At 42.4% G+C, this 569,951-nt stretch overlaps 9 protein-coding genes and 1 long non-coding RNA gene across 12 annotated transcripts; 2 read left to right on the forward strand and 8 right to left on the reverse strand.

Annotated features, from left to right (window-relative positions):
* Positions 1 to 1,092: 1,092 nt before the first annotated feature.
* Positions 1,093 to 152,828, forward strand: cacna2d3a (calcium channel, voltage-dependent, alpha 2/delta subunit 3a). Of its 2 annotated transcripts, XM_049580558.1 has the most exons (37): positions 1,093 to 1,638; positions 2,044 to 2,125; positions 30,198 to 30,314; positions 48,802 to 48,861; positions 70,864 to 71,026; positions 76,160 to 76,291; positions 77,302 to 77,513; positions 78,650 to 78,724; positions 84,692 to 84,781; positions 85,377 to 85,490; positions 92,576 to 92,654; positions 99,147 to 99,280; positions 100,433 to 100,450; positions 104,532 to 104,603; positions 104,973 to 105,053; positions 106,299 to 106,373; positions 107,280 to 107,363; positions 107,464 to 107,535; positions 108,213 to 108,274; positions 108,392 to 108,459; positions 109,919 to 109,964; positions 110,436 to 110,533; positions 110,638 to 110,731; positions 110,995 to 111,090; positions 111,794 to 111,915; positions 112,814 to 112,891; positions 131,740 to 131,801; positions 132,256 to 132,300; positions 132,395 to 132,457; positions 136,680 to 136,750; positions 138,834 to 138,909; positions 139,021 to 139,073; positions 140,031 to 140,086; positions 142,998 to 143,112; positions 147,629 to 147,741; positions 151,740 to 151,822; positions 151,959 to 152,828. In XM_049580558.1, exons 1-37 carry the CDS (start codon positions 1,514 to 1,516, stop codon positions 152,049 to 152,051), a joined length of 3,279 nt encoding a protein of 1,092 aa, XP_049436515.1. In that variant the 5' UTR covers positions 1,093 to 1,513; the 3' UTR covers positions 152,052 to 152,828. The 2 variants fall into 2 exon arrangements, with proteins under 2 accessions (XP_049436515.1, XP_049436516.1); XM_049580559.1 differs by lacking the exon at positions 100,433 to 100,450.
* On the reverse strand, positions 120,158 to 126,506 carry LOC125891349 (leucine-rich repeat and transmembrane domain-containing protein 1). The gene is made up of 4 exons (XM_049580562.1): positions 125,827 to 126,506; positions 123,490 to 123,874; positions 123,180 to 123,385; positions 120,158 to 121,660 (listed from the first exon to the last, which is right to left on the reverse strand). Exons 1-4 carry the CDS (start codon positions 125,831 to 125,833, stop codon positions 121,125 to 121,127), a joined length of 1,134 nt encoding a protein of 377 aa, XP_049436519.1. The 5' UTR covers positions 125,834 to 126,506; the 3' UTR covers positions 120,158 to 121,124.
* Positions 152,829 to 180,337: 27,509 nt separating the features above from the next.
* On the reverse strand, positions 180,338 to 192,771 carry wnt5a (wingless-type MMTV integration site family, member 5a). Its single transcript, XM_049581336.1, has 5 exons — positions 191,722 to 192,771; positions 188,597 to 188,745; positions 186,032 to 186,279; positions 182,882 to 183,174; positions 180,338 to 182,281 (listed from the first exon to the last, which is right to left on the reverse strand). The coding sequence occupies exons 2-5, from the start codon at positions 188,731 to 188,733 to the stop codon at positions 181,823 to 181,825; spliced, it is 1,137 nt and encodes a 378-aa protein (XP_049437293.1). The 5' UTR covers positions 188,734 to 188,745; positions 191,722 to 192,771; the 3' UTR covers positions 180,338 to 181,822.
* A 2,795-nt stretch (positions 192,772 to 195,566) lies between these two features.
* LOC125891967 (ERC protein 2-like) lies at positions 195,567 to 383,288 on the reverse strand. Of its 2 annotated transcripts, XM_049581599.1 has the most exons (18): positions 383,183 to 383,288; positions 379,976 to 381,103; positions 373,102 to 373,128; positions 372,213 to 372,989; positions 360,900 to 361,055; positions 359,437 to 359,529; positions 356,960 to 357,127; positions 337,790 to 337,957; positions 315,130 to 315,267; positions 309,214 to 309,402; positions 303,261 to 303,302; positions 301,324 to 301,517; positions 288,143 to 288,236; positions 282,634 to 282,786; positions 278,816 to 278,976; positions 247,111 to 247,258; positions 242,233 to 242,394; positions 195,567 to 196,898 (listed from the first exon to the last, which is right to left on the reverse strand). In XM_049581599.1, exons 2-18 carry the CDS (start codon positions 380,828 to 380,830, stop codon positions 196,839 to 196,841), a joined length of 3,585 nt encoding a protein of 1,194 aa, XP_049437556.1. In that variant the 5' UTR covers positions 380,831 to 381,103; positions 383,183 to 383,288; the 3' UTR covers positions 195,567 to 196,838. The 2 variants fall into 2 exon arrangements, with proteins under 2 accessions (XP_049437556.1, XP_049437557.1); XM_049581600.1 differs by lacking the exons at positions 282,634 to 282,786; positions 383,183 to 383,288 and adding an exon at positions 382,772 to 382,837.
* Positions 383,289 to 385,825: 2,537 nt separating this feature from the next.
* On the reverse strand, positions 385,826 to 390,145 carry tlr9 (toll-like receptor 9). Its single transcript, XM_049582492.1, has 3 exons — positions 389,669 to 390,145; positions 386,421 to 389,393; positions 385,826 to 386,313 (listed from the first exon to the last, which is right to left on the reverse strand). The coding sequence occupies exons 1-3, from the start codon at positions 389,669 to 389,671 to the stop codon at positions 386,107 to 386,109; spliced, it is 3,183 nt and encodes a 1,060-aa protein (XP_049438449.1). The 5' UTR covers positions 389,672 to 390,145; the 3' UTR covers positions 385,826 to 386,106.
* Positions 390,146 to 390,298: 153 nt separating this feature from the next.
* apeh (acylaminoacyl-peptide hydrolase) lies at positions 390,299 to 402,104 on the reverse strand. Its single transcript, XM_049582493.1, has 23 exons — positions 401,994 to 402,104; positions 401,381 to 401,510; positions 401,172 to 401,298; positions 400,992 to 401,079; positions 400,727 to 400,802; positions 400,290 to 400,381; positions 398,963 to 399,037; positions 398,699 to 398,836; positions 398,492 to 398,583; positions 398,344 to 398,384; positions 397,512 to 397,633; positions 397,289 to 397,349; positions 397,102 to 397,199; positions 396,880 to 396,931; positions 396,612 to 396,700; positions 394,768 to 394,906; positions 394,371 to 394,454; positions 393,790 to 393,870; positions 392,041 to 392,129; positions 391,493 to 391,683; positions 391,109 to 391,211; positions 390,906 to 391,012; positions 390,299 to 390,799 (listed from the first exon to the last, which is right to left on the reverse strand). Exons 1-23 carry the CDS (start codon positions 402,003 to 402,005, stop codon positions 390,694 to 390,696), a joined length of 2,193 nt encoding a protein of 730 aa, XP_049438450.1. The 5' UTR covers positions 402,006 to 402,104; the 3' UTR covers positions 390,299 to 390,693.
* Positions 402,105 to 402,518: 414 nt separating this feature from the next.
* Positions 402,519 to 407,620, forward strand: capza1b (capping actin protein of muscle Z-line subunit alpha 1b). Its single transcript, XM_049582496.1, has 10 exons — positions 402,519 to 402,650; positions 404,247 to 404,310; positions 404,458 to 404,509; positions 404,717 to 404,780; positions 404,873 to 405,079; positions 405,175 to 405,254; positions 405,486 to 405,564; positions 405,665 to 405,736; positions 405,877 to 405,939; positions 406,095 to 407,620. Exons 1-10 carry the CDS (start codon positions 402,612 to 402,614, stop codon positions 406,233 to 406,235), a joined length of 861 nt encoding a protein of 286 aa, XP_049438453.1. The 5' UTR covers positions 402,519 to 402,611; the 3' UTR covers positions 406,236 to 407,620.
* Positions 407,621 to 407,693: 73 nt separating this feature from the next.
* On the reverse strand, positions 407,694 to 426,401 carry LOC125892463 (CTTNBP2 N-terminal-like protein). The gene is made up of 5 exons (XM_049582494.1): positions 426,294 to 426,401; positions 422,763 to 422,870; positions 412,021 to 412,272; positions 411,386 to 411,493; positions 407,694 to 410,238 (listed from the first exon to the last, which is right to left on the reverse strand). Exons 1-5 carry the CDS (start codon positions 426,297 to 426,299, stop codon positions 408,928 to 408,930), a joined length of 1,785 nt encoding a protein of 594 aa, XP_049438451.1. The 5' UTR covers positions 426,300 to 426,401; the 3' UTR covers positions 407,694 to 408,927.
* Positions 426,402 to 429,187: 2,786 nt separating this feature from the next.
* Positions 429,188 to 436,867, reverse strand: LOC125892110 (cytochrome P450 3A30-like). The gene is made up of 13 exons (XM_049581865.1): positions 436,714 to 436,867; positions 434,634 to 434,727; positions 434,490 to 434,542; positions 434,301 to 434,400; positions 434,074 to 434,187; positions 432,599 to 432,687; positions 432,272 to 432,420; positions 432,056 to 432,183; positions 431,887 to 431,965; positions 430,550 to 430,710; positions 430,229 to 430,455; positions 429,970 to 430,132; positions 429,188 to 429,851 (listed from the first exon to the last, which is right to left on the reverse strand). Exons 1-13 carry the CDS (start codon positions 436,782 to 436,784, stop codon positions 429,750 to 429,752), a joined length of 1,530 nt encoding a protein of 509 aa, XP_049437822.1. The 5' UTR covers positions 436,785 to 436,867; the 3' UTR covers positions 429,188 to 429,749.
* A 71,290-nt stretch (positions 436,868 to 508,157) lies between these two features.
* LOC125891798 (uncharacterized) lies at positions 508,158 to 542,091 on the reverse strand. The gene is made up of 3 exons (XR_007449657.1): positions 541,978 to 542,091; positions 508,466 to 508,526; positions 508,158 to 508,236 (listed from the first exon to the last, which is right to left on the reverse strand). It is a non-coding gene; the product is annotated as an uncharacterized LOC125891798 (long non-coding RNA).
* Positions 542,092 to 569,951: the final 27,860 nt, after the last annotated feature.

Consider the following 569,951-nt stretch of genomic DNA (forward strand, 5'->3'; position numbering starts at 1 on the left):
GAACTTACAGTGATACTCTTTGGTAACTGGGGATACCTACCAGGGAAAACAAAAGCGCTATCATCTTCTTGTTTTGGTTACATAATGGTTGACGCACTTCATTTGTACCGTAAATGGAGACAGACTATAGTGAAAGCGAGGCTTGTAGGAGCCAGTCTAAACACAGATGGTGTCATTGACCAATCAACATTTACTTCCACTTTAAACCTGAAGAGTCTATAATGTACTGCCGGCTCTACTTCTGAATGTGTTGGTGTAAAGACTCTTCTGAGAGGCCTGAAAGAACTGTGACTGTTTTGTGGGTTTGACTAACTGTTTCACATTGATGTTGACCCACATATGTTAAAGGTGAGTCCTCTAGTATGAAAGAGGAAGACCTGCATATCAACAGGGCGCCACTTCTGCAGGGGTAGAGATAGGCTGTTCAGTCCGTGTTGATCCCCCCTTCCAGTGCTTTGCCAGAATCCCTTCCAGCTCTGTGTGAAACGCGATCCGTCGCATGGGGTCCGTCGCCTGGAGGTTCTCATCCTCTTTCACAACCCATATGCCCACACACTGCCAGTGCCACATCGCTGCTGCAAATAGTGCATTTCATTGACATGATTTTGTGCAGCATTGCTGACTTATCATGTGGTCCTTCCCTGCTTCCACCAAGAGGCTGCACATCCCCACTTCCCTCTGTGTCTTTCTTACACACACACACACACACACACACACACACACACACACACACACACACACACACACACACACACTTTCTTTTCTCTTCACCCTCTCTGTCTTTCGTCAGCACTTTGGCAGTAATTCCTGCTTCAGTGAACTGGGCATACAGTGCATGACTTGATCTGACATGAAAGCTAAAGGCTAGCCATTATAGCCCTGTATTAGAGCCCATGAGTGGGGGAGAGGGAGAGGCAGAAGTATGGCGTAATTCAACAACAACAATAACAGCATCCTGAGCCTGTCCTCAGATCCTGAGAGTAAGGAGGAGAGAAAGTGGGAGAGGGAGAGAGGGAGTGAGAGAGGAGGCAGTCGCATCAGTCAAGAGGAGTAGGCGTGCTCTTGTGCGCTGCATCGTTTGATGATCTCCCCCCGGTTCCCCCTGAGCCTCCACTCTGTGCTCTCTGCGGGTGAGGTCGGTCAAACAAAGCGTCTGAGCGGACTTTCCCCGCCGGAGGAGTCGAGCTCGACTTTCCGCCGGGCAGCAGAGCCGTGTGCACCGCACCGGTCAGCGCGGCCACACCGCGGCACTTTGGATAACTCACACAGCTGAGGATCCTGCCGTTTCCCAAGGCGCATCGCTCATCCGCGTCCCGCACCAAGAACAGCTGATCCCATTGCCATGAACGATCTAGTCAGTGAGCATAGGTGACTTTTGATTCCCTCCATCTTTTCCCCCCTTTTTCCTGTTTCATTTTTGGATTCTCTGAAGGTGTGTGTGGGGGGAAATCCACGGTGGCAGCATAAGCCCATAACTCGCTCTGTGCGCGTAGGGAGGGTATTTTTGCCCAAGATGCGGGTGGATCGAAACTGTGTGGTTCCCAGTGCGTGGTGTGCGTGTCTGCTTTTACTTTTCTCAACTCTAAGCACCAGGGTCACTGAGGTGGGAGGCACCCACCAAAGCATCCCTCCGTCCGTGTAAGTAGATGCTCTTTTACGCATCACTTGAATCTCCAAGTTTTAAAGCAGCACTTGATTGAAAATACCCGAGGTCTGTGAGACTACAAAGAATATTTGATGTGTTATTCTCACCTATTATTGAATGATTTCCACTGCTGTTTCAAAGTGTGTGTAAGGAGTGTGCCTCCTCTTTTGCATCCAAATTTCCTCGTTATGTTACATCAAGTATAAAATGTAAAATTGGCAGTGTTTGCAGATGAGTGCTTTTGCAAAATCTTTCAAACAGCAGACTTGTCAGTACTTCTTAATCAGTGTGTTAATTCTTAATCTAAGTTGCGAACTGTGTAAATTTATATTGTAAGACTGTTTCTGATTTCTTGCTTGTCTGTGTGTGCCATGCGTGTGTGTGTGTGCTGTCTGCAGGGTGAAGCTGTGGGCTTCAGCATTTGGTGGGGAGATGAAGTCCATCTCAGCAAAGTACTCCGGCTCCCAGCTGCTGCAGAAGGTGAGCGGGTTTATTGTCTGAATTGGACTTAAGGTGTCAAATTGAAGGCACACTTTGAAACCCTAAGTAATTAAAGTATTATTCAAATGTCCACATGACTGAACTCGAGTAGGGTTTTCTTGTGGGCAGTTTGACTCTTGCAAAATGCTGGGTAGAGCAGAAGAGGTTTTCTTTTAAAAAAGGGAGCTTGACTGTCCTTGAAATATATATTTTTTTATTTTAAAAAAGTGTTTACACCATCCCAGTGTGTAAATACATCCAGGGACACACTCTGCACTACAGATACACTTTTTCTTTTTCGCAGAGCTGGTATGATGCGATATGTGGGTAAAGTAACTGTTTATTTAAAAGCTTAAATATACCTTTCTGAGAGACTTTTAAAATTGCCGTGTGGATGTGAAAAGACCAGCTTATGAGAAGAAACGACTGCCGAAATGACTGCTGTTGAGTAATTTTTGAATTGAGAGAAATGTCACTCTTCATCTCTTAAACTGCAGGACCCGTGCTTTTTAGCCACTTGAGAATCGGTAATGCATATCGACTAGGTAGGCACAGATTTAAAAGCTTATTCGGAACATGTGCCTTTTTAAATGGGTGTCCAATTCACAGGCTCTCCGGCAGATGCATTCACACACACACAAGCATACACACACACACACACACACACACACACACACACACGAATATACTCTTCAGAAAGCGCAATTTTTTTTTTTGCCAAGCAACTGAAAGCTCCTCACATCTCTAACACCCCCTTACCTCTTTTGGTACCTCTCTGCCGTCTGTTTCCATCCCTCGTCCACTCTGCTTTGTGGCATTAATGCAAGATTTGAGTTTGATGGAATGCAAATTTTCCTAATGGAGGGTCAGTTGATGAAGCATGAGTTAAAATGGGCTAATGGATAGCCGGTGGATAAAGGGCCAAGCTGAAGCTAACCTCTCAGCGGGCGCTCAGACACAATGTTGAGCTTGGGGCCATCACTTCGAGGCCCCGGTGGATGCAGAGACCCACTGTGGTGTGCGGCTTGCGTTCGGTGTCACACAGACCGAAACTAATGATCTGATGTGACGTATAAACTTCCGCATGAACCCTATACATGAGTGCCCCTCCCACACACATAAATGTATGCACACGACCACACACTGCATATTCACACGCACAGTCACATAGACACATATGGGCCGACAGCGTGGATGTCATCAGCCGCTCAGAAGCCAGAGGAAGTGGTGTTATCTTTTTGATAGGATAAAAAAAATGTTCCCCCTTCTCATCTTTTTCCGCCTCAAAAAGGAAGATAACCCTCCCACAGAGTGACGACCTCTTTATGAAATGCAAATGAAGGCCGCAGGGTTAATTGAGCAAAGAAAAGACTCGAGACCTCTTTGTGGGAAAAGTGCATCTCTCACACCAAACTGGTACGTTGGAAGTATAGCGTTATTCACCGTGCCCACTTGCTGGATCGCATGGCATTGTCAGATGTGCAGGGTGTACAAATGCACACATGCAGTCACTCGCGGGCTTTTGGCAACATGTCACAGTGTCCTGTATGTTGTGCCTCATTGTGTGTCAGTCTAGTAGCTCTTGTCCAGGAACGCTCAGGAGGGTCCACAATTCCCCCGAGGGCACATATGCTTTTAAATAGGCAGAAAGAATGTGGCATATACACTGTTGTACATAGAGAGAGGGACGGTGCTGAGGAGAAAAGACCAAGGTTTGTGTGTATATGTGTGTATTTGTTTCCCCTGGGCAGGGGACAGATGGACTCAGTCTCTCTTCAGTTATCTCTCTGACCCTAGCGTAACAAAACTCCCTTGGAAATAACCATACCTCTGCTTGAGCTCCTCTCACACACAAACACAGATACACTATGCGTGCAACTCAACCTGAGTGCTGCATAAATAGACACACACAAGGCATTATTTGAATGTACATCACATCATGGTATCTTTTATTTAAAAAAAAAAGTTTTGTGCCGCCACCGCCAAAACAAATTATATAACGTATAAAAAATATCCTAAAATTTATATTTTGGTCGTATTCATTGAACACATTTTATGTTTTTTGCTGACACAATAAGAAAGAAAAAAGGTGGAAGAGTAAGTGGGTGCATAAACTATTTAAAAGCTGCCTGATGACAATGTACCAATCTAATCAGTACAGTACATAAATTTCAGTAAAGCAGCCACAGAAGGAACATAATGAACAACGCTCATCAGGTTTTAGCTTCTGTCTTTTGCTCCTATTGTGGCTCATGCTTTTACTTTATGTTCCGAGTTAAAATACCACGAATTTGAATTGTATACTTCTTTTGTGTTGACTCCGCATTCATTTGTGACTTGATTTTACTTCCAATGTAATCATCTTGAATGAGAGACGTTCTCAAATACTGCCCAAGTGTGGTTAATCGTAATTAATAACAGAACATTGTGCAATAAATGACTGTTTTGTTTTCGAATGAGTGACAGCCCTAATCCAGATACGTTAGCCTCCTAATTTAATATTTTCACAGATAATTCATATGGATGCTTTCAGTAATTTTAGTCAGAATAAAAACAAGTTTGTATAATCAATTTTGAGCGAATTCACAACTTGAAATAGTCAATTATTGCGTGACTATTAAGCTGGAAAACAACATAATTTACCGAAGGACCTAGGGTGCAGAAATGATATGAATCTTAGTATTTTAAAATAATGACTTTCATTTAAATTAAGCTGTTTTCAGAGAACAAATTTAAAACCTTGTATATTTTTTAATAATCCGGTTAGGCCATATTTGGCCTTTGATCCAGACCCCCCGTCTCCTCTTTCCTCTCCTCTCCTGTCCTGATCTGTCCTCCCTCCCTCCTTCCCCACGCCACAGCCCACTTCCTGTATCCATCGGAAACGGCTCTTATTTCAAGGTTATAAAAGTCAGGGCATATGTGTGTATGTGTGTGTGCACTTGTGTTTCCCTGAAGAAGAAAAAAAAACATGATCAATAATGCCTTCAGTGCGTTACACAGATCAGACGTTAGCAGTGTACTTAACCACTGTATGTACAAAAACACCACACGTCCTATCCTATGAGTGATAGGACACCGTACACAATACCGCGTACACTAGCCGTGCGAGGGACAGCCGACTTCTGTCTGAGACACATTAAACATCTCCCACTGATAGTTAGAATTAGCTCTGTGTGTTTTACCCTCTTCACTGCTATTCTGTTGAAATCTTTAATTTCATGTATCATTGAGCAACCTGTCTATATGAGCCAGCCTGGCTGTGATGGCTGTGTCTGCGTCTGTGTATGTGTGTGTGTGTTGTTGGCTGGACTAGTTTTCACCTCACTGATGTTATGGCTCTCTGGAATCAAAGTAGTGGGACATTATGCCACGCTGAAATAACTTCAAGCCTCTTGGTAATGGAAGATAGAAGACAAATGATCATTCTGTGGGATCGCCACAGTGGCTCGCTGGAAGTTATCTGTGCACGTCTGCTTTCCTATTTTTAAAAGCATAAGCTGTTTGCAGTGGCCGTATGTGTTTGCAGCGTGTGTGTGTGTGTGTGTGTTAAAGTTTGTGCGTACCTACTTAAAGCATGCTCAATCACACACACACACACCCGCACGGTATACACAGCAAAAGATCACAGGATGATAGGAGGGTGTAATGATGTGTGACAAGAGTATGCTGGCAATCGATTTGCCTGGGTGGGGAAGGAGTGTGTGTGTGTGCATGTGTGATGCGCCATACCATTTTCCTTTACTACCAAAGAGCTCAGTGTGGCGAGCCACTGGCATGTTGACATGCTGACAGGATTCCTAAAGAATGAGTGAAGGAAGACAAAGTGAAGTGGTTACTTAAAAAAGAAGTGGTGGATGAAAAATAAATATCAGAATTGAAGGCGTCCAGTGAAGTGAAGAGGCAGAGATGCACAACGAGCGCATGCTGGGTTTATGGAGTACAGAGAGAAAGAGGAGAGCAACACTGATGTGGCCAGTCATCATCAATTTTAGCGACAAAATATTTGCTATCACTAACTGATTTAAATCAAATAAGTGCATGAGCATTAGCCAAAATATTGAATACTGTGCGCCTTAACAAAGCAAGAAAATAAAGTATATATACTGTATATATCAAGGCTGTAGCCATGGAGTCAACATTTAGGCGGACCAAATCTGCTTGAGGGTTTGACCTCCCCGAATTACAAAATTTAAAAAATTAATTTCATATTATTTATAAGGAACAACAACTGCGGCTGTGCAGTACAATATATGAATATGCAATAAATGAAAGCTACTACTGTCTACATAAACTACACACTCAGCATAAATAATTGGCACTTTACTCAGACTTCACGTGGGCTATCTGATAAAAGCGTAAAAAAAGGAATTAATATTTGTTGAATATGCCGTGTTCTGCTCGGGTACGGCAACACCACTTGGACACACTACAATCAGGACTGCAGTACACCGTTAAACTAGAGGACGTAAGCCTTAGTACTGTTAATGGTTATTTGTTAAGTTTATTTATGATTATAGTGACAGTGGGTCTTGGTTGTCTATTGCAGAACAGCATTTTTTTAATCCCTGTATTTTTGGTGGTGGTGGTGGGGGGTGGGGAGAATTATGAGCATATAAATATGAATATTGGGGTGTCTTCAGCGGTATATATGAAAATGTGATTAATTAATTAATGTGATGTAATTAAAAAAATACAGCTTATATCTATCTATAAATAAATATAGATAGATAGATAGATAGATATAACTAGCTTTTTCTCTACTTTAATAAACTTAATATATTTTTGTGGCATTTCAACACGATACAAAATCATCACTGACAGACAAAAAAAACCTGTAAATGAAAACCAAACAGTGCCATCTTTTCAAAATATACTTATTTTTTGTTTTAAACTCTGTCAGTCAAACTCGATTTAGCGTCTTTCACACAGATTAGTGCAAAAAACCAACATGTTTTTCCCTTAATGCCAGTTCACTTAGCAGTATCTAATGGGCTGTGAGAGAATCTTATAAACTTAAGAGATCAGTGAGTTCTGTAATACACGGTGAGTTAAATGATTTACACACAACAGTGATATGTTTTAATCTATCGGAGAGACCTCTCTATGAGACCTGTTTCACAGAAGCATAATTTAATATTTCCACAGAAGGCAGTTGTATGTCTGTGTTGGGAAAAAAAAACCTTCTATTTTTGTTCTGAATATGTATTTTAGTCACACTAACCAGATTTAAGAGCATGACAAATTATCTAATTTAGAAGTGGAAATGATTATGCATTTCAGTTTTTCACGTTCATTTAAAATTAATTACATATTCGGATGACAACAGTGGAAGAATGATTCTTGCTGTGCGCGGATATGAGTTTTTTTTTTGCTCATATTAAACAGTACTTAAAGTTTTTATTTGATTTAACATTACTTTTTCATTTCTGAATATTATGCATGTGTCACTGTTAAATAGAAATAGATGCATTTTAAATGTCTGTTAATTGTTATATAAATTGGCCTTTTAAGAAATCTGAAAGAAAATGTTTCGTTTATGTTAGCTATATGTATTTGTTAAAGTTACTTTGATAAACTCAATACAAGAGTGATTTCTGTGTATTATTGCGTACATACACATTGATGCACCAATGTCATGACCACAGTATTGTTTTGGGGAATGTGCACATTTTTTTTTATCTGAGTTTATATATGTATAAACCCACAAATTAATTTTTAGGATGACACTGTCATTGTTTGGGAGTGTTTTTATACAAAGGGAAAGATATCTGATTAGAAAACTTCATAGACATTTTTGGTGGCTACTAAAAAGATTCGCTGGGGGTTGGGGTTGTGCTGGAGGAATTTTAGTGGCATCAATATTTCTAAAATCCTGGCTATGGCACACTTCACTGTAAGCAAGCTGCTGTTTCACCCTGGTGGAAGAAATTATACAAATTAAAAAAGTGTACTCAGTAGAGTGCAGATCTTCACCAGGTGGCCCCCGGATCTGGTCGTGGCCACTCTAGATGATGCGCCTGGTGGAATTGTCCCTTCCGCCTCCTTTACAGTCAAGATGGCGGCTAAGATAAGGAAACCTTCTTTTTTTTTTCCATCTCGTATCATGCCTGACTTTAGTGGATCATAACATATCAGGTATGAAATTAATCTGCAGACGCTGTAGACTTTTCTGTGGATCTCAGTTTTTGAGCCATGACAAAGCCCAAAAAAAAAAATTTGGCCTGCAACAGACAAGATAAGGCCCCAGGAAGTGTGCCACATTTTGGAGCCAATTTGACATAGTGGCCAAATCTTGTAACTACAACTTCTGGGTCTGTCACGATACCATTGGGCCTATCCAGACTTTTTCTCATTGACTTCAAATTAGGAAAGAGACGTCTGCTAATCAGTGGATATATCTTTTTGAGTATCAAATCACAAAAGGACTCATTTTAGTATTGAGATTTCATCCACTCGGCCTGCTAACATTTTGAAAGTCTAGAAGAAACATACGACTAAATCATTTTATTCCCATCCAAGTTATCAGAGGTCCAAACTGTAGGTAGACGGCCCAACGGGCAGAGATTAGATGCTCAGCTGGCAAAGTCTCTAGTGTGCTTGCTCTATCGGCCCCAGTGATGTGGAAGATCTGGGTAATTCTACATCCCCAGGAAGTCAAACTTAGGGCCCGTCCTCCAACACTGGATACAGTTCTCTATATATATCCATAGATTTTGTTGAAGACCCAACCAGCTGGTTAAGAGTGAGGTCAGTGACGGTATAAAACAGTCAATAAAACACATTTTTAAACAACTGTGAATCAACACAACCACAAGAGGTTGTTGAGCATACAGTCATAAATGTGCATACAAAATATTTGGCTGTTTGGTCCAGTAGTATGTGAAGTTAGCTGTGGACAGACAAATGCATACACTAATGCACACGTGACCAAAAGCATGATCATCTCCAGGTTAATAAAATATATTACGTCTTTGGTGAAACCTGAGTTTTAAGCTGCTAAGGTATTTAAAAGTAATTTTTTTGGGTCCATTAATTCAAAATCTTATGGTCAAACTCCGTCACTTGCTCTTTAGACTCATTTGAAGAGCGCTTTTACTTATTTCTCTTTTCGCCCTCTATTTGCCTTTCTTGCCCCATGGATGACTTTGTATATCTGTGTATGTGTGTCTGTGTCGAAGTAGAGGGGGAAGTATGTGTGATGGTGCCAATCTGCTGCCAAGGGTGGGTGATGGCTGAGGCGTTCCAGTGTAACAGTGTGTCAGTGAGGGGGAGACGGCTGCAGATTAGATTTAGCTTTGGGAAAATTGAATAGCTGTCAGGTTTGGTTCAGCACGGCTGGCGATGAGGTGAGGGAAGGGGGTGTGTAGGGGTGTGTACTGATGACTGTCCCTCTTTCCCTAACCTCCCCTAACCCTCCCATCTCTTCTCCTGCTTCTCTCTCCCTCCCCCTCTTGTTCTCATTGACCAAAGCATGATCTTACTAAATTTGATTCCTCCACCGCTCGTAGAGGGAGAGGGAATAGAGAGGTGTGTGTGTGTGTGTGTGTAAGAGAGAAAGAGAGCGGTGAAAGAAGGAGGAATGCCGTGTCACAGAGTTAATTACAGCGTTAGCAGGCGGGAGTGCAGCCTGTGCTGCTATCCTTTCATGTCCTAGCAGGCCAGCTTTAGCCAACACAGCCACTCACTCATACTGTAATTAGTGCTTTGTTGGTGAGAAAAGCATGAGAAAAGCCACCGCGAATCAAACACCCTGCCTTTGCTGCGGAGAGGTCAGGAGCAGGGAGCGGGGCCCTTTGCTACGGGATTAAAGAACTTAAATTCTTAAAGAGCACAACTGCTGACGCTGTGTTTGTGGGCTTAGAAAATCAAGTGTCTTTTGATGACTTGTTGTGCGGTTTACCTCTTTGATTCATCCCCAATCTCTTTGACTAAGTTCATTTGCTGGCGTGAAAAGTGTTTGATTTAGTAGTTAATTTGTGTTTGTAAGGAAGTAAATTTTTCTTCCCGGTTCCTGAAGTTTCTGCAGAAGACACACACACAGACATGCACGCATAGTGTTTGCATACAGCGTAACACCTTACACTCTGTGCTATTAGGATGATGAATGTGAACACTGAAGATAAATATCCACTGTCATCTGTCATCGGCCGATCGGGCCTGGCTCTGCCTCTGTTGGCCTACAGATAAAGAGCATCTCACCGTGGCTGCACCGGACATTAACGGACACACACAAGCACACACACACACTCAGATTTCTGTAATTATGACAGATTGCTCACCTGGTGTGCTCCACACTGGACAGCATGCGGAGAGTAAACATTAGGCAACTTGGTAAAGGGGCGGGACTAGTACTATTAAGCACATTAACGTGTGCGGCATTGTGTGAAGGACTGTCTGTGACTTGCTGCTGTCCACATCCATCATCCTGCCGGTTGTTTGGGTCCAGCCTGCGTGCTGTAGGTAAAGCTGGCCCGTATAAAGCAATACACTGAATAGATGAGAGGACATCAGACCCATTACAGCTGCTCCATCAATCACAAATACCTCCTTAAATGTCCTAAACCTCTGCATGCTAGGATAATTCTGCTCTATGCTCAGAATTGAAGATGAACTGGCACCTGAGCGTCTTTCGTCTCTTTTACTTTCTCTCTTTATTACCTTCAACCTCTCTGTCAACTCTTCCCTCTGTCAAAATTCTCACCCATGCATTTTTTTTGTCCTTGTGCCTCCCCCAATTATTTTCCCCCTCTCTTTCTCCCCTTCCCTCTCGCACTTTCTCTCCTCCTCTCCCTCCATCCCTCCGCTTTAATAATGGATAGGATGCAGCCACGGCACTAAAGAATACATGGGAGGGGATCTTGGGACACACCAGTGTTTGGAGCAAGTTGTGGTGCGCACACCCTCAAAAAACTAGTTCCGCTGGCCTAGCACAATGTCGAGCACTCGCTGCACTCTCGGGCGGCCTCACTATTTGTCCCAAGTCACCCCCTCTGCCTCTGCATCAACTCTGCCAACGTACACACACACACTCTTGCACAAACACACACTTAGTTTGGCTGTACTTTACGGAGCCCCGCATTGCGCCCCATTTGCACAACACTTCTCATAGATTGTGAGAGTGCTGCCAAATCCAGCTCAGTGGGACAACAGCCGCGGCCCCTCCTCTTGATGACCTTCACCTGCACTTGCTATCATCTCACCCAAACACACACACTTGCTACTGTAACACAGGGGGGAAGAATACAGCTATGCATAAACAGCAATGTGAGAGCGCACATATCAGCACACACACATGCACTTTAGTTAGCCTTTCCCTGCTACTCACACTCTACCAGTGTGTGTTTACTTTAGTTTCCTGTTGTGTCTCCTTTACATGTCATGCTATGCTTCTATTGGCTCGTGACCTGGCCTGGCTAATGTGCAGATGACACTGTGGTAATGCTCTGCGCTGACTAAGTGACAAACGATTACTTAAACACAAGGATCACTTTGGATCAATGCAGAGCCGTATTGATCACATGGTGTTGTTGACATGTGCAGTAACAAAGACAGATACTGTGTTGAAAGAAAGCAGCCCACATTTAGTCCACAGAGAGAAATTGTTGCTTATTTTTCAAGTGCATAAAAGTCGATTTTACGTTTTAGTCCTCACCTCGCCTGTGATTTATCCAATGGTCATAACATGGTATTGGTAATCACTGAATCACCAGAGCTTAACTTATTGCTGGTCATGCTTTAATTTATGGTCATGCTTGTTGAGTTGTACAAGACCTGATTGAGCCGTCTCAAGTACTTGGTTGAAGTATATTAAACCCAAAAACAAAATCCCCAGAGTTTTCTGCGGTTTTCAGAAACAGACTTTTTCAGGCTCCCTCCTTCCAAGAGGTTAGCAGTAGGAAAATTGCCATTGTGCTTGTCCACTGGGTCAGTCATTTCCACGATTCCCATTTATCGTCTGTGTAAGCAGCCATGCATTGCATTCTGGTAGCGCAGTGTTGCATTTCAAGAGAAGGAGCGTCCACTCCTCATTTGTATAAAGTTGAATCTAGGCTACTTTGTGCAAATCAGGGGTGTCCACCGAGACTTGATGCCTCTGGAAACTCCTGAAGAACTTTTAAACTAACTGTTGTCCATCGAAAATGAAGACAGATTTAGCAACTGCATGGCTTATTTCTCGCCTCAAATGTTTTCCGAAACACATTTTGGTGAACTGTTTTCATAATATAAAAGAAAGTTTCAGGCAGCCCATGGGCCTAGTGACACATCCATCAAGCCTCCAATGCTAGGAAGCAGTGCAACCCCTCACAACAAAAAACGCCTCTGCAGACTTTCCATAGGTGAAAATATTCTTTTGATTGTTTTCAGTTTCAGAGGGCCTGATAAACAGAGTGGTGGATACAAAATGTCTAATTAAAAATGAGGAAATGAAAAATTAGGTTCAGCAATCAGCTGAAATGTCCATTTATAATAATTCTTTACCACAATTTACCAAGATCTCTTTACCAAAATTTAGAGTTTTATGATACAAATGGTTGTAAATTTGATAAATCTAATGTATTCTGGTAGTATATTTGATGGATATATTTTTAATCAAAAAAAACAAACAAACAAAAAACAGTCAATAATGAGACAAATTAAGGGTGTTACTGCTGAAAGTGGTAATAATGACTCAACAAAATCACACTGAAGCACAATAACAGTTAATGACACTGACCATTTTACTCTGATAACTGTGGGATGGTGCAACTTCTGCTCAAAGGGTGTATTCAGATTGTTTTTGAGTTGAAAACAGACTGAGCATCGAGTTAGTCACATCACCAAAGAGGTGTTTTAAGTTGTTTAATTCTGCAATGAGTGTTGGTCAGCTGGTCTCTTTTGTAAACGTAACTGCAGATTGCTGCTCCTCTCTGTTGACATTAGTCACTAGGTGATGGCGTAGAGAGTATTGGCCATATATTATACCTTGCAAATGTTAATATTTAGCCATCAAATCAAATCAACACTTGCAACCTCTGCCTTTACTGAGGATGAATCTGAAGCTAACTTTAGCATGTCCATACGATAGACTGTCCGGATGCTACATTGCCAGCGCAGTTGAATTGGCTTCTTTCATTCAATCAGCATCACATTATTAACAAACACTTAGATAATCAATTATTAACATGAATGTGAAACAATGCTGAATCGCCCACGTCTGCATCGCGATGCGTCTAAGAATCGATTATTTTCCCCCACTCTTAGAAAATTTTTCATTTCCTGTGTTGGCATACAAATCAGTAATGGGCTGTAGAATAAAATAAAATAAAATAAAATAAAATAAAATAAAATAAAAAAGGATCTGTTGAGCTGTTACACCATCATAACGAGGAGCAAGTCTGATGAAATACTACAAAGACTGCATGGGACTTCTTTGTCATTTTGAATGGCCGCTAATGGATTTTGGAACCTGTCAAGTTAGTTTGGAAAATGTGAAAAGCATGGCTGCCAAGAATTACAATTGGCCAGCTGTTTTTGGCTAACAGCAGTAAATGAGTATCCTGTTTGATATTGACTGGAACTGCGGCTCCATAGAAAATCAGCAAACTTTCAATGAGCGATCAAGATGATGGCTGTACACAGGCGGGGTGACCGTTGGTTACTGTGAAGGAGGTATCACTGCTGATGCCCACGAAGTCTCATTAAGTGAGTCGGGCATTGGGAATCTAGAAACCCAAAGTTGATGGTGAAAGAGTTAAAAATGTCTGATGTATTCCGTTTTCTGTACAATATGCTGATGACACTGAGACTTGGATTAGTCCTGCTGGGTCGCAGTAGTACAAGCTGTGGTCATGTGGTGTGTGGAATGATATTTGGCACTCTTACAGCTGAGAAACTGACCTCTATTTGAATGCCATGGTGTTCCTTAACACTGATGCTGACCACATGCATCTCCACATTTAAAGACAATACTATCATCCATTGCTGTCTGATTTTTAAAACTCCCATTGATATCAGTATCGTCCTCAGAATTCCAGCATTAGCTGTGCTATAGTTGATATCATATAAAAGTAATCATATTTATACTGTAAATACGTAGTGAGTTGTTAATGCTGCGTATGTTCCTGAATGTATTCCATTATAAACTGTTTATCTTCTTTACTTTATACTTTATGTTCTCCATTCTTTCCAAATTGTTTATTATATTGCATATATTCAGTTCAGCTTTAGTATCTGCTGATGAATGTTTTGCGGTACTCAAAAGTATTCTTCTCCTCTGTGGGTGGTGCGTTTATTTCCCCCGTTTCTTTGTGAGGCCTTCAAAGCAAACTCGAATGAAACTGCCGTCCAAAAAAGTGTAACTTCCCATAATAAATCTCCACTTGCAAGGATGAATATTACCTTAATACATCCACCACAATGTTTTGCTCTCTCCTTCCACTTTCACGCTGGCTGCTGCTAGAATCAATTTGAGACTGTGAGAATGTATGGAGTGGAATAGGGAAGCAGCAGGCCGCATTGTATGTGCTGCTAAGCATGAAAAATGTTTTCCACGACTCTGCTGAAACCAACTGAATGCAGGCATCTACAGATAGACTGTGGACTATTAATCAGTTCCATGTGAACAGATTAGACCTGCTCTTGGTGCTATTATGTTTTTTGGTGAAGTGAATTATGGCTGTTTGAAAGAAAAAGTGGAGTGGAGATGCAGAGAAGGTACTTCCTGTACTTGCTTCACTTTTGAAAGGGGAAGCTGCCTTTGCTTCACACGTGTACATTTTTTTTATTTATTTCTTTTAGTGCAGATATGTTTTCATGCTGGCAGAGATGATGTCAGCCTCTGTCCTGAAGAAACTTCAGTGTGTGTCTAGGTGGGGGGCACACCATGATGGCAAGCCATGTGAGGACATTGAAAGATGGTGGTCATTAGAGAGAGCAGGGATTTGGCACCCACTCTGAGGGGCAATGGTGCATGCCCAACAGACGCAGTGCACCCTGGGACAGACTCCTGAACGCTGATACCAGCTGTGCCATAAGGGCTGTGTGTGTGTGTGTGTGTGTGTGTGTGAGTGAGTGTGCTTGTTTTTGTGTGTACGTGTTAGTGTACAGCTGTTATTCCACTGTTCCTCTTAATAGCCCCAGGCAGCCTTTGAACACTCTATCACTACAGAAGCACACACACACACACGCACACACACACACTCAGGAGCTGCAGGTGGATGAACTGTGTTGCGGAGTGAATGGGCGAAGTGTGTAAGTGGTTTCAATTATACTGAAATAAAAAAGAGCAACATGGCTTGTATGAGGTTAAATATCAGCAGGACACTTTCATAAATAGCACTGGACAATGCTTTCTGTTCCAAATGCTCGCATTTGTGTGTTCTGCACTCTCGACGTGGAATATGTTGCAGAATGACTTAAAACTCAATGAATTAATCCTGTTAAATCCAAGATGAAAGATTTAGAGAGAGAAGGTGTTTTTACCTGGTTATGAAACTAACTCTTTTAAATTCCCTTTTTTGAAATATGAGATCTTTTATTTCCTTTTGAATTTTGTCTTTTATTGTATTTCTTGTCTGTAACTGTGTCATGGCCAGGACTCCCTTGAAAAAGAAATTCTTAATCTCTATGCGAATCTCCTGGTTATGTAAATAAATTGTAGCATTGTAGTATTGTTCTGTTGCCACTTCCCAGAGTAAGTGGTGGGATATGACTCACAGTTTATTGGACTAATAGAAAAACCATGAAGCGCACCACACAGAATCCCTGCCCCTAAAACATTTGTCCATTTACTGTAATGACGAAGCCCAGATGAAAATTGAGAAGCCCAAAGGAATACTATGGAAAACTGCAAACCAAGAGACAGTCAATAGAGTCACACTGAAGCCGTTATTTTAGATTGTAGCTGTTAATATTTTGGAATGATTGGGGTCGCAGTTTTTGTTGTATTTGTCTTTGCATTTTAGTTAATTGATAAAATGGATGCGAGATCTTTGCTCACAGAGAGGATATGCACTAAGTTGTGATTTTTCTCTCTGAGATCAAAAAATAAAACATGTTCATATTTAGTTCTATAGCATAGATAATACATGATAATACCCAACATGTTGTTCAATCCGTGGAGGTAAAACACGATTCTCAGTCTGTTTGTTGCTCCACCACTTTCACCCTGATCACGGTAACCATTAGAGAGGATTGCCAAGAAACTTTAAAGACATTCATGGCCCCCAGAGGATGGAGCCTTCTGACTTCGAGGATCCTCTAACTTTTCTCATAACGCCACCATGAGATTGACATTTGTGGTATGAAGTGAAAGATCTCAACAGCTATTAGGCATATGCAATTAAATTTGGTAAAATTATTCATGCCCCTCTCAAAATAATTACATTTCCATCAGCCACAGCTTCACTTTGTTGTTAGTGCTAATAGCAAATGTTAGCACACACTAATCTACAGCCCTTTTTAAATAGGAATTGTTCAAATTTGCAAAAAAGCCCAATCAGTCTTCTTTCAGCATTGGCAATATAAAAACAAAATTGGGGAGTGCGGCAAAATACCACCTACCTACTTTTGTTTATACAGAGTGCGCCTTTTTTGGGGCAGTGGGGGGCGTGAGCAAGTAACAAAACGTGTAGCTCAGCGTGTGACGTAAACAGTGATGCACTCTGAGGGAAGCCGCCATTTGCTGAAAATTTGGCAGTGTAAAAGGGGCTTAAGATGGTGATTATGGTAAGCATTATACCTGCTAAATATTAGCATGATAGCATTGTCATTGTGAGCGTGTTAGCATGCATATTGTCACCTTAGAATTATAAGGTTCTATCTTACTAACATAGGGTTGTTAAGTTCTATGCATTTTTGGACATTTAGTTTAGAAAACAGAAAAGCTCATATCACCTATGCTTTTTCGGATGCAAAACTCAATATCTCGAAACTGCTCAGACTACGGATAGAACCTTATAATTCTAAGGTGGCGATATATGCCATGGCTTAATACTGTGCCAAAGTACGGCCTCACAGAGCCAGCCTGACTGTTGACTCGTAGTCCTATGAGGATAATCTTAAGTAATTTGAAACAAGTACAAGTCAGCTCAAGTATGTCAGAGCAAGTCTCACGTCCCTCTATTCAAATTAAAATGTCTTGTAGGTGTGAATGTTGCATTAAAATAACACAGTATTTCAGTGTTTTCTTTTAAAAGAAAGGTAGTTAAATATGCAAACCCTGTCTCCTATGCATTGTTTATTTTTATTTACCTGCGACTTCACAGGATTAAATTTTGACATTTAAACATTTTTGCTTCTTTAGGGAGTCGAAATAAGTCAAGTCGAATCTTACTTGAGTCCAAGTTGTAAGTCTCAGTCTACAGCTTTAATATTTAATGCATTTGGACAATCAGTCTTTGGTTTAGCTTTACTGTAGACACCCACAGTGGGGGATAGTTTGGTCATTGAACAGTTTTTACTCCCCGCCAAGTGTCACATTTTAGTTGTAAATGAAACTATTTACTGTTTTCAGCAGTCAATTCTGATTTTAGCTCCTCTGATGACAACACATTTACAGCTGCTGTCACTGCTGTCAACCCACTGAAGAATGGGAAGCCAGCATGTAACAGTGATGATAAAGAAAGACGTGTAAGATCATTATTTAGCTGTTGTTATCGGTCTCGACTTAACAGAGCATTAATCAATCAAAAGCAAAGAGATACGATATTTGGAGCATTGTTATTAAGCCCAGCACAAGGCAGGATTCAGTTATCTTTCGGTGTAACCGTGAATTTAATGAAGTTTCATAATAATTCAGTGTATTCTTTTGGCAAGCAAGATGGCATGTGGGATGGTTTTTAGTTTTTTTTTTTTTTACTGTATATGGTCAAGTGTGTATGTTCAACAGGTGCTATGTGATGCCTTGAGATGTGACTCAGCAGAGCAGAAATGAAGAGCGGAACAATTTATTTTATTAGAAAAAATTTAGACCAGAGTGCCAAGTGTTAGTCATACCACAGTCTGGTTTCTTGCTCAGGCTTTTTCAGCCTCTAACTGTACGTCTGACCATGTGGTCGATGTCCAGAGCCCAGCAACAGACCACAATGAAATGCTTCCCAGCTTACTTCTTCTTATGGCACAGTCTATTTCCTATCAGGAGCTGCCTTCTTCTCGCTGTATGATTGAGTGGTCTGTCAAAGCTGTGTGTGCGTGCATGTGTTCTCACAATCCTCCCCATTCATTCACAGCGCATTGATCTCACTTTGAGACATCTCCGCGTTATGATCAATATTATATTCATCCCCGCTGATAGATTGCACTGTGGTGAATGGAGCGGCCATGATGGTGCGGCCAGTCAGGCAAGAAGAGTTTATGATCCCATGAGTTTTATTTGCGTTTAAAGATGTCTTGTTTTTATGTCTGTGTGATTAGCATTTACAGTAAGTGTTTAATTTACATTTTGTCTGTGAGTGTGTGTGTGTGTGTGTGTGTGTGTGTGTGTGTGTGTGTGTGTGTGTGTGTGTGTGTGTGTGTGTGTGTTTAACAATCCGCGGGGAGTGTCTCTGTGCCACCAGATACGGGACTCAGACCAACATGCTTTTGAGGCAGGGAGGACAAGCGTGAAATTAATTGTTCCACTTCATCTCCGGCCAGCGCTCTTCTTTTGAGGGAACAATTTGTCGGCTGGCATACAAGGGAGGGTATGAAAGGAGGAGGGCACAGCAACGATTTGGCGTTCCTGGGAGATCCTGTGATCCAGCAGTGATTTCCTGCTGTGGATTTGGGCTGGCGCGCCTGTCCCCGCGCTCAACTAACAGACTTGGAGTGTTTGGAGTGAATGCAACATCAGTCAAAGTGCAATTGTTTCAGACAGTCTCTCACCCCTGGCTCTCTGTTTTTCCCTCATTTCTGCACACAGACGCACACTCAGACACACACACAGCAGTGGCCCAGTGACACTGTGGCAAGAAGGCGACTTAAACTGTGGTTAAAGGTCCCTTCCACTCAAAAATGTCTTTTTCTTGTGTTTATATCCTCTAAAATGTCTGACCTTGACTATACAATATAAGATTTTTCACTAGCAGGGTTTTTACTGTGCAGTCCTCTAAAATCTGAGATTCAAACATACCCAAGACAAGCTAGAGTAGGTACGTTACACATTCAAAAGCCAATCCCTGTCTAATACAGGAAACACATATCAACAGGGGAACAGCCTTCGAAACAAAACACCAGCAAAGAAACCTGAAACAGCACAGAGTGGACTTGTCAGTACAGAGAGCAGAATTTGTACGAGCATAGTGAAGTTCTGGTACCAACTCGGTGAGGGTGCAGTTTTTGGATGTAAACCAGAACCTGGAGATTCCTTCAACTATCTATCAAAACCCCCACTGTCAAACATGTGTCGCTGAATCTCTCCTCTAACGTTAACACTAGCCATCTTGATGTGAACTGCTCTCTCTCCTGTCAGCCTAGTGCTAGCCTCATATGCCAGAAGTTTCTACACACTTTGTTCTAGCACTGTGACAGCACGGGAGAAAGTGGAACGCAAAAGCGATGGTGGACAAAATGGAGGCCAGATCCAGAATTTCTCTGGCCCTGTCTATACATATCCAGATATTTTTGTAAACGGATATTTTCCCTCCTCCGTCCACATGACCTCGTTTTACAAATTATTTTTGTCTACACTAGAATACTAAAACGCTTCCAAGTGCACACGTGTAATGTTCCCACAGACAGCATTGACGCTGATGTGTTGCTTCAGAGCTGCTGTTTCTACAACTGAAAGCCAGTACTCCACATATTTATGGAGCCGTGCAAACCACTGCATTATCAACATCATGGTCTTACAAATATTTCACAATAAAAAGCCTTTTTGTTAACAGATTAGGGGATTCTGTTGACAGAAACGTTGTCAGGGGACTTTTATTTTGAAACGGAACCAGGAAGAGTTAGAAATAAATATTTCTATTCATTTCATGTTTGTGACAGATATAATCATTGAAACTGTAGTGAAAGGTGATACAATGTGAATATGATTTTCAAAACACCATTTTCACTTTGCTGAAAATGCACGTCATGCTGAGAAAACAGGCGAACTGCGACCTTTGACTTGGGGCTGGGGTTTAGCTATTGTTGTTTATTAAATAGCGATGATGTGAAGGTGATGAAGGAGACTACGATGACACTGTCTTGCTTGCATAAAGAAAAGGTTTATTACAAGAAGTACAGCATCTATCAAGCATCTAGATTGCTTGGAGAGGGTTCGAAGCCAATGTGAACTGCTCTGAATAACAGCCCCAAAAACCCTGCTTATATAGACTGACATGCCTATGAAATGTGAGACAAAGTCAAACAGACGACAGAGAGTCACCCTAGTTGGACTTCACCAAACCTAAACCCTGGGCCATAAATGCCTCCTTGACCCTGACCATATACGCTTTAGACCCTGGGCCCCTTACTGGTCATCTGTTCAAAAACTTCAGAGTAAATGTTAATACACTACATATTCCAGTTGTGAAGTGTACAGGATGGCGTTACCTTTTTCAAAACACCCACTGGAGATCTCATCACCATTGATCCCTGTTCAATTTAAGTACAAAGAACCTCACTTTACCATACTAGTGATGCTCTGGACATGCGAAAGTTTTCCTTCCACTTCTCATCAACAACAGTCTCTCTCTGGAAAGTGTCCCATCTGTTGGTTTGACCAGGTCTGATCCAAAACTGTCAGTTCTAGTGGACTTTAAACCCTGGACACTGGGGTGGAGCGAAAACATTGTGTGCAGCAGATGTCTCCGTTCATCTGTGAAGTGGTGAGTTTAGGTGGAAGGTAGTCATTAGACCAAGCAAAGCTGACAAAACAATAGGCATCAATAGACATGCTCGATTTGAGAAGATTACATCATCGTTTTCCAGATGCTCCATTTTACACGTCCATACGGATAAATGGTAAACAGTTTGGCACCTTAAAGGGTGTTTTAGTGACCTAAAACTCAATTTGTGTGTGGACGAGAGATCCAAACATAGAGGAAAATATCTGTTTACAAATATATCTGGATACGGATAGCCAGGGCCTCAGTGAGGCGAAAAAAAGTGGATGTGCTTCCAGCCCCTTTTCAAAGTTTTTATTTTACTTGTAATGTGGGAAAACCATGTTAAACAAAATATTAATCATAGCAGAGTATTTTTACATACTTTCAAACGTATCTGGAGGGGGACTTTAAATTAACTTCAGCCACGTGACGCCTTTGGGTCCTACCTCTCCTCTTTTTCTTTCCTTCTCCAGCCCCGCTCCCCTCCTCCTCCTTTGGCCATGTTGCCTGTAATTACAAACATGGCTTTGGGGAGTCAGTGGCCCTTTGTATGAAATGATGACACTGCAAGACGTTTGTTCTCCTGAACATGTTTTAGGAGAATAGGTGCTGTTGCACCGTAGGCACAAGATTGTAGCTTGCATTAAGGCGTATAGAGGCACCTGAAAGTGTGCACACACAGACAGTGCACCTCATTCAGAGGGAAGTTACTTCCCAGTTGTGGGCTTCTGTCCTAAATAATTTAGTAAGGTCTTTGTCTGATATATTTAACACTTTTTCTAACTTACATTTAATATTATATTTTATAAATACATCATATTTTCTATAGGTTGGGAAAAGATAAAACTGATATGTTAATTAGGCTGCAAATGTTTCGTCTGTTTTTAGTCAGACAGTTAAAATACTATATCATAATTATTATTTACATTACTTAATATTATTTAATGTTTGTGATGACATCATTGACATCATGACTATTTTTGATGTGCTGCAGTAGTCAACGTATCTTCATACGACAGTTTGTATGTCTTACAAATTAGCGCCCCTAGCAGTTAGGTTAGGCTTAGAAAAAGCTGGGCATCCTCATGTTGCATACTTCACATAATGTGACATTACGCACGTGCATAACTTCAAATAACTCAACATTTACTTTTGGTTTCTCATGAGACACGAACAGCAGTCTCCTGAGTCAAAGTCCTGTGTTTGTTTGACCCAACCACCACCCTGACCGCCTTTTGACATGCAGACTTTGTCACTCTTTAGTGTCACCTGACTTCATCCTTTGCTCCCATCATATAAGGGAGTACAGCCTGCAGCACATAGGTCACAATTTAAATACAAATTATATTGCATTAATTTTCGTAGGTAAACACACAAACAGTGAGCGATAACAGTCTTAAAATGGTTAAAAATATCAATACAACACTTAAAAATAGAAATACTCAAGCAGAATGGTGCCTGTCATTTACATGTTAATATATATTCTATTATTGGACTGTTCTCACCAATACATTGATGTGTAAGCAGTATTATAATGTTTAAGTTGGTCTAGGAGGCTAGTTTTTCCTACTTACATATCTTGTGTTTTGTATGTAGAATTTGAATTTGCAAATTAACTGCAGCCGTAACTATCGCTGATAAATGCAGTGGTGTAGAAAGTACAATAATTCCCTCTGAAATTTAGTGTTGTAAGCATGACATAGTTGCATAAAAAAGAAATTCTCATTATCCTGCTGTGCAAGGGGGTCGGGATTTTAATGGCGAAGTAAAGTTACTGGGGGCAAATAATGTCCTGCAGCAATGTTTTACATTAATATGGCAAATATCATTTGCAGCTACACCATACCTTACAAATTTTCAGTCAGTAACACGTGAATGACAGATGCTTGATATTGATATTTATCCACTGATATTGAATTGAGTATCCAAATACTAAATAGGGCCATGTTGATCATCAGTGTCTTAAGGTAGTGCGGAGCAACTTTCACTAGAAAGTTTGTCAAACCCACCAGACACTTTCTTCTGTGTACCACGTTTACTCACTTCAGGGGTCTCAGTACATCAGAGAGTCTGTTAAGTGGACTTATTGGTCTCTGTGTCCCTGTGTAGACGCTCCTCGTCTCCTCCAAGACACACACACACACACACACACACATTCAGAGGCTTTTCTGAGTCATGTCTCTTTTGTTTATCAAACCAGACTCATGCACTTGTCGTCAGACAAACAGGCGGAAGCAAACAAAACAGACAGGGCTGCTTTTTGTGAATGAAAAACCAAAAAACACAGCTTGAATGAGGCAGGATACTATAGCACACAGACTGGTAATTCAGGGTAGCGTGCTCAACGTCTTGGCACATGCTTCTGCGTCTCCTTTATTGCTGTGGATGTTCGGCTTCGTTCAGTGAGCCAGAGAGACATCTGAGCAACAACAAAATCAATCACTGCTGTTTTGGCTTTTTCATTTACATCAAGGTGCAAATTTATGTTTCTCAATTCAATAATTCATAAGTGAAAAATCTTAACAGTTTATATGTCTGTTAATGTGTGTGTGTGTGTGTGTGTGTGTGTGTGTGTGTGTGCGCATATGTGTGAGGGAGAGAGAGAGAGAGACGGGGAGGAGGAACGACTCAAAGAGCAGCGAGATTGTGGGCCAAGCTAAAGTGGGCTCTGGTGACGCGTAAAATGAGCTGGGATTTGGGGGATTGGGGTTCAGTCTTAGTGTGAAATGAAGTTTTTCCCCTTCATTAATCACTTTATTATCAAACCCCAAGGAAATGACATACATAGATACAAACACGTGTGGTATTATGTCATTCTAACACTTCATTATGATGAATGACTAGCAGATAGACACACAAAAAACAGTCCTGCCATCTAATTCTACATAACCTGTCGGATCTATTGGGTGATTATTGAGGTTTTTATTGAGTTTTTCAATGCAGGCTTGCACATGTCTCTGTTTCTCCGTGCTGAAGTGCAGCCTGGATCTGGGGATTCTGCCCTCTGATTGTTGTCCCTTAGTCAGAGCACACTGTGTAGGAGAGAGATTAGCAACATCAGCTCATTCATGTGATGCAGCACAGCAGCGGGGCGAGGGAGGAGATAAAGAGGGGGGATTGACTTACCACAGACGATACGTGTCACCACTGCGTGTCTGTCTTCAGCACAGTTCAAACTACTTTTTGTAATGGACACATGAGGTAGCCTTAGCAGCTTGATATATATCTTGCTAGGGGGAGAAGTAATTTGTGACTGAGCTGTAGTTCACGGGCAGACACAGTTATTTTAGCTTAGAGAAGCACTGTTTGGTACTCATCATTGAGCTGCTCCATTGGAGCTGCTCTGCGATGAAGAGACCAAGACTGGCTGCACAGGGCAGCTTTATCATTGCACTGTATACTGTATACAACACTGATCCCCATCCTATTAAGCTGCTGTCAGTCACCCAGTGGGCTAATGACGTTATTGCTAGCTAACTGAAAAAACAGGAAATCATCCATCTAACAAAGATGAACAATGAACAGTGAACAGTTTTTCAAATGTGTCTGATCAGTCGTGTTTGCAATGTCACATGGACTAATTGTACAGTGGAGATAAATGGAATTTCTTTCGTGGTGCACAGAGCTTAAGATTTTTAAATGTAACCTGTCAGTGCTGTGAGCACCACAAATTAAACTCAATTCCCCTCCATTGTAGTGGTGGCAGCAGTGATTTCAGTGGTTGATGATATCTGAAAGGTCGTCAAATACCAATGCTCTCTCAGGCCCCATGCCGTGGGATACCGACGTGGTAGGCTTTGGCATTTCTATGAGACGCAATGGGCTTTCATCTAACTCCAATGTATACCCATCTGCGGCAATATTTGACGCTCAGTGCAATTGACATAGTATAAAGAATGAGAAAGTTCACCTAGGATGGGCGTGAGGGGTGGTGGATTGGTCAAACAAAAACAGACTTTCACCCATGAGACCGCTGCTTGTGTCCCATTCGACCCCAAAAGCCAATGTTGTTTTAACAATACGTCATTTACGTCCATCCATCTTGTACTTGCCTCACTTGTGATGTATTTCTGCCATGTTACATATTTGTTTTCACCCAAAATATGATGCTTTTTCTAAACCTTACCGACCTAACTGTGACCTAACAGCTCTACCCATGTGTTTGAATGTGTTTCATCCAGGAGACAGCCATAGGTCACACACAGACATTAAAGGGTGTGTCTTACAGAGATGTCAAGGGGTACCTTTGTGTGAGAAAGCACTTTTGTTTTTGATGACCTGGGATGGGAAACAGATGAAAAAACAGAACTGCTTCTTTATCATCGGCAAAAAGTTTAAGCTGAAGCCCGCCAGTTTTAGGTTAGCAGAAATCCTCCTGGTGAAATGAGTATGTGACAACTGGTAAATCAGGCCAGTGTCCAGGTGCACAACCCAGCAAACACAACAAGCCTTGGGGAAAGGGGAAAGGGAGCATTATTTTGTGCTCAACAGCATGTGTCGGCCAATACACAGTTCTTGTGATAATGTGTCACTGCTCAGCAGCTAGACTAGTGGACACAAACAGGTGCTCAAGCCTAGCATTACATCCCAATACAAGCCACCACATCCAAAGCAAATAAGTCCTAGGAAGTGTGAGGTACCTCTCAGGTGACAAGACCAATTGTTTCATGAGCGAAATCTTGAAAATTGTCAATTACATGGAGCAACTCAGCAGTAATAGGTTTATTGTATTAGAGTAATATTTGGCCTTAAGTTGCCAATGAAACTTTCCTGTCCTCTCTCCTGGGAAATGGTGGTTCTGAATGTATGTCATTTGGCTTTCCTGTGACGCTGATGTGATGTGAAGAGGATAGCTTCAGGCTAATTAAGCCTGGTCTGCTCTGGTAAGCCTGATTGAACATAGCGCTGCAGACAGCCTGTGGTCAGCTGCACCCTCTTAGCCGCTCGCTGACCACACGAACACGATCGCAAACACATAAACACTTCAGCTCAGGCTCCGGGCGCTCAGTGCTTTCCTTATGCCTTGGTGAAGTGTTTAATATTTGTCAGTTCTGGGCCAGTTTCATGGACAAGGATTTAGCGGAGCTGTAGACACAAATATACTGATTTCAATAGAGAAGACTTAGGAACTATCTTTAGAGAGAATTCTTAGCTATGACTGCGTCCATGAAGTCAGCCCATTCATTTTTATAATTAGCAAAGGAAGTGGGTGCAGAGAAGAAGAGGGATGAAAGAGGAGGGGAGATACACCAACTAGAGAGAAGAAGAAGCTCTCGGGAGTTGGTAAAGGAAGAAAGGATAAAGAGAAAATTGGTAAAGAAACCAGTCAAGCCAGTTCAGTTTTGAGCCGCCACTGACCTGTCAGCTTTAACAGCCCACCACCACCAGCCAGGAACCAGGATTGGCTTTAAACCTGGATTTTCTGTTCCTCTGACACACTGCAGTTGTCAGTCAGCCAGTGGGATTATCGCTCTGATTTTCATACGGTTACGGTTGCTGTGATTTGGCTTCTGAGTCATCAGCCAGTCACTTTGATTGGCCACAGAAGATGTTATTTGAGGCTGCAATTAATTAGCAGTGCTGCAGGGTGAGGGACAAAGGTTGGTTTTAGAAAATGTAAAAGTTGTGGTAGTTGGAAGGCAGAACAGACCTGAGGAAAAATGCTGTATCTAGAAGGGCATTAAAGCAACCAGTACTCAGGTGTGCCCTTCTTGTCTTTCTTTTTCCTTCTTTCTTACTACCCGTCTTTTCTTTCCTTCCCTCTTTGTGTCTGATCCAATCTTTACCATATGCGAAACAGAAGCGTTTTTGGATGGCTGCACCGGGGCTTTTGAAGACAATTTTGATACTCCAAACTGTGACATGCAAATGAAATTGGCAGCAGAGGCACCACTTCGGCAGCGTTTCAAAGGCACACAGACTGTTCACTGTTATGGTTGTGAACAGAGTGTTGATGCTATGATATGGAGATAAAGATGAAACATTGAGAGTTTCCCCCCTGACGAACCTGGTTTTAGTGAACCATTCCCTGGCTTTTTACCATTAGTAGCTCGTCGCTGTTCCTGCGGCTCGTCGCTCCATCTGTCTGACATGATTCTGTTATAAGTTGGACACACATCTCTTCAAGAAGTACTAAATCACACCCTCTTTTCTCTAATCACTATAATTGATATGAAAAATCCCTTCCACCCTAGCTCTTCTTTTAATGCTATATTAAACCAAATGTAAATTCAGCGATTTTAACCTCATTCCCTCTACTTGTGCCCACCTGCAGCTCTTCAAATACAGATAGCATTTATTTCACAACGCCCTCTGACCTCCTACTTCAATATTATCTTTCCGTGCTCTCTCTGTTCATCCATCACCCTTAACATCCCTCCGCCTTCCCTCTCTTCCTCGTCCTACCTGTCTTTGCATCTCTTGAATCTCTTTGCACCCACACAGTGTTTGCTCTCCCTATCTTTTTTTTTTCTCTATCTCTTTCCCGTCCCCCTTTATCAGTCTTTTCCCTTTCTCATGTGTTTGTCCGTCTGGCTTTGTCTTTCCCTTGGGATGGAAGCAATCAAGCAGTGTACCCATAATTCTTACAAGATAATAATCAATGATCAAATTCAGTGTCCCCTCTCAGTGTCCCTTTCTGTGCTTGATTGTTTTCACCAAGGGCTTTTTTTTTTCCAGTGGCATTGCACAAAACACTGACTTGTCTCGGGCGTCTTTCACTCAAGTGAATGAACATTTTGCTCAGCCTCCGTGCTTTCACGTATCACCTTCAGCTACAACTAAAGAATTCACCCTCATCGAAAGTTTTGGTACGAAGCAGAAAAAAAATATTCCCCTCTGTTTGGTGATGTCCTGCAGTTTTTCAGATGATTGCCTAAATCCAAAAGCTGCCGCCTGAGTGTCTGATGCTGTCCCCATTCCTCCTCCTACCGTGATCCCTCTCCCCTCGCCGTGCTCCTCGTGTGTGTTGCTGTACAGGAGCAGCTAAGAGCACGCGTCTAAGCAGGTTGGCATAACATTAGAGGGGGCATGCTATTTGATATGGCGGTAATCTCCTGTTAAATCCCCAAAGAGTGAAACACAGCCGCCTGCAGCTTTGCGGAGATTTCAAAAAATATTTTCCTTCTCTTCTTCTATCTCTTTTTTTTCTCCACAAGTATACCTCCTCACTTAGATCAGCTCTGCATATATATGTGTGTGTGTGTGTGTGTGTGTGTGTGTGTGTGGCATGTATGGGTGTGGAATTAGCAAGACTTAATGTCACTGTCCCTGGTTAAAGCGCTGGTTAAGCCGGGCACCCTAATATTGGTTTATAGCAGAATAATGTGATTTAGTGTAGGGCAGATACTGAGGGCAGCAGCGTGTCATTGGTCCCTAATGTGTGGTTGGTGAAACTTGAAGGTGGCTGATAATTCTCTTGGCTGAGCTGATTTGTTTCGTTTATATGTTGATTAGTTTGGAGAAGCAACTCTTACTAAGCTATGTTCCTCTCTTGAACCACTGATAATGCATTCTTAGTTCTTTGTAGCGTTGATACTGCTCCTTGGATGTATATAGTAATTTTACCACTGCTATTTCTGGCTGCCCTGTATACACAGCACCCATTGTATGTCTGCTCATCCTGGAACAGAAATCCCTTCTATGTAGCTGAAACAGGGTTCACCGTGCATCCTCCACTAGTATGCAGTTAAACTAGGTGTCCTTCTACACAGTGTTTCCTACTGTCTTCCTGTGAAACTCTTTTTGTGACTTTTTTCTATCCAAGATCCACAGTATATGTTAGATTGTGTCATATACTGCAAAGAGTTTTCTGAGGCTAACTTGATTTTGGTTTCTATAAACTACTTTTTACTCACCACCTAAGAATACCTACAAAATGTTAATGCTTTCATGACTGACAGTAAGGTATGTTTTGATCACTTTATAGAAGCTGTCTGCAACATTTAGAGTATATCTATGATTAAGACTCTGAGCTGGAAGGCAGCAAGCAATGCTAACAGTACCAACAGTGCAAACAATGGCAAAGGTGCTGACAGAGTTATCAGTGTTAGGGTGAGCATTATGCTTCTGCAAGATACTGCTCTGCCACTGTGGGTCAGGATGCTGTTATCAGCGGAAACCACTGCGTGAGCACAGTGCAGAGAAGTGGCGATTAGCAGGCCAGTGGAATACACACACAGTAACTCACATGCACTAAAGCCCCATTTCCACCAGACACTTCCTGTATGGTACCTTTGGAACCAAAAGTAACCCTTCACACATGTTCAGTGTTTCTACTGCAAACAGTACCCTTAAATGTGGGCGGGGTTGTTGTCACTCCCTGCTCCCTCCAGCACTCACTGTATTTCCTTATTACCGATGACAGAGATGAAGTCTGAACTTCGCTTATCGTCCACAGTACAAGGCTGCACGCAATTTACAGAACAAAATAAAACAGGCTGCAGTGAGAGTCTCTCTCCGTGGGATATTTAAAAGAGCGGGTCTGTGCATTTAGTCCTTCTCAGGCAAGCTCAGGGGTTTAGTGTTGCTGTAGCCCACAGGAGTTTTGAGTGACATAACAAGTTAACGTTTCACCTCAAAAGTTGCCGTCAGTCGGATCGGAGAATTAAGTTATTTTTTTCTCCGACTCCAGCTGCTGTGAGAGGCAGCAAAACATCCTTTCATTTTATAGTTACAGTCTACTAATATAACTCTCCACAGCTCAGCCCTGAGCAGAGTGACCGTCCTCTATTGACCAATCAACAGACTGCAGTGTTCACAGCTCCACCTTTTAGTACCAGATCTGTGCACTAGGTACCCCAACAGACGGTACGGAGCAGTTCCATTGGTACCATCCACAACTTTTCACAGTGGCCAATGGAAACGGGGTTTAACATGCACGTGTGACCAGATCCATCCACCACAACAAAGAACAGAGGAGCTTGCATTGCAGCACACAGAGAGGGAGTGTGACATCACTCTCTGCTCAGGACGCCATTACTCCACCATATCTAAACATAGCAAATAGAATAGCAATGCTCTGAATTTAGTACATAGCACCTTTAAACTCATGACCTATACAAGCAGTTTAAATCTGGGATTATCATATTTTTTTGCCATTACCCCACTTCGCCTGAGCAATGTGGTTATTTATTAGATATGAGAAAAACAATGTGTAGTGACATTGGTCAGGACACTGAACATAGTAAAGTAAAACATGTCTTTTTGGAGTTCATTGGAATGAAAACATGTTGTTAAGGGATTAAACTGATGCAGTAATTGTAACCTGTTATTGTGAATGTGTGATTTTCTTCTAGAAATACAAGGAGTTTGAGCGGGCAGTGCGGGTGGAGGAGATTGATGGGCTGCGGCTGGTAAAGAGGCTGGCAGAGGACATGGAGGAGATGTTTCACAAGAAAGCCCAGGCAATGAAGGTACGTGTTTATACCAAAATCGTAATCCATCACACATCCATCACACTAACTCTTTCTCATAATGTTCTGTTTTGTTATATTTGTAACCATCTACATTTTACATGAACTGTTTAACACACAACAGTGACTGCCTAATTACAAAAAAGAAGAAAAACAGAAATGAGTTTCAGTTGTAGTGGTGCATTTATTCCCAGAGAGGCTGGGAATGAAAAAGCAAAGGTACTCGACTGAGCTCAGTGAAACCACTTGGTACAGTATTTATTTCACTCTGCTGACCCAATGGGATGTCTGAAGAAGTCCTGTAGTGTCACATTGCCACAGTGAAACCAGACACATCTTGCGTTTGCTGTGTGTATGTGTGAGAGAGATATGTGAAAGAGCGGGTGTTGTGGGTGAGGTGACAGACAGAGAGGGGCTGTGAGCCACCCATCAGTGTCTGTGTCACTTTATTGATCTGCTCAGACCAAACATTAGTATCTAAGAGGCCACTTTAAGACTAGGCTGAAACTAAAATCATATGATTTTGATTTTGTCTATCCCTTGTTTTGTCCAATTCTGTGTGTATGTGGACTGGATAGTGTGCAGTGTTAGTATCCTGTGGTGGACAAGTGCTGCGGTTAAGTATAATTTTTAGGTTCCTAATGCTTTTACTTTTTAAAATAGATTTCAGTTGGAAATATTGTACTTCTTACTCCACCATATTTATTCTGAGTCACCTGACTCCGAGTCAGACGAATCGGTTTTGGCTGTTGTATACAAGTATTCATCTATAAGTTCCCCTTTTCCATATAGAGTTTGAGAGTTTGACCGAGGTCTGGCGAAACATTAACGGTGACAGCAGTGTTTACATAATATAGTTAACAAGTTAGCCCTTTGAGCTAATGTGTGCTAACTACTAGGGGTGTAAATCACCAGTTTGATCATGACACAGTAATATATCAATTATTTGGACAAAGATACATTTGCCAATATCGCAAAATCTGCCACAATATGATATCAAATCGATTCATCTCAGGGGCCTGCGATTGATATGAGATGATATCATCTGCCCAGTCAGTTACAGAAGAAGCTGCCACCCCCCTTCCTTTTTTGCTTATGCCCATAAAAGCTAAAAACAACACATAAATAACTGTAAATAATTGCAACTGTGAAGTACAGTAAAGTTTACTTTAAACTGACTTTACTAACACATAAAACAGGACATGGAATAAGTTAACCTACAGGGCTTTCTGCCAGTGAGCCCTTTCTGGAGGAAATCTTTTTTAACTGACACCATTTTCTTTATCCTCAAACTTCAGGACTATCTGTCTTGAAGGCAAACTTCTCCCAACATCCATAAAACAAGGATTAATAATAAGATTAGTGACAAGATCATTTAACAAAAGTATATATTTTTGGCTTAATAATAACTGCAGAGGTTCACTGACAAAACAATTGTTTTTTAGTTACCATCATTAGCTTAAGCGCTTTGACGTTGCATAAATTAGCCTAGCGGCTAGCAGACTTTCTCTATTTATGGCTCAACAGATTACATGTATTATTTATTCTTTTTTTGTCTCCTGACAGAACAGCATGCATGTTTTTCAACCTAACATTGTTGAAACATAGCAGCTAATGTTGCTGCAAGAAGTGGAGTGAGACACTTGTACAGGCAGTGCATGGACATTGTGTCCTGAGTGTTACAGTAACGGCTTTGTTTACATACATATTTTCTCCGAAACTGAAAATATTTCCGCACTACTGATTTATTCCTGAGTTAATAACGTTGTCCTCATTGTCTTTTTCTCAGCTGCTTATCTGCCTGCTGCTGTTTGACGGTGACACAGAATTCCAAAATAAAAGTGTATCCTAAAGATGTTGATATAGATCGATGTTTTTAATTTGTATCAATGTAATTGGGTCATTGATCACTGAATCCATACATTGATCAAGATTGATGGATCATTACACCCCTACTAACTACGCAATACTCGAAATCCGCAACATGTTTTTTTGCAGACACTAGAGAACAAAAGCCGGACTGTATCATATTTAGTTGTTGTGAGCTGTAACTTTACCACCACGAGCAGAAGACAGACGATAACATTATCTCAGACTTCATTCAGACTCAGCCTGGTGTTGCGTTCACATGCTCCTTGGATGGCCCCATTCCCTGAGTTGGGAAGTCGGCCTCCACCAAGGCTGATTGCCATATCGTGCAGTGTTAACAATAGTAAAAAATAATTTGTGTATCCACCACAGGATTCAGATCCACTTCAGAATTTAATGGCTTCTTCCTTGGCCCGTGCTACACCCGTCCACCAAGATTCATTAAAGTTGAGCCAGTAGTTTTTCATTATCTTGCTGACAAACAAACAAGCCAACCAACCAACTAACAAGCAAACCGAACCATAAACACAACCTCCTTGGCGGGAGGCAGTAAACCCTGAAAGACACCATCCTGTATAATGAGTCCTTTTCCTTTGATTTAAAATGTTGTTAGTTATTTTTATGTACTTTTACCTAAATGCAGGACTCTCACTTATTTTAGTGTATTTGTATACTGCGGTATCTTTGTTTTTCTTAGATAAAAGATGTATAAACATGATTCACCACTGTAGTACATGAAAAGTATGAACACACTTATCCACATCTGTGTGTGAGCATGTCTGCATGTGTGTGTGTGTGTGTGTGTTTGTCAGTGTTGTAACAGGTGCAGTTCAGGATGTGTCCACGGTGCACTGCCTCTCTGGCTGCAGCTCTAGCTCCAGGTGATAGATCCTATCAGGACAACATGGTGCTGTTAACAGAAATTGGATTTCTCTCAGAGAGTCTGGTCCAAGAATACAAGCAGAAAGGAAAGCGAGGGAGACGAGAGAGAGGGGGCACAGATAGTGACAAACCATTTCCCTTGCTTTAGCTGTGCTTGTGTCTGTGCTATTATTCTTATGCATGGTACCTTTGCCCGCTCGTATTGCATGACCATGCCCGTTGTACTGTGTTACATTCCCTTTGAAAGCTTTCACATTTCCACCCGTCTACATGCACAACAGTCGTCACTGAGCACACAGAGAAGCTGAAGTATTTCATGCTAATATGAGTCATCTGGCATTTCAAAAATATGACTCCTACTCTTATAAAATGATTGCTGGCATGAAAGCAAGGTTCTAATTGAATATTGTTACTGGTTATGTATTAACTCCTTAAATAGAAAATGGAGGACTTAATCAGTTTTCTAAGAATAATGAACATGGTTTTGGAATTAAACCACTGCTTTATGCTTTCCAAACCAATATTAACTGTTTTTAAGTTATGTAACTCCTTACAGAGACAACTTGTTGCAACTGTCTGATGAACTTATTCAAGTATGTGCTGTGAGATTAGATGTATTGAATCTAGTAACAGTTTTCTGTGGGTGTCATCTACTTGAGAGTGTGTTAAACCCCCGGAGATAGGAGGACTCGGTTGGCTAATGGCTTCTCTAAAGCCGCCTGCCCGAGTGCTGGATGCCTCATAATTGTACATCTCAGTAGGATTGAGTGTGCCAGTGTGTGTTCATATGAGTGTGGAGTGAAAGTTATGGGGGTTGATGAGAAGATGAGACAGAATACTGGTCACAGGGGTGATGGAATTGCGCTTTAGCAAAGACAGATGAAAGCTGGGAGGAACAGGAAGAATAAATGTTATAGGGGGAGAAAATTGGAAGAAAGTGAAGGAGTGGAGGAAAAAAAGGGGCCGCATGCACATATCAGTGGAGAATTTAACCCTTCTCTGCTGCTGTCATGATTCCACTTCACCTCCACCTTTGTCATTTTTAACGCTGACAGTTCGCCTTTTGATGGATTGTTAGTCGCAAACACACAATAGACGTGTCCGTGAGACCCTTTCGCTCTTTTTCTCCATCTTTCTCCAATTTCTCTCTGCTTTTATTACCCAAACTCTCATCTGTCTGGCCTAGTGTGCAGTCTCGATGCTGTCCTTAAGCATCCCTCGCTCCTTTGTCTGTCGCTCCCCTCTCTACTCCGCCTCTTCCCATCTCTGTGCTTTTTGCTAAAGTATATGTGGCGCTTCAGCGATTCAATTTCCGTGCAGGCGCTCTGCCCTGTCCGTCAACGCGGTTTTATCTCCCCGTCTCCACGTCGATTCCCCCTTTTTATCGCGCGCCACCACCTGCTGAGAGACAGCAGCCTCTGCCGCTGTAAAAGGGTTCACCTGTATATGTGTGTGTGCATGCTAGTTGATGTCATTCTTTTTAAGTGTGTTTAGGTAAGAGAAGGTTTGTGCTTTCTTTTTGTGTGTGTTGAGATAATGGTTTTGATTTGGAGAAAGTAGATGATACGGTAGAGTAACATGTTTATCAGCTTAATTTATAGTATTTAAGCTTCCTGCAGGTTTTGTGTGTTTGTGTGTGTGTGCGCGCGCGCGTGTGTGTAAGAGAGAGTGACAGGGTTTATATATAGGTGTGCATAATTGCATTTAGAATTGGTGTTTGATTGTGTTCATGTCTCTATCCTCTCTGCCTTATCATCTCCACGTTATTGTGGTGAGCGCAGCCTGCTCTGTCTAACGGAAAATGAAACTTTGGGCGAGAGCAGTTGTGTCTTTTAGTCGCTTCAGCCAATTTAATTGCAACTCCACTATAATAGATAAGATAAAATGGCCAATGAAACAAGGTTTCAGAGTAAACACGTGCTTATAAAGGGTGTTGCGTGTCCTTGTTTGTAGCTTTCACCGGCATATACAGTATGTGTTTATTCTTGGGCTCAGCAAGCATCTTAGCTCACCATTGTTACTTTTTAATTACTATTACCTTAATCAGTTCCTGAGTTGGTGGGATATTATCATTGTCTAGCAGACAGCAGCTCTTCTCCTCTCCTCTTTCTATCTCTTCTGAAAAAAAGCTTGTCTGCTGCCTGGAAATGGTGGCAACAGCAGACGTTTAAAGAAACAGTGAACATGTTGTTATCAAAGTTGAAAGGCGTGGAGCTATTGTAATGCCCTCTTTGAAGTCAAGCACGGCTGTGTTTCATGTGACAAATGCACTTCAAAGCAGAGTGGATGCCTTGCTGCTAGGGCTGTTTCTCCTGTAATGGCATTCGGTCTCTGCATGCTCTGTACCTGCTGATATCATTTACCTGTGGCAGCTATGCCTCTGTAGTCCTCAACATGATTACCAGTGTAGTGCAGGGGAAGTCTGCATGGGTGTATGTTAAAAATAAAAGGCACACACAGGACTTTGAATGAAATCTCTCTGCCAGCAAAACCTGCTATGAAATTTAATTTTCATTTGCTGACATGTACAGGGAATTTTAAACACAAATTCAGCATTTCTACAGTGTGGCACCACTCGTCCTCTGCAGGAGATGATTTGAATTAAGATGTGTTTCCTCTTATTAGAAGACAAGTGTCAACGTCAAAAGAGAAATTCTGGTTTCTTACAACTTGGGTCTTATTTTAGTATTTTCCTCCGTCATTTCTGCTCATGATAACATTGCTATTAAATTGCTTAGCACGTAGCGACATTGCTAAAAAAGAAGTGAGATATAGTAAGAAACATCAGTAATCAAATAATCAACCCTCAAGGTTTGCCAAAGTTAAAGATGAATGATCAAACCCAAACTGTTTTACAAAAAAACATCCATGACAACTTAAAGATCCTGTGTATGGGATATACTGGCATCTAGTGGTGAGGTTGTAAAATGCAGCCAACTGAAACTTCTCATGTGCCAAGTGTGTGATAGAACTATGGTGTCCGATACAAAAATGCAAATGGTCCATCTAGAGCCAGTGTTTGGTCTGTCCGTTCAGGGCCACTGTTGAAGCAACAGGGTGAACTCAGGGTGAACGAAAACACAATGATTCTTATTTTTAGGTGATTATATCCAGCTGGCACCGAAAGTCATTAGACATTGGTATTTGGTTAAATTTAGGTTGTGATGTCAGGTGACCAAAATTAAATGTCAGGACAATTTCTAATGTCAACATCAGTTTTAATGTACAATACTGATGACTCGTGACAGCGATGTTTTGTTGGTTTTAAGTTGTGTTGTTCAGAAACCAAAATCCAACGACTCACAAACATCTCAACGTCGTCTTGATGCAGAATAACAACATTTAGTCGTAAGGTACGGAGAACAAAACCCAACATCTGCAAAACATCATAATGTTAACATCCACACCACGTGAAATTCCAGCAACTTTGGACATCCAAAATATCGTCAACCCAATTTTCATTACAACCAAAGTTAAAGACTTTTTTGACGGTGTTAAGAGTCCAACATCTTTTTGACGTCTTATTAACGTCCAGTGTCAGTTGGGATGAAAACACGATGGACCTTTAAAGGCTATCACCCAGTGTCAAACTTGGCCTACCGTACTTGCTGTACTTTTCCCATGAGGGATTATAACTGAAATTTTGGGTGCACTCACATTGTATTCATCTCCTAAAAAAGTGATTGGAATTTATGGTCGAAACTACAAAAATAAGAACCACGTCATAATGAAGCACAAATTTTCTTTAAGGGTAATGTCACACAAATGTTTCCATCCTAATGTAGGGTAGATTTTAACCGAATTTCTAGAAAATCTGCAAAAGAAAATGTGCATTAATTTACGTTTCTATTCACTGCTGTTTTGCAAATATTTAGAGGTTGGCTCAAGTTAAAAAAAAAAAAAAAAGCTGGTGGAGCTAATTCTCCAGTTCTGTGTCATCAAACAGTTGCACTTTGAGACTTGTTTTTTATGTAAAGTGCGTTACAAATAAAAAAAATAAATAAATAAAAATAAAATTATTATTATTATTTGAATAGAGGGTGTAATGAGTTGAGGTCAGTGAAAGAGATCTAGTCACACTGTGCCGAAAAATGCGATAGAAATATATTTGTTTGTTTCATGTATTAATTTGAGGAACATTACCATCTGTCATTGGTCCACACTGGTCTAATATTTTTGTCTCAGTGGACAGCTTCATTCCCATCATGATTTATTCCCTTGGTGTGATTTCCATCGCACTTTGTCGTATTTCTTTTTTAGTATTACGCCTACTTTTTCACCAATCACAACATGTTGATTCCTTATTGCAGACATATCTGACAGCTAAACTTGCTGATCCAGGAATGTTCCATGTTTGTTGCTGTATAGTTCTGATAGGGATCATAATGGTGTGGTCCAGCCCTGCAGTCTTGTCCTGCCCTTTCTCTCTGTCTGCCCTCCTCCCTGACATACCACACTGTCATGCTGAGCTGACAGCACTGCTCCCCTCATTTCCCTAATTTCATTAGCTGTCCTCAGTCTCAGATCATTGCCACGTCTGTGTGAGTGTGTGTGTGAGTGTCTGTCTGTCTCTGTGTGAGTGTCTGTTAAGAGTGATGGCTACTAATGACAAGTCAGAGCCAGCCAGTAGATGTCAGGACAGCGACAGTCTCCTCCTTCTCCTTCTCTCTGGTTGTTTTCTGTCACCAAGAAGTCACAGTGAGGGAGATGGAAATGTTGTCTTGAGTGATGAAATGGTAAAGTAAAGAGATAAGTCAAAAGTTCAGCCCAGGCATGAAATGTAAGTAAAGAAAGTAAGAGGAAAGAGTAGAAAGGAGACAGCAGAGGAAGGGATGGCACAGCTGGTTTAAGCACTTCATATTCCCTTTCAGTCAGCAGATCTGCTGAGAACTTGTCAAGTATTGATTATTGGGACTTAATGTTTCAAAGCACACCTCCCTCTCTCTGTCTTTCCCTTTGTATCTGTCTCTCCACCACGCTCTGTCTCCTTGGCTCGTGCCCAATCTAAATGTGCAAAACAGAGGAAGCAAAGTGTCACAGAGCACTTTTCCATTTTGTTGATGCTGCAACTCTTCCCCGGCTGGTTTGACAATATTAATTGCTGTCCCCACTGCTATTGATGGGCTGACCCGAGCCAATCCCGCTCAGCCCAGCTCAGGCCTCGACGGATCAGGCCTCTGGCAGAACCAAAACCCACAGGACATGCCCTGATCCAGTAGGCCAAGGCTTAGTTAGCATTTCCCCTTACAACCACTGAACAATGCCAAATCATTCAAATGCATTAACATGGCACATATTTATACAAGGTGGCATACATATTGTAGACGACAAATTCTCAAAGCTACTATCTACACATGCAGACAGAGCTGATTAATGCCACTAATCTGGATTAATTTAGGTCACTGATGTTAGGTAGTGTGTTTAACAGTAACTCTGCTGCTCTTAGGGCAAAATATGCAGTTGCTCTCAACAAATTGTAACTCCAAAATATGATTATACGAAAAGGAAAAAGTTAAGTTTGAATAAAAAGTACAAATGCATGCTGTGCCAACAGCACAGAGCACCTCTGGGAATGTTTTTTTCTGCGAGTCTATTTAGAACTAGAGTTGACTGTGGTCTTGTTCTCAGCTACCTCGGAGGAACATTCAGATTCAGGCCACTGCCCTCCCTTCCTCTTGGCGGAGGGAATGTGCCGAGGCAAGGCTTAATGTACTGCTTAAAAAAAAAGTCCAAGACTTCCGCTACCAGTCAATAATGTATGTGACCCCCCCGCCCACCCCTCTTCTGCCTCTCTGACGGCGGTTGTTGGCATAGCTCGGCTGTGTATGACAGCTTTCGCTAACTTTCACGGCTTTAGTGTTGCATTCATAATGGATAGGCATTTGTTAAGGTCAGTGGCTTCAGCCGTCAGGAAACCACGCAGCAAGTACGGCACGAGAACAATAAGCCAATCAAGTTGACAGCTAAATGAGGGGGATCGTTTATGAACTTTTGGAAGTGTAAACAAGCTGAATCTTTTGTCAGGCAAATCATAATCACAGGATGTCAGATAATGAAAGGGGGTAGATGAGTCCAAATGTCAGAGAAATGGACTGGGCGGGTGGAAGGGGGCGGGATGAAAAATGATGAAATAGGATTGGAAATATTGTTTAATCGAGGGGGAAGACATCACTTCAACTTACACTAGGGAACTGGGAGAACATTAGGGAAGTCACTGGGTCTTAACCTGTCAGAACCAAACGTGATTCTGTCTTAGCAGGGACCCAAACCTGACCCAAATATACATTTTAATCATGGCATATTAGTCTGAGAAGAGTTTTAAACTGTGTAGGAATTGTCACCACTCATCTTAATGCTAATTTCCTCTTTATAGGCATAATTTTCTGCATCACCTCAGACAAGCTGACAGCTCTGTTCAGTTTGCAGGCAACAGTGATCCACATCTAGTTCTTATTTATTTATTTATTTATTTATTTTCAGATCTGTCTTTTTCACAACGGTTTTTTATGTATTCTGATCTTATTAATTCTGATTTGGGCTACTTTCAAGTGTAGTCCTAAAATAGGTTCGGGTCTTATTTTTTGCATTCTGACTCTGAACAGTCATATGGGAATATTTATGCGACTTGTACGTCACTCACCTGATCTGTGTGTCTTGCAAGGGGAGTTTTGTGGAGAGGTGACAGGTGTAGTTAGAAGTAGCCCTTGACATCCTGAAGTTTTGAATGCAATCTGTTTCAGTAAAGCCATTGAAATCACGACCCCACCACACCTGGCTCCATCGCCTTACACACCTCCGTCAGAAGCAGCAGCCATTACTCCACAAAAAGCCATAATTGAGAATTTGTCTCTCCTCCTCCTCCTCCTCCTCCTCCTCCTCCTCCTCCTCGTCCTTGTTATCATCTGCTCACAATTACTCTGGCTTCCACTGCACATCAACTTGTAAATGAATAGACTATACTGTCTTTGAACTATAATGCGATACTTGCTGATATCACAAATCCCACCATGATACGATTTCAACTCGATTCAATTCAGCAGTCGATATGAGACAATATCCTATGCCTATTAAACACTTTGGTGACAGAAAATGCTACCCCCCTCCCCTTTCTTATTTGCTTTTGGCCGTAGAGGTAAGAAAAACAACACATTAATAACTGTATATAGTCAGAACTGGTTGCAATAAAGTGTATTTTAAACTGACTCCACTAACACACATAAAATATGGCTGAACAACAAGAACATTTAACAGAAGTGTAAAATGCAGCTCAATAATAACCATCAAAGTTTAGAGTCAAAGCAATTGCTTTTTTTTTTTTTTTTCCTCGCTAGTCACCCATTATTAGCTTAAGCACTTCTACATTGCATAGATTAGCCCAGCAGCTTGCAGACGTTTTCCCTTACAACTGGCATATTTTTTTTCTCACTCACCACTAAGTCATTGCATCTCCTGACGGTTGAGCACGGTTGAATTTCAGCATGCGTGCACCTTTTTTCAGCCTAACATTGTTTGATCCAAGCAGCTAATGTGTAGCAAGAGCAACAAGTTAGTATGTCATACATCCTGAGTATTGTACTCTGTACAGCATTGTTTACATTCAGCATGTGCTTCGTCTGTCTTTTCTCAGAAATCCAAAATATTGTCACACTGCTAGTTGTTTACTGAGAGAGGTGTAAATGTTCTCACTGTCTTTTTCTCGGCTGCTTGCCATTATCTGCCTGGCAATATTTGACGGGGACAAAAACATGCCATGGGAGTTACAAAATAAAGGTGTATCTTGAAGATGATGATATGGATCAGTGTTTCAATTTGCATCAGTGATACTGGAGCATTGATTATTGAACTGATACACTGATCCAGATGGATGGATCGTTACTTCCCTATGGGGTCATACACATGCAGCTTTTTTTGCAGCCTCAAATTCATTGTTTTCAGCATAGACATGCCGCAGGCGCGCTCAACTGCCACACATTCCCAAGGGCCTTATTTTCAGGCCACGATGGCTGCACCCTGATATACACAGAGTTCAACTTTTGGAACCCAGCAATGCACACCGAATGTCATGTGATGAGGAACAACCAATCACAGCTGACAGATATTTTTCCTTTCCTCTGTAAATATCAGTCTGTGGTAAATATGGAAAAGTTGATCATTTTGGTGTAAGGCTGCCAGAGCTTTTCATCTGTCCCACAGACAATAGGCCGACACACTTGCACCTGGAAGATCAGCTATGCACTCAGGATTTTGGGTAAATAGGCTATGATACGGTGCTTGTTAAAGTTGCTTAGCAACCTCAGACACAACCTGCTGTGGCGCTCTTGATAGCTGACTCAAAAAAGGCACAAAAGTAGCGCCCAGAGCCTGGCCTCGCGTTTCCCAAGCAGTTAAGGACACAGCATGTGTACAGCCCCTATAAATGGAACTATAAACATGAGCTTTTGTGGCCTCCATACTCACTTTAAAACATGCTGCAACATTTTGTTCTTGTTCAACATCTTGTGACTGGTTCACACTGGAGTCTGATATTGACCACACTTATTACTTAAAATAATGTGAATAGCTAAACAGAAAAATCAGATTGGAGCTGTACATCTAAACTGAGCACTAAGGCTTGCAGTGTGAATACAGCCATAGAAAGTGCTGACGAGGCAGCGGGGGACTAAATGTGAACTGTGAACACAACACATTTTTTGATATAATCTGTGAACAAATCGACAAATGAAAAGAGGGGATTAAGAGAAAATGGAGCCTAACCTGGACCGGGCCAGTCAGATTGTGTCTAATCAGGTTTGTGCTGAGCATCAAAGCTCTGTAGTCAAGACAGAGACCAGCCAGAAACGCATCAGGGATCTGTAATCAGGTAGAGATGCCAGACTCTTCTTCCACCGCTAACAAATCTAATCCAGTTACCACAGCAAGTCTTGTTAGCGCTGTGTTCGGTTTATACCCTGTCAACTGCAGTGAAGGCCTGTGAATGTGTACGCTCATGTATGAGCGCGTGCGTGTGTTTTCAGGGAGACAACAGGGCCTGCCTCTCTGACTGTGCCAGTTTAATTATTGCTGTCATCTCGCACCAAGCCCGAGCCTCGACAGAATGACTTGAGAAAAAAAGTCATTTCCTCTCTCCTTTTAAACTGCATCATACACTTTGGCAGGACCACCTATTGACAAAAAGACATGGCAGGCTCATTTGAATATATGCGAGACACACACAAACACACGCAGACAGACAGCACGCACATTTGCTTATGCTCACAGCGACACAACACACACACAAAGACAAACACACCACCTGGAGTGTTCATCCCTGTGATATGCTGGAATTGAAATTCACAGGAGTGAGTAGTACCTACTTATCTCTAATCTGTTTTTCCAATTGAAAAACTCCCTGCTACTATGCCAGTTATTTTTACCCTAGAGCTTTAACTCCCGTCCTCCTGCATGGTAAGTTACACTACAAGAATAATATGCCAGAATAGATTATTCACAGGTATGAATCAAGTGTTTAAATGTTCAGTAGGGATGAAATTATCATTGGCTATGTATGATAATGACGTAACGTTGTGTAATTGTTGTAGCCAGTCATTTTTCCTATTGCAGATTAATAGACTCAGTTATGAGTCATAGAGAGAGAGAGAGAGAGAGAGAGAGAGAGAGAGAAAGAGACATTTCATAATGGGACACATTTTTTCAGGCCATATCACAACTGCATATTGATAAATATAAACATGCATACGAACACGTTCTCACTCACAACTCGTCAAATGCTGGCACTCGGTCAGTGGCCCTACATGTTAAACTATTACCCCTTTTCAACAGGCATGAGCTGGCTTGGCTTGGCTTGGCTTGGTTTGGTCTGTCAGCCCAGCACAGCAGGGATTTGCATTACCATTACAACATGGCTACCTTTGTAAAGGCGTGTCTTAAACTGATGATGGCTTGTATTGAGTGATGACGTTTTGTAATAGCGGGCTGATCCATGGCTTAAGTTCCTAACAAAGTTCTGTTAATTCAGATCCAGTAATTCCACATTTATTCTGTGACTGTTTCTTCACAATAAAAGCCCCATGTTAATTTGTAATGTATATGCTTTTATTGTGAAGCCGCAATATACAGAAATGTTGAGTTTTTGAGCAGCAACTTCACACAACTTCTAATACGACTGATAGCGAACATGAAACAGTAAAATAAAGCAGATATCTAAACCAAACCACAGACATTCAGTTAGAATTTATAAAAGTACTGAGAGCTGAACACACAGAGAATTTTAAAAACGCCTTTCTCTCTGGTCTCCTGCAGACAGAGGTGAGTAGAGTCTCACAACACATGCATCTTGTTTGAGGGGGAGAACGGGGGTCGGCGGGGTTGGGTGCTGTTGTCGGACCTACTTCTGAGAAGGTCCAGCTCTGGTGCAGCTTAGTGTGGCATGGCACGTCTAAACAGACAATGGAAAGAAAAATCAGTGCGGCATGACTTTACTCGGCGCGGCCAAGAGTGACTTTGGAAAAAGGGTGTATGTTACTCTTGGTACCTCTCCAGCGTCAATTTTGGACACTCAGGGCCAGCGTGTCAATTTTCGCTTGTCACATACATTTTGTCTTTTCAAAATAAACTTCTGCTTCACAGGAAATGTACATTTTCAACTCATTCATCAAAATTAACTCAGAATATAGAGAAAAAAAACCTTTGTTTTTAGGTTTAATTTATTAGGTGTAGGCAACAAAAGTATGTGATTAGTTTTAAAATGATATATTTGTTACAAACTTAGTGTAAAGTCACTTGACATACGTTGCATACATCACATGACATTTGTCACCAGAGTAGTATGCTACATATGCTAGCTAACTCAATTAACTTTTGGTTTCACACAGGAAACAAACAGCAGTCTTCCTGGTGAAAATCCGGAGTTTGTTTGACCCATCCAATTCCCCTACTGCTCACCCTATGTGGACTTTCTCGCCTTTTATACCATGGCAGTTGCTAGCGTGAAAAAGAGCTGCTGCCCGGTGCTTTACACACCACCTATAAAAAGTGCCTCTGTGCATTAGTAACTGACACTGAGGGAAACTGACCAGGTGTTAGTATCTGATGAGTTGGGAGTGAGACCGGGTTGTGCATACTGTACATGCATCAAATTCAATCAGATTCCATCACACACATACTTGCATACTCTCACATTCAATGATTGACATTTGCAAAAGTGGCTGCTAGACAGAATTGGTTAAAGGGCTAATATCTTAACACATGTCAGCTGAAAAAAACATTAACACTCACACACACACACACACACACCATCACCCCCTCACAAATGCTGAAAAGTGTGTTTCTATTGACACAGGCTTCACAGGCAGCGTCTGACATTTCGCTGGAAGTGTGAGGCTAAGCGTTCAGACCTTTAGATAATGTTATTCCCTCATTCCTCTCATCCTCCCTTTATTCCACCATCCTTTCCTTTGTTTGTTCCTAGAGGATGCTTTGTCGTGGATTTCCAGCAGATGCACCTGCCCGAGGTTTTTGTGGGGCCTTTTTTAATGCCCGAATGCACACATGCTCTCACGTAGACGCGAGAGTTTCTCGTTCGATTCTAAAAAAAGATCTGAAGAAACCCAGGCCAGAGAGGACAGAGAGGCATTCACTGTGTCTGCTGCTGTTCTCTCTCAGCCAATCAGACCGGGAAAGGAAGCAGAACAAACGTTAGACGTGAATCGATAGCCGAACAGAACCGAGCACGGATTGATATGCAACGATATGCAACGGCCAGGTGTGTTGCTATGGTGAAGAAAATGATTGGCCAGGCTCTAGATTACAGTGTTCACTTCCCAAAACAGCCTGCCTGCACACACAGCAGCAGCACAACACACACACACTCACTCACACATGGCTCAGCTGAAATAAGCTGGCTGATTGCAGTAGTTTTAGGGGTAAAGCCATTTGAATGGAAATGCGAAATGGAAGTGCATTACCAAAACTCATAGACACCAGGACCAGCTGTGAATGAGAGAAATGACTTGCTATGAGAACATACCATGCGCATCACAGTTGGAAGCAGAAAGAAGTGCTTGTGTGTGTATGTGAGATCCTTGAAGCTGTTACTCAGGGCCCAAAAGCCTTCCATCAGGCCCTTCACCTTTAGCCTGTTTGAATTGCTGCTGTATGCCAGTCATTATTACCCTAGACTTTTTTTTATTGAGTATAATTTTACAATTTCCTCACAGACCAACGGCCGGAGGGACTGGCACAGCTACATCACCGGCACCCAAGCCCTTCAAGGCCTTTACACCCTCTATACAAATGACCATGTCAGCCCTTCACCCATCACCACATACTCTGATGTTGCTGCCATACTTTGACCACTCAGTGACAATAACTCTGTTACAGCCTATCAACACTCCATTTCCCACTTCACACAATGGTGCACAGAAAACTGCCTCCAGCTGAATAGTGACAAAACCGAAGAACTAGTCTTTGGCACATCAGACACACCCCACACTGGGCAGAACCCCAGTTTCATCAATGGCAAGAACAGGTCAACAGCTTTAAATATCAGTGAGTCATTATAGACAATAAACTCAGTTTTGATCAACACACCACAGCAAATCAGAGTTCTCTCTGTTGTCCCCAGCCTCCTGTTGTTGTTATACAAAAACATGATTTAACCCATGCTGTGTGCTGTTCCATCTGCTTCTTTACTATGTAAACTATCTCAAGCGTCACACATAATGCCTCTGAAATCATCTGCCTCCCTGCTCCGATTTTTCAAACATCCACAGAGCTGTGTCACACGTTGCACTCATAATAGCAAGTGACACTCATCACCCCCTTAGTCCACTCCTCACAGTGTTGCTTTCTGGTTGTAGATACAGGGCTTTAAAGTGGAGAAGAGTTCCCTTTAGCTGGAACTTTGTCCCTTCTGCTGTTACCGCCCTTAACAAACTGCCTCATTGAAACTGTTTGGAACGATTAATCATTTGGGAGGGAGATACAACTGCATTTCGTTGTGCAGTCTTGTATAGTATAAGAACAATAAAACCTTGAAAAAGAAAATCAACAACAAGCAATTCATCAAGCAAAACTGCCAAATATTCAGAGGTGCTCTCCTTTCAATAGTATGGATTTGCTGCTTTTTACTATGTTATATTATTTTGAACAAAATGTCTTTTGATTTGTAAGTGGGACTAATCAATGTACGAAGATGTAACCTCGGGGTAATTATCCATAAGTATTTAGTCATATTTTAAACGATAAACTTAGCGTGAAAATCCAGACTCAAAGAAAGATTTTGAGTCTGGCCCTCACCGATACACCCTTCCTACCCAAGGGGCGGCACTAACTGAGGCATTTCAAATGCCGCCTCACGCAGTTGGATAGCACGATAGCCAATCAGAGCAAAAAACAAGGTGGCGTATTCATTGCACTAAGCCCCATTTGTTTGCCGACCAGTGGGGCTAACTGATATATTTTGCTTTTGCTGTATCCCGACGGCAAAAAGGCAAAAACGTCCTTCCTGGAAACGAAGGCTTCTAGGGCAGTCTTCTGTTCCTCTCTCAGGGAAAAAGATAAGTGTAGTTGGCTTAGCGTTTCTTCCAAAGCTAAACTGAATGGACGCTGTCCTTCGGCAGCTGCCATCTTGGCTGTTTACTTTCCAGCTCCTTCGGCGCAGCGCTGTCTTCATCATGTTACGCCCGCCCAGAGCCCGCCTTTGTCAGACAGACTGATCTGATTGGTCCGATAGGCGATTCAGCGGGCTCTGCTCGTCGGGGCCAGATCCCCGTGCAGAGCAATTTCGAATTTGCTGGGGGCGGGGCATCTGAATTTCCAGGTTAGGCTAAACTATGACTGATCATTGAAATGAAATCAGATTAACTAATGATTAAAAAAATCAAGATTGGAAACCCTAATATTCACCTTAAGTCACAAATACACAGCAAATACTCACGGGCAAATTAACAAACATTGAATTGTGACTATTGATAGCACAATAAATTGTGCATCACTTGTAGCTGCTAGCTGCTCCGTCTCAAGGTCAGATTCACAAAAGATAAGACAACACCCATAAAGTTTTGCAGGTTTTTTTTTGTGTCTGATTGCAACTATTCAGTTGACAAGGTATAAATGCTGCCTTTGTGACCAGAACACAGTAGGCAGAACAACAGCTGAGAGACAAAAAAACCCTAAAATTTTCAAACCACGAGGTGCAGAAGCATCCTTACACTGTTAAGACAAACCTGTAGAATCTCAGTAAATGTGAGGTAACAGTTTGCACTCATTATGTTTGAGTACATTTCATCTCATGTCTTGAGTAAAGAGTACCTAAATCTGACAGCTATGACACCAGATCCTTTCAGCTTAGGGGCGACAGTGCTAACCACTATACCCCCTTGCCACTCAGAGACTATAAAGATTGTGTAAATTTTTTAATTGACCAATTGACACATAGCTCAACTAATTTGTGTCTTCTGAGCAGCAGTGACCCAAGAGAAGTAAACATTGTGTGAATGCAGCTCAACACTCTCCGGCTGTGGAGAGGGTGTCTGCTATTGTCCATTCTGGCTTTTAGCTTGTTCAGTGTGCCCGTCTCCACCACAGTTCTTGTTGGGTGAAACAATTGTTCTTCCTTCAGAAAAGGAATTTAAATGCGACCGAGAGAAAGCATATTCAGGTCAGTGCTGGGCGTGGCACCTTGTATAACTGCATTCAGTTACCACCAACTCTCTGAAGAAGCTTTTAATTTCACTGTAACTCTATGTAGCTATCAGCACTGATCTTTGTGAATTGAACTGTTTTTGCAATGAGGCTCATTGGCATAGAAAGGGGCCAATTTTGCACCAAATGATTGTATATAATCTAATTTAAAAATGTGCAAATATTGTAGCACAGGAACACCAAGATGCTTCTGAGCGCAGTAAGCGGTGCATTTCAACTGTTTCTTTTTTCTCATTTGTGCAGGTTTAGTGCCCTAAAAGCCACGCAATCCTTTTGTGAATTCGCCCCACAGTGTTTGCACTTAAAACACATCTTGAATGTCGTGTACTTCTTGAAAACTATCCGTATAGGTTACTGTAACATGAAAAGGCTGTGACGCTTTATATAGTGCTGCAATATTTCTCTCTCCTGTTTGCCACAAAAGATGCAAGTCATAAAGCAGGGAGAACTTATGTTTAAAAAGATTATCTTTAATTTGAGGATGATGACGGTGACATGTTGCCTGCTTTTGATAAAAAGCTATTTTCAAAAGATGATAGTTCCCACATGAGAGGGAGGGAGAGAGAGAGCATAACGTTGACTCAAAGGGACAGAGATACCCGCACCGCCCTACAGGCACACACAGCAGACGGTAGCAGCAAGAGGGTGATGATAGAGTGAGTGTGTGTGTTTGTGTGTACAGTATGTGCATTGTGGAGTGTATGAGAGAGAGTGCATGTGCAGAGCAACATGAACTGGTGATGGAGTTTGTTGTGGTAGTGTCCAAAGAACCCGAGGCAGTCATTACCTCTACTGCTGAACCATTTAGGAAAATAGCCTCTTTTCACGAGATGGCCAAATGTCTGCGTATGTGTGTGTGTATATGTGTGTCCTGAGGGGTTGTAGTGTTGCTCTTGTGCTAAGGGGTACTTATAAAGCCAGTTGTAAAGCTACTTTCCGTGCAACTGTTTCTCTGCCTGTTATTGTTTGACCCACTAATCAATTCACTTTTATGCTAAAGCAGTGTTTCTCCTCCTCTCCTCCTCTCCTGTAGAGACTGGTGGAGGCGGCAGAGGAAGCCCACCTACAGCACGAGGAGGATCCAAACCTACAGGTATGTGCATACGTGTCTGGATCTACAGTGTACATTCTGACCACACAAACATCATTACAATCAACATCCTCATTCGCCGGTCTTGTAAGCTCATTAATTAAATCATGCTGAAATAATTTATCCGTCAGAAGCCAGTGCTTCTGTGATTGGACCCCAGTGAGAGAAAAAGGTTCAGTGAATGACAAGGGCCTCTGTAAACACAACAGAGGAGAGCGAGGGAGAAAAGGCATTAGGATCTTGTTCTGCAGTCTGTTTCGCTTGACTAGGCTTAACAGTCCTTTCTCTTTTAAAAGTGTGTGTTTGTCCACATCTCTCTATAATCATTTTGTCAGCATATGTCTCGGCCTGCCACAGCCACACTGTCGGGTGTTTCGCAGTCCCACACGAGCAGGCGTTCCAAATAAACGCGTACAAAGACAATTACATAAACATAAGTGTTTGGGGTTTTTTTTTTATAATTGAACAAACAAACAAATCCACCCTAACCCTTCAGCATCTGCTGGTGATCATTTACTGGGGATTCATGGGTCCATCTTGTTTTAATGATGTTGCATTCTGTGGAGAACTGAGCAAAATCATAGACAATGGGACATTACACTGAGCCAGACTAAATAGACAGGTTTCTGAGCGACGTCATAGATGAGATGTGCACGCTTGCATGGGGTAGAACACAAATCAGAGCACAAATTGCAAAAGTAATGTGCTCAATATCCTGAGGAAGCTTCCCAGTTAGCTCAATGTGCAGAATTAGCTATTGGCATCTGGGTTTAAAAAGGTGCAAAGTACTGAAAGGCGGTGGATAGTGTGGCACCTGCTTTAGTGTTTAAAGGTATATTACGCAGGATTGTCAGTAGCTGTTTTTTTAAGATATTTTTTGGGGCATTTTTAGCCTTTATTTGATAGGACAGACAAGTATGAAAGGGGGGAGAGAGAGAGGGAGTGACATGCAGCAAAGGGCCACAGGCTGGAGTCGAACCTGGGCCGCTGCGGCAACAGCCTTGTACATGCTCTACCACTAAGCCACCAACGCCCCGGTAACTGTTTGTTAACATGCTAGCTAGTGAGAGTGAAAATAAAAGTAAAAACTGTCCCAAAATTTACTCTTGTGTGGCATTTCACGTCACTGTATTTGCATTTTTTTTGGTGCTGTGTCTCTTGTATGCCTGCTGCTAACAGTCTGGCACATGGTTGCCTGACCTCGCCTGAGCGCTGTGGGGGTACACACATGCACGATAAGCATCTCAAAAGTAAGAAGAAAATAGGAAAATACAGGCAGTGTGCTCAAGAAAACCAAACACACACTTCTCACATATTATGTCTTTAACACAGCTCACACGGTTACTGCTATGTGATCAACACTTTGGTGATCAGTTGTCGTGCTTTGTCAGTGTGTGCCAAAAATAGATTTGTAAATGTGAGGGTGAGTGCCACAAACAAATTCACCCCTAAAAAGTGATTTTACTGGTTTCTAGCAAGTTGATATATTTTGAAATTATCAATGGGATCTACAGTAAATGCTGGTTTTGATGTTTGCTAGGGCTGCAGCTAACGATTCTTTTAATTATCAATTAATCTGCCTGTTATTTTCTCGATTAATTGATCAATAATTTTGTCAATAAAATGGCAGATAATAGATAAACACGCCCTGTGTAATTAGGAGAGCCAAAAGTGACAAATGTTTATCTGACCAACCATCAAAAGATACATATATATTTATATATGACAAAGAAAAAGCATCAAATTCTCACATTTAAGGATCAGCAAATGTTTGGCTTTTTTGCTTAAAAAAATACCAAAACGACTATTCATTATTATTATTATTAAAATAGTTGTAGCTCTGTTGATCAACTAATTGATTAATCAACTAATCATTGCAGATCCAGTGCTCACCAGTGTTTGTACAAACCTTTCCTATATTTTGGTAGCGAAAGGCAGAAGTTGAGCATCCATTTTTGTGCTGTTGACAGGAGCCAGTGTTTTGTAGTTTTTGCCGTCACTCAGTTCCATTACGGTGAGATAACTCAGTCGCCTCACATCAATAGCGTTCTGTAAATATCAGTAAATATGAATTTAGCTCACTGAAATCAGGTCATGTTGGACTCTACTTCAGCCCATTAGATGAGGTCCATATTTACGGGGGGAACTCTGGGATACTGTAGTTCAAATCCTCAGTCTCCGTACAGCAGATCTACCGCTCCGTTAAAGCCTCACGATTGCGCCTGCAGATGTGTAATAGTAATAACCGAAGATTACATTTTATGTGGAAAGCATCTTACATACTGTATTTTGTCAGAGGTGAAACAATTAATCCTCATGTTTTTCCTGCCAGATTTTAATCTGTGACAAACACATTTCTGGGGTCTGAAACATAAACCATGAATTATTTATGATATCATATCGCTGTCATAGTCCTGCTCAGAAACTCAACCAAATTTTAAACTACTCCCTGGGAGTTCCACCCTCAGTTCTGCAGACTTGGGCAAATGCATTCAGCTAATCATATCTGCATACACACCCCCAAACCCAGCCTCTGCTCTCATGGTTCTGCCTCAAATCCATTTGAGCAGCTTTAATTTTTAGAGTGCAGCTTTGTATTGTGTGTGTGTGTGTGTTTGTGTTTGTGTGTGTGTGTGTGTGATAGAAGCAGAGAGAGAGTGAGAGTGCATTTGTGATGTTTTCGCCTGAGTCTGCTGCACATCATGCACATCTCAGAACATAGTTTATTAAAGTAGGAGGAGCAACAGCAGAAACTTGAGTTTTAAAGAGGCAATGTGATGCTAAGCCGACTTGGGAGTATTTGCTGCTAAACTACTTATAAAGTCTATGGCGTGAGTGTTATGGGCGCCTGTGTCTCTGCCTGTGGCAGTGAGTATGTGTTTACTCTGTCAGCTCTTTAAGGCATTACAGTCAATGCCCAGTGGTTTTCTGCTGTCATGGGCCATTAAGGTGGATCAATTACTAAATTTAACCACTGACTGCTGTCCAGCTCCGAATCTTCCTCTCACAGTACTCCCTTTATTCTGTTTTTGTTTTATTGCTTGATTCTTCACACACTTTGCAATTTCCACCTCTGTGACATTAACACTTTAACAATGTTTCGAAGAGAAATATGTGGACCTGTTTGGTTTGGATTGTGTGTAATATTATTATTTAATGTACACAGCTGTTAATGGGAAGGAACGTTATCAGCAACTATTCTGATAATTTAATTTTTTAACCAATTTTTTAAGAAAAACTCCAAACATGCATCCTCTGTTCCCAGCTTTGCTAACATGAGCATACACTGCTACCAAACAATGAATCAATTAATCAAGAAAATAACTGCCAGATCAATGGATGATAGAAAATTAGCTTAGCATTAGCTGCAGGCTTATAGATACCGCAACATCACATTGAGATAATTTATTGAGATTTGCTGCAGCTATAGTGATGTTTGATGTAAGAGAAAAAAAATTAAGCTGCTGTACTTAACATAGAGTTTAAGCTCCTAAGAATCAGCAAGTGCTTCTGTCAAGGCAATTTTGCACAGAAAAGTAAGAGATCCAAATTTAGACCATGATGTAATGCTGTCACACAATGTTGTTTTTGAGAAAGAGTGCCTTTTTATTCAGCTGGAGAAGTCTCTCTCTGTCTGACAGTCATCTTTGCTTCACCTGCGCAGTCACCCGCAGCTGATTGCAACACGTCCACTCTGGGGTTTTGAAAACCATTCTGGAAAATGTAAATGTGCTGAAGCAAAGTGTATAGCAGGAGCTCAGCCAGTAAAGAAAACTGGGTAACACTTTACTTGAAAGTATCTACATAAGGGTGACATGACACTGTCATAACTATGACATGACACGGTCATGAACCTGTTATAAACATTATGTACTTGTCATAAACGTTTATGACTGCTGTCATTAAGTGTCATTCAGTTTTTGTAATGACAACTTGACATTGTTTGGGTTGTCTTGATTATGACAACTTGACAATAATCAAAGTGACATTACCAGAAGTTGTCTTTGTCATGAGAAGTTGACATTAAATTTGTTTGGGATGCCCTTATAACAACAACTTGACATAAACCAGGATGACGTTACCAGAAGATGTATTTTGTCATAACAATAATAATCATTATGTCAACTTGTCATAAACACAAAAAGAGGTGCATTTCTGGTTCGTGTCAAGTTGTTATGACAAAGACAACTTTTGGTAATGTCATCCTGGTTTATGTCAAGTTGTCATTATAAGGACATCCCAAACAAATTTAATGTCAACTTGTCATGACAAAGACAACTTCTGGTAATGTCACTTTGATTAATGTCAACTTGTCATAATCAAGACAACCCAAACAATGTCAACTTGTCATTACAGTAGTCATAAACGTTTATGACATGTACATAATGTTCATGACTGTGTCATGTCATAGTTATGACAGTGTCATGTCACCCTTATGTAGATACCTTCAAGTAAAGTGTTACCGAAAATTGCAACATTACATCGCAAAGTCACTTTGTGTGTGCGTTTTTGTGTGTGTGCATTAGTCAGTTTCAAACTATTGTTGGTCTGGAAAAAGTGTAACTACCACCTGTTCCTTTTTACCTGAGAGTGGAGGAATGTTACAGCAGAACAAGATACTAATAGACACACTAGGGTTGGGTGATGAACTCTGTACTTTTAGGGGAAACCATCAAATTTTGTCTGTACTACCGGATACGAATTTTAAAACAATAAAAAAAAAAACTGCCTCTCTGGAACTCCATTGTCGGCTTTAGGGCGCTTTGCATTGCAGGCAGTAGAGCTCAGTGAAACGTACATGTTCAGAAAGGAGACAGAAGTGCTGCAAAATGCCCTTAAGCCAGGAAGCTGGCCAAGGAGCTCCGTCAGCTTCCCAGGGAGCCAAAACTATGGCTACAGCGCTGATGGTTTAGGTCTATCTGGTCTATTTTCTTTTCGATTTTATTTTAGAAATAGCCTAGTATCACTGCTGCTTGTGATTGTGTTTTTTAAATTACACACACATACACACAAGCAAAGAGACAGACAGGGGAAGAATCACTTGTTATTGCAGCTTGTTCAAAAATTATATTGTTGTTGTTGCACAAAGAGTAAAGTGTCGAATAAAGATACCGTTGCGTAATGGTACTGAATTTGAGGTGCCAGTACAGGTATCAGTTCAAATGTGAACCATAACCAACCCTAATACACACTCTCTCTTGCTGCTGTCACTTGAAAGAAACATTTCATATAACTGATCACATAGTATAATTAAAAAACGATGGGTGGGTTACTGAGGAGATTTTGCCTGTTGAAAACTGCCCATGGTGGAGTACATAAACTTATATACTGTATATGGGTCCCTGTACAGCTTTATCCTTTATCTTTACTTGTGAGTGTGTATGAGTGTGTGTTCGTGTTAATGCTGGCAAAGAAAACTGCCTTCATAGATATGCACTCATGTTTGTCAACTATTCTGCATGTTCTTGTGGACACTGTGTTCGTGCATCTGCATTTGTGTCGCTTACGGATGCTCGTCCGCGTGTGTTTGTGTTTTCATATGCTGCTTGAGGGGCAGTAACACTGTGTGGGCTCGCAGCGGTGCTTTATGCCAGTAATTACTTGGCGGAGATGAGATGAGCCCGGCGAAGTGAGTGTCCCTTTGTTTCAGCTTTAATGACACAGCTCCACAGCTGATAATGGCTGATGGAGAGCCTATAGTGTAACGCAGAGTTTCATAACGTCTAGGCCAGAGCGAGACGCCACTTTCAAGCCAGAACACCTCTGTACAGGAAGATACATGACTCCAACATACTTGTGTTATATATGTTGTGTGCTGTAACTAGGAGGAAGGAGGGAAAGAGAAGGAGAAATGACGGAGGAGGACATGATTTAACATGATAATAACAATTACATGTACCTGCCAGATGCTTGTTGGCATGGTGTGGGACCACGGTAATATAATCTACTTTAATCAGTGATTAATGTAATGGGAGATGCAGTTGGAGTATGATGCGGTGTTAACTTTATTACGGAGCTTAATTGTTTACACCGCTTGCCAGCACTGTGAACTCATCATCGCCTTCTTCATCATCATCATATTCATGAGCACATTACACATAACCCCTCAACCAATCATCAATCATTACCAGTGCAGATTGGTAAGACAAACATACATGCTTACTTTTTACATTCTTACAAAACAAACATTACACTCTTTTAACGCTCTCATCATCTCCATCGTCTTCATCGTTCTCTCCTTGCTTTGGCCACCCATGCTGCTGCAGTCTCCACCCTCCTGATTCACTGAAGCGAGTTTAGCGTGGCTAGAGTCTGACAGGTGGAGCTGTGCTGTGATTTTCAAGTGACATCAATGGGAGAGAATGTATTGAAAGATCTTGACAGTCACAGACGAAGTGTAAAGTAAGTCCCTTTCCAAATGTGAAAGGTTCCGCATTGCGTTTCGACGTGTGTCACAAATGAATCTTCGCTTCAGCAGCTCGGCCATCATAGTAATAATAACTGAATGTCTTTGTCTGGCTATCGTTCAGCATCCATGTTAGTGTGCCCATGTTAGCATCTCTGTGTCTGAGTCTATATGAGCGTGTGTGTGTGTGTGTGTGTGTGTTGGTATTTATCCTTAGTTAAGCAGGTTTTTCAGTACCTCTTGGCAAATTATGTCGCAGCCATTAATTTTTCATTGCTAATTGTGTTTTGAATTGCCTGAGCATAAAATTAAATGCTTGAGCATTCTTTAGTTGCGATCACAAACTGCTGTCGCGTTTTTTTGTTTCTATTTACATGCATGAATATGAATACACATGTACATTTTTTGTAAGCGCTCTATGTGCACACCTGTGTAGGTGTGTGTGTGTGTGTTTGTGTCGGTGCAGCTCTGATGGTGGCATTTCTAATAGTGCCTTTTACTGCAGAACATGGTGAATAGATGGTAATTATCACCAGCTGGGCTAAAAATACCACATCCACGCTGTAGGGTGAAACCTCCTCCATCACTATTCGGGGGTTTATTATAAAATGTTTGTGTGTTTTTTTGCTATTGGATACATATTTGGCTGGCAGCGGTTTGATAGGAATTTCCTTATCTATCCTTTCCAGAGCTCTTCTGCTTCCATGTGAAATTGGCACGGTAATCTGCTGCGATTTTCCTCCCTTGCTCTTTTACCCGCACTGCTCATGTACTGTAAATAGGAAAGCAGAGAGCAGTCTCCCATGCCCTCTGCAGCCAATGAAATCCTTCCTTGGAGGTTGGAGACAAACAGCCAATTGCCAAGCCTGATGTTGACTGAAAATGTAGCCCCAGTCTGGGGGGAGCTGGTGGGAGAGAAATGCTTAATCTCTCTTTTTTCTCCCTCTGTCTTTTGTTCTCATGCTCCCCTGTCTGGGGTATTACCATAGAGTGCAGAGAGGTGGCCACATGCTTGTTGATTTGCCAATTTGCTCCTCTTATTACTGGCAAAAATTATTGACTCGAGTGCGTGCGCCTGTGTGTCCAGAGTATCTTCTGCTTCACCGTCCTGTGGCATGCATGGCCGGTGATGCGAAGATGGGATTGTTAAGCCATTTATTCAAGAGTTGGCCTTCAGTGTCTAACGTATAATGCACAAATACAGGACGCACACTGCTCGCCAGCTCCAGACACAAAGCATTTCAAGGAACCTTCGTCTACAATTTCAGAGAGATGGGGTCAGAGAGGTTCCCTACAGAGAAATAGGGTGCTGCCCAGAAACATTGACACTGACAGACCTCTGGAAAGCTTCTTTTAATGAAACAGTTTGTTTATAAACCTGAGAGCTCAGAAAGAAACATGTTCCCATACACTGTCACAACTTGTTTATGGTGTTATCGCACCAATGCTTGCACCATATCAAGCAGCAATAAGCAGAACAAAATAAAATCAATAGTAAGGTTAAGTAAGGTGGAAAAAACAACCTGATTCTACAAATAACCTTTCATGGTATTCGCTGGTTTAGTTTTTTGATTAATTAACATGCAGTGAACCCAAACTACTAACACAACACTTTTCCAAACACTGAAAGACAACCCAATTTGAACCTGGAGATCAAACAGTTATGGCGCATCACACAGATACCAATCAGAGCTAACTGTATTTTATATATATATCACACAGACGCTCTGCAAAGAAAACTGAAAGGTCAGGTAGAAGCCACTAAGTTGTGTCTTACCTGACATGACTTATCTGACTCTTAGTGGAGTGTCTCTTCACAACTCAGTGTTGTGAGTCTGGAGAGATAAGTAGTTATCACATTGATTATTTATTCCCTTCAGACAGAGAACACTGGCTGCATACACAGAGATGTGGTGGATAGAGCTTTAATGGGATGTAACTTGTTTTTACAAACATTCTACTCTGTGTTCATTTCACTTCACACTTTCTATGTTAAGGTCAATTTTATTTAATTTTTTTTTATCCCATAAGGGGACTTACATTTTGGACAGCATACAACACCCTCTCTCCTTAGCCCCTATGATCACAGAATGGGTGGGCAGAGTTGTCTTGTCTTGAAGTCAGCAGTAGCTCTCCCTGTGTAAAAATCACACCCTGGGGTGGCATTATGCTGCCGTTGTTTGGTTCTATGAAATAAGCAAAGCCGCCAGAACGAAGGGTTTTATGTTCAAGCTCTATCACGCGATCTCGGTGTAAAAAGGACTCTTGAAAGCCTTGCTTTGAATATAGAAAACCCCCCAACCCACCCAAAAATAAACTTTAAATAAAGAAACCTCAAGAAGAGCAACTTAAATGCTTATTATGTATTGCTTTAAATATAAAAAATACAGCTCTGTAATGATGACAGTTCATTATGCTGATAATACTTGTGTTCCCGTCTCCCTCTTACTCACACACACTCTGCAGCAGAATTGTTTTGAGGTGTGCTACATAGGTTTAAGTCACGTTTTTTTCTCAGAGTGGGTGAGCACAAAGTTTAAGATGCATGAAGGATTTTTAAGCACAGCATACGAACCCCTACTTGACCTTTCCTCCAAGATATTTACTCAATCTGCTGTCTTGTTTACCCACTGATTACCTGTATCCGTGCCCCCTGGTTGTTTTCCAGTCATATTTTCACACTCTCGGAGTGGTGTCTTCCCCCTTTCCTCAGCGTGAAGAGAGAGTAGGGAGGTGGGTGAATTTAAAAAAAAAAAAAGGAGAGTGGAAGTGGAGTTAAAAGTGAACACCGGAGGGTGGAGCGTCACGGTCAACCCCCCCCACCCGCTTCACACGAGGTCTCCTCTCTGTCTCACTCTCCCTCTTTCCCTCGGGGCTGTTGACTCACTGTGCAGCAAGAGTGTTTATCAAAATCAACAGGAGCATTTTTATTTGGATGTAAGCATGTGCACGTGGGTCACATGCTTGCATACTGTATGTGCGACTGGGTGCATGTGTGATGCTAAGCTGCATAGGTGCTCCTCTGTAAAGGAAATGGGACTCTTGCCTTTAAGCCTTTACTACAGTGTGAGCAAGTGTTTCTTACAATCACAGTTCTGTCCATTATAACTATGGCTGTAATTTAAAAAAAACACACAAATACTTTGAAAGAAGCTTACAATAGACGAGTTAAACTCCAGCAGCTTACATTGATATAATTGACATTGTGCACCAGCTTGACATCAACGAGAGCTGCTCAGTGATTGCAGAGAAATTGTGGTATTTAAAGTCAACAGTAAGTGTGTGTGCCATACTGTGACAACTTCATGCACAAGGTCTCACTCAGCACTCAAAAACAGATTCTAAACCAGTCAATGGAAAACAATGAAATACATGTCCACAGAGGCACTGAGGCAGATTTACTGATATAGAATAATTCCTATTGAGCCTATTCCAAGGTGTTTAACATACAGTTAAACTCAAAGAAATAAATTACCTCTGGCAGGATGGTCTTTTCGGAAGAATGAGTTCATGGTTGTTTTCAGTGCATGGATCTTGTTTGTTTGGCCCTTCATTAAAGAAGTATTTCACTGCTGGAATTATGGTCTGCTCATAAAACTGGTCTGTCTTTGCAGTAGAAAGGTGCCAGTACTTCTGACATTGGTGCTACATGACCAGAGACAACAGATGAAAATGTTGTGGCATGTGCTTTTGCTCAAGAGGTAGAAATCCTACAAGTACCAGAATGCACTGCAGTGCACTTGACATGTAAGCAGTTGTGCTGGTGGGTGATGTAATGTGAGTTTGGCCATTTTTCCACAGGAAACACTATAGCGGCCAGCTGGTAACTAATAATCTCAAATTACAGTTAAACTGTAAGCTGAAGTATATGTTTCTGGAAACATCTGAGGTGAGAAATAGGCAACACGGTAACAGGAGAATACAAAATACAGGAAACAGTACGGTGCCCACTTCCTATTCACAAATTTTCATATTACAGCTAAACGGGGCACTAAAATATGTTTCTGAAGACTTTCAAGGTGAGAAATAGGCAATAAAGTAACAGAATCTTGGTTTATATTTGATCAGCACTGCTAGTTTTACAGCTTGGTCTGAGTTTGAGGAAGAGAGAAAAAGAGGGAGTGTTTGGTTTGTGGACTCCTCTTTTGAAGCTTTGGGATATTACGGTTGTCATCATCTTCATATTTTGGAGCCAAAGTGACCATATTTGGGTGAGAGGCTGGCAGTGTGCAGAAGCCGAGGACACTATCCACAGACAGCCTGTCACTCAAAGAGGGCTACTCTTAATTATGTCTACCTTTAAGCCTTGATAAACTGTAAACGGGTGAGTTATATGAATATTCACCCCCTGTAAAGTTGTCATGCAGGAGTAAAATTAGCTACGAAGACCAGAACCGTTTTTTGTACCAGACTGTAAACATTTTTATTTCTGCTGTGAAGTTGGGCATTTTAATGTGGGATTTATACTTGTGCGTCGAAATGACGCCATACCCTACGCCACAGCCTGACGTGCACCTCCCCAGAAATGTAACTACACGTTGTGACGATGCAGACCTCCTGTCTATTTCTGTAGGCTGAAACCATTTCCCTCTGTGGAAACAAAGCTTTTATTTACTTTCATTTCATAAATAAGAAACAATAAATTGTGAAGACAGTAAAGCCTCCATAAAATAGCATTTTAAAGCTTGTGTGTGATTTATCCTTCAGGGATTTATCCTTCTTGGATTTATACTGGCTTCAAACGAGCAGAGGAAATCTTTGCTCGTCACTAAGCTAAATCATACATTGTTAAGTGCCATAGGCTTGTGCTAATAATGTGAACATGTTATATTTGTTTGGAAAACGTGTTTAGTATAAGACAGTATAACCTTGTGAGGGTCCTAAGGACAGAGGGATAGTCATATGCTGTAAAGCTAGGGATGCACCGAAATGAAAATTTGTGGCCGAAGCTGAAGCTGAATATTATTAAACGCTTGGCCGAATACCGAGTACCGAATACCGAATATCATTGTTTAGTTTTTCATTAGTTTTTGCAGATGAACCCCCTCCAGATTAGTGTTGTCACGGTACCAAAATTGGGACCCACTGTGCGATACCAATGAAAATACCATGGTTCTGAGTAGTATCACGATACCACAGCAAAAATGAGGCAGATGTGCCTTTTGTCATTTATGAAAAGATAAATCACTTTTCTATAATACATCACTGATATTTCAATGGAATAAATTACTTATTGACTTATTCATACTTCAAAAACAGCATCAATAAGTGATTAACATAGGGGGGATCAAAATAAAATAAATAAATAAAATAAAAATCAACCAGCCACCCTCCTCCCCTGACAGTCCCTTCTTAAGTAATGAACAGTCCCTAAAGTGCGGTGAGGTTTGTGGGCCGTTACTGCCGGAAAGAGAGAAATGTGAAAGACTCGTTTCTCCTCTGACACATCACATACCTGTGTTCAGGTACTTCTGGGCAGTCCACACGCCAAGAAGAGGATATTATTGGAACCGACTTCTCCGTTGCCCGGTAAGCCGATGGCCGCCGTATTTGACAGGAATACATTAACGTTATTATCTGTGTCTGTGACCCCCGTTCAACCCACAATCGGTGGGATTCGCCTTTCGTTTCTGCTGCCGGTTGAAATCTGTAGGCTGCTCGCACAGCGTGCTCAATGATTTAAGCCTATTTTGCTCGCTCAAAACTATTTTTAGTCGCAAATGTGAGTGCCGTGACGGACGGATCGCCACACTGCCGACATTTTATTCCGCCCGTCACGGCACGCCATTTGATTGCGTTATCAAAACGCCGCTATTATTCGGCCTTGCTTTTAACTTATTCCACCGAATACTGAATGTGTGGTTTTTTGCAATATTCGGCCGAATATATTCGGTTACCGAATATTCGGTGCATCCCTATGTAAAGCCCTGTGAGGCAAATTGTGATTTGTGATATTGGGCTTTATAAATAAAATTGATTGATTGATTGATTGATTGATTGATTGACTGATTGACTGATTGATTAATGGAGCCAACTTTGTACCGTTACCTTTGTTAAATGTTGCTGTTGTCCCTGGTTTCATATAAGAAGAGGAAAAGTCCACTAGCGGCTAGGCTAATTTATACAATGTAAAATGTCATAGATTTGTGCTAAAAACATTAGCATGTTGTATTTGTGGGGAAAATGTGTCCAGATAAAGACAAGTGCTTTGTGAATGCTGCGAGTTACAGTGAAGCTGATTTGTGTACTTGTGTTTTAAATTGTTGCTATCAAACCATGTTTAGTGTTTTGGAGGTGTAACTGTAGAGTGACACAGACACACCACTGCACGCAGCAAGTATAAATGCTCACAACAGTGTAGGCCATATGTGTAGGCTACGGCATAGACTCTGCATAGAGCTGACGCACAAGTATAAATCCAGCATAACATGGGGGTCTGTGGTGATTGACTGGCTTCCAGTGCCAGCCTTAAGTGGCCATTCAAGGAACTGCAGTTTTTGGCACTTCTATGATGGCTTAATTTTTCAGCTCCAGAGGTTGCAGCTTGGCTTCTGTGCTATTTGTGTCCCTGGTAACAGGCATCCAAAAACGAGGAGTTGCAACTTGTAGTTCAAGAAACCCCACAAGACCCAATGAAAATCTTGTGCCGATTTGAGCTGAGAGATGAACAGGGAGATCTGCGCGCAAGTAAGATGGAAGAACGTTTACCATAGTTCATTTACACAAACTACCCACATTGTTATGATGCAAATCTGGTTAAAAATTGACAATATCCTTTTGATTAACATAAATTAACATGAGAGATATTGTTTAAAAAACTAACAATTTCAAAGTGCTTCACATCAAAGAAAAGGAGACTATGCAAGGACACACGTACAAATGGAAAGTCTGATAAAAGATAAGTGAAATTTCAAAAACTAAACAATCTAAAGTGATTAAAAAACCTAATGTGATGACACTGTTATGGTTACTTTGTGAATATCAGATGGTTTCATTTAGTTATTGAATGTCTATATCTAAATAAGTACAAAAATGTGTTACTTCTTTGCAGATTCAATTACATGATGTCTCTCAATCCATCATAGTGATCTGTAGATTTATTTTTGGCAATAAAAGTCAGAAAATAGTGACTCTAGAAAAGATCTGTGCTTTGATGTAACTATCTGTGGTTATTCTTATTTTTTTTTTTTTAGCTGTGTTATGTATTTGCTACTTTCTTACCTGCTTGGAACGCTATACATATATCTTATGTATACAGTGTGTTCTACTGTATATTTCCTTAGGTGACTTTGCATGTATCCCTGTATTTTATGCATCGTCACGGCTATGTCTATGGATATCATCATGGATGATGGAGGAAACTGGCATGTGTATTTAATTCTTGGTTTATGGTCATTGGATTCCTGACATTCTTGGGGTTGGAATGAATGACATAGAAAGACAGGAAGTGTTGTTATTATTATTAAATTGTATTTATTATTAATATTGCTTGTATTTATTCTCCCTTTTTCTGCATGTTTTTGGTTTGTGCTTGTCCATGTACAACGTCTTGTAGGGTTGCAATTAATAGTAATGATGGTGATAATAATTACGATGACACTGCTTTACTTAACTAAACAGCTCCGGTACTATGGTCTCTCCTTGTCAGGGATTAGGGGTTCAGTGGAAAGGGAACAGGGGAAATGAAGGGGGCAGAGAAATGTCAGATTTTTTCTTGTATTGTACCACATTTGCAACTGCAGCACTGCCTTTCCTGCCTGTAACATAAACAATAATCAATTGACTATAGTGGCATTTGCTTCAGTTGAGTTCTTTACATTGACCAACTGTCCAAAACCTAAAGATTTCCAATTTATTGTTATTTATGACAAGAAAAGGCAGCAAATCCTCATATTTTGATCTGGAACAGCAAATACCAGGCATTTTTGCTCAAAATAAAATTGATTATTAAAGTAGTTACCAATGTATTTTCTGCCAATCAACTAATTGATTAATTGACTACTTGTTTCCACTGTACAAACAGGGGTGTTTATGTTAGGTAGTTAAAAATTACATAGTCCCAGTTGATACCTGACCTAATGAAAAACTGAATCACTTCTTTCTGGTTTGGCCATTTAGACACAATGAAGCAAAATCTATGAACACGTCATCTTTGAATTCTGCTTTTTTAATACTTCCATGTAATTACTGTGTAAATTAATATGTATTACTTTGTTGTAAAAATTGCAAAAATAAGTACATTTAAAAAGTGTTCACACAGAGGAATGTAGGAAACAAACAGAAAGCGTTTTCTAACATAATCTATGATAAATTACTGTATTGTGCATAACATATCAGTGTCCATGCAGCAGTGACATTTTGATGTTTTAATACTACATATAAAACCATAAAGCGATCCATTCTTCAGGCTTATGTTTTGAAGCAGCGGACTGAAATATGCTCCAGTGTTTACCTCCAGTAACCTGTCCTCATCCTCTCCCTCTCTGTCTGTCCTACACTGAGTGAGTGAGTGGGTGCTGATGGTACATGTGCGATCTCTCAGCGTAATGCACTGCAACGTTAAAGATCAGGTTGTTAACACCATGATCAGGGACTGCATTAGTGGCACTGGGCACTCCTTCACTGAAATGCTGGAATGGCATAATTGACTTACTCAACACATACACCCACTCTTGGACACACGCGCACACACACACACATTTCCACACAAACTATACACACACACACACACGGCATCAATCGATGCTGGGGAGCACACACACACACACGCACACCATGCTGCCCCTGCCTCCATTCACACACCCACACTCACTCCCACACAACTGAAACTCAAAAGCTGATGGGTGCAATTTTAATCAAAATTGAAGCCCACATGCTGTGAATTTAAATAAGTCTATTAGCAGACTCATTAACAGTTGTTTGTTTTACTTTTTTTTTTTTTTACTTGACTTTGTATTCTCGATACTTTAAACAGCTAATGCCTCTGGTGGTGTTTCCTCTTGTCTTTGCCTTTTATTTCACTGTCTTTCAAGACGTTTACTTTGGGTATAGAGCCAGAACATCTGCACAGCTTAAATTGTTCCTCGAGTCATTAGTAACTGTTGTTTTCCGTCTTGGATCTTGAGATAGTTACTGTCATTATAAAACTTGGTTCTGTATTTGTGTGTGCATGCTTGTCTGTCCAATGTACATGAATGAATGTGTTTTTTTTAACATATTTGTTAGATTATCTTTGTTATTCTACTGTCTTCATTTGAACAAAAAAGCAAAAGAGCTACAGTTGATGGAAATTGCTTTTATTTAAGAACTGAGACTTATCTCGTCTCCCTATTCTACGTATCGCGCAGACAGAGAGGAAAGAGAGAGCACGGCCAGCGAGATGGGAGAGACACCCAGATAGAAAGGGTTGACTAGACAGAGACAACCTGGCAATTGCAACAATGGTCTCAGAGATAGAGCTGATAGTAGCCAAACCCTGCCAATGAGAGCTGCATGCATAAGAGAGCACATTCGAGATGAATACAGGGAAGAGACAGAGGGTGGTGAGGAGCTTGATGAGGATTGCATATACAGCCAGGGAACAATGGGTAGAAGGAAACAGGCTGAGCCAGAAAAGGAAAGGGATAAATCAGGCTGGGAGGGAGAGGATGATAGAACAGGTACTAACGAGACAATGGCAGAAAGAGAACAGAGTGAAAATGCAGTGGGGCCTTGTCTCCTGCAGGTGCAGTTAGCTCTGTGTACCTTGTGTTAGTGTGTGCGTGCACCTTGTGTAAACTAAGCACCCATTTTTTTGAGTATCCTTATTTTCACCCACAATGTTATGTTGAGGTCAAATCCAGCATTTGTCATTTGTCCCTCTGCACTGAAAGTTGTTTTGTTTGCAAGCAAGCAAGTCTGACAACATCTGACCAATGACTCATGAAAACATCCTTCTGCAACGCCCTGTAGCTCAGCTTTTGCTCCTGACACTGTTTATGGGGGGTAAAGGCCCAGACACATCAAACTGTCATCAAAGAACTAGTGGTGATGAAGGAAGGCTTTACGTTGCTTATGTCTCAGCCAAAAAATGCACACACCGCGAGAACTACAGCAAAGGCCAATTAGCACATACCCTCTGGGCCTGCAAGAGATTCAACAATATATGATAATAAACTTTATATATATAGCAACTTTCAAAACAGTTATAAAATGCTGTACAATGAAACTTAAACACATTTAAGACACAAGGAGAATAAAGCAAAAAACATGAAGACAACAGCAGATGAAGCGCTCATGTGGGTTGCAGTATCATGGTATCCAGGAAGGTGCTCTTTGGTCAGGAAGTGCAGTACATCTTGAAAAAACAAAATCCAAGGCAACTCTTCTCTGGAGCAAAAGTTAAAAGGCCTTTATTAAATGGCAAGCAAAAAACATGTCATAAAATGTCATCTACTAAAAGATAAAAGACGGAAGGCCAAAAGTAAAATCAAGTTAATAAATGGGAAATAAAATTAATGAGATAGCAATAAAATAGACAGACAGCTCGGATAAACTCAGGATATGCTTTCCGATAGAAGTACGTTTTAGGAGAGACTTAAACGAAGCCAGTGACTCAGACAACCTTATATCCTTGGACAGGTCATTCCAGAGCCTCAGGGCTCTGATTGCAAAAGCTCTGTCCCCCCAATAACTCTCTATACCAGCAGGCAGGTGTAGTCTGTATTGGAAGATCGACAGAATGTATTCAAGATGCTAGTTAGCCAGTTAGCACGTAAACAACGCAACCCCAATGATGAAAGACCAAATCAACAATTACGAACTGTTTCTGCAAAAGAGCCCAAAATAATCCTAATATGACAAAGTTTGTTGCGACCTCACACCTTCTTGACTTTAGTTTGTTTACTTTCCTCACTTCTGTTTCTCTTCACATGCACTGAGCTGAAATGCCAATCAGTGATTTCGCTCACGGATGAGCTCCAACGGGTTCGATACAGATTCAACCTGCTGATTCAGCCTATAAAAAGCTAACAAAGTCTGACCAATGCCAATGGTGCAGTACACACCAAAAAAGTAGGCCCACAAAAGTAGGGCAACAGATGCTCACTGATGGCCCGACATTGACTGAACGTCAGCTCGGTGTTTCAGGGCCCTAGCTTGTACTTAAAAACTCTTGAATGGTTTGAAAAGAATTAATATTTTGGTTCAAACTGAGCCAAAGAAATTACAGAACCGAAGAGTGAATAAAATATTCAAACCAACTGAGCAATCACAAAGGTAAGAAGTACCAAAGGGCACAATTTAAGTTGAAGGTAAGGCACTGGTTCTGCAGAATTTAAATGATTGCCATTCACGTATTTTCTCAAGTGTATTTTGTATGAATTTCTTTGTACCGGAGAACAGCATACTGAGAGAGACCAGGACCGGTTGTGAAGGTGATAATCAGGTGTAATTATGGCTGGCTCTGGACACTGTGTCCCTGTTTGGCGGGGAATAAAGATACAGTTGCCAGAGGTAGAGAGGTCAGGTGCAGAGGAAGCAAGAGATGGGTGAATAGGACACGTAAGCAATTCTCTGCATTGAGAAACTGTGCCAGAGTTTCCCACTGCCTGAAGGTCGTCATTCCTGCAACCTCACCAGATTTGATGTCACAGGACACTCTCTCATGCCAATGGCAACAGTTTTTTGATCACAGTTCAAGGTGCTTGTTTAATCTAACAAGAACATTTCAAAAAATTGCGTAAGATATCAGGCCCAGTGAATTCAACACTGGGATATCATACCCTTTGAAGGTGATAATGACAAACTGGTTAGCAAACCATTGCTTATTTCCATATAGAGCTGATACAGAGCAACATTAGCATTCATCTGGAGTCTTGTTTCCAGCCACCTAGCAAATGTGAGTCTAATATTCACTCTCCTTTGAGTTCTGTTTTTGGTTTCTAGCTCCTGAGGGAAATATTTGTCTCTTCAGATGCTAAATATTCCATTGTCTGTCTGCTGTTTGATGCTGGACAAGTAGCTTACAGTGGGTTTTTTAGAACCCTTTTTCCAAAATAGCTGCAAAAACTACACCTTGAAAACAGTGAGAATGAACCACAACAGTGAGTTTGCAGACCAGAAAACTAAGCAATCAGCTATACTTAAGCTGTATGATGCTATCGTGCTCTGTGATACTGAGGAAAACTGCAGAGTTAGGTGATGATTATCTGCGGGTTCACTATGAATATACATTTTTAACATGCAGGTAGTGATGTGATGCATTGTTTGTATAAAATATTTATTAAAGCTGCTTTAAAGTAACCAGAAATGTACGCAGCCTACATCCTGTGCAGCAGTGTGACCCCTTTTCTCGCCTCTTTGTATCCTATCCTGTCCATTACTTTTGTCCAGTCAAGTCTATTGTTTCCTATTGTCTTTTTATCTTATTGTATCTTATCCTATCCTATCCTATCATATCGTATCATATCGTCCTTGTCTGTCCTGTCCTGTCTTATCCTATCGCCCTGTCCTGTCCTTTTCCTATTATCTATCTTTTGTCCTTTCTTCTCCCCTCTCCTCTTGATCTCATGTCTTCGCCTCCTTTCCCCTTTCACCGACTTCCTCCTGTCTTCATCGCTTTTGTACGGTGTAATTAAAGATAGTTCAGCTCTGGAGATAGCAAAAGCTTTTGTAACTGATGTTTGCTTTTACAGTATGTTGACGTTTTTTCTTTAAATTATATTTTATGGCTTTTTTGTTTGTTACTTTTATGCTTGTTTGATGTATTCAATACTGTTTTTTTTTTTTTTTTAAACCTTTATTTTACCAGGCAGATTGTTGGCAGATTATTGTGAGACACTAACTTTTTTTGAAAGTACTACATAATTAAAAATAAAAATAGAAATAAAAGTAAAAATGCATTTTATTTATAGGCACCTTTCAAAGCACTCAACGACACCTTACAATACACAGTTAAAATGTACCCATAGATCATAAAATCAAACAATTCAATAATATACAATAACAGTTAATAAAATGACTAGACAAAAAGTCTAATAAAGAAATATAAATATTAGGTATAAAATTATCATCAGTGCAAATCTCAATATGTGAGTCACCATTAAATCAGACGGAATATGCCAGCTTCAAAAGATGTGTTTTCAGACAGGATTTAAAAGAGGAAAGGGAGTCAATATTGCAAATGTCATGGGGGAGAGAGTTCCAGAGGCGGGGGGGCAGAACGGTCGAAGGCTCTAGAACCTATGGCAGTCAAGCGGGCAGATGGTGATGTGAGTTGGATTGCAGAAGAGGATCTAAGAGCATTGGAGGGTGTGTAGATATGAATGAGTTCAGAAGGTGAGAAGTCAAATAAATAAATCCCTACTTACGTACCTACGTATTGACGAGAAGTTCCACTGTCAGAGCTAACCTGTCAGGTTTAACATAGACATAGGCACATTTTTAAATCTCTCTCTTACTTCTCCGGCTGTTACTTTTCTTTCCGTCCTTAAAAACACAAGGTTGAAGTGGTCCCCCAAAGCAACACAGCAAAACTGAAATAACAACAAGTCCTTGTCAAAGTCGACTAATTTGGATTCTGTTCACCCTGTTGCCCTGAAAAGATAGGTACCATACTGGTGGTAGAAAATGGCTGGTATCCCAAACATTGCAAAGGTCAATGTAGATCAAATTTTCAGAATTGGTGGGTCAGGACCCAAAAGTGAGTTGCATAATAATGTCTTGCACTGACATAGCTTAATGCTGACTGAAGAAATCTATGTCCTACACTGACTGGCGTTGTATAAAAGGTTGTCATGTGTTGATCGATTGAATCTCACCACACTGTGTACCCTTGGGCCTTTCCAAAGGGAACAGAGTTTTTGTGTTTGTCATCACAAATAAAATGTTTTCTTTTGAATATATATATAAAAGTTTTGGGTCCACACAGGGGTAGAAAGAGGCAGGGTGAAGAGAAGGAGAAGGAGAAGGAGGGGAAATATAGGCAGAAGTATGCAACACTGTGCTCCCTCACCTTGAAATGGCAGTGTTCCCCTTGATAAAAGGCTAATAAGCCTAATCAGGTCTGATTAATTACACCGATAGGCACTGCGTTTGCCAGCCTATTTGATGGCTTTATCTGTGTTTTGCACCGGGCTGAGGGGATGATGGTGTTCCTCAGGAGGAGCTGGAAAGATTTAGCCCAAATGAAGGTTACTGGTGCTAGAAAAGGGAAGGCAGAGGGGTGGTGGGGTGAGGAACGAATCCTGGAAGTGAGTGGTAGAACAATATAACATGTTGTTTTAGTATTTGGTGATGCATTAATATGGTATGGTGACTTTATAAACATGTGCTCTGTGCTGTTTTCTCTGAACCGAATCACCATTCTCTTGGTCCTGCAGTCCTGTCACTCTCCGACAAATCAAGTCCAGAGAGTGTCTGTCCCCTTCTGAATGATAACACGTGTACTGACTGAGGCTTTGTATTGGACTCTTGAGAATGGCAATTCATTCTCCTCAGAGGCTCTTTTCAAATCCTATTCTCTTGGTCATTACAAGAGAAATCAATGTGGCCTTAAGCCATGTAATCACCACCGTTCACCTGCACAAGGGATTGAACTGCTGCTGCTGCTTTTGCTGTTGACAGTAAGAACAGTGAAATACATTTTCATTTTAGGGGGAGATAGAGGTTGTTCTCTTGACATCTTGTTATCCTAACCGCCTACATAACTGAAATTGTGTTGAAGTTCACAATCACGTGTTCATTGTCCATTTAAAGCAAATTTCAGTGTGGTGAAATGAGACCTGGTTCAGATTCCAGATGTCCTCGAAGTGAAATTAGTTTTACATGAGACAGGAGTACGTCCAAATAAGCTGGACATGTGCACAAACAGTTTTGTAGGCCAGGTTAGTCTTTAAGTCAGCTATGTCTTTTCAAAGATGAATACACAAAGATAACTGACTCCCTAAAAAGTCACAAGTTCTCTGGTCTTATCTTGAATTTACATAATTTAACATTTAGTTTTACCCCCCCTGTTTGCATATGGGCAGTTCATTTACATGTAAACATTTAAAAATATGTATGCCTTTGGGTCTTTATTCTAAAATGTCACATTTTCTTTTAAATGGCTTGAGGATTTTTATCTCTTTGTTGTCTTTTGTTCTGCATCAGCTATAGCCTATTGCAGGCTTCGCCCCTGTGTGGTACCTCAGACTTCAGAGCCTTTGGGACGCAGGGAGCCATGTGCTCTATATTTATCTTGCTCTATGATTTATTAATAGTCTCCCCAGTATGCGCAGTACTAAAAATACCGTGGAGGCAGAGCAACACATGCAGCATCTGGCTAGGAAGGGAGTGTGCGAGCGGTGGCGAGATTCGTCAACTCAGCAGCTTTCCGCTGTAACATCATGCACGTCTGGGATGATCCAGGGTTTCAGGTTACCTGAGTACACAAACTACCCTCTGACTCAGCACATGAGTGACCCAGTCATTCCATACAGTGACAACACGACTCAGCAAGTCGAGCATATGGAAACTAAGAGACATGATTCTTAATGAAAGAGTTCGCAAACTCCAGTTTTTAGGTGTGTTTGAGTGTGTGTGAAATTTCATCACTGTCTCTGTTTTCTTCTTATCTCCAGTATGAATACTTCAATGCGGTGTTGATTAATGAGGTGGATGAAGAGGGGAACAGTGTAGAGCTGGGAGGAGAATTCATCCTGCAACCCAATGACCACTTTAACAACCTATCAGTCAACCTCAGCCTCAGCGTGGTCCAGGTGCCCACCAACATGTACAACAAAGGTATGGCCACCACCTCCAATTTATAACTATGATGTTAAAAGTACAGTTGTGCAGAAAGGTTTAACGCCATCGCCATAAAGGTGCAATACATCTTAGTCTCCCAGGATCTTATTTCCTAGCTGAATTGTTCAATAATTCAGATAATTGGAGCCCTGTCCATCAGTAGAACAGTTGGTATGCTAGCACGTGAATGAACGTCTGTGTCCAGAGGAGGATTTGAGTTCATTAACTGTAACTCTTTGGATCATCCCTACCACACACTGACTTAATTAGCAGTTAAATAATCAGAAATTCTGCTAATTTACCATCCACTCAAGTCCAACCGATGGAGTCATGGCCTTGCACAATGCTCGGCGGACAGAGTGAATGTCATGTCGGCTTAACCCAGCTACCAGAGGCAAAGAAATTATATGGAAAAAGAGAGAGAGAGAGCACAAGAGGGAGGAAGCAAATGAGAGAGAAAGTAGGTTAAGTCAGACTGATGGAAGGTCTGAGCAACAGATTAATTACAGCTAGGTGGGGAAAAAAAGAAAAGCGCAAGTGAGAGTGACGGGAGGAGAGTGAATGAAATGGAAAGGAATTGAATGAAAGGGCTGAGAGAGTGAGGCTGGCAGGCCGATACAGGGAGAGGAAGAGTAATTTTGATTTGATTCACAGGCAAATGAGTAGAATTGCGCGCACATGCTCACAGAGAGCTTTAAGAGTTTTAGATCTGCGGGCTTTGTTCGCTGGTACTGATAACGTGGATGTGTTGGCTGGGACTGCAGGGAGCTCGTTGGTGGGCATGGTATCACCGTTCTGCAAAGGGAGGCTGAGAGGCTTGGCTCGATGGAAGGAAACAGTTTGCGAACGATTATGTAAACGTTTTCGAAACAGTTTTGAGTGCGTCTTCTTTGGAATGAATTTGCAAAAGTTTTAAGTCTTTTTCATTTACTTTGCTGTTTGCTCAAGCACTGACGTGTTTAAATATTTTCATGTGTATCACCTGCTTTCAGTCAAGAAGTTAGCAGGTGTTCAGACAGAAAATAGCAAAGTGACTCTTAATAATATAAGACAAGATTTAACATGCCGAATGACGCTGCATTGCATTGCAGCCAAATTTGAGTAAGGTTCTCTTTGAAATGAAGGAAGACGCTGCGTTTTTTACACAGTGCTATTCTTTGTCAAGCCGTGCTTCTGTAAACTTCCCCACGCATAGCAGCAAGTCACTGTTGCCTGAGCCTGTTTTTTTAAGCTGCTGAAGAACTGGCTGTAGCCTGTGCACATCATAAATGGTTTGGTGGCAGCAGTGATGAATTAGAGGTTAAGTCCATGATAGCAGAGAGCTGCATGCCCCTGGAGATTAATCGCAGGAGGGACAACACCACATCAAACATCCATCTTCCAAACTCACATCGCAGCTAAAACACAAGCCATGCCATCATACGTTATGAGGCTACATGACAGGAACGTGTACCATTCATTCATTCATCCTCTTGAGGGTCGCGGGGGGGCTGGAGCCTATCCCAGCTACATCGGGCGAGAGGCAGGGTACACCCTGGACAGGTCGCCAGACTATCGCAGGGCTGACACATAGAGACAAACAACCGTTCACGCTCACATTCACACCTAACGTGTACCATGTAAGCAAAAAAGCCATGCGCACATTTGCAGCAGGTCGATACACTCTAACGTCCATGCACTTGCCTTTGTGCTCTCTGTGTTCACATTCACATGAGCACATGCACTCACATACACACCCATCGCTTCCCATTTCTTTCCTGTTTCTCTTCATGCTTCCTCGCTCCCCTTGTTAATACCCTCCTCCCTAATCATCATAAGTAACCTATTAAAGTGAAGTTGATTTCAGCTCAGATTGTTCTGACTGGTGCAGTGGGTAACCTACACGGTTCTACTTTTCAATCTTGAGCACGTGCGCACGTGTGATTATATAAAATCATGGGAGCTCCTTTGATCAGATTGAATTAAGGAGTGCATTAGTTGAGATGAATTTAAATGACAGCTTAGGGGGAAAGTAGAGCCCATACTCTGTCCCTCATCATGACAAGTTCAGATTGTAATAGACACTCAAACTGCACCAGAAGTGACTGTATTGTTGTGTAAATGGAGCCTGGATCAAATCCAGCCTCCTCTCCGCTCCATAGAGGTGGATGGGTGTTTACTATCAAGAGGGGGCTTTAGTGTGCTAGCTTCCAGAGGACTAATTCAATCATGGCTTATTGGCATGACTGTTGACAGGAGAACAATGTTGCCAGCACGGGAGATGATGGGGAATCTGTTATCTGCTTTTCTCTCTCTCCGTCCATTAGGTACTTGTCTGTCTGACTGTCTTGCAGTAATTTACTGCCTCCCTTCCTGGCTTTCTTTTTTATCTATCCAAAGGCTTTTGTGTATTACTGTCTGATTGTGTCTGTCTGTCTGCTCGCCATTTTCTGCTTCCATCTTCCATGCCCTGCTTCTGCACCAAACAAAATTGGAGTAGTAAGCAGCTGTAATAAGCTCGGCTGTCCGGTCGCAAATCAGTTACTTTGTTGACTCTCACAGCCTGTAAATTGAAAGGAAGCTTCAATTATTGGATGTGCCCCACCATATATCACAATAAATTTGGACAGGATTATAAGCAAAAGCTGTTGCACATATTATATAGATATGTCCGCTTGAGTTGGAAGATGGCAGCTGCTGAGATTTGTGGAGCTAGTTAGCTTTAGCAGGAGTTATCTGTGTTTTTTTTTTACTCCATCATGATTGGATTCAGCTGCTGCCTCATCAAGTTGTGTGGAATAACGAAATGAATTACCAAGATAACAGTTCATCAAAATGGATATTTTTTTCTTTTGCAGACAACGGCTAAGGAAAAATCAATAAGGAAATTCAGTTTTAGTCAAGTCTACCCATCTCATGGCTCTCACTTGATGCAGCTCTTTTGCTTCAGCTGTCTAGTTGGCCATGCTATCTGTGGCAGAGTGCTTTAAGTGCAGTGGTGGGTGTAGCAGGTATTACTAAGCTACAGTGCAGTTTGTGCAGCCTGAGCAGCAGAGACAAAGCCATTGTTTAATAGAAAACATACATATCTATGGCAGAATATTTATATATGGTAAAACGGATGTCACAATGTGAGATTCAGGTCTGAAAGGTCAGGTAAAGCAAAAATAAATATATGTAATGAGTTTGTCACACCACGGAAAAATGTGTCTCTAACCACACAGAAGAATTTAAATGATTAAATAAGCAGTATTTTCTGCTCTGAAACGCTGTGGATGTGTCAGCTGAAGGAGCTGAGCTGAAGAACGAGCGTCCACATAGCGACAGACTCGTTCAGCAGCTAACCAAGTCACACAAAGCTCACCCACTTCCTGAGCCAAAGAGCAAAGGAGCCACTGCGTAGCAACAGACTCTCATTCTGCAGCTTACAGCAACTAACATTAGCACAAAGCACACACCCACAGCAGTGAACAATGACTGCCGGGCTGGGTAGCCAATACTGGCTGAAAGGTATGTTTGAGACTGCTGTTTTGCTTGTGTTTATAGACCCTTTAAGGCCGACGTCACAATGACGTCCATATGTTAGCTGGAGGCAAAACATGACTCATCACCACACGGCTGTAGGCTACATAGGAGACTTAAAATGTTGCCTTGTCGTGTCATTGGGAGCCAGAATAGAAGGAATCATGGCTCAAAACTTACATTTTATCGCATACCAGTTGCCACTGCCCATCAAAATGAAGACAACTGTGGTTATAGCCTATAAGACGAAGGGACTAGACAGAGCAACCATCAAAAATTCTCAAACTTCATATCAGGTTAGGGAAAAAGTATTTACCGTTATAGGGATGAATAACGTTATGTGTATTAAGGCTTATCATGTCCATCCAATCAGAAATTTGGGAGGTATTAAGAGGAATATTTGATTTCTCTGTAGCGCTATTCTCTATGTTTTTCGCACATTAGCTAACGTTAGCCTTGATAGCAAAACAAACTGGAGGAAACCGTTCAAGTGTCGTCCTCCTTTGTAAGATTGGCTGAGGAATAAGCCACAAAGCCAGCCATCCCACCTTCAGCAATCCTGTCAAATCATCCACTGAGTGAGAGCATACGGGTCGGCCAGTCTGGTTCCGTTGGTCAGTGTTTACTTATTCAACTAACACTCGCGGTCCCGGAGAGTGAGTGACCTGACATGGTGCATTTGTAAATTCAGTCTTATACTCTACACTAAAATGAGAGCCCCGTTGGTCAACGAAATGGAGCATTATATTTCTGTATGAATTAACAAGCGGTTAAGTTAATCACACATTCACTCCACTCAGCGCTCTGCTGCTTTAAGAGTGTGGTGCTCTGAATAACCGAACGGTACATTCCGACAGCGCTCTGAATTTACGAAAGGTCCAGTTTGTGGCTTGGAATGAGTATTTCTGAATGTACCACTTGCATCATCTTCCTCCATTGTCTAAAACAAGCCAAAAGAACTTGCTAGCTAGCACTAGCTAATGTCTGTTTGCCTCCAGCTAAGCCCCGCCCACCTAAAACGTCATACTGTTTACTAACAGTAAAAGGGTCTATGTGATTGCGGCGTTTAACACAGATGTTTATTAATGTAGTTAGAAGTCCAAAAGCGCTAAGAGAGCTTGGATTTAGAGTTAGCTTTTATATAGCAGGGGAAGGGTTGCGTTAGGGATGGCTCGAATGCGTCATCAAGCCATGATTTCAGACACCCTCCCAAAAAATCCTGGACACAACAACACTAAAAAAACATTTAATGATCTAACTCCACAGCTGGATCCTACACAGATCCCAGTGTTTTCACATTTTAAACTACATTTTGCCTTTGTAGGGCAGAATAGCCTACTGCATCTCCTATTCCTATTCTCTTTTATGTCTCTGATTCTTTTTCTCCTCTCTCATCTTTTCACTCTGTTTTACTGCAAACACTTTTCCTGTATCCCTGTGTAATGAATAGGTCCTGATAGTAATCTGTGGAGGTGCAGTGTCTGATACGATATGAGTGGTTGAACAGGCACTAGAGAACACCTGTTCTGAACCTCCTGGACTGTAAAACAATTTTAACCTTTTTCTTCAAATGGTGCTGTTTCTTTCCTCTCCATGTCTCCCCCTCTGTTTTTTTCCGTTAATCCTCAGACTCGGCAATCGTCAACGGAGTGTACTGGTCTGAGGCCTTGAATAAAGTGTTTGTGGATAACTTTGAGAGAGACCCATCACTCATATGGCAGTACTTTGGCAGTGCCAAAGGCTTCTTCAGGCAGTACCCAGGTAGGTGTGTGTTTGTTTGTGCATGTGTGTGTGTGTGTGTGTGTGTTTGTAATTAAGTCGCTGTCTCCCTAAAGCAGAACGAGGGGTATGTGGGAATCTCGGTGATTGACAGCTGGAGACTGGAGGCTAGTGGGATGAGAGACAGGAAGATGAGAGTGTGGGGTAAAGGGAGGCAGGTTAGAGAGTTTGTAGAGAAAGAGAGTGGGTGCAGAAGATGGATGAATGTATGAATAAGAACAGGAGGAGCATAATAACAAAAAGCAGCTTATTGAATAGAATGAGTGAGTATTATAATCTACGTGGAACATAATATGGGAAAATCAGTAGAATTGCTTCGTCTTTCTTTTATTTTCATCTTTTGACCTCTTGAACCTGCATATGCGTGTGTTTTAATTATGCTTTTTAATATCACACGCCTCAGTTTCTGGTGTCCTGACCTGGAGGGCCCCAAAGTCACTGCTGCATAAAGACTCTAAATCCATTCTATTCCTTAAAGTTCATGCAAAATTAGAAGGAAATTGTCCCTGTGAGAACTGTGTGCTCTGTGGGTTATTTAGTGTAATTTGGACATGGGAAGAGTTCTACAGAGGGTTGTTGCTGTTGAATTTTTCAGCGTAATTTTTCAACTCTCTGAGCGCTACATTCGACTTCATTGTTCCGAGGTGTCAACAGGAATCTCAAACCTCTATCTGCTTGGCCAAATACCACTAGAAGTAAATGAGAAAATATGTTTTGGGTTTTTTTGTGACTCAGGTGAAGTGAATCTCTATGAATAGCACACTTAAGGTGTAGAGGTAGTTTTAGAAAAACAGATGATGAATGTTTTAGAAAAATTCCGTGTGCTTTGGTAGAAAGCCTTTAGGGCTCAAAGAACAGCTTCCCAGACCACCCTTTTCTCTCTTTCAGCCGAGGTAACAGTTTGTTTTCCTCTGGTACAAATTATACAACTCTAGCATTATTGCAGTTTGTCTTTCTCTTTGGATTTGTGATGCTGACTCTGTCTCTTCAAGGGATCAAGTGGAAGCCAGATGAACACGGGGTCATAGCTTTTGACTGCCGCAACCGGAAGTGGTACATCCAGGCAGCCACCTCTCCAAAGGATGTGGTCATCCTGGTGGACGTCAGCGGCAGCATGAAGGGCCTCAGGCTGACCATCGCCAGGCAGACTGTCTCCTCCATACTGGACACTCTTGGAGACGACGACTTTTTTAATATAATCGCCGTAAGTCCACGCAGATGTGCTCACAGCTGTGAGGGGGGCCACATAAACTGCTTAACCTCCATGTTTTTTATAGCTATACACACACACACAAACACACAGGCCCACAACCTCTACTCCTCAGATCAGAGGAAATGCTGGAACAAATCAGCTTTCTCTCCTGTCACGCTCACAACCAATTAGCAGTCAGCTGAATGAAGATTTGAATTGCAAAGGAGACAGTTGTGATTGGATCCCGCCTCAGGCACCGAAACCATTGTTATCGCATCTCAGTCTGATGAAACTCCATGAGTGTTTGCGTGTGTGTGTGTGCGCGCGTGCGACACATGCGCTCGCACATGTGTGTGTCTGATGCTGTTTCACATCAGAACGCAGTCAGTCACTTTGCCAGCCTCCATTCTCTTTCTCCACTGAACAAAGTCTTCATTATCATTTCTTATCCTAATCATGTTATTTTGAAAATTATTCTTTTGAAAAATAAAGGAAAAGAGGATTTAGACAATCAGGCAGAAACATATTGTTTTCCCCAAACACTCTTTAAAAGGATGTGTCATTTGGACTCATTTATTTCTTCTTTCTTCTTTTCTATTTGTGCCACGTTCACCGCGTTACTTTCTATATACGTGATGGAGTTTCTAGAAGACACACAGTTGAGTCAAAGTCATTATTGGTTTTGTCTTAAGTATCTGCAGCGAGAGAATAGTCTATCTCATGCAGTGAGAGTTTGTTTCATGCTGCAATGTATACATACACACAAATACAGACACACACAGATGCATATGCACATACACACATCAGGGCAAAATTGCTGGCTGTGGAGGAACACACTTCCATTATCTTTCTTGGACTTTGAAGTCTAATTCATACTCATGCATTAAATGGTGAGTATTATCACAGAATGGCAGGCACTGGGTACATTGTGTACTGTACAGTGTGTGTGTGTGTGTGTGTGTGTGTGAGTGTGTGTGTTTGTGTGTGTGTGTGCGTGCGTGCTTTTCATCAAGATGAAGTTTCTCACATCTTACCACTTTGCTTTTTTAAACATTAGATTAAACATTTCTGTACATACAGCACATTTAAAATGAAACAAAAAAGAAAAAAAAACAATGACTTGAATTATTTTTATTGTATTCTTTTAGTACAATGAGGAATTGCATTATGTGGAGCCGTGCCTAAATGGAACTCTCGTCCAAGCCGATGTGACCAACAAAGATGTGAGTCTTTCTTTCCTTGTCTCCTCTTGGTTTCTGCTGTTACATTCAAAAGAAAATCATTGATTGTTTTTTGTATGTCACACGCAAAACACAATTAGATGAAAAAATGCCACTGACATGGGTATAGCTTAAAGTACAGTATGCAGTGTGAGTATGTTATGTGAATTTAAGTTAAGCATGTGTGTGAGTGAGTGAGGGTGTGTGTGTGACCTGTTAAGTAGCCTGCTTGTGCAAGGAAACTGTCTCTGAAGCGGGTGGTGTGAGGGGTGATGCTCTGATAGTGATTTCCAGATGGCAGGAGAGAGAGAGAGAGAGAGAGTATGGTGTCCTTAAAGGGAAACTCTAATGACTCGGAACATGAAGTCTGTTTGCAAGTTCACAGGTTTTGGGTAGTGAAAAAAAAAAGTTTGATAAATTGCCTTAAATCTGGAGGTGTGGAGTTACAAAGAAGTGAGCTTACCAATGCTCTGTTGCTCAATCCTCAGCGGCTAGAGGCAGCATTAGCCACCTAGTTTCTTTGACCGAATTGTGCATTGTGGGTAATGTGGTTCTGCTGCGTCAGTTTTAATACATTTTTCCGACAGTGTTATACGAGTGCAATGCCACATCAGTGAAATACTCTTTTAATTATAGTTTGGATTTTCATGAGGCAGCGAGTGGCATAATTACCACCTTGTAATGTGGTGGTGTTTATGTGTATGTACACTGACTGGGCTGTTCATACAAGACATTTTCATTAAGTTGGCACATGAGGATCCTTGCTACTGCCATGGCATGATTCCCCTCTTCATCTCTGAGTCTCTGCTCCTCTCTGTTTCCTACAGTATAGGCTCTGTGTTTCCAGGTGCCCACTAAAAAAATACATCTCTTCCAAAGTCCTTAAAATTCCATTTACAAATTCAATTTTTAAATGGTTTTAAATTCAATAACCTCTGTTACTACAAGTCCAGGGATGCAGCTGTTTGTGCATGGACTACTTTCCATACACCATGTGCAAGCACTGTAGAATTATGTGTGTGTTCACATCTGTGTGTGTGTGCCTGTTGGTGATTTCTGTTTATTTCTAAGTGAGTTTACACTTATGCATATGGATTAGCATTATGTGTTTAATTCCAGATGGTAGTTTAATGTAGTGCGAGTCAGCCAGCTAAGAGGGGAAGGCAGTCTGTGCTAGTAGATAAAGCTAATGTCTTTTACTTCAGCTGGAGGCAGGAAGTGACTGTCACACTGGGGACTTAAACTTACTGATCTGTTTTCCCCCAAATCTGTTATTTCAAACACAAACTTCAACTGGGTCATAAATACCTGTTGTCAGGCTTCCACAGGACATACACACTCATCCAGCTGTATTACCACGAGTACTTTTTGTCTAATTCCACTTGTTAACAAGTGTCTGAAGAAGTAAAATCCATCCTGTCTGATTATTACTCACACGCACACAGTAGTTCCAGGCTAATATTTAAAGCCTCAAAGGTAAACACTCGTGATTTTCAACATTATCTCTATCTAGCAGTCGTTGGGCTTAGACTCAGAGCAGTCTTCTGTAATGAGGCTGAAGGTGTGCTGAGCAGTTTGCTCCAGTTATGTCACAGATCGACAGTCATGTTTCAGATGACAAATGAAGAACTGGATTTCAATGACTATATTTCAAGTTGACAGGTCCAAACTTCACTTACGTTTCAACCAAATTCGTGCAGTCTTAACATAGATGTTTTTTCACCTGCACATTTCCAAATCCATTCTTATGGCCGGTATACACTGTGCAATTTTGGGCTGTCCCAGATGAAAGATGACCATCATGGGAGAAACGTGGCGATATCTTTGGTCGTGGCTCTAAAACGGTGGTCTTACGTCGCACTGTGAGACAGGTTCAAGGACGGCCATTGTCAACGTCTTGCAACCAAAGATAACCTGAGATAAAATTCTGACTGAAATTTAGGATGACTATCTCACAGTGTGACAGTAGCTATGACCTATGTCTACTAATCAACCTATAGACATGCAGCACGAAATGACACAATGGTCACCGCGACACCGGCGCTAAACCCAAACAAATGATCGCTTGCCATGGAGGTAAAATGAACAAAAAGAAGTCTGTGGAACTCCCAGAAAGAGGAAAGTTTGGTGGAGCTGTGGCAGCAGAAGCCTTGTTTATTTGATGTTTCCTCCAGCTGCTATCATGACCGCGAGAAAAAAGACGCTGCATGGAAGGAAATTGCAAAGGAACTGCAAGTTCCAGGTGAGCAAGCTACCTATGGTGGTACAGATGGATGACGTAGGCTGATGCGGTGCACGCTGATGACGTTGCATATTGACGTACGTCGTAACCTGCGATTCAGTAGTAAACGGCCATCGTACAATCTGCACACATCAAACTTGACGTCGTACCAAAGTTTATTAGATCCACGTCTCACAGTGTATCATGCAATGGTCTTATAAGATTGCTAAAATCGCACAGTGTATAGAGGGCATTAGGGCCTGTTTATACGGTTCCGTATATTTCTGAAAACGGGTATTTATCTTTGCGTTTGCAGCTATCATGTACATGTATCCGGCGTTTTTCTCGACAGAGATTTTCAAAAACGGCTTCCAAAGTGAAAGTTTTTAAAAATATCCGTTTCTATGGAGATGTGTAAACAGGATAGACGGAGATTTTGGAAAACGATGACGTTGCAACCCAGTTTGTGCATGCCCATTAGGCGCCTGGGAACCACAACAACAATGGCGGATATATGCCAGGTTGTTTACGTTTTGTTAGCACTTCTGGGACTACTTACGAGCTTACAAATGAACTTAGCACTGCTGCATCAACATCACCGCTACACCGGCGCACAAAGGTGTCTGCTGTGCCCCATATTAGTAAGTGTATAGCAGCTAACTATGCTACATAATGTTAAAATGTAGTTTATCATTGTTTTTTATCACTAGCACCAAGAGGAAAACAAATCACTGTGCATGCACAGAACGTTGTTCTATGGTGTTTGCCATATGACGTATCGCCACCTACTGGCCTGGCATGCTAATTGCAGCAAAAAGCTGCCATTTTGCGTTTTCATCTAAACAGGGATATCGTTTTCACAAATGATTGTGTAAACCCGGAATTTTTTTTATACGGGATAAATAAAAATCTGTTTTTATTTGTATCGGTATCCGTGTAAACAAGGCCTTAATGGGCAGGAAGTTTCTGAATGGGTGCAACAGTGGCTTTGAATTTGACTTTACTGCAATGTAAATGTAATGCTGCCTATGCTCACCTCACCACATAGTACTCATTTATTTTGGCTTTTTCTGCCTGCCTTTTCTTTGCATTTTTCAGAATTGCACCTGACCCCATGTTGAGATTAAAAAAACAACTTAAAAATCCACACCTTAGGCCTCAGCAAGCTGCAATTTAAGATATTTCTGTTCATTCATTTTTATGTCCCCGTGGCCAGGCTTCATTAAGCTGACTGCTGTGATCATTTTTGAGTATAAAAGGTGTGTGAAGCATTTAAGGGTTTGATGTCCAATGTACGTTTCAGAGCCTTGTGGTGCAGCACAAAAGGTTGGGCACATTCAGCGCTGCATACGCGCACACACACACACACACACACACACACACACACACATATGCACACTTTCTGAATCTGCCACTTTAGTACACTGCTACGCCACGGATTGAACATAGCCCACTGTGCTGAGACAAATCACTTCGATCTTAACACACGCACACACACACACGCTCACATGCAGTAGGTAAAGTTTGCTGTGCTCCAGGGTACAGCCTTTTGTTGGAACCGATTAACCTTTTTATCCACATCAAAGGAACGGCTGTGTCTTTTTGCCATATGGGGGTGTTGTCAGGCATGCTGGAGGTTGTTTATGTGCACAAATTTATGTGTGTGTTGCTGGTGCTTATGCACATGTGTGTGTTGTGTGTGTACCGGTATGTTTGCTCCCATGTGAGCAAGCTCTAAATGGCCTTATGCTGCTTGGGCCTCCCACTGTGTGTTGAGAGACTTCTCTCTTGAGGAGCAGAAGACTAGAGGGGATGAATGTAGAGTGAGGGAGAGGTGTAGAAGGATAAGATGCTGGGAAGATGATGATAGAGGTGGGGCGTAGGTATGGGGTGTTTCCAGAACCCTAAAATGATCATGCCATGTATGTAATGGCCAAGCAGCAACCTCTGGGGATAAAAAAATGAAGCCAACACAGAAGTACGAAAAATTGCAGTTCCTTGAATGGCCACTTGAGGCTGGCTCCAGAAGCAGTCCCTATAGATTAGATAGTTAAAATGCTCAACTTTATAGCAGAAATAAACATGTTTAAACTTGGTAAAAAAAAAAAAAAAAAAGGTTTTAGTCTCTACATCTAATTTCTCTCGTCATCACAACTGTGGGGGGGGGGGGTTAGTTTTTGTATAAGTCACCTGTTTATATTTCATTAAAGTTTAAAGTTACGCATATTTAAGGGTGGGGCTGCTGTGCTGAGTGAGAGGCTGTCTGCGAGACATCCCTTCAGTCTATGAGTCAGATCCACCCCTCACTCCTCCACAGCTCCTCCCTCTCAACCAAATATTGTCACTTCTGGCTCCAAAACACCAAGATAGCAACAACCAAAATGTCTAGAGGCTTTACAACTGCAGTCCACAAACCAATGGGTGACGTCACAGTAGCTATGTCCATTATTTTATATAATCTATGGTAATGCCTCAGTTGCTGGTGGTAATCATAGACTGAAAAAAGAATGGGCGTCGCTACCGTGACATCACCCATTGGTTTGTGGACTCCCATTTTGAAGCCTCGAGTTCAGCATATCGGTTGTCGCCATCTTGTGTTTTTTGGAGCCAGAAGTGAACTAAATGGGTGGGAGGCTGGCAGTGTGGAGGAGCAAGGGGTGAATCTGACTGAAAGGCAGAGAACACTATCGGCAGAATGTCACTCAAAGGAGCCCACTTGTAACTACGCATAACTTAAGCCTTAATAAAATGTAATCTGTTGAGTTTTTAAAAAAAATTTCCAAAACTGATTTTTGCACCAGGCTGTAAACATGTTTATTTCTGCTGTAAAATTGGACATTTTAACATGGGGGCTTATGGCGATTGACTCGCTTCTGGAGCCAGCCTCAAGTGGCCATTAGAGGAACTGCAGTTTTTGACACATCCATGTTGGCTTCATTTTCCAGCCCTGGAGGTTTGCCGTTTGATGGTATTATACAAGTGTGTTGCTTATCCATAGGTGGAAATGGGTTTTGCAGATGGTTGGATCGAGCCAAAGTCAACGGGAAAAGTTCAAAATGCCAACAGCTGGATCTTAACAGCTATAAATAGATTGAATTGGATAATGGGCTGTGTCTATCAGTGCATGTGTGTGTGTGTGTGTGTGTGTGTGTGTGTGTGTTTGTGTGCACGTGTGTGTGAGTGGGTTTTGCCTCCAGGCTGTTGCGAATAATGAGACATGCACATGAGACCTGTTAGGTTGCTGACAACATTAAACTCGTCATTAATTGCCAGGGAGATAATGTACCCTTTGTGGCATGATCACACCTATGAACAGACACACTAACGCACACACGTTCAAACACGCCAGACTGAATGGTTGTCAGCTAAGAGGAGGTGGAGGGAAAACAGGTCATTTTAGCTCTCTCAGTCAGTATGTGACATTTCACTCCAAGATAATGTGGCAGCTTGCTGCAAAAATCGGCTCAGGACTGAGTTAAAGAGCCCATTAGACCATTGGTGCGATCTCTGTTCACACACAAATGATGGTAAATCAGGCTCGGCGAAATATTATGTTTCTCTGTGCTATGAGCAAATGAAATCAATAATTTTACAATTTTATATTTCTACTCTCGCTATCTTCTGTCTTTGTCTCTTTCTTTTTCTCCAAAAATCAATAATGACCTCTAATTCGGTCCACCTTTGTGTTTTTGTTCTGTCGTCTTGTCGCCATGATCGTAATGTTTCCTTCCAAAACTTTATTTCCCCAGCATTTTCGGGAGCACCTTGACAAGCTGTTTGCTCAAGGCATTGGTATGTTAGACATAGCTCTGACGGAGGCCTTCAATCTTCTCGGTGACGTAAGTAAATACGCACACGCATGAGCACACACGCACACATACGTAGACACACTCACACTGAAAAGAAACAGTGTCATGCACAACATTAATTAGCACGCTGTAATTAATAGCTAAATCAACAGAATCATGCACAAACCAAGTAAACAAGGCACTTGATGACTCAGGTTACTGCTTTGACATCTCCTCATTATGAACAAGCAATTAATCAAACACACATGCGCACACACGCATTTACCCTCCCTTTCTAAATGCTCATATTTCAGAAAGATGTATCTAAGTGTAAACAATGACAAGTGTCCCAGTTTTCCTCTTCAATCTTGTGAAGTGATGCACTATCAAGGTAGATGTCGTAGCTTGTATATGTGGAGAAGGCCTGTTATTATTTTTCCATTAGCTTTTATAACACACTTAGCTTCCATGAATGAAAGGTAAGTCACGTAAAGACACATTACATTCTCTGATGGGAAGTAACTGTATGAAATGTGTTTAAAAAAGTAGATTTTAAACTGTGTTTATTCAGATTGGAGGGGATTTTTTTTTGCTGTTTTTGTTTACCTACATGCCTCTCCACCTCTCCTTCTCTCTCTATCTCCAGTTCAACGAGACTGGGAGGGGCAGCGAGTGTAGCCAGGCTATTATGTTGGTGACAGATGGGGCAGTGGACACATATGATGCCATCTTTGCCAAGTACAACTGGCCAGAGAGGAAGGTAGTGTATTAAAACACACAAACACACACATGATCACACACATTAATGTTTAATTGTAGTTCCATAACAGTTGTAAAGCGAGGTCAGCTGAGCTCAGTTACCCCCTTGTTTACAACTTCATGAACCTGCAACTTGGTATTACATCAGAGGATGGAAATGGAGAGCAGTGGACTTGTGCCCTCCTGGCTGTGAATGACTTTTTAAAACTTGCTGCTGAGAATCGGTTGTCAGAAAATGTCGTATTTGAAGGTGGATCCATTTGACACACTTAAAGGATAACTTTGGTATTTTTCAACCTGGGCCCTATTTCCCCATGTGTATGTGTGCATATGATTCATAGGTACAACTCGTTTTAAAATTGGTTCAGTATTGAGGGAGGCGGATGCAGCCAGCAGGCGGCAGCCGTGAAACGAGCTAAAACGGTAGATATGGGGGCAAATGCATCCCGTATAAGTTTGTGCATTAAAAGTGCTTTTTTTCACCACTGACTAGTTCAGATCGCCGGTGCTATCTCTGTAAATAGCATACTTAGCATTTCCCTTACCCTTCACTTCCTCTGGGCTGTGTGTGACGTCATCTCGCGAGAGCTTTGCTTGTTGCCTGAAGAAAACAGAGGAGCCATGCTGAGCGCCGCTCAGAGTGGCGCTGGTTGTCCCAGAGTACAGCTGAGAGTTTTACTGCATCGATTGAAAACAATGGTTCGTGTTTGTGCTTATCCGAATTGCAAGAACAGGATGTCGCGCAACACACCGTACAGCTTTCATAGGCTGCCTTTGTCGGACAGCGAGATGCTGAAGTTGTGGCTAGATGTGCTACAAATGGATGCTAACACTCCTGTCCAGACACTGCGCCTTGCAGACCATTGGGTCTGCAGTGCTCACTTCTCCCAAGATGACTATTGCCAGCCGAAGAAGAGAAGACATCCAATCCCGAAACACCTCTTCCTCAAGAAAACGGCTGTCCCATGAGTAGAGAGAGCTACAGACACAGTGGAGCAAAGCTCTCGCGAGATGACGTCACACAGCCCAGAGGTAAGGGAAAGGCTTAGTATGCTATTTACAGAGATAGCACTGGCGATCTGAACCGGTCAGTGGCGAAAAAAACACTTTTAATGCGCAAACCTATATGGGACGCATTTGCCCCCGTTACTGTTTTAGCTTGTTTCGCGGCTCCCGGTTGTATCCATCTCACTCACTACTGAACCAATTTTAAAACACATACACATGGGGAAATAAGGCCCAGGTTGAAAAATACCAAAGTTATACTTTAAAAAGGGACATCAGTGGTGTTTTACACAGTTAGTGCATTGATTAAAATGTCTATACAAGTAGTAATACTGCGCCTCTCTCTAAATCCGACCAAGAGGACTGGAAGAGGAAGGCAGTCAGGATCACTGTTTCCCATAGGAATATGAATATTGTCACATTTTTTTGCCAAGTATTAGTATTTGTCTGAGTTGAGGGAAAGTTTTTGACAAGCAGAAGGTATTGAGTGAACCCAGTATGGGGTCCTTTCAGAGGCCTTTAAGACAGAGTTAAGTATGGCCCTGTCTCTGAGGACTGAGCTGTCTCTCTGCTGTCCTGCAAGGTAATTGTGGTGCTCTTCTGACAGGCCATGAAATGAAATGGGAGGAGAGAGAGAGAAGGGAGACGAAGGGGAAGAAAAAGGGTTATTCTTAGGTCATTTTCTTTTGTAAAAGAAAGCCCACGGGGTCTTCACCCTTAAAAGGGTTGAGGATAGAAGTGCCGTACTAAAGGCAACGGTAGATGCATGTACCCTAAGCAAACACTGTATATACATGCATGTACATACATAAAACTCCCACTGTCTCAGATAAGTCGCACATTACGAGCCAATTCTAATCTTGAATATGTTTGAGCGTAATGTCTCTGTGCATTTATATAGGTGCGTATCTGTTACCATAAAGGCTCCACTTGTGTTGTCATGTGTTTGTGTGCATCTGGCGGCTGAAAATGTTCGCAACACCCCCTCCACCCCTTCCCTCCTCCACCCTTACTTCTGCCTCAAGGCTGAACAGCAGTGAGTGGAGAGGGGACAAGGCTGCTAGATAGTTCCATTTAGAGGAAGCCCCGCTGATAATAGAAGTCTTCGGTCTCTGTCACTCTCTCCGGTGTCTCTTTCTCTCGCTCTCTCTCCCCGCTGCTGGTTTTTAATGGCTTCCTTCCAACCAGCCTCATAGCCTCACCACTGTATAGCAACACACTGAGATTATAGGCATGCTTTGAAAGAAAAAAAACAACATCTGAATATTTGCATGCAGATGGCATTTATTCCAAAAAGCTATGGAGGAAAGATCATAAGATCATAAAGAAAGCATTGCTGTGAAAAACAGTATCAACTGGAAAAAACACACCACTGAACAACTTCAAATACATCCTATAATGAGTTTTTCTTTCATGTTACACCAGTGATTATTTTCAGAGAGATACTGTCGCAGTTTCCAGATAACTGCCTTCTGTAGATAAAGAGTGTTTTAGAAACTTATATTTATTTTGTACTCCCAAAGACCATTGAGAGCATAGGTCTCCCTGAGTTATAAAGTAACTGAAGGCTTGTGTGTATTTCTGGTTCCAATAACTGAGTCAAAACAAGAAATTAAAGTATCAGACACACACAGAGCTTTATTTCCAGGTCTTATTTGGTCTCACATTATGTTTCAGCTTGGGGTTTTGCTGCGCAGAACAATACAGAGCAATTAAGCAGAGTGCAGCACAAAACAATCAAGGTCAATACAGGAAAAGACTAGTGCTAGAGTATTATATCTTTTAATATTAATTTATGTAATTATATATTATATTATACGTTGTACTCTGCATTTACAGAGGGGGTTCATCCGCTTCCTAAAACAGGAGCCAGATAAAATCAAACCGAGCAAGAGCTTCTTGCAAATAAAATGTATATTTTTTAAGCTCATAAAAATGCAGTACATCTCTAATCCAGCCAGTGCAAGAAAGGGGGGGGGGATCCGATTTTTTACAGTTCAGTCACATCAAGCAGCTCGCAGGGAAGATCAGGAACACAAGAAAATCTATGCTGAATTTTGACAGAGTAGCACCCTCATGTGGTGCCCCTCCCTCAAAAAGAGCAATAATTGATGATGGAGAATCGAGAATCTCACGACCTTTTTAAAGCGCCCAATAATAGAAAAACCTGGTCAGCATTGATTAGAACATCAGCGATGGTCTTCCTTGACTTGACTTGTAGTGGCGCCAAATTCCTTCAGCCACCTGAGAGTGTAGCCTCCTGGGTTGTGGCGTCCTCAGGCACCTGATCCTCTGACAGATTGTCCATGTTTGGCACAATAACCCCCCCTGAGGACAAAAACCTGGTTGGGGCATCACTGTATTATGAAAACTGGATATGATGTTCCAAGATGGCACAGATTCATACCAATTAAAGTTGATCACTGGGCGCGTACACTGAAAAAGCTCTACAGCCATTTTTTGCCCCATGGCACATTAGAGCCCCTCCTTGGCTGAGTCAGTCGACTGGCCACACAGAAATGCCATAGAATTAATTGGTTGATATAGCACTAGGCCAACTTTTCTTTATTGTTTCATAGCCATTTCTTTGAAATATGACAAAAAATCTTTCTGGGCCAGAGTGAGTCACATGATTTGCAATTTAGGCAGTGGCCATTATATGCCAAAATCACTGCCCAGGCCAGCATTGATTGCTGGGACTTGTTGTGTGCCCATAGCCACAACTGTGGCCATCTTGCAGAGGCACAGGAAAGCTAGACAGCCCTGCCAGCTGATGAAAGATGCTGCATGCTGCCTGTCCTTACCAGCGTGGGCTGACCTTGAAGGTGAAGGTACAGAAAAAATTGGAAGTGGGCTACATCCTACCTCCTTCAGCCTCAGGAGATTGATATACTGAGCTACACACAACCTTCCCCATGCCTGCCTGTGCCCTGTTGTTTGTGCACTGCTCATACCTTATCTGTCGCCACCATTTGGCATTGCATCATAAGGCCTCAGTGCCCCTCCATTGCCAACATTGTTTCTGTTGTCCCAGTAGCAAAGGACTAACTTTAACTGCCTGGAGATGACTCTGCAGCCTGTAAGGGGGTCTCCTCAGGCTGAGTCCTGCAAACAAGAGACACAATTGTACCGGGCTCTTGTGTACTAGCGCCAGCAAACAGCCCAGACTGGTGATACCATGAGCCCTAGGAGACAGAGACACAGTCTCCATGTGGCCTTGGCTGCTAACCTGAATTGTTAGAGAAACTCCCTGAGAAGAGTCTGCCTCTTCTGTGTGAGAGTCAGCAGTGCAACCTGGGAATCCACCACTAGGCCCCACACCATATCCTCTGAGAAGGCCCAAACCTTGCACAAAGACCAGGCAACTCCAAAACTCTCTTTTAGACTTGGAAAGCAGCAAAGTCTGTATATCAGTTACACACAGCGCAATCTGCTCTTCTAAAATCCATCTAAAAAATACCAGATTGAGTTTCAGGTGATATGTTACTCAAGTGGCAGCACAGTGGTGTGGTGGTTAGCACTGCCACTTCACAGCAAGAGGGTTCCTGGTTCGATCCCCGGTGTGGGAGCCCTTCTGTGCGGAGTTTGCATGTTCTCCCCGTGTCAGTGTGGGTTTTCCCCGGGTACTCCGGCTTCCTCCAACAGTCCAAAGACATGCAGGTTAATTGGTGACTGTAAATTGTCCGTAGGTGTTAGTGGTTGTCTGTCTCTACATGTCAGCCCCGTGATAGTCTGGAGACCTGTCCAGGGTGAACCCCGCCTCTCACCCAATGTAGGCTGGGATAGGCTCCAGCGCCCCCGCGACCCCGGAGAGGATAAGCGGTTAGAAAATGGATGGATATTACTCAAGCAAAACCTTAGCAATTCTCGAATCTTTGCCTTGACTGATTAGACTCACGCTTGTAATCATTTAGAAGTGTTGGGTCACTTGCTTTTAGTAATTGTAGAACAAAAGCAGACTCTGAGATAAGAGATTTTATTAAAGGCAAAAGATAGATGAAAAAGATGTGTTAATGAACAAGAAATATATTCAGCTGCTATCTTTAGAAAGTGTGGCACAAAGTTATCAGGGTCGTCTAAAAGCTTGAATGCCCCGTCTGCCACTGTGGTAGTCACAGTTAAAACCAAAGAGGCTTGCAAACAGCTATTGATAGGAAAGTTGATGGCTTTTACATGAACTTACATTCTTGGGAATGAGACGTATTTTCAAACTTATATCACACTCCACAAACTATTTCACATAATGCTTCCTTATTAGCTTGACTTTATGATTTGTTGAATATCATCAGCCTCAGTGAACAGTGTCCATATACAAACCAAATCGATTTTAGGAATCAATCTGTGCCTTCATGGGTGTGGCTTTGGTTTCATGTTAAAACCCAAAGCTGACCTAGATTTGAAACAGTGGGCCTGTCTGGTCCCAAACTATCCTACATATTGCACAAGACCCTTAACATCACAACAATTAGCCTGCTGTTACTTTGTAACAGTTGTAACTACACATTAAAATACAATGCACAGAAGCACTTCCAGTCTTAAAGTGTTTGTAAATGTTTGTGTGAACATTTACACTGGAGAATAAATTAATAAATGATTGGGTCAAGTGCTGAATACATAATGTAGCGGCGTGAACAAACATATTTTTGCATGGATGCATATAGTACGTATGTCTGTGCGTTTGTATTCTTTCGTGCATGTGTATTTTTACTCCTGCCTATGTAAAAATTGTGCAGTCAAGTAAGTTGGAGATTGCATGCCGTGGCTCAAGCCCCTACAAGTTTTTATCTCTGCTGTACTTAACTCAGCTGCAGACCTCTTCCATATTTAATAACCAGCCTGCTGTAGTTCAGCCTCCGTCTTGGCTACCAGTGAAGGGGAACACATGACCACAGACAAGAGAGTCCCACGGTGGCACCTCTAACCCGTAGCCCTACATGGAGCGGTTGTGATCATATCGACTGTGTTGTGTTTTCCTGTCGCTCTGGCAGTGTCATTCAAATGGCTGAGGTTTATATGAATAGAGGATGATTATGGTCTAGATAATGAGGGCTGCTTTAAAATGACAGTCTGACAACTGTACTTACTCGCAGTGAAACTCATTACAGTTGACAATAGACCAACAGTACTGGAAAATGAGCTGTCTGTGGTTTATATCTTTGTCAGCTAAAGCGGTTATAATCACTATTGAATTTATAAGGAGTCCATCTATTACACACTGCAGTGACAATGAAATAAAAATAATTTAATACTGACGTCTTCCTTAAAAAAGAGAATGCCATTTAGGTATAAATTATGTTTGTGCAATTACGAGACCCTTCTGTTGGGAGCAGTCACCCAAAATCAGATAAAGACACAAGTGCACCCACATCTAGACATGTGTGTGCCTGCACATACATGCACAAACACACACACGTGCACAAACACAAACGGACACATGCTGTCAGGGTGAAGGGAGACAGCGAAAAATGCAGGCATGGGAGCTATGGCAGCTGTGCCCCCAGAGGCTTGCATCTGGTCCAATCTGGCAACATGCTCTTCACACACAGACGCACACACACACACACACACACACACACACACACACACACACACACCTGCCAACTACACCTGCTGCTTGAGCCAACTGAGCACTGCTGGGCAGAAATGGGTTTGGCAGCAGAGGCTTTAGAAGACTCTCTGAATTGAGCACATAAAGCTTGAATTTGGCTTTTTCAACTCAAAATATTGACTTCATGGTTAATCGTTTTGCATTCACTCTAATTGCATATTCTCGATACACTTATCTTATTTTCAAACCCCAATCTGTTAATCCTTAATTGTTTAGTTTCTTGGGTTGATAGAGAGAAAAAAAAACCCGATTAGATTTATTTAAACTTTAAATAAAATCTATCAGAAAAATTTCTTCCGTGAGTCCATAATCGACTCTATTAAACAAGGAGAAAGGGCCTGCTAATCAGTGGCAGATAAAGAATAAGCCTTCTGCCTGGCTTTGACAGTGTTATCTTCTATACGGTGGTGTGGTGGGCCCTATCAAAATGCGATTAAAATGACTGACGGAAGTTATCTGCTTTCTCTCCGCAGGTCCGCATATTCCCCTACCTGATTGGTCGAGAATCAGCCTTCGCAGATAATCTGAAATGGATGGCATGTGCTAACAAAGGTGGGATCTTACAACACTTGCGTAGACCTCTGTGTTTTTTTTTAACTTATAATCTGTTTTTGCTGGAGAAAGTTGCTGCTTGCTGCTGTCAGCCGGGTGAAAATGAATCCATCAGGAGCTCAGGATTTGTTTAGGGTGTTTGGTATGTGTGTCTGCGTGCGTGCATGTAGTTGCATAGACATGTGTTTGTCAGTGCTCATCAGTATAAGCACATGTGTGTGACAGCAGGCAGCTGGTTCCAGTTGCACAGACCAGATATGTCACATTACATCTTCCTCTAAGCCTAAAGTCCGAACTATCTTCACGATACACCACTTTCCAGTTGCTTTGTGTGTGGCCATGGTTGTCTCGGTGCGTAGAGCACTTTCCTCCAGGTGCTATATTTAGCTTCGAGGTGGGTGACAGAGACAGTCTGGCTCCATTTCCTCAGGCTGCTGTAGATAAGACAGGCAAGCCATAGGTCACTCAAGGGGTGTGCATGTGTTTTTAGCTGTGTGTGTGTGTGTGGAGATAGGAGTACAAGGGCAGCCACAGTTTGCTTGGAAGTGATATCAGAGAACCCATCTAGTCAGTTTGAGGGTGTTAATGGTGATGATGAGAAGTGCATGTGTGTGTGTTGTGCTGCATAAGTGTGTGTGTGTGTGTGTTTGCATGCCGCATGATGATTCAGACTTGTGACAGTGACATCCTCTCCAGCCTGCAGGAGCAGTGCAGAACAGTCTTTGCTTTTCTCCCTAGGCACAACATCTCTATTCCAAACTACAACAAAAAAAAATTGGTTGTACTTCTTCACTGTTTTTATTTTAAGTAGTTTTGCAGGTAATGGAAAGTGTTACGCTGCCGGCCCCGTCACTGAAGGCTATAAAGTCAAAATCTCTCCCTATGGCCTGTGATTGGAGCAACGAATATTGTTAAGGTTATTGAAATGCTAAGTGTCACAGCACAAGACGTACTGGTGAAATAGTTTTAGGTCTAGGGGATTTAATTACCGCTAAGCCTTATGGCTGTAGCAGCTACTAACAGGCCATATATATGAGAAATGCCTTTGGCTGCCAGTCAACAAGAAAAGGATGCAGGTCTTGCCCGGATGAGCTTGACTAACTGTCTGCCACTTGTTCCCCACTGTGTTGCTCACCTGACTCTGTGGCTGGGCCAACTCAGGTCCTCTCTGGTTCTCCTATAATCTTAACAACTGATTGGTTTCAAATAACTTAGGTTGACAAGCAGAAGCAGAAGCAGAGAGAAACTAACAACATCAAAAACATTTGACAACCTGTGACAGTGACACAGATACAGATCACTAGAAATAGCACTTTTTGCTCTATGCCCATTAACATGCACTACAGTATATGGACAAACATATGCAGACAGTCCACATACAGTACTTTGTGTACATAGTGTCTGGGTCAGGCCCTTTAGTTTCAATATCTTATGATATTTTGGACAATTAGGGTGCAACTTTAGGGGCAGCACGGTAGTCGCCTCACAGCAAGACGGATCTTTGCATGTTCGTCCTGTGTCAGTGTGTGTTTCTCAGGGTACTCCGGCTTCCTCCCACAGTCCAAAGACATGCAGGTTAATTGATAGCTCTAAATTGCCCGTAGGTGTGAATGTGAGTGTGAATGGTTGTCTGTCTCTATGTGTCAGCCCTGTGATAGTCTGGTGACCTGTCCAGGGTGTACCCTGCCTCTCGCCCAGTGTCAGCTGGGATAGTCTCCTGTTGTCTTTACTGCCACAGAAGAGAGGGCTTGCGAATGTTACCTGAAGCTATGTGTGAGAGGCACTAACTAATGGGACTACCACAGGCGTAAATTTCAGGGGCACTCAGGGGACACGACCCCTCAGTATTTAGAACAATAGTTTTGGGCAGAACACAATGTTTTTTCACAAACAGTATCTATGTAGTTTTAAAAAAATCACCCATATTAACACAAGTGATTTGTGTGATTACCGTAAAACTTCAAATAGTAGCCTGGGCTATTGTTTGCTAACAGGCCTATATTTCGGACAGGTGTCTATATGGGACAGGCCTTTAATTCCTTTTCCACAAAACTTTTGCCCAGTAAAGATGGGAAATGCCAGCAAATTATTTATGTACACCAGTATGAATATTACTTGTATAAGAATCAGGCTTTGGATAACATATCAAGTATGTGTTATGCTGAGACACTTATTTCACAGCACCCGAGGATAACGGTACCCAGCCTACTGGCGCGACACCACTTTATCCTGTTAAAACAATATTATAACTTGGATTAATTCTCATGAAAAACACTTCTGATTCTTTTGAATCCCAGGTAATCGAAGGATGGACACATATTCTGACTTATTACAGCTTCAAAGGAAGGGAGTCACCACTGGTGTTTTTTTTTTTGTCATGCCGGTAAATCTACATGAACTGCAGTCTTCTCTGGTGCTCATGGTCTCAGTAAGGTAAAGTTAACCAAGCTAACGATGTGTAGCATGTCCATATTGACAAAATTTTAAACATTTATATTTGTATGTGCGATCTAAACAGCGGTAGTCAGAGAAACTAGGCGCTTAATTGGGACTAGGCTAAGTTTTACAGTATGTGTGAAAAAATAATGTGGACTTCCTCTTCATTGGATTGGAATTTGATGTTCAGCAGTCACATTTAGATATGTTAGGGTAGTCACATATTTGTAATCTAGCTCTGCCTCACATCATGACATCTTTCACCTCCAACTTGTCCATTATTTTCATGCATCAGGACACCTTGTTGGGTATTTTTGCTTACATATCACCTCAACCAAGGTCCTTCAAAAAATATATTAATGCCCTCATCCTGACCAGACCATGCTGTGGCTGTCCTGTCCTGTGTGTACGACAGGTGTACCATGTCACTGAAAGCAGGGAGCGTTCATTTTTCCTTTCTCCAGCTCCTCTCACTGGCCCCGGTGGCTCAGCCCGAAGGACGCCCTCAGCCTTCCAGAGGGAGCAGTCATTCTTCACTCACCACTGTGATGAACGATGCAGTTATACCGAGGCAGCTTGCTTTGTGTGCGATGCGAGTCTGTATGTGTGTGTGTTGTCATTGTAGTGTCTGCTGGAATAATAGCCGGATCCGAATGTCTCTGAGGATGAAAAGGAGGAATCTGACAAGGTTCACTTCCAGGTCAAGTTCGAGGGCAAGTGCAGTCTTGTTGCTATAGTGATTGCAGTAATTATGTGGCTTTGGTGGTTCCAGTGTTTGTGAGGTTTTAGCCTTTTTAAAGTTTTTCTTTGTGTAGTTAGAAATTTGATTATCAGTGATAGATCATATCCTTGGTTATTTGGTGGGACACATGGCATCCTTCATAGATCTGTGTATTGTATCTAGACTCTGGCTCTTTTCTCCCTGTGGAGTAAAGGTCGTTGCCGCGAACGATGACCCCAAAATCTATTTCCTCCAGCTATGATTTTCTCCTTGACTGCCTCGCGGTGATGGAGGCAGTTTGCTGTTTATACGGATGGGTGGAAATGTGGTGGTCTCTCTCTTTTCCCTTATTCTCTGTGTCACTTCTTGTCCTCTCTCTCCCTCTGTCTCACTGTTGTCCTGATTCTCTCTCTTCCTCTCCTCAAATCTGCCCCCCTGCTGAGATAACAGTATATTCCCTCCTGCACATGCACATTAGCATCATAATGGCGGCATTACCAGCGTAGGAAATGGCATCGCATTTGCTTTAACTGAAATAGTTTTTTCCATTGCATTTACATACCACTTACCCATTCACAAACCCATGCTGGTTTGCTCTCACTTGTACATCACTGCAGGGAATTCTTGAGCTATTACTCATACATGTATCCAGGTTTCCGTCTGCCTCATCAAGCAAATATCTGCTGCCTACTGTACTGTATTCCAGATGTAGTTTCTCTGCTTTGGTACCAAGGTAAATAAAGTGGGAGTGATGGCTTGGAAAAGATTATGTAGCCAAGCCGATATTGGATGTGACACTTCCTGCAATGTGAAACAGTTTTTGAGACGCAGACACTGCACGTCTGCTCTCTGTTTCAAGGCAGCGCAGTGAGTGAGGAGACTGAACCTGGTCACTCTCCACTGCTCGCAAGCATGTAAGTTAAAGACGTATTTCACTGCTGGGAAGATGGTCTTTTCATAAAACTCGGCTGTTTATGCAGTAGAAGGATGCACATGCCTTTTGAAATTGGTGCTACATGACCATAGAAAACAGGCAAAGGGCTGTGGCATTCGCTTTTGCTCAAGAGATAGAAAACCTACAAGTAGGTAACAAAAGCACACACATCTTGAGGATAAAAAAACTGGGTGCTGGACAAGAGATCATTTAAAAGACAAATATACACAGTCCGCACACCAGACTATGCTCCCATGAATATTTAATGAAATTACCACAGGTGACATTTTGAGCTTAACGCTCTTCATCAGACAAAATACAAGGCAAAGAACACCTTCAAATACCTACTAGGCCAGGTCACCTGTCAGAGATCATGACCGGTCACCTAGTACCCAGTCGGCTACCTTCCATGAATACATACATACATGCGTATTAGACAAAGACAAATATAAAAGAACTTTAAACATAGTGCAGAAAAAATAGTGATACAGTTGTGAAAATATTGTTCTAAACAACATTCATACACACACACACACACATCAAAAAAGCTTGATGTCACATGACCAACATCAGGTAAAAACCATCATAATGTCATGCGATGACAGGAAGAAAAAAGGAAAAGGAAATTGCAGTGATATGTATATGCACTTATACATACATAAGCCTGGTGCGAGAAATATGATGACAGTATTCTCAGTACTACAATACAAAACCGTACTAATGAACCTTCATTAATATAGGCCTATATTTTATCTACAAGTGCACGTCACACACTGAGCGAGCCGCCTGTTAATGACGCTGTCAGCAAAGCAGTAACGATTGTGCTAAGTGGCTAATGGGCATGTAGCTACTGACATGTTTCAGATGATTCGTCATGTTTGTAGTCGACCAATGAAGATGAGTTTACATATCACCTTGGGTTTGTCCTTCACCTTCTCAAAATGATCCCACACTTTGGATTTCCTGCCCGACATGTTATTAACTAGCCTGTGGAATAACCGCAGATACCAGCCCTGGAAATTAGGGGCCATACACATGCTGCGTCTTTAACCGCCTGGAAAATATGAGGTCTGGCACTGAGTGCAACTCTTGTGCCTTTTCTGTGCCAGCTTAACAAGCACTTTGCATAGCCTTTTTACCTGAAATCCTGAGTGCACTAAAATGATCAACTTTTCCGTACTTATCAGACTGAATATTTACAGAAGAAGGGAAAGATATCTGTCGGCTGTGATTGGTTTGTGATGTAACTCCCTGTCTGACCTGCTGACATGGCCTCTTATTGTGTCTTATCTTTCCAATTAAATTCCCACATGGCCCAGGTTTTGATTTATTTTGACAAAGCACAGCTCCAAATAGAGTTTCATTTTTGTTAGTTTTTGTTGTTTTTTGCAACTAAACAACCAATGACGTTTCTGGTCGACCAACGTTTGATCGACTTTTAGGGGGCAGCCCTAATGAGAGCTCTCACCAGAATCTCTGTAAAGCCTGCTTAAAAAGTACATAATGCATTACAAGAGAAGTAAGTGCCCAGAGCTTGATCAGAACAACTTGATAATCACATGACCAGAGCATCATATTTGAACCCTTATATAATGCTATAACAAGAAAAAGGAAATCGCAAGAATCTGTATGGATATATGTATGTAGATCCATTATGTCTGTACAGAGAAAATACTCATAGCAAACAGAATGACTTTGTAGCTAACTATATAACCAACAGATAATGCATAGGAAACAAGCACACACAAAATGTTGGTTAAAAAGTACTCAATATGACCACACAAAATAGGTGTCCAGCTCCAAAGTGCACTTCATAATATGACGCACTCATTTGTCAAATAAAATTAACTTGTGTATGGTACCTAGAGCTAACTTGAGCATCTCGTGGCTAAAAGAAGAAAACCTACAACTACCAGAATGCACTATGCCACACTGGGCCAATATAAAAGTCTTGCTGGTGGTTGGCGTCATGGGACCTTGTCCATTTTGACACAGGAAACAGCTGGCTGTTAATAAACAACGTAAGCAAGAAATAGTCAATACAGTAACAGAATCTTGGCTCATATTTGATCAGCGCTACCTGGTTTTCCATCTTGATCAGAGCTTGGTCTGAGTCGGAGACAGAGGGCAAGAGGGGGGCGGCTCTCTATCGATCTGCTTCTTTGCTCTTTGAGTCCATGGTGGCAGCCATATGAAAATGTGGAAGTAAAATCTATAGTTAAAGCAACAACCCTAAAGCCAGCAAAAGTCAGAGTTGAGAGATGGAGAGAAGTTTGCCATAGTTCATTTACACATACTACGCTCATTGTGATGATACAAAGCTGGTTGAAAATCGTCAAAGTATCCCTTTACAGGACTCATCATCATCTTCTCTCTTCTTCTTCCTCACCATCCCCAACAGGCTACTTCACTCAGATTTCCACATTGGCAGATGTGCAAGAGAACGTGATGGAGTATCTCCACGTGCTGAGTCGCCCCAAAGTGATCGACCGGGAGCACGACACGGTGTGGACCGAGGCCTACATCGACAGCACTGTGAGTTGACCATGCCGTCTTTGGCGTTGTACTGGACTCCAGTTCCCAGTTAGCTTACCACGCACACCCACTGGGTTGTGGGCCTAAAATATTCTGTGATCAATCCACAGATTTCAACTTAATCTACAAAGAAAGCTAATCCATAAAGCATGTTCAGGATCAATTACTTATATAACCCAAATGAGAATAGTAATGATACAGTACAATGCAAGTAGAGGCCTGACACTGTGTTTTGCCTTTGTATGTCAGACTGAATGTGTGAAAGTGTGTGTGAGCAGCAGATGGAACCATTAAGTCAATGAGCCTCCTGTGTGTGTTTGGGAGTGGTGTAGCGTGAGTTGAACATACTGGGGCACGTTGGTGAGTTAGTCGCTGATCTCTCAACCTCATACCCTGGCCAAACACAGCTTATTTTCACTATGTTATATCTCAGCAAACTCATATAGTCACGTGCATTGCTAAATCCCCCGTACATGCTTAGTTCCCTGGCACAGACGTTATCATCGCTCAAACACCCCAAAGGATAACGCCTGACCTACAGCGTAAGATCCTCTGCCAAACCGTAATATAAACACCATATATTGTGGTTTTCATACATTCACAGTGCTTCTCTTTTTATTAGTTATTGTGCTTGGCTATAAAGAGTGAATAGCAGCCATTTGTCCTCCACTATTTCTGAATGGATTATGAGAGAGAGCTTCAAAAATGTAAGGAGACAAAGGCAAGTGCCCTCTAGCAGAAAAACGCACAGGCTATCAACACTGCATGAAAATGGATTCTTTCTCTCTGCGATTCTCTTCATATTCCTTTTTACCTTTTTTCCTGTCTTCCTCTGCTTATTTCCTTCTCTTTGCCCTCATTATCCCCATCCATTTATCACAGTCAGAGTACATCCACCCAACACTGACTCAACACTAACAGCTTAAGTGTTGTTTCCTCCGCTGTGACCCTCCCAGCCATAAAGCTCTCCTCTCTTGACACAGTCACTGTTTTTAAAGTTGCAGTCAAAGTCAATGTCAGTGGATTTTTTTACGCACCCGCTGTTGCTGGCACTCTTTTCAGTGGAAACTGCACTGAAAAGCTTTCTGACACTTACCCACAAACGTGTTGACCCTTTCTCTCCTCCCCTCCTCCTTAATCTGTTCTCTTTAGCTCCCCCAAGCACAAAAGGTAAAAAAAAATCTGATTTGAGGTCATCGCTGTGTTGTACTGTGTTGAGGCCTGGTATGTGTCCATGTGCATTTCATGTGCATGTGCGTTTTGGTCTCCAGTCTCTTTGAGATGACGGCATAATTTGGGTGAACTAACCACCATACTGACCCATGGCATTTTCTTGTGTGTCAGTGTCGTATGTCGCTCCTCAAACCCCCTGAGTCAAACCATGCATCGTGGTTGTCAAAGGTTCAGTTGATTGCTCTCTTCTGCACGTCTGATCAAGCACACGCACATGTCTGTGCACACGCTCACACTCATTCATCACCGGTGATGCTGTGTTGGCTGTGCTTTGCTGGTATCTCCGGGGCTGGCAGCGTGACTGTATGTGTGTAAATGTGAGGCTACGTTTTTTGCTCTTTTGCTTGTGTGATTTTGGTGTGAAAACAAGATTGCTTGTGTTATTTGTTTTGGTAGAATTCTCCAGAATAAGCTGTTTTGTCATCTTCTGGGTGAAAATCCAATAGCCGATAATGACTGGCAGGATGATCTGTTCTGATGCCTTTTTATCGTTTCCAGTGTTTTATTTTGCAGTGTTTTATGAATCATATGTGGGTTGAGATAAGCAGCTCTATAATCATAACAATGATGATGGTGGAACAGAGGAGTGCTCTGCCCCCCCATCAGCATGAACTGAGCACAGAGTAGTCCCATTAGACAGCTGGCAGGCCATATGTCTGACATAGTACTGTTAGTGTGATAGATCCGAGCTTATTGACATCGAAGCGGCTCAGCAGAAAACAGAAATAGATATCACATTGTCAGACATGATAATTGGGATTAGCAAGGAATCTGCACTGCTCCTTTGCATGTAATCGTCCCAGCACAGCTCTGGTCTGGGTGCTAGGAGCGCAAATACACAAACAGACAGTGACAGAGAGACACACACACCCTGCGTGATAGTGTCTGATAAGAAGTTAGCAAAACTCCCGGGATTGGCTCAGTGTTCTGAAAGTGATGAGCATGTGGTATTTATGTTCCAGGGCTGATGTGTATCATCTTTCCAGATGTACCCTTCATCCTATCTTTTTCCTCCCCTCCTCTCCATCCCTTTCAGTGCAACCCAATAATCTTTCTAGCCTCTCCCCTGTTCTTCCTCTATTTTCCTCTCCAGCAACCCCCCTACCTGTGCTCTCCCCTCCTCTCCTGTCCCCCCTCCCTCTCCCTCCTCTCCTTCGTCTCACCAGCTTCATCCATCATTCTCTGGCTCATTTGGCTTTGTTTCCCACTCTGTCGGATGAACTGACACTGGAGCTCAGGGATGATGGGAGGGAGGTGGGGTTGAGAAGAATGTTTCGGGGGGGGGGGTGTAGGACGAGTATGGCGAGGGAGGGTGAGAGGAAGAGTGTTTTGAAGAGAAAGTATATCAGTGAAAGTTTGAAAGAGAATGTAAAGGATGTAACGAAGGACATGGGGTTGAGGAAAAGGGTTTTTGCACTGAAGTTCAAAGAACAAGATTGATACTTTGTAAAGCTTGATGACAGACAGGACAGGAAAGCTGTGAGCAGTTGATTACTTCTTGATGACAAATTGAAGAAGTAAGCTGTTCAAAATGTCATGACGGATGAGGAGAACCTCCACTCTTTCAAAGCAAAAGTGTTAGTAGTGATTGAGGCAATTGAGAGCGTTTGTAGATATGCCAGCTTTCCCTATCAACATATTCTCATACAACAGCTTGTATGATATCCTAAGAATTAGTGTCCCATGAAAGACGTTATGTACTTAACCTAAAGTTCCATACTTAATGTAAAGTTATGGTGGTTAGGGTTAGGAAAGAAACACGGCAATGACGTACCTAAAAATGACTCAGAGTTCTGAACACCAGTCTCCTTGTTTAGCGACCCATCCACCACCCCAGCGTGCCTCCTTACGGGTCGCTTCCGTCTTCACTCCTATGAGCACATTAGTCATGTGATATACCAAATTACTGGCTCATGATCATGTGGGAAATGTACCCGTTTTAGGCATTACTGCTTCATGGGAAAACGTACAAACAGAGCATGAGAATAGCCTGTCCCCATTGGGTTTGTTTCCCCACAGGAGCCGACAGGGGGCTTTGGCTCCAGGGCTTACACACACCAACATCATTAAACCCGGTCTCCAAGGAAACAAGGGTCACCTCGTCCACCAGTACACAATTTGTCACAGCAACCTAGATTACGAGGTGTCCTATGAGACAGAAAACACGAGGCAGGGGGTGTGTATCCGAGCCCTCTGAGGGGTGCATGTGTGTGGGTATTTGTGTCAGTGGGGAGTGAGTGTATGAAAGCCCAGAGGTTCTTTTACATTCTCTGACCCACAGCGGGGGAAAGGACTTACACACCCCATTTGCTCTGACTGATACAGATAAAGCCACGGAGGCAGTGATGATGCAGATTTGGCCCAAATGTGTGATGACTTCTGACCTTGCATTAGAGGTCGCAGGTTATGTATGATATGTCAAATTCCAGATACAGAGCGCTCCCCTAGGGACTTTGGGCACGGTCATGTTGGAGGACGCTCATTTAGGGTTCAAGGAAGCGCCTCTTTCCTCTCCCGGGTTGTGATAATGAAGCACAGGTTTAAAGGTCTTTCCTCCTCTGGGTAGGGTAAGTGAGGATCCTCTGTAGCTGTGCTGTTGGCTTTGAATCCAACAGATGCGGTTGCTGGCTGCCTTTCTCCGTGCAGCTCTTGTTATCTGCTTAATTACAGTATGTCATTTCCCAGAGCAGCTGGGCAAGCCTGATTTTCACCGAATGCACATATACTGAAGATAAAAACATTGTACATTAGTGTTGAAGTACAAAAAGTACACATTTGATGGAACCACAGTTCACAGGGATACACAATAAACGTCAGTCCATATGTTTTCAGACCGGTGATATATGATCTAATAGACCTGAGCTCGGAAATAGATTTTGTATTTTTAGATGATGCTCTGCTCGTTTTTTTTTTTTCTGTCCTTTGATCGATCTCGTTCTCTAGCAGCAAGGCTGTCCATTGTTACCGCAGCTGTACTTAGGTGTGCTTTGTTCTCTCTTTGATGTCCAATCCAGCATCCTGGATTGCTATTACCAGCTGTCTGAGCTCAGGTCACCAATTCCCCTTTTCCCTGTGTCTGAGGGAGACAGAATGGATGCTAGCAGTTTCCTGTCATTACCTATTATTACTGGAGGTAAATGGGGGGTGAGCGCTGGAGGAAAGAGAGTGAACAGGAAGTGTGTAATGTTCAGTGTAGAGGATTGGTTAAATGGGGTAGTTCCCTGAGAAAAAGGCATATGCCTGGATCTAATATCTAACAGAGAAATACTCTATTGGTTGCTGCAGCAGAAACGTATCATATGCAACATGATTTATGTTTTCTGCCACTCCATCTCACTAACATAATTGTGCATTGTGTTCTGGGATTCATATTGCACTTAATAGAGCAATTAGTTGTGGTGACTTGAACTTAAACTACGTGAGTGACTGGCATTTAGACAGTTTCGACATTTCTGAGTGGGCAAGGTCAGACCACTTTTTGCCGAGTGGGAAGCTTTCCTCCAGTGTCTTCATAACAGTGTCAAGCTTTCATCTCTAATGGATATCATCGTCAGATACAGACAGCCGCTGGAAAGATAAATATCATAATTATTCCAGCAGTCTTTAGGGAGCGAAGATACCCAGATCCGAACTAGAAGCACTGCCTTTGGATAAGCTTATTCTGCAAGAGATCAAAGGCAGGCTGTGATTGAACACATTTTAAGGCAAATAATAAACATGAATAAAACATGTCATGGAAGTTTTGTAGGTCCCTCAAGAAGATAATATGACTAGGTTTGCTGCAGAATTCCTATCAGGTTCACTACTTAAGGAACGAGTGTTAATATGCAGCCTGAGATAATCACTCCTGAGTGTCTTTAAGCAAGGTGAGTTATATAGTGTGTGTGATGCCGTGCAGTGTGCTGTGGAGTTACGTTTCTTTTGTGGCTATAAAAATGTTTCATCATTAGCTTCCCTCTTCTGACTCTGTCTCTCTTTCTCCTCTCTCATTTGCTATCTTTCACTCTTCTTCCCTCAGCTGGACGACGGCCAAGGTCCGGTTCTGATGACCACAGTGGCGATGCCAGTGTTCAGCACCAAGAACGAGACTGTAAGTGCACACGGAGCGCTATAGAACCAAAAGCACGTTCACTACCCTCACCATTATGTTTCCCAAATTTGTTTTCTGCAACAAAAAGTTAGAATTAATTGAAAAACTATGCAATTATGTGTTGCATAACTCCCAAGGAATTATAGATGCAGATTTTGAAATAATGGTTAATTATGTTTGTCTTTGATTGACACTAATTTCAGTTTGATTGGAGTCTGTAAATTAGGATACAATAGAGCATCACTAATTAAATGTATATTATGAATTGACATTTTTTGTGACACAAACAGTGGATCTGTAAGAGACTGTTTTTGTTTAGTTAACATTTGAAACGCAACCTAAGAATCCTTGTTATGTGTGTGCTTGCAGAGAAACCGCGGCATCCTGCTAGGAGTGGTTGGGACAGACGTGCCTGTGTCTGAGTTGCTCAAGACCATCCCCAAATACAAGGTACCGTTCCCAGCAGCACAATTGTTACAAATAATTATAAATTTCAGTGGCAATATGACAAACCCCTCTACACCATGGACTGTACAAAAATAAGGCAAACTACCAAAGCAAGTAACAAAACGTGTAGCTCAGCATGTGACATAAACAGCCTTACTCCGAGGGAAGCTGCGGCTGGTCAGTCCTTCGGCGATTCTCTCATAAGTCGGCCCGTTCTTCACCGTCCCCGTCATCTGACGGTTAATGGCCTCTTCATTTGCGAGGGCAAGGAGGGCGTGCAATTCTCCGGAAAGTCTCCCCAGTTGCTCATCTTTACAGTGTCTGTCAGGTTTGCGTTTCCCTCTTGCTACTAGTACTAGCTGCTCATTCCTGCTATCAGCTGTTTCCTGTTTATCCACCATCAGTGGGTCGCACATGCGGCATCATCAACAGCTCCTCCCACAAGTCATCAACAGCCCCTCCCCTGGTGGAAGGAAGCTTCGTTCTTTTTAAACCAAAAAGGTTCCGCCAGTATGTCAAGGCGGAAAATTGGGCACCTCAGACATATCCCATATGTTAACATGGAGAGGGCGGGGTTTATGGCCTATACTGCAGCCAGCCACCAGGGGGCGATCATGATATATTGGCTTCACTTTATGGGAGCCATCACATCATCCATCTTTATCTACAGTCTATGCTACACCATCACAATTTTTGTAATCATATCTTTTGAACCATATGATTTGGCCTGCACCGCTCACCTGGATGCTTCGTTGGTAGAAAAACTAAAGCAAGCTCCTATAAAAGATGTTGTTTTTTTATATTTTTGTGTACACCAGTCCAATTCCACAGTGCAGTAATTGAATGCCAAAACCAGTAGCAGATAAATCAACGGTTTTGTTGAAGTTTTTACACTGATTATTCACGGTTCCTTCCTCAAGCCCACTAATGACAGGAAAATTATACGTTATATATACTAATGCAATCTGATAGTGTCCCCTGCCACATCTCCTGTGCTGATTCCTTTTACTTGTACATCTGAAGCTTGCTTGGGTGTAGGATTTTGACATTTGAAAGTGTGTTATTTGTCTAGACGTGGATAAATTACACCATCCTGCTTGTATTGTGCAGTTCTGTGAGTTTCGCCGCAAAGACAAAGATTCTGCCAGGAAAGAATTACAAAGAGCTTGATTAGCACAGATTTACAATTCGGTACAGATTCGTCATGCATCAATTTGGTGTGTGTGTGTGTGTGTGTATCCTTCCTAGCTTGGCATTCACGGCTACACTTTTGCAATCACCAACAACGGCTACATCCTCACCCATCCAGATCTGCGGCCACTTGTGAGTATTACCTCCAGCACCATTCAGATGCTCTGTAACAAGTTAACTGGGTATGAACTTTATTAACATAACAATACCTTCTAGGGTGCAGAGATTGAAGTTCAAATGTATTAATTTATTTTGTACAGGCGACTGAGGAATACTAACTCTCGAGTTCACGTCAAGTCAATTACTGATTTCGTTGTCACATTGAGATGTCGATTGACATTGAAAATTAGTGCGTAGTCGCGTGGGTGCTCTGTGTGCCGCACGGTGCGCTCGTGTTGGCTGCGTGGTGGTATGTAGATGAGGAGAGTGTGTTCCAGGCCTCCTCTGTGCTGTGAATAGACAGAGATACAGCTTCTGAATGGCTGTGATTAACTCTATTGTACTCACTCACTCCGCTCACAAGAGGATGAGGGGAGCGAGTGCAGACGGGGAGGGGAGGGAGATTGAGGAGAGCGCGGAACCTGCTTAATGTGAGAATAGGTGCAGGGTGACAAAGCGGGTTACAACACTGGACGGAAAATGGAGAGATATGGAGGGATGAGAGGAGAACAGACACGGAGGAGAGGAGAGAACAGACAGTGAGACAGACAGACAGATGGTTTAATTGTGGCCTAATTAAAGACGTTAATGAACAGTGTTTAACAACTAATGAGGGGTGGGAAGCTGTCCTCCCTGACAGACGAATGGAGAGGGGGACTCACAAGTACACACATTGATACACCCAGTACTCTGGCCTCTGTCATCTTTATTTAATGTCCATATCAAACAGGGTCATCCAAAGAGGGAGAGCGAAGAAGAGTTGCATTTCGTCAACTGTTAAAATGTGAATGCCAAAACAAAACACATAAGCTAGCAATGTTACAGCCCTGATATGATGTCTGTGCATGCATGTGTGTTTCCATGGGTCTGTGTATCCAGTATGGAGACGGCAAGAAGCGAAGGAAGCCCAACTACAGCAGTGTGGATCTGTCCGAGGTGGAATGGGAGGACAAGGATGACACGGTGAGACACTTGTAGTGGATCTACATTAAGCACCATCACATTACCTCCTCTCAATGCAAATCTGAAGCTTGAGGTTCGGTTGTGTGCTTTGTGCCGGCAGCTGAGAAACGCCATGGTCAACAGGAAGACAGGGACATTCTCCATGGAGGTGAAGAAGAGTGTCGACAAAGGGGTGAGGAATCCATAATTCAGAAATCCACAAACACACACAAACAAGCACTTTTTCCAACGGTCCCCCGAAGGGTGTGCCAGAGAAAATACTCAGCAGGGAGAATCCACTCTGCCGAGGGGTTGTCACACTTGGCACGACGATGTACAGGATTGACTTGGGGATTTTGTTTCTGATTTTGTTTGCTCTGCATGCATGGGTGTGTGTCTGTCTGTGAGTGTGAGCCCCTTATCTCTACCAAGCACATGTTGCTGAGGACGGGAGAGACAGCAGCCCAATGATTCTCCTCTACTACTTTCCTATCTGAGAGAGAGAGAGAGAGTGAGAGAGGGAGGCATTCAGGTGTCTGTGAGCGTGTGTGTGTGTGTGTGTGTGTGTACTTTGCATTTTCAAAGCTTAGCAAAGAGCATTATACATTAGCCTGATTATTAAGCATTCAATATGTTAATACACAAACACACACAAATAAACACACATGCATATTCAAATTCCTTATCGAACTATTCACACACTCCAACAAACACACATCCATCTGCAGAGTAACAGGTCATGGAACAGACACGGCATGTAGCCCGCTCACCACTAGATGGAGCCAGACTGCAGGGAATCACATCAGATAACTGCCATCACTCTGCCTACTGTGTACCGCAGCGTTTCATGGAACATATCTTTTATTTCAGAAACGTGTGCTGGTGTTGCATAATGATTACTACTACACGGACATCAAGGGAACACCTTTCAGGTAAGAAAACTGGAGACCCTTCTGGTAGCAATTTTTAAAATGACTGAAGCATCAGTGTTCGTTGCACAACAAAGAACTGTTGCCATTTGAGAAAACATTTTTTCGTTTTGTTTTTAGTCTAGGGGTTGCTCTGTCCAGAGGCCATGGGAAGTATTTCTTCAGAGGCAATGTCACAGTGGAGGAAGGTAGGAAACTCTCCTTTTTTTGTATTTGCTTGACTCGTTTCTGTGTGTTCTGCTCTAGCCCCACTGCCTCTCTTTTATTGTCTTTGCGTCTGTTTCACACTCAGCTAACACTTCTTTACTTGGCTGCAGGAGTGCAAGTTGTCAGATACTTTAAGGGAGAAGAAAAAGTACCAATGCCACATAGGATTACATAAAATATGTATAATACAATGCTCCATTACACATAAAAAAATCCTGTAAAAATACAGAAGCATTCATCAGCATAATGTACATGCAAGTGCCTATTATACAAAAGAAAAGAAAAACATTTGTTTTATGTAATCGACATTTAATTTCCATGAATAAATAGCTTTACAATTTCATCACAAAATAATTAAAACCTTTAATGACTGCAGTTAGTTCTGGTGTCTGAGTGCCTAAAATGTAGAACAACTTGTCTGCCCTTGTTAAATGATTTAATTAAAGCTATGACGCCTGGAGAGCACTCTGTTCTTCGACGTGCCTAATTTGTATAGTGTGTTAACATGTTTCATTTTTGTTTTGTTTTTTTGATGAAGAAAGATTTTCAGTAGGAAAGAGAGGAGGAGAGAAGGAGTTTTGCTGGAGCACACATTAACTATAGCTTAAGTGGACATTTTCAGGAAATAGATTGGGCCGCACCAACATTACTTAAATGTTTCCAGTATAAGTTTGCCCCTTTCTTGTCTTTATATAATTTTATTATAGGGCTTTTATGATGGATTAATATGTAAGCAACATTAGTGTTACAGCTGGTTGAGGTGGCGCTACCTTTTTTTATTCGACACACTGGTGGGTAGTTTAATTAGCAATAATGCATCATATTTTATACACTGATCATTAGTATTTAAAATCTTTAAAGTAGCTTGGCACTGTAGCTTTGAAATATTGTAAATGTAGGACAGTAAAAAGTACAACATGCAAGCACAAAGTAGCATCAAATGTATGCATGCGCACTTACACACACACACACAGAACACACACTCACATTCACTAGTAAAGAAGTGATAATGAACTTGAAAGCCACAAGTGGACAGGAAGTTAAATATTTTTTTAGCGGTTCCTTAGGTGTGTCCACGTCTTGACAGTGCACATGTCTGCCCCCTTCCTTGTGTGTGCCTCTGTGTGTATGTGTCTATTTTCATCTCCAGCCTCATGTATGTTAATATTCATATGGTGGTGGTGGTGTGTGTGTGTCTGTGTCTGTGTGTTTCTCTAAACATGTCCATCATGCGGAGCCCTCTGAGCATGACTTGGCTCTTCCTGATCTAATCAGACCTGTCACATCCATTCAAAAAACACATTTTTCACCCCCGGTGTGTGTGCGTGTGTTTAAGAGTGTGTGCATTTGAGGTGTAGATGCCTACCCCTATTATTATGAGTTCATATTGAGCGCTTTTGCTTATTTAGTTTGAGATATACATTTCTTATTTTGTTTCAGGACTTCATGACTTGGAGCATCCTGATGTAGCGCTGGCAGACGAATGGTAAGAGTATATCAGCGATACTGTGTGTTTTTGTCACGACATTATCATCCTCACCCTTATTTTAAATGACAGCGTGATTGGACTGAATCTTAAATATACTCCCTATTTCTTTAGAAATCTATATTCTCACTGCTATACAGCAGTTATATAACAGCTCTGGGATCTGCAGGACTTTGACTTGATGGTTTGTGTCACTCGATGACTTGTGGTCACCAGGATTGGGAACCAACATCTAAATAAATTATAGTAAACGCTTTTCAAATTAATGCTTGTGAATGGGAAAACCGTCTTTGTTTCACTTCAAAAGTAGCTGAAGGCAACCGCGCTGTGTTCTCCAGCTTGAGTTGTGATTACAATCCTTTGCAGATAATCATCTATGAACTCTGCTTTCAAATGGCTTGTGCCAGCTATGACTGCGTTACGTGTTATGTGTAACCAATATCTCTATTGTCCGCTCTTGTTATACTGCAGGACGTACTGCAACACAGACGAGCACCCGGAGCACCGCTACCTGTCCCAGATAGAGGCTATCAAACTCTATCTCAGTGGACACGAACCGCACCTACAGTGTAAGTTAAGCTCTTCTACTAACTCTCTGTGCTCATAGAATCGAATGTTTTTCATGTGTTGTGGCTGGCTTGTTTCAAAACAATATAAATATTTGCATCGCTAGGTGACAAGGAGCTGATTCAGGAGGTGCTCTTTGACGCGGTGGTGACTGCCCCTTTGGAGGCCTACTGGACGAGCCTCGTGCTCAATAAATCTGAGTGTGTGACCCACTCTACTCTTCTTTTGCCATCTGCTTGTTGAAAGCAGATGAAAATATTTCTTAATAAATTCAACACACACTGAATCCTATTGTCAAAGACCTGTTTTACACTCTGAAATAGTAATAGTAGTGATATTGCCACATATATTTGCAAAAATTAAATGTTAACTATAGCTTCGGCTCTTTTAAAAGCTTCTGTTCTAGCCAACTTACAGTTGAGCACAAATGCAGGTGACTGTATGTATTTGTCGTACTACACAGGAACTCTGATAAAGGGGTGGAGATAGCCTACCTGGGCACAAGGACAGGCCTGTCCAGGATCAACCTGTTTGTGGTGCCTGACGAGCTCACAAACCAGTAAGTATTCTAAGAGTATATATTCACTATATACGCATGTGTATACATTTATAAGCCTGGGAGTGCATGTGTTGATTGTCTCTTTATATTTAAATACAGTGGACTCTCCTATGGTGATCACCTGATCATCTGTCCGAGTCAAATTCATCATTTTAAGCAAATAATTATTGTAACCTTTTTTTAAATTTCTCATGCAGATCACCATCTTATTGACATTTTTATGTTTATTTCATTGATATAAAATGATAAAACCGTCAGCTTCGCTATCGACTGTGTTTTCCTGACTGTTTCAAAATACGTTCGGCCTACAGCTGTTTCTTTATGTGGGCATTGTCTCACCGGGTATTGTCAATCCACATGACAAGGGCAGCTTCAACCACAGGTGCTATCATGGAGGGAGTGAAGTTAAAAAAAAAAAGGCAAAATAGAATAACCATAGTTTTAAATATTTAATCCATATGCTGTCATGTATAAAAAGACCCCAAATAAAGACAGTAAGCAGACCACTTGATTACTACAAGCAAATTATTTAAACAGCATTTGTGAAGGAATGATTCTGTTTCAAGCTTCTTGAGTGTACAGTGGTTGACCACTGTAACCGTGATCACGATAGGCAGTTTCCACTGTATTATATTACACTGTATTATGTTTGGTGTGTGTGCAACCTCTGTATCATCGTCACCTGTTTCTTGTCTGCTTCAAGAGACTTCCTGACAGCTGAAGACAAAGAGGGGGTGTTCAACGCCGATCACTTTCCCCTGTGGTACAAGAGAGCAGCAGAACAAGTTCCGGGTACCTTCGTCTACTCTCTGCCTTTCAATTCAGGTTAGTTGTGAAGTGAAATTTTCAAAGGACGATGAATCAGTTCTCCGTACAAAGTCGAGTTTTAGTTCTACGTAGTAGACATTACTAGCGTGATACAGTGAAACTGATTGTCACTGTAACACTGGCACCACCAACTGTTTGGAGGTTTGCTGAAAATGAAAAGGGCACAATATAAGACACAATATAAAGTAATTTAAAAGAAACTCACATTTTGTCAAATGCGCACATCAAACTTCAGACTGTCTTGCTTTAGAAAGACCCATTTTCAAATGTCCTCCATCTCCTCTTTTCCTCTTTCACCCATATTTGGTCCTTTTCTCTCCCCATGCATCCCTACCTCCCCTTCCTCTCTTATTAATTCTGGGCTGTGTTCTTGTGGACAGGACTGATTGCTGTGGGTTGAAATAAGATACGTTAGGAAGAGGTTCAGCCCTTTCCATAGTAACTTGGCCAGAGCACACATACAGACACACACTCACAAAAACACACACACGCATACACACACATACAGGCACCTCGCGCATATGCAGTTTAACTATGTCTCTACGAAATGGTTTCTCCTCCAAAGGGAGAATGTGTTCTCATCTGTCCGCAGCCTCAGGCTTTCCATTAGTGCCAGCTAATACAAGTGATCTGAAAGCCTCTTATTTACTCGCCGGACTTGCCTTGGATGCACTCTTCCTCTCAGGACTGTGGCAGTGAGCTGTAGCCATGAAATAGTACTCTGTGGTATTTATGTTCAGTGTTTCTCTCTCCAATCACCCTGTGGTCAGTTCAGAACTAATAGAAGGAATTATGATATGACTGTGATGTGAACTCTCTGTATGTGTATGTGTGTGTGTGTGTGTGTGTGCCTGTGTGTGCTGTGTTTGCGTGTGCTTTTATGTGTGTGGCTTAGGATCAGAAAACAAGAGTGTCGTATTGGCCAGCACCGCCATTCAGCTTCTGGATGAGAGGAAATCACCCATAGCTGCGGGTAAGTGGGGACTCAAGTGGCTCTTTTTTTCTCTAGCACACACACTTCTACATTGACAGAGGCTGTAATATTCTCTCCTTACACCGCTATGTGGGCTTTGTTTTCCTGGTCTTCGGTTGTCTAACCCTACTTTGTTTCCTCTCTTTGAGTTGAAACACTCACTGCCCACATGTACTGACTGTGCTGCTTTTTTTGTCCGCGTGCTGGCCCCTGCATGTACGTCAGAAGAAGGCGAGAGTGCAACATGGCACAGACGTTTGTATCCAAGAGTATTTATGCCTACATATATTAATAGACGCCAGTTTCATAAACGCCTTTTGTGCATTTGTTTTTTGCCCCTGTGCTTATTTAAGGCATATTGTGGCCTAGAGGATTTCACTGCGGCCTGCCTCATCTCACGTCCCGGTGACTCAGACGCCCCACAATGTCACGCCCGTATAATGCAACTTGGTGCAATCAGCAAGTTGATGGTATGGAGTGAGGCCCTTGTTCTGTTTGCCATCAGCTTGGTTACGGAGGAAAGGAACTGAAATTAAATGGAAGAAGTGGGGGAATTTGAAGGAGGAAAGATATAGGCGTGTGGTTTCACATCAGTTTTAGTTTTGTCTTAGAAAGTTATGATATGACGTTATTCGTGACCCACTTCTTTAGTTTTTTTTAAAGATTATTTTTGTGGGCTTTTTGCCTTTAATGGACAGGACAGTGTATGAAATGGGGAGACAGAGAGAGAGTGGGGACTGACACGCAGCAAAGGGCTTTAGGCCGGCACCGAACGCACAACTGCTGCAGCGAGGCATTGCCTCTGTACATGATGCGCTGGCACTATCCACTATACTAGCGACGCCCCGACCCACCTCTTTCCAAAGGAACTAGATGACTCCCAATCAAGCTTTTGTGTATTTAGTAATAGATTCAATACTTTTACTGTGGCACTGTACAGTATAGATGAAGATGACAAGTTTGAAAATCTGATTATATTTTTGTTTGCTAGTAAATGACATAAAGAAAGTTGGAAGCACCTGATTTGTCAAAAGTTAAAATCTTTTTTTCTGATATGTAGAATTTTCCAGACAGATATGTTAAGCAAAATACAAGCATTTGAATTGGCTAAAATATGCAGAAAGGTAGACAGTAGCTGCGGTTCATGGGCAGTATTTCTTCAATCTGATTGTAATCGTTGTGAGTAGAGATTCCAACTGAACTCTTTAGTGATCTGAGAAGATGTGCATTTATGTGCACCAAAGCATTTAATCAGAATATTTTTTGCATACTTGCACAAAGTGGTTCTGCCCGCTGTGAAGTGCCTCATCTGTCAGAAATATAACAGAAAAACAAGTTTTTTTCCCAACTTTATTTAGAAAATTCAATCTATTCAATACATAATGCATGAAGGAGAAGAAGTGATGTTATGTCCAGCAGCTCCACATTGCTGCTGTAACAACGTTCCATAAGGCTACTGTTTTAAAATCAAAGAGCACTCAAAACAGAATGTAGCACTAGCAGAGCTCTAAATATGTTTTTGAATTTATGAACTATTGCGCCACCTGTGTTCTCTTGAATGAAAGACACATTTCTCCTAAGGGAGACAATAAGGGCTAATCTTATCTCATCTTATCTTATTTGTCAAAATCAGCAAGTGGAGGAGTGAAGAAACAGCTGTAGCAACATGTGCGGCGCACTACGTCGCCTAATGTTACCTCTAAGTGGGGCAATCGTGCAGAAAAAATATTTATTCCATCCAGAGAGAAACAGTTTTATTAAGCGGTTACATGGTTATTTAGCACTAATATTTTCCTGTTGAATGGATTTGCTGATTTTTTTGAAGGTTTGCACCGCCCCCTTCAACCCCATTGAAAATTCCTCTCGATCAGGCCAGTCTCCTCTGATTGAGGTGCTTACATGAGGCATTCTTATTGAAATTGGGCTATTATTTTGATTTTTAGTGGAATATTAGAGTCCATGTAAAAGCACCCAGTGATTTTCTGGCTCAATGCTGTTCCTCAGGCAGCTATGCTTGTAGTGAGGAGACTCCAACTTTCATTATGTTTATCCTCTGCAGACCAGTTGGAAGTCCTGTTTTCCCCGCTGTACCACACAGTACAAATGTCTTGAACGGGCAAGTTGTTCTGTTCAAATACAGTGTACAGTATTTGGAGGACTGCAGTCCTTTCCACCGCCCAATTTATGCCCCAAGGACCAATCTGGAGCACAGCTTTTGCCTCACATTAAAAGCCCCTTCTGATGATTATCTATGTAAGTTCTCCTGTCGACAGACGAGGGCCAGTGATGCCAGTAGGGGAATCACAGAAAAATATCCAGACAGCGGAAAGAAAAAAAAACCGAAGAAAAGGAGAAAGAGGAAAATCTTTTGGAAACGCAGTGATAAAATAAGAGAAGAAATAAAAGGGCAGAGAAAGAGAAAATTATTTCACGGTGCCTGAATGCGTTGACATGAAAGCAGTGCATTGTGGGTACTCTTGGCCTGGGGGAAACCACTGGAGCAGAAGGACAGAGATGGGAGAGTCTGTGTGGTGCCACAGCATGTGCACACACATAGACACACACACACACATACACATACACACACGCACATAGAGCATGCTTCAGATTTCGAGCAGAGCGGTACACAAGCAGTCCACAGTTTACACCAGCCCACGGTAGTATTTGACACTGTTGACTCGATCACTATTGTTTTAAGATAATATCATTCTCTCCAATCCTGTTAAGCAGCAATCCAAATGACTAATCAGTAACAGGGTTTCATGAATACCCTGTTAATACATCGGGTGCTGATGTACAGTAATGACAATCATGCTTGTCAGATCGGGGGATGTCTGTAATGATGATTTTATATAAGAGAGTCAGATGGGAGGAGAGATGTAGGCTAGAATGCAAATTTAGCGTGGGCTGGTTAGGGCCAGTTTTCACTGCCCTGCGCTCCACTGAGCTGTAGACTTGTGAATACGCTAATACACTAACTGAACAGGACAGGCTGATGACATCACACACCACGGGCCCTGCAGACATCGCTTGAGTCACAATGTTACTGTGTTCGTACATACACGCGTGTGTATTTCAGCGTGTGTGTGTGTGTGTGTGTGTGTCAGTGTTTGTGGTCACATCCTGAGCCACGTGCAGGGAGTCTGATGCCGTAATATACAGAGCCACAAAACTCAGGTCAGGCGTTAAGACCAAAGGCATCTGTGTACATTCATGTGCTTCCATACGACACTGAGTAGATTAAAAATCAACAGCTGATGGCAAATTATCAATATATGGATATATATACAGTGGTGGAAAAAAAGTTTTCGGACACCCTTAAAATTTTACACAATCTCAAATATTATCATGAAATATTTGTGGAAAAATCTGTTTTGTGTTTCAAAAGGTGTGGCTGCATTAGACAGATACAAACAAATACAAATTCTATTTTTTTGTTTATTGTTTACAAGAAAAACTAACAAAACTCCCCACGAGCCTTTCACACTGTTGAGGGGTAATCTTGTCCCATTCTTCTTGAATTACTGCTTTTAATTCTTCTAGATTCTTTGGTTTATGCTTTGAAACAGACCTTTTGATAATCCACCACAGATTTTCAATGGGGCTCATGTCCGGGGATTGAGCTGGCCACTCTAAGACCTGGATACTGTGCTCCTGCAGCCAAGTTCTACTGGCCTTGGATGTGTGGCAAGGGGCATTATCTTGTTGAAACATCCAGTTTTTACCTCGACGGAACAGTGCACGTGCAGAAGGGAGCGTGTGGGTTTCCAGAATGGTACAATACTTGGTAGAGTTCAATGTGCCATCACAGACAGTGACATGACCAACACCAGCAGCACTCATGCATCCCCAAACCATGATACTGCCTCCACCATGCTTGACAGTAGGTACTGTACATGCTGGAGATAATGCTTCGCCTGGCCTTCTGCGTACCCTCACATTAGTAGGAGGAAGATAAAGCTGGAAACTGGACTCATCTGACCACAAAATCTTCTTCCAGTTCCTGGCTGTCCAGTTCTTGTGTGCCTGGGCCCAACGACGCTGGGCTAACCTCTGTCTCTCATTGATCAGGGGCTTCTTGACAGCCTTGTAGGACCTTAAGCCATGATCTAAAAGTTGGCCACGTACAGCGCGGGTGGAACACTGGACACCAGTTTGGTTTGACCTCTGCTGCTGAAGCTCCTGTGATGTCATTCGGCGGTTTTGCCTGCACATGCGGATCAGGATGCGGTCATTTCTTGCTGAAGAAACACTTGGATGCCCAGATCTTGGTTTGTCTTCCAAGCTGTTGGTTTGTCTGTATTTCTGCAGAGTGTATCCAACTGCTGAAGGACTGCATCTGCACTTCCTGGCTATCTGGCGGCAGCTGTACCCTTCCTGGCTGAGAATCTTTATCTTCAGGCGTGTTTCCTGCGTTAGGTTCCTTGTTTTAGCCATTTTTGTGTCTGAAGAACTTTCAAATGTGCTGGCTTTATGTAGACACGAAGCTTGGCAACAAAAATTGTGTCTTTTAATAAAAAGAACGACCTTCATCACTGGTACCAAAATGACCCAATACTCAAAATTTCTTATGTATTTTTATGGAACCAATCAATTTTAAGTTTTTAATGGCTTTTTTAGGATTTATTTAGTATTTTGGCTGTGACTGTACTATAAGAAATTGCACTTGAAGACCTAAGAGTGATTCTTAATGCAGTATTTCACAAATGCATGGGGTGTCCGAAAACTTTTTTCCACCACTGTAGATAATAATAATAGATTTTTGTGATGTACACAGCAAGCTGCATTAATCTAATAACATTGCCCAAATAGCCTCTCTGTGACATTTTACAAATATTAAAATAATCAAGAGACAGGAATCAGATTGCATTACATAATACTTTAGAATTCCCATGTAATAGTACCAGTGAACTCCAGTAAAAATTAAAAAGAAGGCTGTGCACAGGGCTTGGAATCAGTGCTCAATACCTTTAAAGAGACATTATGCAGGATTTTCCTACAAAAAAAGGAGAGCGTTACTTTCATTTTCGCTGATGAGCATGTACACAAATAGTAACTGACAATCCTGCATAGCGTACCATTAAAGGAGCTATATGTAAGAAATCTAAAGCAAATAGTCGTAAAATCCTCCTAATATGTCAGAGACTAAGGAATAATGTTCATATAACATACTGATCTCACCGACAACAATAGTACAGATTCACATTTAAAAAAAATTTTTTTATGGTCCACAAATCATGTTTATGTTTTGAACTTGTGTTTTGGCCTGTTGCGCCACCCACCGCCATCTACCAGTCACACAGTCAGTAGAGTCTCAGCATCAGTTACAGTTATGACTGCGCTACAGCAGCACGGCAAGCAGCATTAGCAGTGTCCCAGTACATAGCATTAGCAGCCGGCTCCTCCTCAGCTGTATCCCGGTAGGGGAGGGGGGGCGGACACGACTCGCGGCATTATTTTGAATTTGAGTGCATTAACTGTTTTGGCCACATTCTTACATACAGCGCCTTTAAGATATCGACCTACCAAGTAGTATCGAAGCTTCTTCAGTCAACCCATACGTGCATATAAGTCCAGTCAGTTGTATAGTACATATCAAGACATAGGCATTTGATTTAAGTGCTGATCCTTTTTGTACCCACATCTAGAAAAAAAAACATATTTGTATGGTTTAGCTCACAGCCAATCACTGCACACGCTCGTCGATTTAACCCAGTAATGATAAAGTTGGTGATTCAGAGTAAATCAGATAATTACTTCTAATACTTAAGAGTCATGTGCTCTTATGTCAAGACACTGGAAGAATTTTGTGTCATTACTTACTAAAGCGCATATAAGTACACACACCTATGCAGTCTTGAGACATAATTAAAGGAGATTTATGGTGCTTTAACTTGTTTTCTTTCATATATGGTAAAAGTAACCTTGTGAGCTCAGGCTTCAGACCGGCGTGAATACTCTGTTTCCAACTGTCAGCTAGTGAGAGGTTTCTTTATATGCCACTGCAAGTGTTTACATGATGTAGCTCACACTGCTACATGTAGCTACACGCTAACCTCTGGGAAACATGTAAACTTTGTTGCTAATGTTAATGTTTCACCAATTTCAGATCATATTCCTGTTGGAACATGTCTGGTTATCTTTAGAAGCATTTATTGGTGATTGTTTAACAAGACAAAGCGCCGTTGTACACAGTCATTTCCTGGCTGCCAGTGCCTGGCTACATGGGATTGGCCCACAAAGTCTAGCGTGTTGTATTTGACAGAGTTGGCAGTTAAAACAAAGTATCAAATGAAGTGCTGTATTGGTATCAGTATCACTTTAAGGGCACTGGTACTGGTACTTGCATTGTAATTTTTTTTAATGATACACATCCCTATATGGGCAATATCCAAACATACATATTATCAAATTTATTTCTCATAAGCAGCAACTCATTAAAATTCTATCAAGTATAATCCACAATATTTTCATAGAAATATTGTGTTTCACCATTTTCTCTTGTCAGGTTATTTGACAAAATAATGCAACAGAAACTTCATCAACCAAAAAGCTAAAAGAAAAAGGTCACTGTGCCGGCAACACACGAAACGGAGAGGGGTAGAGACACCCATGCAATGCCTACTAATTTCAAGATTACCATGGTAACACTTTAAATGAGGGGTATTTTCCTGCTTTTTGGGGAATTTAGTGTGATAATGTCTTTTCACCAAAGCTTATGTGGCTACAGAAAATGGTACTTGATTGATTAAATTGAGTTATCATTTTATTTGTTTTAGTTTTTAAAAAGTCAGTGAGAAAAGAAGTGGACATGTTTTTTTTTCTTTTTCAAAATTCCCCTCTTTTAAAGATACTGTCTCCAGTTAAAGGTCCACTGTGTAGGATTAGTAGCATCTACTGGTGAGGTTGCAGATTGCAACTTACTGTAACTTCCCTTGTGTGCCAAGTGTGTAGGAGAACTACTGTTGCTGATACGAAAACATAAATGGCACTATCCAGCGCCAGTGTTTGGTTTGTCTGCTCTGGGCTACTGTAGAAACAACATGGCCGACTCTGTGGAAGGGGAACGGCTCCATATGTAGATATAAACAGCTCCTTATGAGGTAATTGAAAACACAACAATTCCTATCTTCAGGTGATTATAAGCTAATGAAAACAGTTGTTGATGTTATATTCCATTGCTGCCATAGATGGCCTTAAATCCTCCACACTGGACCTTTAGGGATGCATGCCTTCTCAAATTAGTTGCCAGTAGACATATAGTAATCAGGTATGTTTCCCTTTATTTTAAATGATACATACTGAATGACACGACTACCATTATGTGATCAGCATTAACTCACAAACAAGACTCATTTGATCTCTAAAACTGTAGATCTAAAAGTTTGTGTGTGACCGTGTGCAGCAGGATAATAATTCAAACTCATGAATCTGTAAAGTCATAGAAAAACAGCAAGGCAGAGTCCAGGGTTTTGTTGTCGTTTTCGTTTTAGTTTGTTTCATTATTGCTTCAACGAATTTCCCATCTTCAGAAAAATATCCTTTAAGAAAAATCTCCTCAAAACTATATAACATTATTAGGCACAGACTCTTAAATTCTCTATAAATATGTGCATACAGTATACATCTCCACACACACACACACATACACACACACACACACACACACTCGAGCACAAATGAAACACTGACACAAACGCTCTCATTCTTCTTCACATACTCTCACGTTAATGATACAGACAACCTAGAACAGAACTTATCTGACAGCAGCTGCCTACCATGAGTTTTCAAAATTGCCTCAAAATCAGACTCAAAATGATGAACAACAACCAAAAGACAACAAAGTCTGAAATCCATTTTTTTTTTTAAATACCAGAGCTTTACTATTATACCTACAAATACACAATTATAAATATATAGCAATTTGTTCCTATCTGTGATATGCATTTCTCAGACAAAATGGAATTGATTCCCTTTGGATTCTTTGGCCTGCCCCTCGAACCCGCATACAGCAGAAGATACTCTTCTCATCAGTGCATAGTCAAATACCTGTGGAGTTTAGCTACCCAAGTCTCAGAATAGAGGTGAACATACACACACGCCCGCACGTATAGAATCTCACTCTCTCCTTCTTACTCACACATGCACTAACACACACACATGGCAGCCAGAGAGGATTAGGTTAAAGGGTTGAGGCCCAGGTTTTTAAGTCCAGGGTTCATGCCATCATCTCCTAGGCGATAGCATTCTCCAGTGGTTCCTTCTCATCTGCTGTGGCATGATCTGCCCCCTGAGCTGCTGCCAACTCCTCATTCTTCTTAAGCTCCCGCTGATATTTGGCCATGATAGCGGCGTAGGCGCAGCCGTACACTGCTGCAGCCAGCATCATCAGACACACGATCCCACACACTACGCCAGTGATGATCACTGTGGCAATTGCGTGGCGCAAGTTGACAGGCCGCTGCCTCTGCTTAGGTTCACACTCTGGCAGACCCCCTCCTGCTCCTCCTCCTCCTCCTCCTCCTCCCCCTCCACCGAAACCCTCCCCCATTGCCATGGGGACATGGACAGTGTGGCTGGAAGGATGAGCATGGTTGCCATGGGTGTGGCCTCGCAGTAGCCTCTCAGACTCCAGGTGGTGTATGTTTGCAAACAGGTAATGGTAGCTTGTGGTCATGCAGGCGTGGAAGAGCTGGTAAGGGACCTTCTGCAGGTCTCTGTCCCTCATTTCTTCCGGCTGGGAGCAAAGCACCTCATCCACCACTCCACCTTAGGATCAGAGTTACATAGTTAGATCAGAGAGGGTTGATAAAAGAATGAGGGGCACGAGGGGATAGGGACACACACATTAGTCAGTTGTTGTGTATTATAAGCACATTAACTTGTGATAAGTGCCGATTTCCTTTTTGGCAGCTCACAACAGAGGAGGCCACAATCATAATCATCTTAGCTGAGCCTAAACCAGCCCCTTACTTGTGATATTTATTTACGTAGGGTGTAATGGCTTACTTTTATGGGCCGTATTAGCAAGTGTGATATGATTAACACCTCAATCACTGGAGCCAAATCAGTTGAGTCCATTGGAGACAGCATTGAGCTAGGACTTTATGTGCTGCCCTCTGTTTGGCCCTTAAATCTCTTTATTATTTATCTCTCTCGGTATTCATGTCACACACTTGCCTTCTGCCTGCCTGATTAACCACCGGCTTTCTGTTAAGCATACATCCTCGTATGTGGGTCCATTGTTCTGTTTTGCAGTAATTAGAATATTCAGCCTCTAAGACGAACGCTGTGTCAGGGTAACACAGGCATGTAGGCGGACTGGCCAACTCCGAGTGAGCCTAGCGTTTGCTGTACAGTGGTTATTTTGTTATCTAATGCATGCTGGAGTTGGTCTAGCATGGAAAATAATGTAGTTGAGTTAACTCTTAATCACCCAGATACACTCTCTATCTCTGGCTGTCTCTACAGCCAGAGATAGAGAGTGTATCTGGTGTATCATCACCATCGTCATAGGAGCTGCTGCGTAGAGTGCCTGACATCATAACATGATCCGACATGCACGTGGTCACTTCCCCAAACACAGTACTCATTAATAATAGTATAAAAGCCAAAACAACCTGCATTCTTTCCACAGCTTCACGCCAAACAATATGAGACACACACAGTCCACCATATTTGATAACTGTACTGACCTTCCAGCCTCTTCTAAACCCCGCTGTGTTGACCCCTTCATGTCACTCAGTTATCTCATCTCTCCCTGTGTGTGTATCTCACTAGCTCAAGTTGTAACGTATAGGAATGCACAGATTTGATTGGCTTCGTAGCATCCCGTGAGATGATTTAACGCATAATTCTCAATGCTTTATAGCTTACAGATCTCAGTCTGGATAGGATGATGTCTGGGTCTTGACCCGAGGGATGAAGAAGGATTGGAGGTTCACAGGGAGGACACACTTTGGTCATGGTTGGCACAAGGGGAATGGTGTCCCCTTCTCATCCCTCCTCAAATTGCCTACTGATTATAGCCATTTGGAGTCAGCCCTTCTATTTAAAGTGCCAAAATAGGCTCTGCTCTTATTGTGTAAACTCATCATTTCAAAATAGAGCCCAGCCATTTGTGCTCTAGTAGTTCTCGGATACTTGCTTAGGTTAAAGATCAGTATCATTCATAGTGTACTATTACCATAATTTACTATGATGACCAGCAGGAAAGGCTTTGAGATAGATGTTGGAGATGTTACAGACATCCCCCACAGCTACCGCCTGGAGCTACAAGTGGTCTAACCTTTGAAGAGGTAGGACTCCAGCCAGAGTTTGAGGCCTATGAGCTGGCAGTCACACCTCCAGGGGTTGCCTCGTAGTGTGAGGCTATCCAAGCGGGTCAGAGCCTCCAACAGGGAACGGTCCAGTCGCGTTAGCCTGTTGTGCGCTAGCCCGAGGTGGCTGAGGTTCCTCAAACTGTCCCCCATGGCTCCAGGCAAACCCCACAGGCTGCAAGAAAGGACACGGCAAGGAAACAAGATCAGGTACAGTGAGTTATGTGGTTTGTATTGTTGGACAAAGGACAAACAACAGTTACAGTTTTGTTGCCTAACCTGTTGTGTGAGAGGTCAAGGTGCGAAAGGGAGCGGATAGGTCCAAGCAACCGCTTATCAAGCTCTCTCAGGCTGTTGTAGGCCAGGCTTAGGCGCTGTAGAGTCCTGAGACCCAGCAGCGCAGTCGGCGAAACAGATGTTATAGAGTTATTAGATAGATCGAGAATGCGGACGAGTGGTATTTCTCGGAAGGCCATCGATCCCAGCCCCCTGATACGATTATCCTGGAGATACAGTTCTTGGGTGTCCGGATGCAGTCGTCGGGGGATGTCGTATAGGCCTCGACCTCGGCAGTCGACTACTTTGGTGTTGCTGTTGCAGCTGCACTCCTTTGGACAGGCATGTGACGAAGAGAGGAGGGAGAGGAGGGCACACAGCAGTACCACTGTGGAGACAGGGGGACATAACATTAGATTAGACATGCTGTGCTCGTGTATTTGCATCTAAGTATGAAAAAATATTTCATTTTCTAGGTTGACTAAAGATGTGAACTCTTTCAGCAACGATCTCTTTCAGCGATTGCCCTTGACTGCTATTACATAACTGCATACATTCACACCAGTCCTCAACTGCCATCGTGAAGAGACATTGAAATTCATATCAGTGCATCTGGAAATGAAGTCTGTAGAAAAGACTGCAGCTCACTCAGATAGCACTCTTCTTTGTCTAATAAACAAGAAAGTAAACTTATTACTAATATGCCAACTCCCACTTCCCACCCTCCCTTAGACAGCGGCCCTAGGTGACTTCATCAAAGACTCATAACCCCTCACCCACACTCCACCCACACACAAATCCATACACAGCAGATATTGGGTGTCTGATTCCCTTTGAGATGACTTCACATGGCCATTCCTTCTGGAACATTACAGCCGTATTTATAGCATCGGCTGGACTAGCTCGAGGCTCAATGAAATGTAGCTCCAACCCAAGCCTTGGGAATGTAGCTGGCTCACAAGTTACTCTCACGTATCCTGAGCAGACTGAATAACTGCGCCGTGTTTATCTACTGTACATATGCATATAATGTTCTTCAGCAGCCGTGCTCCTGATTGGGTTTGTTTAATGTTTTCTCAAATGGGAATTATTTTTTTCTTTCTGCATCAGGTGACATCTCCCAGTACAATCTTCTCCTAAATGATGCCTTTGTGATGAGGCAGCTGCAAGTCTCATATCAACCTGGAGCTTATTTTCAGATTGGCATTAGGGAACACTGTGCAACTATGATCTGTAATAATCAAACAACCATTGAGGGATGTTGATTTGAAAAGGACAGTACGACCTGAATGTTTACATTCAGTGGTCACACCATGCAACTCACATGTTTGCTATTTAGCATGCAGCAGTTATGCAGCAGTACCACTTGGAAAATACAAAGCCTATCTCCTGCTGCTCCCTTTTCTTTGAACAAACATTATTGTAACACAGTGTACTAATTAAAGTGACAGTGTCTCATTTACAAGCATGTAATCATCGCTTTGTCTCTGCCTGGCTCGTGCACTTCTTGCAGTGAACTGTGGTTTGCAGGTTTAGAAATACCCAGGTGCAGGCGCTCTTCTGTCTAATCTCAGGTGTTAGTTTGGTACGGTGGCTCTTGGCAGTGTTGCTGTTATGATATTATGTGGCGCTCACATCAACAAAAACAATCAGAACACGGCTGGGTTGAGATTTAGCGCACTGTAGTGCACAGCCCTGTGTTAATTGCATCCTTGTCGGTGAAGTGAGAGTGTTTATGTGTGCGTGCAAGGATGCATTTAATCACATGCGCTCACACACGTGTGCACTTACTCATAAACGAACTCATATACATACAATGCATGGACACACATAAACAGCATCAGCTCAGTGGAGCGTTGTAACAGCAGCTCTGGAATGAGGTCAACACAGGAGAATGGCTCTTTGCTCTGATGTGTCCCTCCAGTCCAAAGTACACACAGAGATGCTTGTAATGACATGCGCGCACAACACACACACACACACACACACACACACACAGCAAGTACTGCTTGAAATCAGCTTGGTAGCAATGTCAAAACCGACTTGCAATGGGGAAACACTCAGAGGTGATGCTAATGTGCAGCTGTTAACGTAAAAGTGTGAATGGAGTGTTGACGTGTGTGCATGTAACTGTTTTAATACAGGAAGTGGTGCAAGCAAAGAGCAGTCCATGCTTCATTACTACTCAGTTATACAACAGTTTACACAACATACTAGACTCAGCAGCTGATGGCAGCCCACCTAGCCATGCATGCACACACACACCACACACACACACACACACACACACAAACACACGTAGTCATGTTGTTATTTTCTCCACAGTGATGGAGCTCCTACCTCTCATATCTGCCAGTCGTCCTTGGGCCGCTCGCGTTCAATCTTCTTTTAGCTCCCTTTCTGGATTCTAGTGGCTGTCATTGGTTGATGATCCATTAGCAGTCAGTAGTAGGTTGAGATAAGCTGTCCTGGCTCTCATCTGTGTAGGTTGATGTGGTCAATAGGTAGGGATTAGAGAGGCCGAGATCAGCAGCAGAAACCTGTGTTGCCCTCAGGATCCCCAGCACTGCCTGCACGGGCATGAAACCCCATCAGAGCGGGCAGATCAGAGCACAGAGAGCTTACTGCCAGCCAGCCAGCCAGTCTGGGAATCAATGGAGTTAGGGAGCTCTGCTTCTCTCTCTCTCTCTCTCTCTCTCTCTCTCTCTCTCTCTCTCTCTCGCTCTATATCTCTCTGTGTAGCTCTCTCACTGCCTCTCAGCCTATCTTTCTGTCTCTTGTATTTTTCTTAATGCTGTTTATTTTGCCTGTGTTTCAGTATCCCCTCTCCTCTTGCTTGTTTTTGTTTTATTTCTGCTCCCCTATTGAATCCACTGTGGAGTGCGATGGTGTGTCATCTCCCAGTGGACAGCTGCTCCTCTTAAATCATAGCAGGCGCAAACACGTACGCTGACATTCACGTTACCTCCTGTCGCTCTGGCAAGAGTTGAACAAGACCAAAATTAGCTCTGGATTGCGGTGTGTCAAATACACAAATACTCAAAACATTTCAACACACAGTGAACACAGTCAGGAGGATGCCCGTTGCCGTGGCATGCTCTGATGATATTATGCATGAGCCGTGGGCAGAAGGGCTGGCAGAACACGCCCCCAGCACAGCAACACGGAACGCACGAATGCACACATACGCATGCACGCACGCACACAGCAGGATATTAAGCTGTTGCAGTAAATTCATGTGGATTTTTTTTTTCTGCATGTAAATGGATTGACAGTTAAGCTTATATGACCTCGTAGGTCGCTTAAAGGAGAAGCAAAAAAAATGGACAAAGGAGACAGGAACAAATTAATGATGGAATCACTTTTAACGATGAATATGATTAAGCTTACACGCTGACCTTGTCTTGTAGTGCTCTCCCTGGTATTTGCCCTCCTGTCCATCCATATTTATATCCTTTCTTCTGCTGAAGGGCATGACAATTATTTTCATTCTGTCACATAAAGTAAAACATGAAGTCAATATGTGTCGCCAGTTTATACTGAGTTGGTTAATTGTGGTAAATGTGTGAAAATATTTGCCTTGAGCAAATAATGCACACATGATTACAATTTAAAAATGCATGTATTAGGGTTATGCACCTGCATCCACACTCACTTGCACACTTGAGCAGTCATGTGCACCTCCATAGGCAAATACATCCTAAAATGTGTGATGACACCTCTCTATTTGCTAAAAGCCCATATTGTTGATGTGCACAGACACTTTGTGATGTTTGTGCTGCAACGTCTCAAAATGTTAAGCATCAAGTTACAGAGAAAGAAAGAGAAAACATGCCCTTCTTTTCCTCCGCTAACCAGATTGTCATATATTATCATTATGAGTGTCCCCTGTGATGCATTTAATACATGTGGCATTACGGGACTACAAGGATGGTTTGCATATGATCTTTTCTAATTAATTGAGAGCTATTTGAGATCTGGCCACCATAGATTTATTTATTTATTTTCTTGAATGTTAAGGAAAGACCTGTCTGGTTTAAATCTTTCATTCGTATTTATGCAACAACGCTAAGTCTCAATTTCGTCTCAACCTCTGCACACAGGAAGGAGAGGCCAGTGGTGCCTAAGTCTTGTACACTGCTGGCATCCTTAACAGCAGCCTCCTGTTCTGCTCGTCCTCTGAGTGTTGCTCAGCATCTTGACATGATCCGCCCCTGCGCTGTGTAGCTGCCGCGGAATGCACCGCCACATTTGCAAATCACTACATCTCTCACACGGCCCTGTGTGTTTGTGACACTAGTGTGTGGGTTTGGGCTCGTCCTGAACGTGCTGTCACTGGGATGTGACTTGATGCACACACATTCAAAGAGAAACACACAACATCACTTTCGCCATTGCTTCGGCATGTACATGAGCACATACGTGCACACGCTCGGATTCACCCTCCCGCTGATGGATGTATACGTTTTTACAATCCTTATTAGACTCCCAAATATCTGTAGGATTTAAACCGGTTGTCATCTCTTCCTGCCTGGGATTGCACTCATAACAGATTGGTGATGGGGGGGGATTTGGAGTGGATTTTACGTCTCTTCATCTTTGGACTCATAAACCCAGCTCAGGGCATAAATACCCCCAAGTTCTTAAATCACACCTAGGGAAATTAAATGTTCCCCCATAGTACAGAAAATTCCTGAGCATTAGTGAGACAGATTTGGGCTTTTCTCTTTCTGCTTTGAGCCGACTTCCAGGTAGCATCCAGCATCGGTGCACTTTTAACCTTTAATATAATTTTACGGAGCAAACCCCTGTGCTGCTTGTGTTGGATTTATTTTTCCATAAATCATCCTTGCTGAACAGATCCTATATTATGTAACTATATGTGAAATATTGTTTTATTCATTTTACAATTTTATATTACATCTTCAAATTGTTTGAAGGCCATGTGTTTTAGAATTCTGACAACATTTGACCTCGTTATCTTTTTTCCTTCTCAGTTGCTATTCCCTTTGTTTTCACAGCTCTTTAAGAGTAGATGATGGTGTATCTTTTATTGGTTTAATGATCTAGGTTCTCCCTGGTTTTATACCATGTGTGTTTCCATTGCTGTTGCCCAGCATCTTAAATTAGCCTCTCCTCCTGGGTTTTCCATGTGGGTGTAGAAATGGTGGGCTGCTGAAAGGATCTGGCAAAGCTTATGACGGGATAATCTGCACCTGTTCCTCTGGGCACGGGCTAAAACAGGCCACAGCAGCACCCCACTGCACACTGCACTTAAACAATCATGCGAAATGCACAAGCACACCCCAACAGAAGTGCAAACCAATGGAATATTTCTCACTAATGTTCTCTTCACGGGTTGGCGTCCAGTGAAGCTTTCGGAATATATATGTTTTTTAAAATCCTCTGGTTTAAGCTTTTAAGGTGCAGTCAGCGAGTTTCTCCTCACGGTCCGCTAGCTGTCCATTCTGTGTGTGCGCTGAAAATAAAAATCCGGTGTTGTTCATACGCAGCCCTGGCTCTGTAAATGGGAAACAAACAATGCGGCTCAGACCGAGTCACACAACATTATTCCAGCCAAACGAGCGTTCGTGCTTGTGCAGAGTGCAGGGAAAAGGCCATGGATGTATAAAGAGAAAGGCAGTGGAAGCGAGAGGGACGGTGAATCTAGCACGTGAAGGGAGGGGAGTATTTGTTTGGGTGTTGAGCACCAACAGTCTTTCTCCAGAATGACTGACCTTACCTAGAAGTGAGGATTTTTGTTTTTATATGGATCCAGTCTACATGCACAGTCACCTTACTTTACATAACATTAACTGCTGTAATAACAGTACTACATTTACTACTGTTAAAAACATACAGTATAGTAACCATAAAGCACAGTGTATTATAATAATTATATTAGCTGTGTGTGTACATGTGTTTTTAGAATCCACATTTTATAAAAAAAAAAACAAAGATCAGCTCAAAATTATTGTTTAATTAAACATTAAGGTGGCACGGTGGTGCAGTGGTTAGCATTGTCACCTCACAGCAAGAGGGTTTCTGGTTTGAACCCAGGTTGGGGGAGCCCTTCTGTGAGGAGTTTGCATGTTCTCCCTGCGTCAGCGTGGGTTTTCTCTGGGTACTCCGGCTTCCTCCCACAGTCCAAAGACATGCAGGTTAATTGGTGACTCTAAATTGTCCGTAGGTGTGAATGTGAGTGTGAATGGTTGTCTGTCTCTATGTGTCAGTCCTGTGATAGTCTGGTGACCTGTCCAGGGTGTACCCTGCTTCTCACCCAGTGTCAGCTGGGATAGGCTCCAGCCCCCTCAAGACCTCTACATTAAGTATATAATTGACAAGCTGCGTTATATTAATCATATAACAGAGAACACTGACTCTAGTTTCACACATTGCTTAATACCTGTAACATAACAGTGAGATATATATATGGTCAAATCTTTCCTCTTTAATAGCTATCAATTAATAGATAAGTCATTCATAAGCACTTCAAGTTATCTAAAAGTGTGATGCATAAATTGTCCAATAACTGCTTCCAAATCCCATAAATGATAAAAAAAAAAAAACATCTGTAATTTATAACATGGCTAATTTTTGCAATGGAATTTGTACAGATGTGTTCAGATGGGACTTCCAGTTTGGAAATAAAATGTGTTGCAAATGAGATATGCTCTTTCAAGAATTAAAACATCATGTTTCCAGCCATAAAAACGAGGTAGTCATGGACCACAATAAATTTCACAACTGTCATGATTATCGACATTATTTTGTTTCAGTCTGAAATCATTTTTGCGCTATACATTGGCTCATTTTTGCCTTTGAAGGTTGTTGCATGTGTCCATGAATCTGTTTAACATTCTTTTGAATTATGCTGCTTGAGTATGTGGTGTTTAAAGGTCCAATGTGAAGGATTTAGTGACATCTAGAGGTGAGGTATCAGAACTGAAACTTCTCTCGTGTGCCAAGCATATAGAGGAACTATGGTGGCCGACGCAAGAGCACAAATGGTCCTCACTAGAGCAAGTGTTTGGTTTGTCTGTTGTGGGCTGCTGTAGAAGAACATGGTAAACTCCATGGAAGAGAACCTCATTCTGAATTAATTAAAAACACAACAATATTTATTTTCAGGTGATTATAAACTAATAAAAGCAATGAATATTATATACCATTTCTGACAACAGATGGGCCTTTAAGCTCCATATGGTCTATGTATTACACACCTTGCATTCAGTCTTTTTGCATTTTCTTTCTTTCAGTGTGAAATACCTTCACACAGCTGATATAAAGATAGCAAACAATAACTTGCATCGCAGTGCAATTTTTATAATTTCCCGTGTCAAATAATCATCCTGTGTCAGCTCGATACAGTAAGTCAATTATTGTCTACAATGGCCAATCAGTGTATCTGTATCTTACTGTAGTGTAATGTCCCTGCTGTTAAACCCATCCAAATGCCACATTCTTAGCCATTTAGTTTCCTACCTGTGGCTGCTCTGCATATGGATGAAGCTCTAAATTGCGCTCCTGGAAAGACTTACAGACTCCAAATGCATGGCAAACCCCCACTGAGAGAAAGCTAGGGTCCTCTGAGTCTTAGTAGCAGGGGGTAGAGGGAGAGGAGGGAAGTTAAAGCCTGTGGTGAATGTGTCAATCTTTCCTCAGCCAACTCTGAAAAAGCTGACACATTTAATGTCAGCGACTGTTTTTTTTTTTTTTTTTTCCAAGCAAGGAATTCTGGTCAGATCTGTGCATTTAGCGACCTGCTGGGATGAAGCTTATGTAAGTGAGAGCAGCTCTGTATACCAACTCTGGAAATGCCTATCGGGATAACAACAGGGAGGCAGACTGAGGAATGGGATGGATTTCTTGTGGGCACAGGGAGAGAGAGGTCTGGTTTAGAATCGTGTGAAACTGCATTTTGAGTGTGGTTAGCAGCATCTGTGCACATGTGTGCAGATATTATATACAAACACACATACTTAGCCTGGCAGAAATATAAGCTGACATGAGTGTAATTGCCCTTTTGGCCTATTTTGTCCGGCAGGCGTTCAACGCAGTGGATGTGTCTATGTGTCTTTTCCCTCAGTTGGGGTTAATGAAAGATTCACTTTGACTCTGTGTGTATAGTTATAATCTCTCTCTTGCCTGTAGGATGACCTCTGTTGTGATAAAGATCACGTTGCACTTTAAACACACAGAACACACACATGTCCAGTTGCTGCATCGCTGTGACTGTCGTCTCTCTTTCAGCTGTGGGCATCCAGATGAAACTGGAGTTCTTTCAGAAGAAATTCTGGACTGCCAGCAGACAGGTACACATGCAGAAACACACATCCTACATGCTTTGACATTCACCTGTATAATACAGACACCTTTGTAAAGGTAAAATAACCTATAGTAACTAGCTCCTCCAACCTAACTACCTACTAAAACTGTAAAAATACATGAAAATTAAACACAAAGGCAGGTCAAGTCTATTTGAAAAGTTTGTATTTTCTTTTTAATAAAGCATCCTTTGTTTAATGCTGACCTGTCCCTACATGTTTTGAATATTTAATAACTCCAGGACCCATAAAATCTGTTTGTGTTTTTTGGCAGAACATTTAACACATAAAGGTCATCATTCTGTTTCATTCCATTTATTTATTTGAAAAGGATTTTGGAAGACAGTAAAGGTTCCCAGCTGACAAAGGGAATCTGTAAACAGACTATATATGTGCTGTGTCACTCATATGTATGCAGTCATCTTATTTTTTTGTCTTACAGTGTGCAGCATTAGACGGGAAATGCTCCATAAGCTGTGATGATGAGGTCGGTCAGCCTTCCTTTTCTCCACCAACCATGCATGACTGCGTCACTTTTACCTCTCACAACTACTCTAAGTGTTTTTTTTTCTATTTAACAGAACATTAACTGCTACCTCATCGACAACAATGGCTTTGTTCTGGTAGCAGAGGACTACACTCTGGTAAGACATCGCCGCACAAAGAGACGCACATGCACATGTACTGTAGAGCCAGATCTTGCAAGATCAGTGGAAAAGACTGCATAGTAGTTATAGTCAGAAAAAAACACACACATTTATTTTTGTTTTTCACGCAAGCAGAAAACAAGCGGAAAAAGAGAAGGTACAATTAACCCATTAGTTATTTCCGATTCCAGCAGTAGGCCACATTTAGAGGCACAATTGTGTTTGTGCCAAGTGAGAGTATACCATTTATATTAAGGGACAGTTCACCCTAAAATCTAAATTTATATTTTTCCCCTTTTCCTGTAGTGCTATTTATCAGTCTAGGTTGTTTTGATGTGAGTTGCTGAGTGTTGGAGATATCAGCTCTAGAGATGTCTGCCTTCTCTTCAGTATACTGGAACTAGATTGCACTCGGCTTGTGGTGCTCACAGTGCCAACATTTGAAAAACTCAGCAGCAATGTCTCTTTGCAGAAACCATGACCTGGTTATTCAAGATAATCCACAGACCTTGTTGTGAGCAGTTTCATGTAGGAACTATTTTCTTTCTACCAAACTACACACGCCAACTGTATCACCACACAGAAGGAAGCGTGCATCTACTCATGGGTGAAGGCTTGTGCTTCTGACAGCGCCAGATATGAACATAAATGGCGTCCTCCTCGGCTGAGCTGTAACATTAGCTCAGTGGTGTTAGGTGAGCTAGCAGTAGATGCACTCCTCCTTCTGCATGGTGATATGGCAGGTGAAAATAGTTCCTACATGAAACTACTCACAGCATCTGTGGATTATCTTGAGTAACGTCCTGATCACACAGAATGCATTTTAGCAGCTGGATGCATTTCTTTGTACTTGTTTTTAATGAGAATGAAGGGGAGACCTTGTTGTGAGCAGTTTTATATAGGAATTGTTGTATTTCTACAGAACTATAACTGCCAGCTGTGTCACTGTGCAGGAGGACGCGGGCATCTATTCATGGACGAGAGGCCTGTGCTGGTGACAGCGTGAGATGTAAACATTTATAGCGTCCTCCACGGCTGAGCTGTAAGGTTAGCTAGCTAAGTAGTGCTAGATGAGCTAGCAGTAGTTGCACTCTTCCTTCTGTGCAATGATACGGTCGGCATATGCAGTTTGGTAGAGAGATAACAGTTCCGAGATGAAACTGCTCACAACAAGGTCTGTGGATTATATCGAGTAACTGGGTCATGATTTCTGAAAAGAGACGTCCCTGTTGAGTTTTTAAAAACATTTTTTTGGTGCTTTGGGCATCACTAGCCGAGTGCTATCTAGTTCCATTATATTCAAGAAAAGGGAGACATCTCTACAGGTGATATCTCCAACACTCTGCAACTCACATCTAAACAATCAAGATCAATAAATAGTACTACAGGTAAAAAGAAAAATATGTATTTTTGATTTTCGGTGAACTGTCCCTTTAAATCAGGATTAAGATTACATTATTTCAGACATGGTTGGGTCTGTAATGAAACGTGTCAGTCCAAGACTGAGCTAAAATTGGAGTAACAGTGCATATCTACTTGTCACATTTGTTTTTCTGACATAATTATAATAATTTTTCTGCATCTCATGCATATTGTTGCTTAGACTGCTCTCAAGGAGACATGGTGCTGCCCTAGCATATACCCTCTGCTTAGCTGTCACCAGACGTGCTGTCACTCTGGCTTTGGCTCATCTCGAAGCCAGTCCGCTGGCTGTCACTGCCCTTCCTTTCCTCTGCATGGTCTTTTCACGTGTCTCTCACTTGCTGGCTCGCTTTTTTTTTTTCTTAACTTAGAGGTGAGGGTGCATTTAGGGTTCCACTTGTCAAGTTGTTTTATCTCGTTATTGTTGTGTAGAGAAAAATGTCATTGACCAACATGGTAACATTAATGTGTTCAGTCAAAATGTTGTATTAATAGTGTGAAGACCAGGCTGTGTCATTTCAGGCAATCTCACTGTCTGTACTGTAGGAGGAGGTTTCAGAGGTGGCAGGTGGGATTCTCTGCCTCCCAGGTGTCAAGAAAATTAGGCTGTGGAGGGATGGAGGGTGTAGTTCACACTCCAGGTCCTGAGTCTGATAAGGCTAATGGATGCTAATGGTTTAATAGCTTTGTCCCTGTGGCATGAATTGGCTTGGAGCACTTTGGACAGGCAGGAGGTAAGACCTGTGACTGTGTACCAGCCATGAATCTCAGGGGTTTTGAATCAAGTTAGTTGGTATGTAGAAACAGTTGATCCAAAGAGGTCACAGAGCCTGCTTTGGAGAATGGTAAATGGACTGCACTTGTCTAGCGCCTTTCTAGTCTTCCGACCACTGAAAGTGCTTTTACACTATGTCACATTCAGCCATTAACACACATATTCACACACTGGTGGCCGTGGGTACCATATGCGGTGCCACCTGCTACTCAGGATGCATTCACACGCACTCACACACCGATGGAACAGCCACTGAGATCAAACTGCTGATCTAACAATTGACCTTTTGCTAAGCCCCGCCTCTTTGTGATGGTCCATCCAGCTGTCAGAATAAGTATGGAGCCCACACTGTAACTAACTGCACTCCCTGAGGAGTTATTTTTGGGAAAATGAAGCCGTGATTCCAGAGAGAAGCAGACAGAGGGGTCTACAGTCTGTGTTTGAAGGATATATCCAGGATGTCAAACTGACTCAGCAGCAACAACAGGTTAAAAAGACGAAGATAGTTAGAAGCTAAAGCTGAACTATAGGCTACAGATCACAGTGTAAAAGTGAACCACCACATCACTGCTGATCGCCACAGAAGACAATGAATGTAAAGGGAAACTTTGCTGATATTGAACCAGCTGTGTGGCATCGCAGTGTGTGCAGATGAATGGTGTTTGGCTTTGCCCCCCATGCAGCTGCCAGCACCTTGACCTCCACTGCCAGACAAGCACAATGTAATGACACAGAGCTGGTTGAATATCAGCAAAGTTGCCCTGCTTCCCTTCACTGGTGTTGTAATCACTAAAAAGCAAAAGCAGCATGTGTATACATTCAGTAGGCTATATCTTCAGTAGCTAGCTAGCTAACCCTACACTTTTCAGGGTTTGATTTTGGTTTTGGAACAGGGAAGAAACGTATATCTTTTTCCAACCTCTCCAGGTAACGAGTATCATTAATACACAACGTGCCCCAGGCACAACATTTAGCTCCAAATCCACAAAACCAGCCTGAAAATGAAGGAAATCTGAAACGATTGCATTAGAGTCAATGGAACACAGCTGTGTTGTTGTCGGACCCTGGTCTGAGCCAGCCTGATGCTATGCTAAGATTGGCCAGACTGCGTCCAGGGGCAAGACTTAGTGAAGGGTCAGTTAGTGGACGACCCCCTCTATCTCTGAGCCACAGCCACCCCAAGAGAGAGTAGCCTGGAGCCAGACCTTTGAATATGCCTACTCCACCAGGTTCATGTTGACTGATTTGTTGGCATCATGATATGAAACAGCAGTCTCTCAGTTAAAATAAAAAACAACCAGTGTGCACTGCATAGGGACGCTGCTGTCAAGGTTGTTCTCAGTTGACATGAATTCTCACTATCACCCAACATCGTTCTTTGTTTTACTTTGCTTAATTCCACTTTTCAGCCCTCAGCAAAACAAGAATGTTGGTGTGGTAACGCATCAGTGTGGACTTAAAATGATTTTGGATTCAGGTGGATACATGGGAAAATTGAATCCTCTTCCCCTACCAAAATTGGTTAGATTAGACGCAATGTCAAACTGAAGATGGAAACGGAGGGAAACGAGTTAACAGTTCTTACTAATGTCACGCAAGAGAGAGATTCCTGAATCAGTTAAAGCCAAAGATGAGATGGTTGCTGTTTTTGCAGACTATCAGAAACTGTAATGACAGGCTTTGGGAAGCTGTATGTGTGGGAGATTGCATTTTGTCCTTAAAAAGGCGGTAAGTGCGTTTGCATCACTGATTTTTCTCTTTGGCCATGGCCGCTCGGTCATTTGGCAGAGCAGAAGGAGGGATCCCACAGACCATTTAGCAATGTGGGATGGTGTCTGCGTGTTGTAGGGTTTGGCAATTTAAAGTTTCTTGCATCCAATCCGATCCAGAGTCGACTCTTGTACCTGTAAGAGCCTCCAGTGTTGTAAACACATAGTTTTAAGAGGATGTTAGTTTTAAATTTACATTTTGTTATGACTTGTTTTATTAAATAAAATCAAATATCTTTCCCCTCTTTCTCAGACAGGGAAATTCTTCGGAGAAGCAGAGGGAGCTGTAATGAGTAAGCTTCTGCAGATGGGCTCTTTCAAGAGGTAAGTATTTCAAACTGCACGTGTGTGTGGGTGTATGAGTGTGTACTTCTACGTGCCAGCACAAGTGTATGCATGAGTATGTGTGTAAATGTATGTGCATACTATCAGGCAGGCCACAGAATGAGAGCATGTCTCCCCTCGTGCTGACAGCTCTTAACTTGGCCAATCGTGTTGAGCTATTCAGTGGTGAACTCCGACCCCTCGTTCAGCAGAGTTCTCCGTTAGGGGATTACAGCAAATCTTTTCCTGAAACGAAGGAATTAGGAGAAACTCGAAGTCACACACACACACAGACACACACATGTAGACACATTCACGCATATACTGCTTGTTGTAGAGCTGTGTCTCCTGGAAAACGCCAGGAGCAGTGGGTGGCGACTTTCTGCAATTAATTTGGAAATTTAACCCAGGAGGATAACTTTCCCAGTATTAGAGCGCAGAGAAGCAGACACGGACAGACACATATTGTAGTTTGACTGTGGAGTCACATCGGTATGGTCTAACATCCGTCGAATCTTTGGAGAACTTATCTGCAGAGGCTTACAACCACATTTGCAACACTGCAGCTCTGCCTTTGGAAAGTGGGTGAGCAGATTTCCTCCATGCTGCCTCAGTGCATAAAAATCATAGGTGACAAATCATCACACAAGTAGACAACGACGCCTGTTTATCACAGGGATGGAATTCAGAAGCTGACAGCAAATGGTTTACAGTCCCACTCGTGAAAACAAAGAGGCCTACGAGCGCTTTCACTGAATCTTTAATGTCGGATGATGAGGGATTGTTTAAAATTAAAGACGACGTATGATGAATGAATAATGCGGCCTGTGTCGGTGAGGCATTAGCACGATGAGTAATAGAGCTTATAGATCTTAACACTAATGAATCCAGTGCAGTCTGTCTTAACCCAGTGCCATCTGCAGAGAATTAATGTGCTAAGTTGCAGCAGTTTTTCTCGATAAAAAAAAAATGAAGCATTAAAGACGTTTTAAAGTGCGCCACTTAGAGCTGACACCGAGCTGCCAGCTTGGATTTATCCGTCAGCATCGATGCTGCAGATGAAGATGAATGTGGACAAATTATTTTGAGTTACTTTTGGATTATCCATCTTTGCAAACAAGCGGTGGAAAGGGAAATCAATAATAACGCTGAAATGCTTCCATGCAAAGCAAATGAAGGCTGGCACACCTCCCATGCAAACACACACACTCATACTCAGTGGAAAGTAACTAAGGACATTCACTCCACTACTCCAATATTGTGAATCCAGGACTTTTCTTGTAACAGAGTATTTCTACACTTTATAAACACCACTTCTACTCAAGTAAAAGGTCTGAGCACCTCTTCCACCACTGCTCAAACTGTACTCATACACAGATATTACACTGGTCTGAGTTTGCTGCTAACGCCATTATGTGGCCTGGCTTAGCGCTAATTGGTTCCTGGCGGTGTGTTGGAGCTGTGTGTCACCGGTGCTGTGACTGAGGTTTGAACATCGCCCAGGGCTGCGGATAGACCAGGCCTACTCAGACATCACACACATGCACATGTCAAGTATATAGGAACTTGTCCACAGGCTACGAGAAAGAGCATCCAGTGTGTACGTGTGTGTGTGTGTATCTGTGTGTTAGGAACCCCCTAAATAACCTCACCCAGACGGACCCAGACCTCACACCCTCAGGGTCTACTAAGCCCTTAAATCCTCTGATATCCCCCCCCAAATATCCCCAAATCATCCATACACACACACGCACGCACACACACACCTTCCGACATCACTTTGAGGAACCTCTCGGGAAGCTCTCGGCTTTCAGTTGCTTTCCTTTTCCCATTCTTGCCACATCCATCCAATATATTATCCGCAGGTAAAGCGGCAGTTATAGCAGAGGTGGGATCTTTGCTTCCTGCTCCCACACAGCTGTCCAAAAGGCCCCGCAGGCATGTAATAGTAGAGATAATGTGTGAATCGAGGCTTATTTCACCTTATCTGGGCTACATCTTCCTGACAACTGCATTACTTGTCCATAAAAACATGAAATCTACCTTAAGCTTATTCATGTCTTTTCTATCATTATCCATTCAGGGTCACTCTGTATGACTACCAGGCTCTATGTTGGGTTTTTTCAGAGAGTAGTGACAGTGGACACAGACTGCTGGATGTGAGTACTGCATTTTTTCCACTCTGTTAGCACTCCATGCGATGCAAAGTTGGGACTGTGTATTATGTGTTTATAGTGTCTGATCAATATTGTCTTTTTTTCCCTCTTTAGCCGTACTTTGCTTTCCTCTCAGCCATGAAGTGGATCCTGACTGAGCTTGTCATGTAAGACTTCTGTGTATGTGCGAGTGTCTTCCGTCTGTTTGTAATAGCATATGCTCGCTGCATACATGTGCTTTTGAGGACTGGTATGGTGGCCTCTCCTGTCAGAGTGCCTATGTGGCTATATATATAAGCTGCATGTTTGTTTACGAGTGCCTCCATGTGCACATCGACGTGATCATCAGTGATCATGAGCTGTAATGGCTACCTGATGTTTCCTGTAGCACGGGTATTCCCGTGATGCCATGTTGCGGTTGCGGAGTCTTTCTGGGTGGTCTGTTGTCGCCACAGTGCATCATGGGAGGATTGAGTTGTCAGTGCTAATTTTACAGCCACTCACAGTGAAGACAATTTCTTTTGTCTTTGAAAGATTAGTGATCGTTTGATTTATGTTTTATTTTAAATTTATGTTTTCCTTGCATGTCATCAAATTGAAATATTAATGTTCACATATGACTGATCAAAATGTCACCAAATTATCTGTGTACAAAAAATGGGCAAGTATGAGACAAACAAAGCACAACCTGTTAGTCACTGCTTTGGACAAGTCATACAAGCCTGAAGTTTAAAATAAAGATTCAAGATATTTTAATGCTTTACTCACATAAAAGGAGTCAGATTCAGTGACACCAATACTTGAGAATTCTCAGAATATATTTAACACTCACTTCTTGAGAAAGTTTTTCATGGTTAATTGGATTTGAGGCATCTAAAAAGCACATAAACACGATGGAACCAGGATAATAATGAAGATTCATATCTGTGCCATGGCTGCTTTTAAAGCTAAATTGATAATGTTTTGTGAAAATAAACAATTTCCCATCTGTAGTTCTTGAGAAACTTTTATCGTGGAGTTGAAAAAAAAAATGGTTGGAATGCATTAGAGTGTGCAACAGAGTGTATTATATAAACGGTGTGTATGGAGTGTGTTGTCATGGTCGATGTCTTTCCCATATTTAGATTCCTGGTGGAGTTTAACTTGTACAGCTGGTGGTACTCTGACCTCACAGCTAAAGGTGAGAACAAACTCTCTGGTGATCTGCTTGTTCTGTGTGTGTGTGTGTGTGTGTGTGTGTGTGTGTGTGTGTGTGTGTGTGTGTCTGTCTGAAGCAAATGCACACATGCACACACTCATATGAACGTATGCTGCGTGTACTGTCATTATTAGAGTTTATATGCAGTGTTGTTTATGTACTAATAGATAAGTCTCTCATCATGGCTCATCATTATTTATTTTGTCAGCTGAGGTTGATAAAAATGGTGATATTAGATGTAAGTATAAATATATATATGTGTTAAATCATTCTTACCCTCAAAAAATAATCTTTAATCAATAATGATGATACAGCAGGAGACAGAATCAGGATTTTTTTTTTTTTTCATTCTTACTGCACATTTGTGTAATTTGTACACACAACTCTGAACAAGTTTTATAGTAAATTGTAATGATTTCCACTGGTATGCAATTTTATTTTTATTTACAAATATAGTTGTTTACATTTAAAAAAGTGATTTTCCCTGTAACCAAAATTCTCATTTGCAGCACACATTACAGGCTTTAATTATGTGTCAAATGGGTCGTTGTATTATTTATTTTATTTGTCTATCTATTTATGGTCTTGAATGTCACGTTCAGAAAAACTAATTTGTATAGGTAGGAAAAAATAATGTTTTAGTAATTGTTTTCATTGCCAGAAAGATAAGATAGATTGTTAAACAAACAACAGAAACAGCAGGAAACTATTTTCTCAAAAAAGTGAAAGGCAAAACAAGTGTATCTATACAGCACATTTTATTAACAGAGCAATTTCAAGTACTTTAAATATAAAGTGTGAAAGAAATACATTATGAAAGTGCACTTAAATACAATTAAGAAACAGTAATTAAGGAGCCCAGAGAATGGAAAATAGAGGCAAACTATAATAGAATAAGACAAAAATAGAAGTGACATTGCAGTGTAAGAAATTATAATTATTTGATTTATTAAAAGGCAGCAGCAAACTTCAAATCACTTAAAGCATTGTGGGCACAGACAGGTTCTTTTGGATCCTGTAGTTCCCAAACATCAACTATTTTTAAAGTTAACCTCATCGTTATTAATGTAATACCTACATTTAATCTCAACCTCAACATAACCATGTGCCACACTAAATGAATAACACCTCGTTTTCCAGTTTCTAAAAAAAAAAAAGGCGTTTCTTTTTTTTTTTCAATAATGGTTTTTGCAGTTAACTTTCCTGTCTCGCAAAGGAGAAAAAGGAAATTAATCCATTTTTCAATTTTACATGTGCTCATAAAAACACAAGCATTTTGTAGAAGGACAATCGTTTTGCTGTTTCTTTTTCACATGTTCAGTTGTTTCTAAAGTAAATAATCCGAAGATGAAAACATACACTGACGCACACGCTCTCAGTTTTTCATCCCTGTGCTTGAGTTCACATGGAACAAAGTTCATTGCGTACAGAATAAACACCCAGTGTCCTCAGCGCTGACCTCCTGTCTTCATTTTCGCCATCTCCCCTCCGTTTCCTCTTGGTCTGAGTCAGTGTGACCACTGGAAAAACAGAATAAAGAGGCACAATCCAAAACCTAAAAGTAAAAGTGGCAGAACACGAGATTGCCTCAAGTGACCTCACTGTGAGAGTGTGCGTGTGTGTGCGTGTGTGCACACACATTTGTATTTGTTTGTGTGTCCAGAGGGGGTTATAGTCGATGGTTTTATGATCTGTAACGATGTATGTCATATTGGTAGTGGTGAGAAGCAATATCCGCTCGGTAATAAGAGGAAAAAGGCGTCTCTTTCTCAGTCTATCTCTCCCTCTCTGTCCCTCTCTGGTTTTATGTCTTTCCTTTCTTTTTCTGTCTCACTTTCTTCCACAAACACACGCACATTCTCATATGATTACCGCCAAGCTATGAACGCTGCGATGCCTTATGCTTTATGGAGTGTCGAATACTGTTTGCCTGTCTGAAATTAAAGCCTCACCAAGCAGCATCGCATTGTAGTATTAATTCTAGCCAAAACTAATATGAAAATATTTCATACTTGAATGTGAGAGAGGAGAAAGAACCACAAAATGAAAGTCTATAAAATGCTTTCCTTGCACACTCTTATCCCGAAATGAAGTGAAGCCGGGCATCGCTGCTCGCCAAGCAGTCGAGACAATTTCACAGCTGGCTAGCCTCAGGTCTTAGCAGTACTTTCTATATCTTTTTACAATAGAGACACAGGCCTGTGACACACAGCTGAAACACCCCAATTTAGCAGCCCGTAACCCAATCTACATGGCCTCTCAGGCTGAACTAATCCCAGACGTTTATACATGTAGTCTGCGTTTCTCACATGCGTATAGTTTATATACAACTGCGCACACATTAATGCTGCACTGCTGACATCCAGTAATTAAACTGCTCCATTCAAATCACACACGTAATCCACCATCTTTAGAAATCTGCATGCGAAGACCACACTGACAAAAACTGGACTTGAAAAAAATGAACCCACACGTCTGAAAATGTTTACATTTAATATGCAAATTTGGATTATATTAGCCATTGCCTTTATAAGCCTGCTTTAAAAATACTGACCCAAATAGAAAAATGTGTGAATCTGCCTCCCCCCACTCCTCTCCATCCTGTAGCATTGTTTCAAACCTCTGGGTGGCAGGAGAGTTCAAGCAATGTTGCATAAATGGCTGGCCTAGATTCACACTGGAAATATCCTCAGCAGGACAAGAGGCAGAACTGCTGCTTTCTTTCAAACTTGTATATTTACAAGGATGTGGTGTGCTTAACTGTTTGCTTACAATCTATTTGCATAACTATTTTAAATATGTTTTCAACTTTGAAATGAATGTTCCATGGCTTTCTCACTCAATTTCACTTTTCTTTCTGTCTTTCTTTCGCTCTCTCCTTTCCTCCCTTCAGCTCAGAGGATGGGTCGGTCCATGCAGGTACCCTGTGACACCGAGTACCCGGCCTTCGTCTCCGAGAGAACCATCAAAGAGAACACGGGCAACGTCGACTGTGACGGCTGCATCAAGTATGAGACACACACACATGCAGACACAGTAACAACAGCAGTCTAAGTATCCGTCTACTGTTCCATAAAACACCTCCGATATCAGCGGGCCACTGCGCTCCATAAAACAAGCTAACAATGAAAAATGAATTATCCTGTTAACTCTCGTCTTGGCGAAATATTTTTATCTCTATAATCCCTGATAATGAGGAACACGTTTAAATCATTTGTTGTCTGCTGAAAACACTTTTATCCCGGGCGATCCATCACAGACACACACGCAGACACGCACAGACACTCACTCTCTCCTCCGGCAGTTTGAAATACGAGGCATTTAGAGATGAGGGAGAGAGGTGGAAAAAAGGCTTCCTTTAAAAATGGGAAAATGAGTGTGGTCCCCATTAACAATTTGGGCTTTTCTGTCAGGCAATTGTGGGGTGTTCTCTGGATCCCTCCAATGGGCCCTTCATTGCTCCCAGCTGTGGAACTGCCAGGGAGGCTCAGAACCCTGTGTGTGTGTGTGTGTGTGTGTGTGTGTGTGTGTGTGTGTGTGTATTAGTGTGTGTTTTCCTTGTGTGTCTGCTGCCGGTACAGCCCCACAAGGTCAGCAGGGTAACCACTGCCCTGGGTGCTAGGAGTAAAATGCGGTTGGGGATGCAGTCAGACCACCAAACACACACACACACACACACACACACACACACACACATACATAGCACCCTCTCAAAAACACTTACACCCACCCGCACACACATGACAGAGGCAGGCTTCAGAGAAGAATGGCCTCATCTCTGATGATGACACCGGAGCTGGGATTAGCGGGCACGGCTGTGTGCTCTGAGCAACATGTTGCCTTCAAATAAATCTTTTTTAAAGCACAATGAATTTGACAAAGTAAAATGGAGTTTTTATTTCGGTTATATGGAATTTTATAGCTCATATTAGTAATAGAGGATATTGGTGATAAACATCTGTTTCACGTTACAGCCTGACTGAGGCCTTTCTCTCATATTTTCATTGGGACACGTGTGTGTGCTTTATGCTCTAGGAAATATACCCTAAGCTCTTGCCTGTTAAACCTCTCTTTACTGTATTTTGACTGAGTGTGTGCATGCGTGCGTGTGATCTCGGTATTTGTATTTGTCCGTTACTTCCTAATGGGTGAGACGGAGAGACAGATCATAAGAAACAATGAAATCTAGAGAATGATATAATAGCTTCAGCGTCCCTAGCGGATGATTTAACCTCCATTAATGTATAGCCAGCTTCTCTGGACTGTAACATGAGATTAAGGACAAAGAGTGTGTCATGTCTCCAACCAGAGAAGGTCTTCAAGGGGACTATTAGGGACAATACTCACAGCTATATATCCTACTGCTCCACATGCTCCTTTGCTTTCTCTCAACCGTCCCAGACGAGCAATGTCCCAAAGAGAGAAGTTCAAAGTTGCAGTGAGCTACAGCGTTGGCGTTACAGTCGGACGTGTAGACATGTTTTCATCTGTAGGAGATTCTTAAAATGCATACACCCTTTTATCCCGAGTCGAACTAATCATTGTATTGCTGAAATAGATGTGCATATAGTGTGCTGTCAATCCCAGCGTGCTAAAAGGCAAGCTTCCTAAACTGATTTTAATGCCACAGTTGCAGAAGAGAAAGACTTTATAGAGTGTGCAGTATTTGGGAACAACAACAACAACAACAACAGAAAAACAGAATTAACGTAGCATTCTTTATTGAGGTTTCTTCCTCCTGTCTGATCTATAAACCTACTAATTACTAAGTTACATAGCGAAGGGTAGTGGGTCAAGAAAGAGCACCGGGACAGCTTCTCGGAGTGACTTGATCCACTTTAATCTCCCCAAAAAACGTAGGACAACTGAAGATCGATAACAAGAGTGGCATCTCACGTCTTCACTTCATCATAACTGTTAATTGTAACTGCACGTACAGTAAGGTGCGCGGTAATAAATAGTTCCCAAATGTAATGTGAGGAGCAAAATAAAATAGGTAAACAACATATGAATGTAGGGAACATTAATTTTTGCAGCTGCAAAATGACGAACAGAGATAAACAAGACAATCTACTTGATATGTCCTCATGAAAATAAATCTCTTCTTACACTATTTATTTAAGGATATATTATTATTCTTTTTGTCACAGTGTCACATTTTTTACATGTTCACTTAAATTTATATTTTTAAATGCAAAATTAACTTATTTTACATTTTACATTTAGCTTTTCTTTTGACATTGTTTGATGACATAAGAAGTTATTCCAAAGCCTATGTTACTCAAATCAGACCTTCTTTCTTAAGCCTTTTGCTGCATTTACACCAACTGCTGCTGGACTTTAAAAATTTAAAAAGGAAAAAAAAAAATCTCTAATAGCGTCCCCTTGAATATGCTGTGTATTGGAATCAAGTAAAATGTGTTAAAATGGCTTAAAAAAAAACGAATACTGAAATCATGGTGCTCATTTTCCCCAAATGTAATGAGAGAAATGGAAATAAAATGACAGCACCGCTCTGAAAACTCTCCAGCCTGTTTGTTGAGATTTTATTGGAGCAATTTCAGCCCATTGAATTAGTAATTGTGAAATTACACACGGTAATTACTGGTCAAATCCCAACTGTGATGACAGATATTTCTGAAAACCATACAGTGCAGGCAGTTATGGTTATGGTTAAAGTTATGCAACGATTAAATCACTGGAAAAATGGGAACGTTCTCTACAGGACACACAAAAATATTGCATTTAGCCAACACTGAGCGGAGAGTGATTTTACCATGAAAAGTTGAAAAAACTTTGCCACTGTTCTGCATCAAAAGCACGTGTAAAGCGTAATGTATTGTGAAATGTTATCATCTTAGCTGTAACCCCTAAAATGAGCTTCGGTACAGCTGACACTGGGAAGATAAAACATTTTCTTTATGATCAAAAAATGTTGATATGCAGTGCTAATTGTTATCAGCCTCAGCTACTGATCGTGTGATATGTTTAGTCAGAACTTTGAAAAGTGTGTCTTTATCTTTTCCCACAGTGCATCAGCTCTATATTATACATCTGTCAAACTTTTGATTTCTTTCTCTTTCACTGCCTTATCTTTCTTTCTCTGGGTCTCTGTGTCACTCACTGTCACTCTCTATCTTTTCTCAGAGACATATTAGATGTCTTTTTTGTCCATTTCTCTGCTGGCTGCTAAAAGCCACAGCACGAGGAGACCATGTCAAGAAGACACAGTCCTAACTGTCTGTGTGCGTCTGAGAGAAAGTATGCATGAATGTCTGTCTCTGTGTATCTTTGCATAATGTACACATCCTTGTGTGTGTCGAAGTGTGCGCCTTCGTATGCGGTGTAGTGCTCCCTTTCCCAGCACTGGGTATGTTCAAGGCCAGCAGCTGGGCTGTCAGGATGTGTTTAAGTCTTTTCTCCAAGAACACTTGCTCTGCTTTCTATCAGCGGGCTGAGCTGGGCAGGCCCGGCGCTGTGCAGGGGTGAGCACGGATTATTAAACATCAGCAGATCCTAATTCACCCTGATTGGAACTGGCTTGGCCTATTTGCTGGGCTGGTTTGGTTGGGTTTGGTTGGTCACGGTGGGATAACTGTATTAGAGTGCGGTGGATTGGTGCTACTCAGGGATCGCAGGCTGTTTGTGGTCAGATTAAATTGGTCATGGTATTGAATTAGTAAGGATGGAGATATTCCTAGGTCTGTTTTGATCTATCAGGTCTCCTACTCTTTGTCTTACTTCCTCCTTCACAACAGTGGAGAAAGTGTATGTACAGTGCATTTGTGTGTGTGTCCACTGTCACACGTGCATGTTCTCATACGTGTCTGATAAATACCTCACGGTGAACTCGATAAATCACCCAGCTGCGGCAGAAGAGAGGGAGGGAGAGAAGCAAGAGATAAAGAAAGAAAGAGTGACAGAAAGAAGAGATCATCTTTACGACCTCTCTTCTTCATAAAGCTTATCCACGGTCATAAATCACTGGCCAGGAGGCCGAGACGAGGCCTGATCTCTCAGGCCAGTAAAACACAACCATGGGAAGCTATGAGCACAAAAGTGTGGTTCCCATTTGTCTCCCTTTGGAGTGTTTTATATTCTGCAACACTTCATTGGTGCTCGCCTTGGATAGGATATAACAAAGACAAAAGAGAAGGAAGAGAGGAGAATGAGGAAGAGGAGGGGATGGAGTGAGTAAAACAAGCATGTGTGTGTATATTTCATGTGTGTGTCTGTTGGTGTGAGTCTGTCGATGTCTCTGTATGTTTATTGACAGCTGGCGGTGAGACGAGTCATCTTCTTGACATCCATCCAGTGGAGTCTCTTCAGTGCATCTCCCCTCCGCCAGGGGAGAATGTGAACACTCATAACACAAATCCTCTGACACACATGGAAATTTACATCATACCCATGCGCCTTGTATACTCGCCAATCGCACTCTCATTCCTCTCTTGCTGCCTCGCTCTTCTTCCTTCCTCATCTCTTTTTTTCCCTGTTTCTGGCTGTCTGTGCTGTGATTGGCAGGTCCTTTGTGATCCAGCAGATCCCCAGCAGTAATCTCTTCATGGTGGTGGTGGACAACAAGTGTGACTGCAGCATGTTTGAGCCAATCACCATGGACCCCATCGAAATCATGTATATCCTTCACCGGCCAAAGATTGGAGAGGTGGGGGTGATTGAGTAAACGGTTTCAGTGTCCAAATTGTGCATCCTGAATGAGAGGAAGTGGCACCAGGATGATTTGGAGCTACATTTGACAGGGATGGGAAGATGAGTAAAGCTACAGCTACAGTAAAACCACAATGACCTTGACAGAAAACCTGATTATAATCCACAAAAAAAGCCCTTCCTTTTGCACATTCACATAAACAGTGGGGGTTGGGTGACCTGATTCTTGTTGGGATTGAAGGGTAGACTAAAGTGTAAGAGCTACATGTCCATCCAAACAGAGGTGATTCACACTCACACTAAGTATTATGAAAAATCATCAGCAAGATGGTTGCACAAGCATTAAAAAAAACCCACAAATGTATTTTCCTTTATTAATACAGTTTTAAAAGTTACAATAACCATCATATTATCTTAGTTTGATATTGTTTCAATGTATGGTCCTTTTCTTTATAATAATCATAAGGGAAAAAAAGGCCAGTAATTTGCTGATGCCTTGGTAGATAATTAGCTAGCTAGCCAAGCCAATGTTACATAGCTAATGCTGATTTGTGCATGGCAGTCCCACATATTGACATATTCCAAGTCGCATTCCCCCTCTTTGATGGCATATGACCAAGCAGCAACCTCCGGGGCTGAAAAATGAAGCCGGCACCGAAGTGCTTTAAAACTGCAGTTCATTGAATGGCCACTTGGGGCTGGCTCCGGAAGTTAGTCAATACCTATAGATCCCCCACGTAAAAATGCCCAACTTCACAGCAGACATAAACATGTTTACAGCCTGGTACAAGAAACGGTTTTGATATCTACAACTAATTTCACTCTTCATGACAACTGTATATGGGGGTGAATTCCTATAGAACTCACCTGTTTAAATGTTATTAAGGCTTAACATTACGCATAGTTAAGGCTGTGGCTGCTTGGAGTGACAGGCTGTCTGCAGATAGTGTCCTTGGCTTCTCAGTCAGATCCACCCCTTGCTCTTCTACAGCTTCAAGTATGATCCCTTCTGGCCCCAAAACTCCAATATGGTGACAGCCGAAATACTGAACTTGAGGCTTTAAAATGTGAGTCCAAGAAGGGGACGTCATGGTAGCTATGTTCAGTATTTTTTAGTCTATGCATATGATGCCAGAAATGTAACTAAAGTCCAACACGTTACAACTCCTCTAATATCAGTGCAGGCTGGCACGGTAGGAGCACATGTTGCTAATGTTAGCCTACAGAGCGACGCTAGTTGCCTGGTAATGAAGCAGTGTTCTTTTTTATTTGATGACTTGTGTGATTGATTGACAGCGTGAAACTTAACTTATAAATGAACCTCAAGTGTGCATGCTTTATTGTCTCCATCAGATGAATGGCAGATTACTGAAACGCCATTGACGCCTACTGATGGGTTGTCCCATCTAATAGGGGGAGATTTCAACCAATGAAGGGTAAGGGAAATGAAGGGTAGGGGTAAAAATAGGAAATGGGATTTGGGTAAGAAATGAATGGTGTTTGAGAGCAACTTTAACGTGTTATATACAGTGGTGGAAAAAAGTTTTCGGACACCCCATGTATTTGTGAAATATTGCATTAAGAATCACTCTTAGGTCTTCAAGTGCAATTTCTTTTAGTACAGTCACAGCCAAAATACTAAATAAATCCTAAAATAGCCATTAAAAACTTAAAATTGATTGGTTCCATAAAAATACATAAGAAATTTTGAGTATTGGGTCATTTTGGAACCAGTGATGAAGGTCGTTCTTTTTATTAAAAGACACAATTTTTGTTGCCAAGCTTCGTGTCTACATAAAGCCAGCACATTTGAAAGTTCTTCAGACACAAAAATGGCTAAAACAAGGAACCTAACGCAGGAAACACGCCTGAAGATAAAGATTCTCAGCCAGGAAGGGTACAGCTGCCGCCAGATAGCCAGGAAGTGCAGATGCAGTCCTTCAGCAGTTGGATATACTCTGCAGAAATACAGACGAACCAACAGCTTGGAAGACAAACCAAGATCTGGGCGTCCAAGGGTTTCTTCAGCAAGAAATGACCGCATCCTGATCCGCATGTGCAGGCAAAACCGCCGAATGACATCACAGGAGCTTCAGCAGCAGTGGTCAAACCAAACTGGTGTCCAGTGTTCCACCTGCACTGTACGTGGCTGACTTTTAGATCATGGCTTAAGGTCCTACAAGGCTGTCAAGAAGCCCCTGATCAATGAGAGACAGAGGTTAGCGGGGCGTCGTTGGGCCCAGGCACACAAGAACTGGACAGCCAGGAATTGGAAGAAGATTTTGTGGTCAGATGAGTCCAGTTTCCAGCTTTATCTTCCTCCTACTAATGTGAGGGTACGCAGAAGGCCAGGTGAAGCATTATCTCCAGCATGTACAGTACCTACTGTCAAGCATGGTGGAGGCAGTATCATGGTTTGGGGATGCATGAGTGCTGCTGGTGTTGGTCATCTCACTGTCTGTGATGGCACATTGAAGTCTACCAAGTATTGTACCATTCTCGAAACCCACACGCTCCCTTCTGCGCGTGCACTGTTCTGTCGAGGTAAAAGCTGGATGGTTCAACAAGATAATGCCCCTTGCCACACATCCAAGGCCAGTAGAACTTGGCTGCAGGAGCACAGTATCCAGGCCTTAGAGTGGCCAGCTCAATCCCCGGACATGAGCCCCATTGAAAATCTGTGGTGGATTATCAAAAGGTCTGTTTCAAAGCATAAACCAAAGAATTTAGAAGAATTAAAAGCAGTAATTCAAGAAGAATGGGACAAGATTACCCCTCAACAGTGTGAAAGGCTCGTGGGGAACATGCCAGCCAGGATTACAGCTCTACTACAGCCAATGGCAGGACTACTAAATATTAATTTGATGATGTGATGGTTTATTTATTTTTTGTTCAGTTTTGAACACATTCTCTGTTATTTGTTGACTTTGATACCGACAATGTTGAGAACTGACATATTGAAACTGTCAAGAATTTAGTTTTGTTAGTTTTTCTTGTAAACAATAAACAAAAAAATAGAATTTGTATTTGTTTGTATCTGTCTAATGCAGCCACACCTTTTGAAACACAAAAAAGATTTTTCCACAAATATTTCATGATAATATTTGAGATTGTGTAAAATTTTAAGGGTGTCCGAAAACTTTTTTCCACCACTGTAACTGGCCTGTTGCAGTCTTTCCAGTTAAGCTGTTTCTCCCCACTGAGAAAAATAACAGTATCACCTGAGTATGTCTTTTTAATCAAGAAGTCTATACTCTTCCATCCCATGAGTTCTAGTGCCGGAATATTGTATTTATAGCCAGTGTGTGTCCATAGATGTGAACGGGATGTAAATGGCATAGGGCATTTTAATTTGTAGGGAATCTTTGGGGAGTCTGTTTGCCCTCTACCCTTTTGGTGGATGAAAGAGATGAGAGTGTTGTGAGGTACAGGATCTGAAGGCTCTGAGGCAGCACTCTACTAGAAGTCTGTTTCACAGAGCTGTGTGTGTGTGTATGTGTTTGGACTGTGTTACACAACAGCCCAGGCTGTGATGGGATACTGATCAATAGCAGACGCAGCTCAGAGTGGAGTCAGAGTGAAGGAACTTAGCTCGTCACCACATACCCGAGCTGGATTCTCCTACAATGTGCATCCCTCTGAAACTTTATGCAGCACAGTCACGCTGTATATACATGTTCACCACTGTTTATTTAGTTGTGGAGTGCTTACTGTAGCATAAAGCCAGCTATTGTGTTGCTACGCAACAAAAGAAAACTCATCAAACATTGCTCAGAGTCTGCTTTTTTTTAATTCTCTTTTTGCACATCGTGCTGTGCGCAAAAGTATAACTGCCTTCATAAGAACCTCTTTCCATGGTGCACACAAAAACATGCATTCCTCCATTATAAACAAGAAATACGCTCCAGCAGGAAAACACCCTGCGGAGGGTACACATTGTCTGTTATTGCCTTAACTTCAGCTGCACATAATGAATCTCTCAAGTGCGAGAGGTTGAAGATGCAAAAGGACAGGAGGCGCCCAGATACCTGTCACCCTTTCCACCCAGAGGTATTCACTCCATGAACACAAATACAGCACACACAGATCACTCACTATTAGAGTACTTTCTTTCATAATATATCCCCCGCTAATTCTGCTTTTGTGTTTTATTAAAATATTCCATATCTGCCCCGTCCCTCTGCAGGAGAACTCAATGGAGTGTGGAGGAGCTGCGGGTCTCACCCCATCTCTCGCAGCAACACTGCTCTGCGTCCTCCTGGCACTGTTCCCTAGGTGACCAGAGCTGGCCACGCCTCTCCATCCAGAACTTGACTTGGATCGGCTTGGCTCGGCATGCAAAAGAATCGCTACGATGCCACAGAAAAAAACACTCCTGCCCCTTATAAAAGTGTGCCCAATTCCAACTCACCACCTGCAAAGCCCCGAGCCCTGAGGTACCTCCATACAAGACACATAAGAGAGGACTGATAATGGATAGCGATTACAGCTGCTAAGTAGTGATCATTACGGTGCTTTAGCAATATCACACGAGCTGCACGGAGAGGTTTTTGGGGGGAGATGCAAAGTTTTGAACATAGTAATAACGCTGACAATGCACATAGTAGCTTAAAAACTGCACAAGTGGACCAGTAAAACCCACTGACACTCACACCACTATGTTCAGTCCTTTCAGGTAGCAGCTAAGGGCTGGGGTCTGTAGCTGGGCTTGGAACTGGGCATCAGAGCCACGTAACACCCATGTGGAGAAAGACAGGCGCACCTTCCCCCCGGCCCACTCTGACTTTTCATGGACAATAATGATTCTGAAGATTTAAAAAAAAAAAAAAAAAAAAAAAAATCCTGAAGATGAAGAAGATTATATGTGGCTGGGGTCATAATGAAATGTTTGTCAAATGATCTTTTTTTCCATTATGAAAAAAAAAAAAAGTTCTAGTCTATATATGAAGAAAAAAAGAGTTTTATTTATGATTTGCAAGTGGTACCCATAAACTGTGACTATGAGATTTTGAGTCCTCTGACGTGAGTGGTTGTTAATATTTGAGCTTTGCCTTATTGAACGATATTGGTCCTGTTTGTGTACTTTTGAAATAAAATGATGTTTAAAATTTATGCGGTTGTTGAAAGCCGTGTTGTTGAAAGGCTCTTAGTGAACCAGACCAATAGAACAATAGAGTTAATACGAAGCATCACTTCTCATCCCTATAGGCTCTTCTATTGTCGTTGGCAGATTTGACTGATTAATACAGTATCTGTTCTTAGTGGTCGGCTGTGGGGAAATGTTTGGCTGCTTTCTGGCCTCCACATGAGCGGAGATGCGTGTGCGTGCGCACATGCGTGTATTCGTATGAGTGCATCTGGTGTTTCGCTCTTCTGTCATTCAGTGTAAGTCTCTGCCCCAGAGGCCCTATCCCCCACACAAAGAGAGACAATAAAGACCATGACACTGGAATCGAAGGCCAACCACAACATACATCTGTATTTGTTTAGGAAATAGAAACAAAAATCCTTCGACGTTTTCTGACAAACATACACATACATGCAAGGAAAGGATTCCCGTGCCGTGCTAGGCCGGCTCTTATGTGTTTGTGTGTGCGCACAGAGAGAGGCACAATGAGTAAAAAACAACAGCGGTTCTCAGAGACCCTGTGCCAGCAGGAGGCCCCTCTGCTGTGGTCTCCATGTCAACACCATGGTCCCTGTGGTCAACGACGGGACATGCTTCGTCTCCCTCTCTATCCCCACCTCTCAGCCAGCCTGTTCTACTAAACCCCACTTCCTCCTCCACTGACAAGGTAATTCTCACCATCCTATTGATCTAATCTCCTCTCTACTGTTTCACTGATCTTGTCCCTTGAGCAGAACTGTGTGACTCTAATCATTTCCAGTTGATCCTGTTCTTCCTCTTTCTATGGTCCAAAGACTCCCTGACTTGCTGGTGGGTCATTTATCACTGCATAATGGGATTGGAGCTGTTTTGGGTCAGGGCATCCAATCCGGTCTGTGATTCCTTCCTGTTTGCCAGATGAGTTATGGGAAAGTGCATCCAATGTGTGTACAAAAGGCAGTCGTGGGAAAGAAATCTTTCTGGGGAGTTGCCGCAATGGCAGCCCTGATGCCACCTCGGGGTCTTGTGACTGAAAAATGCTCATGTCTGTTTTCTGTAAACTGTTTTCCCCACACACTGGTAGGGGAAACATAATCCCTGCAGATGTTAGAAGACACTTTTTTCTAAACATTGCACTGCAAACTGCTCGTAAAACTGCTCGCTCGACACACAGGTGATAAGGGAATTCAGCTAGTTGTCTTTGTGTGATAATTTTGTACAGTTTTTAACAGTTACTGTGATTTAAAGGTCCAGTGTGTCTGATTTCGGAGGATATATTGGAAGTTTTCTTCTGTAAATAATCATCTAAAAGTAAGACTGGTTATATTTTCATTACATTAGAATGAGCAGTTTATATCTATCAATCAATTAATCAATCAAACGTTATTTAAAAAGCACTTTTCATACAAAAAGAATGAAACACAAAGTAAAAACTCAGAATAGAAAACAATTTTAGATCCGTCAATGATTAAGTAAATAAATAAATACACAACCCTAACCCATAAATACAAAATTAAAAAAATAAATAATAATAATAAATTAATAATAATAAAAGACAATTCAATTTAAAGCCAGGCTTAAAAGGTAGGTCTTGGGTTTGCTTTTAAAAAACATTTTACACAGGGAGTAGGTCATTGTCCATGACATGTTGCACCGTCAGGTTTCTACGGTAGGCCAGAACGGACAAACAAAACACTGACCCTACAGTATGTAAGACCATTCGCGTTTTTGTTTTCGTTTTCATTTTCGTTTACGTTTTCCTTTCCAAGTAGTCGAGATAGCAACCGTAATTAGCAGCCCCTCCACAATGATCCGAACTTCGTCAGATAAACGCTCACTTTTAACGTGAAATTGCTTTATTTAGTCTTTTAAATGGTTAAAACCACTGAGTTCATTTGTTTTAAAGAGGAAGTGACCTTTTAGACAATTCAGCTTCTGGTAAAAACCTCCTGAACGTCTGGATCTCAAGTCATCGGAGAAAAAAATGTGAGCACACATTAGCAGGTGCTGGGCTAGCAGCCTGTCTGTAACAAATCAAGCAGCGTTGGCACTGTTTTTACTGGTTTTAATCACCTGGCCCGTGTGTACAGGAGAGGAAGAGACACATAATTCAGCTCATGATCAAAAACCTCTTAAACAATTAACACTGAAGGAATCCTAACCGGGAGTTCACACCTAGGACATGGAAGAAGTTTCAGCTGGTTGCAATCTGCTGTCCTCACCACTAGATGCCACTAAATGCTACACACTGGTCCTTGAAAAGCAGAGAGAAAATAGAAAAGGACGGTAATAAATAAAAAGAAACAACATGCAAGGCTGTATGTGTTGAAGAGCCATTGAAAAAGACATCTCTGTTTTTATGGAAACATAAATGTTTGTCTTTACAGGTTTGGCCCAGCACACACATGTTCACGTGGACGCCACTTCGCACCTATAACCCCCCCCCGTCCATCAAAAGAGGCTCTCAAAGACACAGCATGTGAGAAAAACATCACTGGAGGTATCTTATGAGAAAGAATTCACATTCCTTTTCCAATGATCCAATCTACGCTGCTGTTTGTGGTGGGAAGGAACCCCTGAGAGAGGAGACACTGATCACTGGGACACAATGCCCTGAGGGGGCCCTGCAGTTCAAAACACACCCATCCATCAGCACTCGCACCACTCTAACCCTGTTTGCTCGCCATTATGTTGACTACATGAGAAATCTCTTTTGCTAATATGCCGGAAGACAGATGACACACACACACACACACACACATTCACACATTTAAACATTCGTGCACACGCCCACATGCATTAACACGGACACATATGAACACAGCATACACATGAAGAAGGGGGTCACACGGAGGGCAAAGCTTTTGGTGTTACCTCCGATGGAGTGGATAACATTGGTGGTTTGCATTGAGGACCACAGATATGTTTAAATGGAAATGATTCTGAGCAGCTGAACCACACCAGGACCACACACAGGCCCGGTGACCACAACACGCCACGGCTAAGACAAGCTGGGAAAACACACACACGATTGTGTCGGCATTCCACAGAGTGACTAGCAAAATCTCAGCTCTGCAACTCATTGTGTATGTATTCCTGTGTTTGCATAGAGGATAGGTTTACAGTCATGAATGTCTAATTTTAGAGAAACAATGAGAGAGACGAAAGAGACGAATATTTAGCATTTGGTATTTTTCATTTAGAGCATATCTCAGAACGCTTAGTAGGATTTTATTCTTCTTTTTGTATGGATTGTGCATGTGCAGCATCACTGTCGTCCGTTAGATTATTTTAACAAATGGTCATTATTTTCATCCCTCACCTTTTAAGCATCGCGTCCTCAGCTCTGTCCTTATTTACCTCCTCCACACTCCTTTACCTTTTTTCCTGCTGCTCAGGCCACATGCTCACTGGCTGTAGTAGTGATAATGACCAGACCTCTGGACTACTTCACCCACACATGCACGTACCCACACACATACACATACACACACATCAGAGACGAAAATCGAACCAAACCCCAAAGACAAATTTGTTCCTGCGCGTGCCAGGAGACATACTGCTGCCAAGGTTGAGAGGTGCCAGCTGAAAACATACACCCCTAACACACACACTTGTACACAGAGTTAGTTGTGTACCCCATGCTGTGATAGGAAGAAAAGCCTTCAGTACTTATGGACCTCTTGGTGAGCTTGAGGACCTGACAGCCAGCTGTACTAATACTGTGTGTGTGTGTGTGTGTGTGTGTGTGTGTGTGTGTGTGTGTGTGTGTGTGTGTGTGTGTGCATGGACACTTGCATACATATCCAACTTTGGGCCTCTGCGTTGTTACACACTCACCAGCAGGACCAGTAAGCCAACTGGGGACATTCTGGACGTCCACTGTTGGCCATGCTTTAAATCATACTCTGGTGCATTTCAATTTTATCCAACAGAGGACCAAATTTGTCTTTTGCTTCTCCCAAATACAGCAAAGGTACAGTACATACAATGTGCATAACACAACACACCATTTTAAACATACAGATATACAGTATACAATAGGACAAAAGGAAAATGACAGGTGAGTTTTCCCTGATGCAGTCATTCTGCATTGAATGCCTGTATGGCACTGAACATAAAATTACCTCTTGCGGCTTCTCACAGGCTTTCAAACTACATGATAGTGTATTTAACTGTCTTTCTCAGGGATAATCAACTTGCTTTGATTTTGCAAAATGAGGCCAGGGACAAGTTGCAGCAGCCTCACAGGTCAGTTGTACATAGGAGAGTTTCTAGAATCTGAGGGCATTTGGGACTCAGCCTGGATCTGTGCTGGGGATACTGGGCATCCTCCCTGGGCACATTTTTTAAACAGCTCAAAAATCCCATTGTTTTTTTTGTTTTTTGTTTTTTGTTAGATGAATTATCTGGGGCCAGATTTGTCCCATGATAGACCAGAGGTTGAATATCACTGGGTTGATCCTTTTTTTTTTTTTTTTTTTTTTGTAAAATATATAAATAACTAAAATAACTAACTTAATAGATAAATAATAACTTGGATGTCCTGACCAGTTTCAAGCTTCACACTATATTAAATAAAAGGTGACCAAGAAGGCAGGGGAGTATTAAATATTTTAAATTTAAAACCGGAAACAAGAAAAGCAATCAGAATAAAGTTAGACAGGAAAGAGTCAACAGTAAGATTATTTCTTTTCATTTACCAAAACCAAAAACCAAAAGTAAGTATTGATTTACAAGTGAAAAATGTGCAAGATGTGTAAATGTTAAAAACAATATGGTTAAGTGATCAGTTTTGTCAAGAAAGTTGATCTATATTTATTCATGTCTCTTTTCAGTTTGTGTCACCACAGACAGATTTTTGCAGGATATTGGGTTTCAAATCACTTCTTGGCAATTTTAAAGAAAATTTAAAAGCATTTTTAATTATATTATGAAAAATACCTTGTATTGGCAGGGGCAGCTAAAGGGGCTGCATGTTTCTGTTCCTGTCTGAAAGGATAAGGTAAACTGTAATTAAAACCAAAACAGTAAACATAGGTAGCTTAGACAAAGGTCAGAGTGTGTAGACAAAATACTGTGTGTTTAATCAAAGACACCTGCTAACGGTGAGAACTGAGGACGTTTGTGCCTAAGCACTTGTGTTGTGCACTGGATTTCTTTTTTTATTTTCTCTCGGCTGGGGACCAACGTTCGCAAATGTGAACTCTGTTTATTGCAATAAAACTCTGGAAAAGACAGATGTTTTATATTCAAGTAGGAGGAAAATTTCCACAACATACCTAAAACATTTATCTTTAAATATTTTTTCTGTTTCCATTTTGTAGGTTTTTCCCCCTCAAAATGACTACAAATGGTGGTCCTCTCTTAGTCAGTAGAGAATCACAGTCCACTGTTGGTACTGTAGGAATGTAAGTGTGTGTGTGCTTGCGTGTGTGCATAAACGGATGAGAAAATGCATATGTGTTAGAGAAACAGAGAAACTATATCTCATTGTTTTTGTGTTCTGTTATGGATTAGCATACAGTATATATTTGGGAAGAAGGGTACACATAATTCACCAGCCTGTAGTTCATCAATTTTCTTTCAGACAGGCAGCTTACTCTCCTCAGCCAAACGCTGAATAACAAAACCAGAACAAATCATAGGCATATATTTAGCATTCCATTCTGTGTTTGTACAAACAAGCTGAGGGAGATTTTTCAACATTAGCATATTCAGCTGAGTCTTTGTAGCTGTGATCTGAGCTCTGCCAGCCCGTCGAGTCTACGAAAAGCCTCATTTGGTTACACATGGCAAGCTGAGCAATGGCCTGGAGGGGCATACATATTGGCTCCCTCAAACAGGAAGTGGCTAAATGGAGACCCAGGAGCCCCCTGCCTTGCCCCTGCCACTCAAAAGCACCCAGGCTGTTTTTAGAGTGTAGGCCAACTTAACAGAATGGACAGTCAGGAGTGAGGAGAGAGGGGAGGGTAAGCAAGGGGAAGGAGGAAAGCTAGATTGGAGGTCAGGGAGGCAACGGAGGGAAAAGGCGGGCTGATTGCGCCTGAGTAGGTGGTCTCACGATATCATAGCGCAAAGCAAGCAACACCATTGGCTCTCAGCCTGGGTTTGTCCCCAGGTCTCTGCGCTGGATTGGGATTGAGATCCGCTATAAGTATTGCGAGCGTTTTAGAGTTCCCTCGGATCACAGTTCATCAGCATCAGCATGTTTATCTTGGATGGAGGACCGATCAATGAGTTAGGGACTATTGGCTGTTGGCTCCCCTGTGCCTGCTATAAATCCTGCTGTGCTGATGAAGGCTGAATGTTGATGTGATAATTGATGCAGTGTTTTTTTGTACATGGCGTCTCTGGGCATGGTGTGGTTACATCAAACTTTTATAGAAGCCTGTGCATGTGTGTGTGAGCGCGCACGTGTGTGTGTGTGTGTGTGTGTGTGTGTGTCCATCTGTCGTGTTTGATTTGTATCTTTATACCTCAGCTGGAGAGCTGCTCCTGCTAACCCTCTATGAACTCAGTGTGGACAGGACTAAATGGTTGCTCTTATTGGCACATTAGTGTGTGTGTGTGTGTGTGTATGTGTGTGTGTGTGTGTGTGTGCGCACATCTGTTACTCTGGGTTTTTCATGCAATACACACTGAATACAGACACAGTATATATCTACATCGCATATTTAATGATGTTCTCTATATTTTGTGCTCACGTGCACATGTGTGTATGTGTGTGTGTGTGCGCACGTGTTTGTGTGTGCACAATTGGCCAAACCAATGAGCCGCATGTTCTGTATATGCCTGGCCCTGGGACTTCAACGCCCTTATTTTGCATAGCAGAGCAGTGAAAGGAAGGCTAAGGTTACAACCACAGGCCCTGACAGAAAAATGACTGCACCAATGTGACATTTATATGCCCTAGTGTCCCCCACTCGGCCCCTCACTCACCCTGCCCTCACCCATCATTACCCTCTTGACCGTAGGAATATCCAAAGCCTTGCTCTTGACATCAACCACAACCCTGTGCGTCCTCCTGTTCTCTCTCTCTCGCCATAACCACCATCACGCCCCTTTTCTGTATCTCTGATCAGTGTGTGAGCGTGCACTTGCGCGAAAACACATTCATGCTTATGCGTACAGTACGCACTTGTGTGTGTGTGTTTGTTTCACGCATGTGGTCCTCCTGCTCTCTTTCACCCTAACTGTCTGGAGCATTTAGAGGACATGACATCACAGCGTGGTAATCTTGGGCGCTGACGTGTGTTTTGCGGTAGAGGAAAGCTGGGCTGTGACGCCGTCTGTTTGTATTTCGAGATCCACAGTCGGGGGGAGGACGCCTGGCGAGCCGGTTGATTAGGGCTCTCATTTATGTAACTGTTGCAGTTCCATAGTTAGAGGCCATGTTGTAATTAAAAATAATCAGAGCTGTAATATAGGGACATGATCTCGTCATAGCTCAGAGGCACAGTGTGTGTGTTAGAGAGAGTTTTCATGTCTGTGGGTGTATATAGGAGTGTTTGTGATTCATAATGCTTATTAGTGGGTGTATGAAGTGTGTTATTAATGAGCTGTGTAATCTAAAATGCCTGCAGTGTGTCATTACTGGAAGAGGGAAAGAGGAACACAATTGGATTTTTGAGAGAGGACAAGTAGGTGAGGCTAAAAGAGGCAGAGGACAAGAGAGAGCAGGACAGAAAGGGAACAGATAAGTGTGTATCTGTATGTATGTGTGTGTGCAGGGGTGACACACGGACAAAAAGACAGTTAATTTGTCCCTTTTTGAGTGTAGAGAATTGTAATAATCCTCCTGAAATGCTGTCATCAGTTATGAAATGTGTTAGTATTGACACACACTGCACTCTTGTGACCTTGGCGTGTTACTTTGAAATGGTCCCCTCCCTGGTCCAGCCTGAGTCAGAATCGCAACATCTGCTAATGTGGTTTTGTGAGTCTTTCTCCTCATTACCTGTAAGAACAGAAATGAGTCCTTGCGTTCTTACTCCACCTTATTTCCTCCCTGTTTCACTTTTTACTACTCTTCCTAGTAGGCCTTGTTTCCCTCCCTTCCTTATTTCCTTCCTGTTCTCTTTAGACCTTATTCCGTCAACTTCTCCCGTTTCTTCCCCTCATTACTGGGCCTTATGTCCTCCCATTTTCACTGAACCCTATTTCCTCTCCTTCTCCCTTCGCCGTATTTCCTCCTTGCTCTCTTTAGACCTTATTTCGTTTACTTCTCCTTCATAGTTATTTCCTCTCCTTCTTGCTGAACCTTATTTTCTTACCTTCTTACCGGACCTTGAATCGGGGCTCTGCTTCAGCAGAGACCGGAGCTGTGTCTGTCACTCATTCAAACATCCAAACTATATTCAAGCTCCCAGATGATTTTGGTGATTTCCTCATTGCCCATGAGAATAATACACCTCACACAAAAGTAAAGCCTTGAAGCTGAATTTGAATTTCCATGTTCTTAAGTATCCCTAGAGAGTGATCCCAACATATATACAAAGGTGTAATCAGACACATAAACTCTGTAAAATCTCTCAGCCTCTGGGCTCATCGCACCACTCTCATTGCCAGTCACAGCCACGGTTAAGGACACAGAATGGAGCTCCAGTGCCTCCCAATCAGTTCTTGGGCCTGGGGCTGTTTATCTGACAAAATAATTCCTTTGTAAACCATTCAAGCCAGCCCAACCCAGTCTCACCAGCCAAATGCCCTGCCATTGTGTTGATAGAGAAGAAATGGGCCTGATCCTATTAAACTATGTATTTATGGACTGGGGCTAACAAGTTGACTCAGAATGGTAATTTTGACCACCATCTGTTTATATACTTTTTTAACAATGTCCCTGGTGTAAACAGTGTGTGTGGTTTGCAAGCGCTAAATGCCTGCTCCATTAAGCAATCAGATCTCTGCTACTTCTAAGAGACTGCATTGCTGGAAAGGCATAAACCTGACAACCTGGTGCATAAACTTAAAGAGCAACAATGAAAAGTAGATTTGTCAAAGGAAAGTTACTCGACGAAGAAATATCTTCATTGCTAGATACATTAAAATATACAATGTTACAGTAAAACAAGCGTAAATTAGCAAAAGCTGCAACCACATATGCATCCAAGACTCAGTCTGTGAATCCATTTGGACGTTACATACATTTTCACTTTAAATAGTGGGCAGCATGCATGTGGAGGAAAAGAATAATTATTTGCTGTATGCCCAATTCAAGATTTTGTCAAAACTGTTCAGAATTAACAAGCTAGGCCGATCGCTTGTCTTTGTTTTTCATTAAAAACTGCAAGACAAGAAGGTGAAGTCGAAAGACGCAGTATTAGATAGTAGGGATGGGCATTTTAAGTAACTTCCATATACTACTTGCATTTAATTATCATAGAGTGCTCAAGTGCTATGAAAAAATCTTAAGCGCAGTTTGAAATGTATCTATTTCAAAACCAGGATTTATTTAGCCCATTAAACTATAAATTCAAAGTTAACATTGCAAAAATAAGCAAACATTCTGTTGCTGCCCTTACGCAGAGGACATCTCTGGAGTCTGGAACCACTTTTCTTCTGGTCAGTTCAACGTTTGCCTGGTTAGCACAAGCTAACACAGCAGTAGCGCCTAACATCTGACACTGAGCAGTTTAATTATCTCAACCACCTCACACCAACGATGAAACAGTTTGACTTTGTTGTTAAACTCAACCATAGCCGTAAGGTGATGTTAGCCGTGTGATGCTAACAGTTAGCGCTGTCACTATGTGTGTGGGACTTTCACCAACTGTTCCCCAGTGTGGAACTCACACTCCTGCAGCAGTAGCGTCATGCTATGTTTCAAATAGCAAAAAAGAAATAAAAGCTATGATGTTCATACATAGGAGGTTGGGCGGCGAATACTCTACATGTTGAACGAATATTGAGGTCCAAATTGAGTACTCATATAGGTCATGCCCATCTTTTTTAGATAGCTACCAGCTGCTTGATGGGCGGCTCAGTGGTCTACATGCTGGGCATGAATTTTGTTGACCTGAATTTTGGACATACTGAGTGTGTGTGCACTCAGAAGGAAGCTAGGTACCAATGCAGCAGCCCGTCAGTGGAAGCTCCAGACCCACAGGACACCTTTTGTCTTCCATCTGATGGAGATTCAGCTGGAAGGTCTAATTACTCTTTATCTACTTATTCTCTGTGTGAGAGGTGTTGCAGCTCAGGAGGCTCTTATAGCACAGGTGGTTAAGAAACAGGTTTGGTTAAAAAAAAAATCGTCTTCAAATAAATGGCTTGTCCATATAAGAAAAAAACACATTTCCTCTGTTTGGGGAAAAAAAAATTAACTCTCCATTATTTTGCAGCACTGGAGATGTCGATTTAAACTGTTAGATTTTAATGATTTTCAGCACCACATCATTATGCCCATTTCTCAATAATACACTGTCCAGGTCAGGATGTCAGCCTAAGTGCAACCCTGTCTCTTAGAAACTATGTTTATATACTACTAATTTGTGTTGAGTGCCAAAGGGTTACACAGCATATGCAATGTGTTATGAGCATGAATCAGACCATAATTGTGGAGTCTTGAGTAGTTCCCAGATGTCTCCCCCAAAGTTGAAATGTAAATTACGCCCTTGGGTGAAGGTGAATTGAAGGTGAAAGAAGGCATAAATTGCTTAGGCACACCTCCGAATCTCTCCTGTACTTCTTTTTTTTTTCTTTGTGATTGTAAGTGTTAAGGTTTATTTTGCTGTTCTGGTGGACCTCCTGGCCGACTCCCTGTCTCCGCTCATGCTTTGACAGCAGGGGCAGGTGGGTTTGTACCAGGTGTGGGTTCAATCACATGTGTGTATGTAAACTTTTAGGTGTGCAGCTCTTCACGGTTAGCTGGCAGGGTATAGCAACTGGACCCAGTAGGCGAGTTGTCACACACACTGATCACAGTTGACAATTACCAGACCCACCTCTAATTATCAAATACACCTGGTTTGGAGGACGGGGGTTCCAAACAGGACTTAATGCTTAAATCAGGATGCTTTGGAATGAAGAAAGAGATCATCCATTGAGTCAGGTCACTGAGTCATAGAGTTGATGATACATTGTTGGATAAGATCTCCTCTGTGCAGACATACTGTGAAATGGATTACTATTCAAGTCTGGCAGCCCGCTGATGTTGCCAACTGTCTTAAGATTGACAACAATAGCAGGACTTATGAGGTTAACTCTGCACCTCACCCCTGCTCTTTCTGTAGACTGAATCATTATATTTGTTTACAAAAGCTTGGGTGTCAAACTTATTTTAGTTCATGGGCCACATACAGCCCAATGTGATCTCAGATGGGCCGGACCAATAAAAACAACAGTAACATCAGCTCCAATATTTTCCCTTTTTTTGTGTTAAGAATTACAAGTACATTCTGTAGACGTTCAGTCTTTTACAAAACAAACAAACAACCTGAGATGTCTTAAGAAAAATAAGTTCATTTTAAAAGTATGTCTCAGTATTTTTACATTTAGTCAGTCTACTTCTCACTGTCATTACATGTGCATTTATCCATACATTTCCTGATACAGGTGGGATACAGTCTGATACAGATTCTTTTGAACTGAAGCTGCTGCTTGACAATATTTTGCCCATCCATCTCCATCCATCTTCTAACCGCTTCATCCTCTTGAGGGTCGCGGGGGGCTGGAGCCTATCCCAGCTGACATTGGGCGAGAAGCTGACATTGCGTTGTAGACTCCTCTATAAGGAGGAAATACAGTGAGTGCTGGACGGAGCAGTGAGTGACAACCACATTTAAGGGTACCGTTTGTGGTGAAAATGCTAGGGTATAGGTACCATGTCTGACGGGTTACTGTTAGTGCCAAAGGCATCATACCGAAAGTGTTTGGTGGAAACAGGCCTTTAATTTATCTCGTGGGTTGGATTGGACCCTTTGACGGGCCGGTTCTGGCCCACACGCCTTATGTTTGACCCCGCTGGCCTACATAAAATGAAACAGCACTGATCAAATGCTGCCTCAATTTGTTAGTTTTTAGCTATCTAAAAAAAGGCCCACCTAAAAATATATCTGTTTTAATGTGCTCTGTATTTAGAATATCTTCTCCAATCATCACCTTGCTGTCAGACAGCCATTTCAGCAGTTAACTGACACCATTATCTCAAAGCCACCAAACTCCATTGACAAAAAACAGTAATTTTAACAGTTGTTTGTAAGTTAAAGCAGTGATATATTACAATTATACCATATTTTACGCTGATATTGATTTTTTTAAGGTGGGCCTTTTCTGGGTGGCTAAAATTTGTTAAACTGCGGCCCCTGTCCACCACAGTAGATTGCATAGCTTCTGTGTCAGTAGTTTATCAAAGACCCGAGCAAAGGAACACAGTACATGAAATAAGCAGAAACGTCAGATAAGTTGGATCACTGTGTTAAACTGTAATCTTACAGTTACAACTGAAAATGACAACAGAGATAAACAAGTTTGCCGATTTCATGCATCTCTGCCATTGAACTCAATCGTTAGTTTTCTACTTGGAAGTGATTGTTGTTGTTAGTGTGATGTCACTGTTTCACTCTGTCAGTGTGGTTATCTCCAAATTTAATGGAAAAAAACAAATCAAAACACTTCATTGCTCATGAAGAACATAATGAATCTGTTGATGTCTTTCTCTTTTTCTGTGTTTTGTCATGGGTATGTATAACATTTCATGTGACATTTCACACGCCATGTCGAGAGTCATCCAGGGAGTTGAAATGTCAGGACAAAGCACAACAAAGAGAAAAAGTCCACCAGGGAGATTATTGTGGAGCTGAAAACATTTTGTCACTCCTGTCAATGGCTTATCCAGTGATGATGTCAGGCGGGTAACCCCTTAATTTTTGTTTTAATTTGTGACACTACTCAAGGTTTGACGAGTGTGTGTTTAACTTTGTCATAGGAAGTACAAGTCCAAACATTAACACCTGTCTGTGGAAACAAGAGCAAACAATATAATAGAGAAAAACGCTTTTCATCCAACTGTTATCATTTTAACTTTTAGATGATAAGTAAAAATGTCATGTGAAGCACAAATAGCCTTTAAAACATGGTCACCTATACTGTAGCTGTATAAATCAACACTTACTCCGCTGTTGCACTCAGCTGCTCTGGATAAACGTGTCAGCCGAACACCTAGAATGTAATGTTTTCATAACATGAACTATGTTCTATGATAAAATTCACCAAAGTTTATTTTTGTAAATGTTTAATGAATACCCGCTTCCCTCATTAATCTCCCAGCTAAGCACACGAAAGATAAACAGTGAAGCAGTTAAACAGCTGAGCTGTCCCGTTTTTTTTTTCTTTCTTTCACCCACATATTCATACCTTCTTGTAAAAACCTGGAGGGCTGATACACACTCCAAACTTGGCAGATCACTTTAACTTTGGTTTGAGGACTTCCCTAGTCTTTCTCTCCCTGTGCACGCTGTACTGTTCTGTCTCTCTTACTTTCTTTCTTTCTTTTTTTTTTTTGGAATTCACCTCCATAATTTATTTCATGCAGGAAAAAGACATTGTGGGCTCATAAATCAAAAGCACTTTATATAAAAAGAAATGAAAGCCGCCTGCATATGGGATGTTTTAGCTCACATTCTTAGCAATTCGACATGTAATAAAAGAAATATGGAATTTTCACCTCAGGTCTCTATCAATAAAACAAATGGGAGCGCTGAATATGCTCTGTGTTCCTGCACTCACACCGTATCGGGGCATTTACATAACTTGATTTGTAGGACACAGGAGGGGATGTCTGCGATAGGAAGGCAAACAGAGTGCATGTACAGTAACTCTAAGTGTGATCTACACCCGTGCAAAGATAATTCTTATCACAGCAGATATATGGTTTGAGGCCCTTTGATGACGGAGTTTCCCAGAACACTAAAAAAGGTTTGTCCAGAGACAGGTTTATACTGCTGTTTAAATCTCACACTTAAATCTTTTCCTCGAGACATTACTTGTACACTCATTTTTCAGTTTCCTAAAACAAAACCAGATAGACTAAATACACTGTAGTTGGAGCTTTTGCAGGGCAATCCATGGACAGAAATGTATAAATCGCTCATATATCTAAGAGGAATTTAGGCATTTTTGATGTGTGTGCACCCTTAAAGATGTACAGCCTACCTGTGGTCTGAAGCTTATCTGGGCACCCTACGTGGCAGCTTCATTTTATTTTCCCCTGTCAGATTCAATCAATCATTCCACATACCATTTGACTTATAGCGTAAATGCTAGCCTGCTAAAACCAGCCCTGATCGCTTTAATCTGTGCTGCTGTTTGTGGGTTTTAAACGATCAGGTTGTATGAGGGCTGCAGTGATCTCCCCTGTGGAGAGATTGTGTTACTCCGGGACACCACTGGCAGCTCCTACTACTGTCTCTTTCGCATTAGTCATTTGATGGTGCTAGATAACCACTTATCCTCACCACTAAATTAAGCCGGACCATGCAAAGGAAAACACATTATATTCCAGCAGGTCTAAGGCAAAAGGAAGTTTTCAAAGTATGAGAGATGTTACATAAAGCTGTCATTGTCTCCTCAGCTTCTTGGGGCTTGTTCAGTCATAGTTGTGGGGTGTTGCTTTTAAATAGGCCTCTACTGGCTAGGCCGGGTCAAGGGCTCATCCTGAAGCCTACTAAAGCTGGAAGCCATGCCTGCATAGCTACTTGTAAGTGCATGTGCATGCTTGCATCAATGCAAGGTGGTGATTTGTGTCCTCTTAAAGCCCTTTGTGGTCAAGGGACTGGCTGTATATTACCACAGTGCAGAAGACAACCATGTCCTCCTTCTGTGTCTCTACCCCGCCCCCCCTCACCTTTTTCTCTGCCCTTTTCTCAGAATAGCATAAGCTTGGAACAGCAGACTATGCGGTTGAAATATTGTGCCGTACATGTTACGCTGTCTGACTTTTACAGCAGAGGCTGCAGAACGCATTTGATGGCACTCTGACAGTTGCAGCTATGCTCATGGAAAAAAAATATATCTCTGCAATGTTGTGAAATAAAGTTCTGTATCATGACGCTGTAAATGAACAGTAAAAGAAGCCTGTGAGTTAGTGACTGCAGTAGGTTAGGTTAGTACACAGTCTCCCTAGAGCTGCAGTGCAGAGGGACAGGTCTAAAAGGAATGCCAGTCTCTTAAAACCCTTCGGGTAAGGACTTAGGAACCACGGTCTGACTGAAAACACCTGCACCTTATAGAGGCCAGTGTACAGAGAGCTTCAACATCCTGATCCAACATACACATTCATGAATGTACGCTTTCACACAAACACACATGCATAGGCTAAACACACATGCACACACACACACACAAATATGCATAAAAGCCATTTGTGCGCACACAGCAATGCACAAATCCATGCAAATACTGCACATATAGCTTGTGTCATCTTTTCCACGGCTACCTAACCCTCTCTAACATCAGTAACATTTTTTTTTCTATCTTTTCCTTCAATAGGTAAAGTGCAATGAAATACTATCCCCACGTTATAGAGGTGGACAAGACCCAAAAATGCTCTACACTCCCAAAGAAACTTCCCCTCTGCTCCTTTTCAGACTTCCAGGAGGAAAAAAAAAAGTCTCTTCTGTAGACAGTGAGTTATTTGTACAGGTCTGCAGCATGTCTGCAGGCTTGCACTGGACTGTCGCTGGGATGGGTGACTGGTTTTACTGGTCTCCCTCTACGCCTCTCAGCGTGAGCCGCGGGAGAGGGGCAAAGTGAGCGGAACAGCATGATCTGGGCGTAGTAGTGGAAACAGTTTTCCTGGGCAGACCTGTATGTGGGGCCTTACAGGCAACTTCCTCATTAGCGTAGCTCGCTTAAAAAATCCTTTTGATTGCGCAGGATGTCCTCAGACTGGATTCAGATTTATTAAGTCTGAGATTCCAACACAATGTACAGAAGCAAGCTCAGTCCTCGCGCGGTCATTCAAACGGCAACACCTGGTATATTTCAAGTTTCTCTCCTCGGGACGTGAGTTTAGTTAAGTTTCAAACAACGTCCAATATGTGTTTTTTGGTTGCTTGCCATCTAACGTGGTCCCATCCAAGCGGTATAAAAAAAAGGTGGTACAGCAGGATACCTTTATAATCTAATCGTGTCTCATTAGCCTTGCCTCGGGGCTGATGGCAGACGGCACTATGCATCAGGTTAACACACTGCCTTAGTTAGTCTTAGCTTGTTTTCCTGGGCAGACAGCGCACTGTGGCGCTCCAGCAGTCATTAAGAACCACAGCACGAGTGATGAGCTAAAGGCTAAACTGGAGGCTGGCCGGGAATCAGAGCGCTCAAAACGCACACATAGTTTTCATAGACAGTGACGACTGGAACCCCCATCCAACACTAACCTTTAACGCTGTAGCACCTGACGTAGCTGCGTGTAAAATAACTGCACAGGGGTGAGAGCGATGCCATGTATTGTTTATGGACAGAGGACTGTTCTCACTTTTGTTTCTGGCTGTTTTCTGTATAAACAGGAAATCATATTTCTCTTTGTTGACATCCAGTAGAAAGCTTGGGGGAGCGAAGGGGGGAAGAGAGATATACAAGGGATTGTGTGAGAGTGAAGCACATAAAGAGTGAAAAGTGAGGGACTGTGAGGAAAAGGGAGACAGTGAGGGAAATATTGGCTCCAGATATTCCCCCTGTTTTGCTGCAGGGCTGCGTATATTTGCGCTTTGGTGTCAGAAAGACTTTCCTTATTGTATTGTCCACTGGTAGTTCATTTTACCTCACACTGCTATTTTTCTCTCTGAGCAGCATTTTGTAAGAGTCCAGAGTTGACGACACTGGAAATATACATATTAATAATCAATAAAAAAGTCAGATTAGTGCCACATTAAGTTTGTGCTTGAACCCAGTTGAGCTGAATGTGCTTCAGAGGATAATATACTGTGTCACATAGCGTTTTACATTCAGTATTCAGAAGTCAAACATGGTTTTGATGCCATTTACAGTCTGTTTCATCTTGTTTGCTGTGAAATCAGCTTCCATTCTGGCATACAAAATGAGCTGGAGTGGAAAACGGATAACGATTCCAAGTGAATATGAGGTATGTATTTCCTATAAATGAGATAACTGGCCTTTTTCTAAGCTTTGAACTCGAGTCAGACTATATGAATACAAGTCAAAGTATATGAGCTCTGCGGATTCAAAAGCGCATTATTATTCTCTGTGTCAGTAATGAATAAGGTTTTCCATCTCTCAACGATGAAGGCTCAGGAGAAGTTTACATGTAATGATGTGCGCTGTGGTGCGGTATGCATTTGTGTGTGTGTGTGTGTGTGTGTGTGTGTGGGGAGGGGGAGGGTAAATATGCATGTGCATGTTGGTGGGCATGTGCGTACATTTCTGAATGTGTCTGAGAGACCCTGGGGAAGCCAAAATTCTGGGTGTAAGAAGACCTTAAGCTGGTCCTCTCATTCTGCCTGACACTGTGGCCAATCATAACCTTTCCCTGGGTTCCCTCTGTAAGTCAGATCAAGCTAAAGGGGGCCCTGAAAGCCACTCCATGTGCTTGCAAACACTCACACACACACACACACACACACACACACATCACCAGCCCAGTGCCAGAACCCATTCATCAGGCCTTCATAGCTGGGCCCTGTCAACCTCCAGCCCCAGGCCTGTAGGCCTCAAGCCAGGGGTTCGAGTTCCGGGCTCCCCGCCAGTCTGTCATGGTGCTGGGCCACGGGCCAGCCTTCCATCAGCTTTGATGTGAGCTGGATAACCAAATGGCTGAAGAAGGGTGGCCCCTCAGCACAGGAGTTACACAGCACACTGAGCGGGTCAGTGAGCTACCATAAGCATTCAGCATGTGAATACACACCAATAGTAGACTTCTCCAAAACATGGTTAAGGGAATTTTTTTATTGAAGTTTCCATTGCATATGCTCCTTGTTATAAAATTAAATTAACGCTTGAAATATTTTGTATTCTAATATGATTAAGTGGGCCTAATTGTTTGATTTGGAGGCTTTATAGAACCCTACCTAATTAACATTGCAATAAATACACCTTTTTTTTTATTGCTTCACATGCTGAGCTATAATTTGTCAGATTTTCATCATGTCGAAGAGTGAAATATAGCGTTTTATGGCACTTGAGATTGATTACATTGGAGGAGAGCATGCAAAGGCAATGAACTGCTGAATTATGTCGTGTTTTAAAGTTGTGTGCCAACTCTCATCTACTTGTACGTAGACAGGTTAGCCCTGCTCTCTCCCTCTCGCTCTGTCTCCTCAACACATAAATACCCGCAGGCGCTCCTGTACAAAAACCCCACATTTACACCCTCATGCACACCAGCCCAACAACGGATTGTGCAACACTCATTGCAAAAGATTTTTTGGACGACTGGAAACAACATTCGTGTTTCAAAAACAACAAACGTTGATAAGTATGCATGTGCTGATTGACAGTTGTTGGATATTTTCAATGTGATATGAATTATGAAGGGAAAAATTGTGGTCTTTCGATCTAATCTGAACCATAGTTTTGTTAACCGTCGTCTGACCCTTGATATTGTTAGAGGAGGAAATGATTTTACCAAACTGCTGGACCGCAGCATCACCTCATATCTCCAGCTGTTTTTTTTGTTTTTTTTTTTTGTTTTTGGTCCCTCTCTATCTAACTTTCCCGTTATCGTCTATTTTTCTCCCTCTCCTTCTGCTTTACATCACAAGGAATGTTTCTGAGGGGCTCCTCCGTCAGATTGTCAAACAGAATCGATTAGTGATGATGAAAACGAGTATCCGTCTTTACTCTGAGGTCAGTGTGGCTAGACAGGCTACTGGAGTCACCAACTCCGATTCATTGCTCATAAAATCTTTAGGGAACCTGAGAAACAAACTATCATCGTGTATGAAAAATTCAAAATCTCCCTCCCAGTGTTTATCTGTGGGTGTGGTCTTAAAACAACAGTTAAGAAGTACCGCTAATATGGGACTGCAGTATTTTAGAAAAACTATCATCCTTGCCAAATCAGACAAATAAACACGACATACAATATGTGAGAATAAGGCACCTTTCTGAGCCCCCCTTCTAAGAGAAGTCAAAGCCAATAGGAAGTGTGAATGTTCCACGAGCAGACACAGGGCCTTACAGAAGGATATTCACCTTTAAAAAGGTGTTAGGTTTATTGGATCTAGCGGGACATTACCTGCATATCCAGCTATTCCATTTTTCCGTCTGCACTGTGTTGATTCATTAACCACAAAGACCTCAGTGTAAAGCCCCTGTTTAAACACCTTATTTCATTAAGTGCTTTTTAATGAGGGCGCTAACTAGCCCGGGTGTCAGTCATCAGGAAAAAGACGGGCCAAAACTGTTGGAAAAATATGTTTTTCTGTGGTCTATTACATTTTTCCTGTGATGGTAAAAGTTATGATGAGTGTGTGTGTGTCGATTCTCCTCTCGCTCTCAGTCCAAGCGCATCCTGTGTGACCCGTGCGGGGGATTTTTTGCATTGCTGTTCGTTAAGAAAGGAACTGGCAGTGGCACAGTTCTCTCTGTTTCACAATTGCATGACCGGGCCGCCATGCTCACTTGCTGTAATATTACGGTCCATTTACTGTGCTTGTTTTCAGCACAGCAAATTAATAAGTTTGACTGCTTCTCTGATTGATTGGACAACTCTTGAGGCGGTGGCTCATCTTCACTCAGGAGTTCATTCTTGGCACTCACTTTCAGGCCATTGTGAGTATCAGGTTTTCCCCATCCTCCACAGTAAAGAGGCTATACACACCTGTCATTTATAATTCCAGTTCTTTAAAGCATATATATTCCATATTTTATTTTTTTTCTCATGTAGTGTAACCTATTTCATGTCCCCGGCAGGTAGGAAGGTTCATTTTTCTTCGTTTTGTTATTTTATTCTCTGTAATATATTTTAGAGCCTTTCTACAGATTGGTGGGTGGGATGATAGTCTTTGGGAGAACTGGCTCTCAGCTGATTGATTGCCACCGGTGGCCAATGACTCACCGGGATCTCTCTTAAACCTGAACTTCAACACTTCACTGATACGCTTCATTAATAGGAGCATTAAAGCAAATGACTTCATCTCAGAGACCAGAAGTGCATCAGTCACTGTCTGTCCGCTTCCCCTGCCGTTTCCTCTCCGTGTTTTTGCAGAATTTCAGTCCTCAGTGTGATGAGAGCGAGTGTGTTCAGCTAATTGTAATGTATGACATGTATGCAGCCAAACTGGATACAATTCTGCCTCCTGTTCATGTTGTTGTCCTGTTTCTGCAAGTCCGAGGGTCACATAAGGTGAAATCAGTGAATCAGTGAATTCTAATTTTTAGGCGGGTTTAATATAATTTGTTTAAAGTGGGCTTAACAGATATTCTACAATAACAATGTATCAAATAATTACAGAAAACGATGTGAAAATGTGGAAAGGGTCACGAATAGTCATGAAGCTAAAAGAAGGTTCACCCTAATCTGCAGCCTCGCTCAATTTTATGGAGCATTATAGTGGAAAAATGTAGAAGACATAAAGAAGGCTTCAATCTCCTCATAGCTCCACACAGATCTGTTTTTTTGGTCTGCCTCCATTTTTGTCTCCTCAGTGGAGCAGATGCTTCAGGATACATTTAAGCCACATGCTTCAGGTACATCATGAGAAAATCCTTTTGATATTTAGATTTTTATTTTTTCAATTTTTTAATCTTTCAGACATTTTCAACATACCTATACAACACAATGGGTTATTGTCAAGATTGGCCATGTGCCAGTGACTCCCAAAATAACATATACGACTGTTTGAGAGAAACAGGGACAGGCAGATTAATGGTCACAGTTTTAAACATGTGGTTAATGCTGTGAAACAGACACCAAAACTGCTTGGTTAGGTTTAGAAAAAAAGACCATGGTTTGAGATAAAATAAGTATGTTTGTAACATATATACATGACACATGTCAAATATATTACCTAAGTTAACACATGTACCTTAGTGAAATAAGTCCACAGTGACTTTGGGGCTTTCACATAGGACATGAACAGTGGTCCCCTGGGTGAAAGTCCTGTGTTTGTATGATCCATCCGTCCTCCTTGATCTTTTTGTCGCTCTTTATACTAAGTCACCTGACCTCCCACTGCTCCTGTCATGATTATTTGGGACCATTAGAGGTTGCACCCTAACCATAAACCTTAATTTCAGTCAGGAACACTTAAGTCAAAGAAAATTTCATTTCCATTTGCAGTATTATACTGTATTTGGTATGGCTCTGTTCTGGGGCCCCTCTGCCTTTCTTTGGGCCTGCGCAGAAAGTCTCTTCCAGGAGCCTATGTGGAAATCATAAGGTGGAGAGAGTAAACCTCTCTGCCCTTCCATGTGCCTCCATGGAAAGCCTAAGGCGGGGAGAGCAGCAGCAAAGAACCCCCGGGAACAGAACAGAGCAGCATCAGTGACAAACAGAAATGACATTGATAAGTCAGACAAAGCATGAAAAGGAGGAGCTGGGGTGGAGGTGGGTTGCAAAGCAGCTTGCACAGGAAGCAGCAACAGTAGGCAGGCCAGAGCAGTTTAAATAGGACGTCCTGAATGAGATTTGCCAATTGGTTGCATAGAAAGGTATCATGTGATCTATCAGCTGACTCCCTTCATCAATCAGCTGCTCCATCAGTTGATTGGGCTGTTTGATCAGCTGATGTAGCTGGGATATGAGCTGAGCTTGACAACGTGTCCTGCCTGAACTAATGCTATGCTCAATATTTGTTGTACTAAGCTGCTCGCACAGACAACACATTTTTCCTGGAGGACAGTCTGGTTTGTTTTTTGTTGTTGTTTTTTTATGCACAAATTTTAAATATACTTAAAAACAGGTGTTTATTCACCTATAGTTCAACTGTCCAGCCCACAACTTTACTGTTTTTATTCACTCTCACCGCTGTCTATTGTTTTCAACCACAGCAGGCAGCTGTTTCCAGTGAAAAATCTCTCTCTAGAAGCCCACTGTACATCACCTGCTCAGCACCAAACAGCAGACGGACACAGTTAACAACTAGCAGGTGAATATAGTAGAACATTTAGCTGGTAAACAGACAGATATATTTTCCCCAGAAGTTGGTAGAGACCAAAAACAGAGCTAAAAGATCAGTGAATATTGGACTTGCATTCGCAACACAGAAACTCGACTCCACATAAAGGTTAATTTTGCTCAGATTGCTGAATGTTTAAATTAGCAGCTGTTTGCTAACAAGTTTGTATAGGTTATATTCTTCACTGTGAACACCCCAGAGGCTTGCAGAAAACATCATTTTCTCATGAAGATAAGTAAGAGGTTGTACTTCTCTTGCAGCTTCCCGAAGTTCTTAGATTTCCAGCAGTGTTCCTGCATAGATGTGATGTTGTTGTGTTGCATTCAGCCGTCGTATGGTATAGAGAATGGGGGGGAATGTCATGGAAGATGTAGATGTAAAGTTAGTGTAAGACACTGAGGATGAGTAGGGAAAAAGAAGCTCAGTAACTGCCGTATGATACTTTAACCATAACTGGGCAGAGCTGCGCTGATGTCGGAGCAACCCCAGGGGCTCACTTTAGTGTAATCCACGAAGGCTTAGCAAGCTGACAGAATCACTCAGCTACTGGCTCTGACCTGGCACTCAGCTCCCTGTGGGGCAGAGCCACACACACACACACACACACACACACACACACACACACACCACCACCACCAGAGAAGAGAAAAGAAAGAGAAGATCCCATGTCAAACCACAAGCAAGTGAGTCTGTTCTGGTCTTGTAAACATGTCTCATTGTGTAATATATTGCATGCACTCTGAGAGGAAGCCATAACGCAAAGATGTGATGACAGTAAGAGAGTGTATGTAATGTAACCTTCGCTAACTTAAGAATGGAACTGTGTGAGAGCCGAGCAGCGAGATGACAGAAACACAGAGCATCAGCGTGTATAGGAACAGCAGATCAAATGTTGGAGTGGAATACCCCGCAGTAAATGTTTACCTCTTTTTGTCAAAGTTCTGTAAAATCGATTAAAGCGGGAATCGATTAAAACGAGGGAAAACGTCACGCTCATTATGTATGACATTTAAAACAGGATAATAGATTGTAATCCTTTGCTGTCCTATGAAGGTGAATGTGTCCACATCTGTGGGCAATAAAACGAGATGAGCCGCAGCGCGCTATGCTATTCATTGCTGCACACACACACACACACACACACACACACACACACAAACACCAAGTTATTCTGCTATGTTTACACTTCCTGTGGCAATTACTTTGCAACTTTATGAAGTACTTAAACCTCTAATAATCACGACTTTAAGAGGTGTGGCTCATTTATAACTGGGTAACCATGGTGACAATGCTGTATAAAAATTCAGCACTAGAATAACATTAGGATGAGAGCAGTAATTGAAGTGATGCTAATTTCTCTTAGCAGTCATTCTTCTCTGTGTCTTTTTTTCTCTCTAACACACACACACACACACACACACACACACACACACACACACACACACACTCATATATACACACACAAAAGCCTCAGTCATGCACATTGAGAAATTGTGACCTATATGTATAACCTTTCTATTTTCAGCCGGAGTTGTGCCCCATTGAAACAACTTGTGGTGCGAGTGGTTTCTGGGGGGACACTGGGATAGAATTGGCAGTGAGAGAAGGGGGAACCGGTAACTCTGTGGCACCGACCCGTCTCTCTGATCCAGTCCAGACTGTTTGCGACGTCACGGTGTGGTGTCCTGCCCTCTTTCTCTAAAACACACGACCACAATCCCAAATAGCTCTAAATGCAGCTCTGTGGAGCGCTCTTATTTTGGCCCTGTTGTCGCTTTATGAGCGTTTTACAGTAAGAGTTGGGGAATGGAACAAGCTCCACTTTGGCTTGGAGGGATGAGCTTTGCCAGAACTGTTGCCCTGACAGCTAATGTGAGAGGCTTTAGAGCACAAAACTAGACAGTGCTGATCAATAGAGTTTGTGTTTTTGTGCAATTGTGGATGTTTCCTGCAGTGACAGTTTTACAGCACTCAAGGTAGAGCCATGGCTTGATGTGGTGATATTAACGGGAATAGGACTACATTTGCACCAGAATTCACCCGGCCATGATGTAGCGTGGTAATGAAAAAAAAAGTTAAAAAAAGGCCAGAGTTCAAGCTGAGGTTTTGTTTCACAGATGGTAAAATGTGGTGTAAATGTATTACATCAATATGTGAAGCCTGGTATATTACAGTTACAGTAGAACATTAGTTCAGCCTTTTTCCACTGCAGGAACAGAATCAACAAAATATTTATGAATCTACAAAGCTGTGGTCAGTAGATCTGGCTTCGGTAGAGGGAGGTTGCCTTATATCAACCAGCTGCTTTGTTTTAGGAAAACACAACTTGTCACGTAATCGTCCTGAAGAACCTCCGAGGAATTTTAATGCAGTGGGAGAAGAATAGAGTAAAACCACTCGATAAGCCCGGTGGACCTCAATCTTTATCCGGCCTGGTCTATTCATCATCATAATTAGCACCTTTGCACGAATGCAAAAACACACACGCACGCATACAGATGCAACCAAGTATTTAACGCACAATAAACACTTGAGTCATTTGCATATTTCAGTGTTTTTTTCAAAATATGAAACCATTAATGTTAGCCTTGGGAAAAACATTTCTCTAAACATTTGTTTCTGTTTATTTTCCAAAGCGAGAAGAGATTAAAAAAGGGAGAAAATATGAGAGCAATGTGGAGAAGGCTCATTTAGACAGGCTGCTGTTTTCTCGGATAAACTGTGAAGAGCAAATGACAAAGACAAAGGTGTACACCAGCTTAAAATACCTACTGAGCACCTCCTTCCCCTCAGTGTGTGTGTGCACTTGTGAAGCTACAAAGTGCCCTTGCGGTGACTGCTTAATTGTGTGTGCAAAACCCAAATCACAACCTTATCACCCTGTGACCACAGCCCAAAAAAGATGGTGTTGTTCTCTGCAGAGCAGGCGTATAAATATTTACACAGTTGCCCGCATTATGTGTCAAACTGTAGGTGGGAGCGGTGAAAGGGGGCAGGTGGAGAAAGGCCTGCCAAGATCAGACGTCCAAGCATTTTGTTTGAACATTTGGAAGTATCCGTGCCTTTCCCTCCGACAGAGTGTATCATACCTGTGTGCACCTGTGGGTTTCAGATTTCCTCTGGCTGCCTGGTGAATCAGCCTGCTGTGCACCTGGATTTCTGTTCATGCTATTGCTGCAGGAGTCCTGCTGGTATGAAGTCACTCACTCACTCAGACGAGGAGCCTCGTCCAGCACGTGCAAGTAGTTCCTCACCTACATGTGCATAACAAAGTTGAAGGGGGATTTCATATCCTTATAAACCCTGCTGTTGACAGAGAGTTCAAATATGTAAAAACCCTTTGCTGGTCTCCTTTGAGCTGTTCTCCCTACTTGCTAACCTTGTATCTTTCTCTCCTGCTTTTTCTTATTGGCCTACGTGACACCAATCAGAAATGTAAACACTTGTCATGATGTAACACGTTTTGTGCGAGTGGGTGCACGTGCGAGTGCGCAGGCACACACACACGGGGGCCAGTTGACAGGGTCACATATGGGATGTGCTCCTAAAGTCAGTATCATTTTCCCAATGTAAATATTAGTCAATGTCAGGACCGTTTACACTGTAATGGCAGTCCTTCAGCTCTACTTTCCTTAAAGCACTTTCTCGCTCTGCTCCTCTCCCTCGGGCCTCTCCTCTCTCACAACCCCTCTCCTTATTACTCCCTTCTCATCCAGCCCTCATCTAATCCCCCGTTTCTCATTACCCAATCTTCTCTCCTGTTCTCTGCGTCTCCTCTTGAGCTCCAGCAGTCCCTGACAAGGCCCAGTCGTCTTCCAGACAGCCCCGTTTCCCGCCACATTGAAAATCCCCCTTCTTCCTATCCTCCTGACACAATATGATTAATCATTCCATTAACTGATCCACTGTCATTGGATTGCTGAGGGCCGCTTATAATACAACCTCAACCATCCCCCTGGGAGACACACAATCTTCAGGCCATCTTCCAAAGCTCTCAAGAAAACTCGCCTCGTCTTTGTTCGCTACACGCCTAAAACAGCTGTCATCCGATGTGGGTTTGACTGTCTGTCACTAAATCTGCCCATGGGTGAGGAGACTGAATGAGGGAATGTAACTGGTTCAGAAAAAACCCTGAAATGCTGTTAGATCCAAAAGAGAAGGAAAAGTTAGATCATGTTAAATGAAATCAGAGGTCAAATCTCTATTAAAAGGGGCACACATTTTAAATGTTTTATGTTTACACACAGAGTGGGTCCTCGGAGAAGTCCCAGTTCTGCAACCCCACTGCTGGATGCCACTAACTCCTCCACACGAGACCTTTAAAGGAGCAGTGTGTAAGATTTAGGAGGGTTTAGTGCCATCTAGACAATTGTAGAGTGCAACCAGCTGAAACTTCTCCTGGTTAGAATTCCTTCAGTGTTCATTGTCCAAGAAGTTATTACTGGGAGCCGAATTATCTGCAGAGGTCTCTTCCTCACAACAACAAATGGACCAGGTGATTAAAACCCGTGAAAACATTGAACAAAGCAGTTTCAGGTTATAAATCAATTGATCGGCAATGCTGTTTGACATGTCGGCTCGCCCGCCACGTTCTAATGTCTGCTCACCTTTTTCTTTAAAACTCCAGATCCAGACATCCAGGAGGTTTTCACCGGGAGTGGAATTATTGGCAGAGGTCTCTTCCTCTCCAAAACAAATAGATCTGGTGATTCAAAGTAGGAAAAACACTGAATAGAGTTTCTCAGTACAAATTAGTGTTTTTCCGACGCTGCTTGTTGCAGGCTTCTAACCGTGGTGGCCAACGCAAAAACACAAAAATGTGTCAGGACCGTTATGAAGCCAGTGTTTTTTAGTCAGTTTTCAACCGCCTCAGTTGAAAACGCTGTGCAAAAGTGCCCTCTTGAGTGGTGAAAATGAGAGGATGTGCCCTATCAGCTGCCCTCTTGAATGATGAAAACGAGCAGATGTACCCTTTTGACTGCCCTCTTGTCCCCATGTCATGCAGTAGGTGCCCTTTTTTCCTTTTCACTCCCGCCCTTCAAACATCCTGAATCCGTCACTGCTCTGGGGCACTGTAAAAACATCATAAGGACCCACTCTTGATGTAGATATAAAGGGCTCATTCTAAGATAACAAAAACACAATTATTCTTATTTTCAGATTATTATACACTAAAGAAAATATACTTGTAATTTTATATTCCCATTTATGCCAATATATCCCCCTAAATCCTACACACTGGTCCTTCAAGTAGAGAATGTTATTTGGTAATATAAATGTAGAAAGGAAATGGTTTATGTCAAGGGATTTGAAAAAAAAAACAAAAACTTGGCACAGACAAACAAGACTTGGACAAACGCTAAGAGTATACTCCTCTGCTGGTTTTACATTTGATATTTATTGAAACAAAGTAGAGCATTGAGCCAATTTGTAAAAAGTAACAAAATATCAGCTATAACACATTAACAAACCTCAAATTCATGGAGAAGCTTATAAATATACATGTTTGGATTGGTAGGAAATAGTCTGTCTATTGAGAATCATCACAGGGATAGTGAGCGGTTTAACTGAGTGGTACTGGAAATCTGTGGTGACGATAAAAATCTGAACATCTGTGACGTATATATGTGTCTAACAGTAAAGCTGAACATGAGTGAGAAGGAACAATTTGTGTCGAAACAATAAGGTGCATTTCCCTTTACAAAAAAAAAACAACAAAAAACAGTGAAGAGCCGCATTAGTGAGAAAGTAAATTTTTAAAAGGTGACTTCAAGGCTTGAGGATGTCCGACTAAATGTTGATCTATAATGGAGATGCCTTTCTGTTTAAAGCTTAGAGGAGGATCTGGTTAAAGGAAATAAATACAGTTTACTGATTGGTTGGATAGACATACTATATACACAGAACATGGAATATTTCACCACTGTAACCACAACATTGCCCATATATATTCAAACCATATTAAGTATTGTAGAATAATGTTAAATGGATAATCTGAATTAATATGGAAAAGAATGTAGGCTATAATATTGATATATTTGCTGATGCACTGTAGTAAAAAAACAGCTGAACAGACACGCACAGACAGGTTTAAGCCTCTGTATCAAAGTGCATAATGGTGGAGGGCTTGTTGCAGCACCTGGGGAACTCTAAGGCTTCTGGGACAGCTTAATAAATGGCCCAATCCCCAAAACAGCCCTCTTTTTGTACCCATTGTATTCCAAGGACTTGCATGAACCGACAGTGTTCCTTACTCTACGTGTGGTGAGAGGGGACAAGTAGACTCCGGTTAGGATGTGAAGGCTGGTTTGGGACTGGGCCCATGAAAACACATCCATACACGACTACGGCACACAGGCGTTCTCCTCTCGACACAATCACTCTCAAACAACAAACCAGGACCTCTTATTCAACTATGCCACAAAATACAAAACACTACTCTTCTTAGGAAATTGGAAGCGCAGTCCAATTTCTCGATCAGTGTGACCCATCTGACAAGAAACATGACATTTTCTGATAATAAAAAAGGACGGGGGTTGGGTGGGGGGGAAGATTTCCAGCCCGTTTTAGGCACTTGAATAGGTTAAAATTGGCTGGTGATGACTGGGCCAAAATAAAACACAACAATCTTAAAATAAATATTTCACGATACTCTCAGTTTCTGAAGACATAAGATTTTTTTTTTTTGAAAAAAAGTCAGTCTTTTTGCAATGGCATAATTGTTTAACTCTATAAATATAATTTATATAGTTTCTTTCTTCCATTCTCTCTCTGTGTTCAGCTCCTTTGCTCCTCTGCTCACGAATACACACAGATGTATGCCCATCATCTGCAAGCAAACACACACAGGCAACACTCCGCTTCTCACTTGCAGACGAATTGGTCTACGATTTTGGTGCAGCGCTTGCACTTGACGTAGCAGCACCAGTGGAACTTGCAGTGGCAGCGCTCCACTATCTGGGCCTTGTACTGGTCATAACCGCGGCCGCAGCACATCAGCTCACACCCATCCATGCCCTCCGACGTCTTGTTGCAAAGGCGCCCCACAGTGCCCAGGGAGCCCGTGCTTGTGTTCTTCAGGCAGTAGTCTGGACTGGGCTCGATGTACACCAGGTCGTGGCTCGTGGGAGCGTTGAACTTGCTGTGCATCTGCACCAGCTTTCCACGCGAGTTGAGCTTCATGGAAGCAGCGCTGTCATACTTTTCCTTCAGCGCATCGCCCACCTTGCGGAAGTCAGCCAGCTGCAGCCAGCAGGTCTTCAGGCTGCAGGAGCCTGATACCCCGTGGCACTTGCAGGACACGTTGGCAAGGTCTGACACCGTCTGAGGGTGGGGAGACGGGGGAAAGAGATGAAATAACTGGATTAATAACCAGATGAAGAACTTGCAAAAACATTTATTCTTATGTGACAAACTGCAGTCCAAGCGACACATGTTTCATATTTCTTATTTGACCTGTCTGCATAAATATTTGCACAATGTGCTGCTCATGAGCTCATAAGGCATCACTTCGCCATAAAGGGCCGAATGATCCTGTCCATGTCTCCAATAGTGCATAGAATAAAACGTTGTCCACTCATTTGTCCTACTTGAAAGAGAACAGCCTGGCAACAGATATCTGGCATTACGTTTCCTTTGAGGTGGTTTCAAGATGTTTGGAAAGGAAAAGAAACCCCAGAGCTGCCTCCAATGACTCCATCTCCCCACAGATCAAAGCCTCAGGAGGGGAGAGCTGACAGAGCTGTTACACAGATGATCAGCGGAGACCTATCTGATTGACCTGGATTGTCTCACTTCCAGCTCCTCCTGCTCTTTCTATCACTGGTTGGTCTCATTCTAGGGCCTGCAGTTTATATCCCCCTGCTTCCCTCTTATCTGATGACATCTTAAGATCTGTGTGTGCGTATAACTCCAGTGACTTACCCTCCTTCCAGCCTCGTTATTGTGAAGATTCATCAGCAGCCTGGCGCTCTCATATGTGCCTTTGGCGTAGCTCTTCTCCCTCTCGCGTGCGTCCACGAACTCCTTGGAGAACCTGTAGCCGTAGTTGAGGTTGTCTCCGCAGCCACCCCACAGCCAGTCTCGCGGCAGGTCTTTGGGGCGAGCCGCACGGCTGCACCCACAGCTGGAGAGCTCCCCCTCTCTGCAGGCACGGCTCACCGCATTCACCACCCCAGCTGCGCTGATGGCATAAGTGAACGCTGTTTCTCTGCTGCCTGCAGACACACAGACGGGAACATCATGTCACATTTCACACAATGAGAAACAGAGTAAATGAGGAACATTTATCATTTGGCACAACCATTCACCGCTTCCCTTCTTGGTTGTATATTTATTTTATATTGAGTGTGTCACTGTCATTCTGCTTTAAGACTTAGTGCAGTGTTAGGAAATGTGATGTCATATGACAACACTGACCATACATTTAAGATTACAGTGCACTTCAGCCAAGTGCTGCAGGCTCCTCATCACCAACATGTTGAACGGTGGAATCTGGTTTGCTGTTATTGGGCTTCAGCCAGAGAGAGAGAGCGCCCTCCAGTGACAGGGATGCTCCTTAACAAGAAGCGACCATTTCACCCAAATTCAAAGTGACATCAGTTCTTTTGCTTTATCTGTCATGTCTGACTGCTCCTGGAGCCATTGCTCATTAACTCCCTCAGCATTTCCTCAATAGAGACAAGAGGTAGGGAGTTCAAAAAAAAAAAAAAAAATTAAAAAAAAATACACATAAGCAGTTTTTTTTTTTTGCTCTCACCAATCCATTACTACCTCTGTGCAAAGCCATGGACTAGGGGAGAAAATCGAGATGAGGAGATAAGCGACTTAAAGAAGAAACAGCCGACCAAACTATGAGGCTGCGTGTTGACACTAAAGACAGGGGCTGCTACAAAATAAAAATGCACAGCTCATATACCTGCTGGGCCAAACCTTTAGAGAGCGTGCTATAATGACAATAACAGATGGACAGAGAGCGGGAGATGAGGGAGGAGAAAGAAAATACGACTAAAGAGATAAGTCAAGAAAAAGACATTCAAGAAAAAAAAAGCAAGCAAAGTGGAAAAGGAGACACGCACGCAGCTAATATCACAAAAGGCGAAAATAGACAATGACGGAGAAGAAAAAAAGATGAACAAAGAAAGCGTTTTGGAAAGTGTTCCGGTGGGAAACTCTGGCAGGAGCACAGGTGATCAGAGAGAGCGGAGGATTTATTAGTCTAATACAAGTTTTAATCCAGCCCGAGGATATTGGCCTAATAGTGGACCTGTGGACAGACAAACTGTCGTCTCCCACACTGCTGCCTCCCTTCTCCTGTACCCCACCCTGCAGCGAGCCAAGCCAGGCAGGGGAGAGGGTCTGAACGCAACCACGCCAGCACCCCCTGGAGCTCAGCTTTAAATCACCAGCAGTGTCCTCCGCCAGCAGACGGACGGACAGAAAGACAAGCTTTCAGATAGACAGCCTGAGAGGGGAGGACATGTTTACTTGGCCCGGAGTGGGCTGAGATGGGAGCAATGTTGGGGAGGGAGAAGAGGAATGGGAGAACGGCTGCTGATGAGGTTTCTATGAAGACTGATCTGTGGAGAGGGAGTCAGCAGCGCCAGAGACAGAGACAGGCAGAATCACCAAGAGTAGCGTAAAAACACAGGCGCACGCATCATGCAGGATATGCTCGCAAGTACAGCGAATTAAAGGGCTGGTTCACCCAAATTTAAAAAAAAATACTGTTAAAAACTAAATACAAAAAAAGAAAAATTTAGTTTTTGGTGCTCACAACATTACATTTAAAATATTTGCTTTCCGAAAACACTGCCCTGGTTACTCAGGATCATCTGCAAACCTCTGTATGATCCATTTTTGTTGGAACTACTTTCTAACTAAAAATAGTCGTCGAGAAAACTGTTGACAGTGTGTTCTGTGGATCATCCAGAGTAATGGGAACATTATTACTGGAAACGCAAGTTGCTGTTGAGCGCATTAAAAGGTTATTTTTATAGCTGTGAACACCACAAACGAAATTCCATCCACTATTTATTCCATTAATTGCATCAGAGTGAGAGCAAAAATCGCAGAAATGGATCTCTCATAATGTAGACAAATGCGTGCATAAGTGAGAAATGTGTTTCTTGTTTTTTCTTTTAAAGAATTTTGGGCGAACTGACCCTTTAAAGAGTGCCAACGTGAACAAAATGCCAACCCGTCTGCATGCGTTACTTTAGAGGAATTTGAAAGATTTCCAAAATGTAAGCAACACAAGCGCTGACATTTGCCTCCCATCCCGTTAAGCCTGCTGTAACTCTGCTGCGATCACAACACCGACATCACGCAGATTCATTGTAATTCAGCTTGAGAGTTATGATCAATAAACGGTAAACCACCTTTACATTAGCCCCTGAGGTGAGGGCTCCCATCCAAAGAAAACTAAAACAAACCATGTTAAATGATAGGATCCAAGAGTGGGGATCACTAAGAGAGGATTGTAAAGCTCTTGAACTTTCTATAAGAGATCCGAGCACGCAGCGTGTACGTGCACACACGCATACACACACAGAGACAGACAGTTTAATCTCTGACAATGTGATATATTGGTGCATACACTCACTCCACTCCCATTACTTGTAAATACAGGGCAGCTACAGTCCAGCTCCACAGTGTGTGCGCGTGTGTGTGCGTGTGTGTGTGTGTAAAACTAGATTAGATTGTCTCCCATTCATCAGGGGAAAAGCAGATTCTCTGCCTCCCTCCTGCTCCATGTCGGGAGCTGGTTTAGCAGGCCAAAGCCACATGTGATTTATCCAGCAACCTCACCCACCAACTATTCCCTCCACACAGCTGCTGAGAATCAACAGCCCCATACATTTCACACACACACACTTTCACAAACACACAAAGAGGGTCAGTGAATCAGAGAGAGAGGGAGAATGAAGAAAGGAGAGACACAGCAGCGGCGAATATGCACAGTGTACACGTTGGTATTTATGAACACACAACTCCTGTGTGTTCATGTAAATGTTTCTAAGAATATACTGTGAAAAAAAATTTAAAAAATACATCCTTTGCCACATTTCTTACCGATTTGCATGACCCTTCCGAAAACAGAGGAGTTGTCCACCGTGCTGCAGTTCCAGCGCCGATGTCTGAACTGGTACTGGCACTCTCTGATGCCTGTCTTGGCACCTTCACCGATGTACTGCATGTGGTCCTGGTAAAGCTGGCACAGCTTCTTCTGGCCCGGCGACAGGCCCACCAGCTGGCTGCACAGAGGCTGGGCACCGATGATGTAGGCCTCTGGGATCAGTAAAGGGTTCATGGCCAGAGACCTGGACGAGGGGGGTTGGGGGGGGCACATAATGCAGTTGTTTTTACTCATTTGGCATTATGACACAAATGTATGAATGTTTTCAGGTCAAATTAAAAACCAACAGCTCATTTCACTTGATTTGTTTTTCCCTCTCATGGGTGAAGCTGTGATAATTATCGGAATGAGGTCTCTTAAAGACACTTGACTACAAGTCATGTGCTGTTTCGGGCCAAAAAACATACAACAGAGAGGAGTCAGGGAGGGAATGATGAGGAAAATTTAAAGTCAAAGGAGAAGATAGAGTAAAATAAAGAGTGCATAAAATAAAAAGGGCAAAACAAAGAGCAAATCTGACACTAACATGCTGGGTTTTATGTGTTTAGTGTCTTAAAGCAGAGATTGCCACTTTTTTTACTTGTAATTCTTTAAAACCTGAGCAGTGTCTGTTTGTGACCCCTCATCACAGGTTGCATATTATATCTAAGAGTGATGCCCCCCCACTCTGTTGGTTTCATTTTGAAAATAAATCTTATTTAATTTGTGTTCATAAATGTGTTTTTGCTTTATTACGCTGTTTAAAAGCGAGCACATCCCTCAGCTTTATCTTGTGACCCCTCGGAGTGGTCCCGAGTCCCAGCCCCAGGTTTGGAGGCACTGCTTTAAAGCATAGCATTTAAATAACTAAAAACACACTACGCCAATTTAAAAAAAAATAAATTTTTTTTGACTTTTACGCTTAAGTGCATTTCTTGGTTCCTCGCACCAACTCAGCGCACCATGTGGATAACTCGCAGTGAAACTTGCATACCTTTTTTCACAGTATCACATAGGAAAAATCTGATCATTTCATTTAGCAGTTTCGTTCAATGTTGTGTAAGAGAGAGAGAAAAATAAGTAAAATTAGAATTAGAAGAGAGAGAAGTAGAGACAGAGAGAGAGGAACACTAGTATGAGCATCTGGTTCCAGGCCACAGGACAATTAGAGCAGCCCATCCCTGAGCCCTAAGAGAAAGACAATTAGCCCCCAGTGTAACCTGATCGACTGGGGGAAGTCAGCAGCGAGGGAGCGCAGACTGAATACACACAACATATACGTACACACATAAACACATGGAAAGAAAAAAAATTAACATACACAGACATGCAGGCTGACGCAGTGTCTCTCACACACACACACACACACACACACACACACCACACTCGCAGTCAGCAGGCCCACCGCTTCGACACTCTAAATCATTCACACCTGTGTGTCCTCTCAAATAGGAAACTGGAAGACACACACAGTTTGGGCCCTGAACTCAGCTTCCATAGGGTCTCTGGTAAATGTGCGAGCCCTCAGCTGGTAAATTCAACTCATTATTTAAACTTAAACGTAGTCGCCTACTGAGCTGAGCCCATTAAAATGTTTATCTGTAGATATCCTCTTCAGTTTAAATGTTTAAATTGTTATTTTCATATAATTAGGCCATCACCGTTTGATGTCACCACTGGCTTTGATCTGCTCATTTGAACCAAGGAAAAATCTTACACACAAAGTGTCGGTTTACTGTAAATGCCCCATGTTCTTCTACAAGCACTTATGTTGGGATACACAATTATACACAAGTGCACAATTAGACAAAAACACAGAAACAGCCACAGGATGTAAAGAGTTGTGATTTGCTTTAAGTAGTGCCTCTACGGTGACTCGTAAACAGTATTTTCCTCCTATCAGGAGCACTCTGTGTGTTTAAGTGCAGCATGCTCAAATATAGACTTTTCTAATAGCAGCAGGATGTGTGTCTGCACACACACACACACACACACACACACACACACACACACAGAGTCACACACGGTGTTCGTGTTTGCACATATTTGGACGCCAACTCATAAACCACAGCATTCTATGTTTTCTATAATATTCATAATTTTGGTTTGGCAATATGCGAAGAAAGAAAATAAGGGAGAAAAAAGGTCCTTCCTGAAAAGCTAATGTGCTACAGTCAGCATGTTGTGTTACTTCATATGTGGTGCAACTGAAGCTGAGGAGGCTTACTTAGCAAACACGCACACACACTCTCACACACAGGCCTGAAATTGACTCTGAAACTAAGTAAAAGACAAATATAAACACTAACAAAAAAAATCAATATTACCCTTAATCTGTGGCTTTTTTCATGTCTTTTTTTAAAACTCTGCTGCTCCACTCACAAATGTGACTCATCTATGAGTGTAAAGAGGGGGAAAAAAATTCTTTTTAAAAGCTGACAATCTCCGCTGACCATAACACGAGTAAACGCACCGCACACACATTTAAGACACACTCGTATGGAGGGAAAATGAATGCATACCACCATGAGTTGGCCCCCACCACCACCTGCATGAGGAGTGTGAGGAGCGTGAGGGCAAAGACACAGTGTCTGGAGTCCAACAGGCTGCCAAAGGGCCAGCAAACCGGCCGACGCACACATCCCAACCCCAGGTTCATACTGCCGACGATCTGTGGGAGGAGAGAGGAAAAAGGATGCTTGTCAGTCCGTCTGTCTGTCTGTCTGTCTGGATGTTTGCCTGACACAACTTTTATTGTGTGTAACACAGAAAAAGACTGATAGCTGTGATGTCAAAATGTATGAAGGGAATGCAGAAAGAATTCTTTCAGCTGTATGCCTGCATATCTAAACTCTCCTTTTTGCATGCAGACAGCACTGTGTTTGTGTGTGTGCGTGTGTGTGTGCGTGTGATGAGAGCCCCGAGGCCATCAGCACAGCAGAGCAGTCATTTGGCAGCAGGTCTGAGTGTGATTCACATAAGACTGATAGACGTGCAGCCGGGGAAGACACAATGACCATGAAACTCCAGCTAGACACATTCCTGACGGTTTACTTTATTCAGAAGGAGACACACGACGACACAGACAGACAGATGGACAGAGAGAGAGAGAGAGACAGGCCTCATCAGACAGACTGACAGTGTGTGCGCCTCATTTTAAATCCATTTGAGCCTACATATTTACTAAAAACTAAAAATGCCTTAATTTTAACCAAGGATTATGATCGCATTTTTACTTTTAAAATATATACATTTTTTTATCTACACTGGTTCATTTTCAATCTGTGGCAGGCCTGAGTGAATTTGCCCCTGGTGACAAGGTTTCATTTTGCTCAGTTTTGTACTTAGGAAAAATCCGTTGAAAATAATAATAAAATGTATTCGTTAATTAAAAAACATTTTAATGAGATTTGTCAGGAATATTAACACAAAACGTGGAAAAAAATTGATTTTTAAATCGTTTTTCCTCTGGAGCTGTGATACATGTAGCTGTTAAATAAGTAATTTGACAAATAGCCGGTTTATAATTATATGGAAATTAATTTTTATATTTATTAATTGACTGTGGATCGGACAGAGAGGAGCCACGTCAGCGGATGATGGCCTTGGCCTGGTTATACTGTGCAGCCTTTTTGCCTAACGAAAACTACAAGGAATTAAAAAGGAAAAAATAAAAAGTCAATTATCTGCAGGCAACGGCGTGTCTTTGTTGATATAGTTTGGCTGCTATGTAGGCAGAAAATAAGTTAAAATAATTATCCCTGCGTTTGCGAGTTTAACCGATGTGCCAGCCTTCCAGTTGGGCCGTGTGTGAATTTTGGGACTCAGAGCAGCTCTAATTTGTCACGCTGCGTTATTTTCCAGGGTTGAGTCGTGGAGACCTGGGCCCTGCCTAATACTCATTAAACACAAGGCCAAGTTCACCATCACTCACCCAGCACGCGCACGCACGCACGCACGCACACATGCCAGCATGTGCTTTCAGTTTGAGTGCTGCTGCAGTAATAGTTGGAGAGGTTATGTTATGTTCCTCGCAGTTCTTCCACATAAATTAAAGCAATAATCCGCACAGGGCGGCGGGTTTACACTGATTTTAAAGCAGCTAATTGGAGCTGCTCCGCGCGCCAGGAAGCGGGTTTGAAATATGGATTTTAATTTACGCATAATTACATTCTACAATTAAATATGTTTTTGCGCCAAGCAGTAGAGTTCATCAGCAGCTGGGGTGACACACATTTTGCATTCTGCACAGGCAGATTTAAATTTACTGTCATGGAGCCACAGGTGCCTGCAATTATCTGACATTTCACAACAGACTCTCAGCCAATCAGAGTGGAGAACAGTATTATTGTTGTAAGAGACAACGACAAGAGGCTTTTATTTTTTTTAATTAACATTTAGTAATTTGTGAGGTCGGAGCTGCAGCTATTCCACGCCACATATAACTTCATTATTGGTTTTTTAAACTCAAATAGGCTATACATTCCTGCACTTGGCATCCTCGCTGCAAGCTGCGTAAATCCTGCGCTCCGTGACCCCTGCAAACGATTTGACCCGAGTGAAATATTCAGTGGGACTTCAGTGGGTGATTGACGACTACCTCGCAGATTTCTGTCGGTAAAAATGGCATCAAATTGGGCAAATTTCAGGAAAAGAGCAATTAGAATACCGTCGTCAGGATGATAAAACATCGGGCGCTGCTGCTGCAATTAATCATTTCAGAGGCTTTTATGGGACTCAACCGATTTACATTAAACATGAGAGTTAGAGAAAGAAAAAGCTAATTTTTTAATAAGGAAAAACCTTCTTGAATTATTTCACCTTTTGCTCAGATGTATGCCTGAGTCTTTTTTTTCAGTTTTGGTTTTCTCTGGCTGGGACATTTGGCCATCTAGAGTATTATTGCAATCAAATATAATTAAATTGGAATAATCTTAGCAACAAGGTATTGTGGAAATGTGCAGGGGAAATCATTAGGGGTGTCAATTATGACAACTTTTAATGATATTTTTAAACCACTTTATTCACAGTATAGCCTGCATCTTTAAGCCTCTGGTTAAAATGCATGGTGACAATGAATTTCAGCTTTTTCTGGGGGGTATAGCTGTGAAGGAAAAAATGTAAATCATAGTGCAATTTAATAAAACAAATGTCCCCTTTTCCCAAGCTGCATGGCACTGTAATTTACTGACTAATGAGTGAAATATTACCCGCATTTATTTGCGCAAAAATGATGCCACTCTTTCACTGTGTGTCCTGTTGTTTAAAAAAACCAGGAGAGGGAGCCAGGTACAAGGATTTGATGAGGCGAAGCAGCACAAAGAAAGTTGCCTGACTGTTAATAGGGACCGTTAACAATGGAAACAGAAAGCAGGCTATTTCTATGCATTTTCACACAAATAATTTATGGTGATTTTTTGGCTGAATTCATAATTTATCCAAGATGATCCTGACATATGGGTCACAGTCACTGCAGTGAGGGGGGAAGCATGTTTCACACATCACATCTGTCAAGAACTTTTGTGCACATCCAAGACGCAGCACTAGTCCAGAGAGGTCCCACTGAAACACGCATTTTTCCACTCTTTAAGATAAACTGCGGCTGCATGGAAAAGTGAGTGAACCAGGAGACCTGGAGGTTACTCACCAGGGAGCACAGCCCGTTAGAAGTTGTAATCCACTTTCTGCAGACGATATCAAACCAATAATCCTTCAGCAGGCCAGGTGGATTTAAGATTTCCCTTTCCTCTGCGGTGAAGACAAGTCTCGTCGTTTTATCCGGATTTCTTGGTAAGTGCTTGGCTGGAGTTTGAGGACAGAGGAGACGCTAAAAAGCTCAGAGTTCTTCAGGTTTGGTGTTTTGGTGAACAATCAGTGAATGCGCTCCGTGCGCCAAACAGTTTAGAGGGCTCGTAGGAAGCAGCGGGAATATAAAATGTCCAAAGACAGTGTAAGGATAGGATCAGTTCCTTTAACGAATCAGTGCGTGACTTTGCGGTAAGAATTAACAAATAAAACCATCTACGGCAGCCCAAAGTGCCAACTGGCGGAAACGTCGGATTGTCGATTCTCTTCTAATTGAAAGCGGCCTACTTTTATAGTCCCTATCCAAGTAAAAAACTGTCCCAGATTATAGCTAGACTATGTCAAAGCAAAAACATGGACAACCTTGTTTTCTGTGCGTTAAATCCAGCCGCTCACACGCTCAGGTCATAGCGCGTTTTACCTGCAGAAAGATCCACACGGTGATCCTCGCCACAAACGACTTGTCAATTTACCTTCCATTCTGTGCAAAACACCACTTTGACAATTCCTCTGCTCGACTTAAAAGTTCTCACATGCAAAAAAGTAAGTCATCCGCCTCGCAGAAAAAGAAGAAAAAAAAAACCAAACAGATGCCACAATTAATCGGCTCCAGACAGTATGCTCCAAAAAACTTTCCGCGCGGACTATCTCCAAACAGTGCGGCTTGGCGAGCGCGCACGGTGCCAGGGGGAGGAAAAGAGCACAGCGTGTGAACAACAGCGGCTTTTGCTCAGGCTCCGAGTCTGTCGTCCTCCCACACCGTATGTGTGTGCCTGTGTGTGTTCAAGTGCAGAAAAGTATCACCGACTATCCCTCCCTCTCTCTGCCCTTTTTCTTTCTCTCTCCCTCTCACCTGCTTCAGTCGCCTCCTCTCACAAACTAGCACACTGCAGCATGGATGCGCAGCGCAAAACCTTCAGATGGCGCATGCGCCTCGCGTTACTCCTCAAATCCCTTTTTTCTCCTTCCAGTCACCAACTTTCAAGGAGCAAGGAATTTGAGTGTAGGTGAAATTGTGGAGGGAGAGAGAGAGAGAGAGGGAGAGGGAGAGAAGGGCGGAACAGGCTGTAACAAAACAAGCGTCTCTATTACCTAAAATAAACTTATAAAGCACCCGGGGCTATTACCCTATCCATACCAGAGCAGAGTTAGGATTTTCACTGGCAGCAGATCGAGTTACCACTCAGTAAAATCAAGACAAGCAGGTCCGTATCGTGTGCTTATACAGGCTGCTCTCATCACCTGAAGGCCTGTGAGCATTACGGTCATTACGGTAATTATTATTTTATGGTACATTATCTCAAAACATGCAGCAGGAATCCGCCCGGCTTACAGTTCGATATTTTTCAACCGACCCGATGATGAGTGTCAGAGGGCAAAGTGTTTAATAGCTTCACGTGTGTCACTGTGGATTTCTCACCGTGTGCACGCCGAAGCCACTCAAGGGTGAAAGCCGTGTTATTTTCAATTGCGCAGGACGGAATTTCACGTGGATTGAGGAAATAGAGATAGAATAACAGTCGGTAAAAGGAGTAAAACAGTGCTAAATTAAATGGCAGGGGGCAGTCACCTGGATATCTGGCTGTATGCCCAAATAAGGACATGCCTCAGGTGAGGGAGGAGAAAGAGAGGGGGACAGAAATTCATTCAGACATATTTATGATTCTGATCTTGTAGTCTTAGTCAAGTGCAGGCAGCCTTATGCTGTTCATCTATGGACTCATTGAAAATCAGTCTGAGTCCCTAAGCCATGGGCAGGTTAGGAGACAATAGGCCCCTGGGCACTGATATGCAACACGTCCCACCGCCTCTCCTCCATCTCACAGACTTAGTGATGGTTTTGCCTCTTCTTTGAAACTGTTCCTGTTATCTTAGTATCTTTGTAGCCGTTGTGCATTTTTTGTGGTTCTGTCTCTCTTAAGTCCTTTTTTAGTCATGTTGTGTATTTTTGCAGTTCTTTTGCAGCCTGTTGGTATGTGTTCATTTGAGTGACATTTTTTTCCTAAATCGGAGCACAACTCACATAGTCAAAGTTGTGCTACCTTTTTAAAAAAAATTGTATCTGTTATATTTGTAGCTGTTGTGCATTTTTGTAGTTTGCAGTTCTTTTGTGTCTCTGGGTTTCTCTTTTAAAGTTCTATTGCGTCTCTTTGCAGTTATTTTGTGTCTCTTTGGGTTTCTCTTTCCTGTTTTTAAAGTTATTTTGTATCTCTGGGTTTCTCTTGCCTGTTTTTGTAGTTATTTTGTGTCCCTGCAGTCATTTTGTGTCTCTTTGGGTTTCTTTTACCTGTTTTTGTAGTCATTTTGTGTCTCTTTGCAGTCATTTTGTGATTCTTTGGGCTTATCTTGCCTGTTTTTGTAGTCATTTTGTGTCTCTTTGGGTTTCTTTTACCAGTTTTTGTGGTAATTTTGTGTCTCTTTGCAGTTCTTTTGTGTCTCTGCCTGTTTTTGTAGTCATTTTGTGTCTTTGAGGGTTTCTTTTACCGGTTTTGTAGTCATTTTGTGTCTCTCTGTAGCTCCTTTGCAGTCATTCTGAGTCTCTTCCTTGTTGGTACGTGTTCATTTGAGTGACATTCTTTCCTACATAGGAGCGTGACTCACAGACTAAGTCGTAGTTTTGCCCCTTTTTTAAAAATTGTATATTTGTAGCTATTGTGTATTTTTTGTGGTTCTGTGTCTGTGTGTATTTTTTTTGTCTCTTTAAAGCCATTTTTTTTGTGTCTCTGGGTTTCTCTTGCCTGTTTTTGCAGTCATTTTGAGTCTCTTCCTTGTTGGTACGTGTTAATTTGAGTGACATTTTGCAGGACAAGGCCAATGGGGCCCCCCTGACACTTTGGGCCCCTAGGCCTGTTTGCGGTAGGCCCGTTCAGTAATCCATCCATGCCCTCAATCCTTATTTAAATAAATGAAGAATATAAATGTATCAGTGCATTTAAAAACAAAACAGAATCGCAAATGAAAAACGTAATTCTAACTCCTCAAGTGTGTCAATAATAAAAAAAAGATCAGTATTAAAAAAAATACAGCTGCGTTCAACCCCCCCCCCCCCCCCCAAGATTATTTACCCATAATGCTTCTTTTTGTGAGAGCCATCATTTTGCCACATTTTTTTTTTCTTGAAGTGTGTATCTCCGTCAGGAATGTAACTCTTCATGTGACCGTGAATACCTGTGGCAGAATTGAGTGTGAAGTGCCTGCAAACCTTGCAAGAGTTCTGTTCCCAGCTAATGTTACCGTGGTGGATGCTGGAGGCTGCGTCTGCGTCAAAGAGCACTTAAAACATGCTCAGCCACATTTCTGATCCCTCACCATGCCTCACTACCCCTCCCTGCCTCCTCCACCCCCCCGTGTTCCCCTAGGAAGAAAACTGGGCAACATCTGGCTGAGTTTACGAGAGAGAGGGAGAGTAGAGAGAGAGAGAAAGAGAGAATTGGTAGACCATGAAAACTGGGGAGAATTCTTTCTTGGGCAGTGCAAGAGTCTATTGTTGTAGTTGCCATTAGCGGTGGTGAAACTTTAATCTTGTGAAAATACCCATTGTTGCACTTAATTTTACCAATAACACTGTCGATGTCAATGTTCACATTATTGTCTTCCTGATAAAACACATGTTGCAGTTCTTGTGAAAACAACTTTTATTCAAACAACAGAGACAAGCTGACCACTGCAAAACACTGTGGAACCAGTCAAGGGTGAATACCGTTACCCCCCCCCAAAACTTTCACAGTCATCACAATCATGAGAGCAGCATGAAACCACACACACACACACACACACACACACACACACTGTACAAAAAACTGTACATGTTAGGTCAGGGCCAAAATGGAAACACTGTTATACTGTTGAATCAAAACACTACTGTACATTATCACCAGCCTCCAGTACAGTGAAAAAAGTAATGACACAGTGCTTTAAGATGCAAGTCACTTCATTATAAACAGATTCGCCACTCAGATTCACAGGATCAACAAAGAGACAACAAAATAATACATCGCTCGTCAGCGTAATAAGTCACACACAGCTGTTAGAACTTCAGAAAAAAAAGAAGAGTGGCACTCAAAACTGTTTCGGATGTAGAAAAGCTAACAGAACATGATATTGGTTCATTAAACAAACGCACAGCAGGCTAAAAGAACACAAGGAGAAATGTATAAACAGACTGTTCTTACAGTAAGCTGGCTGATTCGAGGTCAGCCGGGTTTCCTTTCCTGTTAATAAGGGTCCTGATTTTTAGAGAAGGTGTAAGCTGATGCTCAAACTTTTTGCAGGGCATCTTTAAGCCCAAATTTGTCTTTTTCTTGTTGATCTCTCGGCAGGAAGTGGGAGACAGTCAAAGAAATGAGTAACTGGGGCGGTTCACTGGGTAGTCCGAATGATTCAGTCCTATTTCAGTAATTTGTTTCAGCAGACAGGGTTGTCTCCTTTGGCACGGTACATTGAGAAGGTCTCTGTGGATTGTGGATTTTGAGGTCCATGTTGTTATATTTACAAAAGTCTGATATTTAGCTGCAGAAGTAAACACATTCATGCCATCATAAACCAGTCCGGGACTGGCATGAGTTTACGGCTGGTTCCACTGGCTCAGCTTAGCCGCACCAGTAGTCGACAGTGGTGGAGTGATTGTCGGTTGATGTGGAGCCAGAACTCTGTAGCACCGCAGTGCTGTAAAGTGAATCCAGCTCCCAGTCTATTGAAAACAGCTAGGGAAATGAAGGCAGTGGACCGCTTGCCAATATCCTGAAGCTCCACACTGATGACTGATGGTCCTCTGAGGGACATTCACCCACCCTCAGTGGGCCACTGCATTTGTCGAGAAAGATGATGCTCATCGGGAAGATGAACAATTCCTGACCGGCCGAGCGCTGAGCAGGTCCACAATACCTGGGTCCTGGAGTATGTGTATATCCGTTTATATGTATGTCTGGTGGTCATGATGGTGAGGAGTTATGGGCCGGTTCAGTGTGCCTGCTTGCAGCTGACGCTCTTGAACCCCTTGGTACCTGGGTCTACAAGCAGCTGTGGAAAGAAACATTCAGAAAAAATAATTAGCATGAGAAGTTAACCACAAAGAATGAAAAACAAATGCTAAAATCCACACATGGATATAAAAAGGCATCATCTAGCCAATGATCTTACATTGTTTTGAAATTCACTTTCCTTAAAGGTTACATCATACGATAACATTGCTTGGTAATAGACAGAGAGAACTCAAGACACTCAGGTCTAGTGTATATATTTAGTTTTTCCTTAGCTTTAGGTTGACCATTTTCTTCCTCGAACCTTCAGAGGTCCTTAAGAATGTTCTAAATCAGGCCTATTGAATTAGCGGTCCGCGGGTCACATGCGACCCAGAAGCAACCTCTGGGTGGCCCAGGCAGGGATTGGTACTGAGACCGGGTATTAAACTGACCGAGGCAAATTTAATCGAGGCTGCAATAATAATAATAAGCTCCGCCGTAATCGGCTCTTATTGTTACTTTTAAAAATTTCAATTTCATGTATCATCATGCTGCAGCCTCTCTCGTGTTCTCTGCATGTCAGGGCTGACCTCCTCCTCACAGCACACACACACACACACACACACACACACACACACACACACACACACACACACACACACACACACACACACACACACACACACACACACACAGACAGACAAACACACACAGACACACAAACACAACAGAGTGAAGTCAGACAACAGCAGAGAGGCCGTGGTGCAGATGAAGGGAATATAACTTCAAGATTACTCTAGTTGACAACAACTACGCTTGTTACTGTGAGTAAGTGCAATAAAACCTCTGCCAGCAAAGCCAATACTTTATCAATACATGTGTTCAGCATGTCCGCTCTGTCCCCCGGTCTCTCATTTACTGCTATTATTACCTGCAGACAGTAGGTCTCCTCAGTAGAGGGGGGACAGAGAGCAGGATGAATGACTGATACTGATGTCTGTTTTCTTCATGCTTACTGTAGCATGTCGTTCAAAATTGCATAAAAAACGACATAGAATAGCATGTCGTTCAAAACTCCATAAAAAAGGCACAGTACAGTATGTTGTTCAAAATTGCATGAAACGTCATAGTATAGCATGTCATTCAAAATTTCATAAAAAAGTCACAGTATAGCATGTCGTTCAAAACTGCATAAAATAATCATCATATAGCATGTCGTTCAAAACTGCATAAAATAATCATCATATAGCATGTTGTTCAAAACTGCATAAAATAATCATCATATAGCATGTCGTTCAAAACTGCATAAAAAAGTCACAGTATAGCATATCGTTCAAAATTGCATGAAATGTCATAGTATAGCATGTCGTTCAAAATTTCATAAAATAATCATCATATAGCATGTCGTTCAAAACTGCATAAAAAAGTCACAGTATAGCATATCGTTTAAAATTGCATGAAACGTCACAGTATAGCATGTCATTCAAAACTGCATAAAATAATCATCATATAGCATGTTGTTCAAAACTGCATAAAATAATCATCATATAGCATGTCGTTCAAAACTGCATAAAAAAGTCACAGTATAGCATATCGTTCAAAATTGCATGAAACGTCACAGTATAGCATGTCGTTCAAAACTGCATAAAATAATCATCATATAGCATGTCGTTCAAAACTGCATAAAAAAGTCACAGTATAGCATATCGTTCAAAATTGCATGAAACGTCATAGTATAGCATGTCGTTCAAAACTGCATAAAAATGTCATAATATAGCATGTCGTTCAAAACTGCATAAAATAATCATCATATAGCATGTCGTTCAAAATTTCATAAAAAAGTCACAGTATAGCATGTCGTTCAAAACTGCATAAAAATGTCATAATATAGCATGTCGTTCAAAACTGCATAAAAATGTCATAGTATAGCATGTCATTCAAAACTGCATAAAAAAGTCACAGTATAGCATGCCGTTCAAAATTGCACGAAACGTCATAGTATAGCATGTCGTTCAAAATTTCATAAAAAAGTCACAGTATAGCATGTTGTTCAAAACTGCATAAAATAATCATCATATAGCATATCGTTCAAAACTGCATAAAAAAGTCACAGTATAGCATATCGTTCAAAATTGCATGAAACGTCACAGTATAGCATGTCGTTCAAAATTTCATAAAAAAGTCACAGTATAGCATGTCGGTCAAAACTGCATAAAAATGTCATAATATAGCATGTCGTTCAAAACTGCATAAAATAATCATTGTATAGCATGTTGTGCAAAACTGCATAAAATAATCATAGTATAGCATGTCGTTCAAAACTGCATAAAAAAGTCACAGTATAGCATATCGTTCAAAATTGCATGAAACGTCATAGTATAGCATGTCATTCAAAACTGCATAAAAAAGTCACAGTATAGCATGTCGTTCAAAATTGCATGAAACGTCATAGTATAGCATGTCGTTCAAAATTTCATAAAAAAGTCACAGTATAGCATGTCGTTCAAAACTGCATAAAAATGTCATAATATAGCATGTCGTTCAAAACTGCATAAAAATGTCATAATATAGCATGTCGTTCAAAACTGCATAAAATAATCATCATATAGCATGTCGTTCAAAACTGCATAAAAAAGTCACAGTATAGCATATCGTTCAAAATTGCATGAAACGTCACAGTATAGCATGTCGTTCAAAATTTCATAAAAAAGTCACAGTATAGCATGTCGGTCAAAACTGCATAAAAATGTCATAATATAGCATGTCGTTCAAAACTGCATAAAATAATCATTGTATAGCATGTTGTGCAAAACTGCATAAAATAATCATCGTATAGCATGTCGTTCAAAACTGCATAAAAAAGTCACAGTATAGCATATCGTTCAAAATTGCATGAAACGTCATAGTATAGCATGCTGTTCAAAACTGCATAAAAAAGTCACAGTATAGCATGTCGTTCAAAACTGCATAAAAAAGTCACAGTATAGCATGTCATTCAAAACTGCATAAAAACGTCATAGTATAGCATGTCGTTCAAAACTGCATAAAAAAGTCACAGTATAGCATATCGTTCAAAATTGCATGAAACGTCATAATATAGCATGTCATTCAAAATTTCATAAAAAAGTCACAGTATAGCATGTTGTTCAAAACTGCATAAAATAATCATCATATAGCATGTCGTTCAAAACTGCATAAAATAATCATTGTATAGCATGTTCTGCAAAACTGCATAAAATAATCATCGTATAGCATGTCGTTCAAAACTGCATAAAAAAGTCACAGTATAGCATATCGTTCAAAATTGCATGAAACGTCACAGTATAGCATGTCGTTCAAAATTTCATAAAAAAGTCACAGTATAGCATGTCGGTCAAAACTGCATAAAATGTCATAATATAGCATGTCGCTCAAAACTGCATAAAATACTCATTGTATAGCATGTTGTGCAAAACTGCATAAAATAATCATCGATAGCATGTCGCTCAAAACTGAATAAAAATGTCACAGTATAGCATATCGTTCAAAATTGCATGAAACGTCATAGTATAGCATGCTGTTCAAAACTGCATAAAAAAGTCACAGTATAGCATGTCGTTCAAAACTGCATAAAAAAGTCACAGTATAGCATGTCGTTCAAAACTGCATAAAAACGTCATAGTATAGCATGTCATTCAAAACTGCATAAAAAAGTCACAATATAGCATGTCGTTCAAAACTGCATAAAAACGTCACAGTATAGCATGTCGTTCAAAACTGCATAAAAAAGTCACAGTATAGCATGTCGTTCAAAACTGCATAAAAACGTCATAGTATAGCATGTCGTTCAAAACTGCATAAAAAAGTCACAGTATAGCATATCGTTCAAAATTGCATGAAACGTCACAGTATAGCATGTCGTTCAAAACTGCATAAAAAAGTCACAGTATAGCATATCGTTCAAAATTGCATGAAAAGTCACAGTATAGCATGTTGTTCAAAACTGCATAAAAACGTCATAGTATAGCATGTCGTTCAAAACTGCATGAAATAATCATCATATAGCATGTTGTTCAAAACTGCATAAAAACGTCATAGTATAGCATGTCGTTCAAAACTGCATAAAAAAGTCACAGTATAGCATATCGTTCAAAATTGCATGAAACGTCACAGTATAGCATGTCGTTCAAAACTGCATAAAAAAGTCACAGTATAGCATGTCGGTCAAAACTGCATAAAAAAGTCACAGTATAGCATGTCGTTCAAAACTGCATAAAAACGTCACAGTATAGCATGTCGTTCAAAACTGCATAAAAACGTCATAGTATAGCATGTCGTTCAAAACTGCATAAAAAAGTCACAGTATAGCATGTCGTTCAAAAATGCATAAAAATGTCATAATATAGCATGTCGTTCAAAACTGCATGAAATAATCATCATATAGCATGTTGTTCAAAACTGCATAAAAACGTCATAGTATAGCATGTCGTTCAAAACTGCATAAAAAAGTCACAGTATAGCATATCGTTCAAAATTGCATGAAACGTCACAGTATAGCATGTTGTTCAAAACTGCATAAAAAAGTCACAGTATAGCATGTCGGTCAAAACTGCATAAAAAAGTCACAGTATAGCATGTCGTTCAAAAATGCATAAAAATGTCATAATATAGCATGTCGTTCAAAACTGCATGAAATAATCATCATATAGCATGTCGTTCAAAACTGCATAAAAATGTCATAATATAGCATGTCGTTCAAAACTGCATGAAATAATCATCATATAGCATGCTGTTCAAAACTGCATAAAAACGTCATAGTATAGCATGTTGTTCAAAACTGCATAAAAACGTCATAATATAGCATGTCGTTCAAAACTGCATGAAATAATCATCATATAGCATGTTGTTCAAAACTGCATAAAAACGTCATAGTATAGCATGTCGTTCAAAACTGCATAAAAAAGTCACAGTATAGCATATCGTTCAAAATTGCATGAAACGTCACAGTATAGCATGTTGTTCAAAACTGCATAAAAAAAGTCACAGTATAGCATGTCGGTCAAAACTGCATAAAAAAGTCACAGTATAGCATGTCGTTCAAAAATGCATAAAAATGTCATAATATAGCATGTCGTTCAAAACTGCATGAAATAATCATCATATAGCATGTCGTTCAAAACTGCATAAAAATGTCATAATATAGCATGTCGTTCAAAACTGCATGAAATAATCATCATATAGCATGCTGTTCAAAACTGCATAAAAACGTCACAGTATAGCATGTCGTTCAAAACTGCATAAAAAAGTCATAGTATAGCATGTTGTTCAAAAAACATTTTTTAAAGACTTTTTATGGGCTTTTTGCCTTTATTGACAGGACAGAGAGAAAGTGGGGACTGACATGCAGCAAAGGGCTGCGAGCCAGATTCAAACCCGTGGCCGCTGCAGTGATGCGATGCCTCTGTACATGGGGCGCCGGCACTATCCACTACGCTACTGATGCCCTTTGTTGTTCAAAATTGCATAAAAAATCATAGTATAGCATGTCGTTCAAAATGGCATAAAAACGTCATAGTATAGCATCTCGTTCAAAATTCACTCAGTATTGTGATGTCAGGAGGAATATGAGGTGTGTGGAGGAGAGGGGGATGTGTATGTGTATGTGTGTGTGTGTGTGTGTGTGTGTGTGTGTGTGTACACCCTTAAAAAAGTGGATGGGTTGCTCACTGCTGAAAATGTGGCCCATCGACATTTTCTGGTTTAAAATTCCAGCCCAGTTAAGTTTGTAATTGAATAGCCCTGCTCTAAATGCAGCTGGAAGCAGCCCAAACATCAAGTGCTCATTAATAAAAAAAAAACTATTGGAATGTGTCTGTTATTCAGGCCGCACAGCAGTCAGCAACAACTCACTTCTTTCCTGAGGGTTAGGTTGTGAAAAAAAAACAAAAAAAACCCCAGAAACAATGATGTATGTCTAGCTGGCTGGGGGCGCCTCATTGGCTGAGCAAACATGCCCCAAAATAACTACCAATCACTGAAGACGTTATCATCAGTCACTCAAAGGGGGCATGGTGATGGAAATTTAATACTTTGTTTGTTGGAGACGTTCACAGGTAGAGTTAAGGAAAATGTTGCGATAGAGATAATTCGATCTGAGCAATGACCCGAAAACTGCAATAATATATATAGCATTTAACGGTACCATCAGTACCATTAGTGTGTTGTGTATAAAGAGGAATGTCAACTTGTGTGGAATGTGTCCAGTTCTGCAGGGCTGCTCACACTCTTCCTGTCTCCCTCTGATTGGCTGCCAGGCAGAGAAGGACCATCCATTACAGCCAGGAGTAAATAAACATGCATAGCAATTAAAGTGGCATCATTTGTTATGCAACACAGGGGGTGTGTGTGTGTGTGTGTGTGTACACGTAAACCTCTTTGCATGCAAGTGCGACCAAAATGTGTCTGCGCATGTACATGCTTGTGTGCGTGAATGTGTGCGTGTGTGTTGGACGCCATTCTCAGGTTTCTTCGCCGTCGTCTGCACTTAAATTAATGATTTGGGGGCCAGAGAATCAACAAATATGGCCCCCGGCAGGGCATAATGGAGAGTACGACCTGCCCGTGGATGTGTTTGAAGACCGCTCCTCTTTCTTCTCTGTCAACACCTCACTACTTCCACACAACAGACGCATTCACTACACAAACTCACGTGTGACGCCTGTGTTCGTGTTGTTAATGAGGAAGCATGTGTCGCTATGTGGTCACGAACATGTGTACGCTTATTGGCCTGTGATTATTTTACATGTCAGCATGTTGTGACAGAGTGTTAAAATCAGATAGAATTTTATGTTCCCGAGTTCTGCATTCGTAGTCATGATTACGCCCGCTTTAGGAACATGTGACAAAGCAAAGCATATTATATCAGCCAGGAAAGCCACAGCCACGCTCGGGATAATTTAGTGAGCTCAAGTGGCTCTGACAGGCTGCTTAAAGCCTTTTCAGCCCAAAGGTCATTGTCCACAATTTTCTGCACCATCAGCTGCTGAAGGCAGCCAGCAACACGTATACCGCGCTGCACAAAGTGAACATTTTAACACGTACGCTCTTGTTTGTCTAAGTATAAACTCCAGCTGGGCGAGGTCGCACTTGTCAGTTTCTGTATCTGAGTCAAACCAAATTTTTAAATGAGTAGAACATGATTAAAAACGACTGCATGCACATTTGACACAAAGTGGTAAACACGCGTGATGATTCCATTTAACAGACACCGGCTGCATAAGCACTGCATTGCGTAGGAATGTGAGAAATTGCATTGCAATATCCGAACTGTGACCTGAATCCTCACAGGAACAGCTTCTGATAAAACTGAAACATTAACACTTGACACTCACGCCAACAGATCAGACGCACCCCTCCTATTATCATATTGAGCCACTTCATTTAAAGTAGGTTTCGGGGAAGGGGGCATATTAGCTAACGTCTTTAAACACACATGTATGAATGTACATATTTGCGCGTCTCTTTCTTTGGATCATGACTGGGTGTACATGCTTTCAAATCAAAAACTGCCACCATATCAATGCATACCTTTAAACGGCGAAATATAACTTCCCTCTCCCTTCTGCAGCACTCAGCCATCATCTCCCTCTAACTCCAATCAGCCATTCCTATCTTCTACTCCCTGCGTAACCCTCATCCTCCTCCCCACTCCCCCACTCTCTCAGCGTGCTTAATGGTGGGATCAGACAGGGTGAACACTTTCTCATATTAATACTGCTTCAGCCTGCGACTGGAGACAGGAAAATGATTGACTTATCAAAACCTACAAATGCCCTCTGCAGGAACAGAGGTCTAAGTGAGGTGAGAACCCACTTCTACTTCCTGGTACCCCCGTGTTCATTAAACAATGTTCATTTTGTGACCAGTATTGTGTGTCTACATACACAACATACTTGTAAGTCATGTAAGTGGATAGGTAATCCGAATGAAGCTGTGAGGTGTGTATTTCTCCCAAATCCTGTACTAGTCTGTCTTCCTGTCTGTCTTTGTCCTAAGGATTGGGTATCAAGCCTGAGAGTCTGGATGTGAGCGGCTGAACCCCTTCTTGTCTTTAAGTGCTACTAATATAAACTGCCTGTTAAATGGATCCTTGCAGAGTTTTTGGGACCACCAATGTTAAAGTGCTGCTCTTTCACTTGGAATTATGCTGTGGTTGGTGTCCTTTCGCTCGTACAGAAAAAAAGAGAAACACACCAAATTCAATTACCAGTACAAAGGTTTGCTCCCCCGCCCCCCCACCCTCACCTTCCACCAAGAGGAGAGATGTCAAACAAGCGATTTGGTGGTATGAGGGGGCAGGAACTGTGGCGAAATACAGGGAGCGAGCAGTGGCATCTAGCTGACTTTCTCACTGTTTCCTCTACGCAGTCGTACATACATTTTTGTTGATATATTTTGCGAATACACGATATCTGAAACATGATATTTTCTGTGGCTGCATGCCTAGTATGTGACCACAGAAAATATCATGTTTCTGATAGGATGGTCTACTTAACCTTGGAAAAGAAGGTCAGAAGAGAAGCAGTTTTGACAAAAAGACAAATCCCTGCTCTTATCGTATGTCTGATTTCTTGAATGCAGAGCCTATGGTGTAATGGTGATTCAATATGCTAACTGATGGTTAAAAAAAGAAATCACACAGCATCTCACTTGCTCTGTTGCAAGGGCAGTTTCTAAGGGAATCTAGCAAATGCGATAAAAAAAGCACTTGAAATTTGGTCCAATTCCAATTCATTGATCTGAGATCACACGATTCCACGAGCTAAAAACTCAGATTACATATTAAATGGATTAAAAAAAAAACATCTGTGCGCACATCAGTCATTTTGTAACCACAGCCTTTAAGAACCCTTGAAAAATATGGCCCACATCAAGCCACCCCAGGAAGAGAGAACATCTCCTCAGCAACAATTGCTTCAAGCGCTCGCTCTTTCTTCCCCTACATTTCTCCTTTTCTCCCTCTCTCTTTCTTTTTTCCTGCCTGACTTTTACAACTTCCTCCTGGTTGGGACTGCAGCTCTAACCCAAACAAAACTCCATTTTTTAGTTATTGGCCCTCATGGCATGTAATGGAGAATCAAGCTAATTATCCCTACAGCTGTTTTCACTTGCTTTTTATGTAAGCAATACCTGGCTGATCCAGAGAGCAACAGTGAGGCCCTTCTTAGCGCTCCAGGCCTCCAGGCCGGCTGGAATTAGAGAGCAAAATGCCAGGTTTTCCTCCACCCCCCTCCACCGATGCAGCCCGTGTGTACCCCTGCACCCATCTCCCAGCACACAACCCGGCCCGACACAACCCCCTGCACACCTAAATCTTCCATCTCCCCTCCCTCACACACCTCTCAGAACTCCCTCCTTTGATGTTAAACAAAGCTGCTCTTCAGGTAAGATCTGTATGACAAGCGCTCATTTTCTTCCACTCATGGTCCCTGTCAATTAATGAGGGAGGTGAGCCAGGGTGTGGCTCGGATTAACTGTCTCCTGCTGTCATAAGACTGGAAAGAGAGAGCGAGAGAGCAAAAAAAAAAAACAAAAAAAGAAGAAGAAGAGGGGGGTAAAGAGTGAAAGAAAACAATCCCTCGCAGGCTAATTACATAATTTCCTTCATATGAGCAAACACATGCTGGGTGAAAGCAAGTGTGAGCAAGTCTCACAGATGCCAGGCCAAGAGGTGCTGAGGAGACCTACTAACACAGTCTGCAACTGCTCTCCAGCAACGGACAGCCCATGTCATAAAAAGAACTGATTCAGATCTGCGCTGTTTGTAGCTTTATGCAGGATTCATACCCAAAAGTATTGATCCTCCCTTATCTAGCAATCCCAGGATGGAGTGACTCTGTGCAGATAAACAATTGCTGGTGTAATGTTTCCCTCATTACAGTTCATTCCTCGCTACAGCCAGAAATCTGTTCAGTACAAACACCACTAGGTGGAGTTGACTGCAGATAAAAAAAAAAAAAAAAAATAAAAATCTCATGTATCAAAGTCATTAAACTCCCATAGAGAGGCAGCGTGCATCTGTAAGTGAATCAGACACCGTGCATGCTTCACATGTGTCATTTCTGAGCTTTCTTCCTGTTCAAACACCGCTTCACTAGCGTGCGCCGTCTCCTCGTGCCTCCTGAATCTGACATCTGGTTTGAAATTAACAGAGATGGAGAAAGACAGAGGGGGGACACTGGTAGCAATTTTAAAACTTCTATTATTTCAGCTAAATTATGGTAATGTCTCTGCCAGCAAAGAAAAGTAAGAGAGCAATCCCTCCATTGAACTCTCTCCGTCTCCCTCCCTTTTTTTTTGTCTCTAATCCTGTGAGGAATGATGGAGGGCTCTCTGTGGAATGGTGATGAGTTTCCTGAGTCCAGCCAAGGTGTGCCAATGTACAAATGATACGGGTGGAATCTGCGGTACCTGCTCCTAATGTGAAGGTTGTTCTAACATATTTTGCGCACACAGACACGAGCACAGGTGCACACACACACACACACATACGCATGCATGTGTAAAAAGCAGTGCATGAAATTTGAGATTCACACGCACAACTGCAAAGGCACCAGCATCAGGGAGGGAGGTTGAGAAAGTGTTATTGGCGGGACATCTTCATTTATCACTCGGGGCGAAAAAGAAACTATGTTCATAAAAGTGCAAAATGTTCATGCAGGTCTAAAATACAGGTTTGCACAACAACAATAAAAGGTGCATGGAATTCTTTCTGCTCCTAAATTCCTCCCCTCCTCCCCCACTCTGTCTCTCTTGATCTGCCTCTCTTAGCGCTCAGAAGTTCCTCTCAGACTAATCTCACTCATTTACTCCTTCAAGCTTTTTTTTTCTTATCACAGGATTTTTTTTTTCTCTTTTCCTCTCTCTCTCTCTCTCTCTCTCGCTCTGAGCACAGTATGAGTGGCAGTGTTTATGTTATTGGGAGAAATGTCAAGAGCTCTACTGTGAGCCAGCTGTGTCAAAGTCTGCCTGTGAGTGCCTGTATGGCTGCGTATACAACCAGCTACTGCACCTATTTTTCATTGCAAGAATAGCTCGGGAGACGCTGGTAAGCTTGTGTCCCATAACAAACACCTTGACTAGGAGCTATACTTAGCAGTAGCCCATCAGAATCCAAACCGAGGAGCCCTGAACGTGCCTGCATCCTGACACCAACGCAGGCCCAGCCAGGCAGGGGAGACAAGTGAAACCCGAGCCCACATTAAAGCACCTCCATCAGGTAGGAGATCAGGGGAGGCCTCCATGCTCTCAGTGTCTGCGGGGGTCCGGGCCTCTGAGGCCCTATCTCACCTCCATCTGGAAAGAGAATCTGAGGGTAGTCTGATGGTTCGATAAGAGGCCATGCCGACTGACACGGTAACAGCCTCTCACCCCCATTCGCAAAAAGCTGAGTGGATGCAAGTCTAGCTGTGGTGCACTCTCATGCGGGTGAAGGGAGGGAGGGTGGAAGGCTTGGTGTGTGTGTGTGGGTGCATGGTGGCATTCATTCTGCTTTGAAGGTTTCCCCTGGTATCTTGAAATGTATGTACAGGCGGTACGCTTACAGAAACCAGTTTAGATGCTGCGTTGAAATGGGGTCATGTTCATGAGAAGAATCCATATGAACGCCTGTGGTAATCACGACTTCGTGAGTGGAAATTTTTCGGAAGTTCGCGAGTTGTGATGTGTTTGCTGACGTTTTAGTCATACAGAGTCTTTCTTCATAATTTTATATGTCTGGGGAAAATGTCAATATTCCCAACAGCATCATCTTGGTCCTCTGTCATTATGCCTTTGCATTTCCTGTGTTATGTGACCCTCTTGCTAGCCTGCCTAATCATTAGCCTCGGTGGCGTCTAGATACCGACAGTAGCGTCCATGTTGCCATTGCCCAGCAGCTGTGCTCTCACAACCTAACCACTTGAAAGTCAAACATATTGTGTACGTGGCTTCCCGTGTCATAACCACAAGCTCACGAGTTTCACTTGACGGCAGCAGCAATTGTGTAACGTGTACATACATCAAACTCTTCTCTCGTGCTTTCTTTGCTCTGTGTGCGTTGATAAATCCACACACACACAAATGTGGGAAAAAGACATGACGGACATTCATATTTTTGTTTTATAAGGGAGGGAAGTTTCCATGCCGGAGATACAGTGTGGGCTGGAGTGAAGACCTTATTCCTGAAAGATGGAAAAGAAGGATAGGGAGCCAGAGAAATGGTGAAAGGCTGCACAAACAGCCATGTTACATAAAACGTATCATCTTTATTCGCCGTAAGTGTTTTTTTCTCTACTACCTTCTTTTTCCTATTTGTGTTTATTATAAAGATACCGGCGTGGTCATTCAAACGGTTACCCCCCTGTTGTTTTCTAGGGTGCTATTAATGCTCCACCCTCCTCTTGATGTCTTCTCAAGATGAGACCAACTCCACTGACCCATCAGTCGTCACTCCTGACCCAACTAGTTGCTTCCTCTCTCTTTCTGCCCACAGACTCAGTTTCTCCATCTGTTCTTTATTGTCCATAGTTCAGTTCCCTCTCTAACTGATTTGCCCTTCCACCATACTCTACCAGGCTGCACACACAGAAGAATCATTTTCCTGTTCTGTGTTTCTACAGTATAAAAACGGATTCTTAAAAGCTCAGACTGACCACACAAACCTGGTGAAATACAGATAACAAAAACAGCATTTGACATTTTATAAATTCCTGCCTGAGTGATGTAACACACATGTATAAGAGAGGGTTGATTACCGAGCTTCATCTGGACCTGAGCCTAATATGCAAGCAGACCAGGTCTGTGTGTGTGTGTGTGTGTGTGAGTGGGCTTGTACTTGCTATAAATGGGCACTGAGACAATGAAGCTGGGGCTCTGGATTTCATTTGGTTTGGTTTGGTCTGGTTTGGTCATCTCAGATCTATTTAGGATCACTTGCACCAGTTAAGCAAATAAATGTGATCCTTCAGATCTCAATCTGCCCTGAAGGAAAAACAGGCTCACCTTTACGTATGTGTGTGTTGCTGTGCGTATCTGCGCCTGCACGTGGACTAGTGCATGTTTGCCTATGAATCTATATCTACGTGTGTGCGTGCGGGACACTTGTGTCAACAAAATCTGATAATAATGTCTGTTCAGTAGCTACAAGTATTTGAGGTAGACAAGTTCAGACGGAGATTTACACAGTCAGCGAAGATCTGTTTGGTTATCAAACACTAGAGCCGCTGCCCATCCAATGTTAACAGTGTGTTCATTTATTCATCCATCCCACTTGAAAGAGGGGTTGACAGGTTTTGTTTTGTGGTTTATTCTCTCTTCAGTATGCCTCCTCTTTCTTGTGCATCATGGACAGGCATGGCTCAAAATGTGTCCGCAAGCAGGATGTGAGACAGAGTGGCAAAGTCGAGGTTGGAGTGTGTTTGTGCTAGCACAGCTGCACTGTGGTGCTTAATGCTATTTAAGTCCGGTCTCAGGAAGAGCCAATCATGTTGTTGGCAGAGTGTGTTTCGTGCTCCTGGGGTCAGTATAGCCCCAGGACATGAGACACATAGGATATACGCTGTGGATAAATAAGGAGGCTTTAATGATGCCTGGTGGTCTGCTAGTGATCTCTACCTCAGTCTGCCCTGTGTGTGTCAGTGTGGGAGAGAGAAGTGGACGAAGGAATGCTTTAAAAAGGATGCCAAATAGCTGCTTTTAAAGTCGCTAATTCTGAGCAGTACTCTGTCAGAGGTGAGATGAACTGTGGGTAGCCTGTAAAAAAAAAAAGAGGAAAATAAAATTGGTGACTTAATCAGAGTTTAAATGACGATGCATTCCTAGTTTAGCTAGACTCCTTAAATAAATACAAATGTTGCGTCTAATGGAGGGGAGTGTTTTGGTGCTTGTATGTCCATGTGTGGTAGGAACACCAGGCTGTGGTGTCCCAATGCCAGCAGGCATACTGTGGGGCAATGAAAAGGGGATAATCAGAAAGCAGGGAAGGGGGGATGTTTTTGGGGGATAACCCTACTTTGTAGCAGCGGGGTGGATAGGGTGTGTGGTGGGGGAGTGCGGGTGAGATAGAGTGGGGGAGCAACAGGTTATGGGGGTAACTGATAGCAGAGGGCAGCCAGAAACAAAGACATTTAGTTAAAAAAATGGGTAACACTTTAATTGAAAAGTCGACCTACAGATAGTTTACAGAGTATTTGTTACATTTTAACAGCTTATTTTGCTTTATTCTGTAGATGTTTAACAGATAATAAAGTATGTGTGATAATTTATGAACATACGTACATATTCTTTGAATAATTTAGTTGAATTTGAACTATTAACTCAACCTTGTGCAGCAAAGGTTGAGTGAATAGTTCAAGAACATCTAAATTATCCTAAGAAATTGCACTCTATAAACATCTATGGACAAAACTGAACAGCTGAATTTTTTTAATCTCAACTAATTAGCTGTTAAAATGTTACAAATACTCTATAAAATATTTTTAGGTGGACGTTTCAAATGATGTATGACTAAAACAGTTAGGATATCAGCACCAGTAATGATTCCTGAGACTTCTCTGAACTATAAAAGGCCTCTGAAGCGCCAAACATGTAAATTTGTCACTCTGACTAAAACCACCGACACTCCTTGTGCAGCCATCTTGAACCTTTAACAACCTCTTGGAACGCTCTGTACGACACTGTGGAACGGCCCTGCCAGTGAAACTTAAAGGGAGATACTGCGGATCGTAAATAAGCATCGTAGAACGTGACAGAGGTTTGGCTCTGGGCTCCGATGGAGAGTAAATAATCCTCATTAGTTCTGACAAAGCGACTCATAGTTATGTGATATTTACTGCCGAAACAAACTGTACCCATTAAATAAGCGCTGATAGAGCCATCCACACTGACAGCACTAAGGCTCGCTCTTAACATTTAGTCTTGCTGTGGGATTAATGCAACAGGTTATGATGCACTGGCTAGGCAAATACTCTTTGTTATGATAGCCAAGGATGATATAAAGTGGAGCTGAGACTGTAATGTATGTAAACCTGTCCTCACTGTGTTTGTGAAAGTCTGTGATGTGGGATATTTATTGTGCTGGTAAAGTTAGGGATCACTTTTCAACTCTCGTTCACTGAACCCAGATAACTAAAACTCATGACATGCGCTGCTCCAAACATCTTATTGATATTAGGACAGAAACATAAATGCTGATAGTTTGCACTTAAATGACCTGAAGTGATTTAGGGAGGTGTGCGCAGCCTTCTGGAAACTCATAAAATTTTGCAGTATCAAAATGACGGTGTGTGTGTGTTTGTGTGTCAGTGTGTGTGTGTGAAGTTGGTCCATTTTGTCTGGGTGGTGCTGGGAATAGTATCGGCTTAAGGCTGAAAGAATTCAGGCCTCCCAAGCAAGGTCATGTGCTGATGTTTAGTAGGAGCTTTCTCAGGTCACAGACTGGGACTTTCAACCATCACTCACATTACCACACATCTTTGAGTCGTTCTGTTTAACTTGCATACCCCACATCTCTCCCCCAGTTTGCTGTAATGACAGGTGACAGCCGTCTCAGTCCACTTACCTAGTTGAAGGAGAAGTCAACCCAAATAGTTGCTACACATGAAATAGACATTGCATAGATGATTTGGTAGCCTATGGGAACTTAAGGTAGGGTAACTTGGCAAATGTTTAGATTGCCAAGATTATATAGATTCAGATTTATCTTAAAAATGTAATTTGGATTTTGTGGAAAGAACCTCAATAGTCAATGACAGTACCTCTGTATTTAAACAAACAGCCTACTTACTACAGAAATGTGAGTTCATGGTTTTGGATTGATTATTGTTTTTAATTGCCTTAAACACGAACTATACACTTCCTGTCTCCTAAGTGGACGTAGTCGTCTCTCCCTTGCATAGGCTGCCCCCGCCTCTTTTTGAAGTGTAGTAAACTTTGTGTGAATAGATGAAATCACATTCAAATCAATAAAACACTTTACACAGCTCATTTTTATCTGCAAGCTTAATGTCTGATATCAACTGAGCGTAAGATCACGTCAGTTGTTGCCAGATCTCGTGAGAGTATGTTGCTCAAACAGAGACATTTGAGATTTGTCTGTCTGAAAAAATGCCATTTCAGCATCAGCATGTTTAGAGGGGTTGGGGTTTATGAAAAAATGGGTCCAATATTTACTTCAGTGACTATTGGGCAAAGGGAACGGTCATAATCTGCACTCATGTTCACTTTTCCCATTGGCATGAGTGGACTCAGGACCGTCGCCTGTCTCCTGAAGGACGGGGCAGTGGTAAAACCCATGTGACACAGACACAGGAAATGAGTCTAGGGGGGCCGTCTTGGTTTATCAACTGTCTCTGGTGTACCTCACTCACTCACTCACTCACTCACTCACTTACTCAGGGACAGACGTTCGCTGGCGTCGCATGCTACGGTCCAGCCAACAATACTCACATGCCCACATGAGCACTGAAACAGGTTTTACTTGCTGTAACGGCTCCTCCTGTTCATACTGGCTGATTTAAGAGATCCTTTTCTGAAGTGATACCGATGGAGATGATGGAGGACAAAAAACTGCAGTCCTTGCTCTGTGCAGAAGCGCATTTCGAAGTTCAGCTGAAGCTAATATGAGACTTCTGGATCCTGGATTTGTCTTTTGCTGGACAGTGTTTCCTTGCTGAGCCACAGTGGAGTCTAAAAAGATTAACATTGGACGATAACCACTTGTAACCAACTGTCTGACTCAGACTATTGAATCCTTACTACTGAGTATATTTTTGCACAAGCTGTGGATTTTGTCCCCCATTACTTCCATTGGAAGCGCATTAGGGAGGCTCTTAAAACAGCCAGTCTGAACAGGACGAACGATTACAACAAGCACCTGACTACTGTTTTAGGACGGACTTGAAAAATTGCAAACCTATCCTTTAGGAATGTGTATTTTGAGTGAAGTGCAACAGCTATGTAGGATGATGTGTCTATGGTTACATAAGCCAGCTGAGTGGTAAATGTGCCCGGCGGTGGTTAAGCAAACAGGGATTGCTCCCTGAGGTGCCCTGGCCTCGCTATACCCGCTGCTTAGCTTGGCATCATCTCTGCTGCACACTGTTTAATAAAGCTCTGCAGCACAGTTATGATTTCTACTCTCTCAGACTTAGACTAACTCTGTGATAAAAGAAACCATCCCTTTCGCCAATCCATTCAGCTCTGCTCCTTCTGTTGTCGTCCTTTCAAGTCCGCAGAATGAACCATTTAATGGAGCACAGCTCACCACAGTAAATTAGCATCAGCCCCTGTAGCTGCCAGTACACATGTGTACAGTGTTTGCGTTACACGGGTAGTGTTTCACAGGGGTAATTGCATTGTGTCTCTTCCCACCTGGGCTCTGACACATGTTCAACAGCTCAGACAGACACACCCAACCTAGCACACTAACATCAGACTGTCGGAGCACAGAAATAAAGAGGGAGAGGGAGCCAGAGACTTTGTGCTACCCTCATCTCCTGCTGTAGAGTAATAAAGAGACAGTCTGTAGTACTTTTCTCACATCAATGAAATACTCACGTACTCAAACATTCCTGAATGGACACAAAAATGCATGCAACAATACCAGAAACGTCATGTGCATTATTGTAGCGGGGCCAAATTCTCATCCTAGAAGTATGGCTGGCTGTCCTGTTTAATTCCATACCTACCTCTGCACATCTGTTCTTTAGTAACAGCATGGGTAACCTTGGCTTTGACTGCAGGACTCAGTGGCTTTTTGACTCCGGCTACGACTCAATGCAACGGCTTCTGCAGTAAATATTACAGAAAATCCCCTCCAATTTAAGATTTATGTACACTTACAAGCACATTCATAGCACATGTAAGAGGGCAGCAAATGACAAAGACAGAACAAGACATGCAGAATAAGAGAGAGGGAGAACAAGAGACAGCGAGACAGAAACAAGCAGGGATGTTTTAAAAAAAAATGAGTGTAATAACAGTGGTTAAGGCCTGCTCTTTCATTGAGTAAATCTGGCCGGGGCTATTTCACACCGTAGGAATCTCCTGTCGACCAGATCAAAGGCTCGCCCCAGAGACAGGGCTCGTACAGAGCGCAAGGAACAGGTGACAGCTCCGACACACACGGAGGCATTCACACATGCACGCACGAACCCTCTCCCACCAACGCCACACACACACAGTTGCATATTTGAATGAACACACAGTGAGATCAGAAAAGCAGAGAGTGACAGCTTCTTTTGTGTCGAGATGAGCCTGTGGGGAAGTCTTTCTGAGGAACTACAAGAAAACCATACATCTATCATCTGAGCTTCGAAAACCACTTAAAGAGAGTCAATACAGGCTGCACACAAACACACACACTAAGTATGCAGTGGGTATGACAAAGTACATTCAGACTTTACAAGTACGAGCGTGACATGTACCATATGAGTAAAACATTGATGAGACTAACACATGTACAGTGGACATCTAGCTATGAGTGGTATAGGAAGCATGTGGGACTTGAGTGCAACAATATGATGGATAGATCTAATATAGAGTGGGCCATATCCAGAGGGGGTGAACATAAGGCTATGTCATCACTGGCCCATCTCTCTCCATACCTTCCATCACTTTTCACTCCCTCCTATAAACAGCAGGATGGGGGGATACTGTAACTCCCACACACAAGGACACACAAACACACACACACACACAAGGACACATGCACTTGCAGGAAAAACACACGGGGATTCAGGCATATGCGCACACAGGCCTACTCATTTAATTGCAGCAGAGTCCAGACATGCACAAAAACGCATGCATGCATATACACAATAACATTTTCACAAAGAGAAATTAATCCCGGGTGGTCTCAGACGCAGCAATGTTTCCACTTGAGAAAGCTCTGGTTTTGAAATCACGCGATCCAGTACATACTGGGTTCAAAATGCATTTACACACACACACACACACACACACACACGCCCACACCCACAACTGTGGAGTGATTTCCATGAAATAAAATAAAGGGGAAATAAATGTGTACAGTAGAGCATGGAGACAGAATACATAACTGCAGGGGCTTCTGGTGTACACCAAACATCACACACACCACCCTGTCTCTCTGCTATCCAGTCCCAGCCCGTATCAAGCTAAGATGCTGTATGTTTAACATGGGAAGGTCCCACCTTAAACATGGCCATTATGGCCAATAGCTTTCGCTGTTTTCATAGAATATGAGAAGATTACACAGCACTATGACGGGCCAATTACGTCCTTCACTAAAGCACACCTCTGTACCAACAACTCTCTAATGATGATGGCTTAAACGTTTTCACCAATGGAGCCCTTTCAGCTGGCCCTGGCAGTCACACACAAACATACTCTGCTCGTATAGTTAAATACACACACATACACGGCCACAGATGCTGACTGAGTCAAATTGAATCCTTGTGTTAAGTGTATAGAGCATCCCTCCGCGCCACAAAGGGCCGCCTGTTTTTGTGTGTGTGTATGTGTCTGTCATCCCCACGGGCCAACTTCTGCAATCAGGTCAAGGATTGCTTGGTACTGGATCTGAGGAAGAAAGAGAGCGAGACTGAGACGGACTAGAAGTGCCAGCCTTCCTCTCACATCTTCTCAACATCCTCTCTCCATCCCCCTCTCCACTCAAACCTGTGTCACCTCTGACCCAGGTCCAATTCACTACTGTCATTATGCAATTAACACCAATTAAGTCATTTGCCTGTAAGAATGTGTGTGTGCGTCTGCATGTATGTACGTGCATGCTTGTGTGTGTGTGCGTTAAGTATGTGGATGTGTGTACGCGCCCATGATAGGGCAATTACAGCAGCACAAGGGAGCCTTTTGGAAGCGGAGAGCACTGCAATCAACCAATCAGCCTTCAGATGGCTTTGACATGAAAAGAGAGCGTGGCCTCTGCTAACCCTGGGGGTCAGCCCCAATTTACTCTATTTACCCACTCAGGAATGACTCGCTGTGTGAGAAGAAGGAGACACAGAGTGGGAGGGAGAGGGAATGATGAATAGGTATGGAAATGTCGAAGTTAGTGAGCGGCAGAGAAATAGCAAAGGGGAGAAGGGAAGGGAGGGAGGAGAGGGATGAGAAGCCTTGGGGTTGTTGGGCAGGTGAATTGTGGTGGTGGGGGGGGTTGAGTGGAGAGAAGGGGATGTGGGGAGAGGCCTTCAGGTTGTGTTTGCAAAGCTAAAAGGCCAGCAGTTGGAGCCCATTTGCTAACAATTTCCCCTTGGAGAGTGGCTCCACACACACACACACACACACACACACACACACACACCGCACACTTTTCCTACTCTATAGAGCACATATGAGTAACGACAACTTTACACTTGGCTGGAGCTGTTAAACAGTGAGATGCTCCATCATGATAATAGGACTGTCTCTGCTAAACAAAAGGTAAAAAATTACTAATACAACAGCAAGGGATTATTAGATTACCCCAGTTTCTGTCAGTTGTTTGGATCCACCCTGTTTATATAACCACACTTTTGCATGTTTTTTGCATGTTTTATCCCATTAACCACAAATTCTTTATACAAATACAAATCATGTTTACATCACTGCTGACCATTTTCCAAAGCATACCTCAAGTTTTTTGGATTGATGGTCGATCTTACGGGCAGCCACGTCATGTGAAAATCAACTTGTGGATATTTAAAACTTACTTGACACAGGTAATCCAGCTGTGAACAATATTTTGTTTTTTGTTTTCTATTTGGCAAGCCATGCTAATGACTGTAATGAAGTTGGATACAGGAACCGTTTTGGAAATTCTACTTGGTGATGCATTCGAGAGCACTCCAACAGCAAAGAGTCAGCTGCCAACAAGCGCTGAATTCATGAGCTATGCTGTCAGAATATTAAACCAAGAAGATAAACAATAAGCACACAATGAGGCTGTGAATGGGTAATGCAAATGTGCCTGTTTCTCCTAATAAAAAAATATAGCTGTAGCTTGGCAACCGCAGCTGACATCGCCGAGCATTCTTAAATGTCCCAACTAGAGGAGTTCTCAAAACAATCACTGTAACTGCATTACCATGCAATAATAAAACAAGTTTGACAAAAAAAAATCAAGACAAATCCACAAACAAAGAAAGTTTGTTTCCTCGGCTACGGTAGTTAACCAGTATTGATTTTGCACTTAAAAAAAGTCACTGTTTGTGTAGCTCTCCTTACAGAACTAACCAACCCGCTTGATCAATAGCCCAGCTGTGAGGTCTGGTGCCAGGGCTGGGCTGCAGAGCAGTGAGTAAAATACAACAGGACCAGTCAGCCTCTCATCACACCAAACAACCTCCTGGCTACAGAACAAGGGGAGGCAGAAAAACCAGAAACAGACAGAGAAACTTAAAGAGAAAAGAAAAGAGAAGTAAACACAGATGCTCAGTGTTTCCAGTGCTCCTGGTCAATAATATCACATATCTGACGAGAGGGACACAGGTTATTCTATATCTATTGTGCGTGTGTGTGTGTGTCAGAGCAAAACTGTCCTGCTCCAGGGGTTTTAGATGTGGACCGTAATCAGGACCACATGACTCTGCCACAGGAAGTCCTCCAGCAAAGGACAGGAAGCAGGAACACAAGGACCACATCATTAGTCTCGCTAGTCCTGGACCCCACAGCCAATAGGAGCCTTGGACATGTTGAGAAAGGGCGTGGTTGTTGGTGTGTCCACGAGTGAGCACATGTACTATACATTTGTATTTGTGTGTGTGTGTGTGTGTGGAGCCTGCAGGCTGGTATTAATGACATTTGTTTACCGAGTGTAATGAGTCCAGGTTGTGTGTGTGTTTGGCCGAGTCAGAGCAGAACTCTGGAGCAGTGTTGGGCCTACCGCCAGAATACCGGAGCTAAATAACTACAACACACACAGATCCCCAGACAGTGAAGACAAATGAGAAACAAATGGCTCCATTGTATGGTATATACCTTGTCTCCCTTTCTCTCTGTCTTATAAGAGTGCAGTTTTGAAAATGGTCCGTCCACATATCCTCCAACACACATACACACACACACGCCTCTCCCAAAAAAAAAAAAAAAAAAACCCTTCAACAGCCCTCCTACCACATTCTCACCGCCCCTTCCTTCTCTGTTCTGCAACCCATCAAGACTAAAGAGGCTAATTTCTGTCGATGGCTTACAGGTGGCCAGTGCAAGGTGAACCACATCCACTCTGCTGGCCGAAACACACACACACACACACACGCACAAACACACGCACACACATACATGCACCAACACTTTGGAAAAAAAAACATGCCTTTAAAACCAACCCTTTTATAAACCCAATGCCAAACATCAAAGAGAGAAACACACCTTAACACACCTCAAAGGCACCAGAGACACACAGTTACGCATGTGTGCAAACACACGCACACACACACGCACACACACCCACACATTAAAACATCCAAACTCAAACATATGCACACTCATAAACCTTAAAGCATGAAGGATTTCTAACAAATGGTTTGAGGGTCAATCCTAGGCCCGCAACTATCTCATGTTTCCAAATGTCTTCCAGTGCTTGTAACTGAAAATTTTCATGTTCAAGTCCCTCAAAGACATTTTGCGCTCTCGCCAAAAGTTTAAAATCAGTATCAATCTGAAACTGAGACTTTGAATTTTATCTTTGATCCTGAAAAGTTGCCTTTTGGAAATGGAAATTCTTCAGCTGACAACAGCAATCTCCTCAGTGTGAGGCGACTGTTACAAATGACAGCAATATTATGTGGAATGAGGTTCGCTCCAGCTCTAAGCTTTGTGTAATTCAGTTCCCACAATTTGCCCATTAGCTCTGAAATTTCATCATTCTTCCAGCTCTGCACGTCACCTTGCATTAACACACACAGTTAGACACAATCCTTGGTGTATCTGAGCTTAATTATAATTTGTGAGCAGTTGGAACAGGTGAGCGTCTGACATTGTTCTGTTACATTTATCTTTTATTGCTGCATGTTTTTGATCACTCATTCTTACATGAGTTCCACATCCTTGTATATCCATCTGTCTCTCTCAGTCATCTTAGGAAGGTTAAGAAGCATGTTGCCAAATTGCAAGACCAGGCTGAGGGACTGTGAGCTTCAACTTTTACATTTGTTTCAAATGGCAGAGGTGTATGTGTGTGTTGTGCGTGCATGTGTGTGTGTATGTACTTCTGCACATGTAGATTGGATTGCAGCTCTTTGAAGCCATGCCCTTGCCTTCATTAAACACAGTCCTAGAGCCTGGAACAGCTTTCTGGGAATGTGTCGATAGCTCGCACAGACACACACAAGCGCACACACTGCACACACACTGCAGTGCCAGTAAAAATGACCAGCTCTCTTTGAAGCCTGTGTCACTGTGCAAAGTGATAAGATGAAAGCTGATCATCCCCCTCAAAGAATCTTGCAAAGCCTCGAGTGAACACTGTGCCGACAAGACTGTGCCTAGGCCAGGAGGGCCTGACGTGTGCCAAGCTAACTGCTACATGCCACACTTATCAGCTGCTATCTGATTGGACGGTGATTGTGAGCTGCCACATGGCAATTATAGATTAAAAATGGACAAGTTCTTTTGACAAAAAAGGCCCTTTGAACTTCTATGGCACACATGGATGCCAGACCCAACAGGTAAATGGAAAAGATTGAAAGACTTTTTTTTTTTTCATTTTAGAAGTACGATTATTTCTCCTGTTATGTGGCGTCAACAGCTTGGATAACAGTCATGGAAATCAAGCATGTTTTAAATTCATGAACATGAAGAGCAGCTACCTGATCAGAAGGCAAACCACATGCTTTTGATTTCATCGTCACTACTACCAACACCAACTGGCTGAGACTGGAGCAGACTCCATCCAACATGATCAAAATATTGGTGGCACGAAAATGTTGATACAGTCTGCCCCACATTTGTAACATGTGTTTTATAATGTAAATATCTTGCCTGTTATTTTATATTCTTTTGGTTTTGCGGACAGCCGGCTGGCGGTGTTATCATCCAGAAACATAGCGCCCAATACCCACCCTCCTGTCTCCACTGGTTAACTAATGTTAGCCTTGGCTGCACTGCACTGTGCACCACCCGGTCAGGTGGGAGCAAGCCACTGGTGCTGCTCATTTGGCAATTACCACTGGTAAGTGTCCCACTGGGGGGACGGCACTGCTGTCAATATATGGTAGCCAACCTCCCGCCTTTCCCCAGATAGCCCCAAATTGTAAGCATGTTCATTTTGAGCTGCAAAACCCCTTTAGCATTGTTAACTTTGTCAGCACCACCAGCCATGCTGACAATGCTAATGGTGCTAGCAAAGTTAACAGTGATAACATAGTTGACAATGCTAAAGGGGGTTTGCTTAGCAGGGGGGTGACCTAGGGGGAAGGCCGGAGGGTGGACACAATGTTTCCATAGTAACACTGTTGGTCTGGACAGCGGTACTAGAAGCACAACTGGCTAGATTTCACCAGACCAGGTTGGCACGCAGAGTAGCAAAGATAACCTACAGGCTGACATCCGTCACCTGTAAAAAATATTCTTGCCAGTTAACTGATGACATCCCTAATGTGTTACCATTTTTGGGAATGCCCAGCATTAGACAGAATAGTCTGACAGCAGAGAGACGCAGCACACACACATACACACAAATGAGAAACAGGAAAGAGAGAGGACAAAAGAGATCGGGAGTGGGAAAGAGACATGAGAAAAAACGTTACAGTGAAAGTAAGGAGGGTAATCCCTGTTCCCTCCCTGTAAAGGCGTGCAGGCAGTGATGGAATGGCCTGCTCACACGCATTTAAACAGGGGCTTATCCCAGCACTTTGATACACCTCTCTATAATTGCCTGTGTACATTTCTGTGCGTATGTTTAAAGCGCATGTGTGTGTATGTGTCTGCGCAAGTGTACAGTGTTGTCTTGTCTGTCAATCTTGCTCATTATGCTTAATCCCCGGGATGACACTCTCAATCCTCTCTGTCAACCTGGGCCTTTGCAGCAGCACTCAGGCAAGGAGCTGGATTTAGCACTTGCTCACTCTCTAGACACACACACACAGACACACGCACGCACGCAAATGCACACACTTGTCAGGTAACACCAAAGCGGATCACAAGGAGAAGAAAGCATTTTTGCTTGGCAAGAAAAGCAAACAACTATCCCACATCTGTATATGTGTGTGAGAATGTGAGAGAGAAAAGGGAGAGGGAGCGAGGGAAAAAGAGACGGAGAAAGAGGCACACACACACACACACACACACACACACACACACACACACACACACACACACACACACACACTTCAGACACAAAGAAAGAGGAAATCAAGCAACACTTCCTGTGTTTGGAAATTCAAACCTGCCACAAAGCGATGATAGAGAATGACTACAAGGAGGCTTACACTGATCACTGAACAGCAACAGAGTTTAAAACCCACATAAATATCTATATTCATTATTCCATTGACTCCCCCTTTTTTCTTCCCATCTCTCCCCGTCTCTCCTCTCTCCCTCTCATCTCTTCCCATTTTTCTTTCCACCAAAAGGGAATCCGAGAAATGTCCACAAAACATCTTTCACCAGTTGTTAATACTGTTTCTGCTTTGCCATGATAAAGTAACGGTATGTTGCCTCATTCCACCCACCCACACACACACACACACACACACACACACACACACACACACACACCCACACACACACACACACATGTACAAAAAGGCTGACCTAATGCATGCAGACATACGAGCATGCATTCATTTGAAGTTGCAGATCTTAACCCATCAGAACTCTCTGAAAACTCAAAATTCAGAACTTCTTGCTGCTTTATCCAAAATACACAAAATTGAATCAGTCTTTCCCCTCGCTCTCTGACATCAGAGCATCAGATGATGATGATGATGATGTGTGTGTGTGTGTGTGTGTGTGTATAAAGGCAGGATGAGGTGGAGGTAGGGCTGCCTGAGTTGACATAACAGCTGACATCACTGATAAAACTTTTAGCCTGTGATCTCAGTGTGTGTGTGTGGTGCTGGACTCTCCAGTTGGCAACGACATCTCAGATCTGGCAACCCACCCTTAGGTGATCTGGCAGTTATTGGCCCCTGTTGACCAATGGTATTGAGGGGAAATATTTTCTCAGTAGGTGGCGTGTATCTATCTGTGTTACACTTCAAACCCTCCCACAACATCAATGAGGCCTATCAGTATGAAAACGATGCTGACCGGTGAATTTGAACTTTATTGGCGCACAGAGGCAGTATTTTGCAAAGCCTTTTTATGGCCAAAGTTGTCGTTTTGAGGGAGCAAACGGAAACGGGAATAAAGGGGAGAGAGGAACAAGAAAAAAGCATTCATTTGTGGATGGCTTCTTTCCAAGTCGAAAGGGATGGGCTTGTCTTTATGTGCAAATGTGTAAAATGCAAGGGAGTTATTCCTTTGATCACGCACGCACACACGCACACACACACACACACACACACACACACACACACACACACACACGCACAGACAAACATCCACACAAACAAATTATGGCTAAGCCTAGTTATTACCTAAGCAAACAGAGTTAGTCTGAATGGAATGCCTGCTGTGAGACACACCAGTTCCAGACACAAAGCCTTGCGTTACAACAGGAAAACAGACACACACACAGTTTCGAAAGGCACACACACTTCACACACAAACACTGTGTGAGAGAAATAACTATGTGTATATGTAATTAGAAGGCAAAAACAAAGCAAACACATGTTTGGGTCTTGTTCTTTGGCCTGCACTCCACTTCATTTGCACTGCGGTGCAGGAGGTTCTGCTAAGCCGTTGTTTTTGGTGCTGCTAAACACATGGTGTCTCGCTGGAGTAGCAGGAGGTCGAAGCTGGCCATGGATGAACACATTCATGTGTTTGTGTGGTGTGTGAAAAGGTCAACGTAGCTGGCCAGAGAATATCATTAGCATAGAACAATAAATAGTGTAAATATAGGTTTAACTGAGCAGTGAGTGTTTACATTTTGTTCCCAAAATGATTTTTGTTTTTCTTTTTTGATCCAAACATAATGTATATGCTAAGCAGCAGACTCCGGGGCTGAAAAATCAAAGCAACACACAAGTGCCAAAAACTGCAGTTCCTTAAATGGCCACTTGAGGCTGGCTCCAACACAGAGTCAATCCCCATAGACCCCCATGCTAAAATGCCCAACTTTACAGCGGAAATAAACATGTTTACAGCCTGGTACAAAAACTTTTTTGTTGCTAGCTAATTTACCAGTTCGTGACAACTTTAGGGGGGTGAATTTTTATGTAACTCATCTGTTCACATTTTATTATGGCTTAAAGTTATCCATAATTAAAGGCGTGGCTGCTTGGGTGGCAGGCTTCACTGTAGTCTGCTCGTCAGATCCACCCCTCACTCCTCCACAGCTACACCCTCTTTCCAAATATGGTCACATCTGGCTCCAAAAAACCCCAAGATGGTGGCTACCAAAATGCCAAAATTATACAGTCTATGGTATATGCAGAAACACACACTCACACATGCTGGTTTGTTATGCCAGCAGTCAAGCTTTATTCTCTCGCTAATTAGGAGCTATGTTTCACAGCTAAGAGGTATGTGCCTGATCACAAATTCTTCTTCTGAAATATATCTGAAAAGAATGCAAACAAATAATTCAAATAACTTCAAGCTTACATTATCAGTCGCAAAAACAGCCTTCTAATGAAACCAACGTCAAACTCAACATAAAAAATGAGCTCAACACTGCTCTGACTCACCTGTTATTGAGTATCTGTTGAATAATTACTGTGCTACAGCCATCGTTCATTCAGCAGGGAGAGATAAAAGCAGCAAGAGAAAAAGAAAGAGCGGGGGCAGAGAGAAAGAATGTGACTGAGAGAGAGAGGGGAAGGCTGAGAAATTAAATTGAGACGCAGAAGAGAAAGACAGATTGCGTCCGCTCTGGTATGCCATCTTTACGATCTGTCTGTGAGAGAGCTAGTGAAATTGAACTCAGGTGTAGTGTGATGCCGAAAAAGCCATTTCCCCATTAGGGCTATGGAATCTCACATAAACAAATTACACAAATACTTTCTCTATAAAAGAGAGGGTGAGTTTTCTCTAACTGTGCAGTGAAACCTGAGCGGGGGCCTTGTTTATGTGTGTGACAGAGTGTTTACATTGTCCTCTGCTCCCATCCTTTCAGATGGGGAAAACGCCAGGCCTCCGACAGCTTTACTCCTGTCACACTACCTGTCTGTCTTTGGGATTTCTGTTATGGAGAACATGTGCTGGGTCTGTACATGTGTTGTGTGTGTGTGTGTGTGTGTGTGTGTGTGTGTGTGAGTGGGAAATGCCAACCAGTGCTCTGTCCTCATTACAACCAGCTTAACCACTCAAGAGTGATGAGTTCAAAGATGGAAGGCAACGTAGGAAGCCAAGGAAGAAAACAATGAGTAATGGCCATGACTTTGAGCTACTAACTGCCTGTGATTATAACTCTTCAATGTAACGTCACACACTTGTCACAAACACCACAAACCTCTCTTTGTCTATTTTTCCAACCTCCTGTGAGTTTGCTTACAACAGCAACACCTCGCCTCACCTTTTCCAGCTGTATTCTCCCACCTGGTAGCTGACTAAAGCTGCAGTCACACCTAATGCGCCACCAAACACGTCATTCACTTCCTCTTGTGGATTTATCCTGTCTTATTAACATCCAGGCGATTTTAGAAAGAGGGTGAACTTGACCTTGCATTTAAACGGTATTTAGTTCTGCCTTTTTCATGTTTGCATAATTATATGGTGAACAAAAATCGACACGGGTCAGAGCAAATAAAATGTTTGATAAAAACATGGATCCCTTTCATCTTCTGGAATGCTAATGTTAGCTGGCTAGCTTGTACTTGCAACCCTGCCCACACTATTTCCTGTCCCGCCCGCTGTTTGCCACAGCAAGCGAGTAAATTTCGCCTTGCCAGTTCTGGTCTGACCGCGGCATAATACAACCGCAGCTTTCGAATGTTGGCCACTGAGCAGTAACACTAGAGCTCAAGCAGAACCCATTTACCCAGCCAAGTCTTCCCAAAGAGACTGGGGATTCAATCCAACAACCCTAAAGTCATAAGACCACTTCTCTAACCTTGAGGCTTTTTCTCTGATCATTAATTCATGGAAACAATTGGAATATGTAAATGTATTCAAACCAAGCCAAACATCAAGTGAGCTTGCAATGGTCAGACACAAACCTCACTGACTTGACCTGATTCATAATCCCGACACCTAGAATGAGTGCGCAGTAAAGTGCGATGCTGTTCTGAGATCAGTCGGAGGAGGACCACCCAGCAGTGAAGCTAATCCCATAGCTGCAGGGTTGAAGCCTTGCTGCGTACACACTCTGACAAGCTAGGCCACTCCTGGATAGGATATTAGAGTGGAGCAAAAGTACAATGGCACCTATTGATGACTGGTGTTAGGTTTTATCCTGCCATGCTCTACTCTGCTTGTGGTGAGAAAGAATAATCAAGTAAGTCTCTCTTGCTCAGTTACCTCTCTCTCCCTCCGTCTGCCAGTTGGTGTACAGTTCAACGCAGTTTTAATTACAGGTGGGTGATGGCAGTGTTTTTAAAGACCAGGTTGGCTGTCACAGGAAGGCTAATGTGGTTCCTCTGAGAATTCTGATTCCAAAAGGTAATACCGTTGTCATATATTTACTTCCTCTAATGCCAATAGAGAGTATTCCCAATGAGATACTGCAGTCAGCATTATAGTTGTGAATGTATTCTTCAACAATCATCAGACAGTCCATTGTCAGAGAGACATAAGGAAGTACAGAGACCACTGACATGATATACTGTATATAATAATGGGCATCAAATCTTGGCACCTTTTTAACCCCGCCAGATCAATCAGTATAAAAAGCTGTCAAGTAAAGCTGGTATCAAATGTTTGGTCAATTTTACACTCACACTTTGATCAGAAAGTTCCTGATATGCAGATTAGACTACTCTAAACTACCATTTTTTGGCTCTGTTGATGGTGACATTAGAGGATGATGGAAACACAGTGGAAAGAGAGAGAAAAGGGGATGAAGTGCAAAACAGGTTTCTGGCCAGAACTGAACTTGATGTTGTGTTAACTTAACCACATGGCCACCAGAACACCTCAGGAAAAAAAGGGTTTTGTAGAAAAACATTTTTATATTTCTCAACAGTGTTGGTATTGGGACCAGAACTCAGGTAGCAAGATTTCAAATAATACACAGCCTTAGGTACAAAACCCACTTCTAAGAGATACACGTAGGACTCAAAAACTTGCCAATAGTCTGCTATTTATTGTGAATGGGACCTGGCTTTGCAGTCTGCTGCCTCCCGTTGAGGTACAGAGGCTGAAAAGGAGCCCATTGGCACTGCACTGGAAAGTTGAGAAAAGCTTAACTTTATGCAAAAGTCCCTTTGACGCAATGCAAGTGACAACCAGGCAAGAGCCAATCAAGCTCGTTTCGATTCCCACAGAAATGGAAGCACGTGTTGTTTACTGCTTCACTAGTGGAGCAGGGGATCGCTTCCAGTGCACATACAGGACTGCAGTGCCAATCAGTCCTCAATCAGCTTAAACGATGCAAACCACAAGGTAAAAAAAAAAAAAGGAAAGTTGTTCTGTACACCTAAGAAAAAAAACTGTGCTTCAGGAAACTGACAACTTCCTCATTGGCAGTGTGGTGGCTACGTCAGAAAACAGTGACTGTCCAGCTGGAGTATGTAAATATACACCCACAGAGCTAAATCTTCATGAGCGGCCAGAGACCGCCTGATACTTTGTGCCTGTACGTGCAAACGCAGCGTGACTCCGTAAATCAACACAACAACTCGGTTTTGATCGCATATTGTAATTGACGACTTAGCACCGAAGGTTACTGTGGGCAACCAGCTCCACTTAGAGCATCGCTGGCTTGGCAGAAACACAGAGAAGGCCCACTGCTGGTTCTGCTTTAGCCCGTCAAACAGACTCACATCAAACACACAGCCAGCGGCGCTCTACAAGATATAGAGATGGAGAGAGAGAGAAGAGAAGAAACAGAAAGAAATGGAGAGGGAGTGACAGAGATGCACTGATTCAAAGCAACCCCCAAAGTGGAAGCCTGGGGATAAACAACCAATCAGAAAAGGATCGCTGTCTAGCCCAATCAGAACGCATTCCAATGAGAATCCTCTCCAGACCCAACCAACTAACCCCCGGAGGTATGCACAAAAAATAAAACACATACGCACAGTGTGACCTAGATACACAGCAGCATCTTAACTAAGGTCCTGACCATGTCTGGCCTTAGCACGACTAAACCCAGAGAGTCTGCATTCAATCTACCACCAGTCTCAATCCCTTCTCTCTGTAACTGTTCATCTCATTGTCCGTCCTGGCAACACTAGCGCAAACAGTCCTGTATGTATGGAAGTTTGTGTGTGTCTATGTATATGTGTGTGTGTGTCGGGGGGGAATCCATGATTCCATTGCAGACAGATGGGATTGGTGTCTGGGCTCATTCCTGGCAAGGATACCCTTGTTTCGGAAAGAGGAGCAAGGATGATAGTTGCGGGATGCGGGACAAAAGGATGTCAGTGACTGTGTGTTTATAAGCGTGCCTGTATGTGGCTTGTGTGTGCATGACTACTTTTCGCTGTGTTTGTTGAGGACATAGACTTCCTTTGGTCTGGAGTAACAAGAGTACCACATGCTAAGCAACAGGGGTGCAGGGATGTGTGTGTGCACGCACAAACAAGTTTGTGCATGCCTGCTTACAGTATGTGTGTGTGTGTGTGTGTGTGTGTGTGTGTGCGCTTGCAGTTGTGTCTCTGCCAGTGTGTACAAGGTTGCATGAGAGTGTGTGGTTGTATAGATCCCCTCTTGGCAGCGGCAGTGTAAGCTGAGGAGGGTCTTACATGGGCTTTAATCCTGTGCTGAATGTCATCGTAGAAGTGTGGCTTTTCCACGAGCCCAGATAAGAGAGAGAGAAAGAGCAGGAGAGTGAGTCCCTACTGCACATGTGTAAGTTGTATGCATGTGTGCGTAAGTGCATCCATGTATGGGAAAGACACCCTTGTAAAGTAGCCTGACCCATTGGTTTGATGACAAGGATTACAGCAGTGACATACAGTAAGCTGCGAGGGACAGACAGAGCAGCTACAGCACTAATCTGCTTGTCTAGTGATCTAGTGACATAGAGAGAGGCCATTCTGGCATCCAATTCTAAGGTTTCACTGGAAAACACAACCTGGCTGAATACTACTCAGCCCAACAAGCTGAGCTGTGTTGGACTAACTTTCGTTCAGGCCAGGGGTTTATACACTTTTTTTCAGCGTGGGGCCCAAATGAGACGTTTATTCTGTAGAGCCGAGACTCAGGGGCTTTAAAACATTTTACTACCCATGTCATATGGGTACCCTGCAGCAATACGCCTGTGACCCATTTTGGGATTTGAAGCCTAAGTTCAACAAACATTATGCAGGTTTGAATAGGTCACTGATATAGAATGTCAGCGACTCTTCTTTCGAGGAAAAGAAAGCTATCATAACTAATTACACCGCAAGACATAAATTATGGAGGAAAGGTGCTGTTGTTCGACAAATGGCAACACAGCATATCTCGCTTTTTACAAGCTTTCCTGACGTGGACGACCTTTGGGAAAGTGTCGGGCTAGCGTGAGAAATAAACTGCAGCCTACTGTTATACGAGGCCTAATTAGTGGTCAGCCCTTAATGTTGAGTGGCAGTCCAAAGGTTGTTGATGTTATTACAGTAGCTCCGCGATAGCCGAGTTATGAAGCCTCTCCGCTGACTCTGCACCGGGATGACTTTCAGCAGACGGAAACAGGTAAATTCCTGTTAGTTTTCCTCTTCAGTCCTACAAGGAGTGTCCGATAGCAGCTCTGGCATTTCTAGAATAGGGAAAGAAAATAGTGAAATTCCTTCTGCTATTACTTATTAAAATACATTTAGTGTTATTTCTCCGCCAAAGTGTTTCCGTGGATGTCAATCTTGATCATAAATGTTTGCTTTCTATTAAGCGATTTAAGTATATGCATGTTTGGGTACGTGTGTGTGCGCGGTGGTGCTTGAGTTGAGGCGTCAGAGGTGCTGTATGTTGCAGGGTGTGACATCCTTTAAGTGAGTGGTACATTATAAGAAGTGATCACATATGGCAAACACAGCAGGTGTGAGTCCTCTAGTTTGTAGTGAGCCCACCCCACCTCTGTGTATCTGTAGATCTCCCTCTGCCTCGGGGCAGGAGGGATGTCCATGATTGGCAGCCTGAGGGTGGGTCTATATGTTTAAAAACACAGTTTGGGGGACAACACAGGACTTACCCAAGACCTGAGGCTATGTGGTGGTTTAGTGCTTTTGGTGTGTGTGTGTGTGTGTGTATGTGTGTGTGTGTAAGAGGGAGAGAGAAAGAGAGAGGAGAGCACAGGAAGTCTGAGGAAAATAACAGGTTTAAAGTCAAAAGGCTGTGATTCCCTTTTCTCTGTCTCTAAATCCCTATACCTCCCTCCATCAGTGCCTCTTTGTGGCTGTTCAGACTTTCTCTTTGGGATGTAATCCAGCTTGAACGGGGGATCTGACCTCTAGAGCATCCCACTGAGGGTTCTCTTATGCTCAATGATTTTACTCCCTGGCTCCCAAACACACACACACACACACAAATGCACGCAACTGCTCACTAGTGCCTCCCCAGGTGCGAGTTTCTCCTGAGGGAAGGGCTTTTGTGTGCTGCCATCAGCATAAGCTCACAAAACACTCTTATAATCCTGCCAATCTCTCCTTCTCCCTCTTTTTCTTTTTCTTGGTCTTTATTTTGCACACACACACACACACACACACACACACACACACACACACTGGCTGCAGTTAGAACTTGCTAAAGATGTTAAAATAGTGACTGCAATGTCAAACAGATCCACTGCAATGTTAAGATCTGCATTTCTAATCTTGTATATCATGTTGGATCTATTCTTAGTCTCATTTAGCCAGCCACAAAAATACTTGGATGTATCTTTCTCTCGCCAATGGCATTTGAAGAAGCGATGGAGATAACTGATAACACGGGTGGGAGGAGGGAAAAAGAGGTGAAAAATAGCAACAGCTTGAGGTGTGCTGATTTATGACCGTGGGCTGGCTGAGCCATTTCTGCACAGCGAGCAAACTAGAGGAGTTTACAGACGCAGACTGAATCACACCTGGCATGTTCAGACAGAGAGGGGAGGATGAGGTTGTTCAGTAAAAGTATTTCAGCTTATAGGCATCCTCAAAATGTTTCAATAATTATAATTTAAAAAGCAAGAACACACCCATGCCATGTAAGTTTGCACTTTTTTTTTTGAGCCCACTGGGATAAAGCCGTTTTTGAGGGTTAATGTTACTTGCAGCATGTTTGAGATTATGAACCTGAGCCAGCGAATTAGAGGTCATAAATGAGAAAGCACTATAGCGTCATTTCAATTACATACCAGAGAAAGAAAAGTAAGTGCTTATTGTCTTCTGGCAGGCGTGTTTGTGCACTTGAACTGAAAACCCCCAACAACAACGGCTGGGAAAAACACTTAACTACCACATTGTAGCATAATGCTTTAATAAAGCTAGTGAGGTCAGAGCACTCAGCACTGCACAGTTCAAAAGGAGAGAGAGGCAGCACTGAGGATATTTGTTGTCGACAAGATTGTATAAAATACAAATCCTCAACAGGTACCAGTGCATATTTGACCTAAAATCTCTTGTTTAGTGTTACGTATTTACTCCAAATTTACCTAAGAGTTGATACTTAACAATTCAAAACTGGAACTCAACAGCTAATAAAATGAAATCCTTAAATAATACTAACGTAAAACAAATTTTAAAAAGCAACTTTGGGACACTGGAGAGTATGACCGGTGAAAATGTCTCGGCTCATGGCCGGCTGTGGCTGTAAGGGGATGCTGACTCAGGCCACCATCAGCGACCGCAGGACAAATCTCATTTTGGTCTCACTTGGTCGGCTTGTATGAGAGAAAGGCTTGCCACTCTTGGAAACAGCATCAGAAGACAGGGCTCTGAATCACTTCCATAACCTCTGCTCTGAAGTGGATAGCAGACATGTTAGGGTCAGTTAAGGTGGGATCTATACAATTAACTGGCTGCCAAGCTCCTCTGATCTGCATGTGATGGTTGCGCTGTCCTCCACTTACGGGGTTTCCCGCACAGGACTTGCATAGATTCATAAGATGAGAACACACATGCAAATTTCCTCTGCATGGATAAGCACTGATGAGTAGGGATTTACCTGTGATCATAAAACTAGCATTACAAAACCTAAATATTACTCTTCGCTCCTGCACATTTACACGTTTGCATGAGTGGTTGTGTGTGTGGCCGTGTCTCTGCGTGTGTAATGAGCGTGTTGTGGGTGGGGAAAGGGAGCTTACTCAGACAAACTGCCCTATGATCCACACATCAGGTGTCTAACTGTCCTCTCTTGCGTACGACTTCAAGAAAACCACAAAAAAAAACAAGAATAAACTTGTCTGCCTCACAACATTGCCAGACCTTCCTTTCCTCCTATCCCCGCCCCCCAACCTCCACCTCCTCCTCTGTCTGCTGCGGCTGAAGAAGCGTCTCTGGGTCCTGTCTGTCTGCAGCTTCAAACACCAACGGTGACAAAGCAACTCTGTCACCACTCCTTATTCACCTGCTTAAAAGGTATTAATTTACGTGGCATTTTCAAACATCAATGTCAAATTAATCATGATGCCAAAGTATTAATACAGTAAAAACATTTTCGAGACGTTTATGACTTAGCTCCTATCTCACTCCCAAAAAACACTGCCTCCTTGCATAAACAATTTTCTAATTTGCTGTGAATGTAAAACTGCTTCTTTACTCAGGGACTGATAACGGTGTTTAAAACCTGTATCAACCAGACCTACAGCGCGATGGGCCTCTCAAAGAATAATTCAGGTGTTGTTTCAGGAGAATAGATACAACATACAGCGCGCTCAGATGTTGTTGCTCAGGTGTTGCCAAGTTATTGACTTCTCTCCACTCATGTTCAATCTGGTGGAACAACCTTTGACCTCAAAGACTGATGATGCTGACAGCTGGCTGAGGGATGGCCTCGGTCAGACGCCTCCACTGACCTCCGAGCCATGGTTCACTGCCCACCAAAGACTTTCCGCACAGCACGGCCTTACGCATGTGTGAGGAGATACTTGCCCAAACATTACACACAAGTACACACATTTACACACAATCACACGTACACACAGGTGGAGCCTTTGCCGAGAAAACAAAACAAGACTGAACCACTGTCTTGTATTCACTCCTAAATGTCTAGACAAATCCAGAGTGAAACCAATGGATTATTTAATTACACTTACTAAGTTGTGTTGATTACATGGGGTAGCTAGTTCTTCAGGCGCCTTGTAAAAATATGTGCCGTCAGCTTGTAGTAATTAATGTGTTGGGTGATAGTTGTTTACACTGGAGATTCGTCCTGGTACGCGGTTAAGAAAAAAAAAGGCAGAGCCGGCTCAACCATTTAAGGCGCCGCTGGCAGACTGTTCTTTCAAAGCCGATCTTGAATTAAATGTCATGGCATCTTGTTTACTGTTAAAAGGAATGTGAACATGGTGACATTTTAAGACAGACACTTCTAAGCTGTAAACTGTTATCACTGTAATTATAAAACTGTAGACGCTGAAAGGTGGTGTAATTTCCAACTGACAATACTGACATGTTTTATTTTTCAACCTATTTTTCTACTCTGTGCACTGCAAGAGTGTTTGGTTATGTGGTTTCATTTACAACTTGAAGATAGGAGATTGCAGAGAAGCGGAACAAAACAAACACCCACGTCAGGATCACCACACCCAGCCCCATGTCACTGACCTTTACTAGCCTACCACCGGGAAACAAAAGGCCATGCAAAGCAGTAATCCACACAGCAATCTGCCAAATGGCAACAAAATCACCGCCACTTCAGTACCAAGGAGAGCGCATGCCAGCGGTCTGACATTATCAATAAAGAACATTTTACTCTGCAGCAACAAAACTGCCAAAAATTAGACTAGAGAATGGACAAAGCAGATATGCTGCCTGTGAATACTTTAAACCAAGATTAGGGGAACAGTTTTGCAATCACAAATCCACCACACTAACTTTTTCTCTGTTACTGCCACTCTTGCATACACAGTGAAACGCACACACAAAAATATCTTTCTTTTTCACTTACCAACAGGTGCAATGGAGAGACAAAAGCAAGACAATCCCCAAAAAGGGAATGGTTTTACATGTGGTGACCACAGACAGTTGCTCCCTCCTTATCCTTCCTGACTGAATCTTCTCTTGTTTTGTGTTCTGCTAGTGCCCTTGTCACTACTGGTAGCATGAGGTCATATGTGCAGCCCAATCGGGTTGCACGGGTGGTCCAGCTCCTCCTGGATGGCACTGACCAAACTGTCAGAAACAGACTCCATGAGGGAGGCATGAGGGGCCAACGTCCTCTAGTTGGACTGCTATTGGCACTCTGCTCTCTCCACAGATGAGAGCAGGTTCACACTGAGCACATGTGACAGGCGTAAAAGAGTCTGGAGACGCTGTGGTAAACGTGACAGTGCCTGTAACATCATCCAGCATGACTGGTTTGGTGGTGGATCAGTGATGGTCTGGGGAGGCACACAGACCTCCATGTCATAGCCAACAGTGCCCTGATGGCTGTTAGGCACCAGGATGAAATCCTCAGAGTGACTGTCAGACCTTACGCTGGTGCAGTGGACCCTGGGTTCCTCCGGGTGCAAGACAAAGCCCGGCCTCATGTGACCAGAGTGTGTAGGCAGCTCCTGGATGATGAAGGCACTGATGCCATTGACTGGCTCTCTCGTTCCCCTGACCTAAATCCAACTGAGCACCTATGGGACATTATGTATCGGTGCATCGGATGCTGCCAAGTACCACTTCTTGAGATATTGCATCTACAAGAATGAGACAGATCCAAGGTCACAGTGATCTTGACGTTTGACCATCAAATTCCAATCAGTTTAGTCTTGAGTCCAAGTGAACGTTTATGCCAAGTTCGAAGAAATTTCCTCAAGGCATTCTTGAGATATCTTGTTTAAGAGACTGGGACGGACAGACTGACAGACAAGCAGAGCACATAATGCCTCGGGCCACAGCTTTCACCAGCGCAGAGGCATAAAAAGAAATATATAAATAGTGAGAAATATAATCAGGTTCGAGTTTGACAGCATAAATCCTGATTAAATCCTAAGTATGCTCAGCAGGATAAACACTTCATAGAGGGCTTATCTGTACAAGGCCTACCTATCAGTCTACCAGTTCCCCACAAAACTCCTGACAGACAGAAAGAGGTCCAGCAGGCACCTCCCACAGTCAGTCACCTATGGCAGGGGGTCTATCGTCTTGTCAACCAAATTCACAGTTTCCTGCTTACTTTGCTTCCAGGGCTGCTGTAGTTTGGGTTCATGAGTTTAATAGGTTGTCAGGTCAGTTTTGAGGCCAGTACTGGTAGGGAGGAGCCCTTGGACTTGAAGGTAAAACCAAACAATAAGGAACAGGCAACTGAGAGACAAGCACAAACATGACACTTTAACTAAATTGTATTTTAGAATAATAAATAGTTTTGAGACTTTACTGCCAAATTTCAGTTTCCCACTGAACTCAGGACTCCTTTTTTTTCTAGACTTGCTTAAGCCGCACATACACAAGAGTGGGATACTTACTGGCATACACAATGTCGACATACAAACACTGTATTCAGTGCAAACACAGCATGGGCAAATGAAAGCCATCTTCTTGACTTGTTTTAACCTGAACAAGGCCTCACTCCTTCCTGCTTGCACTCACATGCACGCACACACACACACACACACACACACACACACACACACACAAACATATTTCTGTCCCCACTTGGAAAGCCTCTCAGCTTCTTTTCGCTTCATTCAGTACAAATAACTTCACGGTGGGATAAAAGCATAATGTTTCCAGAAAACCTCTTCCCCCCACTTCGCTTCACTCTTTTGGCCCCATGTTCTCCTTCACTTTTTCCTCCAACCCCGTTCTCTTGTGCTCTCTGTCCAAAAGGACATTCTTATTTCATTAGAGGGGGGTCTGGGAGGCCAAGAGGGTAAACAAAACCTCTGTAATCAACAGCAGGACATACACAACCACAATGAGCCAATCAGAGCCCAGTGTCCTTTTCGAGAGAACCGTGGCTCACCAATACAAATCCACACCTGGACGCACAGAACTTGAACTTGCCAACTCAAACTCAGCACTTAGGTTTGTGTGGAATTCAGAATGTAGCCTAGCACTGGGAGTCAAGGTTATCCATAAGGAACACCAATCAAAGTTAGCATGCATGCCTGCACAGACACCGATATACACACACATACACACAGATCCCCGGCTATTTGTCTATCGGTGCTGTCATCTCTGTTTGCTCATATTAGGGAGGGCTCACTCAGGGACAGGATATGGGGATTAGGTCTGGCCTTATTGCGCTGTAGCTACACACCGCTAAATGGCTCCCATCTGTTCTCCCATTGAGAATGGCTAATACATGTTAGCTGCACTCGCATTGTGCGCTGCCAGAATAACAGCAGTGGATAGATGAGCAGCACTGATATCGCTAGCCACAACACCATTCTGTGCTAAAGGCTAATGTGCCTGGCTTATTCTATTAGATCAGGATAAGAAGCACTAATACACACAGACACACACAAACACACACACACGTGCATACACACACCATCACGATATCTGATTGGAGATACCGAGGCAGTAGGCTAGTCACGGGTCCGGCTCTAGGTTTACCTTGAAGGAATATACGTTAGAGCAGGCAGAAATCTGGGGAGAGGTGGAAAGAACAGGAGTGATGGAAAAAAGATGGAGAGATGGAAAGAGAGGGAGAAAGGGGGCAGTGTGGTCTGTTTCATTACGGTGAATCCTGACACTGCTGCATTCTCAGCACACATGGACTGGATTATAGGCTATGTGGGCTGCTCCGGCACTGTATAGCTCAGCAACGCTCTCTTGCACACACATACACACTTGCAAATGCACACACAAACATCACAGCTAAACACACTAAAGCGGCACACTGCAGGAACACAAACCATTTGCTCACACAAAACCTATAGGACTCTTAATCCCAAAAGCAGCACTAGGGCAAAGTGCACAACTACTAAGTCATTGAGGTTAGAGACAGAATCTGCTTGTGATGGTCCACCTGTGGATTACTGGGGGAAAAGAATGAGATGCACTGGAAACTATGAGCATACCATGATGCCTGGTTTTCTCTCTGGTTCCCACATAAATACATAAGCACCCTTCCCCTAACATTCGCTTTTCTTCATCGTTCTTTCTCCATCTCTCATATGTAAATTCACAAATCTCACTTTTTCACTATCTCTTTTTGTCTTACGCATATGTATTCACTCCGAGCAAACCATCGCCCTCCCCGCACAGACCTCTTTCCGCACGCCTGCGTTCAAAGGCATCCTGAGTCTATGGGGGGCTTCGATATAAAACCCCCCAAACAGGAATTATCCTTTATGACTCTGCATTCTTCGTTTTATGCTTTTTCAGCTCGCAGCCTCAGAAAAAAAAAGCTTCATGACTGTTCTGTGTTGTATTGCAATTAACTACCCCACACACTGGCACACAACAGGGTGGGGTAGCGCGGTAAAATTTTACTACAGCTGAAAAAGTGAGGCGGGGAGAGACAGACTCGTCCATCTCTGGTTTTTCTCACCGTGTCGTTTTTATCACCTATGGGCCATGGTACGCTTGCTTTAGACTGCTGGTTGTGCATTGGTCTAATACCATGCAGTTACCTACACAGCCACAGAGCACACACACACACACACACAGCATGAGGCACAACCAGCATATGAGCATTTCAGAGAAAGGCAGCCATAAACCTCTGAATCAACTGAGGCTCTTTAGTTGACTGAAATTCATAAGCAATGGGAAAAGGAGCCGGGTTCTATTACACTCTCTTCTGTCAGAGTTGGGTAATGCTGTGGTTATTGTGGTGCCATCAGTGTTCCCGGCTAATGGTTACTCGAGCCCACTGAAGAAGCCTATTGTGTGGAAGATCATTAAAATATCTGGAGCTGATATACAGCACTACACCCTGGAAAGGAGTACATTAACTCTGAAATTAGTAGAAAAATGTGACAATAGCAGAGCAATATAAACTCACTGTGGACAAATGGATGCAGGGTTTCCACAGTGATGGTCATCATGCCCATATTCCCTCTTCATCATCCTGTTAGAAAAACATGGGAAAAATCATCATCATCCATCCACTGACCATCAATGATTTATGTAAAAAGTCTCCAAAAACTGCATGTATGTGGCAGAAAATGGCTTCCCTTTAGACCAGACCATTTACTGTACAAACTCTGGCCCAGCGGTTATGTCTTTACAAGTAGTGTCTCATTGCCTAATCGTATGGCCCTCCTAACCCTCTGTGGCTTTTTAATCAAAACAATCCTGTTCATGCTCCTCATTCAGAAAAGCTGTGTATGATATCATAAAATGCTTTCCTCAGTGTGACTGTTAGGAACCAATAACGAAACACACAAGGGGTTTCCTTGGGGCTGAAACTGTGCAGACAAGAGCCCTGCTAACAGGAAGGCTAATTCACTCAGACACTAACATTACAATGGTTAGCATGAGCTGGCAGCTCGCTATAGCCAAGGTCTTGCCTGCATAATGCTAAACTAGGCTACGGCAAAGTAGGGTCTATGCTACACAAGAGCAAAAAAAAAAAAAAAAAAGGAAAAACACAAGGGCCTTGGCTGCAGTCCACAGCGGCTTTGGTTAGACTGAGTGGTTGTGACAAGCTCGGTAAACTCAGTAGGCTACACCTAAGCAGCTAAGCTATAGATATAATGGCCTTTCAATGGAACATGCTAGATGCTAAATGCTAACATGCAGTGAATGGCTGTGACAGGCCCTGTAAACAGAGCCAGGCCTATAACCACTCATTCTGCCAGGTTAAACACACATTCACACACACACTCACATGGACACACACACATGCACACACAAACAGGCCAAATACCATGTGCTACTTCTCATAAACCTGAAGCAGGCAGCATGTTAAGGCTTAGAAAAAAAATGAGCAACAACCCAAAAGAAAAGGTTGTATAATTCTGTCTCTGATAAACACTTTATGGCTGTTTTCTATTTCCTTCCGAGGCTGCTGCCAAATATCTGGCAGTGGTGCTGGCATGGCTAAATGAGAACAACATGAACACAACATGCCCGTCAAACTGCGCACACTCCACGCTGAGACGCAGACCTGGGGTGCATCTCAAGAGGCTAACTCCACTTCCTGTGCTTGTCTCCTCTGATTAGATTTCACCTGTCCTCAGACGGAGTCCATCACAGATTAAGTAGAGGACAGGGAGTATAGTTAGAGGATTGGGATGGACCCACTAACTGTAGCAATAAGCTTTGAATGACATGCGGTTTGGCTCCTTGGGAAAACTTTGAAGTGTGTTCTTGTGTTTGTGCGTCCACTATTCCAGTGCGTGCATTTGTGCTTACGTGTCTTAAATGTGCCAGTTGGGTGTGCAAGCGGTGTGTATGTGTATGAGCAAATGCAAATGCAGAAAAAAAAAAGCATGTGTGGTCACTGTTATGTTATTCATGGCACTAGCTGTATCTTGGAAAGGCATTGTGGTCTCTAGGGTGAGCGTGCAGACCCTCTTCATCATCATTATCATTATCATCATCAATCATCCTTCGAGTGGCGTTCCTGGACCAGGCAATGTACTGAACCACTGGCCTGGCCACACTTGGATATTACATTTGAAATGGGAAAGATGGAGGGGAGAAAGGACTGAAGGAAGGAATGAAAGAGACAGGGAGAGAAGGAATGCGGGTGGGAAGAAAACACACCAGGAAGAAAAGGGATGTTAAAGAAGTAAAAGACGAGACAGTAGAGGTATGATTTAAAGAAAAGAGTGTCAAAAGCTTTGTAAAAATTAGATGGAGAAAGTACGAGAAGAGGTAAAGTAATAGAACTAATGAGAGAGATGGAACAAAGTGTTCAAGAGAAAACAAATAGAGCAATTAATCACATTTCAAAGAGAGATTAAAGGAGCTCTGTGTTTGGAGGGAAAACAGTCTCACCTCAGGGACTTCAGTGACATCCAGACTGTGTGATCTGACATCCCCAATCAGCAGCGCACACACACACACACACACACACACGCAAACACATACACACACATTGGAGGTCTTACTCTGACCTCTGCCGAACTTCCCCATGAGGTCAAAGATCAGATATGAGGAAAAGCCATGAGGTGATTGGCTGACCTCTGTCACCAGGATCTGTTGCTTTTGAAGCATGTGTGCTTGACACAAGAGGGAAAGCGACAGAGAAACAACTTACCTAAATAATAATCAGTTTGGCTGAAGCTTGTGGGCAGAAGGGGGTGATGACATTTTGATACATGTTTCTGACATGGACACAATTGTAGACATTGTCTTTTATCTAACTTATGCTACATTTATTCACATTTTTGCCTCCTTTCAAAACCAAATTGACTTTAATTTTACCCCAAATGTTGCATACGAAATGCAAGTCATCACAGTTCCCTTTTATAGACATAGAAATTCAACTTTAATAGAAAGTAAATTTTAGCCAATCTGTCTGGATTTATGAGTTGTTTTGTTATTCCCTACATTCTTAACAAGATTTCCCAGCAACCCTAATAATACTTTCTTCACTAGGCTTTCTCAGTCCAACTTGAAAAACTGAAATATCGCTTGCAGAGAGCTACTGTTTCATATGTCAAACACTATAAACACTGCTGCAGTAAAACAGTTCTGGTAGCCGTATTGGAGGGAAGATATTTATAAGCGCAAAGCAGAGTAATGTGTTTTACTGAAAAATGACCCCCTGCAGTTCAGTGTTTAATATGAAGCCTACCATAGCTGCATAATATTCTGCAATACAATAGGAAAATGCTGAGACTTGAAAGCTTGATAATATAATTTTGGCGAGTAAGATGAGAAACACTAGTAACTGCAGATCGAGAAATTAAACTTGGTCCGTGTGGGATTACAGGATCGCTTCTAGTGTTCAGCTATGTTCCAGGTCATTTGCTTCCCCATATATATGCTGCAAAAATCTTCAAAATTAGATGTAGAATCATTCTGTTGTTGAAAATGATGCAATTGTTCACATAAAGATGCCTTACTGTGTGAGATTCGAAGAGAAAAGTTTGCATATGGATGTCAATCAACCCCAGACCCTCACATTCTTTTAGGAGTCTTTCCACAGGTGTAAAAGGCTAAAGGAATATTAAAACCAGCTATCCTGTCCTCTTACATATTGCCGAGGTATGTGTGGGGTGATGCATGGATATGACTGTGTGCATGTGCGTGTGTTTGGGGAGGTATTAAAGACAGGGGATCCCCAGTGCATGTTTGACTCCAATTTAGACAGCAGTTTCAGAAACATTTATAAAGTCTAGAAACTTGCAGTAGTGCCTATCAGATAGAACAGAAGTTGGAATTTAGACTCAGGTGGAAATCCCCAGGTATTCGTCTTCAATCCCCAAACATACACACACACCTTAGTTTGGAATCCCCCGATCACAAGCTCTTGACAACAATAGAGCTGTGATGAGTTTATATTGCATTCTAATAACTAAGCTTTTATCAGCAATTGGAAAGACAGTGAAATCATCTCTGTGTTTCTTTGAAGATTGCTTTCCCCCGTTAGCGATACCATCTGGGTACATAGTATCAACAAAGGCTCAGGTGTGCACCTCCACGCATCTGCACACGCACAGGCCTGCACATTCCCTCAGTGTGCGCACATTTGGATGCATGCACGCCAACGCTCAAACACTCTGCTGATAACAACAACAGTTTGTTCTTCTTGAGCTGTCTTCAAACAGACACATTAAGTTTGTCCTGAGGGCAGTCTGGAGATGATACTGAGACAGAGAGAAGGAGCTCATATGAGAGATGACTGATATATAAACTAATCTCACACACAAATCCCATCGATCAAAAACACTCATTTGGCAGTCTCTCCCTTCAGGCCTCTTATCTGAACGATATGAATAACTGACTTGGCAGGAAGTATTGGAGTTGAGGGAGAAGAGAGAGGAGAGGACAGAGGGGAAATTTTATGCTGTCGAGTCTGACCACAACTGACTGGTGGTGGAGATGACAAATATGAAATTGCACCAACTTTAAAAGCACGAAGATGAGAGCCCGCAACTTGTCAACTTGTGTAAACAAGCCCAAACTGGCTGGTGTGGCTGAGTGTGTGTCTGCGTGCTCATACACATTCACACTGACCTGGTCCATAGGTGGTCGGTGGTTGGCGTGGGGGGGCCCTCTTGGCAGGCTTCGGTGGTGCATGTTTACTGGATGCAAGTGGTGAGAATGGTGAGGGTGATGTTGGGGGTGGATGTGATCTTCCTCGTAGTTATCCGCTATCAGCTTCATTCTGCTCTGAGTCTGCCAAAAAAGAGAGGAGATAAACAAGAAAATTTATATGGCATAATTATAACACGCGTACACACTAGGCCATTCATTTCTTCAACACTGCTTATTTGTTTCTTAAAAATGTTCTCGGGGTCTTAGAATGATTAGACTGAGGGATTCTTGGATGGGGGGAAAGCATGTTGAAAGCCATCAAAGATGATAAAAACAGTGCCGCTAACAACACTTGACAGGTCATAAATTGACTGAGTCGGAGTGCCTGATGAAAGTACTGTAAGTCTGTCAAATGTCATCCATATTGCAGATTATCATTTAATTGGATTAGACGAATCCTAGTATGAACAGTTAGAGAGTGTTTCATGTAGCCTAGGGCCACAGGCGTTCTGGCCCGGTTGAAGCAACCTCATTTTAGATGTCATTGATTAAAATTATGCTCAAATATGTATCCTTCTGCATGCCTGTAAAGACTATGTGTCCTTTGTTTGCGTCTGTGCATCTGTGTGTATTTGTGTGAGTGTTTGTGGAAGAGGCTGTCATCCTGCCAACATCGCTGCTTTGGAGAGAGATAACAGCCCAGGCTGACTAACGTTAACAATCAGCCTAACTCCATTGAGGCCAGCTGTTGGGGAGATAGACAGAGACAGAGTGGGTGCAGATATATTGACAGGCTCAGCTTTATTCCCTTAACTGCAGATACTTCCCCCCGAGGGCGGACATGACTGCAGAGCGGGAGGTGGGATTGTGCAGGGGATGACGATGATTCGAAGGAAAGACATGCACACATCTCTCATCCAGAATGTTGCGGCTTTCCTTGTTTAAATGAGAGACAGGCATGGCAGGAGGAGACGAAAAAGCCTGAGTCAACTGGGGAGATAGGAGGAAGATGGTGTTACAGTAGTCAGCAGCCCGGGGACATCGCAGCTGAGATAAGGAGCCGAGGCCCTAATGACTGAGGAAACGAGCCAGTCAGGATCACAGGAGAGGATGTGGATGGTATTAAAGAGGTTAGCAATTAGCTTAAATTGGAGAAGAGCTGCTTAGATAAGGTGAGAACACTGACACCGTGGTGCGAGGGAGAGAGAGACGGCGATGAAGACGAAGAATGAGGGATGGAGGAGGGCACAGACAGACACCAGACCAGTGGTTAGAGCAGTTAAAGGCTAGGTTGAGGTGTACGGCCCTCCTTGACCTCAGGTGTTGACACTAGCAGGTGTGACTGGGTGGGGCTGGCCTCAACGCAACAGTTACAGCGCTGACACCTGTCATTAAGGCCAGGGCAATTACTATCATATAGCATGCAGCTGATGTAACTACTGTACTGCTACACAGCACATGCTGTAGGTGCCTCCACACAGATTCTTTTCTATTGCTTAATAATGCTGCTTAATACTCAAAAAGAGCCTAAAGTGTGTTTAGTCCTTGCTGCTAATCTAATACGAACCATATACTTGTTCCTGTTCATCTAATTACAACCATATTTGGTAGGATGCGAAGCCAAACGTCCTAGGATGTGTTTGCATGTGTGTGTGTGTGTGCACGTAGTTAATATTTAATGACCTGAGACAAAAACACAAATGAATGAAGTGATGAATTGCTCCTGGAAGAATCTGACTGTGTGGTCAGGACAGCCCACATGTGGCCATCCAGTTTATTCAAGCAGACACACACACACACACACACACACATGCAAAAACACACACATCCACTCTCTTCTTACAGACATATTCCTGTGTGCATGTGCGAAGAAGGTGCGCACATATAAAATGTCCATGTGGTGGAATGTGTGTGTTTTAATTAGTGTTAATAAGGGGCTTTGCAGAGTAAACAGCTCAGTAATGGCCTCCAGGCCTGCTTGTAGATCAGGCAGCCTGGAACAGACACAGGTGGCACTGAGAGAGGAGAGCAGAGGAGAGCAGAGGAGAAGAGAGGAGAGGAGAGTTCTTCATTGACATCTCTAACCATAACAGATTTGGCCTCCACTATGTGTGTGCAGCGAGTGGTCTGTGCCTGTGTATCAAAGTGCAGCTGCTGGTGTAAACATGGCAGTGGTGATCCCGCTGCTGTGCTCACAGCTGCATCCCAAACCTCAATCCAAGCCCTCTGTAAATCACAAGCCTGTCCTGATTAGAGCGGAGCTGTATTAACACATATGGACACAGGAGGCTGCAAAAAAAGGCCTTAAACACACAGGCAGCTGGGGAAAGGCTGCGCAATTTTTTACAACACTTATACATACTCCTTTAATCAAGTCGCTGTGTGTGTTTGCGTGTGTGTAACCTCGCCGTGCTGTCCCAGTAAAAAGGAGTAATGCAGAGACCCCGCTCTAAGCAGGCGGATCGTTTTACATAAGCCGTTCTAAATTGCACACCTCTGAGAACACAAATCCATCTTTGCAGCATGAGAGAGAGGATGGATGCTCAAGTGCATCCAAGAAAAGAGAGGGAGGGAGGGAGAGGAAAAAGATAGAGAAAGTCACAGAAAATGGCACACCTCCGAGGATTCCATATCCATCTTTTCTCTGCTTCAAAGCTCCAGTGACATTTGGCCATCCATCACTAGGATGGGACCACTCAGAGAATTCCCACATGGGGACACATTTGTTCTGACTCTCTCCTCGGGAAGTCTAAACACCACACTCGTCATGTGTGTGTGTGTGGCTGTATCTTTGTATATGTGTGTTTGTCTGTGCTGAAGAAGGCCTATGCCTCAAAGGGACGCAAACTGTCTGCGAAAGGAAAGTTTGTCTTAGACCGTCGGCTTTATGCACACACACACGAGATCTTCCAAAGGAGGGATGTGGGGAGGTCAGACAGGGCACTGCTATCTGTAATCTATCTGCTGTCTACAGATCAGCTTTCTCCTATGAGACTCTGAGTCCCATAATTCTTTGGCATTTCCTGGTCAGTTTCCTTCCGCCATTGACTGTTCGGGACTGAAGGAAGGCGACCTAGCCTGATATGTGTGTCAACAGGTCAGGAGACAGAGAGCCGGTGTGTGTCATGTTGAACAACATAACCTCCAGAGAGCTCATTCTGTGGAGTGGAAGGAACCCAAGTAGTGCAAAGACTCCCTAAAGGAGCTACTTACCTTACAGCCTCTTTAACATTAATATAAGACATAGTCTTAAGCTTTAAGGGCCCCGGCACAAGGTAGCCAAAGCACTACCTGCAGGGTTCCCACACGCTTTCATGGACAAAATTTCAAAACCTTTCCATGACTTTTCAAGGACCCATAATGTGTATATGTTTTTACTTCTTGCCCCACATGCCTGGTGTTTTTCAAACATATTAGATTCAACTCTGCTCAAACATAATTTCAGCTAGGGCAGAAATGCAAGACGTATGTCATGGTAAACAAAATGCTGTCACACATCCATGCATAATAGAGCTATGTTATGTTGTCATTACACATTACACACAACAAAATTCCATGACTTTCCCAAACCTTTCATTCATTTTTACTAATTCCATGACTTTTCTAGGTCTTGAAACTGTGATTGTGAAAGTCCATGCCTTTTCCAGATTTTCCATGACCATGGGAACACATGCCTGGTACACCGTAGCACTTAGCGGTAGCATTTAAATGGATTCATATGCATGACTGCATGCTTCAAGACTTTCTAAGAAACCAGGATTGCGTGTATGAAAAAGAGGAGACAAAGAAAGTTGATGTACTTTCTGCGCCCCCCACCATTCTCTTCTCCCACCCCTCCCTTTCTTTTCTTCTCCTCTCCTCTCCTCTCGTCTGCTCCAGGCCCACAAGCCAAATAGTTGCAATTAGAGCTCATCACATCATCAGGTGGACTGTAACTGCTGGTTACCCAACGGGAAAACATGACGCATCCAATGGCGATAAACAGATAATAGGCTTTCCTTGAAATTCCTCCAATGGAATTGCACCCCCTAGGAACTGTTTAGCGTTTACGAGACACGAACAAACATAGGTACGCACTAAAATGCACACCCAGCCACTGCATCTGTTGACTTTTAAATGCACCATGTTTCCCAGAAGCCCCTGTGACTCAGGAGACCGTATATGTGGACTCCCTGCTGTTGGCTCATTATTGTTAGCATTCACGTTAGCTCAGTCACTGATGTGGTCTGACCAGACCTTAATGACCCACATACCTTCATCAGCCTCAGGTTATATTGAGAGCCACGGCAATATGGGAAATAGGTGTGTGTTCGAAAGTATGTGTGTGGGTGCTGGGATTGTGTCTGTTTGACCGGAAGATGTGAGACACAAAAGTCCGCCAGTGACTCATCAGGGATACTAGCCTATGTCTGCGACTTGAGTGGATCTAATGACTCTGATTGCGACGTTATTGTTAAGAGAAAAGCATTCCTTGTGTGTTTATGCCCCTGGATTTGGAATCACAGCTCCTGCTTGACTGGTTTGGCTTATGATGACTGAACGCAGTAAGTGCGGTTTGAGGCGGGGAAGTCTACTCTGTTAACTACCAGGAATTATTAACCTCTATCTGTTCCTGGTTATAAAGTTCAAAAGTCTGCCCAGGAGGCTGTTTTAGTGCAGGCAAGGCTTCATCATCTGCAGCAGGTTTGAATTTGTAGTCCTGCTTTGATTCAAATGTCCTAAACGGTGACCGCAAGGCCAGGCTCCATTTGATTCATGTGCTGGCCAGTCAACCTCTTAGACCAGGAGTGCTGTAAATTTAATTCATCGTTTATATGCACGTATAAAAAGCTTGGTGGTCTCGTGTGGTGGATGTACCTGCTGTTTGAGCTGGTGCATGAGCCTGTCTTTCTCCCTCTTCAGAGCCATCACTTCCTCCTGGGCTTTTTTCCTTTTGGAGGAGGACAACTCCAGCAGGGCGATGTTTGCATCCTTCTCACTGATGGCTGCCAGCAAAGCCTGCTGCCTGAGAGGATGAGAGGGGGAAAAGGTAAGACAGAAGGTTATCATAAATGCATAAAATATAAAAAATGAATGACATTAACTCTCTGAATAAAAATAAAAAGTTGGGATTTCAAAATACAGTACAGGCCAAAAGTTTGGACACACCTTCTCATTCAATGCGTTTTCTTTATTTTCATGACTATTTACATTGTAGATTCTCACTGAAGGCATCAAAACTATGAATGAACACATGTGGAGTTATGTACTTAACAAAAAAAGGTGAAATAACTGAAAACATGTTTTATATTCTAGTTTCTTCAGAATAGCCACCCTTTGCTCTGATTACTGCTTTGCACACTCTTGGCATTCTCTCCATGAGCTTCAAGAGGTAGTCACCTGAAATGGTTTTCCAACAGTCTTGAAGGAGTTCCCAGAGGTGTTTAGCACTTGTTGGCCCCTTTGCCTTCACTCTGCGGTCCAGCTCACCCCAAACCATCTCGATTGGGTTCAGGTCCGGTGACTGTGGAGGCCAGGTCATCTGCCGCAGCACTCCATCACTCTCCTTCTTGGTCAAATAGCCCTTACACAGCCTGGAGGTGTGTTTGGGGTCATTGTCCTGTTGAAAAATAAATGATCGTCCAACTAAACGCAAACCGGATGGGATGGCATGTCGCTGCAGGATGCTGTGGTAGCCATGCTGGTTCAGTGTGCCTTCAATTTTGAATAAATCCCCAACAGTGTCACCAGCAAAACACCCCCACACCATCACACCTCCTCCTCCATGCTTCACAGTGGGAACCAGGCATGTGGAATCCATCCGTTCACCTTTTCTGCGTCTCACAAAGACACGGCGGTTGGAACCAAAGATCTCAAATTTGGACTCATCAGACCAAAGCACAGATTTCCACTGGTCTAATGTCCATTCCTTGTGTTTCTTGGCCCAAACAAATCTCTTCTGCTTGTTGCCTCTCCTTAGCAGTGGTTTCCTAGCAGCTATTTGACCATGAAGGCCTGATTCGCGCAGTCTCCTCTTAACAGTTGTTCTAGAGATGGGTCTGCTGCTAGAACTCTGTGTGGCATTCATCTAGTCTCTGATCTGAGCTGCTGTTAACTTGCGATTTCTGAGGCTGGTGACTCGGATGAACTTATCCTCAGAAGCAGAGGTGACTCTTGGTCTTCCTTTCCTGGGTCGGTCCTCATGTGTGCCAGTTTTGTTGTAGCGCTTGATGGTTTTTGCGACTCCACTTGGGGACACATTTAAAGTTTTTGCAATTTTCCGGACTGACTGACCTTCATTTCTTAAAGTAATGATGGCCACTCGTTTTTCTTTAGTTAGCTGATTGGTTCTTGCCATAATATGAATTTTAACAGTTGTCCAATAGGGCTGTCGGCTGTGTATTAACCTGACTTCTGCACAACACAACTGATGGTCCCAACCCCATTGATAAAGCAAGAAATTCCACTAATTAACCCTGATAAGGCACACCTGTGAAGTGGAAACCATTTCAGGTGACTACCTCTTGAAGCTCATGGAGAGAATGCCAAGAGTGTGCAAAGCAGTAATCAGAGCAAAGGGTGGCTATTTTGAAGAAACTAGAATATAAAACATGTTTTCAGTTATTTCACCTTTTTTTGTTAAGTACATAACTCCACATGTGTTCATTCATAGTTTTGATGCCTTCAGTGAGAATCTACAATGTAAATAGTCATGAAAATAAAGAAAACGCATTGAATGAGAAGGTGTGTCCAAACTTTTGGCTTGTACTGTATATTGGAAAATAGACAGGTGGACAGCAGAGACAGACACACAGCACCCACATCTGCAGTCGTGGGCCCTTGTACGTAAGCAGATGTCACAGCAAACTCACTCATTCCACATCTCCGTAGACTCAGACAGAGATTCCACAGAAAAGGAGCAGACATCTTTGAAGTGGTCTGCTAAGTGCTGTATTAGTGGTACCTCAGTGTGACTCACAGACATGTAATAGTGTAATGGAGTCAAATAGAGTAGGCTGAGGAGGATATGACATCTTTCCCCTGCCACCACTGGTTACCACATTGTGTTTGTGTCTGTGAGTGTGTGCACGGATGGGGGGTGGCAACAAATGACTGTCTACAGGTGCAGAGAAAACACACCACCAAGCGTCATCACACACTCACAGCCAAACTGTACACTCATGGGCCTCAAGGGAAGGCCTTGCGTAACCCTGCGGAGCAGATCAGAGATGACTGTCCTCGTCATCAAGCAGGATGTCGTAAATCCGGTGTTGTGACACACAAACATTCTATCCGCCCACTCTTGTAAACACAAGCAGAAGCACAAACTTATTCCCATAGATAGCCAGACACACACCTCCTGTGCTGCGGCCATTGACCTAAGCCTAAGTTCATCTGACTGACCATTGCAGGACTCTCAAGCTGTCTAGCTAACGAGTGTGTAGGCACTGAAGGTATTTTAAGTTGGATAAACATGACGTGGCCGAACTCCAGACTCCTAAATCGCATTTGAAATTAGGAGAGCATTAAACCAGCATGGTAAGGTAATGTTTGGGTTTGTGTGAGGTGAGGGGGCAGAGGAAGAGGAGGAGGCGGGGATTCAAAATACACTTTGGACTCAATTAAAAATTGACCTGCATTGGAGTGTTTTTATTCCATGATTTAAGTCCCTGCAGAAATAACTCAATTGCGAAAATAAACACGCTGAACTCAGAATAAAGTCCTGCTGGCCCTGGGACTCCACGTTTGGTGTTTTCAGTACAATTATCTGCACGCTGCATCTGGATTCTCCCATTCAGGGCCATTAATAGGCCTCTGTGTGTTTGTGTGCGCTCAAGTGTGTGCTCGCATGTTGTGCATGTATTTGCGCGTGCGTGCGTGTGGGTTCTGACATGGATCGGAGCGGTTAATCACACCATTAATCACAGAGCAGGACCAAAGTGACACTTTTCGTCTCGCCACACCTCCACTGTTATTCCTTTTAATGCTCACTGTAATGGGAACACACAGTCTCTTACACACACACACACACACACACACACACACACACACACACACACACACACACACACACAGACCTACATTTTTACCAGGGCAAGTGCTTCAGACTGCAGGACTATTCAGCTTTAACTGACCATTCACAATGTAAATGAGGCAAAGAATTCACAGAGCTTAAAAAAATCCCATCAAGAAATCCACAAATCAAACAACTGTGCGACTGATTTTTAAATCCCTCTTCATACAGTCCACTGTTACATCCTTGGTCGAACAAACCCGATGATAAATTTTGCATTTCAGAGCATGGCACAGTGGCAATTCCACTTCCATTCCTTTATCTTTGGCTCTGTCAAATAGAGAGAAGAGGTGATGTACAGAGTCATATATGGGCAAGGAACGCGGCACAACGTGTCACCGTTCATAAACAGTGTGTCAGATTAACAGCTCTAACCTACTTGCAGAATGGCCATCTTTACAGCATACTGCCAGACATGGAAATTCCAACATCAGGCCACATCCCAACAGTCTCACAGTCACACTTTTCCTTATCTCCTTTAACATAAACTGTATGCAAACACAGCTTGAGAATTTTGTCTCTTTAGGTCAGTATGTGACTGTAAACACACACAAAATATCTGCACACTAAGCTGAAAAACATACCATGAGGATTGAGAAAACATTTTTAGAATACTTGGAAAATCTAATTGGGTGATGCATTGGGTGCAGGGCTAACTTGGTGGAAGAAAAGAGCGCGGTGAAAGGTTAGGGGCATTAACCCCCACCCCCGGTTCTAAAGGGGAGCTTTATCTAATCTGTGAACTCATCTGAAAAAGCCAAACAGAAATCCATCTCTTTCTGACCACCACTGAGTCACTTCATAAAGGACTGTTACACTCCCATTCATCATGCTGCCTCTGCTGAATCAACTGATGAAAGACACGCTTTTGGTGTTTGATTACCTATAAAAAAAGATAGTAAAGCTAGCATACTTTGTTGATTCAGGCAAGTGCAAAAAAGGCCATATGTAAAACGTAAGTTGTCTCTGTACATTGTGACATTTTAGGCTTTGGGCTTCATGCAAGAACCGCTCATACCTACAGATTTGTTCTGACGGGGCTTGTACAAGTGACTTAGAAGAACTTGCTGCATTCACCAGTTTTCTCATATTATGAATTTACTCTTAAACATGAACACAATTTACCAGTGGCCCAGACTTGTTGGATTCAAGTGCAATTAGTCTGCTGTTATCCAAACCTAAATTTTCACTAATGGATTATGTATTTTGTTACTTTGGAGTTTAAAAATGCTTTATAGCTTATGTTGAAATTCGCCTATTTGGGTGCCCAACAGCTCAGTGGGTAGAGCAGGCGTCCCATGTGCAAAGGCCACGTCCTTGCCATAGCAGTCATGGGTTTAATCCCGGCTCACGGCCCCTTGCTGCATGTCATCCTTTCTCCCACTCCCCCCTTCACACTTCATCTGTCCTATCAAATAAAGGCAAAGAAGCCCAAAGAAAGAAATTACCATTTGACTCTGCAATTTAAACTGTAATGTAATTGCAATGTACTCATATAACCTAATCAGGGGGGCTGGAGCCTATCCCAGCTGACATTGGGCGAGAGGCGGGGTACACACTGGACAGGTCACCAGACTATCACAGGGCTGACACATAAAGACAGACACCATTCTCACTCACGTTCACACCTACGGACAATTTAGAGTCACCAATTAATTGAGAGAGACATTAACTGGACTGTGGGAGGAAGCCGGAGTACCCAGAGAAAACCCACATGCAATCTACACACAGAAGGGCTCCTCCACCCTGGGTTCGAGCCAGGAACCCTCTTGCCGTGAGGCGACAATGCGAACCACTGCACCACCATGTCACCTAATGATGTCACCAGGAATTTAGATAGGCTGTTGATGCTATTCTATAACATTACAATATCAATATGAACATCTCAAAATGCAAAATGACTGCAGTCATTGATCGCCTTGATTTGGCAAAATCAAACCATTTCTTCATTCCAGTGACAGTACAACCCTCAGGTGACACAGCATTAAAGGCATTTGTTATTTATGGATCTCTGAAAGCAGGACTTCAGCATAGGACAAATGGGGCAGGATGCATTGTGTTATATGCTATTTTTAGTGCGTTAATCGTGCTAATTTACAATTCTCATGGACCTATGCTCATTTACATACAGATGGCATTCATCATGTTTATACAGGTTATTTACACAGAAGTTAGGATGTTTGAAATGCATGAGACCCGCCTTCTGTGGCACTGCAGCAATAGTAGACCTCCACTTAAAAAGAATTGCAGTACGTTGTCGTTTATGAGCAGAACGTTTGCCGGTGTCCGTGAAGCCATGGCTGTCACATCCATCACACCTGAGTTCCCTAGCACAGGTACAGACTCCCCAAATGAAAATTACTGATAGACCCTGAGACAGTTCTGAGCCCGACAAAATTAAACCTCTGAAACCAAAGTGTCTGCCATGCTTCGGTGCGAGCTAAATCACTTCCAGGCTCTAAATTAACACAGCGGATTACAGAGCTGTCTCTCTGTGGGTGCTCTCTGAGTGGTACTGTGGGGTTCTGCTGAGTGATGGCTTCCTAAAACAATAAAAAAGGGGCATTATTATGATTAGCCAGCCTGTAAACTTTGTCTCCCACATCCTCAATCAGTGTGTGTCTGTGTGCTGATTATTATTACTTACAGTCTTTGAACCTGAATCACACTGGAGCATTTAATCACATCTAATTTGAGTGGATATTTCGCCTTAGATGCTGAACACACTTGCAACGTACATGACTCTAGCAGACAGGATTCATCTATCAGACACACACACACACACCCCAGACACACACACGAAGACAAATGCTTGTACTGTATCTGCTGGCTGATCTTGAGTGGGTGAACCCTCTCTCTTTCCTCCCCTCTTGTCTCACTCCCTGCTTAACTTAGACTTGGCGTGTCGTGGACAAACAAAGGATTATCTTCATTTCCTTTCCGATTGAAAGGGCGACAATGAAATGGTTTTTCATGACAAATTTGTGATCAGTCTTCATAAAAGTCAGACCCCATGCACTTAAGAGTCATAAGGCACTCCAATAAACGGACAAATAAATCCCGCAGCTGGATCTCCTGTGTCAAAAATCTCATGTAGTTTAGTTTTTTATTATCTATGACATAACAGTATTTGAGCTGTCAAGGTAAACATGATGCAAACAAAAACAGTTATGCATTTATGTATATCTAATGTCTCTCATATTTACTTGTAGTATTACAGAGAGAGCATGCAAGGCTCTGCAGAAAAGCACAGACTGACATCTTATTTATAAGGGGTGAAATTCTCGGCTCGACTACAACATGTGATTCCAATTGAACCTTCATGGTCCCTGGGACATATTGAGACATTTGGATCTACGGAGGTGGGAGATGGATGGCTAAAGTACATGACCATGCGATGAGAGGTGAGAGGGAAGGGAGGGGGGCAAGGTCAGCGGAGACGATATGGAAAGAAAAACTGGAATGCAAAGAGTGGAATAAGAGAAGGGTGAAGAGGACGTGAGGTGGAAGGAGACAATTTAGGACAAAGGAATAAAAAATGAGGAGCAAAGACTTTGATGAAGACATCTTTGAGGTGGGGCTGCTGCTGAAGGACTTGTGATGTCACAGGGGCAGATGGGACACTGGCAGGTCAGACAGATTTCAGCGTGACGAGGGGTTAAGATGGGGTCAAGAGCGAGCATAAACACACATGTACATTTGCGCAAAAGTAAGTCAGAAAAGCGGATGTTACGGGAGGTGCGCTGTGGCTGGGAAGGAGGGAAAAAGCACGGCAGGACCAATAAAGAAAAGGAAAGAGATGGCAAGAGATGAAGGCAACAGAGGAGAGAAAAGTATGTGTTTGACAAGAGTGACTGCCACCTGTGCTGCATGAGAGAGAAAAGAGGGAAGAAAAAGAGAGGAGGAAGGGAAGAAAGGAGCAAAGGTAAAGATTTAAGAGTCCCAGCCCACCCTAAATCAGCTCAGCGCACTCCATGTTGTTATTCCTAGGCGTCACGGTTGAGGGATATGTGTTTATAATTTGTGTTATGACTTACTTGAAATTATGAGTGTGGAGAGTCAGCGGGACAGAAACAGATGCGTCCGTGTGATGCCCGGGGGAACCATCAATACTGTCTGCCCCTAAGTGCAGTGTGTTCATGTGTGCGTGCATATGCCTGTGCGCACATTGGTGCTTTCATGTCCTCGTGTGCATGTGTGATGTATTTTGTTAGCAAGAACATGGGGAGCCCACTAATATCTGTTCCCAGAACATTCATTATGAGGTCCTCTAGTTTGTGATCATGCCCTTCCACCACTTAACTGTCCGGCTCTACAGAAACATTCCACGTGCATTTTATGGCCGTTCCTTGATTGTGAGTGTGTGAAGGTGCGGCACAAGGCCGGGGGCCCCCGGCTAAGAAGTACTAGAAGCCTGCGGTGAGAGCAAGCAGAGGACATGAGAATGGGGCATGGTTGAGTGACACTATTATTTATGGCCCTGGAACACTGGGTTATTTACAACTGAGGAGGCAGGGAAAATGTCTATTTCCAACAAAAAACACACGCTCTGGCTTCATTTGGTAAGCTTACTGAAAGCCAGTTAAGATGGTAAATCTGTGTTTCAACTCTAAATGTGGGTTAAATATATTTTTATGACGTCCGAGTTCTGGCTACCTCAGGCAGGATTAGCTCCATGCTAACCTGTAGCAGCTAACCTGAAGCCACATGCCAGACGCCTTTATTACCCACTTCCTTCTGTATGCTTGCGTGGATTAAAGCCTTTATTTACCCTAATCGATGGACAGGATTTATCCGTAGCCACTGCAAATAAAACTTGCATGCCTGTCTTGTTTGAAAAATGAACGTCAAGTCCAATATTCCTCTTGAGCAGCTATATTAGACATTACATGCTAATCCAGAGCTTTGGGCAAGAATGCTAAAACTTTACATGCTAACCTTAAGCTGTGCTTCCCAAGGAAAACCCACGACAGCAGATGGTTGTCCCAGAACTGGGCCAGGTTGTGTGTGTTTTCACTTCACTAATAAAATATACAACCCACTTACTCTGCTCACCCCCACTCCCACACTAGTGCTTTGACCAGTGGGAGGAGTGGGGGAGCGGGGGCTGGAGGGGAGGGGGTCCTAATTGAAAGAGTATGTATCAGTTTTACAGCAACAAGAGGGAAAATACGAGGGGACAAAAATCAACAAATCTGCCAAAACTAGCCAAATGTTTAGAGTGGGAGCAGGGACGAGGAGAGATGGCTGACTGCTCCCAGAGATGAGCAGGACCAGACGGCCACCGCTGCATTCCAACCAGAGAGAGGGGGAGACAGATAGAGACCCAGACAGAGAGGAACACAGGGGGAGACCAGGTGGCTGTGTGTTTAGTGTGTGTGTGTGTGTGTGAATGCAGACAAATGAGATGGAAAGCATTTTACTAAGAAGAATGTCATTTTACTTGAATATATGATTTGACGGAATAGTTCAACGTTTTGGATGATACATTTATTTATTTATTTTTCCCGAGAGACTGAGATAAAAACATCATTATTAATTTTATAGCTCTGGGTATTCCCTAAAATGTTGAACTATTCCTTTATTAAAGACAGGCTGAGGCTGCAGACAGTCTTTGACAGAACGACTGGTGGCGGTTAGTGTCCTCTCCCACTTCCAGCTCCATTGCATCACCTTCTGAGGATCAGCTAGGGGTCGGGTGGATTCCTGTTGTTGTAAAAACAGGAAAGACAAACAAACAAGGCTCAGCGGGATGTCAGCGATGATTATGATGTCAGCGGCAGCTCTCTCCCATTTGGATGACCTTGGGTGTCTCCATGTGCGCCCGTGTTTGCTTCAGTGCGTGTGTGGGCGGACTTTTTTTTTTTCCTGTGCAGCCTCGGCCTTTCACATCAATGAAAAACACAATCCACATCAGATTAGTTAAAGCCGCTGCCAATCTACAGAGCTGTCTTGCACAAGCCCCGCCTACACGGCTTCGACCAATAAGGTGAGCTCTGGCCCGAAACCTCCAGGGATCCCACCAATTGCAGAGCAGGGTTTTCCATTCTTTTAAAGTTTGTTTTCTGTCTTTATCGTTGCTCAGCTGACTGACAGTGTCTCCCCAAGGCATGAGAAACAAGACAGGGGGCTGTACTGTACCACACACGTGTAGTGCTCCCCTGCATAGTACAGACACACACACACACACACACACACACACACACACACACACACACACACACACAGCAGCTGGCTTGTTTAAAGCTCCCTGTCATCCGAGAGAGAGGTGAGGGTCACAGAATGCGTAACACTGCTGCAGTTACACTACTGTAAGAACACACACACACATACACACAAAGGACAGGGGGAGAAGCATGCACACATGCACTGTATTAAAAAAAGGCACTAAGGCTTCAATGTAAACACTGCTGAGTTATGCCCTCCCTTTTTTAACATCAAAAGATTAGACTATGCAATATGTAGTGCAGGAGAGGGGTGTTTTGTTGAGGTCAGATTAGCCGGCAAATAAAAGTAGAGCCATCTGTTACATACACATGCTGTTGCTCTAATACAGGGCAGAATGTTTTTTATTATTGATTAATCATCTTGTCCCTGAAAGCTACAGTTGGTAACTTTTATGAAAATAACTTGTGTCATACGTCCTGAAACTCTCACTATATTCTGAGAGAAGTACATGAGACAGATAGCTACTGAAAAACATCCTGCGTCTAATAGAATCACTAGAACCAGACCACCGTGCATCAAAAATAACCAATCAGAGCTGAGGAGTCTGTCATGCAGCTGTCAGTTATGTCAATCACTGTACTGCGGTCACACTGCCAGACTAGGGAGCGCCAATCAAATATGAATCAAGATTCTGTAACTGCATTGCCTGTTCCTCACCTCAAATGTTTTCAGAAACACATTTTAGTGCACTGTTTAGCTGTAAATGAGAACCTTTGTGATCTGGCCACCATGTTGGAAATAGTCGACCACAGGCCAAGCGCTGCCCACCGGCCGGACCAACTGTCTAATTTTACAGCTGAACAATGGGGGTGGGCGATATGGCCCTAAAATGATACCATGATATTTCAGGGTGTTTTTGCGATAACAATATTTTTTGACGATATCACAAATTAGTAAAAAAAAAAAAAATATTTTATTATTAATTTAAGAACATAGAACTGCAAAAAATAAGTGATGCAGTTTTACAGTTTACCTTCAAATATTCAGTAAAATCTAAACAAAATAATCTCTCATTTCTTTAGTTCTGAACAACAGTAACTCACAATGAGATTCAGATTCTGTATACAATATTAATAGGTCAACAAAAAAAACTACCACTAATTATACGTTTAAACAGCTCCCAGTTACAAAAAAATGTATCCTAGGATCTATATATATAAACCAACAGATGAGTTTCTTCTCTTTTACTAAAATCCCAAATTATTGGGTTGTTTTTTTTCCACCTGGACCTTTATGTTCTACCATTTCTCCTCTAATCATCACGCTGTAACCTGTGACAGGCTGCTATGATACCAGAACTATCACACATTCACATATACGTGGTTTATTGTCAAGTCGAGAATCAGGTAGGTTTGCATTACCAAAGGTCGAGGACAAAATCACTTGACGACACCGTCTCACTTGTGCGCATGGCAAGAGAGGAGAAGGAGAGACGCTGTGCTGCTGCCGGAGGAGCCGCTGAATGAGTTCCCTCTGAGCGGTAACTCGCTGAAAGAGTCTGAGAAGTCCGGGGCTGTTCATAAAACATTCAGGACGCCACAGTTTATTCCACACTACTGAAGCTGCTACTCTTTTTGGATCAGGGTCAGTAATAGTTTAGTTTTCAGCCATGCTTGTTTATGCCGACCTCAATGTCAACAAGTCGAAATAATGCGAGTATCACGATATGAATTTTTCATACGATTTAAAAAATTATACCGGTACTATCATGAATAAAGTCTCGCTCACCAGACCTTTCTCAAGAAAAGAAAGGTCTGGCTGGGCCGACTCTCACTTTTTTTATTTCTTCAAACCAATCACAATCGTTCTTGGCGGTGCCACAGCAACGGTGCGCTTGCAAAAATATTGCCGGGGGAAACAGGTTTTGGTGTAACACGCCCACAAAAATATCGCCTACAGGACACGAACCATGGCAGAAAAATGGCTACATCCCCCCAAGATCAAACACCGCAAAAGTTAGTAAAGGACGTGTTGAAAACTGCTACACAACCGGAGGTGGTAGGACGGGACTTCAGCGGGTGGCTCGTTCCGCCCAATGAGAGGCTGATCTATGCAGTGAACTTCCGCCCACTCAGACTATCGTCAATAAGATGATGTGGCACACCCCTACTAAACAGTGCATTAAAATATGTTTCTGAAAACATTTGAGGTAAGAAACTGGCAAACTAGACAGAATCTTGATGCATATTTGATTTGCGCTGCCTAGTTAGACTGCAGTTCATGAGCAGTGATTGACAGCTGCCTTAGAGACTCCTCGGCTCTGATTCGGTTGTTTTCATTCATGTGCAGTAATACAATTTGTTTTTACAGATTATCTGTCTCATCTAGTGCTGTGTCATCACAGTGACAATTGCCGCAAATATAAAAACCGCATCTTTAAATAATTTCATAGAACCCAGTGTACTGTAACTTTATTCTAAAAGTAGTTTACTTTAAAGTGAAAAAAAAAACCAAGCCACACATCGAATAAGTTCAGTTAATTGACGATCAGAATTACTACAGATCAGTCTGACTGATGCATTATTTGACCGATCATTTTAGCACTTAACACACTTAAAAGCAAAGATTCTGCCCCAATTTTTCACTTCACTTGCCACTATGTGAAATAACTATAATAAACGCAAGGTAGGCTCAACATGCAAAGTGCCAAATGATAACATGTGAATCTAAAATTAGATTCAAACAGGAGCCTAATTTATTCTCTCCGTTTCCCTCCTTTTCTGCACTACAGTGAGAGGAGTAACAGTAAAGCAAGTACTCTAAGCTGTCAGTAATGTAAACTGAGAATACCAGGAGGACACCTTCTGCGCTGTGTCATTCGTATTGTCTTGTGTGTTCCACTGTGTTAAAATAACCCTCTGTCAAACACAGCTCATCACAGGCTCTTGAACAGGAAGGCCACCACGGTGTGCTGCCATCTTCTCTCTCCATCCTCATTCCATCACTCCTTCTCTCCTCCCTTTCTCTCACTAATCAAAGAGAGGAGCCACTCATCGCAGGAGAGAATGCCATCACCTCCGCCTTGGACTTGGACCTCTCTATCATTCGACTTCTGTCTCCCTCTATCATTCTCTATTTGGCTCTGCTGTGCCCTATACTCACTCCGGAGTGGGGCTAAATATTAAGTTCAAGGAGGTTATGCAAACACGTTGAAACAGCCATCCTTGGCCTAAGTATTACCCTGAACCCTTCAATTACCCGCCTTGCTTTCCTCTCTCCCCATTCCTCTTGCCTTTCCTGTCCTCTGTACGGGTTCTCTCACTCCGGTCATCTAACTGCAGCCTGGAAATACTGCGCACACTCATGACGTGGGGCCAAAAAGCCTTAAAATATCAGGGGCAGAGAGTACAACATAGTGGCGCACTATTACACATGCACACACACAAACGTGCACCCAAAATACACAAGTACACACAAACCGATGAAAGACGGGTCCAGAAAACAGTGGGAGCAAGTACCCCTGGTGTATTTTCTCTGTGCTCCAAATGTAGGGCCTGGCGGTGGACCACAGCTGAACCACAGCCGACATGCGGTGGAATGGGAGGCCACCACACTCACTTCCCTTAAAGGAGCCATAGAGACACACACACACAGGCGATCATAGAATAACACACACACACACACACGCTAAGACACACATATACACACATGTTCAACAATTTCCTGGATAGCACTGTCATGACGATGGGAGTCCATGTTTAAAAAGTGGTTTGAGGTGAAGGGACAGATCTGTATGGGCTGTTTCCCACAATGCTTTGCCAGACAATTACACAACCCAATTAATGTGGTTACTACAGCACAGCTAGGACTTGACTCTGTGCAAGCTGAAAGTGCGCGTATGTGCGCGTGGCAGAGAAGATGTGTGCACGCTCCTTTGGCCTGTGTTACTTTTAGAATTATAGCTTTCCTTGGAGCTTGGACCGGTCGATTTCCCGTCAGTGTGTAAAGGACACACAAGGTCACACTAACATTCACCCCACACTCCATCAGCCAATCCCAGTTATTTCCAATCACAGCCACATGAGCTCAAGTATTATAAAAGCTGCATAACCGGAGAACTACAATACCCACAATGTGTTGTGTGTCTTCCCAGTAGAGAGCTCCATTTCTTTCACAGAATGAAACCTGAACCATAACCAAACGTTGGGAGAGACATTTTTAAATCAGTAAAAAATGGTTTTTCTAACTTAATTATATAGTGGCTAAATGCATCATATTTTCACAGTTACTGCAATAGCCCCAGTTTTATATTATTACTCTATGACTATTTTTTTTTCTTTGGTTATATTATTTTTACTGATGCTTTGGTGTGTAGGCACAATTTTAAAGTTGTACCTGTTAGAAGTGGAGCTAATTTGAAGTAATTTATAAACTGTTAGGAGGGTTAATATGTGACATAACATCTTCACAATCATGAGCTGATCATAGATATGGCATCTATCCATCCATTTTGATCCGCTTATCTGGGGCCGGGTTGTAAGGACAACAGGCCAAGCACAGCACCCCAATCCCTCTCCCCAGCAATGCTTTCCAGCTCCTCCTGGGGGACCCCACCCAAGGCGTTCCCAGGCCAGATGAGATATGTAATCCCTCCAGTGTTCTGGGTCTGCCCCGGGGCCTCCTACCAGTGGGACGTGCCCGGGACACCTCCAGCAGGAGGCGCCCAGGAGGCATCCTAGTCAGATGCCCGAACCACCTCAACTGACCCCTTTCGGCTCTACTCCGAGCTCCCTCCAGATGTCCGAGCTCCTCACCCTATCTCTAAGGCATGTAAAAGCTTAATCTGCAAAGTAACTTATAACTGTAGCTATCAAATAAATGTAAAGGAGTCACATAAATGTAAAGGGTGCCCAGATGCGGACCTGGGCGATGTCTGAGTCGGTATGACTCTTATTTTTGTGGTTTCACGCATCCTGAGACAGGCTAGCGGCATTATGGACCTTGCCTAAGGGTCCACACTGGATATGTGTTACCGGCCCTAACCACTGAGATATCCAGCGCAACAGCAACATCAGGAAGAAGGAACACAAGAAAAATACCAAGGGCTGAAAGAGGAGCAAGGAAAGATGTGGGGAATAAAGGCAACAGTGGTGCCAGTGGTAATTGGAGCACTCGGGGTGACTCCCAAACTGGGAGAGTGGCTCCAGCAGATTCCAGGTACAACATCCAGGAGAGTGCAGTCCAAGGAACAGCTAAGATACTGCACAGAACCCTCAAACTCCCAGGCCTCTGGTAGAGGACCATAGTTTAAGGAAGACACACCACCACCCCTATAAGGATGACAGATTTTTATATACTATTGGCATATTTCTCCTTCATTGTTATTGTTGAGCACTTCTACATGTAAGATGTGACGGTTGGTCTTTGTGGAAGTTGCCCTTCCTCTACTGTGACTGGATGGACGGGTAAAAAGCGACAGTGACAAGCACAGTGTTGTACTTAAAGTTGAACATTTTTCAACTCTCAGCACTGAGAGAAAAACGCCAAACATGCAGCCCTCAGCACAGAGTAGCGGTCCAGCGTCTTGTCACGCCGCATGCCTTAATAGTGTAGCGTAAAGATGCGGCGCTCCAGTTGCAGAGAATTAAAACAGTACGCTGGGCTCAAGAAAAAAACGCTTCAGTGGATACAGCACCCTAAATAACTAAGGGAGCATGAGTATCCTTAAGTACAGTGCTTGAAGAAAAATGTACTTACCACCTGCATGTGAAAAGCTGCTTGCACACACACACACACACACACACACACACACACACACATCTGCTAATAATTAGCAATCCTCTGATTTGAACCTTGGTTAATTTGGTTTTCTTTTAATGAAGGATGGTAAAATGTAAGTAAAACTAAAAAGGCTCAAAGTGCCCCGCTTTGTGTTGAAGCAGCAGGAGCCACATGCTTTCTTTACAGTCTGCTACACAAACACACTCTGACCACATACTAACTTATACAGACTTCATTAGCCCGGCTTTAAAGTGCTTTAAAGTGTGTGAGGGGGGAAAAAATACATTCAAAGCAAGAAATTATTCAAGAGAGACACAGACGCAGCCACAGAGAGACAGACAGAAAATCTCTCTCTCTCTCTCTCTCTCTCTCTCTCTCTCTCTCTCTCCCACACACATGCACAAACACACACACACACACACACACACACACACACACACAGTGGGCTAGGTGAGGGTGCTGATTAGAGGAGCTGTTTCCAGGTCTGAACAGGTCTGCTGTATATTTAGGCAGATCAGTGAGGATCATGGGATCAAAGAGTAACATGATTACTACCTGGCCTTCTGATAAAAAACCTCACTATTATTTCCCTGTCAATACACACACGAATACACACATTTGGAGGCAAACACACACATCTGAGCACACACACACACACACTCAGATAAACTTGTGTCCTTAAACCAGCACACAGTAGACACAAAGACAGACGCAAAAATACACACATGCGCACACTCACATACACACACACACAGACATATACACCCACACCGCTCTATAATCTGGGTAATTTGTACGTTGGAGCTAGTGTAGACAGATCACGCCTCTGGTACACTGAGCCTGTTGTGTCATTGCATTTGCTTGTTCGTCAGTCGTTGTGAATTCCCAATAGAGACATACCCGTACTCGTAAAGTATAGTGGTTGCAAATTCGTTTCGTGTGAAGGAGACGCATCGAAACAGCTCGCGCTCTTGTCATAATGACACTCCTCGCTCGTGGACGATTTGAGTGCACGCGTGTTTATGAGTTTTATGAGGGTATGAAAATTGAAGCTGCAAGTGCGAACACAAGGGCACATGCACGTTTGCTCTTCGACCTTTCGGCTCCTCGGCTCAAGTTGGAGTCCAGTTTCCTTTCCATTATCATGTTTTGTCTGCGTTCTCTCACAAACATGCACAGAAGCATAAACTGACCCACAGACAACATAAACACAGACCATACTGCGCTGTGATAAGCGCGCAGCCGGCCCTCCCACACACCTGTGCATGGATTCCAGCATGCGTCTGGTTTTTAATAAAGAGACCAGTGGTAGTGTGCAGTCAAATGCTGCTGACAGACCCACTGATTTCCAGATAGATAACACACACATACACAGGTGAGCCAGCTCCCTCGGTAGATTACATCACGGTTATTTTAACAATGGCTTCCACTCAGTCCTTTTGCTGGCTATGGTTACATACAGGAGTGTGTGTGTGTGTGTGTGTCATGTGTGTGAATGAGTTGTTTAATTTTTTTCTTCTTGTTCTTGAATCTTAAATGATCGTCCTGTCTGTGGTCGCTAAATGCTCAGAGTTTCAGTAGAACTTTAAGTTTGTTATAATGTTGAACTAGGTACACATCAGGCTCCTTCAGAGGGTTACGCAAATGTGTTTGTGTTTACATGTAAAGGAGGACACGGCTTGATGCATCTGCCTCTATGTGTGTGAGTGTGTGTGTGTGTGTGTGTGCCTGTGTGTACATGCTGTGAACAGGCAGTAAAGAGTATTACGATGCGCTGCTCTGTGTAAAGACGCGGATGTGCTCCACTGACATCGGAGGGTTGCGGGTGAGAGTGAGATCATTAACTAAATGAGATCCTAATGTCAGACACACACACACACACCCACACACACACACACACACACAACAACAACAAAACAACTACAGTTGCTGACCTTACATCACTCCTTTCTCCATCCTCATACTGTAGCCTATCTATCTATCTATCTATCTATCTATCTATCTATCTATCTAGCGTTTCATTTTTAACTACACTAAGTTTTATGAAGTGTTTGAAATCCCACTACCACCCCTCACTGGAGAATATTAAATAATCAGAAACTGACAAACAGGATATATAAATCGACAGATCTGGTTTTGCATTGAAAATAGAAACAATTTACAGTCAAGAGAAATAGAAAATACATATACTGTATCCTTCAGTTAAAGGTAATGACTTAACCTCCAATTATGCTGCATTTTTATTTATCTATTCTTTAAAATTTTGACTAAATCTGAAACTACAGGTTTCAAGCTTTGTTTTGGTATAAAGGTTGTGGGGCATTGAAAGAAATCCAATTGCCACACCAGGCTTTTGTTTCGCTACTCCCGAATTTCCGTGAGTGATAGCTGGGAACTATGATGCACTCTGTGGGTCGACCCACCTGCATGTCCTGGGCAGGTTCAGGAAAGCTTACTAGAAAATATCATGGGTTCGGGGTGAGTTAACAAGTGACAAAGCAGCATCACAAGTTAGTTATTAATTTACAGAAACATTGCATGCAATAGTCCACCTTCCACCTTCACCCCACCCCCTCTTCTCTCTAGAGAGCACCCCAGGGCTCAGTCCTGTCTCTGTCCTTATTTCAATCCCCAGGCTGACAAACAAACAATCATATTTTTTCCCCATAAAAACAACGAGCCACTTTGGGTATTATTTATTTCTGTTTCCATCACATTATGTGTGCTTTCCTGAATAACATATTCTGATTCTGACATATCCCTACTACATATTATACAGTAAAAATCATGCAATTGACCTACACACACTATGTCTTCCAATTCTCTCTGGGCGTTAAACAATGCTTAATCTGACTGGACTGTAAAGACACAGCCCTGGGCCTGCTCTGGCCCCTGCTGTGACTGCATGCATGCGTAGATTTGTCGAAGTGTGTTGTAAATATTGTGACCATGGTGACTGTTTCAGAGCCGTTAGGTCCCCTGCCACCGTTACAGCAGAGAGAACACAGGTGTGTTTTTGTGTGTTTCCTGGACTTTGAAGGAGAACCATGCTGAGATAATACAGGAAGAAAGAATTACAGAGAAAGTGGCACACAGTCACGTAAGGGGGGTAAAGGGTCTAAAGAAAGTCTGCATCACATGCAACTCAAAAAAAAGTCTGGGCTCATTTTACAGCCACACTGTGATGATATGGTGCACATTAACAAACAGCTCTCATTTTTGTGCTGAGGATGGGCAGGAGACCACCTCAGAGCCACAGATGGTCTGAAATAGATTCTGCAGACACACGTACAAACATCTTGACACAAAAATCTGTCCATGTCACAGAAAATCAACTATGAAAGGAGGTGAAGAGCATGTGAGGAATACAAGTTAGCAAGCAAGACAAAAAATGTTTATTGCTCTTTTATCTGCAGTCATGCAGTCAGACATACCAGGAAGCTGCTTAGAAGTTTGGGGAAACACTGGCACGAAACACACAGTGACTGACGTGTTGAGATGTCTGCAGTGTGGCGTGCGTGCAGATACATGTGGGCTCGTGTCTCCATGAATGCATTTAGTATTTATGCTGCATGTGTGCTGTTTTTGCAGATGTGTCCGTGTGCATGTGCGTGTGCGTCTGTTTACCGTGCACTGAGCTCCTAAAGTGACATGTCAGGACACTGATGTCAGGAAACTGAGACACTCTGGGTCTGACAAACAAACCATGCCAGGAGGAGGATCTAAACAATGTGCCGCAATTGCTTTATTACTCAGTGTTTGCCCTAGGTGTCATGTTACTGAAGTCTTCAACACCATAAAAGCCTTCTCTATGGTTCAGCACTGTGTTTGTGTGTTTGCTCTGGCAGAGGCTCCCCTGTGACTGGTTATATTGGACATGCTCAAACAAAGCCAAACACACAACAGGAGCCGCAGGCAATTAGGGCCTGCCATAGTGCATAACTCCTCTCTGAGCCCCCCCCCCGATCCAACAGTCTCCTCTACCACGCATTTCTAAGGATTGTGCTACCATGAGCTGCCATCCACAACGCACATACACACTCATATATCAGTCTCAGCAACAGTTGCATGCTCACTCTGCGCTGGCATCCTGTGCGGCATCAGCGGCAATAATACTGTTTGTGTGTATGTCATCTTCGGGATTAAATGTTAACCTCGGTGGGCAGAACATCGCTGACTGGCACGGGAATGCCTGTAATGCTAGCAGGCAGCCTAATCCACTGGATTAATACATATTACGATGGTTTAGCAGAGAGCCGGGTGGGCCCTGTGTCTCCATTTCATCCTGCCATTGGGACAAATTCGTTGCTATCCACATCATCACGATACACCTACTTTCTCTCTCTGCTATAGTTTGATGCAGTTTAAAACATTTATACATTTCTCGTCTTCGTTCTTAACTCGCTTCTGCACAGTATATGATTAAGACATCCTCTCATAGCAGAGCAAGGCCAATCACAGTGAGTGATGGACATCCAGTTTGAATCAGGTCCTCTGGAGCCTGAGTAAAGGGTGATATCTCACTGCCTGTGGCTTGGACAGCAGACACGGTGAAGATCTGTTTCAAATCAATGTAAGAAAAACTGGTAAACTCAATCTGGGTCAACCTCTTTCTCCCTCTGCGCCCCCTCCTCCGAAACCCCTTTCCTCCTCTCTCTTTGTCTTTCTGTCTCTGTCTTGCTGTATCTGGGTGTTTCTTTGGCCTTTTGTCACTAAACACCTCATAAGAGAGACGTCTCTTTCTGCAAGAAGTGAAGGAGGACAGGACGGGGAGATGGAGCAGTGTTGCAGTTGTAGAGAGAGTGTTGGGCAGGGTGTGTGTGTGGGTGTGCATGTGTGTGTTTGTGTGCTGGGGGTATGTCTGTACCAGTTGTGTACTAATAAAGCTAATGATTGCCATCTGGCCAACAAACAGATTCCTGAATTCCTGTGTTTTCATGTCACTAAGTTACCAGGCCATTATTCCAGCCCAGCCTGTGTGCCACTTTTCTAAAACCACAGCATTACTTTAAGCTTAAAAACACAGTTGGAATGAATAAAATGCAGAATGAGCTCAGATGATAGTGATAAAGTCAGAGCGTGCATTAGTGTATTTCTGTAAATATGCATGCACATATGTGTGTGTCTGTGCATGGCATGGTACAAGAACTCTTAACAATGACACAGTCCTTGTTTTGTGCAAGCAAAAGTGCGTGTGTGTGCGCACCAATTTGTGAGTATGACAAGCGACTGCATACCTCGGTATGTTTGTCCTATGTGTGGAAACCTTTTGTAGTGGCTAGCGCGGCTCTCCTGTTACACATACACATGTTCTTTATGGGCAGGCTAATGGAGCTGAGCTCTTCCTGCCTCTGTGATGTGGTTTACTGTTGTTTGATGTGCTCAGGAATCCTGCATAGGAGAGCACCTCGAGCCGATCTTATCACATAAAAGCCCTCGCAATGGAAGAAGACACTCAGCTCTCTTTTTTAACTTAATAGAGATCTCTGTCACTGTGAGGCAGTGTGTGTGTGTGTGTGCGTGTGTGTGCGACTGAGCGAGCGTGTGTGCACGTGTGCACCATTTCTTTAATTCAATCGAGTGTGTAACCCAAGGCCAAACACATTTGATTTCAGTAAATGCTGAACCCGGAGACCTGTGGCTTGAGAGGACCAGAGACATGTCAGATGTGTCAGTGCACGTTACTGTGAGTGCATGCGTGTGTGTGTGCGCGTGTGTGACAGAAGGAAAGTAAGCGACAGGGGAAAAACAGGGATTTTAGTTTTTTCTTTTTTAGATTTTACATTGAATTTGGTAATATGTGATGACTTGATGTATGTGCACAAACAGGCTCAAGGTGTAGTCAGATTTTCACTAGGCATGCAGTAGTTTGTCATGCATGTTCAGTGGTTTTCAACACAGTAACTATCTTGAATGAACAGAGAAGAATGGTTAGAAAAGACTGGAAAATAAAAACCATGTGGACCCTGATACTATCAAATATGTATCAATAGCATAAAAAAAGAGCTGATATTTGTGGATGTCATTTGTCATTGTTAATGTTTCCTTTTCCTCATTTCCATTTGTCTATCAAAAACTCCTGCAAACTGTTGATCACTTGTACTCACTTCAATTATGATGTTTAATTTTAAGACCTATATCAGATCAAATGCTTAACACTTATACCTGATGAAGGTCTGGGGATAGGCACATTTTTAGATCCAATGCACCTGCTTATAAGACTTTGTAATACTTGTAATTTGCACATCAAGTAAAATGCAGCCATTAAGTCAGTGGTATGGCCGCAAGCTGCACCTTAAGATGGGCATTCACTGCACAATTTGAGCCTGACCTAATTTATTAATCGCACAACTCATTTTAAAGGCAGACCGCAATTGAGCATCATCAGGCGTCGTTTGCCGTGCAATTTTAGTCAGCCGTCTTCGGGCTCTCACAGTTAAAGCAGAGCCATGAGCGATTCCTCAAGGTCAGTACCTTTATTCTCACTTAACACCATCCCCGCCATTGACGAGATTTTCCGTCATTTATGACAGAATGCTTCCCCGCCATTGACGAGATATTCCGGCAGTCTGTGCTTTCACTGTTATAAGATAGGGGGCGCTGTTACACATCTTGTGAAAGAGAACAGCACAGCCATGTCCAAAAGAAGATCTGCTGGAAACCGAGAGATGTGGAGATGCTGACGGACTCAGACTCCCACGATGCCTGTTATGATCAACATTCTTAACCCGATTTGGATGAAGAAGCAAACGAGTTTGGTGGGACGACACGGGATCGCTATGACAGTGACAGTGAATGACATTGAATGTAACAACGTGTTCTGCTATACCTCAGGGAGAATATTATTTTCATTATTATTATTATTATTATTATTATTATTAAAAAAATGTAAATGTGAAATGAATTTTGTACTTGAAAATGATAATCTTTGACAAAAATGCTTTTTTTTTAGCTTTTTGTCTGAAATGTTTTGTGTTTGTTTTGTTTTTTTTTCGAAAATGCACTAATTCAAGCGTTGATAAAACAGAAATGGAATAAAATAAGATAATGTGTTTTTTGTGTTCCAAAACAGAAGGTCTCTTCTTTAATTTGATGTGTATACTGTTCACATATTCATAGAACAAATTATTCTGTGGGTCTTGACAGATTAGTGAATATGATCAAAAATGCTGGCAGTGGAAAGTGTTAATCAAACGTACACTGTAGCCTATAAACAGCTAGTTGTTTGGTGCTGCTAACTTGCTAACATGTGTGCTCGTGTGAGAGAAAGAGGGACTCAAAACTTGGACTGACCAGTTTTTGCAGAAATGGACTTTAGAGGGTTGTTTGAGATGTCTGTCTTCATCAAGAACCATACCTTGGCTAGCAAGCTTCTACCTGCCTGCAGCCCCAGTGCTATCCGACAGCTGTCATCAGCCAGAACAGTACGCAGGAGCCGACGGACAGTTTTATGATCTATTTTACATGCACGCTGTGACCACTCAGGTTGTGGCTTGACAATTGCACCATGTAGTGTTAGCATATAAATCATGAAGTTTAGCAGTGGGGGTTTGAATTAAACAGCAACAGTTCTAAAACAGGCTCAATTAGACAGTGTATCCTCAGCTTCAGCCCAATGTTTTAAATTTTAAACATCATGATGATGACTGTTTTATATTTAAATCATTAACGAAACCAGTTTAAGGATATTTACCCTCGGTGGATATCAGAGAAACAGCAACCACTGAAAGAATATGTTCTGCTGGTTTCTGGACTGTATGTATGACATCTATGTGTTCCAGTTTGAAATGTGACTCTGAGAGAAAGTGTGTTTTTTGGTTGCAGAATGCATCAGTGGGTGCTGGAGGTTAAGCGTAAACACAGACGGAAATGAAAGGAAACACACCACCACAGACTCTGTAACAGTAACATCAACCTCAAATGCCTCACACTTCATAATAACGGAAATGTATACATATTGAAAATTTCACTGGGGATTTGGTTACAGTGATGTGTCAGTGTGGACAAGCTGTCTTGTTCAGGCTTTGAGTACTGTACGCTGAAATGACACGACTCATCCCTCTGTTCTCTGATCTCGACTTAAATTACTCCAGACATAAACACATATAACCTCATATCAAGACGTTCATGAATGGCCACATTCTCAATCACGCATACACACACTGTGTATATTCTGTGTTTAATCTACGGCCTGAAAGTCGTGCCATTGTCTTTGCTCACACTCCCTCCAGTCATTCTTGTCTCTGCAGGATTCCTGTGTTGTTTGTTTAGTGGTGACCAGTCCTGTCTCTGCGCAGTCTGTCCGCCCACATGAAGGCCTTCTCTGTCCTATTGATGCTCGCTTAAAAGATGAAGGACTACGCAGATTAAACTGCGGTTGCCATCTTGAGTAGATGTGACGCTTGCTCCAAATAAACTTTGGGGTTTTAGTTGGTTGTGTTTTTTCTCTCTCTTTTGGTCTCTTTTCAGTGGGTTCTGCTTTGCTTTTTCTTGGACATCAAGTCTAATATCGTAAAAATGAGACAAAAGTTTTATTGCAGAGTTGTGAAACTTAACAGTGTCTGTGATGCTTGTGAACGGTAATTTCTCTCCACAAACAAATAAGAAAAATGTAGTCTTTATTTTTATGAGATTTGAAATCCTAGCGGTGAGCTTAACTCCACTGACCCCTACTTTCTCTCCTGATTTTATTTGTATTTCTCCTTATTCTCTTTCCACCCTTCTCCTTTCATTTCCTCTTCTTCCCCTCTCCTCTCTTTTCTTCTTCTTTCCTCTCCTTTCCAGCACTAAACTCTGGATACCCACCGGCCCCCGAGAGAACAGTCATGTTTCCAATATGTCTCCATTTAGTGGAGAGCAAATGAACAAGAGCAGGGCCAAGACAAGAGCAGGAAAAATCATCACATAGCCACTGGCACAATCTGCTTATCTTTCACTGCTAATAGCTCTCATGCTCTTCACATCATTGCTTTTATGTGCACACATGCACGCACGCACGCACGCATGCACGCACGCACACACACACACACACACACACACACACACAGGGACACTCATGTATGCACATGTTGTTCTTTGCACACAAACACATTCAATGCGCATCAGTGAGGATACACACACTCATCCAAACTTGCTTGGGCTGTTTCCTGCCACTGCCGAGAAGTACATAATGATAATTACAGTTTGGGTCTACATCCCTGAATTAACCAGATCAGACACACACATTTCACAAGTGCCAGGGGCTGCTGTGGTGTGTGCTGACTGGTGTGCAGTGCTGGAGTAGCCCAGTGCTGGGAAGTGGTCCGTTCTACTATTGTTTTCTATTAAAACCTCCTGGGAACCATCTCAGCAAGAAGTGCAGAGCCAATAAAACTCCAGTCAAACCAACAAAGAGTCAGAGAGACTAAGCCCTTACCGAGGGCTTTGTGTAACAATATATTACTCTGATTGAGGAAAACTAGGTGAGAATGTGTCGAAGTAAAACTGCAGAGACGCAAAGAGAGGTCCTTCTTTTTTTAATTGATCTGTAAAATGTGAGAAACAAAAAAGAGACACCGACACAGACAAAGACAGAGACGCGGAGACAGAGTTATACCCAGATAAAGACAGACAGACGCAGCCAGAGAAGCCGCAGAGGAGAAAAACAGGAGCCGGAGCTCAGGTGTGTGTGCCAACCACAGAGGCTTGGAGGTGTTTACAGTGTGTGAATATATGCCAGTAAGCCCCATTGACTCACTTGTGTGGGTATACCAGCATTTCATGTGCCCATAATGGTAAACCATGAGGGCATTTCACTAGGCCACTGTTTTAATGGCTGTTTTACAGCGCGGCACATCCAACAACATATTACATACAGCTGCACTCAAAATAACTCATCCCGCTTTCGTTCTAAGATCTCTCACTGCTGCACACTTTCATTAACCCTTTGTGCTCTACCTCTGCTGCTATCGATCTATCCATGTATATCTATGCATCTAAATTCGCATTTGCTTCACAGGCATGATAGTATCTATCTTTCTACACCTCCTCCCCTTCCTTCTCCTCATTCCTTTAGTGACCCTAAGGGCAGGACCGTCGTTAAAGAGGCCGTCACTGGTCACCTCTGGGTCCTGCGTCCTGGGCTGCCTCTTTATAGCCGTAGGGCCCACCTAATCAATCGCCCACTCGTACGCACACTCCAACACACACACAAGGCTTCCAATCAATTAGTCTCGAGATTTATACAACCGAGTAAACTCTGGGGTGTTAGTCTCCCTCAGGCCAATCAGATTGGGCTTTCCCGAGACTTCTGCATCAGCCAAATGACACTAATTAGCCCTGTGTGTGTACGTGTGTGTGTGTGTGCAAGTATGCGCGCGTGTGTGTTTTGCGACTGACACTAATTAGCAGAGCTAGTGCACCTACTTCCTCGGGACCATTTCCTGTGATAGTAATTATTAGGTATGTGTGATAAATTCCAGGCCTTCTCCCACCCGTCCAAAGATAGAACAAGAGGGAAACGGACAAGAAAAGGGAGAGGGAGTGTTTTAATACTCAGAGGAAGTTAAGGAGGTCAGCACTAAAAGAGTGATGGAGTAGAAGTAAAAAGAGACGATGAAAGAATTATGTTACTCTAGCGGGGCAAACTGTGTTTCCACATGCAACATCTTCCCCTCGCCTCCTTTACATGGCCTCTCTGTGTTCTGCTCCCGTTGTCAATCACTGCATCCTTTTTGTTTTTGTGTGTCATGAGCCGTCTCCACTACGTCAGGCTTCAGATTGAGACAAGAAGTTCTCTCTGTCTCTGGAGAGACTCTTCCATCTCTGTCTATCAGGTTAACTATTCTTCTACCAATGTTCTCCAAGCGTTGTCAAATCTTTCAGTGCAACGTCAAGTTCATAAGGCAGCTCTAGAGACAATGCCACTTCACTCGGCCACTCCATGGCTCACAAATCCTCTCAGCAACCCAGCAGTTACCATACTGCAGGCAAACAGAGTGTGTGTACATCTGTGTGCCAGTTTTATGAAACTCAAGTTAGGGTTTACATACTATACAGGACATAAAACCTCCACTTCATATGCACTGGGTGGGTTAATGCTTGCCAAAAATGCTATGCGGATATAAGCACCAATAAAATATGAATAAGTAGTGATAAAAAAATAACCATAATTGATGCTAGAACAGCCAAAACCTGAGAGAAGTGAGCTCAAGACATGACGTTTGCCGAGCGCGGTCCAAGAGAATCACACGGTCTGGGAAAAATGGGTCAGAAAAGTTACTTTTAAGGGACTTAGCCTCCTGCTGCAATGGCTGCACATCCAATTCAAAAACCGACTCTACGAAGCAAACTCCTCTCTCTGCTCTTGAAGTATCCTGCAACGGACCCAGGTAGAAGTCTGTCATTACCATACTGTACAGAACAAGGTCTTGGAAGCAGGGATTTCCATGTGATGAAGCCCTCCATTGACAAAACCTCAAAGGAGGCGGAGGAGGAGTAGGGTGGAGCATGCCTAGGCCCTGACATAATAACACACCTACTGGCCCGACGGCCGACACACATGTCGAAGGTAAACACGTGTGTCAGAGGGCACGGGAGCACAGACAGACATGATGAATGGCCCGAAGTTCCCACGAGGCGACACGCATACAAACTTGCTCGCAGAGAGAGGAAGGTGATGTGTGGTCAGCCCCTCCTCATCACCGCAATACAGAGAATCCCATTCACACACTGCGCCGGCCCTCTGTGTCTCATCATTACTTATCACAACAATGGCACTGTAACGCCATACCTGTCTGCAGATTTTACCATTACATGTGAATGTAAGTTCAAAACTGTGTTAACAAAATGCTGCTCAGCTGAATATATGAATGTGTAAAGGTACTTTTTTGGTAAAAAAAATGTGTTTTTATGAGTGCACACGCTGTGTATGTGCATATACACGCGTGCAAGTTTGTAAGGGTGTGTGTGTGTCCAGGCCCCTCAGAGAGATCAGTGAGCGGGGACATGACCTTGCCAGTACAGCTGGTCTCTCTGTGTGTTTAGTCAGTGTAACCATGGCAATGGCGCTGTGCAGACAGGATGTCTACATTGGGGATTTGAAAGTCATAACGTCGCTACTGCTCTAAGCTTCATTATGCCATGGATTACTGTAACTAGCCAACAAACAGATACATGAACACACCTCGCGGACAGAGCAGAATTTCGGGGTTGTTACATTTACACTGTATGGAAGTGCTCATTTACCTTTTCGTGTTGGGTTGATGACATGATGAAGAGCATAGCCAAAAGTTTGCTTTTGCAGAATGACACAAAGGGTATGTTTCCGTCTGAAAGGTCCACAAATTTTAAGTGTGTGTCCAAAACTCTGGCAAAAAAAAATGTGAAGCAGTTTTTTTATGGATATCTGTTGGGCAAATATTTAAGGGAAGGGGATAAGAGTTGCTTATGCGTTACTCTGAGGAATTAGCTTTCTTTTTCTATGTGGTTTTTTTTTTTGGTCCAACATGTGAGATTAAAGTAGAGAAATATAAGGTAGCAAAAAAAGATGATGCAAAGTAGGCACTTAAAGGGATAGTTTGGATCTTTTTAAGTGGGGTTGTATGAGGCACTTATCCAGAGTCGGTGTATGACACACAGTAAATGGCGGTCAGCAGGTCCCCAGTTTGGAAAAGCAGGCAGTCCAATGCTCTCTTTGAAGCCAGACTCCTTTGAGAAAAACAGTAATTTACAATAGCTGGACACAGGAGCTGATGGTCTGCCGCTCCCTCAATCAGTTGTGTTATTGTGTAACTATGGCGTTTAAAACAGTTAGTTCGGCTTCACCAAAGTCAGACAATAACACAAACTAACTAACTGATTGAAGCAGTGGCAGACCAGCAGCTCCTGTGTTTAGCGACCTAAATTACTGTTTTTGTCAGTGGAGTCTGGTGGCTTTGACGAGAGCATAGACAGGGACCTGGAGTCGTTAACAGCTTCCCTGTCGGTCTGAAAAGGGCTGTCTGACAGAAAGGTAAAGCTATTAAAATACTCTCAATATATCATACACTTAAATTGATTTTTTAGATTCTTTTAGTTGGGTAAAATATGTTTTGCTGCAGCCCCCATCCACAGCAGTACATTGCTTAGCTTCAGTGTCTGTACTCCAGCCTGCTTCTCCATACTGGGGCTGTGCCGCCTGCCATGTACAGTGCGACAGGCAATACAGCAACAATGGATAGGTACCTCATTCAACCCCACTGCAAAAGATCCAAACTATCTGTTTAATGTCATTATGTAATGTACATCTTTTCTCCAACTTTCTCATATCACAGAGTGAATTGACAGGTGGATGTGGTGCAGGTGATGCTGATACATAGTATGTCGTGTTTAGTCATTCCTCTCCCTGTCTCTAGCTCTACTCTGCTAACCAGACTCTGCTCCCTCCCACCTCTCACAGCTCTACTCGATCTCTTCCCTGCTCTTTCCTCCACCACTTCCTCCATCATTTTCCTCCTCCATTCCTCCATCCATCGCCCCCTTCATCAATCACCCCCTCATTCTACCACCGCTTACTATTTCCTCCCTAACTTTCTACTACGACTTCTCTCTTTTCCCCCGCTTACATTTTACTCTCTCGGCTAATGTTTGCAAGATTTTCCCCTCCATCTCTCAAATTGTCGTGTCCCCCTTTCACTCCCTCGAAAAAATTTCCACTTCGTCAACTCTGCATCTCTTTATGCGCCCGCCTCAAAGCTGCCGCTACCTGTTTCTTTGCTCTATAATCATTTTCCATCACTAAAATGTAAACAGAGATAATATCAGCTACATTCCCAGTGTCTACAGGAGGGTCGGGTTGAGTAAGCCACTGCAATGTTGTGGCATGTAGTATTATCCCATTCAGACTATGGAAACATCTCAATGACAAGCTATTCAAAATGTCCAAACACATAATTTCTCTATTGTGCACCTACACCCTGTGACCCTAGACACATTTAATGACTAGCTCCTCTGGAGGTCATCTGTTAGAGTGTGTGTGTATGTGTGTGTGTGTGTGTGAGTGCTGTACAGTATGGTGGAAACTCTATCTGGTGTGGGGTGACAGAGCAGACCCACACCGCTCCTTATACATCAAGCATTTAGCTCTATATCTGAAAAAGGCAAATATGAAAAGGCTCTCTCTCTCTCTCTCCCTCACGCGCGCGCGCGCGCACACACACACACACACACACACACACACACAATACAAGCTAGGAAACCCAGCATGCAATGAGAGGATATTGAAAATGATTTTTTCCCCTCTTGTCTCTTTCATTAACAGTGTTGAAAAGCCAAGAGTCTGCTCACTCTCTCTCTCTCTCTCTCTCTCTCTCTCTGGCTTATGCACACACACACACACACACACACACACACAGAGCTCCCCAGTTCACTGGGGAACGTGCCTCACATGGTTTGCTTCAGCTGGTCTTCTTGACAAATGCCACATTACAGCGGAGAGAAGGAGAAACTTGGCATGCAATCAAACTTCTCTCATGATTTCTAAGATTTGAAATACTTCAGTTTGCGTAGCCCCTCCATCCCATCCTCCCCTCCCTCTCATTCTCTCATTCTGTCTCATTTTTTTCTTGCTTTCACTCTTAACTCCCTCTCCCCTTCTCTCTCTCTCTCTCTCTCTCTCTCTCTCTCTCTCTCTCTCATTACCTCTCTTTCTCCGCCTTATCTTTCCTGTTTAGTTTTCCCTGTGCTAACTTGGACCAGAGCTGTGCTGTGGGAATATGGCCCCTTTAAAACAGAAAGCCAAAGTTTGTGTAAGTATGTGCATGTCTGCAGACGTGAGTGATTATATGTGAGTTCCACTGAGGCTGTGTGTACATTCTGCATGCGTATCTTTGTGGCTTGTTCAGATGTAAGTCAGTCTCACGAAGCTTCGCCCCCTCGCAATTCAACAGTCCTTTAATCCTCATCATCAGTGACCCCAAACCCCTGCCTCTGACCTCTTCATACACACAGACACATACAGGTTCAAAGCCACAAGGGACCACACACACACTCGTGCCCCCTGTGCCCCCTCCATTAGCTCTTACCAGTGTAGACTTGCAGTCAGAGTCTTGAACACAAAGGCAAAGAATCCCATGTTGTTGTTTATGTCAACCAACCATCACACTAACCTTCTTCCTCAGACATCTTTTTAATGGTAATATAATAATAATTTACGCAGAGTGCCAGCAAAGTACAAAAAGCATCACTCATGTGCCAGGCCTGTGAGCCTTTTTCTAATTCCATGTACATACCTAGAAGCACGGATTGTGTCTGTATCATATGTAATACATTTCCTCTGCTAAACATCTCTGGTGATGTTTGGATGGTGGAAATTGGAACAGACAGGAAGATGGTTTGTTTCACAAGTGCGTGTGTGTGCAGATACATGGGCAAGAGCGCTCTCATACTCAGTTTCTCTCAGACAAAGTGTACACATACTGTAGGCAGACACGGACACACACACACATTCCTGCAGAGTTAGTGTGATCAGAGGGGCTTGTGAGGCGTAATGGATTTTAAAAGTTGTGTTTTCAATACATATGTGCCAGCCTTCCCTTTTGTACTGTGCTGAGTGGCTGACATTAAAGGCATTTCTCTGCGGCACATGACAACCAGATCTGTGGCTCCATGCTCCTTCAATCAGAGGGCTCAAAGCAAACGCACATGTAGTCGCTCCACTGACAGATCACTGAACTTCACTCACACATTCATACATGCCCACTGACACACACTCACACATGGAAATGCAGCCAGTCCCTGCACACTTTTTTTTTTCAGTTTCCTCCTCCTCTTGCTGTCTTTGTCACACGCAGACCGACGAATAATAAAAAAATAAAACAGCAAAACACACATTCTTCTAACCTGCTGTCTAAGGCTGCACCACCTGTCCTCAATAAATGTAACGTTTCACAAGGCAGCGAAAGACAACGGCTGATCCTGCTTCAAAACACACCTCAGCGCTGATGTCTATATAACACTCGTGCGCAGCTGCACATGTGAACAGGTGAGCGTATAAATGTGCCTAACACAGTATTAGACACAGGTCTCTGCTGTGGCGGTGAAAGCTGCTGTGCAGGGTAATGAAAATGCGCCTGATGAAGCACTGAGCGAACCGTGCCAATGTTAATAAAAGATCCTTGATCATATACTTTTACAGGCTGGGTGTGCAGCCACTACCACAAACACTTGCGGTTTATTTTTTTCCGACTGTTTATCTTACTGCAGTTACCAGCAGCTCTTACTCTGTATTACACAACCTTTTTTTTTCCCCCTGTAATGCAAATGCAGGGTAATTAATAATAATAATAATAATAATAATTAATTCATAATGCTGCAATAGCCAAGGTGAAGTCTTACTGATTAGAGAAATGCATGTACAGGATGCAGCATATGGTGTGTGATTATTGTTCTGTGTTGCCTGTAACGACGTGAAAAGACTTACATCTGACCAAGAAGGGAAATTAGGTACGTAGGGTAGATTAAGGTAGATGGAGAGATAAGATATAAATACTATGCAGATGTAAGCGTTGTGTAAAGACAGATGGCGAAGAGTGTGAGACTAACTTCATCTCCAGAATCTCCTCCAGCTGTTTGCGTCTCTCCTGGCGAAGACAATTAAGGTGTCCGTCTCTCTCGTGCAGCGACTGCTGAGTGGAGGACAGATGCAGTTTGGTGGCGTCCAGCTCCTGGCGCGTCTTCTCCAACGCACTCATCAGCTCCTCCAACTATTCAAGGGGAGAAAAATACACACAGGTTACACGGAAATTCAAAATACGAGACCTATTGCATACTTATCACACACGTACATGGTAAAATAGATAAACACTTATGTGCACTTTTATTTGTCTGCATGGATATATGTTTTCAGAGGGTGTGTGTGTGTGTGTGTGTTGGAATGCCACAATGAGGTGAAATGGCCGGTTGACATCTTGGAGCAGGTGAAATTACTAAGGTTCAAAGGTTAGTTGAATGATATGTCCACTGACCCTTGGACGAGAAACAAGGGCTCCCTCTTCTCTCCCACCATTCTCCACTTATTTTTATCTCACCCTCAAGTATGGCTCTACTTTAGAGCAGGTGAGAATAACGCTCAACCCCTCAACTATATCTCCTCCCTCTGCACACACATGCCCTCCAGCCATGCAGGCCAACCTGTGAGTCTGACAGACAGGATGTGACCTCGGGGCATCATTATCCAAAGACAGGAAGTGTCTAATTGTCTAACAACAAGTGCTTTACAATAGGATGCAGTGTGAGGCGGGCTTGTTGAGATGATGCAAATGGAAGGCCGGGGAGAATATGAATTTGTCTTTGTTCATTTCTGATGATTTGCAGATTTTTGACATGAGATAGCCAAACAATAAAAAAGTGCTGGATCTCAAATGAACAAAGGGAAAGACAGTGAAGGAGAAGCAAAGAGAGAGAGAGAGAGAGAGAAGGAGTATTTGGGGAAAGCACTCCATGGGGTAGGACATGAAAAAAGGAATGGGCCTCTTTTATGAAGGGGCCAAATCGTTCACACATTTTCAGGACACTCTCCATCTCCCCTGGTTTTCTAGGTGTGTTTCGCAGATGTCAGATAATGTGCTCGCTGACTGTTCATGAATATCACATATGGAGCGAGAGAAGAAAGGCTGAGAGCAAAGCGAGTGGGGAATACAGAAATTCCAAATGGTGGGAAAGTGACAGCTTTCAGTCATAACCCGCCCAGAAATGTAACAAAGCATTGTTTCATATAAAGTACACCCCCATATCCGTGCCAACAACAACTGACCTCAGCAGTATCCAGCAGTTAATATACCCAACACCAACAAGACATCCAACCGTCCAAAATCACACCGTGTTTGATGTTTGATGTCTTCTTTCAGGCTTAAAGGAATCCAAAGCCAGTCTTTTCATCTTGAAAGCCAAGGGTCGCGCACACACAACTCCATTTACACCCACCACATGTCTATCAACCCTCATGCGCCAACCGCCTACCTCCCAGTCCCCCATTAGTCCACCACCCAGGCTAGCCCTCACTTCACAATCACATCATTAATAAGGAATACAATGCATTTTAGTGAAATTAGGGACCTAATCAGCTTAGCTGTGAGCCTGTGCGTGCTAATTTAGCTCAACTTCAAGGCAAAGCCCCCCAGCCAGGCTAAGGCTCACTAAGACTGGCCCAAAGCCCCTTTAGTTGCTAAGCTGATTGGGGGCTCAGAGGTAAGGGCCAAATCCCTCTTGTCCATTTGCGTCGGTGTTGCTGGTTCAGAGGCCCAGTTCAAACGCCACGGAGGGGGAGCGAGGGAGAGAGACAGGAACAGAGACGGGGAGAAAGGGAGAGAGAGCGTGGAGATAATTGGGCGAGACAACTTAAGAAGGCAGATGGGGAAGAATGAGGCTCGGGACAACGGATGGACAGCCGAAATGATGGCAGGAGAAAGACAAGAGACGGAGAGAAGCCGAGACAGAGTGAGAGACTTAGAGAGCGGGGGTGTGAAGAAAAGTGACCCAGGGCATTACCCATGCTCCATTTCAGCGGGTCAGGCTGATGGAAGACTTTCAGCGCATTACACATCATGAGACTGATTACTCTGGGACAGAGGGGAGAAGAAAGAAGAAAACCAAGGATGGAGTGAGACGGGGAAAAAAATGTGAGAATGTAAGTCTGGCAGGGTGCTCTGAAACGGTGCCAGGGTCAGGTGATGTTTCAGAAGGACCTGTCCCTCTCGCTGCTCCCCAAACATCCCTTTCCACACACTCTCTGTTTCTCCAGAGTCTCAGGCAAGAGCGGCAGTTGACTGACGACTGTGTAACTGCATGTTAATGGCATGTTGACTCGCTGCCTCCTTATGTGGTGATGTCATTCTGGCTCACAAAGTTCAGTGTGTTGACAGCACCTACTGTAGCAGCGAGCATCACAACCGAGCACCCAGGCCAAACGGGTACCTTTCCTTGCGTCAGTAGCACGACTGTAACCCTAGTCCGGCTCAATACGTGTCAAGTGCAGTCGCCAGTATGACCGCATACTGGCTCATTATGGTCTCTACGTGTAGGGTCTGGATTGACTTGAAATGAAAGCAAGTTGACTATGACTTTTGGGGTCAATGAGTTTTAACGTGTCACAAGTCAGGACAGGATTTCCCCGATTCTCACTGCACAGGGGTAAACTTAGGTCAAAGCTGAATCATCCACTTCTATGCATGCGAAATGTCCCACAGACATAAATATAATTTTCTTTCGGACTTCTTGGTGGATCAGAATATTGTTTGATAAACACAGTATCCATGCTGACTGTAAGTCAAGCATGTGAAGCACAGAAATTGCAAAAAAAAAAAAGAAGAAGAAGAAGAAGAAGAAGAGGAAAACACAAGCCGCAGTTAGCATTGGCTCTCACAGAATTTTCTAAACTGAGTTTGACCTCCTCCTACTTTCCCTCTCTGTCCACCAAACTCCTCACTTCATCGTTGAAAGTTCTCCTCTATCAGACCGTGTTCTTGTGTGTGTGTGTGTGTGTGAGAATATGTATGTGTTTGAAACAATGCAGCCACTACTGCCTCAAAATGTTAGCTCTTCGTTTAACCGCCGATTGCTCTCATATTGCTCGTGGCACTCATCAGCAATGCAAGGTCATTCTCATTCAAATGCACGCTCACACCGGGAGGAAACACACTCCCTTGCCCTGTTTTTTTTTCCCACCACAGACACACCTACGCTCACACACACACACGTACACACAAATGCATACAAATACATTTTTGGACCTACTTAAGGATGCAGACTGACCAGCTGGCAGTCGGAAAGACAGACAGATAGCAGAACGCACAGAGTGAAAAAGGCAGCCTGTACTCCATCAAGACTACAAGTCTACACATTTGTTAACAAATTCAGATTGCATGCACATAAAGTCACAATGTGTCAAGCATATGCTTGCGTTTCCAAGCATGCGACGGCGAACTTAACGAGAGGCAGAAAATGAAAGGAGGACGCTGGGAGCTCTTGTTTCAGTTTTAAATTTCAGTCTAGGGGGAGAAAATAAACAACAACATGTTTAGAGAATAAAAACTGAGTTAAGAAGAAAAGGAAATGAAAGACAGGGAGCAAAACACAACTATCCATTTTGTAATAATGATATTTGTTGCTCAAGAGCTACATATTAAGGGATTAAGGATCTTTCATTCACCCCAGTTTGCATGCAGTTCCACTCTTAGCCACATGGGGGTGCAGTTAAGTTCCTCACATTTTCTCAGTGCTCCTTTTAAGTCCTATAGGTGGCCTGTTACATGCATTCAGTTTTAAAGGTAGGCTGCCTATATAGGGATGCATGAGACTATCTGTGTGTGCATGAATGTGTGTATATGCTGGTCTTCCATCAGCGTGTGAAACATCAGGTGAACCTGTCTCTGGGCCTGAACACGTGCAGCCTCCTCTTGCGCCCAGAGAGCTTCCCTATGCGCTGAGGTGTTCATACTCTCCCTCAGCGCCCTCTCCAACTGCGCGATCCGCTCCGCCGTCTCCCGCATGGCATCCTGGGAAGCTGAAAGAGGAGTCTGAGCGGGCGCAAGGAGTTCAGAGGAGGAGGACGAAGAGGTGGGTTGGAAGCAAAGTAGCAGAAGCCGGGGAGAGAGTGTTTTTTTTCTTTGAGTATACTTTGTTTTAAAAACTCATCATCAAATGTTTTTGCACTGGAATAATTATGTACTGGCAGAGGACGATTTGATTAAAGGTGTATTTGTTGGTCCCTTTTCCTAAAAGGAGTCCAGTCCATGCAAAATAGAAACAAAATGAAAGACTTGAGGATGTTAAAAAAAGCTGCGGTGAGAGAAGAACAAGACTTCCCTCAGAAGAAAGAGACATAGCCAAGACAGAAGAGAGTGATAAGTGATGGAGAGAGAGTGCGTAAGTGCTGTGACCTTTGCCGACATCCAGAAGAGTGTGAGTGTGCGCATGTGTGCGGAGCGCACCGTGCGCGTTCACATGCACAGTTTGTGTGTGGCCTCTCTGACACCTATGGTGAGTGGGGGGAAAAGGATCCCTCTCCACACTGGGTGATGGAACTGTGAAAGAAAACACTGGACAGAAATAATAAACCCCCCAATTCTCTCTCTCTCTCTCTCTCTCTCTCTCTTTTTTAAAAACTCTCTTTCCCTCCTCAATAGCTGTCTCGCCTTCAAGTTCACACGTTCACACTTTTCTGGGAGCAGTGCGGAGTCACATGGAAACGAGACACTTTCGAACCGAACAAAGAAGAGTTCAGTTACACTTGTTGCAAACACAAACTAGGGGTGTGCCGAGCGGATACGGAGTAACAAAATCCGCGCGGGCCAAAAACACCAGATTAGATGTTATAGGAAGTAAAATGAAAGTTACATTCTCATATGAACGATTGGATGTGAAACATCGGAATAACAATGGTTGAATTGCAGTCAAAACAAAACAGCAGAGAGCTAAATGGGTGTTTTCAGGGTTAGATCAACACTGGAAGCTTCAACACCACAAACTTGATAACACAAGCAGAAGCATGAATCAAATCAATGTGACACACTTGCAAGTAGGTGCAACACACATTGTTTGAAGCAATTAGGATGTGTAGGAAACTCTCTCCAGACTGCAACAGAAAGAAAAATGTGTGAAAAGAAAATTCCCTGGCTGAAATGTTTTGATGTACTGAACTTTCATCTCAGAAACGATAGTAGCTTTGCAGGTATATATAGCTGATGTATGGAGCTCAACGTAGGCGTGCATGTGTCTGAATAGGCTAAATTTTTTTATATTGCATAGAAGGAGGTCTCGGCTAAACAGTGCCTAACACATGGTGGATCTATTCTGGCGAAAAAGGATATGCTAAATGCATGGAAAACTGAAAAGAGTCAAGTTAAAGTCATTTTACAAGACAGTGCCAGGAACATGCAAGAGATGCATATGAATTGCCTCATAACTGCCCCTAATAAATATTACAGTGAGTTTTGACTTGGTATCTGTGTCATACCTTCATAGTGGTCAAATCAATCAATTGTAAATATTAAATAGCTCGGCTCCTTAATGAAAAATACTTTGTATAACCAACGGACTAATTCGGCGATACCGACTGAAACACAAGCGACGGGATTATCCCCGAGCGCGATGAAAATAGTGCCGAGCCAGCCAATTCACAAGCGGATACTTGTGGCTCGTCACGTCAGCACGACACAGCTGGAGGTGAGCGACAAACACCCGCACACACACGTACAGAGGCAGGCTGTGTGCGTCAGCAGTCCAAAGCTGTAATTGGACGTGACAGACGGGCAGTAATTCGATGCACCAGAATCAACAAGTACTGGTCTGACCCCACCTAACAGACACATGCACGCACGCACACACTCGCGCTCACACACCCCACTGAGATGGGGCTGCCACCGCTGGACCCCTGAGTGAAACCTGACCAGAAAGCTGTGTCTGCCTCTGTGAGTGTGTGTGTGTGTGTGTGTGTGTGTGTGTGTGTGCAGTGTCTGTCTGTGTCGGTGCATATCTGTGTGTTATGTGAGTTTTATTAGTAACAAGAGAATATTTCTGGCTTTCAAGAACACAAAGAATGGAAAAAAAGGGCAAGAGAGATAGAGAGATACAGAGTGTGGGGAGAAATGGAAAGATAATTGCCTCTGCAGCACCAATCATCACCTAATGCCCTGGGGAAGGATCATTATGGAGTCTGGCCCTTTCTGGTTTGATGGAGGGATTATAATCACTAAAATAAACGAGCAGAGAGTGAGAGAATGCACATTTCCAGCAGCTGTGTATCTGTGATCCTCGGCTTCGCGCATACACACGCACACGGGCACACAAACCGCACAAACATCTGTCTCTGTCAAAAAAGTTAAGTGTGCAGCATCAACCTCGATGTGTCCTATTTCATGATTTAAAAAATGTTAAGCATGTGTGCATGGCCAGAAGCTTCATATACAGTTTCAGTCAAATGCACAGACTGTGGGAACAAGCTCAGAGTGAATGAAAATCCTGAAATGTGTCCATCATCTTTAACTGTCCCCAGATTTAAAATTAGAGTGTCTTTAATCCTCGTGTCTCTAAATAGATGAGTGGGGGGGGTATTGAGTGTCGCTGATGCCTCTCCGTTACAGATAAAAGAGAAATAAAAGGTTTATGTGAAGGCTTGAAGTGAACATTTCCGATGTGTGTTTTCTCTGTGTTTGTGAAGTGCAGCGTGGCGCGATGGAGACGATGGAGCGGAGAGATGCTATCACTGCATCCCACATAAACTCTCCTGGATGGAAGGGGGGAGAGGGGAGAGGGGAGGGGAAGGCCCTGTTTGTTTGTGTTTACCCTTGGAGCGTGCTGTGTTCCTGATGGAGCCAGAGATAAATGAAGAAAGAGAGAGAGAGCAGGGGAAAGAAAGTGAGATAAAGGCCACAACGCAACCTGACTGCTGAGTCAACACAATATACACAACGTGTACTGTACATCAGCTAGGATATGCAGCGGTCAATCTAACTCTCATGTAGTCTTACTTTTGGATGCTTTATAGTATTGCTGCTAATCTTTTTAATGCACTTACCGGCCACTTTATTAGGTACACCTGTTCAACTGCTCGATAGCGCAAATTGCTAATCAGCAAATCACGTGGCAGCAACTAAATGCATTTAGGCATGTAGACGTGGTCAAGATGACCTGCTGAAGCTAAAACCGAGCATCAGAATGGGGAAGAAAGGCGATTTAAGTGACTTTGAATGTGGCGTGGTTGTTGGTGCCTGACGGGCTGGTCTGAGTATTTCAGAAACTGCTGATCTACTGGGGTTTTCACCAGAGGCGATTGCTCTGAGACACCAAGGGAGGCTGAACTTCCCCTAAAATTCCATAGAAGAAATGGTCAAATATGCACTATTGAATTTACATTAAAATAAGAACTTACATTGTATTAAACGTGTGCTAGGGTGCGTTTAACATCATGACTATGATGTTCAAACGTCAGCTGTTTATCACCAGTTTTCAAACGTGTCCTCCCTGTCATACATTCTCGTGTCAGCGCGGTGGACGTGGAGCCTCCAAGCATTCCTATGAGACAGTGCTGAGCAGGTTTTTTTCATGCAGCAAAGCGAGACGGTCATTGGATAAATGCGACAAAATCGTCACTTCCAGGGAGGCTCAGCTTCCCTGGGACCTAATGGAGTGGTAGGCGGGAGAGGACGCTCGGTGTATGCGTGATGATTGGAGGAACTGTCTAAAAGACTGAACCCCTTTGTGACTGACAGCGCTTCGCATTTTGAGCTCAGTCCCATGCGGATATTGTGAGTGGAGTCTTCTGACAGAGTGCCACCCAGAGTTCCTTATTCCCATAGCTCATTTTCACCGTTTGTACAGTACAGTTCAGGTGTTTAAACCCATCTGAAAATCTTTGAGGTGTGTTTTGCTGTAGTTCTATGTCATGAGTGTGGTAGAAAAACGGCTTCAATTAAATGTTCCTTTTATAAGTTACTGCCTCGCTACAATATGACAAATTTTATTTTGGTCTTCTGGTAATGTCATCCTGGTTTATGTCAAGTTGTCATTATAAGGACATCCCAAACTAATTTAATGTCAACTTGTCATGACAAAGACAACTTCTGGTAATGTCACTTTGGTTAATGTCAAGTTGTCACAATCAAGACAACTTGTTATTACAAAAGCTGAATGACACTTAAAGACAGCAGTCATACACGTTTATGACATGGACATAATGTTTATGACAGGTTCATGACCGTGCCATGTCACAGTTATGACAGTGTCATGTCACCCTTATGTAGATACCTTCAAGTACAGTGTTACCAATTTTTTTTTCCATGTGCTGTCGTGTATGAAAAGACCAACTGTAAACAGACTGCTTGATTACTATAAGAAAATTATTCAAACAGCATTTATATAGGAATGATTCTGTCTCAAGTTTTGTGATCCATATAAGCGGCTGATCACTGTAAGCGTGATCACTATAAGCGGTTTCCACTGTACATGGAATTTATATAGCTACAAAAAAATTGAAACTTTTCCATTTTGCTCTTTTTGTGGACGTCATCTATCTCCCTGACATTCATCCTACTACTCCCTTGCACTTGTCCCTGTACCTCACTCTTTCTTGCTGGCACTCTCCTCATGTCTCTTTCCAGGTTGTAGCAATATTAATGTGTACTACTCAGACACTGTTTAGAGGAGGAAATAGGATGTTGGATGCTGCCTGCCAGCACACACAGAAATAACAAAATAGCTCTACCAAAAACAGGCTGAGAGCAGCTCTGGTTCTTTTTGGCAGAGAGGTACAGAGAGGTGTACTCTACTTCATCGGTCCCATGGGAATAACCTGGCATGGCCGCACTCTGCATATTAACACCTCGGCATAGCTCTGCAGGCTAGCATACAAGCATGCACACACACATATACACAGTCAAGCAAACAGCTGACACTCGTGTTGACACCTAAGAAGAACCATACAAATTACATAAAAAAATGGTAAATCAAGATTCTCTCTCCTGCCTCACTAATCAGTTCTTTACTATTCCCATCTGAGCCATTATGCCGGTGCTCCTGGCTGGCGTATGGAGCTGATTTTTGCAGGACTAAATGCCTGTCTCTTCCACTTAGGACTGACTCTGAGATGCACTGAGGGAGGGAGGGCGGGCAGGAGGCATGAAGGGCTGAAACAGGGCTCTCTCAAAAAAGCAGAATTATACAGAAAGGCCTGATCTACAGAGAGATAGTGGAAGGGGAAAGGATGATACTTTCTTAAGAGCAGCTTGTGAAAGAGGTGAGGAGGACAGAAGAGGAGAGAAGAGGGCAGGATAGATGAGTACACTAAGTGCCGTTCTGCACACTGTGGGATACAGAGGTGACAAAGACCTGAACTAGAGGATGTACACGTGCACACACACACACACATATTCAAACCTGCGATAATGAGTGTGGATGTCCATCAGTGAGGGCATCTTTCCTCATCTCGCCTGCCACCGTCTGCTTCTGGATGTTAGGAGACTTGATTTGCCTTCAGATAGAGAAAGACGGGTGACAACAGATAAAGTGATGTTCAATACAAACCATGGGATACAAAAAGATTTACAAAGATTTACATCTCACACATATGAGCATGTATGTTAAGATGTATACACACACACCATATACACAATACACAATGACCCAAGTTTACTTTAAATAAATATTTCTAAACCAACTGTTTGAATTTGTGGTGACATCCAAGCTGTAAGAGTTATTACCCGTAGTTAGTTTAGTTTTTTTTAAAGTTAAAACACTGCCTGCATGTTGCATCACACAGGTAAATGGTAGGGCTACTCTGTGTACAGTAAAGCAGGTAAGCACTGTGCATTTGTCTTGTCTAAGTAACACGGCAGACTGGGACAAGACAAGACTTGACCGATGGAGGTGAGACACTGCTGTGTAAATCTCTCAACAACAAAACACACAAACACATGCAGACAGAAGATGTGAGCACATGCACGCACTCAAACACACACACACACACACACACACACACACACATTCTCAAAAATAGAAGTGCAAGAGGTAAGTCCACAGATGAGAAGACGGGATGACACAGATACATACACAGGGGCATGTGTTTTTAGAAAAGGTATAAGTCTGCAGACACTGCCAGAAACATGCACACAGGATAATAAATCTGCTGTCAGTGTTGTGCCTTGCTGAAGTCTTGATTACAGAGCTCAACCGTGTATTAACCAGCCAGGATGGCTGTGTATTTACCTCCACACAAAGACCTGAGTCTTGTCATTTGCTGAACTTACTTAGCCAGAGGACTATGGCACACACAGGCGCACACACACAGACACAGACACAGACACACACACACACACACGCACACACCCAAGCATATAAAAATATATAGAGAAATATGCATGAACACACGCAAGCACTCACGGGTCCCATGTGTACGACTTACAAGCATCTATTGGCAGAAATGTAATATAATATCTATAAATATGTTTTAATCAGTTTATAATAACCTGAAAATAAGAGTCGAGTTTTTGTTACCTTAGAGTAAGTCATTTGTGGAAGAGTCCACCATATTGTTTCTACAGTATCCCAGAACAGACAAATCAAACATTGGCTCTAGATAGGGCCATTCGTGTTTTTGACATTCACTGTAGTTCTCTTAAGCCCCGTTTCCACCAAACACTTTCAGTATGGTACCTTTGGAACCAACATTAATCCTTCAGACATGGTTACTAGACCCTAGTAACCATGTCTGAAGGATTACTGTTGGACATGGTTACTAGACCCTAGTGTTTCCACTGCAAACAGTGCCCTTAAATGTGGGCGGGGTTGTTGTCACTCACTGCTCTGTCCAGCACTCACAGTATTTCCTTATTATCAGTGACATAGATGGACATCTGCACCTTGTTTATCGTCCACAGAATGAGGCTGCACACAGACATTTTCAGAAGAAAATAAAACAACGCAATGCTTTCTTGTTCTCTGAGTGAGGATTACAATATATGCAGTTCACATAACTCGGCTGAAATTAATATTCAAAAACTCTCCTGTCTCCTATCGTCCTAAATTTGTTTCAAGTCACTAGTGACATAGAAATAATAGTTAGCATGTTAGCCGTTAGCCTAGGTACAGCCGTAGCATCAGACCTGTTAAAACTTAATTGAACGGGCATACTTCAAGTGCAAAGTTAGTCCACTAAACAAGCTTTTTCTCCACAAAGACCGCCTCATATCATTAGGATAAATGTCAGAGAACATATAGAAAACGACATGTAAACGTGTTGTCTTACCTTACCAGTGTGCTGCCATGTTTGTTGTTTACCATTTAGCTAAGGCTGCAACTGATCCCATTCCTTGCAACAGAGGTATTCCTCTTCTGTGGGCATTGGGGTACAGCATTCACAGGTAATGTTACACCACCAAGCTCCAGAGCTAAAGCCTTCCAGCAGCCATTCCTCCTCTGTCGTCCTCTACCTGTTGTACCTCTCTCTCTCTCTCTCTCCTCCCCCGTTCTTCAATTTCACGAAGCTCTTCGTCAGTGTATTCTGGCTCAAATAAATAAGGGCGGCCATCGCCTCTCGATGTGGAAAGCCTATATACTAACATTCCACATTTAGGTGGTCTTCAGAGTTGTTGTCTTACTTTACGGTGTGTTTGCCGTTTACCTCTGCTTCCCAAAGCGCGGCCGAAATATTGCGAGAACAAGCAGTGATCTCATGCCGTGCCTGAAATCTCGCGAGGACAAGCTGCAACAGCTGCAAGGCAGAACCGGACAGTAGCCTGAAAGGTTCATTTATTTTATGAAAGATTTATAGAATAATGGCTGACTTTTTGCCAGACTTCGACTTTGTGGAGGAGGAATTTGATTTTACAGAGTTTGATGGCCGTCCTTACTTATTTGAGCCAGAATACACTGACGAAGAGCTTCGTGAAATTGAAGAACGGAAGAGGAGAGAGAGAGAGAGAGAGGCGCAACGGGTAGAGGACGACAGAGGAGGAATGGCTGCTGGAAGGCTTTAGCTCTGGAGCTCGGTGGTGTAACGTTACCTGTGAATGCTGTGAATGCTGTGCCCCAATGCCCACAGAAGAGGAGTGCCTCTGTTGCAAGGAATGGGACCAGTTGCAGCCTTAGCTAAATGGTAAACAACAAACATGGCAGCACACTGGTAAGGTAAGACAACATGTTTACATGTTGTTTTCTATATGTTCTCTGACATTTATCCTAACGATATGAGGCGGTCTTTGTGAAGAAAAAGCTTGTTTAGTGGACTAACTTTGCACTTGAAAGGATGCCCGTTCAATTAAGTTTTAACAGGTCTGACACTACGGCTGTATCTAGGCTAACGGCTAACATGCTAACTATTATTTCTATGTCACCAGTCACTTAAAACAAATTTAGGACGATAGGAGACAGGTTGAAATAAACTGTAATTTCCCTTTAAAGAAATGGTTGAAGGATGGAATTTTTAAGGCATTGAGTAACATTACAAGTTAATGTTCCACCTTAAAAGTTGCCGGCAGTCGGCCCAGTGAATAAAGTTATTTTTTCTCAGACTCCAGCTGCTGCAAGAGGCAGCAAAACATCCTTTTTATAGTTACAGTTTACTAATAAACTCTCCACAGTATGAACAGTGGTTACATGAGCCTCCAAACCAGCCACAACTCAGCCCTGAGCAGAGTAACCCTCCTCTATTGACCAATCAACAGACTGCAGTGTTCACAGCTCCACCTTTTAGTACCAGATCTGTGTGCTAGGTACCCCAACAGAGGGGGACCAAAAATGGGAGCGGTATGAAATGGTTCCATTGGTACCAGCGTGGCTTTACATGGTTGCCACATGGAAGAAGTTTCAGTTCTGCAACCTCAACGCTAGATGCCACTAAATCCTACACACTAGACCTTTAATACACTCACTGGTGGAACTAAGTAAACCTATAAAGCCCATACACTATAGGACACACAGCTGCACCTATGTACAATCTAAATCTTCTCACAAACACTCTCAAAATAGAATCAAAACACACTCTCTGAGCTCCCAGTTTGGCTGTCACCCTTTAAAAAAAAAAAAAAAAGCATAGAGAGTGTGAGAAAGCTGACAGTGACAAATTAGCGCTTAAGAGAACCCTCCAACACTGTAAACAGGCTGTGACCAAGCAGCTGCTAAAACGCGCCACATTATTATTCCATATCCACACGGGTGTGTTTACTCTGGGCAAAACATACAAGCTGCCCCCACATATGGGCAAATATTTGCTGTCACAGCCCTTAGAATGGTGTGTGTGTGTCTCTGTGTGTGTGTCAGCTTTTATGAGTGATGTTTGTGTGCAATTAATGTGAAATATACCTAACAAGATGATGAATAAATTTAATACGCACTCACCTTGCCGCACAAACACACAACATAGTTCCTTTCAAAAGCTTTGAGGGAGTGTTTGTTATAATAAGAGAAGACAGAGCAGGAGGGAAGAACTTCATATTTCAGTATTTATATCTGATATTACTCCCCTTGAACAAAAACACAGCTTTGGTCAGTTTATTAGGCCTGTCGTTTCATCTCTGGCTCACTCCTTTTTTTCCTTTTTTAATCTCCTTGCTGATGAAGTTGCACATTTTTTATCATTTTTACGAGTGGGTTTTGAAAAGAGCTGCGTAAATAAAGATTATCATTCAATTCTGTTACCATTATGAATGAAGTGCATGTGCACGCATATTTACATAGCGAGGAGGAGGAGGAGAGGAGGAGGAGAAGAATCTGTTTATACTCCGATCTTTGATGTCTGTGTGTGTGTTTTTATAAGCTCAGAGGCATGTCCATGGAGAACAAACTTGCCATAGAGGCATATCAGCTATCACACACAGCCGCCACTGGCACAGGTGTATAAACCAGCAGACACGCTGGTCCCTTTTGATAGCTGATATACCCCCATCGACCCATCAGTGCGAAATGAAGTAAGTGTTTTGACCAATCTGAAGGCAAATGAGGGCACGGAGAGTGTGAATAAGGAGCAGACGGGCTGGGCTGCATGTGAGTGGAAAATATGAAGGAGAGCTGTGATTTGTTGAGTACCGAAATGAGTAAATTCACGGGGGGAAAATAGTGTTTTATTGCTGTGACATTTCTTAGAAAGATGAAGTGAGAGAGACAGAGAAAGAGAGAGGGAGAGAGAGCACTGTGAATGAATCCAGCCATTTCCTAAACTGAGCGTAATAAGTAATTTTTCACATTTCCTCTCGCTTCTTTCACCTGGAGCATTCCGCACATCCGCCTTCCAACATAAGCAGCTCCGCTTTATTTCTGGCTGTCAAAGCACAGCTCAGGTTTTTTTTCTTTTATATATTACTATGCATATTTCTTTTTTTTTTTATCTCATTCACTTTCTTTTTCCATTATCCTTTTACAATGCTTTTCCTCTTCTTGTTTGTGTCTCACTTTTTGTCTCAGATAACTCATTTAGATGAGCGCTGAGAAAAACTAAAATATGAATAATCCTCTAACCTTCCTCAGGGGCTTCTGCTGATGTGCTCTTGAGCAAGGCACAAATGCCACATACATAACCCATATGGACATGTACCCATGCCATAGATCTGTTTTGCGTTTCCATCGCAGACACGACTCTTGCTATATAGCCAGAGTTGTTACCAGATGGTAATAGTCCTGTCAATGCTTCATACATCCAGCTCTTGCTGTATCTCCTCTTCACCAACAATGCACAGGAATGTCTGCACTTTGCTGATTGTCTATGGAATGGGGTTGTGTGACATTTTCAGCACAAAAAAAGTAGAGGCTGGAGTGTAGTGCTGCCGGAGTGCACCGGGGCGCACCGTAACGACGCTCTGCCTCTTTTTTTCCCCACCGAATTGGCGACTTGATCCGAGGTGCCCAAATTTCAGCCTCGTAGGGTAGCCTGACACTGTAAAGATGAGCAACTAGGGAGACAAGGGGTCGCGTTAACCAGATATTCTCGGTCACTGACCGTTTTTTTACAACAATGACCGGAAAATCTGAAGGCCGTCGGTCATTTTGACCGGTTGCAATTACCACCCCTGCCCACTTGGCGGTAGAGTGCACAGTCAGTGGTTTAAGTGGCTGCCATTTTCACACTGCAGAGAAAAAGTCATTCATCTGTCGCTCTGATATAGCGTTGTTGACATAACGCCCTGGACACACCAGACGCGGAACCGAGGCACAGCGCCCAGCAGCAGAGGCAGTTTTCAGTCAGCGTCCATGTTAACCTATCTAACTGTCCACACAGGCTGCTGAGCAGAGCAGAGCGCCTGCGGAGGCAGCGCTTCAGTTCGGCGTCTCGTCTATTTTTCATGGGAGCCGCGAGCGCTTCTGTCAAGCTGGATCGAGCAGATCATACCAAACAGGAAGTCGGACACAGAAAAGACGAGAGAATCCGGCCAATTTTCAAAATAAAATAACAGCACGCACTGAGTGAGGAACATGAGGAGAAAATACCGTGTTTATAGTTTAAAATAACACAACAGTGCATAACCGAAAACAATTTTCAATACCCTAATCACTTCATTACAAGTTTAATTTTGTGTCACCGAGCCTACAGGCATAACTACATAACGCCCTGGACACACCGGACGCGTTAGTGCCGTCCGGTGTGTCCAGGGCGAAGCCTAATGGCACGGGTGTGTGGATGTCTGTTCATCTTTTCGTTCATGTCCTTCTTAATGCACACTTTACAACTTGCTTGTTGGATTTATTAAAAACGAACAAATGAAAACTAAATGTCTTCGAATATCTTATCATTTTTATGACCCCGTCGGTCAAAATGACCGGCGACAAAAAAGTCTAGCGCAACGTCTGGGGGAGACAAAGAATTGCGCGTCCTCCTTGTCCTCACAAACAAAGAGGCCATTAACCGTCAGATGACGGGAACGGTGAAGAACAGGCCGATTTACGGGAGAATCGCCGAAGCATTGACCAGCCGCAGCTTCCCTCCCATGTCACTGTTTATGTCACACGCTGAGCTACACATTTTGTTATTTGCTCACGCCCCCCATTGCCCCGAAAAAGGCGCATTCTGTATAAACAAAAGTAGGTAGCTGGCATTTTGCTGCACTCCCCGATTTTGTTTTTATACTGCCAATGCTGAAAGAAGACTGATTGAAGACTGATTGCAAATTTGCACAATTCCTATCTTAAAAGGGCTATAGAGTCTAATTGGCCTAACCTGCATGTCTTTGGACTGTGGGAGGAAGCTGGAGTACCCAAAGAAAACCCACACTGACACAATAAGAATACGCTAATTCCACACAGAAGAGCTCCCCCACCGTAGGTTCGAACCAGGAACCCTCTTACTGTGAGGCAACAATGCTAATCACTGCACCACCTTGCCTCTGCAAACAGAATTTTCCCACTTCAAATGAATCAGTTGAAATTGGCCTGCAGTTCTTTTTAAGTGAAGAAGAACCAATCACAATCATTACTAAAGTGTATATAAAGCAAGAGAGACAATAAAAATATGAATGGTTAGAGTAATCATATTGACCTTTAAGGTGTGCCGATTAATTCACAGCGTCAACTCATGTATGGAGTAACATGCAGGAAAACATTCCACCTTTTAGGTTGCCAGTAGCTGCTGGCAGTAGCCTTTGAAAGGGGCATGGTGAATGTTTTAGTGCAGAGCTGCTGTTAACTAGTAGATGAAATGGCGGCAAAACAGCCTTTAATTTTGTAGTTATAGTTGACTAATGATGTAAACTTGCCACCGTAAGAGCAGTGGATACAGTCTGCTGTCGTCTGAGCAAGAGTGTCTTTCCTTCAGTGTGCTGGGTAACTCAGCCGAGAGGAGACAAAAAACAGTACAGAATGAAGTGATTCTTTTGGTACCATCCACAACTTTTACAATGAAAAATACAAAAACAACCCTTCTAATGTGTAACGAACTGAACTGAACCCGACTGCTTGGTGGAAACGAGGCTAAAACGTAACTGAAAGGCTCCAGTGGAGCTGCTGAGTGGCCAACAGCAGGAAGCTGCGGTCACACTGGGACGCTCCCTGAACTGAATGTGGGAAACTGCGAATATTAAGTAGGGTGTTGCTGGAAAAGAGTATGCATTCTCAGTTGACTTTTCCTGGGTAAATAAAGGTTAAAAAGGAGTAATAACCTTTTAAGAAGGAAAAAAAAGAATCCAGATTTTTATCTCCCCTTCATAACTCTTAATTTGAACTCTGTCCCCTCCTCTTCTCTTTTAATAAACAGCAGAGTGGAACAAAATCCTCTGATTTCAGGCAGACAAGGACAACAGCAGGCCAGTTACTACTCGGGGTTGCACAATATATGGAATAAGAGGGAGATATGATCTGAATTAAATAAATGTTCTCTGCAGTGCAAAAGGAGAAGTAGAGGAGAAGAAACACAGGGACTGTGAAAGTAAAGCTCGAGGCAGTTGGGTCAACACTGGAGTCTGAAGTTTTATCTGAGGCACTTGTCTAGTGCGGTGCTGAGAGATCCAAACAGAACAAGTCTGTTTATTACTGATAGATGCTTTATGGTGCTTAGACATGTCTTATCGCAATACAAATAACGTTCCACTGTTGTCTTTAAATACTGTCTGTGTGTGTGACAGGGTGAAACAGAAAGTAGGTTAAAAAGGAAGACGTGGTTTGTCTGCTAGTGTTTCTGTGTGTTTAATGTGAGGAGATGTCGCGTAATTCACTGTATGTAGGGTATAAACGTATTTAATATGTGGTCAATGGAACACCTCCTCTTGCGCAGGTGCAACTTGTGTATATTACAGTAAAACAGGAAGTTGACGGGTCATTTTCAAAGCTTAAATGGCCATTTAACTTGCATGGACACCTGCAAATACACACTGTTTACTAACATTTTCATATCAGAAATATTATACACAGACACTTTGGAGGCCATGTGTGTACTGGCATGCATGCACACACTTTTTGTGTTTTCAAAAGACTGATACTCTCAACATCTGGAGTTTGATTATGGCGATAGGGATAATGCCCAAAATGATATGTGAACAGTTGTTTGTGTTTGTTTGTGTGTATTAATATCTGTTAGCCAAGAGACCCTCGCCAACTCCACTAGCAACATGTTCTCCTCAGTCTCACCTTTAACACACACACGCGCACTAACACACATACAATGCATTCACATTTATATAGCCTATACACACACACACACCTCCCTTTTCCTGAAACCCTCCCTTACATACCAGAGTGCTTACCACGTCAATAGCCGTGATACGCTGACACTGGGAGGCTGATTTATTTCTCAAAGTTTAGCTCCCACTTCACCGCAGAAACATTAAAAGTATAGGACTGTAACAGCATTAATAACTATACAAAATAATTCCACTGGTTACTAATATATAGCCATGAGAGATGGCATGAAGGGAAAAGAAATAAGCCTTTATATTCACCCAACATATATTAAAAAACAACATAATGATAAAGCATCTTTCTTACTTCCAGAGGTGGAACCGAGTCATTATTTTGCAAGTCACATATATGTCTTAAGTCTTTACACTCGAGTCCCAAGGTCAAGTTGAGTCATGAACAAGTCATAACACGCTCTTCACCAAATGTAATATCATTTAAACAACAGGGTAATAACATATTAAATTCACAAAAATTCAGAATGCTCTTCAAATGTCTGACTGAACTTTGTCATAAAAAAATAATGCTGCTATACTGTACACTAATAACCAGTGCTACAATTAGTTCGCTATCTATGTTAATATTAGCCTCAGTTTACTGTTAATTTTCAAGCTACATGTTTTGCACACTGCAACTTGTTTGTTAACGACCACTGCTTAGTTTTTGTACAAAAACAAAATATCTTTGGTATCACTTTTTTCAACTGATGCTCAGTGACAATGTTCTTTATGGTTCTCTCCTACAGTTTAAGTGGATGCTGTCGGATTGGTTCAACTAAAGTGGACCCAGAGTGGATCACTGGGGAATTAAGTGTTGACTTGGTGAGAATGAACTAAATTAACGTTAGTTGATTCTGAAAATGAAGGTAAATGTTCTGATTTGTGGCACACTTTTAAACAACATACGTTTTAATCTTCAGGCTTGGGGGAATGCATTAATTATCTTCATGAGTCACTGGTGTTAACGTCCAAGTCAAGTTGCAAGTCTTTCTTGATTTTGTCAAGTCTAAAGTCATCAAATTTGTGACTAAAGTCTGACTCGAGTCCAAAGTCATGTGATTTCATGTTCACATCTCTGCTCATTCCCCTGTTAGCACGTTTGTCACAGCTTAGAACTCAACTAGCTGCCGACGCTTGAAAGCAACAACCTCTTAAATATGTGAACGTACTGCTGATGTTTAAGGTTAACTAAAACTAGTTGTGTTTCGAATACACAAGTTTCCAGCGGTTGTCAAATGGTGATACCAATCCAGGTGTGCTGTGGGATTTTGTGATAACCACACATTATTACTGCAATATTCAACTGGGCCTATACAAAACAATATGAATTAAGTTTTAATTGAGTGTATTAGTATATTGTGCACACCCATTTCCCAATAAAGAGGTAAACTCTAGCTAAAAATGCAATTTAATCTGACTTAATTAAAATCAAAAACCTTCACAGGGAGCCTATCTGTGGGCCTAAGTGTGTGACACATCAACAGCCCTGATTGGCAGCCAGTGTGAGGGATGATAACAATTAAAAAGAGAAAGCCATGAATGAGACAATGGATCGCTTTATTTAATACAGTTGTGCCTTGAGATTTTGGCTTGCCCTTTGGTTTGCCTTGGGCACAAAAAGTTTAAAAACCACTGGACTATTCAATCGCTCTCTTGTACTTCTAGACATTCAATACCATGTTACAGACTACAGACATTTTAGAAACGCAATGCAGGGCAAACACAAAAAAGTGCCACTTAATTGAATGCATAGGGAAAAGATTACAATGATTCACTCCTAGTATGTCATACTATGAAATGTATTCATTTTTCCATTTTAGTCCACCATATGTGCACAAACTGCTCCAAGAGCTCAGTAACCATGGCTTCCAGAGCTCCACTTAACAAATCCAACTATTAGCATTAGTGTTCACAGCTGATACAGATGCTTTCCACAAAGCCTGCTCAGTGTCTCTGATCACTTAGGCAGATTAGCTGGGATTTACACCTACACACATGACAGTAAATAAAGCACCAACAATAAACTACCTAATGTTATCGCCGATTGCTTACAGTAGATCACTGGGAGATCTAAGCTATGAAATAGCTGCGAGTGAGTCTCCGCTGTGCTGGAAGGTATTTATTACAATGACCTGCTGGCTACATCCATCTTTGACTCTCTCTGCTGCACTGCCAACTGGATGAGAAAGTGTCTATTTCCTCATCTGTTCTCCTCTCTCCATCCTGATAGTGGTTAATAGGCCATCTGACCGAGTTCCAACAGAAACACTCTGATTAAAAAGACATTCATCTTCTGCCCAGACACATCTCGCACTGTCTTACACAGAAGTCCAATCAGCATGCGGACGCATACGTCCACCCATGCTGTCACATAACACATGTGCGCAGGCACACACATGTAAAAATTTTTATGTCTATATTTACGCCCAATGCCTTTGTCAAATCGTAATTTTTAAAAAGAATGTAAAAAGACTATAACTACAGTAAGGTGATACTCCACTATTCTCTTCAGCAGCCACACATACTTATATAAAAAGTACATTAAACACAGGTTCATGAGCTTATAACTTTTATTCTTTTCAATCCTACCTGTGTTTACAGCAGCAGTGTATGGCTGCAGTGGATTCTTCGATGATAACCTGCAGCTAACCTGCATGCAACCTTTGACCTGTCTGTGGTGACCAGAGGGGAGGGGTCACACCGACAGCAGTTAGTGGCTGACACTAATGAGACAGCAGCCGCGATAAGATGGACGAGCTGAGGGGAAGGAAACTCTTCCAGCGCCTGATCCCAAATACTCCTATCCCACAAACGGCTGTGCATGGAAACTAAAAGCACAGGTTAACACACACATGTGCATGCGCACACTCTGGTGACAGCTGCATGTGAGTAGCAGACACATGTAGAAGTAGTGTGAGGCATGCACAAACACATTCGAACAGAGAGTAGACTGTGTGAACAAACTCTGCGGGAGCTACTGGATCCCTATTATACTTCATGCTCATGCGTTCCCACACAGTTTGAGTCAGCACACGGTTTCCATGCCAGAGTGGAGAGTCTGTAAAACGGGTAATGAATGAGGCAGGAAACTGTGTTGGATTCAGTACGTGCAGCCCATCCAGATGCATTCTAAGCCATTCAGAGCCGTAGCTAGCGTCGACACACCTGACGGAGCCAGCGCGTGTTAAAAAATTGTGCTTTCACATACCTTTTTCACACTCATGGCTTCTTCCGTGCAGTTGGCGATCCACCAACAGAGAAACCACCTACTATCAATCTACATACACAGACATGCCAACCAGCACACAACTAACTATAACCTCTCCATGTTCGGATGCACTACAGACACATACAAAAACATGCCTTTTTCTTTGCTTCTTTTTTCACACGTGCACGCATACACACACACATGAAGTAAACACACAGGCAAACACTCATACAGTATGTTTTGGCACTAAACAACCACTCATTTGGGCACATGTACACACCATGCCAATCCATAAATCAGATGATAATTGAGTAGCACTGCGCCAGTAATAAACAGAGTAGTATAAACAGCCAGTGTCTGGGCTGGATACACCACCTCCCACTGGCATGCTGCTGGCTGCCTTCCTGGCAAACTCAAAAACACACAGGCGCACACACACATACACACACACATTTGCTGTATGCATTCACAGTAAGGCAAAGACAGAAAGAAAAATACTCACCTGTCGAGTTTATGGACATATGTATGAAAACACAGTGTGATATGAAGGAAAACACACATGACACCACTCATGATTGCAATGAAGTGTGAAGAAGCTTTGCAGAAGTCAACACAATGGAGAGGCTATACGTCTCCAGTGATATAAGTCAGGAAACATATAAAGTCTCTCATTGTGTTATTGCTGTGACAGGAATGAGGAGCGAGATTGTTTGCTGTAAATGCATTATACATTTACTGTCCCACTGGGATAGTCAAATCTGAGCTCCTTGGGAATCACATTAGAGCCAAAATGCCATGATTTCCAACTTTATACCTGGGAAAGTTTAAAATGAACGCAGCAGTCATGGCAGGATGTCAAGAGTGACAGCTATGGACAGTGTTGACGATATTGTGATATGTTTTTTAACAGGCACAGTAAAAACTACTTACCCAGATCTGCAGACGTTGATACACGGAAACAAATGATAAGACATGAAGCCAAATGATTAAAAACAACACACGTACATAGGTCACAGTGTGCATTTCTAGAGTGTGATTACATCAGGCAAAAAGCATGACAGCGTGGAAGTGGTTTCAAGTGCTGGGAGGACACAATCTAGACAGTTTATGTCTTGTGGATTACTCCTTTATAAATAGAGCACTTAGGAATGAATTGAGATCTTACAAAGATCCGGTCACTTGGAAGGACACTGCTCTCTGAGGACACACAGATGGTGTCTTGTGATGGATAAGAATGTCACGGAATTTTTGACCCTCACCTCTCAAGATCGGCGATTTTCTTCTCCTTGCACGATTTGTCCATCTCAGCATCCCTCAGAGCTGCCATTAGCCTCTCCACCTCCGCTTTTGACTTCCCAGATTCCTCTTTGTTGCGAGCCACTTCCTGCTCTAGTAGCCTCAGACGATCTGTGATGTCTGGACACTTTCGGAGGGCTTCTTCCGTGTTTTGGGTCTTTGGGGGGGGGAAGCCAGTACACAGAAGGCGTGGATACATTAGAACTAGCCACAATACACTGCATATAGTATTATTAAGGTGGTAACAAAGCAGATACACAGTGACCAGATTAGGACATCTCAAAATGAGCTTTTCAAGAGCTCCTCTTTTTTAGGATCACTGTTGGATTTAGCTAAACTTTCAGTTCAAACTGCAATTTGTCAAACACATACTCGCTTCCAGTGCCTCAAATACTGATGCTTGGTCAGTGGCCCTCCATATCAAACGATGACAGTCTAACTACGCCTCCAGGATAGCATGTCAATATCCACTTATTACATGCATTGTGTCTTTTCAAAATAAACTTCCACATTCACAGGAAGTGTACGGTTTCTGCTTGTTAAGTATCATTTCGAAATAAAGTTTCAGTGTAGGTTTACATCGTTTCTAGGTTTGCTTCCTTAGGTTTAGACAACAAAAGTACATGGTTGGGTTTCGAACACTGATCATGGTTTGGGTTAAAATAACTACGTCTTGGGCTGTCGGTGGCTTAGTGGATAGAGCAGGCACCCCATGTACAAGGCTGTTGCCTCAGCGGCCTGAGTTCGACTCCAACCTGTGGCCCTTTGCTGCATGTCATTACCCCTCTCGCTCTCCCCCTTCACACTTAACTGTCCTATCTATAAAGGCAAAAATGCCCCAAAAAATATCTTAAATAAATAAATAACTACGTCTTGATAATGAACATCTTGTGAGATATCTAATGTGACATATGTCACGGCAGGGGACAGCCGTGAGCGTACACCAAGCCCCATTCTCACAGTAACAGGGTTAACTGCTAGCATCACATGACTAACATTCGCTAACGGTTACTAACTGGTTTAATGACAGAGTCGAGCTGCTTCCATTAGAGTTATAGCTGCTGTGTCGGATGTTAGCCGATGCTGTGTTAGCTCATGCTAACCAGGCAGACCTTGAACTGACTGTAGCCTGGGAGGAGAACGGCTCTGGCGAGGGCAGCAACAGAAAGTTTGCTGATCCGGTGGGGAGTCAAGATGGTCTGGGATCAGACCCGTGGTGCAAAAAAGATCGAATTTATTTGACTGGAAAGGTTTCAGTGCTACTTGGTACTGGGTTATTTCGGTCTTAAAGGTATCAAGTCCTGATACCCAGCCCTACAGATTAGCTTTGGATAATTTGAGCAACATAAGAAATAACTAATAAATTATGCAATAAAAAACACACCATAATCATAAAGCCGTAACAACACATATAGTTAAATGTGATAGGAGTGAACTGGATCTATTATCATGGTGTGAGAATTAAGTTGGCATTATGGAAATACAATAGCAAGTTAAATCGCTAATTGTGAACATGCTATCATAAGAATTCAGCTGGGAGTACAGGTGTAGCTAGCAAAAGACCAGCTGAGGTTGACAAAGCACTGCTAAAGCTAATAAACAATAGCTCAGGCTGACAAAGTACAGTTTAGCCTCACTAAGTACACCTGAAGCTAAAGAACCACACATGACATGACGATGCAGCTGCAGCTGACCAAGCAAAGCTAAAACCATGACAAAGTTTAGCTGAAAATGACAAAGGACAGATAGGGTTGATGAATGTTGTGCTAAGCGTGACAAAATGCAGCTCAGACAGATTAATGTTAAGCCAAGTCTGGCAACAGAGAGCTAAGAGAGTCTGAGATGTCCTAAAATGGCCTCTGCTCACACACCAATGCAGGCACAAAATAACAGAGCCTACCATGGGGCTTCCTGCTGGGAGCCCATCTACTTTAGCCGGCACCTAGAAGTTAATACAGATAGATAAAACAGATGTTGATTTATAAGAACCAAGGACAGTCATAACATTTTAACATTCTCTAGAAATGAAAGAGTGGACACCGACAATTAAGCAGGGTCAGATGTGAAATCATCGTGCATGGGTAGCTTTGAAACCCAAAGGATAAGGTAAGGTAATCCTGGATATGTGGTTAGGGTCACCATCTAGCTGAAGCAGAACCAATCTGTGCCCTCATCCGCTCTCATCCCTTCATCACCCCCCTGGTTTCTCTGCTGCCTGCTTTTCTGTGGTTTTCATCTATCAGTTGCCTCCCCGGGGCGTCCGTCATGTAGAGTTTGGAGTTCAGTCATTATCATTATAAAATTACCGTCTCTCTCTGTTTGGCTGCGATTTTATGAGACCACCAAACATCTCAATTTTTTTTTTCTAAGTACAATGTTGAAAAAAAAAATACAGAGTTACACTGATGAATTCTTTCTTCTCTGAGAAAAATATCCCAGAGGAAGTTTGTACCCTAGAATTATCTTTCTCTCTCTCCCTCTCTCGCTTGCTCTTTAGTTCTCTCTGTCTGCTGTGTTTGGGAAGATTGTTTAACTTGTTGAAACAGCTGAGGCCACTCGTTTAAACATCATCAAGTAAGCGCGCACGCGCACACACGCACACACACACACACACACACACACACACACAGAGCAATTTATTGTCAGCTCTATAGGCCTAGGACTGTACATGTAGCTCTTCTTGAGTCTGTCATTACTAAAAAACCCCAAGGAGTGTCTGTTAACTATTAGCACCAGCCAATCTGAACAAATGCCTCTTTCCCATTATGACAAACCCACCAGATAAACCATATGCACAAATTGGCTCCTGCATATGGGAGATACAGCCATGGGCACAGGCGGCATATTGAGCACAACAAAATATTTGAAAGGTCTTTAGATATAGGCGTGCATAATGAGGTAGCTCAGCAGGAACACATCTGTAAATGTTAAAATATACACTCAATATGTCAAGGTTGACATTATTGTAGACTCTGACTGCTGTTGTGTGTATTGCGGTTATGTCCATGGATACAGTGTACATGTGACCATAAGTAAGTAAGCTGCAAGTAAAGACTATTTTCCGAATAACCTGATTAATCGAGTAGATGTTTTGTCTATAAATGTTGATCATTGTTTGCTAAAGCCCAAGATGATATCCTCAATGCCTTGTTTTGACAATAACCCAAAGATATTCAGTATTTTTTCTTTAAAAATTACTTAAACTGATTAATCGACCAACATGGCAGCAATCAAAAGCCCCATAAGCTTGTAACTGCATGCGTGCACACTTTGTGCCTGTGAAAAAGGGAACACTTGGCCCTCTAGAAAGCAAACAGAGTCATTGTTTACCTCATCCTTACGCCCATTACTTCCACACCTTGCCTCATACACTTGTACAGACACATCAAACCCAATCTTAGCTTGCACAAAATGCATTAGGCCTAAGTGGACCCGAGTTTGTTATGTTCTTTTAGTGAAAAACACAGACATGGGGAAAGCAGGGGGCTGAGAGGACGGCGGGTCCGGCAAGAATTTGCGATATTATGACAGGAGGGGGAAGGCCAGTAAAGATACGATTACATATTTGGTCACTGAAATTATTATTATCATTCCTGGAAATGTCTCTGAAGTGTAAATATTACAAATAAGTTAAATATGTGTGGCCACCAGGATATGAGCTGGGTCAGAGGATTCCCAGCCACACTGAGCTTGGGTAACATTTAAAAAAGAGGTTTTGACTCCTAAAGGTAATATCTGTTTCTTTATTACATATGACAGCTGTCATTCTCATTATATATCTGTCAGTGCAATCAATGTCTGATTTATCTTATCTCCATATTATGATCAAAAACACACAAAGGACCTAAAAACAGAGAAACAGGCAACAAAAAAAGGTAAGAAGATATGACATCCGCCTGGTTTGAAAAGAGTCTTATGAATAGGACTCAAAAGTGAGTTGAGGTGTGGTGCCTCTTCACTGATTTATGCCAATCCTCTCTGGAAAAGGTCATTGCCTTCCCTAAGGTCCTTTACAGTTTTCCCTTTGAAGAGCTAGTGTTTAGTTTCAGAAGTCCTTTATTAACCTTGGAATCAACAAATACTGTTTTATGGGAAGAGGCTGAGGATGCAGTCAAGTCAACAGAGCTCTGAGGTCAACATAAAAAGTTCCGCTAACAGCTTGACTGAGTCAGTAATACAAACATCTGCAGATACAGTGAGTGGGCCACCGTGTGTACATGACATGATAGCAAACACAAACTCTACATCTGCATGAGGGTTAAATGGCTGTCAGGCGGAAAGCTTATTTCTCCATTTTTGAAGGTATTTGAGATTAACATCAAAAGAGGACGCTTCGAATACAGCCTTTAGATTTATGCAAAAAATGTCAAAAACATCATCTGTATATTAAGCTGGTTTATGAGAAAAATACTATTTGTCTGAAAATATGACATTGTGGAAATGCAATCATTGTGCACAGTACAGAGAATTCAGCAATTTTGCTCAGGACATTTCTTAATCATACTTTAGCCAGGAACACTCTCGTCATAGATTTAACCATTTATTGCAACAAATACAGTTATATTTAGCACTGGGGACTCCGCTCTTGAGGTGCTCCATGGATTAGACAAGCAGCATGTGCAATGCAGAAAAACCACCAGATTAAGAGTGAGCCCAAGCAAGACATTAAATACCATTTCGGCCTTTGAGCCATGTTAGGTCTCTGAAAAGCAAGGTGGAGGCTGGGGTGGTGGAGGTAAAGCTTTGCCAGCAGTGTGTCACAGCATTTGTGTAGCAGGGACCAGTGAGTAGGAAGCCTTGTGGCTGTGATTGGTGTGCAACTGGTAAGAAACAATAATCCAAACAGCTGACTATCAGTTGATTATAGCTGGGCCATTTGACTTCCATATCCTACATGAACTAACACCAAGCTTCATTAATTTAAATCAAGCACTTTTAGTTTCTGGTAAAACCTGACAAATCTATATAGCAAAAAAAATAAATAAATAAAAATATATGTATATTTACAGCATACATAGGCTAGCATACAATTTTTTTGAAATTAGTATGGGTGTTTTATTTTAGAAATAAGTCATTAAGTAAGCTAGGGCTGACAACTTCTGGTCAGTTGGTCAAATGGTTGATCGATATATTCTTGTTCAACCAAATTTTATTGGTCGCTGGTGTTACTTTCATAGGCGGTGTGTCCACTACAGTGTTTTTGTTCCGTCTGAAAATACCAGGCATTCTTTCGCTCTTTCGAAAACACCCAGATGGGAGTGCTAGAGCATTGTCTTTGGAGATGCAAGGGTTTTTTTTTTTTTAGCTGAGACGCTTTGGTTGCATCTGGTGTCTACAATATGGAATATCCAGGGAAGTAAAAATGTCGGCACAAGGTAGAGTACTTGAGTACTTGAAGGGAAGGCCAAAGCACAGAGAAAGAGAGGACGGATGCAACAGTGTATATGTGGCCAGCAGTACGGTATTTTTCCTCCATTGTTGCTGTTTAGCACTTGTAGGGTGTGATGGTTAGTCTTTGTGGTATTTGTCCCGCAACTCCTTCACTGTGATTGGACGGCTGGGTATAAAGTGACAGTTCGCTCTTTCGAAAACACCCAGATGGGAGTGCTAGAGCATTGTCTTTGGAGATGCAAGGGTTTTTTTTTTTTTTAGCTGAGACGCTTTGGTTGCATCTGGTGTCTACAATATGGAATATCCAGGGAAGTAAAAATGTCGGCACAAGGTAGAGTACTTGAGTACTTGAAGGGAAGGCCAAAGCACAGAGAAAGAGAGGACGGATGCAACAGTGTATATGTGGCCAGCAGTACGGTATTTTTCCTCCATTGTTGCTGTTTAGCACTTGTAGGGTGTGATGGTTAGTCTTTGTGGTATTTGTCCCGCAACTCCTTCACTGTGATTGGACGGCTGGGTATAAAGTGACAGTGACGAGTGCAGCGTTTTACCCAAAGTTGAACATTTTTCAATTCTCTCTGACTAGGAAAAAGCACCAAACATGCAGCCATTACCATAGAGTGCAACCTCAGTGCCTTGTCAAGGTGCGGGCATTTGTAGCATTAGTAAATACACCAAGCTCCTGCCGCAAAGAACTCCAAAAACATGCTGGTGAATGCATAATCTAATAGGTAGAGAGCAGTTGGTGCACTGTGGCAGATTAAGTTAATCTAGAGATAACGTGTAGATTTTTTTACCCCCATCGACCAATCGATAAGTTGAGAAACAGAATTTCAGTTGACCAAGAGTTGCCTACAGCCCTAAAAAAAGCACAATGGGTGTTGAGGCATAATCTAAAAGGGTGGATTTACAGCCTGTGGGGGAAGATGACGGATACTGAATCTCTGTTGTCCTGACTTCTGTAGTTCATTCCTCTACCTTGACTGAGATGAGTAACTACAGGGCATTCAGAGTGATGGTGCAGGAGCAGCATAGTGATCGTGTTTGTAGGTGCCTGTAATTTTCTGCATTTGCTGTACACAGATTTTTCTGTGCAGCGTACTTGATTTGGAAGTTTGATTAACTCTAGCTCTCACGATCAAATCATGTTATACCCTGACTGACGGCACTGAGATGAATGTGTGCATGAGCGCGTTTGTGTGTGTGTGTGTTAGGTCGGTTTGATCAGATTCTAATCTCAGGCACAGAGTCAGTTCACCTCTGACCTACTGAGTATTACAGCCTTCCAACCTGTCACACTCCATTGCAATACAATAGGATCAAACACGGCAACACACTCGAACACATGCAGAGACTCACACATCAACACCAACACACCGACAGTTGTTTCTCTGCTCGCATGCATGCACAGGCACAAAGAGAGAACCACACACTCATATGCACAATTATAAACACACAAACAGCATCCGTGTTTTTGAAGTATCTGCAAGTTTACATAACAGACCTGATTGCTGCTGAGTACACCAAATAGTCCAATTATGGCACCACTTCTGTCAGAGTGTGAATCTGCTCGCTACAAAGAGTTATTGAGCTGCTGTCCCTTTCATGTGGTGCCGCGTCAACATTCAACAAGATATCATTTCACAGGAATGAGATGTGTGTGTATGCTTTTTATGAGAATAAAAAAAAATATTCTCATAAATTCTGGCAGGGCGAGATTCTGTCCTGGCTTGTAAGCCTGGGAGAGGAAAAAGAGGGAGAAAAAAGACAGCCAGGCCTCTGACTTGGCACCCGAACAGGGAATGAGGGATCTTTTACGTCCATAAATCACTCTCTCTTAATTCATCCCTTTATCCTGTGGGACAAAGTGCAGGCAGGCCCTTTGCTAGGGAGTTGCTAACAATACTGTGAATGCACACAGGGAGGTAAGAGAGTGGAATTGCTATTACTGTAGATGTAAGCAGTGTAAATACAGGGTGCAAGTAGCGCATTACAACCACTGCAGAGTGGTTGTAAAAGCAAATTCTTCTAATTCTTTTTGTACAATAAAAAACATAATTATAAAGCGTCATGATGTTCGTTTGAAGCGTTCAGCGGTTAAAGGTTTCGAGAAATGTACTTGTTATTATTTGTTTTATGAGCTCTGCGAAATGGGATTCTGTGTTTGGGCTCATTTTAGAGGTTGGCGCAAGCGGTGAAGTGTGTGCGAGTCTGTTATGATGTGGATAATGATGAAATATTAATGGCTGTTTGTCTGCAGTCCGCACACATACCAGACTATCAAACTTGTGTACAGTGCTCGTGTCAACATGCACGCTGTTGCTGCAACCACAAGTACTGTTTTGGATATTTCAAATTAAATGTAATACAATAGCCAAAACATATTTATAAAAATTACCCACACTGCATACCACACACACCTAATAAGGCATCATAAGTATGTCAAAACAATCCATACTGACCTCTCCATCAGGCCTCTGGTTCTGGGTGGGGACGGGGTTAGCAGGCTGACTTGGGGACAGTTTCTGGGGCTGCAGGGCTGAAAGTTTGTCCTTTAATAGCTGGTTCTCCTTCCTCATCTGTTCCAGCTCCTCCAGCCGAGCCCTGTCTTCCCGCTCCCTCTGCTCGCGTAGATTCTCTATCACTCGCTCCTGAGATAGGAAAAGAGCAAAAGAAAATCAGGTTTAGTCAGAGATGAGAGCAGGAATATGGTATGCATTGAGGCTTGTACACATTCAAGAAATGAGTGTTTGCTTCCAGTGTGCACAAAATTGTCAGGCCTGTGTGATTACACTTCTTTCCTATCATTATTAAAAAATTTGAGCCGGTCTCTCGCTGTTTAGGCTCGCCAGCATGCTTCGCAAAGAGAGGCCAAAGACAAACTCATAAATGCCCGTCATAAATAATGCTGCCATAAATAATAGCAGGGACATGAGAGGAGATGAGAGCCAAGTAGAACAGAGAGAGATGGAGGAAGCAGGGGAAGGGTTGAGGGACAGAGACAGATTTATTGAGAGCGGATTGGACAGTACTGTAGATCACTTCCTAACAACTCCACATTGACTGCTGATAAACCGAGCTGGAATGTTTACATCATAATTTTCTCTATTCTCTAATCACATCGGACAGCGGGAGGACCACGGCTCTGGGCATTGGCCTGAGACCAGGTCCACACCATGGGTGGCGGAGCATGCAAAGGTGTGTGTAGTAGGTGTGTGTTAAGGTGTACGTGTGTGTGTTTAGGTGTGGACTGAAGTGATTATCAAGGTGTTTACTCAGGTGTTTATTTAGGCACAGAGCACAGCTCAGCAATGAGGCTTTACGATGTGGCATCGCCGCATGATTGGCAGCTTTAAACCCCTGGGTAATTGGACAAATACACCCACTAACTAGACCTGGCACAGCAACGCACTGCATAGTGGGCTTTGGAGGAGAGGGCGAGAGAGAGGGAGAGAACAGAGAAGGAGGGAGAGACCACATGGCTAATAGGTCCTGGGTGTTTTCCCCACATTATGAAATATCTCTAGGATGCTTGGGGTTTAGGGAAAGAGACCAGGATGTGATAATAAAAAGTGTGGAGTGCATGTAAACACAACAAAAATACACATACGTAACATCTCAGACAGGCACACACACACACATACACACACCAAAGAGCAGGGCTTGGCTTGGGCACAATGCCCTAGCCTGTTAATTAGAACCACAGCACTGTGGCTAGCGACTGGCTCCAAGAGCAGGTTTGTGACAGGGAGTGTGATTAGCTACACACACACTCGCTCTTGTAAACACATTACACACACCCTGTGTTGACCACAAAGTCTGAAAAGCTCGCCAACGTTCTCCTCATCACAGCTGAATTATATGTAGGCTGCATCAGAAGTGGTTTCTGGGTAAACAGATGGGCCGAGGCAGAAAAGGGATTTACAGTTTATTGTGCCATTATGTTATTCATTTCAAAGTCTGTCGGCAACAAAAACAAATTTAGGTGATAAAAGATCATTTTAAGTGAAAACATCTACGTACTGAATGAAAAACACATCAGCCAACATCTTGTTTATTAATAGACTGATCCCTGTGAGCACAATGCAAACAATTCTTTTTCTTGTTGACTGAATGGATACAGATTCAGTTTAGTTCAAGTAACACAGAATCCAACACAATCAAAAGAAATGATTGCAGCCTACAAGTCAGACACACACACACACACACACATATTTGTTCATACCTGTCAGGAACACAAGCACCTCTGTGTCTGACTCCACATAACCTGCTTTCACACGATCGGTGTCAAAGCACTTAACATTGTGTAAAAAAAGTAATTTTTTTTATAGAGGAGGCGTTGTTGGCTGACTCAGCACTTATGTTGTATCTCCTGTTCAGAACTGCTGAAAAAAACACTGAGTCGTGATGCTAAGCCCTCAAATTGTTTGAACTCTGAGCCAGGTTTAACACCGCCTTTCTAAATTTCAGCAATGAAGCGTAGTGCTAGTTCAGGCAGAGCACTGAAGTCACGCTTGTATCGGCTGATTGACATCAGCTGTTGGCTGGGAATATCCAATCGTACTCATGCTATATGCAGCGCGGACATTATAACTTTACACGCTCATGTCAGTGCTGTTTGCTGCCACAGCTACCTCCACCAGCCCAACCTCCTCCTAATGTGGTATTTGTTGTATTAGTTAGTATTCAGTATATTTATTAGGGGGGATTAGCTCTCTCAGCAGAATCCTAATCACTGTTCGGATTCATTGAGAGCTCCCTCAAAAAAAAAAGAAATGCAACACTCAAATTTCGTCTTAAAAGCTCCTGTAGGATATTTTCCACTGACCCATGGAACAGGCCACAGGACACAAAGCTTAGGCGGTGAGGGGGGCAGGGAAGGAGGCATCCCTTCAAGGAAGGAGGTTGGTTGGTTGAAACGCAGTGCCCACGCCACAGGGACAGCCACCAACCTATCTGGAAGCCGCCCTCAGGACATGAGAGACCCATGCGACAACAGAAGCATGCCCTGCCTGAAGGCATAAACCGAAGACAAAGACTCTTCGCGCACCAACCAAGCCGACAACCCTCACCATGTAGCCCTGGCAAGGTGGTAACCAGAAAGAAGTTGGGAGAAGTTTTCCTCCATTGCTTTCTACCATAAAGGGATTTCTTGATTAGGTTAGGTTAAAAGTCATGGTTTGGGTTTAAATGAATACATCTCTGTCAGAAAGGGCTTTCTGAGAGAAAACTTCTCTCATGTGCAACCGGCAATGATACTTCCACTTGTACAAAGGCTAAGGGCTTAATCAAGACAAACTTATGACCTGCACTTAATGGGAATTCCTCATGAGGCCCGTTTCCACCGTAGGAACTTCGGGGTAATTTTATGGGGCCGCGGCCTGTCTCCACCGCAGGAACCACCCCCGAGGGACAGAGCTCTGGAACTTTTACGGGGGCTAAACAAGTCCCTGCCTCGGGGTAGGTACTCAGAACGGCCTCGAAAGACTCCTGGCTGGGGCTTGGGGATTACTTGGTGCTGATTGGATATACTCAAAGAGGCATGTGACGTCAGCAGAAAGCAACAAACTAGCCGGCATTTTTAAAACCCAGCAGACGAGGATTAGCTCGTTCATATAGCTTTTGCCGCCATGTAAAAAAACCTCACTAAATGGCCCGTGAAAACCAGCGGATATCTTAGTTACAACATGATTGAGCTAGCAAAGCAGTTTTGTGTTGCTATGTGTGGTATTTATTCAGTTTTGGGAAATCACGATGTCTAGAAAGCATCAGCTGACAGGGATAGCTAAAAGCGGCAGCAAAGCTAACATCAGGATGTCATCTGTTAAAAGCCTCCCGTTGTCGGATACAACATGAAACTACTCCAGTTAGCTCAATCATGTTGTAACTAAGACATCCGCTGGAAAAAATATTTTTTTCACGGGCCATTTAGTGAGTTATTACAGACACCGCTATCGGCTAACGGCGTCCCTACGTCGCCCCGGTCAAAATGGTCGCGCAACGATTACGTCACATCCAGAGGCAGCCCGTAACTTTACAGGAACATTCCTCGTACTCCACTCTCTCTCAGTGGAGACACGGCGGTTGAGAGGGCTGAGCGAGAGGACGTTCCTGTAGTTTCCGCCCCCCAAATAGTACCAGGAACTTCTTCAGTGGAAACGGGCCTATTTATGGGAAATAATTGCAACCCCCAGTGCCTATCACAAGTGGGGTTCAACGCTTTACCCACGCCTCTTGGCGAAAGGTAGACACACGAAGAGTCATTCCTTTACTTCTAAGACAAGCTTGCATTGGGCAGGTGGCATCACAAGTACCACAAGCTAATGTCGCTTACAGAAAAATACATGCCTAAACATACATGTGCACACTGGAACACATAAAAATGTGGCAGCCACTGGGAAAACATTTAGTACAGCTGGACATCCACATCTGTCCTAATTGGGAACTCCATAAACTCTTAAGCAGCAGCCAGTGCCAACAAAATGTAAACCAGCATCCATCTTTTAGCCTGCAGTACAAACAAACACGTAAATGGGAACCATTTTGTAGCCCGCGGTGCCAAAGCAATCATTTTTTAAGACTGTAGTACCAACAAATGTGTGCTCGCAACTTCAAACATGCAACAAAGCTCAGTAAGATGGAGTCGCTCTGAAATCGAGCCAGTCAGTTCAAGGTAAAGTGTATATACTGCCAGACTAGGATTTGACATCTCCATGGTCAGTACAGTATGTAAATCAAATCTGCCCTGTGTTCAAGCCTGTCTCCAATTAGAAATCACTGGCACCCTGTAACCACGAGTGCAAATTCATAAACACATCACTACAGGCTTGTGCAGAAAGAAAAAACACCATTAGCACTCCAGCTTCTCGAAAAGCAACTTATTTACCTGCGAATACGAGAATATCAGCGCAGTTTTATTGGGTAACTCTGCCTGTGCCGTTAAATGCCGTGCATTTCAGAACACCACAAAACATCCCAGTGGCTAGAGAGACGGTTCATCTTTTAGTGTTGGTGGCGGCATACTAGCTCCGTGGTGTTAAGGTAAGGCTTTATGCAGACCAGCTGCTCTTTCATGTTGCCAGAAGACAACAAACGCTGCATGTTTACAACCAACGTCCAATCTGTCCACTGACTCACCCATCCACTTAATGAAGTAAGTCGGCTAAGTTCACCTTGATTCACATGGCTTTGGTTGAGCCACGCCAGGGATACCCAGCTTGCTTTGCCCGGGGACCCCTTGAGCAAAATGACAGGAAACCAGTTAATATACAAATAATTAGCAGCCCAGACTTCTGTCGTGGGGGGCGTCCTCCCGTGGCACTTCTTATGTCGATGATCAATTTATTCTTATTTATGCTACCACAGCCTGTAAATTTATGTTGCAATGTATCTTCATTTGTGTATGGATGCATCAGTACTGGGCTCAATGAACTATTTGCCGAGGCTACGGAGGCCAGTAAAAGCAGTTAAAAATCAATTATATTTATATTTTACTTACATTGGACCAGGCCTGCACACACCTCATTGAGACTGTACAGTACAGTCTCTCTCTCATAATGTCCACTCACGGTCACAGTTGTTAATTTTCTCCTCTATATGTTCATGGCTGTGTTATCTGTTGCTGGATTTCCACCTCTGATCCTCTGTAACTGTTTTCCTCTTGCCAGCTCTGTTCTTTCTCTTCTTCTTTCATATGTCTTGCAGAAGTTGCTCATTTTTTTTACTCTGCCTCCACCCTTACATTCCTTGACCTCTCCCTCCCTGAATTCTGAGGCCACCTCTTCCATCAGGGCTGTGCCTCTTCTGCCATTCCTTTTTTCCATCTCTCTATTCCTCCCCCTTTCAAAACTTCTATCCTCCTCTTATTCTATAGATCATTCCCTCCCTATATTCAGCGCAGTTACGGACAGGGACTAATCCTCTGTCTATGTTCACCTTAGACCTCCCTTCTCCTTCTCTCCCTTACTGTTTTCAGAGCGGACCTCATCCAGTGTGGTCCGAGGTCTGTAAATCAGGAGGCTGTGTCAGTAAATTATGGCAGTGAGTCATAGCAAAGCACGCAACTTCATTAAGCCCTATGTCATACACCAGCTTCCTGAAAGACCAGTGTGCCTCAATGGGTAAAAATTTCCGGCCACTTCCAGACCAACTGGTGGTCAAATGGTTTTATTTTGTAAGTTTTTATTGTCTAAATCTGACAAACAAGTTCCTCATCAATAGTGTGCGTAATCCTTCACACCATCCGTCCAGCCACTATTCTAACAGAACAACATCTGTTTCTTTTCAGCAGTTGCTGTCAGCTTTTCTTGACATCCAGCTTCACCTTCTCGCTATTATTTGGCTTTTTTATCCTCACCCTTCCTTCATCCCTCCTGTACCTTTTCTGAGAGGGCTTCCTCTAGCGTGGCCAGGGCTGTGTCGGTGTTGCTGGAGTCAGTTTGAAGGCCTTGGACCCTTTCCCTCAACCCAGCCAGCTGTTTGTCCTTATCCTTTAACTGCTCCAACAGGTTCTCAATCTGGAGAGAGATGGACAGAGATAGAGAAAGAGAGGAACTGAGGTTAGCAGAATATCAATGTGAAACAAGCATATTACAGTCTCAAGGATTAAAAGAGTCATGGGCAGGAAAGTTTAGATTGAACCTGAAAGGTTAAGTAGCGTTCGTACAATATGCACAACTGGACTATCGTGAATGGAGACCTTGCGGTACCAAAGTACCACGAAAACAAATTATCCCATTGACCGCCAATTCATCGAGAAGATGAATCTAGACACTGAATAGTGTGCTCAGCCTCTGGCTGCATTCTCCAATTTCCTGCTGTAATGTCTTCCATTCTGGCCTGGCATTTTAAAGATGAGCAGCAATGAAAGCCTCCACTGTACGGCTTGGGTCAAGACAATTATGGTTGGATCCATGAAGAGAGAATACTTAGTGGAGAGGTGTAAACAACATAGCCACTGGATAGTGCGACCGAAGCAGCCTTAGTACAAGTTTAGTAGTGTTACACGAAGAGTTAATTCAGCCTGTTGACTCACGGGACAGCGTCTCTGCATCTGCCTTTCTGCGGCTAACCTCATGTCACTAAAGTGGCGGTGTAATAGCCAGTTGTGGTGTTCAAAAGCCTTTATCTGATGAACATCCGCAAAACGGAACACAAACACACACAAAGGCACATACACAGGCACACTCAGACACACAGGCGCGCACACACAAAGAAACACAAAACGCTCCGAGCTGTACCAAACAAAACACTAGCAGATGCAGCTGGGGTAGGACGCAGCGCAATGCAATGAGACTCCAGAGGTCTACAAATTAGTTACAAAGGGATAGCACATCTGGTGACAGGACATAGTGACATGGTGACTTATAATTTCCACAGGCACACTCTACATTCCTTTGAATTTGAATTAATATCATCTTGATTTATTAAAAAGGTAGTTGGATTTGAAAAGTTGATGGACTCCCCGATATTCCCTGAGATCTATACCCTGGCATAGAGCATCTATTTTCCTGTCTCCAATTCTCCTCTAGTAGTGTTTTTTTTTCTACAGACAGACAAAGCACCATTCACTCGCTGCTGCAAAGCATTAATTCCACATTTGACCCAAGTGGTCCTTTCTCAGATCAGGGCTTGTGTTATACAAAAGAAAGGCACATACACTGAAAAGAATCTATTATTTAATGAACATGAGAATCCAATAAAAGACATAAAAAGCACTCTGGGCCATCAAGAGACCACATTTTTAACTGAGATGGTGACGGGGTAAAAAATGTCCAGTGGGGGGGAATAAGCTGCATTCCAGTCATGGGTACATAGATAGATAATGTCCAAATCTCCACAGCTATTTTACAAATGAATCCAATTAGACTGTAGACTTTGGTGTTCTCTGCTCCCTGGAGGGCATGAGCATGAGTTTAAAGGAGCCATCTTGGTTTTGGCAATGAAGGGAAAGTGGCAGGAGGGGGGTGGGAAAAAGCAGTCAGGACCCTTCAGCAGATCTTGATAGGTTAATGACATGTCATTATACAGCCAAGCTAAAGACTCAAAGCGATAGGGACATTAAATCCTTCAGGGAATGATGGGAAAGCTTGACACTATCAAAGTCAGATACAATTCCCAGCAATTCATGATTGCCATGGGTGTGTTAGATGAGATTTTAGGGCGGTCACTGTGAGGCGAGGTTCGTGTTTCCACGTTTATTCTCTTATGTTTCTCTCATTTTAAGTAAGTGGGCTGAAGAGGTACTTTTCCAAGGGATGTAGGCACTTGAGCACTAAAGCTACACGCATTATAACATTCACGATCTCTGCATCATGAAGCACCGCCAACCCCATAGATTACACAAGACTGACGCTGGAACATGCTTATCTCCACACACAGTAAACACAAGAGGAAGTACAAACAAACCAAATATCGGGCTTTGGCCTCAAGTTGTAGCAGCTCAGTAGCTCTTTGACATACCTTGTTCTTCTAAATACACACCGAAACATATACATATGCACTCATGCACACCCTGGCTCTCTGTCCCTATGGGCACCACAGAACCCAGGTCAAATTGAGCATGTCGCCCCTGGTCTTAGATAAATGATTACATTCTTTACCAGGCTTAAGTTTGCTTTGGCCTGGTCGCACAAAATAACAACCACTCGATGAAATATTTAGCCACGTCGCTTTGCCTTTGGTGAAATTGTGCAGAAAAACGTTAAACGTTGTATCGGAGAATGAGAACGAGTCACGTGAGTCATGGATATGGGAAAGTGGGCGAGGAATTCTGTCAGAATTCTGAAAGTCAAAACATACTCTCCGAAGAGAAATGGCTTTTTGTTGACAGGCGAGGCGCAGGGCAGCCGTATGCCTTTCTGGGAGAGAGAGAGGGGGGCCTCCCTTCCAGTAGCTCGATTGTTATGATGAGAACAGCAGCCATTCATTTTATCTCTGAGCGTATGAGGCTACCTCAAACTATACTCCTGCATCTCTCTGACACACACACACACACACACACACACACACACACAGGCTTTTATCATTAAACCACTGTGCATATGTCATCCCACTCTCCAACCACACACACCTCCCGCTGAAGCAGACCACCTACAATAGGCAGCTACCATGACTCTACGGGCCAGGCGCTGCGGTGTGGACTGTCTGTCTCAGAGAGTGTGTATCCTCCTGGGGAAACCATGACGTCTGTCTCAGTCGTCTCCCACACACATGGCCCTCCACTGTTTACAGCCATGCTGTTTTGATTCTGATAACTTTATCAACGAGCTGATAGGACGGGACCAGGTTCGCCTCAAAGTGTTGATGCGCGGTTACCTTTTACTGACCTTGACTTTTCCAAGGCGTCGACTTTTGCAAAATAGAAGTTGATTAATCAGCTAATGATTGACATAATTACGTTAGAAATAAAAAGATGCAGAGAACACAAAAAATCTACTGTGCATGTAAAAATATGGGACAGAGATAGTTTACAAATTACCTGTTGTAAATTTGGTGGTGCCCGCTACAGTCATACTGTTATTGACTTAACTAGTTGGTGAAGCTAGTGGTAAAAAGTGGGCTGTGATAGTGTCATCAGTGAAACAAAACAAGATGAAATGGAGCGTTAATTCATTCTCAAATGAATGACAACTATCTAAAGTGAGGGGGAAATTCACAGTTGTCAACAAAACAATTCTGATTCTCTGTTTAGCAGGCTTCGAAATCCATTGGGATTCTTAGTGTTGCATTGCAGTGTGAGTGTGATCATGATTAGGACAAGCTCAGTTCTAATGTAATGGGAGAAAAGTGAGTGAAACTGTATCAGGCCCTGTTTCTCTGGCGAAAAATCGTCATCTAAAAGCAGCTTGTTCCGGAGCAGAACCACAAACCCGGTCGACCCGTCTGTCTTCCATCCAAACTAAGAGCTAGAACTCGGTGGCCTCCAGAGGAATCATTTCTGCAGAACACAAAGGAGACCAGCGTGGAGCGTGACCACCATAAAAATACAATCATTTGTATTTTTAAAACTCTTCTGGACCAATAAAAATACCAAACAATAATTGGTCGCCCTTTTTTGAAAGGCAACTCATTTCTCTGCGCTTGTCATCGCCTCTGAAAATATGACGGGGACAGTTGTAAAACCCAAAGATCCTGGCACTGACACATATGTGAATGCATGTACATACGCACACACATAGCCACACACAAATACACAGAGGAACAATAACCACAAACTGAACAATGTAGTAACACAGTGTGTACTTCCCCAGAGAAATCTAGGTCACAGTCGAACAGAAACACGATGAAAGACTACATACTAGAAATATCATACTGCTACTTCAAATATTTCACAATCACATACTACAATCCAAGTACAGCATGTGCATATCAAACTGCGTGTGTTTATATATGTGTGTGTGTTACAGTTCACTCAAACATGTACACCTGCATACTGCTCCCATCTCCTGCTATCAGAGCTTGTTGATTCCCAGGTCAATAAAGGACTTCCTCCTGCTGCTGAGCACTCAGATGTGGCTCTTCAAAGACAAACAGTTTGCTCATGAAGCTCAGAGAAGATAGTGACCTTTCCAGTATGAGGAAGTTGTGCTTGCACTTCATTTCACCCCTGTCCCACCACCACCTCCCACTACCACCCACCGCCACCCCTTCTCTGCTTGTGAAGCAGAGCAACACCAGCACCGGCAGACTGAGAAAACACTGATACTGTGTAAGCTGGCGCCCCCATGTGGCAATATTCTGAAACAGGCTCATTGTCCACTTGAGACAACTCCAGAGTCCATTTAAAATGAAAAATTATGTGCTTATGTTATGTTTTTTGTTGTTGTATTTCAAGCATTTGCTGTGTGAGAACAGCAGAGTGAAACACAACCGTTCTCAATTATGAGATGTGACACTTAACAGAACAAGCTGACATACAGACGTGATGCTATCCTCTTTGGCCCCAGAGACAATAACCTACTACATGCTACTTCATTGTAAGTTTCTTTGAATAAGAGTGGCAGCTATTGTTCAGAAACATTCCCCTCAAACACTCCACAAATGGAGTTTGAAAGGAAACTGTCAGCATACACTCAAAGCTGTTAAGTCCTAACCAGATCTCTACGGACAGTTGAGCTGACCGGCTGGGAATGTAGGGGGACAACGTGATGGAGAGACCCTTAACACGAGGAACGACACCTCTCCCCATTCCCCTCAAATGACCTTCCTGATGTCATGCTGCTTTGCTCGAGGAGTCATTACTCATCTGTTATCGACCAGAACGACGGAGCAAAATGACTTCACAAGACGAGTTGTGCCCGAGAGAGGGGGGAAAGAAGAGGGAGGGTCAAGAAGCACGATGCTCAGGTTCTGAAATCATTCACACTTTTCTAAACAAGGAAAAGCAGAGGTCATTCTTTATTTCTGTGAGGAAATAGCTTTGAATTCTTTGCCTTCCAAACTATAATGTATGTCAACGAGAGCAAAATCTTTCTCCCTGATGTTTTGGCCAACACTGTACCAGAGGGCTGGGCACAATCGCACAAAAACATGTGTTGTGCCACTGTGTACCTCCATGTGTGCCAGCATGCCTGCACATTTTTCTGTATCTGCTGGGCTGTACTCTATCAAATCTCTTTTGCCTCCTAACCAAGGACCATGCACAGGCCTGGTTGACAAGCCAAAAAGGCAGGTCCTCGTCTATCCTGCAGCCAAGGGAAGAAAAAAAATAAAGTTCATCAAGGTGGAACTGGAAGGAAACGAAAGAGACAGAATTTTCTACGGGTCTCACTACGATTACAACTGAGACCTGTGACTCTCACAGCAGCTTCCTCTGCATCGCTCCAACATTCATTCTGTTCTTAACCACCAGCGCCTGTTTAGAAAAACACAAAGGTGCTCTGTGTCCATCAGCAACACACACACACACACACACACACACACACACACACACACACACCCATAGTCTAATTTAAATGCAGGCACACAGGCGTATAAACATACACACACTTTCTGAATACAGAGAAACAAGCACACAGAAGACAAATGAATACACACGATAAGCCTCATTTATCAGTATTCATCAATGTGTTTTAGTTTTCTTGTATATTTTTACATAAAAGCAACTTTTCCTGCATCCCAATCATTCCTATATTGGAAGTGACCTCAAAAACATAACCTTAGTTATAAATTAACTTTAGACCAACCTCAGAAACATCAAATACAGTAAAACAGGACACCCACACGGATTTATTGTAAGAAACGATACCAAATAGGCTGAAAGGAGATTTTTAAAAAACATAATTTAGTAGCCAAAGTGCTGGATTTCCTGTTTCACAAAGGTCATAATTAAACAACAAATTACAGATTACATTAATAAAATGTAATTTATGGAACACCGCATGAAAATAAAATAAAAAATGAATAACTGCATGCAGAAAAAACTTCAGGAGGGAGCCAAGGAACTGCAGATATGATCTCCTAAACAGATGAGTGCAGCTGCTCTCCTCAGCAAGGAGGTGAGGAGGCAAGGGTTAACTGAATTATTATAACATTGCATGTTGGCTAAAATCACATAACAGTCACACTCTGGTTAAGCTAATGTCCCCCTGTAATGGACGTTAGAGTGTCAAACAGTAGAAGCGCTCAGAGTTTTGTGCAATATGGAGCTACAACGGAGTCCACTGCTGAATGGCCTGCTGGCTCTGCACACACCACCCTCGCTGTTGGATCGGGAGGACGACGAGGGAGAGATTAATAAATTAGCTCTCTGCCATGTTGTTCTGGAAATGAAACAAAGGTTTTGCCCACACATCTCTTTCCATCTCTCTCCATATTGCTCTGTTAGCTAGCTACTAGGCTTGGGTGGTGACAAGGTATTGCGTTGTACCACAGTATTAAGAAATCCAGATGATATGATTTTCAATACTGTCATAAATACTGATGCTCCGCTCTATTTTACACTAAAAGGGAGATGCTGTAATGAGGCAATGTAGTGCACAGCATGCGCCACCAGAGGTCAGTCTGAGCTGAGACAGATGGCAGCCGTGAGTGGTGGGGATAACATTACAGGACTCGTAGAAAAGAAGATCCCTCTGCCCCTGTTTGGGAGTATTTCCACATGCAGTTTTATCTTGAGATGAGTTTGCCCAACTACAAAAGCAGTTTATTTGCCACATGATTTTATTCAACACATCATCTCTGTCTAGGCCACAAATGTGTCAGTATCTGGCACAGCAACAAGTGTCATCGGGTCCTCCAGCAAGAAGAGCGCTTATGTCCTGTCTATTAATTATTCTATGAGCCATAACTGTTTTAACCCGGCAAGACTTGTCTAAATAGGCTAATTGCATATGAGAAACACAGCATTGTAGGCTAGACAATGATATATGCTACAATAACTTCTATCACCAGCAGCTCAGCTTTTACGCCTTTTAGTTTTCCAACACAAATACTGTAATATACCGTAAACTTGATGTCAGGAAAGTCTTAAAGGGATAGTGCACCCAAAAATGAAAAGTGTTTTTTGGATGTTTTAATCTGGGGCGCTGTAAGCCTGCATTAGGTGGAGTTTTGTTGCTGGCCCCATTTCCGCAAGGGATGTGAGGACTCTAAAACTTCACCTGAGCCTCCCTCGGCATATGGGTGAGTAGATAATGGCTGAATTTTAATTTTTGGGTGCACTATCCTTTTAAGGTATGAAAAAATACATACCACCCAAGCCAACTAGCTTTTTATAATACCAGTGTGACTAGCTAGTTGCCTAAAGTCTCATTTGAATGGATGAAGTTTTGTTAACACCTCTGAGTGCAGCATGAGTCATCACACATTCATAACCGCTTTACCTGGTTTCACAGGAAGAGAAAAGACAGGAACTGATTTTTCAGATTTGGTATATAATAAGAGATAAATGATTAATCGACACAGGGACACAGGATTAAAACTAAGAAAGTGCGTTAAAAATAAAACCCCACAGGCTACTTGGAAAGCGAGAATTAATAATTATTCTACTCACACAACTACCTCGCCAAAGCACTTCCTTAAATGCAATAATCTGTGTTGCATTTAATCATTATTGCCTGTTTTAGGACTGAGCACAAACACATTAAGGGTCAAAAACTTCAAAAAGCCTGTTTAATTACTTCCTTAATCAAAAGACTTTTGTCCAATGTCTAACAGACAGTAAAAAAAAACTCTGAAAACTTTGATCTATCCTAATTTGAGGTTACTGCAACAAAATATTTAGGTAGCTTGATAAATGAGGCCTACTGTTTGTGTATGTGCATAACCACATTTGCATATGCACTCACATACACAAACAGGAAACCATATCCACCATATCTAATCCTGTCCAATGTAACATGGTGTACTCTGAACATACAGTACTGATCTCTGAGGAACGCGCACACATACACACACACACACACACACACACACACACACACACACACACAATCAAGCTGTGATTATTATCATGAATGTTGGGCCACGTTCAGGCAATGGGGGCTGCACTTACACACATGACAAGCAGACATCCTCCCCCTCTCCCCACACATTCCTCCAGAAAGTCATTCACACAGAGACCCTCCGCTGCATGTATACATATCAAATAGACACCAACACACAGGCATACGAACACACACAAAGATATGTACACCTACACACACAGAGATGCAGACGTGCACCAGGAGAATGACAGAAAAACAGCGAGAAAGACGAAGCGAGTGTTGTTTTCATAGCGATTTCTCCTGGTCGACCACAGAGCAAAATGAGCAGGGAGAGACTCCTGCAGACCCCAGAGCTGTTCAATGAAGACAGATTGCACTTGTGCAAGCTAGGCTGTACGTGAGTGTGAGTGTGTCTGTGTGTGAGCCGGCCAAGTTGATCCACGTCCATGCTCTTTAGGCTCAAGACCCTATCTCTGCCCCCCTCAGCTGCGGAATGCTGCAGTGATTGCTGGGTAATTACCCCGACGCTTTATTCCTCTGCTCCCAGCACCATTAGTATTAATTCTTTTCTTTTTCTCCTCTTTGGAGAGGGGGAATGGGAGCCCTTTGATCTGGAAGTAAGTAAGAAAGAAAAAGAGAAAGAGAAAGAAAGAAAGACATCATATGTGGCCACGGCAGGGACCACAGCAGCTGTGAGTCAGCCTGTAACTTCTGACCCCGGCACACTTTACAGTGATCTGGTCAGACAGGTCAAATACACCATACAGTCATACGGTTCAACTGAGAGACAGAGGGTCAAAGTGTGACCCACTTTAGACAGAAAAAGAAATGCCTGCCTCAGATCTTAAAAGACAAAATACTAACACTTGACTGCCAAAGGATAGGTCGAAACAGGTCAGCCTGAGTTATAGCTTGTGTCATCACCGGGATACAGTCAGGTTTAAGTTCTTCATCAAGTCACAGAGTCATCAAACATGTCTGATTTCCTCAACTGCAGTGCACGTGTTGTGGTCAGGGAGAAGACGGACTTGAATAGCTGGAGCCTGACATATGGCCCAACACTGGGTTTGTCTTGACTGATGTGTAGCCTGGCTCCAATCAGCCAGCCTCAGGCTCTCGCCATTAACCCCGGCTGATTGCTGATAGGAGCAGAAGGGTTATACAGGGGGGCCTATCACAGGCTGTTTACCGGAACCTCCCCAGCTCCAACAGGCTTATCTGTAGCCATGTCTCTGCACTGTGATTGGTCAGATGGAATCCATTAGGATGAAAGGCATTGGTGGCCTCATCACAAGATCTATCAAGATCACACACATGCTCACACGCAGGAACGTACACAGGCGGTAAAATGTTATCTGTAGGGATCTGTGAGAAAAACAGCTGTTATACACACACGACTGCTCACCTATGATACTTAGGTACGTAGGTCATTCACTGTATCAATTCAGCAACTTCATTACATGAAGTAAAGATACTTTTTCAATACCATATTTTGAGGTACATAAGTTAAGTTTAACTGTTTGTATATTCTGATATAAGTACATGAGAAAAATCATGTCTACTTACTGCTTCTAATGGCATTCGTTAGAATCCACAGCAGCGCACCGAAAACAACCAATCAGAGCCGAGGAGTCTCAATCGACGCTGATTTGTTGTTGTTGTTCACTTGCCATGAGGCCTTTACACCGTGTCTTTACAGTAAGCAAGCATCAGACTATTGTGTCACACTGGACGCTCTCTGTCCACACTGGATTGCCGTCAAGTCATGTAAACAAATCACCTACCTAGCGACTGTGGTCCCAGAGTAAACACTGAAAAGATGGGTGAGTGTGTACTTCCTTATTATTCATATTCACAATGATACTGTCACATGCAACTTATAGATATTGTTGTTGCTACCATACGATATCATACCATCATCTCCAGCTAGCAAGCTCTGCTGAGCAACCCACACAGTGCTTGCCGGAAACATTCTGAATCAGCTGTTGCTCGTCCATTGCGGAGCTTTCAAAGTTAAACTGAAAATGGTGTGTCACATCTCATCACATCGCATCACGGTCAGTTAGGACGGTCCAACAGAAAACAATGCAATCAAACTGATTTAGTCGCTGATGCTTGCTTGTGTCGCATCCAGTTAGGACATGGTGTTAGAAGCACTACAAGACCATATAGTAGGCAGAAGAGTAGGTGATTTGTTTGTGTGTTTTACAGAATATATGTCTCATTTACTGCTGTGTGAATAAAGTGACTGTTTCTTCTAATATGAAAAAAGTTATCTTTATGAAAGACACCCACTATAGCTTTAAGTGAAGGAGCAGTACGAAAACCAAGATAAATAAAACACTGTCTAAAATTAGCAGTTTCCTGTTTTGTATCCGGAAACATCTGACTAAGGATTAAGTAAACAAGACAAAGAATCTAACTGAGCAATGGATGCCAACTTACAGCACTTTTCAATACTCTAAGATGTGGTTGCATTTCAGTCGGCAATCAAAATGTAGCAAGGTCTGATACCCAGCCCTTGTAAGGGTGCGTCATTGGACATAATGACCTTTTTAGGCGCCAACACTTCTTATTATATGACTGTTGTAGGAAATGGCTTAAAATTGGAGGGAGAGATCATTGTCTGTCATACACATCTGGACACAAAAGCAGAAAGCAATGCTTTGTTTATATACACACACACGCAAGCACGCACACACACACATTCTGCCAATAATGGACTAATATTTTCCTTTCTATCAACATGCAGCACTTTCCCTCGCTATCCACATGCATCAAACTGAAAAGTGCCAGTGCTGTTTAGGGACGGGAGGGGGGAAAGAAAAAGGAGAAAGGAGCACTGAAGGTTTTTTTTGGGGGGGGGGATATGGTCACCATAAGCCGGCATTGGCACAGTTGTTTGCTCAAATCAATATGAAGTTAACAGAGTTTGGTCATTAGATGGTACGCATTGGGTTAATTCCACAAGGGACATGAAAATGGAGTGTATTTCAACAATAATGAAAGCTCATAAAATTATGAAAAATAGGCAGACAGAAGAGCAATTGCTCCACAGAGAGGGATCAAAGTGTGGGTGGAGGAAACAGTGGAAATGTAGAAGGCTATGGAACATCTCTATTTATCTCTATATCACTCTCTCGCTCTCTATTTTCTTCACAATCAAAGGCCTCGCCGTGCCGATGACACCGGGCCACAGCAAGTGCTGAAAGAGTCTGGCAGAGGGTGCTCTGAAACAGTGCTGGGTTCCCCTGAGAAAGTCTAGGGGAGACCTGCTAGACACTGTCATAAATAACAGAGACCCTTGTGCACAGGGCATCCTTCTGTATAGACACACACGCAAAAACATAGACACATATGCCCACTGCAGCCCAAGCAGACGTAATCGAATCTCTCTGTCTGTGGTTGCTATAGGGAGGGAACATGATAGGGGATACTATACTTCCACGCACACAGCCAGCCTTTTTAAAAGCATGAATATGGATTGAGACGACCACAATGTTTGAACATGAATAACACATGTATGCCAAAACCACACCACAACCGGCTCTGCGTGTGTACCTCCCACACCCCCTACCCCCCCAGTGAAAGAAAAAAAAAAAGAGAACCTAAAAATGAAAAAATAAATAAATAAATGCATCATTATGCATTGGTCATGGTCTCGTAGACCAGGGGCTCGAACAGAGCTCCCACTGTTCCTGCGTTGTGATACGTAAGACTAAAAATGTCCGCACAAACCTAGCATATGCATTTTCGTTTTTCATTTCAAGACCTCATTATTTTTACCTAAATTCAGCCTCTAACTATTAGGATCAATGTAGGACTCAACCTACAGAAATGACATCATGGTACCATGCTTTAAGTCATGGTGACTGTCCACTGAGAGGCCCCTAGGAAAAGATAAAAATCCTCATACTTTCCTGAGACAAAAAAATAGGGCACCAATGATGCACTATACTGCAGGTTAAGGTAGTCAGTGGTGCCCTGCAACAATTTCAAAAGTGTTTTAAAAGTATTACTCGCTGTATTCAAGAACTGATTGCCGCACCAAAGACAGGCTAAAGAGGGGCACGTCAGCATTCAGAAGTCCCACACTTCAGTTAACACCAATAGCAACACACCCTTAAACTTCAAAGTTAGAGAAGTCTAACAAATTACAATTACAAAAACAATATCTCAGTATTTTCTATGAAATGGGCAATATGTTTATGTTTTCAGTTGCAAGTCAAAGCCACATTTGAGATGTCACAAGCAATTTTATAAAAACATACTGCGGGGTTTCTGTGAAGTGCCGTAAAGTTTAGTTGACTCAAAACACATCCAAACACACATTAAACATGCCTTAAAAGTGACAATTTCGAACACAATTACACAAATCAGCTTCACTATAACTTGCATTTTCCCCACAAATATAACATGCTAATATTTTTAGCACAAGCCTATGGCATTTTACATTGTATAAATTAGCCTTGCGGCCAGCGGACTGTTCCCCTACTCTTATAAAACCAGGGACAACAGCAACTTTTAAGGTAACGTTACAAAATGCGGCTCAAATACAACTCACAAGGTTCACCGACAAAACAACTGTCTTATACTAAACACGTTTTCCAAACAAATATAACATGCTAACGTTATTAGCACAAGCCTATGGAAATTTACATTGTGTAAATTAGCCTAGTGAATAGCGGAGATTTCCTCTGCTCATATGAAGCCAGGATAAATCACACACAAGACTTAAAATGCTATTTTTGTGGAGGCTTTACTGTCTTCACAATTTATTGTTTCTTATCTGTGAAATTAAAGTAAATAAAAGCTTTGTTTCCACTGAGGGAAAGGGTTTCAGCTTACAAACATAGAGAGGAGGCCTGCGTTGCCGCAACGTACAGTTACGTTTCTGGGGAGATGCACGTTAATCGCAGGCCCCTGAATTGAATAGAATCAAAATCGTATCATGGCAAACTTTGTGATATCATTAAATACCATATAATTGTCCAAAGAATCACTATAATATTCTATCGCACTGAAACTTGTGATTTACAATCCTAATAAACAAAACCACAACATGAGGAAGTTCACAAACTACAGTTTGATATGCCAAACAGGCACCCTGTTGTTATTTACATTTCATTGTTTTTTCAAGCTTCCTCTGTTTCATTTTATATTACACCAACATAAAAGTCCTACAGACTGTTGTTCAGATTTCCCAGATGTGGATTCCTTATGAACGGCAGGAGAGCGAGTTTGCATGCACACATACACACACACACATACACACAAACAAACAAAAGCGAAAACACATTATGACACACCAGCTGATCTGTCATCAGCCTGTGTCATCATTACCAACACTCTGTGTGGTGGAGAATTGGACCTGTTTGTAGTGAAGATAGAGAGCTTGTCGTAATAACACAGATGCACCATCTTAACCCTCAAAGTTGCAGGAGGATGACACATGTCCATGTGCATGTGTGTGTGGTAGGAATATTGACTCTTTTCATCAGTGGGGGAACATTCTCAAGAGACTGTAGCCCTGTGAACTACATTTAGTTGACTCATTCAGAGCTGATAATTTTATGAGCTGGCGGCCCGCCACTCAAACGACTTTTAAATGATCTAAGCTAAACCTCATCGCATTGTGTCATGAAAGCAACAACAGCCCTTGTTCATATTCAAAGAACTTTCAAAGCCTCTCTGCTGACCCACATTCAGCGGATCCTCAACCCATCTTTGCTTTACTGTATCTGGAATGTTTTGTCATATCAAAAGAGTCCCCCTTTACTAAGAAAAATGTACCCTTGATATTTAGATCCAGGAAGTGTCAGGGAAAGCTTTATCCTGTCCTGGGCAGACTTCAAACACACAGGGCCAGTCAATGTCTTTTACAATTGGGATGCAATGACTCATACAGGATAAAACCAGGAAGGAAGCAAGTTATGCTTCCAAGCTACATTCCTGTCGTTCCCCTTGTAAACAGATTTGTAAGTTATAGTGTCCTAGAAAAAGAGACGTGCTGTAAAGAAAAAGGGCATGAGGCTTCCTAAATTGTAGCTGGTTGTTGCAGTATTTTGGTCTCGGATTGAAGTGCTCAATTCCATTCACCAAAACAGTGTTTTTCTGTTTAGAAATACCACCATGGAATGATTAGTCATAACACGTTACAGGGTTGGTTCACCCAAATTACAAAGAACATATTTTCTCACGTCCTCGGGAGGTATCTAGCCATACAGATAATTTCAGTCTTATTTGTCCAGCTTTTCTGGCGTCACCCAACTACAACAGAGATGAGTGGAATATCATTTGTGGTTCTCCCAGCATTGAAAAAAAAAATCAATTTCAAAATTCAAGCAACATCTCCCTCCAGAAACAATGTCCTGCTTACTCTGGGTAATCCAAAGACCTCAACAGTTTTTATTGGAGCTGCTGTCTGCTGGAGAAAGAGTCCCTATAAAAACTGTTGACAGTATGTTGACAAATGGATCTGTTACTGGTGATTCAAAATCCAAATTTTGTGACTGGCGATCAAAATGAGGTGAACAGCACTACACTTCTCTTTTTTTTAGGATATTTTTTTGTATTTTCCTTTTTCTGGAAAACTGAGAGTGTATAGAGACAGGTAGGAAACAGAGGAAAGGCATGGGGGTGTAACACACAACAAAGCTCAGCAGCCAAAATCGAACCATGGATGTTGCGGTTATGTGGTATGCATGTTAACCATTTGGGTACTGGGGACACATTGTTTTTAAATGGTGATTACTCCTAGGTTTTTAGCTGTTCTGTGTCTGTTTCTCTACGTTACCTCTGTGTGCAAGAAGCTTCAACCCTACATGACTCATGCTAACATTAGCATTGAGCTAACAAAGTACAGTTGAAACAACTGACGATGGTGAAATGTAGGGAATCAAACTGCAGTTAAGAAACAGTCATGTGTTCATTTAAAAACAAAAATTGATTTTTGATGTTAATGTATTCCATAATATCTATGTTTGACCCTAATATAACATTTATCAAGCTTTTTTGACTTTGAGTGTATCAAGTAAAGTTTGTTATGCTGAAATAACCTAGGCAACTGCTTGTAATATGATGCATTGAACTAAGAACTGGACACATCACACCATGTCCGAACTGGATGTAATGCGAGTAAGAGTCAGCAACTCAATCAGTTTGATTAAAGCTTTTTGTGCCCACGAGCAATGCAGCCTGATGCAGCGCGACACAGTGCAATGCAGCGCCATGCGGCACACTGTTTCGTGCTGAACTTTTGTTGGATGCCCCGTTTCTATTTTATTCCTGTCGCTTGAAAGCTGTGGACACAATGGACGAGGAACGGCTGATTCACAAGGTTGAAATGAGGAGCTATCTCTATGATACCTCCTCATTTCACTACACCTACCTAAATGACATGGCATCTGGCTGGAGGGAGATCACCAGGGAGCTGAATGTTTGTGGTAAGTATTGTTTGGGTTCTTTCTTTGTGCTCATCCATTCACAATTGTCTCCCTCCCATTCTCACTGCTTTCTCTAATCAGCTGACTATGGGTGTTCACCAATCAAACCCTCCTCCACCCCATTCACCTCCAGCCGTCTTGTCCAGCTAACACATGCTAACTACGCTAATACCAAATGGAAATGTGCAAAAAATTTTGCTGACACTAAATATCAAACAAAAGCCAGAGAGCTGCTAAATCTGGGGACCAAAACGTCCCCAAAAGTACACTTATGCTGAAAGGCAAAAAAGAAAAAAAGAAAAAAACTTTATGATGGATTTTAAGAATCTAAGACGACTGAGGGATTTCTCCGACTGAGTATTCAACTCTTGGACTTTCAGTGGGTCTAATGTACAGTTAAACAATGTTTTTCTGACAGAAACTCTATATCTCTGAGAGACGCTGTGGTTTTGAGAAGTCACATCATTGTAAATGAACTGACAGATGGTAAAATGAAATAAAAATGCTGCACTGTACTATTTGTTTGTTTGAACTAAGGGTTAATCGCTAGTTATCAAGTTTTCAGTGCTGTATTTTTGTGCTTCTAGATCGATCTCCATGTTTCTGTGATTTGGCAACAACACGCACAGGGTGGAGAGTTGAACAGGATCAAAATGCCCTGCAGCTTCAGAGAGACAAGCACCCTCTGAACAACAAGGCTAACTGTCTCCTTACCAATGACTCTAAAGATCATGATCACCTTCAGCCTGAGATTATCAGAGTGATGCAGAGCTGGTCTTTGCATCCCATCCAGAGCAGCAGAGATGAGAGGGTTCTGTTGCGTGGAGCAGCAGGATGTTTTAATCTCTCTCTGCAGAAAGACATGCACGAGGGGCAGATGAAGGCAGAAGCCCAAAAAGTTTTGTGTGAAGAGACACACATAAACAAGATTAAGGAGGCTCTGGAGATGGAAAGGCAGAGACTGACCAGAGAGAGAGAGGCCTTTCAAAGAGAGTGCTCAGATGACTGAGAAGAGGAATGCCTTTCAGAGAAGGAGAACATGTGACATGAAAGAAAAGGTTTTAAGAAAGAACTCAAGGCAACATATAGGAAAAGGCCTTTAATGCAGAAAAATACTATGTGTGAAGAAAGAAAAGACCTTCAAGATAAAAAGAAAGAACTGGCCATGAGGAGAAAGGCTTTATTCAAGAGAAGTCAGACACGCAGAGGACGAGGGAGTCTTTCGAGTTGGAGAGAGAGAACATGAAAAAAGAAAGAGACACTCTCAACAAGAAGTCAGGGCACATGACACAAAAGGTCTGAAAATAATGCTATGTCTGACAGGGAGTCCGTCATGATAGAGAAAGACGAGATGGCAATGATGAGGAGGGCCTAGTTTAAAGAACAAAACAGGCATCCAGAGGACGACATCAAACCTCCAAACTTCAAGGAATTAATGAAAAATGCAAGAGAAGACGAGCTTTTAATGCTAATAAGGATGTCACGAGGAGATGAGGAGAAAGCCTTTGAGATGGAGAAGGAGGATATGTAAGACACGAGAAAAGTCTTCATTCAAGAAAAGACAGATACCCAGAGGATGAGGGAGGCTTTGAATGGAGAGGCAGACATGATGGTGCAGAAGAAAAATGCATCCATGAAAAAACAAATAACACCAATAAAAATGGATCATTCAAAAAGGCCATGTGAGACAATTCGTCCTCCAGCTTCATCTCCGCTTGGGCCTGCAGGAATGAAAACGGCAACTGCAGCTGCACCAAGAAACGTTAACAAAGAATGCACAAAGAAACAGACGCAGAAATCTCTCCACTGAGACTTCACAAGCATTCAATTAGATACGCATATGAATATAAGTGACATTTATTTGTACTATAAACTACAAATGAAAGTCTGGTCTATGTTTTCACAGATGAAAGTCAAACTTATTGAGTCTGAAAAGAAACTGAAAAAATACATTACATACATCAAAAAAAAATTAATCGTTTTTAATGTAGATGCGCAGCAGGCGTGCTCAAATGCCAGAGCAACACCACAGCGATAAACAGTCCAGCTTTTGGAACCCAGCAGCATGTACCGCATGTCATGTGACGAGGAACAACCAATCACAGCTGATAGATATCTTTCCCTTCTTCCATAAATATCACTCGGTGGTAAATATGGAAACGTGGATCATTTCGGTGCAGCGCTGCCAGAGCTTTTCATCTGTCCCACGGACGAAATGCCTACACGCTTATAAACAGCGCCTGAAATAAGATCATCTCTGCACTAGGCTATGATACGGTGCTTGTTAAGGTTGCTTAGCAACCTCAGGCGCAAGCTGCCGCCGCACTCTTGAAAGCTGGCTCAAAAAATGGACAACAGTAACGGCAAGCACCCGCCCTCGTGTTTTCCAGGCGGTTAAAGACAGTGGCATGTATACCGCCCCTTAGAATATTTAATACTGACACTGAGAAGTGCAAAGTACTGTTACACTGAAATGAATCATCAAAATTACCTGTCAACAACCTGTAGATGAGGCATGTTTGAGTGCTTTGATATGATCTAATTTGACAATAACAAAACTCCACTCTACATCTACTGTAGCTCACCTATACCCTTTTTCCATTAACACTTTTGCCCATGCCCAGTCAAGCCATGTTGTGACGATTTGTTTTTCCATTATCAGTTTAGACGTGCCATGCCACGCCAAGCTCCACCAGAAATGGACCTTCACTGAAGTAGGTCCAAAAGCTGCGCCGCTGGGCTCAAGCGGGTAGTGGTGACGTCTAACCGACAGCAGCCAACCCCTGCCGACCACCCCATCTGAAACAAGCTTTGTGTGTTGCAAGGAGACCAGTGAAAAAGGCATTTTTCAAAGTCTCTGTGTGTTCTGCTCTCAGTACTTTTGTAGCTTCTTACTGAATCTCTGTGGTTTGTAGTTTAGTTTCGCTCCTGTGTCCCATTTCTACTTTAGGTATCTGCTTTATTTCACTGTTTCATGTTCACTATTAACGCTATCAGCCGTATTAGAAGTTGTGTGACGTTGCTGCTCAAAAACTCAACATTTCCTTATTTAGCTATAAAACAATAAAAGTTTTTGCATAACAAAATAACGTGGGATTTTTATTGTGAAGAATCGATAGGATAGGAAAGGGTTTATCGCTAAATTAGCTAAATTGGCGGTTTTCTTCTGATACCACAGGGAGGAGGAGTCAAGGCAGGAACTGCCACAATGAGATGCTGATGAAGAGCTGCAGACAACAGGCTCTTACTGCACCTCTGCAGACAGCTCACTTCCAACAGGTAAACTTCTTTTACCTGCCCTGCTGTGGAAAAACACTTGCAGCAAACTAATGATGATGATGATTCCTGTTTGTCTAGTAATACTAGAAAACAGCACTGAAAGGATAAGATTTCGTCAGGACAGTACACTACTACCAGCAATTCAAACTGTCATTATGGTGACTGAAAGTGTCCATTTCAGTTATTTGAGCTCTGGTTGACAGCAAGGACTAATGTGTGCAAAAAAAACCAGAGAATTGTAAACTAATCTAAGCTAAACCCAGCTTCACATTCAGGTCAGCCTAGACGCATTTGACTTGCAGGATGTAGGATCAGTGTCATTTCCGAAAAACATGCAGTCACTCCTTAGTTAGGAAATACATCCTTGGCATTTAGATTTGTGTCTAGGGAGGACTTCATGCTGCCTGTGACGACTTCAAACAAAGAGCTTGTCTGTGTATTTTATAATAAGCAAGCAGTAACTTAGAGAGTGTGAAGCCCCAAAAAGGAAACAAGCTTTGACTCCTAGTTCCACTCCTGCCTTTCCCATGTGACACAGCACTGTAAGTTATAGCCCCCAGGGGCTGTTGAGAGGTAGGAAGTTTGGAAAACCAATCAGATTGGGTTCGGAGTATACTGTGCAGCTAATGGAGTGAAACACCTGTCAGTTCACAGCATAAAATACTCAGCCTGGCTCTTCATTCAAATATCACTTCCTCCATTCATGTCACATTGACACATGTAAAAAAAGAAAAGTCCCACTATTAAAGATATTTTTCTATGTTTTTGCCTTTTTACTACAAGTCGTGTATGTAAGTGTGCTGTATCACTGCTGGATTTTAAAATTATGAATGAGAAAAAAGGCTTTTAAGATTGGGAGTAACAATGTGTGACAAGAGAAAAGAGGAGAAAAGGAGGAACACTGCGGGATATAGAGGAAGACAGAGACTTTCTGCAAAGACACAGGTGAAAAAATATCAATGAAGGAGCAAAAATCGGCCAGTGACAAACCAGCCATCAATGCAAAATTTGAAACTCTCCACCAAATGCTTCCACAATGAACCAGCAGCCAATAACAAACATGTCTGTAAACGACTGAAATGTCAAAAGCAGAGGGGCCCCATTATCTGCTACAAACAAGCCTATTAAGTGCCTCGAATTAAGAACCATACTGCAGGAGGGACCCAAAGGAGTACAGCGCAGGGTGCACATAAAGGTCATCTTTAACCTTCTCACACAGAAACACCCTGTGGTTGCACAAACATTACAATGCATTTGAACATATTCATGTGCACGTACACATGCATACTCACAGATTCGAGGCACTGAATGTGACCTTTGGAACCCTTTTTCATTAAACCCAGCGAGTGGGAGGGTGGGAGGAGAGAGAAGGAGATCTAATTTGAGGACATGAGAGGAAACAAGGAAGTTGAGCGGGGACCTTTATGTGTGTGTAATTGGTCTATGGAGGAATTGCCAACATGCGCACCACAGGTGGTCACCGGCCCTGTCTAAATAGCTAACCTTATAAAAGTCATTAAGGACTCTGAGACATGCCGTGCAAGTGCGGGTGAGTGTGTGAGCAGGTCTGCATGAGTATACACACAGAAGGATGTGTGTGCTGCTCTGTGCATAGAACACGTTCACTGTATGTGTGAAGGTATCTCTGTTAACCATATGTAATAGTGATCAGCTGTGAGTAGCAGATCTTACTAGGCACACATTCAATGATTCATTTAACAAACACTCTTACTGTCTATTCACAATGCCAGAGATATGTTCACGTGGCCAGAACCAGAACAGTGAATTAATTTCCAATATGGCTCCAGGGAAAGTTACCTGACGTGGTCACTGTCAACAAACCTGTCACTGATCAAATATCCACACGTCTTTGTTCCCCTATAAAAGTGATTTAATTCAATGAGCAACAGTTTTTCCTGGCAAACGCAAAGTGGAAAAGGAATAGATTACAGTAACTGAAAGGATTTTTTTTTTTTTTTTTTTTTTTACATTTTCTTTGTCAAGTATATTAACCCTTTTCCCAACCATAATCAGGACTTGCTAACTTTGTTAAAGCGGTATGAATTGATTTTCTTTGGCCATTTTGGGCAATTGAACAGGCTGACCTGATTATTCTATGGTAATCAAAGTCAAAGTCAGTTTAAATATATAATTAACCCCAAAATTAGGGATGTCCCGATCACATTTTTTTTTTTGCATCCGATATGATACCAAGTCCTTTATTTTGAAACCGCGAGTCTGATACTGAGTCCAATCCCATACTTTGCAAAGCGTTAAGAAAGAAAGAAAAAGAATGCATCCAAGTTGTCCCATAAGATTTTTGTTTTTTATTCAAATAGTATCCAAAAAGCTTATCGGTGGTTCAGCAGCACAAAATGTAAACAAATTCTCTCCAGAGTTGCCGTAGGGCTGTGGTAGGCAAGGTTCCGCTGCTGCACTCAGTTAGGCGAACCCAGGATGCTCGGTTACAATACATTGGAAAGCAGAGGCAACAATGAACAACATTTTTGTTGTTTTGATTCCTCCGATCTTTTATTACAGATTACGATTTTGTAAAAATAACGTGATCGTTGCCGATACCCGAGGATCGGATCGGGACATCCCTACCCAAAATCCTAAATAGCCCAAAAATGAAGAAATAGTTATCAAACATTATGCATAAACATGAATTATTTTTCATTATTCTCAGACAAGGGGCAAGAACATTTAAAGTAAGAGTGCTTTCACACCTGCCCTGATTGGTTTGGTTCGGTTCAATCAAACCCAAGTTCGTTAGCCCCCTAAGTGCAGGTCGTTTGGGCAGGTGTGAACACCGCAATCGCACTCAGGTGCGCACCAAAACAACCAGACTGAGACCTTCTTCAAGAGGTGGTCTCGGTTACAAACGAACTCTGGTGCAGTTCATTTGTGGTGAGAACGTATTCCAACCTCGATCCGAACCAACTGCAGTCACATTACACATTGTTTGGGTTAAACATGAGCATGTTCCAGTCCTGGAGGATTATTAATGTGCACCTCCTCCTTTACTGCCTTAATATGCACATTCAGCACATCCAATGCATCAAAACATTGTTTTCTAGTTGGAGCCGCTCCTCGTTTTCAAACTGTATGGTTTGACTAAAATGAACAATGTAGTCCACGATGACCAGCACTAAAATCAACCTGCGTAGTTGTCCCTCCATTGCGACGTTAGAAAGTGTTGCATTTATCTTGCAAGTGTACTCTTCTTCAACGTTTTGTTTACTTCCTGGATTTTTCCCACATGGAAATTCTGACCAATCAAGAGCAGCTTTCTGGCACAAGGCATTTTATCTGGTTTGTTTGTAAATGCTGCCATGAGAACACGAACCAACTCTAGGCAATTATGCAACTTTGCAAAGAAAATTAGTCCCTGATTCAGACCAAAGCAAGACAACTCTAGGTCTGAAAGCACCCTTAGTGACAGCACTATTGAAACTGGAGCGGTTTGACCACATGTGACAGGCTACCAGATACACTAGGAAGATGTCAAGAGCATCAAGCATCTTGAACAGCTTCAGAATTCGTGAAGACGTCTCCAATAGTCGAGTGCCAGATGTGCCAAAGGAAACTGGAATGTCACAAATGTCACAAACAAGATTGGCAAACCACCTAAAATTTGTAAGTAACAGCTTAGCCATGTTGCAAAGCATTCTTCTTCCTAGCTATTATGGCTAATGTGCAACCTGCATGTTAACAACACAACTCACTGTCATCTTATTTTAGGTGGATCAACTGATGTCCTCTTCTTTGAATAATTATATATTTGTACGCTTTAACGCCCCAAAACTGGTATTCAGGACAGCTCTATTATTGAGTGATAATTCTTTGTGGGTTTGTCACTACAAGCGACCCCTGGACTCACTTACCTTCTTCTGCAGGACATTAACCTTCCTCTCCTTGACATCCAGCATGTCCTTCATGTCTCTGATCTCTCCTGTTAGTGTGCTCTTTTCATCGGTCAGGTCCTGCAGCTGCTTGGTCTTCTTAGTCAGGAACTGCTCTTTCTCCTCCAGACGCACCCGCAGAGCATCTACCTAGAGAGGACCACACCAAGAATTTAAGCATATATGCGGATAAAAAGTCCGACAGACACATGATCAGACAGAACAAAGGGGAGTTTGACTGACATACAGTCAGACAGATATCGCAAGGGAGCTGCTGTACAACATAAACCATATTCTTTTATGCTGAAAGACAGGTAGACAGAACGTTAGACAAGCCGAGAGAAAAGGGGAAATAAGAGTCAAAGCAGGTGATGTGACTCATTGTTCATACGATTTAACCAGACGGGCAGATGGACAGGCAAGTATATAAATTGAATGTAATCTGTAATAGACTGTAATAGACAGGAAACAGACCAGATTGACTGACAGGAAAAGAGACAAAAACAGAAACACAAAAAGACTGTGAAAGCTTACACTGTGATTTTTCTCTCCCAGTTCTCAGACAGGTGGCCCATATGTTATTATTCACTACTGGAACTGACATGTCTCAACACATTTACTTGTTGACATTTGGAAGTAGTAAAAGTTCAGCTTTGACCTACTGTCCATAATATGAACCACTGTGGACTGATGCAGTGTGTGTGTGTGTGTGAGAGAGAGAGAAGGAGCCTGGAGCATGTCCCATCATTTGTTACTGAGAGTGCTGTGTGATTGGGCCAGGCTTGCCATAGATCAGACTGCTCACACACTTCACACTCACACATTAAAATCCTCTGTATCTGGCTGTGTGCAATGAGGTGAGTGATGTCTGAGCTCACTCCAGAACTTCTTATTGGACATCTATCAGTGTTCTGCTGCAGTCACACACACACACACACACACACACACACATGCACACACTCAGCTGGCTGTCATGAACAGACTATGTGCTCCTCTGTTGCTCTTCAACACCTGATTACATTTCCAGCACTTTTTGCCATGGCGCAATGAGTGAACCCATTTGAACTTAATTCTAAGGTGTGCATGTGTTTTATATGGCTTCAACACACACACTGCAGATAAAGAGAAGCAGTAAAGAGGGCTTGTTAACAGTTGTTTTAACAAGCCTCACTTGGACATAGACAGGACGTGCGAAAACACTTATGGCACAGGTTCTGTTGTACTTCCCAGCTCATCTCTCAACTATCTGACAGGGCACTTAAAGGGGAAAATCTGCTGCCCTCTATGTGGTTGTCCAATCATTGTTGATGGTAAATGTAATCAATAGAAGCAATAAATTCCTAAGTGCGTGCTATATTGAGCGAGAACAGGAAGTTCCCCTGCCCATGGAGCTGTGCCGGCAGTGCCTACAAGGTACCAGGATGCATTGCATGGGACCTACTAGCCTACAGGTATCACATCGTTGGTGCATTAATGCTTTGCTCTTTCCTTTCACAATAAAAGCCCAACCAAAATTAGCATTTTGCTGAGAGGCAACACAACAAAGTAGCTTACAATAGCATTAGGTGACAAAAATACTCAATTGCTGCTCCTGGTTGTCTTTTCTAGTTTATCTTTAGGATCCTGAAGAGGGACCCCAGCAGCACGGCTTTGTCCGAGCGAGAAGTAAATCTTTCATGGATAGTATTGCACACACAGGCTCTCTTGGAGCTCTCCTGGTGTCGGTGACAGCATCCAACAAAAACTGCCCACGCTGAAATTCATTGTATCAGATCGATCCCATTTCTGTTGGCATTAGAGGGCATTTTCCACTGAGGGGCCACAGCCTCGGTGTCTCTCTTTTGCATTTCTTCGGCTTCATACGGCTGAAAATCCAAGTCAGCCAAAGTAATGTAAAACGTATCCCCATCGGCAACAGATTCACTGTCGGAAATTAAGCTAGTCTACAAAACAAGCTAGAAGAACAAGGAGGTTCTATGTTTTAGCGGCATCTTGAGCACGCCCCCTGGCTACCTGGAGGCAAAATCCAACCTGCATCCAGCTATATCACTGTTACATCAAATAATGGCGCTGGATGCAGGAAGAACAAAATACTTAACAGCTGTGAGTTCCATTTTCTCGGTCAGTATAGCTCACACTGAAGAATTAATTGCTTCAAGTATACATTTTCCATCAACACTGATTGGAACCCACACAAAAGGTGGCAGGAGATTCTTAAAGGAAGGGTGTAGTGGTGGAAAGTAACTAAGTACATTTACTCAAGTACTGAACATAAGCATAATTCTGAGGTACTTGAATATTAAACTTCATGCTACTTCATATATTTAGTACACTATACTTAAGAGGAAAGTTATTCTGCATACTGAGAGTTCAAAAGCCATTATAAGCATATAAAATATGATAAATTGTGATACTATAAATCAGGCATAACTACCAAAATAAGATACTTAAAATTTTCTCTGTGCAGCTCTGACATTAAAATACACCCTGGAAGAAATAGTTTAACATTTTGGGAAAAAGAGTTATTCTCTTTCTTTCAAAGAGTCATATCAGGACAATCATGAGATCAGTACCAAGGAAAATATAAAAGAAGGAACGATCATGACGACAGTGACAGCGTTCAAGGAGCCAGACTTTGGTGTCAGTTCTATTGGAGTCCAGCAGCTGTATCTCAGCGTCTGGTGGACAGAGCCATGATCCGTATGGAGACCAATAAGAAGGAAAATAAACGTGCATATTTAGATTAAACAAGTCTCAGTTTGCATCACATAATGAGTGTTTTTTTTTTAAATCTGGTGGAAGGATTTTTCAGTCAGCGTTAAAAAAAAAAAAAAGATACGATGGGGTTAAAGTATGATTTGCAGGGCCTGTCCCACTGACTCCAACAGAACTGACACCAAAGTCTGGCTCCTAAAACGCTGTCACTGTGGTCACGGCTGTTCCTTCTTTTATATTTTCCTCGATCAATACAGGGAAGCAATTAGCTTAGCCTTGTAGTGGCCGTTTCAACACACCACAGTTCCTAGGCCACATAGTTTGTGAGATGTCTCGGTTTTGACTCGTGTTTCTGTTCCTTTTCTGGAGATCCACAGTACCCACATGAGGCAGGGAAAAAGCTGAACAAAGTTTACTGAGAATGCAAGAAAAAAACCCAAAAACGACAGGCCAAGTCCTTCCAAACTTACATCTAGTACGGTCAACTACCCACTCAATGTCCTGTTTCTATATATATTGTCTTCACGTTACTACACTTCAACACTGCGTAACACAGTCAAAAACTTACTAACTTAATATGTGCTTAAGAGTCTCTTACAAGCCTGGTACCAAGAGTAAAGCCAGGGTCGCCTGCATGGTTCTACCATTTAAAAATACATCATCCAGCACCTCTACGGTTGATTCATTAATATTTTTTTGATTACAATTAATCGTGATACACTCAGCCTGTACATACATGTGCTCTAACTCAAAAATATATATGAGTGTATTGATGGAATGGAGTATTCTGCAAAGACTACTTCTTCCACCTCTTGTTGGGAGTATTTTAGTAACTAACAAGCAACAAACCTCAGTAGAGAGAAACAATAACATCACACTAACATGGAAAATACACACAACAGATATACTGAGAACACAATTGAGTGGTTCGGCTGTGTTGGGCCACAGTTAGTCCCTACCTGCCCGTGTGTGTGTACGTGCTTGTGTAAAATGAGAGTGCACCATGCAGGCCGCAGACACACAGAAGGCTCCTCTCAAGCAGTAGCATTAGAAGCAGGCCAGGACCCCCAGGTGTAAGATGGTGAAGTATTTATCTCATATTGCTCCTCTGGCAGACAACCAGAGTCTAATACTGAGCCCTGCTCTGTCCTCCCCACTCCACACTGGCACACACACACACCCACACACACACACACACACACACACACATACACACAAACACTAGTGGCACCACTAATCCTTTGTACGTACAGTATGTTGGCGCACGCACATCACCCTGTGCTGATGCCCATGTGCTGCTGCATGAGTGTGTGTGTGTGTGCATGTGTGTTTGACACTGTGTGTATGAGACAGAATGGGGGGGGGGGGGTGGGGGGGCGGACGTACGGACGGACGGACGACCCCCCCCTCCTCCTCCTCTCCAACCCCACCTGGCAAGGAGCAATTTAGCAAGAATGTTGCAGAGAGGCCTAACAGGAAATCCCTGCTGTCTCACCTGCACTGGCCCACTAAGCTGTGATAGTACTGTACAGACGCCCTGCTAATACCCTCTTAAAGCACTCAACACTGCCAGGCACGATACACGGAAAACAAGGAGGGAGAGATGGACAGATGAGGAGGGAGGGATAACAGGACGGAGAGGAGTAAGGGTGAAAGCAAGACAGATAAATGAAAGTGTAAGAGAAGGTGGAGAGGGATGATGGGAAGTCTTAAGAGCACATTAACACCGCTGACATGCTGCTCCACCAATGACTGAAACGATCGCTCCATCAGCAAGTGTGTTACAGGAAATACTGTATGGCTTTATCAGCTGGCACACACGCTGAGATGATAGACAGCTAACAAGTCCAGGTGATTAACCTCTTGCTTCTCCTTCAATTTCCTCTCCAATTTTCCTTTCCCTCTAGTCTCGTTCTTCTCAATGTCATCCTCCAACAACACCTCTCTCTTTCAGCCCGCCACTACTACCCCTCTTTCAACACTCCATCCCTCTAGGCTTGCTCCAAACTCTCCAGGAGTTTTCCTATTGCCATTTAAAGGTGCGGGTCCTGCGGTGAGACAAAGTGATGTGTCGGTGCGAGAAATCCCTCAAGTCCCCGAGCCAGGTTGTCTTTGGGACAGGCCCACATTTCCCAGCTAGTCCTCCGCGTGTGCGTTTCTGCGTGTTTCCATGTGAGAGCGATAACACGCAAAGCAGAACTCCTACGCTCTTCGGACAACTGGGGTACTCATTCTGCTTATGCAATTGGACACTAGGGACCACATCCTGTTTTGATATCACAGGGTTTTTTTTGTTTTTCTTTTAGTTTAGCGCATGAGAGCAAGAGTGAGGCAGTGAAAGGTGAGGGAAAGAAGTAAAAGGGGCCTATTGCTGTCCAGTCTGGCCCGGTTCAAATCCAAAAGGGACATTGGAGATTGCATTGAGGCGTTCCTCAGAATAGATGAATTAAAAACACGTCTATATCACCCTATCTAGCCCCAAAACCCCACTTAAGCTTTCCAGCCCCTCACTCAGCACCATATCATTTAAAAAACGACCTTGATATGTTTTCAAGATTCCGTGGTTGCATAACTATTAATTCTTTGCAATATGCGGAATTTCTTTAAACAAATACAGTCGCAAATTAATAACCTCTCCACGGTATGCATGCACGCATGCATACATTCGACACTTTCCTACATGCACACATGCATGTACCTGCAGTTGAACATGGAACCATGCACGCACATGCATAAACCCACACTCATTCACCTTGACTTCCTCTCTCATGCTTGCAATGACAGCCAAATGTGGATTCTGGACACTGGTTAGCAAAGTAAAACAGAAGCTTAAAGAAAACAGCTTCTCTGTTTGTCCTCACCTCCCTTTTTCCTGCCTCACATTTCATCATAAAAGTTTTTCTGGCAGGCGAATCTGCAAAGGTATCAGGCCCAGCGTCGGCTCCAGGCCGCAATAAACAACACAGGGACTATATGAGTAGACCACAGTCAAAACGGCCGAACCAGAGACGATGGGGAGACCACAGCAAAGGCCTAGGGACGCACCGAAACTTGCATACTCAAACACTGACAGTTGCACTCTCAGTCACCCACTTGGGTGCAAGCAGAGTCATACGTTGACCAGGAAAACATTCCTGTATTGATGTCTTATCTCTCGCTTTGGCTCTTTAAATATCTCTGACCTTCACATGTACACACTCGCCATGACTTTTACTCATTATTTGCATTTCTGTTCAAAGAATAAGTATGAATGTCACCTAAGCTGACAACACCACTATAAAAGTTGTTAAATCCCACGAGCGGGTCTGGTGGAGTGTATGGGATGTCTGAACCCAGGTCTGCTCGGGCTGCTGCGGTGCGCTACACACAGCTGTGTGAGCTATTCACTCCTCTGGCTGTATGACGTCCAGCCAGCCTGTATAAATACAGCACAGGGCGGCCATTAGACGTAATTTATTTAAAGGCCCGTGCTGTGAAATTAATCATCTAAATTTATGAAATAATGTTCGACTAATTCGTGTTTGTCTAGCCATTAATGTGGCCAAGTCTGGATTGTATCACTAAAAGAAGGAGGGCTATTTCATTTCAAGATGATGTTAGACCACCAGAGAGTCTCCCGTATCAGCTATAATCATTCAAGTATCTCTTTTATTGAAATATATGCATCACTGAGAAGCCACCACAATCTCATATGATGAAGGAGTGAGAGAATGAAGGTGGACCGATAGAGTCAAACAGCTAGAGGATGTACGTTTGTCTGCATTATCAAAGACTAGTGAAAGGTGAATAACTGAAAGGCCAGCCCAGCTTATGAAGCACACATGTTTACATTATGGTGTATCAGCACCTGACTGTTAGTGTCTCTTCCTCATACAGATGTGAGAAGGAGTAGCGTTAAATGATCCATAGTTTCCAGATGAGGCAATAGAAACTTCCAATACATCGCTGTTGGTCGCTGTTGAAGGTTGTGAGGTTAGACAGCATGAAGACCAAAGTGGGAATTTTTTATATGAACACATTAATGCATGTTGGTGTGTGTGTGTGTGTGTGTGTGCACAGGTGCAGGGGGGACGCTGCAATGTCAGACGAAACAATGAGGCACAGAGAAACTGCGATCAAGGGCTGAGTTTCTCCGAGACCCTGCCCTGCGCTGATTCTAGGTTCATTCATTTACACACACACACATGCACACACTGTATATACACACACATGCACAAACACAAGATTTCCTCTCCACCTGAGCTGGCCGCACCAGACATGACGACACCGGGGATGATCTGTGCGGAAATGAGGGACGTTCCCTGTCCTGGGTCTTAGGCTCGGTGTCATTTGAGGTGTGTCATCAAAGCCGGGGTTAAGGCAACAGTCGGAGCTCTGATCAGGGATTGTATAATAGACGGATCACCTCAGGGCCGGCTCGGGATAATAAGCGGATGTAAACTGCCTCACAGCAGGGGCTGCGAGGTGGAGTTTGGGGCACAGTCTCACTGTATACTCCAACATCTGTGGATCAAACCATGGCAACACAGCTGTCTGCCCACAGGCTACAGAGGGAACATGGGAATGAGGCGACGTTAAAGAAGAAAGACAAGGACTCAGACACACACAGAACTCCAAGGATCCGCTAACAAAAGAATCTTTGTCAACAGAATGAATGAATGTTTCTGCCAAAGCATAAAAGTCAATCATACCATGCTTTTGCTATTGTACCAGAGGATGGATATACGATACAGAAAATGTCGGGGACTCACCCCGAGTGACATCACACTAACCCGCACTGCACACAGCTGCCTCAATTCCTCTTTCACCCTCCATCCATCATCATTACCACCTCCAGCAGAGATGGACACAACACACATGCACATATAAAGGAAGAGACGCTGCAGGCGTTCCCCCTCATTAACACTTGCTCCTTCTTTGATTATTTTTCCTGATCATTTCCAGCGCCGCATGCCAGTTGCTACATCCTGTTTCCAGGGACTCCATTTCCTGTCAAACCACACCGAACAGTCACTCTGGCAAACGTGCAGAACGATCACAGGTCTGCGATGTACGGTAGGTGCCTGAAGTCAGCTTGATTTCTTCTTGATCAACAAGTAAAACTGTTTCTTGTCTGTCACCTGCTGGTCTGTCGAACACACCCTCATGATCTTGGAGCACAGAAACACTGCGGTTTCCACTTCAGAACAACAACTACCAATATGTTATTCTGAATTATTCAAATGCAACCCTTAAAGCCTCATTTGGAAGCTGTTTGGTAATGTGATAAGTGAACCATCTCCATGACAGCTGAGCATACGCTTTCATCTGCTGATGAAGGCCAGAAAATGTTGCTAAAAGCTCCAGCAAATCAAGCAAGTCAGCTCTGCGCTACGAAACTGTTTGTCAAACTAGTATATTTCCAAGGTCAATAATGAACCTTCAATCTCACCATTACATTGTGCTTTCATTTGTGGTGACACTGCAGCAAACAGCCTCACGTTGAGCCATGATTTTTCCATCTACGTCATCAAACCAAAGTATTCCACTCATTACTTCTTAAAAGTTTAATATCCATCCAGTGTGGCTACTATATAAAAAGAAGAACAATTTGCTGAAGGTAACGGAGCATGCAACAAATCAGAATGACAGTAAAAGGAACACAAAGCACAGCCTGTTGCACCCCTTAAAATGTTGTCATGTCAAGGTATGTTCCCGAAGACTGCAAGGCCGAGAGCTGTGTTACCAAATAAATGACAAAGAAAAAATGGAACTGGTTGCACAAAACACCTTATGTTTTCACCTTAAGTATGACACTTAAGGCTTCATTTCTCCTTAGCTGAGGGTTTTCCTGGTTAAGGAAAAACTCATTTATTGCACTGATAGAGATTTTACAGGGTTAAGTCTCCATGGAGACTGTCTGTTTGCTTGGACTCACGCTTGTAACGCCTGTTATTGCCTCACAAAGTTGGCTTGTTAGTTAGATAGTGAAAAAATGGCCAAAAGAAAAGAAGACTAGAAAACAATATTGGGCAGAGGAGGAAAAGATTATACTTCTAGAGGAACAGAATCATAGAGAGCTCATACTACGAAATAAATTTGATCCCCAAATACCAGAAAACAGAAAACGATTATAGGAAGAAACTGCAACAAAAATTATTTCAGTCAAAATCTTAAGTGTAAAATCAAAAGTGCATCCGTTGGGTTCTCCTGGTCGCAGAGCACTCTTCTCAGGGTATGTTCGTTTTTTCATTTATCACCACAAACTCAGTCATGCTGCAGCTAAGATAGAGTCAGTGTTTACTACCTTACTTTGGTTGCTAAGGTCTTTTGTGCAATGGTCTAGGGATTCCTTAAGTATAAGACCAAGACAAGGAGAAAACCATAAATACTTAAACCTTAAGGAGATGACTTAAGGGTGTTTTGTGCAAGCAATTTTATTATGATGAAACCTTAACTAGGACATTTAGGAAAAGCTTAAGTTAAGGTGTTTTATGCAGCTGGCCCCAGGCTCTTGAAAGGAAGAAATACCTCTAAAGACCTTTTGTATATTAATAAATCATTATGTAAAGACATTGAATTTATGGAGAATAAAAACCCGGGTCTTTCACTATTAGCCTGCAGCAAACACTGTGCTCTGTTGTGCCCAAATTTGTGTGCACAATGTTGTCTCTCGCTGCTGCTACACAGGTTTTATAGGACAGAGAGCAGGCTGGCTAATGCATGCACATATACATCAAATGCCAGACAACCTGCTGGACTCTACAGTAGTCATACTGGGTGCAAACCATCAAATGGAAGATTTTTACCCGCACTCTGAACCCCTCCTTGCAGCTATTTAGATGAACAGAAGAAACAAATTAGGCCTGCCTCATTAAAACCCCCTGCTGTAAGTTAAGCCCCTATAGAATGAGTGGGTGATCCTCTGACACCAGACACCTATTATTCTCTATTTTCTAAATTAGGAACTCCTCAATCCCCAGCGCAGTTTAATTGTTGAGGGAGAAGCAAGCAAATAGGCCTGCCAACACTTGACAGTTTTCATGAGGAGGTGAACATCCGCTGAACTGTGAAGAAATCGTGGTGTGTTTTGTATTCACCTGATACTGATGTTAACACTCCCAAACACCACCGTCATTGTTTCATTTTAAATAAAAGCCAAAAACATAACATAATTGTCCTCAAAAAGGAGAATAAAAGAGGAGGGTCCAGTGTCCCTACTGTATTTCTGCCTCTAGCGGTTCAATCATTCTATTGAGAGACCTATTATTAACAAAGACTGAACTTTCTGTGCGTGGGAGTGAAAACACTTCAACTGTATTCTTGTTGCACTGCATGTTTGTCAGAGTATCTTAGTATGTGTGTGTATAAAATTAGAGGTTAAGTGGTCAGAGCAAAGTAGGGTGACCCTGAGGATAGAGGAGGTCAGAACAAAGAGGGAGTATTGTCTCTGGCTATCTCTATCTGCACCTCACTGCCTACTGGTTAACCAGCTGCTGACTGACGACAGATCAAGCAAAGCCCTAATTACTGTGTTTTTTTGTGAAGTTCAAAATGTACAAAAATAGAAAACGTGAAAAAAAAAAACGCAGACAGAGCAAACACACTCACTTCCCAAAGACCTTCAAGGGGGATAAATCATCACGCAAATGAAATTTACCATAGATGTCCTCTGACTTAACGCGTCATTTACGGCGAAGTATGCGACATGCATATTTGCGAGACAGCACTAATGTGCGTGTTTTAATGTGCATACGCACAAAGTAGCCGTGTGCACACGCTTGTGTTTGCCGGCTCCTTCGGTCGCGCACATATTTATCTCGTTCCCTGTGTAAACCATTAAATATTTCATCCCCGTCCTGACCCCTATAACTCCACTTTATGGCTTTTCCACATGGCCTCTGAAGAACTCGCGGGGGCTTTATTTTGGACCGCGCCATGTTTGTTCTGGGGGGCTCTGACGCTTTGCTACTCAAACTGCATCCCAAACCGCGCCACCCCAGGAACCCGGGAGCATGGTGTTGGGTCTGAGAATGGTGACCGTGGTCAGTCAAGTTCGGATGAGGTCATATTAAAACTGGTCTGCAAAGGTTCAGACTCATAACAAGAGACAAAGGAACTGTTTTCCATTTGTGTACGCCAACCAACTTACTGCTGTCTTCAGTGTGTACATCAAGTTCTCACCTAAGTTTACCATGTCCATACACTCTTTCCTGCAGTGGTACCAAGACAGGGGGATGAAAATGGATAAGGAGAGGGAGAAGTAGGCGAGAAAATGGGGGGAGAGAAGACAGATGGAAGCAGTGAACATGAGGGAAGAGAAAATAGGGAGCAAAAGGGAATGAGGCAGAAAGAAAGACAGAGAGTGAGAACACAGCAGGGGGAGAGTACTGGGCGGAGTGTAACCAGGTTGAGACCACATCTTTTCTCCGCCTCACTACCTATATGAACCATTAATCAGCAAAGAGAACAAGGAAAGATCAACAAAAATAGTCCAGCAGGGACCACAGCACACCGTACTATCACATCACTCACTGACAAAAGCCCACAGCCTTCTACATCCATCAAGCAACTCTATTCTCTCACTTCTCACTTCCTCCTGTCGCTCCATCTATCCCTGATTCTTTCCCTCGCCCGCTCCAAATTCTTTTTTTTAAATTTTCCTCTTGTTTTCCCTATCCATCACTGTCACTATGGTTGATGTTAGCAAGTCATTTTTGAGTCATTTATATCTTCTTCAAGTCATTACACCTCAACCTCAAAATCAAAACTCAGTGGAGGTCTTCTGGCAGACGCGCTGCAAACGCTGGTGATGAAAGAGAACACAAGATATTTGAGGTCACAGCTCAGAAAGTTAAGCTGAAAGACCACAGACTGCTCTCTGTAAACACAGACATGTTGCCACATTGCAAAACATACATTAAAGGCCTGCTGCTGCTATCACTTCTGTTGGTGTTCTGTAAGGAGCAAGATATCAAATGCCATATTACTGTGCTATAAATGTCCTTGATTAAGACTTTGATTTAAGCACCCTGATCCTACCTCAGGCCTGGATTTCCCCTGTGTGGGTAAGTGGCCACCTGCCAAATGCTCGCCTCAAGTAATGAACATGTAAATCAAAGCTTATCAACCTTCACTGCATGATCATCTTAGCTAATATCTTCCAAAGACATAAAACAATGATTTGTTGCATCAAAAAAAAAATGAAAGTAATAACTGAGATTATGTGACTCTCAGGGATTTAGATTTACCAATGAAGAAGACAGCATAAACAGCAATTATAGGACACATAGCTTGTGCTAAAATACTCTGCATTAGGGCTGCAACTACTAACTATTTTATAATTGAGTATTGTGTCAATTATTACTTCAAATTATTTGTTATTAATTGGATAAAAAGAAAAAAAGCTACATCTTATTATCTCCAGCATTATATATAAAAAGGACACCTTATCCCTTAATTTATCTTCCTGTAAAATGCTTTGTACATATAAAATAAAAACAGTGGGGGTGAGAATCACCAGAGGATCCATGATATGATATGATATGACATGATATTATCACGATACTGAAGTCACAATACAATATTACTGTGATTTAAAAAATGTTGCGATGTGCCGAGTATTGCGATGAAATACACTGAAATATATTGCGATTTTTTTTTTCAGCAGCAACATGTATCAAGTGGACTGAAAAAAAAACAATTGATTATATGGTTCAACTAGGCTTCCTGAAATTTAATTTGTATTTGTAATATTAATAATTTACATAATAAAAAATCAGTACTTGGCCCTGTGTGACGATACAATATCACCTCACAAAAATATTGCGATACTATGCTGTATTGATTTTTTCCCCCCACCCCAAAAAGACAGCAAATGTGTGCTGCACCAAGAGACAAAGCCACTACAAAAGAAAAATTAAATCAGATAAATGGACATTGGATGTGCAGCCATGCACCAAGGATAAACAGGAACCACAACAAATATGTATTTGTCCAGATATTGCTCAAGTTTCTGTTTGTAAAGAAATAAAGGACTCACTTTAGATTAAAATATTCCCAAAACATAATGTTACATTATACTCCTGTGTCTCTCTGACATCATTTCAGCTAATTAGCCTTAGCTTCACCAGCTGTCTTGGCAGACTGTTGTCCATTTTGACACACAAATGCATGATTACAGGTTCATTTACCTTCTGTCTGTTTTCTCTTTGTTTTGTGATTTATCGGTGCAGTCAATGTACATTAAATCAAATGCTCACAAGACAAAGGAGACAATGCTATTTCCTGTATTTCTTAACGTGAGTTATACAAATCATGGCATTGGCTAGCTTACAACCCCTACTTCAGAAGATGTACTTCTCATGTCACTGTGGGCAATGTACCCCATAGCACCAACTTACAGAAATGATCATTTTACATAGATTATTTGAAATATTGCAGCGTGTTTTTTTTTTTAATCAGGTAGAATATGATGACTTGCTTAAAGGGATAGTTCATCCCAAAATATATAAAAAAAAAACATATTTTTCCTCTCACCTGTAATGATATTTATCAATCCAGATTGTTTTGGTGTGGTTTGCAAATATAATAGAACTAAATGGCACTCGTTTAGCAGTGCTCTAAGCCCCCCACCCCCTAACCCCAAAAAAACATTTTGAAAACTGAACATCAATGTCTCTTTCCAGAAATCATGATCCAGTTACTTAAAGCCCCTACAAGGAACTTTCATTTTGAGTCGCTTTTGGCGACCCTGTGGACAAAAGCGGTAGTGTTTTGCCGGAATGAAGCCTACATTTCCCATGAGCTCTAGCGCGTATTGTCGTAAAGACGCTTACCTGGCTCGCGCATGTGTTTGTTTTGGGGATGAATGAAACAACAAGACGGGAAAACTTTGCCCCCGCTCCTATCGGGGATCCCAGCTCACCTCTGCCGCGCCCCAGCTCCACCTCTCCGGCGTAAGCGCCACCGCCGCCGGGGTAAACACCGTGCTCGGCTGGTAAGGCTGAAGGCCTGTTTGGCGAGCACTTCCACAGCTTCTTGGAGTATGGAGCGGTGCCTCGCCTCTTTATTTCTCGGCACTTGCTGGACCCTGTCAACGCCTGGCTGGTACCTGTCGTCAGCCCGGATGAGGTGTTCCAGCCCCGCGGCCCCTGCTCTCCTCGTGGGGGGAATCTGCGCAACCTGCGGCCTCTGTGTGTGGCTCCCCGGACAGCTAACGCCGTGGACCCACCAGCTCCTGCCAGGATTGGGCTGGTAAATGCTAGATCACTAGCGAACAAAACGTTTATCCTGAAGGATTTCCTGACTTCCCGAGGACGGGATTTTCTCTGTGTGACTGAGACATGGCTGACTGCTGGTGAGTCCAGTGCTTTCACAGAACTTTTACCCGATGATTGCTGCTATTTTAACTCCCCGCGGACGTCGGGTCGAGGAGGAGGAGTCACTATAAATGTAAGCAGCTAGGTAAGATGAAGTGTGCCGTCTGAGTGCCGTAAATCGCTTCGTACTGGAAGCGACCTGCGGTGGACCCGGAGACAGTTTCCTAAAGGTATGGATATACACTGTATAGAAATAGCTTATCTTCACACCAATGGTCTCATTTGCTGTTGTAGGTCACACACAGACATCAGCAGAAACGAGAGACTTTTGCATATCCAGTTAAAAGTTCCTTGTAGCGGCTTTAAGATAATCCACAGACCTTGTTGTGAGCAGTTTCATGTAGGAACTATTTTCTTTCTACTGAACTACACCTGCCAACTGTATCACAGAGCAGAAGGAAGAGTGCATCTACCACCAGCTCACCTAGCACCACTGAGCTAGCTAACATTAAAGCTCAGCCGAGGAGGACTCCATTAACAACAACTTGCACTGTCACAAGCCTTTCGCCCATGAGTTGGTGCATGCTTCCATCATCTTCTTCCTCCCCAAAACCATCTAGATTAATAAATAGCACTACAGACAAGAGGGAAAATATCTATTTTGGATTGTGGGGTGAACTGTACCTGTAACTTGTGTATCTCTGGGGTATATGCATCACTATAGACTTTGCAGGTTAAGCAAATACTAGGGAAGTGTGGAAATAATATTTGTAACTTCAAGATCAGCAACAGCAGAATTTCTAAGATCACGGGAAAATATAAAGATTACAGTATGAATCAGAGGGTCTGTCCCCTTAAAATGAGAAGTGTCTCAGAGACCAACACCCTATTTTGTTTTACAGAAAATAACTCTCCAGAGTAATATTCAACCCATGCATGTAAGTTTAAATCTAACAGCTCAATCGAATAAATAGGCCCGCACATCTTGACTGATTTGACCTGCTTATATATAAAACTACCGTTCAAAACTTCTCAAAGTCAAGCACCCGCGAGCCCCTTTACCACTGGGGTTGTGGCCTGTTCCTTTGTGTCTGGCTGGTAAAATATTCAGGAAGGTCTCAGATAGGTTACCTGATCTGTTGGAGTATAGTTACAGCCCTGCATTGTCATGATGGGGGCAGGAATGACACATACTGTATTGAAGGGTTAAGTTTCCACAGACGTGGGCAGCAGACTCACGGTGCTCACACACACTCATTATTTTCCACATTTCCCAGTTATCTGGAGCCGTATTCAATCACGCTCATTTAGAAGCTGTCCTTAACTTTGACTGACAAATAAATACACTTCCATTTTCTCATCCCCCTCGCTCACAGTGCCTGCTCTGTTCGCACACTGGTTTCTTCTTAGTCCCATCCTGATGTGAATTGCTCTTAGAGACAAGTGTCTTTGAGATGAAGCTGCTCCTCAGGTCTGGGAGACACCAGGCTGTCTCTGGGGGAGTGGACTACTGTACCAATCACTGTCATTCACGATGAGACCTGCCTGGCACACACACACACACACACGGGGAGGGGTACGATGGGCCAGTAGTCATGAGCGAAACAAAAAGGAAATCTGGGGCTCTTGAGGAATTTTAAACGAGATGTAGGAAAGCTGAAATAAACTGCTGAAGGGAGATGAAGTAATAATATGAGTGGATGGAAGGAATGAGGTGAGAAGGGAAATCCTGTGAGAATGGCCGCGCTTTCTAGCCGAATTACTGACAGACAGTAGAGGAATGCAGCGCTATGGCTGGCCTCAAGCGCACTCAATAACTTTACTCATCCTCTGGTTTGCCCACTTAGTCCAGGAAACCCAAGCCTTTCCCAAGCGGGGGAAAATGCCACTTCAATAGCAGGGAAAAACAACTCCAGACCGGAGATGAGAGTCCAGCAATCAGCACTGACAGCGTTCGTGTTTTTGTGTGTGTTGTGTGTCTTTGCGTGTGTGACTATGTGTGTGTATTTGCGGTGATCAAGACTGTCGGATCTGATTACAGCCCGCTGCAGTAGCCTGTGAGAAGTGAGAAGAAGACAGGCTACAGAGCACAGTGATGTGTCCAGTGCCCAGTGAGCATTATAGTCAATTATATATAATTCCCTTGACATGCACCCACATGTTAATGCATTAACATACACGAATCTGTGTCATATTTACAGACACAGATACACACACACCACCTGCCCACTCCCAGGCATCTTTTTCATTTCAGCTTTGACTCAGGAGACTACTATTATAGTCTTCACCAACAAGAATGAAATATTCTAATGGTATAATATTCATGTGTTATTGGCACCTGGTAACTATGTTGCTTTGGACAAGAGTGTAAACTCTGTTTTCCCCTTTTTGAGGTTTTAATATAAATGTTGATATTAAGGATTAATACTTAAGCGTCCAGTGTGTAGGATGGAGGGATGTATTGACAGAAATTGTGTTTTCTTTTGTGCATAATCGCCAGAAAATAAGAATTGCTGTGTTTTCATTACCTTAGAATGAGCCAGTTATATCTACATATGAAGCGGGTCCTCTTCCACGGAGTCTGCCATGTTTCTACAGTAGCCCAGAATGGACAAACCAAACACTGACTCTAGATAGGGCCATTTGCATTTTTAGATCAGTAACCTTAGCTGCAAAATGCCACGAAATCCTACACAACAGACCTTTAAGACATACATTAATAAATCTGAATTTAAAATGTCGGGACTATTTTTAAAAGCAACAGCCATCCTGTCAGCTGTATTAGTGGCTCAATGAATGAGACATTCAACGTCTTAACGTCCTCCTTATTGTGCTTAACAACATTTGCAGAATCCACTGCATGTGAATGAAAATAACCAATCAGATTTATGGAGTCTCTAATGCAGCTGTCAATCATGTCAATCACTAAGTGCGTTTCCATTAACCCTAGAAATGCGCAAAACCTAAATATCGCAATAAAAAACTGGTAATGGAGACACCTCCATTTCGAAAAAACTCTCAAATATCGAGAAAAAGTTTTTACGCTCTCATGAGGTGGATTTTCAGACGGTCCATATAGAAGTACATCGCAAAAGTGTAATGGAAACACTTTTTTCGCAAATATACGTCACCAGACATGACATTGATGAATTCCTCGTTCACGATCCTCTCCCTGAAATCCTTTATCCGTGGTCGCTGCCGCACATAAGGACTTTGCCTTTGGAATACCACTCGCTCTCTTCGTCTTCCACTGTAGACTACTGCAACAGCAGCAGTGGCAACCGAGATGATTGTTCCAGCTCGCAAGAGATTTGGAATGTCCATCTTACTTCCGCAAACAAAGTGGAGTCTCGCGGGACGAGATTTTACGAGAATTACGGCTCATACGCAAAACACCTTTTAATGGAAACACCTGCAAGTCGCAATTGTACTTTGTCGAAACTTTAGAAATATCGCATTTATTTTGCACAAAATTGTAACGGATGCGACTACTGCCTGTAAACTGCGGTCAAACTGTCAAACTCGGCAGCGCTGATCAAATATGAATCAAGATTCTGTTCCTGGACTGCCTATTTTGCCCCTCAAATGATTTCAGAAGGATATTTCAGTGTACTGTTTAGCTACCCTGGAAATCCAGAGTTCTCGCGAGAGCACAATTTGAATTTGCTCAACGAGTCACTCTGGCAATCAGTAATGTTGCTCATTACCCATGCCGTTGGAGCTGAGCTGCACCGATCACATTGGTGTATCTGATATAGGCGGGCCAGAGGCGAGCTAAACAGATGACGACAGCGTTGCGACAACGAAGTCCGGAATCAGTCAGTATACATTGCAAGATGGCTACAGATGAACACCAGTTGTTTGAAACAGCTTTGGCCGCTACAGTGAACGAGTTAGACTTGGCTTTTTCTCTGAAAGAGGAACAGAAGACGGCGCTCGAGTCTTTCCTTTGCAAGAAGGACGTTTTTGCTGTTTTGCCGACCGGATACGGCAAGAGTCTAATCTACCAGTTAGCTCCGCTGGTAGCTAAGCTCTGGATACGTCACCCCGTGTATTGTTCTGCTTTAGAGACTCCTCTGCTCTGATTGCTGTTTTCTGTAGCTTTAACTTCAGCAAACCTTAACCATCACTGTTACACTGCATCATGGCTAAAAGCTGACCTCAGCTGCACATAAATGGTTCATGAAACATTAGCTAGTTATCAATGGTGATAGACTGACAACTAAATAGCTGACTGAAAATTTACCCCTGACACTGATCTGCTGCAACCACCATGATTTGTCTCACTGAGCTAAGATTGTAGCGGACACTTGATAGACTTAATTGAGGGGGAAATCTTTATAAACTGGGGGTGATGCCACAAAGTTACACCTATGACAAAAGGACACGCATGCACACAAAAAACACTTCTTTACATGCCACACAAACAGAAACATGTACACACAGAAAACCACCCACTGAAAACCAATTCTTTCAAGTATGATGTATTCTGCTGACTGCGAGGGCCAAAATTCCTTGCACATGTATGGACAATTAGGCCTAATTTTGGCCCAAATTGCTTCCTGTAATGATGAGTGGACATAGTTAGCAGGCCGTTCTCGACTGCCTAACACAAAGAGATCTAAAGTATCAGTTCCAAGTCTAGAGAGTGATGGAGAAAAATGCTAAATGCTGCGCGCCCTCCAACCCCCCACACACACACCTCCATCTCTCCACATACAACCCGCCTCCATCCCTAACAGCAGTGATAAAATCATTATAGCCATAGCGTTTAGAAACTTCAAAGATGAAGAGGAAAAGCTGCCAGCTTTCTCCAGCCTTCTGACTGACTGACCCGCCCACATGTACCAGCCCACTGGTGGACTAAAGGAGCCACACACAGAGACATTTTTTTTCCACCCACCTCAGTGTCCATTAGAGAAACAAAACGAGAAAGAAACCAAGGCAGAAAAGGCAAGATTGTGTGCACCTGCAGAGGTCGTGATGAACTCTGATATCTCATAAGTATCTGTGTATGCAATTTGGTCATAAAGCTTATTTTTCCAGGAACATGCACATTGATCATCATCACTGTAACTGTGTTGGACAAACAGCTAATTTTCTTTGTGTGTGTGTGTGTGTGTGTGTGTGAACTGACCTCTGTCTGAAGTGTGTTGGCCCGTTGCTCCTTGGCGCTGAGCGACTCCTTTAGCACCTCGATGTGTTGTTTGCAGTCTGAGTTCTGATTGGTCAGTGTTTCTAGTTTGGTTTGCAGGGCCTGCATCTCTGCCTCCTTCCTGTTCAGCTCCTGCTTCAGCTGCTCGATCTGACAATCACAGAAACACGAGCACAAATTTGTCACGCAAACCTTTTAGTCATCATTGAGTCAATTGATATACTTGCAGATAACAACAACTTTCAAGGTGAGAAAAAAAGTTTTTATTTCTGAAGCAAACACACACATGCACAAACACAAACTGCACACACACACACACCTTCTGCAAAAACACACCGTGTGTCACTGTTGTGTAGTTCTGAATGTGAGCAATTTCTCACACTTTGCTCTCTATCAACAGAACTTTCAAAACAAGCAAGAGGCCTAAACATGCTGTTTATTATAGGAGTGGGCAACACAGACAATATTGTGAAAGCTATCATCATTCAAAATTACATTAAAAAATCATCCCACTAAGTCAAATTGCTTTAATATCATAAAATCAAATAGCTTTGTAAGAAAAATGTCACATGCTGTGACCCATTTTGGTAAAACTGAACCTTCTGTCATCCATTTAAACATGAAATTGTAAACTATAACATCTACATATGTCATTTGTGACTTGATACATTACTGGAGAGATGATATATTACATTATTGAATTATCACCCAGCCCTACATTATCAGTCCTCACTCAGGGGAGTCCCAGGCCTACTGTCTGCTCTGTGGACCCACCAAGCTCAACAGCCAAAGAGTGAGAATGCATGCAAGCAACAAGAGTTATGGGGGAGCAATATTACACTCACATAGCTGACAGATTACAGATAGTTTTAAGGAAGGCTATACAGAACAGGACAGAAATCCACAAAGGAAATCAAATGCATTAACAGAGGGAGGTTTCTGTGCTGAAGCCTAGCTATGTGCACAAGATTGTCATCTGTCTGCTAGTGCCAAAAATGCACAAAGCTGATTTGAGGAGAGATTTCTCTAATTGTGTGAGCAGGGTTCACCTCATAATAGACCAGAGCTTGGCCAATCAACCCCTACTCATAAAGAAAAAGAGCCAGAGAAAGCAGGGAAAATGGGGGGCTGAATAATCAGAGACAGGAGTCAAAAGGTGAGGTGGAGTCAAAAAGGGACTCTGTGAGGTGAGACTGTGTATAAAGATGGACAACATGTCTCCACTTCCTCCCACTGTACATGAATAAAGCCAAAATATCCGGATACAAGCACTGCCATCTCACAATTTTGGAGCCAGAGTTGGTCAGGAAGTCGAGCTGGGGTATGTTCACAACCATACACCAATCCGACCAATTGTAAGCAGCGCAATTGATCGTGAGAACAACACCTGATACACAGCTGTCAATCATGACATCAACTTTTTAAAGCATCAAATAACTAATTAAAGCCACCAGAAATATTAAAACTTTAACAAACATCTTGATAAGAACTACCTCAAATGACAGAAACCACTTTTGGTAAAATTATATCAAGCGATCTCTCAGGCGGGGGAGTTCAGGTATCTCGGGGTTTTGTTCAGGAGTGAGGGTAGAAGCGAGCGTGAGATGGAAGTGGCGGTTTGGTGCGGCTTCTGCAGTGATGCCGGCGCTGCGCCTGATTGTCGTGGTGACGAGGGAAGTGAGCCTAAAGGTGAGGCTTTCAATTTACTGGTCCATCTACGTCCCAACCCTCACCTATGGTCATGAGCTCTGGGTAGTGACCGAAAGAATAAGGTCGCGGATACAAGCGGCCAAAATAAGTTTCCTCTGTGGGGTGGCTGGGCTCAGCCGAAGAGATAGGCTGAGGAGCTCGGACATCTGGGGGGAGCTCAGAGTAGAGCCGCTGCTGTTTGTTTGTTTGCGTCGAAGCATCTGATCAGGATGGCTCCCGCTGGAGGTGTTTCAGGCACGTCCCACTGGTAGGAGGCCACGGGGCAGACCCAGAACACACTGGAGGGATTACATATCTCATCTGGCCTTGGAACGCCTTGGGGTGACACTGAAGGAGCTAGAAAGCGTCGCTGGGGAGTGGGACGTCTGGGGTGCTTTATTTGGCCCGCTGCCCTTGTGACCCCGCCCCGTATAAGCGGATGAAAACGGATGGATGGATATATGAGGTGTACTTTGCGTTTTTAGTTTGGCCCATATTCCATTTGCTAACATGCAGGGGGCAGAGTTTATGACCTATACTGCAGCCAGCCACCAGGGGCTGGGGAGCTTTCATGATGTCCATCTTTGGCTACAGTCTTTGGGTAAAACTGGTGAGAGGAGACTAAGACAGGGACAACAGGAAGTGGGAAAATATGTAGGGAGTGGACTGAAAATAATATGATAAAGTGATAGAATAATTATAGATAAAGAAGGAAACAGAATATCAGTTTGAATGACATGAACAATCAGACAGGCTAAAAAATGGAGTACTTCTGCTTGCTCTGTGATCCAGGGCTGCTGGGTGGGGAGAAGGACGGTGGGAGCAGTTCTGGTGGAAGACACACATGGTGACAAGGCCTGTTCCTACATGGACACAAAGACAAGAAGACAGCAAGCCACTAAACTACGGCCCACAGCCAGATGGGACATTGTCTAGGTTTCCCAGCTGGCTGCATGCTCCTCCACACTCCTCCACACACTGCACTCCTCAGCCTCACCACTGAGGCTTCACACTGTTACAGTTGGTGAAGCTCTGTTAGAAATGATTGTCTAGATAAATACATTGACGTCTGCTTTAATGCTCACTTACCATACTTGAACAGATTTTCACGTTCTCAAAAGCCACTTTCTAGGGTTCATGTAAATCAAAGCCCACGGAGGAAACCAGAAAAGACAGGGATGCTGTCTCCTCCGGTTTCCCTTATCACAGTTTCGCCTCAACACCAGTCGCCACCACCGCTGAAAGACCAGGACCCTACACACTTCAAGGATATAGAATGAATCTGTGCATTTCCACGGTTTCTCTCTGCGTTACACAGAAAGATGAGACATGAGAGAGCGAGCCAGGGCCATAACTGTGATGTATATCATCCCAGGTCAGTACGGGTGAGGAGAGAGCTCTTTCCTCTGTCGTTGTAAGCTCACATCCATCTGTCAGGGCCCCATTCATAAAAACATCTCTTTTATGATTGCATCAGGAACTTCCCCGATGCAATGACAAATGGGCTCTACAAAGAGCACCATTAATGAACAAAAGAGGAACATTTTCACATGGAGCGCTACTCATGGGCCTCAGCCATCATGGACACTCGGCTAGAAACACAGTGAAACTTGAACTACGTTTTTTTGTATGGCTCCTTGAGATATGTTCATGTGCCTATCCAAATATGTGTGTAACAGTCTGGGCACTGCTATGTGCTTATGAATATACAGCCTGGAATAGAGAAATCTTAGTCAGGCCTTCTTTAAGTTCTTCCTGCCAGCTGAAGGTTGGACAGCAAACGGATACGGTGCACTGTAAGCTGATAGGGCCTGAGTTTGCTCCCTCAGAACAGTCAGCCGTCACAGATAGGAGAGCAGCACAATCCTGGGTAATCACACAAGTAAGATAGGTAAGGAGCACAAGCCTTTCATGGGAAATAAGGACGAAACAAGAAACCTCACTCTCTCAATATGAAATAACAGATACATTTATAAGCGTAGGAGTTCTTGGTATCCATGCAACACGGGAGGCTAAAAGCCTCGATAAAGCAGCCAAAAGACACAACATTCTGTAACATGCAGTCTGGCATCAAGATTTCACCACGCAGATGCTCGGTTATCTGTGAGCATGCAACGCCGACATGCAACATGCACTTAACAGGATCTCAAGCATTCGTAATTCGTAAGGCAAACATGCATCGCACAGTCGTGCAGTGTGAAGTCGTCTCGGGTGGCGTGCAGAAACATTCTACCTTTGTCTTCATGAATTTAGAATGGCTCTTGTAGACCTCCACCTGCTTGAGCTCATCCTGCCTGTCATCGGCGTGCAGCAGGCCGCTGGTCTTTAACATCTGGACCTCATCCTCTAAGTCTCTGATGTTCCTCTCCAGTGAAGAGATCTTGGTGTCCTGCACCAGCAACAGCAGGCGGGCAAAAAGTCAGCGAAGATCTCGCTTTGGATATTAGGCTCTGGATTTTAATAAAGGCTTAACTATCTCACATGTTTATGATCTATCTAACTATCAATTGATCCCCCCTAAAGCAGCCATCACAGAGACGGGACAGACACAATATCATTTAAAAAAACAAAACAAAGGAAGACATTCATACTGCTGCACTTCTTGTGCACATGAAAGGTAACAGAAATAGCTGTGTAAAGAATGTAAAAGAGAGCTAACCCTGGCTGCTATTTTACCTCTGCACAGCTTGCCAATCACGGCTTGAGGTAAGTGAATGTCGGATTGTTGGTTTTGTCAGACACAGCCTGGATCACACTCAGTGCTTGGCTAAAGCAGCACTAGCAGCGATTCAGCATATTTACAAAAGACCTCGCAGCATCCTGTATCTGGATTGTAACCTATTAATGGGAACCCTCTTTCCAACTACAATGTCTTGTAAAGCAGGGTAAACCTCAAGGCAGGCAGTTATGTGGAGCCAAGATGTTTTCTTTTGCAGTATCTATGAGGGAATGGAAGGGTCTGTCATGGACAGGTCCCAAGGTTGTTATGCTGCATGGGTTCAGACATACGTTAAATGCTAAACCTTGGAAGAGAAGAGAAAGGTAATTGAATAAATGGAAGCAGACTGCATGATGCCATCAGCACAAACCACAGGCAACATGTACGCATCTGACCTCTATTACATCCTCTGACATCAGCCCTGCCTATAGCACACCGCGCTCCATGTACCATCCTAAAAATACAAACACACGTAGACTAGGCGATGCATAAAGGTACACATAACACACACACACACACACACACACACACAAGGAGTGTATGCAAGGACATAGACTGTTAATGAAAACCCAGAACAAAGTCAAGATGGGGCATTCAGGCATCTAGGGGAATCCCTCCACACAAAACAAAAACGCCCACACACAGACCATGCTACTCAATCATTTCCATTGCTTCATGTTGATTTCTGTACTGTAAGCTGTGCTTGATCTTTAATAACTGATTGCTATCTGTTTCTGCTCCAGAGCACAGAGAAAAAGAACATCACCCAGGGGAAGAGAAACAAGGCAAACCCAAAGAAAATACAGAGGGTAAGATCAGAAACAACAGCCAGTACAATAGGAATACATGTAAGAAAAGCTGGGCCTCAAAACCGCCGAAACATGAACCACTGTACATGACCGTGCAGCATTCCAACCTCAGAAGAATTTATGATAGGGATAGAGGAAAACACAAATACAGTATGTATTTGCAGTCTATGTTGATTTGAAGTATTAAGAGGTGAGCACTCATTACTGTACCTGCCAGATAACGTCAGGATCAAAACAGAAAGGGGGGTTGGTGTTCTGTAATCACAAAACGGAAACATAAACCACTCAGAAAAAGCGACAGCACAAACTGGAGCAAACACATAGGAAGAAGGACATACTGCATTTCACATCAATACTCAACAACGTAGACTGAGGACAGCTTTAAAAAGCCACAACACGGAAATAAATTTGTCCTCCTTGTTATCAAAATCACCAAAGCAAGACTGTTACAGTATCTTTCTCTCTCTTCGCCCCCGTCATATGTCGAATCCTTCTTGCAATGTTTGTTTTGCATTTCTAATTAATGCAGTCAGAACTCACTTGGCCTCTCTCATGCATTTATAACAGTGTGGGCATCCCAGCACATGTGCAGTCTGTTAATAGGCAGACAAATCACAAAGTATGTGTGAAAAATAACTGTGGTTTTGCTGTAAAGGAACCACTTTTAGAACAAGCGCTCGCTGTATGAACACTAACTATGTGTGTGCGGGGGTGTGCATGCAGACACATGTGGAGTCAACTGCATTTTTCACAGCTCTAACGACTTCAAAGGGCTAAGATGAGAGTGAAAGCTTCCATATGTGACATTTGAAACAAATTGAATAAGTGCTTGACTCTGCATGGGCCAATAATGGCCTTTACTTGGGCATGGCCGCCATACAGACACACGGCAACAATAAGACGATGTCTTTAAGATTGTTTGTGCATATATGCTTGTATCTGCATTTACAAGGCGAGCCAGGTCCTCCACTACTGCTCACATTACAGCAGTGTGTATCAATAATTAAAGCTTTGTTGGTATGAAGCTGATATCAGACGAAACCAGACAACTGAGGAGCAAACTACACCACTCGAACTAGATCACAACATCATATAACAACACCTACAACAGTTTAACCTCACTGGTGCCATACACACTCCCCATGTAGCACATTATTACTTCAAATTTTGCCTGCTCTTGTTGCTGCTGTGAGTCCTACCTTCATATCAATGACAGTCTGCAGAGCTCTGGTCTTGGCCGGATCAGCTTGGAGCTGGTTTCTGCGATGGAGCTCCTGGGGAGGGACCCGGTAAAAATAAGCCTGGCGGCTCATCATCTTTAGCACTTTCTAACACCCACAGCTACAGAGCCGCTTAAAAAGACACACTGATCAGTTTGACCAGTTCCAGTCTCTATCGCTTTTAAACCATTGCTGTTATCCTCCACCGCGCATCCTTAAAAATTCTGGTTTTGCAACGAAAACAAACCAACAACTTTTCCTATGATCTTCGAGCTGGTGCTCTCCCGAGGACTTGTTTCCGTCTCTAACAGCAGGTGTCGATATGCTCTCTGCTTTCTCTCTTTCTCTGTCTTTCTGTCTCCGTTTGTTAGCAGGAAGGAGACGCACTCTGCAATAAGCATATGAATCTGTCTCTATCACCCTTTCAGTCTCTGTCTTTCTTTTTATAATCTCTGACTTGTTATCTGTCTCTCTCGCAGATGTCTCTGGCAGGCTAAAGCTCTTGCTTAGCAACACTTTCTACCAGCACATGCGCTACACTTCTTCTATCAATAATTAATGGTAGCGCTGACCTACAACTATGCCCACACACGAACACACACATTCAAGATAATGGACACACACACACACACAAATACAAGTTAAACACACTTGTTGAGCAGTCAGTTTGGGGAAAAACTGCCCTGGAATAAAATGAAAGTGTTTCCATCTCATGGTTGTATTTTGTTGTTCTACTTTACATGTCTGCCCTGCTCATGTGGGTAAATGGGGTGGACAAAATACCTTATAATAATACATTAATATATAGAGCGGGAGAGGTCGGTGCAGTCTCAAATGTGTTTGGGGAGAGAGTTCTAGAGAGAGGGGGCAGCTATAGAGAAGGCTCTGTCATCCCAGGTCTGGTGCTTGGTCCTGAGTTGTGGATTCAGGAGGTTGGCATCAGAGGGGCGAAGGATGCAGGAAGGAGTGTGGCAGTGGAGCAAGTCAGTGAGGTAGGAGGGGGCCTGGTTATGGAGGGCATTGTAAGTGAGGAGAAGGACTTTGAATTGGATGCGTTGTGGGACAGGGAGCCAGTGGAGGCTCTGAAGGACAGGGGTGATGTGATCGCGGGAGCAGGAATGGGTGAGCAGCTGGGCAGCAGAGTTCTGGATGTATTGGAGTTTATTTAGGACTTTGGACAGTGGTTAATTCTGGATGTGATGATGGCATGGATGAGAGTTTCAGCAGCAGTGGGGGAGAGTGATGGGCGGAGACGAGCTGTGTTTTTGAGGTTGAAGAAGGCAGCACTGGTGATTTTACTTTTGTGTTTTTCGAAGGAGAGGTTGTTACTCTGAGGTTGTGGAGAGGAATGCAGAAGCAGAAGTTGAGTAGTTAAAGCACAGTGGTCCGACCTATCTCACATTTCTGTTGTGCTTATTTTATGTACTGTGTTGCTTTGCTAACATCTTTGACAAACCAAATGTACCAGCATGGAAGAAAAAGGAGAAGAAGATATACTTTATCAATCCCCTAGGGTAATTACATTTTACTCTGTTGTCATAACACACAGGCCTGAAATACACACATGCACAAGCAGGACCTATACATGCATTAAAGGAGAGATGTCAGAGCGAGGGGGCTGCCCATGGACAGCAGTTGGGGGTTTGGTGCACCTCAGTAGTGCCCAGGAAGCCAACTGTCACCTCTCCAGCAACCAGTCCACACTCAGTATTTGTTCCAGACAGTGACTTACTGTGATCCTACAGTTCCCAACCCAAGTCTCTATGGACCAAGCTACTGCCGAAGTTAAACCATGTACTGCTGTGGACGAAGGCTGCAGAAAATTTTAGCCACCTAAAAAAATCAGTATCAGTGTAAGTGTACACTATATTTAGAATATTTTCTTCCCTTTACTTTACACACTTACCAATCAAGACAGCTGTATACTCCAATACTCCATTAAGTTAAATTACTGTTTTTGTCAATGGAGTCTGGTGGCTAAGATGTAACGGTACCAGTTGCCCGTCGGAAGAGGCTGTCTAATGGCAAGGTAAAGGTAAAAATATATTAAATACAGCCTATACTTAAACTCAAACCAACCAGCATGGAGCAACATTGCTAGGTAACAGCTTGGGTTCATGTCTACTTCTTGTCAGCTAAACATTCCAACAGGAAATACAAAGAGGCCCATTTGAATGTTTATCTCGTCAAGTATGAAGCAGTCTACAGCTGAGAGCAATGCTCTGTTTGTCACAAACACCCTCTTCACACCCACACAGCCACACACACATTCACACACCCAGAAGCCGCCCTGCACAACCACCGTCTGATCTGCTGGCCACCAAGCGGCTCCGCCAGAGAAGTTGGGGGTTAGGGGCACCTCAGTTGTGGTAATTCGGGAGTGGCCCTTGCTCAAAGGCACCTCAGTGGTGGCAAATGCTGCTCTTTCAATCCCCACCCAGATTTATCTTTATTGAAACGCAGGCTTGTGACCCGCATGCTCGTCAAAGCTTTGGGCCACCACTTCCAGCTTCACAGAGGAATCGCTGCATGACCATTGCATTGGTTTATATAATGCAATATCTCTATGGAAAATGACAAGGTTGAGTGGCACTGAAAAATGAGGAATGCTGCCTCTCTCGCCAGTGGGACAGATACACAAACTGAAGGTACAGATGGATTAAAGGACAGAGAGACTGCAATACATCAAAGCCAAAATTGGAAAAATAACAGACAGTCAGTGGGTAAAGGAAAGCCACCAAATCAGACAGAAACCACATGGACATGGGGCATTCACATTAAGACAGCTCATCAGTCAGTCAACGGACATAAAAGGACTTTGGAAAAGCATGAATAGACACACAGGGAGAGGCAACAGGTCCCCATGATTTCCTGTTGCTCCCATTCTTCCCAGTTCTCCCAGTGAGCTGAAATAAGAGGAGACAAGGACTTTATCCTCTTGTCCATGTCAGTTGTGGATAAGGAGGGATTACTGCTGTCAGAGCATGCCTCCCACAGACTGGTATGTCCACTGCCACAATACTAATCTCCTACTGACCACATGTGTATTAATGTGTCACTGTGAGTGTGTGTTTTTGTCTCCCTGTTCACGTTTAAGTCCCGTGGAAAGAGTGTGTCTATTAACTGCTTATCAACAACTGTTAGAGTACAGTTAGAGTACAATAGGGGAAATTAAGTCATGCAAGAGAGCATGTCATCAAAGACCATCTTCTCTGCTCCACATGTGTCAGAGGACCGAGCATATGGAATGAATAGGATCAAACGTAACACTATAGCAATAAGTGCCGGCATCCTGAATGAAGGATACGGTCAAAAGGTTCATTTCTAGCCCGAAGGCAATGGTGTCATATATGCCATGCACAGACTAGAACATGCACAGATTTCACACACACACACACACACACACATTCATCAATCACATTCCCATCCCTTCTCCATCAGTGAGAGAAAAAGGAAACACATTTGCTCGCCACAAATGTGAAAATGTGTCCGCCTATCAGCTCAGTGGCTTGAAAGAGAGGTTTTAAAAAGACAAAGGGAAAATCAGAGGGAAAGCCTTACCGAGAAACAGGGAGGGGGGTGAGGAGAAGGTTTGAGGGGTGTAATTTTGTCCCGATAAACTTTTCCGCTCAAACATTCAGGGAGGTCAACAGAGCGTGGCGAGTATGTGGTGCCCGGGGTGTGGTGGGGAAAAGGGAGCACTGAGTGTGTGTGTGTGTGTGTGTGTGTGTGTGTGTGTGTGTGTGTGTGTGTTAGTGTGTGTGTGTTTGCTGATGGCATTTACAGTGGTCTTCTTATGTTAGCCGAGAGGGGTTTCATTAGCGGAGGCTGAAAGAAGCCAATCAAGAATGGAGCCCTGAAAAAGCCCCGTCCGGCACTGGCTTTTGACGGATTAACCAAACCACAACAGATAGCGTATCAGCCCGGGGAGAAAGAACGAAAGAAAGAGAGAGTGGGAGATGTTGACTGATAGACAAACACACACACACACACAGGCAGAAAGGCAGACGGGGAAGAAGAGAGCTGATAGGCTGGTGGCACGAGAAAGTGAGCGAGACGAAAAAGCAGGAAAGAGATGACAAACGAGACGCATTCGCTGACATGAGCTTCCACTTCTCCTCAACATGCTGGCATTAGAAAGCTTAATTTCTGAAGTTTCATCAGTGTTTGAGAGAGGACGCGGGGGCAGACAGAGAGGACCTGCCAAAAACAGCAGCAGGACTTCTGAAGCCAGTCGTACTATAGAAAAAAGGAGGGGAGCCGTGAGGGCAGAGCACTTATGGCTCCCCTGTTTGCAGCGCTACATGCTGAGTAATACTGATCCAATACTGAGATGTCTTCATATACAGAAGGGGGCTCTAACTCTATCCAGAGCCCCTAAGGACCATGTGAAATCCGCAGTAAGATCTGTATGAAAGTAGATATGCCATCTCTGAGTAAAAATCTCACAGTGAGTGTGCATGTGTGCGTGCACGCTCTTGGCAGCAGGTCAGAGCTGGGCAGGAACAGACCAGTGGTGCGGCTGTTATTATTGGGTCTACAGGGACCTGGCGGCTGGGGAGAGCCGATTAGGCCCAGATTTATGCCTCCCAGCGTGTGTGTGTGTGTGTGTGTGTGTGTGTGTGTGTGTGTGTGTGTGTGTACCATTACACATAACTTGGGCTCACAGTTAGTGCATGTATCCAGCACACTAGTTAATTCTGATAGAACACTGCCACTTTGTGGACATTGCTAGAACTGCTTATTTTATCAGTAAATATCACAGAGAAAGAGAAGGGGGTTGAAAAGAAGAACTCAAGCATAGTTTTTAATTGCGACTTTCACATTGTTCTAACAGATAATGGTGATGTTGACCCGTGTAATCATTTTATCTCAAGAGCCAGGTGCATAGGCTGACATACTGGAGACGTGCCAGTGTCTGCGCAGCTAAGAAAGTCCGACAGCTGACGAGAGAACACGAAACACAAGCAAGAGAGCACAGCTACGCACAACATCTCCGGCTGACAACACATGCCAGCAGGTAAAGAAGTGATGGAGTTCCTTTTCAGCCCAGCAAAGAATACCAGGAAAGCCCCCATGTCAGCCCTCAGCCACGCCATGTTTGCAGGATAAATAACAGCAGAGGTGAACTGAAAGTGGAGGCATTTATTATCCCAGCTCAAGCTAAACTGGGTCATTTAAAGGAGAGTAATGGGTGCGGTAATGAAAGGCAGTTGGGCTGGCTTCCTCTGGAGCTAATCAAAAGAGCTAAGAGGAGTGCCCCCCTAATAGAAGCAATTGCTACGCTACCATCACCAGCGTGCCGTCACACACCGTGACAAGTGCAAGTGTAGGGCTAAATGATGTTTATGTGTCAAAGTGGTGCTCTGACACACAAACAAAGGCAAGAGGCGGCTTCTACAATTAAATGACAGAAATCCTTCAATGAATCTGTATTCAGCCCAACCTTTAACACTCACATTCTGCACCAACCACAACCACATCACACTGTCGTACCCTTTTTTTTTAATACCGAAATAAGCGGTTGTACATGATTGAAAGCAGGTTTTTGTGCTTTTTAAACACAGGGAAACCTGTTAAAAATAGGCAACAGACTGCTTTTTCATTGCCAGTAGACGAGAGCTGTGTACACGACAGTAGACGAGAATGCCCTTTATGTTTAATTTACTGCTGTGCCACGTTCAACGTCAAAGGCAAGCCAGAAAACTGATCAGTAAACAGTAGAAAGCATCAAGGAGGCCAGTGAAAATGTAACAGTAATTCTCTTACTTCTACAGACTCTCTCTCAAACATGGTGCAGACTTCATTTTGAAAACTGTCTGAGCGCTGCATGGATGATGACGGAGAGTATTCTGTTGTGGCCTGTCACTGCATCGTGCCGGCGAAGGTGCTAAAGTTAGTATGTCCACCCGGGTGTCATATTTCCATCACAGTTGATCGGAGCCTGTGACTACTGAGAAGTCACTTGTCCCCGGAGTGAATGCCAATTGAAGCCTTTTCCATTACCAAGTGTTGGTGGGTTTTTTTGTGCAGTGGAAAAGGGGCTTCAGACAGCTTGTGTACGTATATGTAAATGTGTAATTTTTGAGCGTCTAACATAGTTAAAAAATACATAAATAAAAATATATACATGTTTACTGTCTAAAAACTGTTCCGATTGTTATAAGTCACTACTGGAGAAACTAACATTGTTTGCACTACAGTTCAGTGTGTAGAAGTTCAGTCGGTAGGAACATTTTTAATTTATAATATATTTGTTACACATAAAACAACTTTGTCAGTGAAACTTGACTATGCATTTTTATCTATTAGTGCTCAATATATTGAATATGTTTCCCTAATCCTCATTACAATACAATGATTTTTGGGACAGGCCTATTATCACTTTTAAACAACATTTAAAATATTTTATTTCACTCATGTGATGGACCACGCACAGTGTTACACCTTGTCAAATCTTACAATCATTCAATGGTTTATTTTCCGTAACTGCTTATCCTGTTTGGGGTCACGAGAGGCGGGGTACACCCTGGACAGGTCGCCAGACTATCAAAGGCCTGACACCATTCACATTCAGAGTCACCAGTTAACCTAACTTGCATGTGTTTGGACTGTGGGAGGAAGCCGGAGTAACCAGAAAAACCCACGCTGACACGGGGAGAACATGCAAACTCTGCACAGAGGGGCTCCCCCACCTCAGGGTTCGAGCCAGGAACCCTTTTGCTGTGAAGCGACAATGCTAAGCACTGCACCACTGTTCCACACACAATAACCACAATATACACAATAACAATACAACTATAAGTATCAATTTAAATAGCTCTGCAGCACATGAACATTGAGTTTAGTATTATCTACCTAAGAGTTTGTTTCACTCTAAACCAGGCTTTTAGAAACTAAAAAATTAAGCGTTTCATTTAAGCTGCAGTCAGTTCAACTCTCACTTCAGCTCCGTCACCCCATCTCAACCTCAGGAGAGAGGAGGCCAGAGGGAGGCGAGGGGGAAAAAAAGAAAGAACAACAATCACCTCTATTTTTCAATCAGGGCGGTCGGAGTGTTTTCCCTCATTAATCATACATTAATATTCAGACAAACACAGCATGTTTTTCTACCTTAGAAAAACACTCCTTCCTCCCATCTCTCCCTCTCACCTCTCAGACCAATTCACCCCCACCTCCTTCATCGCACCCACAGTGTGTGTTAAGCTGTCAAGCAGTTATAAATAGCACAGCACACAGAGTGTGTGTGAACAGGTACTCACCTCTTACACACACAGCATGGTCAGGTCCCTTACACACAGTCAGACACACATGCACCAGTACACACATGCACAGCAGCGTTTGCGTTAGCATGGGCTGAAACACCCACGCTCCCCTCTGACGGAATCATCACAGTGACCAAACACCCGGCACGGGCGGATATCCCATCAGCCACCGGCAGCCCGGCGAGGGAGTGTCCTCAGTAGGAACGCTAAGCCGACAGGCCCCAGATGTGCACGCATGCTCACATACACACACACACACACACACACACACACACACACACAAATACACACATGCAATCATTCCGACTGGGCACGGCAGACATAGAGGCAGACAAACAACATAGACAGAAAAACAAGAACATCGTGGCACAAACAATAGCAGAGGCATGCACAGACAAGCAACAAACACACACAAACACACACACACCGACAGAGAGGTAGAGAAATTAAAGGCTAAGAAGATTTAGGAGTTAAAAATAAACAAGGCAGGAGTGAGGAGCGCAGAGCAGCCTACTGCGAGCCTTCCTGGCAGAGGATACAGACACACCTGTGCTACACCACCGCTCAGCAGAGGGCTGGAGCTTTTAATTCCTCACAGAAAAAACACATGAGTCTCTGAGGTAGACAGAAAACACAAGGTGAGGTATGAGCATGCAACACATTTTCTCCTATATTTAAACTGATTATTTTTAAAACATTTCCAACCTCATTCAATCACCTTTTTATTCCAATGCACAACAAGCTCACCGCATGCCACATGCTGTAGGATAAACGGCAAACGCTACGCACAACGCACAGCCGAGTGGCATATGAACGACTGCCATATGAGCATGTGCGTACCCAGGGACACACACTCACACGCACACAAACAAACTGAGTCAGATTGTAAAACTGCATGGCTGAACACAGGCTTAGAGCTCTCCGTATGTTAATCTGGCCCATTGATAAGACCTGCTGAGCTGCTCTCTGCTCCCACACTCTGCATAATACAGACACACTCATAGGTGTACACACACACACACACACACACACACACACACGCACACACACACACACACACAGACACACAAAATACATTCATGACATTTGCACAGCCAAATGTTATTATTCTAATCTCATCAACAGATATGCAAATTAAAAAACACAACAAAGCATATATGTATCCAAGCATGGAGTGCGATATGGACAAAATATTTTACTTTAACAATTCATGTTGGTTTGGTATTAAAAATATGCTATCCTTATGTTCTTTATGTTTTAGCCATCATGCACCGGACTGTAAGAAGATAAGTCATTTTCAGCTCTAAAGTATTTCCACAACCATTCTGGGTAAAATTTGACACAGTAATTGCTTCGTATGGTCAACACGGGCAGCGTAATTGTGTACTATGATTTGAGATGTCAAAAACCTCCCCTGATTTTATAAAAGTGAGCGATAATAAATGATAAATATCTACATACTGCCCAGCCCTACTGTTAAAATCACTTTGATACTACCTGTAGAACTCAAAAATATGAAGAAGAAGAACACACCTCTCTCACATGCATGCTCTCCAGCTGCGCTTCAGCCTCCTGCGCCGCCATGGTTATGATGCCCGTCCGCTGTCCCCGACCCCAGTGTCCCTGACCTTGACTTTGACTTTGACTTTGACCTTGACCTTGGCCCTGAAGCATCTCCAGCAGCCGTTGGATGCTCTCATCTCGGGCGCCCAGAGTCTGCTTCTGAGAATCGATCCTCATCTCCATCTCTTCCATGGTCTTCCTCAGCAGGAACAGCTCCTTGGCCTGCCGCTCGTGCTCCGACTGCAGCCGGAAGAAATTCTCCTCTGAAGGATCTAGGGGAGGAGGTGAGGAGAAGCCGTCACACCCAGGTACCTGGCAGGGGCTGCAGGGCCGGAGTGAGCTAGAGCCGGGCGCTACCGCCGGACCTTGGCTGGGAGCGTAGAGGGAGTGGTTTGGGCTGTTCCTCGGCCCAGGCTGAAGGGTGTTGGCCGGGCTGATTCTCTGCGCGGCTACCGCAGTGTTACAGCCGTAACCAGGGCTGTGAATGATGACATCAGCTTCCTGTTGTCTTGGATTATAGGTATTGGAAGGGCTGGCTCTCGGGCTATTCTTCGGTCCAGGGCTGTGCAGGTTGCTGGAGCTTTGTCTGGGACTGTGGCCAGGGCTGAGCCCCCCTCTGTGGTCCTGGTCTGTGTGGAGTTCTCGATACGAGCCAGAGTTGCCCTGCTGACGGTGTTGCTGCAAGCGACTGTTCTCCCTGTGAGCCCTCAGCTCCTCCTGAAGCTCCTGAACTGTCAGCGGGAGCTGCTACAAAGACAGAGAATGATTAAGCCTGTGTTCATTCAATAAGTACACAAACACTAAACTTAAAATTCCCAAACACATATAGAAAATAAATGGTGGGGTACATAAAACAAACCTTGTTTCTTCTGATATCCCCAGGCTGCTGCAGGGAAATGTGACACAAGAAAGACACACACATGCATAAAGCCAAAACAGAAACAAATACCCTAAATATCAAACCATTATGTAGATTACTTCAAATTGCTGAGTGACGGTTACATGCTTTGACCACCGGGGGGCGACACTTCTCTTCAAAACACAGGGGGAATGCACAGAAGGAAGTGGAAGCAAGGGGGATTTGGGTTTGTTTGCAGCGAGATGAAGATGGGGAGAAATGACACAACAAACAAATTTGTGATTCATGAAAACAAACAATAGGAATTTATCACCTCAAAGAGAATCAGAGCAAAAATTATTGACTGAAATGTAATTAGCCTTTATAGGGTCCCACTCAATAATCAATTGATAAATAAATTGACAGTATTAATAATCAGTAATTAATCAAGGATACAAATATAACATTTACAAACCAGGTGGCAAAAATCATGACTTCAGTCCTTAATAAATAAAACATTCCCTGTTATGCAGCGTAGCGTGACATTTAAAATCCATGGGAAGATTTTTGTCTTGAATCCATTTTCATGGGTTTAAAGAACGTCTGCACAGTGTGACTTTGTAATGAGCCTCAAGTGTGTTGTGTGTTGGGGACAATACATTTACACTTTCTCTCTAACCATTCCTGCTTTTGCTGCTATTTTGTGATACAAAATACAATATGCTAATTTACATCTACAGCTCGCAGCTTTCCTGACTAGCAAATGGAAATTCATTCTCTGCTTGAAACCATGGACACAGAGCACTCTTGATGATTGACTGAGCAGGGTGAGAGAAGGCTGTAAGGAAATCAAATAAAGGACGAAAAACAGAAACACACACACACATCTTCCTAAACAGAGTATGTCAAAGTTTCATTGAACACAAAACACACTAAACGGAAGTTAAGTTACTAATGTTTTCATCTCTGTGAAGATATCATTAATTTTTCCTCACATATTCTAACTCCTCTGCTCGAGTCCAGAAGGTGGGGAGCGCCAAGGACACGGAGTTGAGATGTAGGAGGGAGGCGAGGGTGAACACGGATAATCAATGCAACGAGCTAGCACTGAATATCAAGTCAGAGTGGGTGGACAATCCTCCACACAAACACACACAAACACACATACACAGCCAAGACTGTAGACACAAATACATATGTACAAGTGTGCACACATGCACATACACACACATACACAAAACAAACAGATGGTGAGGAGACAACTCTGGTCATTGCGGCTGAGAGGAAAGGTGACATTCCTTATGCTAATTACAAAGTTCTCCTGTCAGGCTGAACTCTTCCCCGAATGTCTCAAAGGGCAAAACACTGGGGAAATGGAGAAGGAAAAAAAGAGCAGGAAAGTGATAATCTGAAAGGAGAGATGGAGGATAGAGGTGATAGGGAGAGTGAGGTGGCAGCAGATAAGAGATGGAATAACATCTTCTGCATGAGGTGTAGCTTTTGTGTTTTTAAAGTAAATAAGTAAATGAAAATAACAGCTTTTTCCTGACTTTATATGATGATATGGAAAGTTAAAGGGATACTTCGACCTCCAAATGACCATTTGTATATCAGTTACTCACCCCATGTTACGCTGAGTTTGTCAAGAAAACATTTTTTTCCACATGCCTGCAGATGGCAAATTACTATTTTTGACAATGTAGTCTGGTTTTGAAGAGAGCACAGATAAGTTTCACTGTTGGTTCAGTTCCTCATCAGTAAGGACTGTCTGTTTGGGAAGTACTGAGCGTACGACTGGATAAATGAGGCTTGGATTATACTGCATAAGTTGTGTGATAGTTCGAAGACTTGCCCCTTAATAGTCGACCCAACGTTAGTTGACCAGAAAGGTCATTAGTCAGCAAGATTTCATTGGTTGCTTAGTTACAGAAAAAAAAACACAAACAATAAAAAACATGAACTCTTCTAGGAGCTGTGCCTTGTCAAAAGAAATCAAAACCTTAATTTGAAAGGACAGACACAGGAAGTGGCCATGCTCAACAGTCAGGCAGGAGTCACGTTAAAAATCAATCACAGCCTACAGATATCTTTCCCTTCTTCTGTAAATATTCAGTCTGATAAACACCATTCTCGGAACCCATGGGCTGTATTCGGCGTCTGACTTCCAGCAGAGGGCGATACAGCCTCTGGGGACAGACCCCCGATTTTTTGGCATTCCGGTTTGATTTGGGTGGAGGAGGCGAATTTCCATTTATATATAAGTAAATATGCTGAACCATTGCGATGGATTCAGAGTTTGCAGTGACGCCAATTATGTTCCGCCTCGTTAGTTCACCGCACGGAGCATTTAACCTGGCAACAACTGCAGCCGGCTCAAACATGATTGGTCAATATCACGCAGACTACAAACAGCCTACAACCGGAAACCGGAAACCTTCTGCTCTTCTTCCAGAGGCAAGATCTCCGGGGGTTGGCCTACAGACTCTACATTCACTGAATGTAGAGTCTGTATATAGAGACTAGATAAATATGGAAAAGTTGATCATGTTAACGCAGGGCTACCCAGAGCTTTACATCTGTCCCACGGAAGATAGGCCTACACCCTAATAAACAGCGCCTGGAAGAAGATCAGCTCTGCACTCAGGATTTCAGGTAAAAAGGCGATATGATGCTTGGTAAGGTTGCTTAGCAACCTCAGACGCAACCTGCTGTCTCACTCTTGAAAACTGGCACAGAAAAGGCACAAGAGTAGCACCCAGCGCCTGACCTCGTGTTTTCCAAGCGTTAAAGACGCAGCATGTGTATGGCCTCTAATTTCCAGGGCTGGTACCTGCGGTTATTCCACAGGCTAGTTAATAACATGTCGGGCAGGAAATCCAAAGTGTGGGATCATTTTGAGAAGGTGAAGGACGAACTCAAGGTGATATGTAAACTCATCTTCATTGGTCGACTACAAACATGACGAATCATCTGAAACATGTCAGTAGCTACATGCCCATTAGCCACTTAGCACAATCATTACTGCTTTGCCCACAGCGTCATTAACAGGCGGCTCGCTCAGTGTGTGACGTGCACTTGTAGATAAAATATAGGCCTATATTAATGAAGGTTCATTAGTACGGTTTTGTATTTCTCTGTAATGTAGCACAGTGTTAACAATGTTACTGATACTATTCTTTCTCACACCTTCAACTCAAACCATTGTGTTGCTCCGCCCAAAATATATAATCTAATAATTAAATTAATATCGTAAACAGGCAGGCGAGTACTCGACTAATGGCCCTAAATGACGACTATTGGTTGACTACGAAAATTCTTATTTGGGGGCAGCCCTAGATAATTCGAGATGTGTGATATTTCGTTCGAATCTAACACGAGGTGAGTTACTGATATACAAATGGTCATTTGAGGGGTGAGGCATTCCTTTAAGGTTTAAGTTGTGAGACAAAAAGGGTTGGTAACAATTTATTAAGTTATATATTGCTAACAAAGTCTCCGTCATCATCAGCTGGAGCTGAACTGCCCCTAGGCGTGTGGCCATAAGAAAGTCAAGAATATCATTTTTTCAGTAATGTTTTGTACACAGAGCTAAGGTAAAGCAAACTGGCTTACTTGGTTACAGTAACAACAGAGCTCAATGATAACTCATACTAAAACTGGACACATCACTAGCTAGAGCTGGTGTGAAATAAGACCCCTGTTCATTTAAAGGAGTGATCAAGGATAGGTGAGTTCGGCATGAGGAAAAAACTACATACAAGGGCAGGAGGACGCATCATAACTACAATTTGTAAATGGATTCTATGCCTGTTTTGATCCAATTCAAATAATGAACTTATTCTGCCATGATACATTCTAAACATGCTTTCATTCTTTTAAGTGTACATACGGGTTCTCATAAGGTACACGAGGGTTATGTGATCAGATATCAACAGATACTGTACTGTGAGTGGTTTCAGTGGATAAGTGAAGATACAAGAAGAGTGAAGGTAAGTGTGGGAGACAAATGAGTCAACACTTGAAAAAAAATAATACACTAGCTGAGTGAGTCTGTCACCTGAAGGAGCAGAATAGACACGAACACATCCATCTATCACACACAGGGCTAAGTGCCTGCAGACACACAGAGGCTGGTAACACTGACTGTCCTGCTTCATTGTAATGCCTCATACATGAGAATGTTAAGGCCAAAGACACAATCGTATGTGTATAAGCCTTACTGAAGCCTCTCTGGCATTTTGTAGGAGGTAAAAGTGTGTAGTTTTTTCTGCACATGTAAGTGAGTTGACTCTGCGTATGATTTTCTCTTACATATTTTTCCTTTTAACCTGTGGTGCTATTAATCAATCTGGATTTTTTTTAGTGTGAGTTGCAGTGTGTTGGAGATGTAGGCCACAGAGACGTCTGCCTTCTCCACAGTTTAACTGAACTAAATGGCACTCGGCTTGTGGGGCTCAAAGTGCCGAAAAAAATAATCACGCAAACTCGAAAGTAAAGTCTTTTTTCAGAAATCATGACCTGGCCCTAAAATAATACCACCATATTTCAGGGTATTAGTTAAAATAAAATATTCTATTATTAATTCAAGAAAATAGAATTGCAACAAATAAGTGATATAATTTTACAGTTTGCCTTCAAATATTCAGTAAAAACTAAACTAAAATGATTTCTCATTTCTTTAGTTAGTAAACAACATTAATAGTTCAACAAATTAAAATCTACCACAAATTACAAATTTAAACAGCTCCCAGTTACAAACAAATGTCCCCTGCGATCTATATATATCAATCAACAGGTGATTTCCTTGTTTTAGCAAAATCCTAATGATTGAGTTGTTTTTTTAATCTGATTCCTCTAATCATGACGATGTAACCTGTGACCTGTGTGTCATGCTACGATAAAAATTCAACATTCACATATATGTCATTTTTTGTCGAGTCGCGAGAGCCACGTAGGTTTTACTTTACCAAAGGTTTATGACACAATCACTTGATAACACCAACTCACATGTGCACATGGCGAGAAAGGATAGGGAGAGACGCTGTGCTGCTGCCAGAGGAGCCGCCAAATGAGTTCCCTCTGAGCGGTAACTTGCTTAAAGAGTCTGAGAAGTCCGGGGCTGTTCATGAAACATTCAGGACGCCACAGTTTACTCCTGAAGCTGCTCATCTTTTAGGAACCACTGCGGAGTCGGTAATAATTTCACTCTCAGCCATGCTGACATCAAGTACATCAATATGTCAACAAGCCTAAATATCACGAGCATTACAATATGAATTTTTCGTATGATGTTAAAAACTAGGCCCTAGTTGGAACTTTCTACCAAACTACACCTGCCAGCAGTATCACCACACAGAAGGAAGCGTGCATCTACTGTTAGCTCACCTAGCACCACTAAGCTAGCTAACATTACAGCTTAAGCGAGGAGGACGCCATTAATGTTTACACCTTGTGCTGTCGAGAGAGTTGTCGACCATGAACAGATGCACATTTCCTTCTGCGCAGTGATACAGTTGGTGGGTGTAGTTTGGTAGAAAGAAAATAGTTCCCTACATGAAACTGCTCACAACAAGGTCTGTGGATTATCTTGAGTAACTGGGAAATGATTTCTGGAAAGAGACATCGCTGTTGAGTTTTTAAATGTATCAGACAATCCGCCTAGTTTCATTATATTCAAGAGAAGGCAGACGGCTCTACGGCCGATATCTTCAATACTCTGCAACTCACATCAAAACAATCTAGACTTGCTAGCACTACAGGCACTACTGATTTTGAGTGTAACTGTCCCTTTAAAGAAGAGAACAATCAGTGGTAAAGGAAGATCTTCCTAAAATTTTAGCATACAACTCTGTTGAAGGCAGCCTTAAACTAAATAAAGCTGCACAACAGTTCCTGAGGGAACAAAGTTATTCTGTATTAATTTTCAAACTTTATTTAGTTTTTATTATAATAAAATCACAGGAAAAGTGTGTGCATGTGTGGGTGTGTATGTCACAGTGTCCTCACACTGTATGGCAATGTGAGATGAAAAAGCTATAAATACAAATGCAGAGGTGGCTCCTTGGTTACAAGAGGGAGCAGTCAGTCAGATGGAAGAGGAGCGCAGATATGATTAAAGTTTTTGCATGCATGTTATGTGTGAGAGACGGGGAGCAAGAGAGGGCAATAAAGAGATTCAATAGACACTGCACAAGCTTTATAATGCTATGGGAAGATGAAGTATGTCTTGTATCTCAAGAGAAACGCTTCTATGTTTCCACCCGCCAAACACAGACACACAAGGAAGTTAAACGCCACACGGGCAAATGGAGAAACAGAAGGCTGGCAAGACAGAAAACAGAAGGACGACACACAAAGAAAGAACAGATATACAGTAGTTACGCAGTGAGACAGAGAGATGGATGATGGTGCCTCAGACTGAGTGGGACGGACTCCAGGGAGAGGTGGCACAGGACAGACTGGTCACTATCCCTTCAGGAGTAGCTGTGAGTTTTTTTAGAAGCTGACTAACACTGCTGAATGGCTGCCACTAGGGCACGTTCCCATGGAAACACCGACAGCACCGAGCTTCGCAAGCATCTTTATAAATGAACCGCACACAAGCCTTTTCTATGCAACCTTGAAGACAGGAACAAAAGGTGTGATGTGAGAGGTATGATGAGCAGAGGAGATGGGTGGGTCAACAGCAAAAAAAAAAAGTCTGAATGTGATGTGTGAGCAGACAAATCAAAGAGTTTGGTTTCCTAAAAGAGATTTAATACAGATTTGCTGGTGTTAAGTATTAAATCCTGAAGCTGTTCAGATGAAATTGCTTGTGTTTTGCTGACAGCCATTTAATCATTGTGGAAATATAAAAGTGGAAATGTATCATTTTTGAAACAAATTTTTTTCTCACCTGCAAATCCTCTTGGTTGGTCCTGTACTGGTCCTTCAGAACTGAGGTCCTCGCTCCCTCCTCCCGCCTCACCCCCTTGTCTCTTTTCACATCTGGGCTCCAGAAGTTGACATTGTTCATGCTAGGGCCCCTCCCTACATCCAGCTCTCTCCGCAGGTTTTCATTCTCCCTCTGCAGCTCCCTCAGCTGAGACTGGAGGTCAAATGACGGAGCCTCTCCCCGTCCAGCCGAATCCAGTGCCTGTGTGTGTCTCCCAGACTGGCGCCGCAGACTGGAAGTCCTTCCAGGATGCAAGGTTTGGTCTCCATAGGGGTCTGACTGGTGATGTAGCCCAGAGGAGGTGATGTTAGGGGTGCTGCCCATGGCTGTTGTTCGGTTAGTGTATGATGAGCGGCTGGTGCTCCTGCCCAGCGTCATGGTGCCTTTAGGGTACCCACCAGAGGGTTCCAAGGAGTCTCGCTCACAGGGGTACATGGTGCCTGAAGTGGCATAGGCAGCACTCAGTGACTGGATGTTTTCCATAGACAGGGTTTTCCCCCCCGGAGCTGTCGCTGAACCACGAGTCGCTCCCTTGTCTGCTGCTGCCTGGCCAGGTTTGATCTTCGGACCTGGCCTCGACACCGACCCTTGACCTCCAGCCAGTTTCGGCACTGGAGCAGGCACACCCCCTGACACGGAGCCTGGTTCGAGCCCCGAGCGGGAGCCTGGCGCAGAGCTCGCAGCCTGTTTGCCTTTCCCCTGTTTGGGGGATCTGGAAAAGCGTGAATGGGATGTGCTGCCATCAGTGTGCCCGCTACTCTTTGCGCCAGCAGACAGCTTGCTCTGCGCAGGCTTGGCTCTAATGTTTAAAGGCATTTTTTTATATGGCAAAAGTGGACGTCTGAGAAGAAACTGCTAAGCGTGGAAATATTTTCATGTCCCTGTGCGGAACCAGAGGAAATACCAAGGTTTAGAATAAAGGCCACCTCTCGGCCTCTCAGTTTTCACCTGTCCATTCCTGATTGTTTAGGGCTTGAGTCTCATCAAGTCCTATTAGAAGAAAATGGCAGTGACTGTTGGCTAGAGGGCTCCCAGACACACAGGCCAGAGGTCTTGCGGTTTCAGCTACAGTACAGGACATCATGGATTCTAGACGGGCAAAACAAGGACAAACATTTTAAGAAAGATTAATCATTTTAAAAAATATATATCACACATAACTATGGTTCATAGGCTGGTTATGGTTTTACTAGACTATTGCTTTACTTTGAGCAATATAAACAGTTTTTTTCCTCCAAAACCTTTTTCTGCTTTAACAAGACATTTAAAACTCTTCAAATGTGGTCTAAACACAAGCACCTGTAAAAGAAATTTGCCTTAATAATGATACAAAAAAACAATTTAAAACCAGCAGAATTATGATTAAAATCAGGGACTATCTGCCTACAAATCTGACCAGCAATGCTAATATTCTCTTCACTAGTACACCCTTCATGGCTCATGGCTTATAGACTTAAAAGAGTTAATATCACAATTTGTTGCACTGTATAACCCATAGAAGCAGCTACAAATATTTATTATGATGCATCACGATCATATGCTCGATCGAGTGCAGTGGTTTCCATCCTTGCACCCACTGTTCATCTTCTTTCCCTGCTCAGGTTTGGCCAATCAAGTACTGAAAGGCACCAGATCTTGATCAACTAAAAAGCTCTGCCTCTGCTAATCAAGTGTGGGCAGAGCTCAGAGCTGTGGGAAGTACGCAAGACCGTCTGTCCACAGGACAGTAAGACAATGTCTCTTTAACCATGTACAGAATGGCTTTCCCAGCCGCAGTCACCACAGTAAATGAAACAGAAACAGGAAGCAGGAGCAGCATGAACATTTCAGCACCATGGACAGTACTCATTCTACCGCCATAAAGCACATGGACTCTAAAACTAATAATCAGGTCTGGAAAAGAATTGGAGGACTGGTCTTTATTATGTGGCATCCCTCTCAGGCAGTTGCTAAGCACACTGTCAGACTTTACAGGTACCTCAGGATTCGACTAAAAATGGACATAAGCATGTTGAAACTGTGCCCATATTAGAATACAGTCAGTATTACACTGTGTTTATGTCATACACACTATCAGGTCATTTGGTGCTTTAGAGGCAAAGAGCCGTGCATTAATACAAGCAGGTATATCACCAGGAAATCAGAGTAAGCACAACCGAGTGCATGATGGACCAGATATTGGGGTCTGTCTGCAAAGCAGAGGCAAATCCAAATCATAATCCCTCCTCTAATCCAAGAGGATTGGGTGCTTTGAGTCACTGCACAGGATGCAACTGAGAGATTGGCTAAGTCTGCTTGTCAGTCATAACATAGCTGTCAATCCCTTATCCATCATTGTTGGAGACAATGAATTCAGCTTTATGTGCCAGTAATGGAGCCATAGAGTCCATGTTTAATGTTGCTCCTCAAACTGTGCATTTATACTTGTAAAAAAAAAATCAGTGATAATGATTAAAATAAAACCACAAAGATAAGTGTGTCTAAACCATTTGAAAAGAGAAAATTGCAAACGTGCTCCTGAAGCTTTGAGCACAGATACCAGATATACTTTGCGTTAAGATGGAGGTCAGTGTAACTGGTTAGTTTCGAAGGGCACGCGCCAAGTTTACGCAGCTGTATATCTCCTTGTTAAAAAAATATACTGATATACAGAACAAAGACAAAGAAGGACTGATGAAAAACACAAAAATAAAACGCCAAAAGTAGGAAACGTCTCGCCTCACCTCGCCTCGCCTCGCCTCGCGCATCTGCACTTACTTTGAGTTGGCAGCCAGCTGTTGCCGCGAAGACAAAACTCGAGTCACCACCCAAACTGCAGCAGCGTTAACTCGTTGTAACATTTACCTTCAAACAGCTCAACAAGCGGCCACCCTGGCGCACAAACTATAAAGTAGACTGCACTATCTGTGGCGGGTGGCACGGGTGGAACGGTCGCCGTGCATGTGACTACGCAGCCCGGACACAGACGCCCGAATAACTCTACTACGACCACGGCATGAAGGATTAGTTTCTTGCTCATATGCACACGGCTACATGACTTCGAGCTAGTACCTTACATAATAATTAATCTGCCGCACAAACTGGAAGCACAGTTTCATTTTGTTTCAATCATGTTGTCAAAGGATGCCACGGAGTCCAGGTGTGCACGCGACGTGTGCTCCAGCTTACCGGACGGGTACCTCTCCATCACCGTCAAGTCCCAACAGCACCCTGTCCGACCTCGGCGCAGGCTCCATGATCTCATCGGCTCAGCTCTCTCATGACCTGTCCTGCCATCGGGTCCGCGTGGGCGCGCTCTCCCAAGCTGGCGCGTGCGCGACCTACGCGGCGTGGTGGGGCAGCGCGAACAGCAGTGATGGGAGGGTTTCTCTCTTCTTTTTTTTTTCCATACACCTACAAGCGTCAGGTGGGCATGGTTGCAAGGTCTTACCTAGCCTACACCCATTTTTTTTTTTAAATAAATAATAATAATAATAATAATAATAATGATAATGATGATGATGATGTAGAGACTGGAGAACTAAAGTAAAATGACACCACATAATTGGATAAAGCCACAATACGCATTATGACATGTCACAGTAAGAATAATACAGTTGTAAAAAGGGAAATTAATGATGGCTAAATTCCATTTACCTGCTTCCGGTTCCTTGTATCCTGTATGTTTGCTTGCACGTGATTATAACCGATTAGCCAGGGCCTCAGTGAGCAGGTGCCCTTGAGAAGCCTGGCTTTGTTTGCAGTTTTTGATTTCCAAGTAATTAGTGCCATAACAAAATTAAAACTAGAGCAATAAATCAGATGAAAAACTGAACTTTGTGTTGACAAATAATACCTGTTTCCACCAACACTTTCAGTATGGTACCTTTGGAGCCAAAACTAAGCCTTCAAATATGGCACCTAGACCCTTGATCCGCTTTAGCCCTGTTTCCACCGAGCAGTACGGTACGGTTCAGTTCAGTTCAGTACGCTTTCTGTTTCCACTGTGAAAAGTTGTGGATGGTACCAATGGATCCCTTCCATACCGTCCCCATTTTTGGTCCCCCTCTGTTGGGGTACCTAGCACACAGATCTGGTACTAAAAGGTGGAGCTGTGAACACTGCAGTCTGTTGATTGGTCAACAGCAGACAGTCACTCTGCTCAGGGCTGAGTTGTGACTGGTTTTGAAGCTCATGTAACCACTGTTCATACTGTGGAGAGTTTTATTAGTAAACTGTAACTATAAGATGAAAGGATATTTTGCTGTCTCATGTAGCAGCTGTAGTCGCAAAAAAAATAACTTAATTCACTGGGCCGACTGCCGGCAACTTTTAAGGTGGAACATGAAGTAGAAGAAGTAGAACAAAATAAAACAGGCTGCAGTGAGAGTCTCTCTCCATGCGATATGTAAAAATAGCAGGTTTGTGCATTTAGTCCTTCTCAGGCAAGCTTGGGGATTAAGTGTTGCTGGAGCCCACAGGAACGACGCTCCGCAATGCTTTTTTGAGGATTGGGATATATGCAGTTCACGTAATCCGGTCGAAATTAATATGTAATTTTAAATGCTTGAAGATCCACTCATTACTAAAAGTCTATGTCATCCAAGAGAGACAGGAAATGGTCAAAGGTGTGCTGATGGATTCACAGTGTGAACTCCTGCATTAAGTAACATTACAAGTTCCACCTAAAAGTCACTGGCATTTGGCCCAGTGAACCAAGTTAATTCTCTGACTCCTGAATCCTTTCATTTTATAGTTACAGTCTACTAATATAACTCTCCACAGTACTGTACTACTACTGTAACCGTACTGTACTACTTGGTGGAAATGGGGACTATTGTGAAAGCTCTCTGAGGCCCCTCTACCCACTTAAAGGCACAAACTGGCTTAGTCCACCCTGCTAGGATTAGTCTCTAAATGCAGTGGCGGGGCATTAACATCCACTGTCACGTCTTTCCCCAAGAAAGGGAAATTGGGGTGCCAAACAAGAAGGAAGAAAGAAAGAAAAGAAAGTGACTTTGTGGGGGGAAATCCCTACGTACCTGGGGGAGACATGGATCAAGTGAGGAAGGCCCCCAGAGATGGCTTATGCATAGGGCCCAGAATTTGGTGCTACGACCCTAGTAACACCTATGCTTCTCCTACTATGACAAGTCAAAATATCTGCTGTGAGAAAAGTCTGTTAGTTTTGGCATGCTTAAAGACTTAACAGGTTACTAGGAGAATGAAACTGTTCAGTTTGCTCAAAATAACTCAGCAGAAAATGCGTAAAAATAACCGTTTCAGGTCAGAGGTTTCACTCTCAGAAAAGAGTTGCAGTTTGTCAATGGAAATCCCAGGCCATGAGACAGAGCATTAAATGAAGATCCCAGCCCACAGGTTAAAACAGGTGTACAGTGGAACACCCACTGCTCGGGCAGCAGGTCTTGTATTAATATTTTGTTATGTTTAATATTTTTGCCTGCACATCTGTCACTTTGAATCTCCTACTCTGGTTATCAGCCTGCAGACTTTTACTTGGCTGCCTTGCTTTGTAAATTCCTGTAACTACACAATAGATCTGTCCCAAGTGTTCCTCTTAAATTTCTAGAGAAAAGGTGGGTGACTTCTTACTTTGCATGAATGCAGCAGATAGCAGTTGTTAGTTGTCCCTGACGTGCAATAAATAATAATCAGTTTCATTTCCTCTCGACATCTAACAAAAGAGAAGTGAAATTTCCATACTGGGGGTGGGGGGGTTTTCTATACAAGCACACTACAGTATTCATTTGTAATACTCATGAAATCAAGCAACTCAAGTGAAATCAAGTCAAGATTATTTATGTAGCCTACTATCAATGTCTCAATGTCTATGTACAATATACAGTGTCTTAATTAACTTTGTAGCCCACAATAGCGACATGACCCTTCCCGGGCAAAGCAAACAAGTATCAAAGAAAAAACAGAAAACAACAGAACACAATATTGAAAAATAAAATATTTACAGAACACAAAAGACTGGTGATATCTTAATCTATAAAAACGGTGCATATTAAAAACATCAACCAAGTACAATTACGTATGTATATGATACAATTGTCAAAATGTGCTCTCTATCAGCAGTTAAAAGAAAGTCAGATGAAACTTTCACTCATGTTATTGTCATAGAATTTGAGGTTATCTGATGACAATGCCATTCTCATTCGGTTCCAGAAAAGGGGTTGGGCCCTTGGGTTTCTCGGCCAGGACAACACAGACTTTTTGCACAGCCGTTTCCTCAGCTGTAGGTACTTCAGTTTGGGAAACATCTCATCCAAAAGAACCAGCATAGCTGCATCCACCTTAAATGGACACAGAGATCATTTTGTGTTGTGAAAACATGGCTACAACGGGATATGAATCACACCCACAAAATGCACGTGAGAATAAAAAGTTCAATTTTACTCACCTTCTCGTCCAGAAGTCGCTGCTGCACCATGAAGAAAGCCTGACGGATCACACCGTTCACTGTCTCACCACCGGTGGCACCGCTGGACAGCACAAACACCGTCTTCACACTGCTGTACACGGCGTTATGCAGATTGTCGATACATGAGACCCCAGGAACCCAGTCCCTCTCCTCCAAACAGAGACAAAATCTCCTGTGCCCTGAATTCTCCAGATTGACAGTTAACTCATTGTAGACCCAGTCCCTCACAGCCTGGTTACTGGTGTCAAACACTACAAAAGCATCATAGTGGTGTTGCGAATCACTACCAGCCAGCTGGGAGTAGCCCTTATGTCCTGCCCAAAGTACTTGTAAGCAATACCACAGATCCCAGCCATAGAGATGCTTCAGTAGGGGCAGAACAGTGAATGTCACAGCCAAGAAGGAACAGATGAGGAACGCTAAGCTACCATATATGTCCTGGCAGGAATGCTGGTCCATAGACAGTATGCTCATGCCCTGCTGGGACTCTGGGTAATCACAGTGTATATGTGTGGTGAGATAAGGAATCTGTATCGAAGTATTACGCAGAAAGTCCGCAAACCAAGATGTATTGCAGTCGCATTTAAAGGGGTTGGCATGCAGGGTGAGTTTCTGCAGAGCACTACCATCTTTAAAGGGGGCAGGGAGAAACTGACGGCTTAACACTTTGATCTGATTGTGGCTGAGATACAGGTACCGTAGGGATTCCACCTTACTGAAGAACATCTCAGGAATAACACTAAAGCGATTGTGACTGAGGTCCAAGAGAGAAAAATTTGCTCCAAATCCTATGACCTTATTGGGCAAGTAATAGAGTTTGTTTTGACTGAGGTTCAGATGACATAAATTGCTAAGCACTGAGATGTTTTGCCACGGGAAATACTTCAGCTGATTGTCGCTGATAATAAGGGTCTCAAGGCTTTCTGGGAAGCTGCAAAACACTTCTGGTGAGATTGACATCAGATTATTGTCAGAGATGTCAAGGTAGGTGAGGGCTGTCAGGTTTTGGAAGAACTGAGTGTACCTGTTGTTATCAGACATCCACATGATGTCCAGGTTATTCCCATAGAAGTAGAGGTACTTCAGAGAGCTGCTAATCAACTGTTGATCTATTCGCACCCCAATGTTGTTGTTTGCCAGGCTGAGAACTTCCAGGTTTGTCAGATTTTGAAGGAACTCAAATCGATGACCCATGCCCTTCATTTTAAAGTGAAATTCATTGTTGCCAACGTCTAAAACTTTCAGAGTGGAATTAAGCTCACTGAAAGCTTCTCTATAATAAAAATCAAGTCTATTGTATGACAAATTAAGAAAAACTAATTTTTTCATGTTAGCAAACAGCCCACCCTTTAATGCTTGGCTCATGTAATTGAAGGAAAGGTCTAAACAAACAACATCTTCCATGCCTACAAACACCTCTTTGTTTAGAGACAGAATGTCATTTTGAGACAGGTCAAATGTAAGTTTACGGCTGCAGAAATCGTTTTTAAAGTCCAATAATGATTTAAATTGTAACACATCGTCCTCCCCCATTTCTAGCCTGTTTGATTGGTTGGATTCCCAGATATCATTACCAGATGTAGCTTTTCGATCTATTGACATAACGTGTGGGTTAGAAAAATCATGGGTAAACAAGTTCTGGTTCTGACAGCTTTCTTGTGCCACAAACTCAGCTGACGGACCCGAGCAGCACGGAAGGAAATTAAGCATGTTTTGGGAGAGGTCAATATCAGTAAGAAACGGTAACCGTTTCAGAGATGTCAAGTTAAAAGCATTGATGAAATTCATTCTTAGTTCTAGTGTCCTTAGGTTCTGAAGTTTGGACAAAGTATTGAAGCTCTCGCTGGAGAGCTCATGGAAAAAGTTACCACTTAGAAGAAGATAACAAAGATGAGTCATTTTGCCAATATGTGGGGAGAGGCTCAGTTTCGGAAATGTCGTCAATGGTTCGTAGTTATAGATAAGGCTAATCCAAGTGAGACCTTCCAGCTCTGCAAAGAAGGTGCCATTATGCAAAGCATGTGCCAGGAGGTTGTCAGAGAGGTCCAAACCCTTTAAATTCTTTAAAGGTTGGAAAATACCCATTGGAAATGTTCTCAGAGAGTTTCCTCTCAAGCTTAGGAAGGTGATTGAGCTGTTCTCAGCATAGAATGAGTTTGAATGTAGTTGTAGGGGTTTATTATTTGGGCAAGGAAAGCAGGGCCTGGCTGCATGGTCACAACGCTGGCAATTCCACTCCAAATTCAAATACTTGAGGAGAGTCAAGTTGGCAAATGCTCCATCCAAGACCTCTGTGATTGTATTCTCTCTTAAATCCAAACGTTCCAGTGAGAGTGGCAACCCTTTAGGGATAGCTGTGAAATTATTATACCCTAAGGTAAGGCTTTTGAGTTCAGAGAGCTCTCTGAAAACGCTCTCGTCGATGTAAAAGGACTGGCCGCAAGGGTTTGCATAAAAGCAGTTCTTGGTGAGGTAGAGCTCTTTGAGGTGAGGAGTGTTTAAAGGCTGGTTAATTTGGAAGATGTGATTATTCCGTAGGTCAAGGACCGTCAGGTTTTCAGGTAACTGGGGAATAGAGATGAGGCTGTTTCCTGACAGATTCAAAAAATTCAGCTTTGATAGACACTTGAATGCATCATGATGTATCTCCAGTTTGCATAAGCGGTCCTCCAAAGATCTCAGCTGACCAGGTTGACAATTCCCTATCATTTTCAGAGTGCGAAGGTTTGGGACGCCTGAGAAAGCACGCACTGCCACATACTGGATCTTTGTTCGACTTAAATCGAGTGACTCTACAGTGGTAGACTTGATGGAGGGGACACGCTTGAGTGGTCTGTCGGAACAGTCTACTTTGGTGGTATTCTTATCAGTGTCACATGGAAAAAAGATGGTATTTATGGTCATCACTAATGGCAGAAACTGGCAAAGGATGAGGATACTTTTCAGCATAGCCTGAAAACAAAAAAAATCAAATCAGTTGTTTCTTATGATTGAGAAGATGAAGTCTAAGCAGACAAAAGAAACAAAATTAAGCACATTCAGTTTATTTTCACCAATATCACATACTGTTAAAACAGCTGCAAACTACTGAAGAGATTACTTTAGCTTTTTTAAGCGATTCCAATTGGCCATTTCTGTCCATATAATAGAGTATAGCATGCACATCATGTCCTAACAGTGACAGGGAGTACGGTTTGGATTGCAGTATAAAATGTTATCCTACTTACCATGACAGGTAGAGCATGTATCCTAACATTCACATCAGGAGCCAGATGAAGCGATCTTTAGTCCAGGTGGGGAGAGGGAAGATTAAATACAGTGTCTGAAAGTCGCTGCAGTGAAGAGAAACTGGATCCTTGTATGCAGAAGTGAAAGCATGTGGTCATATATACAACAATGCAATGCAAATCATATGATCTAAGTCAAAATCATAAAGGGTGGCAAATACAGAGATCACCTCAAACTGAATTAAAAAAAGATTTCTTCAAAAGTATTGTCCAGAAAACAACCGTGTTAATGTATTTGAAGTGTCAAAATGACTCGATGCTTTCCTTTTCTGGCTGTAGAGACAGAAAGGGCAGAGAGAAAAGGGGTTTTTATCTACTGGTAGACAAACTTATGATTTGACTTCCTTATTTCTTCCCCTGACAACTGTTCAACAGAAAAGGTATGAGGAAGTAATATTCCACTTCTTCACCTGCTTCACAAACCTTTTTCAATCTGAACAAAACACTCAGGTATCCAAACATTCAACGCATATTGGTAGTGTTTTCACAATCACTTTATTAAGTGCACTGTATCATGAAATCCATGAAATTAAAAGAGCATTGATTTTTTAAAAAAAAAAAAACAAACCGTAACAGTGAACAGAGAAAAGATTTATTATGAAATAAATTCTCCTTTGTTAGTATGACCTCAAACAAACACAACTTACACACTGAAAAGCCCTTTATTTTATGTGTTCATCCATGTATTTCTGACGAATCAAAACTGCTTTTATCCAAGTGCTGTGTTAACATACTATTCCTCCATCCACTTTTTGGAAGTAGTTGTGGCAACCGCCATAGCCACAGATAGATTACAAGTAAAGGACACATATACAAAGTGTACTCTGGTTGAAGAGCACTTTTAATGCTTTGGCTTTGGCTTGGACCTCACACTGCCCTGAAGACAGGAGCACAACATCCCTTACACACAGTAGTGTCCTACAACAGCAATGGCATACCGCCTTGGATTTATCTGATATTTACCATCACTGATACAAGTGTTGAATTATCCACAGAGCCACGTTCATAAAGCCATCAGACTCAGCATCCACCTTAGAGAGAGAGTGATTATTCCCTGGGTACCACAGCAACCTAAACAACACACATCAGAACTCTAGTTATTAAACAATAAAAGCGGCGTTGTGCATTGAATATATGACGTAACCAACGTGACGTGTTACTCAGACAAGCTGCTTACCGGACTGGAACCTGCTTCGCTTTCAGAGCTCTGTAATATTCAATTCCTTGCTGGCTGGGTACACGCCTGTCATCTTCCCCTAAGGCAAGCAACACTGGTGTCTGTACCTAAATTGAGAGATAATTTGGGGTTACTACATTGTGTAACAACACCAACAAAGTGACATGCACACATGCACAGTCATAGGACAAACACAAAAATACCTGTGTGATGTGTTTAATTGGGGACTTGTTTAGCATCTGTTCCCAAACAACAGGGTCAGGTAGACAGTCTGTACTGTAGTCGTAGCCAGCCTCGAACATGCACCTGCAAAAACCGCAATCAAACATGAACAGGAAGCCAAAAAAAAACCTCACTGAATGGCTTTGAGGTCTTTTATTCCTGCAGTGTTGGTGTGCATTATTGAACACTTCCTTTCCCGACAGTAAGGCAAACATATGCCCTTTATCCCACTTGCTGCTGTCAGAGTGGAGTGTCAGGGGTACAAATGATATGAAACAACAAAGACTGGTTGTGCGTGACTGACAGACCAAAAATCAGTAAACAAGTGTGGGCAACAATGTGAGAATGTGCATACTAATATTTACCAGTCTGGGATGTCCGTGGTGCTGACCATAGAGGCCAAATTGGTGACGGGGTTGCGAGCCGCACATGCCTTGTAGAACCCCGGGTACTGGCCAATCAGATGAAAGGCCAGGAAACCACCATGGGAGCCCCCAGACACTGCAACTTTCTGTGTGTCGAACTCGTCGCCTTTGAGAACACTTTCAACAGCAAACTGGCAGGAAGAAATACAGGGGAAAACTGTTAGGGAACATTTGTGATAGAGAAGTAAGCAAGACACGTGAACGTCAGAAGTTGGGAGAGTGAAAAGAAAAAAAAAAAAAAAAAAAAAAAACCCCAAGAAATTATTGCTTTCATGAGCCATGACTCAAACAGAAACTATGGCAACTCCTAAGCTAAATGCAGAAACCAATTAAATTAAAAGTATAAACAAGATATATTCATAAAGCCACACTGGAAGTCATGTATACCAGCGGGAGCAAAAGATAACTCTTCAAACTAACTTCAAAAAAACCTGATAATCATTATTTTAAAAACAGCATTTGTTACTCTGTCAATGTTTTAATCTTACTTGAACATCTTTGACGTCCTGGGTGCCAACGTTGCCAGGTAATGAGAGGATATTGTCCTGGCCGTACCCAATAGAGCCACGATAGTTCACTGAGTAAAGAAAAGACACAAACTAAAACACATTAACATCTCTGTATCTGAGCTAGATATTGTGAAGTATACTTACACACAGTTAATATATATATACTGCTTAGTTTTATTTCTATTTTTACTTGTATATATTGTTTTTATTGTATTATTATTATTATTATTATTATTCCAATTTAGCTTTCTTTTAGCTCTTAAATTGTATGGCATTAATACTAGGTGAGAGGCAAACATATATATATATGGGCAAATTTACAATAAAAAATGTTTGAATTGGATCTTGAACTTGAAATTTATTAAACCTGACAGTACCCGGGAAATGATCAAAGTGAGCTTAAGACAAACAGGTGAGACCTGGGCAAAAATATCTTGAAAGAAAACATGCTTTTTGTAGCCTTTATAGCATTTATTAATTCAGTTATGCTCAACAGTTGAGTGGCAAAGACCACATCTGGCCCAGAAGCAACCTCCGAGTGGCCCTGCTAGGGATCGGCACTAACCTAGTATTAAACAGCTTGGGGCAAAATTAATCAAGACCGTAGTATTAATATCCTCCACCGTCATCGGTTCCTTCGTCGCATTCTACATGCTGACCTCCTCCACACACATGCAGACAAAACAGAGACAGCAGTGCAGATGAAGGGAGTACAACTTCAAGATTACTCTAGTTGATGACAAATACGCTTGTTACCAAAAGTAAGAGCGATAAAACCTTCGCCTGTAAAACGCAAAACACCTGTTCAGCATGTAGAAAGCCATATTTCAATCTGCCCTGTCTGCAGTCTCTCATTCACCGCGTTATGGTTTACAATCGCAGTTGAAACAAGCACATTGCGCAAGTGGGGGGGGCAGGATGAATGATTGACACTGGTATCTGTTCCTCATGCTTACATACAGTAACGTTACTCAGTATTGTGATGTCAGGAGGAATATTCATTTTATTGACATGTTCGATTTGTTTCCAGTGAGATATCTTTGAGTTTATATAGTGACTCTGTTGCTGCCATAGACAGTATAAAACTATATCCTGTGTATACTCCTAAAAACTTGACACTTAAAAGGAAAATGTCAGGAATTGACGTGTGTGCATGCGTGAGTGTGGGTGCGTGTGTGAGAGAGAAAGAAGGAAGTGGGAGATGCTAGTAGAGAGAGAGTGTGTTATTAGTTACTGTAAATGTCACTTGTGATGCTTCTTTGCATTGAATGCTCTTTTTAATTCTGTTTCTGCATTATGTGATGTTCCTTGGTCTGGTATGTGACTAAAAAAAGTTTTCAACAGGTTGCCTGCTGCTGAAAATGACTGGCCCATCCACATTTTCTGGTTTTAAAATCCGGCCTAGTTGAATCTGTAGTTGAATGACCCTGGTGTAGGTGAAATTGCACATACTACAGGCCGTAGAGTGTCAAGTATGGCCTCACAATTCATGACAACTAGGCTAAAAGTTTCAAGCAGGCACACTTGAAGTCATCAGCAGTCCCTTAAGTGGAATAGTTTTGCTGTGGAAGTAATTTCTCTCTGATAAATGTATCAGGCAACACAAAGTCATGATTGATTATGCCTGTGAAGTACATGAGAGCTCTTTAAATGTTCACAAGATAGGGAAAAATGTGAAGCGTCTTAAAGAAGCTAAGGAAACCACTTCTCAGTGACATATAAACATACCCAGCAGTGTTGCAAAGCCCATCCTGCACAGCACAGATGCGGACAGAGACCACTCAGCCACAAACACTGAGTGAGGACCCCCTGCGTGAATGACACAAGTTATGTAAAACACAGATTGACCGTTTGAATCAAAAGCTACCTGCGTCTACATGTACTCAGTGACGTGAGGCATAATTGTCACAAAAAACCATACTGCTTGCAGAATCAAATTATGTGACACATCTCAGGACTGTTATTGAAGACCAATCTTGATTTTGAGAGTATGATTAAACAGTTTGCCACTACGGGCACTGTCGTCATAGCAACCACTGTTGGCATTGCAAATCTTATCAGTAGCAGCAGCTCTTGACTGAACAGAAACAAATCCACAGATTCAATCGAGTGCTATTAATCAGTGCTGAATTTATTTGTAGTTTCTGTCGATGTGGAACATTTCTAATATCAATTGAGCTTTTTGGGGGTATAATACATTAACTTCATACTGCGCAACAATTAATAATTATGTTACACTGCCTAAGTGTTCATTATGTTTGCACTACAAAACAAATAATGACTTCAGAACAATGATGAGAGCAACCAACCATGAGGAGTGACAATGAGAGGCAGCTTCACTCCATCTTTAACCTCCTTTGGTTTGATCAGCAAAGCTTCAAAGTCGAGGCCAGCTGGAATAAAGATACATTTGTTAGTCCTATTAAGATTGCATACGTTGTGTTCTATGCAGCCAACGCTTTCCAAACCCTCACTAAACTTATTACTAAAATTATTCTTCCCGACATGAAAGAAAACCAGTCACCTCAGACGCCTCCTCCTGCAAACTCTATTCAATCTCTGCCTGTCATTTTACAGTTACAGTTACTACCTACCTACTACTGCATGCATTCGACCATTTGACGAAAACAGGAAAATACTGAATTTTAAGTCCCTCTGCTCGAACTCTAAAACTAACTGACTAAAATGAAAATTTGTCACTCTTACGGTATTGACTGTTGTCCTGCTCTGGTGGAGGGGTGAAAGTCAAGATCTGCCAATCAATATCTGGCAACACCTGAGAGTCTTCCAAAGTAATCCACGCTACTTCCTCCTGAGAATCCCTGGCCGGAAGGAAACCCACCCTCTGCACAGATTGCAGGAGGTGACACAGACATAAGGTGTCAATGCAACACCATATTTAGTGTGCACTTCTCATTCAATGCGTTTTCTTTATTTTCATGACTATTTACATTGTAGATTCTCACTGAAGGCATCAAAACTATGAATGAACACATGTGGAGTTATGTACTTAACAAAAAAAGGTGAAATAACTGAAAACATGTTTTATATTCTAGTTTCTTCAAAATAGCCACCCTTTGCTCTGATTACTGCTTTGCACACTCTTGGCATTCTCTCCATGAGCTTCAAGAGGTAGTCACCTGAAATGGTTTTCCAACAGTCTTGAAGGAGTTCCCAGAGGTGTTTAGCACTTGTTGGCCCCTTTGCCTTCACTCTGCGGTCCAGCTCACCCCAAACCATCTCGATTGGGTTCAGGTCCGGTGACTGTGGAGGCCAGGTCATCTGCCGCAGCACTCCATCACTCTCCTTCTTGGTCAAATAGCCCTTACACAGCCTGGAGGTGTGTTTGGGGTCATTGTCCTGTTGAAAAATAAATGATCGTCCAACTAAACGCAAACCGGATGGGATGGCATGTCGCTGCAGGATGCTGTGGTAGCCATGCTGGTTCAGTGTGCCTTCAATTTTGAATAAATCCCCAACAGTGTCACCAGCAAAACACCCCCACACCATCACACCTCCTCCTCCATGCTTCACAGTGGGAACCAGGCATGTGGAATCCATCCGTTCACCTTTTCTGCGTCTCACAAAGACACGGCGGTTGGAACCAAAGATCTCAAATTTGGACTCATCAGACCAAAGCACAGATTTCCACTGGTCTAATGTCCATTCCTTGTGTTTCTTGGCCCAAACAAATCTCTTCTGCTTGTTGCCTCCCCTTAGCAGTGGTTTCCTAGCAGCTATTTGACCATGAAGGCCTGATTCGCGCAGTCTCCTCTTAACAGTTGTTCTAGAGATGGGTCTGCTGCTAGAACTCTGTGTGGCATTCATCTGCTCTCTGATCTGAGCTGCTGTTAACTTGCCATTTCTGAGGCTGGTGACTCAGATGAACTTATCCTCAGAAGCAGAGGTGACTCTTGGTCTTCCTTTCCTGGTCGGTCCTCATGTGTGCCAGTTTAGCGCTTGATGGTTTTTGCGACTCCACTTGGGGACACATTTAAAGTTTTTGCAATTTTCCGGACTGACTGACCTTCATTTCTTAAAGTAATGATGGCCACTCGTTTTTCTTTAGTTAGCTGATTGGTTCTTGCCATAATATGAATTTTAACAGTTGTCCAATAGGGCTGTCGGCTGTGTATTAACCTGACTTCTGCACAACACAACTGATGGTCCCAACCCCATTGATAAAGCAAGAAATTCCACTAATTAACCCTGATAAGGCACACCTGTGAAGTGGAAACCATTTCAGGTGACTACCTCTTGAAGCTCATGGAGAGAATGCCAAGAGTGTGCAAAGCAGTAATCAGAGCAAAGGGTGGCTATTTTGAAGAAACTAGAATATAAAACATGTTTTCAGTTCTTTCACCTTTTTTTTGTTAAGTACATAACTCCACATGTGTTCATTCATAGTTTTGATGCCTTCAGTGAGAATCTACAATGTAAATAGTCATGAAAATAAAGAAAACGCATTGAATGAGAAGGTGTGTCCAAACTTTTGGCCTGTACTGTATATATTAAAATGTGACTATTCAAATAAAGACCACTGATCCTACCAGACTTGGAGGGCAGTTTGGAGAGGAGCAGCTGACCACCATCAGATCCCTCTCAATATTCAGCAGACACCAGTTACCAACATCAGACTCTACAGGCGAACAAAGAACGTCATTAGACGCAGGTTGAAGTAAACATGTTCAAGCACACAACACTGATTCGGTAAACAAATTACCTATTACAGACTGGCAACACCAAGCATCAGTACACAAAACTGTGAAAACCCTGAAGTGAATAACCCCAAGGCTGATACATTTGTCAGTCACTCACTTGAAGTCAGAGAGGCGATGCTCCCGGTGCTTGTATCCACCATCAATAGGTCCTACAAGAGAAAGACAATAAAAGCTTTTTCTCCCCAAGTAAAGAATAATGAAAATATTCCAAGTCTAAATACCTTTTTATTTGGAAACTATACATTTACCAGAAAAGTGTCACCCATTATTGTCTAATTTTTATTTTAATAGCAAGACATTCCCCTGAATTTGACTGTACCTTGCGGCTGCGCTGAGGACAAGCAATGATAATACGCTGACTATCAGCTGACCAGCACTGAGGGGACAACTGCGAGCTGTAGATACCCGTAAAGCCATCTGGAAATTCACACAGACACAAATGGTCACAACTAAGTTTGACATGTAATGGAAAAGGTGCAATGGTGTGACCACCAAGTATTCCTTACCATCTCCTGGTCTCTTTACCACATCCACCACCACTGAGGTCTTCTTGGTATACCAGTCATACTAGGAATAGAAGAGGAAGCACAGAGGAAAGCATGTGAGCACAAATATATCTAACTAATTTCTGTTTCAACAAATCTATACCACAAAGATGGTGCATAGTGTAAATGTGGAAGGAAAAGTAGATGTGTCCTTTGTAGAAAAAGAGGCTCCATTCTGTCTTACCATACAGAGCCTGCTGCAGTGCATGTGTGGTCCAAAGACAGAAAATTCAAGGTAGACAATCCGACACTGGTCTGGGCTCAGCCTGGGGGAGCACACTGCACTGGTGCCTGATGTCAGCTGCTCTGTGGGGCACAACAAACAAACACGATACACATGAACACTAGTCTACACAGGTCAGCCACAGCATTAAAACCACTGACAGATTAAAAAACACAATAACATTGTGTGGGAAACCTCGGATCCTTGCATACATGTTGATGCCACTTGACATGGTATCACCCACCCAAATACTGTTGCAGACCATGGCAAACGGCACATGAGACAACAGTAAGTGAGACAAACATGACAAAGAGCTCAAAGCATCAACCTGGCCTCAAAACTCCCTGGATCCCAATCTGATGGAGCACCCATGGAACATGTCGGTCGCCCACCTAGCAACCCACAGGACTCAAAGCATCTGCCGCCAACACCCTTGTGCCAGACACAACAGAACACCCCCAGAGGTCCTGTGTCCATGCCTCAACAGGACAGTGCCAAGTCCTATATAAGGAGGCCTGGGGGAATCTGGAGGCCAGGTTGATGCTTTGAGCTCTTTTTCAAGTTCCTTGGGTCAGTGCTGAGCAGTTTTTGTGGTGTGGCGTTGATCTGCAATGGTGTTTGAGTGTGTGGTGAGTGTCAAGTGGCATCCGCATGAATGTTTGGGCCCAAGGTGTCACAGCAGAACACTGCATTTTCAAGAGATGATCAATGGTCTTAATGTTGTGGCTGATTGGTGTGGCTATGCTAGTTTAAAATATCATATAAATACAACAGAAGAGAAGCATTCACTTACCACATTTACCACCAGTAAGGTCCACATAGAACAAAGATGACCTGACAGAAAAAAGGGAGACATGGATACCTTGCAGAATTAGTACTATGAGCTTTACAGGAGAGACTTGTGTTAGGTCTTCTCCTCGATCAGTGTGAACAGTAATCACCTCCTGTTGGGGCAGTACTTGAGGCCAAGTCTGAAAGGCTCATGCCACCAGCCTACAAACACCACGCCTGTGTCACCTGGAGCCCAAAATGCCTGCAGAGACAAAGTAACAAAAGAACAAAGAGAGAGCAAGAGCAGACATAAGAGGGTGTGAGCACACTGAAAGTGCACAAAAAACATGCATCACAGCACTAACTGCTGTACCAACCTGTCCAGGTGAGATATATTCAGGCACTCCCTCCAACACAGAAACGTTGTCACCCTCGATGTCCAAAACACACAGCACTGGACAGCTCTTACCAACCATTACCTCTCCCCAGTCCTCATGGAAGGCAAACTGCTCCCCCTGCAGGAATAAAAAAAGCAAAAACACTACAACTTTAGACTGAGAGAAATGCAATATAAGAACGTTAAATTACACCTTTGAATAGTGATTTTTTTTGTGTGTCTCAAAAGTATTCATTGCATTCACTTTTACAGCCTCCTTTTTCTCAGCTCTGATGGTCTCCTCCTCGTCCCCAATTGGAGACAACTCTGATGATTCAGTCTACAAAAAATAATGAGACACAGAATGACACGTTACGACCCAGTAGTCTAACCAAGTCATTGCATTAATCCTATCCATCTAAGGTAAATGGTCAATCAACACTGAATCACATAGGGCTTCTAAAAGGAAATGGAAAATACCTGTGGTGCATTTAAAATGAAACCATTCGCAAAATGTACCTGATTGCAGTTTTTTATGATTGAGTGATAAGCTTCCTTAAAAGGGTGTGCAACAACCTTTGAGATATATTTGATCTGGTTTGGTGAGTGTGTCTGGAGTGTAAACCTGCTGAAGCTGTTAGTCCACTGCCTAGATAAGTTTGTATCATCAAAGTGCATTATCTTTTAAAGCTAGATTCCATTGAGAAAAAGAGTAATTTAACATTGATGAACACAGGAGCTGCTGTTTTGCCACTAAGCTAAGGGGTTTTTGTGTGTGAGCTCTGGCGGAGGGTCACCAACAAAATCATTTTAGCACAAACAAATCATTATCAAGTGTAAGCTATATTAAGAACACTTTCACCATTTTACCTTGCTGTGAGCAACTTCCTGTGGCTGTGATGACAGCATAAAAGGGCAATGAAGCTGTTAATGGTTCACCTGTTGGAGGGGGCATTTGCAGCAAGGTAAAGCAGTGAAAATATATTGAATATAGCGTATACTTAAATTCCTCTTGATATTTTCTTAGGGTGGGACTTCTTTTAAATGGCTAAATATGTTTAGATTCAGTACATTGTTTAGGTTTCATGGCAGAACTCTTGCCTGCTTCTCCAAACTGGGGTGTGCTGACTGCAACGTAATGTAAGTAATTCACCAACCATGAACAAGTTCCTCATACAACCCCGCTTCAAAAGATTCAAACTATACCTTTAAAGCTTTAGTTTTAATTTCTAACAGTTCCTTATGGAGATATGAAGAATAACTAGTAACATGAACTAACACTAAACAACAAGGCAATAAGTGCACAATGTAGCTACTTAAAGTTTTTTTCTTAGTTTTTCTTTGTGTGAATCAAGGGTCTGAGGATGGAGGGTATCACATGCTGGACAGATGTTAAAGTCCCCTGTGGCAATTTTTTTTTAAATCTATAAAGATAAAGTTGCCTTGACTTACAGTTTGCTATGCTCTGTGCAGTACTGACCACACTCCCAGCAATGACATCTGGGAGAATCTTCACGTTCAAAATTTTCAGCCTATGCAGCCCTGTGTGATTCAGTGCTGATTTAACCTCAAATGCAGTTTTGCTGACAGACCTGGAAGAAGGACTCTGCCTTAGATCTCTTCTTTTCTGCCACATACAAGAGGTGGGTCTCTGAGTGGGACCAAACCAAGCAGCCAAACTGATCTAAGGATGCAAAACACAGTGTGATTAACACCTGGACTGGCAATTTTCAAAGAAACTGGTTGAAAAAAAAAAAAAACATGCACATTTTAAAGGGATACTTTTCCCATTTTCAACCAGGTCTGTGTCATCGTGGTGGGGGGAGTATGTGAAAATGAACGGTGTTTGGCCCCTCCCAGTGCTGACAGAGCTGTGAACTCCCAGCCTGTGCTGTGAGACAAAATCTGCAGGATGCTGAGAAACATGTCATTTCGTATTGGTGGATTTTGGCTGGCGGACAACTCCCCACACTGCAATGACACAGACCTGGTTGAAAATTGGCAAAATATCCTTTTACAGTTGACTCACCATCTTCATAGACTTTGCCATGCTTCTTCAAGGCTGTTAGATTGATGCTCTTCATCTTGATGTTTTTGCTCCAGATCTGCAGGGTCACAAAGAGGTCAGGAGAGGAGAGAAGTCAAAGATGTTAGGTTCAAAATGCATCATCACATGAGGTATTAAACAGGCTGCAAATGGAAAACGAAGCAGAGCAGAGACACAGATGAACACCACACAGGGGGGCAATTAAAAGTATCAAGTTATGGGAGTCCACAGAAAGACAGCAACACACCTCCAGGAACTGTTTGTCCTCTCCTTTGATTGTACACTCTCTGACAACAGCCTTCATTTCGCCGGAAGGGGAATCCTTACTTAGCACCCTGACAGGACAAAACATATTGATGAGACACTCTTCAGTTTGCTCAGTGGGAGACAATCTATGATGGCGTCTAATTACAAAATGTTTACATACTCTCCCTTGATCTCAGTGCAGTTCCCTGAGGCTCCAGAGTAGACCACCGACTTGTCATCGTGGAACACAATGTACTGTCGGCAAAACTTGACATTCTCATTCCTGTCCAGATCCCGCTGGCTCCATTCTGCAAAAATAAACATAAAACCATCAATATCAATGAACAGACAGAGATCTGATAATCTCAGTGTGGCACCGTCTGAGTCTACCTGTGTAGATGTTGCTGTATTTGCCTCCATACTGAGAGGTGATGACAGGTCCCACATCTGCTCTGCTTAAAGAGGGAAATAGGCTGAGTTCTCTGTAGAGCCTGGCAATTTCCTCAGGGCTGGTCATCACCTGACAACACGCAGCAGAATAACTCACACCACGTTTCAGTGATACAAACTGTCCGGCGGCGAACAATGCCCTATTCATTTCTTAGCTAGGGAAGCTAGCACGTCAAACAAGTTTGTATAGTTAACACAGTTTGCTAAAAATAATAGAAGTCAGTTTATTAACAACCCACTCCAGTATGAAACCTAATCAAGCGACTGCTACGCGATGAACAAAGCAACGAAGCGAGCTAGCTCGTTTGTTTTTAGCAGTGTTTGGCGGATTTAATTTGCCCAGGAACTTCCTGTAGCAGCTGACGGCAAACAACCGAACCAGAGTCAGTTTGCTAGCTTGACTTGAAAACACGCTAACGTTAATTATGCTATTACCAAAAATAATGACAGCGTAATTAACGCCAGCTATACATTAGCACTTACATGAGGTTTATTTCTGTAAGGCATGTTATCAGTTCAGAGACAAAGAATACGTAATTAAGTCTAATCATACCTGTGACTCCATGGTGAGGACAGTGTGTGTCGCTAGTCTGCAACTGTCAAGCACTTGGGAGCACAATGGAGGAGTGTGCTCCGGTATAAACGCTGACTAAAAATAAATGGTTGGGACTTGTTGCGGCTTCCTGTTACAGCTCAACAAATAAAATAAAACCCCTGATAAGCAGTTACTGAATTTGCCCAAAAACGGGAATTTATTAATAAATAATGATAAATAATAATAATTACATCGCATACAGCAATCTACATCACGTGCCAGACAATATGGGACATTTTCCACCAGATAACACAGTTTATTCAAAGCAGTAACATATGCCCATGCTTTTATTTTGAAGGCGTATCACCTCCGCAACACCCAACAGGAAGTTGTAGACGAATAAAACAACAGTGCCTTTAACACCGTCCTGTGTTGTAAACCATAATATTTATACTATTTTACATTGCGCTTATGCAAAGTTATTATTTAGAGTGTGTTGCATTCAATGTAGAAGCACCATAACATATTTTAAAATTATGTTGCGGCTTGTATTAATTCTGTTTCTTCTGTGTGAATGTCAACTACCGCACTGCCTCTGTCAGTCAGCCGGGGTAGGTGGGGTCACAAAGAGCCAAGATGGCTGACTTTGAGGAGCCGCTGTCAGATGAAGAGAAGGTTTGCAGAGTATTTTATTCTTTGCTCAACGCCATTTTCTTTCATTTGCAGGGAGCCAACCGTCTTAAGTGTTAACATGAATTAACGGTCAAGTTTTCTAAACGTAACGCCAGTTTTTGGTCACGTATCGAAATGAGATAAACTAGTGTTTTTAAGCTACTGTTAGCTAACTAGCCAATGCTAGTAAAAGCTTTTAGTTGGCTAGCGGCGAAATCAAAGGCTGGTTGAGGGGTTAAACCACTGGACACTTGCACTGAAAACTTGTTAGTGGTTGTAACGTTAGCTAAATTAACGAAAAATAAAAGTTTCGACTTTCCATTAGTCGCGTTGCAGTGTCAATGCCAGTGTGCAGTAATTACAGTGGGGGGCTACGTATTTCTCTCATGTAATGTTAGCTAACATTAGCGGCTAACGTTACTTTGCTTTGGATTTCTGGGTCAAACAGATACAGTTGCAGCTCAAATACTTGTTAGCCTCACATGGCTTGGGATCAGGGTATGGGTGCCTACAGTTTAGATGGAGCCTGATAGTGACACCCTACCAGTGGCAGCTGGACACATTACCAGTTGGAGGCTCAGATTATTATGAATCACAGATCTGCTACTTGAATTTTCCTTTTACCATTTAAGACTATAGTCTGAACTTAATCAGGGTGGTTTCAAAGTTAAAAATAAGAACGGCGATTTGCTCTCGATGACTATGAAAGATATTTAAGATTAAAGGTTCATCGAGGGTCAACGGGAAAATTGAGGGCAAATTGATGGCATGATTTTACAGCGACATGACACATAGTCTAGATATGTCTTGTCTAAGGCAGTGTCCACTCCGTGTTCATAAAGCAGTGTCTTGATTTTGTCTCTTTCATTTCCCTCTAAATTACAAAAGCTTTGATGGAAATATGACAATTACACGTTAGTCTATTTAATAAAACATTCTTGATGCTATTTTTGTAATTGATTGACTTGTTTATTGAGATATAGTAGTCATATCTGGTTTAAGCAGAACAGATGTAAACCATGATGTCTAAATGGCTTCATGATGGGATAAAGAATCATTGACATTGCAAAACTGAGAATGCATCATGTCATCTGTGTATAAGGCTCCAACTGGATGCCAAATTGCTAACAAAGTACAAAGTAGGTAGTGAATTTGGTAACAGTTTATTTGGATAGTCCACCTACAGATAGTTTATAGAGTAACTGTAACATTTCAACAGTTTATGCATTGAGATTCAATGCTTTATTCTGTAGATGTGTAATAGGTTATCTATTGAGAATATCTGATAGTTCATGAACACACCTACATATTCTGAGAATGATTTAGTTTAACTTCAGCTATGAATAGTTGAAGTTCAACTCAATTAGTCTCAGAATATAAAGTGTATTGTCACATATACTCAAAAGATAAACATCTGCAAAGCAAAACAATTGACTTTTTAAAGGAAGACTTGAGGAAGTCTGAGCACAGCTTTGTTTTACCAATTGAAGAGGGAAACTAATATTTTGTAGCGTCTCTCTTTGTAGCCTATTTGTAGCACAGAAAGTTATATTATCATGAAAGATAAATTAATCAGTAGCGTTTAATTTGCTTCCACAGGTCCGCATAGCGGCCAACTTTGTGACTCATGCCCCCCCGGGAGAGTTCAATGAGGTCTTCAATGGTAAGCAGTAGCTGATTATGACAAGATGTGCATGATGATGATGCTGTCTTTAGTATGATATAATATAATTTGTCTCTGATAATGCTATGTATTTGTTTTGTCTTATAAGAGTGTTGCACAAACATTGCTTTATTTTTGTTTCGCTAGATGTGCGGCTTCTTCTCAACAATGACAACCTCCTCAGGGAGGGGGCATCCCAGTAAGTAACACTCAATTAAGACAAACGTCAGAAATTCAGATGCTCATAAATTACTCAGCCCGAAATACCAAAGCCTCTGTACTGTATGGGGGAAATATTCTCAACTCTCAACTCTTTCAAATGGTCAACGGAAAATATTTATTGAAAACATTTTGGTGTCATGTTATGAATGCCTACAATACCTTTGTGCCCATTCTGTTTGTCCAGCTCCTTTGCCCAGTACAACATGGATCAGTTTACTCCTGCCAAACTAGAGGGCTACGAAGAGCCGGTATGTTTCATCCTTAAGTCTTTCCTATTCATTCCAGAGGAGCAAGTGTCCAAGCCAGCCTTTTTCAATCTTTCACTCTCCTCTATTGATAGGTCCTGATCACAGAGCACGGTGACTTGGGTCAGGGACGCTTCCTGGACCCCCGCAACCGTTTGGCGTTCCGCTTTGACCACCTAAGAAAAGAGGTGAGCGACGTGCAGCCATATGAAGGAGAGGCGGCCTTGAGAAGCTGGAGAGATGCCTGTGATACCTCCCTTAGTGCCTATGTCAAAGAGCACTACCCTACTGGAGTCTGCACGGTGAGACACACAAAAATGTGGTAAAAAAGTAATGTAAGCAATATAGACTGCATTTACCCATACCCATGCTTGCCCATACTATCTGTGTGTTGCAGGTATATGGGAAAACGGTTGATGGTCAGCAGACGATCATAGCCTGCATTGAGGGACATCAGTTTCAACCCAAAAACTTCTGGTATAGTGACCTCCCTGCAAACAGATCTTTAAAAGCATATCTGTTTATGTATATATGTTAGGATTTATGGTTAATTTTTATAATACAGCTTTATCACAAATTTATAATTGAACAGTCTTACATATATTTCTTTTATAAGTGGTGAAATAATAGGTCTTTGAGTTCTGGTATGCGTCCTGATGCTTCTGTCTGTTTGGAACCATAAGGCTTCTCTTTTTGTCTCTAACACAGGAATGGTCGTTGTAGGTCAGAGTGGAAGCTTACCATCGGTCAGTCCACTGCTCAGGTGGTGGGAGTGTTGAAAATCCAGGTGAATTAAATTCAGTGCGGCCATCTGCGTGAATGAAAAGTCAAGGAGAAATATTTCTCAAAAACTACAGCTTACTAATGGAGTTCCTCTCTGTCTCCAGGTGCACTACTATGAAGATGGGAATGTGCAGCTGGTTAGCCATAAGGAGGTAGAGGAATCAATACCAGTGACTGTAAGTACACGGCAGTCTTTTAGCAGTGGTATAATCCTTGTGTTGCTTTTAAAGTTAAAGACTGGCTGTAAATAAAGAGGTCGTCGATCTCTATCAGTAGGATAAAAGGTGATGACTATATGTGTGTTTTTTTGAAACAGAATGAAACCCAGACAGCCAAGGAATTTGTTGATATTATTGAGAATGCAGAAAATGACTACCAGGTAAGCTACCTTTTATCAGCTACATGTTATACTAGTGTTTAAAATAAAGGATGTTACTTTTATCGACACATGCATAAAGATAAATGAACATTTTGGAATACAATTATGTAAAAAATATCATACTTAATATTTGTCCTCCCGCTTTTTTCCCTCAGACTGCAATCAGTGAGAACTACCAGACCATGTCTGACACCACCTTTAAGGCCCTGCGTCGCCAGCTGCCTGTCACACGCACTAAGATCGACTGGAATAAGATCCTAAGTTACAAAATTGGCAAGGAGATGCAGAATGCCTAGTCGAAGGTCAGGGACTCACCAGGGAGACGCACGCTCCACTGGGCCCACAACCCGCCTATACATGCGCAAGGACTAACCAAAGCAAAACTATATCAGTATGGGGCAAGGAATTAATAAAAGAAAAAAAAAAACAAAAAAAAAAGTATAACTGAAGATTTGCAGACTATTAGGCACAGATATCCGTCTGCTGTAAGGAAGTTGCGGTTATGGAGATAATCATGGTTGGGAAAAAGTGGTTAATTCTGGGTGTGTGTTGTGAAAGAGTTGTGTTGGGTCAGTGTGCAGGGCTGTGCTCAGGACTGCCACATTAAAGAACTAAATCTTCCCTCAGCCATCGAAGGAATCACAGACCTCACGAGATTCAGGTGTCAGAAGTTACAATATTTTTCCTGAGTTAAACTGATGCAGAGATCTCAGCACACACGGAGAAGAATCAGGACCGCACAAGGCAGCTGACGAAAGAAATTAAGCACAGCATCACATATCAGGGTTTGATTTTGGACAGGATCTGAATTTTGTGAAAGTTTTTGTTTCATTGTGGTGGATTGGAAATAAGGTGCGTCAGTAATCGGGACATTAACAGGAAATTGAAAAGCAGTCATATGACATTTTAACTGGCACCAAGCTTAACGTAATCCTGACCTGACATCTTAGCTATACATTGCTAATGACGTGACAGTATTTCTACCCGTTAACTTTTAGGAGTGGCACAATCCTCTGCATAGCTCTGTTCCTGCACTGTGCACCTGTATGTTTGTCTGTGTCTGTCAGGGCTGACGGAGTGTTTACCCGTTTTCTGTTGTGCTCCCATGATGTACGTCTCCACCCACGCAAGCATTGATGACTGAATTAAGACAAGGCAACTTTGACGCTGTTGCATCTATAATGCATTCTCCGTTCTGTTACTTACTGGCAACACCACCTCCATTGCTGTACAGCTTTTCCTTTGTGAAAGGAAAACATACTCATATTAACCAAGATTTATTTGCCAAAATCTCTTTCCTATGGTAAAGAACTCCATCCTCCCACCCATGTATGCAAATTTCTATTTTAATACGCTGGTTTTTTGTTGTCGGAGTCTTAGAATATTGCACTCTTTAACTGTAACAAACTGTTTGTGTGTTGGTCAATGCCAAGTGAACGCAAAACAGTTGCCATGTAAAGGCAAGATCATATACTGTATATGTCACATGACTTCTGTAAGGCCATATCATACTGTGTGTGTTACATAACGTCTAAGTAGGCTGACTCTGGATCAGTTACTTGTTAGCGATACTACGTGCTGTGTTCAACCCTCACACTATACTACAACTGTGTGCCGATCAGTTATAAAGCTCAAGACTGTACTGCCCCATTCTGTTGTACAAATAAATGGATTGAACATCTTGGCGAGCCTGTTAATGAAGATTGTGAACATTGCCCAAGTTTGAACAGGACAAACTATGACACACTATGCACTTTAAGGCATGGGTAATTTATTTAAAACAGTAACAGCCAAAGTGACAACATGCTCTCAAAAGCACTAGATGTTGCAGGGGTTCATGATATGTGAATGTACTAGAGACAGATGATGAATGTTGCCCTTCAAACTGTGTAGAAATCTGCAGATTTAATTTCAGTCACTTGATTTTAAAGCCAGAAAACAAACAAAAAAACATGGTAAACCTAAGACAAACATCTGGCGTGTAGCACTGTTAGGACAGGACACAACACTACATGTATGTAAATAATTTGACACATAAAGTACTATAGAAACAGTTACAGTAGCAAAATGCAAACCTTTAGTCACCGCTATTTTACTGATGGAATATCTCACATAATCATAAAACAGTACTTGGTTTGGGTAAAGCAGAAATTAACCTTCCCTGAATTAAAAAAAAAAAAGTATACACACAGTTTTATACAGTAATGTAGTACAAAGTGTGCTCTCCCTTCAAAGTTTCAGTGTATTCATGACAAGTGTAATAGAGAAAAACCACATGCATGTGATGTTCATTCATAGAAAATCAACTGTGAATTCTTTTGTCTATTTACAGTCTAATAGTCTTTTCATGGGCCGTCTCAACAGGAACTGTGTTAAGGATTTACTGGAAAAACATTTAAAAACTACTCACTCGTTTATCGTGGAACGGTGATCGCTACGTGTTTGCTAAACTATGCATTCATATATTTTAGCCCTTCTACTCGCTATACAGTGTTGCCTCTGACAAGAGTCTTGCATTATGCTAACAGGACTGGCAATGTGAGCATTAAAGGAAAAGAAAAAAGGAGTGTTGTACTGTACTATGAAATCTTGTTAACATTTTGTTCTTCAGAACCAAACAGGTCAGCTTGGTGTCTTTATATACAGTATATATGATTTCTAAACACCCTTCATAAAGGGTTAAAGTGGAAAATAACATAAATATCTTAAATCTAGAACTTAAAAAAATCTATATAAAGGAATAGAGGCAGGAATGTTAATAGTAATATTTTAAAAAAAAATCATAATATACTATATTTTCAAATAGTTCTCTCCGATTTTTCCTCAGGTTGTTATACAGAGGTAGGGATCTGTTTTAACCAGTCCAGCTTTGAAGCGTACTGATTATGTGTGCTGAAAAGTTGCTTTAAGGGCTGGCAAAGATAACTATTACAGTAACTGCTGATTTAGGCCTGACTTATTCAAGAGTTTGTTTATTCGATGTGGCCGTTAGCTGCTAGACGACAAAACCAAGTCTGGCTCTTTGGCTCCGTCCTGCCCACTGTTGCTGTGTCCGCAGTTCCCCGTCAGCTCTGGGAAAAGGCTGGTCCGAGCTGAGTGATTTGGGGAGCCTGGAGTTGGGCTCATGCCTGGCTTCTTGGGCGGGATCGGAGGAGGATGGGTCCTCTCTGAGCGAGGAGTGAGCGGGGAGCGAATGCCAGGTGACAGAGGCCCTGAAGAAGGTGACCTCCCCCCAGGAGGAGAGGCTGCTAGGTTGCGGTAGTCCGTACCAAATGGAGAGCTGCTGATTGGCGCCAGCTTGACGCCGGCCTGCTGGCTGGTGAACCGGGACAGCACCTGAGTGACAGTGTTGCGGGCCAGCTGCTTAGCTGAGCTGTGCTCCAGTGGGGGAGGGATGGAGGAGGTGGTGGTGGTGGGGGAGAGGTCCCTGGGTGACAGAGGGCCGCCATGCTGCTGCTGCTCCAGTTCGGCCTGGCTTTGGAACTTGTGTCTGGCTGCCTGGAATCGCTGGTTGACACCAGCCTGGTAGGAGGATTGATGGAAGCCTGGGCTGCCCAGACGCTTGGTGAGAACGGGGGAGGAAATTGGAGAAGAGGAGAGGGAAGAGGAGGCTGTGCTGGAGGGAGAGTGAGGGTGAGTGTGTGGATGAGGGTGAAGAGGGGAATGTAAAGGTGCTACTCCCCCATTCTCTACCACGCTTCCATTTTCTGCTCCTCTCCCCTCCTGTGTCGGCTCCATCTCTTTATGTGTGTGATGGCCATTGACCTTTGACAGTGAAGACGATTTAGGAGCGACAGTTATCTTTCCGTCAGGCTCAGTCTGGACGGAGGTGGACACCACCGTCGTCTGGGAAAGTGATTCCTTCGCCTCTGTCGCAGCCTCCTTTACCTCCTCTTTACATCCTCCAGTTTCAGTTAACCTCTTCCGCAGCTCCTCCAGCTGTCTCTCAAGCTCCCTGCTCCTCTCCTCCTCTTTGCCGATCCGGGCTTTCAGCTGCTCTCGCTCCGTGTCGAACTCAGCCAGCTGCCTCTCGGACCTGGCCTCTAGCTGGGCTGCCCTGTTCCTTTCATCTTCGAGAACACCCCGGAGCTTCTCCAGGGCGCTGGTCTCCTCTTGCAGCAAGGTGCGAAGTTGGGAGACCTTCTGAGCCTCCTCCTGCGCCTGGCTGCTCGCTTTCTGGAGCTCCAGGGTCAGGGTCGAGGAGAGCTGCTGCTGCTGGGACAGTGACTCCTCCGCCTGGCTCACTACCTGCACTTGTTCCTTCTCTAACTTCCGCACTGTTGCTTGTTGCACTTCCAACTAGAAAGACAGGGAGAAAGATACGAGTCAAGGCGAGGCAGCTTTTCCACATTTGACCACAAGGAGGCAAAATAACACTACTTTGTTACATATGATCCAACACAGGATGAGAAACTTTCCCTTCTTGTTTTTGAAAAACACATTTGTTTTCCCAGAAAAGGACACATTTGGATATGTAATTTGCACTTTACCCCTACAAGTGGATACTATAACTGAGTTGGGAGTAACTGACAGTGTCTTGTTTGTTTGGGTTATTTGCTTCATTCAAAGCGCATTTAAATCAGGTCCACTCGAATTATGCAGGATCAGGAAAGTGTATGAAGGACAGAATGTGCCGTTTCAAAGTCAGAAGAGACAGAGAAAGAAGCAGTTGTTCATGTTTTGCCTTATCAAATAATTATTTGCTTGCAGGGCATGTTTATGGAAAGTTCACTTTGCCATGAGGTCATCAGACGGTGACTGGGCAGCTTAAAAGCTTTGATGAGTAATAGGAGGAAACGGGAGGTGATGAAATACAATCTAGTGTATATGATTAGTGTACAAAAAACAACGCCGGCAGGAAAGCCTGAGGAAGACTGGGAGACACTCAGGAACCCCTTCTTACATAAGGCCCTTGTGCAGAGTTTGTGTAGTGACTGATTGTGTGTGTTCACAGCGTGTGTGCGTGCCAGCTGACCTTGCATTAGACATGGACATCCATTATCTCAGGTTTCCTGAGGCCATAAAGCCACATGGCTGCTGGACAACTAAACAATGGCCTCTTCCTCCTGTGTTTCCTCTGGAACAGCCCTGTGCTTGCGCATATGGATGCACTGTGTGCGTCTGTGCTTTGACAGACCAAGCCCTCTCCACCCTACCGAGTTACACGGTGGAAGTGCACCGATGCTTCCCTGCTCAGTCGCTTGGTTTTAAATCACAACTGCCACTGTGAGGAAGGACACAGTGCAGACAGGCAGAGGAGAGGGAAAGAGGAGGAGCGCAGGGAGGGCAAACGGAAACAGAAATATCTCCTCCACCAGATGTGCTCCTCGATCAGCAAGAATTGTGAGCACCAGTTTTCCTAAGACGTCACCCAACACGTACAAATGCACGCACACACAGTGCAACAGCGCGTGCACTTGTGGTGACTTTCACACGTCAGTCATACCTGTTGCAGCAGTTTGTGTCTTTCAGTCTGCAGCATAAAGGTGAAATCATCACTGTGCGCAGACTCCTGGGCACGCCGTCGTTTCTCCTCCTCCAGATCAGCTATCATCTATCAAACAATGGAACAATGAAATCACGTGGCATGCAGGCAGGTTTCTTGTTGCAGGATTCAGTGCATGAATTTGACAACACTCTCAAACTTTGATTTATTTTTCTTGGAAGTTTCCTTCTGTGAAAGGTACTCCCTGATTATTCAGCCTGAAAAACAGAACCTCTTCGTCATTTCAAGGTTTCATCAGCCTCATCAAGCCACAGTTCACTCACAGACAGTCTATAGGTTGTGTGTTTATGAGCTCTGCTGTGATTAAGCTCCATATCCCCCCTAAGCACTGGGTGCGGCTGCTGTCTGTGTGCCTCACTCACTCCCCCAAGCCAAGTCTATGAGAGAATCACAGAGACAAATAGACACACGCATACATTCACACACACAACAAGCCTATTGTACGAGTGTGAGCCCCAGTGTGACACTGGCTGGGCACTAGGATGGTTGCAACATTGCCCAGACACGCAAATCTGAAATGAAGACGGGTGAGCTGTACAAGTCATTGAATGTGTGTTCACGGCTGTGTTACTTACCCTCCTGTGTCTGCTCTCAGCAGCGGCCAGCTGTCCCATCATCCTCTCCTGCATCCTCTTGCAGTGAGCCATAACCAGTTTAAGCACAGCCAGAGGGTTTGGGCCCACCGCCCGGCCCTGCAGGTGCCTGTGAGGCTGGGTGAGCGTGTCCTGGCGCTCCGCGGACTCGTTGTCCCGCTGCAGGGCCAGGAATGGATCGCTGAGATCATACTGGCCGTAGCGCTCCTGGACGAAAGCATCTCTGTGCTGAGCCTGGATACACACAAACATACAGCACACATGTTATTGTAGTGTTTGGCTGCTCAATTAACAGCAGGTGCTGGAGTGAATCTCACCAAGAGCTGTGTTTGCCTTTAATGTCGACTTGTGGCGTACAGGAAGAAGACATGAATGTACTGTATGTCCATGTACATGTTCAGTCCTGACTGAGCAGAAAAAAATGACCAGTGTGTTTGTGTATGTCAGCGCATGAGTTTGACATGATGAGGTCTCCTTTCCACACTGCAAGCACAGGACGCAATGTGTTAGGAAGATAACACGAGGCCCAGCTGTCAGTGCCAAGAAAAACACAAACTCATCACAAACACACTGTATGAAGAGAAGAGACTTTTACGCATCATATCACCACTGGACATAGACTCAGAAGTGAGTGTGTGTCTGTGTGAGCAGGAAATCAGCGTGGAGTGATGTTATTGTCAGTGTGAGCACAAGCAGATGGTCTCTTCCCTAAACCCAAACACAAAGAGGTGAGGCGCGGCTGTGCAACCCCCACCAGGGGCAGATGTTAACTCCTCCCCAGGGATGCAGGGGTGAAGGACTGGGCCATGAAATCACACACACACACACACACACACACACACACACACACACTTCTACACACAGCTGTTTCTAATGAAGAGGTTAGATTATACCTAAACCAAAAACAAAATAATGTAATATAAAGTGATAGCACACTCGTTTCAGGGTAAAAATGACATCCCGAGGGACGAAACACAGGCAGCTAAATTAGTTTCCATTTACCACACGCTATTCAGGCTCCTTTGAGAGAAACAGGCCAGAATGACAAGCAGTGAAGTGACACGTGACAGGGCCTTGTCGACCTCACTCCGGGTCGCCCTGATATATCATCGGGAGGTCTCATTAACTGCATACAGTGAGTAGTTTTTAGTTCTGGAGGCATGCGCGGTCAGCTGGTGCTGCTAGTGATGTCAGCACAAGCCACAGGGTTCACTCCACGTGCCCTCGGGACACCCGTCGCCGTCTCTCCATGCAGTCCTCATCAGACACCCCGGTCCTCTGCCCCCCCCCCCCCCTTTTGCCTCCCTGCCCAAACACGCATGGCACTGCATTCCTCGGACTGTTCATCATCATTTCTCAGAAAAATGCCTCTTTCTACTTCCGCCTCTCTGTCAGCCTCTTTTTCTCACACGCTCTCACACTGTGGCAGCACAAATACACACTCACACCCTGAGGGCATCAGTAAGGAGGCTGTATTTGAGGCTCTCTCTCTGGCTGAACAAAGAATGCGACCCTCAGCGAAGAGATTACAGGACTTGAACAAAGACACTGTCTCAATGCCTTCAATCTTAGGCATTGTCTCGATGCCTGACCCAGCAGGCTTCAAATGTGTGAGAGTAGGTATGAGTGTGTGTAGTACGCCAGTGTCTCTTTTTCCCACTTTGTTATTTGAAAATATGAATGTGTGTGTAGGCCAGTGTGTGTGCATGTACCTGTGGCTGTGTGCATGTGTTTGTGTGCTGGGCTTTGGAGTAAAGCCGTAAAGCTTTGCCATCTCGCTGGAGACAAAACTGCAGCTTCCTGAGTTAAATAACTGTTCAAACAGGCTATTAAGGGCCAGGCTGAGATTGGATTGTGTGTGTGCGTGTGTGTGTGTGTGTGTGTGTGTGTAGTGGATCTAGCCTAGGGTCTGGTCTCCTGTGGTTTTCTAGGGATAGTTCTGATCATAATGACAGAGTGTGCTTTCCTTTATGAGAAGGCACAACAAGCAAACCCTCTGTGCTGGAAAGCTCTCATTTCTGTTTCACTACTGACGACAAATGTTTCTACCACTAAGGCATGGGAAGGAATATATTACACGCTATTAATTCATTGTTTTATAATCAATAATTAATCTGCATGGAGTACGTAAGAATTCCTCTGCATTTTCATGCAGCATAGCTATTGAGACATGTGCACTACAGCGTGTTTGAGCATTGCCTCCTTCAACAGTGTGTATCCTCTAATGCATTCCCGCAGCTGTAATGAGGTGTGAAAGACAACCTGATGCTTTTCACCTGGAAAAAATTCTGTCAGTCAGTTACCTACAGCCGCAAGGCACAATCATGCCCTTGTGTGAGCTGAGAAGAGCCAAGGAGTCCTGTTACCTTAGAGAGCCTCTGTAATGACTGTCACACAATGAAGTCAGCAGCTCTGAATGGTACTGGGTGCATATCTCCTGTTACAAATGTACAGTTTAGCCCTTAATCTGACTTCTAAATAATACTGCAGGTGCAAGAAAAAAAATGTACACGCAATCAGAACGAGGATGAATACATATGCATGCATATATCTACATGCGTGTGCATCTGTGAGTACGCAGCTGGTGTATGTTTTTGCACACCATGCTGCATAACTGGCTGTCTCCGGGGCAACATCTCAAATCCTGAAGCTTTGCAGAGGGGGTTATGTGAAAAGTATGCCTTCCTGGTGAATTAGTCCTCTCTTCAGATGAACCGTTAGGCACACAGAGACAAAAGGACAGCAGGACCAGACCTGTCAGATATGAAAAGCTTATTTCATGGAACTTTAGGAGTCCCGTGCAAGCAACAAGAGGACAGGGGACAATGCATCAGGATGCTCCGACATTTTACTGTTGTTAAACAGCAAAATTAATGTGTATTAGGGTGTCTTTTAGTTTTATTCTGTTACTTCAACCCCCCCTAAAAAGGAGTTTACTTATCCAGACTCTTTATAATAAATCAGCAGTGCAAGAGAAGCACACTGCCGGGTAATTGTCTAAGAGGAGAAAAGGAGACAGGCTGAGATGTTAAGTAAACAACGAGGACAACAAAAGACGACAGTGGGTCAGCCGCAGACCCTCTGGTGTTGGATCTTGTTCAGATTTATGTCTCTGGCTTCAGTGTTGGATGAGGGTGTAAGACTTTAGTAGTGCAGTTTTCTCCCAGGGGAGTGGATGGCTACTCTGCTCTACTTAATAGTGGAGAAGGACATATCGTCAATGGCCCACTTGTCAGCAGTGCTGAAAAACAGGCCTTGGCAGGTGAGAGGTATCTATCCACTGGCAGTCGCATCTGATTTAACAGAGCTGGTGAGGCTGCAAACTCAAACAGACACGGAGGGCTCTGACCCATTTTGTTGGTGCTGGTCATTAGAGCATTAAGAAATTACAAAAGGGAAATGCAAAATGGGAAAGTGAGATAGTGACTACAAGCCAGGATAAAAGCTCCTGCTTGTTTTTCATTATCTATCAATAAGATTCAATTTACTCATTCAACTTTTTGTATTAAGACCAGCTCTGGACACCAATTATATTTAAACTATGAAGTCTTTCTCTGAGGCACCAGTCGAGAAAATGTAAAACAATTACCATAAAAATAATATCATATCACATTCCGGCCGGCTGAGCACTAGAAATGGAGTTTGCTGTGACAGCCTGGTGCTGGGGACTAATGACTAGCTAACCAGCCACTGAGGACAATATAATCATTATCTGCACAACACTTTGATAGGATAAGAGTATGTAGTATTGTCTTGGGAAAAACCAAACTGCAAATGTACCTACTTAAAGCAGCATTAATAGATTCAGAGGAACTGAACAAGTGAAAAGGCAAATGTGTGACAATGGAGTGCTGTACAACAAGATCATAATCATACGGAGGCTGTGAGGCTTAAAGTGAAACTATAGTGCAAGAGAAAGTTGGGTGATAAATCTCTGTGGGTCTGACACTTGCAGCGACTCAATTCACATTATGTATTTAAAAAGTATTAATTATAGCAGTTTTGTGTCCTGACATCTCTTCACATAAACATACACTCTCACTGAAGGGGAACACAATATGTTATTTCCAAGGTCTAAGAAAGTTCAATCAATATTTGTGAGCAGGAGCTACTCTCTCTCAGACACGCCAGAGACCAGACAAAAGTCTCAAACTTGTGATGTCATCAAGTAAAAGTACTGCGTTCTTTATGATTTGATGGGTTGGACATCATTGATCATTTGCAGACAACAGCACCGGTATATTTTCATCTATAAAGCAATATTGGGCAAACTACCTCTGCACTCTTATGTGTGTCAGCTCTGGTAGTTACCAGCTACGCTCCAGGTGGTTGCTTTCCAAAGTGTCCTGGGTTTTAACACATCTGGGGAAAACTGCATTCTCCTAACCTGGAAATCCAGATGCCCCACCCCTAGCAAATTCAAATTTGCACTGCATGGGGATCTGGCCCCGACGAGCAGAGCCCGCCGAATTGCCAATCGGACCAATCAGATCAGCCTATCTGACAGAGGCGGGCTCTGGGCGGGCGTAACATGATGACAATGGCGCTGCGCAGTAGGAGTCAAAAAGTAAACAGCCAAGATGGCAGCTGCTGAAGGACAGCATCCATTCAGTTTAGCTTTGGAAGAAACGCTAAGCCAACTACACTTATCTTTTTCCCTGAGAGAGGAACAGAAGACTGCCCTAGAAGCCTTCGTTTCCAGGAAGGACGTTTTTGCTGTTTTGCCAACGGGATACTGCAAAAGCATAATATATCAATATATCATCACTGTTTGGCAAATAGTGGGGCTTAGTGCAATGAATTGGTCATCGTGCTATCCAATTGCGTGCAGCGGCATTTGAAATGCCTCAGTTAGTGCCACCCGTATCAGTGAGGGCCAGACTCAAAATCTTTCTAGATTTGAGTCTGGATTTCCAGGCTAGCATTCTCCTACTCCGTACCTCGGACATGGAACAATCTTCAAATAGATCTAGAATTAGAAACACTTGTTCTGTACTTACACTTAATATTTTGAGCGCGTAAGTGCGTTCACACTGAGAGGTATGGAAAAATGCAGTGCACTATGAGTACCCGGATGGTGCACTCAAAATGGTCAAGAAGTTCAGTGTAGAACTATGGACACTTCTGGCCCTCAATGGTCGCCATCTTGACTACGTAGCCGAAGGGGAGGGACCACTTTTCAAACTGGAAATAGCGGCCAAGGACTGTGCGACCGTGAACATCACTGCATTGTACAAATGTAAGTTATACATGTGTTTTTTGCACTAAGCACCACTATACTGTTGTCGGATATAAGCCAGCAGTATGTTTATTGGGCTAATTTAGCAGTCTGTAATGATTTGGAATGATAACGGATGCTAATGCTAGTTTGCTAACTAGCTAATTTGCGGTCGTCATTTGCGGTAAGCGCACAACGGCTGTGTTTGGTTTGAGACAACACTACCCTGTCGAAATTTGCGCACTACACCAATAATAGTATACGACATACAAGTGTACTAAGGGAAGTATGCGATTTGAGACACAGCATTATAACCATCGACGAATTTAAGGGCATCATAAAGAATGTGGTGACAGAAACATGTGCTTGTTTTTCTTGTAGTTGTTGTTTTATTGTGGATTTGTTGCATTCTAAATGTGTGTTGATTGGCTGCTACCTTGGCCAGGTCTCTCTTTTAAAAAAGATTTGCAATTTCAATGGGACTTTCTGGGCAAATAAAGGTTGAATTAAAACTTTTGGCACTCTAGCTTTTGGATTTGGAGTTGTTTATGTTCACTAATATTTTCAACTGTTTTAGACCATAAGAATTACATATATGAATTTTGAAAATGAGCGTAGTTCCTTTTAAGTGATGTTCCCATGACGAGAACATTTGTCATTTTGGTCCTGAATCGACCTGGTGTACTGTACCTGGTTTGGGCATTCACCTGCAATTCCTGAGAACTCACTCAGATTGTACAAATTGTCCTTGGAGGTTAATCAGTATTAGAAATGAATAACTGGTGAGAATAAGCCATTTGCACATGTTGCTCTGTATCACTGATGTCATTAAATGCTTTGTTAAAATCATGACAAATACATCCAAATGTGTACATTTACCATCCAGGAAGTTCACCAAAAGCACAAACTGGGGGTGACATTATGTGCAAAGCAGGCCACATCAGTCTCTACAGAACAGAACATACAGTGGTGTCTCATGCAGATGGTGCAGAGCACACAGCAGAGTGAGAGGGAGACACTTCTGAGTGGGAGAGAAAGATGAGATTTTAAGTGTGTGCTTTTTCAAGTGTAAGCTAAGGTGTGTGCTTAAGGCTCAAGCCGTACCCTCCACACCTCCCACCCACACATTAAACACAGATGGCACTAACATAACTGGGAAGATGCCAAACAAAGCCTCACTTTACTTTATGGGCTGTGCGACGAGACAACTCGCAAGTAATGTTTAACTGCCTCAGACGCTATCATCAGTGGTTAGTGATGAAACATGGGAGCAGGTGCTCTCACCCTTTGGTCAGGCAATGTTTTAAGAGAAGCATGACATATCATTGGGTGAAACAAGGAAGTGCTCCGGCATTTCTTGGGTCAAAAATTAAACTCAATACTTCACCAACGCCAACACAAGCACAAACTGCGTTGGGAAAGCAGTGATTTTTCTTATCTCAGACTGACCTCCTACATCACTATTCTATTTGTAGCTGGCAAATAATCTGCTGTTCAGTGCAAACAGCAGCAAAGGGTGGAGCTCGTTACCATTACAGATATGATGCTTTATTTTCAAGCAGGCTACCATAAAAAGGCATCCTAAGGGGAAACAAAAACAATCGTTTCTCTCAAACGTACTAATCTTTGCTGTGAATGTGACATGGTGCGTGTAGGTGTTTGTCTGTGCACCTGTTTTTAAGAATAAAAGCAGGAAGGTAACATTTGATGTCATCTCAGCATTTTCAGGTCAGGGAGCTTTACTCTCTCAGGCCTCGGGCTCAGGCTGCTGATATGGAAGCACTTCCTTGACATCAGAAACTAGTGTACATTACAAGGCTTTGCTTTTAAGCACACCGTCTGTGTAGTTTCTGCTCTTTTTTTTAGCATATACTCCCTTAACCGATCGTAACAACATGTCCAAATTGGGCAGTGATTCTTGCTGAGGAACAGAATATACAATCTTATCTGAATAGCACATTCTGGCCAGGCCCCATTGTTTTATGGAGTCGGGAAAAGACGTCAGCCTGCAAAAATAGACAAAGCATTTTAGGATTACAGGATATGACATCATGTGGAAAACAAGACAGGCCCTGCTGAGCATGACTGCAACATTTTAACCACACTGACCAGACGGCCTGGGTACGACAACAAAAACAGTTCAATCCATTGTCACGCGGCAACATTAACAGCCACATGTTCTCGAGACCGCAAAGTCTTATATTCAGAGATCAAGTTTGTTTCCCACCGTCTTCACTTGTTTACTCAGTGTCTCCAAAGTAGCTCGAGAACAATCAAGAACTGCCTTCAGAGCGGAGGATTTAAATGGCAGGTGTAGGTCTGTTTTCATAGCTTTAACTGGCATTCCTTTGAGCTACTGAGAACCTGCTCTATGTTGGATTTATGCCATGTGTGCCTGACAGAGAGGAGATAATAATAGCATTAGTTCCTGTATAGATATAGACAATCATCAACTCAAAAGATATGCCACTCCTGTTGGAATGCAGGACCTGTTTCGGGTGTCATGTTCTCAGGAATGTTCCCTCTGGTAAAACTGCTTATCTGTCTCGTTAGCGCTGAGAACTTAAAAACAGTACAGTCAAGAAACTGTAGAGACAAGTCTCAAAAATGACGACATCTTGCAAGTGAGCAAACGCTGATACTGTTCCAAGTCTCTAGGGGTTTCGGGTGAAGAAAGGGTTAATAAGGCGCCTGAATGCGGTTGTCCTGAGCAGTGTGCAGGCATCCCAAGTACTTGCTGCTGAGAGGGGAAAATATTTAAAGTTGGAATAGAGTGGCGAGGATTCAAGAGCCTCTTTTGCCTTTCTTATCTGCCCTTACATACGAGTAAACACTATTGACACACACTGGGTTTGGTTGATGTGGCATGTGAGCTGACAAAGCTGAGAATAGGGCGAAAAGAAAAAAACACATCGAGATCCAGGGAAAAATCCCAGTGGGAAAATGAGAAAGACAGAGAAAGACAGACCATACAAACACTTCCTAGGTGCCAAATTAATGCACAGACACAGAGCTCAATATTGGGCCCATTTGCCTCTTATCAATCCTTGACGCTCCCCTCTGCAGCCGCATGTCTGCACACAATCTATCATGGTGTGGACCAGTGAGTAAAACTGGTGTGCAGGCCCCCAGTGGGAACAGGGGAAGTAAGTGATTTGAGCCTACAACTCTGTACATCCTCTCCACAATAAACACTGCAGCCTCTTACTGGCCCACCAGAGACCACCATGGCATGTGTGTGTGTATGTGTGTGAGCGAGTGGGCAGACAGGACATGGGTCACGGTCAAACATGAAAGACCCCCCGTAATGTGACTGTGTGAGGAAGAGAGAAGGAGGGAAGGAGGGATAGGAAAACAAGCAGTATAGCTAGAGATATGGAAAAAGGAATAAATACAGACAGCATGGTGACTGTACATTAGTCCTAAGGGCAATGACTGTGTGCATCAAGTTTGGGGCAAACCCGACCTGCCTCTGATCTGGACAACTGCCATCAAAGATGCAGCTGAGCTGGTGCGGTTAGATCGGCTTCCCTTCAGGCCCTGGCGCTGAAATTCTCTCATGACTACAGCCTCGCTTGCTTGCTAGATAAACTTCACTATTAAGGCCTGTTCGTTAGAACAAGACAGTCATGGCTGCTACTTGTCCTTAAAACAACCTCAATCACTATTTCAGACAATGAGTCAAGCATTCAGGGTCCAAGCGGCTTCATCCAAGCATGGAGCAGCTGCTGCGGCCGTGAGTGTGAAAAGCAGCCGGGGGCACGGAGAGAGCCAATCAGACTAGACTCAAACACTGCAAAGCATTGTAGCTGAAGGAAGGCTATGCTCTTTCACTTGAATATGAATGAATGAGCTGCACAAAACTGAGGATTTAAGGTTGTTGTTGGATGATGTCTGAGGTGCTGTTCACAATGTGCACTTGGCTGATTCAAGCTGTCCAAGTGGACAATGTAGCTTAAAACATTCAAGGGATGTCTGAGATGCACATTGCATTAATGCTAATTCATCTCCGACTGCCTTGAAAGACTGCCTTGTCATCTCCGGAGTCTGTTTAGCGTTCAAAACACAGTTGGATACCGCTGATTTGCCAGAGCCAAAAAACTCTCCAAAAAGGTTTGATGTATGTACCCGAGGCAAAGTGCCAAACAGCCACCAAAATCTTCTTTCTGCTCAGCAGCAATGGGAGTTTCCCAGATTAAAATAAACTTGCCCACAAACAGTTACTTAAGGCACCAGGTATGAGCTGCAGTCTGTCTGAACCGGGTCTAGACACAATGTGGACATATTCAGGTCTGACTAGTACCTGAATTAAACAAAAAAGCTGAAAATAAGAAACGCATATTTCAACTGGTCTGACTAGTAAGAATGTTGTAGCTCTGGTGGAAAAAAGGGGCCTGGGAAATCAGAATGACTCCTGTGCCATTGTCTTTACTAGCTCTGTTTCCTTTGCTTCCTGTTTACACATCCCCTCCCTGCTAGCTCACATTCTTTTTGGGGGGGGGTGTCATGCTGAAACAGGTTAATTTTAGTGTCTGAGGATGTCTTCGGTACAGACAGACAAAAGACTGTGTTTTATTTAAAGAAGTATTTCACAGCTGGAAAGACGGTCTTTTCATAAAACTAGGCTATGCAGAAGAAGGACACAAATACCGCTGATATCGATGCTACGTGAAAAAAGCAGAGGAAAGCAGAGGAAAAGGACTGTGCCATTCGCTTTAGCTCAAGAGGTAGAAAACCCACCACTACCAGAATGCACTGCGCCGCACCTAAATGCTCTCGCTGGTGGGTTAGTCAAAATATGTTTCTTAAAACATTGTAGACTAGAAATAGACAACGCAGTGACAGAATATTGGTCCATATTCGATTAGCACTAATTTTACCCCTTGATATCAGTTTTTCAGCCTCCATTTTTACAATACAGGAAATAGTGTGGCACCCTATTACTGTTCACAAATTCTCCTATTACAGCCAAACAGTGAACTAAAATATGTTTCCACGGACATTATAGGTAAGAATAGGCAATTCAGTAACAGAATCTGGGTTTATATTTTGTTAGCATCTCCTAGTTTTACTGTTTGATCGCAGTTTGGTTTGAGTTTAAGCGAGAAAGAGAAAAAGAGGGGTGCGTCTCTCTCTCGATCCGCTTCTATGCTCTTGGTGTCCATGGTGACAGGCATATAAAAAAGCAGAAGTACAATCTGTAGTTCAAGCAAAAGCCCTAGAGCCGGTGATTTGAGCTGAGAGATGAGCAGGGAGATCTGGGCGCTGATAAGATGGAGGGACGGTGTTCATTTACACATACTACCCACACTACATTTATGATACAGAGCTGGTTGAAAACTGGCAAAGTATCCCTTTAATAGGTTTCTTGCTGGGATGAGTATCATATTATTTTCCAGTTATTATTATGTTGCTATGGCTGATAAATTAATGTGAGGTGTTCTGTGATGTGTATGAAAGTGTCAGTTGGGGGATTTGTGTGTATCACATGTAGTGGCCAACTCACCCTGAGGGCATGTATGACCACATCCTGAGCCTCCAGCTCTCCCTCCAGGACACTGAGGAGAGTCAGCAGCTCTGCTCTGCTTAGAGCCTCCACATTCATCTTCTCATCCTGAGAAAACAGAGCAGGTAAGGGGGAATAAGAGATAGAAGTAGTCCTTACTGGTAATTTCTATTACATAAAAGAAGCAAATGAACATAAAATGCAGTCAGAATGATCTACTTAGTCCAGAAATACAATTCTACTGGGTGTTATGAATGGATTTATGTGTAGTATAGCACTTAGTAGCGGCTTGTCTGAGTGCATTTTGTCAGTGAGTGGCACAGAGCTGATATAGGATGGGACTAGGGGTCCCATCTGTGGCCTCACTGGGTTGTGCTCAGGGTTATAAACAGGAAGTCATTAGCATATCTGCATGTTAAGTTGCTGAGGGACTGAGGACAGTTGTCTGCTCCATTCGGTTCCCTCTGCGAAGATTCAGTATGCTCCGAATATCGCCAGTGTTGGGCGAATGTGATGGTTTGAGACATCTCTTAAGGTATCAGCCACCCTGCACTCCTTCCACTGTATCCTGTGATTCATCAGCTAGGTCCAGTCATAGTCATAGGGTTCAGACATAACACAGCTCACACAGCTGATGTCATCCTTAAAATCAAGAGAAAGACTAAACACAGTTGACTTCATCATGGGTGAAGTCGCTCTCAGGCTGTTATCAGTCCCTTGTAGTGGTGCGGCTGCTCCTCAGTGTTAATCATGTGTTTGACAAGGTACGAGCAAACTGGGATGTCAGATAATGGCAGCTTTGATGATCGCCAGTTCTCTTACATATTATAGCGTTCTCTCTCAACAAACTGACGTCAAATAACAAAGCTCAGCACAGGATGCCTTATAGGGGAACTACGCCCATTTACACAATTTATACATGTTATTCGTATGGTCTAAGACAGCACAAAAATATTAGTTAACTTGAACAATTTGGACTTGAGCTGCTCCACAGACAATGAATTGGTTAAGATGGTCTAGATATTTCACACTGAGAGCATCCAGGGGAATGTTCTGAGTACATGGGTACATCTTCTGTTTCAGAACAGAGGACACTACAATAGCAAAAGGCTAATTTGGGTATAAAAGAGAGAACAAACATTCTGTGGATCCACAAAATGCAGCTCCCCTTTAAGAGTTTACAGTGTGCAGGATGCATACTTGATGTACAATCTGTGTGAGATAAATCCACATTTAAGTGTCTTTGTAAGGTGTTGGGCTGCAAGAACAACTCTAGTAGAGGGTTGTTCCTCTGGTGATACAGAACATTATCTGTCATCCATCATTTTCTAACCGCTTATCCTCTTGAGAGTCACGGACTGACATTGGGCAAGAGTAGGGGTACACCCTGGACAGGTCGCCAGGACTATCACAGGGTTGACACATAGAGACAGACAACCATTCACACTCACATTCACACCTACAGCCAATTTAGGGCCTATCCCCAGCCTGCATGTCTTTGGGCTGTGGGAGGAAGACGGAGTACCCAGAGAAGACACAAGCTGACACGGGGAGAACATACAAACTCCGCACCCGGGATCAAACGAGGAACCCTCTTGCGGCCAATTTAGTGTCACCAATTAATGACAAAATGGGAGGAAGCCGGAGTACCCGGAGAAAACCCACGCTGACACGGGGAGAACATGCAAACTCCACACAGAAGGGCTCCCGCAACTGGGATCGAACAAGGGACCCTCTTGCTGTGAGGTGACAGTGCTAACCACCACACCACTGTGCCGCCCATTATCTATCATCCATCCATCCATTTTCTAACTGCTTATCCTCTTGAGGATCGTGGGGGGGGCTGGGGGCTGGGGGCTGGAGCCTATCCCAGCTGGCATTGGGTGAGAGGCAGGGTACACCCTGGACAGGTTGCCAGATATCACAGGGCTGACACATTGAGACAGACAACCATTCACACTCACATTCACACCTACGGACAATTTAGAGTCACCAATTAACTGAAATTTCATGTCTTTGGACTGTGGGAGGAAGCCGGAGTACCCTGAGAAAACCCACGCTGACACGGGGAGAACATGCAAACTCCGCACCTGGGATTGAACCAGGAACCCTCTTGCTGTGAGGCGACAGTGCTAACCACCACACCACCGTGCCACCCACTATCTATCACATGGATAGATAGGATCTGCATTCAATTCCATTCAGTCATTCAGTTTCATTTGTTGTGTTTTTTCCCTACTCCTTTGTCACCCTCCTGCGTTAAAAGTGAAAGCAACTGTCTTCACCTTCTCTTTAAACAAATCTCTCCTCTCCTCTTTACTGCCAGCAAAGGTTGAATCTCAAGTGTGCTGTTTACTTTCTCTCAGCAACGTCCAAATTCCTCACTGCATTCTGTGGCTCACCACGCATTTACAGCAAAGCAACAAAGTGTGAGTCACTAGTCATTTTCTGGCTATTAAATTGTGGCCAAACACACCACACACAAACACTGATACAAGTTAGATATTAGTGTGTGTGTGTGTGTGTGTGTGTGTGTGTGTGTGTTTGAGTTACTGGCTGTCAATGTAGGCAAAAATCACCATGGGTCACCCGATATCTGTAAATCAGCTTCCATGGAAAATCATCCCAACATTCCAGGGATGCCCACACCATGGGAAGCATCTCTCAAGAGTAAGTCCCTGAATCCCCCTCTGCTGCGTGGTTTCAAATGGCAGCGTTGCAGTTTGGCTTTGTGATGAACTAAAAACCTGCTGGCATTTTAATGGTCTTGTCAAGAAATGGTACGTGTATGCAAAGCAGCAAATGATGATCAAGCCAGTTTTACAAGTCTATAAAGATGTCTCCATGCTTGTGTGAAATCAGACACAATTGACTGTTTTCCTCCCCCTTTTTTTCCCTTTGCAGTCATCTCTCTCAGGAACCTAACAAAGTCTGGGTTAGACGTCACTCAGTAACCAGGAAGGATCAGTTCTGTGGCTGCTCAGTGTGTTCACAGCAATAAAAATGATCCCAGCAGTTGCTCAGGAGCAGCAGAGGATCCACCTGCCGTCCTGGGCCTTTGTCTGACACAAGGGACTGTCATTATTTTCCGTGTTGGCAACATTGACTTCAACTGCTAAATGTCACAGACATCACAGAAACACCAAATTAGCCATTTCCTATATGGATTGCCTGGAGTGATAATGGTCAAATCAATACTGCATCAATGTGAACTGAAGTACTCACACCCATTAGCCTGAAAATGAACTCAACATGAGACCAGCTGCTTCTCAGCGATTGTTACTCTTATCTTTACTCGAAATATAATGTTAGCATTATTATTTAGCGCAGTCTTACCTGTAAAGTTTCACTTAGCCTAACCAGAAATGGCAAAGCACCACGCATACCGAGCAAAAATCAGGTTGGGTCAGAAACCTGTCTATGGACTTTTGCATTTTGCTTCTACACTAAAATAAAAAACAACCAAATTGGAGGCTTCATTTCTGGAAGCCATGTAGCCACATTTCCCACAACCTTTCCGTGTGAACATACCTTCATGCGCTCTGTTCTGCTCGCATTAATTGTTCTCCAAATCCAAAAAGGAGGCTCCACAACAGCATGAATCAAAGCAGTCCACTGTCACAGGCGCTCTGAGGCGACTGCGAACAACAGACGTTCAGTGACGAGGCCGCCAGCCAATCAGAGGGGCGTAGTGCGACATTCTGACCAATGGCTGGCGGGATTTTCTCTAGGGGGCGGGGATTAGGGCGTTCCCGACTCTGTGGGATAAACCTCTTTGTTTAGGACGTCCAGTGTTGGTTTCCTCCCACCCGGGTGGCTCAGGGTTAATTTCCTCCCTCAGTGTTTGCAGATTTGACACTGTAATTGCATTTTCACTAATTATGACAGTAGTTTATAAGTTTTAGGTGTATATGTGCACTCCAAATGTTATTATTATAGTCTGAAAACTACAGTGAAGAAACATTCTGAATAATAAGTCATTGCAAAATATGCTCCTGCACAGGTCATCTTTTAATTTGCAATGAAAACTCATAAATAAGGCTATTTCTCAAAATTTGCCTAAAAAATGACGCCTCGTAGGGAGGAGGGTTTGCATCGTCTCTCACTGGTTTTCACCGCCCCCTAATGGCCAAATGACAGTATCGCAACCTAGTCTATGTCTGATTTTGCAGCACTTGGATCAATCAAATCTGTCTAATTTAGCTCACTGTCACTTTGCAGATGTAAAATTCATATGATGCATTCATAACATTATAATAGAGAAATGGAATAGCAGAAAGTGCAAATTGTTTCAAACATTATGAAGGGTCATGATGGGATCCAGCACCTTGAAGCAATGTCTTAACATGTAAAACTAAGCCAGTTACTCAGTGAAATAGAACAAGGTGAGGGTTTGCATTGAATAGTCTTATCTTTGTTATTTACATCTTCCTCTTTTGTGTCTCTAATACCTTTTTTTAAGACCTGGATTTATTGCAAAAGCGGGAACAGAAACCTGATAGACGAGATTTCTTTGTTCAAGGATCTGCTCTAAATTGCACACAGCCATTGTTGCTGAACGACAAAGATTTACACAGCAGTTTTTTTTCACGCTATACAAACCCACATCATTTTCACCTGTACACACCAAACTGGTGTGTGGTGACTCAACATTTATAATAACAGGCTGAGTAAATGTGGCACACATGTTACTAGGTGAGCTGGAGGTCACCCCAAATTCCTCTAATATGTTGAAAGATCTAAAGCATGCATGGCCATATATAATCCAGGAAAACTGAGACTCTTATGAGGACAAATTTTCAGTATTTTCAGCTTCATATACCCTCTAAAGTCCTATCATTTCATTTATTCTTTAAGATGATTGTTTCTTGGCTTTTGTTGCATTTAGCTGGAGAGTATTAGGAAAGGGGGGAGAGAAGGGCACATGAGCATCACCATTCAGTGCCGTGCACAGAGATTTCGCAGGGCAGGTGCTCAAGTGGGAAAAAGGGCATCCCTTCCATGTTTCTTTTCCATGTTCTTTTATGCTCTCCAAGGTGACCTTGGGTGACCTCATTATTATAATCGTTACCTGGCTGTCCATGAGGGCACGCCATGGAGACATGATGCTGCTCTGCAGGGCGCTTGATTTGCGTGCGACTGGCACCAGAAAAGTTGAAGAGGGAGGGGCAGCAGCTCAACTCAGATGCCATTGTTGGTAAAACAACACACTTTAAATTGAGAATTGCTGCCATGGGCCAAACATAAAAACTAGAATATAAAATCATTAAAAAGAAATAGAATAAAACTTGTCTTGCAAGAAGGGCACTTGTCACCACAGAGGTCAAAAGGTCAGGTGCTGGATCTATCACCTGGGATCTATCTGTGCACGTGCTTGTCACCATTTATAGTCTCAAACAGGTTTTATGCACAATGTGCCAATGCTGGCGTTTCTTACTTTCGGTCACGTCATCTTGCATCACCATGTGAGAGCAGGCTTGTGTCTGTATTTCATTGGCTTCATTTGTTTTCTAGTACAAGTGGTGTAACATGATGGCACAAATGGATTGCTCTTACATTTACTGTTGGTGGAAGATGTATCCAGATCCTTAAATGAAGTAAAATAAGTACAACAATGTATAAATACAAATACATGTACAAGTAAATTTCCTGTATTCAAAACAAGACTTGAGTAATAGTGTGGTTCTTGAAAAGTAAAAGTGCTTATATGCAAAAAAATATGACCCATTAATTATATTGTTGGATTATTGTTTACCAGTGGATTTTCTTTTTACATCTGATGCATTCATGTGTAACTTTGTAGAATTTAAATGTTTTACTTGGTTAAGGTGGATCTAATATTAAGTATTTGTGTAATATAAGGCCATTTAAACTGTAACATTGCATCATACATTAAAGGAATTGTATCTTTTGTATGAAAATTGACTAAAGCTGTCAATTAATCATAGTTTAGTAAAACCTGGCTGCAATATTTACCTCTTAAATGGAGTGTAGCAAAATTATAAAGTAGTATAAAATGGAAATAGTCAACAAGTAGTGTAATGACATAAGTAAATGTATTTTTAGGAGAGAAAAAAGGAACAACTAGTACACCTAAAGTAACAGATTACTAAAGTAGATACAGCTAAAAGATCGGACAGGACTTACTGACCAAATGATATGTGAGCATTTGTTTTAGGTAAATGTCAAACAAAGTCACTAATAAAGTGTGATTGTGAAAATACCAGTAATGTTCGTAAGGCCATGAGCGAAATATGGTGTGTGAGTGTGTGTTCATGCAGAATAAATCTATTGTCAGTTGAAAGGGAATGAGATCACCATCTACTGTTGGCCTGGTCATACGAAATGAGGAGCAAAGAGCACAGCCAACCAGAAAACACTAACAACATGAGAACGAGCAACGCTGGATAACTGAGCATATTTAAACCCCCAACAACGAGTCCTTGCAGTGTAATATGATAGCATTTATTCTTTAAATGTGTGATTAATACACTTTAGTTAAGGACTGGTTAAAGTCCTTATGTATCAGAATCTATTCTGATACATAAGGACTTTGACCAGGAAACAGGGAAGGCAACAACAGTTGGCAGATGTGCACAAAATGATAACATATTGCAATGTAATTCTGTAATGCATATGCAGGCCTGCTTTAGAATTGTTATGGTGATTTCACATAATTCATACTCTTTATTTCATTCAAGTATCAAAACATTTACCAAAAATATATAGTTATTAAAAATACACCAGAAAATATATCAGTGAATCAGAATGACAAAAAAACAGGAGTGGTTTGTATTATAGAACAAAGCTCATGGAGCCAATTGGTCGGCTGGGCTTTACGATTTTCTTATTAAAATTGTGTCATGCATAGTAAATGTCCTTGAATTTTTATTGACAGTACGCAAGTTTTGCAAGATATGATGTCATTAGGAATCGTGTCCTTTAATCATTTTAAAACTGAACCGTGGTTGGGGTTGAAAAAGAAAGTTAGCTTGAGGGAGGATTGGCAACAGTTGCTCTGGGCTCCATTTTCAGTTTGATGGGATCCTTGGGTGTGGTAAATCCATCAGTTCCCAGTACCATTGGAATCTAGAAAACAAGAAATGTGTCACAGATGCCCTACCAAAGCTCAAACCTGATGTCACCCAATCATGCATAAAAATATTTCATTATTTTACAACTGCAGATACGAAAAACATCTTCTCACAATTGTCTCCTTGCACGTGACGAAGCTGAAGTTCTGAAGAATCTCCACAATGGCCAACTTCATCATCAAGACAGCAAATCGCATGCCAATGCAGTTCCTTGGCCCTGCTCCAAAGGGTAGGAAGGCATATGGATCTACGTTGTCTTTGTTCTCCTTGCTGAATCTGAAAAAAAGATAACAAACAAGTTAAGCTGATTAGCCAAAATGATCAAGTTTGGGTAAAATCCGAGCACAGCCTGCCATTAATCCGGTATAGTACCTTTCGGGTTTGAAGGCCTCAGGCTCAGGCCACAAAGCAGGATCACGCTGGAGAGTGTACACTGGTACCATGACGCAAGTTCCTTTAGGGATGGTCACACCGTTAATTTCCACAGAGGACTTTGTCATCCTCTCCAATCGATTACCGATAGGGAACAGCCTCATTGACTCATTTATCACCATATCCAGGTATTCCATCTGCATCAAGCCTTCATAGGTTGGCTGACCCTGGAGTATTAAGCAGTTAGTAGCTGGTAACATATAATCAGTTGCTGATGAAAACAAAATGAATCACAGTTAAAAGAAATAATAATTAAGTAACCTTTTCTGGGAAGGTTTCATCAATCTCCTCTTGCAGGGTCTTTTGGATGTGAGGGTGGGTTGCCAGGTTGTAGGCGACAAATCCCAGTGTGCTGCTACTTGTTTCATAGCCAGCAAAGATGAACATCATGGCCTGAGATAGGATCTCGTGATCTGTCAGTCCTGTAACAGAACATACCACGACTAAATGATGATCACGGTCATGATAACAGTCAAAGTAACAGCTGGTAGCTCAGCCTGTAACCTTGCAGTATGGGAAGGCCCGTAATGCATCAGCTCGTAATCGACCATTCTTTCCCTTGTTAAAGGGACACAAATCTTTCTAAGGACTGGACAGTTATGGAACTCACTGGGTTGCCACTGGTCTTTGCCTGATTTTAAAACTGGAACTGAAAAAAGGTCTCGACTGGATTTGAGATGACAACAAAGCTCTGGAGCTTTCCAAAACAACTTCAAGTAGTTATTCACAAGGTTCTGGAGCATCAAGAAACAACGAATCACATCATACTTCACACAACTTCTGACACGGCTGATAGCTAACATGAAACAGTAAAATAAAGCAGATATGTAAAGTAAAAACAGGACGCAGGAGAGAAACTGTCACCCCACAAGTTTTCTATTGGATTAAGGTCCGGGGATTGGGCTGGCCACTCCATAACGTTAATCTTGTTGGTCTTGAACGAAGATGCTGTTTGCTTACTGGTGTGTTTGGGGTCATTGTCTTCTTGAAACACCCATTTCAAGGGTATTTCCTCTTCGGCATAAAGCAACTTGACCTCTTCAAGTATTTTGATGTATTCAAACTGATCCATGATCCCTGGTATGCGATTAATAGGCCCGACACCATAGTATGAGACACATCCCCATATCATGATGCTTGAGCCGTGTTTGGGGGTCGTCTGACAAACTGTCTGCGGGCCCGAGACCCAAAAAGAACAATCACGCTTTCATCAGTCCACAAAATGTGGCGCCATTACTCTTTAGGCCAGTCAATGTGTTCTTTGGCAAACTGTAACCTCTTCAGCACATGTCGTGTTTGCAACAATGGGACTTTGTCGGGGCTTCTTGCTGATAGCTTGGCTTCACATAGGCGTCTTCTAATTGTTACGGTACACTCACAGGTAACTTTAGACCTTCTTTGATCTCCCTGGAGCTCATCGTTTGTTGAGCCTTTGCCATTTTGGCTATTCTTTGATCCATTCGAATGGTAGTTTTCTGTTTTCTTCCATGTCTCTCTGGTTTTGGTTGCCATTTTAAAATGTTTGAGATCATTCTAGCTGATCATCATTTTTAGCACTTCTTTATATGTTTTTCAATTCCTCCATCTGGTTTCTTTACCTTTGTGGGGTGTTGTATCCTCTTCGTTGTTCTTTGAAGTCTGAGAGTCCACCATCAGCTGCATGATGTCTACTCTTTTCTGCCAGACAAAAAAAGTCCTATTTCAATTTCCAGTTTGGCCTGCAACCAACATTGAAAACACTGTAGGTGTACAATGTGTACACATTACCTTGTGTTCATTCTTATTCCTGTCTGATTTGATTTTCTCAAGGAAGTTGTAGAAGAAACTTATCACTTCCGCAGGAAATAATGACACATCCATCCTATCAAAAATCCCCTTCAAGAATGGAAACAGGACTAGAAGGAACAAGATCATATAGAGTTAATTGAGGGCTCAGGGGCACAAGATAGACATTTTGGTGACATAGCATGATATTATACATACCAACAAGCACAAGCAAAGGATTCAGGAAGTTGAACTTCACCATTCTCTTAATGTTTGCTACAAAAGGATCAGAGGGATGGTTGATGGAGTCAATGTCCACACTGAAAGCAGTGCTGGTCACAACATCCATACTGTAAGGTCCAAATATGCTGCCAGAAAAGGTAAACACAAGATTTAGGAACAAGAAAAAGCCATCCAAATGTTTGTATTAAGAAATGTCATCTCCTATTTATTGAATAGCACAAGGGCAAAACCAGCTACCAGAACTAAATAATACTGATGTAGAGTCTGCATCCAAGTCTCATCACAAACAATACCATTACTTACTCTTTGACATCTATGACTTCATCTGCCTCCACTTTCTTGCGAAGGCTCTTGAACAGATTACTTGAGTGTTGCAACATTATCGTGTACATCTGCCCAAAAAAAGAAATGACAAAAACATGAATCATCATCTTCAACCAGTTTCAGTGCACATGTGCACAAAAAAACGAATATTGCTGAATAGAAATATGTAAAATTAATAAGTAATATTTCTCGTCTTACCTGTAGTGCTATTTATCAGTATAGATCAGTGGTTCTCAAATGGTTTAGGGATTTTGTGACAACCACACATTATCATTGCAATATTTAACTGGACTTATACAAAAAGTTATGAAGGAATATGTTGTGCGAACCCATTTCCTCATAAAGAGGCAAATTCTTGCTAAAAAATGTAATTTAATTTAATTTCAATAACCTTCACAGGGAACCTACTTGTCGCCATTCGTGAGAGGGAATTGTAAGTGTGACATATCACATTATCCTACATTATTTCCCATTTAAAATGGATGTGTTATTGGTGCTTTGACGTCATTTTAAAACATTTAAAATGAATAATGAATCATGACCTAGTTACTCAAGGTAATCCAAAGTAGGGATGCACCGATCCGATATCTGGATCAAATATCGGCCCCGATATCATCAAAATAGATGGATTGGGTATCAGAAAATGCAACCTATACCTGAGGCAATCCTTTCCCTTTAAATCTATTGCGACGCGAGCTACGTCGTCTGTTTCATCTTATCTTAGGAACGAACTGTGTAGTCATCAATGCCTGATGCCTCTAGTCTTTTCTGTTCTACATGTAAAGGTATATAACTTTTTAGGTCAACCATGGTATTGGATCAAAATCAGGTACTGGTTGATACTCAAAGCCACAGCATCGCGATTAGTATTGAACCCGAAAAAGCTGGATCGGTACATCTCTAATCCAAAGACCTTGTTTTGATCGGTTTCATGCAGGAACTATCTTCGCTCTACCAAAGAACACACACCAATCATATCATTGCACAAACAGTATGCATCTACTGCTAGATCACCTAGCACCACTAAGCTATCTGTAACGTTACAGCCTCGTTACCGAGGAGGACAGCATTAATGTTTACTTACATAGCACTGTCTTAAGCACGAGCCTCTGGTCTAATGAGTAGATGCCTGTTCCTTCTGCTCAGTGATACAGTTGGCAGGTGTGGTTTGGTAGAAAGAAAATAGTTCCTATGTGAAACTGCCTACAACAAGGTCTGTGGATTACCAGGGTTGTGATGTCTGGAAAGAGACCTTGCTGTAGAGTTTTTCACTTTGAGCACCACTAACCGAGTGCTATGAAGTTCCATTATTTGATATCTCCAACACCCAGCAACTCACACCAAAACAATCTAGATCGATAAATAGCACTTCAGGTAAGAGGAAAATGTGTGTGTGTGTTTTTTTTTTATTTGGGGGTAAAGTGACCCTTCATAGATTCAGTGTGCTTATGAACCTCTTTCAGGCGTCCGCTGGTGAATGAGGGAGACAGTACACTGCGGATCCTTCTCCATTCCTCATCTTCGACTACTGATACAGCATCACTTAAGGGCCCATTTAGGCCAAAATCCTAAACCACACACACACAAACACACAAACAGGATGCCTTCTTCATATTGTGTTCTTCAATTAGTTATGAGGTATTAACTTTGAGAACTGCCCCTATGCTGTTTTTTTCCTCACCCGTCTGTTGGTGAAGACAGAATAACACTCTTTAACCAAGACTGTTTTGATCATTTCTGTGTCCATTATGGCCAAGACAGGCTGCCTGCCATCGTACAACCTTGAAATGCATTAGCAACAAGTCAGTTAAAGCCTTGGAGCACTGCATGAGAAATGTAAAGTAAGGTATATTCTTGCACACACACTTACCCCCACATCTTTCCATATTTCTGATAGCATTCTGTGTCAAAGTTGTGGATGCCCTGAGGAAGGAAATAAGAGTGGTGTGACAAAGGTATCAGAACATTCAGTATCCTTTTAGATCACTGTACTAATATGACAGAAGCATCTCACCTTTGTGTAACCCAAAAATGTCCCAATGAAGGGAAAAGGTCTGGGTCCAGGGATGCCCATTTTCTTGAAAAAGCCATATGGAGCATATCCATACCTGAGGATAAAGAAGAGGAGGGCTGAGTATTGTTTGGGTTTTTTTCAATGCCAGGGCTGAAAAAATTATTTTAAAACAGTACCAGTGCTTAAACGGTGCCTGAAGCCATATTAAAAAAAGTTAACTATTAAGAAATTCACATAATAAATAAAAACTAACCCAACTGTAACAATTTAACACTAAATTACATGTTATTTAGTGCTGAATAACATGTAGATAAAAAGCAGATAATTTTACTTGTTTTTAAAAATCTTTGCAAGTTAAATTTTTCTTTTCTGTTGGCAGATATTTTTTCTTATTTTAGGTAATATTTTCCCCTTTTGTTTTTTTTTTCTTCTTGTTTTTGAAAGCCGACTATATGCAGTGCACCTACATTACTAAATAGAGTAAAATAAAAAAAATTTTAAAAAAAAAATTAAAAAAAGCCTCACCACCTCTCCAACCTTGAAGCAAGACACACATGGTTCATTGTTATTTAGCCAAAGTCGCTATTTAACATCTCTCTGTAGTCATCATGCATCTTTCAGTGGTTTTGTGTCCCTTTTTGTCTCTCTGTAGTTGCTTCGCGTCTCTTTATTGTCTCATTGTGGTTATTTTGTGTCTCTTTGTGATCAATTTGTGTTACTTTGTGGTCACTTTGTGTCTCTTCGTGGTTATTTTGTGTCTCTGTCGTCATTTTGTGTCTCATTGTTGTTATTTTTTGTCTCTTTGTGATCAATTTATGTTACTTTGTGGTCATTTGTTGTCACTTTGTAGTCATGTTGTGTCTCATTGTGGTCATTTTGTGTCTCATTGTGGTTATTTTGTGTCTCTTTGTGGTCATTTTGTGTCTCTTTGTGGTCATTTTGTGTCTATTTGTGGTTATTTTGTGTCTCTTTGTGGTCATTTTGTGTCTATTTGTGGTAATTTTGTTTGCGGTTATTTTGTGTCTCTTTGTGGTAATTTTGTTTGCGGTTATTTTGTATCTCTTTGTGGTCATTTTGTGTCTATTTGTGGTTATTTTGTGTCTCTTTGTGGTCATTTTGTGTCTATTTGTGGTAATTTTGTTTGCGGTTATTTTGTGTCTCTTTTGGTCATTTTGTGTGTCTATTTGTGTTTTTTTTTTTTTGTGTGGTCATTTTGGTTCTTTTTGTGGTCATTTTGTGTTTCCTGCTAGTTGCTTTCCGTCTCTGTAGTCACTTTGTATCTCTTTGTGGTCACAGTTGACAATGTGACTTGTCACAAAAGGAAAAGCTGAGGTGTAAATAATTTTGTTAATGATAGCTTGGGTCCATGTAAAAACTGGCTCACCTAAATGAAATGATGAAAGTAATCATTAATGTTATTAATTACACCTGTGTTTTCCTGCCATTGCACATCCAAGTATCTGCTGTGAAAGGGTCCATTGAAATTGAATGCAGCATTTGTAATGTCATTAGCTACATCTGTGCTTCACCAGTCACACTCACAGGTGATTTTAATTATCTAGGCTCTTCTCAGGACTGTGTGGGAGTGCACAGATGGAGCTTTTCTGACATATCTCTGACTCCCCTGTTACCTCAGTTGCACTTTGGGTGAGACAAAGTACAACTTTATAATCCTTATGGAAACATGGAGACCTTCAGCCTGACTGTAGGTGTCATCAGCAAAAATAAGTAAAAGCACCTGTGTGGGTGTGCACAACCTTTTCTTCACATTGCCCAACTGTTACCACAGTAACTGACCCACAGTTTAAGTTACCTCTTTGTCTGAAACAAAAAACCCTGAGTTTCCCTCATCTCAGGGTAAATAACACAGTTTTCTTAAACCTGCTTCCTGAAACTGCCCAGATCAATTTTATCCCCTTTTCTCTGCAATTAGACTTTACAGTTAAACAGCACTAAGTTTAAAAAGTACTATAAATGCAGCCTCACTGTCACAGGTGTAAACAAGCTGAATAATCCCTTTCCCTTTAAAACTTTCTCTCTAAGCTTTAAAGACAGAGGAAAAACTGCACCACGTACTTACACTGTGATTAGAGTGATGATTAATACTATTAAAGTCCAAGTCTCGGTGGAAAACTCTGGAAAATAGCCCATCTTTGTTCCTGTGCACAACACTGTTGACTCTGGTCTGTCACTTCTTACTGTTCAGAGTTAAAGCTCACAGGGGCGGTCCCACACAGATGATAAACCCTCAAGTTGCATAACATCTCAGTTTTCATGCCTGAACTCTGAGTAGCGTGACCGTTAACCCAGTGTTCCCAGGTGGTGGGTCATGGTCCAAATGTGGATCGGGAGTCCATTCTGAATGGACCGCAATTGACCTGGGCCCTGGGCAAATGATGATCATGAACGTCATCAAGTATCCTCTCCAGATATTTCTGTCTGAATGACAAGAAATATACACCAGCCTACTGTTAAACAGGCCCTTTTTCGCTGCAGACATTTTGACTTGCCAGAGTATAAAAAGCACAGGTGGAACTAATAACATCAACGATGGCTCTGATCTATTCAGGTGTCCCTGTAAGCCACAACAGTGTGACAGTGAGCCAGCATGCACAATATCAGGACCCTGAAACTGAAGCTGATAAATGAAATCCAGTCAATATTTACACCTGTGCTTGTCTGACTGTGTCAAAGAGTCTTCCATGAAAAGGCCTTTTAAAACACCAACAAAACTAAACTTCAACTTCTACCTTGAAACCACATCAAGACTTACAGAGGTCAGTCGGTAATTATATAATTAGCTGACTCATCCTGTGCTTTATACTGTAGAAGCATGTCTGGCTGATTTATGGTCCCCCTCAAGAAAATCACAAAGTCCAAAACTGGGGGTGAAATAAATATAATGGTGCACAGTTGCTTTTTCCTGGCTTTCACTTATTACCACATCTGTTGAGCTCTGTAAGCATTGTTTTCTCGGATCAAATGTGACAGATATACCACAGATATACCACTCTTACATTTTGACATCAAAAACAGGTTTGACAAAACTCTGCTAAACAGAGCAAATATTAGATAATAACTAACCTTTAGTCATCCACATCATGTTGCTATATGCTGCCGTCAGTCGGTTTGTGCCTACACAGATAACTACATGGGTAAAGGTTGTAGGGAAATTAAATTAGTCATGCAGTGGTTAGCACTGTCGCCTCATAGCAAGAATAGCAAGAGAGTTCCAGGCTGAAACATGCTGGCCAGCTGGGGCCCTCCTGTGTGGAGTTTGCATGTTCTCCCCATATTAGTGTGGGTTTTCTCCAGGTTTCCTGCCTTCCTCCCACAGTCCAAACACATGCAGGTTAGATGAATTGGTGGCTAAATTGCCTGTAGGTAACGTGGGCCTGAATGGTCATCTGTATGTGTAGGCCTTGTTACAGAATGAATGAAAGACTTAATTTTAGCAAAATAAAAACGTCAACAGACATACTGAGAAAAGAGTAGGAAGGAGTTTACACTTATAGAATCCTACCCCTTTCTCAGTATTCATGGCTCAGTGATGAGGAAATTGTCAACAACTATCTCAAACTTATTGATAACCATTAATATAGATAAATAAACAACTGTCTTAGATATTAAATATACAAACCCCATCTCAACCAAGCCCAGAAAAATAAATAAACCAGCCCATCAGCATTGCTCCTCCTTGCAACACGTGAATGGGTTTAGGCAACAAAAACACGTGGTTAGGTTTAGGAAAAAAGAACTAGGATGCAAAGACCACTCTCTAGGGTAAAAGTTGGTGTTTGTTGGACCCATCCGTCACCACTCCCACCTACCCCACTCGGACTTTCGCCACCTTAACTTTTGTCCCTGTCCTGCCGCGTTTCCCCTGGTGCCGCCGGGTGCTGTTAAACTATAACGGCAACCAACTGCATATCATGCTGACGTTTAAGGACGCCTTTTTTCGTTGGTTTCTGACACTGCAAGTTACTGCCCAAGTGCTGGATTTCAATGACTTCTGAGTTAGACCAGCCTCGTCTGTACATATTTTTAAAGTGCTCTATAGTTGTGCCTCCCTTTAACTCCTCATCTAACCCATACCATAAATCCACCCCACACACTGAAATACACAAACTTTTAAAAGTTGTATGAACAAATTTTTTTTAATAGATCAAATTTTCTTCTTAAATTACATCCCCCTACTGCCCGTAAATAGAGTATTTCTTGCTTTGTACATCTTTTGTAGTGTTTTAAATTTAACCATGTCCCTGAATTTCAATGCATGTGACTTTTTATGTTCATGTGCTCCTTATATCCAACATTGTTTACAATCCTAATGGCTTTTTTTTGTTGTTATATGTGTAATGTGTATACATTTCTTGTATAGGTGTTGATTAAGATGCTGTAAAATGAGTGAGCAGCAGCAGATGATATATAGTGATTTATGGCCTAGTATGTGTGTTTCCCATAACTGCAATGCACCTTGCCAGCTTTGATTGAATGTGACTTATTTGAGCTGATTTTGTGATCCAGTGTCACTCCCAGAAATGTATTTTCTCAAACATTTTCTATATGAACATTATCTATCTTAATTTTCACCTGCGTATTAAGTTTTTGATTACCAAATAACATAATTTTGGTCTTTGTCAAATTTAGCGACAGTTTGTTTTGTGAAACCATCTTTTTAGTTTATTCATTTCTGTTGTGATCTCTGTCAAAAGCAGTTGTAAATCCTCTCCAGAGCATAAAATAGTGGTATCATCTGCAAATAGCACAAATTTTAATGTTTTTGAAACTTGACAGAAGTCATTAATATATAATAGAAATAATTTTGGTCCCAATACTGACCCCTGGGGTACACCACAAGCATTGTTAGGACATGATGATTTATATTCACCCATTTGAGCAAATTGTTGCCTGTGTTTTAAAAACACTTTCTAATCAATGCAATGCTATTCCACTGATGCCAATTTTTTCCAGTTTTTCTGTAAATATGTTGTGATCAATGTGTCAAATGCTTCCATAAATGCAAGTGACGTTGATCTGTTGGTTCTGAATCCATACTGACTGTCACTCAGCAGATTGTGCTTCTCAGTAGTTTAGTGACCTGTCTAGGGTGTATCCACTCTCTCACCCAGTGTCAGGATAGGTTGCAGCCACCCCCACGACCCTGCAGCAGGACAAGTGATTAATTAAGTAGTTAATGGATGGAAGTAACTTAATTTTATATTTCTGTAACAGCTCTATTTGATCATATTCTAGATAACTGACTGAATTTCATATTGAAGTACTGCAGAGTTTTACATTCATTTATTCTAGTCATATACATTTTTACCATCGTCAAGCACCAGTAGAAATGTCGATCATCTGATCATGTGTGTTTAGTGAAAATATCATGATCAATAACATCAACCAAAGTAAAAATATCAGTAACAGAGTAAAAACCAACAAAGGGAGAGAAAAGTGTCCTCTCTGTTTGGTTCAGCACGGCGAGATAAAACACATTATTAAACACCATCAGCAGCAGTGAGTGGTCTGTGACCACTATTGGTGACCGTAGCATAAAGCATGTGTACCTGGCTGCAGCAGCATGTTCACATTGTGCACAGACCCATTAAATTTGCTTTCACACCCTTCTTCACTGCAGACAACAACCAGCCTTTCACTGGGCGCAGACACACTCTACAACAGGTTCAACAAGTAAAGAGACGATCTGATGGAATTTTTTGTTTAGTCTTTTTTATGTGGACATTGTTATGTGTGTTAATGTGTCCCCTAACTCTCTAGTTAGCTGTCAGCCACACAATACATCTCCCTTGACTCTTATTTCAGATGCATTAATGCTTCCTTGATTACAAAATAAATATATATTAAAAAAAACTCTATCAAGAAGTCACAAAATGACAGCCACACCTGTCAGCTGAGTTGGTATAAAAAAAATAAATAAATTTCACTGTGTCGTGGGGCAGCCGCCTTTGGCTGTGGCTGGGTCAGCAGAGAATAAATAGAGTTGTTTTTCTCATTTCTTCTCTTGTATTTCTGTGATCCCATGTGAATGTATCAATGTCAACACGCTGTGCGTGTCTGTGTGTATGTGCCCACAGTTTTGCAAATGCCTCTGTGCCTGCAGCACTACACCGAGCGACTGGCAATAGTTGCTCTCTGTGTTTGGCTCAGATCAATCTTGTAAAGATGAGTTTCCGAGTAGAAGGCCAAGAGAGACAGATAAAGTATTGAAGGGAGGCCATAAGAAACAGAGGAAAGAGCTGATGATGAGGTCTGAACACGAAGCGGGCGAGGGGAGAATAATGCACAAATATATCAAACAGGCTCCGGATTGATGTAACATTTCTCTGGAGTCCAAAGCTAACATTTATGACATTTTTGTTTTAAATTGCTCCTGGGTTTTTTGCCAGACGATTTTCAATTACACACCTTAATGCAGTTCAACATTCAGTACGAGCCGAGGATGGAGTCATTAGGCTGCAGTTACATAGTTTTTGATGCTATACTGGGGAGAGGGGGGATTTAGAGGTGTGTAATAGCAGCTGGGTGGCCAGTGTGTCCTCCAGATGTTGTCTGGGATATGTTAATTGACCTGCTAATGAAGTCTGGGCTCCTCCTGTCAGCTCTGAGCCTCGGAGAGTCTGTGACATTGGAAGGGACACCTGCCTATCTGTCCGGATGACAGCAAACCTGTTGTAATGAGACACACAGCAAACTGACTTCATCTCTCACTCTGTCTATTTCACACACACTCACACACATACACACACATGTATATGCCTGCATACATAGTGAAAAATATGAAGTCCATCAAACCCATTTAAAGGTCTAGTCGGTAGGATTCAGTTGCATCTAGTGGCAGAGGTTTCAGATTGTAACCCATTGAAACTTCTCATGTCCCGTATCCATTCCTAGGATAACAAAGGCATGACCTGCTCTACTCTCCTTCTGATTGGCTGGCACTTGTTGCCTTTGTTGGCTGGGTCAACATGATCTCATCCCAGCTCATCAAATATTGTCATTTGGTCAATGGACTTTCACGTCCTTCACATCTGTTGTTGAAGCTCCCAGGACAGTGTATCAATTTACACCTTTTATATGAAATACACTTTTGTTTTCACATGAAATATACAGTTTCTGCTTGTTGCTTGTTGATGCACATGGTCTTTTCCAAAATAAAATTACAATGACAGTAACTCCTATTAAAGTTTTTTTTCCTTGTGCAATAAAAGCATGTGGTTAGGTTTAGGAAAAATATTCATGGTTTGGCAAGTCCAGTCTCACTCTGAAGTCTAGTGCTTGGGAAGTGACCTGCGGCATCAGAAACCAATGAAAAAAGGCATCCTTGAACGTCAGGATGATGAGGGCTGGTTGCCGTTAATGGGGAAACACGGTGGGACAAGGACTTAAGTTAGGATGGCAAAACTCCAAGTGGGGCTGGCAGGAGGGTGGTGGATAGGTCCAACAAACATCGACTTTCACCCCAGAGAGTGGTGTTTATGTTCTGTAAGATTCTAAAGCCAAACCCTGTTCTTTTTTCCTAAACCTAACCACTTGCTTTTGTTGCCTAAACCCAACCATGTGTTTGTTGTTGAAAGAAAAAAAAAAGTCAATTTGCGGTGTTGTACTGTCGTAGTGCGTTTATTTTAAAAGTGACTGTATGTAAACATTAAATTTCCTGTGAAAACAGAAGTGTATTTTGAAAGAGGACAATGCATGTAACAGGCAGAACTTGACGTGGCATCCCAGAACGTCAACAACCAACGCACCCAGGGTACCTTGCACGTCATAAGTGGACGTGGAAAGTCCATAACCACAATGACAATATATGACGAGGTCGGTGTGAGAATGTGTTGGTTTGGCTCAACATTCATTAGGGGAAGCAAACAGCAGATCCCTGGGTGAAAGTCCAGGGTTTGTTAGACCCACCCACTGCCCACTCTAAAGGAACTTCTCAGGTGTTAATGGTGGGTTCGTTTTGTACTCGGAGGTCGGAAGTCGGAAGTGGGAATGACTCCGAGTTGACACCAGTTTTTGCATTCTGGTTGACAACAGTTGACAAGTTGGAAAAAACATGGACGGCCGCAAGAAAGCCTTTGTTGCCCTTTCACTTTTGGAGTATAGACAGCTTCACAACCATCATGCACTCCAACTGATGAACGCCGCAGATGACGCTGACCTAATGTAAAACAAATAAGATAAAATTGCTATAAACAGTACTTTAGCAGAGTGTTTACTCACTATGTATGTGACCGGCAGCCATTTTGAATTCGTAAGTTGGGGTTGATGCGGTTGTTCCGAGTTTCCGAGTTGGAAATCCGATCTCAGGGTGCGTTCGAGTTTTAACTTCCGACTGGGAACTGTGAATTTCTGACCTCCAAGTACAAAGCAAACGCACCATAACATTACATTGTTACCGGCAGCTTTTCAAAATTACGCCATCTGGTGGTGTGACAAACTTACGCCACCTAGTGATGTATAATACTACCACAAAAGGTGCATTGCAGAAAGGTCACAGTGGTATGATGTGCTGCCGGATGGTTTGAAATGTCGCCAGTTTCAAACTGACTCCATCTGGCAGCGCATCATACCACTGCCAGCTTTTGGCGCTGGTGTCCGACACCAAAATCACTGACCAGGCGTCTGTATTTGATGACTAGTTGGTTTGGTTAGGTACGGTTTAGGCAAGGAGAGTGGGATTGATTAGGGTTAGGATAAGAAGGTCACCTTAAGCCAGTCAGAGGCAGAGTAGGGCTGGTCATGCCTTTGCGAACTGAAGAAATGTAAATTCAACTCCTGCCTCTCAAGCTTGTGGGAGAACAACTTGAAAACGCCAAGCCTCAATAGCCCTTTGCAGAGCGAGTGTTTGGTTTGTCCATTCTGGGCAACTGTAGAAACATAGCGGTACAACATGGCAGACTTGCTACGTATGCAGATATAAATGGCTCATTCTAAAGGTAACCATGATTCTTGTTTTCTGATGATTATACACCAAAGAATACTTATTATGTTACATTAAATTTCTGTCACTATATCCCTCCTAAATCCTACACACTGGACCTTTAAATAAAACTTTGGCTGTTAATCAGTGTAATAAAACCTTTTTTTTTTTTTTTTTTTTATTTCCTCAATGGAGATTTTGCAACGTGACGTGCAAAGTTTTAATCAGACGGCAGTATTACACTCTTCATCACTCTCACAAATAGATACAGTAGTAGAGCTGTCAGGGGGCTCCCAAAGTTAATTGCACCCTTGTGTGGTTGGCTATGACCACCCTGGCTTGCCTTGGCGGACAGCCTAGTGAATGTCACCTTCTACAGCCACTGAGTGTGTGCATGAGTTTGGGTGTTTATGTGTGTGTGTCTCTCTCTCTTTCTGCCCTGCATGTATAAGCAGTCCATGGTGAGTCATGCTGGGGAGAGGTGGGAACGTTTGGCTGCAGCTGCCGGACATGAGGAAGGGATATTTTAACTGCAGCATGGAGAGGAGGCAAATGAGTGTTAGTGCCTGGGATTTTTAGAGGTGAAAAGAAAGTCACTTTATAGCATAATTGCTAACTTAGAGGCAAAGACAGAGGCCTTACTTGAAACGGGAAATGGTTTGTCATATTCTGTGCACATGACTTTGGCCTAGGAGTACACACACCAGCAGAGGGCAGCACAGGGTAACATTTGTGACAGTCACACCAGACAGTAGGGAGTTACTTGAAGTTAAGATGAAATCAGCCACTTGTCTTTCACAGATAACCTTTTCCTGCTTTCTAAAAGGTCATATAATACGGTGCCTTATTAATTTTACAATACATTCACCAGCTCTATCACATTTTGCTCTGATGAAATGAAATGATGAGACACATTTTATCATCAGCGTTCTTTAGCTTTTAGGAGCTCATTGCTCTGTAGCTTTTCTCTGCAGCCTGCTGCACCTTTTGCCAATTAGTTTTACTCCTCTGAGCATCAGTCTTGGCCCGCAACCTCTACAGTACCAGTGTCTCCCAGGAGGAGCCACATGGCAGTGTGGAGTCAAGGGGGGGTGTCATACAGGGACAGTTAATGGCAGTCAGGCTGGTGCAATATGTCTCTGTGCAGCAGCAGGTACAGGGACCCCCCCACCCCAGGGAGCTGAGTAACATTGTGACTGTGTCCCGACTGAGCTACTGCAAAGTCACACACCTGCATCACTGTTACGGCACACCGCAGAGTTTGGACCTTCTGTCTCTTTATATTTCACATATCTGTGTGACGGAAATGTAGGTGCAGTTTCCTTTCCCCTGTTAGAGGGAGAGGGAAAACAGCAGGAGGAGAGCAAGGGAGACGGGCGGAGAGAGTGAAAATCTGTATGCAAGACTGATAGAGACACTGTTGCAAGCTTCTGAGTGTGTGTGTGTGTGTAATGTTTACTTGTTCGATGCCAACTCCGGTGTCCAATTTATCCCATTAATTTAGACAGGAAATCATGTCCACCGTCTGGCGGCCACTTTCGATGAGTTATGGCTGCTCGTCCGAGCGAGCTGCTGTGATGAAAGGCAACTTTGCTGGGAAAAGCGCACCAAGAAACAAGAGAGCAAATACACAGAATAACAGCCCACTTGTGCACACACACACAAACACACACACATATATACAGTACAGTGACAGGGTGATTTAGTGGATTTTAATCATTCCTAAATTGCCTGTCTTTGTCTCTCTCACAGCAGCACTTGATTACACACACCGGTACCCCACGTGAAACAAGATCCTACTCCAGTCAGGCCCTGGGAGAAGCCTGGCTCAAGGTTTCGTGGGTGTTAAAGCTAGCATGCCTGGTAGTCCATTACACTGTTTGTAGTCTGACACGGGGAGCTGGAGGAAAGTGCAGAGTGAGCAGATAGGGCGGCGAAACCCTAATAGATCTCTGTACTGTAAAGAGCAAGACCATGAAGACCGAGACTCCATCACTGCCATTGGTGGCGTGTGCTAAATCTCTGAATCCACTAAATCCACCTGCTCCACATTCGACTGCCTTTCCAAAGGATTTCTGAGAGGTACAGAGCCAGTGACTTGTGATCCTAAATCCCAGCGCTCTGTAGTGCCAAGCTGATGTTTGAAACAGCCCGAGGGTAGAAAGCTTTGGTCAGAGCTGTGTCCTTATCTGACTGCTACCATTAATTCTACAAATGCAGTGTTTACAGAGCCATCATTTCACCACTTCCACACTGTTATTGCAAGAGCTATTTAGGTAAAACCCCCAGCAGCTTAAAACAGCACATGGTATGGATGAATTAATCATAAAAATAATACCAACTTTTAAACAATCCATCATGTTGCATCCTGTACATCTAAATCTATACATAACTATGTAACTTTTCTAAATTAAGTTTGTTTGATGTGCTTGAAAAAAAATAAATCTCTCATCTTATTACATTAGATCACCTGCAGGGGCTCCCACCTGTGACCCCTTGAAATAATGCTGTGTCAAGTTACATGTCTACCTCCCTCTGCCTTCAGTGATTAGATGTCTGAAGGGGTCAAATCCATCAATAACTTAGAAATTTGCAAAGATTACAGGACATTTTGTGTAGCATAAATACATCATTTTTAATCATATTGCGATCGTGGATGAGAACCACTGCTCTAAATAAGTGAATATAAACCAACGTGTGAACCAATCTAACAAGTTCAGCTCAAAATAGTGCATACAGTATGTGTGTAGAGTCTGCTCAGGGCAGAATTAAGTAGTTATGGGCCTCGTCTAGCAAAAACAACATATGTGTTTTGGCTGCGGTTGCAGCTGTACACACCCAGGGCTTTTTAGGGTCGTGTTTGCAGATTGCTCTTTAATACTGAGGGCATTTTGGAACGTGTGAAAGCTGCTTGGAGATGAGAGTTTGTAATCTCTCAATCCATCTTTGGGTTATTTTGAAGAGCTTAGAGTTTTGCTGGTTCGTTGGACATGCGCCCGAGTTCAGGATGTGTGACCACTGTCTGACTGACTAGTAGAGCAGAGATTAGCACAGATACACACACACACACACACACACACACACACACACACACACACACACACACAGTGAAATCCCAATTACACAGGCACACAGGCAGATGCACAAAATAAACTGCACAGTCATACTCCGACATCTTAAGCTCATATGAGGATCTGCAAGTGAGGCCAAAGTTTACACTGTCAGTGTTAAAAGTGACACTTTTAAGCGTAACTTTTACTGAACAGAAGCAACTGTGGTCCCAAGAGCTAATTACAATTACACTGTTCTCATGCACTGTTCATAAGTGTACCGACAAAAAGTAATGCCCACAATTCATTACTTAGTAACTTTGGGATGACTGCGAACATGTGACCAATGCGCTCATGGGTTTAAAGAAGAAAATAACATAAAGAGCAAAAATGCATGTAACACGAGGTGCACCACACTGCCTTTTTTTTTTAAATTACTGCACCTTTTTATTGTTGCCAGGCAACCACCCCACCACATCTTTACACTAACCTTTCTGTGTAATCAATCTACTGTTTTCTTTTCCACAGTAATTAGTAGCGAGTTCCTAAAATGTTGAGGCAGAGGGTACTTGCTGTAGCTCTGGTTGAGGGTGAGTGGCTGTCAGCAAATAGTTGGGTAACTGACACCCTAAAAAAAGAGGGTGGATCATGGGGAGTACCACCAGTTGGTCCAGGAGCTTCTCCTCAATGATGGCCTTTTCCAGGCATATCTTACAATGACTCGGTGGCAATTGCTGTCTATTGTCAACCTGTATAGCTCTGGGTATCCAGCAACCGCTACCACCAGTTTCTCCTCCGTTATTTACCAACTGTAAACTTGTTGTTGTGACCACTACAGAAACACCGCCCCTCAAATCATGCGATTGGACAATGGGAAAAAAGATGATTAAAAAAAGAGATGACATGGGGCACTTTTCCTCCCTGGGTTGAAGTGTTTTCAACTCGAGGAGTTCAGAGCGGTTTGGCAAAAATGCCAGGCGCCTAGATCGTAGAAACGCGAGGCGTGTTGCAAAGCAAAAAGCCGCTTCTAGCTGCTAAAACACTTTCAGTGTGAGCGGGGCCTAAGGAGGCAAGCTGGAGACATACCTAACCTACGTAACTTGCTTAACCCTGAAGACGCCCAACCATGTTTCTTTTCCTAAACCTAACCAAAGCAACTACGTTAAGTATGTAATGTCATTTGTGGGGCACTTATTCATTAGATATCATATGAGCCGTTGTATGAGGATACATTGTTACGATATAGAACAGGCACCATAAGCTACCAGTCATACCAGTTCAAGTATTCTAGTTGCAGTTTCCTTCCAATGTGACATGGTCGCAGTTAAAGGGAGATTTCACCCACAAAATAACCATTTGTAAATAAATAAGTCAGTCATTACCGTGAATTCAAGAACTTCAAGAACTACGTTTGTTGCATGCCTTCACAGAAAACTGCAAACATATACAGCTGTACTGTGCAGTTTAGTCCAGGTCCCATTTATCCAGTCGTATGCTCACGGCCAAAATACATAGGACACAAGCACAGCGCAACATGTGTGCCTCAGCATGCCCACAGCTGAGTGCGTCAGTTATAATCAACTGCAGCCTCTTCACTGATCACAGAAGCTGCGCTTGTGCCACACTTTGCTGCTCAACTTTATTTCTACGCTGGTGGTCTGTTTTTTTTTTTCTCCAGGTGTATCTCCATGGCCCTCCAGCTGGTAAAAACTACACAGAACTGTGTAAAAACTTGTACAATCTGTTTAAAAATGATTAAAATAAATACCTCATGTACCAGAGGCAATGCCGTGCAGCAGAGCAACCTTGTGGGTGTTTTTACATTGCACAGTAAAATTAAATGATTAAATGATGGTTAAAAGCATTCCAATTAATTTGTTCAGTAGTTATTACAGCCTGTACCTCCAAACACTGCAAAACCAGCTGCACTGTGACTTGTTAAAACTCAATACACACAGTGAAGCAGCAGGAACTACATGATGGGAAACCAGCTCCACCTACACGACATGTTGCATCCATGCCTCCATGTATTTTGGCTGTCACTTTGAAGAGTGTATAGGCAAGTTTTACTTTTAGTTCACTTCAGTTTTGCTTCAGCTTGTACATGGGTGTTTTGATATAGTTTTGCTTTTGTTAAAAGTGGCCCCCAGTTAATCAGTAAATCAGGATGTTCACCAGTCTTTGTGGAGGCATGCAAGAAAAACGTTTTCTACATGAACTGAAGGTAACACAGCATGACTGATATACAAATGGTCGTTTTGTGGGTGAAATAGTCCTTTAATGCTGGCAACGCACATTAGCTGTTTTATAACTTGGCTTCATTTTGGCCCTGCAGGAGATATTTTGAAATGTCAGCCCATGTGACCATATTTTTGGAGATTATCCGAGAGGCATCTTCCTCATATTGAAGGAATATGTCACCCAAATGCAACATCATGCCTCTTTTATGTAATTTTAATGGGTTTTGGATGACAGTGGAAGTCTATGGCGCAGAGGGAGAGGCAGTTTGTGACTGTGGCTATACAGACAATACTTTCTAGTAGGATAATGGGATTTATTGATAATATTAAAAAGATACAACTTGAGTATTATCCTTTAAGGAATCTTGGAATTATTCGGACTTTGCCTCTGAAAGTCACATCAATGACATATCTAGGGCATCTTTTATTTCCTCTTTTAGAATATATCAGAAAGTTTAGAGGATTTATATCTCAAGCTGATTCTAAGAAACTGGCTCATAAATTCATCTCAACTTTGACCCCAGCACCCCTCAATCATGCGCACAAAGCTGAACATATACTCCAGTACTTAAATCACTCCACCGGCTCTCAGTGTAACACAGAATCAACTCCAAACAAATCTGCTAATAGAGTATAAAGCGCTAAATTCCAATTCTTCAGTGGCATTTCTGAACTGCTCACCGATGCATCCAATTGCCCCTGGACGCAGACTGGCCAATCATAACATAGCATCTGGCAGGTTCAGACCAGGGTCCGACATCAATACAACAGTGCTCCATTGACTGTAATGCAGTCGCTTCAGATTTCCTTCATTTTCAGGCTGGTTTTGTGGATTTGGAGCTAAATGTTGTGCCTGGGGCACGTTGTGTATTAATGATACTCGTTACCTGGAGAGGTTGGAAAAAGATATACGTTTCTTCCCTGTTCCAAAACCAAAACCAAACCCTGAAAAGTGTAGGGTTAGCTAGCTAGCTACTGAAGATATAGCCTACTGAATGTATACACATGCTGCTTTTGCCTTTTAATGATTGATTATAACAGTGAAACAAAGACCGACCCTGCTGTACAGGAACCAGTGAAGGGAAGCAGGGAAACTTTGCGGATATTCAACCAGCTGTGTGTCATCGCAGTGTGTGCAGATGAATGTTGTTTGACTTCCCGGGTGCTGGCAGCGGCATGGGGGCAAAGCCAAACACTGTTCATCTGCACACACTGCAATGCCACACAGCTGGTTCAATATCAGCAGAGTTTCCCTTTACATTCATTGTCTTCTGTGGCGATCAGCAGTGATGTGGTGGTTCACTTTTACACTGTGATCTGTAGCCTATAGTTATAGCCTGTTGTTGTCAGTTTGACATCCTGGATATATCCTTCAAACACAGACTGTAGACCCCTCTGTCTGCTTCTCTCTGGAATCACTGTTTCATTGTTCCAAAAATATGATAATATGTCTTCACGGAGTGCAGTTAGTTACAGCGTGGGCTCCATGCTTACTGTGGCAGCTTGTCGGACCATCACAAAGGGGCGGGGCTTAGCAAAAGGTCAGTTATTTTAACAAGAGTAAGGGCCCTATCTTACACCTGGTGCACAACTGCACTAGTGGGGCTTTTGCGGGGCTTAGCAAAAGGTCAATTCTTAATTCGGCCTCTCGGGTCACCAGGTAGTGGTTTTCTAGAACTGTATCTAGAATGAGCTGCAACAATTAATCAAGAAATCAACCAGTTGTCAACTATTAAATTCAACTAATTCAAGTGATTCCAACTAATCTGACTGATTATCAGTTTGAGCAATCTGTTATGAAAAAAAGTCAAAATTCTTTGAATCCAGCTTCTTGGATGTGACTATTTTCTGGTTTCTTTACTCCTCTATGACACTACATTGAACATGTTTGGGTTATGGACATAACGAGACATTTCAGGATGTGGACTTTGGGAAACAGCAATCAACAAAATGACTAATTATTAATTGAGAAAATAATTAATTAATTAATTGACTGTTAAAATAATGAGTAGTTGCAGTGTTATTCTAGAATAAAATCTAGATCTGGTGAGGGTGCCTTACTTTGGTTTTGTTCGAACAGGCAGCATAGCTTAGAGTTGCCTCCTCAATATGCACAGAATGTATTAATCTCTACTGTTATTATTGCATTTCTAATGTATTTTATGTATAATAGCATTGTGTACATGTGTCTTGTTGCTGTGTGCATTTTATTGTAAAGCACAGTGAGTGTGTAATGGAATATATTTATGTTAATTAAGTTGTCTTGGCTTTTTAAATGAAGACCCTGGAATAACAGTGAGGAAACAATTATGGTTTCTATTTAAATTTAAGAGCTGTCTTTGTCCCTCGTCCCAACCCTGGGTGACGGACAGCTTTACATGACCCTATGCAATTAGGGTGACACTTTTATCCCATTGTGATATCTGCAGTACCATTAGAAACAATCAGAAAGCTGTCCCCGGTGCGGCTGGGTTGTCTGTGCAGACAGCCATCACCAGCATCTGACCACACCTCCCGCCACCCTCCTCCCCATTTACAGCACAATTGAATCCCATAAAAGACAGTGTCTGTTTATGTGTCTGTGTCTCACCCTGATACAACATGCCTCTCTCCCACTTTCTCCCTACATTTGTGTGTGTGTGTGTGTGTGTGTGTGTGTGTGTGTGTGTGTGTGTGTGTGTGTTTCTGTTTCTCCACTGCAGCTTGTGTGTACGCCTGAGTCTGGGGCTTATTGAGATGTATAGGATGACACAGCTGTTATCATACTAAAGCCCCCAACTGTGTCGTCCATTCTGACATTGATCCTAGTGCGAGATTTTCAGAAATGCACATCAAATCTAAAATACACACATCACACTGACACACACATGCTAGGCTTTCATCACATTATGGAGACAAAAATCTGTGCCTGCATGCGTGTGTGCTCTTGTGTGTGTGTTTCTGTGATGTGTGTTACACTCATCTTACTTTGCCCTCAGAGGTAGACTTTCTAATCCCCAAAGGAGGGAACAGAAAGGTCCTATAACGTGCATTAGTTGGATTTGGGCTCTGTGGCTTGTGCAGACCCGACATGGATTTACTGATGGAAAATCTAGTAATTCTCTCTTCTTTAACTTCACAACCAGAGAGCAGCAAACATAACGGATTAGAGACAGTCCAACCCACCCAGGCTTACCTTGTTAGCTTCTGAGTCAATTACATCTGTCAGGGTGCAAAAGAAGTTTAACAGTTGTAAAGGTTCTGTTAAAGCCTGGATACCTAAGTCCTGTATCAAAGCTGACAAGACTCACGTTGTGCCTTGCCTAGCTCAGTTTCTCAGACTTTTTTTAACAGATAATTCCAGATGGTTACACCTTTTGACTTTATTCAAGCAGTATTTATTTATTCCTGTATGTAGTATTAGTATACTCACCAAATTAAAGGCCCAGTGTGAAGAATTTAGGAGGCTATGCTGGCAGAAATGGAATATAATTTAACACTGAAATGTGAAACCTCAAAAGAAAAAAAAGTGAAACTTGTTTAACTTCTTTATTCAGTCTTTTTACCGGTTTAAATTACCGGTTCAATTGTTTTGGAGCGGAAGAGACCTCTGTGGGTAATTCAGCTCCCAGTTAAAATCTTCTTCATGTCTAGATCTTTAGTTATCAGAGAAATAAGGTGAGCACACAATAGCATGTGTTGAGCAAACCACCTGTCTCTGATATATGCCAAACAGGGCAGGAGAAACATCGATTTGTAATGTGAAACTGCTTTTTAAAGTGTTTTTATCAGTTTTAATCACCTGGTCCTGTTGCTTTAGAGACGAAGAGACCTCTTTGGATAATTTGTCTCCCGGTGAAAACTTCTGAACAAACACTGAAGACTTCTAACCTGGAGATGTTTAAGCTGTTTGCAATCTGCAATCCTCACTGCTATATGTCACTAAATCCCCTTAAATCTGACACACTGAACCTTTACGCCGGGTGCACAACCTATTTTTCCTGTTTTAACAGAGCATTTCCCTAAGGCATTTCCCACCCCCAGAACAACGCCGCAAGGTTCTGTCATTGACAGACCTGGCCAGATATGGGTGGCTAGCTAGTGTGCTGACATCATTTCAAGATGGACGAAAGCTGCGAAGTCATCTAGCAGAAGAGCTAGCAATATCTTTCTGCGAAGATCTCTCATGTTGACTGTCACGACTGGCACAAAATGAGCTATGGAAATGAGCGCAAAATTCGAAAATATAGATTAATTATCAACCGCATAGAAATCAACCTATGGTCAACAGTCACTTTTAATAGTGGGAAAAAAAGCTTATGCTTATTTTTCTTTTGCATAAATAAATGAGATATTACTTGTTTACAACTGCAATTGCAATTTATTTCCTACTTCTGGCACTGTAACGCTCTGTTTCTCCCATGTTGTCAAAGCCCGAGTAGGAACAATCCAATGCCTCCACGGTCCAATGGTCAACTGAACTGCTGCCGTACTGTGTGCTGCGTGCTAGGCAGTTACTATCCATCATTTTCACCTCCATCCGTCAATGCGTTAGGTTGTGCACCTTGGGTTAGGTACTTAGCTTTACGTCATGAGCATTACATGATGACACCCAACCATGGGGGCATTGGTAAATCCAATCTAATGCTCTACACTAAAATCAGAACCCTGTTATTTGAAGAAACAAAGTGGTGTCTTTCTAAACGAATTAATGAATTATTTTAATCACACTTTCACTTCGCTTGGTTGCACTTTGCTACTCCAAGAATGTGGTGTCCTGAATAGCCGTACAGTTTAACAGTACTCCAAATTTACAAACAGTCCAGTTTGTACGTAGGGAGCGCTCCGGCACTCAGAGAAAGTATTTCTGAACATACCCCATGTTTTTTTTCCTAAACCAAACCTACGTAATGTTAAGTAAAGTCACATGACTTACAATATGTACGTAAAGTTACGGCGGCAGTAGTGGGGGGCACGTTCATTAGATACCATACAAACTGCTGTATGTGAATTTTAGTAAGATATTGTTATATGAGCAAACATTGTTTTTATTTATTCCTGTTGTTAGTATTAATATGCTCATCACGTTAATTAGTAGAAATGTTGTACCATTGCTAAAAGGAAGGGAAATAAACAAACAAAACCAAGCAGTTCAGTTTTCAAATGGTTCAGTTTTGACACACTGCTCTTGTTGTACTTGTGCACTGCGTTGTACACACAAAAGTAATCACTGAAACCCTAGATCTCAGTTATTACTTCTGTGTGTGCAGTGACAAACTGATATACATGATGGCCAAAACTATGAAACCCATGTTGTAACAAACAGGAATTACAGGGTCATCTCTGTAACAGATGCCTGTTCAACCATTTCACACACCATTCTCAACAAAAATGTGCTTATCTTCAACATAGAAACAAGTGCATTATGGGAAATACGTATACATTGAAGTTTCATGACAAATGCCCAGAGGGAGTGGGGATTAATCATACTCCAGCCCAGTCTGTCAGCATGGTGACGGACTCGTGCTGCTCAGGGATCACACAGCCTCCCATGCTGACCCACCATCCATTATCGCCATGGTTGGAACACATGTGCAGTGGTAGTACTTACACACCTACACAGACACACACACTGCTGATAGTGTAAAGGTGTATTTAAATGAGTCAGACAATGAAAATGTAAACAAACAATCTGCATCACGTCCATTATCCCTACTGGAAGACACCAGTGGGCCAGCATATAATTTCTAATACAAGGCTAGTATCAGCCTGACACACACAGATGAGTGTGCGTTTTCCTCTGCGCTGCTGTAGTTTTTCTGTTTGGACAGACAATCCTTGATGCAGAGATGTTAGTAGAGTCTTGTGTCTCTGTGTGTGTACCACTGTGCTTTCATATTCCTTTGCAAATGTTCCTTGCCGCTGCTGAACACAGTGCAGAACACTGAAGCAATCGCAGATGTGTGTGTCTATGTGTCAGATATAAGGCCGTGTTGTTGACTTATTTATGCCTCTCTGACACTGCTCTGCTGCCTGTTAGAACAGCCCAAGGTGTGAGACAACACAGGAACACACACATCAATAATTGAAGGTTGCAACAGTAGACACACACACACATAAAACTGCACAACAAAAAAGCAGCAAACAAAAGGAAATCCAGGAAACAGTTTATTCGCAGCAATCACATTATGTTTTGAAGCACTTCAGTACCTTATCGCAATCAAGTGACAATTGGTAAAAGTGCTTGTTCTCTTTCTTTGTGAGAGTTAGATTAGAAGATCAATGCCACCAGCCAGCAGCTGGTTAGCTTAGCATAAGGACCGGAAACAAGAGGAAACAGCTAGCCTGGATCTAGGTAACCACAACCTGTTACTTTTACACTCTTTTGCTTGTTGACATCTTTTTTATACCTTCAGACAGAAGTGTGTCCACCTGTGCTAAGCTAAGCTAACAGGCAGCTGGCCGTAGCTTCACATATACAATACAGATATGAGATTGTTTCGACCGTATCATCTCACACTTGGCATGAAAGGGGATATATTTCCCAAATGTTAAACCCTTGCTGTAAGAAAAGTATATGTTTCATGTTAAGGATTTGGTATGGTTTAAGTTTGGTCGAAGGGTTGATGTATGCTATCTCCACAGATTGCATATTTGCTTGGTATTAAGTTGAACCCAGTGTATTTAGTCTAGGCCAGTGATTCACAATTTACAGTCTGCGGGCCACATCTGGTTTTCACTAGGGTGCTCAATGGTTTCCCAACCATTTTCCAATTCACAAGGAAAATAAACAGATTTACAGTGGCTTTAAATAAGGTGCCAAACTACAGCTTGTTTATTAAAAAAAAGTGCAAAAGTGGCCCCTGGTCAAAACAAGTTGAATATCCCTGGTGTAGGCTACATGTATTGTGGATGGTATTTTAATCCATTGCAGGGGGCAGAAAATACTGAAGCATAGTCTTTGTTCATGCAAAGCAATTCAATTCAATTCAAATTTCAATTCAAATTTATTTAGAAAGCCCAACATCAGAAATCAAAATTTGCCTCAGAGGGCTTTACAGCATACAACATCCCTCGGGCCTTGGACCCTTACAGTGGATAAGGAAAAACTAAGAAAAAATAGATAGATGGATACATCAAACATCGACTTTCTGAAAGAGACTGAAAGAAAATGTATGTAACAGGCAGAATTTGACACGGTGTCTCAGAACGTCAGTGACCAACGCACTCAGGGTACATTGCACGTCGTATGTGGACGTGGAAAGTCCGTGACCAAAATGTCAATATGTGACGAGATCGGAGTGAGTATGTGTTGGATATGCTCATGCCAGTGCTGGTGGATGCCACGGCTGTGTCCACGGCTCCGACCTCCTCCTCATGGGCTATGTTCTTTTATGTTGTTGATTTTCCTCAGATTGAATGTAAGTTTATCAAAGCTGGAATCATTACCTGCAGCAGAATCATGACTGCACAGCAGAGCTGTTTCCGCAATATCTAAATGTGTAACCATTTTTCTAAAGGTCAGTTTCTTGACATTGAACTGTGTACTAGTGGATGTGGATGCAGCCAAGCAAATCCCTTTCGCTTTCTCTCCCCCTCTTCCTCTCTGTGTTATGTTCACTTCAGTGGAAGGAGGAGTTTGTGCATGAGCACAATCTCAGACTGATGAACTACTCTGCCACAGTGACAATATTGCCTGTGTGGGTTTCCGCTTTCACAGAGCAGTTCCTTTGTAACTGTTCTCCACACAGTGTAGTGGAGAAAGTCCTTCAGAAGCATCAGACTACTCAGATCACAAACTTGTTTTCTGAGTCACCAGTTTATTACAAACTCTGCAACAGACTTACAATAAATTCCCTCTGTGAAGCTTATACAGTACAAGTTTGTTTAGTCAGTTAAGTTAAATATGTTAACACTAGTAAGAGAGAGGTTTTAAAGGAGAATACAACCTACTTTGAGAATTCAAATATGTTTTTTCCATGACCTAGGAGAGGTCAATCAGTATTGGTGAACACGAGCTACTCTCTCTCGTTGGTTTTTAACATTCTGGGACACCTTGTCAAATTCTCTTCTTTCAAGATACACCTCCGTTTTCACAGGAAGTTGAAGTTTACATACAGTCTCTTTCAAAATAAACCCACTACGACAGTACAACACTGCAAATTGATTTTTTTTCCTTCAACAACAAATGCACATGGTTGGGTTTAGGCAACAAAAACACGGATAGGTTTAGGCAACAACAGGAAGTGCATAGGTTTAGGAAAAAAGAACAGGGTTGGCTTTAGAATCTTATGGGACTCATCCACCACCCCTCCTACCTGCCCCATTAAGACTTTCGCCAACTTAACTTTCATTCTTGTCCTACTGCATTTCCCCCTGCCAGGCGCAGTTAAACTATAACGGCAACCGGTCACGTATCATGCCAAAGTTACAGGATACCTTTTTGTCGTTGGTTTCTGACGCTCCAAGTCACTCCCCAAGTGCCAGATTTTGACGACTTTAGAGTGAGACTGTGCTCCTATAGAACAGCTCCAGGCTTAATACTTGGATGACAGGAAAAATTTGAGTTCTTGCACTCTAGTTTTTGAATTTGGGAGAGAGTTGTTCATATCTATTAACATTTTTGGACAGCATTAGAAAATGGGCATAGTTCCCCTTTAAAGGAGCAATGTGCAACATTCAGAGCATATCTATGATTCAGAGTCTGAAGTCTGTGATTGCCTGCACACAGCTTTTAACCTGGAGGTGGCTGAGTCGGCATACAGCAACGGATGGTGCCAACAGTGTGAACAGTGCACTGAGCTTTCTTTCGCCAGGTCATTCAGTCCACCAATGTGGTAGCCTGTTAGCGCTACGGCCAGTCTCTAACTTTTGTCAGTATTTTCCCCATGTTTGCCTTTACTCTGAATAACCCTGTGTTTACCTGCGCCTCAGAAACATTGTCCTCCTGTGATCTCTGCATGCCTCTCCCAGCACCTGGCCAGTTTGCTTCCCAGCCTACAGCTTTATTTACTCAGCCTGTCCCACTCCACTGTAAACTCTGGTTCACAATCCAAGTCCTCACCTCACCTACTTCTAAACTATTTCTACCTACTTCTGGGGCCAAACGCCTCATAATCTAACAGAAAGGAGTTTCTCATATTTTGATAAATGAGGAGAAAATTAGAACCAGCTTTAATTACAAGTGCTCAGCATGGCCTATCTAATACACTTACAAACTACAATAAAAGCATGTGAGTCACGTAGGAACAACTTTTGTTGATTTTGGTTGAAATAACTTTTGGCTTTTGCAAAGACTTCCTCACAGCGCTGTCATATTTTTCTGTCAGCTGTTATCAGAAGGGAAAGTGATGATTTTACTTAGGAATAAGTCACTGCTGGGGTGTCTCAGTCTGACACTTGCAAGTTTTGTGTCTTTTATTTTGACAGTAAATCAGTCAGTCTGCTGGCTTCTTTGCTCTTGTCATTTCTGGTGTATTGGTTGTACATTCTTGTATTATTTTGCCATATATTTTGCCTTTATGAGTGGAGAACTCTTAAAATCGAGATGTCAGTCAGTGTATCTGTTATCTGTCTGTCTAACTTCTCTTGGGCTACTTGTTTTGGCCGTAGTGCCACTAAACATAGTGTGGTGTTCATGGTCCCCAGTGGATGATACTTAATGCTTTTGGTAACCTTTGAACTGTAATCTGGCATCAACATCAGGGCACAAACACTTCCATAAGAAACTCTTAACCAGGATGATAAATTCTATTGCACTCAGCATGCACGCAGATAAAAAGGCATCAATGGTCCTCTCAGTGTTTCAAAAGCAAAAAACACAGAGAAGACAACACCTGAGGGATGGAAATAGACCCTTTTTACTGCTGGTAGACAGTATGACATTTTGGGTGGGGCTTAGCTGGAGGCAAAATCATTTTTCAGACATTAACTAACACTAGCAAGCAAGTTCTTTGGGCTTGTTTTCAGGAGGGTGATGTGAGTGGTGCATTCAGAAACAGAAACATTCCGAGCGCACTCTGGCACAAACTGGACAGTGCGTAAATTGGGAGGACTGTCAGAATGAATCGCTCGGTTATCCAGACCACCATACTCTCGCAGTGGCATAACGCACTCTGGGCACTCTGTCTGGGGAGACAGAGCGGCATGTGTGAATAACTTAACCATTTGTTAATTCATATAGAAATATAACGCCCTGTTCTTTGACCAACAGGGTTCTCATTTTAGTGTAGAGCATCAGACTGAATTTACGAACACACCATGTCAGGTCACTCACTCTCCGGGACTACAAGTGTTACTTGACTAAAGCCTAGTTCACATTACATGATTTTCACCGCGATTTTGAGGTCGCAGAGGATCTTGAGAGCCACCATGGGTCGGAGGTGAGTCGGCAGACGAGTCCTCATGTGTGAACAAGCCTATGAGCAAGTCGCCTCCTCATCTGCGACTGGGACTGGATATCTGGCATGCTAGAAAACTGGAGAAGTCTGACAGGACTTACAAAGAGCATCAGGCAATGAGAGACGGGATACGTGAGGGTTGCCACTTGCCAGGTCTGTGTGCTGTCACTCAGTGGACGGATGATGTCGCAGGAAGCTTTGTGGTTGTGGTTTACTATGCCAATCTTACAAAGGAGCACAACACTTATATTACACTAACGTTAGCTAATGCGCTGAAAAGCTAGCGTTACAGAGAAATCCAATATTCCTCTTAATACCTCCCAAATTTCTGATTAGGGGAACATGATAGCCCTTAATACACATAACGTTATTCATCGCTGCAGCAGTAAATACTTTTGCGTGTGTGCTGCACATGTGAACATCTTTGTTGGTCGTCTCAATCAGGTCCTTTCGTGTTATCGCATAGTTGTCTTCATTTCTTTGTTGATGGGCAGTGGCAGCTGGTATGTGATAAAATTTCAGTTTTGAGCCATGACTCCTTCTATTCTGGATCCCAGAATAGAAGACAACAAGATGACATTTTAAGACTCCTATGTAGCCTCCAGCCCTGTGGTAGAGAGTCGTGTTCTACCTCCACCTAACAAACTGACGACGGCCCTAAAAGGGTCTATAATCGTCGTGATTTTATATATCAGAAATTATTTTTTTTTCCCAAGCAAATGTTTTTTCTCTGTTTTTGTTGTTCTCATGCACAAGGTAAAGTTTGTATCTATAATGTGCCTCTTCAAGAAAAATGTGTTTCCATAGCAGCTATTTATGCAGTCTAGTCGCGTTCCTCGAATGTTTCTCTCTGCTCTTTTCTATTGCATCATTCCAGAGCTGTCACTGCAGGCACACACAGCCCTGCATGTAACATACGGTGAGATGATTACTAATTACTATGCCTCCTGCTTAGCAAACCTCTCTATCACTCATATGAACACACAAAAGCGCTCACACACCGATGTACTACCGCAGAGCATTTCAACACATCTGACTTCTAGGACTCGGCAAGAGGTTGGCAGAGGTGTTGCCAACTTTAATCTCAACGTACAGTGTTGCAACATCTTCTGATCTGATCCATTTTGGTTGTCAATAAAGAGGATCAAAAGATAAAAGCTGTCTTCTCTATAAAGACATCAGTCTCTTGCAGCCCAGGGGAGAGTCTGTGCTTCCGTGACCAGAATAAACAATATGCAGATATAATCAGTGAATGACCCAGAGCCATGTTATTGCAATTATCTCCCAGTAACCCCGATTTTCACAAACAGTCTGTCCCACTTCATTTGTAAACGGGAGCACATATGGGACACTTTTTTTTTTTTTCTGAGAACATTATCAGCTTTTAAAAATGGTAATGTAAAAGTAAAGCTAGGGAAGCAAATGCTGCTCACACAGAACTTTTTTAGAGGAGTCAGTGGAGTCGACTTCCTGTATTTTGCGAGAAGATAAGCAAGTAAACACTATATCCTTGACTGTGCTCATCTCTTTCACTCATGAATAAGAGATGGTTGTCCACTGAGGGAACAGAGAGAGCTTCTTCAACTCCATCCATCTGTTGCATTGTGTTGCTTTTTGCACCATTTTTTTTGCCATCATGAGGGAAACTATGAGCGAGAGAAAGAGGGAAAGATTGCAGATCCGACAGTATAGATTGCTGCTCTGTGTCACTCTCATCTCTCCATGACCAAATCTATTTCCTCAAAGGAGCCTGGGAAAGCTTTTAGCTGGTACTCGAAAATGTACAGCACAAAAGACACAGTCATGCTGTGATCGAAGGTCATGCTATGAAGTGTCATGTGGAGAGCCGAGCCTTTGTAAGGTGCTCTCAACCCACTGCTCCGCCACTGAGACCTTTCAACCTTCCAGCTCTTTTTTCCTCACCACCATAAGTCTGTAGCTGTGAGGCAGCCACATGGATGGTGCCACAGCGCTCACATGGTCTTTAACTCTTAACCTGTAACTTATAAATGATGTATGGCCTACAGGTTAGGTTGTAAACTATGTTGAAGGATTGCTGGTCTGTGTGCTTTGAGTTGTTTTAGATGATAAAAACACTACAGATCTGTGTAAACCTGTCATAGAGACAGACATTCATTTTAAAAAAGCACGTGGTTCTGCATTCTGTGGGAAAACATATCAGTTTAAAGAAATACTTGACTCACAGAATGAGCATTTGTTACTCATCTTGTGTTACATTGAATAAATAGAGTGAATAAAACTTTGCTTTCATTGCATGAATCTGGTGAACGAAAAATCCAAAACTGGAGAAAATTCTTGTTATTTATTGCACAGTCAAAAGGGCGTGTCATATGACATAAATACAGATTACAGTATGAAGTAGGCCTGTGTAACGTGTTGTTAGCAAGGTTATTATAGTTCAGTGAAGACCCAAACTGTCTGAATTGTCTGTTATGAAGTATTGTTCGGTGCTCTTGTAATTTTACTCATATAGAAAATTAATGCAGGTATCTGTAATATACAATAATTTTGTAAGTAAGTAAGTAAACTTTATTTATATAGCACCTTTCACAGATAAAAAACACAAAGTGCTTCACAATAGATTAAAACAACGACAAAACATAAGAACAAAGATGCATAGATTTAGACAGCCAAAAGAAAACCCCACATTAACCAAATGGTTGTTTAAATAAAAGAGTTTTCCAATGCTTTTTAAAAGTATCAACCGAATTTAAACAACGTAGCGAGAGAGGCAAAGCGTTCCTCACTATCTGTCACCTCTAGTCTGCAAGGAGTAACTAGCAGCTGTTGGCCTGATGACCTCAGACTGCGGGTGGGAATGTAGGGTTGTATTAAGTCTGTCAAGTAAGAAGGAGCTTGTCCCTGCAGCGCTCTAAAAGTAAGAACTAAAATTTTAAAATGATTTCTAAAATGCACTGGCACCATTGCAGTGATGCTAAAACAGGAGTGATGTGGGCCCTTTTGTTTGTGTGTGTTAAAAGCCTTACAGCAGAGTTCTGAACAGCCTGGAGACGGTCAAGCTCTTTCTTATTAAAATAGGTAAAAAGACTGTCACAATAATCTAAATGAGACGATATAAAAGCATGAATGATCATTTCCAGTTCAGCCTTTGACACCACTGTTCTTATTTTGGAAATGTTCCTCAGTTGGAAGAAGCAGTTTTTTGTTAGTTGTTTGGAATGATGCTCCAAGGACATCGCTGAATCAAAAACAACACTTAGGTTCCTGAGCTTTAGCAGGACAGACGAGCCTAGAGGGCCAATATGCTGCTTAATCTGGGGAATACTGCTTTCAGGGGCGATAATTATTCTTTCTGTCTTGTCTGTGTTTAGCTGCAGATAGTTATCGCTTAACCACTGTTTGATGCTAGTCAGGCAGTTACATAAGGAAGACAGCTTATGGGACTCAGTGGCCTTGAATGAGCAGTAGGCTACAGCTGGATGTCATCAGCATAGAGATGATACAATAGCAACCTGTTCCGCTGTCTCTCAGAGCCAGATCAAATGAATGATTCATAACTGATACGCTATTCTGTGGCCTAATTTCAATAGTAATAGTCATACTGTTTTACATAAACAAATTAATAGTATTTTACATATTTGCTGAGCATGAGTTTTGTGTAAAAGGAAATGAAAGTCCGTAGCACAGAGATGCCAGTCCCAAATGTACGCAGCTGAGTTCAGTAAATAAAAGCCTTAGCTGCTATATATATATATAAATGTATATATATAAGACAAACTTCACCAGTAATTAGACAACTTTTTTTTTTAGAAAGAGAGAGGCCTATAATAACCTTGCAAACAGCATGTTACATAGGCCTACTTAATACTGTCATCTGTATTCATAATGTCAAATGATGTGCCCTTTTGACTGTACAATAAATAACTTTTATTTAGACTTTCTTACACTTCAGTTCCACCTCCTGTCTGTCCACCGTGTCTGTTCCAAAGGAGAAATGGCAAAAAAGAATTGATAAAAACCAAAATGGGCATTTTATTTTTTTGTTTGGTGACAAAACAAACAAATAGACCACATGTTTTATATTTCATTTTTGGTTTAAAATAAACCCAAAACAGACTGCTTTGGATTGTTTTTTTATTTTCTGATTCTGCAACAAAAACAGAGAAATGGCTGTTTTCTGAGCCCGATCTCACTCCAAACTTGTCGAAATCCAGCGCTTCAGTGGGAAACGCGGCGGAACAAGGACAAAAGTTAAGGCAACAAAAGTCTAACTAGAGTGGGCGGGAGGGGCAGTGTATGGGTCCAACAAACACTGACTTTGACCCGAGAGAGAGGTGTTCGCGTCCTTTAGCATTCTAAAGCCAAACCATGTTCTTTTTTCTAAACCTAAACACGTGCTTTTGTTATTGATGGAAAAAAGAAATGTCAGATTGCGGTGCTATACTGACGTAGTGCGTTTATTTTGAAAGAGACTGTATGTAAAAGTAAATTTCCACACCCAGGGTACCTTGCACGTCGTATGTCAATATCACGTCAATATGTGATGAGGTCAGAGTGAGAATGTGTTGGAAGTTATCCTTTAATTGTTGGTATGTCACCGATGTAACTTTCAGGAAAAGCTAAAGATATGGCTTTGGTGAGGAGTTGACCTCCCGGTGTAACTGACTGGTGAAATATTAACTCCCTGTCTTCACTTCCTGTTGCACAGTAAACACACAGGAAGGATCTGAAAATAGAGTTAATAAACAGACTGAAGGAATGACAGAAAATGTAGGAAGAGGACAGAAAGATTAGGTTTTAATGGTGAAAGACAGTGATGAAGGAGACGATGGAAAAAAAGACAGAAAAAGAGGCAGAGGAAAGAAATGTACCTCCAGCAAGGACTCAGAGGACTGTTTTCCACTGGATGCCAGCTTGATCAACATGGGAAAAAAAAATTTGTTCACAAATTCAAGGTAATGAGAGGTGTATTGCATGAATTCATAAATACTGCTTTAACTTTCCCCCAAAAACTAGTTTCCACAGATCATGAAGATATAAAATGGCTGACAAAGACACACGATATGAAAAAGGTGCTTTTAAAGAACAAATCTTTTTTTTTTTTTAGAGGGTTCAAGAGACTGACTTATTGATATAAAGTCAACATTTTTCTCAGCTGTTTGAAATTGAACATATGCGTTCATTTTAGAAATGTTGCTTAACATGAACTTTTGTGGTTTCACAGGTCTGTTATGAGTATTAAAATACCAGCAGTATCCATTTCAGGGTGTCAGCAGGTTTAAATCCTATATTTTGAATTTTACTGGTTGGTTGACACCTTTGTTCACAGACTGTGTAGTACATGCAAACAATAAATAGTAATGTGACAAACTGTGATCATCGCAGAGATTATAGCAGAGGTGGCCAACTGACCAATCACAGTTTTTCTCCATTGCTGTCAAGAAACAACTGAAGCAGCAGCTGCATGGGTTAGCGCGTTCATAGCACCCCAGACAGCCTTTTCAGCAAGTTTTCAGGGAAACCCTACAGTGCTGAGAAACACATATACCCATTCATGCATACACGCTTGAGCACACATAAACACATCCCTACACACGCTTTAGGAGAAAGGTGGAACTCATGGGAAATCACAGCAGGTCGGATAGAGGAGGCAAAGTCATTCCGACTGATTTAAAGAAAAGCAATCAGCCAAGTGTAGACATCTGGACTGATCTGTATTGCCCACAGACAGCGTAACCGGCCCTCTCAAGGTCTCATTATGGAAACAGAGCAGAAGAGCAGAGCAGGAAGATCACAGCAGATAAAGAGCTGCAATCTCAAATGTTGGTTCAGTTCAAATGGAGGAGGTGCGGTTCAGCTGAGCGAGGGCATTCGGTTAATTTCAGGCGAGGTTCAGTTTGATTTAATTTGTTAAATTCATTTGAAAACAATTGAATTCAGTTAAGCTGATTTTAACTCAGTTAATTGCCTTGAGTCCCTGAGTGCCTGCATCCCAATCTTTTCTGACAAAGAGGAAGAGACAGGTTGCACACAGACGTTTTCACAGCAGACATTTTGACTTGCCATAGCAGGAAAGGCAAAGGTATAGCTAATATTATTAAGGGTGGCTCAGTTCCATTAAGTGTCTCAGTGAGCCAGCATGAACAATAAGGTCCCTGGAAATGCCTCGTGGATGAAATGTAGCCATCATTATTGTCATTACTTACAGCTGTGCTTTCCTGACGGTGGCATGTTGAAATGTCTGCTGTGATGACGGATTAACTTCAGTCAGGGCAGATGTCACCTTCAGAGGTCATGTAACACAATACAGTATAATACCTCGTTCCCTTAAATCTATTTTGGTCAAGAGAGGCATTTCTTTTTGCTTCACACGCCACAATCATTCTGTCATGTCACAGTGTATGTCAAAGCACTGCGGCGTGTGCACATTGACAGCAGGGGTGCTGGTGCCACAGCAACACACAGTCATGGTTTGGTGGGTACTGGACAACACAGACGGAGGCTGACATGTCTGTCATCTGTTCCTGTCCTGTCTTGGTGTTACAGGGAAGTCGTGCAGAGACGTAAGAGAGAAGAAGGAAGCAGAGATGGAAATTTGCTCATAAATCACTTTGTTCAGTCCAGTGAAGAGATGTGTAATCACTGACTGTGTAGTTTCTTTCTCAAGCAAAGTGATCGCATAAAAGTCCATAACGCTGGGGAACATGTGTTTGGTTGTGTGTGTGCATGCAAGAGTGGGTATTTGCACGTGTGAGTTTATTTATCTGTCTGTCCGTAGCAGTTTTGCATACTACTGGACCAATCAGCCTAATATTTTGTGTGCATGTTTTTAACTGTATGCTCAAGGACCTCTTGTGGTTGGGGTAATTCACAATTGTTGAAAAACCTGTTTTACTGACTGTTTTATTCCATCATTGACTGCTGACTCCTTAGTCCTCTTAACCAGCTGGTAAGGGCCGCAGATTTTCTAAAAGTTGGCACAGCTAAAAACAACAAGCCTTACCGTCTGTTGCAGGCCACATTTTGGCCCTCATCTTGGCTCAAAAACTGACACCCACAGGAAAGTTTGGTCCCATACCTGAAATGTTATAATCTGACACAGCCAGCCATGAAATGACACAAATAAATCCCCATTTTTTTGTTCTCCTTACCGGCCCAGTTCACACCAATGATTCGCAATGACATGAAACTGTTTTGGAACATTGCAGAGAAAAGTTGCAGCAGTATGAATTGGCCGGTCTCTTGCTGGCTGATGGTGTCCGCTGCAGCTCAGATGGTCAAATCGCCAGCAGCTAGTTTTAGATCATAAAGCTTGTCACCTGTTTCTACAGCCAGTTGGCTTGTAGTGAAATTTATTGGTCAAGTCAAATGACAGTACACGCCGTGTTTGTTTGCTGCGGCAGGTGCTCCTGTCCCCACCGAGCCCTCTGTTTCCATCCACACACACACACACACACACACACACACACATTCTCACTGACTACTTAATTGGCGCTGGTTATTTATATTATGTGGCGTATTTATTATGAATGCAGTCCATCTGATGCATGTTTTCTTTATGTTTTTCTTTGTTTCATCACCACTACAAATACAGCTGTAGCCAGTATCTCACTATCACTATCCTTACTCGTATTTTAAGAAGCTATGAAATATATTCAGCCACAAAATAAGCCTGAAAAGCTGGAAATCAGAGCAGAAGTATGGAGAGTTGTTGCATTGAGATGATACACCATCTCATCTGATTGCATTGATGTGAACTGGCAGGTTTTAAGAACATTGCACAGCAGCGAATTTCAAGTAGCTGCCTGTTTCAACTCATGTTGTCGTGAATCCTCGGTCTGAAATGGGCTTAAGGGATCCAGGAGAAACAATTCCACCAGCTGCAGCTGTGCCACGTTCCGACTACAACCCAGATTTGGTCGCCCTCCACATGCCATCATACCACACCCGGTGCTTGGAGCATTAGGCCTGCCTGATTTCGTAGACTTGGAGATTTTGTTGTAATTTTTCTGTGATATATTTGCTCCTATCATAAGTAAATGAAAAAGCTTCGATCCTAAACTGTTGCTTCCTTTGTCTATTTTTCTAATACTGTTAAAAGTCCAGGTATGAACGGCATGGATCAAAGATTTGTGGCTGTCTTTTAGTTATTAAAAATACATGCTGCAGAGCTTTTGCTGGAATTACAAGAACTGTTAAGAGTGGCCACAATCAGCTTAGGCAACCAGAACGTGGCCGCCTAGCGGAGATCTGCTCTCTACTGATTGCACTTTTCTAGTTGTTTTGTCACATTTGAGCTGACAACAAAGCTCTCTGCCACCACTGAGTTAGTGACAATGATTGTTCAGTACAGTCAGTTGTTAGAGAGTTGTACTCAACAGAACCACATTAAGAAAGGAAAGGGAAACACAAGAGGAAAGCAGAGACATCATGTGTTCATGTCTCAAACACAAGCATTAAAAACTGATTTATCTTCTGGTGGGACATGTTTTAGGGTTATATGCAATGACATCAGCTTGAGTATCGCGTCATGGCGTCGTCAAGCCAACCATCACTTCTGTCAGTAAATCAAACACCATGCTTTATCTAACTAATGAGAACACGGCATGTGTTGTCCTAGTCGGGCCATTCATTTCCCCTTGCAGAGAAAAGAAGCGGCAGATAAAACTGTCACGGCACCTGAAGAGCACAGACAGGCCGAACCTGCTAGCTGCTTCATCAGCGCTACAGCAACATGATCACACAGTCCTGATTGAGATTCTGATGACCTGTCTCTTTTAATCCAACGTGCTTCCCCAACCTTCTGCTAATGTAATATTTGTTAACTGTGACTCTGTCAATTTACCTCAATTTTGGCTTGTTTGTCAATGTGAAGTGTCCCTGGCTCCGTCTCCGAAGAAAATGACAGCTGTGTCAAAATCAAATCAGCAGCAACATTATCATTCCGTATGTGTGGCTGTGGATAATTGTCGTAACATTTAGCAAAAGGTCTCCACACTTAGCTCACTGAAAGGAAAATGTTGATTGTGGTGTAGAAATCTAATGATGGTGAAATGGTGTAATTGCTGAAAGACAGCCCTTAGAAGATTTTTTTTAATGCAATGTATGGTTTAGGAAATAAGTGAGCCTGAATATTTCCCTGTCTTCAGTTTCAGAGGCTTATAGTCAGCCGCTTAGGATGGTTGACCATATTATCTTGGCATAGATAGAGCTTTGCGTCTGTGAAGCTTTCTAAAGGGCCATATAAAACAGACTGCGAGCATTCACAGCAATATGAAAGGGCCTCTCAGGTTTTATCCATTTGTATAGCAATTCATATCAAACAATAAGAGAGCAAGGCTGCATACTGAGCTTAAAGTATTGAGAATAATGCATCACACACTCAGGTATTACACTATTAACATACTTCTCTTTGAAGTGCTAAATATATAAAGGGAACATGGAGGGGTTTAAAATCCATAGTCAAGTAATGATAACACACACAGTAAAGAAAGAAAGAAAGAAAGAAAGAAAGAAAGAAAGAAAGAAAGAAAGAAAGAAAGAGTGTGACACATTACTTAATACATTGTGCCAGTGCAGTTAGGGAGACAGCATGGCCTTCTGAATATTCAGAAGCCCTCCCAGAGTCTGATGATATTGTGTACCGCACTTAATGGATATTTGCACTGACTTGTAAAATACAGTTCAGTCACACCAGTAAGTTCTTGGCGCGTAGCTGCTCTGTATATTCATAAGAAGCCACATTTGCCATCTTGTACATTATCTTCACCTGTGTGCGCGACAGACGGACTGAGAGAGATGAAGTACTTTATGTAAATCTGTGTTTGGAGCGTGATTGCTGCGCGTTGTAATGCACTTTGTTGGGCTGTGTCTCTGGTCCTGCCTCCCACCTAAATGATTAATACACTGATGGATGTCTGGAGAGCAAGAGGGTGAAGGCTACTGCATCTTAATATACAACAACATGTGAACACACACACACACACACACACACACACACACACACACACACACACACACACACGGACACACAGAAACCACGATGCAAGTTATGCAAACGGACATAAACAGACATCACCTTTCAAGTTCATTAACATGAGGAGAAATCATAGACACTGATGTGATGAGCCATTGCGTCTGCATTTTCAGTTCTGCTCAATTTCATCTGCCTTTTCATTGCTTATACTTACCCCCCCCCCCCCCCCACCTCAGTCTCTCTGCCTCTCTCTTTACTTTCCCTCCCTGTCTCTCCAAGTTTGGAGGAGTGAGTAGGATGTGTCAGCAGCTCTAACTTGTCAGCGTACAGAGTTGGTAAAGGCCCGAAAAGACAATTGGTGACTAGTTGGTATCAGATGGAGTGATTCGAAGGAATGCTTTGTACGAGTGTGAGAGTGTGTGCTGATTTTCCCTTTCCAAGCCAACCTTGTGTGTTGGATATGTTTTATTCACATTGTTGATGACTCAAGGGGATATAGGTCTACAAATATTATATATTCCCCTGTTGTGTTGACGAGAGTCTCTTTTACAGTACATGACAAATCATATGCCATCTTTAAGAAGTAGAATAAGCAGCATACCAGGACAACGTAATGATGATACAGTAAGAATTATGATTATAGACCGACAGTGTGCTTTGATCAGCTTCATTAAATAAAGAAGATGTTGTGTTTACCAAACCATAGAAGATTGTATTTCTGAGACACAATTGCAGATTTTGCTCTTTCTCTGTCAATCAGCAGCAAATGCATCCGATTGGTAATCAGTAGCTCTAACCCACAGATGACGGGAGTTATTAATTTTCCCATCTCAGCACTGATTTAATGGGACTGTACCTGTTTATAAGCAGCTGGCAGCGTTTGATTTCAGTGCAAGGAAGACAGCGCCGAGGGTGAAAATCAAGCATGCTACCGTTGGAGAGAGACTCCTTCTGTGCAGCCAACTTCTGTCAATCCAGTGAGGGGGATAAATCAAAGGCGTTTCTAAATTTAGCTCTGACATAGAATTAGTGAGACGTTCTGTAGTAGAAAGCAATGGACTGGTGGTTACTAAGCAACTGGTGCTAGGCAACCTTGTTGGTAAGCATCGATTGTGCTTTAGGGGAAGTTGGGGGCTGATTGAGGGTGGGGTGTCTTGAAATGCTAAAAAAAAAAATCTCTTGCTGCTTTGAATAATCTGGGTGTTTGCAGTTGCTTTTCAGGGAAAATTGGGTGGATGTGAAAGCTTTGGATTGCATGGTGAGATCTTAATAGCTGTTTTCCTTGAAGACCTGCTAGGACATGGTGTCTCTGACAGAAAATAACTTGCTTCCCCAAACAGACAGGAGAATAATAACTGATTTGCCGTGTTCCAACCCAATGATTGCCTTAAGTAATGGCATTCGTCATCATCTGCTGCGGAACTGATAACGTCATCAATTACCAGCCCATTTCTTAAGTGGAGATGAACTGTGTTGCATACCGATGAGAGTTGTGAGGCTTTGATGTGGAGCTGAGAGTGTGCGTTCTCGTGAGTCCGCGTGTGTAAGTGTGTCGGGATAAACTGTGTGTGTCCCACTAGGAGCCAATCAAACCATTGATTTGTGTGAGTTGTGACAGAGACTGATGAGAAAGACAGCAAGTGGGCTGGTCGCTCTCTAAGATTAGAGTTTGGATCTTTTTTGTCACAGAGGAGCCCTGTTGCTCAATGTTGACCAGGCTGTCAGAGACTCTAAGAATAACAAATGTGAAATCTTAATTTTTTTAATTTAATTTTTCCTTTGTTAGCGCAGAAACTAAAAAGACAACCAGGGCCTTTTTATAGATGAGAAAATCTACCATCCGAGCTATGGGAACACATCCAAGAACTGTTAGATATGAAATGCTGCCACAGAAAGTAAGAAATGGTTCAGAACATTATTGCTACATTCATGAATAATACAGAGCATTAGCAAGCAGACATGACAGGCCAATTTTATTCCTATTAAAAATTCACATTTCTGTGAGAAGGTCATATGTATGTTGAGACGTAATGCTGTTTGAGACTGACACCGTGGCCGGCTGAAGCTGTACAGCAGGGACTGGGAGTGTCGGCAGCATCCATTTTCAGACAGCTGAAATTGTATCAGAGTTTAATATCAGTGTTAATTTTGTTAATGAAAACTATGTCGAAAAATGTTTGTCAGTGTCCTTTTTTTCATGGCAAAGATGAAATGTTGACAAGCTAAAATTAGAAGATGGCAGGAGAACGGAATGATGAATTATTTTGTGAAGCATATAAGAAAAATGGGTAACACTTTACTTGACGTATCTACATAAGAGTGACATGACACTGTCATAACTATGACCGAAAAATGTTTTTAACTTAGCTGAGAACAGCCATGCTTCCGATGTGGTATGAGCAGTGTGAGATCGGCGCACCGATGAGCTGTAATCTCCAGTAAGTTCAGGATGTTTCGCAAGGGGTTTAAACCAGTGTCAAAAGTTTTGATAATTTCACAAGAAAAACAACCATTATTGAGAAACTAAAATTTTAAAATGAATATAATATTAAAATATATTCCAAATTTTAAATTTGGAATATATTTTAATATTTGAGATGTCACTTTTTTCAGTTGCAGATTTTAGGTTTTCAGATTCAGATTCTTATTTTTTACAGTTTCAAATTTTTTTTATTTTTTTTTTAAATCAAGCCATTTTCCTTTAACTTTAAACTCTTTAACTTTCCTGTTTCCTCTTTCAGATCAGATTTTTCCATTTTCAAATTTTTTTGAACTTGATCTGGTGTTTTGGGGTGGGGTGAAATTCTTTTATAAAATATAAAATTGGCAACCAAAAAAAAAAAAAAAAAAAAACACAGCTCAAATATTGAAATATATTCATTCATTCATTCATTCATTCATCTTCTAACCGCTTCATCCTCTTGAGGGTTGCGGGGGGGCTGGAGCCTTAACCCAGCTGACATCGGGCGAGAGGCAGGGTACACCCTGGACAGGTCGCCAGACTATCGCAGGGCTGACACATAGAGACAGACAACCATTCACACTCACATTCACACCTACGGACAATTTAGAGTTACCAATTAACCTGCATGTCTTTGGACTGTGGGAGGAAGCCGGAGTGGAGGAAGCCGGAGTGCCTGGAGAGAACCCATGCTGACACGGGGAGAACATGCAAACTCCGCACAGAGGGGCTCCCACACCCGGGATCGAACCGGCAACCCTCTTGCTGTGAGGCGACAGTGCTAACCACCACACCACCGTGCCGCCCTATTGAAATATATATGTGAATGAAAAAAATCAAAATATAATATTTATTCAAAAGAATTCAGAAGAATTTAACCTAACAAAGAACAACAAAACAAAAAAACTTTCCCTACACTTGTGTTACTTTAAATATATTGTTGTAGTTTTAAGAATTCAGGATCAAAACTTTTCTAGTGTCTCAATTACAAAATTACAAATTACTTTTTTTTTTTTTCCAAATTATCAAAACTTTTTCCACTGATTTAGCTCCATATTTCGCTAGCTAGCAGAGCACTCACATCAGTGCGGCATCGGCCGTCAGCACGGATTTTGAGCTCTTATTCAGCTGTAAATAAGCAGCCGTGTTTGTCTTACTGTGGATGGTGGAGCTGCTGAATGGATTAGTGGAGGTTGTTAGCTAACTGCAGCAATGGCTGTTAGCAGCTAGCTCCACTTGTTAGACCAAATGTGACCAAACCTACTGAGCATTTTTGTCTAAAGACTGGGAATAAACCTAATAGCTGCCACTGATTTCTACCTTCACCAAAACTGTTTAGGACACGTCTTTGGTGTGACCCCCAAATGGGTGATGCTGCCAACACAAGAGGCCAACAGCACACCACCTGGATGCCACCTGTTATTCTGTAAGTGGTTAAATGTGAATAGATGCCCCAGTCCTGCTGTTTGTTAAGTTTTGGATGTCAGCTTCGATCAATATTGTTCTTCATTCATCAGTTAGAGGAGAGACAAGAGAGAGAGAGACAGATGATGTATGGTACCTGCCAGCCTGACGAGGTTTCTAATGGTCTATTTTAGAAGGTAAAAGGAAAAATAAAAAGAAAATGGTCCGAATGCAGAAAAAAAGGAGAGCGAATGGCGTTTGATTTATCAGAGGCCTTTGACTTGCTGCACGCACATACACACACACACACGAGTGCAGTATGAGTGTATACCGTGTATGTGTGATGCCACGCTCAAGAATAGTCATTACATCGAGATTAGCCTCTTATCCCCTGTGAAATAGGCTATTTCCAGCGTGGTGGCTGACACACACATTGCTGATTTAGGAGGTTAAGGCCCTGGCTGCACCGCAACACAGAGGTCACAAGTCTGTCCTTTTTGTTTGAGGTGTGTGTGTTTGTGTGTGTGTGTGCGTGTGTGTAGGAGGGCACTAACGGTGGCGTGTTATGAAGGGCCCCGTGTTGAGGCATCCTCTTTTCACCCTGACAGGACACAGACAAGCACGCACTGCAAGGAAGGGGTCTATTGTTACGGACAAGGTGTTGGATTTAAAGGTCCAGTATGTAGGATTTCAGGGGATATATTGGCAGAAATTGAGTGTAATGTGTGTAATGAGTGTTTTCTTTAGTGTATAATCACCTGGAAATAAGAAAAGTTGTGTTTTTAATTACCTTGGAATTCGCCGTTAATATCTACATACAGAGCAGATTATCTTTCACAGAGTTCAGCATGCTGTTTCTTCACCTTGAATGAACAAACCAAACATTGGCTCTTAATAAGACCATGTGTGTTTTCGCCACAGCCATCATAGTTCTTCCACATTCTTCCATTTCTGTAATCTTACTGCTTGTTGTCACTAAATCCTAAACACTACACCTTTAATAGGCCATTCGTATTATTTAGCCACAATAGCGCTGTGTGGCTTTACGGATGGCAAAGTTGGTCTGTTGGTTGGTCAGCTGGTCCGCCACTTTGGTCTGAACTCAAATATTTGACTGCTGGATGGATTGCAATAATGCCATGAGAGTTGGTTCACATTCAGAAATTCTAATGACTAAGGTGATCCTCAGATTATCCACTATTTTTTTCAGGCCCAATACTTTGGTTTCTGACCAGATAATAAAAAAACTAATGTCATATCCATTAACCTCAGCTGTGCGTTGTGTTTAGTACTAATTATGTTATCATGCTAAAAAAGCTAAACTAAGATAGGCAAACAGGCAAACATTATACCTGCTAAACATCAGCATGTTAGCATGATGACTGTCCATAATCTGGGTGCAAAGAAAAGTAACCCTTCATAAAAAATGCACTCCCAGTGTGGTGAACACGCTTGCGCAGGCACATCTCACTATATGGATAGCGTGCCCCTTTATATAGCAGCAAAATACTGCCCACTGACTTTGGACCATTTTTTTGTTGGTCAATGGCACAGTCTCCTTCTGCTGCCTCAAAATAGCAATGAGCCTGACCACACCTTATTTTAAGACCTACACGCCCATAGGCGCACAGATGGGTGCAGGCTCTTTTGGTACTTGCACAAAATGAGTGTTGGCTGTGAAGATGACAACTTTGTCAATGTGCAGTTGTGCACCAGGTGTAAGATAAGACCATTACTCTTGTTAAACTAACTGACCTTTCGCTAAGCCCCGCCCCTTTGTGATGATCCGACAAGCTGTGGGAGTAGGCATGGAGCCCACACTGTAACTAACTGCACTCCCTGAAGAAATATTATCATATTTTTGGGTTAATGGAAATAGTGATTCCAGAGAGAAGAGACAGAGGGGTCTACAGTCTGTGTTTGAAGGATATATCCAGGATGTCAAACTGACTCAGCAGCAACAACAGGTTAAAAAGACAAAGATAGTTAGAAGCTAAAGCCGAACTATAGGCTACAGATCACAGTGTAAAAGTGAACCACCACATCACTGCTGATTGCCACAGAAGACAATGAATATAAAGGGAAACTTTGCTGATATTGAACCAGCTGTGTGGCATCACAGTGTGTGCAGATGAACGGTGTTTGGCTTTGCCCCCGTGCTGCTGCCAGCACTCGGACAAGAATGTTCATCTGCACACACTGTGATGACACACAGCTGGTTGAATATCAGCAAAGTTTCCCTGCTTCCCTTCACTGGTTCCTGTACAGCAGGGTCGGTCTTTGTTTCACTGTTTTAATCAATCATTAAAAGGCAAAAGCAGCATGTGTATACATTTAGTAGGCTATATCTTCAGTAGCTAGCTAGCTAACCCTACACTTTTCAGGGTTTGATTTTGGTTTTGGAACAGGGAAGAAACATATAACATTGTCCAACCTCTCCAGGTAACAAGTATCATTAATACACGACGTGCCCCAGGCACAACATTTAGCTCCACATCCACAAAACCAGCCTGAAAATGAAGGAAATCTGAAACGATTGCATTAGAGTCAATGGAACACAGCTGTGTTGTTGTCAGACCCTGGTCTGAGCTGGTCCGATGCTACGTTATGATTGGCCAGTCTGCCTCTGGGACTTAGTGAAGGGTCAATTATCCAGATCTGGTCAAAGTCTCACATCCCATCAGACACAAAGCAACACATATTGTACTGTGTATTTATGGTATAATGCAGTTGTTTTACACAGTAGTGCCACTGGCTGCGTATTTCAGATAGAATTCTCCTCCTCTTTCACTTGAACCTTTATATTTAAAACTGAACTGAAAGTGAAACCTATGTATGCTTCAATATTAAGATTTTTTGGGGGCAAAATGTATGTGTTTGGGAAGTGCTGCATAAATGAGACTTGGATTATACTGCACAAGTTGTGTGGAAAATTGTAGACTGATGTTTTGATATAGTTTTCTTCAAGAATTCACACTGCATGAATGGTTATTTTGCAGGTGAAGTATTACTTTAGATAAGCTGTAACAGGTTGGAACACACCGATGCCCTTGAGTAAGCACTCACCTTTTAAAACTACATCCACAAAGCTCAGCATTGTACAAAAGTCTGACAAAATCTTCGGTATCCATCCCCCAAGGTTTGATCTTCTTAATACATAGAATAGTCAGCCCACTCAGTTCCTCTTCTGCTACAATCTTTGCAGCTTTGAAAAGCCCTGCTTTGTCGCTGCAGCTGACACAGGCCAGCTAAAATGTGTTACATGTGTTAAATGTGCTCCTTCCTCGCCGGCCTTGCGAGGAAGTTTCTTGGCAAAGTTTCTTTTCCGTAACTTTCCATTTCATTGCAGCGAGCTGCTTTATGATAAACACTCGGTGAAAACTAAGGATAATAATGGGAGACCTGGGGCCTATCAAGTCTATTTCCTATGAGCACATCATTCCATGCTGTGATGCTCTCTTCCTTTAATGTTGTTTGACAGTTATTAAAACATTTTTTCTCCAGCTTTGTCAGCCTCTGCAAGGACAATCGACAGCCCACCAAGCCCATGCTATCAGTAAGCTTGGATGCTCTCTTCACTTCTATCCAGTGTTTATATGTCATATACACAAAAACAACCATTAAAAAGAAAAGTAAAAAATACAACAACACGTTCGTATATCAAGAGTTTTATCCTTTCTGTAAATGTTTCTGTTTATTCAGGTGTTAGGAAAGATTAAACTGGCTAATTTTTATGATCATTATTACAACAAACATTACCTCACCCAGGAGGTGCTGGTGAACCTTTATCCTTTCGGCATTAATGTGAATAAAACTAACTTTGAGCCACACAGATTCCTCAACATCAAAGCTACTCCTTCGCATTGCATTCAAATGGTGACAATGCATCTACTTACTATCCCTCAGTGATGCATGCGGTTTATTTCTGCTGTTTCCCATTCAGAGCTGTGCGACTGTGATTCATAAAGCCACTGCTTGTGTTTGTGAAAAAAGGGTTGTGAAGCTTAACAGAACGCTATCCATCCTCATTAGAGTGATGGGAAGATCACTCATTTTTCCTGCCGGAGAAAGCTGCGGCACGCTGTTCTCGCATTCTCCCCGTTAAAGCGACCCCCGCTGCACGGCACTCAACACAATGCACTGAGATACTCTGTAATCGCCGAGCACCTGTTTCATCTTACAAACACAATGGAAATAGCTGCTTTTAATTCAGACTAATTTTATTTGATTATACGGGCAACAAATGTTTGATAATCCTGGTTTATGTTTACCCTTATTTATGGAGTGGAATTCATGGCAGCAAAGAGATCAAGGTACTTGCTGGTTATGTAGAGAAGCATGAAATTTAACTTTATTTAAATACCCGTAGAGGTTGAGCGAACAAAAAGGGAAACAAATATCTAAGATCATACACACACACCATGTCCTATTATCTATCAATCCATGGACAAATGGGGTCGGGTGATGTATGTGTGGAGGGAGATCACCCTAGCTTTAGCCTGCTATCTAGTGAATGCCAATTGGCCTTGATATCCAGCGTCAGACAGAGACAGATGAGGTAGGATTGTTGGATTAGAGTGGTGTATCATATCTGTCCCCACACACGTGCGTGTGCACACACATACACAGCGTCACTCGACTGAAAATAAACTGATTTGAAGTGAATGCATGTCCACGTGTTCACATATCTTCCTAATCTAAGTATAAAGGCAAATTTGGATTTCGCCCCTCAGATGACCTTGGAGATGTTCCTGCATGGGTGTCCTTTTTCTGTCAAAAGGATTGCAATCATTTATAATCTGTCAAATCTATGCACATCATAGCTTTGTATTTAATTTGACTTTCTTTATGTCCTTTGACCAGATTATCGAACACAGCAGCACAAAGAGATATCTTGACGAGGAACAACCTGAATTATAAATATCTTACATCCTTTTTTTAACAGCAGATTGCTACCTGAAATGTATTACTCAATATTTAAAGGATACAGATGATTGATGGCCTCATCAGAAATGATTCTATTTTGATGGTTAATATCTTCATTAATATTCTGTAATGAGTTTTACTTTCATGCCAGCAATCATTGTGTCAGAGGGGGTGTCACGTTTTCTAAATGGTGGCTTTCTCATTTTGGAATGGAGCTCCTCTTGTGCCCTTTAAATCATGTTTAATTATCTTTCTCCTCTTAGTCTAGCAACACACACACACACACACAGACAAAGGTTAGATGCATGTACGCTCGCACACGCATGACAGGAAAAAGCTGAATGCCCAGATATTGCATTATATGACCTCTTGTCATTGTGGGACATCTCTCAAAGGCTCAACTTCTTGTGAACATAGCAGAATTAACTTTTGTCTTTAACATGCAAGTGAGTAAACAAGACAGGGTGTCATTAACCTTCATTCTCTTAAGAATTAAATCAAAAGGCCCCAAAACAAACATGGTCTACTGGATAATTACGTACAAGAAGCAGTCTCTCAAAGTATCTTTATCATGCTCGACAATGATTAATGTCTCTTGTTAGTAATGTACTGTATTGTGTTGATACAGTGATAGTTGTTCACATCTTTTTTCCCCTGACAGATTTTGTCTGGCCATTATCAGAGGCTGTGGCATGTAGGCTGAATGGGTTGTACCTGTCTTTTCATGTTTTGTGCAGTGATCACACATCTTTATTGCTTCCACGACCTGGTATTTCTACCTGAAATTAATCACTGTCAGGAGGAAAGAGGTTTACAAAACATTCAAGGTCAGAAAGTCTCTAAGCTCTTCTCAGACCTTTTGAGGTGGGATCTTTGGAAAATGTCTTCACTTTATTGTTGAAACTGCAGAAAAATTGTGTTCAAAATGTATTAAATTGGAGAAAGTTACATCATACCTCTGCCAGCAACAAAAAAGTGGATGATTAAAGTTCTTTATTAACTTGAAAAGGTGGAATAGCATAAGTAGAAATAGTTGTAGTTTGTCACAACTTACAATGAAAAACTCAAAACTCAAGAGACCACACATTTAGAAAAGAGAAGTTAAATCTTAGCAAAAGAACTGCAACTAAATCAAAGAGACAAAAATGTGTTCTTAAAACATCAGCTCTGGCTCTGATCCATACATGAAAAGGTATACTAAGGAAATTGTTTGTGGAAAATAATCTAAATGTAACCAAAAACATATACAAAAATTATGGATGGGAAAGAAATGAGACGAGCTGCCTGACTCTGGTTAGCAGGTGAAGAAAATTCTTCCCGATGAACTCTCCTGATGCAACTTTCAATAGCTCTTCGAAATGCCAAACAGATATTCTGCCCTCACTGTAACAATTTGCTGAACACGGGTTTGGATCCAAAATCAGGACTCAAAGACCAATCAGGCAGAGATAAAAGAATGTCTTCACTAAATATCACATGACAGGCAGGGGTCTGGAAACTACGCAGGCAAAGGAAGGCAGCATTAACTAGGCTGGGAGCAGGCAAAGGCTCAGTGAAGAGTACTTAAAACAATCTGGCAGGGAACAAGTGGAAGTGTGCTGGTATATATCTGCAGGGCTGATGAGGAAAGTGGGAACAGGTGTGTAGGTGGGAGGGGATGTCAGGTGCCTGGGACTGGCAAGAAAGTCTAAGGGCATCTAGTGGATGATTCACGGATGGCAGGGATAAGGACTGAAAGGAGAGTACATGGCCTGGGGTTAGTCAGCAGGGGGCTGCAGACAGACACTGAGAGCTAGGTCAGGGAAAAATGAACAACCAACTACAAAGACCTCACGACCAGTTACTCTCAAAATGAAATGCAGTACATATTACTAGTTACTTTTATTTAAAGTAATAAGTTACATAACAATATTACTCTCTATGTAGAGTAATAAGCGCAAAGCACAGATGCTCCAGTTTATTACAGTTCATTTCAAATCCAGTGCTGCAGGTCTGACCCAGTCATGCATTCACATACAGTGGTTACCACTCTGTATTAAAATCCACTGCTTATATTAATAATAGCATGATAATATAGAACAATTAAATAGCATAGACCATTTAAAATAATTGAATAACCTTGGATGCAGGGTGTGTCAGGCAGAGGATCAAAGTCTAATAATTATGAGATGTGGATAAATATTTGTGGGCCTATGATATGAAACATCCATCCATCCATCCATCCATCCATCCAGCCATCCATCCATCCATCCATTTTCATCGCTTATCCAGGGCCGGGTCGCAGGGACAGCAGGCCGAGCAAAGCACTCCAGACATCCCTCTCCCCAGCAACACTTTCCAGCTCCTCCTGGGGGACCCCAAGGTGTTCCCAGGCCAGATGAGATATATAATCCCTCCAACATCTTGAAAGAAGATAATGCATGTAACAGGCAGAACTTGACACAGTGTCCCAGAACGTCAACAACCAACGCACCCAGGGTACCTTGCATGTCGTATGTGGACGTGGAAAGTCCATGACCGAGCACGTCAATGAGGTTAAAGTGAGAATGTTTTGGAACAGGATGGTGTGCTAGGATGCTCGGCAGTTGTAGATTATGTGAATGGAAACATCCAACATATAGTAACTTCACCCATATTGATCATGGGACGAGATAAAAATGAACCAGAGGCCAGCTCTTTATCCCTGCTGCTTTCAGGCAGACTTAGGGCACAAAAGCAGAACTGGACATGGTGAAGGTATCTGAATGGGAACACACTGGACACAATATCACATATGATCACCAGCATACCTTCTATAAGGCAGCGTATAACGACATATAATGACATGACAACAACCAACAACCTTCAGGGGATGTTTTTTCTGGTGGCGAAAGTGGAGCGGTGTGGATGAATGAAAAATACAAACTATTAACAGTTTATTTCAGGTGGTAACACATTACGTGACATTGTTAATATAATAATATTACCCATATCTATTATATTACTTTGTTGCTGCTAAAATGTAATGTATTACCATGACGCTTCACTCCCAACACTGCTCTTGATGTTCATTTGCTCAGCCTTGAAGCTCTGAGTCCAACAATCCCTTGAGGTCTGGTCAGTTGTCCATGTAGTATTTAGGCAACACTCATTGGCTCATTAATTATTAAATGACTCCACAACTATGTCATATTGGCTGTTCTCATGCACTGTTTGAACATATACCTACGAAAAGTTTGTGAATCACAATTTGTGTATAAACCACAGTGAGGAAGGCTGTGATCATGTGACTAATGCCCCAGTGGGAGTGAACAAGGAAGTAGTATAAAGACTGTGGGTGAGGAGGCAGGTTGGGTAGGTGGATGGGTCAAACAACACAGGACTTCCTTGCGGGAGACTGGTGTTGGGAAAAAATGTGAAACCAAGTGTAGTTTTTTAAGGTATGTTGTCATCATTTTTCCCCCCAAACCTACGTAACTTAAGGTTATGTATGTGATGTCATGTGTGGGGTATTAGATATTACACAAACTGTTGTATGTGCATTTTCATAAGACATCAGATGAATCATTGTATGAAGATATGTTGCATATTTTCATGTAGCTGATTACTGGTAGTATATTAGACTAATGAAAAACCCCTGCAAGGTCCAAATAATCAACCCTCTCATGTAATTTATTATTTACAAAGGACCCTCGGGGACTGCCCATTGTTCCAACAGCCCAAAATTCTGAAGCCCTGTTAGTCCAAAAAATGTGCCAAGCTTATTTCTTAGAAGTCTCTGTCTGAAAATACACTCACTACAGTCAGACAACCCAAGTGCCTGAAAAAAAGTTTACATTATATGTTTCTGTAAACCACAGAGCGTTACATTTGTCAACAACACTGTGGTCAATGTGTGGTTAGGTTTAGGCACAATTATTTTTGTTTGTTTATGGTTAAGAAACATCACGTTTTGGTTTAAAACACCCACAGTTGGCGGCACAAAAGTTGCTGGAAAAGCAGGTTCAACTCGAAAAACACCCGGGATCACCTGCTCAAACACCGCTGGGAAACTGAAACTGCTTAAAAACATCTTAGTGCAGGACTTTGACTTTTGACTCACAACACAGGAGTTCACATCCCGAGTCCCACCTGTGATTTAAAAAAAAAAGATTAAGGTTTCCGTTAAGTGTTAACAAACACGTTATGTCCTGTGATTCATATCAGTATTTTTGACCTACCTGATATCGTTTAGAATGTAAATTTGCTGTTGGAAATTAGTTGCATCTAAATGTAATTTCTAGGCAACAAGATATAAATATAAAAACTAGATACCAACCACTGTTTCTGCCTGGGTATGCTGTTAATCACAGGGCATTACAGCAATGGAAGTATACCGACAAGTTCTCCTGGACAAAATACATTTGTTTGTTCATGCCCTATAAAGCAACACAGTGAAGTGTTTTGTAGACTTAAAAGCTGTAACACTTGTCAGGACTCCAGCTGAGCTGTCTTATACTGTTGTTCTTCAAACAACATGATAAACTCTTTCCTCTCTAAAAATGCCTCTTCAGGACTATGATGTAACAACTTGAAATTCAGTGCTGAGGCTTGTATGTATTTATTTGTTACTGTAATTGTAATTGTTTTTATCTGTCAACATGGTGGCTAAGATAAAAACAAAGAAGTATTTTTGCATGTCGGCAGAGGGAATATTCTTTCCACTCATGCTGGGTCAGCACTTGGGCACTGAGTTGGCACCGTAGGGGGCGCTGTTTTCAGCTTTGCCAGTGACTCATACTGTGACTGCCATGTGTCTCTGTGGGTATTTTGGCATTTGAGTCTAGGGGGTGAGCAAGTTAGAGTAAAAAAGAAAAGACACAAGCCCCTGGGAACCTCAAAAATAGAAAGGAAAAAAAAGGAAAAAGAGTGAGGAGGAGAAGAAAGAGGAAGAGGTTAACAAAGAGTGGAGAAAGGGGGAGAGAATGAATGAAAAAGTCATTAGGGAACGTTGGAAAAGGGGAAAAGGTGAAAGAGAATGGGGAAAAAAAGAGGAAATAAGAATGGAAAGTGGGAGCCTAAGAATTAAAGAAGGAAAGGGTGGAAAAGGAGGAGGGAGAGGGAAGGAAAGAACCAAAAAATAGAACACGGGAAGGTGGGGGAGAAAGAATACATGTTGAAGTGATGGCACATCATTCATTTTGAGAGAGGCAGGTCGATATTCCTGGATTGCAGGCCCATCCTGCCTGATCGGTTGTTTGTTTCGTCCTACTGCAAACCCCACATTTTTAACATTCCATGCACGAGGTTACTTGTTTGGTTTGCTAAGCAAATAATTTAAAAGCAAAATTGTGTTTCCAGCGAGAGTAGGCATAGCCACTTGTTAAAGTCGCTGGAGTAAATTACATTTCAAATGACAAAACTATTGTTGACCAGTCAGTGAAGGTTTCCGATGCAGCTCAAAACACAACTTCTGTACATCACAGACAGTGTTTGCCCCATCAGCAGTTGTTGGTTCGCAGGGCAGACTGGCTTGCCAGACTTCATTTCCACACCCGGCGTCTTCTATCGCTTCCTCGTTATACCGCACTCTCACACACTGTCGCCGGTTCTCTTGTATCTCGCTCACACACACGCACACACACACACACACACACACACACACACACACACACACACACACACACACACAGAAACAAACCACAGTGCAGGCAGTCCGACAGTTTAAATGTTAATAGCAGACTCATCCTGCAGCCTGAGCTCATCACTGAAGTGCCAAAATACATTTCCATTGATTTACACAGAGCCATACCCGAAAACTTTTCTCAACAAAGGGAAACTGTAGATGTACAAAGTGCTGCTCTTACATCATGAAATAGGATGCCTCATAGTATTAACTCATGAATTACAATGTCCAAATAGTGTCCTGTTTGACTCTTAATTCTTAAACGTGAAGACTCAACATGCTGCCGGTGTTACAGGACAAGATGGAGACCATTTAGGGACAATCCCATATTTTGTTCAGGCCACTTCGTCAGAGTTGATCAGGCCAGTTACGGTGGCCCAAGAGAAGCCTGACCTAAACGAGACACACTGTTCTGTCTGCTGGACTGCCAGCTGTCAGCTTCAAAGATTGCGCAGATTGCTCTGACTGATCTTGTTGCAAATGGCACCTGCTATAGCCTTCAGTACCTGATCATGCTGCCAGTGATAGTGAGCGTCTTTAGCCCCGTTTCCACCAAACACTTTCGGTATGGTACCTTTGGAACCAAAAGTAACCCCTCAGATGAGGTACCTAGACCCTAGCATTTCCAAAGTAAACAGTACCCTTAAATGTGGGCAGGGTGTTCACAGCTCCACCTTTTAGGAACCAGATCTGTGTGCTAGGTACCCCAACAGAAGGGTGACCAAAAATGGGGACGGTACGGAACGTTTCCATTGGTACCATCCACAACTTTTCACGGTGGAAACGGAAAAAAAGCGGACGGAACTGAACTGTATCATGTTGTATTGTTTAGTGGAAACAGGACTTTAGTGCAACAGGTGAGTATGTGCATCAATGCTTATTATATTGGCACATAAAAGGAAATTTCTTCTTTTCTAACGTAGCACCGACTAATTTGTTGCTACTTTTGTGTTCACTATTGTCTACTTTGCAATAATTCCCATTTTTTTTTTACGTCTACACAGGCAAATTTACAACAAGCTCAAAGGTTCAGAATGTACGCTTTCTTTTTTATCCCTGATGCACTGCAAACAAAAACTGTGACAGACATGCATCTAACCTCTGTGAATACCCTCTGATTGTGGACAGCAGCGCTCAGTTTGAGATAATCACCAGCTGGTATTATTGCAGATCCATCCATTCCTATCTGATTTCTTTTTTTCTTTTTGAGCAGACCCAGACTTGCTCTTTGCTGCAAGAATAAACAAGCAGTGCATCATGCAGGATGCTGCCGATGCCTCCGTGTTAGATTTGAATGTGAATAAAAGCAGCCAACGAGTGAGACGTCACACAAGACAGGGCCCAGAAAAAGACAGCGTGAGAGAGGGCGATAGAGACTCCTATCTAATGTTTACTTTAGTCGTCGTTTCCTCTGTCTCTACATCTCTATTCATTCCATTTCATGCTTGAATATGAATTACACATGACTAATACATATAAAGCATAACTTGTCAGGCTGTTCTCATGCACCGTTCATACGTTTTTCTACGAAGAATAATGCACCAAAATTTGTGCATATCCCACATGATGATGAGTCAGTATTTTGCTCATAACCCAGGTACTTTGGAAAGCTGCAATCACATGACCGATGTGCTGACAGGAGTAAAGAAGGGTGCAGTCCCGAGCAGCCCAGTTAGGAGGGAGGTTCAGGCGGTGGATGGGTCACAAAACATAGGACTTTTCCCGGGGTCTTTCCCCCAGGGAATCAGTGTTCTTTATTTTTTAACTTTAAGCGAACTTTGTGTCATTTTAAGGTATGATGTCACCATGTTCCTTTTTCTAAACCTAGCCACCATGACTCTGCCGTGCTAATCTGATATCACACTAACTGTGTGTGCACTTGATACGAAGCACTGTATGAAGATACACTGACTGTGTTTGTGTATGTGCATGTTTACATGCAGTGGTTACACATTGTCTTACTTGAATGACAGCATCCATTGCACACCTGATCACCCTCTCTTTTCAGTCTTTTCTCGGTAGACAAGGACTCAGATGACACCAGTGCCAAGGGAGTGTCTGGTAAACTTCTGGCCGGTCACCCTGCCAGTAACTGAGACTCTAATAGCAATGAGTTACTCCGTTAGTTACGTAGATTTTGATCCTTACCAGTGTCAATTCCTTGTAACACAATATGCTATAGAGCTGTGGTGTAGATTGGCTCTGTTTTGGTTACCAGGCCATATCCAGTGCCAGTCTGACAATGCTTACACACCTACACACACACACACACACACACACACACACATTTGTACAAGAGTTTGTTACAGCAGGCAGTAGGTCTCTGGCAGTGTCCTACTTTGATGCATTACAAGCATTGCTCCAGAAATACTTTTTATGGCTGGCATCATTACGGGGCACTCAGAAATAAAGACATGCACACTCATTCCCATTAACACACACACACACACACACACATAAGCAAGCACACATACACAGCTTTAGTCCAGACATCAAAGCGGTGAGAGGAGGCCTCGCTGAGCCTCCACAGACCTTGTTCAGCAACAGGAGACAAGCGGCCAAATAAAACATTTAGAAAGACATGCACACTCATTCCCATTAACACACACACACACACAGCGGTGAGAGGAGGCCTCGCTGAGCCTCCACAGACCTTGTTCAGCAACAGGAGACAAGCGGCCAAATAAAACATTTAGAAATCTAGGTTACTGGCACGCATAAATATGTTATGCAGCTCTCTTTATGTGGGAGGGTGACAGTGATTCGAAGCTGGGCGAGAGATGTTACACGCCTCTGCATAGAATAACCTGATTTCCTACTTCTGCTATATATCTGAGGCAGAGATATCTTATTCCTCTCATTTAAACAACTGTTGTGTTGCTAACATCAACATACATACAGTATTGTGCCTTGGGGGACATTACAACAGGTGTCCATCAGAGCCAGTTGCTCTAAATACATCCTTGTTAAAAACTCATCCATGATCTTAATGGAAAAAAGGAGATTTAAATTGGTGCTGCAGCTCCAATCAATTAGTCATCCAGTCAGGAAACAGTTGCTAACAACCCTGAGGGCAGATTTAAAATGGTAATGTTGTTTACCTGGCAATCAATCATTTTTGAGTGGAACCAAGGCCAATCTGTTAGGGTTGATCTTTTCTGCTACCCCCTGAGACTTGTTCACCAACATCATTCACTGCTGGGGATGAACAGTGTGATTCAGGCTTCAGTAGAAGATTACATTTCCTTCGACTGAGCCCCAGTGTTTGCTCGGAGCACACATGGGATGCCTTCACTATCCTGTGTGTTAAAAACCTTTCCACCCAGACACAAGGCATTAAATTGCTTTTGTCACAAAACAACGAATGCAACCTTAGCAGTCGCAGGATTCCAACTGAAGATTTGAGCCACATATGTAAAATAGGATGCACTCATGCACTTTGCATTAAAATCAAAGCTGGAGGCAAAGATGCATTCAGTCCAATCTTAAAAATCTTGTCATCAGATTAAACAGTATTATGTAATACTGCAAGGAATAAGGTCATTAGTTACAGGGTATCTCGCAGTGTATTGCTTTTTGAAGCAGATAATCTTCCAAGCAGGACATTTGGTTTTCTATTTGTATAAAATCCACTCCAAGCATATTTTAAAAACCTATTTTCTGTTGTTACCAGCCAGCAACAATGCAACAGAAATTTAATGGACAATAAGCAAGTAAAACACTTTCCTAAACTGTGTCTAAAGTGATCTGGTCACAAACCCTCTTTCACATCGCCAACTCTTCAAATGCTGACACTTGGTAAGTGGCCCTACACTTTAAATTGTGATGCTTTAGGTACCCCTCTAGAGTCTTTCTGGAATCTCAGGGACAGTGTGTCACTTTCTACTCATGAATACTATCTTTTTGAAATAAGCTTCCATTCTCACAGGAAATGTACAGCTTCCACTCACATCATGCATACAGACTAGGTCTTGGTTTGTGTTCAAATCAGTATGCTTGTTACTAATGTAATATAATGTGATGTATGTCATGTGATGACACATTTTCACTCCGACCTCGTCACATATTGGCGTTTTGGTCATGGACTTTTTACGTCCACATACGATGTGCAAGGTACTCTGGGTGTGTTGGTTGTTGACGTTCTGGGACACTGTGTCAAGTTCTGCCTGTTACGTGCACTGTCTTCTTTCAAAATACACTTCTGTTTTCACAGGAAATTTAACATTTACATACAGTCTCTTTCAAAATAAACGCACTACATCGGTACAACACCGCAAATTGACGTTTTTTCTTGAAACAACAAACACACATGGTTGGGTTTAGGCAGCAAAAACATATGGTTGGGTTTAGGGAAAAAGAACAGGGTTTGGCTTTAGAATCTTATGGGACGTGAACACTGCTCATGCGGGTGAAAGGCGATGTTTGTTGGACCCATCCATCAATATATTCGGACTTTCACCACCTTAACTTTCATCCTTGGCCCACCATGCTGCCCCAGATACCGCAGAGTGCCGTTAAACTATAACAGCAACCAGCCACGTATCATACTGATGTTAAAGGACACCTATTTTTGTTGGTTTCTGACACCACAATTCACTGCTCAAGTGCTGGATTTCAATGACTTCCTACTGTGACCGGGCTCCATGTGACTTACTATTTTATATAGTTAACGTTGAATTTTTGGTTCACACGAGACACAAACACTGTCTCCTGGGTGACAGTCCTGTGTTTGTTTGATCCATCCATCTGCCCCTCCCTCCCACACTACGTGGACTTTCTGATTCTTCATACGGCATCAGCTAATTGGAGCTTCTGATAATGATGCAGCCCAATGCGTCTCATACAGACAATAAGGAATGCCTCTGTGCATTGGTATCAGAGGCTGAGCAAGAGGCTGTGAATGCCCTGACTTTTCACATCTGTCTTGATGGTGATCTGATAATGACACAGACACAATAATGTGATAATTCACAGTTAAAAGTGTGATGTAAATCAGTGGCAATTGCTCTAAGACTGCAAGGGAAGCTCAGCTTCCCCTAAAATGTCAAAAAATAAGTGGTCAAATATGTACTGTTGTGTTTACATTTCATTGACTAAATATGTGCTAGAATGCGTTCAACGTTTGTTCAGAATCAGCTACTTATCACAGGTCACTGACGCGAGTTTCTTCTCATTCATTCCCGTAGCGTCACAGCGCATTAAACAGTGGAAGCTCAGCCTCTAAAGACTTCAATGGGGAAGCATAGAGTGGGTTGTTCCACTGCAGCGAAACTAGACAGTCACTGGATAAATGCTCGGTTTTGTACCGCCCATCGGACACTCAGTGTCTCTGGGGGTCTATGGGGCAGTGGGCTGGCCTCGGCTGGCCTGGATGCTGGGCTTCTGCATGATGATTGGATGATCTGTCTGAGGCTGAATCCCTTTTTGATTGACAGCGAAATGAGCAAATCAGCGATCTTGAAATATAAATCACCACCGGATCATTTTTCAAGTTTCATTCCGTTGTTCCGAGTTGATCTGGAGACTTTTCCAATCCTCTTAGTGACTTTTTCTTTGTTAAAAATGACTAGCGACAAATCTAGCATCTTTTTCTGGTGTTATTGGAGACTGTACTGTCCCCAACGAGCAGTGGGTGCTGCTGTGAGCCGCTGCACCGTCCCAAAGCACTCACAGGCGGTCACACTAGCCTCACGCAGCAGCCCCAGAGGGTAGAATTTATGTATAAATAAACGGACACATTTTATGATGTAGGCCGAAAATGAGCTTCCCCTCCTTGAAAGACCAAAAGTCGCCACTGATGCAAATCTACATTTCAAACAAATCTATAAAAATAAGCAGAGTGTGATGTACTGTAGTTCTGTGTTACTTATAAATATATCATGGTGCATTTTGTACCCTGAGGAAATTCCTAGCACCTGACCAACTCCCCCACAAAATAAATGGTAAATGGACTGCACTTATACAGCATGGCACCTTTTCTACCTTACTGGACAAAGAGCTTTACAATTTGTCTCTCAGTCACCCACTCATACACACACACACACACACTCACCAGCAAGTGCAAGTGCTGGCCTGCAATTTTGGGTTTAGTGTACTGCTCAGGTAGATTTATAAGCAGACAGAAGGAGTCACAAATCCAACCACCAAACCTATGATCGACCTGCCCCACCTGCTGAGTCACAGGTGTTCGCAGAGTGTAACACCAAAATACTCTCCTGTTTCCACCAAGCAGCACATCATTTTACAGCTGATGGACAGTGGGGCCTACCAGCATCCACAAAGATTTACTTACTCATTTAATATAGAAATGTCAATCCATAGGTCCCCCTATACAAAAAAAAAATACCATTGGAGTTTATTATCTCATAAAACCACAGTGATTAATGTAGGCTTAGCAGGTATTTTACAGCTAGTGTCTTAATAAAGTGTGGGAGGATAGGGCTGGCCTTTAAGATAATGTAGTCCACCTTCTCTTTGATCCTTCGGGGTTGGGGACAGGCGTGTGTTGAGCAACACCACTCAACCTCAGCTTTATGGTAATGTGACTCATTACTGCCATGACCTTGAAGGCACAACACAGCTAAGGTTGTGTGTGCATGAGAACATGTGTTTGTTTGTATGTGCAAGCATGGGAAACTGTGGTTGTGTGCATGTGTTTGGCAGCGTGGAGTTATGCAGCTCATGTGAGGCATTATGCAGATATATTGCAGCCTTTGGCATTCACAAGTCCTGGATTATATACCCCACACCAATGTTACGAGTTATTACGCGTCCTGTGCTACTCATCATTGTCTTGTGCATATGAAGTCATTCAACATGTCCTTTGTCTTTTGCTCTCCCTCTGCTGTGTTTTCAGTGTCCCTGCATGCATCAATGTCAGCCTCCCTCCCCACTGGCCTCTGATTTATGAATCCTATCCTGGTCTGTCATTACTGCCTCCAGAAGGGAGCATTGATGGACCAATATGTCGAGTCTGTCAGCAGGAAAATCGCCTCATGTCCACAAATATCATGAATATTCTTTTGACAACCTGTGGCCTGCAGCATCTCAGATTTAGATGATGCAGAATGATAAATTAAGATGTTACAAGAAATTCTGGGTTATTTTATTTTGTAGATAGACCAATTTTTTGGCGGAAGCCCTCCTACAAAAGTAATGTTTCATAGGAAATATTTCCGTGGCTGTCATATCCCTCCATGCTTTGGAGATCCACACAACACACTGTAGGGCTAATGTAATACACCTTTCTGTTTGCTGTTCAATCCCCCTAAATAAGACAAACCTTGGGGGAATTTCTGCTCAAGAAACCTGTAAATATTGTTCGTTGAGCAGGTGACATCTTCCTCTTTTGCTCTCTCTTTCTCTGTGTCTCTAGCACCTCAAACAACATTTCCTCAGACAGTTTCCCCCTGCCAGCTGCAGATCCCGACCATCATCCCCAGAGTGTTGGGCTTTAGGACAAAAGGGCAACCTGAACTCTAAAAATACAGCGAGCTCTATCAGTCTCTGGTGCTTTTTTAATAACACTAACCCAGGGCGTGATACAGTGTAATTATCACAGGCGGAGGCTCCAGGGCTGAGCTGGAGACAGACACTACACACAACACAGGTCATTTATAGAAAGGAACATCCATCCAAAAATGTATCTCTTATCCAGATTGTATCTAGATATAATTTAACCTGATAGGATTTGAATCTGATATTAAGATGTGTCTCCAGTGTCCACATTGAGATTTTATCACTAGAGTCTAAAAAATAAAATATAAAAATCAAATCAAAATTGGTAGCCATCTGTAAAGCGGCACTATCGTACCTACCTACCTCTGCATCCATCTATCTATCTATCTATCTATCTATCTATCTATCTATCTATCTATCTATCTATCTATCTATATCAATGCTAAGTGCTCATACCTCTGCTCAGCATTGTTTTTTCCTGTAACCACCACCCATTTTCTGTCTGAAATTGCTTCTCTGAAGTCAATGTATTCTTTTCATAGAGTTTCATTTTGGTTACTTAGTGGTAGACTTCCCTGTCAAAATAGAAATGAATCTTTCTCTTTCTCTTTTTATATCTGTGTGCTTTTATGCGTGTCTGTGTGTATACACCCGCCTGTGTGTGTGTGTGTGTGTGTGTGTGTGTGTGTGTGTGTGTGTGTGTGTGTGTGTGTGTGTGTGTGATCCTCCAGGCTTACTTATCCCCACATGAACTAAAACCTTAGAATAGAAAAGTGGTCATTTGTGAGGGCAGCATCTGCACACAGCCATCGGTCTTTTTATTTTTGTGTGTTTGTATGTCAGCGTACCACCCGATGTATGTCCCAAGGACATATCAGAGCAGATTTATGCACAGCATTGCTGTGTGGTGTTCACCTCAGGCAGCTGACTTCCAGATAAACTCTATTAGCAGGCCTGTTGTTGCTTGGATGTCCTCGATCTGTCTGCGACTTTCTCTACCACCCCTGACATCCTTTAAGGCCTGGATGACAGAAAGGTTTGTTTCAGTCTTGTTTGAAATACTGATTGGGAAAACTTTCTTGCATTTATATTCGTATTTTACGAGACAACCTAGAGGCTACCTGAGGTTAGAACCAAACCGCACCTGCCCAGGAGAACTCAGCACCACCAGCACTGATTAAATATTCAACAACTCACCAAGCCCTGGCAAGGAATGGAAAAGACAGATAGCCGCAGATTTGGTGTCATCACGAATGCCTTGCGTGCAAGCACAAAATGCACACAAGGTACAGTACAAAAGTGTAGACATTGAGCACAAAGACACACTTAACGCAGTGTAAGGAAAAGCAAAGCCGCACATGCACATTCCTCCGTCACCACTTCAATACACACAAACCTTGTCAGTATTTAATGCCTCGTTCTCTCCCAGGGCGGTATCAGCTGTCATTCAGAGATAATGTCTCAGATGTTTCCATACCTTTCCCTGTCCCCATGCATTCACCACACTGATGTAGATACAATAGCCTAGAAGATAGAACCAATGATATCCTGGCTCAGCTATTCAGCCTCTGTCCTCCTCTCAAAGACTCGATTATGTGTAACCCAATGCCCAGGCACAACACCACAAGCCTGGACCCATTCACTGCTGTTTCCATCAACCTAGAAGACCGAATTGCTATTCATTCGCGGACTTATGCCAGACTTTCTTTTTCCTTTTTTCCAACCCACGCACCTACCATGGGTGGCATAAGCACGATGGTGTAATTGATCTGTCAAAAGCCTCATGCCAGAGGGCTGCATTTGGGAATCAGACGATCCTTCTCAGTTGCTGTCGGCAGCATAGCCCTTGATCAGGAATCAGGCCAGCTATTATCTGTAACAGCAGAGATAGGATTGCTTGCAACATCACGTTGTGTCCCTGACAGCCAAGGAGCGTTGGACTCGTCAGCCTCTTCAAAAGCAATGTCTTTGAAGAAGCATTTTCTGCTCTCTCGTCCAAGTGGTTTGCATTAAAACACACTGCTTCAACTGTCATTGGCCCCTTTTCTCCAAACAGCAGAGAGTGAAGAGGGACAAAGGCTTAGTCAGAGTGTTTAAATCACTTGATCAAGGGCAACATGTTGTTTATCTAAAGCTTTAGCTCAACTGACAAGTATTTGCAAAAATCACCACATACTCTAAATGTGTTAGAGCTCATATTCCATGTAAAACTCATTCACGCTTATCCTCCCTTTGATAGGATTAAACTTCATTTTGCTAGCTCTAGTTTTAAACCATGACAAGATTGTTTTCCTGTTTCATTTATTTCACCTTACACTGAAGCCAACACATTTACCATTTCTGATCTTTTCCCTTTTCTGGATGGAGCATCCAAAAATATTCTCTCCGAACTGATGGGATCAACAGTAAGTCCATTTGAAGCTGATTGGCAGCGGTTCTGCACACCTCTGGAATACCAACACACTGAGGCTGCTAAAGTTAATGTAGACCTCTAGATGGTTGAGATGAACAAAGCTGATATTTGGTGCAGCTAATTGATTCCTTATCAGGTTTTTATCAGATTGCTCTGGCATTTGAACTTCCTTTTCCTCTCTTCCCATCTCCCAGCTCAGTCGCTTCTTGCGCTTCTGGGCCAGGATACACTTTTCTAAGCATCATAGTTAATATTCAAATCACTTCATTTTCATGCGGGTTTTTCAGCCTCAAAGGACCTCCCACTTGCCCGTTCAGCTTTTTGAACAGATAAAAACCCCTGGAAAATCAGGAGAGAATATTAATGGGTGAAAGTGATTTCAGAGCTGAGTTGCTGAATAGAATTGGCAGAATGACGTGAGTGATAACTATCATGCTATATCTGCTTTCTCATGCCCTTATTAACCTTTCTCTGCCCTATTGCTATACTCTGTTTTCATAATGTTTATCCAAATACTAATAATGGCAAAACGGTATCATTAGAAAGAGTTTTATCATAACGTATCACAAGTGTCAGTTTTGTTTCACCCTCAGTAATTCATAGCATTAATCTTACATCAAATTTTGAGCCAATAAAGAGAAAAAGCAAAACTATGTAGATTGCTAAGCGGTAAGAGAAGTGAAGTTGAGGCTCAGTCATTATTTGCCTATTTCGATTTCCCTCAGTAAACGTGGGAAACACTCTGATGATGCAGAGTGGAAAGCTGAGATAAAAATCAACCAGCTAAAAGGACAGAAATTTGGCACTCAAAATTGGCAAATATGAAAGATTTTGTAATACTGCAGTATCACTTAATCATGCTTATTATTGTTATTTTGAGTGTCGGAGTTTTGAGTAACACTTTTTTTTAACAGCTTCCAGCTAAGAGTGGGATTGACTGCATCTATACAGAGTTAGAATTTCCAGCTTTTTGGTTCTGCTGACTGATTTTCTTTATAATCATTTAACACATCCCTCACTGTCTCAGTAGGCAACTCAGCCTCGATCTCTTCTTGGGTCCACCAAGGTTCTAGTCTTGGTCCAATCTTTTCCTCCATCTATATGCTCTCGTTGGGTGGCATTATCCAAAATCTTTCTCTTATGCTAATGACACCCAGATTTACCTCAGCCTAGAGCCTCATAACGACAACAAACTAACTGACCTCAACAACTGCCTTCAGGACATTAAATTGAATAGCTGCCAACTTTCTACTGACTGAAGTCATATTATTTGACAGCCCTGTTGCTAGGGGAAAAAATGGCATTGTACATTCCTGCAAACAATGGGTATATGACATCTGTAAATTTCATACATACCATATCAACATTTCTACAATGGCATAGTTCAGATTACATATTTAGGAGCTGAGTTTGTCATCGAGAGGTGGAGGAGATAGTGGATGGTGTCAAATGGTTGCCAAGCAGATCACTGCAGACCACTATATACAAGACCTTTTTGGGCAAGACATTAGGGCATGTCCAGCTGTGATTGTGGTGATAAAACATATTATTATTAAACATATTTTAAGCCAAGTCTTTCTCTAACCCTAACCCTAACCAAGTGGTTTTTGTGCCTAAACACAACCACACGTTAACCACAGTATCAAAAAGTAAAACATATCAACACATCCGCTACATGTGAAAAGCACAAATGTTACATACCTGTGGCAGATAAGAGCAGTAACATTTTGCATTAACTGTGCTGAGAGTTGAAATTCTCATCTCTATGTTTTTGTCAACAATACAGTGACTTTGAAAAGTACAAACTGCCCCAAAAATCTGTATGTATATCCGAAACAACATATTCAAATCCGCAAATATACCTCTCAGGATTGCAGTGCAAAGAGGAACAGCTGAGCTACCCATTGCCCAGGTGAGGCTGTTTATTTTCAACCCACTTACTGGCATCAGAAATAATTAAAGAAAGGGCAGCTTCAGTGAGCACTTTCCATCTGCCTGTGGAGAGGAAATGACACGTTTAATATCCTGCTCATCCTAGTATAGCAGATGTACAGCTCCACCTCATGTGCCTGTTGCCACAGAGAAGGAGGCTCAGATCTAATCAGAAAAGAAGTTTCATTCACAGAAACACCAATATAAACAAGACATTGTAAAAACTTGGCTCATAAATGACGATGAAAAGTGTCAGAAACTAATCTGTCACATGATGTCTGATGCCGGGGAAACTGCAGCCTTCATTCAGGGTGATAAAGTGACTTAATATCCACAGTGTCTGGGCTGCTCTGTTCAGTGGTGCCAGGAACAATTACCGTCATCAATAAATGATAAATGCCAGAACAGAAGAGAGGCTATTTCTCCACTGAGGAGCTGGATCTCAGTACTGATGGATATAGGACTTTCACTTCTCTGCTCTCATGTCATAAGTGGAGAGACGGAGGTTGAGACATTGGAGGGGAATGGAAGATTAATTCATTTGGGATAATCATCAGGAAGAAGTGCCTATAGTGATGGCCCCAGTCACAACAGTATTAGTATAATGATCAATCCAGGTGGCAGTGAATCGTGGCTGTAATTGCCTTTTAGCTAGCTTTAGCTTGCATACACAGTCTACTACTAACTTTGTTCTTCATTGTATTATTTGCAACAGGGCTGAAATGATACAGCCATGACTCACCTCAGATGTAATAACTGCATCAATAGAGCTACTGTGCCACTGAGCCATGTTTTAATCACCACTATAAAGACGTATGGCAAAACGTCACAATGTACACAGACGCACTAAAGTGAAGAACAATTGCACTTTTCTTATACTGCAAATGATTTCAGTCTTTGGAGACCAATACCAGTACCTATCCTGATGGACTGTGTTGCGTACATATTGTACCTGCTCAGAACAGGGGTTTTTTTCCACGTCACTGGATTTATTTTTACTTCTCCTGGGGCACTCACTACTATACAATAACTATTTCAGCTCCTGCTTGGTCATATGGGAGATGCAGTCTGGCGTTATGATGGCTGTGAGCTCAGTTCAGCAATTAATGTGCTCACTCAACACAGCTGTAAAACCAGTGAGGAACAAGTATACCCTGTCACTGACTGTAGATGTGTGAGGGGCCATGGAGCAAGTACAAAAGAACATCGACACTGCTTGAATATAAGGAGTATATATATATACATATATATATGTATATATATTGTTGATAAATGTTGAATAAAAGTTTAATATATGGAAATGGAAATATATACACACACACACACACACACACACACACACATACATACATACATACCTACATATATATATATATATATATATATATATATGAATGTATATGGAATGTAACTTGAATATAGAATAACATTTTGAATATACAGAATAGAGCCCAAATATAAGGACTGAAACTTGTACATAGATTAAAACTATAAATATAAGGAGTAAACCTTAAAAGTATGGAATGGAAGTTGTATATATAGAATGAACCCAAATATACGGAATGAGCCTTGAACATATGGAATAAAACTTGTATATATATATAGAATAAGACTTTGAATATATATAATTAAACTTTGAATAAACGGAAAAAAAACTTTGAATATATGGATTGAAACTTGAATATATAGAGTAAAACACTGAATATATGGAATGAACCTTGAATGTATGGAATTAAACTTGAATATATAGAATAAGACTTTGAATATATAGAGTGAACCTTAAACATATGGTATAAAACTTGAATATATATAGAATGAAACTTTGAATATATGGAATGAATCCTGAATATATGAATTTAAACTTGAATATATAGAATGAACCCTAAATATATGAAATGGAATTTGTATATATAGAATAAAACTTTGGATATATAGAATGAATTATGAATATATAGAATGAATCCTGAATATATACATTGAAACTTGAATATATAGAGTAAAACTTTGAAAATATGGAATGAACCTTGAATGTATGGAATAAAACTTGAATATATTGTCACAGTCCGCTTCTCTTCCTCACCTGCTCCTGGTAAATTTCCATTCACCTGTATCTTGCTAGCCAGCCACACCGCCCTCATCAAGACAACTCCTCTCACCTGCCTCACCTGCCTCCACAGCTGCAGCTCATCAACCAATCAGCCTGGCATCCAGCACTCCCTCTTGGCTTGATTGCCCGGTACCAACCCTGCTTGTTCCTGACGTGTCTCCGTCATCTCTGCCCTGGTAATCACCTCAGTCTTCTGTCTCCGACTCCTGCCTGCTCCCTTCCTGGTTCTTGTCCACTCGGGTCTGTGGCTGCAAGGTGCAACACCATTCTGCTTACCTAAGCTCTCCTGGTTTGGTTAGCTACGTCGGTCTTCACTCCACTACTAGCCTCAAGAGAGACCCACCTGCACCCATGGTACACTCCACAGCTCTCAGACTGCTCAAGTATTGACTGCCTGCTGTCATCTCACTCACCACTGGAACGACAAGCAAGCCAGACCCAAAGACTCCAGAACTGTTGCATATCTGCGTGAGCAATAAAGGTCATTACCAACTGTCTGCCTGCTTCTCTGAGTGCTGCATTTGGGTTCCATCACACCTGTTTCATATATAGAATAAAACTTTGAATATATGGAATGAATCTTGACTATATGGAATAAAAGTGGAATATGTGAATTGAAACTTGAATATATGATGAAACTGAAAATAAATAAATATAGTTTGATATCTGTGCTTGAATTATGTCGCTTAGGTTAAACAGTTTTGCGCTTTAACTCAAGAGTTAGAAAGAAGAAAAGAGCAATCATAGAAACAGCTGTAGTTTGCATATCAATGCAGGGTTGAGTGCCTTGAACACAACACCTGTAGATGGAAATGACCTATGTTACCAAGCATGTATTTTTGTGTCCTCATCAGCACTGACATCACCCGTATCACACTGCAGGGGTGGAGGAGGATACTGTTGGAACAAAAACAGGTTTTACCCTACGCACATGACTGAGGTGTTTCTGCAGCACAGCACTTGGACAAAGAGGCTGTAATTTGTGTCATAGACATGCGAGATGCACCTCACTATTCCCTGCCACCTACCCCATCTCTCTGTGGGAGCAGCGGCCGAGACCTGCAGAGAGAGATTTGTCATTTCAATCTATAACATGTCTCAGTACATCTCATCTCGCACAGGCCGCTGGTTAATGAGATCTGTCAACCATGTGCTCACGCCCTGCACATCTCTCATTCTCACTCACATACTATATATACAGTATATACCCACATGACAGACACGACAGATACATTTGAGTGTGTGTATGTGTGTGCAGACACACACCCACTTCTTTGTCCTTGCTAACTTCTCAGACTGTACCTTTTAACTCATATAACTCAGCGGTCTGCTGCTGTTTTATCACCTCTGTGCATGTTGTCATGGCTGCATTTCCGCTACACTGACATTGGAAAATTAGACCTGACACACTTTAATATTTGATAAAGCTTGCTTAATACTTTGCTGGTTGACTTGGGCTGTAATATAGTAGCTGGAAGCTAGTAGCTTGATGAAAAACTTACTGTTGTTCTGCACCACCCCTCTCAAGTTGTAAATCAACCCAAGGACTGTCATTTGCTTTTATTGACCAAGACCATTTTTCCTCTATTTCATTAATTTTAAATGAGGCTTTATTCACTTTACAGCCTGCTTTGGGAACCGTGTTTTATAGTGTTTCCAACGATTTCATATTCACACACATGGGTTTGAGCACGCATCAGTCTTTTTTAGAGCCAACCGGTGACACATGCAGTACTATATTTCCCAAACTACTTTTAGAACTAGTTTACAGTGTACTTGTGTCAGGTATTGAATGGCCATTTTGTGTCTGAAAACATTCCCCAAGCTTGCTGATCGATAGGGTTGAGTGTCACCAGTACTGGCTATGATGTGAATGACCCTCAGGCGAACGTGCCCACACTGCAGCTTTCTGTTGCTGTTTCATTCTCGAAGCCATTTGCACAACACACATCAACTGAATGTCTCCCTCTTTACACATACGCTAGTAATGCACCACTGTATACTTTAACAGTTCCACAGACATATTTTGTGGCTCACTGAAGTGGCAGGCTGTTAAGTTTCTTCACCACTGCCCCCAAGGAGCAAACGTCCCAGCTGACGATTAAATGTCATTTGTGGTAATCAGAGAACATATGATCAGCGGAGGCAATGTTTAATGATGTGGCATTGATTATTGCACTTGGCTGGAAAAAGAAACACAAAAGTATGACAGCTGTTTTGGACCCGGTATCCCACCCTATCTGTTGTCCAAGCAATTAATGCAAGCCGCCGGTGTTGGCCTTTTGTCAACATAGTTTCCTTCAGCTGACATTGAGGATATGCCAATACTGAGTGTATAAGGCTGAATATCTTCCATGTGTGACAGTGAACTTCCGCTAATTTGAGAGCTATTGTTGCTCCCCTGCCATATGGGGCAGAGTGAATGTGGTGAATAAAGACAAGGGTCTCACACACATACACACAGACACACAGTTACACACAAACACACACTGAGCTCCTGAGTTTCTCATTGTATTTTACAGTATATAAAGTAATAAAAAGAAATGAACTATAGAGGACTTCTACCACTAGAGATTGATGAGAATTTTGTCCCATGAGTCCAGAAAGGAACTACATTTACTCAAGTATTGTATTAACAATTTGTTTCTGTTGTATGCTACCTTTTACCTCTGTTCCACACACACAAGCTTATAAAATACAAAACATTATTAAAGATGAAACCCAGCAGCAATCTTTGGGGCTGAAAAATGAAGCCAACATGATATAGTCAAAACTGCAGTACCTTGAATGGCCACTTGAGGCTGACTCCAAAAGCGAATCAGTCCCCCAAACCACCTACATTTAAATGCCCAACGTCACAGCAAAAATAAACATGTTCACAGCCTGGTACAAAAAATAATTTTGGCCTCAAATTTCAACACTCATTACAACTGTATGCATGCTGATTTTTTTCATAACACACCTGTTAACATTTTTTTAAGGCTTATAATTATGCATAATTATGGGTGGGGCATCAAGTGACAGGCTGTCTGAGAGGTGTCATTATAGTCTATCCATTCACAACCCCACAGCTCCAGCCCCTTGTCAGAAATATTGTCACCTCTGGCTCCAGAAAAAACAAGATGGCAATGGCCGAAATGCCGAACTTGCAAGGCTTCAAAACCAGTGGGTGACATCATGATATCTAGATCTATTATTTATACAGTCTGTGGATGAAACCAGTTGTTCTCAACGTTTTTTGACAATTGACAGTTGGGGCTCCTCCACCAAAGGATGATTTCATCTCTAAACCTTCCAGATAGTTTTATATAATATCATATTCCCCATTTATCATCTTACAACACCTGAGATTAATCTTGTGACCCTTAGGACGAGGCCATAACTCTAGGTTCGCAACTGTATGACTAAAATACCGAACAGTTATCTAAAGCCCCCCGTTTGTTTCCACAAACGTTGTGGATTGTACCAATGGAACCGTTCTGCACCGTCCACATTTTTGTCGTCCCCCCTCTGTTAGGGTACCTAGCACACAGATCTGGTACTAAAAGGTGGAGCTGTGAACACTGCAGTCTGTTGATTGATCAATAGCGGGCGGTCATGATAAACAAGGTGCAGACTGATAAAGGAGGAAATACAGTGAATGCTGGACTGAGCAGTGAGTGACAAAAACTCCGCCCACATTTAAGGGTACTCTTTGCGGTGGAAACACTAGGGTCTAGGTACCATGTCTGAAGGGTACTTTTGGTTCCAAAGGTACCATACTGATGTGTTTGGTGGAAACGAGGCTTAAGAGACCATTTCCAGATGAAATACTTTTACTTTTGATGTTCAAAGCACCTTATGTAATTAATGATACTTTTGTACTTTTCCTTCAGTAGGATTTATAGATTTTAATTAATGGAGTATTTACACATGCGATAATAAAACCCACCACTGTGCTATGCTAATACTCAAAGTCAAATATTGACTTTTGATTAGGTGATAAAGTACTTAATGTAGTATGGAATCCCCATGTGTTCTTTTTTACATGCGTATGATCTCTGGCTTTATTGGTGATGAAACTCGTGTGCCCCGATATACTCCCAGATGCTCCCAGATAATGGTACACACACACATACACAGTGCACACAGACCTGTCACCCATGTGCACAAAAAAATAAATGGTTTTGGTTTTGGTTCTTTTTCCGCCCATCCACTTTAACAGTTACTACACTGGTAGTCATTTTTCATTCTGGGACTCTCGCTGTCTCTCCGTATGCGCGTTTGCGTTGGTCATGCATGTGCATATAAGTACTGCTGCAGGCTTAATTTCTCCCATGACCAGGATCCTGCATTCAATCAAAAACATTGTTTATTTAAATATTATATAATCAGTGTTAAATAAAACAATGACATATTCAGAGGGAGATGCCTGCAGTTGACGCAATGTGGATCACAACTTAATTTCCCCATGGTCTAAATCAGAGTCCTTGGAGACTGCTTTGATGGACAACTACACTGTGAGTTGTTTATGCTCCAATGAAATAGATTTCATTAGCAGACTTTATAAGACTGTAAAAAAAAACTACTCTTAGTTCCTGTGGAGGGAGCCCACCAGCCGGATTGATATGTGTGACAGTGATCCTCTCCGTTCTGCTCTGAATGCTGGGACATGTTCCAAAATCCTATGAATATTCACAAGCATGGTATGGCCCTTAAAGGCCAGTCAGGGCTCTGTTTTGCAGCCAGTGCTCTTGGCAGTGAATGACAGTGTCTCACTCTGTCTTCATCCCCAGTGCTAGGTGATTATCAGAGGCAGAATGGAGTATGGGTACAGACAGTATACAGCAGAAGGTATCGTTGTCAGCTGTTGACAGAAATTGACTTGTAAGTTCTCAATTCCCAGTGCTTGAAATCATTATACAAAGGACAGTGTAAAGCAAATGTTTTATTATATCTGTGGTTTTATATGTTGCAGAGAGACTCATGGGAGGATTCACTTTACACTGCATGTAGGGCACATGCAGTATGTTTAAGGGTGGGTGTGCATGGGGATGGAGATAAAAGGTTCAGCATTCACAGTAACACAATAGTCTATCCCTGCACTGTAGCCACTGCGCCACAAAAAGCAATGCAACTTCATTATGTGACAGCGTCTACTGTTGCAGTTTCGCATACAGAGGCTGGTGTGTTTTAAAAACACACATGTGAAATGCATTTCATTCGTTATTCAGTGTGGGTGTCCTGTGCAGGCTTTGGCCTAACACAATAAATAGGGGAGTGAAGGGGGGCAAATTCAATTTCACCTCTCTTATACCTACACACTTACAGAGAAATGAGGACACACATAACAAAAGAGGTCTGATAAAAAAAAGCCATCCTATTTTATTAGATTTCCATTTGGGCTTGCATGTACAGGCTGGTACACATGTGGAGACATGGCCACATTCACACAAAAAGACACAGCAGTGAATTATTCAGCTGAGAAACTGAGAAGCAGATGACCGATGGTGCCCTGAAGAATGGATGTAAATAGGTTTCCTGAATGATTAAAAAAATATATAGTTTGGGTTTATCTCCAGTGAAGCCTGCATGGACAAAGTCTGGTCATGTGACCTCGTCCTTGGCACAGTTAGCCTACCAAGCCCAGCAATCAGCCAGGGAGGGTACCTGCCAGTGCTGCATGTGTGCCAAGTCCTGTCCTCCCAAGAAAAATGAAGGAATCAGTCTAAGAAAGTCCCTCTTTAAGCTGGGGTATGCAGTTTTCTGAAATAAAAACCCTGCAGAATTTGAAAATACACCTTCATCCTGCAGCTCTCCTCTTCTGGTCCTAAGCCTGTCCTGCCAGACAAACATGGGCATGTGCTTCATACAGTAACCCAGTGTTTCCCATACATTGATTTATTTGTTAATCTTATGTCATTGTAAAATTAAAAGACAATGAGACAATAATTAGCAAGCTGGCGTCTCGTGGCCCTGCCACTTCCCTGCAGAGGAGAGTGGGCAGGAGCTCCGGGGACAGACCCTCAGTCAGTCACTATAATGGCTCAGATTTTTCCAGAGCACAACCCAAGTGCCAGGTGTCATAGTGGGGTGGTGTTCAGTGGCAGTGCAGGGTCTAACCTGTGTAACCACAGCAACAGAAAGTTTACTGTTCTGGCATGAAGTCTGAGCGGTCGTGTCACCCGGCACTGACTGGATTTGGGTTGCTGTGACCGTTGACCAAGGGTCCGTCTCTGGATCTGTTGCACGTTGGTCTGCAGAGGCGGAGGACATATGGTGGTTTGAGGCCCTAGCTAGCTAGGTAAACATGGGCCTGAGTTAGCCACAGTTGTGAGCCATTGGCTATGGTTAACAGAAGGCTAAAAACTAATAGCAATATTTTCTCTCTATCTCTAAAACATTTCACAGATATTCACTTGTTTTATTTCATTTATTGTCAGACTTTCTTTGGACTCTTTTTGATAAGTTTTTTTTGATAAGTTTCTCCCTGATTCTCCCTTTTTTGGGTTGTTTTGCAGAGTAGGCAGTTGTTGCCAATGCAGGAATAGCAACTTCTTTGCAGGATTCTCCATCATTGAATCAGGCTTTCACCAAAGTATGTCTAACAGCTAATGGGAAGGCTCTCTCTCTGAAACAACCTGTGATTGGCCAAAGGGTCCCAACCCAGGCTAAAAATTTAAACCACAGCCTGAAAACAGAGCCAAGAGGAAGTACACAAGTCCAGTTTCTGTCAGTCCACTTGAATTATATGCTCAAAGTATATTATGGAATTTTTACTCTGTGATGCCAAAATAAAGCTGCCTACCCCAGCTTTAAAGCGGTAATAATTATGACTCTTCCAAATGAGGACAACATGTGACCGTTGGTCTAAAAGAGGTCAGAGTGGATGTTTGGGAATAAAAACATCTGACTTTAACACAGGAGATCAATGTTTGTTTCCTGTTTCCTACTGCAAGTCAACTTTTGTTTCTTTTAATTGTGATCACAATCATTTCCTAACCTTAACCATGTGGTTATCATTGTAACCATCATGACGACGGTCCCCCAACCTTAAAAAAGTACAATCAAGCCTAAGTCTTGACCCAGCCAATGTGGTCCTCTGTCTAAACCTAATTTGGAGGACTTGACACTTTGATAAAGCCACAAAATCATCTGCATTAAATCATCTTAATTTCCTAAGCACATTTAGTCATTGTTTAGATGAACATAAACATTACATTTCTTGGTAAATTCGAGTTCTATTACAATACCAGGACAAATCCTTCACTCAGTATATGCATTTTCATGTCACTACAAAATAAAAATGGTTTTCAGTCAGGCAACCCACGCACCAAATATGAACAATGAACAATTTTCATTTAGAATAAATGAAACACAGATTGTTGTTTTGAAGAAGGGGTGTGTTTTGATCACTGCCTGTGAACATAATTTTACAGCCAAAGCAAAAGCAGGCAGTGTTCAATCAGACAGTCCTCTTGGGGAACTTTGATAAAAGGCAAAGCCAGCAGGTGGATGCGGCAGTGAGGGAGGCGGCAGCAGAGCGAGCAAGTGACAGCGACTGTGAATTTAAATAGACCTTGTTGTTGATGGCTCGCCTGACACATGTCCTGATCCAGAGTGCTTCATTTCAAGTCATTTGGTTTAAGGACACACTTTGTGAAGTTTGGGGGAGACCGCAGAGGGTTGTAACAATTTTTCCATTTCTGTCTGTATTCTGAGGCTCTTTTAAGCCCTCTTTTACAGCTAACAGCTAAAACATGAACAACTTGCATGAAAGACAAAGCCACATAATAAACATGATTTAAGTCTGATAAAGTAACTACAAAACAGACAGTGCTGGGCAGTCACTGTAATAGTATTACTTTTTCCAGTAACAAGGAGTGTAACTAAATAGAAATGAAATGTCAGTAATAATATCACAGTTACTCCAAAACCAAACAACTCGTCACATCGTTATTTTTCTTTTCACATCACTACTGACTTGAAATACAACAGTCACAACCTTAGCGGCAGGAAAATAATCCCATCACTTTGGTTTTGTCAGAAGGAAAGATATCAGGAACACTGTTGCTACAGGTAGTTGGACTCAAACTCTTTCCTGGGAACTGCACATTGGTCCGACGGCCCATTGTTCCGAAGTCCGTTCCGAAATCATCATGATGCCCTGTGGTTAAGGTCTGGTTAGGTTTAGGCACAAAAACCACTTGGTTAGGGTTAGGGTTAGGAAAAGATCATGGTGTGGGTTAAAATGAAAAAGAAAGTGGCAAACACATAAGCCATGAACCTGCTTCACCTCCCAGCTGACCCAGAGCCTGTCGCGGTTCACCATCAAGGTAGAAATACGCCCGCCGGGAGCCATTCAGCACCGCGGACTGTCGGACTAATGGGATGTCGGACCAATGAGCTGTCGGACCAATGACATGGACCCCTCTTTCCCAGGCTCCAGGAAATACACCCCACCAAAGGTAACCTTAGTAGCTGCGGAGGTCGACTGCAGTCCTGCACTGGCTAAACAACCCAAACTAGATTTTAATCGTGGACAGCTGTAGACTAGAAGTGATGAAGCTTGAGGCTGGATATGTTATGGATGAAATGTTGTCCCATGAGTGACTCTCCATCTTTCGGGCAGAGCCTTGGGAAAATAGCAGTCACAGGCAACAGAAAGCCCCCACATAAATAGTAGCAATCTAACATTAGCTGCACTTAATGGCGATTACCCTGATATTCACACAGTGGCACACATCTCAATTTTGGGGAGATACGCAAGTACAAATTTTATGTGGTGTCATGGAAAAGTAATATAACGAGTTATTACTTTTGAAAAGAGGAATGATTAACAAGTAATGAGTACTAAATTGCATTTCTAGAGTAACAAGACCAACACTGAAAACAGGCAATGGTATTACAAAAATAAATGAAGTAAAAAAAAATTACTTTCTTACCTCAAAATTAATTTTTACCTTATAAACTTGTCTGTGTCTGCCACATGATTCTAATTTCTCACATGAAGAGAAAGGACTAAGCATGTGCAGCGTGAGTCAGGTGATTCATGGCTTGCTCCTGGTTGGAGAAATTAAAAATGTTACAACCATCCCTGGTCTCCCCTACTTAATGACACCCAGAAATTATTCCGAACTTACTGAACTGTTTCATGAATCATCAGCGAGGAAATGAATGTAGAGGGACCCAGGGACGTCACCTGAAATAGTATGAGTTGATTATTATATGGGGTTTGGCATGGTGTAGTTTGCTTGTCTATGGTTAATGCTGCAAGTTCAAGTTGTCAGATTGCCAGATTATAATTACATGCTGCTGAATACATCACTTCCCTCCAGCACTCTGAGGAATATCTGCTGCTTTGTCACTGGGAACACATGCTGCAGTAATCAGAAATGCTTGCAAAAAGGTTGTTGAAATGTTGGACAGTCAGGAAGAGTTGAATGCTGTGTGTGCTTCCCTGTGCGTACAGTAACTGTGTTATTTAATGTTTGATACAGTAACTCTGCCCAGATGCTGCGGCCCGAGGAGCTTTTCCATCCATCTTTGTCATTCGTCCAAAGTTAGATTGAGCCTCTGTGAAGCTGTATTCTGCAGGAAGAATGGGGTGTAATGACCACATCCTTAAACAGACGCCATCATCCATAAATGGACTAATGGAGATTCTCAACATTTTGATAACTGTGGCAGAACTAACACATCATTCACATCAAGTGCTCTAATTTTTCCCCCTGGTATTTTCTCTGTCATTACCAAAAACCCCTCTCGTCTATTGTGATGTATTTCTAGAGTGAGAATCCATTTCCCCCCCTGCACTCAGATCTGTATTCCTAACTGGTCTCTTTTCACTTTAATATTCACCAAACATTTTGAATATACCATGAGGCTTGGGCTGCAGCGCGACTGCTCTAATTGCAGAGATATAATGTTCATCATAAGATTTATGAGCTATTAATCTGTTCATGCGGAATGATTCATGAGTCTCAGAGTTGGGAGACATATGATTAGAGATATTCATTTGTCATGGCTGCCGGAGACATAAGGCTTTAAGCTACTGATATTTCATCCAAACTGCTGTGATGTTGGATTCCATCCACAATACCCTCATTTTTACTTCTTAGCGTGTCGAGTCATGAAAAAGTGACATCTGCAAAATATGTGCATGCTCATGTTGCTTTTTTTGTTCACTAACTATTGTATTTAATGAAACCATTGCAGTTTGACCGGATCAGATCATTAGTACACTTATTGCTGTAACACCACACTCAACTCCCCCTCCACTCATTTAAAAATATATTCTATTACACACTGTCGAGTGTTTAAAGTTCATAGTGTGTGCTGTCTACATGGAACAAAGTCTAAAAGCCAGGTCATGCTGATAATTCGACAAATGAAGCAAAGCCTGTGAGCTACTGTAGTTCAGGGAGTGAACTCGAGTCTGCCCCGACAACATTATTGCAACATTTCAATCAAGAAAGACTCATTGGAAGTACAAGAATATTTAATTACATGTGCACAATGAATGAGAAACATGAATAGTCTTTGGTGATTAGATCCCATTGTGATGTCATACATTTCAAGGGGGCTGGTGAAGCCATAGAAGAATACAGAAGCTCACTATGGAGTCTAGACGCTGGTGCTTGTGGTGATGAGATGAAGAGGGTGATGAGGATCTGGATGTGATGAGGAGTGGACTTTTGATGAGTTGGACCTGGGCGCAGGAGGTGGATGGGATGGCAGAGGGCGGAACGGCAACAGTAGCAGAGAGGAGAAGAGATCTAAAGGTTAAAAGCAGCAACATAATTGGCTGATTGTGGCAAAATTAGATTGGTTTACCTGGAAGAGTGAACGCCCATAATCAGCTGATTGAAAGAGGTGGGAGGGGTAAAACAGAGAGAGAGAGAGAATTGTGAATGCGTGAAGCATACATAAAGTCTTACCCTGATCCTCATGAGTCCAGCACAGCCTTTTCAACACGGTCACTCTTCCACTGAAAAAGCCCTACAATTAAGAAACAAAAAAAGTCGTTTTGTAGTTGCTCTCCAGACTGACAAGCATGACATCACTATCAGCAGGATGACCCCCCTTGACGGCGCCACTGGCCGCACACATGTGAGTTGTTGACGGTGACAGCGTGTGTGTCGGCTTTGTCGAGTGCACCAAGTGCAGCACGATGCTGGTATATGACAGCAAAAAGACAGGGACCTCGACACTTAAGAGGCACATGACGAAGGCTTGCCATGGAAAAAAAGGCAAGAGTCAGCTTTCAATGTCCACGTTCGTATCCTTAAAAAAAAATGTCAGGTTTAAACCAGGCTCGGGCTCGTAATTACAGTTAAAGGAATGGGCCGGGCTCGGACAGAACGTGCACGGGCTCGGGTGGGGTCGGGCTGGACTTTTTGGGCCCAATCTAAGCTCTAGCTGCCATACAACTCACTTGAAAGCTATGTTGTTAATAAAGCATTTTGAAGCCAGAAAAAGAGGTGGGTATATCCTGTATACCTGGGTATACCTTTGAACACACCACCGGCATATGAATGCAGGTAAATTAGCCAGGAAAAAAAGCAGATCATCATAAGATGATAGCCACTGATCATCATAAGATGATAGCCTCAGCATGCTAAAATGCGATTGGTCAATACTACTCTGACTCAGATTGTCCGTCTGAGTCAGAGTAGTATTGACCAATACTAACCGAAACCAGAACACTTCAGATACTAAAATCTAGTTCTGTTGCCTGGAGAGTCTACATACGTATGCAGCTATCTGTTTACTCACTGATAAATTTAGACTTATTTAGCATATTAGCTTATTCAGCTTTCCACCTCAGCCTCCACCTGTCGTGCTCCGAGGGGTAAGTATATTACAGTCACTCCCCATTCTCCTCTGAGACGAACATCAAGTCTAATCTGTTTTCACATACTGTAATAATAAACCTTTTCAATATCAGTTGGCTGGCTGAACTAATGATTATAAATTGATGATATGAATGATAAATCCAAAAGTTGGATATGCCTCTGGACTTATCTTTAATCTTTAATTTACGGCTGTTGCCTTGAAATATTACCATCCTAACATTTACTCATACTGTAAGACGGAGCGAGGACCCCAACACACACAGAATCTGCACACTCAAACAAAACTTTTTTGCTTTGCTTGGGAGAGGTGATTAATCTAAAATCTACCGCCTGATGACTACCAACTGGCAGTGTACCCCACATTATGATGAGAACTTTCCAGAGTTAAAAATGAGGCCACTACACTGCTGCCCCATATCCCACACAATAACTTAGTCTCATTCCACTGAACATGCCATGACATACTACAACATAATCCCTCAGAGGACAGAGTGCAGAAACAGTATGATAAAAAAAAGTAGTTTGGTTGAGATCTCCATTGAGGAAATTCTGTCCAACCTGAGCTGACCACTGCAGCTGCTTTTCTTTCATTCTCCTGACAGCTGGGAAGAAAGGTCTATCACACTCCCCGAAACCCTTTTATCTCTCAGTGTAATCTGACACACAGTTGCTTACGCACACACACGCACTGTACTACTTTAAACTTTATTTTCCACTGAAGCACCATCGTGCTGAATGTTTTCTGGCCGAGTGGATTTCAGATTGCTTTTTGCTCTTATTCAGTCATCATACACAACCATGTCAGTGTGTTTTCTCTCTGCTCCTGACCTGTGTGAATGCAGTCTCGTTGACAGTGCTTCAGTCAAGCATTTCAGACACTGTAGATGATAGGTGGCACGGAGCAGGATCACCATTCATTACTTAGCATAAGAGAGTGTTTATTTTGTCCTACGTTTGGCCTCAGGTTCAACATGTGTTGATATTCAGTGGCAGCTTCTGCTAATGTTTTTATTCCATCGGAGTTAATGCATTTGGTTTTAATTGTATTAACCATCGTTACCAGCAGGCATTTACCCATCAATTCAGATGATATAACACATTCAATAATTATGGATCACAACAACCGAAATGTCAAATGCACAGTCGATGTGTTGCACAGCCAGAAACTGTGCGGTAGCAAAATTGAAGAACAAATTCACTTGCATAATACTGTATTCTCTCTTCTGTTAGATTTTCCAAAGAAATAAGCCAAGAAATAAAAACCAAACAATTCAATAGCACCTGGCATAATTCAGCTGTGTCCACTTGCTGAGATAAAGACTTCTCATTTAGTTCACGAAAGAACACACAACACAATCGATACTCCAGCTTCTGATTTATTTCCTTCCCTTCTAATGGGAAAGGAAAGCCAATAGGGATGCATTTTATTAAGATTGCTCAACGCTGACCCCGCTTTGAATCAAGAGATATGAATTTGACTCCGATCTAAGCTTCCTACCACACATCAAAAAAGCTGTCCAGTCCTGTTTCGTGCATTAACCAACAATCTCCGGAATCAATGCTCTGACACTCAGACTTGGAAAAAGTCATTAACGCAGTAATTTTCTCCAAACCTGTCCATTATAACTTCCTCCTCTCTGGCATCACCCAAAAGTCACTCTCTCACCTCCAAGAGATGACATCACATCACCCCAATCCTGGCTTCTCTCCATCTCCATTCTCTCCATCTCTCTGTTGGTTTAAAAATTGATTTTAAGATTTAATTCAATACTTTTAAAGCTTGTCTGGGTCTGGCCCCAAGTTACATACAATAGCAAAGATGTTGACCCCATATGAGCCAGTTCGCAGCCTCAGATCCTCAGATGGGGCCCTTCTGGCTGTGCCAAAGTTGAGGCTTAAATCTACAGACGACTGTGCTTTTGGAATGACCTGCCTCAGGAAATAAGATTTGCAGAATCAGTGACTTCTTTTAAATCACTTCTTATTATTTAAGAAAAGGGACAGTGTGCATTAATCAACATTTTAACAAATGTAACTGCACCCAAATTACCTGAAAGGCTAGTTTTCATCGGCGGTCCCTTCGCCAGCCGTAAAAAAGCACCCTAGAAAAATTTTAAACAACGATAAAATACAGCATGTACAACAGGTCAAAACATGTTGCTGAACCATGCATAATCTTACTATATCTAACTATATAATGACGAAAACTCTGTCTTTGTGCCTGTGGGTGTGTCTGTGTCTGTTCCACGTTTTTCTCCTCACTGACTTGGTCAATCCATGTGAAATTTGGCACAGTGGTAGAGGGTCATGGGAGGATGTGAATGAAGCAATATTACATCAATTGGCTAAAGGGGGGCGCTATAGCAACCGATTGAAATTGCAAACTTTGAATGGGCATATCTCATGCCCCGTATGTCATAGAGACATGAAACTTTGCACAGAGATGCCTCTCCTCATGAGGAACAAATTTGCCTCAAGAACCCATAACTTCCGGTTATACAGATTTTCCGCCATTTTGAATTTTTTGAAAAACACTTAAAATCGATCTCTTCCTAGGAAGTTTGACCGATCTGCATGAAACTCAGTGAACATAATCTAGGGACCAACATCTAAAGTTCCCTCTTGGTAAAAGTTGGAAAACTTACTAAAACTGAGCTTCTATAAGGCAATGAATATTGTGGGGGGCGTGGCTCATCACACAAAGGTGTATAACATCTCAAGGGTTTCACCCATCACCACGCAACTTTGTAGGCATATGACCGCACATAATCTGAGGGGACCCCTCCATTATTGACCCCATCAAACAAAACGGGGGCGCTAGAGAGCTAATTTCTTATCTAGGCCTAACCGCCATATCGATTTTTACTAAACTTGGTAGATATGTAGAACAGGATGCCTCAAGGTGACTGGAGAAATTTAACTCTAATTGGCAACTGGGTGGCGCTATAACAACAGAAAAATGCTTAAAAATGGCTAAAATGCGACCAGTCACTGTGGCTCCCCCTGTGGCCCAATGTTGTTGTTTTTTTTTTCTAATTTGTGGTATGACTAAGTCATGGTATGGTATGCTGTACATAATCACGGAAACTGTCAGTGTGTCAGTCAGTCAGTCAGTCAGTCAGTCAGTCACCAGTGCGCCCCACTTTTAAGTCAATACAACATATAAACACTTGAACTATCTGCCTTTCAACATGCTACCTCAACTACTAATGTACAGTTTTAGCCCACTAACTATCCCGCTACTGGCAATGGTACTACTGTACTTTCAATAAAGCAATGGTACTATCAAGTTCACAAAAACTCATTGCTCTTCTTAATGGGTTCAGTTGACTATTTGATCTGCAATTTCCTATGACCTGTATCCCAAACACACACCATGTGAAACTGTACGTGGGCAACTGTGCACTCAATGGGTATGGACTAGTTAAATCTAATTGAAATGGTGACACTGATGTCATGTGACCATGGCGTAGTTGTTCACTTTTTACTTCTGCCAATTGCATTTCTGTTTCAAAAATCATAAAAAGTGGTGTTCATTTCATTTATCTTGTTGAACAAAACATGCAAGTGTCATAAACTTTTGTTCGCCACAGAGCTTATTTTCTGCAATGATCCAAATCCCACAGGCTTTTTGTCGAGGGAACCAGGGTGATGATAACCTCTGTGCTTGCCTACAAATAAACGTCAGCCCTGCAGCAGCTTTTATGTGATGTCATCCTTTTATTCTATTTTTGTTCTCTTTTTTCCTTTTCTTTTTATTTCTCTATATTGACATTTTGCATCTTGAATTTTTTTGTCTTTCTTTTTTAAACTTTATTTTAACTTTACCATAATTATCTCTTGCTGATGTTTGGTAGGACTGTTTGGCTCTGTTGTTATTTTGCCTTTGAGTATTCTGCTTTTGTTTTGCCTGTCAAAGCACTTTGTAATTTCTGTTTTAAAGGTGCAATATAAGGAAGTTTTAATCATCATTATTATTGTTATTATTGCTATTAATGCATCCAACAATTCTGCTGTTTCAGATGACAGGAGTTAAAAGCATTTTCAGATTTGGAACAGACTGTCAGGAAGACTGCATCATATCCTGTGGGTGACACTGCCTGCTTCACTGCGTTTTGGTCCAAAGCTTACAATTAGCATGATAGTTCAAAATGAGGGAGCTTTCACACTGTGATAAAAACCCTCCACACTGCAATTTAAAGCTGCTCTCTGTCATCACCACCAAAAGGCTACTGCAAATTACCATTCAACAGTTGCTCTCACTTCCCCCAGAACACAGACTTTATAACTGAACGGATCTATCAGGGCATTGTTAGATCAAACATACAAGTTTAAAGACCCATAAATAATTTTTAGAAACACACCTTCACATCCCATCAGTGCTCATATTTCTGCAGCTTCTCCACCGGCAGTTTGCTAACTAACATTGACTGAGTAAGGTTGGTGTGGGCGCTGGTTCTCTGGTGGTTACTGTGGGTTACCTTTGTGTGGACTGAATAGAACATCTGTGATCTAATAATATCCTTTCTACCATGCATATTTCATGTGTTTTTGCAGCTATTCCTCAAATCTGCTTTGGTGAGTCATTTAGTCGTACATTTGGATGTCACTACATACCTTGGCAAATCAGGTTCCATTTCCTGCACAAATTACTGCTCATGTTTAATTCAGGGCCAATACATACATTCTAATTTGACCATACTAAATTATTAAAGTAAAAGATGATAGATGATGGGAGAAACATTAGTGCTGTGACTTAATCATACAGAGGATTTGAACACAGAACGCAAACTGCACATTTGGCCACAATAATACCTATGACATATTACTCCCACTCTAATATATTTGCCAAGACAGTGATAAATAAAGGATTATATTATCAATTACACTGTTTAACCAGTCAGTGCCGTGAATGATTAAACTGTAGCAAGCCATTATTTGTACCACCGTAAATGAAAAGTGCACAGTGTTAGAAATGTAACCATCATCTTTCATGTTAGATAAAGAGACTGTAGATATATGCTCATACAAATACATAACTATACAGATAGAATTTAAATATTCTCTGACCACAGGCATGTGATCTCCTCTTTTAGTTCAAAAAACTAATTTATTAGTTTAAAGATATACTATGCAGCATTTAGTGTGTGTGGTGGTGTAAATTTCTGCAGAGACCCCGCCCGTAATTTCTTATTTTCTTTTTATTTTCTGTGCCTGGGATGTTTATGGGTGTGAACCCCCCTCCAGTGTTCAAGTAGCAACCAGGTGCCAGACCATGAGCAGCAGGCATCCAAGAAATACAGCCCCTAAAAAAGCAAATATAGCAAAGCGAAATGGCAAACTAGAGTGAATTCAGGGTTGGCGTTTGCTTTCACTTTGGCTGGCTCTCTGACAACTCATAAAGTATAATCCAAATCCTTTTTATCCAGTCGTATGCTCAGTACTTCCCAAACATGTATTTTTGCTTAAACCTTACAATTTAAAATTGAATTGAAACTGAAACTTATCTAGGCTCTTTTCAAAGCCGGATTTCTATGCTAAGGGTTTTTGGCAAAAATGTATATGTTTGGAAAATACTGAGCATATGACTGGATAAATGAGACTTGGATTATACTGCAAGAGTTGTGTGAGAGTTTCTTATAGCTTTGCTGTTGCTAAACATGGTCCCCAATCAGTCAATAAAACAATACTAGTCCATACCCATTGAGTATAGCATACCATACCATGACTTAGTCATACCACAAATTAGAAAAAACAACAACAACATTCGGCCACAGGGGGAGCCACAGCGATCGGTCGCATTTTAGCCATTTTTAAGCATTTTTCTGTTGTTATAGCGCCACCCAGTTGCCAATTAGAGTTAAATTTCTCCAGTCACTTTGAGGCGTCCCGTTCTACATTTTTACCAAGTTTAGTAAAAATTGATATAGCAGTTAGGCCTAGATAAGATGTTAGCTCTCTAGCGCCCCCGTTTTGTTTGATGGGGTCAATAATGGAGGGGTCCCCTCAGATTATGTGCGGTCATATGCCTACAAAGTTGTGTGGTGATCAGTAAAACCCTTGAGATGTTATACACCTTTGTGTGATGAGCCACGCCCTCCGCAATATTCATTGCCTTATAGAAGCTCAGTTTTAGTAAGTTTTCACACTTTTGAACTTTAGATATTGGTCCCTAGATTATGTTCACCGAGTTTCATGCAGATCGCTCAAACTTCCTAGGAAGAGATCTGTTTTAAGTGTTTTTTAAAAAATTCAAACTGGCAGAAAATCTGTATAACTGGAAGTTATGGGTTCTTGAGGCAAATATGTTCCTCATGAGGAGAGGCATCTCTGTGCAAAGTTTCATGTCTCTATGACATACAGGGCATGAGATATGCCCATTCAAAGTTTGCAATTTCAATCGGTTGCTATAGCACCCCCCTTTGGCCAGTTGATGTAATATTGCTTCATTGGCATCCTCCCATGACCCTCTACCACTGTGCCAAATTTCACATGGATTGACCAAGTCAGTGAGGAGAAAAACGTGGAACAGACGCACAGACACACAGACACAGACACACACACACACACACACACACACACACACACACACACACACACACACAGAGTTTTCGTCATTATATAGTAAAGATAAGATGGTTGCCCTTTTCCATGCAGGTATGCAAGAAAAAGTTTTCTTCAGTAATTCAACTCATTTTGTTGGTGAAGTGTTCCTTTAAATCTCAACTAGTTGCCTCATCGCAGTTGCATTTGCAAAATTTTATTCAGTCAATCAGGATCAGTCATATCATTTGCAACCCATAGCCACTCTCTCCAGCCCACATAGACCTCTGGAGTAGCACAGCAACTCATTAGTGAGCTTGAGCTAACATGCACCATATGTACCAATTGTATTTATGTCTGCCTTTAGCAGGACTCTATTCACTTTGGGATTAAAGCCCAATGACTCCAGTGACCTGCTGCAACAAGATCAGGCTGACAACTTGCCATGCACAGATCTGATTACCTGCCACTGTGCATACAAATAAGTCATTCGGGGTCAGAGCCTCCTTCATCCATTAATAGTGGAGAGGGAGCTAACCTCATGTTTGCCCGTCAGTACTTAGCGCCCAGGTTCACAGGCATGACTAATGCATTGAGCGCTCTCAATCTCACAGTGTTCAGTGTTAAAACGCTATGTGACAAGTGTAAACCATCTGCATGACAGGGCTCAGAGCTGAGCTCACCTGGGAAATATACCCAGACATGTCCGACAGATCTGACACTAAGCGGAGACACACTGCGGCTCATGTTCACACACATTCTGTTCGCTGTAATATGGTCTCTGATAAATCTGGTGATAATTATTCTATCATTCTAGTATAAGCAATACATTTCACTTATCTCTTTTAAGTGCCTCATCATCCTTTTGTTTGTAAGTGCCCTTTAGAATTAAAGATCGAAGCGTTTTCTGAGCTGACTCTCAGTGGAAGGACACCTCTTGTCTGTGCTTTTCAAAACCGTAACAAATCGTGATGAAAAATAAATCTGTTTTATGATGTGACAACTGTATAATTAAGGTTTGGTTGGGTTTAGGGGACCTTAGTTGTCATGGTTACAATTATAACTACATTGTCAAGGTTAGGGACTGATGGAGGGAAAAAAACAAGTTGACTGTTGGTTGGAAACAGAAAACCGACAGCAATGTCAAAGTCCAATGTTTTTCTCTGACCCATCCATCGACCTTGCGCTGCAGACTTTGTCCTTTGCTCTGTGATAATGTCAAATGATTTCCTCTTTTTCTGCTGTCGTAATTATTATGCCCACTAACGGGCTTTGAAAGTGAACATATGTCGTTTTGGGGCAGTTGCTATTTTGGCTGATTCGGACGTCTTTCTTGAGAGGACAGGCTCTTCTGAGGACAGAGGAAGTAAAATGTTGTACTCAGCACCTAAGCTTGTTCAGCTTGTGGATCCTGGACACCAACAGAGGTGATTAACCAGCCACCTGAGTTTGAGTCTAAATGAGGAGAACAGGCCCTGGAGACCCAGGATAACCTTTTTACTGGTCAGGGAGAAGAGTTGCTCCTTCTCTTCCAGGGACAATGACGAGCAACACAAGGATGAGAGTGACGCCATGGGTAAGTGGTGACAGAACTGTTGAGTGTCAAGGGAGATGAAGGCTCTAATAATATCATCAGACGTTCAGGAGTTATATTGCTACATTTGGACAGTGGATGAGGTCATGACACAACCTGCAATGGTCGCAGCAGCCTTGATGAGTTTAGCTGCGAGATGCAAAGTCAAAGTCATAAAATTGAACAGAGGTTTTGTCTAGCACAAGCTGGGACAGAACCGTGCCAAACTGCCCCAGGTTGTTAGTCGTCTTTGCTGACTGTGCTGCCAGGTGGATTAGGTCTCCTACTCCCTGACCAACAGGCCAGGCCAGGCAAAATTGAACAACTAATTGCCAAGCAGGGGACTACCCTGAAAAAAAGCTTTCTCTTTACACACATACAGTATTATGTCAGTGGTGTTAATTGGACCTCCCAGGTGTCATCCCGAATCCAAAAGTCTCACCTCTGTCGCTGGCCCACAGGCCATATTCAGCGGTGACAGCTAGTTTAGGGGAGCAGTCAAAATTGCTTCAATGGAGCTGGTACCTCAGAGCAGAAAGAGCCCAGCAGGCTGTGCATTTCCAGCTGTTCCATTACCCCTTGAGACCCAGGCTCAGCACTGAGACACTCAGAGCTTTGCTCATGGGAATTGACAACAGTAGTCAGACTGTGTCACATCAAACAGAGCCACTGTTACAATGCCCAAGTGACCAAAGGAGGCAAATGAGGAAAAGCACTAGACCAGAGTAATGTTTCAGCATGAGGCGTCATTTTTCATAGTGCTGTGTACAAAAGATCTGCCCAACACCTCACAGCATCATCTACACACACACAGACTGACCACCAAGAGTGTGTGCTCAAATAATAGGCTGGCACATATCACTCACAGAATACTTCAACACAATAATATGAAATATTAAAGATGTAGTAAATATTTATGTAATGTATATAAACATGTTTTTGTATATGTATGCTAAATCTGTAGGCAACAGGACAAAATTTTGGTATCAGAGGCATTCTGGTTTCCATTTGAAGTGTGTTTGGTCAAATTCACATTAGCTTGAGCAGCATGTAAACAGTGTGTTCGGAGAGCAAAAAAAAGCACAAAGCACTGGCCGAAATGTAACCTCGGAACCCCCTCAGCTATTACTACAACAATTTAGCTTTATATTTGTTTTCGTGTATCTTCTTATAGCGATGACCTGAAATTAGCAGCACTTAAAGGAGAAAGTCTAGGCCCAGATATCCACTGACTACTCCCAAAATATTGGTTGTTGCCCCCAGAGGCTAACTTTTGTCAGACCACTAAGCTAATGGCCCCTGGTAGGATCTCCCAAGGTAAAATAGTCCCAGGGGAGGGGCCAGCCTAAGAGCAATTCAAGAAGACCTTGATGACAATTCGGACACTGAGTACCAGGGGCACCGGCCAGACCTGGGAGGGGGAACTCACCAGCAAGCATCTGGTGGCTGGGCCTTGGGGCACGGAGCCCATTTGGGCTCAGCCCGAAAAGTGAAATGGAGCCACCACCCTTTGGGCCCACCACCGGCAGAGACAGGAGTCAGGATCGGGTGCTTTGTGTACTGGACGAGCACAGTCTCACTCCGAAGTCGTCGAAATCCAGTGTTTGGGCAGTGACTTGCTGTATCAGAAACCAATAAAAAAGGCATCCTTTAACGATGGCATGATATGCAGCAGGTTGCCGTTAGCAGCATCAGGGGGAAACATGGTGGGACAAGGATGAAAGGTAAGGCGGCGAAAGTCCAAGTGGGGCGGGTGGGAGTGGTGGTGGACGGGTCCAACAAACACCAACATTCACCCGAGAAATCAGGGTTTGTATCACGTAAGATTCTAAATCTGTTCTTTTTTCCCAAACCCAACCATGTCTGTCTGTTGCTGAAGGGAATAGAAAGTCAATTTGCAGTGTTGTACCGAGGTAGTGCGTTTATTTTGAAAGAGATTGTATGTAAATGGTGTATATTGAAAGAAGAGAACTCGTGATGTGACATGACGTCCCAGAACGTCAACAACCAACACACCCAGGGTACCTTACACGTCGTATGTGGAGCTGGAAAGTCCATGACCAAAATGTTAACAACAAGTCTTGGCTGGGTGGCAGGCAGGGTTGGGGCCCCAGGCATGCTGATACCCCTCCTACCTACTTCCAGCTTGTTGTTACATTTCCAGAACTATTAATTAATTGCTGTAATACATTGTGTAAGCCCCCCTCTTTTGCTGGAACACCCGAGGAGAAGAAAGGCAGGCAGAGATAAATTTATCCATGACACAGACAGATATCAGTTTCACTAATATGATTCACTTCACATGGATCTTCCAAATACTCCTCAATTAACAAATATTGCACCACTATTGTGTCATAAATCAGTGCACATTATTTCTTGATCACAGGCGAAAAACAAGGTGGAACAGCTCAGCATCCCCACTGTAAAACATCAGACCTGAGCAAACTGCAGTATATAAACAATCAATAAATGCAAGTGTGTTGACATAATCCATGTACTAATATATGGGAATTTGTGGTTTAATTAACCATACTCGTCTAGTTATAATGTTTTCTAATAGACATCTATAACAGCGACCTGTTATTACAGCAGTTGTCGGTGGAGGCAATTAAGTCTGCGGTGGTGAAATAGAAGTGAAAAACACCAAGTGCGAGTAGTCTTATCCTGTTATTCTGTCACCGTGACACAGAAATGTAATTAAAAAAAAGTCACATGCTGTAATACTAGGCTGGTATCAGCCAGGAAAAGCTTGATTAACTTGGCATGTCTTTGTGGGTGCTGTACACAGACATGTACAGATGCCAAAGACGTGCAGTGTAATTAGATTAATCGTACAGAATTTGCTCGGATATTGTTGAAAGACTATACAAAACTAATCCCTGCGTACAACCTTAATGAGGGCAAATATGAACACTTGTCCATTCATCGACGAACTGGATTTATCGTACGGGCTATGGTGGAAACATAGTACTTAATTCCACTGTTTGGTATCATATTGTAGATGCTTATTCAGTAAATGATGAAGTATTATTTTTTGTACGCTGTTATTAAACATAATGTCACTGCATCTCCCAAAGGATCTGGACTTAGGGGGAAGTGAGGTGGTCATGGGCTGCCTACCAGTGGTCTGTACCCTTGAGTCAGACAACCCAGAGCCAGTGGTCTTCTCCAGTGAAAATGATGCATCTTTGGCTGCCTGTGGTTTGTGCTGTTTCATCTTGCATTGATCTCTATAAGCAGTGTTTAGCCGCTGTGTGAACTCATTGCATGAATCAGTTTGGGTGAAACAGTAATGTCACTGTTCTGCTGCTTGTGAGCTTTTACCTCAACTCCTGCATTGCTGACGTTCTTTTTTTTCCCATGTTGGTCACATTAACTACCTTACAGAACATTTTTGCGTGCAAATGTTCACCAACCCATTAACATTTCTCAAATGCGATCACGGTTGAGACACAAACCACCATCTGTTATCCTGCCTCCAAATGACAGTTGAACAGTTGGTGCAGACTGGAAGTGGGCCCACTCATTTATGTGGGCTCATACAACGAACATGTGGAAAGTCAGTGTAACATGTACCTGTGGTCGGGCTCTGTGTAATGGAGTCATAATCATTGCTTCCCTGGTCATAAATCTCAATCAGAGCACCCAGGCACTGTTGCACACTAAAGCAGGACAGTGCGTATAAAGGTGGATACATAATGATGTAATGAATCATGGAAAGGTGATAACAATGATGACTATTACACTGACAGCAAAGGCAATGGTGGTGATGATGATGATGATGATGATGATGATGATGATGGTTAATGCATATGTTTATTGAATGAATTACGCACTAACACATAACAGACGGAGCTCACTTGAGACTCATATATGCAGTATTTTCAACTGATTCAGTTAGATTTTTATTAAAGGTAAGAACGTATCAGTGTATTCTTTAGTGTGAAGTCCAGAAATACAGTCTTAGAAACAAAGGTTCCAAAAAGGTTCTTCCTAATGGGCTGAGGTTCTACCAAGAACCATGTGCTTTTGAAGAATCCTTTTCCTGAAGAAAGGACTCTTCAAGGGTTCTTGGTGAGACAAAGTTTCCATTAAAATCTCTTTTATCCAAAGAACCCTTTTGGAGGAAAGAGTTCTTCCAGGATTGTTAAGGTGTTAAAAGACCCTCACCTTCAAATATTTATGTGTTTACTCATGTTTTAAGAAGCATTTTTAAATGTAGATGTCACTCTGACACTGAGCATCCTGGTGGAGTTGAGGTCAACTGCGCAATGAAAAAGTCAAGGCTGTAATGGTAGTGATGTCACAAAACCCTTGCCCCCTTAAAACATGATCCTAAACCATGAGTGTTGTGGGATGTGCTGGACAACATCAGCCCTTTGTCATGAAGCCCAAAGCTTCAAAACAACCAAAGCCCAAAACAACTACAACAATAAAACACCTCAGAATCAGCGTGCAAGGTTCCTGTGCGTAACAATTTTGTTTGGTTGATAGATTTAAAAAAAAAAATGCATCAGAAAAAAAAAAACGGACTCAGTGTGCAAAGGCCTTTTTACCGAAGCCATGGTAAGTGGCATACAAAAGGGTCTTTGGTATAACCCAATCAGGGGGTTATACTGGTTATACTGGATTCTAGATGAAACCCTTAGAATATAAAATGGCTCTTGATAGAACCTCCTGGGTGGGTTCTTGTTAGCACATTTATAAGGTAGAAAAGTTCTGGACCCAAAGAAGAGTTCTCTGTAAAACCTCTCACAAGGGGATCTGGGTCAAACCTTTTATAGATGGTTCTAGGTACACCAATCAGCCAAAACATTAAAACCACTGACAGGTGAAATGAATAACATTGATTATCTTGTTACAATGTGGTGTGACAAGATAATCAATGTTCACTTCTGGCTCCAGATCCAAATCTAAATTGATTGGATTTGGATCTGGAATTTGGAGGCCAGGTCAAGGCCTTAAGCTCTTTGTCATGGTCCACAATGGTATTTGGGTGGGTGGTGCGTGTCAAGTGACTACATGAATACTAGGGACCTCAAGTTTCCCGGCAATACATTGCACTTCAACAAGGCGATGGTTCTAGGTAGAATTCCCTTAAAGGTTTCTTGGTGGAACCTTTATAAAAGGTTCTACCAAGAACCAAAAAGTGTCTCCTATGGGGACAAGCCAAAGATCCAGTTAGCACTTTTATTTCAAAGTGTGTAGAATTGTCACCAGGAAAATCACTGATAGGCCCATTGTTGACATCCACTTCGCGCCAAAACAGCTGTGAGCAGCATGATTTGTCGGCGTGTGTGTGTGGTGGTGTTTGTGTGTGTTTAATGGGTTGTTGCAGTAATCAAAAGCAGCATATGGAGAGGGACGGGCTGTGTTGCAAGTACTGTTGAGAGGAACGTGGTTTGGCCAGAAACATATTGGCCAACTTAGGCAGAGAGAGGGAACACTTGCTGATTTCTCTTTACCACTTAAGCTATATGGTTGGTTAGTCTGCTGTGATTGCTGTATTCTGTCTGCTGCATTCTAAATATTCAAGACTCAATAGAAGCACATGTATACAAGGAAATAAATGGAAGTGCCACAGTATATTATTCCAGCCCTTCTGCACTTTAACGCTACTGTTATCTGTCCATGTTCTAAGGCAGTGTTTACATGTGTTTTTATGGACAAGACTTGCTGTGAGTTATGATGCAGAGCTAACATTTGCCATGTCATTAGTTGCGCAGGTATTCAGTTTAGAACTTGGACACATTTAACTTTGTCTTGTTGTTGGTGCTAAAGGGAAAAGTCAGGGGGATTGTCAAAGTTCTTACAATTCATTGTGACAAGAGAATGGATGAGTGGAACAAATTCCATGGCCATCTATCTAATCTGTTTTAATCTATCTGTTTTAATATCTAACTCAAATCCCCCAAATGTTATCCTCATGGTTTTACTATAAAAAAAATCTGGGGATCACCAAAGTCAGTTGGATTCATCCTCTGGAGACAACGAATGGCCATTTAAGATTTCGTGACAATCTATCCAGTAGTTTTTGAGATATTTTAGTCTTGACCAAGATGTTGGACCAACTGACACACAGACCAACACTACCGGTCCATGCCGCTAACGTGGCTAACAGCAAACTAGTTTGATGGATAGTAAGTGAGAGTTATTATTGTATGATCCGCTTCACATCAGGTTTTAAAGAAGAGTCCCAGCTCATCTGAAGTTCACCTTGTTCTGATCAAGTTCACTCACCTTTAGCTCTCCTTGCACATTTCTTGTTGGCCTCATCTATCCATCCACTGTCTCAACAAATTCAGCATTGGTATTCTCCATGTCATTCCCTTTCATCCTGTGGGGACTTCCGCATAATAAAAACGTACAATTTCTGATAAGTGGTTGTTTCTGTTTTGATACACCAACATGCAAGCACTTGTGTTTTTGCTGGGTTTTGACCCGATTGTAATCAAAAACCTATCACCACATGCATTGTCTCTGTATTTACTCAGTCATTCAACATGTGCTGCTTCCTAGCTGACAAGACAAATAAAACAATGTATATTGGTGTAAACAGTCAGTGGACATTTTTTAAGACCAGAGGACATCTTTCATCATTCTAAGAACCCCCCTTTTTGTTGTGTCTGCACCACAAGAACTAGGAATAATCGTAGCTCTTAGAACCCTGTTTTGAGGGGCTTCTTTAGCTCCTATTTAAGAGTAGGTACTTTCCCTGTACAAGCAGAACTGTGTATATTGTAAGTGTGCAATAATTGGTCCAGACGTCATAAATGTACAGTGATTGGTCGAACAGTCAATGCTGCACTCGCAACTGCCAGAACCCTTATGCAGTAAACCACAGACAACACAATACACAAACACCAGCTCGTAATGAAAACAGTGAAAGAAAACAAAGACGAATAGACCAACAGGTAATTCCAGGCTGAGCATATATGCAATGGTGGAAATACAATGCAGTTTTGACTCGTCAAAGCAAAAGCGGCAATGCTATACCAACTGCTGGCTGGCTTATGTCACTTCAGCATTCCTATTGTAAGTGTAAATACGAACAGAAAAAGAGTCCTTGAAGGTTTGCAGTTCTTGGGGGAGCTCTCCAGTGGGCAGTTCCTCTCAGAGAGCCCCCTGAGAGGTCCAAAAATGCCTACGATGTGTGGTTTTTCAAAAAACCACACACATACACAGAGAATTTCCTATGAATTCCTAATCTTCCTAATGATATCTAGTTACTATTTGCATGCATTATGTGTCATTCCTGTGATTTTTCCCTTGCTGTGGTCCCACTGACAAAGAGCCAAGAACATTGAAGAGAGGGTTAATTATCAACTCTGTGGAGAGAGACGAGGCAGGTTATAAAAACATGGCCAGTTCTGATCTACTATATAATTATGCTCCGTATGCCGTATATTATTAATCACAGTTATGTGTTATGATAATCAGTTGTGTTGTGGCGCATATCTAATTCTGTGTGACAAGGGTAACGGTGTCCCGAGTGTATGCCGACATGGAAGTGCAGCCCTGACACTCAAGAAAATGTCTTCAGCGGTGGAACTGTTTTTCTCTCCTTAGAAAGTCAAACCAATGTCACTGTGTGGCTATTGTAACAGATCCAGACTAATTTGCCAGTGCAAAATCTCATGAGCCGTTTGATTATTTGGGTGAGTACCTATCTCTCTATTCTGATTTATTCTGCTGGAGTGAGATGAGGAGAAGGGATAAAAGGGTGGTGCAACAGAGGCATGGTAGGATTGATGAGATGGAAAAAGAGAAGTCAATCCCTGACTGAGTGCTGGATCAGTCAGCTATGTTTGCCTCTCAGCTTGGCTTCATGTTACACACACGGACACTGTACACATTGTACAAAGTCACTCAGCAGGCTTTGGACAAAGGCAATTTTCTCACAAAGGTTGAGTCAACTTCAGAAAACACTGGGGCAAGACAAACAGTTAGTGGCCACTGGCCGCACAGTGAGATCAGGGACTAGACTAATGAATGATTTTTATGGCGTGGTCGAGAGGTCTGAACATTCTGGATAAATAGACTAATGAATGGTCTTTCCTCACTATCACCACTATCACTGTTTCTCTCTGCAGGGCAAACCTGACAACACCTGGCTCAGAGAATAGTAAGATGCAGGGGGGGAAATTACTTGTGCTTTAGGGCAATCCAGTGTGTTTTAATGGATTTATTCATTTTCCTATTTCTATCGCAAATGTCCTCCTGTGCTGCAAAACACATACACTTAAACACATAAACAAAGGGACATAAGCCTTATATTAATAATTACTATATCACTTTACATGCATGCCCCATGCTTTTTAAATGTATGTAAAACCCATAACTCTATCTGAACAATACAAAGTTTTTTCTGCACCAACAAAAGCTTAATTGATCTACTGCTCCACCCACCATTCATAAAATTTTTCTTGACTAGATAAAACTGAAATGACAAAGGTTACCTGAACCTTCTAAAAGCGTCTTGTCAACAGGATGAAAGGTTTCAGGCAATCACTTATGATTGTATTAACTACTTTAACCCAAATGACCATGGATGGATTGCTAAGTGGGTCTACCGGGAACAAGCCCAGTGGCCCAAAGTGTCAGGGCACCCCCTGGCCCTCACCTACAAAATGTCACTCGAAGAGACACGTACCAACCACGAAGACACTCAAAGAGACATAAAATGACTTTTAAGAGACACAAAACCACAGAGAGATGTTTAATGACTACAAAGAGATGCAAAACAATAACAAAAAAAGGCTAAACCATGATAAAATCTGTGTGTTGCTCTTATGTAGCAAAGATAATGGGCCTTTACCATGTCTGTCCAACAACTCATTGTCTCATAATCCACCCATGCAAATGACTGACTGCTATTAAACCTCTGAAGCATGGTGGTACCCTCTGCAGTTGAGGTAAATAAATCGCAAATGGCAGAATGTTACTCGCGGAAACACTGTCACGCCTATTCATTTTGAAAAAGCAATGGCCAAATGGGAAACTCCAGCACTCGAGCAATGGCGTAATTTAACTTGATGGTCTTTGCTTTGCTGTGGACCATCAAACAGAGATTTTGTGGCCCTTGTACAATGTGCTGTCGCTCCCTTAGAGAGCAGGGAAAACCGTTTACACAAAGAAGACTAAATGGTAGAAACACCTCTTCATTATAACGCAGAACAATTCAACAGCACCTGCTGAACACTTAGGTTAAAAGCTGACCATTATAACCTTCACAAAGGATGGAATTATTGCAGAGCTGTTTAAACTACATTAGTTTTACCAAAGTGTAATTAATAAACTGTCAACTGAGTGAAGTTAGGAATACATTTGAGCACATATTCCCCTTAAACGGTGTTCAGAACATAAACAGTTCAGTCAGGTTCTGAAGTGCACACAGTCACAGTGTGCTGCCACCTCTGACGACTACAAACACACTCTGTATAAAAGCCTATTTCTGAGCAGGCTTATACACACAACTGTAATGTAATTCTAAAACATAATTTGAGTTCACCATTCACACTATAAACTGCACACTGAGGAATAAAAAAGACATCTTTGAGTTGTCTGACTTTGGGTATGATGATAAAATGTATTCCCTAAAAACCAAGCTACCTTATTTCCTTTACAGCAATAACCCAGGATTTATAGGGCTAATGAGGCATTAGGTGCTAGTCTGCTCCATTAGAAGTGTTTGCTGATTGGTCGGATGACCTTTCTGAAACCGACCATCTGACAAGCACGCCCACGTCACCCAGTGATTGGCCAGGTGTGTAGACGTGAAAAAGAAAGCTGTATTTGTACCTCTCTCTCAAGAGCTTTTATTCTTTACAAAAACCTTCGGCACATCAATTTGTGTGAACAAATGAGTGCAATATCATGAATCCCTCCCAGGAGACACCGTCTGAAAATGTACTCCTTTATTTCCGCATTTGAAAGATTATCGTTTCACGCCCCTACATATGATGACTCGCTTTTCACTCCGCATGTGAGAGTGGCCATTTTGAACAGCTATCAAGGTTTCCGCATTCTGATGTGGATAAATGACACAAAGCGCAAACTAGTTCTTTCTAGCATAACCAAGCCCTTAGGCTGAGCTGAATTTCATTCTTGTGAGACTTTTGTTTGGTCTCCCAGCCCCTGTTCTTGCAACTCTCTTTCTTCAAAGAAAAAAAAAAATCACAGGCCATTTTCATGCCATACTCCCTATCTCAGACCTCTTACCCACAATCTTTCTGGGTCAATTCTTCTCTCATGGCTGACAGTATTGGGCTAGCTGGGTGTTGAGAGACCTGGGACAGGCTGCGTTGTGATTGATAGGCCTCCCACTCCCATAATATCCAACTGCAGGCGACACCAGCTCTGAAGGAGTGTAATGGAAAACCTGTGTTTTGTCCGCAAACTGACCCTTGTGATTCCGAAGAGAATGAATGCTCCTCACTGCACTTTGAAATCACACCCAGATGTCATCAGTGGTCTGGATGCAGGGGGCCCTGGCGTAATGGTCAGCATGCCCTTTTGTCTCATTCCTGGTGTTTACATCAAAGTGAAAATGTAAAAACTGGAAATAGATCGGCGCCTTGGGCGATAGTGTTCTCACTCAGACCTCAGTGCCCACAATGAAAGTTTTATTCTACACAGGGCATTAATTATGTAATATTTCATGTTCCACATTTGAAGAACTGAACTACCAAAGATGGATGACAGAGGATGTTTGCAGTTGTTTGGGGAATGCTAAACTGAGCACCCGGTGTTATTCTAATGAAAAAAATACATAAATTGAAGTAACACATTTCATGTTTTCTTCACCTGGTTAAGTTTCTAAAAGCTGTTTTTTAATCCCTCTCATTCACTGCCACATAATATGAATGGACACATTTTTGTTCCAAGCACCGCCTCATTGGAGTGCTCTCTCAGAGAAGCTTTTGAAGAGTTGCATCCCAAGAGTATGTTTCAAAAGAGCCCTCAATCAAAGCTGCATTGGCTCATCTGGACCCCCAACACATCCACATATCGGGGCTTTCAGCATTCCTTCTCTGAGCTGAAGAATCACATCGAACACACACAGACTACATTACGGGCCTTGCTAAGGAATAAAATATCTCCTCTTCAAAGTGAATCAAGTATTGTGATCCCTGCTGAACTAATCCGAGGCTGATTCTCCTTCCTTGCTTCTTGTTTGCGATTCTCAGCATATAGTTGATTAAAGGCAGACACACTCTCCATAGGATTGTCTGCAGCAACACTTGCCTGGCTAAACAGGCCTCAAGGAGACGAGTGTAACACATTTAAAGGATTTTCTACGCAGGGTTCCAAACAGTGATTTGTCTTCATGTATCACTGTGTTTTCCAGCGACAGCCAACAACAGCATCACTTTCTGCCCTGGCTTGGCCATCTCAGAAAGCCTGCATGCTTTAAATGCCACGTGCCGACTCTGATCACACTCTTGTTGGCATCCGGAATCCACTGACAGCAGACTATTTGCAGTATTTCTTCCCTGTGGTGATCGTCTGCACTGACAGTGAGGCCTGAGCGAGGCTTTATCCTCCAGAATGGAATGACAACCTGTGACCTTAACCACAGTCAGTGTCCATGAGGCATGACCAGACAGAGAGAATCATCTAGGTGCCCTGCCCTCCGTCCAAAATTATTCATTACTTCCGTTCCATCTAATGCGTCCTTTTTGGAAGGCCTTTTGCATCACCCCATCTGTGTCTGACTGGTAGCTGTGGTGCCCCATGATACACCCCGCTGGAGGGTCCTGACACCCTTTTGGAGCAGCTGCTCAAATTTATTCCTCTCTGGCTGTTGTCAATTTAGAGTCATTGCTGCTTGCATTTACTTCAGCTAAGAGAGCAGCCATCATTTATCAGTCTATCTTAGAAACCAGCGCAGATCAGAGCGTGGAAATCATCTTACAATAGGGTTCAAGTGTAATTCATGAAACATTTGTATCTCGCTGATCACAGCGTAGCAGTGATGGGGTGCTGATAAATGTGGCTGAAAACAACTGCCATTTACATATCCTGCCCCATTATATTCTTGGTTTAGAGGCCTTGCTCCTAAACTTTACAACATGGGGAGATATAATACGGCCAAGAGAAGAAACTAGCCTATTCATATTAGTAATGTAGACTATATTCAACAGGTGGCAAAGGAGACACAGACATGTGTCTGAGCTGGATATTGGTAAAGATTTAATCACCTCGGCTACTTGTATTTAAATAATGACGCTGTTGCAGGATTAATTCGTTTCTTTTTAATGATATATATTTTTATGATATTTACATGCTTTGATGATAATGGCCCATTTATGCTCCCTTTACGTACGAAAATGTATACGTCCGTTTCAAGCGATGTTACCGTCACTGCCCACATACTTCCATGGGTCTTTTACGTTGGCATGGATGTTAACCAATATATCCACCAGGGGGCAGCCCAGAGTCAAAAGTTTATGACAACAACAAACTCGGGCGGGTGGGCTCCGCGGGGAGGGAGGCCTCCATGTTTGAGACGGGAGCAGGCGGCGGGAGGTTGGACGCTCTCAGAGATGGGAGAGGGAGAAATATAACAAAATAAGATGAAATAGGAAAAGCTGTAAGCTTTATGGAAACGTGCAGAAATATGGACGAAATGAACACGGAGCACGGACAGAAGGCTCCGTCCATATCCGGAACTGTATTTAACGTTGAGCATAAATAGGCCTTAAGACGTACCTTTTTTCTTTGGCTTTTAATGTGAGCTGATCTTTGACATCTTGACTAACTTTTGTTAGTTTCTTTTATGCTTGTGAAACACTTTGGTCAACTCTGGTTGTTTTTAAATGTGCTATATAAATAAATTTGACCTTGACCTTGACCTTTGGTTTGTCAGTGCATGTCCATATGGTGACTATAGTTTTTTAAAGTGATTAATATGTGTCTGCAAATACTTAGATGCCAGTCAGAATACGGTCTAATAACAATTCTCCAACTCAGCCAGATTTACTATGCTGCGCTGCGAGTCCATGCTGACTCATTTTGATCGTAGCCTCTGCTCACGTCTGCAGTGATAAATGTGGAGCTTTGCGTAGAAATGACCGTACGCCCAGTTTTCTGCCTTACATTTATTTCATAAATGAGGGCCATTGAGCCCTGTTGGTCACCACAAACTGTATGCTTGACTAAGTTTGTCCCTTCAGAGTGTCTTTTGCACCCAGGTGAGCATCGTGGTCATAAGCGGTTAGGATTAGAGCAAAGAGGTCACTAATGCTGGCCAATCTCAGATTTTGTTAGAGATTAAAGTGGTAAATTTATGGGAAAAAAGCTTACAAATGTACTTCCTGAAAGCCAGGTGACGCAGTCCACAGAGGAAGTAAGATGTGGTGGATGAATGGGTTGGAACTTTTACACAGGAGACTGCGGGTTGAGTCCTGTGAGAGTCAGTGTTTCCATATTATTTTCAGACTTAGCTGACTTATTAGTCTCCTTTTTAGGGTGTATAAAGCTGGCGAATGCACACTGTCTACATAAATTTTAGCAGACTAGCTAAATAGACCCATTTGTGTTACCATTATCATCATTTCAACTTTTTAGGATGGCCAGGAATATAAATGCAGGTGTAAATAGCCACATCGGCTATTCCACTCCAGGTGGAGATAGCAGTGTTGGCTTTGGACATCTGGGTGCAAATAGCATCTGCTGTGCAAGTTTCAGTGCACATACACCTGGAGTTTCCTCGTCCTGGGACCATAGAGTTGTAATATGTAACTCTTGTTTGTGGTTGTGCAATCTTCATTTCTTTGGAAACAGAGCCACTTAGTGTGACCAGATCCCAACAAACAAAATGTGGGACAAAGAGCTTGTTTGAATTAACTCAATAAATGTCACAAATAGCTCTCTGATAGTGCCCCTTTGATGTGGCTGTGTTTAGTTTTCTTTGTGTGTAGTTCCCATCATATCCCGCCTGAATCTGCATAGCTTGTGACTTCGTGGTGACTCGCGATTTTCCCCGTTGGCTGTAGCGTCACAAAGACAGTGACAGGTTAACCTGCACTTGACCCATGTGCGTGCAGTTTGATAGACATCAGGCATAGCCCCGTGATGACAGCCTTCCCTGCTTTCCTCACAGCCACTGGATAAAAGCCAGACTTTAGAAAAGTGTCTGTTCTGCAGTGGTTTGACTTTTGAAAACTAGAGCCGGTAAAAATGCAGGACATTGTCTCAATATGTAGGAATTCGAGACAAGGGATAGAAATGCTGTGCGGTCCTGCATAAAGCAGGAATCTCAGTCCCCTTAGAGCCACTGCTGTTCAGTTGTATCACATATAGTTTTTGTTTTACTCCTCCATTTTTGAGAGACAAATCTGTTTATCACATTATCCAATATGGTTTTCCAGCAATGAAAGGTTTAGTCAGGTGGTTTATTTTTACTCTTAAAGAGCATATTTTAAAGTATTTCTTTGACTTGAACATTGTGTTTAGACAGAAAGTCTTGACATCTTGAATCCCGCCATGATAATTCTTCAAGTCTTATCTGTCTGAAAGGTGCAGGCATTCAGAGTAAAAGAAAGGAGAGAGACAAGTGAAGGACATTGCGCAATAATGGTGTGATTTCATGATAAGAAAGACATTTTTCAATGCACAGCAGCAGAGTGTCATAAAGCTCCACTGGACCTGAGTATGTGAAACGTTAGGATATTAGACGCAAACAATGGTCTGCCATTCAAGAGAGACACAAAGGACCCCCCACAATAGAGATCCACAGATTAAACCTTTAAAGGAGCAGCGCTGCATGATGTTGTACAATTCTGCTGACACGCCAAAAAATAAATGTCAAAGTGATGTATTTGCATACAGGGACACTAACAGCAACTTTCAAAAGCAAGTCTGGAGGCTTTGAACCATGAGGCAGGCAGCTAGTTAGTAAGCACAAAACATTTTACCATTAAAGCCGCAGCATTAAAGCTGGGGACTTCAAAAGCTGTTGCGCTCTAGCTTGTCACTCTAATTGCCACTTTATCTAACCGGATCTCTTGACAGACTTAGAAAATGTCAGTTACCACCGCATTTAATTAGTTTTAACAAGAATACTGAGGGGAATCAAGTTTAATTAACTCCAGTGAATTATTCCAATGACTAGAGCTAATTTATAATTCACACAGCTATATTGTTTAGCTGTTGTCGTGTTATTTACCCATCTATAGGCCTGTTATGAAATTTGTTTATTAATATCGGCATGAAGCTGATTGAAGTTGACATTTGAGCATTATGTTGTAATTTCCTGTGGATTATTTATGATTACGAGCAAAGAGCGTTCACAACACCCTTATTTTATAATTACACTGTATAATTGTAATCATCTACTTATTCATGTGGGAATAAAAAAGACAAGCGACCGGCCCTGGATCAGTTTCTATCATCAACACCAAAAATACTGCTGAATATTTAATCTGATACTGTGCAGTGTGGCACTGAAATTATTTCTATGTACGTTGTCTTCACAATTCATCAGCAGCATGAAACTATTCTACATAAACGCACACGCTTACACTTGACCTCACATGTCTTAGTGTACACCCTGTCCACCTTCAGCTCTTCTGCAAGATTCTGAGAGACCTCACTGTGTGATTATTATAACTGACCTAACCTGAAGAGATTTCAACATTGTATATTTTTGTAGGTGTTTGATGGTGTTTGTTTTTTTTTGCACTGTGTGCATGTACATTTGAATTTACATGTGACACAGCCCGAGGCATTTGTTCTGCAGGGGCATCACTCTGATGTTCCTGCTCCAGATGTCTCTGTTGGCCAGGATGAGCACAAATGTGTGTGTGTGCGTGTGTGTGTGTGTGTGTGTGTGTGTGTGTAGGTTTGTATGTTTGTGTGTGATTGTGTGTGTTCTCTCCAGAGAGCTTCACAGTGGGGGATGCCATGGTGCTATAGAGTGTGACGTAAATGCACAGTGTTGTCCAGGACCTGAAGCAATGCACTGTATTGTGAAAGGTCATATGTGTGTGTGTGTGTGTGTGTGTGTTGTGTGTGTCTGCAAAGGTCTTTTCCTACATTTTGGCAAAGATGTGTTGATTACAACCATAAGGGTCATAAGCTGTAAAATTTCATTTATAGTGACACGTTACTGCAGACCCACACTTCGAATGATACAATACACTGTGTATTAAAACATGACTTTATTTATGCAACGGAAGGGTCATGTGACAAACAAAAGCGATGTTTACTCATCAGAATTCACTGTGTCTATCCTCATACAACATTTGCAAAGCTGAGTTTTAAAGTATTTTAAATCATACTTTACTTGCTTGCAGTCTTCTAGTGCCTGGATATTGCCTGCAAATTGCTGCACATCTTGTCATGTTACCACCACCTGTAGTTTTGTGGAATAGTGTGAAACCATTAGCAGGACTGTGTACCATGTAAGGGCTCATTTATACTCCCTTTACAGATAAAAATAGATCTGTTCACAAACTTCCATGCATCCTTTATGCTGACATAAATACATCAAATAGATGGTACTAGAGGACAGAGTCTGACAACAAAGTTCCTGACAACAACAAATATGGTGATGCTGGAGGAGGTCTTAATAATGTACCTTTTCAATGGAGATAGCAGTGTAGACAGCATTGATCTGTCAGGCCATTGAATACATCCCAACATGTGAATGGGAATTCTTATCAGCCCATTACTGATTCATCTGTCCTGCCATTTTTAACATGTTTTTATCTTGCTCTACTGTTGACGCTTTCAGAAATGTGCATAAATATGGTCAACATTTACCCAGAGTACAGACATTCCGTGTCAATATACGTATCTAATGTTAAGCATAAATGAGCCTTAAAGTTACAGTTGGTAACTTTTATGAAAGTAACTTTGTGTCACTATATTCTGAAAGTATATGAGACAGTCTCTGAAAGTGATAGTCCTCCTCTTCCTACTGCCTCTAATGGCATTTGCTAGACTCAGACTGCAGCCAGGGAAGTCTCTAACGCAGCCAAGGGGTCTCTCACACAGCTGTCAATCATGTCAGCTTGTGAAATGCGGTCAAACTGTCAAACTAAGCAGCGCTGATCAAATATGAATCAAGATTCTTTTTCTGCATTGCCTATTTCTCACCTCAAATGTTTTCTTAAACACACTTTAGTGCACTGTTTGGGAACTGCCCATTGGTCCCACAGCCCATTGGTCCGACATCCCATTGTTCCAACCATATTAAACTCATTGTTCCGAAGTCCTGCTGTTCTGAAATCATCATGATGCCCTGTGGTTAAGGTCTGGTTAGGTTTAGGCACAAAAACCACTTGGTTAGGGTTAGGGTTAGGAAAAGATCATGGTGTGGGTTAAAATGAAAAAGAAAGTGACAAACACATAAGCCGTGAGCCTGCTTCGCCTCAAGCCTTTCCCAGCTGACCCAGAGCCGGTCATGGCGCACCATCAAGGTAGAAATACGCCCACTGGGAGCCATTCAGCACCGCGGACCGTCGGACTAATGGGCTGTCGGACCAATGACATGGACCCCACTGTTTAGCTGTAAAATGATAAAGTCAGTCAGACGGTGCCTGGTCTCCAATCAATTGCATCCAACATGAGGGCTAGGTACAAACTCTCTCATGCTACAGCTAAAAAGTACATTAGAATATGTTCCTGAAAACATTTCAGATGCAGGAACAGAATGTTGATGCATATTTGATCAGTGCTGCCAAGTATGACCATTTGACCACAGTTTATGAGCAGTGACTGACGCCTGTGTTAGTGGCTCCTTAGTGGCTCTGATTGGTTGTTTTCATTTACATGCAGTATTGCCATCAGAGAATGCTACAAGGCAATATACCAACTGTAGCTTTTACCCACATGTATACTCGTGTGTGCGTACAACATAAACAAAATGGAGACCTACTCGTAGACACAGAGCTCAATAGCACAGCTAGAAGTCAAAAACATCATAGGGAACCTTTAACATATGAGTGTTTAGTACTTGCACAAATGCCCTTGAATACTTTGATATTTTAATGCATTCCAAATAATATGTAATCAAAAAAGATCCTGTTGAGTCAACAGTCCAGTCTGCAGCTCTGTGAAGCTTTCAGCAGCTTTTAGTGCACTGTTTGTGTTGACCACAAGCTGAACCTTTCATTTCCGCATGTTAGGAGTTCAGAAAAATATGATTGTGTTTGGTGTTTTTGAAAGGATTGTGGTCAGATTTTCCATTGTGATTTCACTTTTATAAACTACCTGTGTTTTGTATGAATGACGTGTTTTGAGAGAAAGGAAGACTTTAGGTGGACTCTGAATGAAATTGTCTGTTTTTGTGCGACTTTTAATATATTCAAAGTTTTGGAGAATTTCTTTTTTCCTTATTGGTTAGTTGACAAGCTCCCCTGTCAGTTGCTGTTAGTGAAACCAGACACATTTCAGTCTCATATCTGTTTTGTTTATTAGATTCATGACTCTGCTGGGGTTCCTTCTAATGTTTCCGCGTCCTCATGTGACTCTAAACATCTTGTGCTTTACAACGCGACTATCCTCAGCAACAATGAATGCACAGAACCGTGGAGAAAACGAGGCGAGCACTCTGAATGAGTTTCCTGCAGAAAATTCACCTGGGAAACTGAGAAAGGACGTCATTGGTTGAGTCAGACATCTAAACCCTGAGAGAGAATTAACACTTGTACACTTAAATTCTCTAGTCTAAACCTACTGTCATCTTATAATAATCCTTAAAATACCATTGACCTAATTTGAATGGACACACTTCTGGGAAACATTGAAGTTTTAAGCCCTTAATCTTTCCTAAATCCCCTTCATTACAATGGTGTATCTATATACAGTTTGCAGTGCTTTATCTGTGTTGATAAAGCACCAAGTCGTGATGTCTGTGAGTGTAAATGCCTTTCCCCTGGGCTGTGATTAGTTTACTCCCCTTTAGACCTTCAGACAAAACTTTATTACAGTTTAATTTTTGACCAGGGCCCTGCCAGATGAGAGCTCTTGGGCAGCCAAGGATGCTGCTGCTGTCTCAGGGGGGCTACAGGCAGTATTGAGTCTCAACACAGTGAGCTAAGTCTGGAAGAACCAAGGGGGTCTGGGTGCAATCCTCCCCAGTATAAAGCAATGATAATGGTGGAATCTCCAGGGGAGGAATGCAGTCGCTTCGCGATCAACCTCTCCAGTGTATGGGCCAGTGAAATTGACACCAACCCACGAGGTACAAGCCCAGTCACATGGGGAAACGTGTTCACCTTGAGAGTTGACAGGATGGGACAGAACAGAACTTTCCCCTGCATTAAAGCTGCTGCAGTGTAACTCAGCTGCAGTAAATCCACTCTCTGCTTTGCACAGTCAAGATATTTTCTATTCCTGTCAAGCTAAAATCAGATGATTATTTTACTGAATAACATATTCCAAGATTTACTGTAAGGCACCAGCGGGTCCAAAGTGTAGACCAGATGAAATATTTTCTTACTAGCTTAAATTTTTTTGAGGTAAAAGTTTATGGACTTAAATCTTCATCTGTAACTTCAGCTAAAATGCAGTTGGATTTACATTTGTCTTCCGTCCAGATACAAGTCAAATCAGTTTATTTATATAGCACATTTAAAAACAACCACAGTTGGCCATAGAGCTGTCCAAAATAAAGGAATGACACACAAATATAAAGCAATATAACATGTACACAAATATAAAACAGAATAAAACAATTACATACGTAAAAAGTTGATAAAATACTGAAATAGTAAAAGCACTACAAACAACCAAAGGTCATTGAAACCATGTATGTCTTAAGATTTGCCTTAAAAATGTCAATGGAGGGAGAGCATTTGATTGATAGCGGAAGGCTATTCCAGAGCTTTGGAGCAGCTACTGCAAAGGCACGATCTCCCTTACCTACCAGCCTGGATCACGGGACAATTAAAAGACATTTCTCTGAAGATCTAAAAGGTCGAGAGTTGGAGTAGGGGCAGGGAAGTTCAGCAATGTACAGCGGTGCCAGCCCATGTATGGCTTTAAAAACAAATAAAAGAACCTAATAATCAAGCCTGTATTTGACAGGTGGCCAGTGCAGGGATGCTAGCGCCGGTGTAAGACTACAATGAGATGATCACATTGCTCCGTCGAAGCAGTTGATTGTTAACACCATGATAAGCCAATAGTATGTCAGACTTGTGAATGTGCATGTCAATCGCTGAAAAGTGAAGCCAGTGCAGAAGTGCCTCAAATTTGCATTATTTCTGATGGCCAGCAGGGGGCGACTCTACTAGCTGCAAAAAGTCTAACAGTATGCTAAGATTTTCCTTATGAGTTTATGGTCTTGAGTCCAAAACACACCGCCGGTGTCACACGACGGCGGTGTCATTGACGCAAGTCAAGTGCTGCCCCCAGCACACACAGAAAGCGTCGCTCTGCGGGGCATCAACCGGAATTCTATTGCATACTCCACTCCGCAAGGTGGCGGTAATGTGACTAGCTGGTTGCCAACCGCCAATTGAAACAAAAGAAGAAGACGCAGGAAGATAAAGAAAACACACAACGCAAGACTTTCTCTACCTCAACACTCAATCACTCCGCATCCATTGCTACTTTTAATCAATGATGCTCAAATATACAACAACCAATAACAGCGGCATTTAAACAAACGATGCCAATGGTGCCAAAGTTCCTATTCTCTGCTCTTCAACAGAGCTGCTACTACGGGAGCTGGGAAGTACAAAATAGGCTTTTCTCTGAAAAAGGAGGGCTTTTTCAAGGGCGGCGACGCTGGAAAATAGGACAATAGCGAGAAGTCAAGTCATCACTCGTCGACACCCACACACCCGCCGGTGTGGGTTTGTAAATAGAGAATAATGGGGGCATCTGTTTTGATGCATGTCATATGGCACCGGTGTGTTTTGGCCTTTAGTCACTAATTTCAAGTTTTCTTCAATGATTTTCATTCCACTCACAAACAGGGTATAAGCGAGATGACCCTGATACTATGTGACGTCACGTTAGTAGTAATGTAGTTTTTATAGCCTAGTGGGGAAGGGGTGATGTTAAGGATGGCACTAGTGCATCATTGGGTATAATTTCAGTCATGCCCAAAAATCCTGGACACTAACACACTGAAAAACCAGTATAATGGTTTCAACGTAGTGTTTTCTGACATGTATAATGTGTTTAGAAAGAAACCACTGATTTCGTTTTTCCCGTATTTTAACATCCTTCACTTGTATTAGAGTAATATTTGACTAGGAGTATCTATAGCCTACTTTGACTCAATAAGTAATGGAACTGTTTACTTTGTGTACCATTGTTTAAACCCAATACATCTCTGAAATGACGAGGAACATTCTACAGATAAATGTACATGTTTTATTTTCTTTATCAATAAGTGTTCACTTAATATGAAACAAAACATCGCCGAAGGACATTAAAAGTTTTTTTATGTTAATTCATGAATATTTCAGTTTCGTTAGCCTTTTAGATTGAATATCTAATTAAATCTCTTTGCCTCTGGGGGAATATACACAATGATTGTGCAATTAATTTGATACATAAAGGCAATGAGTTGATAATCTAAGAGCACACCCACTGAAACAGCTTGTGATCAACACTCATTCTTGTATATTTACATTGAGATGCCAGTGAGGGGTGCAGGATTTGAAAGAAAAGGCTACAGCTAGACGCCTCGATAAAACATTCATGTGACAGCAGCAATGAATAAAACATATAAGAATGATCCAGGGGTCAAGCAAGCAGTAAATGTGGGCGTAGCTATGTGTCATAAGATGTAAATATTGTTAAGAGAGAGACGTTTCGCTGCCTGGCTCAGACTGGCCAAGATTCTTTAGCTGCCTGCCAGGGAGAACAAACACAGCAGCCCTAGTTCTCTGTGGGAGAAACCAACCTGCGCTGTGATTCTTTATCATAAGAGTCATTCATTATGCATGCATTCAGCTTTGAATATGGCAGCCCTTAATAAATGATACTCCCATTGCTAGGCATAGATAGCCGTAAAGCAACAGAAGCTCGAAGAGACAGACAGCCAGGTGGTGGAAGATGATGATGAGGTTGAAAATGAAGAATAAGAAAAGTTTATGAGTCTTTATGAGTCAGTGATTCAGTTCACTGCTTATAAATTGTGTAACAAGATACAGTTTGATGCCAGGAGCATTTAAAGTACCCTTTAAAATTGTGTTCCCCGGAGAGAAATACAATTAAATATTTTGGGACGTGGCTCAACATTTCTTTTATTTACTCTTACAGAAGTTTGGATGATAAATATTACTCCAAAAGAAAACAGTACCCAGACTCTGCCTGAGAAGTAAATCCAGTCTGTTTCAGACTTGGATCAGTAATATCACTCTGATGGGAGTGTTCATCTGTGACAAACTGCCTGACGGAGAGCAAATACTTTGTTGAGTAACATTTTAAATTGAGGCTGCCAAGCTTCTATTTGTCACTAAAGAAACTTTATGTTTTGTTTGTAGTACCATTTCCATACAGTAGAGGGTACCATGCCATTGGTCTGACGATCCATTAGTCTAAAATCCCATTAGTCCAAAAAATGTCTCATTGGACCAAAAGCCCATTTGTCTGCCAGTCCTTTATCCTAAAAACACCCACTGGTCCGAAGGCCCATTGATCTGAAAACACACTCCCTTTATTACAAAAAAGAAAAAGATTATTATTACATACCATGTAGTCACTTACAGCTAGGGATGGGTATCGAAACCTGGTACTAAATCAGCCATCCATCCATCCATCCATCCATCCATCCATCCATCCATCCATCTATTTTCATCCACTTATCCGGGGCTGGGTTGCAGGGGCAGCAGGCTGAGCAAAGCACTCCAGACATCCCTCTCCCCAGCAACGCTTTCCAGCTCCTCCTGGTGGGCTCCAAGGCGTTCCCAGGCCAGACGAGATATGTAATCCCTCCAGCTTGTTCTGGGCCTACCCCAGGGCCTCCTACCAGTGGGATGTGCCTGGGACACCTCCAGCGGGAGGCATCCTGATCAGATGCCTGAACCACCTCAACTGACCCCTTTTGACATGAAGGAGCAGCGGCTCTACTCCGAGCTTCCTTCAGATGTCCGAGCTCCTTACCCTATCTCTAAGGCTGAGCCCAGCCACCCCATGGAGGAAACTCATTTCAGCCGCTTGTATCCACAATCTCATTCTTTCACTACCCAGAGTCCACAACCATAGGTGAGGGCTGGGACGAAGATGGACCAGTAAATCGAAAGCTTTGCTTTCCGACTCAGCTCCCCCTTTACTACGAGTGACTAAATTAGCCCCGGGGCCAAATTATCAGAGACTGTAGTACTGATAAGCTCTAATGTTATTGGTTCTTTTATCGGTACTTTTACATATTTTGCTTTAATTCATTATCATCCTGCAGCCTCTCACCTGCGGTCTGTGCCGAGGCTGACCTCCTCCACATACTTATACACACACCACGGTGGAAATGAAGTGAAGATAACTCAAAAATTACTCGAGTTAATGGCAACTACACTTCTTATTTTAAGTGAATTTAAACCTTAACGAGTAAGAAGCCAGTACTTTGTCAATACATGTGTTCAGCAAGCATGAACATGTACATATGCAGACAGCGATATTCAGCATGCTCCATCCGCAGTCTTTCATCCATCGCCACGAACGTTATGTTTTACACAAGGACAGCACGCTATCGGCTAATAGTGAATTGTTACCAAGAAGCTCAAATGACAGCTGTCCATATGTAGACTAACTTCGCCCCTCCTCTGCTTACAGCTTACTTACTTACATCCCTTGTTACAGCTAACTATTGTATGTAAACTTGCCACCGTAGGGACAGTGGCTACCTTCAAAACAAGCCATGACTTAACCATGCTCTCTAGCACTACACCCCTGCTTATACAACTTATACTACTTTCACTGCTTAGTATAGTAATAATAAAAATAATGTTATGTCTATGTTACAAAGTACAATCACATGATTCTTGTGATACTGAGAATAATGATTTTATTGAAAAGTTGTGTAACAAACCACCAGAAGAGTTCTTGCTTCATAGTTACACTTTGATGACATCCACATGTCTTTTATAGCACAATTTCAGAACATTCAGCCTCTTTGTTCATGAACTGTGACGAAAGCTCAATATTCATGTGAAAACGAGAACGGAGTGATCAATGTGGCTCAAGGCTTTGAAGGGAGCAAAGCAGCAACCTCCCTCCCCTTTCCCTCTTCCTCTCCCTCTGTCTCTGTTCCCTCTTTCATTCCTGCCGAACCCAACAAACCGCATAATTTATCACGCCTTTACTATACAAGACCACATGAGTGCATGAATATTTTCTCTTTCGCACACACACAAGCATGATGCAATCTATTTCACTGTTGTGTCTGCATGCATTCGGGGGCTGTGTGTGGATGAGCACTGATAAGTAACTGTGTTTAGCAGGCCAGAGTTTCATGCTGGAGTCATGATGCCACTGGAAAAGTCTTGGGATTTGACCCACATGCAATTACCTTAAAGTCGATGTAGAGAAGACCGCATTAATTATGAGCCTGGGTGTACAAAGATGGACACGGGTGCATAAACAGGAACACTGTAGGAACACAGGCTCACAAAAGCTCTCTCTGTTCTCTCACACACATTTGCTCTTCTCATTTTCATGCTGCAGATTAGACGTGTTGGCTCGCTTGTTGACAGGAGGGCACCGTGTCCCTGATAGCAGCCGCTTGCAGTATTTCCAGTGAATCCTCCTATTTTCCGTTGAACCGCTGACACTCTGCTTGGATTACCTCACGCTCCTCCACTGAAAGCGCTGCTGGAAGTGATTGCCCTGTGATTGTTGTGTAATTTTCCAGGGAATGGCTGGAAAGGAAGACTGCATTTGCAAGGACAGTCATTATAATAGTGATATCCATAAGCTTCCTGAAAAGATATAAAAGAAAAAGTCTAAAACTCTTTCATATTCCTAAATAATCCTTTAGATGGGGAAGGATTTTAACACATTATACTCTGACTCTACGTTCAAATGTGGCAACTACTATAAAATGTAAAGACAGTCCATGAATCATGTGGATTATACTTCTTTAACTGAACAGGGCCCTTATGTGTTGAGCCTCTATACACTGGCATTAAGATTTCTTTGTCTACCTCTCTTTGCTGTACTGTGGGAATGCTAATATTCACAGAGAGACTGCTAAACCACAAGCCTCACATTCAGTGGGAACAGCCTTCACCACGAGAACCAATCAAGAGGGAAGATATCACTGTCTTAAAATAGGCTTTGGTGGGAAAAGTGTGTGGGGATAAATTCAACCAAAATAGCTCGCTCCTCGAGCAGCATCATGTGCTGAAGGAAGGAGAAGTGCTACAAGCTGCTTTGAGAACAAAGATGAAATTGGGGAGGAATTGCTGTAAGGAGGGAAAAAAAGTGTTAACTTTGAAAATGTGGTGTCATGAGACTGATGGCTCTCTAGAGATACAGAGGGCTAGTAGGACTGGTGTTGATGCAGCCCATGAATAAGAAATTAGGCCCAGACGTCCAGTGGGTAGCTGAGCGCTATCCCACAGAGCTACCCAGGTCTGATCCCAAGGGAGGTTTGTCTCATTCATCATTAACTGCAGCTTAAGGTGAATGAAAGAAGAGAGACCAGAGAGACGGAGGGAGGCTGAGACTGTGCAGGAGAGGAAAGGTGACAGATGAAGGCAGGATTGGAGGAAGATTGTTGAGGGGTTTGGGAAACAGATCAAGCTGAGAGAGCATGATGATGTGGAGGATAAAAAATACCAAGATCTGAAAGGAAGACTGAAAGGGAATCATAAATTAAAGGGTGGAAAGAGGAAAATATATTCAGGAATGTGAGGGATGAACAGGAGGAAGGAGGTAGAAGGTGAGGGTGGATGGTTAGGGTGGAGGAGGCGATATCTCCTTTGTTAATCTGACTGATATTCCTGAACACATCAATACATGCAATCACACATACACAGTGACATATCCTCACTTTACCTTGAGTATGATGATGTGCTTAGCTCTGATTTGCATATGTCTTATCATTACTGTGATTGCAAGAACAGAATGAATAATTACACATAATAGTTTGCATATAGGTCAGTGTTAATAGTTTTTCCATATCAGCAGGAGCAGCAGGTCACATTTATTAGCTAATGAGACACTTGAGGTGAGGCAGAGACTCATCAGATCATACTTAACATATAGTATGCTGTTATTAAAACCAGTGACTCCCATTCTTAAGGGTTGGGACTCTGACATAGGGCCACAAGATGAAACAAAAATCAGCTACAGTTTAATCTCCTCAGGTCTTTAGAATATGTTTGATTGGATGATTGGGCCTGAGAAAGGAAAAGGAGTCAGCTAATAGACGTTTACTTTGCTTAAAAATCCCTGATATGTGGCCTCAAATCTTAAATTTATCTTTATATTTCCTACGTCCAAAGTTAAAGTTCATGGACATACAGAGGTGTCTGCTGCACCCATTATTTGGTCCACCTCAGTCTTGTTTGATCAGATTTGATTGGAGTGGCCTGACGTCAATGCAAACAACCCACCAACTGCTGTGAGACTTGAATTCAAAGATTCCAACTCTGGCACAAAAGAGTGGATTCATGTTAAATCAACAGCCCCTAAAGAAGCTGATTAAGACTAGACCATCTTACAATGGGATCACTCCAGCCACGACGCAATGATTCATGACTTAATACAAATGTGTACCAGTGCTGTAGAGTGGGTTCCTACCACCCTACTGCCCTTGCTCTAGCAACACCCATCTTCAAATTCAACCTTTATTTTTGATCTCAACTGAGATCTACTACTATGCTGCCTCGTAATGTTAGCTGGTTAGCTAGGTAGCTAGCTAGCTAGCAGAAGTCCCCTGTTGTCTGTTGTTCATCAAACGAAGCAGGATGAATGCGGTAAACGCGATCGGTAGGAATGAGACTCCACTGTAGATGCCGGTTGGAAATGTAGATGGCTCGCAGCTTCCTGTTTAAAATAGTTACATATGTATGAACGTAAGTGGCGCGGTGACGTAGTGAGTGTTCCAATTCCTAGGGAAAGATTTCCACCCCTACCCCTGGTTGCTTCATTTTGAGGGCCAGTGGGTAGTGGGCAAGGGCTAGGGGTAGGGCCAAGGGCTAAGGGGTAGTGGACAAGGGGGGGTATTGGGATTGGGCCCTGGTTCCTGGTTCAATCCCAGGAGGGAGCCCTTCTGTGCGGAGTTCTGTGAATGGTCTACCCACCCCTACCCCTGGTTGCTTCATTTTGAGGGCCAGTGGGTAGTGGGCAAGGGCTAGGGGTAGGGCCAAGGGCTAAGGGGTAGTGGACAAGGGGGGGTATTGGGATTGGGCCCTGGTTCCTGGTTCAATCCCAGGAGGGAGCCCTTCTGTGCGGAGTTCTGTGAATGGTCTACCCTGCCATTGTTGGGATAGGCTCCAGTCCCCCCGCAACCCTCATGATGATAAGCGGTTACGAAAATGGATGGATGGCTGTCCGTCCACAGCCAGACATATTAACACCTGGCAATGTACTCAAAATGCTCCCACTACCGCACAGTTGGTGTCACCAGGACCTCATTTCACCATTAAAACATGCACATACACAGACTCACAAGGTGAAAACAATACCAGCATCATTGTGGCTTGTAAAAATGGGGTTTCAGGGCCTTTAAGAGGCCATAAGCCAAAAGAGGTTAACTAAACCAGTTATTTTACCATCACTTTAAAGGTATAGTACATAGAAATTGATGGTTACTGCTTATAAACATCACCAGTGAAAGTGAAAATGAAAGCCAACCCCAGATTCTCTCTCATTTTGGAACGAGCTTTATCAGCTTGGCGTTTTGCCTTGCTATATTTGTGTTTTTTCAATGCAGTGTCCATGATATCAATAGTTACCTGTTTTGCATACTGTCCCATAAACGTCCCAAACATAGCAAAATAAGAAGAACATAAGAAAATACAGGCAGAGTATCTGCAAATAAATCCACCATCACGCCACCATTCTAGTAAGTCATAGGTGATGATTGAGAGGGGACACTTCCAAATGAGCTTTTTTTTTTCCTTTTCAGTACAATCCTGCATAGAACACCTTCAATAATGTATTTTTCTCCCACAGCAAAAAAAAAATGCCTCATTTTATTCTATTATTCTTCTTCTCAGTCTGTCAGTCTGTAGTTAATTGATGGGTTCATCTGAAATGGAATAGCAAGCTGTCGGCAGCCACCAGCTGTGGACTGACATGCTTGGTCAGCCAGTGTTCAGTTGTAGCTCGAACACTTCCTCCTCCTCTCTGTGTGTCTTTTTTCCATCTTTTCCATCTCTCTTTCTCTTTTTCTGTCTCCCCCTCTGTTTTGACACAAAGCTTGGCTAAATCAACAAACTATGACAGCTCCAGTGAAATCAGCCTCTGAGTAAACAGCAGTTTCTGCTTAGATGGGCTGCCTGTTATCGATTTACTATGAAATGGGAATTCAGAGCATATACATATATATATACATGTGCTGTTGAGGGACCTAATTAATTCCCCATTCTGATGAGTTCCCCAGAATGCATAGCTGTCTTGGCAGATTGCTTGTGTTGCTGTTGTCTGTCTCTCCGAGGATTTCCATGTAGAATCTATTACTCGTGCCAACAGCAAAGATGTAGAGGAAAGTGATTTACACAATATATGATGTACAGCAGGCTAAGAAGACAGCCATGGTTGTATTCTAGAAGCGGTCACACTCTACAGTATTGGAGCTGTTCATGCAGGTGTTCAAACGTTAAGAGAATTTATTCAGTTTGAACATTTCGACTCACTTGAAAGGGGAGCGTGTGTGTGTGTGTGTGTGTGTGTGTGTGTGTGTGATTTCATAAAAGAACACTGATGCATTGTTTGACAGAACCTTTGATGTTGTAGAGCAACATATCCTCATACAACGGTTTATCTAACGAATTAGTCCCCCATAAATGACATTCTATCTCCCACAGGCTCCGCCCACTACTGGACTCTATGGGTAATATTACATCTCCAATCACGAGCATGTGTTCACACAATTAATTTGAATAAACACAGCTGTGCCTACCTGAATAGATGCAGAACCCAAAGTATATAAGAGGTGGCTCACCCAACATCAAACATTCTTTCCGCTTCGGCAGTGGCAATTGCATGCTAAACAAGCTGTTTGGGTGATTTTGTGATGGTGTGGCCAGTAAGGTCCGATTCAAGATGGCTTTGTGAGTGCATCTCCCAAGCCTACAGGCAGGCGGACAGGGACCCTCCCACTGTGGTCCTCATACACTCCACACATGGTGTAGCAGTGTGGGCGGACTTGTTCAGCGGGGTCAAGGACACATGTATGCGGTGGCTTGGTCTACACCCTGCTCGTTCATATGGTTCTATTTCTTGGAACGTCCGGATTCTGTGCTCACTGGAATGACACAGGACTGGTGAAAAGCAATGAGTGTATGTCATCTGTGTTGCACCAGGCTCCCCTCTGGGCTTGATACACCGACATGTTTCCATGTTCCTTGATGACCCATGAAATGTGGTGTGCAGGGTGTCTGTGCTTGTTTTTTGACCTCTGCAAGGTTAGGCCACAGCTCCACCCAGTTAGTTTGCTTACCAGCTGGGTTGATTGGGCCCCCCCACTACTCCACTGCAGTGGCCTAGTTTATAAAGAAGTAGGCAGGCTACAGCAACTAACCTTTGGCCGGTCAGGATCAGTGTGGCTGGGGCGTTCATTCATCAGGCTCCACCATCTGTACCCAGCCCAGTTGAGGGCGGTGCTGGTGTGAGATAGAATGAAGGTTACAATAGTGTAACCCTAGTTCTATCCGCATAGGCAGAGCCCTTTACCCTGGGGGTCCTGTTGCTCCTACGATGCTCAATGAAGAGGGGGTAGGATTTTTGACGAGTCACCTCATATATACTGTGGGTTCCACACGTATTCAGATCCTGATTGGCTGACTATGTTTATTCAGATTCAGTTTGTGAATGCGTGGTTGTGATTGGAGGAGTAGTGTTACCCACTGAGTCCAGTAGGGGGATTGAGCCATGCTAACAGATGTAAAGTTAGGCAAGTAAAGTTACTTTGGTTAGGTTTAGGAAAAGACACATGGGGATGACGTACCTTAAAATAACTCAAAGTGCACTTGCTTTCACACGGCTCCAAACACTGGTTTCCTGTGGGAAAGTCCTATGTTGTTTGACCCATGCACCACCCCAACCTGCCTCCTTACATGGACTTTTGGTCTTTATGCTACTTCCTTCTTTACTTCCTTCATTGCATTGGTCTCATGTTTCTAGCCCACCCAACTACGTGTTACACATGTGTTAGGAATCCTGGTGGATTACTTTTCTTAGGTATACATACAAACGATGCATTAGAAGAGCCTCTGCAGAGAAGGAGTGTGTCTGTTCTGCAGTTAAGGCAAATCAACTGATTATTAATCAACTCTGAATGTTCTAATCACTTGGACCGAGACGCTAATCACACTCCCTTCACTGACTTTGATGGTCTTTTCACTGCAGTCAGAGTGCTGTAGAAACCCGGTGAAGCAGACAGGTTTAAGAGGAACTGATGAAAACCAGATCAAATGTTTCCTTCACTCTCAACAGTCCTCTCTAAACTAATAGAGGGAGAGAGTGTTGGTGCTGATGTTTTTTTTTCTTAGATAGGGAAGTGGATCAGGTGCGTTTTGTAATTACTGTGTGAAGGGGCGATAATACACACACGGACACATACAGACACATGCAAACAAAGATACAGGCGCATAGACTGACACACAAACCCACACACACACACACACACACACACACACAAATGTGTCTAGCAGGTCAAGACACAGCTGTTTCATGGTCTGTAGCCCATTTTAGTTCTGAAAATACATATACCACAAATAGCTCACTGTCTGTGTCACTGGGTAAGAGCTTCTTTTTTTTTTAACAGAACTTCTTAATTTTTGCAGAAAGAGACAGAGGCGTAACTGCATTGAAAGCATCTGCCATTGCCATCATCAGTTTCCATCCACATGGTGAGGATCTAAGGCAGGGTGACACATCTTAATCATTGGCATAATGAATGGAGGATAAGCCCCTGTGAATTCCAGCCTTGGTGTGACAGAGGTGATCAATAACTCCATATCACAGCATCTCGTTAGGCTCCGCCTGGCCTGCCGAAGAGGAGGCGTCTTCCCACATAGCGCCTGATGCAAGTAACGCCATTGGGTTCGCTATCATTCACACAATTGCCTTCCATCCACATTCTTCATAAGGAACACTCTTATCTGACCTTTCAAGGAGCATAAATGAAACAAAATGATGAATGTGAGTGTTGTTAACTGCAAAAAACCTGTCACAAGAGTAATTCATGCATGATTGTTTTTGTCATTTGGACTGTGCTACGTTTGTGAAAGTTATACTCAGTTGTAGACGCTCCAGAGAGTGAGAGGCAGCAGTCCAGAATAACATAAAACTATTAACATTGCAATACTTTTTCTAACTCATTTAGACTTTTTTGTTCTTTGTGAGGTACTGAAGGTATGTGCTGCATTATTACTATAAAAAAGGCTTCCTGGAGGGCACTACTACTTGGCAGAATTGTCTGTTGTGTCCCTCCATCACACAGTTAATGTGGCGAAGCACTGAATCAGCAAACAGGAAAAATCCAAGGATGCTCGGTAGCAATGTTGAATCTTTTTTGATGCCTGTCTGATTTATGGTAATGAGGCTTCAGTGGAGCCTCCTGCATGCACTACACTCCTCTCTTTTCGGGTTTTGGACCAGAAGTGCATTTTCAGCAAGAACACAATGACAGCCCGGCAAACCAAAACCATATGCCACAGAGTAAATGAGATTACATCTCATTATAAATGGATTCATCTGCTTTGAATACAGTCCAGCTCTCCCCGCCTTGGGACTTTCCATTACCAAATTACTCTGAGGCATTGGGTGGACAGTACCACTGATGGACATTTATGGGGCTTTTTTACAGTCTGAATCATATGTTGCCTTTTCATCTGTTTTCCTAATTTGCACTCTTTCGGCGTACAGCGGATAAAACTTAATCAAAAAGGCTAATGCGTCTGTAAATTACCCTTCTTGAAACCACAGACCATTTCTATTTCATTTCATATAAGACTGGAGAAGGAAAACGTATTGAGATTTGTACTATTCATTTCACTGTTCAAATTGGATGTCAAATAAGTTTATAGAAAGTTCTGAATTATACAATGGATGTAATCAATTATGGAACAGATGTTAGATTAGCCAAGGCTGCCTGTCAGTTAGAAAGGAAAAAATGAATGAACTGAATCTCTAATAAGGTCATAGCTAATTGCTCACATGCTGATAAATTAAAAAAAAAACTGTCATTTTGCATTATACAGCAGGGATTAACAGATGCCATAAAATGATAGAAATAAAAGCTGTATGGGACGGTGGAGCAAAATACTGCAGTCTTAATCTGCAATTGCCACATTTTTGTAATACATTTTAAGTAAGATAAAATAATATAGTATTGCACTTTCCCTTTTCCAATCTCTCCAAGTGAATCAAGACCATTGATATTTACAAACATTTTGGCTTGATTCCCTTTTCTTGGTTTGACCCAAATCCACCTCACTAGACATCTTCCTCAGTGCTGGACTGTGAGCAAGGCTTTTTGTTTGTAAAATTGGAGCGAAGCCAGACAAAGGAGAGAAAGGAGGGGAAAAGAAATCACTGCTTAAAATTGGAGGCGGAGTGTGACATCAAAAAGAGGTTGGGGATAACAACAAGATAGGAGGAAACAGGACAGTGATGCCGATGACTAGAAGGGGGAAAAGAAGTTTTGGGAGAGGGAAGAAGAAAGATAGGATAGGTTCACCTTTTTTTCAATTCTATCTTACTGCAATATTCACATGGCCATTTAGATTTAAAGAGTTATTAGTTGCTGTAGGAGTCTGTGAGATTCTTCCTGAAGTGATTTCAATCTTAGTAACAAATCCACAGTCCTCTCTCTGTTCCAAAATGCATTCTAAAGTTAAGCTGAAGTTATAATGAGGGTTCAGCAGCAAATCAAGTGGATATCTTACAAACCTCCTAGCCTGGAAATCCAGACCCAAATCTAGAACGATTTAGGGTCTGGCTATGAGTAATGAAAATGGCCCAACTCGAGGGGCGGCACCAAGCATGCATTTGAAAATATCACTGCACGGAATTGGATAACACTACGACCAATCAGAACAATATGCAGGGTGACACTTAGCTACCAGTGGAGCTAACTGGTAGATTAGACTCTTGCCGTATCGACTGGCAAAACAGCAAAAACGTCCTTCTTGCTAAGGAAAGACTCGAGCGCCGTCTTCTGTTCCTCTTTTAGAGAAAAAGCCAAGTCTAACTCGTTCACTGTAGCGGCCAAAGCCGTTTCAAACAACTGGTGTTCATCCGTAGCCATCTTGCAATGTTTACTGACTGATTACGGACTTCGTTGTCGTAGCGCTGTCGCCATCTGTTTATCTCGCCTCTGGCCCGCCTATATCAGATACACTGATGTAACTGGTGCAGCTCGGCTCCAACGGCATGGGTAATGAGCATCATTACTGATTGCCAGAGTGACTCGCTGAGCAATTTCAAATTGTGCTCTCGCAAGAACTCTGGATTTCCAGGGTACAAACCTCCAGGCTTTTTTAGTGCAAAATTCCATCTTTGTGTTCCTGTGTGCAGATCAACAAGCAAACACTTGCCGCTTTGTGGCTCTTTGTGGCTGGTGTGAACAGGAGACTCAGTTAAAGGAATACGTCACCCCCCCAGATGACCATTTGTATATCAATTACTCATCCCATGTTATTCTCAATTTGAGAAGAAAACTTTGTTGTTCTGGCTTGCCTCCATGGTGAACGGAGAAAAATAAATGGAGAAAATTTTTCATGAACTGAAGTCATAGGGGTCCACATTTAAAAACAGCAAAACTATATCAAAGCATCTGTTTACAAACTCTCACGCAACCCGTGCAGTGTAATCCAAGTCTCATTTATCCAGTTGTATGCTCCGTTCTTCCCAAACAGACAGAAAGGAACTAGAAGTGAAACTCATCTATACCCTCTTCTAAGCCAGACTCCACTGACAACAGTCTTTTTACCTCACTGAACACAGGAGCTACAAGTCTTTTGCTTCCTTGACCTGTTAGTTGGTGTTATTATGTAACCTTGGTGTTGTAAAGGGTGCGTTTAGATTCACCAAAGTCGCACAATAAAAACAAAAGAACAAAAAAGCAAACTATCAATTGAGGCAGTGGTAGACCTGACGATAGTGTTGGAGTCACTGTAGACCTGCTCTGGACATTGGGTTGCTTATCTCTAGGGATTCACGGGTGGAGAAATATCTTGACTTGCTGACATGGAATAGGTAGCCTGCCTGCTAAAAGACTTTGATAAGGACTTGGACGACCACTGCATTCTTTAAATAGTAGCTTGCTCCCAATTGAGAGGACTTGGGTAAGAATATAATGTATAAGATTTAATGTATGTTTCATACCTACTGGGTGTCATCTCCCGTGTTGTTAGTTGTTTTGTTATGTGGTGTCTGGTCTTGAGTTTTCTTGTTAAACGTGTGTATAATGGAGATGGAGAACAATTAAACTCTCAATATAAAAAAAAAAAAAAAAAAAAGCTGCTCCCCTGTTAAGCGAGGTAAAATTACTGTTTTTGTCAATGGAGTCGAAGAATTTGAGAAAGTGTTTTGGAAGTACTGAGCATATGACAGTAAAAATATGGTGAGACTTGGATTGCTGCACGAATTATGTGAGAGTTTGTACACAAATGTTTTGATATTATTTTTGCTGCAATGAAACAAAGACCCCATAAAGTTTTCTTCATGAATTAAAACGTAACATAGGGTGAGTGATTGATATACAAATTGTCATTTAGAAGTGGAGTATTTTTGAAAGGACTAGAAAAATGTAAATCCTTTATGCAGTAAAATAGCAGGCCCGTACATTAAGATATGGAGCCAACAGATGCTTCATTTTGGGAAACCCGTGCACACCTTTCCTTGTCAGCCATGTAACGTCGAGGGAAACTCTTGCTAAACATCACCAACTTGTCATTTCTGAACATTGCCGCCAGTCATGTTTCTTCTCCTCTTCATCCTCGCACCTTTAACTGATTCTGACATATCTTGCTTACTATCCATCCTTTGCAACTACTTTGCATGTTTTGCTGGCAGTTATCTGTACCAAGATTGATGTATTCTGTTCACAGAGCCCCTCTTTATTGCTGATAATGAAAATGAGTCAGATGAGAGCGGGAGGGCTGAGCTTGTACACTGGCTGGGCCAGGGGTAGTTTACACTATTCTCTTAATTAGACCCCTCTAAATCCCCAACGCTCCTGACGGCAAATTTTGACACAACCTGCTCTAATTGCTAACATGCACAGATGTGATAAAGTATATTTGCTGCAGGATAAGGGGATTAGGATGCACTCCATGCACAGATCTGAGCCTCTGGGATGTGCAGTGGGAGCGGCAGGAAATGTTTATGTGTATGAGGAAGTTACTATAGAGAATGAGGTGAACATGGTAAGTTAAGTAATGCAGCATCAATAGGATATCGAACCAGGTGTCTGTGATGAGATTGGTGAAATGTTCCTATCGCCTTGAACACTGAATTCACAAACAGACTTCCTGAATAACATGGAGACTAATTTGAAATAGATTGTTGCTTGCCATCCTCCAATATCCCTCATGCCCTTGAACAACGATTCCAACCTCTTATTAACCACAGTCTCAGGTCGAAGGGTTTAAATACTTTTTTAACACCATATTTGAGGTTGTTTAACTTTTCTTTAAGTGGAGCAACACATGACTCTCCAGATACATTTCCATACAACCACGTCCAGAGCTGGCAGACACATTCAAACTGAGCCAGTATCCCTTCTCCCGCAGGCTGGAACCTAACTACTGCTCCTGTAAAGTGGGGCTACAAATAGAACTGGTCCCCACTGAACCACACTGACCAGGACACACCTGGGACAGCCCTCAGCCAATCAGCCGACAGGACAGATGTCACACACAGCCATGGATGCCCAAACACATGGAAAAATGGGTCACATGCCACAGTGAAAAGCAACAGTCCTTTCTATGTTTTCCAGTCAATCTATCTATCTATCTATCTATCTATCTATCTATCTATCTATCTATCTATCTATCTATTACTATAAACATGGTGATGACGTAGCTTAATCTCCTGAGACCTTGTGTCCTCAAATGAGGACATCACATTTTGGGTTTACTGAACCTTATACATTAATTCTGTTTAACTTAGACCTTGTTTATTTCTGATTAATCATGTTTGTAGTTTGATATGGCAACAAATTTGACCAATTTTAAGACAGTAAGACACTGTTAATTAGAAAGTAATCCTTTGAGGACATTGGGACTTTATTATTGTCCTGTTTGAGGACATTGAAACTTTATTATTGTCCCATTTGAGGACATTACGACTTTACTATTGTCTCGTTGAAAGACATTGGGATTTTGTTATTGTTTCATTTGAGGACATTAGGGCTTTATTATTGTCTCGTTTGAGGACATTACGACTTTACTATTGTCTCGTTGAAAGACATTGGGATTTTGTTATTGTTTCATTTGAGGACATTAGGGCTTTATTATTGTCTCATTTGAGGACATTACGACTTTACTATTGTCTCGTTGAAAGACATTGGGATTTTGTTATTGTTTCATTTGAGGACATTAGGGCTTTATTATTGTCTCGTTTGAGGACATTGAGATTTTATTATTGTCCCGTTTGAGGACATTTGGATTTTATTATTGTCTCGTTTGAGGACATTGGGACCTTATTATTGTCTCGTTTGAGGACATTAGGACCTTATAATTGTCTCGTTTGAGGACAATGAAACTTTATTATTGTCTCTTTTGAGGACATTGGAACTTTATCATTTTCTCGTTTGAGGACATTGGGACTATACTATTGTCCCATTTGAGGACACTGGGACTTTATAATTGTCCCATTTGAGGACAATGGAACTTTATCATTTTCTCGTTTGAGGACATTAGGACTTTATTATTGTCCTATTTGAGGACATTAAGACTTTATTATCGTCTCATTTGAGGACACAAGGTTGAGGCTGAGGTTTTTATATTTATCAGGTCCCACTAATCCCAAATAGCTAGGAGAAATTAAAGATACCAAACAAAAGTTCGAGTCTCAGGAGGTTAAAATAAATCAAAGTGTACTTTGTTTGACATAGGCAGGATCAGCAGTCTCCTCATGGGAAGTCCAGCCTGCCTTCTTAGGCGGAGTTTGGACTTTATACAACTTTCGTCTTTACTCCCATCAACTCAATACTTACGGCAGCCTTCCCGTTTACCGGAGTTACATACGAATACTGGTACATTTCTTTTCATAGTACAGAGAAAGAGACAGAGACAGAGACAGAGGGAGACACAAACAGACAGAGACAGGGACAGAGAGTAAGACAGTGAGTGAGCAAGGCTTTCACTTTGCCAGGAAAGACAACAGTAAGTTACAGTGAGCTCACATCTTCAGAGAGGGCACACTAGCATTTGACTGATGGTTTTTGACATTGACATTGTCCTCTTCATTTAAGTGTAAAAATTACTCAGAATGCTTATCCAGAAATAGATTCATCTTCCCCGGCCAGTATTCCCACTTGAATTCCCTGTACTGACTATAATGTATTCATTAGTCCACAGATCACTCATGGCAGGGTTATGTTCCGCCATATTAGCTATGTATAGAAAATAATGAGTAATGCATATGCATAGGGAGAGAGGCAATCTCAAAGCACTAAAGTAAAAAAAAAAATAGAAACTGTATTGTGCACACAAAAACCCACATTAATATAACACACACATTTGAATAATTCGCTTACGTCCAGTCTATATAACACAGAACACATATTCAAGATGCCTGACAGTGTCCACACATGTAAACACACATTTGTTTATAAATAGCACTCATGCTGTATGTTGTTGCATGCACACAGAAAATAAAGAGCATCCACGCTTTTGTCCTTTAGGGCAGTGTTGCCGTGGTTACCGCATAAGCCTTGGCCTCTTCCCCATCTCCCCACCTAAAAGTGACAGTGCGATCAGTGCCAAGCCGCTCACCATCACCCCGGACCATTACTCTGTCTGCTGCTATCCTTAACAGTCATCAGTATCTCTCCTCTACTACAAAAGGACAGCCAGCTCTCCCTGAGTTACATTTGATCTTGTCAAAGTCACTCCTCCCATTGCCGAAGCCGGTGAGTGGCTACAACCCCAGTGGCAGAAGGCTGTCTTACGTAGGAGTACTTTTTTTTTTCTTTTTTTTTGTTTGTGTGTGCGTGTTAGGTGACTGTGTCTATCTCTGTCCCTGTGGACCATCTTAAATGTGTCCTTGCACGTGTGACACAGGCTGTGGCTGCAGCACCTTTTTTTTCACTCATGATTTTGTTGTGTCTTACAGGCCCTTTCAGTTAACACCCAGTGGATTGGAGATCGAAGTGAAAGGAAGTGGCAACACAGATGAGAAGTGGAAGAAGGAAACTCAAAATCGTATAAATGTGATAACAGCATGTGTTGACCCTCAGGTCTGCAGTATAAAATATACATTTAAACCCCCAATGAAGCATACGCAGTGAGAATCTGAGGGAAAATAACTTTTTTATCCATCCATCATCATCCACTTGTCAACTTGCCGTTCCCTGTTTTGAAGAGATAAGGAACTTGGGGTGTTCAAAGTGCACGCAGACAGCTGGAATATGAGCTGATCAATAATGTACTACAGGCCTATGTATAAAAGTTAAGTCAAAATTAACTGCATGAATTATCAGCATTCTCTTGCATGTTTTTCTGTTTTGCGTTTCGTCTGGCAGATTTGCCGAAGTTTTATTCTCCTTTGCTCGCTGACTTTGTTAATAAAAGGCCAGGAGGCAGCAACTGTTCTACCAGACAGACCTGCCCTGATTAGTGCTGTGCACCCTTATTAACCTTCAATGATTACTTCTCATCATCACCATTAGGATGCAACAGAGTTCCAGGTACTTAAGTAATCATCCAAGAAGATTCCCAACTTCTAACACAAATGAGAAAGAAGACAACCACCCTTGAAAAGAGATTGGTTTAATTAGGCAAAAACAGGGAGTTGCTGTTTTGTTACACAAAGGACTTAATGACTATCTGGACTGGCAAAATCGTCAAAGACAGAATCAAAGGGCTGGATTCTGCTTTTCTCCCTCCGTCTGATGGATTTTCCTGGCCAAAAATCTGCACAGCGATGCCGTCTGATCCTTGATATTTGTTATATTTGATTGCGTATTCCAGGGGCCACTGGAATGAGAAGTGAACGCTCAATTAATCTCACTTAAAGCATTAGACATGAGTCACAAAAGCTGGGAAAGGAGACGAGCGGAGAAACGTAATGCTCCTTTCACCTTGGTCTGACTACAAGTTTTGTTTCACAGATAAATCCTCATGTGTCTGCTTGTGTGTTTGTGTTGAAGGTTGTGGTATCATAACATCATTACCTCTTCAATTCTGGAGCAAACCCTACTGAGAGATGTGTAATGCCAAATAAGAGTGTAGGTTTTGTTTCAACACTGGGGGGAACAAATTTGAAAAAGGGGTTTGGAGCTACTCTGCCAAGAAATTTTGAGCATCAACAATTAATTTCCTGCATTCAGGTGATTTTTTTAGGCACCAATATGTACCTTGTCTGCATCAATGTCCCCTGCATCCCCCTGAAAACTGCACACCAAAGCTGTGTTTGACCTTAAAGTAGTGTTGTCATAAATGTAATGACTTTGAGTTAGACTTTTGTGTATTTACTGTGATATCATAAATGTTTGACAAGTGAATAATGCCATGTTGATGCTACAGGTACATTTTTTAACACTGATTATATTTGACATGCTAAACCTTAGCATTGATGTTGCATTAACTTCATGGCAAACCTTCCAATAGCTGTTAGGATATAGACAGTAAACCAAAGTGTAAGACAAATATTGCCTCCCTGGAGCCACATAGTTGGCATAGCTTACATTAAAGCAAATAAAGTACAGTTAGCAGCCAGCTCACAGGTTTACTTGTTTATTCTGATGTTGTTGTACCGTCAAATATTTACGTAGACATAGTAAACACACAATAAAGTCAGTGAGAGCTCTTGTATTGTGCCAGCACTGCTTGAGGCCGCTAACCTCATACAGCCTGTTTGGAATGATATATCTACTCTGTGCCATATCGCTCCCATCAACACATTTGTGTGAATGATCTGTGAAAGGTGTTTAGATTGGAGCTAGAAAAGCCATCCTTTGTATTTCATTCCTGACCTTGTAAAGTAAAGTATGCTGTCGTATGGATGTGTGCGCTCGTGTGTTGCTCTGAAAAGGTTACGCTCAGTGTGTGTCCCTCTGGCTCTATGTTCAACACCGAGTGTGACTGATTAAGGGAAAAGTGTGTCTGTTCAATGTAAATGTGGTGGTAGAGCTCTGACAGGTAGATTTCTGCCTGGTCCTCTGAATGCAATACTAAATGGAAGACAGACCTGAGAGTATAATATACGGAAAATCCTGTCAATCATTCCACCATGAATTTTTGTCACCTCATAGGTAATTCAGGGTTAGGTTTCATGAGAAGTTCCACGATAAGAAGCCGCGTGTTGAAGAAGTGCCTTGTGCACCCTCTTGCTCTTGAGAGGTTCTCGTTCTGCCTTCAGTGGCATTAGGGTCACTCTCCTGCGGTACACATATGATGTCAAACTTCTGGAGCAGCTGTGGCTCTAGTCTCTTACACAGACGCCAATGAAGTCAGCACGCTGGCTGACTCTGTCGTCTGTGGACATTCCCATAGGAAAGTTGTAACAGAACTAGCACTGGCTCCCAGCGGCAGTGATGTGATTGGATCCAAATCCGTGTACTTCCGTACTTCATCAACCAACAGCTGATTAGTTTGCCTTACACCCGCCTACACCGGAATTGCTGTTCCCCAAATTGTTGTCCGTAGTACAACAGAAAAGGAAGTGTTCAGTGCATTGCAAGAAGAGATTAAAATGGATATGATTTCATTTGATTCAGCTATATTGCAGAGCTGCAACGTCTCTGTTACATGTAACACACGTGCTGTACCTATGGCAACGCCGTCACGTGGTCTGGATAAAACGAAAGATGAATGTTCCCAGAGACTACTGTGGCTCCAACCCCAACCCCACATTGCTCCTGACAGTCAGTACCTTGCACGGTAGCTTGCTGACTGTGAGCTGTTTGCAGGTAAAGTTAATGCAGTCAGGATAAGAATCTACTCTTCTTCTGGGACCAGGTTTCTTTTAGAGAAAGGCGGCTTGTTCCATTACCCAGCTCGTTCCCATCCAGTTAAAGGAAGGGCAGACACTTACACTGACTGGAAAAAGTATTTCTGTTGTTCCTCACTGTTCAGGTGCACCATCTGCGGGGATGCAGACATCCTATGTTTTGTAAAAGTGGAGCCAATGTTCTTGAGGTGGTCCTTGCACCTGGGGAGAAAGCATCTGTGTGCCTCCCCTCTCATGGTCTATCAATCTCAACTAAGTGGAAAGAAACCCCATTTAGACTTGGGGCATGCTGAGGAACCCACTTCTCCCAGCTGTAGCTGCATCTAACTACCCTGATGTGCCAGATGTTTTTTTTTACACAGATCCCGTGATCTTGTGAATCTCACGTACTCTCACGATGTCGCAAGTATCCAGCTGCCATACAAGGTGAGCACCTAACAGGAACCCGAAGAGGCTTTTCAGGGAAAGGAGTTCTCAGCCCTACTTGGCTTGTTGCCACTAATCTGCATGAGTGAGATTTGATGGATTAATGGACTAATATACTATTTTACCCTTTAGACATGTAGTATATGATATAAGGACCCAGCTCCTGCTTAAGATTCTCATTAAGAAAATCAGCCAGAAGAGATGCAGGCCCAGTGCAGACGTTGTGGTCCTTAATGTTCTTATAGCAGCACAGAGCTATATCCATAATGTATTTTAAATCATGTTCTGATTTCATTATAATGTACTCATCACAGTCTAATAGGATGGCACGTAATGCTCTGTGAGCAACACTTCAAAATCAATTAAAGATGCTCCTCCATTTCACAGTGTCAGCAGTTATAGTCTCCAAAGTTTAAGGCAAAGTGCAAATCTAAAAAAAAAAGTCAGCTCTGACAGAGAAGGAAAAATGATGCTACCATCCAGTCTTTGCTCTGATTATCAACAAGAGATTGAGCTATGATTAATTTTCCTGAATTTCCTAGGGATACACAGACCTGTTCTATTTATAGGTTATTAGACTGGTTGGTTTCAGATGAGTGGCTATCCCAAAAGACTAGTTCATCAACATAACGGCATACTGAGGTGGATCAAAAGGCACAAGCAAAAATGTGTGGTGCTAAAGTTAATGTGCATAGTTAAAGGGATACTTTGCTGATTTTCAACCATCTTTGTATCGTAACAATGTTGGCAGTATCTGTGGTAAACTTCTCTCCATCTTACCAGCGCCCAGATCACCATGTTCATCTCTCAGCTCAAAGTCACTGGCCTGAGGGCTTTTGCTCAAGCCACCTCTCTCTCTCTCACCTCCCTTTAAATTCAGACCAAACTCAGATCAAACTTAAAACTAGCAGAGCCGATCTAATATAAACCAAGCTTCTGTTACTGTATTGCCTATCTCTCACCTAAAATGTCTGAAGAAACATATTTTAGTGCACTGCTTAGCTGTAATATGAGAATTTGTGAACAGGAAGTGGGCGTCATACTACTTCCTGTGTGATAAAAACAGAGGCAGGAAAAAACTAACATCAACTAAGTAAAACTAAGCAGAGTAGATTAAATATGAAGCAAGATTCTAGGGTCAGTTGCACAAAACACCTTAGGTTAAGATTTCCCTGAGTCCTAGTTAAGGCTTCCTCAGAATAGGCTTGACTGTACAGGGGTGTCGGTGGCTTAGTGGTAGAGCAGGCGCCCCATGTACAAGGCTGTTGCCACAGCGGCCCGGGTTCGACTCCAGCCTGTGGTCCTTTGCTGCATGTCACTATCTCTCTCTCCCCCTTTCATGCTTGTCTGTCCTATCAAATAAAGGCTAAAAATGCCCCCCAAAAATTGGTTGTACAAAACACCCTTAAGTCTAGCCTATATTTAAGGAATTCCTAGACTGTTGCTCACAAAATCTTAGCAACCACAGCAAGGCAAAAAACACTTAAGGTACCTCTGACTCTATCTTAGCTGCAACATGACCAAGTTTATGGTGATAAATGAAAAACGCACACACCCCGAGAATGGATGTGCTTTTGATTTAACACTTCAGATTTGACTAAATTAATTTTCGTTGTAATTTCTTCCTACCATTGTTTCTGTTTTCAGGTATTTGGGGATCAGGTTTACTTTGAAGTATGTGCTTTCTATGATTTTATTCCTCCGGAAGTATAATCTTTTCCTCCTTTGACCAATATGGTTTTCTTGCCCTGTCTTTTTCCTCCATCTTTTCACTAATTTTAACTTTGTGAGAGGATAACACAAGCGTGCGTCCAAGCAAACAACCAATCTCCATGGAAACTTTTACCACTGTAAAATCTCTCTCAACACAATAAATAAGTAATGTTTTTTTCTTAACTAAGGAAAGCTTTTAAGGGATTCTGTGCAACTGTGTAAGTCCCTCAGCTAAGGAAAAAGTAAGCCTTAAGCCTCACTTAAGGAGAAAACTCAAGGTGTTTTGTGCAACTGGTCCCTGTTACTGTTGCCTAATTGTCACCTAAAAAAAATTCGGAAACAAACAGTAGCTTACTGTAATACGAAATCATCTGTTACCAGCCAGCCGCCATATTGTTTCCTGCAAATGAAAAAGCTTGCATAATGTCACCCACCAGCGGCAGAGTTTAACTGGTCCCATGCGGTGCAATGCATTCTGGTAGTTGAAGGTTTTCTACCTCTTGAGCAAAAGTAAATACCACAACCTTTTTTCTCTGTTTCCTCTAATCACGTTATTGTTATTGCATTGACAGTTCAGTTTTATCAAAAGACCATTGTTCCAGCAGTGAAATACTTCTTTAAGTTGCCATAGATGGCACAGGTGTGAAAAGGTTAAGGTTTTTAGACACATCCCATGGTGCCTTCGGGGGATGCTAAGGTGTAATACATCATTAATGAATATACAGCTGTCTATGATGAAAGAATACAGACTGGCTTGTTCCTTGAAAAATATTACAACACAGTGCTGTAGGGTTTGCATGTGTTTACAGGGAGGTCAGGCGTGTGTTGGTTGGCACTAGATTTTCTGTGAGAGTCAGTATATGTCTGGAATATCAATGACCTCTTTACACCTCTGATTGCTCTGCCCCGAGGTGCACGGTGATGAAAGAGAAAATTGGGAGTAGAGAGTCAGAGGTGAGTTTCAGGGCTTCTCTCCCAGCAGCATCCCTGTCCAAGGGTGAAAATCATCCTCCAGCCTGTGTTGGCTCAGTGTCCGCTCTTACATAACATAGACGAGAGCCTAGTGGAATTAACTCTTTATTGTTTATTCCTTACATTGGCACCATCATCAAATTTTGATTGGGTTTTGTCCTGTGCCTTTGAGCTGCAACAAACTTCCAACTCTGAGCCACCTTACTCAAATGACAAGTAAAAACTCGACAGTGCTTATTGCTACTTTCCTGGAATGAGCACAGTGATATACAGTCAAATCAAAAGTTGATTTGAGGTAATATACAGAGCCTGCTCTGGCAAAACTCCCCTGATCCCTTGGTGAGAGCCAACACAGTTTGGGCATCAGTAGACAAAGCGTGACATTTTACAGGGTTGGAATGGGTGCAGGATCTGCTGTCTTAGTCTCTTTGTGTGCTGGAAAGGGTCCAGGAGCACATCTATAACCCCCCTGTGCCACTGACTGCCTCCCTGAACAGTAGACAGAGGGGCTGCCAAGTCAGTGTTTGGCACACCAGGGATAAACTCCACAACAGTCAGACACTAAATCCCCAAAGGAAGATTTCAGATACCTAATGAGGATTAGTCAAACTAAGAAGGCAGGTTGTGGGAAATGTATGAATAATTGAACTCAAGGAAGCCAGCAAACAAATGTACAAACAAGGGAAATGTCAAAACAAAAGCCTCCGAGTTTACTCATGTGAAGAAAGTGCATACGAGGGAGGTATGCATTGTGCATTTGAATATGCAGTTGTTTTTACTTTACCAAATGCTGTGTATGTGTGTATGTGTGTGTGTGTGTGTGTGTGCCTTCCAGCCTTGAGGAGGCCATCAGTAGTCAGGAGTCAGCAGACGTATCAAGGTAACAGCAGTGAGCAGATAGAGGAGGCAAATTAATTGCCACCTTTACCTCAGCATTTCTATCAGTAAACTGCGCTCATTAGATCAGAGCTGTTTGCACTTTGAGGGCCTCCGGAGAGCCTCTGAGTTACATCTTTCACGGAGAAGGTTAATAGTTGCTATAAGGCGCAGATACACACAAACTGCATCAGGCTGGGAGCAGCATTATTGGACTTCACATATGTTTATCATGTTTATAAGAATGAAATACCGCAAGGACGCAACTGCAGGAGTTGTGTGAGTTTGTTAAGGGATGTTTGGCTAAAGTTTTGCTGTTGTTTAATGCATTGTTAAATTCCCTTTCCCCGAAGGCATGCAAGAAACAAATTCACATATTTACCTTAATTAATATACAAATGGTCATGTGAAGGGGGGGTACATTTCCTTGATACTAGTGAATTACTTTACTGTGTCTTGTTTCAATAATGCTCTTCACATCCCTCTCGACAACTCTTGAGAGGTTAAGGGAAAGTGGAATAACCTCGCTCTACCAGCAGAGATTTTTCTTGTTCTAAACCCTGAACAGGCAGTCACTACAACGCCATGTTAGTTGTCAAAACTTTATTCAAACGCACGTAATTTTATTTTGACTTCCAGTGGAGATCCCAAAGTTCTCACAGTAAGTTGTCAAACTAAATTTTTTGGGGGGGAAATGTGTCTAAAATGATTCACAAGACGTCTGAAATATTTCCAGAGGCTTTGGTTTGAATATTTCACTCGGTTTCTCTCATCTTACAGCTTCAGCGAGGAGGTGGAAAAAGATCATGCAGAATATGTTTGAGTTAAAGTCTGAGAGACGTTGAGGAATAAGCTTAAAGTAATAGTTTTATATTTTTGGAAATTTATTACTTGCTTTTTTTGGATCTGCCGAGATGTGACAAGACCTCTCTTGTACCTGTATGATGACACAAACAACATGCAACATGTATGCTGAGCTGTGACGGCCACCTCTGTCTTGCAGGTCCTGGTCCCTTCACCCAGCACCACGTTCTTTTTTAGTTAGCTTCGGCCTGGTAACTAGTTCGAGTTCAACACCATACAACACCTTACATACATCACACACTCACTCATTCATCTGCTGACACAATGAAACACAGATTTACACATCCCATGACTTTACTAGGCTTCTGCAATTATCTTTTGTTACATAAAAAAATTGTGCATTTTTCAGTTCAACACTGTGTCCCTCCCATTTTTGTCATGGCTTGTGAGTTAGAGTTAAAGCTAAGCTAATTAGCTGCTAGTTGTAGCTTCATATTTAGCGTAGCATTCACAAGATGTTGGTTCGACAGTGTCTCTCTGCAGGGTATGATTTTTAACTAATACGGACACTTGTCTCCCTCAAGTCCATCCTTAAATAGGCCTACTTACTCAACTAATCCTCCAAGTTTTGTTACCGAAACTTAACTAGTTTGTTTCCCGAGGCTCAGCAGGACAGAGAGGATTTAGAATTTTAATGTCAATGTAGCGTCTTCAGATAATTACAGAGGGCAGTTGACCATGAAATTCAACCCACCTTGTTATTCAGTGACATTTGAATTATTGGAACCGCTCACAGACTCATCGTTTGAAAAGGCCAATCTCTGTGCAGTGTGTGTCGCAGTGTTTATGTGTCTGAGTGATCGTGTGTGTGTGTGTGTGTGTGTGTGTGTGTGTGTGTGTGTGTATGTTTTCTTGAATTTCTATTCTTGTGACAGCCAGTCTGAGTTTAAGGAGTGTGGACAGTTCTCACAAGGTAAGGTCATTTTGACCATTCGGTATTTTATCAAGGGGCCAGTTTACGGTCAGGTGCTTAATTGAGTCAAAGGTGCTTTTAAGGATAACGATACGAAGGCACAGAGTCATAAATAAATATGTCTGAGCATGTGTGTGTGCGTGACTGTGTGTGGACAGCATTTAGTTATTTTCAAACAAGCCTGAGTGTTTGTATGGTGAGCAATATGGCATGTGAAGAAGTATTCATTCCTAACCATGTGCACTTGTATATCCATAATGAGTTAACCATATGTGCTGCTGTGTGCGAGCTGTGTGTCCTGACCCTATTGATATTCCACTGGACTCTACGTATCATTGGAATAGGATCCCTGTTGACTTAATTAGGGCTGCATATTGTTCTGCAAAGCATTGAATAATGCGGGAACAGAGACATTGACACTATCTCAGTCTGAATATAAATGACCATGTACTTGCACAAATGATTCTCCTCCCAGTTATGAGCTTGAGCATCGATGACAGCAGTGTTGCATATTTCAGGCTTGATTGACATGTTTCAGTAAAGCACTGAAAAAGTCAAACTGGATCAATTCCTGTGTGTCTATCAGAATAATATTAACTAACCCAGTACAGTAGAAGGGTACACCACCTGCCTAGAGGAATTACACAGACCATGCAATAACTTTACAGTGCTGTGCAGCTTAAAAGGTAGAGGGCTGTGCACAGACTGAGCTTTTACAGAGATGTACTTACTGTATGTGCTGCACCTGCTTCTCCTCACTGCAGACAATGATTGCTCTGAGAGTTTCTCCACTGGAGCCCTGTTGTTTTGCTTTGCTTTCATGAGTAAACTTACATGTAGAGATTATTACCAGACTCTGTAGTCACCCAGGCTCCCAGAAAAGAATGCAAACAGAAAATATCAAGGGCCGAGATCTACTGTTCCTCGGGCTCTGTTGTTTGAAGAGACACAGCAGGTAAGGTTTGGAGAGGTTCATGGCCCCCCATTGGACTGTTTTATGTCTACTTAATACTATATACTATTGAAAAGTAGTGTCTCTGGAGATCCACTGGACTCCAGGGGTTTTCACAGGTCCATGTGGTTCCAGCGGGTCCAGATTTCATAGTTGTCTGCCAGAAACCGGTGGATTGCCCACTCTGGGTTGGGGGAGAGTTGCTGCCTCAAGCAAGGGGGTTCAAGTATCTCGGGGTCTTGTTCATGAATGAGGGTAGAATGGAGCATGAGATGGATCGGCGGTTTGGTGTTTCTTCTGCAGTGATGAGGAAGCTGCACTGGACCACCGTGGTGAAGAGGGAGCTGAGGCTGAGGGCGAAGCTTTCAGTTAACTGGTCCATCTACGTCCCAACCCTCACCACCGCAAGAATGAGATCGCAGATACAAGTGGCAGAAATGTGTTTCCTCCATGGGGTGGCTGGGCTCAGCCTTAGAGATAGGGTAAGGAGCTTGGACATCTGAAGGAAGCTCGGAGTAGAGCCGCTGCTCCTTTGCAGGTTCAGTCATCTGATCAGGATGCCTCCTGGGCGCCTCCTGCTGGTGGCGTTTCTGGCATGTCCCACTGGTAGGAGGCCCCAGGGCAGACACAGAACATGCTGGAGGGATTACATATCTCATCTGGCCTGGGAACACCTTGGGGTCCCTCAGGAGGAGCTGGAAAGCGTTGCTGGGGAGAGGGACCAATGGGGTGCTTTGCTTGGCCTGATGCACCCGCGACCCGGCCCCGGATAAGCGGATGGAAGTGGATGGATGGGTCCAAATTATACTCACTCTCATCAAGTCGGGTAAGATCTTGCTATAGTGCCACAGGTCTGAGGGCAGTAGATTTAATGTCCTCTGATGACATGCTGTGCCATAATCTCTTTCAAAAACAATAGCCTGTGTAAATAATTTAAACCATTAAATTGCAGTATTATTATTATTATTATCACACATTGGAATTTACTTGACACTTATTGAGTTGGTTAGAAAATTATGATCTCCTGTCCCAATCAGCTACAGAGCAGGCGGTGAAAATATGAATTGTTATTATTTCTATGAGTCTTTGAAGCATATAAACAAATTAATATTGGAATTAGTTTCTTCAGTCTTAGAGCATTATAACCATATTGCAACTCTTTTAGGCTGCAGCTGGAGCCAGCATTCTTTCTCTACGTGAATCTGTTCAGTTCTAATTATCCTTGGGTCTGTTCAGATTGGGCCTCTGTCATGAAAACTGATTGATATACTTAGGGTGGGTAACTTTTCCACTAGGCCATTTTAGATTGGGTGAAACATTTTATACCTGTGAAGACCTCTACTCTAGGTCAACAGTTAAAGAGGGTCCACAAAAATATTCCAGGAGTTTTTAAAGCTGCTGATATCAATATTTTTATATGTGGAGCATTTAGCCACTAAAGAGCCAAATATTTCCCTGAATAAACCAAAGGGGAGCTAAAAGAAAGGGCATTTTAAGCTTATTTTTGCCAAATAAGTGTGCACTCAGTGGAGTGCAGATCTTCGTCAGGCAGCCGGCCTGAGCTGATTGCAGCCACTCTAGACAATTTTTGTATTCAGACGCACCGCGGCACGTTTCAGAAGCATCCCAGAAGCTTATAAAAAGACATGCCTCATCTAGCTTTGACAGAGCTGCAGCGAGTTACAAAGAGCAGATTAACTTCTGCTAACAGGCACTGTATCTAAAATATAGATATATTTATAAGGATGAATATATTTTACTAACTGAAACACAGCCACATATCTTTGATCGATGTTGTTTATAACTGGACTTTTAATGGTATTAACTTTGTCTGTAGGCTATAGCACAGCAAAGTACAACAATAAACACAGCTAAAATAGACAATATCACAGGAGCACAAATATCAAGGAAAAACTAACAAAATCTGCAATTCTACAAAACCAGGCAGGCAATACGCTCTTCTTCTAAAACACTCCTGGTGTGGTATGACGCTGTGTGGCTTAAGTAAGAATATCGGGTAGCAGCCTGACCAGGTGGAGCTGCGCCTAGTGGAACTGTCCCTCCCGGCTCCCTTACAGTCATAATAGTGACAAAAATACTAAAAACTTATGACTTATTCTTCTAGACATTTAGTACACCCACATATCAGCCAAAAAGCCATTGTAATTTATAGGCGAGTGCCCACTTCCTCCCTAGAAACTTAGCACAAAATTTTCTGTGGATGTCAATTTTTAAGCTGGGATGAAGGCCAGAATGTGGCCTGCTACAGGCTTGTCGATTTGGCCAATGGGAGAGGGACCTGGACAAGAGCCACATTGTATGCAAGTAGAATAATCTGATTATTTAATTATGGATCACCAAAAATAGAGTATGCTATATTTTAAAAGAAAGAGAAAAATAAATCATACCTTTGGAACCAAAAGTAACCCTTCGAGGGTTTCCACTGCAACCAGTAGCCTACCCTTAAATGTGGGCAGGGTTGTTGTCCCTCACTGCTTCATCCAGCACTCACTGTATTCCCTCATAACTGGTGACACAGATGAAAGTCTGTACCTCGTTTACCGTCCACAGAAAGGGGTTGCACGTAGACATTTTCAGAACAAAATAAGACAGGCTGCAGTGAGAGTCTCTCTCTGTGGGATATCTAAAAATAGCAGGTTTGTGCATTTAGTCCTTCTAAGGCAAGCTCAGGGGTTTAGTGTTGCCCATGGGAACAGCAATCAGTGATGCTGTTTTTTTCTCTGAGTGAGGATTAGAATATATGCAATTCACATGATGTGGTTGAAATTAGTATATATAAACGCTTGAAGATCCACTCATTACTAAAAGTGAATGTCATATAAAAACTAAAGTGATGGTCAAAGTTGTCACGGTGTGTTGATTGGTTCACATCCTCAGCTCATGGTATAGTTACAGTCTACTATGAAACTCTCCACGGTATGAACAGTGGTTACATGAGCTTCAAAACCAGCCACAACTCAGCCCTGAGCAGAGTGACCGTCCTCTCTTGACCAATCAACAGACTGCAGTGTTCACAACTTCACCTTTTAGTACCAGATCTGTGTGCTAGGTACCCCAACAGAGGGGGGACCAAAAATGGGGATGGTATGGAACGGATCCATTGGTACCATCCACAACTTTTTACAGTGGAAACAGAAAATAAGCATACCGAACAGAACTGAACCGTACCGTACTGCTCAGTGGAAACGGGGAGCCAGGTGTCACTCTGAAGTCATCAAAATCAGGTGCTTGGGCAGTGACTTGGATGGTGGCGTCAGAAACCAATGAAAAAAGGCGTCCTTTAACATCAGCATGATGCGCAGGCGGTTGCTGTTATAGTTTAATGGTGCCTGACGGTGTCAAGGGGGAAACGCGGTGGGACAAGGGCGAACGTTAAGGCGACAAAAGTCTGAGTGGGGAGGAGGCGGTGGATGGGTCCAACAAACACCAACTTTCACCTAGGAGAGTGGTGTTCGCATCCTGTAAGATTCTAAAGCCAAACCCTGTTCTTTTTTTCCTAAATCTAACCACATGCTTTTGTTGCCTAAACCCAACCTTGTTTTTGTTGCCTAACCCTAACCATTTCCTTTTGTTGCCTAAACCCATCCTTGTTTTTGTTGCCTAAACTTAACCATTTCCTTTTGTTCCCTAAACCAAACCTTGTTTTGTTGCCTAAACTTAACCATTTCCTTTTGTTGCCTAAACCCATCCTTGTTTTTGTTGCCTAAACTTAACCATTTCCTTTTGTTGCCTAAACACATCCTTGTTTTTGTTGCCTAAACTTAACCATTTCCTTTTGTTCCCTAAACCAAACCTTGTTTTGTTGCCTAAACTTAACCGTTTTTTTTTGTTCCCTAAACCAAACCTTGTTTTGTTGCCTAACCCTAACCATTTCCTTTTGTTCCCTAAACCAAACCTTGTTTTGTTGCCTAAACTTAACCGTTTCCTTTTGTTCCCTAAACCAAACCTTGTTTTGTTGCCTAAACTTAACCATTTCCTTTTGTTCCCTAAACCAAACCTTGTTTTGTTGCCTAACCCTAACCATTTCCTTTTGTTGCCTAAACCCAGCCTTGTTTTTGTTGCCTAAACTTGACATTTCCTTTTGTTGCCTAAACCCAACCTTGTTTTGTTGCCTAAACTTTACATTTCCTTTTGTTGCCTAAACTCAACCTTGTTTGTTGTTGAAGGAAGGAAAAAGGAAGGAAAAATGTCAGTTTGTGGTGTTGTACTGACACGTTTATTTTTAAAGAGACTCTATGTAAATATTAAATTTCCTGTGAAAATGGAGGTGTACCTTGAAAGACGAGAACTTGACAAAGTGTCCAAGAATGTCAACAACCAATGCACCCAGGAAGGTCCATGACCAAAACGTCAATATGTGACGAGGTCGAAGTGAGAATGTGTTGAAAGGGGGCTGAAGGTGCCCAAGGTGGCCATGTTTCAGGAGCTCTTGAATTCTCAGTGACGC

This window comes from Epinephelus fuscoguttatus, linkage group LG7 (genome assembly GCF_011397635.1).
Source record: "Epinephelus fuscoguttatus linkage group LG7, E.fuscoguttatus.final_Chr_v1".
NCBI lineage: Eukaryota > Metazoa > Chordata > Actinopteri > Perciformes > Serranidae > Epinephelus > Epinephelus fuscoguttatus.

Coding starts and splice junctions, on each gene's coding strand:
- apeh (XM_049582493.1), bottom strand. Junction 397,634..398,343: donor CCTTACTGGTGGTAAATGTG/GTAAGTGAATGC, acceptor TGTGCCCCACAG/AGCAGCTGACATCAGGCACC. Junction 397,200..397,288: donor GGTAAAGAGACCAGGAGATG/GTAAGGAATACT, acceptor GTGAATTTCCAG/ATGGCTTTACGGGTATCTAC.
- LOC125891349 (XM_049580562.1), bottom strand. Junction 123,386..123,489: donor CTTGACCTCTCACACAACAG/GTTAGGCAACAA, acceptor CCTTTCTTGCAG/CCTGTGGGGTTTGCCTGGAG. Junction 121,661..123,179: donor GGAGTCCTACCTCTTCAAAG/GTTAGACCACTT, acceptor TCTGATCCTAAG/GTGGAGTGGTGGATGAGGTG.
- wnt5a (XM_049581336.1), bottom strand. CDS start 188,733: ATGAACCTGGGGTTGGGATGTGTGCGTCGGCCGGTTTGCTGGCCCTTT. Junction 186,280..188,596: donor GTGGGGGCCAACTCATGGTG/GTATGCATTCAT, acceptor CCCCTCGTCCAG/GTCTCTGGCCATGAACCCTT. Junction 183,175..186,031: donor CGGAAGGGTCATGCAAATCG/GTAAGAAATGTG, acceptor GTGTGTCTGCAG/GCAGCAGAGAAACAGCGTTC.
- capza1b (XM_049582496.1), top strand. CDS start 402,612: ATGGCTGACTTTGAGGAGCCGCTGTCAGATGAAGAGAAG. Junction 404,510..404,716: donor CTCAGGGAGGGGGCATCCCA/GTAAGTAACACT, acceptor CTGTTTGTCCAG/CTCCTTTGCCCAGTACAACA. Junction 404,781..404,872: donor TAGAGGGCTACGAAGAGCCG/GTATGTTTCATC, acceptor CTCTATTGATAG/GTCCTGATCACAGAGCACGG.
- cacna2d3a (XM_049580558.1), top strand. CDS start 1,514: ATGCGGGTGGATCGAAACTGTGTGGTTCCCAGTGCGTGGTGTGCGTGT. Junction 85,491..92,575: donor ACAACTGGCCAGAGAGGAAG/GTAGTGTATTAA, acceptor TTCTCTCCGCAG/GTCCGCATATTCCCCTACCT. Junction 106,374..107,279: donor ATCCAGATCTGCGGCCACTT/GTGAGTATTACC, acceptor CTGTGTATCCAG/TATGGAGACGGCAAGAAGCG.
- LOC125892110 (XM_049581865.1), bottom strand. CDS start 436,784: ATGGGCTATTTTCCAGAGTTTTCCACCGAGACTTGGACTTTAATAGTA. Junction 434,543..434,633: donor CATTTTTGGGTTACACAAAG/GTGAGATGCTTC, acceptor TTCCTTCCTCAG/GGCATCCACAACTTTGACAC. Junction 430,133..430,228: donor GAGGCCTTCAAACCCGAAAG/GTACTATACCGG, acceptor TCTTTTTTTCAG/ATTCAGCAAGGAGAACAAAG.
- LOC125892463 (XM_049582494.1), bottom strand. Junction 411,494..412,020: donor CTGAGAGCAGACACAGGAGG/GTAAGTAACACA, acceptor ATTGTTTGATAG/ATGATAGCTGATCTGGAGGA. Junction 410,239..411,385: donor GACACAAACTGCTGCAACAG/GTATGACTGACG, acceptor CTGTCTTTCTAG/TTGGAAGTGCAACAAGCAAC.
- LOC125891967 (XM_049581599.1), bottom strand. CDS start 380,830: ATGCCTTTAAACATTAGAGCCAAGCCTGCGCAGAGCAAGCTGTCTGCT. Junction 373,129..379,975: donor CCAACCAAGAGGATTTGCAG/GTGAGAAAAAAA, acceptor ATTTCCCTGCAG/CAGCCTGGGGATATCAGAAG. Junction 359,530..360,899: donor CTAAATTCATGAAGACAAAG/GTAGAATGTTTC, acceptor GTGTCCATGTAG/GAACAGGCCTTGTCACCATG.
- tlr9 (XM_049582492.1), bottom strand. Junction 386,314..386,420: donor AGCGACTTCTGGACGAGAAG/GTGAGTAAAATT, acceptor TGTCCATTTAAG/GTGGATGCAGCTATGCTGGT.